Source organism: Podarcis erhardii, assembly GCF_964252035.2.
Source record: "Podarcis erhardii genome assembly, chromosome: 15".
Taxonomy (NCBI): domain Eukaryota; kingdom Metazoa; phylum Chordata; class Lepidosauria; order Squamata; family Lacertidae; genus Podarcis; species Podarcis erhardii.
This window is the reverse complement of record NC_138505.1, coordinates 17,381,666-17,890,476: the sequence shown is the minus strand read 5'-3', so window position 1 is coordinate 17,890,476 and position 508,811 is coordinate 17,381,666. Positions and strand designations below refer to the sequence as shown.

At 46.6% G+C, this 508,811-nt stretch overlaps 6 protein-coding genes and 3 long non-coding RNA genes across 35 annotated transcripts; 4 read left to right on the top strand and 5 right to left on the bottom strand.

Annotated features, from left to right (window-relative positions):
• Window positions 1–31,182: 31,182 nt before the first annotated feature.
• LOC309330485 lies at window positions 31,183–86,128 on the top strand. Of its 3 annotated transcripts, none has more exons than XR_014151420.1 (4): window positions 31,183–31,224; window positions 55,631–55,972; window positions 58,097–58,201; window positions 85,826–86,128. It is a non-coding gene; the product is annotated as an uncharacterized lncRNA (long non-coding RNA). The 3 variants fall into 3 exon arrangements; XR_014151421.1 differs by having other exon boundaries at window positions 31,184–31,224; window positions 58,100–58,201; XR_014151422.1 differs by lacking the exon at window positions 31,183–31,224 and adding an exon at window positions 52,918–52,993.
• Window positions 86,129–93,331: 7,203 nt separating this feature from the next.
• LOC309330517 lies at window positions 93,332–100,436 on the bottom strand. The gene is made up of 3 exons (XR_014151465.1): window positions 100,032–100,436; window positions 94,384–94,444; window positions 93,332–93,392 (listed from the first exon to the last, which is right to left on the bottom strand). It is a non-coding gene; the product is annotated as an uncharacterized lncRNA (long non-coding RNA).
• A 42,729-nt stretch (window positions 100,437–143,165) lies between these two features.
• RHBG (Rh family B glycoprotein) lies at window positions 143,166–159,250 on the bottom strand. Its single transcript, XM_081841974.1, has 10 exons — window positions 158,680–159,250; window positions 155,079–155,265; window positions 153,502–153,652; window positions 152,576–152,723; window positions 151,469–151,635; window positions 149,994–150,131; window positions 148,416–148,549; window positions 147,316–147,437; window positions 144,783–144,856; window positions 143,166–143,981 (listed from the first exon to the last, which is right to left on the bottom strand). Exons 1-10 carry the CDS (start codon window positions 158,867–158,869, stop codon window positions 143,901–143,903), a joined length of 1,392 nt encoding a protein of 463 aa, XP_081698100.1. The 5' UTR covers window positions 158,870–159,250; the 3' UTR covers window positions 143,166–143,900.
• LOC309330434 (uncharacterized protein) lies at window positions 148,556–237,738 on the bottom strand. Of its 3 annotated transcripts, none has more exons than XR_014151415.1 (3): window positions 237,161–237,738; window positions 232,930–233,506; window positions 148,556–149,047 (listed from the first exon to the last, which is right to left on the bottom strand). XR_014151415.1 is itself a non-coding variant. In XM_081842113.1 (2 exons), the coding sequence occupies exons 1-2, from the start codon at window positions 237,518–237,520 to the stop codon at window positions 233,384–233,386; spliced, it is 483 nt and encodes a 160-aa protein (XP_081698239.1). In that variant the 5' UTR covers window positions 237,521–237,738; the 3' UTR covers window positions 232,329–233,383. The 3 variants fall into 3 exon arrangements, 1 of the variants encoding a protein (XP_081698239.1); XR_014151416.1 differs by lacking the exon at window positions 148,556–149,047 and adding an exon at window positions 158,484–158,501; XM_081842113.1 differs by lacking the exon at window positions 148,556–149,047 and having other exon boundaries at window positions 232,329–233,506.
• On the top strand, window positions 162,865–173,095 carry HAPLN2 (hyaluronan and proteoglycan link protein 2). Of its 2 annotated transcripts, none has more exons than XM_081842083.1 (6): window positions 162,865–164,229; window positions 165,283–165,396; window positions 166,574–166,927; window positions 167,696–167,812; window positions 169,010–169,195; window positions 170,496–173,095. In XM_081842083.1, exons 2-6 carry the CDS (start codon window positions 165,309–165,311, stop codon window positions 170,777–170,779), a joined length of 1,029 nt encoding a protein of 342 aa, XP_081698209.1. In that variant the 5' UTR covers window positions 162,865–164,229; window positions 165,283–165,308; the 3' UTR covers window positions 170,780–173,095. The 2 variants fall into 2 exon arrangements, with proteins under 2 accessions (XP_081698209.1, XP_081698208.1); XM_081842082.1 differs by having other exon boundaries at window positions 162,866–164,214.
• On the bottom strand, window positions 174,361–223,562 carry BCAN (brevican). 12 transcript variants are annotated; one of them, XM_081841751.1, is made up of 14 exons: window positions 223,448–223,562; window positions 200,182–200,271; window positions 199,496–199,888; window positions 197,819–197,993; window positions 194,308–194,435; window positions 191,644–191,937; window positions 188,105–188,428; window positions 184,354–185,502; window positions 179,622–179,729; window positions 178,232–178,390; window positions 177,483–177,565; window positions 176,999–177,143; window positions 174,968–175,150; window positions 174,361–174,620 (listed from the first exon to the last, which is right to left on the bottom strand). In XM_081841751.1, the coding sequence occupies exons 2-14, from the start codon at window positions 200,261–200,263 to the stop codon at window positions 174,598–174,600; spliced, it is 3,246 nt and encodes a 1,081-aa protein (XP_081697877.1). In that variant the 5' UTR covers window positions 200,264–200,271; window positions 223,448–223,562; the 3' UTR covers window positions 174,361–174,597. The 12 variants fall into 12 exon arrangements, with proteins under 12 accessions (XP_081697877.1, XP_081697883.1, XP_081697884.1 ...); XM_081841757.1 differs by lacking the exon at window positions 223,448–223,562 and adding an exon at window positions 222,522–222,866; XM_081841758.1 differs by lacking the exon at window positions 223,448–223,562 and adding an exon at window positions 205,056–205,281.
• Window positions 237,739–239,859: 2,121 nt separating the features above from the next.
• PC (pyruvate carboxylase) lies at window positions 239,860–504,637 on the top strand. Of its 11 annotated transcripts, XM_081841735.1 has the most exons (23): window positions 240,099–240,168; window positions 244,751–244,842; window positions 249,193–249,292; window positions 302,341–302,476; window positions 304,573–304,757; window positions 308,214–308,379; window positions 309,253–309,398; window positions 310,766–310,883; window positions 311,927–312,078; window positions 336,438–336,556; window positions 373,113–373,275; window positions 424,513–424,695; window positions 482,375–482,519; window positions 482,977–483,066; window positions 492,910–493,131; window positions 494,290–494,446; window positions 495,092–495,332; window positions 495,583–495,832; window positions 497,412–497,656; window positions 498,247–498,426; window positions 499,694–499,942; window positions 500,676–500,816; window positions 503,050–504,637. In XM_081841735.1, the coding sequence occupies exons 4-23, from the start codon at window positions 302,341–302,343 to the stop codon at window positions 503,296–503,298; spliced, it is 3,537 nt and encodes a 1,178-aa protein (XP_081697861.1). In that variant the 5' UTR covers window positions 240,099–240,168; window positions 244,751–244,842; window positions 249,193–249,292; the 3' UTR covers window positions 503,299–504,637. The 11 variants fall into 11 exon arrangements, with proteins under 11 accessions (XP_081697865.1, XP_081697860.1, XP_081697861.1 ...); XM_081841739.1 differs by lacking the exons at window positions 240,099–240,168; window positions 244,751–244,842 and adding an exon at window positions 239,860–239,880; XM_081841734.1 differs by lacking the exon at window positions 244,751–244,842 and having other exon boundaries at window positions 240,081–240,168.
• Window positions 414,698–416,761, top strand: LOC309330222. Its single transcript, XR_014151390.1, has 3 exons — window positions 414,698–415,076; window positions 415,366–415,472; window positions 416,176–416,761. It is a non-coding gene; the product is annotated as an uncharacterized lncRNA (long non-coding RNA).
• Window positions 457,001–475,498, bottom strand: LRFN4 (leucine rich repeat and fibronectin type III domain containing 4). The gene is made up of 3 exons (XM_081842902.1): window positions 473,614–475,498; window positions 463,884–465,288; window positions 457,001–458,487 (listed from the first exon to the last, which is right to left on the bottom strand). The coding sequence occupies exons 2-3, from the start codon at window positions 465,266–465,268 to the stop codon at window positions 457,797–457,799; spliced, it is 2,076 nt and encodes a 691-aa protein (XP_081699028.1). The 5' UTR covers window positions 465,269–465,288; window positions 473,614–475,498; the 3' UTR covers window positions 457,001–457,796.
• Window positions 504,638–508,811: the final 4,174 nt, after the last annotated feature.

Sequence of the window (508,811 nt, the reverse complement as noted above, 5' to 3'; positions counted from 1 at the left end):
GGGGTATCTCGGGTGGCAGATGGGGCGAGGCTTGGCAGGCTGCCATTTATTTGTCTATGGCTGGTCCTAACATAGAGACGAGAGAGAGAAGAGTGCCTTTGGAAAGTCAGAGTCGTTACAAAGAGCTAGGAGGAAGAGTGTCTGTTTGCAGGCTTTGGGTGGCAGGGGCAATAGGCAGCTCAAGGAACATTAGCTTTAAGGTGGGGGCAGTTTCTAGTTTGGCACAACTTGGCAGAAGGCTGGTGGAGATTGGAGACACCTGCTTGCTTCGAATCTCGCCTGACGATGTCTTGTACGGAGACATGGTTGTGTGTTTCGTTTTGCTTTGTTTTTCGTGGTTGTTTTTTTTAAAAAAAGAAATTAGTTTATCCAGGTAAACGAAGGCTGGAGAAATGCAATAGCTTTAAGAGAGCTGAATCTCTAATCCGGTGTTTCCCAAACTTTTGATAATCTGGGATGCAGGGTTTTTTTTCTGGAGGGAAAACAAGAGGCACACTTTGTCTATAGCGCTCCAAAAAGGGACAGCTCCGAGGAAAAGGGGCATGAACTCTCCTTGTCCAGTCCGTTTGGCCCCCTGGGATACAACCCGCCCACAGGATTGGACCTCTTTGTGGCTACCCAGACGTCAGTAGGGTTCTTCGCTCGTTTGCGTTGATGTCACTGCCCTTGCATTGATGGATGCATCCGACATGATGGCTTAACGCTCCCAGTCATGCTGGGCTCCTTTTCTCTTGTGTGGCGCCCCAGGGTTGGCAACTGGGAATTGTCCCTCTGGCAGGGACAAAGGAACAGGGAAGTGGGTAAACCGGGGCAGCCACTGAGCTGGGGTGTGTGAACACCCACAGATGGGGAACAGTCAAGGAAGGTGGTCCTTCCATTCTAGAAAGCTTTCCCTGAGTTGATGGGGTCACGACTTTGCATTATTGCTTCAGGGTGTGCCCATGGTGTGTGCTGTCTTCTCTGCAAGGCAGCACACCTTGAGAAGTCCTCCTGAGAAGGTCAGGTTAAAAATGAGGCACCTTGCCATCTAGAGGGTGGTGATGCCAGGCATGGGCCACCGCTGTCCTGCATCACAGGGAGCTCTGCTTCAGGAGGGCTTGTTGGGGCCTCTTCACACTTGCCATAACATTTTCACTTGCAACCACAGTTCCCATCAGGGTGCTTGCCTCCCCCTCCCCAATACCTACTTACCCTCAGTGCATGCTTCCCCCTTTTTACTAGGCTGAAATCTTAGGCAATTACTTGAACAGGTTTTGACTGATCCAGCCATCCAGTAAATATGCATAAATTGGAGTAGGAGAGAAAACAATCATTTTAGAGGAAAGGGGGGGGGGAACAACCCCTGGCCTCACTTGGACTGAGTATGCAGCCTCTGACAAGGACATGGGGCAGTTTTTTTCCTTTTGTTTAATATGTATTTATTTAAATAATCGGTGCCCAGGCAATGGAGAGGGCAAGTTTTTTATAAAGTCACTTAAAATGTTTTTGAATGGGTTAACTTAACCAATTACCTGACTAAGGCTGCAATCCTCACCTCACTTACCTGGGAACAAGTCTCACTGAATTCAACGGGGCTCACATCTGAGTAAAGATGGCTGTGAATGGGGTAGCCCTGATTTTTATGGGTTGGTGTTTTTTTTAAGAATCTGCTGGGTGAAAAGGCTCTCAAGAAGATGTCCCTGGCTGTCTTGCTTAGGAAGCACATCAAAGGGCCCCACTTCAGTTAATTCATAAGGGAATAAAACACTTGTAGGCTTCCCCTTTCTCTTTGGTCTGAGTAGCTGCACAGAACAGTCCATGCCCATGGAGCAAATCTTAATGGACTCTCTGGACATCTAGGATTGCATGGTCGTCCTCTTACGAGGAGGAGGGGTAGTCAACCTGCTGCCTTCTAGATGCTTTGGACTACAACTCCCATTGACCCCAGTCCCCACAGCCAATAGTGATGGGAACTGTAGTACGCAACATCTAGAGGGCACCATGTTAACTATACATGTCCCAGAGCATTCCAGCTTTTGCAAACTCACTTTGCTAGTCTCTGTCTTGGCTCCTGGCTCCAGGACAAGACGGGCATCCCTCTTCAAATAGAGCCTTGAGAGTCCAGGGCAGGCGGGTCAGATGATTTGGCACCAGCAAAAAGCCTGTGGGCAGGGGTGATTTGCCTCTTCCCTTTCCCACGGAAAAACCCTGTGTCCCTCCACGGGGAATTGAACTACGAAAGGAGGGCAGTCGTGTTGTTAGCTCAGGAATCTTGTATCGAAGGGCTGTCTGGGAGCTCCTGGAGGGGAATGGTGGGGCGCATTCCTCCACTTGAGAGCTGCCAAGTGGGGCAGGGGGTATCAGGGCTCAGTGTGTCGTTTTTTAAAAAATATTTGGGAGGGTAGGGGGTTAGGCTTTGTTTACGTTCATTCTTGTCCAGAGTTTGTGGGCTTCCAAGCCCCGTACGACCTGCAGGCTTGCTTCCTTGGCTGTCTCAGCACGCAGGGTGTCCTTTGGCATGGAATCGTTCTGGCTCTGCCCCTCCTGCGGGGAGGGCAGCTGTTGCTCCTGCAGTAGCCCCCCGAAAAGCTTTCATAGTGGTTGGGGAGAGAGGCAGAGAGGCATGCAACTCCGGGCAGGCAGAAAGGGGGTGGCTTGGTGCATGGAGAGAGCAAGACTGCTATGCTACTCCCCTGGCATAGCTCAGAGTGTGTGTGCATTCAGTCGTTGCAAATATCCCCCCACCCTGCCCTGCCACCGTTGCAGAGGGACGTTGCAAGCCGCTGCCGCAGGTTTTGTCTTTTGTGCATCCACAAATCCTCTGCGAATCTTCCACGTTGACTTCCCTTGGCCACCCACCCTCTTCCCGCACAGCTTTGCATATTCCCCCAGCTAGCCTGCAAATAAATGTTTTTTTCCTCCTCTTGTCAGGAGACTTACGGCAGGAATCGCGGACATTTCACGAGAAAACCACCCCCATCGGCTAAATAAGCCTACCTGAACACCAAAGTTGACGTAACTTTGGGTGGAGAAACATGGGTGTTTTCATACTTTCTTTTTGAGGGGCTGTTTTGCTCTCTGACGCCCGGTGTGTGGCTTACAACTTGGGAGCCCTGGTTTGGAATGGAGGGGGGTGTTTGAGCAAGAGAGAGAGAGAGAGAGAAAAGCCCCATGGCTTATGGGGCAGCAACTTACAGAGGAAGGAAGGACCAAGAGCCAGCTGGCCAAAAGTCAGCAGTGGGTTCATTGGGGATCTGGGGTAGAAACAACTCAACTTTATTAAGGCGGATCAGGCTTGCAATATGGTAACTCTTACCATTTGTGGGAGGGCACTACAGAGGGAACTGGCATTTGCACTCTTGGTTTTTTGGAAAGAAGGCCTTTGTGGTGTTTCCATCCATCTGGGTTAATTCATTGTTTCACACCCGGGACTGTGTAATTCTACCCGTCCTCCTCCTCCACCTTCTCATTTTTGAAAGACGAGCAGAAGAATGACAATCTGAAATCAACACCCTTGTTTGTATTTCTATAAATATATTTCTCAAGATCTTTTAATTTTATTTCTTGTGTTCATCCGTACTGTTGACAGTTACATTGTGTATATTTTTTTTTTAATTTGGAAAAAAATAATAATTTTTTTTGGCGTTTGTATAGGGTTTTAGTTTTAAAAAGTTATCTATATATAAATATAAATATATATATATATTATATATATTTTCCATTTTTAAAAAGGGGTGTTGCAAAGAAACACAAAATTGCACGATTTAAATATGACTTTAGTTGAAAATGCTGCAGTTTTTAGAGATGTGGGGGGGAAATGGAGCTTATTTATTCTCAAAGGCTACAAAAAAAGTGTACAATGCATGAAGAGAAAACATTTACAAGAAAAAAGACAAAAAAAGACAAAAAAGTGTAACCTGAACAAAGTGTAGCGTTTTGAAAAACACACAAAAAAATTTAAACAACAAAAATGGCTAATATATTGTGTTTGGCTGGTTCGCTTTTGGTTTTTAAATGTTTCCTTTTTTTTCTTTGAGAATGAAATACAATAGTGTATATTTTCATATAAGAAGTATGCACTGATATGTTTAAAAAATGATATATTACTTTCTAAAAGCGTGGTTACTTAACCAAAGTCTGTTTCTGCTCTTTTCCTTTTTTAAAAAAAATTAAGAATCTCTCTATGGTTCCTCAAACATTCAAATGTTGTAGTCCATATAGGTGATGTTGTCCATAGGTTCCTATACACTGCCCTGAAATTATGGTGGGGCCTTACAATTCTTTATAAAAAACAAAACATGTATATTAATAGCCCTAGTAGTGAAAGAAAGCTTGAAAATGTAGTTGCAGCATCCTCTAGAGAGAGGCTGGGGGACCTTTCTTCAGGGTTCAGGGCCATATTCCTTCAAAGGCAACCTTTCAGGGGCCGCATGCCAGGAGTGGGTGGGGCCAGAAGCAAAAGTGGGTGGAGCAACAGATGCGACTCTCACCCTTGTGCATTCCAGCTTCACAAAAGCCGCAGGTTTCTACACCAATGTCTCTCTATTCACCCATCATGCAAGAGGTGCAATCACAGTTCAGGGATGCAGGGCCAGTGTGTGGCCTTGAGAGAATTGGCCCCCCAGGCCTGAGATGCCCTACTCCTGCCCTAGAGGTATAGCTTTAAAAAACACCCCTACATAACACATTTGCTACAGACGTTGGGCTGGTTACCACGTGAAGCTCCTTGATGAGGGATTGTGTGAAATTCAGCCCCCTTCTGTATTCCAGCATCCCTCCGCCCCTCTTCCATTGAGATTTGGGGCTGAGATGCAAGTAGGCAGCCCCTTCCAAAGCCCTTTTCCTTCTCTAGTGTAAGAACACCAGGCTTCAACACCATGCTAGGAGTTGGGATGATGGCAGCTGCAAAAGGCCTCTGGGTTCCTCCAGACATGGTGAAGTGATGTCTCTGATTTCACAGCTCTCGATATTGGTAGCACGTTCGCTTCTGTGTTAAAGGTGCCAAGTTATAGCCAACATACTAGGAGTAAACCTATCAATTGATGGCCCATAAATTTCAACACACTTATTTGGAGTAGAACTGTTGGTGATAACCCACTATTTTGAAACAGATCTAAAAACAATTACCCATACTGAAAACTATTCATGAGGAGTTTAGTATCATTAACTACATTTTATCAGTCTGTGGGTCCCCTTTTTATCCTCGCAACAACAACCTAGCAAGGTAGGCTAGGCTGAAAGTGAGTGTGAGCAACCCAAGGTCTCCCTGTGAGCCAAATGGCTGAGTGCAGATTTGAACCAAGGTCACACCACTAGGCCACATCTAGTCCAGCCCCTTGCAATGCAGGAATCATTCCTCCAATGTGGGGCTCAAATTCACACCCCTGAGATTAAGGGTCTCATGCTCTACCAATTGAGCCATATTAGTTCACAAGGCTTATGCTGTCTGGGGCTGATAGCTGTGCTCCAAAATGACATTCCTGGCTAATGGGAGTTGGAGTTCTAGATGGTTGGAGGGATCCATTCATAGTGCCACGTTCCACATTGAACCATCCCTGGAGACTCTTTCTGCTTCGGAAGGCAATACTGGTGAAGTCTTGCATATGCTCCTTTATGCTACTAAAATAATATCCTTTTTTGCAACTGCCAAAGAACCCTAAAAACACAGGAGAGCCTCACTTTACAGCCCTTTCATGAATTAAGAGGGCTATTGGTTGATGCACTGGGAGAAACCAGCATCCTCTTTAGGTAGCCTTTGTGTGAGCTGTCGTTTGTTTCCAAAGAAGGTCTGGTGGGAAACAGAAATTGGACATCCCTGAATTTTTCTGTCACTTTTTTACTTTTATGTATTGCATTTATCTCCTACCTTTTTCTCCAAGGAGTGCAAAGTGGCACACATGGTTCTTTTCTCCTAATTTAATCCCCACAACAACCCTTTGAGGTTGAACTTACACTGAAAGGCAGTGACTGGCAGCACAAGCTAACCCAGGGAGCTTTATGGCCAAGTGGGGATTTGACCCCTGGTCTCCCAGGTCCTAGTCTGGCACTAGCTCAGAGCTTTCCAGACTTTTCATGTTGGTGACACACATTTTAGACAGGCATCATTTTGCAACACAGTAATTCAGTTTTGCATCATTTCATGGCACAGTATTTCAGTTTTACTATCAAAACAAGCAGTGCATTTTTTCTAAAAAAATGTTTAGGGTACTCTCATTTTCCTACTCATATTGAAATGCTACCCCTCAATGAGGCCGAACTTAGATTCACAAAGTGTTTAGGGGTATGCATACCCCCAGAAAAAAGCACTGAAACCAAGGGTTAATGCGAACTTTCCAGCCCCGGGAGGAGCATGGGGAGCGTTCGCACAACACACCTACACACTGCAGCCGACACACTAACATGTCGCGACACACAGTTTGGAAAGCTCTGCTCTAGCTGCTGCACCACATTTGATCCCTTTGTGTAGAGTGGCATCAGCCTGTAGGAACAGACGAATCAGCCAGTTTCAGTTTCTCTGTTTCTCCTTTTTTTAATCTTAAGTTCAATTCTCTACATTCCCAAATCGGTTTGTGGTTAAAAAATATTTTAAAGTCCTCAAGGAAAGTTCATCAGCATTTTAGTGCCGATTTCTTCACAAATACACACATTTTTGTCTGCAGGTTTGCCAAATCAACAACTGCAGTTGCAAGACAGCTGGAAATAAACAGGGCCATAAAGGTAAATTTAAAGGTACCCCTGACAGTTATGTCCAGTTGTGAATGACTCTGGGGTTGCAGCGCTCATCTCTATAGGCCAAGGGAGCCAGCATTTGTCCGCAGACAGCTTCTGGGTCACATGGCGAGCATGACTAAGCTGCTTCTGGCGAAACCAGAGCAGCGCACGGAAACACGGTTTACCTTCCCGCTGGATTGGCACCTATTTATCTACTTGCACTTTGACGTGCTTTTGAACTGCTAGGTTGGCAGGAGCAGGGACCGAGCAACGGGAGCTCACCCTGTTGCAGGGATTCGAACCGCCGACCTTCCGATCGGCAAGCCCTAGGCTCTGTGGTTTAGACCACAGCACCACCCGCATCCCTAAACAGGGTCATAGAATCATATAATTGCTCCCAGAAGCAACCATGGGGCCTGGAGTCTTGCAGAGGAGATGGGCAGAAGCAGGAGGGAGGTGGCGTTAAACCAAACCCTGTTAGTGAAAATCTGGGGGAAGCAGCTGCCGGTGCTACCTTAGAAGCAGATTTTTAAAAACCTTTCTGCCTTACTACCACTTAAGAGAGGAGGTGGATTTTAAATAAATAAAAACCAGAATGCCATCCTTCCAGCCGGAACATCAGTAGGTCATTGCAAACTAATGATGGAGCAAGTGAGGGCCAAACAGAATTAAGTGAAGGTTCAGATGGGCCCTGAAGGTATCGCATTAGCCAAAGCCATGAAAGAGATGTCTACAAAGGAAATTTATCCACAATAAAATAGCTGCTCCCCTGCGGCATGGCTTGCATCTGCAACACAGGCATATTAGTTGTAAACACCTGAAACTAGAAAGGCTTGGCTCACATGCTACTTGTGAGTGTGGGGCAAAAAAAGGACAATAATTAAGTTTCCTTCTCCATTCGTTTCAGTGGGGACATTGGAATGGCAGTTCTTTCCCCACTGAGACCTGGACATGCTCAGCTTGGTCTGGGCTGCGCCCTTAGTGCTTTTTTGTGGTCAACTGACACTTCTTGTCCATCTGCCTTCCCTAACCTGATGCCCTCCAGCATCATGCATCTCCACTGGCTGGGACAGAGGTGATGGTGATGGAGATGGTGTTCAAAACATGTGGAGAGTGCCAGGCTGGTTCACCCCAATCTCCAAGCTACGAGAGGTTCCTGCGCTTACCCAGGGTTCGGGTTCCTTGTAATGACAGTTGATGGAGACGGGGGAGTCTTTAGGACAGTGGTGGCCAAACCTGGCCCTCCAGCTGTTTTGGGACTACAATTCCCATCATCCCTGACCACTGGTCCTGTTGGCTTAGGATAATGGGAGTTGTAGTCCAAAAACAGCTGAAGGGCCAAGTTTGGCCACCACTGCTTTAGGATATGTGGTTTTATTTGCACGTATATACAACCTGAGCATAGGATGGAGGGGCTCAGAGCATCAATACTCCAACGGATCTTGCTTCCCCCATTAGTTTCCAGGGGATCCTCAAGCAACAGTTCTTGGGTTCACATTTCTGTGTCTCCAGCTTGCAGTATCAGGCAAACTCAAATGCACAATTCTCCTCTTTGTCCTGCTGTACTCCATCCTAAGGTGACATCCAGCCAGGTGAGGTGAGGTGGGAAATGGCCTGCCCGTTAGTCTCTCTGGTAACAGGGCTCACCAAGATGGAAATGATGGGTACTTAGCCGATTACATGAATTTGCCCACTAGGTGGCAGCAGAGGTCGGTAATATTTCCACTCAGATATAGGGACTGGGTTTTCTGTCACTCTCCCCACAGAGCCTCACCTGAACTGTCTCCAGAAGAGCGGTCCTGTGCACCTGCAGCTGAGAGGAGGAGGAGGAGGAAAGTGGAACCTCAGAGCTGTCTGACTCACTTTTAAAACTCACCGCCCTTCTAAATGTATGCACCCTTCAGCTTTGCTCCCCACACTACTTTCAATCAGTCCCTGTCTTCCTGGCCTGGGTTTCATCACCAGCTCTGCTCTTGGATATGAATCTGGAGGCAGAAGAGGGCTTCAGCGGAGGGACTACTCTTTACTGAGGGGAGAAGCACCAACAGCACTGGCTAGACCTGTGGTTCCCAATTAGGGGTTCAGGGACCCCTGGGGGGTACGCGGAATGCACCCAGGGGGTCTGTGGCCCCATCCCTTGCCTCCCTCCCAACTAAATTTTTGCATGGTAATGTCACAAATTTTATGGTGTTTTAGCGCTGTGCGATTTTTCATTATATCGGCCAAAATCGGTTTTGAAATCACAGCGTAATAACGATTTTGACCTGGCAATACGCAGCAGTATATCGCTCCTTGCGTGAGGGAGAGAGCAGGGCAGCCAGTTTCAAGGCACCACCGATATCGCATGATGATCTCAGCTGATAACACTGCTTCTTTGTTAGCTGCTCTGCTGGCTTGATGCACACCCCCCCATCCTCTCCCACTCAAACCATGCAGCAGAGGTGACCCCACTTCTCTCCCCACCCATCTGACCTCTGCAGCTGCTTCTTCCCTCATCCCCACGCAGGAGTGCCAACTTGGCCCTGCGACTGTAGGTGCCTGCGACCGTGGGCACCCACATGACTCAGGCACCGAAATTTGTGGGTGGCTGGCCCCTTCATGGGGAATTTTGTGGGTGCTCTGGTACCCAGGGCTCCAGGAAGTTGGCAACTATGTCCCCACGCCTGATCTGCACACACCCCACCCACGAGATCTCTGTGACTGCTCCTTCCCTGGAGGTGGAAGAAGGTGCCAAAGGCATCTCTGTGCAGAGGGAATTCTACAACTTAGGGGCTGTCACAGAGAAGGCCCTCTCCTGGGCTGCCGCCACCCCTGAGCTTCCCACCTGGATGCAGCAGATGAAGTTTAGGCAATGCATTAAAAATGACATCCAAACAGGATAATAAATTCCTATCCCAGGCAACAATCTGTAGAGAAGGAAATGTATAGAATTTATGCTAACCAATTATAATTAATTATTTTGAAGGGGGCCATCTGCTTTCATTCATAAGAAGCTGGACCAACCTATTGCAAAAGAGTGTTTTGCAAACCTTGTGCCAATTTTATTTTATGAGTCCATTTTCCCACAATTGCTATTTGCCATACTTTATTGTACCATATTCACAAAGTGCATGGTTAAATTATGGAACTCCCTGCCACAGGAGGCAGTGATGGCCACCAACTTGGATGGCTTTAAAGGGAGATTGGACAAGAGGCTATCAATGGCTACAAGTCATGATGGTTCTGCTCTGCTTCCAAGGTCAAAGGCAGCAATGTCTCTAAATACCAGTTGCTGGAAACCACAGGACAGGGGGCCCTTCTAGAACTTCAAGCACCACAAAGTTTTGCTGCCTTCTTTCTGTTTCCCTTAAGCCACCACCCCAACCCCAACCCCCAATCTTAAATTTGCTTGAAACATTTCTTTAGCTAAAGTTGGTCTTGAAACAAAAGCGGGGAGGAAATCTTGTACTCTATAGGAGTACAAGAACAGGTGCCAAAGTGCCCTGTGTTTGCGGTAAGACATATCCAGACATTCAAGCACACATCTGAGTCCCTCCCAGTGAAATCCACAGGACTTCAAAGTACTCAACTCAATCTGGTTTATTCTCAGATTCTGCTCTGTCTCATTCAGTCCGTATGTTGGGACTTCCAGTTTTCTCAAATGTGAGGTTTTGCTTCTAGGACATTTACAACATGTGGTCACAAGGCGGTGCTAGATGGCAATTAAGACATGTTTGAATGGTAAGACTGGCCACAAACCACGAAATCTTGGAGCGCATCTTTCCGGGGCCAGTTTGCAGTCACCCCACCTGGGGCGCTGATCTGCCCTGTTGAAAATGTTTTCTCAAATCAGATGCTTTTAATTTATGGCACAGCAACTTCCTTTAAGAGAAGAGAGCTTGTTTTCTGGTAACAGGACTTGAGGACGTTCCCAACTCTCTTCTTTCTCAAAGGCTGTTACTGACCTGGGCTTTCCAAGATTGCACTTCCTTCTTATGTAAGGAAGATGTTTGTTAGAAGTAAATAGGCGTAGATAAATCTCTCATTTTATTTCAAAACAGACCCCATGTGAAAATTCATTTTACTGCATGTTTTCCCTAATATACACAAATGCAAGTGCAATTTTGTCACACATAACAAAAAATATATGCATTTTCGTATGTTTTGCTCACTAATATATGCACTTCCCCTGAAATATGTATTTTTTTGTTGTTGCATCACAAAATTTTGCATTTTGCTTGGGAACACTAAGAAACGCATTATGGGTGAAAGATTAGTGTAGTTTTGAAATCCAGTGGGGCTTTGAAAGGTTCAGTTCACCGTCTTGATTCAAAATGGCGTCCAGTTGTAACCAAACATAAATGAAAACCTGCTCCATGATCTCAGGAACCATCATGTCAAATCTGGTCATGATGGCTGCATACATGCTATACCTACCTTTAAGGCACATTCAGAACACATCCTTTCCCTCAAAGAATTCTGGGCAGTGTAGTCCATCCCTTGTAAAACTACAATTCCCAGCAACCCTTGACAAACAACAGCGCCCAGAATTCTTTGAGGGAAAGGATGTGCTTCGAATGTGCTTTAAAGTTATAGTGTGCACACAGGTGACCCCTTAATAGGTGTCAGAATGTATTGGGAATGGTGCTTTTTTCAGAGGGTACTCAAGGCTACACAATGCCAGAATCTCTTTGTTGTTGTTGTTGTTAAAAAGTGTAGCACTTACTGTAACAACTTCATGGTGAGTACCCCCTAGGAAAGCACCTGCTTTCCTGGGGGGGGGGGAGAGAAATGATTGGAAACAAGCAGATAATACCACTAAATAAAATCACTCATGGTGTTTTGCTGTGCTTCCTAAAAGAGGCTGAGGAAAATGTGGGGTCTCTTGCTCCGTGGTATTTTGAGCTAATGCTGCGGCTGATTTTGAGTTTCTTTTGCCATCTGTTATTGCTTTAATTGTTGCTCTGTGTGTGATTTCACTGGGATATTTGATAATTTGCAGGGAAAGTTGCTCAGTAGTAATGCCCCATTTCCAGCAAAAAGAGTTTCACAGGCAAGAGGCAAAGGAAGATCTCCTCTCTTCCCAAAACCTGCTGCCAGTCAAAATAAATAGTGTTAAGCCTAGCTCAGGGGTGAGGAACCTTTTTCAGTATAACCTTATAAGCATCCAGTGGTGGGTGGGGCTATGATCCACAGTGGGCGGTGCCTGAGGCACAAAGTGGGCGGGACCAGGGGAAATGGGCACAGCTATGGAGGGGGCTCTTCCCTTTATACATCGGCTGCATTCCAGCCATGCCAAACTTTGAAGCTCCTTCACACCTACAGGCCTCTCCAATCCCTATCCAGGCAAGGAAATGCATTACAGTGGTACCTCGGGTTACAAACACTTCAGGTTACATACGCTTCAGGTTACAGACTCCGCTAACCCAGAAACAGTGCTTCAGGTTAAGAACTTTGCTTCAGGATGAGAACAGAAATCGTGCTCCGGCGGTGCGGCAGCAGCAGGAGGCCCCATTAGCTAAAGTGGTGCTTCAGGTTAAGAACAGTTTCAGGTTAAGTACGGACCTCCAGAACGAATTAAGTACTTAACCCGAGGTACCACTGTATTTGCAATCCAAGGACACATTCCAGCCAGGAAAAAGCAATTGAGAAGGGTGCAGAGTCAGGCCAGTGAGGGATGTGGCAGCGGGGGGCAGGGCACATTTTGCATCCAAGCCTGAGGTCCCACACCCCTTGTCTCAGTTGATACACATCCTGATTTACAACCTGAACCCGGAGGTTCAGGCTGTAAATCAGTATGAATAAGAGGCAGGAAATCAATATTTTAAATTAATAAATTGGGGCATGGTGAGGCCTAGACTGTTCTGAAACAAAGGGTGCATTCAGACATGGGGAATATTGTGTTCGTTTTCGTGATTGTGATGCTAGCACTTCCGTTTTCTAATGTTCCTTTCAAACTGCAAATGCCTGTTGAGTTATGGAAATGTGACTTTTTGACTGATATACCGCCAGGTTGTGCTAAAATTCATTCACACCAGCAAGCATGGACCTACACAACGATGAACAACATTGTTACTCTCCCACCTATTCTGCACAAGTCTTGAAAACAGCAGGAAAGGATGGCATGCCAATATCCTGCCCCAGATTTCATCACTTTACTTCTACCATCATCTGGGCTAACGGGGCTGCAAGCAGATTTTTATTTATAAATTTATTTTATGAAATAACATGGAAACGAGCGCCAAACATGAGCTGTATTCCATCACTTTTCTGGAAACTGCAAAAGCTCAAATATAATGCAGAAATTCACAGTTGGGAAAACATTGGGGATACGGAATAAACAGCTACACAACCCAGTTTGGACTCTGGTAGACATCTGTAAAGCAACTCCTATATAATTAAATTAATCACACCTCAGAACAAGCAAGAAATGTACACCTCAAATCCGGCGTGGCCCCTCGGGGACTAAAAGATCCCGCCTGATCACTTGGGAAATCTGGAGATAGGGCAATAAGCCCCCTCCTCCCCCCCCCATTTATTTTTAATTTTTTACACACCCAGAGAGAGGCACACATTAAGAGGAATGTACCAAGCCATGTGGAAAAGAACCGGCATGTTTCTAATCAAAAGGCGCTGAGCCCCATAAGCAGGTGCTGGTCTGCCAAAGAAGGCCTGCAATTTGCAAGCAACAGCTGAAGAATTTTTGTCGCCCCCTCCCCTCCCCACTTCCCCTTCGGGCACAGAGGAAGGGGCAGAGTGGTGGGAGGGGGGAGAGAAAGGGGGCTAATTAGCAATTAGCCTCCCATCCCAGCTGAAGGAGCCCTCTTAATGCGGAGAATGGGTTTTTGAGCCTGTAATCGTGAGAGACTCGAACAATGGCAGCCAGAAATAATGTTGGCAGATGTCCCGTGGCATTCTCACCCCCCCCCCAACTTCCCTCCCTCCCACCCCTCCAGCCCCTCTGCTCCTCACCTGATTCTCACTGTACACTCAGGGAAGAAACATGCCAACAGCGGTCACCTCTTCCAACAGCTGGGGCCCTTGTTACTTATTATATCATACTTTACTGCTTTGCCAATACATTGCTGCTGAGATAACTGGAAGCTTGTTCTTCACCAGGCCTGCTCTTATACAGAGTTCTCAGGTCCCGAAGACAATTCCTATACATGTGAGAATGCAGGAAGAGGCTGCTGGATCAAACCGGTGGCCTATGGTGTGGTGAGCCAGTGTGGTGTAGTGGTTAACAGTGGTGGACTCGTAATCTGGTGAACCGGGTTCGATTCCCCGCTCCTCCACCTGCAGCTGCTGGGTGACCTTGGGCTAGCCACACTTCTCTGAAGTCTCTCAGCCCCACTCACCTCACAGAGTGTTTGTTGTGGGGGAGGAAGGGAAAGGAGAATGTTAGCCGCTTTGAGACTCTTTAGGGTAGTGATAAAGCGGGATATCAAATCCAAACTCTTCTTCTTCTGCTATCTAGTCGTGCATTTTGTTCTCAGAGGCAAACCAGAAGCACACAAGCAAGACCAGTGCACAAGAGCACTTTCCCCTCCTGCTGGTATTCAGAAGCATTACTCTGCCTCTGACTGTGGAGGGAGAACATAGCCATCGTGGTGAGCAGCCACTGACCGCCTTCTCCTCCTCTACGAATTTGCCCAGTCCTCTTTCAAAGACATCTAAGTTGGTGGCAGTCACCGTCTCCTGTGGGAGGGAGTTCCATAGTTTAACTCTGCGCTGAAGGAAGTACTTTCTTTGATCTACCCTGAATCTTCTCACCCTGACCTAGCCACTGTGATCCACACGACGGTCACCTCCAGATTGGATTACTGTAACTCGCTCTATGTGGGGCTGCCCTTGAGACTGACCCAGAAACTCCAGCGGGTGCAGAAGGCCGTGGCGAGACTCCTTACCGGGTCCTCGCTGTGAGATCACATCCACCCAGTGCTATACCAGCTGCACTGGCTCCCGGTGGAGTATAGGATCAGGTTTAAGGTGCTGGTTTTAACCTTCAAAAGCCCTATATGGCCTAGGACCCTTGTACCTACTGGACTGCCTCTCCTGGTATGTCCCACAGAGGAACTTACGGTCTTCAAACAAAAACATCTTGAAGGTCTCAGACCACAGAGAGGTTAGGCTGGCCTCAACCAAAGCCAGGGCTTTTTTGGCTGTAGCTCCGATCTGGTGGAACGCTCTGTCACAAGAGACTAGGGCCCTGCGGGACTTGACATCTTTCTGCAAGGCCTGCAAGACAGAGCTGTTCCACCAGGCCTTTGGCCAGGGCACAGCCCGACTCCCTCCTTTGGCAATCCTAACAGAACTTCTAGCCCAAATGGTTGACATTAATTTGATTGGAATTAATTTTATAATGAAATGATTTTAGAATTTTTTACCATTTTACTGTTGTTAGCTGCTCTGAGCCCGGCTTCGGCTGGGGAGGGCGGGATATAAATAAAAATTATTATTATTATTATTATTATTATTATTATTATTATTATTATTATTATTATAACATTCAGCTCTGTTGGATTGTCCCTGAGTTCTAGTGTTCTCAGGGATAATTTTACAAAATTCTATCATATCACCTTTTACTTCCTTTTTTTTTCTAAACTAAAAAGTCCCAAAATGCTGCAGCAAAGGGGAACCTCAGGCCAAGGGGACAAATGAGGCCCTCTAGGCCTTTCTGTGTAGCCCTTGGAACCCTTCCCAGTCTTCCCCCCTCCACCTCCACATCATGCTCCTCACTGGCCCTGTCTCACATCACAATTACATGTGGATAGGTTGTGTCCTTCAAGTCTACCTTTTCCAATTTGGCGCCTTTTGGATGTTTTGGACTACAACTCCCATAAGCCCCAGCCAGCACAGCAGTTTTGAATTCAAAACCAGCCCCTGAGGGCGCCAAGTTGGCAAAGGCCGCTACAGATCCTCAGGGCAACCGTGTGCCCAAATTAGAGCTGAAGCAAATATTTGAAGCAGGCCACGCCTTCCAATTCCATCATTTACAGCAGGGCTTGTCAGCGTTTTTAGGCCCATGGGTCATTTGGAGTGAGGAGTCCCATGGGTGTGCCACACCAGCAAGTTGTTTCTCTACCCCAGATCAGATCTCCTCCCGTCCCAAAAAAAGCGGGGGAGGGAGAAAGAGAGAAATCACACACATGTTCACTTTGCTTTTCCAGGGTATTTGAATAAAAATTGCAGCTAGTAGAATTAATCCCAGCCTTCAGAAGCACATAGAGCTGAAACAGGAAGTGAGAAAGACTTCCTCCTTTTCTAACTTCAGCTCTATTTACCTCTCAGCTCTATTTACCTTCAAGCTCTATTTACCTCTCAAGGCAGAAAAAGGTAGCCACCTTCACCAACTCATAACCAAGGGGGCTGTGAGTGAGGGTGGGGGCTCAGAGGCTTTGTGGGCACAGGGGAGGGGTAGACCTCAAGAGTGCCACTGCTCCCCTGGGTGCTGTGTTGGTGACCCCTGATTTATAGTTCAAGACAGCAGATGCAGTGATTTTTTTTTCTTTCATTACAGAATTGCTTTTTAAAAATCTGCATACTGTATATATTTGAGTTTCCACAGCCCAAAGTCTGGATTTTTCTTGGGGCAGGGGTCCCAGTCCAGTCCTCCCAGTCCAATCCAGTTCTCTCCTGCCCCTGTTCATAACCTCTTTTCTGTTACAGAACAAGTCCCTCCGGCCTTTCTTCCTTTGCCCTTAAAGGTAAAGGGACCCCTGACCATTAGGTCCAGTCGTTTTTTACCATTTTACTGTTTTTACTGTTTTACCATTTTACTGCGGCGCTCATCTCGCTTTATTGGCCGAGGGAGCCAGCATACAGCTTCTGGGTCATGTGGCCAGCATGACTAAGCCGCTTCTGGCGAACCAGAGCAGCGCACGGAAACGCCGTTTACCTTCCCACCGGAGTGGTACCTATTTATCTACTTGCACTTTGACGTGCTTTCGAACTGCTACAATGGCAGGAGCAGGGACCGAGCAACGGGAGCTCACCCCGTCGCGGGGATTCGAACCGCTGACCTTCTGATCAGCAAGTCCTGGGCTCTGTGGTTTAGACCACAGCACCACCCGCGTCCCTCCCTTGCCCTGACATACTGACTATTGGACACCTAGCTCAGCCTTCCCTACACTGACGGGCAGCGGCTCTCCAGGGTTTCTGATGGGGGAGATGCTGGAGGCTGAATTGGGGCTCTTCCGAAGGCAAAGCAGGTGCTCCACGGCAACGCTTCCCCAAGAGGCATCTGAGCACAGGAAGTGGCGCTGCACTTCCTGCCCGTGAGTTTACTTAGCTCAATACAGTACTGTCTGCGCTGACGGAAAGCGACTCTCTGGAGCAGCTTTTTGAGCAGGGGAAAAAAAGCTCTTTTGGACCTCATTTCGCTTATCTGTGACAATCCTCCTAACGTGTGTGTGTGTGCGCGCGCGCACCCGTTATAATGTGCATGTGCATATATATCAACTCAATGCGCCACGCTTTTAAAAATATTATTTAGGAGAAAGGAAGGAAGCGTTCTTTTTTAAAAACGAAATGAAATGAAAAGTTGAAAGGCACGGAAGGAAGGGCGAAGGCGACGTGTAGGTGAAGGGAATGATACGGGAAAGTGTGGACAGAGGAAGAAACGACTGGAGAGCAAACGAAAAGGAGCAAATAATTTTGGAGAGAGAAGGTCATCCCTCGCCTCCACCTGCCAGGGCTAATATTTTTTAAAGGCTATTCCCCCCCCCCACCCCCTATGACAAAATGCAGACCAATCCTAAAACAATGTCCCCGGAAAGGGACACCCTTTTTGGCCCCGCAACTGTGGGTGCCCCGGCCGTGGGTGCCATGCAGTGTGCATGGCCCTGGCAACGAATTTGTGGGTACCCGGCCCCTTCATAGGAATTTTGTGGGTGCTCGGGCACCCAGGGAGTTGCCAGCTATGCACCCGCCCATCCTCAGAGTCCCTGAACTCGGTGGGGCGGAGTGTGCGGTACCCGCCAGCGAAAGGGGCTCTCGCCGTTTCCAGCCCTCGCCCTTGGCGCGGACTAGGGCGGCGGGAGCGCCGAGGACGCCTCCTCCGGCCCTGCTGGGCTCTGGCGCGGGGCTTGGAGAAAGGGCCAATCTCAAGGAGTGCCTTGCAAGTTTAGCGTTGCCTTCAGACTCACGGGCGTCCACGGAGGAAATCGTCCCTCCCTGAACCCCAATCCGCAGCTCTCCAGTAAGAAATAAAATAATAATAAAAGAAAGTTTCTAGCATTTGTAGGACCTGAGCTACGAGGCTAAATGGACAGGCAGGATCCATCTCTTTTTTTAGTGAGAAACGAGCAGGCTCCCACATTTTCAGCGTTGGAAAAATCCTGCAGGACTTAAGCCAGTGTCAAGTCCTACTCAGAGTGGGGGGAAATGGGCACGGCTAGCAGAGATCTAGTCCTTTTTGCTTTGAGTAGGCTGGATTCATTTGCTGCTCAATTTGTGCGTCTCAAGTCACACTTTGCTGCTCCTTCTAAATCGTAAGACCTAACAAAAAAAAGCAAAGGGGGTGATTTCTAGAGAACGGGAGACACTTTCTCTTTCTCAGAGACTCCAGTCCCTCAAGAGTTCGAAGGAGCCCTACTTCTGAGTAGTCATGTAGAGCAGGTTGCCCTGAGAAGCTATCCTTGGTCCTTGGCCCCCGCTCCTGTTGTGCATCTAGACATCCTAAGGCAAGTCTGTGTCCTCAGAATATTTCATACTCAGAGGGTCTTTCCCTGAACTCCTTTGTAGGGTCGGGTTTGGACCATTACTTTAGCTGATAAATTAACCTGTCAACTTCGAAGAGCACAAAGACCCCCCAAAAACACAGGCAGATTTCTAATCACTTGGTTTTATTCCATTCATCAATTCCTCGGAACAGAGGCAGGCATCCTTCTGAGCCACACTCGGTCACACGTGGAGAGCAGACACACTTGGACAATGATCTGCGCTCCGGAAGATACTCTGATGTTGCAGGCTCGTTCCAGGGAAAGGTTTCTCACTTCCAATTGCTTGCAATGTTTTTCTGTTCTTGTTCGAAAATGACAACAACATATTTTACAACACCTTCCCCCAATGTTGTATAAGTTGCATTTTTAATAGTGAGCGAATTTTGAAAACGGGTTCATCGCTACCTGTTTTTGTTAAGCTGTAGAAAAATACGTAAAAACAATCCTCGAAAGTGGCGATTTACGCGGTAGCACAATCCTATAGGCTTCATTCAGGAGTCAAATCCCACTGAGTCCAATGAGGCTTATTCCCCCTTAATCTTTCTTAGTAAAGCGTGCCCTGGGTAGGCTTACATGAGAGCAAATCCAATCCAATTCACTAGAACCGATTTACAAGGAAACATTTAGGAACCCTCTTGGATTAAGATTTTATGTTTGTTTTGTTTTTAAAACTATTTGTTTACAAATGTTTGAGATAGGGGGCGTGCAGAGAGAGAAAGGTGTTTGGAACTTTTTCACGTTTTTTCACTTTAAAAAACCCCCTCTTCTTTCCTGTGCCTTTTCCGGCATGTCAATTCCCCGCCCCCAAAACATAAACCCTCCCAAGGTGGCTTCTCAGATGCGTTTCTTCATATTATGTTAGCGTAGGTGGGTTGGCGCACCTTCCTCCCAGGGGCATGATCCAATCACCCTAAGCAAAATTCCCCTGTCCTTTTAATATTCCCTCCTTGTGATTTTGGCTGCGGCAGAAAAGTTTAAGAAAAATGGAAGTCGACAGAGCGCTGGGGTGGGCGGAGAGATTTCTCCATTTGGCTAGTTTAGATCGTCCTGATAGGGGTGGAAGTCATCAGATGACCATTTGATGAGCAAAGAGAGCAAGGCACAACACCCCTCCCGCTCATCTGTGTGTGTGGGCCCCCCACCCACCTAGAGAGCCACCCACCACTTGCATAGGTAGAAAAAGACCCACCCCTGGTATAGAGCTTATTCCCACTTATCCACGATATAATTTAATTTAAAACATTTGTGCTTGCCTTTTCCAGCTCAACAGGTCGCTCACGCGGCTAGCTGACGAAGGAGAATAAAGTAGCCATAATGGAATTCTAAATAATACTTTTTGGGTCTTTGCTTTCGAGGTTTCTGGTTTAGAAAGGCTTAAAAGTTGCTGCTGAGAGGACATGACATTCATTCATGCTGCGTCATCGGTGTGCCTTTGCTTTCTACAGAAGAAGCAAACCGCAGGTCCTGGTCCCAAGGCGCTTACAATCACAGTTTGTCTGCTGTGGGGAGAGGGAGAGAAAGAGGAACCCGAAACAAAGGAAGGCGCAGCGCGGGTGCGGAGTGTACCTGGGTAGGTAAAGGACAGGATGCCGCCAGAACGAAACAGATTATTTTAGAAAACCAGGCAGTGGTCTGTTTCAGTTGGAGAGGTTTACGCACAGGCTTATAGATCTCTCAATGAGATTTTTAAAAGTGATGCTTTGTAGACAGTGCCCCTCCCATCTGTGGAAGCCCTACCATTATCCCTCAGTTTCCCTTATGGCAGTGCAAAAAGCAAATAGCAGATAGCACCCTCCGACGCGCTTCAGCTGCGCTATTTCTCCAAGCGCCTTCCTGAGAAGGAGTTCGTTCCACTGCGCACGAGAGGTGCACCTACCTCACAGGGTTGTGGTGAGAATAGAATGGGGGATAGGAGGACCGCATGCAACGCCTTGAGCTCCTTGGAGGAAAAGGAGGGGTATAAATGTAAGAAATAAAATAAACAAACAAATAAGAATGGATAGGTTTCAGCTGATGAGGACAGGGAGGGAGGCGTCCGGATCACAACCACAGGCGCTTTACGCAGCCACGTCCAGAGCCCTTTTCAGCAGAGAAGCCCCAAGCCTCATGTGCTCCTACTTCCCAGGGAACACAGACAACTAACTACCTTACACCGAGACTATGGGACCATTGAGTTCAGTATTGCCTACACTGGCTTGCAGCTGCCAGTGGTACTTTCTCCGTGGTACTTTCAGAGAAGCGGCGCGGAGGTCTCAGCCACAGAGGGAGATGGAATTTGAACCTGCAGGCAAGGCAGACGTTGAGCCAAGGCCCTTACCTTCCAAGACGAGGTGGGCTGTTTCGCCTGCTCCAGCAGGGCTCTTCTGGAGACGTAAACCCCATTCAATGCTTCAGCGTGAGAATGCGCGCGGGACTGGGGTGTTGGAGCTTGTACTTGGGTAATATTTTTGAAAATGCAAAAATGAAGATTATACAATGAATCTCTTCCCCCACCCACGACCGATTCAATTTCAAAGAGCCCCCAAGGTATAATAATAGGATCGTGCACCTAATATATAATAGAAAATAATTATCATGACGTCTCCCATCTTCCCTCTAACGACCTGGTGGGTGGCGTTATACCCGAGGGTCCCGCTCCCCCAATTTTTCGTCTCTTTTTGTCCACCTCTTCAAGAGTAAAGGAAACTTCTGGACAGCTGAAACCATGGCGACACCGCACGGCGCGGGGGGGGGGATCTTAATTTTAAGGCACAGAGCTGGTGGGATTCCTCCCCCATACACATTGAGATGCGTTCATTGCCGAAGCGGTTCGCTTTGCAGACATCCTCACCCCCTTTGATGGTGTATCAGCGCGTAAAGAAGACGTGCGGGGCTGCGGGCCCTACATTGGGTCAAGGGCCACATTCCTTTTTTTGGCCATCTTGCCGGGGCCATATTCGAAAGAAAAATGCGTGTAAATTTTCCCTTTTGGTAGCTTCTACACTGGCGCCTCGCTCTAGCCTCCCTCCAGGCAAGCAAGAGGCACGTTCCTGCCAGGCAAAAGAGCTCAAGGGAGAGCGCGAAGTAAGGCTGGTGGGTTTGACTGGGGAAGGAATGTCGCGAGGGCCAGACGAAGGGGTTGCGAGGGCCACATCTGGCCCACAGGCCTGAACTTCCCCGATTCTGGCTTAAAGATTAAGCCAAACGTGACCAGCCTTCCTGGAGAGCGTAGTTTTTGACGCGCCCAATAACTAATGAAGTCGCATGAGCAAAGCATATACTGTACAGTGGTACCTCGGGTTAAGTACTTAGTTTGTTCCGTAGGTCCCTTCTTAACCTGAAACTGTTCTTAACCTGAAGCACCATTTTAGCTAATGGGGCCTCCTGCTGCCGCTGCGCCGCCGGAGCACGATTTCTGTTCTCATCCTGAAGCAAAGTTCTTAACCTGAGGTACTATTTCTGGGTTAGCAGAGTCTGTAACCTGAAGCGTATGTAACCTAAAGCGTATGTAACCTGAAGCGTATGTAACCTGAGGTACCACTGTACAAATTAATATAGAGCTTCTTTCTTTCTTTCTTTCTTTCTTTCTTTCTTTCTTTCTTTCTTTCTTCAAAGCTAGTGGGCTTAGGGATGTCCATCATCAGGACATCAGGACAGAAAGGGAGAGAGAGATTTCAACTGCAATGGGGTAGGAATTCACGTGCGCCATGGGGCAGGGGTGCCAACTTGAATAGAATATTTTTGGGGGGGGGTAAGCCCCGCCCTGCATAATCGATCACAAGATGCAGTTCTCACACACCAATTGAATGGCAATACCCATCAACTGGGGTGGGGGCGGGGGGGCTGGTCCTCTCAGATATTTTATTGGGGAGGCTAAGGCCCCTCGGCCCCTAGGAGTTGGCTTTCATGCGATGTGGAATTTTGGGGGGGGGTATTTAAAGACTACAGTATTTGGGGGCGAGGGTCTTTGACGGAAACCTGAGGAATATGACACAGAAGTTGGATTAGGGCTCGGGACCAGATTCTAAGCGCCCCCTGAGAAGAGGTGGGTTTCTCCGAAGAACCCCTTTGTATCCATCCTATGACAGAAGTAAATGAAACTGAGCCTATTAACTTGGCCTGAAGCAAACCTCCTCTCTCTCTCATCCATATTTGGGAACAGTGGCGTAGCGTGGGTTATCAGCACCCGGGGCAAGGCAAGTAATTTGCGCCCCCTAACCCATGGATTTGCGCCCCCTAACCCGTGGATTTGCGCCCCCTAACCCGTGGATTTCCCTAACCCCCAGATGTTGCGCCCGGTGCGGCCGGCCCCCCCTGCACCCCCCACGCTACGCCACTGTTTGGGAAACTCTCGATCTTGTCTCAAGGCCGTGACGACTGAGAGAAGGGAAGGGGGCTTGGACAACGCGATGTGCTCCCCGCACCCCACAAGTTATTTACACCAGAGCGCCTTCTGTGCCTTGGCGCAAAGGCGGTATGCAAAGCGCGTTTGACAAATAGGTGGGTTAAACAACTTTCCCCCGCAGGGAGGGAGAGCGAGAATGCAATCCAGGCCAGATCATCACAGCAATAAAGTTGCGGAAGCCGACTGCGCTGCTGCCCCGGTCGCGGGCTTTACTTTTTGTCTAAGCAGGAAAAAAAAATTCAGGTTGCCTTGCGCTGGTTGATGCAAGGCGGTTTGCGTAACCGGATTTCGCCACAGCATGCTCCGAAGGCAATTTAATGGGACTTGCTCTAAATAAAATGTCCGTTCACATCGTTGTTGGTGCGGACCCAGCTTGGTACAATGTCAAGCGATTGTCACTGATTTCATTCGGCCCAGTATACCTGAAGGAGCGTCTCCACCCCCATCGTTCAGCCTGCGAGAAGTGAGGTTACAGGGAACCAGGCAGAGGGCCTTCTCGGTGGTGGCGCCCACCCTGTGGAAAGCCCTCTCATCATATGTCAAGGAAATAAATCAACTATCTGACCTTTAGAAGACATCTGAAGGCAGCCCTGTTTAGGGAAGTTTTTAATGTTTGATGTTTTGTTGTATTTTATTATTTTGTTGGAAGCCGCCCAGAGTGGCTGGGGAAACCTAGCCAGGTGGGGGGGGTATTTATTATTATTATTATTATTATTATTATTATTATTATTATTAATAATAATAATGAGTGGGATGGAGGAGAGCACAAGGCAGCTCTGCCTTTCCCTGGACCAGGCCTCACCTGGTATGGAGGGTGGAGGGGCTTTCTTTATTTTCGTTTCCACCCTCTAATAATTTTTAATGACTTCAAATATATATATATATATATAGGGCAGACCTAAGAAAATCCAGTTACAGGGACAGATTGCAGAATACCTAGTTTGGAATCGGACCAGATACATTGTCTTAGAAGAGTGGTTCCCAGTTATGTGTGATGATTGAATCAGTGTAGCTCCTCTAAAGCAAGTTGTGGGGGCTGAGAATCTCGAGTCCCCATTAATAAAGGGAAGAAGAAGAAGGCGTGATGTGTGTGTGGGGGGGGGGAGAGAACCACACTCCCCTGAGCGCTCAGACAGAGCAGACATGGTTGAAATCTGCCTCTTTAAGGGAACAATATGACGTCCACTGTTGAGCAACTACCATCGGAGCCGCCACCAGTAAGAGAAGCGAGACTTGTTTTCTGTGTTGCCTCTCTAAGGCTCCTGAACCGAACTTTGCCTCAGGTGGAGAATGTCCGATGTAATCTGGGATGACACGGGGACTCTCCTCCAAGTCCAAGACGGCAAATGTGTGGGGGGTGCGGGACAAGCCGTGAGCCCTTGGGATTTATTTGTGAAAGGGTTTGGCAGGACCAGAAAACTGAGAAACACGCGGTATGTTGTGAACCGCCCTGGGATTTTAGGATGAAAGGCGGTATACAAAGTTAATACATAATAATATCAATAACATCTATAGCTATCTCTTGGAACAACAACAGGACATATAGATATATCACACACGCCACGCCACCCCCTGCTGTCCTTGTTCCAGGAGATGGGGCTACTTTGTGGCTGCTACGACTGTTGTAGAAAAGAATTAGCAGGAAGGGAGAGAAAATTAAGATTAAACCGACAATAACGCAGTGTTTTTCACAATCAACATTTTCCTCTTCCAGATCGTCCCCCCTTTCACTTGACAGTCTTGGGCTAGAATGGAACAAAACGCCATCCTGCCTGCTAATTTTTGGGTTTAACCTAGGCATGTTGACTCGGGAGTAAGCCCAGCTACATTCCGTGCGTGTGACTCCATGGACGTGTGCCCGGCATTATCATTATCAGTAGTGGTAGCAGCATTTATTAATTTTGTGTACCGCCCTTTATCCGTAGATCTCAGGGCGGACCGCGCAGCCTTACAGCGCAGCCCTAGGCATGTCTACTCAGAAGTAAATCCGCGGGAGTTCGACGGGGCTTGCTCCTAGGGAAGTGAGCCGGCAAGCTTTCCCTTGTGGAAAGAAAGTCTCCTTTAACCCTCTCTGCGCAAACCAAGCCGCCAGGTTCAATAAATTTGAAACAAATGAAAAATTTCACTCTGTGGGGTCTAATCCTGAACACGCACACAGTCATCTAATAGTAAAAGTCCCGTTGCCTTGCATAAGATCCGGAAAGGATTCTGGGACACCCATGCCTCCAAAGGGTTAAATACTCGCAACCCCTCCATCATAGAGGCCCACCCCCTGCTGCATACAAAATTGCTCTGTTTTAGTCAGTCTCTACACCTTTGGTTTGTTTTCATCCCTCTCTGACTTTTTGGTTGACGTGTTAATTTCATCCTGCGCCAATTTCTGCTCCAAGATTCTAGTCCCTTGGGTTCTTCCGGACTCTCTCTCTCTCTCTCTCTCTGTGTGTGTGTGTGTGTGTGTGTATGTGTGTGTGTGAGAGAGAGAGAGAGAGAGAGAGAGAGAGAGAGAATCATTCTTCGTACATGCTAAACCTTGACCATTGAAGAATTCCCACTACCCCCACCCTTCCAGCTTTAGGAACACCCCCCCCCCATCCTATCCCCCAATACAGGCTGCCCATCCGCCACTGCAGGCAGAATGACCCAGGGATACCTGCCCAATCTCCCAGCCGCTGCCGTGGCTCGCGGTTGCCACATTTTGCATACATGGTAATAAGAGCCTAATTGAGCGGCCGAGAAGATGTGCAGCTCGTTTTCTCACGGAGCTGTTCAAACCATCTCCAGCCGCCTTTGGCCCAAGATATCTCTGCTCCCCTGTATATGAGCCAGGAGGACCTGACAGCTTTTACACCTACTCGAAAATACAGGTGCAAGACGCTTATTGGGGTGTGTGTGAGGGGACAGAAGATCTAGTGGTGGATCTGTAGCAGATTACCAAGGGCCGGATTCTCAGTTGTCTAATAAGCGCTACTCTCCCCCCCGCAAAATAGGCTGCTGAAATGAAGAAATCTGGTGGGGAGAGGCCAAAGTGAATTTTTCGTGTGACAGGACTCGTGAGCTCCGTTCTGGTCCAGGAAAGAATAAAAATAAATTCCTGACCGAGGTTGAGTATATGCTCAGAGGCGCCCTGGCCTTGAAGTCTATGCTGCGCTGTTTTGCATCTGGCTCCATTGAGAAGCGGGGAACTTGGTTTTTTTTGGGACTCGCATGCACAGAGAATAGATCTCCCAAGCTCGCCCCGGATGCCAGCTTCCTCCAAAGGCTTCTGCGGGGTCGTCCGCTTACACGTATCCTGCCAGAATAAGCGGGGAGCCCCCTCCCCCCACGACATCATCTTCAAATCCGTCTCCGTTTATAAAATAAAAAAATAAAAAAGATTGCTTTCTCGTTAGAGGATCAAAGAGGCAGGGGAGAACCAGGAGGGAGAAATTAATCTGAATTAATTAAAAAAAAAGAAATATATTTTAAAGCTAGAGACCTGTCCCAGTGAAAATGACTCCTAAAAATCTCCACGCCAACCTTTCAGATTCGTACAGGGGTAAGGAAGGGATCCTGGTCTTTTGGTAAGCTGTGGGAAAGGCCACAAGAATATGAGAAAAATATATTTAAAACAACAGCGGGAGAGGCAAAGCTGAATTTTGCTGGGGGTGTGTGTGCAGAATAAAGCCCCTCTTTGGGATTTTAATATTCCGCTTATGCTATTTTAGTCATTCATTTGTTTTAAAGGGAGAAAAACTGGGAGGGTGTTTTTGCCTATTGCGTAAAATGGATGGCGTTTGTTGCCACACACAAACACACACACACACACACACGAAATTATCTTTACCAATCGGGAGAAATGACAATAGATGTATAATCAGAATAATGAGCTCAGAGGCGGAGATGGGATGCTTGCGAATTTATTGGAGGGGGGGGAGAGGAAGAAGGAAGTGTGTGTGTGTGTGTGAGAGAGAGAGAGAGAGAGAGAGAGAGAGGCGCAATCAGGAGGTGTCTAATTATAATTGCCCCCCTCTCTTAGATTCTTTTCTGCTAATGAGCATTTTCCTAGGGTGGGGGGGAAGGAGGAGGAGAGCAGGGCGACCCACGTGGTGGCGGCTGCAAACGCCGCGTTTAAATCAAGCCCTGTGGAGGAATTGAACAAAAGGTAGCGCGCCTTGGTTTGCTGGACACGTCTGAGGCCAGACAAGAAAGCCCAATTTATTGGGGTTGGTGAGAACATCATCGTCATCATAATTCTTTTTTTAAAAAAAAATCATGCTCAAGGAAAGACTGGAGAGAGAAAATAAGGTGGGGGCACCAACATTTGTCTCCCCCAAATGATGGAGAGGTCCAGAATCCGATGTGTGCCTCCGAACTAGTCACTGGCTGATGCTCCATCAATAAAACTTTGGGGTATTTTTTTGGGGGGGGGAGGGAATCCCCCATAACTTTAAACGCGGGCTCATTTTTAATATGGTGGTTTAACCCGCCCCGGGACCTTAGGGTGAATAGCGGGTAATTCATACAAATAACAATAACGTACATTAAAACCAGCGTTTTTATAAATAAATTAAAAAAGTAATCTAAAATACAATTTTGATTTTAGTGATAATTCTTAGAGCAGGAGTGAAACGATGGGCTTTTTATCACGGACTATTCCACCATATATATATATATATAGAGAGAGAGAGAGAGAGAGAGAGAGAGAGAGAGAGAGAGAGAGAGAGAGAATATATATATGGGGGGGGGGGGGGAGAAATGAAGGGAGAACTCAATAGATCTGCCATGGCCCGAGGCAGTCTACACCTGGGTCCCAGCTGCCGGGCATTCACGCCTGCTTACGGGCTCCCCCGGAGACATCCGGTCTCCTGTCGAAATGTGGGGAAGACTTTGCAATTGCGCTGTCCGTGGCCTGATGCGCCAGGCAGGCGGTGCTGCGTCCCTATGGGGAGCGTGTTTGGAGAGGGGGGGCGCAGAGGATTCCAAGATCACGTGCAGAGTTTTCTCGGAAGCCAGCTTCAAGGACCGCAGTGGGATCTACTCTCGAGGAAGCCTGCAGAAGGTGGCAAGCTGGCTTGGAAAGAAGCCCCATGAAACTGAGAGCAGGGCTGACTTAAGAATAAAACGTTGACTAGGACCAAGCAGAACGTTTTGGCCTTGGAATACAAACCCCGCCCCGCCCCTCCACACACTCATACACAGACCCCAAACACACACACTTCCTCCTCGCGAGTAAGTCCCATTGAGCCTAGTGGGAATGGCTTCTGAATACAACAAGCAGAAGACCTGGGCTCTGTGTTTGTGTGTTTCTGTGTGTAATGTAAAAACAAGAGACAAAGATCAGGTTGACATGATTCTATGACATGTTCGCAAAAATACTTAGTTTAATGGGACTTAATAGCAAGCAAAGTTGCAACCCTGCGCACAATTTCTGAAGCCTAGATCCTGTCGTTATCAGGCCATCTCCCACGGAGTCCTACTCAGAGTAGACACTTTGCAACCAATGGCATCGTCTCTTGGTTTCGTGGAGTCTGCTCTGAATAGGACTTAGGTGGATTCTTACTTCAAGTAATTTTAAAAGCAAAACTCCTCGCCGAGGAGCGTGGAGGGGGCTTGGCGCTTGCAGGGCGGTGTGTGTGGTGTGGTCGGAGATTGCTTGTTGTCCCCCAGAGTGTGTGTGATGCAAAAAAGTATTAGGCTTTGGGAACTGGGGGCCGGGGGCTGTCTGATCTGTGGCTGACAATGAACTTGAGACAGCCTGCTCGCCCATTCTCAAGTTCAGCTCTTATTTTCGGTTCCCAGGCATTGTGAGGTTTAGGACGTGCCGGGGGTGGGGGGGGTGGGGAAACGGGGAGGAGGGAATGAATTAATTGCCCATTTTCTACGGGCCGTTAGATTCTGCTGTTTTGTGGAGAAATCTGCCTTGGAAACCAGACTGCCTAAGAAAACGCACCATCTATTCTGTGAAGTTGATATTCTCCCCCCACACCAACACCACAAACACCCCAGAGAAGGAGGGGGCAGTGAAATCTCAGCTCATTGGCTCCTTGGAACAGGGGAGGGGGCAGAGATTTGCAGACCCCCAGGGGCATCTCTCCTCACCCCTCTCTTCCAGTCTAGACGTTCAGTCTTATGTGTTTTCCTAACGCCTCTATTCAGAGCGAGGCGTTGGAGATGATATTATGATGGAAATTTCGGTGTGTGCTACCCTCTCCCCAGCCGCAGTCTGGAAAACTCCACTTGGGAAGGAGAGAGAGGAGGGACAGAGGGACAATTGAGCCGCCACATTTCCACGGTCTTGGATCTGACCCAGACGCATTCCTAGACTTAAAGAGCGGGGGAAGGGAGAGCTTTGCAAATACGTGTTTATTTTTATTTATTTATTTCATTTTAACTGCTCACACATCTCCTTTTCCATTAAAATGTTTCGCCTGTCTATCTAGCTATCTGTCTTCATCGCAAACAAGCTGCCTGACTCTCCTTCCCTGGAGGCGGATGACCACCTGTCAGGGATTCCTGAGCCGTGTGATTCCTGCACTGCAAGGGGTTGGGCTGGATGACCTTTGGGGTGTCCCATCCAACTCTACCTTTCTATGGTTCCATGTCCCAAAACAGCCCGTCAAGGGGAATGCAATGGAAAGATTTATGGTTCCTGGAAGAAGCAGTTTTGATACTGGAAATGGCTCTAGAACAGCTTTTCTCATAAGAACATAACAACAGCGTGCTGGTTGAGGCCAATGGCCCACCTGGTTCAGCCTTCTGTTATCCAAGCAGTTAATCCCAGGCCAGTGGGAAACTCGCAAGAGGTCCCACTTTCCCTTCCTTTGGCTTCCAGCTTCCGGTAATCAGAACCTACACAGCCTCCATCCGTGGAGGCGGCAGAGGATAGAGATCATGGCCAGTAGTCCCTGACGCGCCCTCTCCTCCATGGACCTGTCCAATTCTCTTTTAAAGCCATCCCAGTTGGTTACTATCACTGCCTCCTGCGACAGCGAGTTCCACAGTTTATGCGCTGCGTGAAGGAGGGCTTCCTTTGACCTCTCCCGGCTCTTCTCGGATTTTCGAACCAGAAAATCCAGCGAAGTCCAAGGGTACTCAATTGCTCCGTTCAGGGTGAAGAAAAATTTGAAACTGGAGATGGCACCATTAACTGATGGGTACAGGGGTCCCTTTACCTTACAGGAGTAAACCCAGTACTTTCTGGGAATAAGCCTTCCATGAAGTCAGTAGGGCTTAAACTCTGGGTGAAAAGGGGCGGAGGGGTTAGGGACTCTGCTTACTCTCTGGCGCCTCTGGAGTAAAGGAAGCAGGATCTCTAAAGCAGGATGCAATGGCCTATGTATGTATCTTTGTGTGTGTGTGTGTGTGTGTGTGTGTGTGTGTGTGTGTTGATGGATGGATGGATTGAATTTGTATACCGCCTTTCACCCGAAGATCCCAGGGCGGTTCACAACAGAAAAATACAAAATGAGAATACAAAATACATAAGATCTGAAGTCGGTCAAGATTAATAAACATTTGTGCCACGCAATTAGAGATAAGCACTTCAGACTGCGCGATTTAAATCGGAGAGATTTTGGGGGAAGGGCTTAACCGCTGTGCCATACCTGCAAAAATGCTTCCATTGGCTTACTGGACCGGTTATCTATTTGAAATACGGTACTATAGATCTCCCCTGCCTTTACACCAAATGATCCCCAAGTCGGTGAGATGGGGGTCAGACCTCCTAAGTATGGACATTCCTCAGGCAGAGACTGGTTTCATGAGCTTATGTACTACATTCTAATCAAGAATGTACGTTTTCTTGGAAGCAGATAAGATACACGCACACGAAGACGCCAATTTAACGAGACTTACTCTCAGGTCAATGTCCCTAGGATGGCAAGTTTCCTGCTGGCGATCCTATATGCAGACTAACTTGGGAATGAGGCCCATTAGGCGCACAGAAAGACTTGCACCTTAGGAAACGTGCACAGGATTGGGCTGTTCAGAGAAAAAACGCCACATGAGCTGATGGCATTCTAATAAATAACAACAGCAATAAATCATATCATATGATCATCATCTGCAACGTGTGTGTGCATAAATTCATCTGTAAGAGTCTTTCTCGTACGCGCAAAAAGATCAAGGTATCTCTAGTTTCCTTCCCTCCACCCACCCAGTCTAGGCATGCAGAGAGAGAAAAGGGGGGACAATGAGCTAAAGGAGGCCCTTGTGTTTGTGTGTTGGGGGGGGGGGAGGTCTGAAGCCTCCTGAATAGACGCTCCTCCGCGACGTCATCCCGCCTGCCCCCACCATCCCTCCACAAGAGCGAAGGGAACGGGAAGAAAACGCTCATTCCAAGGTCCGCCTGGCAGGCTGCGAAATCCCCTCCCGGGGAAAGGCAGCCTCTTCTTCTTCTTCTTCTTCTTCCTCCTCTTCCCCTCCCCACCTCCGCCCCACACACCCGGCTCGCTGCAAGCCCAGGAAAGGGTAAGGAGAACTCTCGTCACCTTCGCGACCCGCAGGGCGAGGCTCGGAGGTGGGTGGAAGGCGCTCGGATCCTGAAGCGCCTAGCAAGGCAGAGCCTCGCTCGCTCCTCTTCCCCCTCTTGCTGCAGAGATGGAGCGGCTGCTCACTGCCCTCCGAGGCCGGAGGGGCTTTCTCTCGGGGCTGAGCGACCCCTCGGCTGCGGCAGCTCGCCCTGGAATTATTTAACCCCCGTAAATATCAGGGTAGGATTTGGGTTTATTGATTTATATTTTAAGGAGAGGAGGACTTGAAAGGCAAAATGGAGTGGCTCCTTTTTGCAGCCAGAATCAGATTCCTCCTCCTCTACTTCTTCACCGCCTTCTTTTTGAAAGCAGGTAGAGCTGGGCAGGTATAGAGTTGGTAACACCCACCCACTTCCTTTCTGGATTATTGGTCCTGGCCCCAGAAGCATATCTGAAGTTTTTGAAGAGTGGGTGGGTGGGATCTTTTTGCCTTGTTCAGAAGCAAGCAAGGCCTTTGCAGATTTCAGAAACTAGGTGGGTTTGGGTGCTGTCCAATTAAATTTCTCCTCTGGGTATGTGTTTTAAACCCCTCTTTCCTTTAAAATGTGGGGTTCAGGGCGACTTGGAAGTGCAATTTACAATGTTTGGATAAATCAATCTTTTAAATCTCCCTCATATATTACTTTGCCAGAGGCGAGGGACCTCACCTTTTCCATTTTTGGCAGTGTGCTTGGACTACCCCCTTACCCCCCCAAACAACAACAACATCCCACACCCTTGAGATATTTAAAAACGATTCCCCCCCTACTCAACGTCTTCTTTCTGTTTGGGTATAGTGGGATTTATTTCTGAGTAAATGTGTCTAGGATCAGGTTCCCAGTTTATTTCAAATACACTGAATTTTCAGCCTGGTGGCATTGATACTGAAAGGGCGAAATTGGGAGATAGGGAGGGACCCCCATCCTGCAGCCTCATTGATTTCTGTATGATGTTGTGGGCAGAGTGAGGTGTTGGTCAGGTGAATTGGAGTTCATATTTGTGGTCTACCAGGGCTGCAGTTGGACCACTCAATCTTTTTGGCCAGATACAGGAATGTGGTCAGCATCAAATGGGGAGACCCAAGGATACCCCCACAAGCACCTTGGAAGGATTGTAATTCATTGATAAATACAAGCAACCAAAAGGGTTTTTTTTGGGGGGGTGGGGCAGCAGCAATTAATTCTCTCCAATTCAAACTAATAGGATATAACAGTGCTCAGTTGGGGCTGTGACCCTCACATTTGGGAATAAACCACATTCATTTTTATAGGATTTACTTCTATGCAAATATGTGTAGGATCAGGTTGAAAACCTTTCCCAGGTCTCCAGTTTCTGTTTTATTTTCATTTTGACTTCACCCACCAGCAGCACAATCCTATATGCCTTGTCTACTCATTTGAGATTTTCTCCCAGGTAAGTCTCTCAGATGCAGCCTTCAGCTCATGCACTTGGAAGTAAGCCCCATTTAATTCAATGGGATTTACTTCCAATTGGACCTGCATCTGAGAAATGCTATAAGGCTGCAGCCCTGAGCGCAGCTACAAAGGTCTTTAAGAACTCGCTTGGAAGTATCTCAGAGTAGATGTGCTTAGAAAACTGCATTTGCATATTCCCTGTTTGTTTGGGAATAAGTACTTCCGATCACAGTGGGGTTTACCTGTGAGTAAACATGCACAGGATTGAGCTGGGAAAGGGATTAAATGGGCATTATTCTTGAGGAATGGGCGTGTGGAGAGAGCATTGTTCAGTGGCAGAGAAAGGGCTTTCCATGTGGAGGGTCTTCAGATCAACCCCAGACATCACCAGTTAAAAAGATGTCAGGTAGCAGGTGGTGGGAGAGGGGACTCCGAGAAGACTGGGCTGGCAGGAGAAATATATCTGGTCTGGCATAAAAAGAGCTTCTTGGGCACCTAAATATCTTAAGTAGGATTAGGAAAACCTGCCCATTTCACTTTCATCTCATTCTTCCGATCTGCAGTTAACTTCCACACATTTCCATAACAGTTTAGGATTTTTAAAGAGAAAACTCACATTTTTTTCTAATATGCACCTTTTTTGCAAAGCAATTTTGGCCACCTAATGCATTTTGCATGTTATTTTCTCCAACATATTTGCATCTTAATGCACACTTCCTTCTAGTATATGCAATTCTGTACATATTACTTGGCAGGAGAACTGCATTGCAAAATTCAGAAAAGTGCAAATTTCAAAAGATAGTTATTGTTTCAGAAAGTGTGAACTGGCATAGGTTTGCCTTTAAATATGGTATCTTGCATCCCCCTTAACTGCAAGATACCAAATTGTAAAAGAAGTACTTTACTTATATCTTGGAATAACCCTCACTGAACACTGTGGGGTGTTTGTAAGTAAAGATAAGCAGGGTTGCACAAGTCTAATTCATCAGCTTCTGCAGCCGCAGGGCTCGGACCTTTACACTGGGAGATGAGACACCCTCTTGGATTCATTGGGCTTGAGTAAACATGCATATTTGATCCCAGAATTAAAGATCAGACTGTGAACATTGTGGTTTAATTTTTTTAGATAATTTCAGTTTCCATTCCTAAAAGAAAGGAAAATCCTTAAATAGTTTACAGCATATGATTCGAACATTACAAATGCAACATTCAGAAATATCTGAATACACAAAAATCAGTTACAAAAATGCTGTTTAAATCTCTTGAATTGACCAACTGTATCAATGGGGGCAGTGGAAACAATTGCTAATTACTAGAAAAGAAAGAGAAATAAAAGATTACAGATATTAGAAGGCTACATATGTTTTCTGGAAGGTAAAACCATCCCATTTTTTTCGGCGGCTCCTAAAGTAGTCCCTAATGTGGCGTGATCTGGATTTCCACCCAATGGGTGCTCATTACATAGAGGACTCCTCAAAAATGCATTTATTTCATTTCGTTTCATTCACAGCATTTGTGAGCCACTCCATGATGTAAATAATTATTAAAAAACAATTATTTAGGTGCAGAATAAGACATTGCTCATTTAGCCAATGGATCTAATTTAAAATAAAAAAGATTACACCATGTGTGTGAGGGGGTGAGAGAGAGAATGTTTGGATGCGAATGCAGCAGACAAAATGGCTATGAGGCAGCCCATCTGAAGTCCTGGCCTGAGGTAAAAGCCTTGGCTTTCCCCCCCTCACAAACTGGACATTTCCAGTTGTCCTGAATGCTTCCCTCACGCTGAATGGGGGACTGGATTGCAGCGGGCATCAACTCTGCCCACACAGCCAACCTAACGACGTTTTGGGCGAAATAGTTTCACAGGGCTCAGAAGACATATAAATAGAAAAAATGGTGGCGAGTCTGCCTTAGGGATGATGTTTGTGTGTGTGTGAATCACGGCAGAACAGTCTGTATAGGCAGAAGATGCCTGGCTCATTAGGTACTGATATGTGGTGGGGGGTTTTCCCTGTTTTACTTTTAAATCTTAAAGGTAAACATCAAGTGCATGTTGGTTATTTCGGTGCTTTTGCAAACATTGGATGGTGTATGTGCTGAGAGGAGTGGGAGGGAAAATGCTTAGTGATCAGTTGGCTGGCTTTTCCTTCCATGTTTTTCTGCCGCTGTCCTCAAATAGACTTGTTGGTGTTTCTAGCCCCCCCCCCCATTGAAGTTGAACATTCAGGAAAAGGGACCTGGAATATCCCTATGAAGGCCGGACCCTGTATGGCTTTAGCTGCCAGATTCAGGCTTTCATTTTCCCACTCCCCCAACTCTGATGACAGTGACTCAGGGGCTCTTTTTCTATAACACAAAAAGCAATATACACAATGACTTTCATAAATACTCTCTCTCTCTCTTTAATAATAGACTACAGTAGAAATCAGCTTACTGGTGTCTTATGGCACCTTCAGACTTTTAAATTTATTGTCGCTTCAGCTTTCTCAAACTACAGCCCCACTGGGCTTAAAAGCCAACGCTGTAATAAATCAGTCTGTTTTGTTTTCTGCACAAGAGAGGCAATGCAATCCTGCGCATGATTATTCCAAAAGTAAAAACTGCTGTGGAATTGCTCTGAATGATACTGGGCCTACCTTACCGGATTGTTGCCCAGGTTGCCGGAACAAATGTCTGGGATGGAAAATGGTTTGAACATTCAGTAGGGGGAGGATGGTAAACACACACACACACACACACACACAAACACACACACAATTCTAATGTGGTAATTTCTCTGATATTGTAGAACTATATGTCTGCTATTTACTAGCAAACTCTTGTCTGGTGCCAATTGCAATAACCTACCCTTATCATAGCTACAGCTTAATTTTTGATGAGTGGCTTATAACAGAAATATGCCAGCAAATCTGGTCTGCCCACGTGTTACATAAAAATATTGTATATGCAGAGAAAGAGAATATGCTGGCAATTGTGATGTAAATGTCTATGCTATCTAAAAATATATGTGCATTAATAGTGTGCATTTAATAGTGTATTGTTAAAATAATAAAGTAAGTGTATACTGCATTACATTTACAGCACAGCCCTATACATGATTACTCAGAATTAAGTCTCATTGTTTAGAATGAAATTAACAGCTATGTTTGTATAAAACTGCAGGCTAAGAGGCAAGAGGGTCATGATTTCTAATGGAAATAATTTATCGATTGCTTTAAAATAAAAATAAAAAAGGTAAACAGAATAAAATGAATCATGCTCCCCCTTCAAAACTATTTTATTTTGAAGGTGATTTTTTTTTTTTAAGAATAAAATCTATTGCCACACTATGGCAATTTTTTTAAAAAAATGGCTTCCTGATCAGTTTGTCTTTCACCTGGATTGATTATGGATTCTTTAAGATGGTAAAAGAAAGGCAGGGAAGAGAGGAAATTAAAAACCCAACAGGATGGCCTGTTTAAAATCAACTCACTGCTGCCTTGATCTCTGACTTTGACTCCAGTGATGGGGAAATAATGGACAAGAATTTTACCGTTTGTGAGGAAGTCACATGATCATGGGGTAGGGGCGTAGGACTTTCACAGGTGACTATAATAACTGTGATTGGATGTAGAGGAGTATGTGTTTGCAAATAATTTGAAACTATGACTGCAATCCATTTTTAATGTTGAGTGACGGCTTGCTGAGTGACATGGTGATGGGGGTGGGGGGCCTCCAGTTTGAGAAATGCAAGGCCATAACTTGGTTTTCCTTTGCCCATAATTGGTTAAGTAGTTCTTTTGATTCCGCCTTCTGTAGGCCTACATGGCATTTATACATATTGTGTATCATGTGTGTGTCAGCATACCTACATTTGCTTCATATAGGGAGATATGCAGGTGGCAACGGTGCTTAAGGCGATCCGTTTCTCAGCTCTGACTGGCCTGCCTTCTTGACATACCCATTCAGGTCCTGGTAACCTCCAGGTCTGATTCCTGCAAGGCGCTCTTTGAAAAGCAGCTGGAAACTCTTACTAATGCAAAATGCTGCAGCCGAGATGCTGATGGGCGTGAGGCATTTTGATGAATGCAAAGCAGAGTAAGGCGGCCTGCAATGAAATGCAGATCCATAACATATAAAGGCACTTGAAATAAAATTTTATAAAAACAGTATCGTAGCCAAATGGCCAGTGGACTTTCAAGATACCATATTATCAAACAGGTGTATGTGTGGACATTGGGGGAAGTGAATTCCATAAGGCTGATGTCTTCTGAAGCCCATGTCTGAGCCAGACATATTCTGACCATGGAAGCTTCTTCAGTAGCTGATAGACATCAATCTAAACATGAACCCAGAGGGCAAGGTCATACTTAACTTAATAACGCAATGAAAAATCCTTTACGGACTGGAAAATATAGACCCAAAAGTCTGCACAAATGCAGCACCCAAAGAATTTTTCTTCAAACAATGACTTTCATCACAGAGACAAGTTGCTGCTCTACCTTCTTGAATCCCCCCCCCCATTATAAATGTGTGTGCACAAACACACACCTGCTTGACAATGTCATTGATGAGGATGTGAGCTTGCCTTTATTTCATTTCAAGTTGCTTGATTTGCTATAGATTTGTGTTTTATTTACAGGCTGTTGTGGCTTTGTTTAGCATCTAGTAGGACTCATCAGGGGACACATTCTCTTCTTTGTTTTTGCGGGGGTTTTCAGTCCCTTCACACCAGTCTTGGGTGATCTGTGCTGGTTTCCAGGCATGATGTGAATGGCATAACCTTTGAAATCGTAAATGACCTTGGTACCTTAGGAACCACTTTCTTCCGTAAGTGTTTGCCAGTGAGCTCCAGGGGTCATCTGAGGCCTGCTCCAGATCCTACAATACCTAGAAGGCACACTTTAGCAGTGACCAAGGCTGGTGACCCTTTACTTTAGGCTGGGATGGGCACCCATCCTGCGGCATTCTTTGCCTTCCAAGCTGCATTATATTGTTTTAGAGGGGCATTGAAAAAGGCCTTTGGCTTTGTGGTGATTTTGCTGGCTGCTTTGGAACTGCTGTTGGTTGGGCTATGCAAAATTTTTCCTTTATGATTTGATTTGAAACCGTGGACTGGTTTATATCTGACTCTTGTTATGATTTTAATATGTTAGCTGCTTCCAGTTTCTTTTGAATATTTGGGGTGGGGGTGGGGGTGGGAGAAATTGACTTGTCATTTATTTCAAATGGGAAGTAGGACAGGATAGGACTGCATTGAAGAATATATTGTATATTATTGTTAACCAATCAAAGAATGTTTGGGTTGCAATACATTTTCTGCAAGTCACATTTTGTTCAGTTGGAACCTACTCCCAAGGAAGTGCACATAGAACTGCACAGTTAATTGTTTAACTACCTGCCTTTTAACTGATTCATTAAATTTAAATAAACGTCCATTTTACCAAAACTTCACTTTGAAGCATTAGGAGTGAAAGGACCTGTCAATTTCAGGTTCTCATTCCTCCCCCCCCATCTTAAATTCAGTTCTCCACATTTCTGTAGCAATCTGCATATTCTATTTATCTATCTATCTATCTGAAAAAAAACAGCATTTTACTCAGAATTTCTCCAAGTAAGCAAATTTTTGCAGTTTTGGTGTACGTATTTTTGCAAAACAAAACAAATTCCTTCCAGTAGCACCTTAAAGACCAACTAAGTCAGTTCTTGGTATGAGCTTTCGTGTGCATGCACACTTCTTCAGATGGTGCTACTGGAAGGAATTTGTTTTGTTTTGACTATGGCAGACCAACACGGCTACCTATCTGTAACTGTATTTTTGCAAGTGATTTTCTTAATGTAATGCAGTTTTATAGGTTATTTTAATTAATGTATATTTTTAATGCATACTTTACACAAGCATATGCATTTTTTTGTAAATCATGGCTGGTTGGAGAACTGCACCACAAGATTTGATAAATGTGGAAATTTCAGTGGATGGCTGTATTTTGGTTCTTCACAAAAGTGTGAATTTAGTAGATCCACCTTTAAATGCTGACTGAATCAAATTTCTCCTCCATCCCTATGAAGCGCTGTGGGTGCACACACACACAAACCTGCACCCTCATAAAAAATCATCCTGAATTAATATTTCCCCCTTTTCAGTTTCCTTTGTGGTAACACAGAGTGGAATCCAAGCCAGCTCAGCTCCAACACCTGAAATTTACTTATTGAAACTGGGTCCCCTCAGTCAACAAAAGTTCTAGTTGTTTCATCTGCTGATTTTTAAAGGTTGAAATGTGTTGCATGCATTTAATGAAAATCTTAGACTGGAAAGTCCCTCAGAGTCTCCCAAACCAGTCCTTCTTTTCCCCTCCTTTAAGGCAGGGTATCCAACCCCTGCCTTAGTGAGAAAGGCAGGACTCTTAGTGCTAAATTTATATTATGCATCAAAGGGCAGCATAAACGCACATAAACCATGGAAAGGAAATAATCTAGCTTGTTAACAGAGGATCTGGGTGTATCAGGCCAGGTCTAGCCTGTAGACTTAAGGAAGCTTGGATAGCTCACTTAGTAGAACATGAGACTCCTAATCTCAGGGTTGTGTCTTTGAGCCCCACACAGAGCAAAAGATTCCTACATTGCAAGGGGTTGGACTAGACACCCTTGTGGTCCTTTCCAAATCTATGATTCTAAGATACTTAAAGATGCAAATGGACTGAGAAAGAGAGGAATGCTGTTTTGGAGTTCATTTAGGGCTGCCTGCCTTTTTTGTAGCTGTTCCCTGAATGCCGAGAACTGCAATTTCACCTAAATTTACCAGGGGAAAGATTTCTCCTGTACGGAGATAAAAATGATTCTCGGTGGAGACTTATGATGGAACGGGTGCATGTTTGTCTCAGCGTCCACACAACACAGTCAGCGTCATGTATTCTCTTCCCCAACTGCACACCTTTAATATGGATTTACCCTTTCTGGGGTAGGCACCCTGGCCCCTTCTACCTGTTGTTAGACTACAACTCCCATCAGCCCCAAACAGCATGGCCAGTGGGCAGGGGATGATGGGAGACGTAGTCCAACACCTGCCTAACCCCACCTGATCATACCTGCCGCCCCCCCAAAAAAATCCTTTCGGAGTAAGCTTTCCTTACTGGTTTCCCTTCACAAATTTTAACAGATCTTCTCAGTTACTCAACTGAGTCCTGTAAGCCACCAGCGAGACTTGTATTTATGTATTTATGGGTGGATAGAATACTACTACTATTATTATTATTATTAATATTATTAATATTATGAATAATAATATTATTATTCCATTTATGGCATATGTGAAACAGTTCCATACATAAAAACAGTTAAAAACAATTGCATACGAATATATATATATATAAAATTATAAATATAAAACTCATTTTAAAAAACAACTATAGAAATAAAAACATTTTGGGGGGAAAGACATATGTTAAATCAATTCAGATCCAGGAGAGATAGAAACTGGAATGAAGAGAAAGTACTTTTCTTCAGGAAAAGAGAATAGAACCCAATAGCACATTTAATAAAAAATCAATTCACGTAGAGTTGAATGAGGCTTTACCCCATGTTATGTTATGTTCGGAGTCCCAACAGCATCTATGGATTTTTTTAAAAAAAGCTACAATAAACATATTTGGAGTTGAGGTGTCCATAGGCCGAACTACCGACCTCACAGACTGAATTTTTTTTAGGATTGGTTTTCACAAGGGCTGGGTGGGATCCATTTCATTCAGTGAGTGTGGCCTTTGAGTGAGTCATGACCTCATGAAGACAACAGAGTTTTGGCTGCATGACATTCATGAAAGATAGGTTTTATGATCTTTGTGCTTCTGCAGCTAGTTTTTTCTGTGTTAAAATTAAAAATGAAACAAAGCATTTTGATGGCATGAAAACAGCTTTTGTGGTAAAGAGCAGGGCAGAGAGAGAATGCATGGACTTATTTCATTCCGCGGTTACTGAATATCAGTCAAAGCTACTCTCTCAACCCCTTTTGACCAATGAGATGTCTTCCACCTTTCCACAGACCCTCCAAGTGTCCCTATTTTCCAGCAATGCTGCTGAATTAGAGAAGCCGTCCTGGTTTCTGGTTTGATCCCAGAATGTCCCACCTTTCTTTAGGATGTTCCTATTTTTATTGGAGAAATGTTGTGGGGTATGGAGTTATCCATCCCCCAAGCCGTCTGAAGGCAAGCCTTTATAGGGAAGGTTTTTTTAAAAAAGTTTAATGTTTTTATATATGTTGGAAGCTGCCCAGAGTGGTTGTGGCAACCCAGCAAGATGTGTGGGGTATAAATAGTAAAATTATTATTATGGAATGGAAGAAATGTTGGAGGGTATGCAATCACAATTTCAGGTTATTCACAATTATACTTGAAAGTGACAGGGAAATGTACCTGAAAGTGTGGGATAAACTTCCTTGAGGCAACATCATCTAACCACCCCGCAAACCAGTCAGAATTAAAGCTCAGCAAACAACTGACATTGTCTAACAGCCCAGCAAACTTGCTACAGAGAACTCAGCCTGAATGTTCAATACGCAGGTCATCTGGAATGACCACAGGCAATTTCATTTATTCCAGTTTGACTGGCATGTGGAGAAACCTCCCACCTCTTTGTGATGTTGCCGCACGGTAGCGTTGACCTGTCTTAGGTAGGATTAAAGCAAAGCATCTATGCACCGCAGCAAATTTGTGCAGCACAGATTCTGAAGAACTGGAGCAATGGAAAAGGTTTTAGCAGGTGTTCAATAATAGCGTATAGAATGTATACCAGCTAATATGTAGCTGGTGATCCAGCCGAAGTCCAGCACTTGGGGATTCTGTTTATTTCAATGGAAGAGATTTGCATCACAATCTTTTCTTAGGGTTCAAAGGAGCTCAAGATGAGAACTCCCCATACATGCCTGTTCTTCACTGTGTCCACACAACATTGTTGTCATCACAATGCCAGCCAGCATTCCTGCCCCACATTTAATCCAAATTTACAGTGTCCATTCAGTCTACTGGGCCCACGAATGTGTGACGCCCTCCTGACTGAGATTAGAGAACCTCCTTGCTTGACCAAAACTTTCTTGTTCCAGCAGGCATTCTAAGGTAGTGTTCGATGATTATGTTTGTACTGTCCCATTTTCTATGGGTTGTTTTTTCGTACACAGCTTAGAAATGCAAATAATTATTCAGTGTAAGAATGCCATGTAAATAAAATAAATAAAACAGCTATCCTTTACATGGAAAATACAGTGTTTTTAAAATACCTCTTGCCAAAGAACCATTTGCAATATTAAATCCCTATTGGGGAAGCATCATTGCTCCCTCGTAAATGTGCATAGCATTGTAGCCATTGAAGCTAATGTGGTATGTGTGATATTGCCCAACAATGTAACGCAACATAACATAATTTTATATTTTTATATTTTCAGTGTCAACTGGTGTGTGTATGGATGTGTGTGTGTGTGTGTATACACACACACACACACACACACACTGCTTGATTATAACACCCCACAAAGCAGTTTGCAAAGAATATATGTATATGCACGTATCTTTGTTGATAGTGTTTGGAGCTTATTTGCATCAGCACAAGTTGAGCTGGTTCCTATCGCTGTCTGTCTTCGTGCAAACCCCATCAGCCTTAATGCAAGCTGAGTTGCACTTAAGTTGCACTACACACACACACACACACACACACAGAGAGAGAGAGAGAGAGAGATTATATATATATATATATATATATATATATATATATATATATATAAAAATGCATTTACATATGAACCACAATATACTCTATACTGCCAATTACCTACATGCCAAGGCAACTGAGAGAGGTTCTCTTCAGCCCTGCCCCCATTTGGACATCCTTTGAAACAGCATGCACACAAACACACAACCTCCACCTCATCGTGAATGTGGTGCCTTACTGCTGTAACCCTAAACCCACTTTCTCCATTGCACCCAGTGAGTTGCCTTCGAGTCTGTCCTACGCCTTTAAAAAATCAACGGGCTTCTGTTAGTTGTGGCAAACATCTCGCTCCCACTCATGATCTGCAGCAGGGATGCCTCCTCCAATGAGGCCATAGAGCCAGGCCTACCAGGAGCCATGGACAGCCTTATCTGCAAATTTGTCTGATTCTGTTTTGAAGTTGCTCACTTTGTCTGCCATCGCGAATGCCCTGGTCTACCCATGTGCAGTGTGAACAAGTCCTTCCCTTTGTCTGCCCCGAATCTTCCACCCTGCAGCTTCACACCCATCCACCAGGGCTGAACAAAGGAAGCTGCCTTATACTGAGACAGACCATCGGCCCATCTTGCTCAGAACTGTCGACACTGACTGGCAGAGGCTCTCCAGGGTTTCTGGCCAGGTTATCTCTCAGCCCTAGCTGGAAATGCTACTGGGGTTTTGAAATATACTCGGAGTCCTGTAGTGATTTCATGCTCTTTATTGCAGCTTGTAGAACAGTGATTGAATTGCCCCCCCCCCCCCGCAAACCTCAGGCTTTTATATACATTATTTACACAATGAGTCTCGTCTGGTTGGCTGATTCTGCTTCCCTCCTGGAGCCTGATTGGTCTTTTCCTGCAAGCCAATCGGTTGTTGCATTCTAGGATCCTACTTGCCTATTGTTCTAGGATCCAAGCTTAGTGCATAACAGGATTGAACCTGGGACCTTCTGCATGCAGGGCAGATGCACCACCGCTGAGCCACGGCTCTTCCCCATATGCCATGATGAGCAAGGGAGGAAAGCTTCTCTCTGCCCATTTCTCTGCCCATTTCATGGGAAGGCGAGGTGCACATCTCAGAAGGAAATTCCATGGTGTTCAGTGGGGCTGGAGGTCGGATTTCTTGGAACCGTGAAACCAGAGGGAAATCACAGCATCATAGAATCATAGGGTTGGGAGGGGACCCAAAGGTCATGTAGTCCAAACGCCCCCCCCCCCCCCGTAATTCTTTTTTGGCTTCTCGTCTGGCTGCCCTATGTTGGAAACATAATGCTTCATTGAAAAGCAGGCCAGACCTGATGCATGGGTGGCAACTCCCTGGGGCCCTGGCCTGGGTGCCCAAGCACCCACAAAATTTCCCATGAAGGGGTCAGGCACCCATAAATTTCAGCATCAGGGCCATGTACGGTCAGAGGGCTGTACATGGCACTCCTGGCTGATGGGAGCTGTAGTCTGCAACAACTGGAGGGCACCAGATTGGAGAAGGCAGGGGGCTTCAGGCATTTGATGGTGAGCTGTGGTCCACAAAAGCATCTACCAACATATTTTTTGTTGGTTTTTAAGCCCCCCACCCCAATTATTTATGTTGCAGCAAACCAGCAAGGCTGCTACCCCTCTGAAATTAGGTTCAGCCAGTTTCACTCCTCTCCGTGGAACGGCAGATTTACTGAGAAATGACTCCAGTTGATGATGAGTGGCTGGTTCCCAATTCATGTATTTTTAACAAGTCTATCTAAATGTCTTGAGAATCAGAAAATGCAGAGCTTCAAACTGAAAGAGTTTTTGCTTAATGGGGACGTGGACAACATTTGCATGCTGCCCCATAATATAAAAATTTCTGTCTCCGTTGGTGGTGCTGGTACTGCCTACCCTTGAGTACCACCGGGGGGGAAGCAACACTGATGACATCCATGTAGAAACATCCTGCCATGCTATGCTATAGAAATAAACTGGCTGCTTTACCAATGCAGAATATGTGCACAGTATAAAATACGATGTGATGTAACACAGCCCTGTCATCCTATCCACACTTATGTAGTGGTAAGTCCCATTGAGCTGAACTGGACTTACTTCCGAGTAGGGATCGCAATGTTTTCTAAAGAATCAATGCACACATTTCCAAATAATGAAGAGTGTGTGTTGTGGCACCTTAAGGTCTAACAAATATGTTGTAATGCAAGCTTTCATGGACTAGACGCAAGGGTCAGCAAACTTTTTCAGCAGGGGGCCGGTCTACCGTCCCTCAGACCTTGTGGGGGGCTGGACTATATTTTGAAAAATAATAATGAATGAATTCCTATGTGCCACAAATAACTTGGAGATGCATTTTAAATAAAAACACACATCCTACTCATGTAAAAACAGGCAGGCCCCACAAATAACCCAGAGATGCATTTTGAATAAAAGGACACATTCTACTCATTTAAAAACATGCTGATTCCTGGACCGTCCATGGGCCGGATTTAGAAGGCGATTGGGCCAGATCCGGCCCCCAGGCCTTAGTTTGCCTACCCATGAACTACAGCCCACATCTTCAGTATTCTGCTCATTTGGGGAGCAGGTGGGCTAGGATCCACACACACACAAAACACACACACACACATATACTTGGAGGGTGGATGCAGATGTTGTGGCCAAATGGCCATGACATGCAAGATGTTCATTCTCAGATGCATCTCCTTGAAGCTTCAGGTGTATGCAAGGCTAGCCCTGCATCCATTCACAACAGCACTGAATGGATGGCAATACAATCTTCCTAGCTTAGCTATGCTAATTCAACACCTGTGTTTGTAAGTAATATGAATTATATGTGTGTTGGAGGAGGGAGGGTGTCAATAGGCAGGCAGATATCTATAACAGAGGAAAAGGTGCAGCAATCTGAGGAATCCTGGCAAAGGTGGACCCATTCTGTGTGGTCCCCTCCTCCTCCATCACGTCCTCAGAAGGGGCTGGGCTACAGGAGCCAGCGCAGTTGTTTTCCAGCAAAAGAAACAAGCTCGTTACAAGGAGATCTCTTCAGAGACAAAGTCGTTAACACTGTACATTTTATGGACTTGTTTATATGGAGAAGGCACTAAATAAAATCCTCTAGTCAGCCTCTGCCAGCCTCCAGGAGGTGGGCCAAAGGATAGCAGGAAAAGGCTCCTATTATATTCCCTGCTTTCTCTCGCGCTGTTGAAGATGGATATTTCTGGGGCTTTTGCCAGCTTCATGTTTTCCCCTTTGTTTTTTGTAAAGTGTGTTGGCAAGGATGCCAAGTGGAAATGAGAAAGAAAGGCTGTTTAGAATGGAGAGCTCAAACAGGAACAGAGGAATTATTCTGAGGCTAGAATCCTGTGTTGGGGAGGAAGCCCTATTGAATTCAGGGGGACTTACTTCCAAGTAAAAAATCAGGCGATCAGGCGACACAGTGATGCAATTCAGTGTCGGGTAGATTTTAGCATATAGGCAGACCTCAATGGCTGGACTAGGAGGAGAAATTTTTCAATGCACACTTGGCAATGATGGGCGGGGGCCTGCAGGTAAGCAAGGGTGGGGTGTGATAAGATTCTCACTAGGCAATTCCAAAGCCCCACTCCTTTGTAGATTCAAGATTATCATTTTTTTAAAAAAATCTGTGTCTGAAACAAAAAAGGTCACACTGCGTATTAACATTTCTTTTCAGTGCCAGGTGAAGATATTCCATGTCTCCAGGCATTTTGCAGTTGAGATTATTTTTGAAATTTTGCCCTATTTCGCTTTGCATTTACCTTTAATCTAATTTGTTTACTTGCTGTTTTTAAACTGAATTTGTAGGTTGGATGAATTCACATGAGTCGTACTTCTGGCATATTTTGATGAGGGGCTATTGAAAAACATTTTAAATCAATAAAATGAAATGTATGCTTTGCGAAAGCTCTATCTAGTCATGTTATCAACACATAATTCTCACCCCCCCCTCTCTCTCTCTCTCTCTCTCTCTCTCTCTCTCACACACACACACACACACACACACACACACACTCTTTAAGGAATATGTGCCTTTGACACACTCCTCTTACAGAGGCTCCTTGGAGTCTCCCTAAGGTTGGGTTGATGTAGCAATGCCATGGTAGCACGCCATCATTGGATGTGGAGAGCCGTCAAATGGCAAACCACCTATAGGCAAACAGTCCCCAGGTCCAGGCCTGCTGAAGCTGGGATTTGGCAAGCCCATCAAGATATCATTCTGAGCAGTAACACATGCAAAAGGCATACCTGTGGGTAGAGGGTGGATGAAGGGTGGTATACAAATGTAATTATTATTATTAATAAGATGGTTAGATGCTTGCATGTGGTGGGAGCAGAGTTGTGGAAGTCTCTTTGCAGTCAGGAGTTTCATTCAGCGCTTGATGGCTTTTGCTGGCACCTGAACACTTGAATTGCCTTCATTGGAAAACAGTGTATGAGGTCATACTAAGGTGCTGGTGTGTGTTTGTGTGTCATCTGTGAACACCACCCTCACTGCTGCCATCTGGTGCTGCTGCCACAGCCATTAAATGGTGAGCATGCATTTCAGCTAAAAGGATGCATGCAGCTCGAGTGTCAGGGCTGATTGACACATGCCTTGCACATGGGGACCTTGTATTGTTGGATAATTCAGGCTGAACATGTGAACTGTCTCCTTTAGAAGGTCGTTCTTGAGGGTGTAGGAAATAAGTGGGGGAACCATGCAAAGCACCTTTGAGCTCATTGGAGAAAAAAAAGTGGGAAATGATAATATAAATAATAATATCAACTGCTGGTGTCAGGTTGAGAACTCTACCTCCTGTATGCCTAGCAAACAAAGAATGAGCTAATAGAGGAAGAAAGTTACCAGTCTATAATTTTCCTCCTAGATGTGCTAGTTTTTATTATTATTTTCCTTTCTTTTAACATGGGGAAGCTTTCAAAAGTGGCATCCCCCCCCAACTGTGGTCCATCACCTCAACACCATCATATATGCAGAACCAGTCTATGTTGCAGTAGAGGCTGAACATGCAATTAGGTTTCTCTGGATCAGGGTCATTATAGTCATTTAAGCTGAATTGGTCCTTCCAGCAATCCAAATCATGGTTGGTGTTTGATGGATGGGAAAGGGGAGGAGAGAAACACTTGTAAGTCCCATTGAAATAAATGGGGCTTAAAAGTGTTTCACTTCTGTCTGGAATGTGCTCAAGATGTTTTAACATGTTGCTAAGTTGACTGCCTTAAATTCACCAATCTAGACCTATTTTTTAAAAACCGTTTCCAAATATTAGTACCAATGATCCACTTGCTTTTAATACATTGTATTGGGGTTGTGGAGGGGAAACAACCGCTTTGACTAGTTCAGCAAAAGTGTCCCCCTGCGTTTCAGTAGAAGGCATAAGCACTTGCTAAAATCTCTCCCACTGAAATAAACGGGACTCCCAATATTCCACGTTGGCATGATTGTACCGCCGTGGGTCTTACTGTTATTTAAAAAAAACAAACCACAAAGACTTTATTTGAGAATACATATATAGAGTTATCTTCATTGGCATTTTTTATTTTGCAGATAATAGTAAAGAATAACCATTAATAAGTGTAATCATTAATTTAAAAAAAGCACAAGTAAACTGTGAGTAAGTACCGAGTAAACATAAGGTGTTGTAAGAAATGTAAGCTTCATTTCTCTACATTCCAAATTGTGAGAGATAAATGCTTTTGGAGGAGGGAATCAAAATTCGGGTTGTACAGAATTCATTTTTGGCTCTGAAATAGACGCGGGAGTGCTGCTCAGCTCGAAATACGTCCCGAGTGAATTGAAGGAACGCGCCACAATTCCGGCTCCCGGAATTGTAACTCCTTCGGGCAGAGATATCTGGCATCGTCATATTAAATCCCAGCACGTTATGCTTTCTAGAACCGCGGATCGGGTCCACTGGAGAAAAAAACAAAACAGTTCCAGTTCCATTTGTATCATCGCTTGTGGCGGGAGAAGAGATCACAAACCAGCAGTCCTCCCCCAATTTACTGAAAGCAAGGAGGTCTTTCGTTTTAAGTTCCTAGTGGTTTATTTTTTTCCTTAGACCTCAGATGTGAATAAAGGCGAGGAGGAAACGCAGAGTTCACGGTATTACATTGCAAGGGGCTTCTGTACCCCGCAATGAATCCATCGCGTTGCGTTTCTTGATTCATCGGATGGAAACGCATTTTGAAAATAAATTTCTTAGTTTTTTAAGGTGGGCTCCGAGGCTCCTTGTTGATGCAACAGACAGGATAGCGCGGCTGGGAATCTTGAGATCTGTTTTCATCCGGTCCCACGCAGGATATGTGGCTGTTCCCGTTGCTTGCGGATCAATACTCTGTTCACAAGCGAATTAAACAGAGAGCACTTGGGCTGCAGCCGGTTTAAACCGGTTCAAACCGCAAAGCAGACAGTCCGGATTAAAACAGAATTGGATTGCAGTTTCAGCAGAGTTTCATTTTCATTTTTATTATTAAAATCTCTGGAAGGAAGAGGTCTCTTGGATTAAAATTCCGGCCCGAATGCGGGTCGGAGTTGCAGTCAAATACCCGCTTGCGCGAAAGGCTGGCAACAGTGGGATTTGCTTCCGAGCCATAGGATCGGTCTGCGAGGCTGCAGTTCTGTAGGCCTCCGGATAGGCTGAACCTTTGCATGTTTGCAGGGAAGTGAACCAGGGCTTACTCGCAGGTAAATGTGCATTTTAAAAAATGTCCTGTACTTGGCAAAAAAAGACTGCAATCCAATACATACTTACCTAAGGGTAAGTCCCATTGAACTTAGTGGGACTGACTTTTGCGTAATAGAACCACGCTGTTATATCCCTTTGAACCCAGTGGATCTTTCCTTCTGGGTCACAACTGCAGAGGATTAGTTGTAAATTGGAAATGAATTCGTCCTGGTTTGAATGAAATTTCCCTTCATAATTCATCAGTTCATAATTCATTAGGTTTGGGATGTAAGGGCTAGGGGGGAAAACAAGAAGCAGATCTAAAGTTGTTTGTGTGTTTTAAAACAGGACTTTGAAATATTCCATATACAGACATATACGTGTGTGTGTGTGTGTGTGTGTGTGTGTGAGAGAGAGAGAGAGAGAGAGAGAGAGAGAGAGAGATGTTGTTATAAATATTAGCATAAAATGGCAAATATTCAGGATCCGTTTCACCTTTGTTTTCAGCTTCCTTGCTCCTTTGGCCTGGGAAGGGAAGCGGCGATCCTCGGATGCAAACGCCCCGGCCGCCGATTGCGCGGAACCGGAGGAGACACCCGAGGATGCGGGATAGAATTCCGCAAGGGAGAGCTGGAACTGGGCGCGCCCAGGTGCTGGGCGGATCCTTTCCTTGTGCAGCCCGATCCTAGGCGTCGTTACTCGCCAGCAAAGCCCCTCTCGGTTCAGAGGGAAACGACCCTAAAGTTGTGTAATTTTAAAAAATGGATAGGATTGCGGGCAGGGCCAAATCCTCCAAATCCTCTTCCCTCGTGGGCGTCTTTTGGGAGGGAAGTTCTCCCGGGCTGGGGGCTGCAGGTAGATCTCTAAGCAGGTTATGCACAGCTGTTAGGATCACAGATTTACACGGGGTGGGTGGGCTCAAGAGAGTATAGGTGGAAGCAAATTAAGACGGGTTTGAATGGAGGGATTTCGCAAATCCTGCTCCAGAGACATGATCGGGAGTCAGGGATATTCTTCCCAACGCAAACCGTGAGATTTGTTCTGCGTGGGTATGTAGACCGGGAAGGAAAGGCCACCGTGCGGCGGAACCTCCTCCCAAGTAGCACATCTATCTAATCTATAATTCGAGCCAGTGCGGGCAATACAATAATAACCTTATAAAATACTGAAAGTATGTATGGCTACTATTTGCGATACGTTTATTAGTGTAGTTCCTATAATAAACATCTCTCTCGCTCGCTACCCCAATAGTCGGGTGGCATCTGAACTGTCGGAGGTCGGAAGAAGCCTCTCGGTGAGTGGGGAAAGAGGCCTTGCATCTTAAATCCAGGCCAATCATTTAGGGACCCAATCCACCGGCGAGAGAGGCTCCTGCTGACACCGGTGGATGAGCCGCCACCCCGGCGGATCGAGTCCTTGGAGAGATGTACAAGATCTGTCTCCTCTTTCCTTAGACGCAGCCTCCCCGCACCCGCTTGCTTATCACATAACCTGCAACTTTCAAAGGCGAGGAGGCGCTTTATTAAAGCCAGGCTGGGACGCGCGCGAGGGGCGAGGACTCCGGTGAGGCCCAGAAGGCAGCGCGAGTCCTGGGCAACGCAGCCCCTTTGGGATGGAGGGGTGCGTGTTAGCTATGGGGCCAGGAGGCCATGGCTTTTCAGAAGCGAGTCTCCCCACCCCTCCTCCAGTTTCTGCGCCATTCCTTACACTAATGATGCACGAGGGCTGCTGCCTGTGTCCGCCGGATTCCACAAGGCTCCTCGCTGTTGCCTCGCCGGAGCAGACTCAAGGCCACGGCATTTACTCCAGAGTATTTACTGGAATTAAAAGGGATGGGGGGGGGGGTGGCTTGTGTTCGCGCCTGCGCAGCCGAACCTATGCACGCTTTCCTGGCTGAATTCAGCGAGTTTTCTCCCAGGTAAAGGCGCGTAGAGGTGCAAGCTAAAAGCTCTCCTCCTCCTTTCTCTTTTCTTTCATTTTCGACGGGCAACAACAGGAAGCAGAGGCTGCCCTGAACCAGGGGGAGATGTACCCACCCCCGTTTTCTGTATCCTTGTTAAGGAAGTAGGAAGGGCGGCAGCTCGGTGGCCCAACCTGCGATTTGCCTGCAAAGGTCCTAGGTTCAATCCCCGCATTTATGATGGAGCAGCTCAGTCGGTAGAGTATGAGACTTTTAATCTCCGGGTCGTAGGTTCGAACCCCACGTCGGGCAAAAAGAGTCCTGCATTGCATGGGATTGAACTAGATGACCCTCGTGGTCCCTGCCAACTGTACAATTCTGTGATTTGCTTACGTATATATTTGTTAAATTTATATGCCACCTTTAGGCACAGCAGGGCTTTTATTTATTACTTACATTTATACCCCACCTTTTTGTCCCAAGGAGTGGAGTACATGGTTCCCCCGCTCTCTTTAAGTAATCCCCACAGCATCCCTGTGAGGTGGGCTAGGCTGAGAGACAGGGGGTAGCCAAAGGTCAAACCCAGGGAGCTTCATGGCCGTGTGGGGATTTGAACGCTGGTCTGCTAGGTCCCAGCAACCCGGCATTACACCACGCTGGCTCTCATCACGAGGAATGTCGTCAGGTGGACCAACAGTCTGACGCAAAATAGGGCAGATTCCTATTTAAATTTGCCTTTTGGTCAGAAACATGTGGACTAAAGCGCCTGCTTTGCCCGGAAAAGTTCCCAGGTCCGACCTCCAATTCAAAGTAATTAATTGAATCTGTACCCCGCCTTTTCTCCGCTAGGAGCCCAGGGCGGCAGAAAGCAACAATATATTTCAAACAATTTCCAGTGCTGGTTGAGAAAGCTCTAGATTTAAACGGCTTGTTGAAAGAGGAAGGTTTTCCGGAGGCGCTGGAAATACAACGGGGATGGCGCCTGGCTAATATAGTTTCAAAGGGTTAGGAAGCCACCACCACCAAGGCCCGGTTCCTACATCAGGCAGAGAGCAGACCTCCAGGTGAGATGGATTCTGCAAGAGGCACTCACCGGCGGAGAGGAGTGATCAGGAGAGTATATAAGGGGTGAGGCGATCTCTCGGGCATCCTGGGGTCCCAAACCGTATTTGGCGTTATGCGCCCAAACCAGCACATTGAACCAGTGATGGCAAAGGGTTTTTCTGAAGGCTGCTTGTGGCATAGTGTTTAGGATTAGTGCTAGGACCTGGGAGACTAGGGTTCAAACCCTCGCTCCTTAGGCTAATTACTCCCTCTCAGCCTAACCTACCTCTCAGGGTTGTTGTGGGGATTAAATGAGGAGGTGGGGCGGAACCAGGTGTGCTACCTTGAGCTCGTTGGAGATTACGGCGCGATACAGAAAACGGCGCGATACAGATAAGCAGTTCCTAGCCGAGGTGTCCCTGTGGTCTGACGCGGTATATAAGAACGGACTCCTATTTTCCTAGACGCTCGACAATGCGCTTCCTTTCGGATGCTGCGCTCTACTCTAATATTTACGGCCCTCGCTCGCTCCATTGAGGAACTGGAGGGGCAGCTGCGGAGGAAGAGAGCGCGGGAGATTGCGGAGCGGGGGGGGGGAGGAGGAAGGCGAGAGAATCAGGACGGGTGACGTCAGCCTCAGGGAGCCAATCGGCAGCGGGCGAGTGGGGCGCGAGTGTGAAAGAATGAATGGGTCGTTCGCTCCTCCGCCTCCTGCCTTTTTCTCTCAACGGAGGAGCTGCGGGCAGCAGGGAAAGTGCTCGCCAGAGGCCGGAGCTGCGCGGGTCCCTCTCCCGCTCCTCAGCGCGCGCAGAATCCGCGCTCTCGCTCGGCCGCAGCCTTGCTCTTCGGGGGATCGTGCCTTTCTGGGCGGAGGAGGAGAAAGGAAAAGGAGGGCGGGAGTCTGGGTGGGGGTCGTGGTGCCTGGGACCCCCAGGCGCAGCGGGATCCGACGCCCATCTTCACCGGAGCGAAGGCTGCGCTCGGCTTTCCCTCCGTCCGCGTAAGTTCAAGAAGCGAGTTTCTTGCTGGGACCCGGGCGGCGGGTTTCGTTTCGTTTCATTTCTTTGCGGTGGCGGATCTGCGAATTTTCTAGCTAAGGCTGCCTCCGTTTGGGCCGCGAAAGTGATCCTATAGCCCCGTTGAATTGGATACGATTTACTTCGGAGCAGGCATGGCGAGGATCGCGTTGCCGCGCCAGGAAGAGGGGGCTTCCCTCCTGCCCAGATCTTCACACCCTGCCACGTTTTGACAGAGGCTCTATTAATTGCTTGGAAATCTATTTTTGCACGATTTAAAAAACAAAACAAAATTTCTTTTTGCTATGGTTCATGCCTCCCCTCCGCGCCGCCCTGGGGTTCGCAAGGGATGGAGAGCGGCTTGAGAATATATGGTATAAATATAACTATGAATTAGACTGTACTCTCACAGGCGAAAAGAAGGCCGCCCTTGCGCGCTCGGGAAAAGGCTTCTCTGCCTTCATCCCGCTCCTCCCAAGAGCAGCCTGAATCCTGCGCAAGGTTCATGATTTAACCGATGGGTTCCTCTGGTCCCGGGTCTGGGGGTCCTTGGTTCCAAAGAGCTGGCAGAGTTTTCCCGTACCTGGATAGGCAGCGCTGAGAAAGGAGGCTCAAGGCTGCTCGGTCTGCGATTTTAGCTTCTAGAAACCGCAGGAAGTAGGTAACGACTAGCTGGCTGAAGACATGCACCCTGAGATAGGGACCCCAGGAAACTGGGATAGCCAAGCTTAAGAAAGATAGGAAGCTGCTGCCTCATCCCGTTGGTCCACCCATTTCAGCGCTGTCTTCACTGACTGGCAGCGGCTCTCAGGGGTTTCAGGCGCGCGCGCGCGGGGGGGGGGGTTGTCTTTCCCCAGACCTACCTGGAGATGCGGGGTGGGGGCTGGCCTGAACCTGACACCTTCTGCATACAAGTAGATGCTCTTCCCCTGAGCTACGGCCCTTGGCCCTTTCCTGTGAACACGCAAGTATACAACAATGTTATTTAAGTTTTCCCCATCATCCTTCCTTTTAAAAGTAAACGCAAGTAGTGTGTGCCTCTGAGAAACCGGGGAAGTAGCAGCACGGCTTAGCAGAAGTGTTTTTAAAATTTAAAGAGAGGGGAATTCCGCACTAAAAAAAAAAAAAGCAAGCACCCCGATAAAGACTGAACTTGTTCGGTAGCTGCAGGGTGTAAAATGACCCGGGGGGGGGGAATAAAATGGATTATTGGCAAGGAGACAGATTTCTTCCTCTTGGGCCCGGCCCTTTTCTGTGGGGCTTCATAGATGGAGGTTTTCTATTTGGGAAGGAAGAATTGTGACTGAAGCCCCGGCAACATTTTGAAAAGATGAGATTTGGGTGGTATATACTATCTGGAGGGAGGAGTAGTTCTAGGTTTGTTTGTTTTTTAACCTAACCGTTTTCCTGAGTGGTGTGACCAGACACAGAATTGTTTTGCAAAAGCAGCCAGCAAACTGAACAAAAAACAACCCTCGACCTTGTGTTTTTTTTGCTGGGTTCTCTCTCTCTCCCCCCCCCCCCCCGCGCAGTGGCAGAGTCAAAGATGGGGCATGATCTTTGGGTTTGTAAATGTAGCCGTGGGGATGTGTTGTTGGATCTTGCAAAGTTAAAGTAGTTAGACTAGATAACCTCTGGATTCTGTCGGCATGTTTGATGCTGCACGTTTGCGGCTACGCTGGATAAAATGAGATCCTACGCGTGCTTCACCAGCAGAATCCACACGCCTCCGATTTTCATTTTGGCTAAATAGGCTGCAATCCTATGCACACTGACCTAGGTGCAAATCCCACTGGCCTCCTTGGGACTTCATTTATTTAGAAGATTTCGTACCCTTTGCCATAACGTTCTAGGGCACATTGCAGCATACAGATGTAAAAACAGGCAAAACCATTACAGCTGTAAAGCAAATATACTAATGAGTAGACACATGTAGGATCATGCCTTCAGACTGCAGTCCTATCACCACTTACCTGGGTGTACATTCAATAGGATTTCCCTCTGCATTGACATGGTTAGGTTTGCACTGTTAATTTTATTTCCTTTGGCACTTCCTTCCTATGTGTTCTTATGTGTGATGTACATTTAAATGGGGGAAAGGAGGCCAAACCATGATGTTTATAATACAACCTGCATGAAATAATGTATAGGTTTAAATGAGAAGTTTAAATGAGATCCTCAATTTAAATTTTCCTGGGAGGAGTGTGCGCATTAATGTACTGAAGTTTTTATTTTATTTAAACTGTATTTTTATTTAGCTATATATATATTTGCATTTCATTTCCCCCTATTTCACTTTTTATATGCCCTCTCCCAACCATGTAAATACATGTTTGCATATAACCCAAGAGAAACCTCCTTGCGTCTGACAGTGGACAGTGTTTTGCAAAGGTTTTGCCGTAATAAATGTGTTCATCTTTACGGGGCCACAGCACTTTAGCTAAAAAAGAAAGAAAGAGAAGAAACCCTCAGCCTTGTAGACAAAATTCAGCACACACCCTCACAATAGTTCATATTTTATGGGGCGCTGTCCTTTGGGGTTGAGAAAAATGAAATGGTGGCAAATGGATGGGTTTATGTGTTAATACATTTATCCCCTTCCTTTTTTCCCCCCAACCAAGAGACCCCAGAAAGAAAGACCTGGAGGAGAAAGGGAGGTCTGTTCCTCCTCCTGGCGCTGCTGCCCTTGCTGGCGAAGTAGATAGCCGGGGTTGGTTGTTATCTTTGGTTATCTAGCTGTATGAGTGGGGTCAAGTCTTCATAAAGCTAGATAACCGAAAGTAAAAATAACCCCATTACACGCCTGAGGAGGAGAAGAGAGAAGACTTTTAGAAAAGCAAAAGGAAAGATCTCTAAGAAAACAGAGACCGAAACAAAAGCCCTCTTGATGCTCAGGCAGTGAATAGAAGACGTGGAAACAGAAAGAAAGAGAAAATCTCATTTCTGGATGCTAGAAGCTGGAGGTAAGCATTCTGAATTCCCAAACCCATTTCATTTTCATCCTTGGAGTAGCTGTGCTTAGATGCAGCTGTGGAGTAACGGCCACACGAGGCCTGATGTTTGATGATGTTGTGTAGCTAGATCTTGCTTTGCCGTTGTTATTCAGACTGCTGTGGCCGGCGGGTGGGGTGAGGTGGGGAGGGAGCTCCCTGGCCCTGGCTTCCTCCCCCACTGACAGACCCCTTTTGCTGACTTTTCATGTTCCATGGAAGCTACATTGCAAAGGTGTAATGGGTGGCACATCTGTAGGGAGCACAGCACAGCAATTACTAGGATTCCATGTATCATGGAGAATTCCAAAGTGGTGCATGGAATAAAATCCACAAAATGCCAATAAAACATCATAACGCATTGATTCGAATGTATGATGAGAGAGGCATCATGGAAAGCCTGTGTGAACCAAGTCTTAAGTAAGTGCCAAACACTTTGCAGTGCACATGCCTATCTAATATTATAGACATGTGTGAGATTCTTTAGATGTGATTTCTCCATTGCAGGGGGTTAAACTAGACTCTACAGTTCTATGAGATTGCACTGTAAGTAAATGCTAAAACATAGAACATGATGGGTTTAGTATGTATTTGCTTTTCAGGCTCTTCTCCTTAGCTACCACAACAATGAGCACATTTCTAGTAACAGGCCTGTTAGTGATCATTGCCACAGTGGCACAATTCTCTCCTGTAGATTTTGGAGTTGAGAAATGAGCTGGCTTGATGTGCCTCCATTAGTCAGCTTTGACCAGAGATCCCACTGGGGAAAGTGCTTCTGCCATAGGCAGCTTGGCCCTGTATACCTGAAGGAGCATTTCCACCCCCATTGTTCAGCCCAGACACTGAGGACCAGCTCCGAGGGCCTCCTGATGGTTCCCTCCCTGCGAGAAGTGAAGTTACAGGGAACCAGGCAGAGGGCCTTCTCAGTAGTGGTGCCTGCCCTGTGGAACGCCCTCCCATCAGATGTCAAGGAGATAGATAATTATACAACTTTAGAAGACATCTGAAGGCAACCCTGTATTGGAAAGTTTTTTAAAAATAAATAAATGATTTTTTAAAAATACATAAAATATAATAAGAATCAAATTGTTCAACAGAACAAGAATATTAAAAAAAGCAGAAAAAGTAAGGAGAGAAAAAAGGGGGGGATATCTATACATCCCTTTACCATACAGTTGTACCTTGGATTCCAAATGCCTTGCGAGTCGAATGTTTTGGCTCCTGAATGACGCAAACTGGAAGTGAGTGTTCTGGTTTGCAAACGTTCTTTGGAACCTGATCATCCGGTGAGGCTTCCGTAGCTTCCGATTGGCTGCAGGAGCTTCCTGCAGCCAATCGGAAGCCACTCCTTGGTTTCCAAATGTTTTGGAAGTCGAACGGAGTTCTGGAACGGATTCCATTCAACATCCGAGGTACCACTGTATTTCTATCATATATATCCTGTCATTTATCCACATGCAGAGAGGAAGAGCCTCTCATCTGCCAGCTTTTAGAAGACACCTGAAGGCAGCCCTGCCTAGGGATGTTTTAAATATTTGATGCTTTATTATGCTTTAAGATTTTGCTGGAATCCTCCCAGTGGCTGGGGCAACTCAGTCAGATGGGTGGATGATGATGATGATGCTTTTTAGACAAATGGTCCATTGGTCCATTTAGCTTGGTGTATAATCCCAGCCTAATTCCTGCTTGGAGGTGGCATCTGGAACCATCACCACGGGAAGAAGTTACCCTCAGCCTTCCTTCCTTCCAGCTTTTCACCAGCCTGAAGGAAGGAGCTTCTGCTTCCCAGGGACAGTTGAAGTATGTCAGGAAGAGAAGACAAGGAGATCCTGGAGGAGCCAGTCAGCAAAGGGAAAGCATGCAGTCAGGGCTGGCGTCAGACAAAGGCACTGTGGGGCACCTGCCAGCAGAGTGGAGGAAGGGCCATAGCTCAGTGCTTTGTATGCAAAAGGCAGGTGCTGCTTGTCAGTGTAGACAATACTAAGTTAGATGGTCAGACCTATGTATAAGGCTGTTCCCTATGTCCCTAATTTTTTTATGAGGTTCTTCTAATTCTCTCTTGGTCTCTTCTTTCTCGCTGACCTGGATTATCCCAAGAAGTTGCTCCTATGGGGAACCTTGTATCACCTCTGCATTCTTCTGACTCTCTTCTACAAGGAAATATTGGACTTCCAGCTGTCGTCTGCATTCCCTGGAATTACGGTCAGTATGGTTTCCCCAGTCATTTGGAAAGATTGTTTAGCTTTGGTGGAGCAGAACTGGGAAAGAATAATAATTATTACTGGTGCACCTTTACAGTGAATCTTGCCACCCTTATACAACAGAGGAGTGAGTTTTCTTAATTTTAAAAGAAATTTTAAACTGAGTAGCAAAAACAAAACAAATTCCTTCCAGTAGCACCTTAAAGACCAACTAAGTCAGTTCTTGGTATGAGCTTTCGTGTGCATGCACACTTCTTCAGATACACTGAAACAGAAGTTTCCAGACCCTTCTATATAGTGAGAAGGTGGGGAGGGGTATTACTCAGAAGGGTGGTGGGAATGGGTGATTGGCAGATAGCTGTGATGAGCCTGTTAAACTGAGTAGCAGTTCACACAAAATAGGCAGAAGAGGGAATAATTCTCCATGGTGTGTGTGCACACACAAAAATACGTATGTGGAAATAATTATTTAATCTTGGAATTACTGTTAGTTCTTCCTTATAATAATGAACACATTAAAAACTAAGAAATCCTATAATATTTTGTAGTGCAGGGATTTGAATGCTGTCCCTCCTGCCTCTTGATTTAGACTCCAAATTCCTTAATTCCTTCCCCATTATATGCCCATTCAGCGGCTTCAATCTGCAGAACTGGCAGTGATACATATGACACATAATATCAAATCCACATTTGCAAGAACAGTTTTGTTTAGACAAACCCACCCAGATAATATAGGATGTTTTGATCTGTTTTTAGTTTATCAGTGTTTTTAATTTTTTAGTTACAGATAGGTAGCCGTGTTGGTCTGCCATAGTCAAAACAAAATTAAAAAATTCCTTCTAGTAGCACCTTAAAGACCAACTAAGTTAGTTCTTGGTATGAGCTTTCGTGTGCATGCACACTTCTTCAGATACACATAATTTTAATTTTTTAGACGTTTTAAATAGTTGTCTTTAGCTGTTTTTACTGTTAACTTTATTGTCTTATTCTTTTTGTAAACTGCTTTGAGGTGCCACCAAAATCTGTTTGGATCAGCTTTCCCCCCTCCAGAGATTTTGGACCACAACTCCCATCAACCCCCAGCCAACATGGTTGTGCTGGCTGGAACCATGGGGCAACATGGCTGTGCTGCAAGAGGCTGATGGGAGTTGCAGTCCAAAATATCTGGAGGGCACACGGTGTGGGGAGGAGGCTAAGTTAGTGGATGTAGGCACATGGAAGTGAAATTTTAGATGGTAAACTCCATCCTCAGGACTTGGGGGCGGGGAATCATGCCAGGATCAGAGGCTGCAACAAGTGGTCTTTCCCCTCCCACCTCCTGCAAAAAGGCCTTGTGTCTCTTTCTAAAGCTGTTGTCCTAAGCATGTTTTAGGGAGGGGAAAAACACTACTGAAAACAGTGGGGTGCTTGCAGTGGACATTGGGCTAGGAGTGGAGTGGGTAGTGGTGGTGGGTGTAATAAATCCAACGCAGGAGTCGATCTGGGGTTGCACATCAGAGGCTGTTGCATGATTCGTAACACAGTCCACAGTTTGCTGATGCTCAAGAGTCACAGGTCAAAGTGCCTTTGCTTCAGATGGGAGGAGCTCTTTATGTTAAAGAACCCAACTGAACCCCAACCAAAGAGGCAGTGCAGGCCGGGGTAAAGGTAAAGGTACCCCTGACCGTTAGGTCCAGTCATGGACGACTCTGGGGTTGCGCGCTCATCTTGCTCTATAGGCCGAGGGAGCCGGCATTTGTCCGCAGACAGTTTTTCCAGGTCATGTGGCCAGCATGACTAAGCCGCTTCTGGCGAACCAGAGCATTGCACAGAAATACCGTTTACCTTCCCACGGGAGCGGTACCTTTTTATCTGCTTCACTTTGACGTGCTTTCGAACTGCTAGGTGGGCAGGAGCTGGGACCGAACAACAGGAGCTCACCCCGTCGCGGGGATTCGAACCACCAACCTTCCGATCAGCAAGACCTAGGCTCTGTGGTTTAGACCACAGCACCACCTCTCAACAAAATTCGAGGGGCAAAATTTCCAGGATCATCAGGAAAAGCTCCCAATACAGGGGTGGGGAACAGGGTCTGAATGCAGCCCTATAGGCCTCTCTGTCTGGCCCCTGGAACTCTCCCTAGACCACACTCCTTGCTAGTCCCATTGCACACAATTTTTGGGTGCTTCTGCCTGGCTGGAATGTCTTTCCGAGCTGTGATGATGTTTGCTTGCCTGAATGGACAGTAGAGGAGTGTGTGTAGAAACCTCTGGTTTTTGCATGGCTGGGATGGAGCCTTCTGCACAAAAGACAAGAATCTCATTTCTTGCTCTGCCCATGTTTGCTTCTGACGCCACCCCTAAAAGGTTGCTTGCAAAGGACTAAGGGTTCCCAACCCCTATTCTAAATGAAGCCCGGCTTCCCCCACCCCACACATATGCACACTTGGGACATCAGGGTCTGAGGTACAGGAGCAATGATATGAGTCTCTCTCAGGTTTCCCTGATGGCGCCCCTCTTCCAGATTGCTTCATGCAATGAAAACCAAGGGCTGTCCACATCTTGGCTTAATGTGGATTGTGAGCCCTTGTGCCTCTTTTAAATGCCCCTCCTCCATGAAGGTGTTTTCCTCCAAGTACTGCTGCACCACACTTTCTCCTCCCTAGAGCCAGAGATTCCCCATACTTTGGAGATCTGAACAGGAGAGCAACTTCAACTGCGCAGGGAATAGGAGGGGGAAGCAGTAGGGGGAAAACCTTCAAAGAGGAAACACAAATTCTCCCCTGAAAAGGAGATGTGAATAATTTCTCCCTTGGGCGGCAGAATACTTTGAGCCCTCCCTGTCATTGCTCCTCCTGTTCCAGAGCCCGTGCTGCTCCTGGATTCAGCAAGCAGTGGCAAGATGACCAGGTGCCCAACTTGGGCTGCACTGGGCTGGCATATGCCCCAACTGTCCCTGCTAACCTGAGCCAGTTCCTCTTCTGTGGTCCCTGCCCCTGGTAAATCAGTGCCCCAATCATGTCTCAGTTTGGCCCTTTGGGGAGATTTGGGACTGGAAAGTGCCTGTCATTAGGAGTTGCTGCTCTTGAGGTTCAGCCCATCACCCCTTCTCTCTAAAAGGGGACACACACACACACACACACACACACACACACACACACACACCTATCTAGGTAGTAAATGTTGCTGTGTAGTTTCAACTTGCAGCTGCTCTGGAATGACCGCCTTCAAGATGCATTGCAAGAGCGGTTCCAGAAAAGCAGCCATCTTAATCTCTTGAGACAATGCAAAAGAAAAATGACCAGTCGTACTCGGAAGCTGATGCTGTAGTAAATTTGTCAGCCTCCAAGGTGCCACAAGACCCTCTGTTGCTGTGGCAAGACAAACCAATTCTTCCTTTTAAGAGTGCAATTATAGTTAAGCTTACTAGCACAATGTTCAAGTGGGAAGTGAAATAGGGGGTGGGTAGCATTCCTTGCGCAAGGACAGTGTTTCCAGTTTCATCTCTGAAATGCTGGCGGTGGGGAGTGAGTTTTGCAGTGGAGGAATTCCGAAATAACAGGGGACAAAGGCAAAGAACAAGGAAGTTTGGTGTTAGCTCTCTGTCCTCGGTGCTGAATCTATTTCCTTAAAGCAATATGCCTCTGAATGCTGGTTGGTGGGAACCACAAGTGGGAGAGCATCATAGCTCTCAGGTCCTCCTGGCAGGCTTCCCATTGGGGCAGCTGGTTGGCGACTGTAGAAACAGGATGCTGCACTAGATTGACGCCCTTTGGCCTGATCCAGCAGGGCTTTTAAAGCAGTGGTTGGATAGCCATCTGTCATGTATGCTGTAGTTGAGATTCCTGCCTTGCAGGGGGTTGGACTAGATGACCCACGGGGTACCTTCCAACTCTATCTTCTATGATTCTATTATTCTTGCCAGTAACAGTGAGAGAGGGCCCTTGCTTCCATGCCCTGCCTAGGGGCTTCCTGGAGAAATCTGATTGGGCACTGTAAGAATAGGATGCTGGGCTAGATGGGCTTCTCATCTGATCCAGCAGCCTGGCTCTTATATCCTGATAAGCTATCAGAAGAGTGCATTTGTTTTGTAAACATTGCCAGTGCTTCTCCCCCAAATTCTGAGTCAGGGACCCCAAATCTGGTCAATGAGAGGAATGAAGCAAGGCCAGCAAAATCACAGAGTTTATTCTGCTTCCCAGATCCAGGTTTTCAAACGATTTGGGGGGAAATACAAGCATGGGAATTTGTAAGAGAGGCAGACAACTCCCCCACCCAGCTTCAGCTGCAAAGTAGGTCAGTTTGGTGGTGAAAAGTTGGCTCAGAGGCCCACTTTGCAAGGGGAAAAAATATAGAGACAGTCCCAGACAAAGCATGGGATGGTTTGTCTCCAAGAGAGTTCTGTAGCCTTAGAAGGAGAGGCCCTTTCTCTGCACAAGGTATGGATAATGTAGTTTTCACTTCTTGTCTTATGTCACACGAGTTGATGATCCATATGCCGCCCCTCATAAAAATCTGTGGGAGTCAACATATATTTAGATTTTCCAGGTCTGGGCTTTGACTTGGAGACCATGCTCAGGTCTTTAAGAGGGAAACTTGAGAGTTGCCTCCAAGTTTCAAGAGAGCGAATGTGGCACATGAGTAATAATTGATGTTTTGATCAGGACTGCGTTGGCATTGGGAGCTGGTTTGAGCATTCCAATGTCCAGTGCTCAGCACTACCCACTTTGGAGTCATTCATCATGACTGTAGCAGGCAGCGTTCAAAATGTACAGGCCTTGTGGAGTTAGCTTGGGGTACCCAAACACCAGTCTTTCATCTGTTGCTGGGTAAGCTGCATCTTCAGAAAGCTCAAGTGATCCAATTTTTCTCACTGGGAAAATGCATTGCCCCCCACAATGAAACACAGAAAGCAACTGCATGTTCTGAAGGCACTGACTGGACTTGAGGTTAAGCCCTCCAATTGTTTTTGGACTCTTAAGTACCTTGAAGACATCCTTGGACAAATAAGCTTGTGTGTGTGTGTGTGTTTGCACATGTGCCAGTATGAGGCACAACATAGCTTAAAAGAGGGGAGCGCTTGCAGGCAATGCAGGGATTTCAGGATTGCTGGCACACAATCCCATTTCATTGCCCCGATCAGCAGCTGGGCAGCTGCATTCTGCACTCACTGCAACGTCTGGGCCATTTTCAAGCAGAGACACATTGCAGTAGTCCAGCTGTGAGGGTTGCCAGCCAGGGCATGGTTCACTGAGGCTAGGCAACCCCCACCTTCTGTGTTGCACAGTAAGCTCTGCTTAGTTATATTTGACCTGCCTGTGCAGAGAAGGGGTGGGAGGAGAACAATGTGACCCCAGTTTCAGAGCTGAGGGGAATTAAGGCACTGAATCACCTGGTGCAATGGTGGCTTAGTGGTCTAAGCACTGGCTTTGGGCATTCCTGCATTCCTTAGACCCGTCAACTCAAATTCTTCTGGATCTGCTGCCTCTCTTTAAATTTTAAGCCCATGAGATCAGCCCCAGCAGACAAGGGCAATGGAGCAGCTTTGGATGTTATGTGAAAGACCACCAGTTAGATGTGTGAGCAACTCCCAGCAACTGATATTTCAAGGTGTCCTGTTTCCAACAGGGGAGGGTAGGACATAGTCATTGTGACTTTCCAAGTTGGCCAAAGGTTGCTGTGATGTGCTTCAGGATGACGTGCCACGTGGAGAAGAAGCCCTTGGCCAGCCCACCCTCTATGGATTTAGGGTTAGCTTTTGATGAACATGGAGCTGAGAAATGTAATCAACTATAGTTTTAGTTGATTATTTGAGATTATTGATTATTTGAGTCAATTTTTCAGAAACTAGGTCAGCATTAGTAGCTTGTATTGGAGCAAGCTCCAAGGACAGGACATTCTGGGATGTGCATGGCATTGGATGGAAATGCTTTTCTCAACATTTGAGGGGTGGGGGATGTTTTGTGTGTGCGGTGTGAGTTAAGAGCAGGTATATTTATTTATCTGAAACTAGTTTTTCCCCTCTTCTCCTTTTGGCTCCAGTAATGTGGGAGGGGAAAATAAAAATCTGGGCAGCCGGCTGCCTGAATTCATGTCCCTCTGTAAATCATCAGCAAAGATGATTCATTGTGGATCCTACATCAGTTAAATCACACATGTGCAGTTAAGAAGAGGTGAAGCAGTCTTCCGCAACCTTTTTCCTTCCAGATGTTTTGAACTTCTACTCCCATCAGCTCCTGGGGCTGTGCTCTCAACAACCCCGGCATCTTGGTGGCTTGGGCTGATGAGAATTGTGGTGCAAAATATCTGAGAGGAACCAGATTAGGGAATGCTGTGTAGTGGCATGGCTCCAAGTGGAGTCTACTACAGTTCAGTTGCTTTCACACATTCAAGGCCCCAGACGGACATGTGCGAGATTTATTCCCAGAAGAGGTAGAGAAGGCCACCAATTTAGATGGCTTTGCAAGCGGGTTAGACAAATTCATGGAGGGATGCTATGATGGCTATATGCTCCCTCAACTGCTGACATTCAGTGCCTTACAACCCCCAACTTCAGGGAGGAAGCACAAGGGGGGAGCAGGCTCTTAAGCTCAGGTCCTGCTTGGGGGCTCCCCATTGGGGCAGCTGGCTGGCCACTGTGAGAGCAGGATACTGGGTCCCCTTTGGCCTGATCCAGTAGCCAGGCTCTTCTGATGTTCCTATACTCAAATTCGACCTTGTGACCTGCCTGAGGCATCATCCTGATTCATTATGGCCGTCTCAGCCTGAAGTGGCAAATATTTTGGCTTTGGGCGATCTTAGAGATACAGCTCTGCTGCCAGACCTGTCACCCTGATTATGCCCTGGCTGTTATTAGATGTGATGTTGGCAGAGCACCTGACATTGGCCTGGGGGTGTTTTCTGGGGGCCTTAAGCCTGCCTGGATCCTCCTGGTGATGAAAATTCAAGTTGTAGCGTGTCTAGAAACCATGACTCAGCAGCATTCCCCAGATCACCCACAAAACTGCATTTGTTCAGCTTGTAAAGTAAGCAGTTGCGAACAATATTTGTTTGCAGAGGGGTAGGAAATGAGGTGGCTTGTGTAAGCAACTGTTCCATTGGAATTTGGGGAGGAGGGGAAGGAACATTAAATCAGTTGCTGGCCTCTGAATCCAGAGATTTCTTTGAATCTCAAGCTTAATTTTTCTCTGTCGTACAAAAGCACATTTGAAATTACATGTAGAATAATGCATAATATAGCCTTATCTATAGTCTGAAGTACTTCTGGAGTGATAAAGAATATGATATATTGGATTTTATGTTAAGTTTAGTGAGATCCTGAGGGCAGCAGGATAAGACAGGTCAGATATTTGTATAATTTATTATTATTACTTTTATAGCCCAACCTTCACCAAATGGTTCCAGGGAGGGTTTCAAACAGTCCCCCCAAGCTTATTTCATTGATTTTTCACAAAAAAACATTAAATTGTTGTCCAGTATCATAACTTGTGTTACCTAAACAATACAAGAGTGCCCTTATTTGGGCTTTGGACAAATCACTTACTTAAATAACCGTTCCAAATATTTTTCTGAGTAGTGGGCAATGGGAACTCGCTTTCATAGTCAATTACGTAATAAATTAATGGATGCTACTCCATGTCAAACTTGTCTCTTTTGGAAGTTCCTTGTAGAACTCTTCTGTGGCAGGTGAAACTTTCTGATAAGGCCACATCCCACACAACATTAAACAGGGCTGTTCTTAAACGGAGGTACCACTGTAGTTCTTTATGACCCTTAGCACTACTTGAGCTAAGGTCCAGGGCGGGGAATGCAAGTTCTAGGTTAGGCTGCAAGGATTGCTCAGGGACAATAGAAATAACCGTGAAAACATGGATCCAGAATTTTGGGTCAATAATACATTCCTGTCATAATATCCAGGCTTCCCATGGACACGGAAGGATGGAGGTGCTAGGAGATCCTGCTCATGCCTTTCCTTGCACAACTGTCTTGCCAGAAAGACCAGTTGGGTCCCCAAATATCTGGGGATGCTGCCGCCAGATACCCTATTAACCCTTAAAGCCCCCAGGCTGGGTGAATTCTGGGAGATGGTCTTCTGCCCCCTCCAGAGCCAGTGTGGTGCAGTGGTTAGAGTGTCAGACTAGGACCTGGGAGATGAGGGTTCAAATCCCCAATTGGCCATGAAGCTCTCTGGGTGACCTTGGGCTGGTCACAGCCTCTCAGCCTAGTGTATCCTCATGGGGTCATTGTGAGGATACAATGGAGCTGGGGAGAGAACTTTGTACATCAGGCTTAGGCAAACTCGGCCCTCCAGATGTTTTGAAACTACAATTCCCATCATCCTTGACCACTGGTCCTGCTAGCTAGGGATGAAGGGAGTTGTAGTCCCAAAACATCTGGAGAGCTGAGTTTGCCTATGCCTGTTGTACATCATCTCAGGCTCCTCGGAGGAAAAGTGGAGCATAAGAGTTGTTGTTGTTATCATTGCTTTTATCTCCAGTAATGCCCACACTGAAAGGTCTTCCTGCTTGCGGTGATATCAGCGAGGGGCTGGCAGAAAGGCCCCCTTCTTCCCCTTGTCTTATCCTGCTAGCCACTGGCCTCTCTCGGAAGTGTGTGGGTGTGCTTGGCTCATTGAGCTGAAGCACTTGCATCTGGAAAACCTTGAAAGACGCTTTTGTTGAGACTGCAGGGTTTGGAGAAAGACGTGTGGATTGCGCTTTGCTAAGGAGCGTGGGTCTTGGGTAAACGCAGCAACTCTCCTCCATCTCAGCATTCTGCCTTCGGAAATGTTATTATCTTCCCACTCTCCCTCCCTTGCTTTCCAAGAGGGCGATTTAAGCATTCCTTTTCTTTTTCTTTTCTCCTCTTTCTTGGTGTGACTCTGCAGACCGATTTCTGCAGAAGGTAATTTTAAAACAGCAGCAGCAACAACAACCACCAGGCTAGTGTATTAATTGAGAAGTGGACTCTTCTTTTCCACGTGTCTCGGAAATTTTAAAGCTCCAGGGAAACACCTTTTCTTTATTGTAAAATGCCCTGCGTTTATTGAAAAGTGTGCATAATATGAAGTGCAAACTTTAGAAACAGCAAAAGGGCAAAAGCAGCAGCCATGCAGCAGAACAATGAAAACCGTAACATGCATGGAATAAAAATATTAAAAGTCCTTGCCACCAAAATGACAACAGGCAAGCACCGCTGGAGAGTCACAGACTTGGACTAGTACCTTGAAGGACAACTAGTCCAAACTCCACTTTCTCAAAAGTCACCCCACTCAGCCTCAGCTTAGAGGCCTCCAGCCAGCGAGAGCCTGCCCAGCCACCCCCTCTGGCTGGGGGGCAGCATGGGTGTCGGGGCTCCAATTCTCTTCTCCCTTCCAAAACCACAAGGCACAGCTGCTTATCAAGAGGCAGGGGTGCCAACTTGAATAAAACATTGTGGGAGGGGGCAGGTAAGCCCCCCCTGCATAGTCGACCACATGGTGTGGAGCACGCACACCATTTGAATGACAATGCTCTTCAACTTTTTTGTGGGGTGGGCCCCATCAAATATTTTATGGGAGGGGGGCAAAGATCCCTCAGCCCCTAGGAGTTGGCTTCTATGCCAAGAGGGGAAGGCTGACGGGGTGCCAAACAGGAATATTTTCAGCAGGTCCTGAAAAGCGTACACTGAAGGGCGCCAGCTTGATCTCAAAAGGCAGGGAGTTCCAAATTTAGGTGCTGCCACACTAAATGATTGAGTTCTTATTTATTTATTTATTTATTTACTTACTTACTTACTTACTTACTTACTTACTTACTTATTTTTAAATTCTATACCACCCTATACCCAAAGGTCTCAAGAATGCAGAATGAGTACAGTGGTATCTCTGGTTAAGAACTTAATTCGTTCTGGAGGTCCGTTCTTAACCTGAAGCTGTTCTTAACCTGAGGTACCATTTTAGCTAATAGAGCCTCCCGTTGCTGCCACGCGATTTCTGTTCTCATCCTGAGGTAAAGTTCTTAACCTGAGGTACAATTTCCAGGTTAGCGGAGTCTGTAACCTGAAGTGTCTGTAACCCAAGGTACCACTGTATTGTGTGGCACCTGTAGTGGTACCAGTTTCACAGATCAAAGTAGTCGAGTGGAAACATGTAGGGGAATGTACAGAATGGAGTCTGATTGGCTGGTTTCGTTCCCTTATGCACGAAGGCACACAGTGTCTCACAGTGGAACCCTGTTTGTCGGTATTCAGATGCATGTACCACTGTATTTGATGGGGCTTACTCCCAAGTCCATGTTCATAGCCACTTTCTGTGTGGCATCAGATTGGCTGCGTAGACCTGCACAATCTTATTTGCAGAAGTTGTTGCCAAAAACGGGAGGGGGGAAATAAACATTTCAAAGAAGGATTGCAATTTATTGAGGATACTTTTAGCTTGAGCTCCATCCTAAGATTTCAGGGTGGGGGGTGCAACAGTTTTAAAGCCGACAACTGCAATTAAAAGAGCAGATTGAAAAAGCTGCAAATAGTTAAAATTGCAATAAACAAAAATTAAAATAAAAAGCCATTCGAGCCACCACATCTGCAGGAGTATCTCACAAAACTTCTTGCAAATAGTTAGGTCTTTACTGTTACTTTCTGGCAACGGTTGGCTGTGCAACCCCATTTGGACTACAGTTTTGATATTGTTGAGCTGGGAAAGGTTCAGAAAAGGGCAACCAAAATGATCAAGGGGATGGAGCGATTCCTATGAGGAAAGGTGGCAACACCTGCAGCTTATTCGATTAGGGGGAAGAAAGGTGAATAACATGACAGTGGGGTGAAAAAGTGTTCCCCACCATCTCTCATAGTGAGGGTGTGTGTGAATCTGCCATTTTGGGGTTTTCCTCTGTTTTCTAATCAGAATTTCAACTCTTCACATTTCAGCATCAGTTTGTGAATATTTTTTTAAAAAAGTCATATTGAAAATTCATGAGCATTTTTGTGTGAATTTCTTCTAAGAGACACAAGTTTGTGTGCAGTTTTGCCCTGTGCACACACAGTTTTGTAAAGAAATTTCCCTCAATATAACGCGTGTTATGTTATAATGTGTGTTGTTTACACCAACATATGCATTTATATGCACACCTTGCCCCAGTAAGTGTGTTTTTGTACTGGAGAACCGCACTATAAAATTCAGAGAAGTGCAAATTTCAAAGGGCGGTTGTTTTCTGGTTCTCTTTATCATTTAGGAAAGCATGAATTACGTACGTTCGCCTTTAAATGTGAACCAAATTAACTTTCTCTCTCATCTCTCCTCATATTATCGTAATCCAGCAGGGTCATCCAATGAAGCTGAATATTGGGAGATTTGGGGTAGACAAAACGAAGAACTTTTTTCGCACAGCACATAGTTAAACTATGGAATTTGCTTCCTTTGGATGTAGAGGAAGACACCAATTTGGAATAGTTTAGATGGGGTTCAGATGAATTCATAGAGGATAAGGCTATCAATGACTATTAGCTGCAGTGGTGGTGCTTACTACCCCCAGAATAAGAGGGTGACATGTTTGTTTGTATTTTATAATGATGTTTTTTAATGTAGGAATCCCAACTTGGGAGAAAGGTGGGATATAAATACATTAAATGAACAAGCAAGCAAACAAACATACAAATTAATAAAATGAAACTAGTTGGAAAAAACAGTTTAAAAAATCAAAACACATTTAGAACAAGCAATTAAAATACAGTTTGCCCCTTGGTGTCCAAAGGCCTTCAAGAATGAAAAGGCATTGGTCAGCCAACAGAAGGATAACAAAGAAGGAACCCCACAATATGGGAGCAGCCACAGCACCCCCCCCCCCGTAATACTACCAACTGTTGCCCTTAGGAAGCTGGACTAGATGGGCCTTGGGTCTTAGGATTTTGGAGCAGCTTTTAAGCAATTTGGTTTGCCCACTGACAAAGGCTGGTCCAAGAAAAGATGATAGTTGACCATTTCCACTTGGTGGTGGTTGTCTTTGCCAATTTCCTGCTGAACATCTCTTTGTCATGGCGGGACTCGCATTCGAATCATAAATAGCTAGGTGCAAAATGGACATTGGAAGAACCAGCTGCAATTTCAAGCACTTCAGGTAAACCTGCAGCGAAGGGCTATTGTTAAACTCAAAAGCTTGTCTCACAGGGAGGCAGTGATGGTCATCATCCTGATATATGGCTCTTGCAGATTTCATCTCAGTGCCCCTAAAGGAACTGGAGAAATGATGTAAAGAGCAGAAGTGGGGGGGGGGGAGAGAGAGAGAGAGAGAGAGAGAGAGAGCGCCCATGGGAACCTGCAAGAATGAGGGCACTCATTTGTCAATTTGTTAATACCTAAAGGAGTGTCTCCACCCCCTTCGTTCAGCCCGGACACTGAGGTCCAGCGTTGAGTGCCTTCTGGCTGTTCCCTCACTGCAAGAAGTGAGGTTACAGGGAACCAGGCAGAGGGCCTTATCTGTAGTGGCACCTGCCCTGTGGAATGCCCTCCCTGCAGATGTCAAGGCAATAAACAACGATTTTACTTCTAAAAGACGACTGAAGGCGCACTGTTTAGAGAAGTTTTTAATGTCTGACACTGTGTTGTTTTTGATATTCGGTTGGAAGCCACCCAGTGGCTGGGGAAACCCAGCCAGATGGGTGGGGTGTAAATAATAAATTATTATTATTATTATTATTATTATTATTATTATTATTATTATTAAGGCCTTGGGAAAGACAGACAAATTCATGGAGGTGTGTGCTATCAACAGCTACTCCCCATGATGGTTATGCTCTGCCTCCATGGCTGGAAGTAGCAATGCTAGCTGCTAGAAGCCACAGACGGGGAGAGGGTTCAGGGCCTGCTTGTGGGTTTCCCATTGGAGCATCTGGTTGGCCCCTGTGAGAACAGGATTCTGGACTAGATGGGCCATTGCCCTGATCCAGCAAGCTCTTCTTATGTTCTTATTATCCTGGAGTGGGAACAATATATACTTGCCTTTCCTTATGGGCAGAAACGTTTGTGGCTACGTTTGCCACCCTATCCTCTGTCCAAGGGGATTCTTTATTTGACGTAAAGAACTGTGGCTGGGTTATTAGTTATTTTTGTCCTCCTGGTGAGGAGGATGAGAGACTGTGCCCCCCTACCCCCGCAATTGGAAGAGGCTTGAAATCCCCTCCAGGTGGCAATGCAAAGCAGCCGCCAGTTCCCCAGCAAGAGCACATCACCGATTCAGTTGCACGGTCTTTAAATCCACCCAGTGCACCATTAATCCAGGCAGTGCTGCTCAGGCCGTTTCTGGAATCCTTAATCCAGCAGGTGACTGGCGGGGATAACGGATTAGCGATGGCGTTCCATCCAAGGCTTCATCCTGCCGGGCTCTTGAGCCCTCCATGGGTCCTGGGCAGCTGCCTGTCTCTACCAAATGTGGATGCCAGCCATGAGATGAAGAGCGGTGGCTAAAGCCAAGATGAAATCGCACAAGATGTGCAGGGTATAAACAGGGTGCTTTATATGAACATGAGAGGAGGCCGCTGGATCAAGCCAAGGGCCCATCTAATCCAGCCTTCTGTTCTCACAGTGGCCAACCAGGGGCCCCCAAGGGAAAACCAGTGGTGGGAGCACACTGGGTGTGGAATGAGCTGTCAGGTGAACACACCCTAAACTGTCTAATCTGTTTAAAAAGATTTTGATCAAATGAAAAGGTGGCCGCAGAGAACTGGGCAGCAGATTTTAGAGTTGTTTTTTAATGCAGCTACAGTGGTACCTCGGGTTACATATGCTTCAGGTTACATCCACTTCAGGTTACAGACTCCGCTAACCCAGAAATAGTACCTCAGGTAAAGAACTTTGCTTCAGGATGAGAACAGAAATCGTGCTCCAGTAGCACGGCAGCAGCAGGAGGCCCCATTAGCTAAAATGGTGCTTCAGGTTAAGAACAGTTTTGGGTTAAGAACAGACCTCCGGAACGAATTAAGTACTTAACCCAAGGTACCACTGTATTTGTATTCTCGAATGCCATCTCAAGAATCATTCCTTTTGTGTTTGAGGGGATGGACAATGCCTCTCATCTACAGCAACTACCAGTTCATATCAGGCTGGATCCTGGTGCTGATGTTGAGTTGTAGTCCAAAACACCTGGAAGAGGAAGCAGGTTGGCTAAAGCAAGGACATCTCAAGAGGTGGCTAGGATCCTGGTCCACCTTATCCCTGATGCCTTGGGAATTAGCCTAGAGGTTGTCATGCCAGACCCTTCATCATTCCAAAGAAAAATCATATTGCTTCCGAAAAGATTGTCAGGCTCAGTTCCCGAAGAGGAGGGGAAAAAATGTAGAAGGATGGTAACAAAACAGTGTTGCTCTATGTAGAATTATAGAATTGTAGAGTTGGAAAGGGACCCCATGGATCAACAAGTTGAAACCCCCCCCCACAGTTAAAGAATCACAGCTAAGGAAGCCCTGACAGATGTCCATCCAACCTCTGCTGAAAAACCTCCAGTGAAGGAGACTCCCCCACTTTCTGAGGTCATCCATTCTACTGTCAAACAGCTATTGCCCTCAGAAAGTTCTTCCTAATATATAGTCAGAGCCTCTTTTTTATCACTGGAATCCATCGGTTTCAGGTTCTGAAAACAAGTTTTCTCCATCTTCCATGTGATGGCCGTTTGGCTGCTTTTTTGAGGATCATTGGCATCTTGGGTTTTAAATCAATGGTGGGCAAACAACTGCAGAACCTATGAAAGCAGCAAGGGAGGCACAGAAAGAATTGGGGGCGTCGAGGATGGAAGGAATCTGGTCTGAACACTGGAGAGTTCCAAACAGATCCTGATTTCCATCTGCAGAGATGTTGGAGGCCCTGAGACTCTAGCCTAGTTTAGACAGGACCAATTAGGCCTCCCATCACGATTGTTTGGTTTGTGTGCAGATTTTAACGGTTAAACTGACGCGGTCAATGTTTGACCGCCAAGCCGTCCTGTCTTCTTTTGGTTGTGGCTACCATTTGAATTCGAGGCTTAATTTTGCTTTGTCTCTCTCTCTCTCTTTCTCTCTGCAGACGCATTTTAATTACAGAACTAGCCAATCCCAGGCCATCATTTTGTTTTCCTTGCCACTGCCCGGGTCCGTTATCATGTTCCACCTATGCGCTTGCGCATGAGTCTCCCTTGGCAAAGCAGACTGCGGTGGGGAGGGGGGGTAGAGAAAGAGGCGCTACCGCCTGCCTGGTGCGCCTTCCTAATGACCAGTCTGTTCCAGATTGGGAGTGGCAGGAGGAAGGGAGGGTACCTTGTGAGAGGCAAGCGGTGGTGGGAATGGTTTGCTCAGGATTTGGGGGGGATTAGATAATTCATCACAAGAGCGGCAGCAGCAGAACTCACGCCAAAGGCAGACACAAGCTCCTTTCACCACGATCATGGTGGAGAGCAAAGGCATTAACCCCCCTCTCATTAGGCATTCCAAGCCCATCTCTTCTCCTTTTCTTTTAATAGTTAAACCTGATTTGCATGCATTTGCATAATGAACATCATTTGCATTCCCGGTTTGTTGGCTACCTCTGTGGGAAAAGTCAAAGCGGGCGATCTGGGGAGAGGGATTTCAGCAAAGACAAAAGGGAAGATTTCAGTTACCCCCCTTCACTTGCTCCCCCCCAAACAGTGAAGAATTTAACACACAACCAGTTCCCCCCTGCCTCTTTGTGGAAGACAGAGAGGCCTGTCAGGATCAGTGTGTATCCTAGCATTTGTTACTGTCTCCCCCAACCACTTCCTGCAATCCTTCATCTCCTCCTGAGCTCTTTCCCCCTTCCTTTTGGTTCCTTCTGAGGGTGTGAGGTGAGAGAAAACAAACTGTGTGTGAGAGAAAGAAAGAGAGAAAGAGAGCGAATGAACCACCATTTTAGGTAGCTGGCATCTATAAAATGGCGGATCCCTCACACAGGTCTTGAGCAACATGACTGGTGATGTGTCTCAGATTTTGGTGGATTTGCACAGTTCAGAACTTACCTCATGAATTGTCCAGTGTGGGCCCACATACAAGCAACACTACATGCACCAACTCAATCTGCTTTTTAAAAGAAGATTATTTTGGTGTGGGTTGTTGTGGCTGGACGGTTTCACAAAACGACACAGGCACATCCGATTGTGTGATTGCCAGGCAAAGTGACACAAGCTACTAGCCTGAGCATTCTTGTCTATTTGCTATATATATATTCTTTTTTGAGATATGTATTCTTTTTTGATGTTAGTCTGTACGTTGCACCTCTTCCAAAAGCAGAGTAGTTCTAGGGGAAGTAGTGCTCAGTTGTTGCTCACCAGAGGAGCATTTGAAGCTGCCTCATGCCAGGTCAGACCTTTGGTCCATATCCCTCAGTACAACTTGACACTGACTGGCAGTGGCTCTCTTTGGACCTGCCTGGAGGTGCTAGGGATTGAATCTGGGACCTTCTGTGGGCAAAGTAGATGTTCTATCAATGAGCCCTGGTTTTCCCCCAGGTGTTTCTGAAAACAGTATTTTGTTATGGGGAATAATGGAGTCTCCCTACAGACAAAGAACAATATTTAGTTTCTGAGTAGAAGAGGGCATGTGCTCTCTCCTTCACCCCTAACTCACACAGGGGGAATGGTTGAAAAGCAGTGCCTATGAAATCTCTAGTGATGGGTGTGGTAACAACATTTCTTCTCCCTTGAAAAAGTTTTGGGTCTTATGCAACTAAGTCCCACTCAGAACAGACTGACTAAAATGGATGGACTTAAGGTAGTTATGGTCCTTGATTTCAGTGTGTCTGTTCTGAGTTATTTAAATGCATTATTCTTATTATTATTAGCACAGCTTGTCATCATTGTCATAGTGTTCCAAGAATGAGATGTTGTGCCTCCTAAAATTCATTTCCCTACATAATTCTTTAGGGAATTATGTCTTCATTCTTCTCAGCATGTTGTTCCTAGTTTTGATGACACAGTAGCACCATGTATCCTGTGGTTGATGTGAAAGACTTTTGTGTGATGAGGTTGACTATCTCCAGAGCTCTTCTATTCTTTTTCTCTCTCCCCCCCACCCCCGACCTATATAATCTGACAATGACAAACCAATGGACCACCATAAAGCCAAACAACAGCAAAATTCTGAAAAGTTTAGGACTTCAGGGAAGCTATCACTCCTTGATTTCTTCAAGTGAAGAAACAAGCCAGTCTAGGATGTCCATAAGTTTGCCACTCTGTGGTATAACCTTCAAGTAAAAAATGCCTAAAGCTTCCAAATTCAGCGATTCACCTGAGAACTGTCCTGTTGAATCAGGTCAGTGATGCATCTCTGCAGCCATTCTGGTTCTGGAAGTGGCCAGCCAGATCCATCTGGGAAGCCCACAAACAAGTCATGAACATGACTTCCTCTTCTTTCTTCCCAGCAGCTGTAAACTGGTGGTTCCATTCAACTCTTGTGACTAGTACAGTATGGGCAAGAACCAGCCACTTACAAAGCTACCCTAGAAGAGTTGCCTGACCCTTAACTTCAGTCATTACCTAAATGTCTGTGGTTAACTAAAACTTCTGTCATTAATTGATTTTTCCACACACTAATGCGAGTCTGACTGATGGACCACAGGAGCACTCAGGGTCTCTCTGAGGGAGACAGAATTCACAGCTTGACTCATGAAACAGCAAGCTGCAGAGCGAAAGAGACCATGGAAGAAGCATTGTTGCATCACGTTTTATAGCATTAGACACATTAGTGAAGGTCAGATCTCTCAATTATTTGCATGCTATTTTATTGAATGCGTTTCATATCCCTCCATTTTCTCCAAGATCAAGGTGACGTACATGGTGCTCCCCCTCCTAAATTAACCCCCACAACAACCCTGTGAGGTAGGTTAGGCTAAGAGGGGGTGACTGGCCCGAGGTCACTCAGTGAGTTCCATGGCTGAATGGGGATTTGAACCCTAGTCTCTCAGGCCTGGTCTGAGACACTAACCACTATACCACACTGGCACTCAGTGTGTTTGCTGTTAGAAGGCCTTCCTCCATTACTAGAGGTGAACAGGAAATGTTGCAGATGAGACCTTAATCTAAACATTATCCAGGCTGGAAGCCATTTACTGCTTCAGCTGGGCTGGTGTGATGCCCTTTTCCTCAGAAGACTGTGTTGGCCATGGTGGCATCTTCTGGAGCAGGGCTAGGCAACCCTTTTTCTGTTGAGGGGTTCATTCTCTCCAGGATTATCTAGTTGAGGGCTATGAGCCAGGAGCAGAAGAATTCTGAATTAACTAATCTGGAATAAAGACCACCTGCTTCACTTTTCATTATAGCTTACTCAGACTTGAATTCCCAGTCCTATGCAAATCTATTCAAAATAAGCCCCCACCAGCCAGGATGGAGGCACACACAAACCTGGCCAATACAGCTACAAATCTAGAAAGCAAGTGAATGTAACTCCTTTCTAACTTGAGTGTGGTGTGTGTGTGCTGAATTTTACAGTGCATTTTTTTTTCAGCTAGGTAATGGTTACAAAAATGCAGTTACCAGGGTAAAGTATGCATATAAAAGCATATGTTATTGAAAATAATATAAAATTACTATGAGGAAATTGCTTTGCAAGAATGTTTATATTACAAGAAATTTGCGCTAAAATGCTGATGAATTTTTTCAGGGACCCTTTTCTTTCTCATATATATATATATATATATATATATATATATAATCAGATGTGGAACTGAGGAGAACTGAATTTAAGAATGACAAAATGGGGAACTGAAAGAAACCAACAGTGACAGATTTGCCCATCCCTAACACACACACACACACACACACAGAGAGAGAGAGAGAGAGAGAGAGAGAGAGAGAGAGAGAGAAGGCTATCTTTTTTTAAAAAAAAAAAATCAATTTCTTTTTATCAAATAAAATAACTCTGCCCTTCCAAATGTTCTGAAACTACAGGGTGGGGGAGGCTTAGCTCAGTGGCAGAGCATCTGCCTTGAATGCAGAAGTCCCCAAATTCAATCCCTGGCCTCTTCAGGTGGGGCTGTGAGAGGTTCCTGCCTGAAACCATGGAGAGCTGCTGCCAGTCAGTGCAGGGCATGAGCAGGAAAGAAGGACCTCTGGTGGGACCTTCTGGAGCGGCTTCAGGAGACATCTGGGTCCATTTGTGTCCATAGCATCTTCACACAAGAGAGATATTTATTTTAGTCAGAGCATTTGCAGCTCACTCTTCAGCCAAAAAGGCTCCTACAGCTGTTTACATACAAACAAAACAAGACCATCCCTACAATTAAAAGAACAACAACCCTACATGACACACAAGGGGAAAGGGACAAGGAGGGAAGAGGAAGATCAAAATCACAACTTGGGCATCCATTTCTAAACGGCTGTTCCAGAAATGACCAGCTGAAGATGCCTGATGGAACTGGGCTTTCAGAAAGCTGATGGAAGGACCCCTCTGCTTCCCATCTCTCCCACAGAGGCAACCCTCATGGGGTTGGCCTACCATAGCAGAGTCGATGAAGTGAGTCCTGCTTTCTGTATTCTTCTTCACTCCCTCAGCAAGCCCCCTGTGTGTGCTCACACTCAAACCCCCTTCCCAATAAGAGGTATTTCCCCCCCTCTGTGGTGCTGGTAGGCTTGTCAAAGGCTGACCTGAGCAAAAGGTTAGTTAGCTGAGTGGAGGCCAAAGGGTTGCTGGGTGAAGGGAATTGCAGGGCTGGGGTGGGGGGAGGAATTGTGAAAGGACCGGGCTGCGGTGTAGACGGCACATTGATTAACGAAGCCCCACCATAGCAGTTCCATTGCCAACGACCTGCTTAATTCACAAAACTCTTAATTGTTCCAGAGTTGGTTCAGTATTCCTTCTCCCCCAACTCCTCATACAAAGATGCCATTGTGTGTCGTGGTGATGACAGCGTTGTTTTTTGGGCCAGAGAGAGAGAGAGTGAAGAAAGAAAACTCTTGCGGGGGGGGGGGGACGTCTCCCAACAGGGTGAAGAGGTTTAAATCAGCTTAGCCCAAATGCCAATTAATAAGGAAGAGGATTAGCCTCTGAGATCTATGGAATAGAGCATCATTGTATTCCTGGGAGGCTGTGGAATTTTATTTCCCTTTCCTACAACTTGGCTGCGCTCGTGTTTTCCTCCCCAACAACAGCCAACTGCTTTTCTTGACCTCATGTAGCTTATGGAGTTGGAGCCACAATGTGCCTCTGTGGGTTCTGCCATGGTCCAGTCTAACCATTTATATGGTTCTGCAGTCGTTTTACCTGGGGATGATGGGAGCTGTAGTCCAGCACACCTGGAAGTCGCCAGCAAGTTGAATGCAGATTCATCTTCTTCACACGGGACTTAGTTGAACTATGGAACTCTCAGCCACTTGAGGGAGTGATGGCCAGCAAACTGGATAGCTTTAAAAGAAGGCTATGCTCTGACTTTGCAGTTAGAGGAAGCAGTGCTTCCGAATCCCATTTGCTGGAAACTGCAGGAGGGCAAAGGGCAGCCACAGGCATCTGGGCAGCCACTGTGAGAACAGGATGCTGGACTAGATGGGCCATTGGCCTGATCCAGCAAGCTCTTCTTATGTCCTTAACCCTATTTTTAAAAGAACTTTATGCTAGAGACCTGTGAATATATGCATGCATTTTGTCCTCAAAGAAGGATCCAAATTTTGCATGGCGGAGAGCCAAACTGTGTGCAGAATGCCGTTATGAGAGTGAAGTATATTTTCTGTTGTTTTGCATAGATTTATTTGGCTTCTGGGACACCGTAGAGAGGCTTTGCAAGCTGGACAGTTCCAAGCGTGTCTCTTAATATTTGTTGCTACAGCACAATGACCCTAAGGCTCATATTCCATCCCTCTCTTTACACTGGATGACTGATGAAGCTCCTAAACTCCACTGGCTAGTCTAGCATTGCCTCCCCTCGCTAATAGCAGGCCTGGCTGAACTCTTAAAAAGAGCCACCATTCAACTTGATCCACTGGGGACTGAACCTTGGAAAGCCTTCAGCATGTGCTCTGTGGACTGATCCATGAAGATGACACGTTCTGAATCAGGCAGTTGGCAGCTTTGAGGCAGAGAGAGGGAGGGAGAGAGAGAGAAAACTCTTACCCAGTCACTTTAACTGGAGACAGGGCCGGACCACTCGTGAGGCAGTGGCCTCAGAACAGCAGGCTCCACACAGTTAGGTGAGCAGCAACCTCTTGCGCTTGTTGGCCTAGTCTTCCTTTATGGAGGTGCCCCACCCTAGCATTTTTCGCTTTGCCTCTAGTAGGAAAATTTCCTGGGCTGACCCTGACAGGAGACTTCAGAGATACAGCCTGGGACTTCCCACTGAACTATGGGTTCTGACATACGATGATGCCTTTGACCTGGTCTACACATACTGAGGGACGCAGGTGGCGCTGTGGGTTAAACCACAGAGCCTAGGACTTGCTGATCAGAAGGTCGGCGGTTTGAATCCCCGCGATGGGGTGAGCTCCCGTTGCTCGTTCCCTGCTCCTGCCAACCTAGCAGTTCAAAAGCACATCAAAGTGCAAGTAGATAAATAGGTACCACTCCAGCAGGAAGGTAAATGGCGTTTCCGCGCGCTGCTCTGGTTCGCTAGAAGCGGCTTAGTCATGCTCGCCACATGACCCGGAAGTTGTACTCTGGCTCCCTCGGCCAATAAAGCGAGATGAGCGTCGCAACCCCAGAGTCGGTCACAACTGGACCTAATGGTCAGGGGTCCCTTTACCTTTACACATACTGAACTATGAGTGAGCATAGTTTTCAGTGTTCCCGTAAGAGGGAAACCTGCTCAGCAGGAAGCAGGCTAGGTTCTCTCTTCCTGGTGTGCTAGTACTCTACTTGCAGGGATTTTGTACGGGGGAAATGGCACCTCAGCTTGCACTGGTGCCAGCCTAGTCTACCACTTCAAATATTTACTGCCTTTCCCCACCCCTGCATATGTTCACAGGGCCTTGTACTGAGTCAGGCACTGCGAGCTGAAGAGATGCTAGGAATTGTAAGAGAAGCATACACTGGGTCACTAAGTTATGGCCCCCTTCCCTTCAGAACAAGTCCCGTTGCATGTGGCATAAAAGTAACACAAAAGATTTTGGCTCCATTCTGTTAGAGCAGATCCAGCTTCGTGGTGTTATGGGAAGGTTGTGTGTGCACTGAAACAGCACATCTAAGGGCTCATCCACACTTCATGCCTAGAAAGCATGGGTCCAAGCAGTTTTCCTCTTGCCCCCTTCCTTTCCAAGGGAAAACCTGCTCTTTAGCAATAGATCGGAACAACTGACAATGGAGGGGAAAGACGAATTGCCGTTTGCTCCGACTGTGTGTTAAAGAGCGGTTTTCCCTGGGGGGGAAGCAGCAGGAGAAGAGGAAGTGTGGATAAGCCCCAAGATTTGGAACGTTGCATCCCCATTACATATTTGGGATGATTTCAAAGTGGTGTAAGTGTCATGGCTTCCGCTGCCCACCAAACCGATGTGACATCATTCTGTAAGTCTTTGTGGGGCTGGGAAATAAGAACATAGGAAGACCTGGCTACTAGCCCAAAGGCTCATCTAGTCCAGCATCCAGCTTCCCACACTGGCCAACCAGATGTCCATGGCAAGCCCACAGGCAGGACCTGGTTGCAATAGCAGCGCCCTATCCACTTGTGATTCTCAACAACTTGTCTAAGGAGGTAGCCATGGAGGTAGTGCACAGCCATCATGGCTAGTAGCCATGGATAGCCTTATAGATAAACTCAGAATTGTAGAGTTGCAACCACCTGCAATGCAGGAATCACAGCTAAAGAACTCCTGGCAGAATCACCCTCCACCCATTTGTCTAATCCCCTTGTAAAGCTGTCTTGAGTTGCTTTACAACTACATCCTGTGTCACTGAATCCCACAGATTAACTGTAGAAGCTCTTCCTGTTTTTTTGGTCCTGAACCTTCCCACGTCCAGCTTTATTTGGATGTCCCCGTTGGCTTTTAGCATTACAAGAGAAGGGGAGAGAAAGAGAAGAGGAAAGAGCATTGAGGCTCTCCTCTAAAAAGCGCCCATGCCACTAGTGCATGAATGGCCAGAACATCTTTGCCCAAGATGTTGGAGGAGATGGCTCGGCTGTTGTAGCCGCCGTGTAATTTATGACAGGGGTTTGTGCCATTGTCTGGGTCTCTCCTGTATTTTCATGAGGGCTCTGCCTCTCTTCCCAGACCCCTGCTGCGCCCTGGCTACTGTACGGTTGCTAAGGGACATGTCATGTTGTCTATCACTATGCGGGGAGGTGGGGACGGCCTTCAGTGGGCCCATCTGGAGCCTGAGGCCTACATCCCCACAGGCGGGACTGATCGTGGCCCCAAGAAGTACAGAGGGCCTGGGAATGGGACATTTAGATTCCCCTCAAGTTCATGGCCACCGGAGGCCTTTGGTTCTCAAGGGTGGGTGAGGAGGGGTGAAGAGTGGATTGTTGGCTGTTCTGCTCAGGGTTTTCTGGGTTTTTCCGCCCTCCCCCCCCCTCAATTCCGTCTGTATCCTCGCCTGCATACTGATCCCCCTGGCCTATTCTCCTCCCGACATGTGCCCACATAAATAAATTACCCCCACTGCTTGCATTTTGCGGAACAATTGGCCCCCTAAACTCTATTCATCTCCAGACAGCAACTATTATTCCCCCGATTAAAGCCAACAGAATGGTTTGCAAGGGATACTGTTAACTCTGTCAAACTGTAAATAAGATGCTAATATAAAAATAAATAAGGGAGAGAGAGAGAGAGGGAGTTGGTTAGCACGGAGGGCTTGCGAGGAGGGGAGAAAACGGAGAAGGGACAAAGAAAGGGAGACTTCTGCGCCTGCCGCCTTGGGAAAGCAAATGAATCTGTAATGACCACTGTGTACAAACTGCAGGAGATAATATAATGGCAGCCCTTGCGAGCACTTGGGGCTGTTTTCACCAAGGCCAGTTTATTATGAAAGCCTCATTGAGACCTTGGTTGTATAAATGGCAATGTTGCCAGTGGGGACCTTCTCCCTATCCACTCCTCAGCCTGATTCACCACCTCTCCAGATAACGCCTGGCAAAGGCTGGGGTTTTAAAGGGTTGGGGAATTGTTTCCTTTTTTCATTTTGACTCCATGCACCCGATTCCTAGCATTTAATACCACACGATACACTGGAATGAAGAATTATAGGCATTTGATTGATCAGTTGAACATCATGGCTTTTCTTCCGCAACCAGAAGGGCAAGATTTCAGCTGGGGCTCCTCCTTCCACCCTTTGGGCCTCCCTCTTCTGCTCAGGGGTGGGAGGAGAAACCCAGTTCAGTTTACATTCAAAGGCAGTCCTACAAAAATTGTGCTTTCTGAACGAATGCATAAAAACCAGAAATGCAGCCACCCTCCACACAAATTCGCACTTCTATGAATTTTGCAACAAACCCCTCCATCCCAAGTAATTTGTTGTTTTGTTTATTGACTAAACTTATTTGTTTATTGTCACCCAAGGATCTCCAAGTGATTTACAGTGCATAAGATGTAAAACAATAAAAAGGGAAGTCTCATATTGCATGCAACGTATTCGGAAAACAGAAACAAAATACCAGCCCCTTCCCAAAAAAGTAATAGAAAATATTAGCAACAATAAACACAGCAATGCTCCCACCCACTTACCAGCAGAGAAACATAACATCTAAGGATTAACACCCTGCTCCCTAGTCCCCAGACCATTCACATTAACCCATCTCCCCCTTCTCATCTCCCCAAACAACCCAGAAGTCCAGTGTCAAGGCCAGCTGCTGTAAATCAGTGGTGGGTGGGTCTTTCAGGGATTGTGTGGCATCTCTCCTTTCAGTGGAATTGGAGGTTTTTAAACAGAGGTTGGGTGGCCTTTTATCAGGGATTTGTTAGTTGTGGTTCCTGCATCTGCAGGGGCTTGGACTAGATCAGCCTTTCTCAACCTGTGGGTCCCTAGATGTTGTTGAACAACTCCCATCACCCCTAGCTAGCAAGGCCAGAGCTCAGGGATGGTGGGAGTTGTAGTCCAAAAACATCTGGGGACCCACAGGTTGAGAACCGCTGGACTAGAGGACCCTTGAAGTCCCTTCCAACTCCAGTTCAGGGAGTAGCAGCAGCAAAAGCCAACCAGGACGATGGTCAAGGGTTTACCTGCTCTTCAATTGCTCCTGTTGTAACATACAAAAATGTGTTATATTTGGGGGAATTGCTTTGCACTTGTGTGTGTATATTAGGAGGAATCTCCACTGCTGATGAATTTTGGTGGTGACTTTTTAAGAAAGCAAACACTTGCAGACCAATATGGAAATGTTGGCGAAAGGGATTGCAAAAATGAGAAACTGGAATGGATGGATTTGCCACCCCTACTTCTGTTCTTAAGTCCACATTAATCTAAAGCACCTTGACAGGCACACACGAAAAATGGTCAGAACTATGTTCATCAAGCATTTAGTTAATTAATACACATACACCCCCACCCTTTCCCCAAAGAGCTCAAGGTGGCCTATACAGTTCTTCCCCTTCTCCATTTTATCCTCACAACAATCCTGTGAGGTAGGTTAGGTCGAGAGGGCTAGCAGCCACTGACACGCTTCTCCTTCATGAATTTGTCTAGTCCTCTTTTAAAGCCAGCCAAGTTGATGGCCACCACTGCTTCCTGTGGGAGCAAGTTCCATAGTTTAAATTATACACTGTGTGAAGAAGGATTTCCATTCATATGTCCTGTTCTGATGAAGGTAGGATTTTGCCCAGTGGTCGATGGCTCCCCATTCAGTAGTGAGGGACCAAGACTGCAATCTGGGAGAACTGACAAAACCTGTCCTGGAAACCAGAGGCAGGATTAGAAACTTTGAGGAACCCTGGTGTACTCTTCCTGTATCAGTAGCATCTCCTTAACTCCTGGGAAGGAAAGCGTTGCCACGTAGTGGGGGCAGAATATGACCTCAACCAACAGGAACGTGCCTCTGTGGACACTTCCTTTCCTGCTGTGCCTTTGCAAACCTGCAGAGGTGGAGAATCTATGGTCCTCCAGCTGCTCTTGAACTCCTTACCCCCTTCAACCCCAACCAGCTTTGTCTGTGGGCAGGAACAGAGGCAGTCTTAGCCCAACAGTATCTCGGTGGCCACCCCACTTTGCAGGCACTTCCCTCCCTGTAAAGACAGGCTCATTGCCAGCTGATACAGAAAGAAGACATCACAATTATATGCAGGTTGTCCATGAAAGGGAATTATTAAGCGTTGCTCGTTCCAATGACTGCAGCCAGAAAGAGTCTGAGAAATAAGCCCCTTCATTATAATTATTCGGATTTGCCCTCCATCAAAGGCTGGGTGGGGGGATTGAGCCTTTTAATCTGACCACATGCTTCTGCTTTGGGGATCTCGACTGGTTTGTACCACCTGCTTCCAACTCCGTGTGCCTTTTGGTAAAAACCTTGGCAATTTTATAAGGGAGGCATGGGGCGTGTGTGTGTTCTCCCCTGTTTGTTTGTTTTTTAAATAAGAAAATAATGTCATTTAATTTGAAAAAAGTAATAAATAAGGCTAGGATGTGGCTAGTTAGGTGCAAATGCATTTGCTCCTGAGAAGACACAGTTCTGTCACTGCTGACCATACCCTTTGCCACCTTAGCACCCTCCAGATGTTTTGGACTTCAGCTCCCATAAGACCCTGCATCTTAAAGCTGTGTAGTTCAAAATGGCTGTGCTGGCTTGGGCTGATGAGAGTTGTGGTCCAAAACCACCTGGAGGACACCAGGATGGCAAAGACATAGGTCAGTCTTTGCCATTCTGCTTTCCTTCAGATAGAAATATCAATAGTAGATGTTTACAACTGGGCTGGGATTTTAGTGTGGGATACAGATATGCAATTGTGGAAATTCTAGATGGGATCAAAGTACCATCTGGATCATTTGTGGCCTGCCAGATATACTTATGATTCAAGCCTGGATGCCTTCATACGAGGACTGAGAGGGTTTCACCCATTCATCTAACTTCGTTGTTCCAATATGTATGTTCTCGTCTGCATTCTACCCCCCTGGGATTCCATATTAACTTGTGAGAACTTCTAAAATTGATTCTTGCCATGGATTCTTAAATACCAGTTGTTGGAAAGCCACAGGAGGGGAGAGGGCTCTGGTGCTCAAATCCTGTTTGCAGGTTTCCCACAGGCATCTGGTTGGCCATTGTGAGAACAGGATGCTGGACTAGATGGGCCATTGGCGTGATAGCCAGCAGGCTCTCCCTAAGTTCTCACGGAAATGTTACCTTGGTACGGTAGTTTCTAAACTCACTCACACATCCCTCTCTGTCCTCCCATCCAGACTAGCAAGTTGCATTATCAGAGTTCACAGGCAAAAACTTTGAAGGAAGAGGAATGAACAGGGGAAAACTCTGAGAGTTTGAAGCAAGACTAGTGAACAAAGGGGAAATGGTGTGTGGGCTTGGACGTGTCACAAGTGTCAAACTGAGAGTCCTGGAAGTTCCCAACCCTGTTTGATAAATGGTCCACTGGCTGCATCCAGCATGATACACACACAAGCGGTGTAAGGGCTTAACCTCCCTCAGTGTTGTTACTTGAAACAAAAGTGGTATGGCCTAGAGATGGCTTTGAATTTGGTGGCAGGGGCGCCAAACCTAAATGAACAGTCCGTTATATAAATTTGTTTTTAAATCTCTTTCTCTTGCCTCCCCCCTTCCTCCTTGTCTCCCTCAGGTGGATGCAGTACAGAAGGACAAAAGTGATTCTGCAGCAGATTCTTGCAGTGCAACTGCTGAAAATGATTCCTGTGATGTCCTTGCATGTGCTTCATGATGGCCAAGCCTGTTTCTTTTTGTCCTTTTTAATTGGACCAGGACTATGACGACTTCAAAAATGCAGCGCTATTGAAGCGAAGAGACTTATGAGTGTCATTATTTTTGTAGACTTTGCCTTCGTTGTCGGCGGGGTGTGTGGTTTAAAAGGGGGGGAAATGTACCAAATTATTTTTATATGAATAATAAATGCAACTCAAATGACTGGAAATGTTTGTCGTGGCTTTACTGAAAGAACAAGGCAAAGCTGGCAAGTTGACGGGGTCATCTCACAGGAGGGTTCTTCAGGCAAATATGGAAGGCTCAGGTGTTTCCTGAGAAAATACAAGACCAAAACAATGTGTTTGTGTGAGGGTGTCCTGGTCTCAGCCAAGCACTCCATCCTCTCTCTCCAGATCAAGGCCTGAAAGACCAAGGAAGTGGGGTCAGTGGGGTCACATGGAGCGCAACTTACATGAAATCCCAATATGTGACATTGCACCACATCCATAACTAATCATGGGGCACCTCTGGTACTTTAAGCATCAGCCTTAGCTTCTAATTTTATCAGCTTTGCAGAGATAGCCTTAACTCCAGTCTGAAATCAGCAGCTTTTTCTTTTAATTACTGGATTTCCCTTGGTTTTTGAAAAGGAAATGTACTAAAATTCAACTTTATTTATTGACTCATTTGCATTTATAGTCCACCTATCCTCTAGGAGCTCAAGGCAGCACACATGGTTTTTCAACCTCAATCAGGCAGCAAGTTAGTGCTGTGAAAGGTACAGTACAAGTCTTTAGAAACAACTCTGCATATAAGCACAGTTTAAAATGATTCCAGCACAGATGTGGAATAGACTAAAGATGCTTAAAGGGATTGTTGAAAGAGGAAGAACTGTGGCTCAGTGGCAGAGCATCTGCTTCGGTCCCTAGTTCAATCCCCAAAGGCATCTCCTGGTAGGACTGGGAAATACTCCTGCGGTGAAGACAATACGGAGTAAGAGAGACCAATGGTCTGACTCGGTATGAGACAGCTTCCTGTCTTCCTAACATTGAAAAGGCATACAGAGCCGCTGCCTGTCTAACTGTCTAGTGGGAGGGAGTTCCAAAGGGGAGATGACCAATTCCTATATCACACGGTGCTCCTGCAAAGCACAGTGACCCCTGGGTTACATAAGGGGTGTGACTTTCTTACATAAGGGGTGCAACTCCCAACATTGCCTCCCTCTTGCCTCAGTTTCCTGCAACTCCACACCCCCACACCCTGTCAAAACACTGACAGAGAATTGACTTGCCACATAACGTCTTTGCCCTCTGTTTCTCTTAAAGTCCACTGAGCTAGTCTCAATGAAATTTAGCCTATTTACTGGATATCTGCAAAACCCCATTTATCCAACCATCCCCACCACTCTTAACTTCTGTCTTCTATTTCTGAGACCTCAGCAAAAAGGTCTAGATTTGTATATAAGGAAGACTCCTATGCCAGCATAAATTGCCATAAGGGTTTATCCAAACCATGGGTAGGCAAACTAAGGCCCAGGGGTCAGATCCGGCCCAATCGCTTTCTAAATCCAGCCTGCGAACAGTCCGGGAATCAGCATGTTTTCACATGAGTAGAATGTGTGCTTTTATTTAAAATGCATCTCTGGGTTATTTGTGGGGCATAGGAATTCGTTCATTCCTCCCCCCAATATAGTCCGCCCCCCCAAGGTCTGAGTGAAAAAGTTTGCTGACCCCTGGTCCAAACGACTGAAGAAGAAAGCGAGCAATTCAACAGGTGCATTTTGAAGAAGGAAGCTAGCAACTCAGCAGGTGCAATTTGCTGCCTCTCCAGCCATATACAGATGTTCTAATTTTACCTGCTCCCTGAGGGAACTCTACAACCAATAAATATAAATAAGTAACTATAAGCTGAATGCAATAATAGATGTACCAACCATCCACACATTCAACTCCTTCTAATTATTTTATTAAATCTGGTTGGGAGATTCAGGACAGACAAAAAGGAAATAGCTAAATCACTTGCAGTTAAATTATGGCCACCAATATAGGTGATTTTAAAAGGAGGTTGGACAAATTCATGGGGAATAAGGCTGTCAGTAGTTACCAGTCATGACGGCTGCATCCTGCCGCCAGTGACATAGCATGGGGGGGGAAGGGGAGGTCTCCTCAGGTACAAAATATGAGAGGGGCACAACAAGGTGCAATGCCCACACAATGCCCTTGGGCTGGCTGAGCTGGGAGGTGGTGGGGCGGCCAAGCCAAGAAGGCGTGTGGTCACTGCCACCAGCAGCAGTAGCGCTGGCAGCCATGTGCCTTGTGGGCTTTGCACACACTCCCTGACATGAGCTTCCGACCCACCCTGGGCACTGGCAACCCACGCTACGCCACTCCCTGCCAATGAAAACAGAGGCACCATACCTCTAAATGCCAAACACCATACCTCTAAATGCCAAACACCAGGAACAACAGTGTGGCCACATTTGCACCATACGATTAAAGCATGAGGTGGTATCATAATGCCTTTGATGTATGGTGTGAGATAGGTCTAGGCTATTATTCTCACACTTGGTCTTAGCCAAAAGGCCAAGAAGCGATTCTTATATTGAATTGCTTGTAGGCTTTCCAGAGGCAAGACCAGAAAGAACAACTGCGATGGTGTGGATGAGCCCAAGGGGAAAGGCCTGCAGGGCCCACAGAAGGGCCTTAGCTCTACATGGAGCTGCCCTTGAAGATTACTTGGGAACTTCAACTGGCCCCAGATGCAGTGGGTAGAGTATTGGCTGGGTTTCCCTTTAGAAATCATAGAACCCTTGTACTAAAACAGCCACACTGACTGCCAGTTTGTTTCCAGGCTCCATTCTTCAAGGTGCTCATGTGAGTGTCTGAAGCCCTAAACGACTCAGACCTCAAATATTCGAAAGGCCACCTCCTTCCCTGTAGCCCATCCTGTGTGTTAAGATTGGCAGAGGGGTACCTCCTGCTAATTTCACCTCCCGCGGAAGCACCTTCCAAGTTGATTGAGGGGCTCCGATGTGACATCTTGACATTGCGTGACGTCACAAGGAGCCAGGGAGTGGAGCTGAACATTGGCGGGTGGGGGGTGAAATTGCCTTGGCCCCTAGGAGTTAGTGTGTATGCTCAGAAGTATGGTAGTAGCTGGGGAGAGGGCCTTCTCTGTGGCAGCCCCTGAGTTGTGGAACTCCTTCCCCTCAGAAGTGCACCTGGCACCTTCACTGTACAGCTTCCAACAAATTCTGAAGACACATTTCTTTACACTGGCCTTTGACACTTGAAAAGTGTGTTTTCAGGGCCCACCCTATTCCTGTAAAGGTTTTAACTGCTTTTCATTCTGGGTTTTAAATTGTTGAAACCTGTCCTGGGAACTGCGAGAAATCAATTTAATAATTAATAAAGCAGCAGCCTTCCATGGAGAAAGCTCTTGGTTCAGTTCCTGGCATCGCCCCGTAAGGTTTAGAGAGACTGAAACCTTGGAGAACTACGGCCAGCCGTTGTCAGCAAGACTGAGTTATATTGTTAACAATCTAGAACGAGTGTGGTGTAGTTGGTGAGATTGTCAGCAGAGGCGGAGCTACATGCTCCAGCACTCGGAGTGGGTGTGCACCCAGGGGCGGGGCTAGCAGTCTGCAGGGGCGGGGCTAGCATCCCAGCAATGTCACTCCTCCTCAGGATGGCACCCGGGGCGGACCACCCCCACTGCACCCCCCTTGCTCTGCCTCTGATTGTCAGACTGGGACCTGAGAGACCAGGGTTCAAATCCCTACAAATCCATGAAGCTCGCTGGGTGACCTGGGGCCAGTCGCTGCCCCTCAGCCTAACCTACCTTGCAGGGCTGTTGTGGGAAAGAATAGTGAGAACTACCTTGAGCTCCTTGGAGGAAAAGGGGGGGGGAGATATAGAAGCAATACATAAATACAGTGGTACCTTGGGTTACATACACTTCAGGTTACATACGCTTCAGGTTACAGACTCCACTAACCCAGAAATAGTACCTTGGGTTAAGAACTTTGCTTCAGGATGAGAACAGAAATTGTGCTCTGGTGGCGCGGCAGCAGCAGGAGGCCCCATTAGCTAAAGTGGTGCTTCAGGTTAAGAACAGTTTCAGGTTAAGAACAGACCTCAAGAATGAATTAAGTTCTTAACCCGAGGTACCACTGTAAACAGTCCTCATTGGAAGAAGTGTGGCCTAGAAAGGAACCAAATAAACAAAGAAATACCAGAGAGCTCTCTTTCAAGTAGGCTGTGACAGGGAAGAAATTAAGTCCAGTTCCCCAGCTAACACAAACCTGCCCAATTCCTGCTTCCTGGAACAGCAGCGAATGGACTTACACCCATCCTTCCACTTTAGTATTTTTCTGAATTTTGCAATGCAGCTTTCACCACCAAGAAATGTGTTAAAAATAAAGAGTGTGTATTGTATTAACAATAACAATGCACAATGTACAAAAAAATCACTATGTGAGGACAAATTGCTTGCAAAAATATGTATATTAGACAACACAGCATACAAAAATTGGGAAAATGCATACTAAAAGGCTGACAAATATTTGAGAGGGGGTTTTCCCCCTTTCCTTTTCTCATACTGCAAACTGATGTGGAAATGGGCAAGCTGAGTTTAAGGTTGGAGAATGATCAACCCAAATGGACAGATCTGCCCATCCCTCGGTCAGAATGGGACAGCTTCAGTTGGCACCAGATTGGCGGTGCCCAGCCAGTGGAGATAACTGGGGGGCAAAGGGGTCTTTGTTCTCAAATTTACTGCATTAATCTTTTCCCACGGTGGGCAAGGAAAGGGGGGTTGTCATGGGCTGGAGTTGGGCTCTGTTTGTTTTTTTGTTTTGATGTAAAGGTCTTTCAGACGTCTGGGTTACTGCTATTGCACCATCTGCCATCGTGAAGCCAGCGCCTGGAGAGGCGGACGCAGCTGATGGAGGCGGGCACCATCCCTGCAAGTGCATGGGATTGCGTCAGCCACAGTTGGGAAGAGGCATCTTGATGACCCACATAAAACCCTATGGACCTGCTTTCTCTTTGAACGTGGAGGGCAGTGGTTCCTCTGGCCCAGAACAGGGCCTGAGGCCAAGAGGGGTCTCCCCTCCCCAGTCCCAGGACAGGCTCATGTGTCCATTGCAGTTTCTCATTTTTTCCAGTCCTAGGAATACAGGGAGTGGCCTTATATTGGGTCACATCTGTATTACCCAGTCTGGCTCTCCAAGGTTTCAAGCAGCGGCTGTTCTGACCTGGAGATACCAAGGATTGAACATGAGACCTTCTGCATGCAAAGCAGTTCCCTCTGAAAAACCGCTTTTCTACATCAGTTTGCGATTTTTGTTATGGTCCTCTGGCAAATGGTAGCTTACATTTCTCCTGATCTATGCATTTCTGTACACAGTTTTGCCAATCATACACATTTTTGCAAGAAACCCCCGCTAACATTAAGTTGTTTTAAACTGTTATTAATATTGTGTTTTAATATTTATGTTGTGTTTTCATTGTTGTAGCCCACCTGTTACCCCTGAAGGGCAGATAATAAATTGTAATAATAATAATAATAATAATAATAATAAATGTTAGTAAGCTATTTTCACAAATATATGCATATCTATGCACATTTCCCCTTAATGCACATAGTTTTGCTCACATTTTCTTGGCTGGAGAACTGCATTTGCAAGATTCAGAAACATCACAGCTCTATTCAGACCTGTTTCCTAAAAAGCACCCGTCAGTTCCCAAAGGTCTGTTGGAATAAAACAGTCTTCACCTGCTGGTGGAAGAACAAGAAGGAGGGGGAAGCTTAGAAAAGACATGTGTTTGCAGGGGGAAATGTGTGAAAAATGGGTACGAATTAAGTGCAACAGTTTGATAAATTCTTTTTTAATCCAGAAAAAGAGAGGATGAGATGAGGGAGCGCATGTGAACATGACACAAAGTGGAAACAGGCTGTTCCGTTCACCTGTAGCATACTCTAAGGACTTATCCACATGTAACTTTTGTTGGCGCTTTCCAGGCACAACCCACACTTTAAAGCTCTGTGCCTGAGCGCGCGCGCACACACACACACACACCCCGGAGCTTTCCCTGCAAAAACTCACTCTTTACCACTGAACTGGAGCAAACAGTAATTCATGGAAAACTCGAATTGCCATTTCAACTTTAGAGACCAGGTTTTCGCAGAGAAAGCTCCAGGGTGTGAAAAAAGGAGTTCTCAGACACAGAACTTTAAAGCGCAAATCTGTGCTTGGAAAGTGTAGGGCAGAAGTTAAGTGTGAATAAGTTCAGAGTGAATCAAAAAACTTCTTTCTCTCCCTTCTTCACATCACCAGAAATTGGAGCTGTCCATTGAAATTGAGTGGTGATCTATTCAGGACAGGTGAAAAGATGTGCCTCCTTCACTGAACACATCATTGACTTGTGGGACTCAGTGTCACAAGATATCAAAGAACTGTAGAACTGTAGAGTCGAAAGGAACCTCGAGGTCATCTAGTCCAACCCACTAGAATGCACAAATCACAGCTAAAGAATCCCTGACAGATGGCCATCCAAACGCTGTCAAAAAACCTCAAACAAAGAAGAGTCTATCACATTCCAAGAGAGTCCACTCCACCGTCAAACAGCTCCTACCGACAGAAAGTTGTCCCTAATGCTTGGTTGGAACCTCCTTTCTTGTCATTTGAATCCCATCCAAAACAAGCTTGCTCCATCTCCCATGTGACAGCCCTTCAGGTATGTGAAGATGGCTATGGTGATGTCCCCGAGCTCAGACAAGGCAAAGGTTTATCAGGTGGTGCCAAAGTGCTTAGCTGTATCTAGAATGAACCATGGTTGACGTCACTTTAATAGCTATGATCAAAAATAGAGAAAGTTCCCATGGATCGGTCTTTCCCAACACGGTACCCTCCAGATGTTTGAGACAGCAACTCCCACTGGCCAGCAGGGCTATTTGCGATGATGACTCCCATCACACAACTATGGTGGTTGGGACTCTTGGGAGGTGTAACCCAAAATATCTGGAAGGTAGCAGGCTGGAATAGGCAATCGTTTTGAATTCTGCCAATTTTCAAAAACAGCTTGTAGGGGAAGAGGCCACTGTGTGAAAGACAGTCCGATTCTCAGCAATTTGATAAAGCAGTCCTGTTTTGGATCAGGTGGCCAAAGATCTCAGCCACAGCCAGAAATAATTATTCTTGTCTTAGGAGCATAGGAAGCTACATACATTGAGTCAGACCCCTGGGCCATCTAGCTCAGAATTGCCAACACTGACTGACAGTGACTTTCCAGGGTTTCAGGCAAAAATCTCTCCCAGTCCTACTGGGAGATGCTGAGAATCAAACCCAGGACATTCTGCATCCAAAGCAGAATTCCGCCACTTTGCTACAGTCCTTACTTTGAAGAAGATCACATATACATATACCTAAACTATGCAGAATTCCAAAAGTGCAGCTCTCTTGCTCATTTGCTCTTCTTAAAAGTCTGGCAAAAATTCAATGAAAGAAACAGGCATTAGAACAGAATTTGCATTGCGATAATGCCCATTTAAAAAAATTAATACACTATCTGCCATCCCACACTTGCTGTTCAGTCTTGTTCGTTATTTCAGGAAACTCACCAAAGGTTCCTGGGGTGTGTAGATATTTGGGGAGGGGGTCAAAAGGAGTGGGGGGGCCCTCTCTCTCTCTTTAATTAATCAAGGTACTTGACTCGGGTGCAAGCTTTTCCACATGAACAGGCATGAGAAATCAGGGGAAGGGGGTGGTGAAGCTTTTTTATTTTTTGTCTCATTCCATTACAGCTTCAAATGGTTAATTAAGACAATAGAGCAACTGAGACTGGCTCCATGAATGGACGTCTAGACTCTATAGTCCGGCCTGCACGTTCCCCATCAGAATGTTAAGGTGGCTTGTCGGCCTCCACCAACACCCCCCCCCAATAGCTCACCACCAACCACTCCGCCCCACCATCCACTTCCCTAAGCCCCCTGCCCGCTCCCCTTTGTTTTTGTCCTCAAACAATCATGCCTTTGAGAATCCTGGCCAGATTGGCAGTTCGTCTGGTGTGAGGCCGGGTGTCTACCTCAAAGCAAGCCTTCCCAGAGCCTAATATGATGAGGAGGACCATTAAAGACTGTAAAAAGGGGGGGGGGCTTTGCATTGTCTAGTCCTTTGCTGTTGTTGTTGTTGATGGCTGAGGTGGAAACAATCTTGGCGGGGCCTGATTAGCATGAATCCCCTGCTTAACTCCTGTGAAGGAACCATTGCCTCAGCAAAGGGGCTTAGAAATGGAAAGCTGAGTTTTTGATGTGGAATTTTTAGGATATATGCCCCAGATTTCTGACTGGTGAGTCAGTGGTGGTGCAGTGGTTAGAGTCGGACTAGGACCTGGGAGACCAGGGTTCAAATCCCCACTCAGTCACGAAGCTCACTGGGTGACGTTGGACCAGCCACAGTTTTTCAGCCTCACCTACCTCACAGGGTGGTTGTGAGGATTAAATGGATGAGAAGAGACATGTGAGCCACCTTGAGCTCCTTGGAGAAAAGAGAGAGGATAAAATGTAATAATAATGTGATAACAACAACAAAGGCGTAGGAGTTAGATGCATATATCCACTAGTTAGCATGTTTATCATATAAGCACTTCCTTTGGAAGATGCAGAGGGACTGAATCTTAACCACAGTGTGTTTTCGTGATCTCAGAAGCCTGTTCCATAGTCTCTCAGAGCAGGGCTTTTAGAGTGGCTGCCCTTCTTTTGTGGAATGGCAGTCCTGTGGAGATACAACAGGCATCCCCTATCTGCACTTCCCGCAATCACATTTTTGTTCTGTCAGGCTTTCCCAGCTGGTTAAATGGGTCTTTAACATGAGTGTCCATCTTGGTCTTGCTTTAAATGCTTTTGTTGTTTTTGTGTTTTTAATTATCTTATAATTAAATGGCCTTCAGTCGGTGGTTTAAAAGCTGATGAATACTGTACATCAATAATAATAACTTAGCATTTCTATTAAAGCATCAGTGTAGATGATGCAGTACTGCAAACAGAACATACAATGGCTGGTGGCCATTGATAGCCATAACCTTTATAAATTTGTGCCATCCTCTTTTAAAGCTGTCCTAGTTGATGTTCATCGCTGTCTCTTGATGGAAACTAATCCCGTGGTTTAACTATGATCTGTCCTGAATCTTCCAACATTGTGCTTCATGGTGTGTTCACAATTTCTACAATTCTATGATTCTATGAAGAGGGGGACTTTTCTCTATCCATTTTTTCAACCGCTCCTGGATCCAACCGTGCTTCAAGATGGTTAGGTGGCAGCAGTGGCAAAGAATGTATTCTCCCAGCTTGATCTGATGTGCCAGTCCAGGAGTGCCCCTTCTTGGAGAAGTCTCAGTCAATCACATCCAGATTAGACTACTGTAATGCTCTTCATGTGAAGACAGGCCAGCTCTGGTCAGTTCAAATTAGGATGCCTGAGATCAGGCTTGAGCCAGCTGATCCGATCATATAATGCTGATCTCGTAACAGAGTCATTGGTTGCCAGTAGAGAAGTGCAATTTCCATGTCAGTTTCTAAAATTTTTAAATATAAAAATTAATTTATCATGAGTGTGCACAGATGAGCACTGGTAACATAGAAGAGGGTGTAAGACACATATTAATCAAACACTACATATACACAGATCTCTACAATATTTCAGAAAAGAAGAATGGGCCATGGAGGATTTGTAGAGTACCACAAACAGAATCAGAAACAGGATTCAGAACTCCAAAATCCAGGAGATCATAATTGTAGAAACTTCTAACTCTGCCTGTTGAGATGCTCACTGTTTTCTTTGTTTGGGGGGGGGAGAGAGTTTTTCAGATTCTATTTATTGTCATATTGATACTGCTTTAATGCTTCTTGTACAGTTTTCAATGTAACACATTTCTTTTGTACCTTCTTCTCTTGCCTCCCTCCTTCCTCCCCCCCCCACTGCCTTTCTCATTGTAAATGTCTTGGGGCAGGTACCTGTCCTCACTGGGCATGAATATGCCATGCATGTTGATGGCACTTCAGAGCAGGGGCAAGGAAAGTTTTCCAGCCAAAGGCCACACTCCTCCATGGACAACCTCTCAAGGGCCACATTCCAGTGGAGGATGGACTGGAGGGAGACATGAGCAGGGCAAGGGATGTGACACTTATCTATAGCCAACAATGTTTACCACACTAGAACCAGAAAGTTTTACACATAAACACACACACACACACACACACACACACACACCAGCTTTGCATTCTCCATCCGGACAGAAGGACTCATAGGAGTTGTAGAGCATGGTTGATGGGGGATATGGCTGGGCAGAAGGGGTATCACCCGATAAGGGGGTGTACCCTAGAGCTAGGGCCATATAGAGAGGCCTAGGAGCCGCATTTGGCCTCTGTTATATGCGGTGGTGACAATAGTGAGGGTGATCCGTTGTATGATGGCCTCCAGATGCATCACATTGTAGATTAGATGGATAAGGGATACAGAAAGGGGTCGTTTTGTTGGTGCCTTTGGCTGGAGTGGGATCTGCCAAACTTGGCAGCTGTTGGAGCAGCTTAACCCTTCATCAGGCTAAGGCAAGATCCACCAAATGGGTGGTTACGTAGTGTGAAAAGTCAAGATCCAGACAGTTGTTGAGCTTTTTTATTTTTATTTTTTTCCAAAGCTGTTGAGCAAGATCTCAAAAAAAAGAGAGAGATGTTTGTGAGCTATTTTTTAGGAAATTCTCCATACATATGGGTTGCCATATGTCCAGATTTTCCCACACATTTAAGCGATTTCCTGGGCACTGTTTCCAAGGGCCAAATCCCAGCAATGTCTGGGAAATTCTGGACGTACGGCAATCCTAGGTTAAGCGGCTCCTATTCTATGATCATGGCAGAGTGGGCTATCAATGGCTACTAGCCATAATGACTATACTCTGCCTTCATGGTCAGAGGCAATAATGCCTCTGGAAGCCGCAGGAGGGGAGAATGCTCTTGTGCTTGAATTCTGCTTCTGGATTTCACATAATGGGCATCTAGTTGGCCACTGTGAGAACAGGAAGCTGGACTCAATGTGCCCCTTTTGGCCTGATCCAGCAGGTTCTCCTTACGTTGTTTACCTTTGCCACACGGCCGCCAGGTAAAGCATTCCAGAAATCTCCTGGACACTCATTGACATGGTTCTCCATCCTTTATTGCTCACTGATTTGGATTTCATGAGGAAGCACACCTGCCAATCAGTTGTTGCATTCTAGGATCCTACTTGCCTATTGTTCTAGGATCCAAGCTTAGTACAGTGGTACCTCAGGTTAAGTACTTAATTCATTCCGGAGGTCCATTCTTAACCTGAAACTGTTCTTAACCTGAGGTACCACTTTAGCTAATGGGGCCTCCCGCTGCTGCTGTGTGATTTCTGTTCTCATCCTGAAGCAAAGTTCTTAACTTAAAGTTCTTATTTGGTTCCTTTCTAGGCCACACTTCTTCCAATGAGGACTGTTTACAGTGGTACCTCGGGTTAAGAACTTAATTCATTCTTGAGGTCTGTTCTTAACCTGAAACTGTTCTTAACCTGAAGCACCACTTTAGCTAATGGGGCCTCCTGCTGCTGCCGCGCCGCCGCTCACAATTTCTGTTCTCATCCTGAAGCAAAGTTCTTAACCTGAGGTACTATTTCTGGGTTAGCGGAGTGTGTAACCTGAAGCGTATGTAACCCAAGGTACCACTGTACATAACGCTGTACCAGGACACTGTTGCAAAAGAGGCACCTCCAATTTATCCCCATTCAGCTCCCCAAATCACAGCACCTCCGTCTTATCATAATGAACTTCAAGTTCGTTCGCCTTGCTCTTTCCCAAAACTGCCTCCAGATCCTGTATTCCCTCTGGGATTTAGAGATATACTTGACATCTCCAGAGGCGGCCACCACAGATTACTAGAAATGTGGCTTTGGCCTAAAATTTAGCTCCACTACCATTTACCACTGGTTCTATTCCTCTGTGAGATTTTGGCTATCAAAGCTGTCACGCTGCCATGACCTCCCCCCGCAACTCCAGTTGACTTCCTTCTGCAATGATGTGCCCATCTCACTTTTTGCAAGTTCTTTAGAGCTCTCATGAGCCTCGCCATGGGAGAGAAAGAGCCAAAGGAATGCCGCTCCACATGTTGGAACTTGGGCCTAAATTATTCCAACTGCATACTTGCAAATGAGCTCGCCTATAGATGGTAGAGACAAAAGGTCATTAACTTCCCATGCACAGGCCCCGGCCTAGCTGCTAATTTGTCACCATGCTAATCTGACCCCCACTCCTCCTCCAAATTTCCACCCTGCCTCCTGGCATTTTTCTATTTCAATAATAGGGAGGATACACCCCCCCCAACCTTAGTACTTTTTAAAGAGGTATTTAATAGATCAAAATGTGGCGAAGAAATAAAGATTCTGCAGTATGTTTAAAGTCAGGAAGAATTATATGAGAGGAAAGAAGTGAAATAATGTGATATCTAGAAAGAAACTAGGCTGCTTTGTTTGCATGCGTCCCCCACCCAAATTAGTTTGCTAGGCTTTTTATATATAACAACAAATATATAACATCACACACACATTACAGCATCACAGACAATTGTTCCCAGGGAAGAATACACTTCAAGTCATCTTGTTCAGGATAGCAAAGATGCTTTGGAGGGTTTATCTTTTAAGACCAGATTTGTTTGTATGTTGAATAAAGGACTACCTTATTGCATACAATTTTTCCGGTCTTTTCGTTTCCTTTATTGCTTTTAAGTTATGAGTTATTTTCTCATATGTAGCGAATCACCAGGCATTTTAAGTCCAGGGATAGTCCTTGTAAGGCCTCCCAGGTTTGAGCTCTGGATAGCTGAGTGATCACTAAAAGAATAGTCAGTAAGTCCTTATTCTTTATAACAGCATTTGGTCTTTGAAGAGAGACAATAAACAGAACAGGGGCGAGTGATCCATGGGCTTTCGAATGATCAACTACCTTATAGCATTTGGGATTTTTATTTTAGAGAGAAGGAGAGCTCTGTTCATAAAAGTCAAATAAACATATTTTTTTTAAAAAAAGAAAAAGGAAAGGAACATAAGATAGAAGCTTATAAAAATATGCATGGCATGGAGGAAGTGGATAGCTAAAGGTTTTTCTCCCTCTCCCATAACACCAGAACTTGTGGGCAATCCAATGAAGGCGAATGCTGGAAGATTCAGGACAGATAAAAGAAATTACTTCTTCATGCTGCACATAGTTAAACTATGGAACTCCCTCCCACAAGAGACAGTGATGACCACCAAACTGGATGGCTTTAAAAGAGGACTGGAGAAATGAATGGCTATCAACGGCTATTAGGCATGACAGTTTGCTCTGCCCCCTGAGTCAGAGAAGACAGTGCTTCTGAATCCCAGTTGCTGGAAGACACAGGAGGGGAGAGATGCTCTTGTGCTCAGATCCAGTTTGCAGGTTTCCCACAGGCATCTGGTTGGCCACTATGAGAACAGGATGCTGGACTTGATGGGCCATTGGCCTGATCCAGCAGGCTCTTCTTAAATTCTTATGTCCGGTTAAAGTAAAGGTAAAGGGACCCCTGACCATTAGGTCCAGTCGTGGCCGACTCTGGGGTTGCGGCGCTCATCTCGCTTTATTGGCCAAGGGAGCCGGTGTACAGCTTCCGGGTCATGTGGGCAGCATGACCAAGCCGCCTCTGGCGAACCAGAGCAGCGCACGGAAACACCGTTTACCTTCCTGCTGGAGTGGTACCTATTTATCTACTTGCACTTTGATGTGCTTTCGAACTGCTTGGTTGGCAGGAGCAGGGACCGAGCAACAGGAGCTCACCCTGTCGCGGGGATTTGAACCGCCGACCTTCTGATTGGCAAGTCCTAGGCTCAGTTGTTTAACCCACAGCGCCACCCGCGTCCCACTATGTCCAGTTATGTACCACCAATTACCAGTCACTGGGGACCATCCATGAGAGAAGGTGATTGCCCTCAGCTCCTGCCTGTGGGCTTCCCAGGGGAATATGGCGGACCTTGTGGGGAAAAGGATACTGGATGAAACAGGCCCTTGGTCTGATCCAGCAGCAGGATCTTCTAGTGTTCTTACCTCACAAAGGAACCAGCCATTTCTGAGCAGATCACAAGAAATTTAGCATCCCCTCCTGATGTGATACCTTTTCCTTGATTATCCCTTTAATTATAGGGAAATTAAAAGCGGTTCCTCTCTTCTAATTGCTTTCCGTTACCGAGACACACACCCCTCTTGCCAGCCCAGCCCAGCTCCCTTTCATATGTCCTTTTTTGATATCTCTCCTGCCTTCTGTCACCTTCTGTCATGTTTGTTGCTATGGCAACCCCAGTCAGTGTGGCTCAGATAAAGGGTTGGTATCAGAGTCGGTCTCTGTGCCAAGTCTGTGGAGGCTGGGCAGAAATCGGTGTTCCCCATCCCCCAGTCCTGGTTAAAGGGTCTGTGTGGGCATGGAGGCCGAAAGCAAATGAAATGGGGTTTTCTGGCATCCTGAGAGTGGAGCGAAGGCAGAGCATTTAGCATTTCCAGTAAATCTTACAGTATTTTCAGCATCTTGCAAATCTTACCTATTGCATTTTGCGCTGTTTTATCCTGTAAGCTTTAGCATCTGCTTCAGACCAAAAATGTTTTCAGTCAAATAAATGGCTTGTTTCACCTCAGAAAAAGGATCATTTCTCAAAATAATTCTGGCAACTTCAATTGGTTGGCAGAAAGATGGTATGAATGTATCTTCTCCTTAATTCATTTCCCCCCAAGCTTCTGAATGATCGATTTTGCTCAATTATTACATCCAAGTTACTTAATGAGACAAGATTTTGCATCGCTTTGCATACTTGTTTCAAATCATTCTTCAGAGAGTGAAATTTGAGGTGTTTCAAAAAGCTGAGTTCAGAGAGCTTTATAGTGTGTGTGTGTGTGTGTGTGTGTGTGTGTGTGTGAAGCAGAACCTGATATTCAATTCTAAATTATACCAATGTCTAAAGAGTTTGGATCCGAGTTGAATTCACAATTCAACAAATATTTCACAAAGTTGTTCAAATCAGTTTAATTATTTATTTTAATCTTTTTTTAAAAAAATCCCACCTTTCCTCAAATGTGCGAACTTGCACAGAAATATTAAGACAACAAAATCAATATATTAGATCAATCATATTGAGCTGTATCCAGCTGAATTGTACTCTGGGTAGGCTCAATGAAATGAATGAACCTGAGTTGGTTGCGTCCTTTTTTTTCAACAGGTTTACTCTGAATAACATTGGAAAGAACCCATTGTTTGCCTTCTCAAGTATGTTCAGTACATTAAATAATATGAATTAATGTCAAACCAGGAGGGAAATCATTGGGACAGTTGGCAGATCTCTGCCTGTCAGGACTGAAGTGAGGCACAGAGTTAGGCCTGGGGCCTGTTGGGTTTCCAAACCCTGTCAGCCATCTTGCCTGATCTTCTCTTTAGGGCTGGCTTGTCTTAATTTGGCTTGACATATATGAATTCTGAAATACAGACATGCGTGACTGAGGGGGTGGGGGTGAAAATATTCGCTTGCTTTCAAGCTTTTAAATAAATAAATAAATAAATAAATAAAATCTGAAACCTAACTTCAGAGAGGACGGAAGAGGAAGAATGAACAATGAGCTGGGAAGGGGTGGGGAAAAGCTTTTGACACAGAAGAGGCATGAAACTGGATTAGACGGATTTGGCTGTGTCCCGGATGGAGAGCTGGGGACGTGGGGTTGGAGGCGAGTGGGTCGCCATCGCCAGAGGACAAGTGTTTCTCTTCTTCCCAGTTCTTGAGATCCCAATGAAGGGGGGGGGAGGCAGAATCTCCTTAGCTTTGGCTCACAACAATGAGAGGTGAAACGTATTACCCCAGGTGTTAAATAAATTAGCCCCATAATGGGTGGGATGGGGGGGGAGGTAGGAAGGTGGGTGGGCAGCCTTGCCCCTCCCAGATTGAAAGTTTATTCACTGGCTAATCAAAATGACATGATGGAGGCTCACAGACTATAGCCAATTACTCTCCAAGATGGAAGAGGTCAGGAGGTTCTCGACGTTCACAAGGCCTGAAACTTTTTGTGATGTAGATTGGCTGAGAGCAAGCGCACTACTGCAAAAGCCCAGACTGCTAGGAAACCCGAGGAGGCCCTCTGCTTGCTTCTGAGATATACCACCAGCTGCTAGCCTTAAGGTCTAGAAACTTGTTTACCCAAAGAGGGATGGAATAAGTCAGGATGCAGAGTTTCTGCACTCAATACCAGGCACTGAACTTTCAGGAAACCAAATTATGGAACATCCGCTCACCCTGGCTAAAGAACAAAAGCAAAATCCTGCACATGGAATATGGCAGCAATGAAGGGAAGATGGGCACAGTTAGAGGTTCACGGCTTTGATATCAAACTTTATTAGCAGTTTGGGGAACAGAAAGTTGGCCCTGGAGCTTCGGAGCCATTTCCAAATCCTGAATTCATGATTTCACTTTCAAACTCAGCAGGAGGGCTGACATTTGAGGGTATTTTCCCTCCCCATTTATTATTATTTTTGTAGAAAGCTGGGATTAGGTGGCTTGCAGTGAGGAAGTTTGCTCCAGGAATGGAATGGTTGGTGCATCTTAAAAAGCCTTTGTCCCGGGAATTCGAAATATGGGGTGGGGGAGAGGTAGGGGGTGAGTGAAGGAGGCTGTCGAAAGAGACCAGAAACATGAACGGCACCTTTCTCCCGTTCTCACATTCCCTCATTCCTTCCTTTCGTAAAGAGGTCTTAGACTCCTGGTCACATTGGCCTCACATGATGCTATCGCAAGGGGGAGATTATCCCAGGATGGAGGAATCTACTGAATGGTTGTTAAATCAAGAGGTCGTTTGGGAGTCAGTAAACTGCTCTTTTGTTTCCTCTAGACCCAGCTGCTGAGAAAATGGGGCACCCCCTCAGCCACCCCCCACCACACATACACCAAGTCCTCTGTCTAAAGGAAACTCAGGTTTTTCCTCCCTGCCTCAAGTGGAATTAACTGAAGAAGGGTCCCCACCACCCTCCCTTTCCCACCTTTTGACTGACAGAAGAATCCACTTCTCAGAGTCCATGGAATCATAGATTGGGAAAGGGCTTTGCAGACCGTCACTCAGTCCAGCCTCCATCTTTGTTCTTCTTTGGCCTTTGCCTTTGACATAGAAGTTGTAAGGTAAAGGTAAAGGGACCACTGACCATTAGGTCCAGTCGTGGCCGACTCTGGGGTTGCAGTGCTCATCTCGCTTTACTGGCCAAGGGAGCCGGCGTACAGCTTCCGGGTCATGTGGCCAGCATGACTAAGCCACTTCTGGCGAACCAGAGCAACGCACGGAAACGCCATTTACCTTCCTGCCGGAGTGGTACCTATTTATCTACTTGCACTTTGACGTGCTTTCGAACTAGGTTGGCAGGAGCAGGGACAGAGCAATGGGAGCTCACCCCATCACGGGGATTTGAACCGCTGACCTTCTGATCGGAAAGTCCTAGGCTCTGTGGTTTAACCCACAGCACCACCCTCGTCCCACATAAAAGTTGTACCTGTGACTTAAGTTTCTATATCCCTCATAAGAAGAGCAGTTTGTTACCAAAATTTGAAAAACACCCCCCACCCCCCATACACACACACACAGAGAGAGAGAGAGAGAGAGAGAGAGAGAGAGCGTTTAGGTGTTGACACATCTCAGGTTACCAGCTAAGAGGAAGGTGTTCTTGCCCACCTGGAGATTTATGTGTTCCCACCTGAAAGAGGCCAGGCAACCTTGGGGACAACCTTATATGACGATAGTGGACATATGTATATTAGCTACTCCGTGGTGTGAGAGCCCACAAGAATGATGAGCATAATGTCCCTCTGGGTGAGACCCAGGTGGGAGAGTTTGCAGCATCCCAGGTAAGAGATGGGGAGGAGCCCCTGAATGTTTGAAGACTGGGTCTTGGATCCCACTTACTGAATACAGGTACATCATTTGGATCATAGTGATAGGGGAATCCTTGACAGCAATTACTTTGTGATGTTGCTGAAGGTAAGACAAGAGTTTTAGGTGGTGCACAGATGGTATGAAGTGAAGGAGGAAGAGCTGGAGGAGGGTTTCCTTGGCTAGCAGGTCAAATGATAATATTCTGGGACTCAAACTTGGCATGAGGTTTCTAAGTGCTTTGAGAACAGTGCTGGAAGTACTGGGGTGCCTCTTCAAATATTGATTTCATAAAATCTATGCACTGCTTGATTGTTTAAAAAAACCTCAAAGTGAAGTGGTTTACAAAGAGAATAAATGAACAGAAATATCAGTAAAAACAAAACCAACAATAAACTAAAGAAAATATTAAAACATACATCATCATTCTATATGTCTATAGAAAATGTCTAAACAAAAATGTAATAGCAGGCACCAAAAAGAGTACAGTGGTACCTCAGGTTACAGAGGCTTCAGGTTACAGATTCCACTAACCCAGAAATAGTACCTCGGGTTAAGAACTTTGCTTCAGGATGAGAACAGAAATCACACAGCAGCAGCGGGAGGCCCCATTAGCTAAAGTGGTACCTCAGGTTAAGAACAGTTTCAGGTTAAGAACGGACCTCCGGAACGAATTAAGTTCTTAACCCGAGGTACCACTGCACAGTGAAGCTGCATGCCTGATGTCAATAGGTAGGGAGTTCCAGAGTGTAGCCCCCATTTTTGAAGGTGGACTCTTAGATCTTCATCTGAGGTCCTCCAGGTTCCCCCTCTGAGGGAGGTTTAGGGGGTAATGACAAGGAAGAGGGCCTTTTCAGTTGTGGCTCCCTGTTTGTGGATCACTATCTTCACTGAGATCCACTTGGCACCATCCACAAAAGATGAGGTTCTAGAATATTGTGGAGCTAGAAAAGGTTCAGAAAGCGGACAGAGAAATGCCCCCCCCCAAATAACATTAAAACTCAGGGACATTCAAGCATGTATATATTAGGAGAAATTCACACTAATATGCTGGTGGGTTTTCATGAAGACTTCTTTAAAAAAAAAAATCACAAATGTGTGCAAATGTGGAGAACTGACCTTAAGTTTGGAAAAATTAGAAACTGACATTGACAGACTTGTCCCTATAATATAATGTATTCCCTTTAATTTATTATTTTGTATGTATTTACTTATTGTCAATAAGCTGTATCCAGTTAAAAATATAACATGAGCCTGCTGGATGAGGCCAATGGCCCATCTAGTCCCACATCCTGTTCTCACAGTGGCCAACAAGATGCCCCAATGGGAAGCCTGCAAGCAGGACCGGAGCACAAGAGGCCTCTCCCCTCCAGCAACTGGGATTCAGAAGCATTGCTGCTTCTGACTGTGGCTTGTAGCCTTCTCCCCCCATTAATTTGTCCAATCTTCTTTTGAAGCCATTCAGGTTAATGGCCATCACTGCCTCTTCCGGGAGGGAGTTCCATCGTTTAACCACATGCTGCACAAAAGCTTAAGAGCAAACTTTAAAACTCCCCTAAGAGCATTAGATAAAACATATCCAGGTAAAATGTAAAATAAATGTGAGGTGATGATCACCCCTTGTTTTTAAGGGTATCTTTATCTTTTTAGGTTTTGTTTTTAAATAATTTTTTTCTACTTTACAATGGCTGGGGCTCTTGATCCCCTACCCTGAGGAAATTCTGATCTGCAGAATGCAAAAGGCAGGAGGACGTCTCCTTCTTTCATGGAGCACCCTAGTCAAACCCCCTTAATTAACTTGGTTTGGGGGTCCTTTTGCCCCCAGCCTGTTGTCTGCTTGATTAGTGGGTTTGTCCCATTGTCTGTCTGGCACAGATGCCCCCGATGCAAATGCCAACACGAGGTGGGCATGGAGAAGCCATCTCCCAGGATTGGCTGTTCCCTCTGCTACCATAGAAACCCTGTTTAGCGGGAGAGAGAGAGAAAAAACATCAAGGGTGTCTGCTGCTGGCAAGATGAATCTATTGCATTGTATTCCCCTCCTTTGGACGGACACACACACACACACACACACACACACACACACACTTCAAATAAGTCCCCTGCTCTCTCACTCCCTGCAACTGCTTTATGATTTGGCTTCTCTTTCTATTTGTCTCCCCTACCCCACAAAACTGCCCACCCCCTTTGAGACATACATTTCTATGTATTTTTTCATCAGATCTACTGACACCCCTTCACCATTCTCCTGTCCCGTCCCCGCACCAACCTCTCTGCTTTGTCTTAATATTGAAAAACCAGCCATGGTCTAAGGACAATTAAAATATCTTTCTTTGGTGGTGTTGGTGGGGCTAATATTCAGAGCCTGGGGGTTGCTCTGTCCCTGACGAATCTAGTACAGTGGTGCCTCGGGTTACAGATGCTTCAGGTTACAGACGCTTCAGGTTACAGACTCCGCTAACCCAGAAATAGTACCTCAGGTTAAAAAGTTTGCTTCAGGATGAGAACAGAAATCGTGCTCCGGCGGGAGGCCCCATTCGCTAAAGCGGTGCTTCAGGTTAAGAACAGTTTCAGGTTAAGAACGGACCTCCAGAACGAACCCGAGGTACCACTGTATTTCAAATGGGGAAAGCCCTCTCTCACCCCGACCACCTTGTCAGGCCTCAGTGTGAAGATGCACACAGACGCAGCTCATTTCATGTGATGAGGCTCAGAGTTGGCATGGCTGACGTGTCTCATGCCTGGGAGACTCTAGTTCCAACCCTCGCTCTGCCACCATGAACCTCAAAGCAGTGGCAAAGTGTGGGGGGCCAGGGGGGCCATGACCCCAGGCACAAACCTATGAGGGGGTGCCACCAGGTCCCTCCACGCAGGTGCTGGCTTCTGCGGAGATCCCTGTCCCAGCAGAGGTGGCAGAGCTTCCTTATCATAGCTGTCAACTTTCAGATTTGAAAATAAGGGATCAGCAGCCTCACCTGTCCCAGGGACAGTCTATGGGATATCTAACAATCCAGGATAGCAGTGGGAAGCAGCGGGAAATGGCACTGAAATAAGGGAATTTCCCACAAATAAAGGGAAGGTTGACAGCTATGTTCCTTATGCCCCCAAGGGCACATTCCTAAAGTCAGACTGCCCTTTGGTCTCCAGGCTGGGCTGGACCAGGGCTGGCCCCCTCTCACTCCTCGCTCGGCACTCTGTGCTCCCTGGACAGCAGTGGGAGCAGCACAGTCACACAGTGAGCGGGTGCAGACAGAGGGAGGTGGGCAAGGGGCAACCCCACCCTGACCCCACTCGGCGTTCCTCTCTGTGGGAATCAGGGGGATTCATGCACCAAGGGCCATGTTGGTTGGCCAGGCTCCCCGCTTCATGGGTGGGCAGGTGGTGTAGCACAGTCTCGCTTGGCTCCAGTGGGGGGTTGCTCCGGTGGTGGCTTGCCTGCCCCAGGCACCGGCAACTCACGCTACGCCACTGTCTCAAAAGACCATCAGAAGAGCCAGATGCCTATCTAGTCCAGTGACCTCATTCTCACGGGGGTCAGCCAGTTGCCTACTTGAAGCCATTCAGGACTGGTCCAAAGAGCCGCAGCCAGACGGTTGATCGTGGCTGGTTATAGGGAGCCTATGACTCCCTTGTTACAACAGCACCCCTGGCTACCAGTGTGTTTATGGGCACAATTCAAAGTGCTGGTTATAGCCCATAAAGCACTATGTGGCTTAGGCCCAGGGTATCTGAAGGATCGTATTCCCTCATACAAACACCCTCAGGCACTGACATCTTCAGGGGATAAGAAAGAGGGCTTTCTTGGTGGCTGCTCCATGCCTCTGATGGCTGCTGCTGTGGAATGCTCAGTTCACAACCTGGTAGGCAGCAAGACACTTTAAGACTGTGGAAAGGAAAAATAGGTGGAAGAGGAGAACAGCCAGCAAAATCCGTCAGCTTTGAGAGCCTCTGCTGGTAAATGCCTGAGAACTGCAGTCTGGATTCCCTTCAACTGATCAGGCAGAGGCTAGGACGGTGGTTTGGGAAAGGCCTGACTCCATCCTCTGATGCCATGGATGGCTAAATAGGATGTCCATGTATAGGTGCCCAGTTGGGAGCTTCTGGAAACTTCAAGAGAAGCTCAGTAGATGTCAGCTTGCAACACTTGCAAGTCTGAGGGACACCGTGTGATCTTACATGGGACCACACCTACTCAGTTTCTCCACTGTGTAAGTGGGAAGGCTGCCAGGCCATGCAGATATCAAGACCCATCTTTTTGCTTCCCATGCAACTGATTAAGCTAATCATCAGTGGTTCAGAAGCAACCAGGTATGTGGCACTTCCAACTAAGATTGGTATTCAGCTTGTGCTCAGCCCTTTTGGCCCATCCTGGCCAACTTTTTATTTGTCAATACCTCATGTTATATATGATGTCAGGTGACTGGCGGTTGGGTGTGTCTAGCCAAAATAGCTTGGTGGGCCAAATGTAGAATTAATGCGGCCTGCAGGTTAAGGTTCCTCATCCCGCTCGGTATGAACAGGAATGTACAGATCTCCACCAGGAGGGAATTTCCCAATTAGGGAGCCATTACCAACAAGGCCCTGGTTGGCACAATCCGTGGTTGACGATGGAACTCCCTGTTGAATTTGTTTTACTCACCCTGAGGTGCTGGATAAAGGGTGGGACGTGTGTGTGTGTGTGTGTGTGTGTGTGTGTGTGTGTGTAAATAAATGTGGATCCCTCTCACCAGCATTGTGGTTTCCCGCGCAACCCAGCTACGCTGGAAGAAAACTTTTCAAAAAATGTTTTACAGATGGGAGCAAACAAGGAGGAAATCTGGATCTCAGTAGAGATGACCCAAGGCTGCATGGATTTATTTTTCTGTGCAATTTTGGGCGAAGCTTGGACACCATTCTCTTGTTAGCCACAACAGCCTAGCAAAAAACCAGGTGGCAATAACTCTCTGGATTCCAGATGTTGGGGACACAGGGAGACTAAAATGATGGAGTGACTCCTTTATGAGAAAAGTTTGTAGCATTTGGGACTTTTTTGTTTAGAGAAAAGGTGAGTAAGAGGCGACATGATAGAAGCTTATAAAATTATGCACCGTGTGGAGAAAGTGGATAGAGGAAAGTTTTTCTCCATCTCTCATAACACTAGAACTCAAGGACATCCAATAAAGCTAAATATTGGAAGATACAGAAAGTATTGATCCACGCAGTGTGAGATGTGGAAATCGCTCCCACAAGAGGCATCTTTAAAAGAGGATTGGACAGATTGATGGATGATAAGGCTATCGGCATGATGGCTGCACTCTTTCTGAATACCATTTACTGGAAACCACAGGAGAAGAGAAGGCTTTTGTGCTTGGTTGGCCACTGTAAGAATACAATGCTGCACTACATAGGCCACTGGCCTGATCCAGCAGGCTCTTCTTCTATTCTTATGACTGTGCACTACCTTTAGGCTCTGCTTGTGAACACCCAGAGATATCTGGCAGGCCACATCTGGTTTAACGTAAGAATATAAGAAGAACCAAAGGGGCCCATCTAGTCCAACCAGACGCACCAATGGGATGCCCACAAGCAGGACTTGAGCACAACTATCTTCAATGGGGCTAAATGTATAGGTAGTGTAGAATTACAGTCCTAAATAATCAACACTCAATTCCTAACAAATTATTTGGATAGAACAAACAGCCACACGAGGATGACAGCATTAATCAGACAAGCAAGAATCACCAGCAGACGTCACGTGCAATAAAGCTACAAGCAATTTAAGGTGCCAGATCTAATAGGTGCTGTGAGGATGTTTTAAAATGCACAGTTAAAAAGGTAAAAGATGCAGAGCTGTATTCTCTTGTGTGGGAGTCACATGGCAGCCACCAGTAGGTGGAGCAACCAATGGGAATTTTACCTTTGAACTTAGCAGGCTAGTTTCTACAGTCCACACACACACCCTCTACCCTCTACCCAGAAAGGCAAGAGGCATGATCAGATTTCAAAGTCTCACTTCCTGGGGGGGGGGCACACTCAATAAGGGTATGAACCAAGTCTGGAGAGGGGAATGGCCTGGAGAGAGTCCCAAGGGCCAAGCAGAGAGACCTGGTGGGCCACATCTGATCTGTGGGCCTGAGGTTATATCCCATTTTATATCCCTTCAGGAAGGCTTTCCGAACAAGGCTTTAAAAGAGGATTGGACTAATTTGTGGAGGAGAAGGCTACCAATGTCTACTAGCCATGATGGCTCTGCTCTGCCTCTGCAGTTGGAGCCAGGAATGCTTCTGAACACCAGTTGCTGGAAACCACAGGGGGACAGAGGACTCTGATGCTCCTGACCTGCTTGCTGGTTCCCCACAGGCATCAGGTTGGCCACTGTGAGAGCAGGAGGCTGGAGTAGATGGGCCACTGGCCCGGTCCAGCAGGCTCTTCCAATGTTCTTATGTACTTAGCCCTTTGCAAGTCAATAATTTGTTCCTTCAAAACAACAACCTCCTCCTAACAACTTTGCAACGGGAATGATGAGGCCGGTGATTTATGCTGAGCGTAAAATAATCTAGAACAAAAGGAGCAGAGTGCAAGATAGACTGCTTCCGATCTGTCACAAAGAAGCCATCGGTCAATTCATCGGCACTGGAGGCTCTGTGTTATTGCAAGGAACCCCATCAGCTTAGAAAGGGGACAAGGGAGTCATGTAGATATGCTGCAGTGCTCAGCATATTTTACCCATCTCCACTAAACCTGCCTGTTTTATGGGCAGTATATGCCTATTGCCTTTGCCCCACCTACCAGGGGTTGTGAGGGTGAGGAAATGGGACAGGGTGGGGTTGGGTGGGAGCCCCAGACGAAAATCTGCTGTGATTGAGCTGAGCTATTATGCCTTTCTGACAATAGATTGGGAACTGATACCCACCACAGCGAACTGGGACACGTCCTGCCTGCACAATTCAGCGGGCTGTTTAACTGTCACGGCTAAAGCGGAGGAACTGTTAGGGGGTGCAGGCGAAATTCTTCCCCGTCTGAATTTCTCCATAGGTCCTGGAGTTTCAAACGACCAAGCGCTGCTGTTGTCTCAGCCTTTACTTCCAGGACTTGGACAGAGCTCATGTGAAGTTTCTCACAGTCTGCTGTCCCATCTCTCTCTATGCCTGCTGCTCCAGGAGGCTTTGGTAAAACACTCCCCATTGTGGGATTTCTTTTTAGGAATGATGTATGTTTGTTCTGGAAAAGTGGACCTCCAGGCAGAACAAACTCAGAAATGGAACAATCGCAGAAGACTGGGTGGTACCAGAAGGGGGCAAGCGCCCCTGAAAAAACCAAATGCTCTCTCCCCACTTGCCCCCCATTGCTGGACTCCTGCCATTAGCATCCACTGTTATTATTTTTTCAGAGATCTTTACATGTGGAATACCACTCACTCACCTAGAAATATACTTTGCCCTTTCTGTGCATTTGTTAAAAAAAATTGGTGCCACCACTGCACAGAATGGGATGTAGAGAGGTCTCTTCGAAGGAGATAAATTCAAACTTCCTGGCAAAATTACTCTTCCTAGAATCCCTCAGTATGCAAGTTTGTCAATACAGTGGTGTTTATCAGTTTATTTTGATTTATAAACCAGAAGGGTTGGGCAAAGTAACCTAGTAAAGGTTCGTATGTGCCTCTGAAGTTTAGCCACCTTTTGCCAACTTACTAGGAATGATGGAGGCGGAGGGAGGAGGGATTTTGCCACCGTAGAGACCTGAAATAAAGGGGGGGGGGGTTTCTCAAGAAAATTATATTAATTGCAAAAAATGTAATCTCCTAATCTGATGCCTCTCTCGCCATTATCATCTATGGATATTGTTGGATTTGGGGACCTTTTCCTTTCTTTTTGTTAAATATTTAGTTTGGTAAGTTGATCCTTAGGGTTTTATCCAATGCTAGTCCTACGCAGAAAAGACCCACTAAAGTTATTGGGGAAATACTAACTTAAATTCATTAATTTCGATGGGACTGCTCTGAATAGGACTAGTATTGGATACAACTCTTGATACTTAAATTTGTCGTTAAATTCATTGATAAAATTAAATTTAAAAAGAAGAAGCACCCAGGAAGCATAAATTTCAAGAGAAGCACTTGAAAATGCATTAAATTCAGGATTATTATTATTATCATTGCTGCTGCACTATTCTGGAATAAAAATTGATCAAAATCGCCTTTTCATTTCTTTTTCTTTTACTGTGGGTGTGGAATTATAATGGTTGGGAAATTGCTGTGGGTTTCTTCCGTCTTTTATCTTTAAAAAGCGATATCTTGTTAAAATCAGTTTTTTAAATATATATATATATATATATATATTGAGCACATCGTCATACCATTCTGGACGTTTTCGTTCGCTTCTTTTTAAGATGCGTGTTTTTAAGAAAATTTGGAGGCTTTTTGTTTTTGCTTTCGTCCGTCTACTTATTGGATACACTTCTCTCGAGTCTTTTTGGGGCACGCTGGCCACCGAATTCCCGCGGTACTCTCTTCCCCTTCCCCTTCCGATGTATCTAATTGCTATTTATTTATTTAAGACATTTATATACCGCTTAATTATCCTCATTTCTAAAAGGATGTACGGTAAAAGCTGTCAGCAGAAAACGGGGTCGCGGAGCAACCAAAATCAAACTCTAGAGTCCTCTTTCCCTTTCCCTTTCCCTTTCCCTTTCCCTTTCCAAAAAAATGGAATAGAAAGCGTACGCTCAACCCGCCATTGCTTTGGCTAGATTTGACTTCCAAGTACTTGCACTGCAGTCCTATACGCTCCTACTCAGAAGTAAGTCCTATGGAATTCAGTGGGACTTACTCCCATGTAAGGGCGCACAGGCTGCCAGGTTAACTGTCATTCCTTCTAATAGTTGACCTTCCCAGCTGTCCTTGTGGAGTTCGGGTACTTAGGGCCACGATCCGATCTACGGTAAGTATACTGGAACCGTTTCGCGGGTTTTAAGAGAGAACGCTTCCATTTCATTTTGCGAGGAAAATCCTAGACCCGCCTAACAAGGGACTTTTTAAACTCCGTTAAGCAAAGTGAGATGTTTCAAATTTCTGATTCCAGTTATGTTTTCAGATCGGGTTAATAGGGGGAGAGGGGGGAGAGAGGCATCTTATGTTGAATGATTTCCTGAGGGCACGAGTGCCAACTTTCAGTAGCTAGCTGCTAGATCTTATCAAATAAATGCAGATATTTTCATCTAGCTCTCATCCATACAAACGTACGCCTTACGGGAAAATTAAGAAACTATTCGGCCAAGCTGTGAAACTGGCGAAAGTCCACTTTCTCCTCGCCTGTTATGCCCTTTTGAAAGGCAGGCAAACCCTTTTCTTTCGCATTTATTGTGAATTACTTCGCATTTAATTGGGAAATGCGAGAGAATTATGCCCTCCCCCCGTTCACACACGCAAAAGTAGGACAGCCTCACCGAACCCTTTTAAAATCAGCTTATAAAACCCGCTCTCCTCTCCCCCATCTTTGTAATTAAAAAATCAAACGATGGGCAATTAAATTAGGAATAACCTCAGAACAGGAAGCCAAACACCGAGGCAGGAAGCCCAGCCGTTCGCAGAAGGCAGCCACGCCGTTTAATGGAGATACTTGCAGATATATAGATATACAAATGTACGGGGAGATATATAAATAGACACGTCTAGCCTCGACTACAGGGAAAGCAAAATGCCCACGCATTTAATTTGACCAGGGAGGTAAAAACCACAGAGGGAGAGAGAGGCAATATTATGTGTGCTGCTTATTTTTCCGTAAGCCTCATTAAATCAGTGGGGCCTTACTTCCGCGTAAAGACGCAGGAAATTCCCCTTTCGGATCTGACCTCTGCGAGAGATTAGGGAGAAAGGAAGAAACCTTCACGGCCTCAGTTTTCACACCCGTAGTATGGGTAGTGCTCCCCCCCCAAAAAAAAATGTTTAGGGGTACTCTCGTTTTCCTACACATATTGAAATACCGTACTGCCCCACAATGAGGCCAAACTTCGATTCCCAAAATGTTTAGGGATATGCGTACCCCTGCGTACCCCCAGAAAAAAGCATTATAACAACTTGTAAACGTGGCTAAGCGAATGGGAAGCGCTTCATCTAATACTGATAACAGAAAATATCCAACGTCAGGCAGAGTCGTTTCTTTGTACGCCGCCTTTCCGTAATCCAAACAGTGCTCATGGCGGGTTACAACAGGAAAAGGTTTACGTGAATGTAACAAAAGTAGTCACCGGCAACGAGTGAAACATTTCAGGACGTTCGCAACAAAATTAAACCTAAGTAATGATAATAATCAGGATAAACTCATCAATGGGCTTAAATTCATTTATTTCAATGGGGTGCAATAATAATTAAACAAATTGTTAATGACAACAGCAATAATATTTTATTTATTTGTATATATATGTTATATATATGTATACACACACACACACACACACACACACACACATATATATATATATATATATATTAAATGTATTTTTGATCCCTGTCCCTGAGCAAGGCTTTTGGCATTTTAAACCCTCACAACGGGAGATCAATAAATAAACTTTTTGGGGGCGGTGGTGGGGAACCTGCGAACTTCCCCTCTTGTTAGGCGTGTATTTTATTTTATTATTTATATATTTGCTTGCTGCTAAGGTTTTTATTCCGCTTCTCGTCAAGTCACAGAACAGGCCCCTGGGATTCAATGGACTCGCCCATCGATTTCAACAGAGCTGTTCTGAGTTGGACTAACAGTCGGCTGGTCACCGGCCACGCAGAATATATTTGACAGGTATATTAAACTGTTGCTGGAATCCAACGGGTGAAGCTTCTCCAACCTCCACCCCCCCCCAAAAAAAAACTTGAGTGCCACCTGCTCGACTTCTGCCGGTGCCTCTGGCGGCTCTTAAAGGCAGAAGAGCAACGGGCAGGATAAAAAGTTGGCAACCATTGGGAAGATTCAGCCCCCCCCCCCATCCCAAACGCTCAGCTGAGTTTTTCAGTCACTGCAGAAGGAGAGCAGGAATAAAACGGTTAAAATGAATTTCTTACACGCTGCCAAATGAAAGGGGCTTTGTGCGCCTTTTCGTGCTCCGAATTGACGTTAAACTCGAATAAGTGACATTTCCCCCCCCCGCCCGCCCTCTCTCTTTCCCGCCTCACGCAGCTTGAATGAAAATTCGGCCGGACGGGCTGCCCTAACTCTTGCTTGGAAACAATCTCAAAGCTTTTCGCAGTTGCAATTATAGTTTTTCTCTCAAATTCGGGAAAAAAGAAAGGGCGGGGCGGGAAGAAGAGAAATAAACGCCTTACACGTTTAGCAAAAAAAGTGTGTACACACACACACACACACACACACATTCTGCCATTCTTTATATCTTTAAATATATATATTATTATCATTACTATTTATTAATACTGGTTAGTATTAGTATTAATAGTAGTTGTAGTGTTTCTTATCCGTCCATCGTAAGATCCCAGTGTATTAATAATAATAATAATAATAATAATAATAATACGCTTTTAAAGGCGTTTTATATTCCACAACTATTTCTTTTTTTAAAAAAAAATCAAAAATCTTACTAGTTTTCTTTGTCAATAATCGGTCATTAAGCAAATCATCCTGCTGTTATTTAAGCCTCCTTCTTAACACATGCGAGGGAGTCAGATCCTATTGAATTTAATGGGATTTATTTCTCAGGAAATCTGTGTTAGCGGAGTCGGCGCTGCACTTAATCGGTCATCATCGTTTTTTTCTGGTTGCTTAATTTTGAGGCGTGGAGTCTTATCTCCCTCCACCCCCCAGGCTCCCTCCCTCTATGCATAACGTATAAACGGGCATTTCTCCGCAAAAAAATATTATTATTGATTCAGAAACTCGTATAAAGCGAAAAGCGACATCCCCATAACAGGAACCGCTATGTTTTTAGCTGTTTCAGTTTTATCTGTAAGCCGCCTCTGGTCCCTGTCGGGAAGAAAGGCGGGATATAAATAACAACGGATAAGGATCTAAACGAAATAAGGGTCAGCGAGGGTTATTTTCAAGAAAACCTAGTTTAGGATCGAGCCACAAATAAGTGCACGTTTCAGAATTCGATTTCCTTTGAAGCTAATTATTTGCATTGTGATTTTTTTATTATTTTTTTTTTTGTATGTTTTTACTATTATTCTCCTGGAGGACCTTGGCGGCAGTAGCGCGAGTCTGTACAGGGCAGAGGTGATAAGAACGTGCCTGTATATAGATCGGCACAAAACGCCTCCGCTAACGCCGCCAAAAATAAGGTGTTTGGTTTGGGTTTTTTGCTTTTAAAGTAAGATGTAAACAAATTCTCTCCGGTCGGTGTTTCCAAACCCGCCTCTGGGTGTGGTGAGGTGTCTTAACCAGTACTGAAAAGGAAAACAGCTTTAGGGATTTATTTCGGGAGACTTTCCAAAGCGCTTCTGAAACCCGCGTCTCTCGAACGCGGAATTAAACCCGTGTTTTCATGAGCATTTATTCCCGTTGGGGTGCTTCAATTTAGAAGAGGGTGGTGTTGGGCTCTATAAGCCTTAGGAAATCCTGATTATCTCTCTGCAGAAGGAAGACCTATTTCATTCATCCATTCAGACATTTACTTTGTGTCCCCACTTTTCCCCCAACATGGTCTCCGCCCCCATTTAATCCCCACAACAACCCTGTGAGGTAGGTTGGGCTGAGAGTGAATGACTGACCCATAGTCACCCAGCGAGCTTCAGGATGGCCAAGCAGGGATTCGAACCCTGGTTTCCCAGGCCTGGCACTCTAACCACTATACCACTCTGCCTTCAACAGGGCTCCCAGGTAAGAATGTCGAGGTGCTGCCCCCTTCTTCAAAATCAGTCCTTCCCCCCTTTGTTCTGGAGAGCTACTGCCAGTCAGTGTAGACAATACTAGGCTAGGTGAATGAAAGGTTTGATTAAGGATTCATTCATTCATCCATTCATTCATTCATTCACATCCCACCTTGCTTCCAAAATGTTTCTCTTCCCCTCTTCATTCTATCCGCACAACAACCCTGCAAAGTAGGTTAGGTTGAGAAGCAGCAACTGACCCAAGGTTACTCAGTGGGGATTTGAATTCTGCTAATCTAATCCAGTGCTCTAACCACTACACAATACTGGCAGCTTCCTAGGATCCTATGGGCAGTGGAGAGATGTGCCGCAACAAGGCCTCTTCCTTCTTGTGGGCTTTCTGGGGGCACCTGATTGGCATCTGCAGGAAAAGAGGAGGATGGACTAGATTGGACCTTTGCTCTGTATAATAAACTCAACCAATATATATATATTTAATAGATTGGACCTTTGCTCTGGTTGGTGGAGTCTTCTTCAGGACAAATGGAAACCACACAGGTATGCTCTTAAAATATTGATCCACTACACAATTGTCTATCTCCTCTGTTCATGCCAGGTTTCCAAGTGCTTACTCCAAAGTACAGTGGTACCTCAGGTTAAGAACTTAATTCGTTCTGGAGGTCTGTTCTTAACCTGAAACTGTTTTTAACCTGAGGTACCACTTTAGCTAATGGGGCCTCCCGCTGCTGCCGTGCCGCCGGACCTCAATTTCTATTCTCATCCTGAAGCAAATTTCTTAACCCGAGTTACTATTTCTGGGTTACCGGAGTCTGTACCTGAAGCATCTGTAACCCGAGGTACCACTGTAATGCCCATTTACAATGGGGCTTATTCTCCAAATGGACTGCAGTTTTGGGAGTTGCAGGCCAGGACATCCAGGGTTGGAGGAGGCTGGCTCAGGGCCTCAGAAGCAAAACCCTCTGGAAGCCAACAAGCTTTAACTTCTGAGTAAACTTGCAAAGGAAGAGAAAAGAGGAGGAGGTAACTGCTTGTAGAGTACTTGCAGAGTCAAAGAACCCTTCATTTCATGGGTGGCAGCAATGTCCCTTCCAAAAACAAGTGTTAATCTTTACTGGTTTTCAATACCACTTATGGAAACCATTTTTTTAAAGCCCTTGCAAATATCAATGAGCATCAAAGCGATTGCCACCCTTTATTTCCCTCCCTTGCACCCGTGTTTCCTTATCTTCATGTCCTCTTTGTTCACCTGATGTCCTTTCTTCTTCTCTGAATGAAGGGGTGGATCGTTTAATTATGATTTCGTCTGTATGTATTTATTTTAAAGGAATGAGCAGAGATCCTTTGATGTCCATTTGGAACAGATCAGAAAGGTGTGGTCATGGATGATGGATTGGGAGATTCACAGTATACATATAAAACACTATGATGTCACTTCAAACCACCATGACTTCCCCCAAATATCCTGGGAGCTGGGGTTTGTTGAGGGTGCTGAGAGTTGTGAGGAGACCCCCTCCATTCCCCTCGGAGAGACAATTCCCAGAGTGGTTTAACAATCAACCCCTCTTACCAGTGAACTCTGAAAACTGTGGCTCAGGAAATCTAAAAGTCCCTTAAGCAAAGCACATTCAGACTAATATGTCTGTTACAATGCAAAGTTTAGCAGCACCTTAAAGGTAAAGGTAAAGGGACCCCTGACCGTTAGGTCCAGTTGCAGACGACTCTGGGGTTGCAGCACTCATCTTGCTTTACTGGCCGAGGGAGCTGGCGTTTGTCCGCAGACAGTTTTTCTGGGTCATGTGGCCAGCATGACTAAGCCACTTCTGGTGAACCAGAGCAGTGCACGGAAACACTGTTTACCTTCCGGCCGGAGCAGTACCTTTTCATCTACTTGCATTTTGACGTGCTTTCGAACTGCTAGGTTGGCAGGAGCTGGGACCGAGCAACGGGCGCTCACTCCGTCGTGGGGATTCAAACTGCCGACCTTCTGATCATCAAGCCCTAGGCTCTGTGGTTTAATTTCATTCTAGCATAAACCAGGGTCAGCTGAAATACTGCCCTCCAGAACTACAATTCCCTTCACTCCTGACTCTCATTAGCCATGCTGGCAGGAAATGATGGGAGTTGTAGTCCACAACATCTGGGGAGGACCTTGTTGACTATCCCTGGCATAAGCTTTCATGGGCTAGAAATCAATCAAATGCAAGAAATATTATATTGGGTTGCTTAGATACTCTAGTGTGTGCATGTGTGTATTGGGGTGGGGATCTTAAGTAATGAGTGTGTGCTATTACTAGTAATTATTATTAGTAATGGTGTAAATTGCAAGGGATTGGCTGGAGGGGAGAGGGGCTGGGATCCCAGGATTTTATAATTAGATATACCTACTCCCTCCCCCTTCCTTTCAGGACCTGTAGAGGACCTAAAAAGGGTGGTGATGGCAGCAACTACTGAGCAGTAAGACCCAACTGGCAGCACTGCAGGGCTGTTGTGCAGCAGTTGGGTACTGAAGGGGCATGAGAGGTTCCCCCTTTTCCACAATGTAGGAAACAAAATGCAGAAAGTGAAGAATGACAATTGTGTTACTAATACCGTAGTGACCAGTCACAGCACAGCACAGGCATAGGCGCCGACTCCATGGGGCCTTCGTTTGGGGGGGCTCTGCCCCCCCAATAATTTAAGAAAATTATTAGTTATATTATGCTTTGTAAAATCACAAAATTATGTTGGTATTTTTTATTTTCCTTGTTTGACAATAGTTACCTTTTAAAATACATTCAGTAATGAGTTAAAACAAAGCCACTCCCGATCTAGAGAAGGGGTGGGGTTGCGGGCTCTCGACCCATCAACAATCTCGTGGGGCTGGCGTCAGCCCCGCGAGAAGCGGGGATTCCCCCTAGCTCATTAATATTCACCGCCCACGGCGGCAGCCAATCGGCTGCCGCAAAGGGCGGGCCCTCACAGGTTCACTTAAAGTCGGGGCAGCCCGGGGCTCGTCCCTTTCGTTCCCCCAGCAGCAGCGGTTTGGAGGTCTTGGCCCCCCCCAATATTTTTTATAAGTCGGTATGGGCCCCCGCCCCCCCCAATATTTTTTATAAGTCGGCGCCCCTGAGCACAGGTGATGGTAACACAAACACCCTGGCATTGGTCAGCTAATTAACACATACACTGTGATTTTTTTAAAATGAATAAAACTCCACTTTATCCAAAACCAAACCTTTTGATGAACTGTACTTCAGTGGTTTCACATTTATGTCACCCTTTAAAATTCATTTGCTCCAGGATGACTACTTGAAGGTCCCGGGAGACTGAAATGTCCCTTCTGTGGCTTTTGAATGTTGCCCATTCTGATGCCACATTTGTGTCCTTAGCCCACTTTTCCACTTTGAAACTGACACTATTACAGGTGCCACATAATACTCATTCCTCATCTGTGGGAAATTGATATTTTTAGTGCGGCAGATATGTAGAATCTTGATGTGTGTTTTAATCTGTTTTAAGTTTATCACTGATTTAAATTTTGGGGGGAATGGTTTAAATAGTTGTTTTATGGATAATTTCATTGTTTCATTTTTTTTGGTAAGCTGCTTTGAGGTGTGTGTGTGTTACAATTGAGCAGAGTATATATGTGTATATATATATATATATATATATATATATATATATATATATAGTGTGTGTGTGTGTGTGTGTGAGAGAGAGAGAGAGAGAGAGAGAGAGAGAGAGAGAACTATTTGTCCAGTGTAGAATGGAGAAAGGCATTGTTGGGACTGGAAGATGGTGACATATATCACCTTGGAAGGCGAGAGCAGGTGTGAATGAACCCTGGACATTGTGGGTCACATTATTAGGTCCTGTAACCTTGGAGCTACCAGAGGAGATGGTTGGACAGAGTTGGCACCTGCGCCTGTGGCAGGAGCTGTTCCCTCTCTGTGTGTCTCTGTTACATGGATGGCTGTTGCTGGTGAGCAGCTGTTTTAAGTTGAGGGTGTTGTCATCAGCAAGGACCTGTCTTGTACCCAGGGCCTGTGAGCAGGAAGCAGCATTGTTCACAATTAATTTTAATGGTTTTACCTAGGCCACCCAGTAAACTATCTAAAGTTCAAGTGTTTTCAATGGAAGGAAAGCTGCACTTAAATCTCTCTCAAATTCTGTGGGAGTTCAAAAGTGTATAAATACAACTCTTGGGTGCCAACCAGTTAAAAGATTTTTAGCTGATGGATCATTCCAGCTTTTTTCAGGTGATTGGAATTGTTTTCAAACTAAGCCATTTCATACCAAACCACATTAACGGGTTTTTGTTGTTGTTTTGAAAGAAGGGGAGTAGGGTTGGCTGACAGGAACATTTCTGTCGTTTCTCATAGTTTTGTACAGTATGATGTGAGCCATACAGAAATCAGCAGGTTAGTTTCTCCGTGGTGAGGAGATAAGCAGTTTGCCTGCTTCCCAGCTAATTTGCAGTTAATAGCACAGGAGCAAATCTTAATATATGAACAGCCTAATCCTATACATGTTTACTCAGAAGTAAATCTTATTCATCTCAGTAGGACTCACTTCCAAGTATGTGCATTTAGGATCAAAACTTAAAATGCCTTAAAGTCTGCAGCTTCTCAAATAGTAAAGAGAGCTATTGAATCATCTCTCTTTTCTTTTTCTTTTTCTTTTTCTCTTGCAAATACTGTAAATTAAAGGTGAGATTTGCTTGCTTGTTTCCAAACCTGTTCAGCAAAATTATTTTCCACAGAAGTGACAGGTTTTGGGGGGTTTTTTGGTCCCCTACCCTGTGGATGAACCTCTGGCCATATCCTCTGCCTGCTGCCCCAAACCAGATAAAGAGCTAGGCAGAGCACTGAGTTTTTATTACCTGGGGAAGAGAAGAAATGCAGTGTTTAGGAACATCTCCGGATGACTCTACGCATCCCTCCCTTGCTCGGCCCCATAAAAATTCATTTAAAAATACACTCGTTAGATTGGGCTGTGCCATTAACAGCACTGGAAAGAGAGGGCGCAGATTTAGCTGTGCCACTACAGGCAATGGAAAGTGAGGGCACTTTAATGAGTTACATCTGAAAGGAGTGCTTGAAATACTGTTAAAAATATGAGGTATTTTTCAGTATCAGTTTTTGTAAAAAAACAAAATGGGAGGGGAGTAGATTTTTGCCTTGTTGCATCACCCACTTCCTTTCATCCATCCACACCCAAATAGTTTTCTGGTGGCTGCTTTCCTTAGGGAAACGAAGACCCCCGAAGAAATGTAGAATCTGTTTGCTGAGCAAGTCACTCATATTTTGTATGCTTTTGACCATTGTAGCGTGGACTCTTAGTGTGCCCTGCCCTTGGCTCCCTCATCTCTTTGGGGGCTCAGTCTTTTTTGGCCACTCTTCACGAAATGCCACAAATTGGCATCCATCAGCCACTTGGAGATCCTCAGATGAAGTTGGTGCTTCAACAGGATAGTACATTTGGTCAAGACAAGCCTAGAAAGGGAGGGAGGGAGAGACTTCCTGTGTTCTGTTGCTCTATAAAAACAATGTCAGTTGGCACTGAGATTTAGGAGCATGTGCCCAGTTATAACTTTAAAGAAACTTAAGTGTGTGCCCATTGATGGCATCCCTGCCCCCCTTTCTTCTTACAAGCGAATGGAGGTGATTGGCTGAAACAACCTTTTGTTTGTTTGTTTCCTGCCTTCAAAATGGCTGCCCTTGAGAATGAGAAATTGGCAAAACCTCTTTTAGTTTCCCTTCCTCTGTTGTCTCCTCCCACGCCCCCAATGTCAAATTTCAGAATTCATCTCCTTCAGGGCAAGGACTGGTCTTATTCTTGCCAATCATATCCTTACCAGTGCTATTTTTCTAGAAAAAGAGGTGCCAGAACTCACCATGAACGCTTTCCTTGTTCCCTTATAATGGCAATGGAGCCCACCTGAGAGATGCCGTCACTGAGTTCCAGTGAGCTCCGGCAGAAAAAAAAAGCCCTGCTTATACCTCTTATACCTGGCAAAATCATCCTAAGTATTAAGGGCACTTGTGCAGCCAGACCCACATTTCCACATGGGGCTGGCTACCTTGCCTGTTGACTAGCCGTGCGTCTGAGGAACCCAACGTGATCAGGAGTGAGTGAATTTTCAGAGCGAGGGAGGCTTCTAACAGAAACCCAAGGCCCAGATTCACTGCAGAAGCCCTAGCCGGCCGGGCCTTGGAGCCTGAAGTTCAAATTTGCCTGACAAAATGGTGGCACTTAATGAATGAGGGAACTGTGGGGCCTATTGGGGGGGGTGAGGGTAGGATATGCTTTTGTCTCTGCTGGGTGAGAAGGTCTCTTCCACCGAATTAGCGAGGCAACATGGCTTGAAAGGGGGTGGGAGGGCAGGATGAATGAACAAGCCCCTTCTGTTCCAAGGGGGCACAGCAGTTGGCACGTATGGACACCCCCCCAACACCCCCCGCCTCTCCTCTTTTCTCCCGCTCGGCTTTATGCTGTGCCAGCTGTGCCCTCCCAATCCTGCCCCACTTCCCCCCTCCTGCCAACGTTGGCACCAAATGAAGGGGGTCCACCCTGGCAGCGTCTCTGAAGAGATTAAGGCCTCGGTGTGCTTTTTGCCTTTTTTCTTCCCCCCATCCCTTTTACCCCTCAGTGGCTGGGAACAGGAAACGTGATGCTAATTGACTTGCAAATTAATCATTTGTCCCTGCGCCTGATAATTAGTGCTAACGATTTTATATACCCAAACCCCATTTCCCCCTCCCTTTTCTTCTTCTTCTTTTTTGAAGGGGTGCAGTATATGTTTTAATTTTTATTTTCCCCTCCCCACCTCCTTGAAATTTCCAATGCCTCCCCAGCTGCCCCTATATAGGAAAATCATTTGGGGTAGGGAGGGGGGAGAGAAGGGTGTGGGCAGAATGGCCGGTGGTAAGTAGCAACCAGGCCGGACAGTAAGGCCAGTCACCAATGTTGATTTCCTTCCCACCGGTCGGTGCCAGATCCCTTGATCCTGGGTGTCCAATAAATGAAGATTCTTTTTTGTGTGTTTGGGTGAGTGGGTGGCAGTGGGGAGATGACATGGTTTGGAGGAGGTTAATCAGGTTGGGGCGCGGAGAGGGAGGGAGAAAGGCTAGTCCCAAACGCTTCTTTTGATTTTATCCCTACGAAGAGTCGGGATGATGAGCCAATGGCAACATTCCTGAGACAATATCCTGCTTGTTTCAGGACTGGCCATTCATAGCAGGGAAGGTTGGGAAGAAACAAGAGTGCTCAGATTGGAAAGGGAGCATTGAGGCGGGGGGGCGGGGGAGGCGGTCCTTTAATGAAATCCCTACTCCTGTAACTCTCACTTTTAGTCAACACTCCCCCCCCCAGCTTTCTAAAAAACAATAGCTAGTAAATGGGGAGGGCCCCCCCGACCCCAGCATCTTGTTATTTGTGCACAAAAAGCAACAACAATGTACCCACTTTATCAGTTCCACCTAGTCTGCCAGGTCTGACCCAAGGCTGTGAGGAGGCAGAGGACAAGATGGCAGCGATAGCAGTGCCAATGGGATCTCAGGCCCATCTGCCTTATAAGTTTATAAAGCAGATATCATACCATGGCTTCCCACAAAGAATCCTGGGAAGTGCCGTTCAAGTTGCTGAGATCTGTTAGGAGACCCCTGTTCCTCTCACAGAGCTACAATTCTCGGAGTTCGATGGAAAGAAGGGCTGGTTGTTAAACCATTCTGTGAATTGTCGCTCTGTGAGGGGATTAGAGGTAGAGCATCTGCTTCGCATACACAAGGTCCCTGGTTTAATCCCATGCATCTCCAGACTGTCCTTTGCCTGAAACCCTGGAGAGTCACTGCCAGTCAGTGTAGGCAACACTGAGCTGGATGGAAGCAATATAAGACATAAGACAGCTTCCTGTATTCCTAAGGCCCATTGAAATCAGAGGACTTCTAATTAGACATGGGCAACATTGTGCTGTGAATCTGTGCCTCTCTCTTTCTCTCTTTCTTACACACACACAGGATAAGGCCACATTATAGGGTTGCCATATTTTGAAGAGCAAAAAAGAAGACGCTATGATGACTCTCATTTTAAATACCCCTGCTTTTATGTAGGCTATAGAAGCTGTGATATATTGCTGAAAGCTGCAAGAGAAGAGAAGAGGAAAGCAAATCTTCAAACACCTGTTATGTCTATGTCTCATCCAGAAAGTATAACCAGATACATTTTGGCAAATTATTATTTTTTTTAATAATATTTTTATTAAGTTTATGAAATACAGAAAAAAAGAATAAAAGACAGATATAGAAAATAAAGTAGAGAAATTACAAATTTCCATGATCCTTTTTTTCAGCACATCTAATGGACTTCCCCGCATCTTCCTAACTCTGCGTTCTCTGTGATACAAAACATCAGCAATTTGTTAACTTATTTCAAAACTTATTGTATCTTTCATTTTATCATGTTACCTAGTTTCCAAAGTGTTGTAACCCACATCTTATACGTTTTGGCAAATTAAAAAACCCAACCCGGACAGAAATTTTACCTTGGAAAAAGAAGACATGTCATGGAAAAAGAGGACACATTCACACCATACATTTGAAACACTGTTAAAGCACTTTAAACCATCATGGCTTCCCCCAAAGAATTCTGGGAGCTGTAGTTTGTTGAGGGTACAGAGAGTTGTTAGGAGAACCTCTATTCCCCTCACAGAACTTCAATTCTCAGGACTCCCTGTGAAGTGAGATTATTAAAATAGTCTGTGAATTGTAGTTCTCTGAGGGAAACAGGGATTTCCTAACAACTCTCAGCACCTTTAACAAGCTACAGTTCCTGGGACTTTGAGGGGTTGGGGAGCCATGACAGTTTAAAGTGGTATGAAACTGCTTTAAATGTATGGTACAAATGAGGCTCTACAGCTACCCTGGCAACAGGGCAGTATCCTAAGGACCAGATTCTGCTGGACCAGATTCTGGCTGCTGGACAGTCCGTCTGAGTTCAACATTCTTTTTCCCACAGTGACCACCCAGAGACCTATGGGAGACCCACAAGCAGAGACATGGCTACAACTGCCCTCTTCACTGTCATCCCCCAGTAGTTGGTGCCTCTGATCCTGGAGATGGTAAATAGTCATCATGACCCATAGCCATTGGTAGCCTTCTCCTCCATGAATAGCCATATCCTCCACCACACCAGAGTTTTTAATGTTTAAAGTTTTATTCTGTTTTTAGTCCTCTGTTGGGAGCTGCCCAGAGTGGCTGGGGAAACCCAGCCAGATGGACAGGGTATAAATAATAAAAAATATTATTACTACTACTATTTGAGGAGACCAAGCTAGCTTAGGGGGCCAGGGCAGGCCACAGAGTCAGCACAGCTTCCTCCTCAAAAACCTCACTTCCACCCCACAGCACCTACTGCTTGAGGTGGCTGCTGCCCTTTGCCTAATGCAGGGGGAGTCAAACTTTTTATACCTACCGCCCACTAATCCACCTTTCTTGATGGTAAAAATTCCTTACCGCCCACCAGTGCTTGATGGAAGGAGGATTCAGCTTGTGCTGTAGAACCCCCTGCTGCCCACCTAGAATCCTGAAACGCCCACTAGTGGGCAGTAGGGACCAGGTTGACAATCCCTGGCCTAATGGTAGGGCCTCTTGCTGCATCCCGAGGAAGGCAACTCTATATCCAAACCGGCAGCTCTCCAGCTGGTCTCTGGTTGAGGCCAGAGTAGTTGCCTCCCTGTCATTTCAGTGGTTCTCCACCAGGCATAGACTCAATGGATTTGAACTCAACACACAAAACATGATCGGTATGGATCATCCAGTCTTGTCTCTGAAGTGGAAAGGGTGCATTAGTCCTTCACGGACCTGATGTCCTCCAGATGTTTTGGATCACAACTCACATCAGCCCAGTTGTTGTCTTTATCCTGAGGGTACTCAGGGATAAGCAGTACCAGAACATTTTTTCTAGGAAAAAAAGCACTGCATTAGTCCCGCTCAGAGCGGAATCATGGGTGTCTGGGGGGGAGGGAGGGTTGCCCCTCTGGAATCATAAATGTATTTATTTATTTTAATGGACACAGACACCCATATCCAGCTATGGAAGAAGATGTTTTGAGGGACATCCTGTTGAGAATGGCTGCCAGGACCATTCTCGGAGGAGAGCCTGCCTGGGCTGCTTCTGGAAATGTTACAAAATGTGGAAATCCTATGTGTACAATGATAGTATAAACAAAGGAGATGTGGTGCCTTTTTGTGATCAGGTGAGCAGCTTAGGGGTGCTGCTGATCCCGGCTCTGCTTTAGGGGGTGGGGCAAGGAATACAAACCTAAAGTGCTGACTAGGTACTCAGGAAATCTGTAGTGAATATTCCCTTTCCGGGGAAACAGAAACTTAGTGCCACGGTTTTGATAGGTTGGAAGTTGAAATAAAGGCCCAAAGTTTTTCTATATAGGGCTGCTGGAGAGAAAGCAAAGAAGTAGCTATGGATATCTGCAACTACCGTATTTTTCACTCTATAAGATGCACCAGACCACAAGACGCACCTAGTTTTTGGAGGAGGAAAACAAGAAAAAAAATATTCTGAATCTCAGAAGCCAGAACAGCAAGAGGGATCGCTGTGCAGTGAAAGCAGCAATCCCTCTTGCTGTTCTGGCTTCTGGGATAGCTGTGCAGCCTGCATTCGCTCCATAAGACACACACACATTTCCCCTTACTTTTTAGGAGGGAAAAAGTGAGTCTTATAGAGCAAAAAATACGGTACTTCAAATGGGAGAAGAAGCTGGTAAAATGTGGACTAGACAATGTTACTTTTAGGTGGATTTGTCTTTGGTTGACTACCTGAGCCCAAGGAGTGCTCACCAATGGAAATGACGCAGAGTTCTATCCTGGGCCCATTGTTCAATGTCTTTATAAATGACTTGGATGAAGGAATTGAGGGGACATTCATCAAATTTGCAGATGGCACCAAACTAGGAGGGGTAGCTAATGCTGCAGAAGACAGAATCGGAATTCAAGATGACCTTAATGGAGTAAAGCAGTAGAGAACAACTCATTCAAAACAATTATTATTATGAACTCCAAAAGTCGGGAGGCAATTCAGTGGTGGAGAAGTTTGGAAGCATCCCTGAAACCATTCCATCGGCAGAGCTGAACACACCTCTCTGACCTGCCAGCTTTCTATGTTCAACTTTTGACATCTGCCCTGTTTGCCGTTCCTAACCTTTCCTGCTGTTCTGTAGCAGAATTAATAAATAAAATCAAAAAACATTTCTTTAACCAGGCTTTTGGTTTGGGCTGATTCACATTCTATGTCATTTTAGATGCATTTGTGGGAGTTCTTGGCTTGTTCTTGTTTTTACCATGTATTTTGTGTTTTCATTTTGTATTTTTATGTTGTGATCTTTGGATGAAAGGCAGTATAGAAATTGAATATGTAAGCAAGGAAGTAAATACCATATTTTCTGTGTGGCAGGACTTGTCTCCTTCTCCCTCCTGGTGTCCCAGGTATCTTAATTTGTTAGCCACACCGTTACTTTCATCCCATTTCTCCCTTTGCTCTGGGAGTTGCAGCCCCCACTTGTAAAAATCCCCATCCCTTCCTTTTTCTTTCTCCTCCTCTCAAGGGAGTGAAGCACTGGTCCACCTGGCACTCCATGACCTTCCCAGCACCACCAGCCCAACCAAAGGATCTCAGGAGCGAAGTCTATAAAACTCCCACTAGCTCCAAAGGCCGGAGCCTTGTTTGGTTTCTGCAGAGTTAATTGCCCGGGGACCCCCCGCCGGTCCACACAGAGCATCTTTTTGTCTGCCAAAGAATCACTTGACCTTTAAGGTCTCCGTGGCTGCAACCCCCCCTGTCCCCAGAGGGTCAGGCCGTCCTCCATGAATGTCAATTTAATTCATGAAGCATGGCGGAGCCGCCAAGCGGTGTTGCGGTAGCCACGGGAAGAAAAGCCACAATGGGGCGCAGGCTGTAGGAACTGTTGTCGGAGCAAATCAGCTATTAGCGGCTTATTATGGAGTTCCACCCAAGGCAGGATGGCAGGGGCAAGAGAGAAAAGCAAAAAGGGACCTTAGGAGAGGATTAACCCTTATCATAACCTGTCAAAGATGGTTTGGGAATTAAGTCGTAGCTCACTGTACTGCATGCTGTGCTCACGTAAAGACTGGATTGTTGCAATGCGCTCTACGTGGGGCTGCCCTTGAAGACGATTCGGAAACTTCAGCTGGTCCAAAATGCAGCAGCAGTCAGGGTATTGGCCGGCGTTCCACTTAGATCTTGGATAAACTGTTTTAAAACAGCGGAAGTTAGTTTCTGAGCCCAATTCAGGGATTGGGAAGCAAGGAAGGGGCCAAGGAAGGGACACAAAAGTGTGTGCCCACACCCTGCCCTACCTGAGTGCAATGCCTGTGTGTCCTCAAAGGGCTCTAATGCATGGGTAGGCAAAATAAGGCCCGGGGGCCGGATCCGGCCCAATCACCTTCTAAATCCGGCCAGCGGATGGTCCGGGAATCAGCGTATTTTTACATGAATAGAATGTGTGCTTTTATTTAAAATGCATCTCTGGGTTATTTGTGGGGCATAGGAATTCGTTCACCCCCCCAAAAAAATATAGTCCAGCCCCCCACAAGGTCTGAGGGACAGTGGATCGGCCCCCTACTGAAAAAGTTTGCTGGCCCCTGCTCTAATGGGTAGGTGAAGAGGCACACGCATGGCTGCTGGCCAGGGGCAGGAGGGTCTGCAGCGATCGAGGCAGTGACCTGAAATATCGTGACCTGGCGATATGCAGAAACAGCAGCCCTGGTGAGAAGTTGGTTTCCTGGCACCCATGCCACAGTGCCATGGGAGGCAAGCGGGCACAGTGGCTCTGTGCCACCATGCCACCTGCCCCAATCCCGGCTCACCAAGAGGTGCCAGTTGGGCAGTAAGTCCTGCAGGAAACTGCAAGTACCTGAGGTGGGGGGAGCAAGGGTGCGCTTGAAGTGTGAGCAGGGCTACTTGCCCAAGGAGCCCAACTCTTGCCGGAGCCCTAAGCAAAATTGTAGAGCCAACAATTTTGGACCCCTAAGAATTTTGCGCCTGCAGCAACTGCCCCTGTAGCTCCCACCCACCCTGCCCTATGCTACTGCAAGCAAGCAGATAATGTATACTAGGATTGCAGCCTCAAGGAACTATCAGGCCGCAAATACATTTAAGACAGCCTTCTTCCCTACAGACCTTCCTGGGTGCTGAGATCAGCAGAGGAGGCTCTCAAAGGCTCTGGGATGGGGGTGACTGGGGACAGGGCCTTCTCTGTGGCAGCCCCTCCCTACGTGGCATAACTCCCTCCCCACAGAGGTGCGTCTGACACTTTCACTATACAGCTTCTGGAGGAAGCTGAAGACGCACCTCTGTTGACACCCGAGGGGTATATTTTTAGGATCCACCTTTATTTTTTATGGATTGTTAAGTTAGTTTCTATTGTCCTTAATATTGTGTTTTAATGCTGTAACTTGCCTTAAGACCTTAAAACTAAGACCTTAAAGGAGCTGAGCAGGCAATCAATCAGTCAATCAATCAATCAATCAATCAATCAATCAGGCTTCTTCCTTCCACCACAACCGAAAGATTCTGTTCCAGTCACTATGGATGTGGAAGCACACAACCCGCCATAGCGATGAGCTAATTGCCAAGAAGCCTAGAAAGGCCGGCATGTGAGAAGGGGTGGGGGGTGGGGAATCCCACCTCCAACAACTTGACCCGGGCTAATGACTGTTGAGGCTGAATGATATTTGTTTATCCTTAAGTGCTGGGAGCTCTCCACCACCACCATCCCCCGCCCTGCTGCCGCTCCCATGAGCAACCTTAAACACTGCCACACCTGTCTGGGCTCTTTCGCATTGTGGTTCTCATGAATGGGGGTCTGTTGAAAAGAAAACAAGCTTTGATTCTTGGCGGACTGGGCAAAATTAAGTAGGGCGGAGGGGTGGGGGCAGGGGGAGAAAGGCAGAGGAATGAAAGAAATTCCCAATAATCCCTATTTGTTGCCCTTGACCAACCTGCATTTCTCCCCACCATCATCCTGCTTCTCAAGACCTTAATTTGCTGGGCTAACATTTAAAGTGGCATGCACGCGCTTCTCTTCACAACCTCTTGACGTTTTTCCTAGGGCTGGTGCAATTGGGAGGGGGGCAGCATAATTGCAAAGCACTCCAATGTACAGAAGGCCATCTGAGGAGGATTAAGGGATGATAATTAAAACTCATTTTATGGAGCCAATGTGGTCTGGAGCAAGGCTCACAGACTCCCTGCTCCACCCCATGTTATTGGTTGATGGGAAACAAACTTAGCATGGCTTGAAATAACACCGCAATGATATTGTTAACATCAATCTATGTGCTGAGGTGCCTCGCTTACCTCAGCTTGGCACCCAGTTCGTGTACACCACTTGCGCAGCCCTAAATCCATCCCTACAACAACCCCATGAGGCATAGCTGTCAACTTTTCCCTTTTCTTGCGAGGAATCCTATTCGGAATAAGGGAATTTCCCTTTTTTTAAAAAAAGGGAAATGTTGACAGCTATGCTGTCAGGTGGGTTAGGCAGAGAGGCAGTGACTAGCCTAAGGTCACCCAGTGAGCTTCATGGCTGAGGATTAAGCTTGGTCTTCCACTCTAACCACTACACCATACAGGCAAGTACTTTCCTCTAATATATCACATTTTAATGCTGGAGGAGACTCTTGAGAGTCCCATGGACTGCAAGAAGATCAAACCTATCTATTCTTAAGGAAATCATCCCTGAGTGCTCACTGGAAGGACAGATCGTGAAGCTGAGGCTCCAATACTTTGGCCACCTCATGAGAAGAGAAGACTCCCTGGAAAAGACCCTGATGTTGGGAAAGATGGAGGGCACAAGGAGAAGGGGATGGCAGAGGACAAGATGGTTGGATAGTGTTCTCAAAGCTACCAGCATGAGTTTGACCAAACTGCGGGAGGCAGTAGAAGACAGGAGTGCCTGGCGTGCCCTGGTCCATGGGGTCACGAAGGGTCAGACACGACTAAACGACTAAACAACAACAACAACACATTTTAAAACACCCTCAAGTATATGCATCTATACACACACTTTAAGAAATGCATTTTGTTACACATTACTCGGCTGGAGGACCGCAATACAAAATTCATGGAATTTTGAATGTGTCCAGCAATTGCAAATCAGGTAGGTTCACCTTTAAATGTGAACAGAATTGAATTTCTCCCCCTGTGACTACAGTGCTGAATATCCGTCCCTGGAGCGCAAGGGGGCTCTTGACTTTGTGCCCCTGCTGCTTGTGGGCTTCCCAGAGGGATCTGATTGGCCGCTGTGGAAACGGAAGGCTGGGCTTAGGTGCCCCCCCCCGGCTTGACCCACTTTGCCACTTTTTACGTTCTTATGCTAATGTTCACATTTATAAAGCAGAAACAAAACTGTCCAGTCAAGGGGAAGGTTAGAGGCCGGCGCCTTTCCCTGCTCTTCTAGTTCTGTGCTTTCAAGGAGCGTTTAGCCCTAGGAGATAATTCAAAGCTGCAGTTCCCCCTCCCTAGCCGTATGCCATCTTGGGACCTTCTGCATTTAAAATGGTTGTTTGGCTAGCCCTGGGCTCCAACACCCCAAATTAGTTCCTGTCTGACCTTTGTGACACGAAGAGGTCTGTTTTATTGGCTTGCTGGTCTCTCTCCGCCTCTCCCTCCACCCCGACCCCCTCCTTGACCCATGGGCCTCTGCGGACCCTTGCAAGCCATTAGTTAGCATTAAGTGTGTTGCATGGAGACGAGGCAGGTTCATGAATGCCCTCGGCCAGCCAGGCCCTCGGCTAGTAGACCGAACCCTGGTGTTTACATAACCTGACCTCTTCCTATTGTGGCCGCCTTGTACTGTGGTGTTTGGTAACAAATTGGTGTGACCATCAGAGCAGGGCAGGGGCAGCACAGCTGATCTGTAATATCCCTAATGGTATGGAGGAAGCACTGGATTAGGGATGAGAGGAGGTCTTCCACTTCTGTTACCATTTAGTGCAGTGGTTTCCAATTAGCTAATTACTGAGGACCCCCTATTTTTCAAAAGCCAACCCAGTGACCTCCTACTTTTGAAAATTTTGACAACTCTATGGTAGTTACCTTGCAAAGCAATTTTTTGAACAAAATGTGGGGTAGCCCCTAATAAGCAGAGGATTTTAGGTATACTAAAAAAATTGTGATATTAACCACGCAAAAATGACAAAAAAATTAGTTGGAGGGGTGGAGGCAAGGGATGGGACCACAGACCCCCTGGGTGTGTTTTGCAGAACCCCAGGGGTCCCTGGACCCTTAATTGGGAACCACCGGTTTAGTGGATTTGCGCTAACCTGCATCCTGCTTCATCATCATCATCATCATTATTATTATTATTATTATTATTATTATTATTATTTTATACACACACTAATTTTATTCAACTAAACCAAACAAATCAATACAACAAAAATAAAAGAAGTACAAAAATGAAGAGCCGTATGTCCAAGAGAGACTTAACATTAGGCTGGTAAAGTAGGCAGAGGCAGATTTAGGGCAGCATGACTGGTTCTGCCACACTAGGTGCCGAGCCCAGGGGTTGCTGCAGGGTATCGCAGCTGTGACATAGTGAACAGAAAGCAAGAGGCAGGGGGTGCCGAATTTTGGGCTCGCACAGGGTGCCGCTGAAATTTGAATGACCAAAGTCCCCCTGCATTAGGAAAGTCAAATTTCACATTGTCTGTGTGTCTGTATTTGTTGTCTTTAAGATAAAATTGCACCAAGAAGCACAGAATTTTTCAGCGTCCTCCAAGCCTTTGGCAATATGTAACTTACGAGTTGTTTTCTTCCAGCTAAGTTCCACATATTTTTATACAAAAGTGAAGGTCGCAAATCCTGCAAGGTTTTCCATTTTGGGGACAAAGGAGGTTCCATCAGCCGCCGCCACCCATGTCAAGAATTCCTGGGAGTTGAAACCTGCTCCTTTAACAAGGAGATTTTTGAAAACAAATTCCTGGGTGGGGTGTGTTTTGCTGCAAACAACCAAGAAGGAAGTTTCAGTTGGTGAGTGGGGTGGGGACTGTGCCTAAGAACCTAAGAAGAGCCTTGCAGGATCAGGCCCATGGCCCATCTAGTCCAGCATCCTGTTCTCTCAGTGGTCAACCAGATGCATGTGGGAAACCAGCAAAGAAACCCGAGCGCAAGAACCCTCTCCCTTCCTGTGGTTTCCAGCAACTGGTATTCAGGAGCATTGCTGCCTCTGACAGTTGAGGCAGAGCACAGTAGCCGTTGACAGCCTTATTCTCCACGAATTTGTCTAATCCTCTTTAAAAGCCATCCACGTTGGTGGCCACCACTGTGGGAGCAAACTCCATCATTTTAACTGTGTGCTGCATGAAGGAGGATTTCCATTTATCTGCCCTGAGTCGTCCAACATTCAACTTAACGGCTGTCCCTGAGTCCTAGTGTTATGAGAGAGAAGAAAACATTTTTTTCTATTCCCTTTCTCCATGCCAGGTGCAATTCTATAAACTTTTATAATGTCACCTCTTGCTCACCTTTTCTCTAAACTAAAAACTCTCAAATGCGGCAACCTTTTCTCACCTGGGAGCTGCTCCACCTCCTTGATCATTTCGATTATCCTTTTCAGAACCTCTTCCAACTTGACTGTATCCTTCCTGAGGGGAATATTTCAAATGCAGTGGCACCCTAGATCTGTATAATGGTGTTATGAGATCGGCAGTTTTATTTTCAATTCCTTTCCTAATTTTACATCATTTCATTTCACTTTTAATTTGTATACCACCTTTCTACATTTCTACTCACAGTGCGGTTTACAAGCTGAAGGAACAACAAACAGACAATGAAGAACACACACCTAATAGCAATCTGATCCAATACAAAAAAGTCATAATAAAAACAAAACTTTAAAACAAACAACTTAGATCAAATAAAGCAATATTCAATGATCTACTAGAATATAATAGTAAGCAGTACAATTAAATATCAGCAAATAATAATTAAATAGTTTACACTTAACAGTTACAATAAAAATTATTAAACTATAATCAATACAAATAGCAGCAAGTCACAATGCATAAAATACCACAAAACATACAAAACCATGATCCCAGCATGGAATTTGCCTGTTTGTTTGTTTTTTTACAGCTGGGATTCAGAAAATAGTGCTCAGGCTAACAAGTCAACTTCAAATTGGGATTATAATATATATATTTTTAAAAAGTAATCTGTTTTGATCTTGTTATATAGGAAGCTGCCTTATAGCCAGTCAGACCCTTGGTCCATCTATCTAGCTCAGTACTGTCAACACTGGCTGGCAGCAGCTCTCTGGGGTTCCTGGTAGGGTATTTTCCCAGCTCTACCTGAAACCTTCTGCCTGAAAAGCATATCATCTACCACTCAACTGCAATCCTTCCCCCAAAGGTGTATGAACCGTCACACAGACTGAGAGTCCATTTTCAAATCTAGCAAAGTAACTTCAGCAATCCAACACACCAGTATGTTTCATTTATTCATTCAATAAAAGTCATATACTGCTTTGTGGTAAAACAAACAAGAACGCACCTCTGAGTGATTGGCAAAAAAACAAAACAAACATAACACATTAAAATTATTGATTAAAAAACTGTTGAAAACAGGTTTTTTAAAAAATCAAACGATGAATAAAACACATGTCAACATTCTACATATGTATTTAGCAGGCACTGACAAAAGTACAGCAAAGACACCTGCCTGGTGTCACTAGGCTGGTAGTTCCAGAGTGTAGCTGCTGCCACATTATAAGTGTAGAAGGAAGTACTAGAAGTGTAGAAGGAAGCACAGCTGCAACCGTGCTGGTTCAACAGATTGAAGTGGTCAGGTGGGCAAGTAAATTGGTCCCAAGCCTTTCAGGGCTTTATATGCTAATAGCACCACCTTGAACTTGGCCCTCTAGAAAATGGGCAGCCAGTGCAGATCTCTCTACAGAGGTGTTATATGCCTGTCAGCAACCGTGCTGCAGCATTCTGAACGGACTGCTTCTGGATTATTGCACACACGCACACGACACGCACACACCTCTTTCAAGGAGCTCAGGTGATGAGCACAGTCCCCCCTCCCACACACTCCAACCTTTAATGGTCATTGATGCACCTCATACAGGTACCATTTATATTGTAAGCTCTTTGGGGGCAGGAATCTGCTTTTTCTCCCTATGTTTATTTCTTAGAAATGAACTATATTATGACACTATATTATGATGTAGTTGTTCCTATTCCCCTTATTCTTATGATTATTCCAAAGTACTCTGTTTCATCTTTCAATCGGGCACTAATGCAGTGTTCTACATCATTCCAAAAGCCAACAGACTATTCCTTCTCCCCCTCCCTACCCCAATTAATGATAAATCACCAGATTTCAACATTCCACATTTGATGTTAGAAAACCCTGCTGGAAAAAAAAGCCAAGCCTGTCTGCCTTCAATATTGTATCCGTCTCATGTGTACACAAAACAAAAGCCTGGAATCCATGCCCTAAGAGATGGAAATCAGAAATGGAAATTTTGAAAGGGCACTTTTTTTCATGCAAAACCTGAAGATTTCCATCCAGTCCTGTTCATTCAGTCGTGTTGGTTTCCTCACCACTGCCTCAAATTTCTCCTGCTTTCCAACACGATCTAAAGGACAAGTTTTTGTTGTGCAATTCCTAAGCATCCCTCACTGCCCCTAATACACTGTCTTTAGCGCCACCTTCTGTCCGAATTACCACCTTGCGGAGATGTGATGGAAGCTGGACGTCCTTGTGGACTTCAGGCGAATGCCGCTCCCTAGCCCAGCCACACAGACAGCAACCCATTGGCATATTACTTTCCTTTTTTTAAAAAGGCCTCTCAGAGACAGAAGCTGAGCGGGTTTTGTTTTATGACATTCCATCAGACTCCGCGTCAGACAAGACAAAACGACAGGGTTCTTCGGCGGTTGGGTGATGGATTTCTTTTTAGCTCATTATGTCTCCCCTCCCTCCCTCATCCGTATGCAAAATGGGATCCCGACAGCCTTGGGTGTACCATGGAAACCAAAGTACTTTGGTGAGAACGGGGGTGGGGGGGGATGGTGTTGGGGGGCGGTGGCGGCAAGGAAGGGAGGGAGGGAAGAGCCAGAGGGGACTGGGAGAGTGGGAAATCTCTCATGCAACATCGTCCCCCCAATCTGCATAATGCAATGTCCCTTCCTCCAGACACTGAAATATATTGTTTATAGAAGACAGAAGAGAAAAGAGGAAGAATGTGGAGGACACCGAGGGGGTGGGAGTGAAAGAGACAAGTGGGTGGGAAAAAGGATGAGGAGAAAAAGGGGAAGTGGATGAAAAGGTTGGGCATTGATGGTGGGCCGTGACACAGCGGAGGGGGAGGCCTGCTTCCCAACTAGGCTAAGCCCAGTGGGGGCCACTACTTGGAGAGCAGGCAGTTGACTTCCCCCTTTTCCGGAATCTCCAAAGGACAGCGGGATCCATGCTGTCATCTCTCCTCCACACCAATTATCTCAGCCCTTGCTCATTCGCCGTTATTCTGATCTGTATGGTGCCATCACCAAGAGAGTAACACAAACCTTGCCCAGCAAGGTGCTTCCAACTGAAAGCATGTCAAGGCCGAGGTCAAATCTGAGTGGGAAGTTTGGCACAGGAACACTGGAAGCTGTCAGGATTCTTCACACTGACTGGCAGCGATGGCTCTCCAGGGTTTCAGGCGGCAGTCTCTCCTAGTCCTACCTGGAGATTGATCCTGGGATCTTCTGCCTGCAAGGCGGACGCTCTGCCGTTGAACCAGGGCCCTTGCCAAACCTTGACATTGGAAGGCCAAGAACATTAGAAATATCAGCTACAGACAGGCAAAGGTTGGGCAACAGGGCTGGCTCTAACATTAGGGAAAGCGAGGCAACTGCCTCAGACGGCTGATGCTGGGGAGCTGTTCCTCCTAAATCCCTCTCTGTTGCACCTGTGTACACAGCCTGACTTGCTGCCTCAGGTGCAGAGACCCCCGTTGTTGAAGTAGGGATTTGATGGCCAGTCTACATGGAATGGGCAGGGGCACCATCTTGTTCTTCACTTCAGGCAAAGTGCTGTCTTTGGCAGGGCCTATAAAGCACCAAGGAGCCTGCCCCTCAAAACCAGAACTCCCAGAACTCAGGCTTTGGGCTGTCACCAAGTTCTCAACGACACCATCTGGGCCTGGGGTGGAACCATCCACCCCACAACAGTACAGATACATTTCTGTGTTTTCAACTGCATCCTCCCCCCAATTTGCTGTCTTTGGTATCTGTCTTCCATTCTTTCTCTGAGCTTTTTATTTCTTACTTCCCTTTCTCCACTACTTTTCTGCCAAAATGGCCTTCTCCTCACAGCCCCTCACAGTCAAGACACGGAGGACTCTCTTCTGAAATGTCGAGGGAGGGGAGCCCCATCTTTCAACAGGAAAGGGAGTTAGGAGGGTCCCTTGCCCCGGCCATCATGGCCATTGGCCAGGGATGAGAGAGGGCCGTAGAGTCAGGATGGTTAGAGGCCTGCTGAAGCTGCTTTGGCTTCAGGAGGCTTTCGCTGAGGTGCAAGCCAGTCATTTATGAAATAATAGCTGTATACATCTAGTGGTGGCTTTGCTGCTCTGATACAAAATGGCAAAGCCATATGGCAGGGATTTGTTTGTTTTACAAATTTCTAAACTGCTGCACAGCCTGAGGTCATCAAACTTGTTAAGTTGTGGGTTGACATAGCAGACGACACAGCGATTTCTCCAAGTAGCTCTTTATTTCGTAAGCTGGAATAGAACTGACTGCAAACAGCTCAGCCGGCCTGCTTTTATAGGCAGCCGGCTGTCAACATTGTAGCAACAACAGCCCAGAGTTCCCGCCTAAAATAACTGACGTGGACCTGAGTGAAAACTATCGACAGACCTGAGTGAAAACTATATACAGTATCCCCCTGCTGGCTCAGGGTGAAACTTCACTACATAACACCCCTCCCCACCGAGATAAGGCGTTAGTTACAATCGTAATGGTTTCCTTATATACAGCACTACGCGTAATGGTTCAATTAGGCACAAAAGCATATCGGTTACATTTCCCATACTTAGACCAACAGTGATACCTGTCCAACAACATAGTCCTTTAAATAAGTTGGGCGCTTGGGAACTCTGCCAGACCGCCGGGGACTGGTAGCCAAGTCCGGAGGGCCACACAGTTCTTGCTGAGGCTGTGGTGCGACCCTAGGTGGCGTTGGAACCAACTCCCCTGGATCCGCTGCTGTGGGTGGAGCCTCCGCAAGTGGAGTGGTCTGAGTCTGTGGTAAGTCTGGCAGACCCTCTGAAGCGGCTCGGTTCGGCTCCACGCTGGCAGTTTGTGAGGGAGGTGTAGGTGGGGCCTCGCCATCTGTACGTGTCTCTTCTGGAGCCGCAAGCGCAGTTGGGGGCACCTCGGTAGTGTCCAAGTCCCCAACCCTGTGCCTAAGCTGGTCTATGTGCCGTCGCCACAAGCGTCCGTCTTCGAGTGCCACCTGGTACGAGCGAGGTCCAGTGACTCCCACTACTGTGGCTGGCACCCAAGGAATGTCCCCCACATAGTTCCGGGCAAAGACCTGGTTTCCTGGGACAAATGACCGTGGCGCGTTGGCACAGCCTGGGGGTTCAGCCACGGCAAAGTCCAGGTGTAGCCGGTAGAGCAGTGACCTGAGGCGGCGGCCCATAAGCAGTTCAGCAGGACTCCGCCCTGTGGCCGCATGAGGGGTGATGTGCTGCACGAACAAGTATTCGGCGACCCGCTCATGCCAGTCTCCCCGGTCCAGGCGCGCCAGTGCCTCTTTTGCCGAGCGCACCATTCTTTCCGCTTGCCCGTTGCTGGATGGATGAAAGGGTGCCGTTAGGGCATGGCGGATGCCCAGTCCCAAAAGATACCGCTCAAACGTGCCTGACGTGAACTGCGGTCCGTTGTCAGAGACAAGGACATCAGGACACCCATGCGTTGCAAACAGGCCTCGCAGCACCCGGATGACAGCTTCGGTAGTGGTGGAGGGCATCAGGGCGACCTCCAGCCATTTGGAATAGGCGTCCACCACTACCATAAAGGTCCGGCCGTGAAAGGGGCCAGCCAGATCGATGTGCACCCTCGACCAGGGTGTCTTTGGCGTCTCCCAGGTGTGTCCCTTAGCTGCCGGTGGTGCAGGCCTCGACTCTTGACACGCTTGACAGGCGTGACGATGGGGGTTTCCCACTTGGCGTGGTCAACCGGCTCCAAAACTCCTTGGGCGATCAGTTTGTCCAGTTGTTCGTCCACCTTAGCCTTGAGAGCAAAGGGAACCCGGCGTGGCTTTAGCTTGATGGGGGCGACTTGTGGATCAAGGCTAAAGGAGATGGGCGTACCTGTATATTGCCCCAAGGTGCTGTCAAAAACCTCGGCAAAGTCTTTGACCAGACCCTCAGTCTCTGCGTTAGAGATGCAGTTGATGCCGGTGACTTCCAGGCCGAGGGCATCAAACCAGTCTAGCCCTAGGAGGCTTGGCCGCTGACCTTCGACCACCACCAACCGGAGCAGGCCCGAAAAATCCTTGAAGGCGATCCGGAACCGGCCAACGCCTACCACGGGAATGTCGTTTCCCTGGTAGTCTCTCAGGTGTACGCGGTGAGAGTCGAGTTGCCTTTTGGACACTCTGGGTACCAGTCTTTTGATGGTGCTCCATGACACGATGGACAGGGCAGACCCGGTGTCGATCTCCATGTCACATGGAGCTCCTTCAATGAGCACCGTGACGTTCAGCTTACGTCGCGTAGGCGAGTCGGTTTGGCCAATCGTGGTTCCAGACGGGCAGCGGCAGTTGGTGAGAGCGAAACAACTTTCCTTGGCAGACTGGAGTGAAGACTTGGACTTGCGAGTCGATGAAGGGGGGGTGTCAGACGGAGCCGATCGGCAGACCTTAGCGATGTGGCCCCTTCTGGAACACTTCCTACAGATGGCGTCTCTGAATCGACACTTGGCACGGGAATGGTTGCCTCCGCAGCCGGCACATTCCGGTTGGCCCTTGGACTTCTGTTGGAACTTCCTGCACTCCTGCTTTGTCTGGTGCACGTCATCGTCTTCACTGGAGGATGCCTCATCACTGCTGGCCTCTTCATGATGCACCGGAACTGGCTCCTTAGCAAGACGCGGGCTGCTGGACTTGCGGATCTCCTGGGCGGAGCGTTCAGCAGCTTCTGAGGCCATAGCCTCCTCAATGGCTTTCTGCAGCGTGAGGTCTGGCTTGGCAAGGAGACGCCGTTGCAGATGGATGTCCCGGACCCCGCAGACGATTCGATCCATCAGGGCATCGTCTAAGTCTCGGAACTCACAGTGCATTGCAGCCTGTCACAGGGCGGTGGTGTAGTTGTTGATTGACTCCCCCTCTGCCTGATTCCGGTGGTAGAACGCATGGCGGGCAGCAATCTTGGACGGCTTTGGTGCGTAGTGGTTGCGGAGCTTCTCTTGAATCGTGTCCCATGGTGTTGCCTGGACTGCTTCAGGCACAACCAATGCTCGGGCCGTCTCAAACACCTCAGGCCCACAGAGGCTGAGGAATAGGCCCCGCTTCCGATCCTTTGATACTGCTGTCAGCTCGTTGGCTTGGAGGTAGCAGTCGAACCGAGCGAGGTAGGAGTCCCATGATTCAGAGGCTGGCGCAAACGGCGGTAGAGGCACAAGTGAAGCCATGATTCCGATGCCGGCGTGAAGGGCGATGGATGGAACACAGTGCTCTTAGCCAGAACAGTCAGCTCTGAATTGGTTCTGTCCAGTGATTTCGCTCAGTGATTTCGCTCTGTGATTCAGGCTCAGTTCAGAGGCTGGCCGCATCTGGCTGTGCTCTGATGTCCATCGATCCCATCCTCGTCGCCAGTGTTAAGTTGTGGGTTGACATAGCAGACGACACAGCGATTTCTCCAAGTAGCTCTTTATTTCGTAAGCTGGAATAGAACTGACTGCAAACAGCTCAGCCGGCCTGCTTTTATAGGCAGCCAGCTGTCAACATTGTAGCAACAACAGCCCAGAGTTCCTGCCTAAAATAACTGACGTGGACCTGAGTGAAAACTATCTACAGACCTGAGTGAAAACTATATACAGTATCCCCCTGCTGGCCCAGGGTGAAACTTCACTACATAACAAAACTAGTGTACAAAAATAAAATAAGATACAAAAAAAATCTAGTAAGAATTGTACCCCATTTCCAGAACAAAAACAGGGGGTGGCAAATGAAGTTATTAGAGGAAGAAGTCAAAGGGTTTAATTTATGTCAGTAGTTTAATATACTGTGAGAACTGCAGGGGGGGATACTGAATGGGATAGTAGGAAATATTTGGAGAAACATCCCAAATATTTCCCAGTTTCAAGTATTTCCTTTGGAGAAAAGATTACAACATGACATAAAATGTTGAGAATACTGTCGTAACTTTTTCATAACTTCAATTCCTGTTATGTAGCATATATCCCAGCCTTTTGAAGGGAAAGTGGGAAAGGGCAGTTACCCAGTGATTAAGAAGGTCCCATGTTCAGGCATTTCCAGTAAACTTATGTAAGTTTCCCTGCCTGAAACCTTGGAGAGCTGCTGCCAGTCAGTGTAGGCAGTACTGAGCTAGATGGACCAGTGGTCTGACTCAGTACAGTATAAGGCAGCTTCCTCTAAACTTACCTCTTTACCCAGGTCTTTAGCCATTAAATAATCTATGGCCTGTTAAAACTGTGAGTGGGAGCACTGTTGGAATCATGGAATTGTAGAGTTGGAAGGGACCCTGAGGATCATCTAGTCCAACCCCCTACAATGCAGGAATATACAGCTGTCCCACATAGGGAACAAACCTGAAACCTTGGCGTTATCAACACCACGCTCTAACCAACTGAGCTATCCAGTATTGGTGTTATTATGATGATTTTATTATTATGTTGTCTGTTATTATGCTTTTGATTATTGATGCTCTGTAAAATGTGTTCTTGATATTGTGCACAGCCCTGGGATCTTTGATAAAGGGCAGTATATAAATTGAATACATAATAATAATATTCCAGCCTGGAGAGACTTCTGTATTGGTCTGTGTTTTTCTGGAGAGCATGATGCTTCTCCGCAGCCTCCTAAAAATTCTCCTGGGGCTTTTCTAAAGGTAGAACTCAGTTCTGGGTTCAGCTCAGCATCAGGCTTCTGTGCTGGCCATAGATTTACTTCTTGAAAATCCCTGCCACGGTGACTCTCGCCAGAGGGGTTAGTTTGCATTTCATCTGTTGCAGCAAATGCAACAGAAAGTCTTGTGGCATCCTCAGTACTAACAGATTTATTGTGGCAAAGACGTCTGCCACAATAAATCTGCTCATTATTACTCATTCAGAAGGTTCCGAGGGTCACCACAGACATCCTAAACTTTTCATTTGTTTTTAACAGATGGAGCAAACAACTGTTATTTAAAAGATATTTGAAAGAAGCACAAGAGGGTCTCTGAGGACTTCAGTTATATGGATTTAGGGCATAATAAAAAAATATGTAAGTCATCACACAAATGTTTCCACTATTTAAATACAAATATTGGTAATCAAATCATTACAAATATTCCAACTACCGCCCCCTGTTTGATTTTGCATTTCTGTCCTGATGTTTGCTTTCCGAGGTTTCAACCATGCTAGCCAAGGATTTTATGTTGAAAGGCCAAGCTGTATTTTTGGATCACAGGATGATGAACAAATACCACAAAAATGGCAGTAGTTAGCCACCAGCCTTTCAGGAAATGAGCACTGCCTTGGCAGTCTTGTGGAAGAAATCCCTAAGTGAAGGCATGTATATTCAGGTCGAAGATTTGACCATTTCATCTTCATCTTGGCTTCAGGGTTCCTCTTGTCCAAAGGGTCAAGGGCCTCATTTGAGAAGGGTGGATCATCAGTGTGTAATGCTGGAACCTGTTTCAGGGTGCCATGGCTCACCTTTGGAATATGCAAAGTAATAACACATAAGGCAGTGTGTCTGAGCATACGCAGAATGCACTCCTTTCCAAAACAGAGTCACCACAGGCAAATCATCTGGCAAGTCCTCTGGCTCTGCCTTCTAAGGGGACTGGAGCCCTGGAACCACCTTTGTGGTATTTTGACTTCAGAGCAGATCTCCTAATGGCTGGGATCTCCTGAACATGGCAGATCCCTTGCTGTCATCTTTTTGCCTGCTGCGGTGTAGAAGATAGCAGCATTCTGTCAGGTGCTTGAGTCTCTGTCTGTCTCCTGGGCTCTCACAACCACAACACCCTGGAAGCCATTGTGATGATCCTCAGGAACCTAAGTAGAAGGAGCGATCAGGTGAGAAAAGGACACCAACATCCCAACACCCTTCACCTCATGGGTGCTGGGATGTGAATAGATGCTAGGAGAGGATATATTTATTAGATATTATCCTTCCTTCCTCACGTTTGTGAATTCAGCAGAGTGCCACCCCTTTGCAGCTGAAAATGGAAGCTTAGATAGGTTAGTTTTGGCCTTTTAGTTTAAATAATCCAGGATGCTTTAAGGCAGACTAGATTTTCCTGGTATTCCCCCCTTTTCTCCCCCTTAAAATAACAATATCACAAAGGGTCTTGTAAAAGGTAAAAATAACATTTACAGAATACTTGTTGAAGAGTAGCAGAAACAGCAGATTTGTTTAGGCAGGCTTAAAATGGCAATTCAGTTACAAAGACATACTTAAGTCTTGCTTGAAATGGCGTTAGAGCTTGTTCTCACATTGCTGGCAGGATGAAGAGAGATGGAAAGAAAGGGTGTGCCAGGCAGGTAGGATAATATACAGCTATGTCCCCCCCCCCCTTTCAGGGCACAGTGGGAGTGTCTCTCACAGAGTTCTCTCTAGCAAGTTTACAGGAAAACTCTGGGAGCTTCAGCTCCTATCATGTGCCTATCTAGCAAAACACAAATACTTGGTTTGACCGCCCTTTAAATATCCCACACAGGGAGATGGGAAGCAGAGCTCCTCAAGGGTCACCTGGAAGCAGTCATTTCATCAGTGGGATGGGGCACAGGGCAAAATAATATACTGATGCCACTGTATTGATGATCAAATAATAAACAGCAAAAGTCTGCAGATACCTCCCAGTAGATATTATCTTCAAAGCAGAGAGAGTCATTCGGAGATCCAAGTATCCGCAACTTCATGATGACCCCTGGGAAATGCAAGAGGGAGGAATGGGGGGGGGGGTGTCATGGCACAGAAGTAGAACTCTAAGCTGCCTTCATATGCAGGACATGAACCACATTCATACCAGCATACATCTAACAGCTTCTCCCAAAGAATTCTGGGAACTAATGGTGCTGAGAGTTCTTAAGAGACCCCCCCCATTCCCCTCCCAGAACTACAATTTCCATACTTCCTTGGAAAGCGGGATTGATTTCTTAAACCATTCTGGAATTGGTGGGTCTGTGATGGGAATGGGAGTGTCTCAGCACCCTTAAGAAACTACAGCTCCCAGGATTCTTTGGGGAACCATTTGAAGTGGTATCACAGTGCTTTAAATGTAGGGTGTAAAGGTGGCCAAAATCTTTCTGAGTTCTTCCAACATTAAACAAAATAGCCCTTCTATTTTTATAATCCAGCCCAAGCCCATCCTCAAATTGCTGGTTCGAGGAGGCCATGGCTGGGAATGAGTATCTCCCTTTATCCATATTTTAGCTTGTACTGACCTCCAGTGGCAAGAAAAAGGTTGTGCCTTGAAAAAGAAATGAATGGAGAAAATGGATTGGCTCAATACGGTTTCAGTGACCACAATTTGGTCTTCTCTATTTTCTCATGCAATACCGTCATCAGCAACCAACATTGCTAAACTCTGTTTTAAATGGTTTTATGTAGCGATAAAAGTGGTGCCTTCAAAAATTTGAAATCTACCCTCCCGTGATTTCAATAGTGATAACTATTTAGGGTGTGAATCTGAATGATATCCGTGGGTCCCTTCCAAACTTGTGACAGCGAAGTTAGAATCGACGGGAGGAAACCTGGTGAACCAGTCACACTGGTTTGGCTTGCCTTTTAAGTATTTTATTTCTTTTACTGCATTTGTATCTCGCCTTTTTCCTCCAAGGAGCTCAAGGCGGTGTGCATGGTTCTCCCCCTCATTTATCTCCCACAACAATCTTGTGAAATAGGTTAGGCTGAGAGGCAGTGGCTGGGCCAAAGTCAGCCAGCGAGCTTCCTGGCCGAGCGGGGATTCAAACCCTGGTCTCCCAGGTCCTAGTCTGACACTCTAACCACCATACTCCGCTGGCTGGCTCACACAGAGAGTACCATTTATGTGCCCTAAGAGTTTGCCATAGAGATAAATGGGTGGACCTTTTCCCACCTCGGTTGGCTGGATGGCACATCTTCCTATGGGGAACAAGAGGCCAAAGGGGGCTGAGTTCCGGTTGATGGCAGAGGCACAGAGACATGTGTGCCTCTGTGCTGGACCCCAAGCTATGACTTGGAGATCTCCTTGGAAGCAAGATCTATTGGGGAATTCATGCTGTGAGTTCCTCCATCTTGTCCTCAAGTTGTATATATGTGTAAATAAAACCAAACATCCTAAAGACACCATGGTCTCCACATTGTTATGTATGTAATTGTTGAATGTTTAATAAACATTTATAAATTTTTAAAAAGACACCACGGTCTCCATCAACCTTCATTCCAAGGACACCAAACCCTGGGTAAGCACAGAAACCTGTGGAGTCTCTCACCACTCAGAGAGAGGAGCTGTACAACACAGATTTTTTGGCTCTGCTCCTCTATGGAGGCAAGTAAGTTGTACAAGCCAAACTAAGGGCAATGTGATGTGCAAATGCACACAAAGTGTTGAAACAAATTCTCCCATGAGAGGATGCTGGACTGGATGGGCCTTTAGCATGATCTTAAATGCTTAGGGAGTAGCAAACAGTCACCTACCAGAAGTAATTCTTGGCACTCAAGGGTACCCCTCTGCCTTCAGAAGTGAAGGGGGGAGACGCCAGCAATTGTGGTACCATCTATGGTGGGCTGAGCCTGGTGAAATTTAGGGGAGCCACTCTGTCACCAGGACAGATAATGATGAGAACTTTTACTGCCACCGAAGATAGATAGATAGATAGATAGATAGATAGATAGATAGATAGATAGATAGATGTTATTGCATCTAGGGCTGTGTGGAAAATGGCCCCATGACACTCCCTATTCAGCTCTACAGTGCCAGGTTCAAATGATCATTCCAGGGCATTGTGGTGGTGATGGTTATGGAAACTGCAACATATAAAAATAATGCAATTCTAGGCTGGATCTATGGAAGCCTAATGTCCAGATCAACGGGAGTCATAGTACTGCTATATTCTGCCTTGGTCAGACCATGCCTGGATTACTGTGTCCATTCTGGGCATCACAATTTAAGAAGGATGTTGACAAGCTGGAAGCTTTGCAGAGAGTGACCAAGATGATTAAGGGTCCGGAAACCAACCCTTATGAAGAATGGTTGAGGGAGGTGGGGGTGCTTTTGAAATTATTGTGGGGAAAGTGCAATCGAAATATTTTGAATAATCGGAAAGCTCCCCCTCCTCATTCCTTGCAAAGGGTTGGCAATGGCATTACCTCCACCTTCAAATCTTTGGCCATGGAAAAACTCACCTGCAAGACTCCCACCAATCATAGCCAACCCCAGAGTGACACCCAAACCACTCAGCTGGAAGAGGCTTTGGTATGCAGTGGTCCGTTTCCCAGAGGCGACAAGAGGAAAGATGTCCGCCAGGCTGCAAACGCAACAGACAAGATCCAGTGAGTAGGTCTCAACAAGCTTGGCCTGGAAAACAGGCTGGAGTCTGATGTCTGGATTAATATTAACATTGTTATCCATATTTACATTCCACTCTCCCTCCAACAGGTTCTACCCCATTTTATCTTTACAATAACCCTATGAGGCTGTCTGGGCTGAGAGAGAAAAAAGGCCACTCAATGTGTGGGGATTTGAACCCTTAGCCCCAACACACCAATTACATTTATTTGTTTCATAAAATTTATATACCGCTTGATAGTAAGAAAAAAGCCTCAGAGAGATTCACAAGAAAAATAAAACGAACAATTATCAATAACATCAGTTACAGATATTTATTTACTTTTGTTTTGTTTGTAATTTTGTGGTGTTTCATGTTGTAAGCTGCCTTGAGCATGGTTCTATGGAAAGGCAGCATTGTTGTTTAGTCGTTTAGTCATGTCCAACTCTTCGTGACCCCATAGACCAGAGCACGCATACAAATAAATTTATGTATGTATGCATGCGTGCATATATGTAAAACATTCAAAAAACAATTAAAATAAAAAATGAGATAAAAACACATGTTGACATTCTACATAACTGGGTAAGTTTGCCTAAACCTCTTTGCTCTGGCCTTTGACATCTGAGATTTGTATGTTTCAGGTCACACCTTATTCTTGTGAATGTAGTATTTTAACTGTCTTCAATTCTCTATTTTAAAATTGTTGTAACCCTCTCTGGGACCTGTTGGTGAAGGGCAGGTAATAAATGTAATCATCATTATTAAAAAAATGTTTTTAACAAACACCAAAAGGAGTACAACATGGGTGCCTGCCTAGCGTCAATATACCACTCTAAAAGATTGATTTCTTACAAATGTGGAATGTGCATTATGTGACACCTATAACAGGGCCAGTTCCATAGATCAAAGTTTATGGAAGAACCATTAAGCCACTTGGCTCTCACCAGGACTCACCCATCTCCGTAAACATCTTCTGTTGCCAGCCCTGCCACCAGCACGCCAAGGAGGCCGCCAAGGATTCCTGGCATCCCATGCAGGTTGTGGACTCCACAGGTGTCATGTATTTTCAGCCTGGAGGCCAGAAAGGGCTGGGGAGGAAGAGGCATTCAGCACAAAAAGAATTTTGGCACAGAATGGATGGGATTCCATGCCACAAGATAGACTGCTTTCTCTTGAGGATGCGCTAGTCCTGGATTTCCTGCATCAAGCATCTAGGTGGCCTCCTGGGGAAGCTCTGGCTCTAGGATTGTGTGTGGTGGTACTCGCCCATCTAGCTGGGCACTTTCTGTTCACAAAGACGCACATAATGTTTCCCCCAAATCTTGGGAACCTGAATCTTATTATTATTATTTTTTTAAATGGCACTAAATCTCTAGTCTCCATGGCGGATCGTTTCAATTACAGTGGTACCTCTGGTTAAGAACTTAATTCATTCCGGAGATCCGTTCTTAACCTGAAACTGTTCTTAACCTGAGGTACCACTTTAGCTAATGGGGCCTCCCGCTGCCGCCGTGCGATTTCTGTTCTCCTCCTGAGGTAAAGTTCTTAACCCAAGGTAGTACTTCTGGGTTAGCGGAGTCTGTAGCCTGAAGCGTTTGTAACCTGAAGCGTTTGTAACCCGAGGTACCACTGTACAGTGTTAGAAACCAGTAGGGACTTGTAGGAGACTCCCAGTATTTATGATGGCAGGAGGTGCCTTTGTTATTCAGTATAACTTGAGCTAGTGGGGTTTAGGGTGAGGTTGCCTGGTCATGCAGGCATTGGGGGGACTGGTTTTTAAGGTTTCAAAGCAGAGGCTGGATGGCTATCTGCCACTGATGCTTTAGCTGACATACCTGCATTGCAGGGGGTTGGACTAGATGACCCTGAGGGTCCCTTCTAACTCTATAATTCTATGATTCTATGGTGTCCTGAGAAGTATCCAAACTCATTTGGGAGGCAATAGATTTCTCACCCCGTTTGTGTTTATTGCCCCTTTTTGAAGGCCTACATGCTGGCATAAAGAATGATTTACTGGCGCTTCTGTCAGTGGCTGCTCAGAAATCTAGAGCTCAAACCTGGAAGGTGTATAACAACAACAACAACAACAACAACAATTAATACCCCTCCCATCTGGCTGAGTTTCCCCAGCCACTCTGGGCAGCTCCCAATCGAGTGTTAAAAACAATACAGCATTAAATATTAAAAACTTCCCTGTCTTCAGATGTCTTTGAAAAAGCTGCTTATTTCCTTGACATCTGATGGGAGGGTGTTCCACAGGGCCGGTGCCACTACTGAGAAGGCCCTCTCTCTGGTTCCCTGTAACCTCATTTCTCGCAATGAGAAGGCCCTTGGCGCGGATCTGTGTCCGCGCTGAATGATGGAAGATGCTCCTTCAGGGTGATCCCTGGACTAGGGTGTAAAAATGCCCCACCACTGAGCTATGGCCCTTCTTTAGAAGTCCAAGGAAAATTGGTAATGTCACTTCCTTGTGGCACAGAATTCTTTGCATTTCCCCAAAAGTTGTTGTTGTTGTTTAGGAGGGAAACATACCGTAAGGAATTTGAAGCCAAGAACTGACACAGAGCCCGCCAAGACCCCTGCAATCATGGCTCCAAATGGGGTCAGCATCATTTCTCCTGAGGTCCCAACAATCACTCCACCAGCCAAGGCTGCATTTTGAACATGAACCTGGTAAGAGAAAATCAATAGTTAATCAAATGGCTTTGGTGTGGGGCAGAGTAGGAGGAGGGTGTGCAGCAGCCGAGGGGGGAACTCAGCCCCCTAACCTGCATTGAAGGAAGCTCTCTAGGCTAGGGGGTAAGCAAATCTGTCAGTTTCAGCTTCTTTCAGCTTCTCGTTGTTTCAGTCTAAAATTTGTGATTTATTTTTTTTAATAAAAAAACAACTCTTTCCCCCCATCAGTATTTCAGTGCAAATTTCACCTAATATGCACATTTTGGCATGCATTTTTCCCTGACATGCACATTTTTGCAGCGGAATTACCCCAATTAAGCACCCTTAATCCTTCTGAGGAAGAAGCCATGGCTGTTTCAAATGGCATGATACTGTTTTACATCAATGGCCTAAAGTGTGGGATGAAAGCATCCAAAATGTTAAGTAAAGGATTAATCTTCACAAGGGCTATAGAACTCTGTGATGTCATACACCAGAGGCAGTTATTTCAGTTGGTACAGTTATGGCAGTTATGGACAGCCTTAACAGTTAGAGCATCAGGTATGTTCTGTTATGCTGCTGTCTGCCTCAGAGCTAGGCTGTAACAGTGTTCATCTCAGATGCAAATCTATGTAAGATGTATTAGCAACTTAAGTACAGTAACTCCTACCTGCATTGTATATTTTAATCTGCAAGTGCAAGTACACTGAGTAAAAGTTATTTGCTATTTAAACTTTAAAAAGAGTGTGTCTTGTGTAGTTTTTAATAGGAGGTGAAAGGGAACTAATCAAAGGGTCAGATGACCCGGGCTCTCTTCCGCATCGCTCTGTAAATGGGAACTAGAATTTAATTCCCACATAAGTGTTTTCAGACGATCTATTCCTTGATTTGTTGACAGAGAGATTAGATGATGTTGGTTATTTCATAAGCACTGATTTGCTTGCTGGGAGGTTAGATGATGTCACATGAAAGCAAGTCATTTCCCCTTCACTTTCCTTGTTGCCAAAAAATCCAGTCTTTTGAGGGAAGAGGGGTTGTTGACCTGCCAAGATGTGATTTAATCCCATCAGAAAAGAACGACAGTCTGGAAGCCCCAGAATCTAATGCAGGCTTCCTCAACCTCGGCCCTCCAGATTTTTTTGGCCTACAACTCCCATGATCCCTAGCTAGCAGGACCAGTGGTCGGGGATGATGGGAATTGTAGTTTCAAAACACCTAGAGGGCCGGGGTTGAGGAAGCCTGATCTAATGTATGACAGGGGTGAGCAGGGATGCTCTTTTCACCCAAAATAATAATAAATTATTGTTATTATTATTAAAGCCCTACAAAAGAGGCCACCAAACTGGCCTCACCATGTCCAGCTTGCCCCCTCCATTCACCAGGGCCGAGAGGGCGAAGGTGGTGAGGGTGCTCGCAGCCAGGGAGAAGTAGGTGTTCATGACCGTCCGGAGCTGGTCATCTCCATGGGCCGCCACTGCTGAGTTGAAGCTGGGCCAGAAAAGCCAGAGGAAGAGAGTTCCTGCATGGAGGGAAGAAAGGTAAGCAGCTTTAAAAGAGGATTGGACAGAGTCACGGAGGACAATAAGGCTATTATGGGCAACTAGCCATGAGGAGCATGTTCTGCCTCCACTGGACTTTCCAGCAGCATCCAGCTGGTAAGTAACAACCAAGACATAGGGGTGTAAAGTCGTATGTAGAGAAATGACTTTCTTTCTTTCTTCATAGAATTGTAGAGTTCAAAGGGATCTCAGGGGTCATCTATTCCAACCCCGTTCAATGCAGAAATCCTGCCCACAGCAGGATTTGAACGCGAACCCCAAATCTTCTGGTTAACAGCCAGACGCACTGACGCCATTTGCAAACAATAACACCAGAACTCATGGACATCCAATGAAGCTGGAAGAGTCAGGACAGAGAAAAGAAAGCATTTCTTCATGCAACACAGAGTTAAACAATGGAACTCCAGCCCACAGGAGGCAGCGAAGGCCACCAGTTTGGAGGGCTTTAAAAGAGGACTGGACAAATTCATGGAGGAAGATAAGGCAACCAGTGGCTACCAGCTGCGACGGCTATGAGCTGGTCAGAGGCAGTAATGCTTCTGAATACCAGCTGCTGGTAGTCACAGGAAGAGAGAGTTTCTTTTGTGCTCAGGCCATTCTTGTGGGTTTTCCACAAGCATCTGGTTGGCCACTGTGAGAATAAGGTGCTGGACTAGATGGGCCATTGGCCTGATCCATCAGGCTCTGCTTACGTTCTTCTGTTAGGTTCTTAAGGTGTTATTTCCTGACTGGCCACTGTGAGGGAGAAGGTTCTGGACAAGAAGGTGGGCCTTCTCTCCTAACTTCATTTTTCTGGGACAGAAAACAGTCCGTTCCCTCTTGCTCTAAAAACTCCCCTCTTTCTATAAGATTGAGCCATTAACAGCAGCAACAACCCTCCACCTATGTGGTGGCTCTTACCAATCATAGCAAAGAGATCTGAGTGATAGGTGGAGCCTTCTCGTTCTCTGCTCTTCTTCAGCTGAGGCCGGTAAAGAATCCTGGACACCATCAATCCAAAATAGGCCCCAAAGGTATGGATGGTCATGGAGCCCCCAGCATCCTTTGCCTGAGCCAGAAGGTCAGAAAGGAGCACACAATTGCAAAAGTGGCACACACAGATATTATTATTATTATTAGCGGTTATGCCCTACACTTCAGCCAAAAAGGCTCCTATACAGTCAATTAAAACAAGACTGCTCCTGCCCGCACAGGCTTACCGTCTAAAAGGGATGTGCAAATTAACTGAAGCAGAAAGCTAAAGCAAAGTATGGGTGCTCCAGTCCCAGGATTAATTTCAGAAATATCCTTTGAGGGTTCCTCCAGATAACATCTTTATTCTGGATTCATCCAAATTTGCTTCCACAAAGGTCACAGAGTGATAGGGACAGAAGCATCTGTCAATTCTGGTTCTCTCAGTTTCTTATTTATTGCTATCTTAAATTATTATTTTTATTATGACTTGCATTTGTATCCCACCTTTCCCCCAAAGAACTCAAGGTCAGCTAGTGAGATTCATGATGGCTGAGGGAATTTGAACCCTGATCTCACCCAGGTCCTTGTATGACAGTCTATCCACTATACCACACTGGCTCTCATCTCTTCACATTTCTGCAGCAATTTGTGATTAAAAATAAACAAATCCTCATGAAAATTATTCAGTGCTTTAGTGTGAATTTCTCCTAATAAGCATTTTTTGGTATGTCGCTTTGACTAATGTACAGATTTTCTCCTAATATTTTATGTTTGTTGCATATACACATTGCTGCCTCAAGTAACCTGACAGAAATACAAGACACAAATGCAATACATTCATTAAATAGCATCATTTTAATGCAAAGACTCACCCCAAAGCAACTAAGCAAGATATATTCATTAATGCCAAAGAGGGTGACTTCCAATACAGTCATCAGTAGCAGCTGGACAGGACTCGTCTTGCCAAGAACGGCTCCAAAAGAGATCAGGACTGCCCCAGCACAGAAGTCGGCATTGATCATGCTGGCAGAAAACATTGGAAGCAACAGTCTGAATGTGACAGTCTAGGCTGTCGCCCTTTCCTGCCCCCTGTCACAGAATTATAGAATTGTAGAGTTGGACGAGGTCCCAAGAGTCATCTAGTCCAGCCCCCTGCAATGCTGTAAGTTAACTCTAATTAACTCAGGGCCAATGAAGGAACATCCACAGAGGATTGACATACACGACACAACCATCAAAGTCATCCAATGGGGAGTTCTGAAAGGCTACGGAAAGCTTGCAACTGCTCATGTCTGGTGAAAGGAGCACTGGGAGACAAGCCCTGTAATATAATAGTGGGTTTTGGGGTCAGTCTGGATGATGCCCTGAGTTCCTGGAACCCCTAGATTCTATCACCAGCTCGAGATTGGGGTGGTGGCATGTAACAGTATACTGTTGCACACACCCCAATCTTCAAGTGGTGAGAGATTCCAGGGGTGCCTTGAAATGAGGGTCAGTGGAGACTGTGGTGTCTATAGGATATATGGTTTTATTTACATATATATACAACCTGAGTGGGATGGAGGGGCTCACAGCATTAGCAGATCTTGCTTCCCCATTAGGTTTCCAGAGAAGCCCCAAGCCACAGCTTTGGGTCCAGCACAGAACAAGACAAGCCTCTCTGTATCCAGCTTCCAGAACCAGTCAAAATGCTCTTCCACACAGCCTCTCTTGGTTTACTATTGCCCATCCCAGGATGATGTGGCATCCAGCCAGGTGAGGTGGTATAAGGAATACCCATTTGTCTCTATGACAACAGAACAACTTATTTTGATATGTTAAATAGCTGTACTTCACAGGCCAGAAAAGGCCATTACCTTGACAAGGGGTCTGGTTTGGCTGAATCAGCAGCCTCAGCTACTAAATTCTAAACAGGTGCAGAAGGGACCCAGAGTATCATCCAGACTGACCCCCCACCAGTGGCGTAGTGTGGGGGGTGCAGGGGGGCTGGCCGCACCGGGCGCAACATATGGGGGTTAGGGTTAGGGTGCGCAAATCCATGGGTTAGGGGCGCAAATCCACGGGTTAGAGGGGCCAAATTACTTGCCTTGCCCCGGGTGCTGACAACCCACGCTATGCCACTGCCCCCCACCCTCACCTATAACCATACAATTGTCTCTATTGACCAGGGACAGCACCTACTTTCAGATACCTGTTTCCAGTAAATCATTGCCCCTACTTTTGACTTTCACAGGTATCTTGTGAAACATTTGTTAACATGAACTGTTTATGTTGTCCTTTCCTCCCACCCTCCTTCTTACCACCAACCCACTGCCCCCTGGGTCCCCAGACCTCCAAGATGGCACCAAGGTTTCCTGAATTGGTCTCTTGCTCTCTCCCTGGCTGAAACTGAGTCTCTAAGGCCCTTTCCCAAGGCCAAGCAGCTTGGAGAAGGAGCCACTTTGCTCACCTTTCTATTCCAATGTGGATTTTGCCATTATGGAAGGAATGGAAAAAGCCCTGGATGAGGATAGACCACTGGATGGCAAAGGCAGCTATCAGGAAGTTGAAGGCCACACCCCCAAAGCTGTACCGTTTCAGGAAGGTCATCAAGAAGCCAAAGCCAACAAAGATCATAGTGTGGACATCTTGGAAACCTGGATCAGGGTGAGAAATGGACTGGTTTAAAATGTGAGCACAAATGCCTGTTGCTGTGTCTTGTGGGAGGGAGTTCCACAGATTTACCACGTCCTGCATGAAGAAATACTTTCTTTCACCTGTTCTGAATCTTCTGACATTCAATTTCATTGGGTGTCCATGAGTTCTAGTGTTTTGACAGAGGGTGGAAAGCTTTTCTTTGCCCACTTTCTCCATGCCATGCGTAATTTTATAAACGTCCATCATGTCACCTCTCACTTCCCTTTCCTCTAAACTAAAAAATAACAAACGCTGCAACCTTTCTTCATAAGGGGATTTGCTCCATCCCCTCAATCATTTCAGTTGCCCTTTTCTGAACCTTTTTCAACTCAGTAATATCCTTTTTGAGGCGAGGCAACCAGAACTGTGCAGAGCATTCCCAGTGCAGTCACAGTACAGTGGTACCTTGGTACTCAAACGCCAAAAACCCAGAAGGAAATGTTCCAGTTTTTGAATGTTTTTCGGAAACCAAACAAACAGGCTGTTGGCTATTGTTTCCTGGGCACCTGCACCAATCAGAAGCTGCGTGTTGGTTTTCGAACATTTCAGAAGTCAAAGGGACTTCCAAAATGAATTAAGTTTGGCTCTTTTGCTATTTATTTTGCATTTTTGTTTTTGAGGCTTTTGGGGTTAATTTGTTTTTGTGACTGTGTTGAAACCAGTTCAACTACTGATTGATTGATTGATTGATTGATTGTGTGACTACAAAAATGGATAAAAGCCCCCCATCCAAACAATGACTATCATCAGTGCTGGTAAGAAAAAAATAATAATTTTTATCATCTACAATACTGTCTTATTTATTTTATAGGACAGTGCATTGATTACTGCTTTCATTTTATGGATCAATGCTCTTGTTAGTAAAATTCATGTCAAACTGCTGTTTTAGGGGTTGTTTTTAAAAGTCTGGAATTGATTATTCTGTTCTGCATTACTTTCTAGGGGAAAGTGCGCCTTGGTTTTGGAATGCCTTGGTTTTGGAATGACTTCTGGAACAGATTAAGTTTGAGAACCAATTTACCACTGTATTCCAAATGCGGTTACCCAGGAAGGCCGCCTACAAAAGACCTTTGCCTGTTCAACTAGATTCCAAGGCTGAAATGTACACTTGCCATGTATGCACAGCCAGCTTCAAAGAGTTTCTCTGATAGCGAATGGGAATACGTGTGCTGATAAGATCCAATATACACACAGGCGCCATTGCAGTCTGCAAACAGAACAATTGTCGGCTTCCTTTAGCAGTAACCTCGCAACCTTTTAAAGGCCAATAACCATGTGGATACCTTCAGTTATGTGGCAGCTGATCTACAATGGGGATGGGTCTCCAGGAGCAACTTTTCACTTCAATTGTAACCAGTAAAAGCTGCAGAAAGTTAGAAATGCAGGGATTCACAAGCAATCAGGGATGGGATTTTCTAATCCACTGCATGCTCCTTAATTGTGGTGGGAAGTGAGTTTTTCTGCACAGTTCTGATAAAAATATGAACAACTCTTGCATATTATACATATTATTAGACGTTATCTTATACACTTAGACACTCCAGGCTCTTCCACTGAGCCACAGCTCGTCCCCATTATATTATTGTATACTATCCAGGAATCTGCTTGGATGAAAAGTGGTATAGAAATATTTTAAATACACAAGTAAATATATGTCCCTGTGTGAACAGGCCTTAGGGGCTCAGGGTTAAATTCAGGAAAGGGGGATAGGGGCAGGATTTCAGTAAACTGGATATAATTTGACTCTGTTATGCTTAAAGATGAATGACTGTCAATTTCAGTTTCTCATTTCTGCAGCCTTCAGCTTGTAATATTTCCACATCAGCCAACAATTTGTTTTAAAATAAAATAAAAATCCTTCACAAAAATCTGTCAGGATTTTAATATACTCATAATATACTCTTTTTTGGGGGGGCAATCAAGTTTCCTGAATACAATGCATTTTTAAATGCTATTTTTCAATCATATATGGAGCAGCCTACCCTTTTCGATGACTGCTTAAAATATTTCTGTCTAGACAAACCTGTCCAGATCTATAGAATGTTGGCAAGTGTTTTAATTTGTTTTTAGCTTATTAATAATCCTAATTGTTATTTTAATGTTTTAAATAGTTGCTCTTAACTGTTTTTACTGACCGTTTTTTAGTTTTATTCTTTTTGTAAATCACATCGAGGGGTGTTCTGAGTTTTTATAATGCAATCAAACAGTAGAGAGATTTTACAAATAAATGAATGGATAAAAAAATGGAGAGACTTTGGCTTAAGTCTAGGATATCTGAAAGACTGTATCTTCCCATACAAACCTGCACGAGCTCTGAGAACTTCACAGGAGACCTGGCTCTAAGTCCTGCCACTCTCATTTATAATTGGTGGGGATGCAGGAGAGGGCCTTCTCAGTGGCTGCTCCCAGATTTTGGAACTCCCTCCCTAAAGAAGCCTGACTGTCACCCTCCTTGTTGTCCTTCCACTGGCAGGTGAAGACTTTCCTGTTCTTTTAGGAACTGACTGCTTTTAAAGAAAGGGCTGGTGCTGTGCTGTTTTTATTTTGGTTATTTGTATGTTTTAAACAGAAATTATATGTCTATAGTTTTAAATCTTTCAATGTTTAATTGTTTTGTAATGATTGTTTTTTCCTACAATTTCACTGGTTCTTGTTTTTACAGTCGTACCTTGGATCTCAAATGACTTGCAAGATGAACGTTTTGGGTCCCAAACACCACAAACCCAGAAGTGGTTGTTCTGGTTTGTGAACGTTCCTTGGAACCTGAATGTCCATTACGAATTCTGCAATTTCCAATTGGCTGCAGGAGCTTCCTGCAGCCAATTGGAAGCTGCGTCTTGGTTTCTGAACTGTTTTGGAAATCAAACCGACTTCTGGAACGGATTCCATTCAACTTCCAAGGTACCACTGTATCTGTAAGCTGCCTTGAGTCCCATCGGGAAAAAGGAGGAGTATACATCTATACTAATAATAATAGCAATAATAATTACTTTTCAACTACAGTGGTGCCTCGGGTTAAGTACTTAATTCGTTCCAGAGGTCCGTTCTTAACCTGAAACTGTTCTTAACCTGAAGCACCACTTTAGCTAATGGGGCCTCCCACTGTCACTGCGCCGCTGGAGCACGATTTCTGTTCTCATCCTGAAGCATAGTTCTTAACCCGAGGTACTATTTCTGGGTTAGCGGAGTCTGTTACCTGAAGCGTATGTAACCTGAAGCCTATGTAACCAGAGGTACCACTGTATTTGTGCTTTCTGTGTTTTTAGCTTTCTGTGTTTCCTCCCCTGCTTGTTTTAATTTTTGTGAGCAGCTTTGATTCCGGGAGGAAAGCGGGATAGAGACAAAAAAAAAAACAACAACCAGTGAATACTCACTTGGGTAGCGCAAATAGAACTCGTTCTGCAGGTGGCTCTTGTTGCGGAGAGCCAGTTCCTCGTGCCAGAGCTTGGCGCTTGTTTCGGCATCATACTGGACGAAGAGGGCAAAGAGGAGAATAGTCAGGAACTGAAGGAAAACACAGGCGATGGGGAGCTTGAGCCTTAGGTTGGTGGTGTGCCCTGACATTGCGGGGAAAGGGAGAAGCAAAGGGGAAAGCAGGAGAGGAGAGAGAGAGAGAAAGAGGAAAGTGAAAGCAGTCACAGGTGCCAAGCCAAGCCCCACCTTCCAGTCAATGAGTTCTCAGGGGAGCCCCACCCATCTCACTCCCAGGAAATGTTCAGTGGTTGCTCAGCCCTGGCAAAAAGCCACTTGCTTCAAGGGAGGTGGCAGGCAGCATGGAGAGGACACCCTGGAAGGGAGGAGCGAGTCCAAAAGGCCTCCAGGCAGCCGTTCCCCAGCTTGATGCCGCTACAGCCAAACAGAGGCCAAAGACGTGCACCCACCCCACCTCAAAACCCCAGAAACACTTACCTTGAGAGAGGAGGGGGTCTTTTGCATGAAGAAATAATCAAGAGGCGTACCCCACATTTATTCACTAAAACATATAATCAAACAAGGCATCTTAAAAAGAGGTTGTTTATTGCAAGAAAGAAAGCATAACACAGACCACATTCACACCGTACATGTAAAGTTCAACGATGCCACTTTATGGCTTCACTCCCAACAATGCCAACAATGGCTTCCCTCCCAAAAAATTCTGGGAACTGTAGTTTGCTAAGGGTGCTGAGAGCTGTTAGGAGACCCTACAATTCCCAGAGTGGATTAACAATCCCTTTTCATAGGAAACACTGGGAATTGTAGCTCCAGGAGGGGGACAGCACCTCCTAACAACTCTCAGCACTCTTAGCAAACTACAGCTCCCAGAATCCTTTGGGCAAAGCCATGAATGTTTGAAGTGTTTGAAGTGGCATCATACCACTTTAAATGTATTGTGTGAAAGTGGCATATGTGACTGTTTAAAAAGGTTTGTGTGGTTATATGTTTTAGGGGGAAAGTGCAGGTTAGGCCCATGTTAAATCAGCCCCTGATTATATCTAAAGTTTGTTCAGGCTGCTGAGAGTTATACCTGTTCCCAGTGTTTTTTTTTCTAGGGCTACGCAGGGGTACAGCCCCCCTAAATATTCTATGAATCTTTGTACTTTGGTCCATTTACTGTCTTTATTTTTCCTGATTTGAACTATAAAATTGTGATTTTCTTGAGTCAAAATGAAAGTACCCCTAAACATTTTTTTAGAAAAAAGCACAGCCTGTTCCCCTCACTGAGCTACAATTCTCAGAGTGGTTTAACAATCAATCCCTCTTCCCAGGGAACTCTGGGGGCAACAACAACTTACAGCTCCCAGAATCCTTTGGGGGAAGCTATGACTCTTCAAAGTGGTATCACAGTGTTTTAAATGTATGGTCTGAATGTGGCCCTTGTCCCTCTCTCTGCCCTCCCACAACTTCCTCCAGGAACCTTTATTGCCCATTCATCCAGGAGAATGGGATGAACAACATCCCTTGTTGTCTTCTCCAGCATGTGATAATAACACCAAGGCCTAGGACTCTTTGTTCTTTCTTCACAATGAGCAAACTGTTGCTTGTCTTGTAGTCCATCCCTGAAATGGACCTGATGCACAGGGAGGGGAGGGAACTACTGGGGGCAAGAAACAAGAGCTGAAGAAACCCTCCCTGTGGGACCATAACAACCTCTGTGAAAGACTGCCGTGCTCAGTGTCACATTGTTTTATTCAGGAGACAGAATAATAATAATAATAATAATAATAATAATAATAATAATAATACCCCACCCATCTGACTGCATTGCCCCAGCCACACTAGGCAGCTTCCAACATATATAAAAACATAATAAAACGTTGCACGTTAAAAAGCTTCCCTATGCAGGGCTTCCTTCAGATGTCTTCTAAAAGCCAGGTGGTTGTTTATTTCCTTGCCATCTGATGGGAGGGTGTTCCACAGGGCAGGCGCTGCTACCGAGAAGGCCCTCTGTCTGGTTCCCTGTCACTTCACTCCTCACAGTAAGGGAACCATCAGAAAGCCCTAGGAACTGGATCTCAGTGCCCTGGTTATCTCCTACATAGACTACTGCAATGCACTCTGCGTAGGGCTACCTTTGAAGGTGACTCAGAAACTACAACTAATCCAGAATGCGGCAGCTAGATTGGTGCCTTGTACCATATAACAAGAATGAGGGCACAAGGAGGAGGGGACGACAGAGGACGAGATGGTTGGGCAGTGTTCTTGAAGCTACGAACATGAGTTTGACCAAACTAGGGGAGGCAGTGGAAGACAGGAGTGCCTGGCGTGCTCTGGTCCTTGGGGTCACGAAGAGTCGGACACGACTAAACAACTAAACAACAACAACAACAACAACCATATAACACCGGTCCTAAAAGATCTACATTGGTTCTGTAGCAGGAACCCCCCCCCACCCCAATCATTCTGTTTGTATAAACTTCACACACACACACACACGCCACATTTCTGTTATAAATTCATAGAAAATCAACCATACATCGGATTTGCACTGTTCCATTTTTTATTTTACTCCATATGACAAGAACTAACAAAGGGGGGTGACTTAGTCCTGGTCAGCCATAATCCCTTCACTGTCTCAGCACATACACAGGAGCCCTGCCCATGCCAACCCTGATGATCCCAGACAGAAGACAATCAAGATCACAAAGAACTTGCATATGGGAGTGGATTCAACATGGACTGAAACAAAGGACAATGATCAGATCTTCCCTCAGGGGGCAGGAAACTGCAAACTCCCCTTTGTCTCCTGAAGTGACTCAGGGGGAGGGGGGAAGGGAGGAACCAGTCAGGTGACAAGACACTCAGGTTACCACCAACTCCTCCCTCAGCCCCTCCTTTCTGTAATGTATGCCTCCCTCAACCCCTCCTTTCTGTAATGTATGCCTCCCTCAACCCCTCCTTTCTGTAATATATGCATGATGTTTCTGGGGGTGGGCTAGACCTAGAGGAGGGGAATTTCAAAAGTTTTTATAAGACCTTGCACACTATTCTTCTGGGTCTTTCCTCTCTCCTGCACGTGAGGGGAATACCCTGTTGCAACAGTTCAATAAAGGCCAAGCCTACAGGCTGCTGTTTTGCTCCAAGTTATCCTGGTTGGTGTCTTTGTTTTGTCCAAGGGAGCCCTCGGATTTTTCCTGTAACAGTTCCCAGTACATTTCTGAGCACAATTCAAAGTGTTGGTGCTGACCTTTAAAGCCCTTAATGGCTTTGGCCCTGTATACCTGAAGGAGCATTTCCACCCCCATTGGTGTAGGAAGGGGTGTATGGTGGGTGCGGACCGCCCCGGGTGTCATCACTGATGGGGGTGACCGTGGGGCCTGGCCTGCAGTGCGCCCGAGCCACATGTCTGTCCTGGGAAGTGACACGGTGGCTCGGGCACCTGCAGGCTCCGGGCTGCCCGAAACGGCAACATGGGGCTTGCAGACTCCATGGAGTTTCCATGCAGTGTGCTCGGCCCCGGCTTGCCCTGCCCCCGGGTGCAGGGCATTTGCACCACTCCGGGAGCCCAAGCAGCTAGCTACGCCGCTGCCCATTGTTGAGCCCAGACACTGAGATTCAGCTCCAAGGGCCTTCTGGTAGTTCCCTCAGTGGAGAAGTGAGATTACAGGGAAGCAGACAGAGAGCCTTCTTGGTAGTCAGTCCTGCCCTGTGGAATGTCCTCCCATCAGATGTCAAGGAAATAAACAACTATCTGGCTTTTAGAAAACATCTGAAAGCAGCCTTAAGGAAGTTTTTAATGTTTGGTGTTTTACTGTGTTTGATGTTTTAAATTTTTGAAAGTCACCCAGAGTGGCTGGGGCAACCCAGTCAGAAGGGCAGCATATAAATTGTTGTTGTTGTTGTTGTTGTTGTTGTCATCTATTTACTTAGAGCATTTTAACCCCTCTTTTCAGTTTTAAAAAGGCTCCCAATGCAGCTTTCATGAGAAAAATAACCAGACAGTCCCTGCTGACAGAATTAGGTCTCTCTTTCTCTCCATCCCACCCACAGTTTTTTGTGACGGGAATCAGTCACAGAAATTGCGTCAAAATTATGCAGATATGTCAGGTTTACACCATCTAATCCATCACAGAACGTTGGCAGCAAAAGCTTATTTATTTGTTTAGTAAAATTTACACACCACTTGATTGTTAAAAACAACAACCTCAAAGCAGTTTACAAAGAGAATAAAACAATAAAATGATCACTAAAAAAGCCCTCTTTAAAACGGCAAAAAGATAAAATCAGGAATAACCAAATGCTTTGACAACAATAATGTTTTGATCAGGAGATCAAAACATATATCAATCTTGAGCTGTTTCCTTCAAGGAATGAAGTCAGGGCTCCTTACCTAGCAACTGGGTCCCACATACAGAGAAAGAGCAAGTCACATTTTCCACCTCCACCCCACAAAATTAGCCCTATCGGCTGCCTCTGGATGGGCTGTGGCTGAATGTTGCCATTTGTAGGCGGCCTGTATGGCTGGCATTCAAAAATGAAGAACCGCTGACTAATATTCAAAAACCTCAAAGCAATTGGGAATCATAAGCTCCCAAGGCTTAGAGCATCTATTCCAGGATGACCACTTGGATTGCCACCAGAATGACTAACATAGCTAGTCTGAAGCATTCTGTGAGAATTGGCCTTTTCAGTGGCTAGAATAATAATTTGGAATTTGGACACAGCTTTAGGATGTGGTGCATTGTGGGAAACTCTCTGGAGCTTCAGCCTTCCCCCCCCCAAAAAAAGGCACATTGGCTTGTTTACTAAGATCTTCTGCGTGAGGAGTGGGACCATGGAAGGTGCCAGAAGCCGGCATGAGGGCTGTGTTGACATTTTGTCTGAATTCCCCCGGAATAAAGGCAAGCTTGTTTGAGGAGGGTTGTTCTGTTTGCCAAGCAGAACAATGTGAATCTGTTTCTGCTTTCTTTCTTTCGTTTTAATGTATTCTTGGGGCGGGGTAAACAAAACAGAAAAATGTGCAAACTGTTGACGGGACCTCACATCCAGAGGAGAGAAAGAGAGGCAGCAGGAAAGGATTCAGAAGAAGGATGAGGGAAAATCAGACATCGTCATCCTAAGTGGGGCATCACTATCATCTTCCTTGGCCAACCTCTGCACCGCCACCATAAGGATGTCTTCGTGAGGTCCAACTGGCATTGACATGGTCACCTGTGTTCCTACTGGGAGATGGAATGCTTCTCATCCGGAGAACTTGTCTTAGTGACATTGGCAGAGATGGACTTCCATTCTTCTCTATGATCTGTGCGGTGGGGATGGGGGATGTTGACCATGAGGCTGGATTAAGAGGAACAACAGTTCAGCGCTCCATGGAGATGTGTCCCTGGATTGGTTTTGTACTCTCATGAGAAGCTACAGGTTTGGTGTCTCCTGACAGCTTCTGTTGCAATCTCGTCAAAGTGGCTGGATGATTTACCTGTCTTTCTAGAGAGGTATGGTAACGGATGGTGGGACCTTCTCTGATTCTCTCTGTTCTCTACTTGTGCTGTATGAATGGTTGTGATGATGGTGGTCATTGATCTGGACAGCTTTAAAAAAAGCGATGAGATGAATTCATGGAGGATAAGGCTATCAATGGCTATGTTTTGCCTCCACTATCGGAGACAATATGCCTCTGAATACCAGCTGGTGGAAACCACCAGTGGGGAGAGTATTGTTGCTCTCAGGTCCTGTTTGTGAGCTTTCTGTTGGGGCATCTGGTTGGCTGCTGCAAAAACAGCTGTGCTGGCTGGGGCTGATGGGAGCTGTAGTCTAAAGCAACTGGAAGAGGAAGTTGAGGAAGGTTGGTCTAGAATTTTCAAGCTCATGAATTTCCTTGGGGTTCTCTGGCTGCCCTTGTTAGAAACTGGGTGCTAGAAAAGGAACACCCAGGAACAACTCCCCTATGTGGAAAGTGTCTGGGACTTCTTAGTTTAGAAAAAAAGGTGAGTCAGAGGCAACATGATAGAAGTTTATAAAATTATGCTTGGCATGGGGAAAGTGGAGAGAGGCAAGTCCCCCTCCCCATAATGCTAGAACCCAATGGAGACTATCCAATGCAGCCGAATGTTGGAAGATTCAGGAGAGATAAAAGAAAGTACTTGCTCTTGCAGTGCATAGTTAAACTGTGGAACTCCCTCCCACATGAGGGAGCGATTTCCGCAAACTTGAATGGCTTTAAAAGAGTATTAGACAAATTCATGAAGGGGAAGGCTGTCCATGGCTGCTAGCCATGTTGGCTAAGCTCTGCCTATTCAATCAAAGGCAGTAATGCTTCTGAATACCAGTTGCTAGAAGCCATAGTGGGGTGGGGTGGGGTGGGGAGTGCTCTTGTGCTTGGCTCCTGCTTGCTGGTTTCCTGCAAGTATTTGGTTGGCCACTGTGAGAACAGGATGCTGAGCTAGATGGTCCACGGGCCAGATCCAGCAGGCAGTTAGGTTGCTCATAGTGGAAGTGTATTTGTCAGTATGTGCATGTGAGAGGGCTGGGGGGATCCTTCTCAATTGTCACTCATTTTTCAGGCAAGACCCTCCTCTGCCTTTGAAGTATGCACCGGATCCTGATCTTGGCTTCCTTATGTCTCTCCTCTCTTCCGGAAATCCCCGCTATTTACCAAAAGCCAACTGGAAATCCAGGTGTGTAAGACACATACAAACACACAGAGATGACTCTGCCTGATTTTGCACATAACCACTGGATCTCTGAGCACAGTGGTTCCCAAAGTTGGTGGGTAATGCCTCCTGGGGGGATTAACTAGGGGGTGCTGAGAAGGAAGGGGGTGGCAGAGGGGCACTGGAGGCATAAATGGCTATCAGACTTTGAGAAGCTGGTATCACGGGTCACGTTCATCGACTTTTTGGAATTTGTTAATCATGCTAAATCATTTTAAGTGGATTTTGAATAAATGCCCATCTCACAATGAGGTCAGGTTGCCTGTTTTTATCCGTGTGGATGATCAACTGATTGTTGGGGCCTCCAACAGCCCTCACAGCCCTTCATTTGCCCCACACCCAAAGCCATATATCACGGCCCAGCACACATTCAGTTTTAACCCTTGCAATGGTCACCATCCTATGACACACCTCACTTTTACCAACAGTTTACTTAGCACTAAAACACTGTCCTGGCAATATTTTTAATAAATAAATAAATAAATAAATAAATCAGGGCCAAATAATTCAGGGAGCTGAGGTTTGTGAAGGGTGCTGAGTGGCCACTATTCCTATCACAGAAATACAGCTCCCTCTTCTGAAGGAGAAAATTCCTTTTGTGGGTTCAATACAGAGGCTCACCCCAAATTCCCAGTTTATCAGACTTTATTCAGTAATGCATTTCCATTATGGCACACTGTGTTTAGGAAAAATACATCATCTAAGCTGTTTCATCCTCTAGCTGACCACCTTCTGCTAGTCCTCCACCTCCAACCTGAGTCTCTTAAAACACAACCCAAGGGTTGGTTTGTTTGTTTGCTGTGTGCACCTTTTCTGGAGTTATTTTCCACTGTACCATTCAGCCCTTAGGTTCCTGCTCACAGCTGCTTCTTTCTTGCTTTGTGGTCAGGAGCCCTGGCTTTCCTGAAAACGGGGTTTGCAGAATTTCTACCTCGCTTCACAGGGAACTCTGGGAATTGTAGCTCTGTGGAGGTAATAGGGGGTCCCCTAACAGCACTCAGGACCTTTAAGAAACAACAGCTCCCAGGATTCTTTGAGGGAAGCCATGCCTGTTTAAGTGGCGCCATAGTGCTTTAAAGGTATGGTGCGGATGTGGCCGTACTGAAGTGGCCTTCCTTCCTTCCTTCCCTCTCACCCACAGCAACACCAGCACCCCTCCAATACCTGCTGCAGCCAATGACCAAACTAGTGCACACTCAGAGAGGGGCCACCGTCACCCTGCCCTGCATCCTGAGGACCCTACCCCAAAACTACAAGGTCAGGTGGAGCAAAGTGGAGCCGGCCGAATATATGGAGGTTGTCATCCTGATCACCAACGGGGTGCACCACAAAACCTACGGCCCGCTGGGCAGCCGGGCCCGCCTGAGGCACAGCCACCGCTACGATGCCTCGCTGACCATCTCTGACGTGGCGCTGGATGATGAGGGGCGCTACCGCTGCCAGCTGATCAACGGCCTGGAGGATGAGAGCATATCTCTGGTCCTGCAGTTAGATGGTAAGGGGACTGGTGCGGCCATTTTCCTGAGGGCATGAGAAGTCTTCTTCTTCTTCTTCTTCTTCTTCTTCTTCTTCTTCTTCTTCTTGAGAGCCAGTGTGGCGTAGTGGTTAAGAGCAGTAGACTCGTAATCTGGGGAACCAGGTTCATGTCTCCGCTCCTCCACCTGCAGCTGCTGGGTGACCTTGGGCCAGTCACACTTCTCTGAAGTCTCTCAGCCCCACTCACCTCACAGAGTGTTTGTTGTGGGGGAGGAAGGGAAAGGAGAATGTTAGCTGCTCTGAGACTCCTTCGAGCAGTGATAAAGCGGGATATCAAATCCGAACTCTTCTTCTTCAATTAAATTAAATTTATATACTTCTCTTCCAAAGATCACAGGGCAATTTGCAAAATATAGATCTATGGAGGCCTTGCAAGACAGGTTGGAACCAGTGTGCAAGTATAAGCCAGTGTTGTGTAGTGGTTAGAGTGTCAGACTAGGACTTGGGAGAGATCAGCATTCAAATCCTCACTAGCTGGCAATGAAGCTCACTGCCTCTCAATGCTTTAAATGTACAATGTAAGTGGGGCCAATGTTAAGATTACCACTATGTATAGTTACTGAGCAATCCTAAGCCTGTTATGTTAACACTCACCCTCTGCCTTTTATTTTCATTTTGTACTTTCAAATAAATTTAATAATGAAATACTTATTTTAAAAAAGGTAACTCAAAGCTCATCACCCCCTACTCACCTCCTCCCCAAAATTCTCTTACTCCTTCTCTCCAGGAATTGTCTTCCCCTACCAGACCAGCCAAGGGCGCTACAAATTCAACTATTTTGAGGCCAAAAAAGCTTGTCAAGAGCAGGACTCTCGCCTGGCAAGCTACGGGCAGCTTTATAAAGGTAACCCAATTTTTGCTGGTGTTTTCTTACTCATCTGCTAGGGATGGTTTTTACTGCTTTGCTTTGTTTTGGTTGGGTTGTGGGGTTTATTTGCTGCTGTGTCATTGCTGTTCTTCAGTGAGGCTTTTTCATGTTTTGTTATTTTGGATATTAGATTTTTAAAAATGAGGGGTGGTATATAAATGTTTTAATAAACAAACAGCTATGATGCTGTGGTTGCCGAAGAGGCCCCAGTCTTGTGGAACAATCTGCCAAATGAAATTCAGCAGGCGCCTTCTGTCTTAGCTTTTAAACGCACGAATGAAAACTTTTCTATTCCATCCAGTTTATGCAGGCAATTAATAATAAAATTTTCCACAGTTGTTAAGTTCATTTCTGATTTTATTTTTTATGTGCTTTTTATTGTGTGGTTTTATGTACAATTGTTGTAAACCACTTTAATATTTTTTAAAAAATATGAATAGCAATATATAACTATTTTTACAAATAAACAAATAGCTCCCCTGAAAGTTCCAAGGGCCCTCCAAATTGGCAGGGGGTTTTGTGGGTGTATTTTTGTGACATGTCATTGATACTATAGGCGCATTCATGGTTGATTTATACTGGGCCATCCACACATCATTTTGGTTTATTAGTTCTTCCCCAATGTTTCCCCAGTTTTACATTATTTCCATCATGCAGGATAGTGCAACAAAAGCAGGGCAGGAATAAAAACCAAACACCAAAAATGTTTGTGGCATAAAAAATACAGGATTCCAGGAGGAAGCTACAAGACTGGCACTGAGGGGAAACGAGGCAGCAGTACTGAAAGTGGGATTGTGTGTGACTGCCCTGAAACCATCTAAAAATAGACAAAGCCTTTGTTTGTTTTTCAGCCAAACTGTCCCCCCCCCCCTTTTTTTTTTTTTTTGGAATGAATAAGAAACACTCATGACTCTTTCTCCTTCCGAAAGGAAAAGGGAAACCCTGAAATGCCCTCCTTTATTTCTTGACTGATTGCTTATTTTTGTTATCCTCCACCTTGCGCTTCTAGAAACAACCTGATGAAGCTTGTTCTGGCATACATAGAGATGGTGAGAACAAGCATCCCCCGACTGGTTGATGGATGTTGCTTCAAGGTGCAGGCAATGGACCAGAGGAAGCAATTGGTGCTCAGTTAACTTGTTGTATTGCATTTGTTGCTTCCTCTTCATTTAGCTTGGACAGAAGGGCTGGACTGGTGCAACGCAGGATGGGTCATGGAAGGAACAGTCCATTACCCCATCATTAACTCCCGCGAGCCCTGTGGGGGACGTCTTCTTCTCCCAGGGGTTCGAAGTTATGGCGCCAGGGACAAGCTGAAAGATCGGTTTGATGCCTTCTGTTTCAGTTCGGCTGTGAAAGGTATGTGGGTGCAGACGAAGCCAGAGGCTTGGCATGATTCATATACGAAGCAAATTTCTAGTCCCTGCTGTTAGAAATAAACTTGTTTATGTAGCTCAGATTAATGGTTATCAGCAGTTGTTTCCTGGACTCTGTGTGCATCTCTGGACAAGCAGTTTGTTCTCTCCTCAGTCCTTTCACCTTTCCCAAGCCAAGCGCCCAAGCATAATTTGTTTGGGCTTGACACAGACTTGTAACATACCCTTAAGCTCTCCCTCACCCCCATTCCTATCCCATATAAACAATCTCATAAGTTATAAACGAAAAAATTCAATTTTATGTCATGAAAAGGCCATATATTTTTATGCTTTATTTTTCTAGTCTTTTTAATTTTGAAATAATGAGTGACTTGTCTAAAGTAGCACTATGCCAAAACAATTTTGATGAAATATTTCCTCCCCCTACCAAAGCGGCTTCTATTCCACCACGTTCATTCTTTAGAAATTATCTGTTGATTCTTGTGGGTCCCTTCCAAACCTGTGATCCTGTGTATGTGGAGTCAGAATCTATGAGAGGAACCTGCTGAACCAATTTTTGTTAAAGTAGTGACCTTGGCTGGCTAGTTAAGTACCATCATTTACATGCCCAAGGAGGTTGCCATATAGACAAATGGGTGGTCCTTCCACACACACACACACCCTGGGTGGAGGCTACATCATCCTAGGAGGCTTGTCTTGCTCTTGTGCTGGATTCCAAAGCTGTGGCTGCGAGATATACCTGGAAAACTAATGGGGAAGCAAGATCTGTTGGAGCGTTATTGCTCTGCCGGCAGAAGGTGATACAAAGAGGGAACCAGTCTAGCCTCTCTTGGGAGGGAATCCCACAACCTGGGAGCAGCCACAGAAAAGGCTCTCTCTCAGGTCATCACAAATCATGTTTATGGGACAGATAGAAGGTGCTCACCCAAGGATCTTGGCACCAAGGCAGATTTGAATAGGAAGATATTAACTTTAAGGTGGCTTGGGTTTCAAGCCATTTAGGGCTTTATAAGTCATAACCAGCACTTTGTGCCCAGAAATGGACTGGTAGCCAGTGAAATTGTTTTAGCAAGGGGGTAACCTATTCCCTGTGGCTCCAGTCAGCAGTTTGGCTGCAGCATTTTGAACTAGCTGAAGCTTTTGAACACTTTTCAAGGGCAGCCCCATATTGAGCATATTACAGTAGTCCAGCCAGGTTGTAGCTAAATCTTTTGTGCATTGGCTCTAACGCCCTCAACATCATTTCCTGCTTCTGCTTCTTCCCCCTCTGCTCCTCTACCCAGGCCGGGTCTATTTCATCCGGGGCCACATGAATTTCAAGGAAGCCACTCAAGCCTGCCGCAACGACAGGGCTGCCATCGCCAAAGTCGGGCAGCTGTACGCTGCGTGGAAATTCTCCCAGCTGGACCGCTGTGACGGAGGCTGGCTTGATGACGGCAGTGTGCGCTTTCCGATCAACATTCCCCGTGCCCACTGCGGGGGACTCACAAATCCCAGCGTCCACAGCTTTGGATTTCCCAGCAAGTTACGGAAGAAATATGGAGTCTACTGCTTCTCAGTGAAGTAGAGAGGATGAGAGAGACAGAGTTTAGATGCCAGCTAGGCCCAAAGAGGACCACACAAAATGACACATATACAACCCTTTTGCAAAAGATCTCTTGGAAGGTGTTGGTATGACATCGCACAGGGGCTTTTCCTCACCATGACTTTTCCATGATCCCTATCTTAATCTAAGGATGGAGTTCATAGGTCACAGGCTTTGGAATCACACAAACTGTCTTTGTGTAGGTATTTTTGGAACCTTGTTCTGACTTTTTCTTCTTGAATTTGTACAACCTCTACATTTTCCCTAGGTTTGGAGAGAGATGTCCCACCCACTACTGACACTTGGGGTTTATGTCTCTCTCTCTGTGCCTGTTTACATGCACACTCAGAACTAGTTTGTTCTCAGTGTGCGGGGTCCCATTATCTTGCCCCAATTAATGCAATACTTGACTGCTTTTAGTAATAAAGTGAATACCTCCTAAACAGGCACTAACTTTACAACAAATGTCCTGTTAATATGGACATTTGCTTGCAAACCCAACCATTGCTTCACTACCTTATTAAGTATTCTTTTAAAAAATATCTAAACCTGGAATCTTGATTTTTATTCTTCCTGACTTCATACAACCTCCAGTTTTGAAGAAAGGTATCCTGCCCACCTCAGTTACCTACTGACACTTGGGCCCATCTAGAATTATTTGGAGGAAGTCATGACTGGTTAAAGTGATATTGTAGTTCTTTAAATTATCAGAGATCAAGGACACTTCCTAGAGGAGTCTGGGGCTGATTGGAATTGGGAGTCTAAGCAGCTGGGGCTGATGGAAATTGTTTGTGAACACAGGATTTTATTTGAGATCTGGGAACAGAAACAAGATGTGGATTGAGTGTGGAATCTGGAAAACGGTGGGGCAGCCAGGAGTTATGGGGAAGGAATCAGGAGCCAGGTGATCCATTCCAAAAAGCAGGAGGCAAATTTTGACTTCTGTAAAGAGAAGAGGTCTGCTGCATAAAATTCCATCAGGAGCACAGGAAACAATGAACCATTCTAGACATGGATGCAGGGAAAGCTAGAAGGAGCAGAGGGCAGTTTGTCTGGCAACAAGTCTTGGACTTCTGTCTGTGTGGCTGTTTTCCCGCCTTCACCACACTTACCTTTTGCCTTGCTCTTTCCAGGCAAAGGTCCATGCTTTAAAGCTCTGTGTCTGAGGGCTCTTTTTCCCTCTCTAGAGCTTTCCATGCAAAAACTTCTCTTTAGTGCTCAATTGGAGCAAAGAGTAATTTAGGGTGTCTGTGGATTGCCATTTGCTCTGATTCAGGATTTTGCAGGGAAAGCTCCGGAGAAAAAATGGTGCTCAGACACAGTGCTTTTAAGAGTGGACCGTGCCTGGAAAGAGTGGAGGAAATATGTGTGGATAAGAAGTGTGAGTCTTTGGCAAATGCTGGATGCCCACCTTTTCCAATCAACATGAAACCTCAGCCACATCTCCCCATCCAGAGACCATTTTTTTAGTGTTCAACACCAAAGATGAAAAAGTTTGACAAACATCCATTCATTATTATTTTTTTAAAGTCTTGCTTAGGCAAATTGTATAGGGTGAAACCTAAAGGAGGAAGGAATCCCCTCTCGCAACAGCCAAGTGGAGACTGAGCATGCTCAATAGGCATGGCATGTTGACTGCCTGTTGTGTGTATATAGGAGGAATGGAAAATCGGGTTGGGATGCTGGGAAATGGAATGGAGTACCCTAAAAAAAAGCTGGCTGGTTGGAACCTGGAACAGGAACACACCATGCAAGCTTCTGTTGCAGGTCCTGCTTGTTAGCTACAGTAGCCAATTGGCCTTCCATATTCAGAGGCATTATACACTTCTGAATAGCAGGTGCTAAGGCAGAAGCAACAGAGGGATGTTGTTTTTGCATTCTGCTTTTATGCTTCTCAAAGGTATCTGGCTGTTGGAGGAAGAGTATGATCTAGGTCAATCTCAAAATAACACAATGTAAGGAGGCTCTTAACTGTCATATTAGTTCTAGAAGATGGCTTAGAATAACATTTGCCAATCTGGTACCCTCCAAACTGGATTACAATGTGCTGACTGGATGGAAGTTGTAGTCCAACAACATCTGGAGGACACTAGGTTGATGAAGACTGGTCCAGAGTGTTCCATTCTGTGACTAATCACACTTAGTGGTATGTGCTTTCTTGCACATGGATGCAAAGGGACATTTTAATAAGTAAATGTAAATACATAAAATATTCAGTTTCATTGTGCATGTGCAGAGTGCTTTGTACCCTCAAACCTGGGATTTACTTCTAAATAAACATGCTGAGGAAGGAATGAAGAGCGTTGTGGCTGTGATTAACAGAATCTTTCTTCAGGGAAAGAGAGCCATTGAATCCCATTGCACATCAGAAAAGTTTATAGAAAGTTAGCTATTCCCCACCCCACCCCCCTGCCTGCCAGTGTGGTGGAAAGAACCAGCTTGCTGAATGCAATTGTAGTCTGCACCACCAGGAGATTTTCAGTTCCTTCTTCCATCTCTCATTCTCCATGACAGATGCCCAACCTTCTTCAGAAGGTTCAGAAAAGGGCAACTTCTATGAAGAAAGGTTGCAACATCTGGGACTTTTTAGTTTAGAGAAAAGGCAAGTACTGTAAAAGGTGACATGATAGAAATTTATAAAATTATGCACAGCATGAAAAAAGGGAACACAGAAAAGTTTTTCTCTCTCATAACACTAGAACATGTGGCTATCCAGTGAAACTGAAAGTTGGAAGATTCAGAACAGATAAAAGAAATTATTTATTCACACAGCACATTATTAATCTATGGAACTTGCTCTCACAGGAAGTAGTGACAGCCTTAAAAGACAAATTTATGGAGGAGAGGGGTATCCATGGCTGCTAGCCATGATAGATATGCTCTGCCTCCATGGTCAGAGGCAGTAATACTTTCAAATACCAGTTGCTGGCAACCACAAGAGGGGAGAGGGCTCTTGTACTTAGGTCCTGCTTATGGGTTTCCCATTGGGGCAACTGGTTGGACAGTTGAGAACAGGCTGCTGGACTAGATGGGCCAATGGCCTGATCCAGCAGGCTCTTCTTATGTTATTTCATCCTTCTTTCCACCCACCCCACCCTACACTGGTTCTTAGCAAGAACAACCCACGTGCTGATACTTTTGTTTGGATACAGTCATTCAGCTAGTTTGGGCCAGTCTTTGCTTTGTGATGGATGACTAGTTTCACCTTTTAATATATAGTTAGGAGGAAACAGGATTTCCCAAGGACAGGGAAACTCTGGATTTAGCAGGGAGAAACCTGGAGAAAACAGCTGCTTCTGGTGAAGATTGTACAAATGAGGGGGAACACATGGAAGGGGCACATATTCCACATTAAGTTGAGGTGTGGATGGGGCCTTGGTCTCCAGGGTTTCAGGCAAGAGTCCTTCCTAGCCCTACCTGGAGAAGCCAGGAATTGCATGACAAAATAAAAATGAAGGACATGCTCCCCAAAGCTTGGTATATAGAACCCCGTTATGAGAGAGACAGTCATGCTAGTTCAGTTTTGGCAGAGAGAGAGGGAAGAGGAAAAAATGCTCATTGCACAAAGTAAAAAGTTATATTTTATATTGTCGCTGAGAAAGAGGGTGTCTTTAAAAGGAAATATTTAGTTATTAGAATTTCTTTATATATACACTCATATAATAACAACAATAATAAAAAAGAATAAGGGAAACGGAAGGCACCATTGTTGTTCCTTGTTGGTTTTTCATGCTGATTTATGCAAAATCAGTTCTGACTTGCTCGTGAATCTGGGATGATAGACAGTCACAGGTAAATCTTCATTCCTGGGGTTGATCAATCCCTGAAAAAAAGTGGGGTGTGGAAGCACAAATCACACAGTGCTTATGAATGGTTGCAAAGGGGCTGATTGGTTCTCCCAGACTGCTGGATTCTGCTAGGCTGAAGGCTACAGTATCTCTGCTGGCCACCTGCAGTGGAGGCGCTATAGAGCAGCAGATGCCAGGCTGGCTGTTCCCTCTTCCTATAAAGCTGCCCCAGTTTCACAGAGAATAAGGTAACTGGCCCAGCTGCCAGAGACCCCTGCAAGAGAGTTCCTAGCTCAATCCCTTCCACCATCCTAAACCCCTCCCACAACACAAAACAGACCAAAGCAGATAGAGATCTAGCCATCTCCATGTAAAGACTCACTTGGGATGCAGGTGAATGACGGCTGTTCCCACTGGCCGTTCTCCTGACACCTGATGACAGGGGAGTGGCGCTGGGTGAACCCTTCTTGGCACCAGTACCGGATGACAGAGTTGATTTCATAACGCTGCTTTGGTTTGCCAAATATTTGGGCATCTGCCACCTCTGGGGGTTGGCCGCAAAACACTGGAGAGAAGGTGGACAGGGTCAACATCTACTAGTATATTCTCAATCATGTGCTGCCCCAGCAAATTAGCAAAGGTCAGAACAAATGATACAATCAAAATGAGAGAGTTTGGGGTATGAACTTCTCCAATTAGGACCTTTCAGACTAATTGCAAGCTCTGCTGGTTAGAAAGTCAGATTGATTCAAATTAGATGGCAAGATGAGACAGCCTTCAAGGAGGATTGGATAATGTTTGTAGATTACTTAAAAAACTATTGTAAACATGCTAAAACACTAGCAGGTTTGGAGTAAGTAAAGCAATAAAAGCTGAGAATAAGGTGGAGGGAAGAAGGTATAGATTAATTATAATATGCAGCAGCAATAGATAATCAGAGGGGATCGTGGAAGGGTGGAGGGGAAGTCAAATACTGTGTGACTGTAAATTGGAAAATGTCAGATTAATTGTAAATTTGGAAATTCTATAAATAAAATAAAAGAAACTCATATTCAGCTTGCCTTTCATGCCAATGCCACCAATTTTTCTGGTGCCTGGGACACAATAGCATGTGCTATCCCAATAGGTTGGCAAATATCAGATTCAATCAAAATGAGGGAGTTTCGAAGACAAACTTCCCCAGTTCATAACTTCCAGGCTAATAAAAAACTGAGCCTGGACTTGTTTAAAGTTTGGATTCAGCTTGCAATTAATGTCACAGCAACACACCCTTTTTCATTAGTGTCTGGCAGGGCTGACCTGTTCATGAGGCAAGGTGTTGGCTCTTTTCTTTTATCACTTTCAAAAGATGCTTAGGTTTCCACACTGGTGGTAATCATCCCCTACCTGTTTGTACCCAGGTATGCAGCCTCTGAACAGGGGGGTTAAATTTAAGCATTATGACTAATAGACACTGATGGCCGTAACCTCCATCAGCAAGTCCAAAATGCTTTTGTCAAAGTTATCGTCAAATATTATCACATCCAAAAGTGAGTTACTTATGCACATATATTTAGAATATGTCACGAGGAATATTTCAGCCTGGTTTTAAAAGAACTAATACTACCTATTTCTAAAGAACTAATACTACCACATATTTAGGCTAAAAAGGTAAAGGGACCCCTGACCATTAGGTCCAGTCATGGCCAACTCTGGGGTTGCGGCGCTCATCTCACTTTATTGGCTGAGGGAGCCGGCGTACAGTTTCTGGGTCATGTGGCCAGCATGACTAAGCCACTTCTGGAGAACCAGAGCAGCACACAGAAACGCCGTTTACCTTCCCGCCAGAGTGGTACCTATTTATCTACTTGCACTTTGACGTGCTTTCGAACTGCTAGGTTGGCAGGAGCAGGGCTCGCCCCGTCACAGGGACTCGAACTGCCAACCTTCTGATCAGCAAGTCCTAGGCTCTGTGGTTTAACCCACAGTGTCACCCACGTCCTTATTTAGGACACCTACCCACAAAAGCAGAAGTGCCTTTTTTTTTTCAACACAGCTCTGAGCACTGCATGCATGGGGTTTTGTTTTGTTTTGTTTTGTTTTGTTTTGTTTTTGCAAACTTACTTAATTGCAATCATGATACCTGATCAAAAATGGCAGCCGTCTCTGCAAGCTGTATAATACAGATCTTTGGTTGTGCAACACAGGTGGCACTTATTTCTGCTCCCTGCCCAGGGGTCAGATGATAACATTTTGAAAACTGCTGCCTGTTGGGGATCATTATCTGCAACAATGTATATATTGTTTCCCCCTTTTGAAGTTCAAAAACATGAACAACAAACGTCACAAGTCTCGGTGGGCCTTTGGTCTTGGACTAGAGCGACAATTCTGAGTCAAAGGCCACAGCTGGGAAGGCCCAGAGCTCAAGGCTTACCCAGCCCCATTTTGCAGGTATAGGACAGGTGGTAGTTACAAGGCACATCACTCCACTTCCCTTCGTCATGCCAAACAATCACGACACAGTTCTCTCCAGACAGGAAATAGCTGTCGGGTTGCCCAGGATGCCAGTTCTCATAAAGCTACCCAAGAGAGAAAGAAAAAAGAGAGGGAGTCACTACATAACAGCAAGCGTGAACAGTGTCCCTGTTCCAGGCCAGTGGCATCTTCCAAAAAGGTGCCAAGTTTAATCTCCGATAGCATGTCCAGGTAGGATTGGGGTCCTGGGAAGGTACTGCCAGTCAGTGCAGGCAATACTGAGCTTGATAGTCTGGTCTAAGGCAATATCCTATGCTGATCCTACAACCCACCTTTCTCAGAATAATTAGGCACTGAACTGCATGTAACAGAAGCCTTTGTTTTTATTTATTTATTTTAAAGCATGCATAATACAGTAATTTTTTTTTGCAAACATCACTTACCAGAGGACTCCCCTCTGACCACTGGAAGTCGCCTTCAATTGTCCGGTCATTCAGGCCGATCCACTGATACTCCTTGTACCTATCTAGAAGCCAACAAGATTTGAGGATGGATGAAGAAGAATGAGGCACAGAGACACGGCAATTAGGAAACTACAGTACTTAAAGTCGTTAACAACAGCCCTGCTGTGCCATCAGATGACTCTAGGTGGCAGCCTAGGATAATGTTCCAGGGTGGGCTGCAGTGTCCTTGAGGCTTCATGGGGAAGAGATACTGTACTTTCCTGAGTTTGGATTTGAAATTATAGAAACTCTCTCTTTGAAAGAAGTTGTTAGAGATGGTATGGGGAGGGCAAAAATGTCAATTCTGGATTCTCTCCATTTCTTAGGTTTGTTTGTTTTTTGTTTAATAAAATTTTGTTTAATAAAATTCAGTTTCCCCACCAATCTGCAATTTTTAAGAATTCATTCTGTATTGCACTGTGCTACACCACTGTAATCTTTTTCATTTTCTTTATATCGTTTAATTTTGTTTAAGTCTTCATGAATAATTGTTGTGCATTTTAGTGCACATTTTCCCTAATATATACTTCGCTGTACACAGTTTTGCCTAATAAAATGCATTTTTGAGGGTTATTTTCACTAGCTGATGAATTTGAATGCACACTTTCCCCTAATATACACATTTTTGTACTGCTGGATTACTGCCACATTAACTAAGCCCATGTTACTGAAACCCCTGGCGGGCATACTGTTGATGAAGTTCTGCTCTTCCGGTGTCATGATATTAGCCAGGTGCCCTCCGAGCTTCCTGCACTGGGTCTCAGCATCCTCCCAGCTTCTCCGGGTGGAGAAGTGCTTGTAACAGAACCCTTGGAAGCTGTCCCAGCCAGGCCGGCATTTTTCCAGGTCTTGGCAGAAAGAAAGGAGAGAGACAAAAATGCTTGTTAGACAGGCAATATCAACTAGCCTACTTTGCAATAAAAAGGTCGCCTGATTAAAGGCAGCTTAGCTACACTATGTGTGAAATGTTCCATTAGATCTGCACATTCTCACATTAAATATAAATATACAGGAATTTGCAGGAAATAAGCAATGGAATAAAGGTGTTATGACACTCACTTCTAAGAAAAACGCTCCCTCCTTCATAACGTAACAATGGCCCAAAATAAAACCTAAAGTCCAGATTTTTTAACGTTGGGCAGCTCAAAGTTCCAGGGGGTCCCCCTCTCTTGTTCCTCAATGATCTCAAATATCAGCTTCCCTGGAATGGGTGAGAGAGATGCTGTAGTCTTGCCAGTGAAGGCTATTGACAGGAAGAGCATGACTCTCAAATAAAAGGCACAGACCTCTTGATTCCTGGCTCAGGTACTGTTTCCTTGAAGACAGATATACTATTCTCCTTCCCTTTCTCACTTTGCTTTTAGTGCGGGTGCTGTGGCAAATTGTCGAGCTCACATTCTAGGCCAGAAAGTGGTACCATCTTCTGGAGGGTGGTGGTACTGTGTAGGGGTCATGCTAAGAGGCAAAGGGGTGGCAGGGGGATGCTGGGGGTATAAATCACTTTGAAAAGCTGGCATCTCTGGATCAAGTCCTTCTGTTTTGTTGAATTAATTAAACAAAAAAGCTTTAAATGGATTTTGAATTAATGTGCAATTAATGGCTACTGTTCTGACTTTTATTGAGTTACTATCTTCCTTAGGAGAACATGCAGACTGCTATTCTGTATAATAGAGGGGTTGAGGGTACCAGAGATGGGTTTATGGAACTGGGGGGTGGGGAGCTTTGGAACCACTGCTCTAGGCTTTTGGGATAAGTTAGGACTGTTTAAATCTTTAAGATAGAGAACTATGCTGTATGATAAATGCTGTATGATTTACTGTCTGCTTATTTTGTAACCCTGCTGGTTGAAACAGCACTCGTATACTCTGTCACTTTTATTTCATGTAATGAACAGGTCTTCCTTTATTCCTCCAGTGTGTGAACTTATTGTGAGCATAAGGCAGGAACACGTATTCATAGCGGACACATAACTCCAGTCAAAGATCTTAAACCTCTTGGGAGTGTCCATAGACAAGTGGTTGGTGGTCACCGTGTGGGTTCAAACATATACCTTGCAGCAGACTCAGTTGTTCTACTCACCAATCTCACAAGCATCTCCTCCGTAGCCTGGTAGGCAAAGGCACCCTGTGTGGTCCCCTTCTTCAGTGCAGGTCCCTCCATTCCTACAGGGGTTTGGGATGCAGTCACCTGGAAGCAAATGGCCAGGAAGAGGATGCTCCAGTCAATGAAGGCAGGAACCTCACCTGCTGGGCAGAGCCATGCCCACTTAGAGGAGGGGCCTTTGCAAACTGCTGCAGGCACAACATTGCAACCATGTGCAAACCACACACATTCACCACAGACCCATACCATACATTTAAAGCCCATCAAGCTTCCCCACATGACACTATATTCATGGGAGGAATGTTGGAAGGTAGGGAATAGGATGCCCCTATTTTCATCAGAGAAATGTTGAAGAGTATGCTATCCCAGCAATAAGGCTTGAAAATAGTATTTTCGTTTCCCCCTGCCCCCATGTTTAATGGTGGAATGATTTTCTGGAGAGGCCTAGCTGGGGAGGCACGAGTTAACCTTTCCCCCTACACTGCTGCTATTTCCAGGAAAAAACTGCACACACCCCTGCAACAATTTGGCTTTTAAACATCCAATAAAAACTTTTTTTGAAGCTTAATTGCAACAAGTGATGAACAATTGGGGGGGTTTACAGGTAGGGAGGGGAGGCTTAACCTTTACATATTCAGTTGTGACCCCCCAAATCCTCCATCCCTCACTGAATTAGGCTTGAAAATGGCTTTCTATTTGCTGCAATAGAAATGTCATTTCAAGCCATTCTGGTTGCTAATCTCCTACAGGGCCAAGTTGCTAATCTCCTACAGGGCCAAGTTCAAGTGCTAAAATACTGTAGGATAACCAGCCACATATAACCAAAATGCTTAAGTGTAATTAATACACAAAGGGGTTAATGCCAGAGAGTATTATGCCAGAGTCCTGCCATGTGTAGCTAGGTCACTCCCCTCACCATGGGAGGAAGGAAGCCAGGTATATTGTTTCCCTCAGTCTAACATGTGGACTCCAGTGTATAAAGAGGTCTGAGCTGGTTGTTCCAAGCTCAGACCACATGACTTAAGCACACACACACAGCCACCCTTGTGTTCTTATGCAAATAATTTAGGAACTTCCACCACTTTGGAACTAACATAAGTTTTACTGCCTGTGTTTTTTGACTGCTGTATGGAAAAGCACATGAATCTGGTTTTTGAAGAGTTTGTAAGTAAACCATTTTTACCTTATCAGGCATGTGGTCTTTTTCTGTGCTGGGGGAAGTGGGAAACTTTGGACGGAACTTAGAATGGTATATTTTAAAGGTCCAGCAGCCTATATTTCCATGTTTTAATTGGCTGCATTATTTTGTGGTTTTAATTCTCTACTGGAGTTCTCTCAACCAACACATGAAAGGCTCTATAGTTTACTTGACAGGATGCATTATCCTTTATTTAAATCACCTTTATATGAATAAAGTAAAGGTAAAGGTACCCCTGCCCGTACGGGCCAGTCTTGACAGACTCTAGGGTTGTGTGCTCATCTCACTCTAGAGGCCGGGAGCCAGCGCTGTCCACAGACATTTCCGGGTCACGTGGCCAGCGTGACAATGCTGCTCCGGCAAACCGGCACCAGAGCAGCACATGGAAACGCCGTTTACCTTCCCGCTATAAAGCGGTACCTATTTACCTATTTCAGCACAGAGTAGGTGGGGCAGATGACCATAAGGAGAGTTTGCTGGATCAGGCCATCTACCCATCTAGTTGAACTACATGAGCATCACAGCTCTGTGAATAAGTCATTTCTTTTGTTTGTCCTGTATCTTCCAATATTCAGCTTCACTGGATATCCTTAAATTCTAGTGTTATGGGAGAGGGAGACAAGTATGTCTCCATCCACTTTCTCCATGCCGTTTATAATTTGATAAGCTTCTATCACAACACTGTCAACATTTAGATACATTGAAGTCCCTTGGTTCCAGGAGGAAAGATTCTTCAATGTCTTCAACAGGAACCTGCATGTCCAGAGGTGGTCTATCTCAGAATGCCACTTTGCTGGGGGCAAACAACAGGGGCAGAGTGTGGCTCTACTGTTCTGATGTGGATTTCCTGGAGGTATGTGCTTGGTCACTGCAGAAAGTAGAATGCTAGGCTGGATGGTCCCACAGCCAGACTCTTCTTACACTGAAACAATTAATATTGGTAGTGTAGAACTTATTTATTATCAATCAATCAATCAATCAATCAATTAATTAATTCAATTTGTATACTGCCTTTCATCTGTAGATCTCAGGGTGGTTCACAACTTAATGCCCAGCAACTCCAAACCAGATGGTTTGCCCCTTTGTGGCCCATCACCCTTTGCCTCCTCCTTGCTGTAGCCATATGATACATTTAAAGCATCATTAAACAGTCATGGCTTTCCCCAAAGAATGCTGGGCAGTGTAGTTTCTTATGGCACCTGCCACTCTGCATGTTTCCGCAAGCAAAATTCACCAAGAAATGACCCCAGACGTGCTGCAATTTTCCTCTTCGGAGTTTGTGACTTGGTATAACTTTTAGAATGTTGGTGTCCATTTTATTTTACTCTATGCTACTCTTCTATTTATTTTATCCCACTATACACATCTGGATAATGTGTTCCATCTGCCTCTTATTCTTCTGCTTTAATACTTCTCATTAACCCTTGCAATAAAGATTTGATTAATAAAAATTGACAATTTTACTTTTTAGCATGTGTGTGTGTGTGTGTGTAGCAAGAAGCTAAGACAGGAATAAATGTGTGTGACTGTGTATGCATTCAGTTCATTCCTGCAATTTATATATATATGTTACAGTTTTAGAAACATTTTTATTAAGTTTAATACAAAAAAATAAGTAAATTATATAAATAGATAAGGTGGGAAGAAGACTGGGGGACCGTGCAAAAGATCTGGTGCTAGGGCCTCCTGATGACAATTCTGATGATGATTAAACTCTCTGCACCAGCTGTTTCAAGGAGGACTTTCTAAGTTTTCACCATGTTCAGAGAGCTGAGCATACAAGCCCTCTATAAAGCAGAGCACATGACCACATATTTTCTCTTCATCTCCTGAGCTGGAGGCTAGAGAAACACAGACTTGGGCTCTCCCAGACCATTGCTATTTTGTAAGTGGGATTCAGTCACATACCAGCAAATTCAGGTGGCACAATTAAAGTGCATTTGTTACTCTAATATATAAATATTTATACTGGACTTTTTGCAGTAAGGAAAGTGACAAAGAAGTGCAATGAAATGTGTGAGATAACAATTGCTTGGCGTGGCATCATATAACCTTCCCGCCAACAAATCAGAATGAATGTGCAGTAAATGGGTCATCTGAAAGTAACCTTGGAGATTTATTGGCTATTATCATAGAAAAGAAAGCAAAATTCTTTGTTCCACCATTCCCATTATTCAGACACAGAATTTCCCCACAATATCCTTCTGTGAGGGCTCATAGTTTGCTGTCCCTTCCCTTAGAAAGCCCAGATTATGCCCAGCACTATCTTTAAAAAATCCTTCTATGCCAACTATAGACGCACAAGCACACACCCACACACCCACAGCGCCAGTATTGGACTTAGATAGGCCAACATGCTTCCAAATTTTTGCTTAGTCACAAAGCATGCTAAGGTGGCCTTGGGCAAGTTGCCATTACTTTAACCTAAACAACCTCCTAAGGCTGTTGTGAGGATAAAATAAAGCCACAGGCATGTCACATGCACCAAGTAGGCAGGGTGCAAGACCAGTCCTTCCATGAGGGAGAGTGAGGCAAGTGCCTCAGGCAGCAAATTCTGAGGGGTGGACAGTGGCTAAAAATGTGTGCCATGTGGTCCGCCCTGCAGCCCCTAAACTAGTTTGCTGCCTTAAGGATGTGGTAGAGAACTCTGCTCCATCACCAGTGCTGAAGTAAGATTCAACTATTAGTTTAGTCAGATTTTGTGCAAAGGATGGGGAATGCACCATCTTGTCCTTTGCTTCAAGCAGCAAAATGGCTTGGGCCACTCCTGACAGGGTTATCTCTAGCTTGCTTACATAGACCACAGCGCCCAGATTCTTTGAGAGAAAGGATGTGCTTTGAAGGTATAGTGTGTATGCAGACAATACTGAGGTAGATTGACCAATGACCATAATCAATATGAGACAGCTTCCTATATTCACCATATTCACCACACACACACACACACACACACACATCTAATATTTGTAATCATCGCTCATGAGAATATGGCTCTAAGATCAGTGCTGAGCAAGGGTTTAAGTAACATTAGGGAGATTAATTCATTAGTGTGGAGGGAAACAAATAAGCAGAGGAGCAATGTGAGGGGAAAAAACACAAGACACACACAATAGGGTACATACATCCAGCCAGATGGCCTTCTTCTAGAAAGTTTTTAATTTTTCTCTCTCTTTTTTTATTAGTCTCCTTGTTATGACCAGTGCTGTCCTCATTCCCGGCTTGTTTTTCATGGAAATAGTCATTAAAACACTTCATAGAAGTAGGAGAGATTTAAAGAGCATGCACTCTCTAAGACTATTTTGTTTGTTTGTTTGACAAAACATGTGCTTCTCTGGGTCTTTATACCTTTCCCAATCCAGGTGATGTGGGGGGGAGGAGAAATGGGGGGTGGGAGAGACATATACAAAGAGAAAAGCGTGGCTTTGGGGGGAACATCATTAGGGTTTTAGTGGGAAAGGTCAGCCAAAATAGTGGCCAAGAGCACCAAGGCAGTGCAGGCAAAAGGGTTACCTGAAATGTTCCCACCTGATCCAAGGCTGGCACTTTCTGTGGGCAGGACAGGTAGAGGGTGGGCAGTGGTCAAGGAGGGCTCTGTGAACAGAGGGCTCATGAATGGTGAGCCTGATATGTCTCCAGAGATGACCTCGGCAAGTGAGGGGGCATCTTCTTTCTCCCCATCGTGCTCTTCGCCATCTCCAGTTGGCACTGGGCCAGCCATAGTGGTTTCCCTTTCTTCATCTGATTCTTCTGCTGACAGGTCTGGTGTGGTGCTCTCAGTGGCCTCCTCAGTCTCATGCTCCTCCCCAGGAAGCTGGGTGCTAACTGCATGTCCTGAGTCAACCACAGCCTCTTTGGGACTGGAAGTTGCAAACCCCGTGGTAACGGCAGGTGAAATCCAGGCAGACCCAGAATGCTCCTCGCTCTCTTCAGACAGGCTGGCAGCTGTGGTGCTTGAGGATTCTGGGACCACCCTCTTCCACACTGCTGTCCTCTCCACAGTCGCAGCTGTTCCTGGAGGCACAGCCCCTGAAAACTCTGCATCGACTGAGTCGCTAGGATGACCAGGGACGTGGGTGCTTGTGAACCCAGGAACAAGCCTGCTTTGCGGGGCTACATGCATGTGGGTCTGCTCAGCAGCTGCAGAGGAGTTTTCAGGCAGCCCCGAGTGCTCAAGCTGATGAGGAACAATGCCAGCTTTTTCAGGATCACTGTAGCTGATATTTTGAGCCACCTGCTCTAGAGGGACAACCTTCCTTTCAGCTGCAATCTCTGAGGTGGAGGGTGATGATGATGGGTCTTTATGCAGCTCTTCAGAGTCACTTGCTGCTTGGCTTCCTCCGCCAGTGGGGAGGCTGTCAGAAGAATCAGCTTCAGTGGTGCCTTCTCCTGCATGCTCTTGAGAGGGTGCTAGGGCAGAACCTGCAGGGCCATGAAAGCCATGGGGTTCATCCTCATCCTCTGATGTGCTGAGGTCTGAGGTTTGGGACCATGCCTGAGTGGTGCTTTCCACCTCATCTTCTGCTGTGGACTCAAACTCCTCTGGAGCTGCTTCTGAAGGCCCGGGCAGGTTTTGTTCTTCATCAGATTCCTCTTCTACCGGATGGCCTAGATCAAACATCTCATCTTCCTCGGTGCTCTGGGCTTCTTCTGTCTCTTCCTCTGCAAAATTGAAAGGAAGGAAATTAGATCTTCCCAAAGGTGGGAATTGTCCTTAGACACTGCACTTAGAAAGACAATTGGTTTGTAGATTTGGATCAAGATCTGAAAAACAAGAAACTGACCTTGCATCTTTTGACAGTGGCCTGGAACACAACTGCCAAGTTTTGGAAGACTTTTGATCTTAATTATCCAGACTATTGATATTCCAAGACTTGGCAAATTGCTCTTCTTGAAAAAGCTAAGTGTTCAAGTGCTCGAGATTCCTTCCTTGCCATTTGGTCTAATTTTATTTCATACACAAGCACAGTGTCAGGTCCAAACGTCTTTGCAAAGGTTGGGATTTAGTACAGTTAAAGGTCTCTTTTAAATCTTTTTTGAAATGAGACATTTTAATTGTTTTGCTTTAGACCATGGAACCGATGGTAATCGTGGACCACACAACCTTTCTCTTTTGGTATGTTTCATTATAGACTCAGTAATTCACATGCTTAGCTATATCCTTTATTTTCTTATTGGAAATTGCTGACAGCTTAACATGTTTAAGATAATTTTTCTTTCTGTCTGTTGTTATTAAAATTCAATAAAGAGAGAAAGAAAAGAAAGACAAGTAAACCCAGGAGGCACTTGCAGATCTATTCTAGGGTTAGGCAACCCTTGACTCCCCAGTTGTGGTTGGATTCTAACTTCCAGCAGCAAGCAGAGCCAGCAGATTACAAATTATGGGGGTTGTAGTCAACAATATCTGGATGATTAGTTAGTCACCCCAGGCCTAATCAACGGTGAGATTCAGCAAGTGTCTCCCATTTCATGGTTAATGATGTGTCCACATTTGCATGTGTGGGAGAGTTTACCTCCTCTGTTTGTGTGGGCTTTTTAAAAAATAAATAAATGGAGCACTCAAATAAGATTGGGGGGGCAGACAGGAGAGACACCATTACCAATTGCAAAATTTGGATTCTGAATGGAATGGATGAGCACAACATAAATGTCTTGGATTTGCCAGAAACTGCCAAATGCAAAATACTGCACCGCATTAGCTACCCAGTGCTGTCAGGTAGTTAACTGCCAATTCATGCCAAATATTGGCAAAAAAGTACCAAATACTGGGTGTCAGGTACTGGTGTACAATACACATCTACTCACTGACTATGGAGTGAACCGTAAAATTCATTTTCCTGGAATCTACATTTAAAAGGAACTTTGATAGGAAGGTGCAAAAGAGGGGTCTCTGTATCTGATACAGTACTTATTTTTATTTATTAATTATTTGTTTTAATAATTTGTATGCTGCTTAATTACAGTCGTCTCAATAGAGTAAGACTAAAAATGAGTTCAAACTATAAAGTCAGAGTTCCGCTGAAAAGCTTGATAGAATAATGAAGTCTTCAGTCAGGGCCAGAAGTTCAACAGGGCCTGTCTGACTGCAACAAGAAGGGAGTTCCACAAAACTGGGCTCACAATACTGAATGTGCATCTGAGCTGTGCATCCAAGCCATGGGGCACCACTAAGAGCAACTCTCTTGAAGGCCTCTGCCCTGATTGGCAGCAGACCATAAGGGTTTCAAGCATTTCCAGCCCGACCTGGAAATGCCATGGATTGAAAATGGGACCTTGTGCATACAGGTGCTCTAGCAGTGAGCAGCAGCTCTTCAAGGACTGAGTTTTAGGGGGTGTAAATCTCTCTCTCTCTTTTTCTCCCCCTAACTTGTGTTAGTACCCAAGTTTTTGTTTCTGTCCAGATGATGTAGGATGGATTATGCAGCTCAGAATCATTTTTTGTTTATTTTTGCATAATTTATGCAGTCTGAAGAATTCAGGGGTTTTATGAGCAAAATTGTCCCATTTATTTATAGAACTTTAATTTCATTTGCTTTGTTTCTCACCACAGACAATCCTCAGCTCTCTGGATCAATATCACACTCTTCTCAGTGGTAGCCCCAGTTGTCCAGATGTGAGCATTGTGTTTGTACAGGGTCTACATGCATGAAACCCAATGGGCATAGCCCACAATCTTACAGCCCATTCCTAGTAGGGGATTAAAAGGACTGACCTTTCAATTTAGAATGTAAGAAGAGCCTCCTAGATCAGGCCAATGGCCCATTTAGTCCAGCATCCTGTTCTCACAGTGGCCAATCAGATGCCTGTGGGAAACCCACAAGTGGGATCAGAGCACAAGAGCACTTCCTCTCCCCTCTTGTGGCTTCCAGTAACTGGTATCCAGAAGCATTACTGCCTCCAAACTGTGGAGGCAGAGCATAGCGAGCATGGCTAGTAGCCACTATCCCCAATGAATTTGTCTAATCTGATGGCCATCCAAGTTGGTGGCCATCACTGCGTCCGGCGGGAGCAAACTCCATTTGCACAATTTTATAAACTTCTATTAGTATATCACCTATAACTCACCTTTTCTCTAACTAACAAATCAAAACACTGCAACCTCTCCTCATAGGGGAGTCACTCCATTTTAGTTGCCCTTTTCTGAACCTTTCCCCAGAGAAGTTTCCTTCTTACCCAAAGGGTTATCTAGTCGAACCCTCTGCAATGCAGGAATCACAGCTGCTCAACCCTTTATGATCCTCAGACCTTTCTTCTCTTCACCTACCATGCCTGTGTCTCCCTGGGCAACCTCCATCTCTTTCTTTTCCCCCTTCCTCATCTCTCTGTCCTGGACTGAAAGCACAGCTACCTGGGCCTGCCTCAGGCCCTTGTGGGGCTGTCTCTTCAGGGGCACTGCTGGGCTTTTGCTGCTGAGCCTCAAGGTTGTCCTGCAAAAGGGGCACGGAATAAATGGCCCCTCTGGATTCCTTCGCCACCTCACGCTCCGCTTTGGGCAGCCGCAGCTCTTCCATCTTTTCTGTCACAGTCACAATCTCCTTGCTGCCCTCTGCCTCGGGGACTGGAGACTCAGAAAAAGGGCTTGTCTCTTCTGTGGGCAGAAAAAAAGGGGATGTTACTGCCTCTGGGGGTACTTCAGAAACATCGTTTCAAAGCAGCCTGGGCTGGAATGCTGAGCTCACTCACATAGGGGTAGGCAAGACAGGGCAGGGTTTCGCTGTTTGAGGCAAAGGACCAAGATGGCACTTCCCCCTGGTTCTGTGTACAGAAGACAACCAGACTGGTAGTTGAAGAATAACATTTCCCCTCACACGTGAGTGAGGGCAGCAGGCTAGTTTGCGGGAGCGTGGCTCCAGGGCAGGTCATGTGGCACACACAGGGGAATGGCCAGGGGGAGCCCACTGCTGCCCTTGCAGCAACTGCCACCTGAGGCAGTTGCCTCACCCAGCTGGCGCTAAAGTCATGTTTGTTTATTGACACATCTGGCCATGTTGAAAAGGGGGTCTGGGTTATGTCATACCATAGCATGGGTACATAGCAGGAAGTTAGCAGAACCCTTCCCTCTCCATGCGCCAATGACTGGCATAGAGAGGGAAGGTTGAGAGGTTCAGCCCCCACTTCCCTGCATGCTCCTTCTAATAGCAAAAATGAACTTAGGTGGCTTTAAAAGTGGGTGAGAGAAATTCATGGTGGGCAGGTTTATCAATGGCAATAGCTTTGGCAACTATTTCCTACCAGCAGGATCAGAGGCACCAGGCCTCACTAGTTACTGGGGGTCAAGGTAGGAGGACTAGTTCTGCATCCTCCCCAAAAAAGGATGTGTCGCATCAAAAGAAAAGAGGGCATGGATTTGCATAAAATGTGCACATGGTGATTTATTTGTATAGAGTCAAATTTAGAAATAATTGCTGTAATTTAAACAGAAATGCGACACATCTCAGCACAGTGGGGAAGACAAAAGGTGGCTTTTGGGCTGGCTCAGACCTTTGACTCTGGATGAGCTCCCATAACCATCTCTTTTTGGTGGCTTCTTATTTTTAACTCAGACTTGGGATGGACAGTCCTCTATTTGAAAATAGGACACATGAGCCACCCTGACAGCAAGAGAGGGCTACTGTGCTTATGAACTTCCCAGAGGCATCTGAATGGCAGGGTAGGTCAAGTGAAAAGGTGTACAGAGCACCTTTAACACTTGTAGAGAAGCAGGGATTTCAGCATGTGCGCTGTGGAAAATTGAATTCTGGATCAGCTAGGGCTACTGGTTGGCTACAGAAGGGCTCTTCTTGAGGAATTCAGGTGTTCTTAACATTGAACCCGTTTTAGACATGAATGGGGCAGATCACTCAGCCACAAAGCTCACTGAGTGACCTGGGATCAGTAACTACATCTCAGGGTTTTTGTGGGCATTCAATTTTAGACTCTGGAGGAATTTAACTACTACAGTAGTGATGGGGGGGGCACTTTAGATAGTGATCTGTATTACCCTCCTGCCCAGATCACTCCACCCCTGCAAATGGTAGGGGTGTGGGTTGAAAGAAAGTCAAATTTGCCGGACTGCAATTCATTTCATCCTTTTGACTGTGTTATGGGGATTGGTGATGGAAATGGGGATGTATTTGATTTGGAAGATGGAGATTGGCAGAGAAGGGAAGGGAAGTGAGTAATGACAGTGTCCAAAGGGAATTATTCTAGTTTTACTCAGCTATAAATTCCATGGGGTCCATGGGATTTACTCTGTAAGAAGTGGGTTTAGGATGACGGCATCAGTTACTCATTATGCTGTTGCAGTCTGTTTATGAGCATGGGTTTGCGGCAGGAACATTGACATTTTCAAAGAAAATTCAGGGACGTATATGTGCAAATGGTCGTGCCAGTGATGGTGCCTCCAACATCATCTCCCCATTCTCCCCTCTCTTTCCTGCACTCAAATATGACTGGGGTGGGGGGCATGCTGCTGCTTGCAGGTGGAAAACCCCCAGGGTGTATGCTCCCATATATGTCTCCATGTCTGAGGGTTTTCCACCTGCCTTCCGTTTTTTGCATTTTGAAACCAAGCCACAAGGGCATCACACACCACATTTTGAACACAGCTGCTTGCACATTTTGAACATGGAACTGCATGTGCTTTGCCCCATTGGCAAAAGACATAGGCAAGCCAGACTGCATTCTGAGGTCTCTTCCAAAGGTTGCAAGCAGGTTACGGCATCCACTGTTTGTTTATTGAGCATTCATTCTGATTTGTTTGTGCGAAGGTTAGTGGATGGCATTTCAATTTGGTATCATGTCAAGTAATTGTTCTGATTTGCCGAAATGCATCTGTTGAAAATGCATTTGTTTGAAATTGGTTCAAGTTTGAAATTGGTTTAAATTTCAGATTGGTTGAAATGCTTGTAAACTCCCATGTCAAGCATTCGTTCTGATTTGTTTGTGGGGAGGCTAGACAACATTGCCTCAAGCAATTGTTATTCCTCATGCACACACTTTCCAGTGCATTTTCCTGTCACTTTCCTTCCACCTCAAGAAATTAGGACTTTAGGGGGGCAGCGCAGGGAGGACCAGGTTTGTTGTGCAAGAGTGCCAAATCCACAATAAGGAATGTGCTGATAATGCAATATTGTCAGTATTTGACTGAATCCCACCTGCAACATGGGAGCAGTCTAAAGGGACAGTGCCTTCTGTGAGGGCCCAGACTTCTGCCTAGTGGTACTACTATAACAAAACCTTTCCAAGGACCCTGCAGGAATTAAATCACATAAAACATTAGCAAACTAGGGGCTCATCCACACGTACCTCTGCTATGTGCTTTCTAGGCACAGGTCTGGGCTTTCCAGGTCTGTGTCCAAGCAGTTTTTCTTTGTCCCAACACTTTCCCTAGGAAAACTCATGTTTTACTGCAGAATTGGAACAAACAGCAATCTGCAGCAAACCCAATTGGTGTTTGCGATGATTCAGCAGTAAAACGTGGGTTTTCTCGGGGAAAGCACCAAGACAAAAGGAAAAACCGCCCAGAAACAGACCTGGAAAGGGTGGACCCGTGCCTAGAATACATGGAGCAAAGGTGAGTGTGGATGAGCCCTAGAAGTAATTGCTCAAGTGAATAGTGAATAGAGTTGCCACCTTTCCCCTACTGGCTCTGCTCTTGTGCTTTTGACAGGAGCCTCTAACACAGAGAAAATTAGCAGGTGTATCTCTTCCTGGCAAATGATTGGAAAAGTTTCACGGACTGAATTTATCACGTGTTTTGACCTCCAGGTGAGCAAGGTGGCAATCCTACTCAGAGTTTAGCCATGCCAGAAGGATTGTTACCTCTAAAGCAATACACGTCATATTTGCTTTGGGGATCTGGAAATCCAGTCTGGTTGCGAAAGAGGAAGATGGTTTTGACTCCTGAGACGTTTCCTCCACACTTCTCCCGTGGGGTGACGATGGGGTACCGCACACTTCCGTCTGCCAGCCAGCCAGGGTTGCAGTGGTCCAGACCTTCATTCCATGCTGCATACAGCTGGCCTGTCGTGGCAATCTCCACTCCCAGAGACTTACACTCAGCTTTGGCCTCCTCCCAAGTGAATTTCTCTGGAGAGCTCACAACAAACAGCTCTCCTGCAACCAGAGACAAGTTGAGCATCAGTGTTTAAAGAGATAAGAACAAAACATGCTTTGGCTGAAATTAAAAGAAGTATATTTACTTATCTGTTAAAACAGGAGTGGCTAATCTGTGGCTCTCCAGATGTTCTATTTATTTAATCACATTTATAAACTGTGTTTAATATTTGATTAATATTTCAAAAAAATTGATTAATATTTCAAAAAGCTCCAAGCAGCCTAAGTTGTTACAAAGTATGTGTTATTCGACTTCTATCTCCCATCAGCCCCTGCAGCCAGTGTGGCCAATAGTCAGGGATATTGGGGGGCCACAGGTTCCTCACCACCATTTTAAAATGCTTAAGACAAAGAAACATCCCAGCCAGGCAAAAGTACTTGAGGAGGGTGCAGAGCAGGACCAGTGAGAGGTGTGGCCTGGGAAGGGTCCAAGGAAGAGTCCCAAGAACTGGACACAGATGCCTGGAAGGTTGTATTTGGCCTCTTGCCCTGAGGTTCCCCACTCCTATACTAGATGGTAAATTAATGTTACATAAGGGCTTTCTGAAGCTTGTTATCTGGGGAGAAGCACTTAGGTACTGCTCCTTGGTGTGAGAAGAGGGGGCTTCTTCCTTCAGTTCAGGTGGCAGGCAAGGCAGTGACATGGGGCATGGCATTCTTGGGTTGGCACCCTCTTTATGGGACTCCCTCCTCAGTGAGATTGTGCATGTTTTGGTGACAGATGCAGATGACTGGTATTGCACCTTTTAATAACGTACTTAGGTTTATTTTACAAGACATTATATAGTATGCTCTGATGTTGTTTTAAATCTTTATCATTAAATTCTTACAACATTGTAAAACTTAAAATAAAACATCCCGCCCTGGCCCATAAGATAAAATTTAGGCAATGCATCAGAAATGACATCCGAATAGAATAGTAAGTGCCTATCTCATTCAACCATTTGCAGAGAAGGCAGTGTACACTTTATGCTAACCAGAAAGTTTCATATTGTGAACTGAGTCCTCTGTTTTCATTTCCAGCCACGTACATAATAAAGCTGGACCAATCTATTGTGAAAGCATCCTTATTTTTCAAACCTTGTGCCAGTTTTATTTTATTTGCCAATTCTTCCACAGGAGCTATTTGCCATTGTACCAGTTTCCCAAAGAAGCACCCTCCAGTTTCTTCCAGTACCTCATTATTACAAGCTTGGCTGCTAGTAAAATATATCTTATTTGGATTAGGTTAATGTTACCTCTTGTAAAACAATTGAGCTGAGCCAGCTTTGGACATTTAAAAGTGTTTTGTCCAGTAATTACTTTTATTTCAACAAATGCTTCTTCTGAGAACTGAGCCATTTTCCTATATGCCCACCACACATTCCACAGCCTCTCCAGCAATTCAGTGAATATGAGGAGATAATATGGAATCTTCAACCGGTCCAGACTTGAGACTCACCTCTGATTCCCAAGCTGCAACATTAGTCCCACTTCCATTTTCTCATTTTTTATATATACTTAATAGTGCCAGCAGCAACAACAACAACAACAATAGTGCTCAACAATTGTTACATATACCCCGCCCATCTGACTGCGTTGTCCCCGCCACTCTGGGTGGCTTCCAACAGAATATAAAAAACATAACGAAGCATCAGACATTAACAACTTAATTTTATTTCACCCTAAAATGGCAATTCAGAGAGCAACATACCTACTGTTCCTCAGCATTACAATGAAATGAAAACTAGTCCTGCAATGGGGCAGGAGAAAGGCATGAGCATGTAGCTGGCCAGAAATACATATCTTATTTTTAAAATGTCTTGTGCCTTTCTCTTGCCCCATTGCAGCACTCGTGGAAACTGATAAAACAAGCATCTCATCAGAAGAACACCTCCTTGTCAAGAAACACATGTAGTGCTCCTTTGGTCTGCTCAGTCTAAACTGGAATCATGGAAGCAACAGCTTTGCAACAAGCTACCTCGTGTGGCAATGCAACTCGCCTGTGGGACTCATCACACTGGTTGAAGATCTATGGGCTAAATGTATAGGCATGAGATATCATTTTGCAATATTTTAAGTGGTATCTCATTTGTTGAGATTGAGAGAGACTAAAAAAGGAAATTCCGCTCAAGGAAGTCCAGAGCTCTTCACTGATAGTAACCTGCAATGTTGTGGTATTATGCTGTGCTGTAAGCTCTGATCAGGAGGAAGGGGTGGGGTATAAAACACTGACATGAATGCGTGTCTGGTTGATAGGCTGTATTTGATGGAATGGATCACAAGTTCAGCAGGCAATGCAATAGTTAGCTACTCTATACATCCCACAGCAAAAGGCAACATGAAGGCTCTGATTTCAAAGGGCAAGGATATTTTGTCAATCTAACTCACCATACAATTCTTCAGCATAGCAATAGACGTCATACATGTCTTCTGGGTCCACTACCCCATAGTTACGGACACCCGGAAACCCATCCATGTCTCCATAACAGGCTTCACGAGGGGTCTGTATGGGGTACCTGAAGATAAGAAGAGTGTTCAGTGTCATAGCCCCAGACTAGGATGAATCAGAGCCCTCCACCAATGGCGGATTGGGGAAAGAGACTACTCACTGCATGTTCCACATACAGCTGCTGTCACTGGAGCTAGCAAGAACTTCCCTGAACCTCAAGGGGACCCCTCTATCACCAGACTCTGGGGACTGGTTCAGAGGCTCTTCAAGAGTCAGAAGGGTCAGTAGAGATATCCCCACAGCTTGTAATTCCAGGGCTTAGAAGGAGCCAATGGCTAAAGAGGAAGGTACCACTCAGGGAGGATGGCTATGGCCCAAACCTGAGGCCTAGGGAATGTCACAGGGAACAGCCCTGGTGATGCCATTAAGCATGACACATTTAACCATTAACTGCAGTTGCTGAGAGCATACCATTCAACTTTGCATTAACAATGGCATATGCTAACTTATATTTATATACACCTCTGGGAAATTAAGGTGGTGGATGGGTGGGGTCTCCTTAGTGCTGAGCTTTACGGTATGCCTTGCTGCCCTATAAGCAAGGTAAAGCACTTTTTTTAAAAAAAAAAAGGTTTAGCTTTTTAAAAAGGCGGGGAGGATATGAGCCCCTGGGACACTTCCTAAGATTATCCCTGGTCAAAGCTTCCATTAGAACGGACATGCACAATTTCATGAAGGGAACCAGGAACCATAGGAAATCTAGCTTCTCATGGTTCTTTATTTTCCAAGAAATGCCATTAGCATCCAGGGGCACCACGATCTTAAATTTCCCATGGTTCCTCAAAGCAGCATCAAAGGTGTGCCTGACGCTCTCCCATGAGCCACCCCCACCCCATTACTACCAGGTAACAATTGGAAAAGAAAAGTGATGGGGTGGCAGGTTCTCTAGTTGGACTGCATGCCCCCTTGTGGCCCCAATGACCCCACTGGGAATGTGAGGTTTTGAACAGGTTCTTCCTAAAAAAATATTTATTTTCGAAATGAATAGTTTCCACTGACCCCATTTCAAACAGAACTGCAAGGAGTTTGAATTTCACTTATGCAATGCCTACAGAAAAAGCGGGAGGGATATTCCACAATGTCAGTGCTGGTTTCATAATGTGTGTAGCCCTTAGTCAATACTGAAAGAGTCTGGCTGCTGGATCAGGCCAAAGGCCCAAGTAGTCCAACCTCCTATTCACAAGCAGTACATCATAAGCACAATGTCCACCTTCTGGCTCTATTCCCCAGCAACTGCAGAGAGACACGCTGCGCCTCTGATCCTGGAGGCAGCATAAATCTTGGGCTTTTATAGCTCCATAAAAATGTCACCATTCCTAAAATTCAAAGCTAATAAAAACAACCAGTTCTTAAAAGATGGCTTGAGAGTCACATTTTCTCATTAGCACTGCATCAAACACCCAGTTCCAAAAGAGGCCAAGCCCTCCCTATCCTGGAAAGGTTCCCACCACCTAAAAGCTACCCCACCTGCCTAACCTCTGATGCAACCTTTGTGAGCCTGGTATCCTCCAGATGTTTCTGACTACAGCTCCAACCACTCCCAGGTAGCATGGCCATTCAGCCTGGGGCTGATGGGATTTGCATTCCAAAATAGCTAATGGGAGTTGTAGTCTGAAACTTCTGGAGGGAAACCAGGTTGGGAAAGACTGCAGATGAAGTTCCTCTGAAGACAGGCATTTCTCAGTACTCTTTCCCCATTGCACAAATAAATGGTACAGTATGTGTGTGCATTTTTGTGCATCACAAATTACAGTGCATGAGTGTGGAATCTGCCATCTGGAGTTGGGAATCCAGCATGCTGGCCTTCCTTTGATAATAAAAATAAGTGATAATGGAGGGAGGGGCTCACTAAATTAAGGATTAGGCAAATATGTGGAGGACTGGTGTCTCAATAGTGATGAGCCATGAGAGCTGCATGTAGGGCCTGATTGTTCCAGGGCAGTCTACCCCTGATTACCAGATACATCTGGAGAGCACCAGGTTGGGGGAGGCTGCTCTACAGGTTGCAGAGCAGAATATAATCTCAAATAACAGAAACATTCTATTTCCAGATTTCCAATCCATATATGTATATGTATATGTATATGCATATGCATATGTATATGCATGCATACATACAAGGTCTCTGGCATCTTTCTATCATTTGTTGCTCGAGATAACCTTTTAACAGGAGGACTACACTACATTTGAACATGTTTCATATAGACAATTTTGTATGGATACCTACTTGGACATGTGGAGTTCTTATATTAATTTATATTTTTAATTTGAAATAGATGTACTGGTGGTTACTGTATCCTTAATGTGAGTTGATGGTTTTATTATTATATTTCTTTATCATATCTTACTTTTTAATTATCATGTCTAACTTTTTAAATAATAATTTTAAATAATTTTTTTAAATTTGTGGATAAAAAGTTGATTAAGAAAAATACTAGAAGAAGACCTTGAAATGATAATTCATTTGTTCACAGCAGCTAGAGTGGTAATCTTCCAATAGCTACTTCTATTGATGTTTAGCTTTCTGAAATTTGGAAGATAGCTACCATGATTAAATTAACAAATTTGATCAGAGGAAGAGAAGGTAGGCAGAAAAATAACAAGTTTGCAGGAGAATGAACTCCATTTATTCTCTCTTGGAATTATAATGTGAAGGTCTTAATCTCAGGGTTGTGGGTTCGAGCACCACATTTGGCAAAAAAGAGATTCCTGCTTTTCAGGTGGTTGGACTAGATGACCCTCATGGTCCCTTCCAACTCTAAAATTCTATCATTTGGTTCAGTCAATGCATATCCATTATTGGGAGCATATAAGATAATTTGTAAACTATAATTTATCATTCTAAACTTAATTGTATAATGATTATTACCACAGGTGCCTTCATTCTATACCAATTCTACAAGAAAAGAAAAACTAGATATATAAAAGCCTGGCTCTTTGAACTGTAATTATTCTATATATGTACTTGAAAAATAATTTTAAATGTAAAGAGGAATGTTAAAAGAAAGAAAGAAAGAGGCCAGTTTGACTGATATTCTATCCATTCATTATGTCACTAATTCACACTTTAAAATTTAATAAAGAGAGCCATTGTGGTGGTTAAGTGTCAGACTAGGACCTGGGAGACCAGGGTTTGGATCCCCATTTGGTCATGAAGCTCACTGGGTGACCTTGGGCCAATCACTGCCTCTCAACCTAACCTAACCTGCAGGGTTCTTATAGGGATTAAATGAGGAAGAGGAGCAGGAGCACTATGTACACCACTTTGAGCTCCTTGGAGGAAAAGGTAGGGTCTAAATGCAATAAATAAATAATAAATAAATTTCTACGGGTCGCAGAACATTTTCCACCCCCTGCCACTGACTGACTGAGCTTCGAAGTCCCAGCTACCTGACGGTTTGGTCGGCGATCCAGCCTGCATCACACTGCTCGTAACCACTGAGATAGGCAGCATACAGCTGCTCCGGTGTGGCGATCTCAGCTTCTATTCTGGTACAGGCCTCCTGGGCCTTGGCAAAGGTGTACGCATAGCGGGCAGAGCCTTCCCGGTAAAGGAACACAACTCCTAGAAGATGGGAGAAGACATCATACATTTAGAGCAAAGTGAAAGTGCATTGCTTTCCTCCAATAATCCTGGGAACTGTAGTTTGCTAAGGGTGCTGGGAATTGGAGCTCTGTGGAGGGTAAGCTACAGTCCTAGGATTCGTTGGATGAAGCCAAGGCTGTCAAAGTGTTATAAATGTGCTTATATGCATGGTGTTGAATCAGCTTGTGTGCATCCAAAGGGGGCCTTTAATCAATCCAATTCTGCTGGGTGTTTTGCCAGTAATGAAGATCTAGCTTTATAAATGATTAGATAAGTTCATGAAGAGTGGTCCGCCAGTGGCTGTTAGTGATCATAAAGGTTTAGTGGAATCTCCATATTCAGGGCAGTATGCATTTGAATACATAAGAAGATCAGGCATAGGGTCCATCTGGTCTAGCATTCTGTTCTCACAGTGGCCAACCAGATGCCTGTGGGAGGCAGAGCATAACCATTGTTGCTAGCAGCCATCGATAGCCTGCTCCTCCATGAATTTGTCTAAACTTTTTAAGTCATCCGAATCAGTGGCCATCACTGCATCCTGTAGGAATGATTTCTGTAGTTTAACCATGTGCTGCATGAAGAAGTACTTTCTTTTCTATGTCCTGAATCTTTCAACATTCAGTTTCATTGGGTGTCGACGAGTTTTAGTGTTGTGGCAGAGGGAGAAAAACCTTTCTCTATCCACTTTCCCCATACTATGCATAATTTTATAAACTTCTATCATGTCGCTTCTTACTTACTACTTCTCTAAACTAAATATGGCTACCAATGGCTACTAGCCATGATGGCTATTCTCATGGGTGTAGCCAGGATTTTTGTTGGGGGGGCAGGACTTTTGTTGGGGGGGGGGACAGAGCCAACGAGATTGGTCAGATAGTTAAGTATTTCTATTGTTTTACTTGATGTGGGGGAGGCAGCTGCCCCCGTCCCCCTTTGGTTACACCCATGGGTATTCTCAGCCTCATGGTCGGAGGCAGTTGCTAGGAATCCCAAGTGGGGGAGAGTGCTGGGTGTGCAAGGGGACTGATGTTTTTCAGTTCTGAATGCAACATGGCTTTATTTTTTGTGTTAGTTCTGAAACTGAATAAAACTTAGGGTTCATCTAGACTTCTGCTTCTCCTGCCACTTTCCTCTGGAAAAATGTGGTTTTACTGCTGAAATAAGTAAACGCCAATTGGGTTTTCTGCAGACTGACATTTTCTTCAATTCAGTGCTAAAGTGCAGGTTTTTCCAATGAAAGCAACAGAACCAGTAGAAAAACAACCAGACTCATGCCTAGAAAACACAAAACAAGCCACACAAACCTGTGCTTTCTGGCACAGAACAAGCAAAAGTGTGGCTGAGTCCTTATATTCCCCCCCCCCAACCTCTGCAATTAGAATGGGTGTTTCCTGAGATCAGGCCTAATGCTATGGGACTTGAATCAGCAATAAACACAGCAAGCCCTTTCAGCAAGACACTCTGCCAGAGCGCAACGTTACCTTTGACCTTCACCTGCAGCAGGTCATGCCCATCCTCGATCCCATGCTGGACATCGCAACGGTACACCCCGGAGTCGTTGGACCGCAGTTCGCTCAGGACCAAGGTGGCATCTGTTGGTGAGTCTGGATAAAAGGGCAGGGAGACTCTGTCGCGGTAGGCTTCGCTCACCTTCACCTTCAGGCCCCGAGCGACCAGGATCTCTGCTTCTCTGCCCTCTGTGATGAAGGTCCATTTCACACGGGGTGCCCCTTGGACAGCCCGGCGGCCTGCAGTCCCGGAAGTGGGCAGTGGATGCAAGTAGGTAACGTGGCAGGGGATGGTGAGGCTGCCGGAAAGAACAGCTCGGACTGGTGGGTATTTGGCAATGGAGACCCGCAGAGCTTTGAGGTCATCTGGAAGGGAGAAGTAACATGAGAAGTTCAGATTTGGCACAGGGCAGATTTAGGAATAACAGCCCATGGCCTCAGTCCTGGGCTGCATCATTTTATACACCCCTCTAACAAACTACAGTTCCCATGATTCTTTGGGAGAATCCAGGAGTGTTTAAAGTGGTGTGATACTGCTTTAAATGTTCAGTCAGAGGGGGCCTTAGAAAGTCTTGTTGATCTACTGGAAATCTCCCAGAGATTTACCAGTAGATCCAGTTCTACCTGCTGCTGTAGACTAGCCCCAAGTTCCCAGTTACCTGTGCTTTCCCTGGAGAAGCTGAATGCATTCGTGAAAACAGCCTGGGCAAAGGTAGAGAATACCAGCAGGATATACGCCATTACGGTTTCTGTCAGGGAGAGGGGGAAATATAAAAAGTATTAGAAAAGTAGGCAGAAGAAAATCCAAGACAAATGCCAGCTCCAGCATTCTTCCGAGTACCTGAAAGAAACAAAAATTAAGAAATGTCTTTGTTGGGCTGTTTTTCCATAGAAGATTTTTCAAAAAAAAGAAAGATTTAATCCTAAAGAAGTGAACTGGAGGATAAACTTTGTTAGTTTAACACAAAGAGGCCATTTGTCCTAACGGAATACAGTATTTATTATTTTATTTATTCATTGTATTTATATCCTACTTTTTTGTCAAAGTAGCTCAAGCATACATTATCGCCCCCTCCCCTCATTTAATGCCCTGTGAGACAGATTAGGCTTTGAGGTACTCAAGGATCACCCAGTGAGCTTCATGGACAAGTCAGGATTTGAACTCTGGTCTCCCAGGTCCTAGCCCAACACTCTGTTATACCTGATCACAGTCCTGGAGTTCCCTAGGTGGAGGGATTGACTCTTAGACCTCTTTATTGTGAGGGGAATAGTGGGGCTCCTAACAAACTGCAGCTCCTGTAATAGCACATAGGAAGCTGCCTTACACTGATAAAAGGCCCATCGTTCCATCTTGCTCAGTATTGTCATGTTCTCCAGGGTTTCAGGCAGGAACCCTGTTCCAGCTCCACCTGGAGTTGCCAGGGATTGAACCTGGGACTTTCTGCATCCACGATAGGTACTCTACCAATAAGCTACAGCCATAACCAGAATTATTTGTGGGGAGCCATGACTCTTTAAAGTGGCGAGATAGAGCTTTAAATGTATGGTGCAAATGTGGCCTTAAAATACCCATTCCCCAGCGATATGAGTCTAAATAGGAAGAACTTCCTGACAGTAAGAGCTGTTCGACAGTGGAATTTGCTGCCAAGGAGTGTGGTAGAGTCTCCTTCTTTGGAGGTCTTTAAGCAGAGGCTTGACAACCATATGTCAGGAGTGCTCTGATGGTGTTTCCTGCTTGGCAGGGGGTTGGACTCGATGGCCCTTGTGGTCTCTTCCAACTCTATGATTCTATGATTCTAAATGTAGTCCAAAACTTTGGGAGGGCACCAGGTTGGCAAAAGCTGCTCTTTGGCATGACATGGTGCCCAATAAGTGAAACCAACATCCTTGGAGCTGTAGCCAAGCTTTCCCTTGGCACAGAGCAGTGGCTGCCAATAGGTAATTGAAGTTGCACTTGCAGATCAACTGCTATCAGGGAAAATGTCAGCCAGCAAAAGACATTTCGCTGGCACATTCTCCACCCCATTGTCTAGGCCATATTCTTCTGAAGGGCAGACTCTTCTTTACAAGTACTATGACCTTTCGTCAGTACTGTCTGAAGTGTTTCTGCATGACGGGCCTTGTTTCACTCGCTTCATTGAACAGTATCTCCTGTAATTTATTTCTAAGCGGCCTTGGCACAGCTCGTAGCATCACCCGCTTTGGCATTTTTGCAAAGACTGTTTCATCCCAAAGTCACAGAAGACAGACGGTCTGAGGCAGGCCAATTTGGGGTGAGGCTTCCCATTTAGGTTCTGGGTGTTTTTAGCTCAGCCCAGGGCCCAATTTCACTTAAATCAGCCAACTTGGTGTCCTCCAGATGTTGCTGGACCGCAACTCCTCAGCCAGCTTAGCCAATGGTCAGGAATGATGGGAATTCGAGTCCAACAAAATATGGCCTAGACAACTAGTCTATGTATTATTTATTTTTAATACAAGTACTTGTATAAATTGCAGCTGGAAAGTAGCATCGTAGAGGAGGCCTCCATTTCTTTGTGTGAAAGGGAACAGGAAAGGCCCCTTCTCACAAAGGCAAATTGCTGCAACAAACTCATAGATCATTAAGAACAAAGTATGTTTTTTTCCTTGATAACATTTATTTTTCATAGACAAATTGATTCCAGATCTAAATCAATTGATTAAGTGGTCAAAAGTTCATATGATTAATTCACTGAGGCTGCAACCCAACCTCATTTTCCCAAGCACATGATCCACCGAATTCAATTGAACTTACTTTGAGTAAACATAGGGCACATTCACACCATACATTTAAATCACCATGAAGCAGTCGTGGTTTCATCCAAAGGATTCTGGGAGCTGTAGCTTTTTAAGGGAGCTGAGATTTGTTAGGAGATCCCAATTTTCCTCCCAGAGCTACAATTCCCCATGTGCATTAACAATCAATCACCCTTCACAGGAAACTCTGGAAATTGTAGTTCTGTGAGAGGAATAGGGTCTCTCAGCACCCTTAACAGACTGCAGCTCCCAGAATCCTTTGAATGAAGTCATGACTGCTTTGTGGTGATTTAAATGTATGGTGTGAATTTGGCCTAAGAGTCAACTGCTACCCCAATTAGCTTCTGCACATGCAATGGCCACCATATTGTTGTACACAGCAAAATGGCCCCACATTGGGGGCTCTGAGGAGAAAGTTAAAACGCTACAACCCTGAGAACTAGACATCCTCTGCAGAGCTCAGCAAAGCGAATTTCAGCTGGAAATTCTGAGGAAGCCCCTAAATTAAGAGAGTGGCCAACTTTTATGCTCTGTGGTTCCTGAGAGCTTTTTAATCATACGTCTCTTTAGCAAAGCTTCACTGGCTCCATTTGGGCTGCCACCACTGCCATCCAGGCCCACAGTGTGAGAGAAAAACGAGGTCTCCTTCCCTCCGATTAGTCACAGGGACGAGGCCTTTTAAGATTCCATTCAGAACCCATGTCCTTCCCTCATTCCCTGTTTGAATGTCGGAGACTGGCCAAAGATTCTTTTCTTCCCTTCTGCCTTGTTAAAGAGTTATTATTTGGAAGGAGAAAAAGAAAAAAGGCTATGGCAAGGGTGGTCTTTTTGTGCCAGGGGCATTCAGAAAAGAATGCCCTCACCAGTCTCTTTTTTCCTCCAGAGAATAAATCTTAGCAGGTTCTCAGGCAGTTAATGTTGTACTCCCCGCCATGTTTGACTTTGTGGCGCTGTGTTTTCCTGTGCTATTTCTCTTTCTCTCTCTGAATCCCATGGTGGAACTGAAGTACAAATAGGGAAGGTTATCTGACAACAGCACAGGCAGAATCATCCCACAGGAACCAGAGTGTTTGAGGGAAGAGCTGTATCTAGGGCTGGCCCGAAACATTTTGCCACCTGAGGTGAATGACAATATGGCACCTTTCCTCCCATTCCATGTACGACAGCCTGCCAGACTGGCAGTTGAATCTTAATTGGGTGCTAGCTCTTGGGCAGCATCCTCCATGGCACCTGAGGGGAGCAGGCATTGGGTAGGCCATGGGGCACACACACAGCTTCCTCCACTTCCTCAGCATTTGCCGCCTGAGGCAGCAGCCTCATTCTGCCTCACTATAGCCATGTATCTTAACTTGTGCTTTCTGTGAGTGATTCCATTTAGGCAGGAGCTTATTATGGAGTCAGTGCTGCTCATGTACATAAGTTTTTTGCAACACCTGTACAACACTGGCATTATCAAAATGCAGGGTTGTTTTCTGTTCTTTCTTTCCTTGTACATTTGCTGCAAAAAAACACACAAAACCAATAGAGAAAATTAACCTGGGATTGGAGGGTTGTCATATGTGTGGCAATTTGGAAGTCTCTACTGATACACCCCTACTTCTGTTCGCTCCCCACCTGAGCTGAGCATAACATACGTCATTTTGGTTTTTTCCAGTGGCCCAAATGATAGAAGTGGCCTATTTCAGTTGCTGTTTGTGGAAGGAACCTCCCAGTTTCAACAAACTATTTTCTAAAGAGTACAAGTGAGGGATTACCTCAGAGATTGTAATCACACTGGGCTTTTACCATGAAAATAATAATAATAATAATACAAAGGATTTGTGCAAGACCTCTTTTTATCTCTTGTGCAAGCCTTCGACAGATACATGTTATGTACTCTGGTGCAAGACCTAAATTTTTATTAAAAACTAAATGGAAATATATGACTAGGCCTCAAATATCTAACAGACCACCTCCTTCTAGTGTCATGAAGAGAGGGAGAAATACTTTTCAAAATCTGCTTTCTAAATGTCATGCATTATTGTGTAAGCTTCTATCATGTCATCTCTAACTCACGTTTTCTCGAAAATAAGAAGTTTCTCTCATATATATATATATAGAGAGAGAGAGAGAGAGAATTTCTAGTGCTTTGAGGAGAAGAAGAAAAAGAGACCAGGTAATTTCAGACTCTCCAGGAGAAAACTCCAGAAATTGAAGAGAAAATCAGATGAGGACATTTTGGGAAGCAGACCTTTTAAAAACTTGGATGAAATTTGGCCTGACTGGAGCTTTCTCTCCCACATTAGATGTAATTAAGTTGCCCACAGGCTGAGTTTGCAAGATTAAAGCCAGCCCACTCAATTGCAAGCTACAGTACTTAATTTTCATTTTGATCCATTCTCTGGATTCTCAGCAGATCTAGGAACAAATTTCTCAGGTGTGGAGAGATTTAAAGCAGTTTCAGTGAAAGAGGTAAATTCTCATTTTGTGGGGTGGGATGGGATCTTCAAATAGTGGCCTAGATGAGCAGAAAGTAGCTCCATGTGAGCCTGAGGAACTTCAGCTTCCCTGCTCTGGTTTTAAAAAGCTTCATTTAAGTAGCTTTTATTCAGAACCACAAGAAAGCACTGTTACCACTCATATTAGTACCGTGTAGCTCTATGGTTATCCTAAGCCAGAAGTTGAGAATCTTTTTCAGCCTGAGAGCCACATTCCCTTCTAGACAGCCTTCTGGGGGCCACATGCCAGTAATGGGTGGAGCCAGAGGCAAACATGTTACCTATCTACAGGAGGCTAATTTCTTCACATGCTCACACTTGTTCTTCATCTAGGGAAGCAAGAGGCATTTTCAGGGTTGAAGGACACATCCCAACCAGGCCAAAACACTCAAGGAGGGTGTGAAGCAGGGGCCGTGAAGTTTGTGGGCTGGAGAGTGTTCTGAGGGCCGGAAAGAGAGGCTCAGGGGGCCACATTCTTTCCCTAGGCCTGAGGTTCCCCTTTCCTAAGATCCCATGTCCAAGATTCAAGTTTATTTATCATCTGCACTAATTTAATGGCATGTGTGTACCAAGCTCCTCCAAGGCCTTCTGGCTGGCATACAAAAGGGCAGTCCTGTTTTATGCCTACAGCATCCTTGTGAGGTAGGAGAGACTTGTGAGACAGGGACTGGTCTGAAGATATCTGCATACCAGTTCTCTCGCCAAAGTCATCATTGCCACCTCTGCTGCTGCCTGCCTTGTGCTGGAATTTTGTGCCACCATTTTACGATCCACACTCTCCCCCCCCCCCTTCGAAATGATCCCATGGAGGTGTCCCCAGCTTCCCCTTCCCCACATACCTTAAGGACCACATTTTTGCCTCCTTGGGAAAGTGTGCATGTGCGCACAGCCATGCATGTGTATGAAACAGATGTCCTATTTCCTCCCCATTCAGAATCAGCGCCCCTTGCCACATTCACACCATCCTTTTAAGGCACTATGATACCACTTTAAACAGTCAAGGCTACCCCAAATAATAACCCTTAAGTTGGTTAAGGGTCCTGAGAGCTCATAAGGAGACCCCCTATACCTTTCACAGAGCTAAAATTCCCAGAATCCTCTAGGAAGAGGGACTGACTGTTAAACCATTCTATACCTATAGTTTTAGTGGCACAGCACAGTCCAGCCAGCTCTATCAGCTGATCAGTTCTGAATTCATAGTCATGAAACAGTTATTGGTCTATGGCTTGAGCTTCCTTTTAGCTGACCAGTAGAAGACAGAATCTCTTAGCACAAAATTCTCATTTTTACCCAAGATACGTTTAAATCAAGTATCCCCATTTTCATCCTTTATCCACACACCCTTTATCTACACAACAGCCCTATAAGGAAGGCCAAGCAGAGAGAAATAGTCCCCATGTGCATTATACATTTCAAGAAGTACCATACCACTTTAAATAGCCCCCAAAGAATCCTGGGAGCTGTAGTTTGTTAAGGGTTCTGTTAGGACACCTCTCTTCCCTTCACAGAGCTACAGTTTCCAGAGTTCCCTGGGAAGAGGGATTGATTGTTAAACCGCTCCGGAAACTATCCGTGTGAGGGGGAATAGGAGCCTCCTAACAACTCTCAGCACCCTAAACAAACCACAGCTCCCAGAATACTTTGAAGCGAGCCGTGACTGTTTAAAGCAGCATCCTGGTGCTTTAAATGTATGATGCAAATGCAGGCTTAGCTTAGCTCACAAAGGTGCCCTGTGGCCATACAGAGAAAGAGAGGAAGCCGTCCGTCCGTGTTAAGGCTCACAGAAGTAGCGTTCTGCAGCTGCAGAATGAGTCAGCAGCATTGTGTCCAAGCCCTGGCAAATGTCCAAGAAGAAACATCATCCACACAAGCTATGATGATGGAAAGCCCTCACCTTCCTGAGGGAGCATTCCCTGCCCTGCCACTCATGCAGCAGGGGCCGAATCACAGGTGCACTCAGGCATCTTTCCGACTATTTCAGAGGTGACTGCAGGAGCATGCTTCGAATATTTTCACCTGCACATTTAAAGACCGCTATCTGAGCTCCCACCCCCTGTGTTCGTATATTTTATCTGCAGAAAGAGAACTCGCTAGTTGTTGATGTTGTCATGTGTACGATTCCACAAAGTACACAAAGATTCTGCAGCGTTTTATATGCTGATATGGAAATCAGAGAAATGGGACGAGGCAAAAATGACCTGAAGGAGCATAGGGCCATATGTTTAAAGCACTACAACACCACTTTAAGCTTCTCCCAAAGATGTCTGGGAGTTGTAGTTTATTGCGGGCACTGAGAGTTGTTAGGAGAGTTCCTATTCCACTCAGAGCACTACAATCCCCAGAGTTCCCTGTGAAGAAGGATTGTTAAACTACTTTGGAAATTGTAGCTCTGGGAGTGGAATAAGGGCCTCCTAACAACTCCCGGCACCTTAGCAAACTACACTTCCCAGAATTCTGTGGGGGAAAACATGACTGTTCAAAGTAGCATCATAGTTATTTAAACATGTGGTGTGGATGTGGCCAAAAATGAACACCATTCATCCTCAAAGCTTTGCACAACATCCTCAGATCTTAGCCTCCCCCCACCCCCTGCAAAAAAGCTAATAGAATTCTAGGCTGCATCAAGAGAAGTCTAGTGTTCAGATGAAGGGAAATAATAGTACCACTCTTTTCTGCCTTGGTCAGACCCTATGTGGACTCCTATTTCCAGTTCTGGGCACCACAGTTTAAGAAGAATATTGTCAAGCTGCAAGGTGTGCAGAGGAGGACAAGCAAGATGATCAAGGAAGGGTCTGGAAACCAAGCCTTATGAGGAACAGTTGAGGGACTTGGGGATATTTAAATTGGAGAAGAGAAGACTGAGGTGATAATGATAGCCATCTTCAAATATCTGAACAGCTGTCTCATGGAAGAAAGAAAAGGCTTGTTTCTGGCTGTTCCAAGGGAAGAACCCAAAGCAATGCATTCAAATAACAAGAAAGAAGATTCCAACTGAAAAATAGGAAGAACTCCCTCTGTTTGACAGTGGAACAGACTACCCTGGAAGGTTGTGGACTCTCTCCTTTGTTGGAGATTTTTAAACAGAGGTTGGATGGATTCTTTATTTGTGACTCCTGCTTTGCAGTAGGTTGGACTAGATGACTTTTGGGGTCCCAACTCTACAATTCTATGATGGATACGTATCCTCATACAGCAGTATGTATCAGCAGGTTTCTACACCACTGCTGATTCCACTTTGGAAAGCAGACCAAGTAATAAAAAACTCCAGGAAGAAGTTCAGATGGCAAGGCTTTGGTTGGCATTCTTGGCTGCACCCTGGGCTTTTCTTTACAACTGACCTGCTTAAACATTTCTATCAAGTGGTCTAACTAATCGGAATGAAAAGACTTCCCATCATCACAGCTGCAGTTCTCTCACACACACACATGACTCCAGAAGTTGGCAGGTTGGAAAATATCAACAGGGGAGGAGGGAGCTGCCTTGTGGAATCAACAGCGGATGGAGGGTGTTGCCTTGTGAACACACAAACACACCAAGGTGCCCACTTAGTTTTCAGCGCTCAAGCTTGACAACAAAGCAGCTGAACCTATAAATCTTTGACTTTGGCAAGGGGCAGAGTGAATGTTCCTGGGCAGGCTCTAAGGAACCGCGGGGTGGTTGGTATTGAGAGAGAGAGATAAGCCTCCAAATGCCCAGGAAATGTTATGGCAGCAGGAAAGAGAAATTGGCAGCAGCCTAAAAGGGCGGATGTGGGCTATCTCTTTGTGTCTGCAGGCAGAAGACGGGCATGTGGTTTTTTGGACTGCATCCTGGCAAAAGAGGAAGGTTCCAGATGCTGGACAGAAGATGCTTCTAGCTGCTCTGAAGCCACTTTTCTGTCTCTTGTCTGTCTGTCTGTCTCCCCCGCCGCCGCCCCGGCCACCTTGCTCCTGTTGTGAATCACTGTCCTGTCACACACAAACCTCCTGCCCTTCTTCCTGCTTATGAAAGCCAAACCCTGCCCCCAACCTGGTTGCCTCTAGATCAGGAGTTCTCAGAGTGGGGTCTGTGGGCCACCACTGGTGTGCAAGCTTCATTCAGGCAGCTCTCAGTCTTCCATCGATTTCTGAGAAAGTCCTTTTAAAAACAAAAAACAAACAAACATATTTTACCATTTTAATATTTTGTTGGAAGCCGCCCAGAGTGGCTGGGGAAACCCAGCCAGATGGATGGGAAATAAATTATTATAATTATATTTTTTTTCTTACGGAAAACTTATCTTTAGAACAAGGAATTAACTTCAGAGAAAGTCCTTCTTCACACATTAAACTATGTAACTCACTCCCACATGAGGTAGTGTGGCTTTAAAAGAGGATAGGACAAATTTATGACGGGAAAGGCTATGGATGGCTACTAGCCACTGTCTGTGCTCTGCCTTCACGGTTGAAGACAGTAATGCTTCTGAATGTCAGTGGCTGGAAGCCATAGGAGGGTTCTTGTGCTTGGATCCTGCTTGCATGTTTCCCATGGGGGTATCTGACAGGCCACAGTGAGAACAGGATGCTGGCCTAGATGTGCCATTGGCCTGATCCAGCAAGCTCTTCTTATGCGACTGAAGAGGGAAGGTAGACCTTCCATCAAAATTAACTATTCATAATGATTTTAATTATATTTGTATCACTTCTTTTATTTCTTGTTTTTTATTGTCTTACAATCTGAATTCTATGCAATGCAAATTGTAGCACCATCTGTAAGAAATAAATTAAACAATAGAAACACAATTAAAAATCATAAAGTATCTAGCACAGCACATTGACAATTGCTACAGCACATGGAAGAATCTGAGCTGTCTGCCAAGAAACCCTCAGCCTTTTTCAAGTGGTCCATGGGAGGAAAGGTTGGGGAGCCTCTGGTCTAGAGGTCGTCTGGACTCCATCTGCCCCTTCAGTTTGGCCAGTAGTCAGAGCTGATGGGAGATAGAGTCAAAAACATCTGGAGGGCACCAGGCTGGCGAAGGCAGTATTAAGCAAATAATACATTCCCGGGGCTGGAGAGAGCTCATTTACACAACCTTCCTGCAATAGATATAGACTGGTCTAGACTGATGACCAAGTAAATCTGGGCAATTGCCCAGGGTCTTTTGAAGCCTCAGGGGAGGCCAACCAGGACCAGAGGCCTCAACAACCTGCTGGCACAGCCACACACTTCCCTGAGAACAGCTAATTTGGCCCAGTCTACCCACATGGCAGAATAAATGGCAATGGGTTGTGAGCTTGGGTGCTACCTCTTGAATGAGCCACGCAGTGGAAAAACAGAAGAGAAGGCCTGACACTCGTTTTCTGCGTGCAAAGAGGTATTTGAGCGTGTAGCAAGACATTCAAAAGAAAAGACTTGTGTGCACAGTGCAACTTATGGAACTCATGGCCACTGGATGGCCAATCATGGCCACTATCTTGGATGCCTTTAGATAGAGATTAGACAAACAGAGGAGAAGTCTATCAGTGACTATTTTGCATGATAAGCAAACAAAACCTCTGTGTCTGAAGGCATTCAACTTCTGAATAACAGGTGCTGAGAACAGATAAAAGGTGTTTTCACTCCTTGATTGTGGTTTACTTTTGCTGGAAAAATACATTGGCCTTCCCCAACCTGGTGACCTCCAGATGTTTTGAATGACAGGGGGAAAGGGCTATTGAAACCCAAAGCTGTGTGAATGTACTTCTGCTCCATTATAAACGGAACCTCCATACAGATGCCAGGGACTGAGCCTGGGACATTCTGCATGCAAAGCAGGTATTCTACTACTCGGCTTACTCAAAATAAATCAAGGTTCTAGTACACATGTTTCTGGGTAAATTGCTGATTCAAACTGGAAGCGGCTTTCTACTGAGTCATACCGTTGTTCCACCTAGACCAGAACTGACTACTAATCAAACATTACAGCCTTGGCAAACGTTAATAGGAGACTATATATTTGAGAAGACAACTGTAGTCAGACTACAAGACCATCTAGCCCAGTATTGTCAGCACTGACTGGCAGCGGCTGTTCAGGATTTCAGGCAGGATACATTCCAAACACAACCTAGAGATACAAAGGAATGAAAGCGGCAAAGCGTATTATCTGCCACTGAGCTCTAAGGCCATCTCTAGGCCATTTATAAATGCCTTGCTCTTGTCCTGCCTTTGTGTCTCTCCCCAGGGACGCATCCTGCCTCCTCCTGCAGCTGTTTCTGCCTTTGCAGTATCACCAAATGCAAGTCCCAAAGGACTTATATGACGTGCGGACAGTTCAGAGGGGGCTTAGGACTCCTCTCCTCCAGAACCTCCTGCTGCAGCAGCTTAACCTGAAAAACAAGGCATTTCAATCCACAAGGTGCCCAGCTTTTGAGATTGCACCAAACAGTGCTCAAATTTGATTCCCTCCCTCCCTCCCTCTCTTTTTTTTCTTTTCTTTTCCTTCTCCTCCTGTGACGAGGCTACATTTTAATATTTTAATGTTCCATTATTTTAATGTTGTATTTTATTTTTGTTTTTAAGTTGTAATCATTCTTCTTGTTTTTATTATTGTTTGTAAGCCGCTCTGAGCCCGGCCTTGGCTGGGGAGGGCGGGGTATAAATAAAAAAATTATTATTATTATTATTATTATTATTATTATTATTATTATTAAATACTTTCAAAGCTTTAAGGACTGGAAACTTTGACTATTTCTTTTTCATTTGGAATTGAGCTCCAATATTTCAACTGCCTAGGGGCCTCCACACAGGGTTTAATGCGGCACTGTTCCCAACCCCCACCCAGAGGATTTGTTTGGCTTGTTCCAAAGCTTCTGAGGCTTGAAATGTCCCAGCGATGGAAGAGGAAGAGAGTCTGGCCAAAAGCTGGCTCCCTGAAGGCTGGTTGGTGTGAAAAGCAAACTCTTTGTTAAATTGCACTCCATCTCCTGAATGCCAATTTCCATGCCACCAGCTGGCATCTCAAAATGGGCCCTCTCTCCCCTGCCCCTCCTTTGCCGCTAGGAGTAACTTCCTCAAAAACTTACTGGGGCTTTTCTAGTTTAGAGAGTAGGAAAGTAGGACGTAACGTTATACTCATATAAAATCATGCATGGTGCAGAGAAAGTGGATGGAGAAACATTATTCTCCCTCTCTCATAACACTAGAACTCGCGGGCATCCAATGAAGCTGAATGCTGGAAGATTCAGGACACAGAAAAGAAAGTCCTTCATGCAGCACATAGTTAAACTATGGAACTCCCTCCCACAGGAGGCAGGGATGGCCACCATGTTGGATGACTTTAAAGGATAGAATAAATTCACAGAGAAGACTATCCATGGCTTTGAGTCATGGTGGCTCTGCTCTGCCTCCATGGTTGGAGGCAGTAAATGCTTCTGAATACCAGTTGCTGGAAACTACAGGAGGGGAGAGGGCTCTTGTGCTCAGATCCTGCTTGGAGGGTTCCCACAGGCATCTGGTTGGCCAATATGAGAACAGGATGCTGGACTAGTTGGACCCTTGGCTTGATCCAGCAGGGCTCTTCTTTGTTGTTGTTTAGTTTTTTAGTCGTGTCCGACTCTTCGTGACCCCGTGGACCAGAGCACGCCAGGCACTTCTGTCTTCCACTGCCTCCCGCAGTTTAGTCAAACTCATGCTGGTAGCTTCGAGAACACTGTCCAACCATCTCATCCTCTGTCGTCCCCTTCTCCTTGTGCCCTCCATCTTTCCCAACATCAGGGTCTTTTCCAGGGAGTCTTCTCTTCTCATGAGGTGGCCAAAGTATTGGAGTCTCAGCTTCAGGATCTGTCCTTCCAGTGAGCATTCAGGGCTGATTTCCTTTGGAATGGAGAGGTTTGATCTTCTTAGAATCATAGAATCATAGAGTTGGAAGAGACCACAAGGGCCATCGAGTCCAACCCCCTGCCAAGCAGGAAACACCATCAGAGCACTCCTGACATATGGTTGTCAAGCCTCTGCTTAAAGACCTCCAAAGAAGGAGACTCCACCACACTCCTTGGCAGCAAATTCCACTGTCGAACAGCTCTTACTGTCAGGAAGTTCTTCCTAATGTTTAGGTGGAATCTTCTTTCTTGTAGTTTGGAACCATTGCTTCTCTGGAGCAGCAGAAAACAACCTTTCTCCCTCCTCTATGTGACATCCTTTTATATATTTGAACATGGCTATCATATCACCCCTTAACCTCCTCTTCTCCAGGCTAAACATGCCCAGCTCCCTTAGCCGTTCCTCATAAGGCATCGTTTCCAGGCCTTTGACCATTTTGGTTGCCCTCCTCTGGACACGTTCCAGTTTGTCAGTGTCCTTCTTGAACTGTGGTGCCCAGAACTGGACACAGTACTCCAGGTGAGGTCTGACCAGAGCAGAATACAGTGGCACTATTACTTCCCTTGATCTAGATGCTATACTCCTATTGATGAAGCCCAGAATTGCATTGGCTTCTTTAGTTGCCGTGTCACACTGTTGGCTCATGTCAAGTTTGTGGTCAACTAAGACTCCTAGATCCTTTTCACATGTACTGCTCTCAAGCCAGGTGTCACCCATCTTGTATTTGTGCCTCTCATTTTTTTGGCCCAAGTGCAATACTTTACATTTCTCCCTGTTAAAATTCTTGTTTGTTTTGGCTCAGTTCTCTAATCTGTCAAGGTCGTTTTGAAGTGTGATCCTGTCCTCTGGGGTGTTAGCCACCCCTCCCAGTTTGGTGTCATCTGCAAATTTGATCAGGATGCCCTTGAGTCCATCATCCAAGTCGTTGAAAAAGATGTTGAATAAGACCGGGCCCAAGACAGAACCCTGTGGCACCCCACTAGTCACTCTTCTCCAGGATGAAGAGGAACCATTGATGAGCACCCTTTGGGTTTGGTCAGTCAGCCAGTTACAAATCCACTGAGTGGTAGCATAGTCAAGACCGCATTTTACCAGCTTCTTTACAAGAATATCATGGGGCACCTTGTCAAATGCCTTGCTGAAATCAAGGTAGGCTACATCCACTGCATTCCCTTCATCTACCAGGCTTGTAATTCTGTCAAAAAACGAGATCAGGTTAGTCTGACATGACTTATTTTTCAGAAATCCATGCTGACTATTGGTGATCACAGCATTCCTTTCTAGGTGCTCACAGACTGTTTGCTTAATGATCTGCTCCAGAATCTTCCCTGGTATTGATGTCAGACTGCCTGGACGGTAATTATTTGGGTCCTCTCTTTTCCCCTTTTTGAAAATAGGGACAACATTTGCCCTCCTCCAGTCTGCCGGGACTTCGCCTGTTCTCCAGGAATTCTCAAAGATGACTGCCAGTGGTTCTGAGATCACATCTGCCAGTTCTTTTAATACTCTTGGATGCAGTTCATCTGGCCCTGGAGACTTGAATACATCTAAACTAGCCAAGTATTCTTGTACTATCTCCTTAGTTATTCTGGGCTGTGTTTCCTCTGCTGAATCATTTGCTCCAAATTCTTCAGGTCGGGCATTGTTTTCTTTATCGGAAAAGACTGAGGCAAAGAAGGCATTGAGGAGTTCAGGCCTTTCTGTGTCCCCTGTTTGCATTTCACCATCTTCTCCTCTGAGTGACCCCACTGTTTCTTTGTTCTTCCTTTTGCTACGAACATACCCATAAAAGCCTTTTTTGTTGCTTTTAACCTCTCTAGCAAGCCTGAGTTCATTCTGTGCTTTAGCTTTTCTGACTTTGTGTCTACACGTGCTGGCTATTTGTTTGAATTCCTCTTTGGTGGTTTCCCCCCTTTTCCATTTTTTGTACACATCCTTTTTTAATCTTAACTCAGTTAAAAGTTCTTTAGATAGCCACCCTGGCTTCTTTAGGCACCTTCCATGTTTCCGTCTCATTGGTATTGCCTGAAGTTGTGCTTTTACTATCTCCCTCTTAACAAACTCCCAGCCATCATGAACTCCCTTTCCTTTTAGTATTACTATCCATGGGATCTCACCCAGCACTTCCCTAAGTTTTATGAAGTCGGCTTTCTTAAAGTCAAGAAATTGAGTCCTAGTATGCTTGGCTGCTCCTTTCAACTGTATAGTAAACTTCAGAAGAGCATGATCACTCGCGCCTAATGATCCTTCCACTTCTACCCCACTAACCAGGTCATCAACATTGGTTAGGACCAGATCTAAAATGGCTGTTCCTCTTGTTGCTTCTCCCACTTTCTGGACAACGAAGTTGTCTGCAAGGCCAGTGAGGAATCTGTTTGACCTTATGCTCTTGGCTGAGTTCGACATCCAGCAAATATCCGGGTAATTGAAGTCCCCCATTACTACTATCTCCCTTCCTTTTGCATGCTTGGCCATCTGTTCTCTGCCCCCATTCTTGCAGTCCATGGGAATCTCAAGAGTCTCCTCCAGCACCATAATTCAAAAGCATCAATTCTTCAGCGATCAGCCTTCTTTATGGTCCAGCTCCCATTTCCATACATCACCACTGGGAAAACCATAGCTTTAACTATACGGACCTTTGTTGGCAAGGTGGTGTCTCTGCTTTTTAAGATGGTCTAGGTTTGTCATTGCTTTTCTCCTGAGAAGCAGGCGTCTTTTAATTTCGTGGTTGCTGTCACCATCTGCAGTGATCATGGAACCCAAGAAAGTAAAATCTCTCACTGGCTCTTCTTAGAGGAAGGGAAATGCCTTATACTGTGTCTGTCCAGTGGCCCATCTAGCTCAGTATTGCCAACACTGACTGGCAGCAGCTCTGCAGTATTTCAGGCAGGAGTCCTTCCCAGTCCTATCCAGAGATATCATCAGGGACTGAACCTGCGATCTTCAGCCACTGAGTTATGGCTCTTCCCCAGAGAGCCACCCAGCCCCAGAGAGAGAGAGAGAGAGAGAGAGAGAGAGAGAGAGAAAGGGAGAGACCCATCCAGTGCCAATGAGGAGGGCTGCCAACTGATCAGGAAATAATGGATCAGATTTTCCCTTTGTCTTTACATTTGATGTGTAGGGATTGGCACAGTCACCTCCTTTTAGTGTCTGCACATGATGCTGATGTGAAAAGCACAGCAAAACCTGGCAACATGGATACACCCAACACATCAGAGAGGTAGAGGTCAGCAGCTAGCGGACCCTGGAAAACTGATGCCCCACCCTGCAGGTGACAATTCAACAGCAACAGAAGGATGTAGAAGGGGCTGATACGCTGAACCTACAGAGTGCATTTCCTTCTCAGGGTCTTCAGGATAAATCTGAGGTCAAGAGGCCAGAAATGAGGCAGGGGGCAGCCCCAGCCATCTCTGCCCCCATTCCAGCCCTTTCTTCTCCCATTGGCCCGCTCACTTTCTATGTGGGGAGGGCCAGTGAGAGAGAGGTGGGCACCAGGACAGAATTAGACATACGGAGCCAGTGTGGTGTAGTGGTTAGAGTGTGGACTAGAACCCAGGAGACCAGAGTTCCAGTCTCCACTTGGCCATGAAGCTCACTGGGTGACCTTGGGCCAGTCACCCTGACCTATCTTGCAGGGTTGTTCTGAGAATAAAATGGAGCGGGGAGAACTATGTATGCCACATTGAGCTTCTTGGAGGAAAGGTGGGGTATAAATATCATAATAAATGAATAAAACAATAAATACATTTAAAATACCGTTTGCATTTCAAGATGGAACTATCATATTCACACTTTCTGAAAAAAGATGAGAATTATTGATTGATTGATTGATTGATTGATTGATGTACCGTCCTATACCCGGATGTCTCAGGGCAGTTCACAGAATACAATCTAAATATAAAACTACAAAATACATAAATCAAAATAAAAACCACCACAACCACCCAATAACCCCCTGTGAACTGACACTCAGGCATCCTTCGAAGTTTGCACTTATCTGAATTTCATGAGAGAGTTTCCCAACCAAGCAGTGTTTACAAAAATCGAGTGCATTAATTTTAAACCACACATTCCCCTAATACTTATGTGAAAGTCACACACAAAAACACATTCAGTTCAGAGAAGTTGCCAGCAACGATGCATGCATTAGTCAAAACTCATACAAAAATATTTCTATTAGGAAAGATTCAAATGCTGAGGAATTTTCATGAGGATTTTTTTTAAAAAAAGCAACAATTGCAAGTTGCTGTGGAAATGTAAAGAACTGAATTGAAGATTGGAAAAATGAGACGCGGAGAAGCGGACAGCTCTTTCCATCCAGAGGGTACAAGAATAAATCTGTTCTAAAAACACATTGGGAAATGGAACAGAATTCCTACATTGGAGATGCACAGGAAAGAGTTAAGGGAGGCGGGATAAATGGCGATGCAAGACTCCGCCCTCTAGTCCATCAAGCCCCATCTTTGTTCTCCTAGGCTCCACCCCTCTTGCAAAGGGTGGGGAGGGGGAGACATGGACCACTGTGGCACTCCTTTTCACCCCAGCCTTCCCCCACCTGGTGCCCTCCAGATGTTTTGGACTATAACTCCCATCAGCTGCAGCCCCTGTGGAGCAGCATCTCAGCAAGGTTCTTCCTGGCACCCCAGAATCAGTATGAAGGTGACACCCTTTTCCTCCTCTGTTCTGTTCTGCTCACCACATAAATGGAGCTAGTATTCAAAGGTAGACTGCCTGGCTGCCTCTGCACATGACAGAGGTGCTAAATAAAGTTTTCAAAGGGGCGGGGAACATAATGTGGACAGCTGTTTTGTGTTCTGCTTTGTGGCCATGTTAACCGCCATCTTTGTTAGTGGTGCCTTATTTCATAGAATCATAAAACTGTAGGATTGGAACGGATCCCAAAGGTTGGTCCCTGACTGGTTTCAATACTTCCAAACAAAGGAGATGTTCAAAAAAAGATGTAAACTATCTAAAAGATGTAAACTATTGCTAGAATGGGAGACCAAAGATGAACTGATAAAGGAGGCAATGATAAAATGGGCTATTGATATTGGGCATAATGTTGAAATTTCTGAGTGGGGAAAATTATGGAATTTAACAATGAACTTCTCTGCATGTTATCAAATAAGAGAAAATATGCAAAAAAATGCAATATAGATGGTATTTGACACTGGTCAACCTGGCTAAAATGTATAAAAGAGGCTCAAAACTATGCTGGAAATGTCTGGAAGTAGAGGGTACATTTATTCATTTATGATGGAAATGTAAACGGGCAAAGGAATTTGGGGAGATAGTGTACAATGAGCTAAAAAAAAATCTTTTAATTCACATTCCCCAATAAACCGGAAGCATTCCTTCTAGGCATACTTGGGAATGAGTTACTAGAGAAAGGCCACAATCTATTTCTATATGCAACAACAGCTGCGAGGATAGTAAATGTAAGATATTGGGAACAAAGAGAGACCCCCAGGGAAAGAACAATGGCTAAATAAACTAATTGAATATGCAGAGCTCGCCAGCATGACATCTGAAATAAGAAATCAAGATGACAAACAGACGAGGAGTGAGTAGGAGTATCTAGGGGAATATTTACAAAAAATTGACCTCAAATATAAATTCCAAGTAGGGGATACTTTGTGACCAACAGCTGACAACATAAAAAATACGAGAGTGTGGAAAGTAAGGTGAAGGAATTAATGGATATGCAGCTAAACAAGATGTAAAAAGAATTGTCATGGAATGCTGGGTGGGAAGTCAAAAAGAACTACTGTATAAGAATGGGAAATGGTGTAACTGTAAAACTGAAAACTTTTCTAAAAAAGGAAGAGATCTCAAGGGTCATGTAGCGCAACCCCCTACAATACAGGAATCACAGCTAAAGAACCCCTGACAGATGGGAAGGACTGATCCTTAAAATCACCCTGGCAATTGTAGATCTGGGAGAGGAATAGGGGGTCCCCTAACAGCTCTCAGAATCCTCAACAAACTACTACTCTCAAAATTCTTTGGGGGAAGCCATGAATGTTTAAAGTAGTGTCATAGCGCTTTAAATGGGACACGGGAGGGGGAGCGGCACTGTGGTCTAAACCACTGAGCCTCTTGGGTATGGGTAGGCAAACTAAGGCCCAGGGTCCAGATCCAGCCCAATTGCCTTCTAAATCCGGCCCACGGATGGTCCAGGAATCAGCATGTTTTTACATGAGTAGAATGTGTGCTTTTATTTAAAATGCATCTCTGGGTTATTTGTGGGGCATAGAAATTTGTTCCTTCCCCCCTCCAAAATATAGTCTGGCCCCCCACAAGGTCTGAGGGACAGTGGATCGGCTCCTTGCTGAAAAAGTTTGCTGACCTGTGCTCTTGGGCTTGCTGATCAGAAGGTCGGCGGTTTGAATCCTGATCTCGTTTTTTGACAGAATTACAACCCTGGTAGATGAAGGGAACGCAGTGGATGTAGCCTACCTTGATTTCAGCAAGGCATTTGACAAGGTGCCCCATGATATTCTTGTAAAGAAGCTGGTAAAATGCGGTCTTGACTATGCTACCACTCAGTGGATTTGTAACTGGCTGACTGACCAAACCCAAAGGGTGCTCATCAATGGTTCCTCTTCATCCTGGAGAAGAGTGACTAGTGGGGTGCCACAGGGTTCTGTCTTGGGCCCGGTCTTATTCAACATCTTTTTCAACGACTTGGATGATGGACTCAAGGGCATCCTGATCAAATTTGCAGATGACACCAAACTGGGAGGGGTGGCTAACACCCCAGAGGACAGGATCACACTTCAAAACGACCTTGACAGATTAGAGAACTGAGCCAAAACAAACAAGAATTTTAACAGGGAGAAATGTAAAGTATTGCACTTGGGCCAAAAAAATGAGAGGCACAAATACAAGATGGGTGACACCTGGCTTGAGAGCAGTACATGTGAAAAGGATCTAGGAGTCTTAGTTGACCACAAACTTGACATGAGCCAACAGTGTGACACGGCAACTAAAGAAGCCAATGCAATTCTGGGCTTCATCAATAGGAGTATAGCATCTAGATCAAGGGAAGTAATAGTGCCACTGTATTCTGCTCTGGTCAGACCTCACCTGGAGTACTGTGTCCAGTTCTGGGCACCACAGTTCAAGAAGGACACTGACAAACTGGAACGTGTCCAGAGGAGGGCAACCAAAATGGTCAAAGGCCTGGAAACGATGCCTTATGAGGAACGGCTAAGGGAGCTGGGCATGTTTAGCCTGGAGAAGAGGAGGTTAAGGGGTGATATGATAGCCATGTTCAAATATATAAAAGGATGTCACATAGAGGAGGGAGAAAGGTTGTTTTCTGCTGCTCCAGAGAAGCGGACACGGAGCAATGGATCCAAACTACAAGAAAGAAGATTCCACCTAAACATTAGGAAGAACTTCCTGACAGTAAGAGCTGTTCGACAGTGGAATTTGCTGCCAAGGAGTGTGGTGGAGTCTCCTTCTTTGGAGGTCTTTAAGCAGAGGCTTGACAACCATATGTCAGGAGTGCTCTGATGGTGTTTCCTGCTTGGCAGGGGGTTGGACTCGATGGCCCTTGTGGTCTCTTCCAACTCTATGATTCTATGATTCTATGAATCCGCACGATGGGGGTGAGCTTCCTTTGCTCCGTCCCAGCTTCTGCCAACCTAGCAGTTCAAAAGCATACCGGTGCAAATAGATGAATAGGTACCACTGCAGCAGGAAGGTAAACGACGTTTCCTTGAGCTCTGGCTTCTGTCACGGTGTTTCCGTTGCACCAGAAGCAGTTTAGTCATGCTGGCCACATGACCCGGAAAGCTGACTGTGGACAAAAGCTGGCTCCCTTGGTGAGATGAGCACCGCATCCCATAGTTGCCTTTGACTGGACTTAACCATCCGAAGTCCTTTACCTTTACCTTATTTAGTGCTTTAAATGTACGGTGTGAACGTGGCATCTGTCGTTCCACAGGTGACGTGCCAATTAAACTGTGCTTAGTCATCACTAGGTGACCTGCAAGAGTTGACTTATGAGTAAACTCTAGAGCTTAAATCTAATTTTGAGAGGGAGGGGTTAGAGAAAAGTAACTCATGAAGAGACATCACCTTGCCAACAAAGGTCCGTATAGTTCAAGCTATGGTTTTCCCAGTAGTGATGTATGGAAGTGAGAGCTGGACCATAAAGAAGGCTGATCGCCAAAGAATTGATGCTTTTGAATTCTGGTGCTGGAGGAGACTCTCGAGAGTCCCATGGACTGCAAGAAGATCAAACCTCTCCATTCTCAAGGAAATCAGCCCTGAGTGCTCACTGGAAGGACAGATCCTGAAGCTGAAGCTCCAATACTTTGGCCACCTCATGAGAAGAGAAGACTCCCTGGAAAAGACCCTGATGTTGGGAAAGATGGAGGGCACAAGGAGAAGGGGAGGACAGAGGACGAGATGGTTGGACAGTGTTCTCGAAGCTACGAACATAAGTTTGACCAATCTGTGGGAGGCAGTGGAAAACAGGAGTGCCTGGCGTGCTCTGGTCCATGGGGTCATGAAGAGTCGGACACGACTAAACGACTAAACAACAACAACAACTCATGAAGTGTGCCATATACAGAAGACAGACCCAAGCAGCTGTTGCAAACACACCAGGGACTAAACCCCATTGAACACAGTGGGCTTTGCTTCCAAGAATACAGCTGATCTTGGTTCAAACCTCTACCCTGCCAGGAATCTCACAGGGTGACCCTGGGCAGTTATCCATCTCACAGTGTAGCCTGCCTCACAGGATTGTTATGAAGATAAAATGAGTGCTCAGCAGATGGACACTAAGCACTGAGCTCCTTGTACAAAATGTGGGATAAAATTAAAAATAATAATAATAAGACTCACTAGCAACATCCTAACTTAATTTTTCCAGCTTAGACTATTCTGGATTGGGGAGTCCAGGGTTTGGGAGGTGGAATTTGTATTAAAATCTATTTAGTTTGGCTAGTTTTTGAAATATTAATTTCACATGGTGGCCTTAAAATTCAGCCATAGAAGCTTAATACACAAAGGGCCAAAATTCGGCTACACTTGGCAACAGAAACTTTAAAAGCCTACCAGTTTTAGTGAGAGAAAATGAAGCACAGGATAGCAATGTAGAACCTCCATGTTAAGAGCAGTATAACTTTGAGTACCCACCAGATGCATCAGACAAGGACAGGGAAGGGCCAACACTTTCCTGCCCTGATTGGGACAGTTTCCAGAAGAAGCTTCTTGCTTGGCACTGCTGGAAACAAGATACTGGGTTGATGGGCCCTTTGCCTGATCCAGCCAGCCAATTAATACCTAGGGGAACACTCAAATCCTTCCTGTGTTTCAGGCAGGGATTCGGATTTGGAAATGGGGGAGAAAAGAGGACCAATGGAGCCCTGAGCCCTGAAAGATAAACTGACTGACTGTAAAGACTTCCACACTGCTGTTTTAAGGCAGTGCAATAATCCACCCAAATCAAGGTTATGCCCTTCTGGAAAATGAATGATCTGCAAACAAGCCAGAACTGCAGTCACAGAAGTTTGAGGGATTTTTTTTTCATTCACTGCATCAGTTTGTCTCAACGTTGGCAAACCCGGCACCCCACCAACTTCCCCCAACCTTCACTATAGAATTAAGACACACAGCTGATTTTTACCTAAATCCTCCAGTCCTATATTTTGGTTGTGACAAATGTACAATATACAACCTTTAAAATAAAGATTGTAGAGGGGTTGATTAAAGGGGGGAATTGTTTCTGAGATAAGGAACCCCTCTGTCATTTGAAAGAGCTTTTCACTGGTGGGGAAGCCCCCTGCCCCACATGCTGACACCAGCTTTGGGGAAGACCCCCTCCCAAAACCTGCTAATGTTGCATTGAGGGGGGAATCAAATAAAAATCATTTAATATTATTTTTTAAAAAAATATTACTTTCATTACTCACCAGTTTTATTGGAGAAAGAAAGAAAGAAGAAGGAATCTGTAGTTTGAACTAGAATAAAACAAACGTTGCAAAATGAAATAAATGCCCGGCTTCTTGCCTGCGCTATAGAGGCTCCCCTGGATGGAGGAGAGAGAACTTTTCCTTCCCAGCTCTCGGAGCGAGTGTTGCAGTGGGGCAGCAATGCAGGGCTGGGAACTGCAGCAGCTTATTCCAAAAGAAGAGGAAGGGTGGAAAGGAGCCCGGCGGCGGCCAGGACGAAAGAGCAGGACACACACTCTGTCGCCCTGATGCAGAAGGAAGAGAGGGGAATCCTCCGCTCGCGCTCTCTTCCCCTCCCACTTAAAGGAAAAGGAAGCACGAGGTTGAGGCAGATGCCAGCCCAATTCACCACCCGCTGTGCCCGCGAGGAGCTCCAAAGACAAGGCTGGGCGTGTGTGTGAGCCCACAACCCAATGCACCCTTAAACAGCGAGGCTTATAGCCGTTTTATTATTATTATTATTATTATTATTATTATTATTATTATTTATACCCCGCCCATCTGGGACCAATACCCTGTAAAAAGCCAATTTTAAAAATTTCGTTCCTCTGAAGGTGGGTGGCTGTCAAGATCCAAACCTGCACCTCTGATGCCCTGCTAGCTAATGGGGAGGGCGGGTAGAAAGAAGAAGGAAGAGCCTAATCTACCGTCCCCAAAAGCTGTACCACAGGTCTTTCTGGCACACGGGTCTCTTGTGGCGCAATGCTAACCCGAAGGTTGGTGGTTCGAGCCCACCTAGAGACGGCTGTGGGCAGGATTCCTGCATTGCAGGGGGTTAGACTAGATAGCCCCCGGGACCCCTTTCAGCTCTGCGATTCTATGATTTCTTTTTTATGAGCAAACACCGCCGAGACGAAAGCGGCAATCTCTTCTACACGCACGCTTACCTGGAAGTAAGCCAGGCTTGCTTCTGAGGAAGCATGCACAGGGATCGGGCTGCACGTTCAACCTTAAGCGTGGGTCTATACACTTTGGGAAGATGTCCGGTTTACAGCTGCGTGGGGATCATCTGCGGAAGCCCCCTCCCGCCCACCTCGGACCCCAGTGGGGGCGTGGCTTGGTCGGAGCTCCCCCCCCCCCGCGACATTTCTCGCATCCCGCCCGCCAAATAGTTAAGGTTGTTCTTTTATGCACTTGAGGTTTGTCTAGCGCAGGTCTGGGAAAAATTTTTTTGGGGGGAATCTGGCCCTTCAGACCTGTCTGGCCCCCAGAACGCTCCCCCACCAACGACAACACTCCTCATTGTCTCTGCTCCCTGCCCTTCTTGAGCTCTTTCCCCCAGGTTGAAATGTGTTCTTGCACTGAGATAATGCTTCTATAGCTTGCCCAGATGGAGATGTGTGCAGATGATGATGATGATGAAGATGATGGTGGTGGTGGTGATTGCAGGGTAGCCTAGAGTACAAAGGTAAGAGTCACATTTGTTGCTCCACCCACTCTGGCCCCTGCTCCACCCACCATTGTCACACGACCCCTGGAAAGATGTGGATGAGAGAGCATGGCCCTTGAGTTGAAAAAGGTTCCCTACTCCTGGTCTGTCAGCGGTACTGGGTTGCTTTGGTAGGAAGGGTGGGAAATTCATCCATCATGATGATGATAATGATAACAACATCTTTTCAATTATTGTCTCTTGATCACCACAAGCTGTCACCAAGGTTTGTACTTGGCTTACCACTCATGGTTTGTTTGGAGGAAACAAACCACAGACCTTGGTTCAGACCTAACACTAAGCTAAACCATGGTTTGCCTTTCAACCATAGTTAAGCTTAACTATGGTTTGAAATCAACGTAGGAATTATGAATACAAAGATTCATTTTGAGGCTCTGGTGTCTGTACAGACTGAGATTCATTTTTAGCATTCAGAAGCCCTAAGGAAAGATTAATGGTGGTAACTACTGTGGGTGGGTGGGTGTGGGTGGGTGTGGGTTTGTGTTGGAGGTGGGGTCCTCTCCCTATTGCCAAGAAGCTAACAGTAGTCTAAGATGCTGCTGCTTTGTCATGTAAATCATCACCTCTCTCTCTCTCTCATTCTGTGCAGATAGATTTGCTACATTTCACTGCAGTGATTGCAGTAAAGGACCAGTTTTTAAAAACCCTGCCCTAGTCCTCTTTCGCTAGTTCTTGTCCTCACCAAACTAAAATGGCTTTCTGGAGCAGTTTTAAACATATTTAAGAGGCCAGTGCAGTTCTGAGAATGCCACTGGATGAATACTTAGTACTAAAAGGAAGTAGAGGGAGCAGGGGGTGGGGTGTGAGAAAAAGGGACCTGAATTCATTTGGCTCTTGCCAAACACAGCCTATTGCAGCAGCAGCCTCCCGTGAGGGACTGGTGCTGCCTAGAATGCTAAGTGGGCTTTTCTCCCCAGCCAGCTGCCCCTCTTCCCAGAACAGCTTCTTCTCATGGTTCAAAGGCTGCAGACCAGAATCCACAAGGCCCCCCTCCCCAATCTTGCTGCCTTTTCTTACCTATCTGTAAAATGGGTGGTATCAGCACAAATCGCAGGTGTTCTGCTGCACGATTCTATGGACTGTAAGGGTTCGTGGGGCAGGGGGCAGCACCCCATTTTGCAACAGGGTCCTGCCCTCATCAGGAGGGAGAAAGTCATTTGCCAGAGATTAGTATTGTAAGCTTGAGGCTGACAAGAAGTCAGGTTCGGAAGACGGGAGATGAATTGCTCAGATGAAGTGCAATTGGCGTTGTGTGGCCCTGGGCACAAGATGATTAGGGGCACAAAGTTTAAAAAGAAAAAGAAAGTATCAACAACAAATAAAAAGCACACCCTCCCCGTCTCACACAAAATCTCCCACTGTTCACATGGGTGGACTGAAGAGCAGATTTGGGCCATGGCCACTTGCTAGGGCACCCTCTGTAGGGGATTTAGGAAGATACCCACTCCTGTCCAATCTCCTGTCCTGTTCTCTGTCATGCTGGATGCTCATGGAGCATCACGGCTGCCACTTGGGTAGGTTGCCAAGCTGTTGCCCTTCCGTTCCAGCCCATTGACAGGTGGTGCTGAGGATACTTGCCTTGCCCTGGGGGGCCTGGCAACCCACGCTATGCCACTGGATGTAGGATTAGACCAGGGCGGCTCAGCAAACTTTTTCAGCAGGGGGCTGGTCCTCTGTCCCTCAGACCTTGCGGGGGGCTGGACTATATTTTGAGAGAAAAAGTGAACAAATTCCTATGCTCCACAAATAACCCAGAGATACATTTTAAATAAAAGCACACATTCTACTCATGTAAAAACACGCTGATTCGGACAGTCCACGGGCCGGATTTAGAAGGTGATTGGATCCAGCCCCCAGCCTCAGTTTGCCTACCCATGGATTAGACTCCAAGACTGCGGCTTTATAAGGACATACGAAACAGAATCATAGAGGTGGAAGGGACCCTTAGCATCATCAAGTCCAACTCTCTGCAATGCAGGAATATGCAATTGTCCCATATGTGGATCAAACCAGCAACCTTGTTGTTATCAGCACCACACTCCAACCAACCAAGCTATCAAGGAAAAGCCCTTCTGGATCAGGCCAGTGGCTCATCTGGTCCAGCATCCTGTTCTCACCGTGCTCACTCAGATGCCTGTGGGAAGATCCCAAGCAGGACCTGAACACCAGAGCCTTCTCTCCTCCCATGACTTCCAGCAACTGGGATTCAGAAGCATTTTCTACACCATCTGATTCTCCTGCATGTGAAAGACCCACAGAGGCCCACCCTCTTCCAGCCTGCTGGTTCCCATGGAGAGCCATGTTCTCCTCTCCCAGGACTGAACTGAAAGACATGACCCCACCCTCTGACCCACAACAAAAGGTAGCCTTTAACCCAAGTTTTATTTCCTGGGGGGAGTTTTACTTTTGTATTAAAAATGTTTAAAATAATTGCACAGCCATAATTGGGGTGTGGGGTTCAGGGGAGCAGGAAACAGTATTGGAAAAAAATGCCCATTAAGAAGTTTTTTTTACCCTCCCCAAGGTTAATTTTTTTTGGGGGGGGGCTGCTCTCCCCAATCAAAATGAGCAGACTGGGAGTGCATTCCTATTCTTCAAAATGTGGCTTTACAGGGAGGTGCTGTGTAATGCCAGGTACAGATCTCCAGATGATTCATTTTACTGTAAATCTTCCCTGATCCTGTCCAAGCTTTTTCTTTTCTTTTTTGGGACAGCAGAAATGACTTAATTCTTTTTGCAACCCTCAAAAGAAAAGGGAGGAGGAGGAGGAGGAACCCGCCATGGCTCAGACGTGTTCACAAATCTTTCCAATTCCACAAAGTCCCTTTTGGCAGCTTCCTCCCTGATGCCCAGCACCAGGCTCTCTTCCCAACACGGAAAAAAATTCAAAAGCCGGCCTTCATTACTCATCCGGAGAAATCAACTGCCTCTCGGGCTGCCTCTGCAGTTCATTACAACTCTTAATGCTTCCGTTCTTAATGTTGTGTTTCCACTTTGCAGGACGGTGCTAAATGGCAGCCAGCTCTGGGGTGGAACTTCGCCTGCCTGCCACAGCCATCGGTGGCAAACTCAAGATTAGAGAAGTGCAGATTTGCTCTTGATAAAATACTGTATTGATGGGTCTTCTTCTGCCCTCCCATGACGTTCCTCAGATGTTTCAATACAGAAGGCCCTTCCAAATTCAACAGCGTTTTGAAATTTTAGCAAAATGAAGTGTCAGCGCTAGGCTGTAGTGAAGCTGGGCATTCAGTAGAGCGGATGCTGTTTTACTCCAGCAAAATCCCAGCTTGACCCAGAAGCATTTTTTAGTCCTTCCAGGATGTGTCCTGGGGAACGAGTGACGCCTCAGAGCTGAGGAACTCTTCCCATCCTAGGGAACACCTTAACCCAGTGGTGTCCAAACTTTTTTCAAAGAGGGCCAGATTTGGCGAAGTGAAGGGCCATGGGGGCGACCAGAGGGCCAACCAGAGTTGTTGACCTTTTTTTAGGGTTGAGTTGTTGAGTTTTTTTTAGAATTGGAGTTGTTGAGGTGTTTTTTAGGATTTTACCCAGGAAATAAACTGCCACAGGGGCTGGATATTAAACCGGCCAACGGGCTGCATAAGGCCCCCAAAACGGACTTTGGACATGCCTGCCTTAACTCTGGTGGAATTAGAATTAGGCTGAACTTTCCTCAACTCCACAATATCCTTTTTGAGGTGAGATGAAAGTACCTGGCCTTCTACAAAGCAATTGAAGTGCACAGGCAGATTTCTGCCTCCCAAGAGATTAAATTCTGACGGAACGGCAGCCAATCAAGTGGAAAGGAGGGGTCGTGCAATGGGGTTCATTTGGGAGGAAGAGTGGAATATTAATTTAATAAATGTATATTAAAAGTTGATGCTGACAACATTGGATGGACTCTATAGAAAACCTTGCTAACTGAAGGACCACGGTAAACACCCATCCGAAAATGCTCTAAGAGAATTTATTTCTGAACCAAAGGGTAACATGGCCTCTATCTATCTATCTATCTATCTATCTATCTATCTATCTATCTACATGTTCACACTCCTGTCTCAGCGATGTCTACATTCGCTTGGGTCATGTCTACAGAATGGAAGAGGGCAGGCTCCCCAAGGACGTGCTCTACGGGGAGCTGGCTTCAGGCACCAGGCCAGTTGGCAGGCCAACTCTGCGTTATAAAGATGTCTGCGAACATGACATGAAGGCTGGCAATATCAACCATGATGTGTGGGAACCTCTTGCAGACAAATGCAGTGCCTGGAGGCAGACAGGTTGTGCATCCATAGCCGTGACCAGAGGAGAAACAACTGCCAGGAGGAGTGCAGAGAGAAGCTGTGCATCTGCAGCAGTGAAACCAGATGCTTTCATCTTCCCCAGCTGCAACAAAACCTGTCTCTCCCAAATAGGTCTCTACAGCCACAGCAGGCGCTATAACTCTGCAACAGTTTGACTGTACCCCTGAAGGCTCACTCCTCCATTGTCTCCCGAGACGGACAGATGTCAACCAGATTATTGCATTTTCTTCAGGGAGCTGAAGGTGGCTTACATGGTTCTTCCCACCCCCACCCCACCCCCACCTTTAATCCCCACTACAACCCTGTGAGGTAGCTGAGGCTGAGAGGCAGTGACTGGCCCCAGGTCACCCCGTGAGCTTCATGTCCGTGTGGGGATTCGAACCCAGGTCTCTCCCAGGTCCTTGTCTGACACTCTAACTATACCATACTGTCTCTGTGACCATGAAGGCTTTGGAATCCAGATGCATGCAAAACACAAGAGCAGAACCGAACAAGAGCAGGGACATGGCCACATAGACGTGGCATCTTCCTCTTCCTCTTCCTCCTCCCAAATCAGTCTCTGATTCTCTCCACAGCAACCTGGAGATCTCCCAAGCCAACCCCAGCCTGACCTCACCAGGGCCTGCGTTTAGCACATGAGCTCACTTGCAGGGGGGGCTGTCCTTGCGGTGAGACGCCTGAAGCCGGAGAGGCAGAGCAGAACTGCGAACTCAGCAAGGAAGGCTCAAAACCACAATTAGTACCAAATGCTTCTTGCCTGGCCAGTTGGCATCTGGTCCCTGTTCAGAGCAGAGCAGTTGCACCAGCAGTGTAAGGCTGCTACCCAGGGACCCCAATTCTCATGCTGGTAGACCACGCGAGAGGCCCTGCAAGGGAAGCCACCAGGCTGGACACCTCCTCTGCTCTGGGTTTGGTTACCAGATCCCTGGAAGGCAGAGCCTGGGAACTAAGGGCTGGTAACTCCTAGACTGTGCTGGTGGAGACTGGTGGGATTTGTAGTCCAAGAATATATCTGGAGGGCACCAAGTTGGTGATGGCTGGTCATGGATAGGGGTGAAATGCAGGTTCAATGTGCATTTGAAGCTGAAGCAACTGAATTTGCACTTTCTTGAAACAATACGAGAACCAAAGCATGGCTACCCTTTGAAATTTGCATTCTCTGAATTTTTGCAATGCAGTTTTCCAGTAGTATGTGCATGGATGCTTTCCTTGACTTGCAGCACCCACTGTCTGAGGCAATTTCCTCACTTGGCCTAAGGGTAGGACTGGCCCTGCTCCCTCCCCCTCCCAATATTGTAATAATTATTAATGTGAAGACAGGGATGGTACAAACATGTTTCCATCCCCTGCAGGGCCAGCCCTTATATTAGGCAGAGTAAGGTAGCTGCCTCAGGCAGCAGATGCTGAGGGGTGGCAGTGAGGTGCCCGTATGTCACATACTTCACCCTACAGTGAAGGATGTTTCCTTGAGTGTTGACCTAATATTCAACAGCCAGTCCAGTCAACTCCTGAGCCTGCAGCGGAGAGGGGAACCCCACATTGTCCTTTGCCTCAGGCGGCAAAATGTCTTAGGGTGGCCCTCACCCCTGTGAAATAATAGAACGGGCCCAACTGAGGCGCTACAGCAAGAAAGACTCTGCCTCTCTCTGCTCATAAATCCACCCTCAGAGCTCATGCCCGAATCGAGAGTCGTGACTTGCAGCACATCTGGGACCTCAGTCCGAACAATGCTGCAAGTCTCCCTTCAGTGGGCAAAATTGAGGCTTCCTTACACGATGCTCTGGCTTCTCTGCGATCATGGGGTCGCCAGCGTGTGACTTGGGGGCTTTGAGAAGCCTCTTGTATTATTAAAGCAGCCTTTGCGTTCCAAAACCCTGGCCCCCAACCCCACCCCGCTCCCTGGCATCTCTCACTCCAAGGCAGCCGGCTCAGCGCAGTTGTCCCCTCTGCCCAAGTCGCAGATGGTTTAGGGCCCATCCTACTGCCTGGAGCTGAATGGGGCTTTCAAAGCCAGCTGAAAGGAGCGCCTGAGATGGCGAGATGATTGGCTTGGACAAAGGCCTGGATGGAGAGGCGGGTGGCAGGGGGCTCTCATCTTTTTACTGAGATCCTGCTAAGCGCCACGTAGCCACCACATTCTTCTCATGCTCAAGACAGAGGGCCAACTTCCACAGGGTGGCCTTTTGGCATGTCAGCTACTTGCTACTCCCTTTTGGAAAAGATGACACCACAACTCCAGTGAAAGGCAGGTCTATAAGGGACACTTAGGTGACTGGCATCTTCCTTTTTCCTCCAAGCAACGGAGCATCCTGTATCCGGCGGTTCCCCACCCCCACGCGACATGACATGCCCTGAAGGATAGGGGAATGAGTTGGGTTTGCATCTTGTTGCAAACCGACCACACATCAATGTGAACCCTTTGCAGTTCCAAAATCAATACGAGAGCTAAAATGCAGCTGCCCTCTGAATTTTGCGTTGCAGTTCTCCACCCACCAGTGAGAGCCAGTGTGGTGTAGTGGTTAAGAGCGGTAGCCTCGTAATCTGGGGAACCAGGTTCGTGTCTCCGCTCCTCCACATGCAGCTGCTGGGTGACCTTAGGCCAGTCGCACTTCGCGGAAGTCTCTCAGCCTCACTCACCTCACAGAGTGTTTGTTGTGGGGGAGGAAGGGAAAGGAGAATGTTAGCTGCTTTGAGACTCCTTCGGGTAGTGATAAAGTGGGATATCAAATCCAAACTCTTCTCTTCTTCTTCTTCACCACTGCCCAAAGTGCATTTTAGGGGGCTATGCACTGAAAAATGAATGGGGGAAGACTGACAATAACGTGCAGCCTGTTAGTCAAAATGGCTTGGGAAAATGCACACGAGGCCAAATTATGTAAATAAATGCCTAACTTAGATGAACGACACAGGAAAATTCATGCCAGTTTGGAGATGGGGCAAACTGAACGCAAGAACTTAATCTTCTAGTGTGGTAGCACTCACCCTTTGGAACTCCTTGCCTGTTGAGATCAGGCAGGGGCCTCCGCTGTACTTTGTTCTATGCCTGCTAAACACATTTTTGTTTAGACAAGCTTTACCCAGATGCCTAGAATGCTTACGTGTGTTAATATGTTTTTAGCTTATCACTGATTTAAATCATTTTTTGAATATTTTAAACAGCTGCTTTTAACATTTTTTTGATAATTTCTTTCTTTCTTTCCGTAAACCACTTTGAGGGTTTGTTTGTTTTTACAGTCAAGTGGTATATAAACTTTATGAAATAAATAAGATTAAAAACAAAAACTGGGATGTCAAAATTGACAAATTTGCCTGTTCCTAACAGCTGAATCATAGGCCTTTTCCACACTCACCTTTACTCCATGCTTTCTAGCCACAGATCTGGACTTTTCTGGTCTATTTCCTAGTGCTTTTTTTTGTCCCAGCATTTTCCCCAGGAAAACCCACATTTTACCACTGAATTAGAGCAAACAGCAGTTCATGGAAACCTGATTGCTGTTTGCTCCAATACAGTGGTAAAATGCAGGTTTTGTTGGGCAAAGCACTGGGACAAAACCAAAACCAAACCCACTCAGATACATAGCAGGAAAGCCCAGACCTGTGTTTGCACACCTGAGGCTGGTGCACCAACCCTGCCTGTTCCTGGGGTGTCAGATGTGGCCATGGTGATACAGACCTTACTTAGGGACCAACATGCTCTATGTGGGGCTACCTCTGAGGAGGTCTTGCAAACTGTTGGTTGGTTCAGAGTGCTGCAACCAGATGGTTGGCTGGCGCCAGTTATAGGGAAGTTGCAACTCCCCACCTTATGCCAGAGTCACTGGCTGCTGCTCCATTTCTGGGCAGAATGGCTGCTGAATTCCAAAGAAGCAGAAGTCTTCATGGGCAGCCCCTCATACAATACATTGCAGTAGTCAAATCAGGATGCGATCAAGCTTATTATCGATTACATTTATACACCCCACCTTTCCACAAGAACATACCCAAGGCCTAAAAAGGAGGAACGTTTTACAAGAGACCAAGCAGAGGTGGGGTCTGGGTTTATTGGCTTTCAGCAACACTTTGGGTCACCACAGGGTGTGTTCATATCCTGTTGTATGTCTCCTTCCGCAAACCCTTCACTCCCCAGGAGGCAAAGGTATTTGCTATCTATCTGAATTAGCTAACGTGATGCAAGACATGGCAGGTGCAGAATCCAAGCCAGAAGAGGAGGCAACTAGTTTGAGATGTCTGGTGGACAGCTGCCAGGCATGTTCCCGTGCCAAGGAGTGTCAGGGTGGAAAGTGGCCAGAAAACTAGAGAGGAGGACAATTGTGGGACTCTCTGGAGGGTGGGGAGAAGGGGGGTCCCGAGGAATTTTTCAGGGAGTGGAAAGGTATGTATATACATCAGAGAACAGGTTTTCACTACAGTGGTACCTCGGGTTAAGAGCTTAATTCGTTCTGGATGTCCGTTTTTAACCTGAAACTGTTCTTAACCTGAAGCCCCACTTTAGCTAATGGGGCTTCCCACTGCTGCTGCGCCACTGCTGCACGATTTCTGTTCTCATCCTGAAGCAAAGTTCTTAACCCGAGGTACTATTTCTGGGTTAGCGGAGTCTGTAACCTGAAGCGTCTGTAACCTGAAGCGTCTGTAACCCGAGGTACCACTGTATTTCTGATTTATCTGGAGAGTGGGTGGCACTGAGGCCTGGGCACCATATCTACTGAGTTGGGTAGATCTGGCCTCTGAAAATAATCAGATACCATGTCTACCCTTCTGTTGTTTCTTAATGGGTAGACCTGCTGTCCAGCAGCAGAGACGTCCTGTCTGGATAACTCCACTAGCAGCTAAAGCCCTCAAAGTTAATCTAGTCCAACCCCCCTGCAGGAATCACAGCTAAATGAATGCTGAATAAGGAGTCCAGTAGAGAAGCCCAGGAATAATGCCCAGGTCCTTCCAAGGCACCTGCCACATTGCCAGCAACCCACGGAGGTTGCAGCCGAAAGGGTCCAAGAGGGAGAAGCCCTGGTGCCGCCTGAGTCAGTTCAGCATCCTTCCCTGAGTCCATGCTTAGTCCAGGGGAGTCTTTTCCTTCACGGTGTCCCCACCGCCTGGGCTTCATCCGCAGTGGGCCTGCTGGTCGGGCGGCTCAACGTTAAGCTGTACACGTTGGTCAGGAAGGTCTCCCAGCTTTCCCGAAGAGCACGATTTACCTGCTGCGGAGGGGCAGGGAGCAAAGAAGGAGAGTTATAGGGTAGAGGTCTTCAAATCTGGACACGTTATCTAGCCCTGCATCGGGCAGCCAGATAGGAGGCGGCTTGTGGGGAGGCCCAGCTGCTTCCTTACAAAGTCTGGCCAAGAAGAAAAAGCTATGCCAGGAAATTAAAGGCCCTGTTTTACAGTCACCTTGTGGTCTATTCATTTCATAACATTTCTATACCTCTCTATTGCAAGGGGGACGACGACACAAAGTAATTTAAAGAATAAAATAATGCAATCGTCAATAAAAAACAATCTGTATAAAACCTTCAGAAAATAGTTAAAATCAAAGGAAAGCTAAAACCACATGTCAGCATTCTATGTATCTGGGCAGGCTAGACTACACAAAAACAAAACAACAACAATTTATTATTTATCCCCAGCCACGCTGCTAAAATGTTTCTATCAGGTGCCAAACAGGATACAGAGAAGGCCCCTGCCTGATGTCAATAGTCAGTGAGTTCCAATGACTGGGTGCTGCTACACTAAAGGATAAATTCCTTTTTTAAAAAATAAGATAAAATAAAATAATATTTATTACCTTTTCCAACAATTTAAACACTACAAAAAATAAATACAATACAATACAATACAATACAATACAATACAATACAATACAATACAATACAATACAATACAATACAATACAACCCCCCCCGAAAAACACACACTACATTACACTAACAAAACACTAACATTAAACTAACAAAACAAAACAAACACAGTTTCAAATAATTTCAATATCTTATCTTTCATTCACTTATTTCCGCGACCTCCTCACACCTCCCTTTTTGTATTCCACTTCTATTAATTTTAAGGATAAATTCCTTAAAAATGCTGGACGAGTATTATGCAACGCCTGCAACAGTGCCGGTTCCGCCTGTTGAAGCAGCCGAGTGGGTGCATTTGGGGCATCACAATCTGAGAGAAACTGGTCCCAAGTTCTTAAGGGCTTTATATACAAATAGCTGCACCTGGTAGCACATCGGCAACCAGTGCAGGTCTCTGATCCCACGTATTACATGCTGGCAGGGTCTCACTCTGGTCAGCAATTGTGCTGTAGCATTCTGCACCAACTGCAGCTTCTGGATCAAATGCAAGGGAAGCCCCACACAGCGCCCCACATTGCTCCAGCGCGTGTGGGTGTGTTACGTGTCTGAAAAGACAACCTCTTGCCTGCAGGAAGTAGTGTTGTTAACCACCGTGGGGTGTTTTTTCTGCATTCTGCTGGCCCTAAAAGAGCTACTGATGATAGATATGTGGACTTCATGTGTCAATCTTGTGTCTGATTGAGATTTCCCTCCCTCCCTCCCATAGAGCTGGGCAATGTTATTGTCCAAAACAGGTTTGAAGTCCAAATCATATCGGTTTCATGATCTTTTCGCGGTGCTTAGCTGGTTATATATTCTGATATTGCCCAGCCCTACACTCCCAATTCCTGGGAAGCACTTTTCAGAGCCAAGTTCTTCAGCTCAGTTAAGAGGCCTTTCTCTGGAAGAGGAGGGGCTGCAGCTCAGCATCGCCCTGGGATGCAGAAGGTCCTGAGTTCAATTCCTAATGGTGTCTCCAGGTAGTGCTAGGGATGTCCCCTGCCTGAAACCATGGAGAGCTGCTGTTGCCAGCCAGAGTGGGCAATAGCAAGCTAGATGGATGAATAGACAGGCCCCGTTCCTATATCTTGCTCTGCTGGAATTAGCTTGTTCAGGGTGGACAGTGGCTCCCGGAGGAAGACAGCAACATCTTTCTGGAAAATGGTTCTTAAATAAATAAATAAATATTCATAACCACATTCACCCTGTTCCCAGAGTGGTTTGGCAAAATCACTGCCCAGGTGAGGCTCTTGGCTTGTGCCTTGATGCACCAGAACCCTCAGAAATAAGAGATGTTAAAAGCCTGAAGCTTTCAAACACCAGACTGTGTTAGGATTCGCCCAGACTTCCATTTGTCATGCCACATTTCAGCTGGAAAACCCACTGTTTACCACTGAAACAGAACAAATGTCAATTGGTTTTTCTGTGGACTGCAATTTGCTCTGTTTCAGTGGTACGGAGTGGGTTTTCTCAGGGACAAAGAGGAGGCACAGGAGGAGAGTAACACTTCTTGAATCTGTGCTTTTCAGGCTGTTTACACACTATGCCTTTAAACCACGTTCAAAACACATTCTTTCACTCAAAGAATTATGGGCGCTGTAGTTCCTTAAGCGTTGCTGGAAACTGTAATTCTGTGACGGGCCCAGAATTCTTTGAGATAAGTTAGGGTTTTCAAAGTTCTTTAAAACTATAGTATGCATACAACCTTGACTCTCCTAGGCAGGCAGCTCAAGAAGAGTTCCCAGGTTTCTTTTTGCGCAGTGCCCTCTAGTGCGCCAGTCCGGAAGATGGAAAAAGTTCCATTAGCTACTGGGCCCTTGCATGCAAAAGCGGCACAGAGTCTGGTGGAATGTGTGACACAGTTTTCACCCCATGCCACGGAAAGCTTCCCCTGATGGATTTCTGCACATCAAGCTGCTGGCATAGGCACAAGGGCTGCTATGCTTGTTTTACTGTTAGCTGGCAGTGCTAAATGCATTGAGGCCACATTCACACCATCCATTAAAAGCACTTTAATCAGTCATTGATTCCAACCACTCCCCGCCCAAAAATATATATCCTGGGAGATGTAGTTGGCTGATGGTGCAGCGAGTTGTTAGGGGACACCCTCTTCCCCTCAAAGAGCTACAATTCCCAGAGGTCCCTGTGAATTGAGGGGAATAGGGGTCTCCTAATGACTCAGCCAACTTGAATATTAGGGGGATGGGTAATAATAATAATATTTTTTTTATCTATACCCCGCCTCCCCGATTCAAAAACCAGGCTCAGAGCAGCTAGCAACAAATTTAGAACACTTAATTATAAAACAGCATAAAATACAGTATAAAAACATGAACAACAATAAAATTCAAAATTCAAAAATCAATTTAGGGGAAATAAGCATTAAATAATCCCCAGGGCTAGCTGGTTGAATTGGTCCTACTTGGGCCAGCAGGAGGCCAGAGGAGAATTAGCTGTGGGGTCTCAGAGCAGGTGATCTTCATAAAAGGGGTAAGCCACGCCCCGCATAATTGGTCACATGACACTATTTGAATGGCAATGGCCATCAACTGGGGAGGGAGCGACCCCCCCCTCAAATATTTTATGCCCCCATGAAGATCCCTTGGCCCCTAGGAGTTAGCTCCTATGCTCTTAGCACCCTTAACAAACCATAGCTCCCATCAAAGAAAAAAGATATGTATTTTTATGTATTGTTTTGCTTTTTTTTTGTTTAATTGGGTGTTTTTCTGCTGTTATTTTTTTATTACTCATGTAACCTTTAAATTTTTAATAAAAATCTATTAAACAAACAAACAAACAAACAAACCATAGCTCCCAGGGTTTAAAGCAGCACCATGGTGCTTTAAATGTAGGGTGTGAATGTGGCCTTTGAATCCTTGCCCTCTGCCCTAACCAATGGAGCAGACTCCTCCTCAGTGCAGGCTCAAAGTTTCTGAGGGCCATGCGCAAGACACCTTCCATGGGGCTTCCACCTGACCATGCTGCCTCTTGGTGCCAGGCCGACTCCTCACATTTTCTCACCTGTTTACATTTCTTCATCCTGCCGCCTGCTTTGCCATGGGCCTCCCCGATGAGCATCTGCCCGTCGCCAGGGCCAAGGGAGTGGGCTGCTTCTCCCATCGTCGCGGCCTCCTCTCCCCTGGCCTTCCGCACCCTCAGACTCGTGGCTCTCCTCCCCCAGCTCCAGGCAGGTTTCGGCTGGGCCTCTTCCTTGTTCTTGGGGACCAGGCCGTGCCCCCCGAGGGCAGCGCCTCCAGACCGCCTGGTGGGACCTGCCTCCTCCAGGTGGTCCCATAAGCTCCCAGAGGCAGGATCCAGGAGGCTGGGGGACTTGGACCCCCGCAAGGAGCAGGCCCTCCGGAACGTCTTACTGTTGGTCATGCCTGGGTGTGACTTCTGGAGCCGGCGCTGCCAATCTGGTACAGCTGATGTTCTGTTGCAAGCTGGTCTGCTGAGCGCGTGCTTTTTCCTTCCTCTTTTGCGGGGTGATTCACCCTCGGGTGAGGGAGAGGAGGAGCTCCCTGCTGCTAACCCGAACCCATCGCTTTGGACTTTCTGTGCAAGCTGTCTTATCTGGTTCCAGACCCACCCACCCCCAGCAGCAAGAAAATGAGAACAAAACTCCCCACTCCTCAGTGATATCTCTGTGGGTGCAAAGGTCAGCATGGACCTGTGATGATACACACCACAGGGCAAAGAGCAAAGAGGTGACATGCTGGCTCATGAAATTAGGTCTGGTATGGAGAAAGTGGATCAGCAAAATTTTATCTTTCTCCCTCCCTCCTATCACTAGAACCTGTGGACATCAAGCGGAGAAGAATGTTGGAAGATTCAGGGCAGAGAAAAGAAAGGGTAGCACATAGTTAAACTATGGAACTCACTGCCACAGGAGGCAAGGATGGCCACCATGGATGGCTTTAAAAGAGATAAAGGCCATCGATGACTACTAGCCACATGGGCTATGTTCTCACTCCACGCCCAAAGGCAGGAATGCCTCTGGAAACCAGAGCAGAGTCGAGTTTTCTTGCGCTTGCTGTCTGCTTGCTGGTTTTCCACAGGTCTCTTGTTACCGCTGTGAGAACAAGATGTCAGACTAGATGGGGCCTTGGCCTAATCCAGCAGAGCTCTTGTGTTCCTAAGTTGTCCTTGTTGTTTGTACTTTTTATTTTACATTTAATATTTTTTTAAAAATAATAATAATGCAGCTCTCTGACCGAGTGCTCCTGGTAAAATATCAAATTCTTTAGTGTATATCTTAATAAAATGGCCCTCTGTTACCTACAGGATCAAAAGACACCCTGTGGAGAAGAATGGCCTCTGAAGCAAAGAAGTTAGGGCTTTGTACCCTTCAAATGGCTTCTCCTTAACCAGTAAGACCAGGAAGAATGGCTGAGGCCTGGCCCAAGGTGGGCGCAGCAGCCAGTTCTGCTTCTTTTCCTGTCCACAACGGATCAGCTGGATGGGGTACCAACACTTTGAGCCAGGAGGGAGGGACAGAGGAAGGAAAAGTTTCCGCTTGACTTGAGTCAAAGTCACAAGGAGCTAATGAGAGAGGCGATGCAGGAAGTGTGTGTGGTCCTTGTGACCAGCTCAATCCTAGAATTCTGGTGGCAAAAGAGAGGGGAAAAAATGTTAATCACAAAGCTTTCTAGCCTTCTGCCACTGCGACAGTGCCTGACTGTGCTCTACATCAGTTTCCTATTTTCCAGCTCCCTTCAAGTAACGTGTCAGATCTTCTCCTCTCTTCCAGGTATACAAACCTATTACACCCACATATTAAAATAAATGAAGGAGGCTTTTGCCCTACTTGGCCCTAGCAAGAGTTGCAGGGGTGGGGATGGGAATAATTCCAGTGTGGTGTAGTGGTTAAGAGCGGTAGTCTCGTAATCTGGGGAACCGGGTTCGCCTCTCCTCTCCTCCACATGCAGCTGCTGGGTGACCTTGGGCGAGTCACACTTCTGTGAAGTCTCTCAGCCCCACTCACCCCACAGAGTGTTTGTTGTGGTGGAGGAAGGGAAAGGAGAATGTTAGCCACTTTGAGACTCCTGAAGGGGAGTGAAAGGCGGGATATCAAATCCAAAACAAAACAAATGGTGCTTCCAGAACTAAAAAAAAACCCAGACCCCCCCCCCGCCCCAGTTTCAGCTTTTTGCTTAGCTTCCTCTAATTCTTAATTTTTTAAAAAATGTAATAGCAACATTGCAAATGAATAACAATGATTAGGGTTATTAACAGCTATTATAGAATGTTGAGATGTCAGTTTATTGCTAATTTTAATTTTTTTAGGTTTTAAATCAGTATTTTAAATGTTTTTGCTGAAAATTTACTTTTTTTTTAACAAGCCGCAGTACGTATATCACATTTTATGAAATAAATAAAACCTCGAGCATTCCACGTGCAGCACCTGCCACGTCTAGTGTCACGTGCATCCACTCTTCGCTATAAACCCCTTAGAGGACTATGCTCCGCCTCCCTCAGCTCTGGCAGCCAATCAGCGACCACAGCTCAAGCTCATCCTCTTTCGTTAATCTGCGCTTGCATTCCAGCAATAGGAGGAGAAGGAGCCTCCAGGTGGCGGCGAGAGGGCGGAGACGCAACCAATGGAAAGTCTGGGATCAACGGGGCCGGCAGTACGCTCGGAGGGACGCTTTGCGGAGGAGACTGGCGTGGCGTAGAGCCAGTAGGAGCAACGCGAGGAGGCGGACGGGACGACAGCCAATGAGGAGGCGCGCAGAGGCCGGGTAGGCGTGGCACGCGGCGCGAAGGCGCCAGGCTTGAAACTGCGCGTGAGTGACAGGAGGGAGGCGGGGGTGAAACAGTGGGCGGGGCCGTCGCGGGGAGGGTTACAGAGGCGTCTCCGGCGGCAGCCAATGGGAGGCCAGAGAGCGACCTAGGCGGCCAATCGCAAGCGAGATGGGCGGGGTTGCGGCTGGCCCGGTGAGGAAGCGGAGCCAGGCGGCGCCTGGCAAGGAGGCGAGAAGCAGCGAGCGGGGAAGGCAGCGCGGCGGCGGCGAACAGAGCGGGTGGCGGTGAGTACCGACGGTAGGCGGCGATGAAGGCAACGGCGGAGGCTGGCTGGGAGTCACGTGACAGCCGCGTATCCCTGACGTCACGGCCGACTCCCGTGATGTCACTGACGCTCTCCCTTCCACCGCATTGGGCCCTCCCCTCCCCCACCGCAGCATTCCTTCATAGGGTCTTTCTCCTTGTTTTGCTCAGTTTGCTTCCTCCTCCTCCCTTTCGTTTCTTCCCTCGGAAGGTCCTTTTTGACCCAAGTTGGGCGTTTAATTCCCCCGCTCGGGAACCTGCCTCACAGCCCCCAGGCTTAATGCCCCTCTTCCTTCCCACCCGACGTGAACCCTCCCCCACCAGCCTTCTTCCCTTCCTGTTCTTCCTTCCCAATTGAGTGATTGATTTCTCCCACAAAACCAAAACATAACTTGCTTCTGTTTCCCACTGACCTGTTATAAGGACATCAGGAGAGCTTGGCTGCGGCAGGATGAGACCAGAGGTCTATCTAGAACTGCGGCCAGCCCCATGATCTCCACCCCACGCCCCTGTGAAAAGCCCCTCTGAGCAGTGCACATGGACAACAACCTCTCCTCCATTTCTGTTCTCCAGCCACTGGTATTCAAAGGCAAAGGAAATCCTGGCTCCGACCATTGGTCCATCTGGCTCAGAAAGTGGGAAACCTTTATTCTGTCCCAGGGTTGTATTCTGTGAGGCGCAGCCTTCTGGCACCCTCATGCCAGTGGTGACTGGGGCCAGGGGAAGGTGTGGATCTCTCCTCAGGTTTTACAGACACTTACCTCTCCATCTTCACTTCAAGCAAGCAAGAGACACCATCACAGTTCAAGTGCACTTTTCAGGCAGACAAAAACACTAAAAAAGGGGGGGTAGCCTGAGAGCAGGGCGGTGGAGTAGGGTGTAGCCCTCCACTAATAAAGTTTTATGTAATTTATTTTAGATTCCTAAATGGAGACATAGGAAGGACTTTTTCAAAATTGTAGAAAACACAAACATCAACATAACCTAACATTTGTCCCAGCAAATATATGTTACAATAAAACTCTATCATCTTACCATTGATCTCAGTAGACCAGCCTTTCTCAACCTTTGGTCCCCAGAAGTTGTTGGACTACAACTCCCATCATCCCTAGCTATCAGGACTAGTGGTGAGGGTTGATGAGAGTTGTAGTCCAACATCTGGGAACCTAAGGTTGAGAAAGGCTGGTCTACTCCACACTGACTTGCAGAGGCTCTACTGTTTTTTCAGATAGAAGCTTTTCTCTAACCTAAATGCTGATTTTCTTTCTCTCAATCTTTTCTGCTCTTGATCTTTTCTTGAGGGCCCTTCGCTCAGTGGGAGAGCAAATGCTTTGCACACAGAAACTCCCAGGTTCCCTTATTGTTGAGTTGGTTTTGTTTCCAGATCAATTGAGTAACCAGCAACCAAATTTTTAAAACAGTTCTTTAGACAAATTCATGGAGGTTAGGGCAGCCACTTGCTACTAGCTACGATGGCTATGTTTTGCTTCCAGTGTTGGAGACAGTGTGCATCTGAATTCCATTTGCAGGGATTCCCAAGTGGGGTGAGGACTGTCATATGTTGGCGGACAAGGAGGGGCTTGGTCCCATTGGGCCTGCAAAGGCAGTGAGGATGTTAAGTGATTGGCCAGTCCATGAAATGTAGATAGAAGGAGCATGTGTGCACCTGTGGTTTGCAGTTTGTGCAGGCAGGCCTGTTGAAGACGAGCCTGTGTGTATGCCTGCGGGCTGAACATTTTTGTGTTTTAAATTTGTGCACTTAAAACAACAATCCTTGAAGCTATTTTTTCCATTATTATTGTTCTTTTTGGCATTTTTATCCTACTCAACAGCCAAATAAGGTTCCCAGAGTGTCTTAGAATGAGAGGACAGTCTCTGCCCTGAAGCTATCTAAGGGGGCTTCCATTGTCACTATTTTTAGGTGGGTTTCAGTTACACACTGGCACACTCAGGTTCTGCAGTTGTAGTGGATTGAGCGTTGTTTCCACAAAAGATCAGACGTCTTGCAATAAGTGATGAAGCCGGGGGGTGGAAATCATTGCAAAGTGGGTGAGTAACGCTTGCTTTGATGCAGCACTATCTAACCTCCCCACAAATTAATCAGAATGATACTCAGCGTAATCTAATCTCCCTGCAGATTGATCGGTATGAATGCTCAGTAAACAGAATGTCTGGAAGTGCCCTGCTAGTCATGACACAAAAGGAAAAGGGTTTGGGAGGGAGGAGGAAAAACCTAACACAGGTTTTTCCTGCAAACAGCAGGAAAGGAAGAGCTTGGAGAGACAGAGGCCAAAGTTTCTGGTCTTTTAATTTTTATAATTTTGTTGTGCACTACCTTGAGGGGCAAATGGACAAGGGAGATGAAACACTAATAAAAAGCAATGCCACTATCAAGTTCAACATGGCTGCCACATGCTTCTGTTCAGATTTCGGTGCTCCCTACTTTCCCTGTTTCGTAAGAACTGGGTGGTCTCAGGGTGAGGTTATTCTTACTGATTTGCCTGCATCTTTGGCCGAAATTTTGTCCAGACACCCTCCTCCCCTTTGGCCCTGGGTGGAAGGGTCCTAGCGGGGGACATCCTCCCAGCCCCCTTTCCAGCAGGAACACATTGTCCAAGTGTAGCGGAACTCACATTTCCCAGCCAACTGCTGGCACAGCCAGGCTTTTCTCAAGTCTGTGCACGAAAAGCAGCCTGACGGCAATACTTCTTTTGGAGAGATGTTCCTTCCCATCCTGGCTTGCAAGCCAAAGCTTGTGAGAAAACGGTGCCTCCAGGAAAACAAAGACATAGGAACGTGTAATCTATGATGTGGGTTCTGAATGAGAACCTCTGTTTTTTCCTTTTTTCCTTTTTTTAAAAAAAAAATCCTCTGGAGAATGCTGTGGCTCAGTGGAAGGTTAATCTGCTTTGCATGCACAAGGTCCCAGGTCCAATCCCTGGTGTCTGCAGGTAGGGCTGGGGGAGTTATGTCCTTGAAATCCTAGAGAGCCGCTGCCAGTCAGTGTAGGCAGTGTTGGTCTAACTCAGTATAAGGCCAGGGAGACCTGGAAGCACACAGGAAGTGTCTGATGAAGGAGGTGAAACCAGCGGAGGTAATGAGACAGGGTTTGGTCTGAAGCCACAGGAGGCCACCACCATGCTGGGTCTTGGAGGGGTGGCTGCTTGTCAGCATAGCATGTACTTAAACCACGCAACTCGCTTCCGCAGGAGGCAGAGATATCTGCCAAGTTGGATGCCTTTAAAGGAGGAATGGGCAAATTCATGAAGGAGAAGGCTATCAATGGCTACTAGCCACGATGGCACAGCTCTGCCTCAACAGGCAGAGGCAGCAGTGCTCCCGAATACCAGTAGCTGGAAGTCACAGGAAGGGAGAGTTGCTCTTGTGCTTGGGTCCTGCTTTTGCATTTCCCATTGGGGTATCTGGTTGGCCACAGTGAGAACATCCAGCAAGCTGTTTGTATAATATTCTGATGCAGATGTGATTATTAATAATCATTCTAGCGTAGTCATTCCTAAGCCTTTGCATGACCAGGGTCTTGTGAGAACAGGATGCTGGACTAGATGGGACATTGGCTTGCTCTGGTAGGACTCTTCTTCCCTTCTTCAGTAAGTCCCAGAAATGCAATAATCCAAGCTGGGACAGCTCAGTCGGTAGAGCATGAGACTCTTAATCTCAGGGTTGTGAGTTTGAGTCTCACATGGGGCAAAAGTTTCCTGCCTTGCAGGGGATTGGACTATATGACCCTCGCAGTCCCTTCCAACTCTTCAATTCTGTGGGATGCTGGCGCTGTGCTTCTTTAAGGCGATTCACCCCCCAGGAACCCCACGAGTTTTTCCACATTCTTCTTCCCTTCTTTGATGGCAACACTCCAACCGCCAAATGTTTTTCTCCAGGTGTAACAAAAGTGTCCCAATAACTTGCAGCAATCAACGAAGAGATCATATTTTACCTGCCAGTGCTTTCATAGTGTCTGACTGAAAGGCAACAGAAAAAGTTCTTGCCTGCTGGCCGTGACATAACTCAGTCAGTGACTTAATCTCAGCTCTTTTCCCTCTGTCCCTGCCCACAGTGGTTCATTTTCTGTGTTTTCTTGGCTGCTAATCTTGTTGTTTGCATGAGTGAACGTGGGGAGAAGTGAAGGGCCTTTGCCCAAGAGCCAACCGAGGAGAGACGTCACCCGGCTGCATCTGGCACGAGAGATGTTTTGCTCTGGAAACCTGGAAGCAGGTGGAGAGTATCCCTTGGACTAGGTTAAACTAGGATGCAGATTACTTGTTTTGGCAGGGGGCATATGCTGTAGCCTTGTGGGATGGTTGCATTTATCCAAAGTCCCTCAGTGCCCACTTGGGGCTAGTGGGCAGCCGCTGGATTTGTGCTGCAGTCGTGAGTTGCCTGGGGCAACTGGCTGGTGTTTGTTTTGAGAGAGAAAGCTCAGCTACATGAACCTTTGGTCTCATACAGCAGGGTCGTTCTTAAGTAAGGATTCTAGGCCTAGTGCTGTCTGCCAGGACACTCACGTGATGACACTTTCTCTCTTTCCTCCTCCCTCTTAAAAACCAGATTTTCTGCAAACTTTGGCTTTTCGCCTGCATTCTTGAGTTGCCTGGCTGTGCGCCTATGGGACCACTTCCCTCCCTTCCTCCTCTACGATTGTAAGTTATTGTATAGCAGTGGACCTTCTCAGTGGTGGCGCCCACCCTGTGAAATTCCCTCCCATCAGATGTCAAATAGATAAACAACTATTTGACTTTTAGAAGACCTCTGAAGACAGCCCTGTTCAGGGAAGCTTTTAATGGTTGATGTTTCATTGTGTTTTCAATATTTTGTTGGGAGCTGCCCAGAGTGGCTGGGGCAACCCAGTCAGATGGGTGGCATACAAATAATAAAATGATGATGATGTCACCACCCCTCTCTGTCTTCTGCTTGTGCCTTGGATGCCAGTGGTTCTTTAGAAATAAATATTAGTAGGGGTTTTCACATTCTACCCCCAAGACACTCAGCGACCAGTCTTAGATTGAAAAACTTTAGTTAGTGGCCCTGCTGGGCTTGTATGTGTTCTTCTGCCTCCGCACAAGCAAGAGAGCTTGGATTCCACCCCGCTCTCCCCCAGCTTAGCTCCATGCTTGATTATTACAGGAGAATGATTGTGCAAACACACACACACTCCTCCTTTGAAAAACTCGCTTTCAATTGACATTTGTGTAATTTTTCCAAAGAGGGGGAAGGAGCTGTCTCCTGGGTCCTGCTGTCTGAATCTTTGCCAGAGACCGGAGCCCTTCCTATTGGGGCCAGGCTGCTCTGAAAGGGAGCACGTGATGCTTGCTAAACTGGATTTTCTTTTCATGCGGCAAAACCATGCTTTGGGGGAAGTGTTGCGGAGGGGGCGGGCAGCTCTGCGGGGAACCAGCATTGGCAGAAGCACCATCATTGCAGGCAGAGTTCAGGGCTGCAGTTGAACCAGCCGAAAATTTGTTGGGAAAGTGTGGAGATTATTCAGTCCGAACTCTGCATTAATGTGAAGAATAAAAAAGTAAGGGTGTAGGGCTCTGATTCAGGCGGCCTGGTGGCTTCGGTTATAAGGAAGGCTGTGTTGGGGCCTTTCCAGAAGCCCACCGTTGTTCAGCACCCTGTCCCAGCAGCTGGCCAGATGCTCTAGGGAGCTTCCAAACAGAGCAGGAAGCCCTTCTCATCCTGGTTTCCCTTTTCTGCATCTTTTTCCAGGTCTAGAATATCCTCTTCGAGGGGAAGCAAGTTCACATAGTTTGAGGAGCGCTTAGTTAAATTATGGAACTTTCTCCTGCAGGAGGCAATGTTGGCCATCAACTTGGATGCGTCTAAAAGAGGATTAGACCAATTCATGGAAGAGAGGTCTATCAATGGCTACTAGCCAGGATGGCTATGCTCTTCCCTCCTTCATTCTGCCCTTCTGAATCTCAGTTGCTGGAAACCCCAGGAGGGGAGAGTGTTGCTCTGATGATCGAGTCCTGCTTTTGGGCTTCCCATTGGGGTTGGGCCACTGGGAGAACAGGATGCTGGACTCAATGGGCCACTGGCCTGATCCAGCAGGCTTTTTTTTGTGTGCTCATCATTGACTTTGCTCTGCAGTGGTAATCTGAATGTTCCAAGAGCTGAAAAAACAAAGAGAAGTGTGGAAAGGTTTAATGAGATTAAAGTGGAAAGGGACCTTTGCCTTTCTTCCTACGATAAGAGAACAGTGTGAGTTGTGTAAGATTGGAGGCAGGGGCCTCAACAAAAGGGAAAAGGGAGAGGATTCCACCTTGCTGGAAAAAAACAGTCTACTAGCATTAGGAGAGCAACTTAGTGCCCTGCAGATGTTTTAGGCTGAAACCTCAGTCAGCCCTAGCTAGTACGGCTGTATGATGCTGTGGCTGATGGGAGTTGTAGTCCTAAGCAGGACTATAACTGATGGCGAAAGTCATGGACACAAATGGTCATGCTGTCTAAGACTAATGGGAGCTCTAGTCCAAAACTACAAGGCTACTAGGAAGGCTGACCTAGAGCAGTGTGGTGCCATTGATTGATTGATTGATTACATTTATATCCCGCCTTTTTCTCCATGGAGCTCAAGGTGGCATACATGGTTCTCCCTCCAGATTTTACCTTCTCAACAACCCTGTGCGGGAGGATAAGAAGCAGTGACTGTCCCAAGGTCTCCCAATAAGCTTCATAGCCGAGTGGGAAATTGAACCCTGGTCTCTCCCGGCTCCAACACTTGATAACCACCCTGGCTCTACACTGGACTACACTACCACTGTGACATCCCTGGAGACAGATCTGGGAAGCTGATGTTCCAAAGAACTTGTACTGTGTTCTGAATGGCTCAGAAAACAACCTTTACTACAAAGTGAGGTGGCTGAGCTGGTCTTGTGAGTGAGCTTTGGCCACGGCTCAGCCAGCCTTCCTTGGATAAGCCCTGCTTACACGTCGCTGTTCCAGATGCGTCTGTAGTTAGGTGCTGCCCAACTTGTCAAAATCACAGCAGCCAGGCTTTGGGTAGGACTGTGTGTCCTGAATGCTAATTTGTCTCCACGTCTGGAAAACCTGTACTCTGTGACCTGCATGAAATATGCAAAATGTATCTGCATAATTCCTTTTTGGTTTGTATACTCTGCCATTAGGGATTTTGCATAATGTGTTCTGTGACAAGAACAAGAAGTTGGGTAAGGATGGAAATTGAAACGTACTGCCGCTGAAATGTTCCAAAGAGATGAGTGAACAAACTTTTAATACCACAGTGGATTAAAAAAAATGTTTAAATGACATAGAATAAAGGAATGAATATGAATGCTTTAATATAATAATAAATACCTTAATCTGGCCACGTGAGTGCCTAATCCACAAACTAGTGTTCTTGTGACTACTGTTTGCCTAAAACCAAACACATTTCAGCCCAGTGGGTCTTCTTCTGGTCCAATATGCTAACCGCTCATAATGAAATTCACAAGTTATAGTCCTGCTTATGTGTTAAGAAAAAATAGTATCGAAAGTGGTATTCTTACAATGGTTGTGCCCAATTGCATGTCCTTTTGTGGCATCTTCCAAAGTTCTCTTTTGCAGATATCAGCTAGTCATGGGAAGATACAATATGCTAAGGATTATCAATGTATTTGGATGCCTTTGTATGATTTTACTGTTTTAACATGTCAATAAAGGTTCGTAGTAGTAGTAGTAGTCGAAGTAGTAGTAAAGCGAAGCACTGCACCAGTCCTCAGCCATTGAAAACTCTGTTCAGCCAACCAGCTTCCTGACTTTTTAAACTTTTCCGGGGCTAGAAACCTGGTTTCTATTTTTTTTTATTGTTCTTGTTAATGAACATGTGTACCTCAGGAGATAAAATGCGGCCACCCTTTGCCACATTCTGTGCCCTATGCAAATGGTGGAAGTGTGGTGGTGTACCAAGAGCTCTGCTTAGGTATTTCCACCCTGAGTAAAGGGGATCTCTGGTGGTTCCCACAAGAGACTTGACCTGATGTGGAGAGATTAATCCCGCTTGTCATCTTGTCACAGTTGCTTTAGACTCAGGGGTCTTCTTGTCACAGGCGGTGACAGGCTTTCTCGGGTGTGTGCCAACCTAATCTGGCTCGATATATTGAGCAAAGTCAGATCTTCTATGTCCACTGTCTTCTTTGGTGCACAGAGACCATTTCAGTCTCTGAATCACTACAAGGGCAGCCCCTGTTCTTGAACGGGATCTTGGTAGATCTGCCCTGTAGGCAGGAAAATGTTTCTTAACTTCACCCCTTCCCTGCGCTATTCATTTCAAGTGCCATCACACTGTTTTAAACAGTCATGGCTCTGCAAAAAGGATGACGGGAACTGTAGCTTCTTAAGGGTGCTAAGAGTTGATAGGAGACTCCCCTATTCTTGTCTCAGAGTTCCCTGTGGGAAGGGATTGGCTGCTGCACCACTCTGGAAATTGTAGCTCTGTGAGGGGAATAAATAGGTTTTTCCTCAGAACGCTCAGCACCTGTAACAAATAGTTCCCAGGATCCTTTGTGGAGTGGAAGCCATGATGGTTTAAATTGGAGTGACGCTGCTTTAAACGCATAGCGCAGATAAGGCCTTTGCGGCAGGCTGCATTTCGGTCATGTTTTCCACACACTCCTCCCCTCCCCTGATCTCTCTCCATCCTCCAAGCAAGGCAAGCAAGAAATACAATCCCACTCAGATGACACATTCTAGTCAGGCAAAAGCACTCAAGGTGGGGGCATGGAGAGGCCTGAGGGGAGGCCTGGCTGTTTTGTGTTGCCACAGTTTGGGTGACATCCCACACTGGCTGAGGCTGACGTACCTCAAAACACCTGGGGTGGCACGTGTATCTCACTATACGTGTAATCTGACTGTATAGAAGTTGTACAAGTGACAAGAAAGTATAAAGTAAAGTAATGTAGGCAGATCTTGTGGTAAATGATTCAGAAGCATGGCGTGAGGATGTGCTTTGGCTGACCCGTAACTTATTTCATTCCTCCTCATCCCCACAGGCCACAGTTCTGCTCTTTTGATCCCAGGACATCAAGCTGGGTGTGTGAAGGGTGGCCAGGATTGGACCAAATGCTCTAGTGGAGGACAGTGGCCTTGAAGGTATGTTTCCTGTTCATCTAAATCTCTCTGATGAACTGATAATTATTATTATTATTATTTATACCCCACCCTCCCCAGCCAAGGCTGGGCTCAGGGCGGCTAACAAGCAATAATAAAAACAAGTTGAATGAACACAACTTAAAAACAAAATTAAAATACAACATTAAAATATTGAAACATTAAAACATTAAAATGTAGCCTCATCGCAGGAGGAGAAAGGAAAAGAAAAAAGAAAGAGGGGTAGGGAATCAAATTGGCTCCAAGCCAAAGGCCAGGCGGAACAACTCTGTCTTACAGGCCCTGCGGAAAGAAATCAGATCCTGCCGGGCCCTGGTCTCATGAGACAGAGCGTTCCACCAGGCCGGAGCCAGAGTTGAAAAGGCCCTGGCTCTGGCTGAAGCCAATCTAACTTCCTTAGGGCCCGGGACATGTGGGCCGACTAGCCTCAGGCTTACTCCAAATGGTCATGAATTGGGTCAGAACGGGCACCATTAAACTGTGGAACTCGCTTCTGCAGGAGGCAACAATGGCCTCTAGCTTTAGAAGAGGATTCAATGAATTCATGGAGGATGGGGTTATCGATGGCTACTAGTCGAAACAACTATGCTCTGCCTCTACAGTCTTGAGGCAGAAAAGCTTCTGAATGCCAGTTGCTGGAAAGCACAGGAGGGGAGAGGGCTCTTGTGCTCAGATCCTGCTTCGAGGGTTCCCACAGGCATCTGGTTGGCTACTATGAGAAGAGGATGCTGGGCTGGATGGGCCATTGGCCTGACTCAGCAGGCTGTTCTGATGTTCTTATGTAAATGCCAGTATTCAGTTATTCTCTATCTTTGGAGTGGGTGGAGGTGAAGAAGTAGCCCCCCCCCCCCCCGTTAAAAGTTGGGAGTGAGGAATGCGTGTGTCCTGGCTGCTGCTCAGTTATTATCAAACTCAGTTATTATCAAAATTCAGTACGTAGGCTAAATGTAGACCAGGTTACAGGTGCACGCTTAGCGGATTAATATAGAGCTCTAAGGTACATTGATAGACTTCAGCATGCTCCCTGAGCTCCCCTTTTGAAGAGCGGGGAACATACCAACATTGGTGCCAGGCCCATCCCAGGCAAGCAAGCATGCACTTTCATCTGCTGCAGTTGGCCTTGCCCCCTTGGAGGGTCCCAGGCTCAGTCCCCAGTGACATCTCCAGGTAAGACTAAAAAGGCTCCTGGAGAGCCATTGCTGCCACGCAGGGGAGGCAGAACCAGAAAGTGGCTTCCTCTGTTAAATAATTATAAACTGAGCCACGTCTACTTAGTGCTTCAAGACGTTTTTAATCTTTCAGGGTTTTAATCCAAGCTGAGAGTAGCGTGACTCAGCTACTGGAATAAATGATCCGCTAGATTGCATATCTTCTATTTTATGTAACACGTTTCATTTATTTTTTTATTTAATCAGTTAAGTCGCTTGATCTTGCCCAGGGCAACCCAAGACGACTTAACAACCGTTCCACTTTGTCTGATCACAAGAGGGACAAGGGCACCTCAGCCCTACCTCCAGCTAGTGTAAATCTTATTTGGACCTCCCCTCTGTTGGCTTTTGAGATCTTAGCGGCATTTGACTCCACACATCCTCCCAGGCTTCTAAGCCAGCCTGCTTCCTATTGTGGTATCTTGCTGCATATAGTGATATTTTTTTACCTAGGGAAGCACTAAAAAATGTTCTGTAATCCAACCCCTGTTCTGTAATCCAAAAATGGTATATCACAAGGCACTTTAATCTCAGGGTCATGGGTTTGAACCCCATGTTGGGGTTGGACTAGATCAGTGTTTCCCAACCGGTGTTCCGCGGCACACTAGTGTGCCGCGGGACGTCGGCTGGTGTGCCGTGGGAGGGAGGCGAGTCGGACGCCCCGTGTTCCACGCAGGGAGCGCAAGGCTTGCGGGCAGCAGCCTGCAGCGCGGAGCACGGGGCGCCCTCCGGAGGACGCCCCGTGCTCCGCGCTGGTGTCCGCAAGCCTTGCGCACCCGGGGGATCTCCCCCCGGGAGCGCAAGGCTTGAGGGCGGCAGCCTGCAGCGCGGAGCACGGGGCGCCCTCCGGAGGACGCCCCGTGCTCCGCGCAGGTGTCCGCAAGCCTTGCGCACCCGGGGGATCTCCCCCCGGGAGCGCAAGGCTTGCGGGCGGCAGCCTGCAGCGCGGAGCACGGGGCGCCCTCCGGAGGACGCCCCGTGCTCCGCGCAGGTGTCCGCAAGCCTTGCGCACCCGGGGGATCTCCCCCCGGGAGCGCAAGGCTTGCGGGCGGCAGCCTGCAGCGCGGAGCACGGGGCGCCCTCCGGAGGACGCCCCGTGCTCCGCGCAGGTGTCCGCAAGCCTTGCGCACCCGGGGGATCTCCCCCCGGGAGCGCAAGGCTTGCGGGCGGCAGCCTGCAGCGCGGAGCACGGGGCGCCCTCCGGAGGACGCCCCGTGCTCCGCGCAGGTGTCCGCAAGCCTTGCGCACCCGGGGGATCTCCCCCCGGGAGCGCAAGGCTTGCGGGCGGCAGCCTGCAGCGCGGAGCACGGGGCGCCCTCCGGAGGACGCCCCGTGCTCCGCGCAGGTGTCCGCAAGCCTTGCGCACCCGGGGGATCTCCCCCCGGGAGCGCAAGGCTTGCGGGCGGCAGCCTGCAGCGCGGAGCACGGGGCGCCCTCCGGAGGACGCCCCGTGCTCCGCGCAGGTGTCCGCAAGCCTTGCGCACCCGGGGGATCTCCCCCCGGGAGCGCAAGGCTTGCGGGCGGCAGCCTGCAGCGCGGAGCACGGGGCGCCCTCCGGAGGACGCCCCGTGCTCCGCGCAGGTGTCCGCAAGCCTTGCGCACCCGGGGGATCTCCCCCCGGGAGCGCAAGGCTTGCGGGCGGCAGCCTGCAGCGCGGAGCACGGGGCGCCCTCCGGAGGACGCCCCGTGCTCCACGCAGGTGTCCGCAAGCCTTGCGCACCCGGGGGATCTCCTCCCGGGAGCGCAAGGCTTGCGGGCGGCAGCCTGCAGCGCGGAGCACGGGGCGCCCTCCAGAGGACGCCCCGTGCTCCGCGCTGGTGTCGGCCAGCCTTGCGCACCCGGGGGATCTCCCCCCAGGAGCGCAAGGCTTGCGGGCGGCAGCTGGCAGCGCGGAGCACGGGGCGCCCTTCGGAGGAGCCCCGTGCTCCGCGCTCGTGTTGGCAAGCCTTGCGCACCCGGGGGGCGCATGGGGCGCCCTGAAACAGAGGGTTCCCCATGCTGCGGACTGTAGCCTGCCGCCGGACGCGCGGGGCGCCCTGAAGCAGAGCGCCCCTCGCGCCAGGCAGACATGGGCCAGCCCCACAAGCTCGGGGGACAGCGGGGAGGCGCAGCACCGCCATCCCACTGTTCCCCGACCTGGTTTTTTGGGGGGGAAATAAAGGAAAAAAATTTTTCCTTTATTTCCCCCCTCAAAAAAGTAGGTGCGTCCTATGGGACGGAGTGTCCTATGGGACGAAAAATACGGTACTTACTATTTCATAATAAAGTAATTATAAAATACTTTCTTTGTGTTTATTTGATTCCTATTAAAGAGAGTTACTTTATATATAGTCAATATAGGCACAGAGTTAATTTTTTAAACATTTTCTAATGGTGGTGTGCCTCGAGATTTTTTTCATGAAACAAGTGTGCCTTTGCCCAAAAAAGGTTGGGAAACACTGGACTAGATGACCCTTGTGGTCCCTTTCAACTCCACAATTCTGTGATATGATACTCCTACCTCTTCTTGGTAGTGCATTTATCGGCCAGGTCAGAGTGCTAGACACAGATCTGAGCCGACCCAAAAGTGCTTCTTTCTGCCCCTTCCTCTCTGCTGGGTGCTGTTTCAGCCACTATGTGCTTTTGCTAAGAAAGGCTGTTTTCAGCTGCTTCCAAAGCCAATTAGTCTTTCAGGCACCTGAGCATTGTATTCTCTCCGCCCCTCCCTCGTGCCCCGCTGCGTGTCTTGCTCCTCTGGCTCCGCCATCATCGTTCCCCTGTGAACTACAAAGCTGAACCTCAGATATCAGATGGAGGCTGCCCATGTCCAGGTTTGAATAAGATAAGAGGCCTCTTTTGATAAGCCAGCAGGGGAGCTCTTGTAATGCTTGGAAAATCTCCACCCACCCCCGGAAAAGCTGTTCTGTAGCCCTCAGAACAAAAGTCTCTCATCTTGCAAGACCTAGGAACAAAATGTGAGTGTGGCAGGAGACATGTGGGCCATTTGCCTGCCCTAGTTGCCTCTCAGCAACTGTGAGTGCAGCTGAAAACCACGGTTACTCTGCATGTTCGTGAAAACCACAAAGGGGTTGATATCGGACATTGCTCTAGTTTGTGCTTACCATGGTTTAGGAACAATACTAGTCTGAGTCTCCAAACAATCAAGTAAGTCACACCTCAAGAATAGCCTTTGTCCACCTGAGGCCTTCCAGATGTTTTGGACTCTTAACGCCCATCAGCCCCAGCCATCGCAGCTGTGGTCCCATAATCCCCAGCATCATAAGACCGCACTGACTGGGACTGAAGGGAGTTTTAGTGCAAAGTGGAGGGTACCTGGTGGGGAAATATAGAATATTGCAGACTGAATATAGAATATTGCAGGCCCTTTGAATAAGTTGCGGACTGTAAGACCCCCAATACCTGCACATATTTATTCCAACACTCTTGAAGAATTTTACATAGCCATATTATTCTTTAACAATAAAATACTTAAGCACTGTATCTAAACTGTTAAAAATTTGATTATGCTCTGCATCAAATAGGTCGAATGTTCTTTAGTCTCTTGTTCTGTTTACTAAGCCAGAAAACAATTAATTCTTGGATGAGATTGATGAACATTGAGAAAAGGTACATTTTTTCCCTGTAGGGTGCAGATACCCCCAGACATTAACCAGGAATAGAAGCTGCGTTGCTTGTTTTCCCTCTTCATGGTAAAAGTCACTGACTTGGTTGGGGTTTGCTTCCTGTTTGATCTATCAGGTTCCCCATTGTATTATTATTAGATATATTGCCCACCCTTCACCAAAATGTCCCAGGCTGGTTTACAGCAATATAAAATAAAGCATTGAAAAACAGTTTAAAACAAATCATAATCACAACTGGGGTGGGTTCTAAAAATATAGATAATGTGTCAAACATATTTATAACACCATTATAAGTCCCCCAGCTGGAATAGTTTCTCCCTTAGCACTTTTCTTTAAGCTTTAAGACCTGGTTCATATGGGTGTAATAGATATATTTTATAGAAATGAAACGGTATTTGAGTGATGTTAGGAACATAAATATTTGCAGCAGCTAACCTCGTCTTCCTGTTGATCTCACCAGCATGATTTCTCTCCCCTGCTGGTCTTTTGCCTATTGTTTCAGTGCCAAACTTCCATTTCTAATATAAGTATGTATTCCTTTTGTCTTAGATTGATCTGAGGCAAAAATATCCAGAACCCAAATTTTTATAAGGCAGCAGATTCATTCGTTCATTCATTGCATTTATATCCTACCTTTCCCTCCTTGAAGCTCAAAATGGCTTACATGGTTCTCTTCCTCCTCATTTAATCCCCACAGCAACAACCCTTTGAGGTAGGTTAGGCTGAGAGGCAGTGACTGGCCCAAGGTCACCCAGTGAGCTTCATGGCTGGGCGGTGATTTTCCCAGGTCCTAGCCCAACATTCTAAATATTCATGGATTTTATGCAGGCGTAGGCAAACTCGGCCCTCCAGTTGTTTTGAGACTACAATTCCCATAATCCCTGACCACTGGTCCTGTTAGCCTAGGGGTGATGGGAATTGTAGTCCCAAAATATCTGGAGGGCCGAGTTTGCCTATGCCTCTTTTATCCATGTGTGTTTCATTTCCCATCAAAGTATTGCTATTCTCTGAGCCCAGTTTCCCATGAAACGCTGCTTCATCTTAATGGCATTCTCAAGAACACTAGGCCATGTTCATACCACACACTGAAAACAATATCATGCCACCATCATTCCCTTCACAGAGCTACAGTTCCCATAGTTCCCTGGGAAGAGGGATAGATTGCTAAACCACTTTGGGAATTGGAGCTCTGGGGGGAGGAGTATGAGTCTCGTAGCAACTCTCAGCACCCTGAGCAAACTACAGCTCCCAGAATTTTTGTGGGGAAGCTGTGACTGTTTATAAAGTGGTGGTATAGTGCTTTAAAGGTATGGTGTGAATGTGGCCTCGGGCCACAGTTGTTGGCCAACTAGTACAGGGACAAAACTGACTAAGGTGGCTTCCCCCACCCCCTGCAACAGAAAGAAAGAAAGAAAGAGGATGGCACAGATCTGCATTACATTTACACATGCTAATTTATGTGTGCAGCCACCAATTAAGAAACAGAAATGTAAGCAGAAATACAATACACCTCATTAAAGTGGGAAGGATTGTGACCAGATGAACTGTGGGCCTGCTCATTGCAGGTGCTGCTAACAGGAGATGGGCAATTTTAACACCCACTCTTCCTTTTTTGGGAATGCGGGTAGCGCTGTGGTTAAACCACTGAGCCTAGGGCTTGCCAATCAGAAGGTTGGTGGTTCAAATCCCTGTGACAGGGTGAGCTCCCACTGCTCGGTCCCTGCTCCTGCCAACCTAGCAGTTCGAAAGCATGTCAAAGTGCAAGTAGATAAATAGGTACCTCTCCGGTGGGAAGGTAAACGGCGTTTCCGTGCACTGCTCTGGTTTCGCCAGAAGCGGCTTAGTCATGCTGGCCACATGACCCAGAAGCTGTACGCTGGCTCCCACGGCCAATAAAGCGAGATGAGCACCGTAACCCCAGAGGCGTTTGCAACTGGACTTAACTGTCAGGGGTCCTTTATCTTTACCTTTTACCTTCCTTTTTACATAAGAAGAACCTTCTAGATCATGCCAACTTGTCCAGCATTTTCTCACAGTGGCCAGCCAGATGCCTCTTTCGAAAAGCCAACAAGCGGGGCCTGAGTGCAAGAGCCCTCTCACCTCCTGTGATTTCCAACATCTGGTATGCAGAAGCATTACTGCCTTTGACCACGGAGGCAAAACACAGCCATCATGGCTGGTAGCTATTGATAGCCTTTTCCTCCATGAATTCGTCCAATCTTCTTTTAGAGCCATCCAAGTTGTTTTGGCCATCCCTGCCTCCTGTGGCAGCGAGTTCATGAATATTTAGCTTTGTTGGTTCCCCTTGAGCTTTAAGTGTTACGAGAGAGAGAGAGAGAGAGATTTCATCCCTACTTCCCAGAAGTCCTCCCACAACCTGCCTGCCATACCAGCACCTGTCAGAACAGTACCAGCATTGCAAGTGAGAGGTCTTGTGGGCTGTGTCTGTCTGTGAGGGGACGGAAAGCCTTCAACTCCATTCTGGAATGTTTACGGGGAAGCCTTTTTAATTGGGGATTTATTAACTAGCGTGGCTTCAAGCGTTTCTGAGAGAATTGGCGGCTGCTCTGGGGGACAGGTGGCAATTACGTCTTGCGCTGAAGGGAACTCTTTAATAATCGCCACGCTGCAGGAAGCTCTCGATCTGCTGAGGACGCTGGAAATAGGATCAGATAGTTGGTGTCTGCTTCCCCCAGGACCAAAGTTTTGGAATTCTTCTTGCCTATTAAGTGGCACGAATCCCAGATTTTGGGGTGGGGGAAGGAGGCTGGCCACCCTTTCTAGACAGACTAATAATCAGCTTCTGACACTGACTCTCTCTCTCTGTCTGCAGTGAAAAAGCTTAATACATAACCCAGGGTTCATACCTAGAACTGGGCTGCTGTACGTTATTTCTGCAGGGTCTCTGTACAAGATCAGAGCCTGGTATGTGCCTCATTTGTTTGGCTGTTTCTTGACTTTAACTTTAGGAGGTGCTGGTGGTGGGGGCAAACGACTCTAGTCCTCATGGTTTTGTGGAGCAAGATTTATTGGAAATGCTTTAGGCAGAGATTGGAGGGAGGTGGCCTGGGTTGGATGGAGCTGTGACTTGCTTGCTTAATTAATTTATGCAGAGTAAAGAGTGCAAGTGGGCATACATTTCTCTCTCTGTTGGGTTGGCACAATATCATGCCACCCTCTCTTCCCCTGCCTGCCAAAAATTTGACCATAAGCATCCTTTGTTTACTTGCTTATGTTACTCCCAAAAATGAGATGTCTCTATACAAAATGTGACAACCTGTTTGACAGTTGACCTATGGAACTCACTTCCACAGGAGGCAGTGTTGGTCACCAACTCGAGAGGCTTTAAAACTGGATTGGATAAATTCATGGAGGAGAGGGCTATCAATGGCTACCACCCACGATGGTTATGCTCTGTCTCTGTATTTGGAGGACGAAATGCTTCTGAATACCATTTGCTGAAACCACAGTAAGCTCTTTGGCTTGCTGGTTTTCAAAGTCATCTGGTTGGCCACTGTGAGAACAGGGTCCTGAACTGGATGGCCATGGGCCTAATCCAGCAGGCTCTTTTTATGTTCTTATTCAGGGGTCGGCAAGGTTTATCTTGCCTGGGCCAGATCGGTCCCGCAGAGATCCCTCCATGGGCTGGATCGCGTGTGTGCGTGTGAACCCGCGATTTTTGGTGTCTGTGTCTGCGCAGGCGTGATTTCCTGTGCAGTGGAAACGACTCCCTGAGCCTCACTGCGCCAGTTTAGTGCAGCATGTGAGCGGGTGGCTCGGTTCAGGGGCAGCTCGTGGGCCGGTCAAACGACCTCCGCAGGCCGCTTCCAGCCCATGGACCTTAGGTTGCTGACCCCTGTTCTTATTGCATCGGCCAAAGGTTCTTGCAACTCCCGCTGGGGACAACAGCTTTCATGCAAAACAAAGGATGTACACAAAAACACATCTGTAATGTATGTTGCCACATGTAAGCCACTTTCTTTACGCAACGTGTCATGAGACCAGAATAAAATATTTGGTTATCACCAGTGTTATTTCTACTCAGAGTAGATTCACTCAAATTATTGTATATTACCAGCTTAGAGCCGTTAATTTAAGTGGCTCTATTCTGAGTAGAAGTTAGTTGGATTCAACCTACAGTAACACCAACAATAAACATAAATAAGTTGAGCAGCAAAAGAACAACCTGAAATGTAAATCACACACAGAGAGCGAGGCAAAAAAACAACAACAACTTCAAATCAGGAGGAACAAATCAACAGAGGTTATTTTATTTTTTGTTCTTTATTAAATTTATATCTTGCTCATCCTCCCAAAGGAGCCCAGGGCAGCAAGCAACAAGTAATAAAACATCTAAATATACCTTTAAAACACTTCTGTTGAAGACGCAGACTGGATTGGTAGAGGCTCTTTGGAACAAAATGGTGTTCAACACCTTTTGGAAAGGATAAGAGGGAAGGGAGCAGGAGGTGGGGAGCTTGTAGAGGACTCTCCAGAGTTGCTGGGCTACAACTCCCATCATCCCTCACTATTGGCCATGCTGTTTGGGGCAGATGGGCGTTGGGAGTCCAAGAACATCTAGAGGGCCCCACAGGCTCTCAACCCCTAGGCTAGATGCATGTCCCAAATGGAAGGTGCTCCAGGGTCTGGATCTCCAACCTATGTGGCCAACCACAGGCACATTCTTCTTCTTCTTCTTCTTCTTCTTCTTCTTTTTTTTTGCTGCTCCTGCTGTGACCTGGATGTTCTTATTGGGCAGGCTGACTCTCTTGAGAGCAGGTATCCTTTCAAGTACCCCTGTCCCAAATGTATTCCATGAATAATTGCCTACTATCTCTAACATATATAATTTACTCTAGCCAGCAAAGAGACAACTCACAACTTTTGCTTATTTAACTTGCATGATTTCAAATTTACACGGTTGACGGCTGGCCGATTGAGATCGCACAAATTAAACACACGGCAGGCGGAGAGCTTAAAATCTCTTTTTTTGTGCAGGATTTTTCTGGCGTAGAAAGAGGCCGTGTAAGGTCTCATGAGAGCCCCAGTTAGCAAGGTGGAAAACTTAAAAGTTCTTTGCCTTGCTTACACTAAGATCTGTATGGTGTGCCAGCTCCAGTAGATAAGATTGCTTATGCAGGGGCTGCTCCAAGGGGGTGGCGTGCCTATATGTGGTTTTGCATATATGCCCCCAGAATGTAACCCCTGTGCAAGATGCAATTTGACTGTATAAGGAATTGTAGTTATTTCTCAAATCTTACAGAACCATTCTGGCAATTAATGGAGAAGCTTTCTTGTAGGAACTTCATTTTACACAACTCTGCCTCAGTGGTATTTGAAACACCATACAAATTAAAATGGTTTTATAATCTGTCTCAGGATAATTGTTGGAGTTGTGGGAAGCTGTATGAGGACTATTTACTTTTATTTAGGAGATGTGATGCGATCCAAGGCTTTTGGAGGCAAGAGAAATGGGTATGATATCCCAAATGAACCAATTAGAATATTATTGAATAATCTATAAATAGCATCGATATTGAGCTAGTTCCTAATTTATTAACAACACCAAAAGTATCAATTGCCACTTACGAGACTTAAACCCCGCAAAGTTTTCTTTGGCTCAGAATTTAATCTGCTGTATAAAGAATTCCCTTCTTCCCAAAGTTGTTGTGATAGCAGCCTTCAGCTGTGGGTGTACAAGGGGTAAGGAGCAAGTGTGCATGCAGCACACATCTGGCTTATTTTGGGGTTCCTCCATTTTAAGCAAGGGGCTTCTGCTCAGTGGTAGAGCATCTGCTTTGCATGCAGAAGGCCCCAGGTTCAACCCCTGAAGGCATCTCCATGTCCAGCTGGGCATGTCCCCTGCCTGAAACCCGGGAGAGTTGCCGCCAGTCAATGTAGAGTAGACACTACTGAGGTAAATGGACTAAGGTGGCCTGACTTGGTGTGAGGCAGTTTCTTATGCTCCTATTAACTGGGCCCTGGTGTCACGGTCCGGTTCACGGACGATCGAAGTCCCGGCAGGGGACGTCAGGACCGGGGGCAAGATGGCGGGGTAGGAGCAGGAACGGGGGTCCAGAAGCCAGGGGTCAGAGAGCCGGGAGTCAAGAAGCCAAGGGTCCGCGGGTCAGGAAGCAAGGAGTCAAGAAGTCAAGGTTCAAGGATCAGGAAGCAAGACGCCCAAGGCAGGAAGCGTGTTGCTGTGGCAAAGAGCCGAAGGGAAATCCCTTCCCAGCTCTTGCCACCAGGTGCTGTGAGTTACCAATCGGACTTAGGAAGGCCCCAGTCCTGCAAAGTCCTATTGGTCACAGGGCCTGGCTGCTGTACGCACAGCTGACACCTGGGGCATTTTTGGGGCAAAGCCTAAGAACGTAAGAAGAGCCTGCTGGATTAGGCCAATGGCCCACTGTGGCCAATCAAATGCCTCTTCTGGGAAACCCACAAGCAGGACTCGAACTCGAGAGCCCTCTCCCCTCCTGTGATTTCCAGCATTGCTGCCTTCGAGTGTGGAGGCAGAGCACAGCCATCATGGCTAGTAGCCATCAATAGAGCTCTCCTCCATGAATTTGTTCCTTGCTGCTCTAGAGTCTTTTGAATCTTCTACCTTCTTTTGACGTTTTGTTTATTTTGCTTTCCAGTCATCTCCCTGCCTCCGCTCTTAATTTCTGCAGCTGTTTTCTTTTCAGCTTTCACCTCCCCTGGCAGTGTCCTGTTTGTTTAAGCTGTTTGCCTGAGCCAGACTCATCTTGCATCGGCAGTCCCTTGCCTCAGGGTCCTCCATTGTTCAGGGCTTTGGAATGGGCGCAGGGGAAGGAGCTGTGGCCCTCACATGGCTGCTCCAACCGCCCTTCTCTCATATCCTTGACAGTATTCATTTGTTTGTTGTTGTTTTAATAACCATATTGCGTATCATGAATTGGGTTTTGAGTCGTGGCTTGCCCTTGGCCACACAAAATATTATTTATATAGGGGGTTTTTTTATAGAAAAAGTATAATGCATTGATAAGCAAAGGAAGGCATAGTCAAATGCATAATCTAGATTTGTGGTTCCTAGGGTGGGTGATACTGTCCCCGGGGGGCTGTGGGATTACTTAGGGGGTGCTGCAAGCAAGGGGGTGGTAGAGGAGTGCTGGAGGTGAGCCACGTTGAGTGTATTGATCGCTTATTTACGATTGACCAGGCTGCAGCCTGGAGCGAAACGCCTTCCTCACTTTCAAAGCTATTTGCTTCGGTCACATTCGTTTGTATTTATCATTCTGAGGTGTCACAAGTCATGGGATTGCCAATTATTGGTAATGGCTATTGATCTACTTGCAAATTAAGTACCGTACATTTGTGGTAGGTGAAGGTTTTGGGCATGTTTGGTAAGTAGTTACAGTACAAATTTCCTTCACCCTTAAGTTTTCATGAGTAAGAATGTGTAAAAGTATTTTTCATGCGCTGTTTGGTGTCACTGGATCGAGGTTATGAATTTTGTCAGATTGAACTAAATAGTTTTAATTGGAGTTTGAATAAATGTGCAATTAATTGCCACTGCTTTGAATTTTATTGTGTTATTGTCTTCCTTAGTGGGTTGTGCGAACCACTATTGTGAATAATGAGTTTTGTAGGATAGGGTTCAGGAGCACTGGGAATGAGTTTATGGAAACAAGAGGGCAGGAGCCCCAAAAAAGTTTGGGAAGCTGTGATCTAGATTAAAAAAGTACCTTTCTAATCTTCCATTTCTATATTTCTCATGTTGATAATCCACAAAGCAATTCCATCTCTCCACATGCATTCATCGCTGCCAACACTTTTCATGAGCCATTCCGAAACAGATGGCAGATTCCGGTCCTTCCATTTTCTTGCCCACACAATTTTTTGCACCCATCAAAAAGATAAAAGCATGGACTGAATGTTTTGAATGATCCCTTTTCTTTTTTTTTATGTTACTGGTAGAAGGAAAATCAAAAGTTTTCTTTTTGTATCTTGATCTTCAGTGTTTCTTTTTCCTGTCCGTCTCTCCTTCTTTTTATTGTCCCTTTCTGTCTTTTTTTCTGATTCTCTTCTTTGTTTCTCTTCTTTTCTTATTTCTTTGGAGTCCTATGTCTGCGACCTTTATCCAGGTCCAGAGATTGTATACCCGTGGGAGTGGTAGATGGTTAATGGAGGGCCCTGGGTGAGAGACAGGGAAATGTCAGTCTCCCAGGTGAGAGCTGGGAGGAGCTACTGTCCTCTGTGGGTGGTAAGGGCTAAGAATTACTTTTAAGAGAGGACTCAAAATTCTACTTCTTCGATTTGTATTTTTTGCAGTTATAATTTTACTGCATTATGGATTTTTTTAAAAAAAATTCTTTTCAAAAAGATAAGAACCAAAGACCTGTTATAAGAAAAACTGCACCCTTCCCTTTATGGGGTACCCAACAGCCCAAATCGAGTCCTTATGTAGGTTCACTATCGGTAGGAGAAAATAACAGAGGCCAACCAGAGAATATTGAGAAGCAAAGCAGCTAGTAAGCTTTATCTTTATTAAACTGTTGCAACAGGGTGCTCACCCCGCCCCCACGCAGGAGGGAGGAGGAACCCAGAACATTGGTGTGCAAGCTCTTATATAGATTTTTGAAATTGCTACCCTGTAGCTCAGGGCCACCCCCCAATACATCATATATACATCACTGAAGGGGTGGTCTACAGCAGAAAACCTGTCTGCCAGGATACCTTATAATGGTCACTGATTGCTTTTACCTGGGCATCCTGGCCGTTCTTTTGTGATGGTAAATACTCAGTTCCTGAATCCAGGCCACAGGCTCACCCTAGTCATACACAGATAGGCCCCTGAGACAGGATTTGTGAGCAAAGAGACTATGGGAAGGTTTTCCCATTTCCTTCCTCCTTGCAGAGAAACATTTGAGGTCAGTTTGGGAGAGTCAAAATGGTTTCAGGACTGTTTTCCTGTACTGTTTCAGACGTAGTTTATATATTTATGTATATGTTTGCCTGGTACATTTATGAGAATTTATTTTATATCTTAGTCCTTATATTTCTCATAACAGACCTTAACATTATTCTCCGCCACATTTCCAGTGACATTAAACAGGACCAGCAAAACAAAACTCCCCCTGGGGTGTTTGCAGGTTTTCAGTCTGGGGGTGCTTCTGGGTCCAACTCAGTGGCTAGAAGCACCTTTTACCAGCTGCGACTGGTGCAGCAGGTGCACCCATTCCTGGATCGGGAAAGTTTGGCCACAGTAGTTCATGCATTGGTTACTTCAAGATTGGATTGCTGCAACACACTCTGTGTGGGGCTTCCCTTGTGCTTGATCTGGAAACTCTATTTAGTGCAGAATGCTGCAGCATGTTTGCTGACGGGAGCAAGACCCTGTCAGCTTTTAACACTCTGCTCAGAGATCAGCTGTGGTTGCCCATTTGCTATTGGGCCAAGTTTAAGGTGTTACCTTTAGTATATAAAGCCCTGGAGAACTTGAGACCAGTTTACTTGCAAAATCACCTTACCTCATATATGCCCACTCGGCAGCTTAGATATGCGGAACTGGCACTGTTAAAGGTACTGTACAGATTTTGTAAGAAATCTGTCTTTCCATGTGGCAGCATCCACACTTTGGAACTCCCTGCCTTTTGACATCAGTACACTTTTTGCTGTACTCTTTTCAGCTCTTGATAAAAGCATTTTTGTTTAGACAAGCCTGTTCAGATATGTAGACTCTTGACTTGCGTATCTATCCTTTTTTTATTTATTTCTGATTTTAAATTCTTTTAAACTGATTTTATTGTTTTATTCTTTTGAAAACTTATTTGTGGTATTTCACAATCAACCAGCTTACAAATTGTCTGGAATAATAATATTAATGAAACATTTATTGAACCACTTGTGAGGCACAATGAAATTCCTCTGGTTGTTCTTTTGCCTCCCCTGCTCCTCCCCTGCGGAGAGAGATCAGCTGGACTTACTGAAAGCACAACCATCATCCCCCCCCCCAAATTCCCACGCCAGCCCCAAAATGACCCCCTGCGGTGTAAGAATTCATGAGAGCAAAGCAGCTTTGTGCAGATTAATGACCTTAAATAAATAAATAAATAAATGTGAGTCTTTAGCCACTCTAATAATTGATTTGAAATGATCATAGCCTGCCTTTTCTATTTAAAATATTTCAGGATGGCTGGCAATCAGTCGATTAATAGCAGTACTTGAAGTAACAAATCAGTAAGACAGTCTAAGCAGTAAAATTCCTAAAAATAAGACGGCAGCATCACTCAAATATGTAACCCTTTAAAAGCTGCTACTTATTTGCAGCTGCCCAGTTATGTCTGGGGTGTGGGGAACTTGGGATCGGGGTGGGGGGCAGGGGGCAAACACCCCTCTCTCTGGCTCTCAGGACCCTTCCTGGGTGGCACTCCTTTCAAGCTCTTCTCTGCCCATCTCCTCAAGTGTGTTTGCTTTGCCAAAAAGTGAACTTGAAGCCGTGTGCCAGGATGGAGAAGCGTATCTGTTTTGTGCAGAAGCCTCTTGGTTTTGTGTGGCTGGAACATTGCCTACTGTACAAGAGAAAATTTGCACCTGTTGCTCCTCCCATTTCCCATTTGGCCACACCCACTTTTGCACCTGGCCCTGCCCACACCTGACATGCAGCCCCCTAGGAGATTCCCTGCAAGGGGGAATGCAATCTTTGGGCTGAAAAAGGGTTCTCTGCCCATGAGCATTGAAAGCAATTCACGTTATCCCAACAGTCCTTTTGACTGCCCTGTGTGGTAGGCCAGTGTTGCTTGTGAAAGGGCTACCCACCTCCCACCAGCCCTTGGCATGGTGGCTGGCTGGGAGCTGGTGGGAGTGTCAGTGCAAAACATCTGGAGGACCTAAGGTTGGCAAAGGCTGCCTTAATGGAGTGCAGCGTTGTGCCCCAGATTTGGATGTATCTCGTTTCAGCCTCCCCTGGGCCGATCCTGCTTTAGCTGCTTTTTAACAGCCCAGGAATCTTGGCAGCTAGCAGTTCTCTGATCAGGTTTTGTCTTGTTGGCATTTTAAAACCGAATCGCAAAAAGGTCATGCGTTCACCACCCCTGTCACGGGGGGGGGGGGGGCAGAAAGAAGCTTGAAGGGCCGTCAGACAGCAGAATAAATGAATGAATGAATGAATGAATCACACATCTATTGTGCTCTCATTTTCTTTAAGTCACATTCTTAAAACTCTTCTAGGTTTTAGTTGATTTTAGTTCAGGGGTACATTGTGAAAAATGTGAGCGTGTGGAGTAGGGGAGCTGATTGGGTTGTGCCTGCTGGTTACACTTCAAGGAGTCGGAGTGTACCATTTGGAGATGCAAGCATGCATGTGGACTTCCATATGCATGTGATCCAGTATGTCTCCATCCTGCCCATTTCCTTAAAAAAGTGAGCCAGTGGTGGTGTAATGGTTAGAGTGTCCACCCAAGAACCTGGGAGATCAGGGTTCAATTCCCCACTGGGCCATCATGAATCTTGCTTGGATGTCTTTGGGCCACTCATTGCCTCTCAGCCTAACCTACTTCACAGGGTAGTGGTGGGGATTAAATGAAGAAAGGGGCGAAGAAAAAGGTGTGGGCATAAATACAATCAATCAGTCAATCAATCAATCAATCAATCAATCAATCAATCAATCAATACATGCCTGGTACCCTTGAGTGTGGGCCAGGGCAGATCCACCCTGTTTAATTCGTCCCATGCATTTGTTCCTTCCCCAACAGACAACTGATGGACAGGGATTTGTTATCAGCTGTTGGGATTAGTCCTCTTGCTGGGGTAAAAGAATATGTGGATTCTTTTGCAGAGAAAGTAATTCACAAATCATGCATTTCTAAGGGTGAGGAAGACCAGAACATTTCTAATGATGTCTAGTGAGATTCTTTTCTTTCGTGTTAAATTCAGATATGCAAAACTCTCTTGCCCCATCAAATTAAAAAAATGTGGCTCTCATGATGCATCTTGCTGCATTTCTCTTTCTATATTATTTGCTCTTTATTTATTTGAAAAGTACAACCTTAGTACTGCTTCTGTTTTATGCTTAGTAGCTTTGATAATTTTTTTTGGTCTTGTTTGTAATTTTGATTTTATATTAAACAATTTTTTTAAAAAGAAACAAAACACCTTTGGGACAAAACCTTTTTTTTAAAAAAAACCCCTCTTCTCTTTCCTCCTCTACCCCCAGCCAGCCCTTCTTCATAAAATACTGATAAAAGCAGCTCACCTGGCCAGGATGTTGTAAGAATTGCTGAGAGGTGTTTGTGGAACACCTTGAACACTTGGTTGCCAGTTTCAGAATGCCCACAAAGGGTCTGTTTTCTGAGGCTGATGCTGGAATTCATTGGTGGGAGAGGGAGAAGGTCAGCTCCCTGTTGCATCTCTGCATGAGTCACTGCTCCAGGTGAGGGTAGACAAATCTGCCAGTTTTGGTTTCTCTCGGTTTCTCATTCTTCCAAGTTTAACTGGAGTTTGCCACATTTGCGCACCAGAAATATGAAATCCCACAAGCATTTCGTGACACATCTCCTAAAATAAATTATTTATGTTCAGTTTTCCCTAAAGCACATCTTTGTATATCTTCATAGTTATATGCAGCTTTATGCACCCTTTCTATAATTTTTACGCACAGCTTTTTTTCCGTTGTAGAATGCAGTGTGTGGACTGCAAATCTTGAAGGATAGCTGCGTTTCTGATTCTTGCATTGCTTCAGGAAGTGCAAATCAGGCATGTTCATATTAAATGTGATGGGACCAAATACCTCCCCCATCCTAAGATCTAGGTATGGACTCCAACAAGGAGGCAGACCTTGTTGTCCAGACCAACCTTTCTCCTATAAACAAAACTAGTAAGGGGCATGTGGAACTGGGCTCCTCTGAGAGTGTGTGGCTCTTATTGCTGCACATTTTGAAAGTACATCTTCTCTTGGGGAGGTAGCTGGTCTCCCATTATTGTGTGTTTCTTTGTTTTGCAGCGTGAGAGAAGTTTGGGAAGCCATGACTGCAATTAGTATAGAAAGCATCAGGAAAAATTAATAAATCTGAATTTAGCTCTGAAGCAACAGAAAACTTTCAGGTCTCTAGAGGGCAGCAGAGAGCCATTCTGAACCCTTTCTTTCAGGAAAGCCAATGGAGCTGGACTGGAATCCAATATGATGGTTTGCACACTGCAATATGAATGTTGTCTCTTTTCTCTCACTTTTGTCAGGGGAAGATGATAGAGAGAGAGGGTGGCAGACAGAGAGGTCTAGTGGAGCTGAGTGGTAGGTCACAGATGAGGAGCCTTGAAATGTAAGTGGAAATCAAATGAGATGTTAGAAAGCCGCAGTAGATATATTTACTGAGTCCTCATACTTCTCAAGGGGTGGGGTAGGAAAGTCCCTCTCCACTGGGTAGTCTCCAAGTCCTCACTGGGCTTTTCTGGCCAGTAGTTATTAGCCATTAGAACATCTACATCTGAATAGCAGGGGCTGTTTCCTCCATGCCTTGTTTGTGAGCACCCAGGAAGCACCTGCCTTGCCCAGCCTTCTCCAGCTGGTGCCCTCTAGAAGTTTGGGCCCAACTCCCATCAGCTTCCAGCCTGGAATTTGTAATCTGGAGGGCACCAGGTTGGGGAAGGCTGCCCTAGCCTTTATAGAACTGTGGATCCAAAGGAAAGCATGAGGGAGTCATCTTGCCCGGTGGCTTTGTGTGATGTGAGGCAGCCCCTCCAAGCGCTCAGGCTTCCCTTACAGCGCGTCTGGGGCTGACTGGAGATGTAGTTGGACAACATCTGGAGGACATCAGGGATAGACCAAGCTGGGGGCCTGGATTCTGGGTGTCCGCAGCGAAAACATAACAATCCATTCTGTTCCAGAATCCCTATGAGGATGGGACAGAAGACAGGGACAGCTGGGCAGTGGATGGTTTCCAATTTCACCCTTTGACCTGGAGAACTCAAAGCGCCTGGCCCTGAATGAAGTTCAGTCTGGTTACACCCAAGACAGATCTGTTTCTTCTTAACCAGAGAGATCCTTGCCTCTCTCTTTAGCCCCTGCTTCCTCCTGCTGGGCCCCTGGTGGCTAGCCTGGTTAATCTCCCAACGGCATGTGCCTTGGAAATGTGAGCGAACCAGTTGCACCCCTCTGTCTCCCTTGTGAGCAGTTTATTGGAAGGTGGGGAGGGCAGTTGTCCAGAGTTCAGTGGGGGGGGCACAGGTCCCCAGGGATTCATATCCTGAGTCGCCTGCTGGGTCTCTTTGCACGCGCATGCGCACACACACACAGGGTGAGCACAGCTCCTGGGTTGGCCTGTTAAAAAAAAAAATCATCCGAGGTAAGGTGCAACCCCAAAAATATTTTTCCCGTGGGCAAAATTGGAGGATAAAACACATGTACAGTACTGAAAAGTCTTTGGCTGGAGAGGAGCTCTTGGCTCCTTGTGCTGCTCTCTGGTTTTTTAATAGCACAAGCTTAATAACACTGGTGCACGGGAGAGCGGCTTTCTGGAACGAGAAACTGCAGAAGTCTCCCAAAGGCTGGAAGAGCGGCAAGCAGGGAGGGCCGGCAGGCAGAGAGAGAGAGAGAGAGAGAGAGAGAGAGAGAGAGCGCGCACTAGCCGTGGGAGGGCTTCAGTCTTCTTGCAGATTGAGCCAGCCTGCAAAATACTTGTGTGGGTGTTATTCTGTGGAGGAAGTGGAAGGGATATTTTCTCTCCCCTTTCCCCAGTCCCTCTCCTGTAAATGCTGGAATTCGAGGTCACCCAGTGCTACGTGTTTGCAGTAAGCTCTGGACTGATGAAAGGAAGGTTTCCCCACAAAGGGTGATTGAGTTACTAGCCACGATGGCTCTGCTCTGCTTCCACAGTCGGAGGCAGCTTCTGGGTGCCAGTTCCTGGAAGGGAGAGGGTTCTTGACTTGGGTCCTGCTTATAGGATTCCAAGAAGAGGCATCTGGTTGGCTACTGTGAGAACAAGATGCTGGACTTAATGGGGGGCTCCCTTTGGCCTGATCCAGTACACTCTTTGTACATTCTTATAAGTTGAGAAACTCTTTCCACAAACTATGCTGATCGCCACTGGCTTAGATGGCTTTCAAAGGGGAGAGTAGTAGCGGCAAGAGATTTATTAGAGGCTATTATTAGAATTGTTGGCTAAATGGAGACTCCATGTCCAGGAGTGCTCTATCTCTGAATGCCAGCTGTTGTAGTAATTTGCCTTCATGTCATGCTTGCTTGCTGGTCATTGTGGAAAGCTGGAAACTGGATTGGGAAGACATTTGGCCTGATCCAGGAGAACACTCCTCATGTGCTTATTTCCTTTCTATCCTCTCTTTCCTCCTGGGAGCTCAAGATGGCATGCGCTGCCCTTCTCCACCTCACCATTTTGTCTTCTCAACTGTCCTTCAAGGTATGCTTGACTGACAGCTGGTGATGGTCCCAAAATGAGCTTCATGGCTGAGTGGGGATTTGAACCCAGGTCTCCTAGCCTGACACCCTAATCATAAGATCGCAGGCAAGAGGAAGCTGGACTTCTGGGCTTTGGACCCAATGCAGCAAGGCAATTCTTAAAAATTGAGGACGGCTTCTTTTCCTCAGAATAGAGGCCTCCTACCCTGCCTTGAAACCCGCCTTCCTTCTCTGATCCACTCGCCTACTGGCCTCTATTATTAATAATTATTACTTGTGAATTGTGGGAAGCGGACCCGGGGGCTCTGGGTCAGGGTGGCTGCGTTTCAGGGGCACAGATCTGGCTTGTAAATATTTAGTTTCCGAAGTGCCACTGTTGCCAGCCTTGACCCCTCACAGCGGCAAGAGGCGCTCTGCTTAATTTGTAACTGGGCCCCCACTGCGCAAACAGCTCAGTGGATAATTAACCGAAGCCTCATCAGAAGCGCAGCTCCAAGGGAAAGGTAAAAAAAAAGCTTAGTTGCTGCATTTTTATTTTAAATCTTCAGACACTTTGCAAGTTCCTTTTTTCAGGACCGGTAGGGAGCAGCAGAGCAAAGAGGACACTGCATCTGCCCCAGTCTCAGTCCCCACCATCTACAGCTGGGCAGCTCTTGGGTGACAGGGTTGCTGTGAGGTCTTGAGGAGCGGGCAGAGGAAGATGGAACTAGGCTCCAGTGGGCCAGTGGTCAGCAAGCCTGTGGTTCAGTGGCAGAGCTTGACCATAAGCAGCACCTAGTGTTGAGCATAAGAAGAGTCTGCAGGATCAGGTCAATGGCTCATCTAGTCTAGCAACCTGTCCTGACAGTGACCAACCCAGTGCCCCAATGGGAGGCCCTCCAGGAGGTCCTGAGCATAACAGCATCTCTGCCCCCTTGTGATTCCCAACAACTGGTATTCAAAAGCATTGCTGCTTCTTGACCATGGAGGCAGAGCATAGCTATTGGGGCTAGTAGCCATCGATAGCCCTCTCCTCCATGAATTGGTCCAATCATCTTTTGAAGCCATCCAAGTTGGTGGCCATCACTGCCTCCTACGGGAGTGGGTTCCATAGTTTAACTCTGCACTGCACGAAGTGCAGAAGAAAACACGAGAACCACCTTCTGGATCAGGACAAAGGAGGCCCATCTAGTCCATTCCTGGGCTCACAGTGGCCAACCATGGGAAACTTGCAAGCAGGACCTGAACACAAGACCCCTCTCCTCGCTGTGGTTTCCACCAACTGCTTCCACCAGAAGCACTGCTGCCTCTGACCGTCATGGCTAGCTATTGGTGCAGGTGCTGAGACAGGGAACTGTTAGCCCCATGGTGGTGTAGGAGAGGCAAGAGATACTGAAATCTTCATTTTGGAGCAGGGCCATTGCTCTGTGGGAGATAATCTGCTTTGCATGCAGAAAGTCCCAGGTCCACTTCCCAGGGGGCATCTCCACGTAGGGCTGGAAGAGGGTCTGTGCCTGAAACCCAGAAGGCAACATCCTCTGTTCCTTTTATACAAGGAGCTGCATCTACTTAGTGCTTCAACACATTTTCAGTCTTTCGCTCAGGTCCTTAATCCAAGCAGAGAGAAGCATGACTCAGCTACCAGAATAAATGATCTGCATAGTGCTAATTTGCATATTTCCTTTTTTTCTCCTTACACATTCTTCTTTATTTGATCATAAGAGGGGCAAGGGCTCCTCAACCCCACTCTCAGCCAGTATAAACCTTATTTGGACCTCCCTTCTCTGGCTTCTCAGCAGGCATTGACTGCCCACATCCTCCCAGGCTTTGCTCTGTGGCCATGAGGTTTAGAAACTTGAGTCCCATTTAAAAATGCACGGTTTGTAGGCATCGGCTTTTGAGCACCCACAACCACTTCCAGGGCCTTGTCCCCCCAGCAGCTCCTGCAGAATTGACATATCCCTACAAGGCAGGGTGGAGTGGGAACCTTAAAGTATCTTCTCACATCCAGGGTTATCACTCCCACCTCCTCATTCCCTCCTGCATAGCTTCAGCCTTCCATCTTGACTCTTTCCGATGCAGACTCCTCTGCCTTTTGAGTATCTATTCTCCAGCCTGCCTCCTTAAACTCCATCTTTGCTGTCCTCTTAATCTCCCTGTTTTATCTCTTTCTTTCTGCAATGCATCCCTGATATCTCCGCTGAGCCTGCCTTCCCAGCGGCAGCCCCTCTTATCTGTCCAGGTGATAGAAAGTAAGAGGTACTAGAAGGTACAGCATTCTCATGGCGGGAATCTCTGCAGCTGTGCAGAGAGCTCTTGACAAATTGAAGGCGAGTGTTTAGGCGCAGCTTGAGGCTTTTTCTTTTTGTCTTGGGAGGATCAACTCAGCCCTTAACTTGCTTTGGCTCTAATGCCAAGGATGCGAAGATTAAAGCTGCCAGCAGATCGATTATTTGTAATTGATTTAACCTTTCCTCTGTCTGGCATTGACTGATCTTTAGATTTAAATGAAGATCTGGACTGTGAAACTTCTGTAAAGTTAAGGTGCCTATAAAGGCAACGATGGAACAGGATGGTTCCTCTTAAGCGGTTGGTGTGTGTGACCTTTTAGCGCAAAGGCCGTTATAACCATAGGCAGCCTTCCATGGACCACATGCTGGAAGTGGGTGGGACTGATGTTTTGGACTGCAGCTCCCATCTGCCCAGTCAGCAAGACTGCATGATGCTTGGGCTGATGGAGACACTGGGGCTGATGGGAGATGTAGTCCAAAACATCTGGAGGAGGAAGGTTGGGGTAGGCTGATATTTAAGAAGCAAACAAACTGCAGAGCAAATATAACATCATGCCTTCCTCCTCAGACTACAATTTCCATAATCCTTGGCCTTTGTCCAGTTTTGCTGCCAGGACTTCTGGGATCAGTGGTGCCAGGGAGGGGATCCTAAGACTCATGTGCCTTGGCTGTCACTGGAGGGTGAAGAACTCGAGCTTGTGCTGTGTTTTCTGCTGAAATCTTTTAATGCTCAAATTGGTATGGTACACAAGCAAAAGAGGGTTCAAAGGGACAACAGGTGCCGTGCAGTGCTAAGCAAGCTAAAACATTGAAGCAGCGAACTACCCTACATTATATGGGAAGGGGGTGGGCACAACTTTAGGGCAGCAAGCAGGATGTTCTTTTGGAATGGTCAAACGAGCAGGAGCTCTTTCTGGTGGTCTACACCTGAGCTGTCTGTTTACGCCTGTGCTGGTTTCTCCAAGTCCTCGATGATGGAGGGGGCATTAGCACCAGCTCTGAATGAGACTGGGTGGTGGACTTCTCCTGAGAGGATGGGATGGGGGCAGGCCCGAGTTGTGCCAGAGGTGAGGCTGGCACAGGAGCCGGGGCTGAAGTGGGTACAGTGCACCTGGGGGACGTCAGAGGGGATGGGGCAGAGTGCTGGGGCAATATGCCACTGGGTCCCTCCTCAGGACCCGACTCCTTGACCATAACGTCTCTTGGGGTGACTCCTCTGTTGCCACGCTGCCTGTTCCATCCCGCGGGGCCCTTCCCAACTCCACCCACTGCTCATCCTGACTTGGCCAGTGTCTCCTCGGGACTCATGATGGAAGACATCTTAATCTTAATTTGCATGGTGTAATCAAATCTGGGACATCAGAACATGGTTAGAGTAGGGACCAAAGCCAAGCAAGACAGCTCTAATCTCCACCCCCACACCCCGGACAACCTTAATGCCTTGTGTGTGATTCATCTCCCATTTTTCTCCTGCCTCCAACACGGCGGAGATATCCTATCTTCCTTTTCAGAGGAGTGTGGCTGCCTTGATGGAGACGTCTTAATATCTGTGACTAGCAATCGTTGCCTCCCTGCTTAATCAATGCTCCTTACGCACCGACCTCTCTGGATCTCTGTGTTTGCCTGCAAGAACTGTTGTTGTCAGCCAGTTCCAGGGACTCATTGCAAGCCCCTCTCTCCGTCTGCCTTCCCCCTCCCGTTCAGCCCCTGGAGAGTTTCTGATGAGCTCGTTGCGTGTTTCATTCTCCATCAATTCCCACCATCGCGGCAAGGCAGCGACAATTGCTTATAATAAAACATGTCTGTGGCCTAGGAGTGAGTGATGATGCGTCTTGCGTGTGCTGCGGCACTCTGGTGTCGAGGGCTTCTGCAAACAGAGTTGGATCGTGGCGCTGATCTGGTTGTGTCGTTCTCACATGGCACAGATAAGAACATAAAACGAGCCGGCCGGGTCAGGCCAATGGCCCATTTAGTCCAGCATCCTGCTCTCACAGTGGCCAACCAGAGGCCTGTGGGAAACCAGCAAGGAGGACTAACGCACAAGAGCTCTCTCCCCTCCTGTGACTTCCAGCAACTGGTGTTCAGAAGCATTGCTGCCTCCATAGCCATTGTGGCTAGTAGCTATTGGTAGCCTTAACTACCTCTTTTAAAGCCATCCAAATTGGTGGCCATCACGGCCTACTGTAGAAGTGAGTTCCATAGTTTAACTATCTGCTGCATGCAAAAGTACTTCCTTTCATCTGTCTGCATCTTCCAACAGATAAGCAGCCTTTTTTGATTTGTCAGCAGCTCAGGGTGTGTTGTGGTTTGTGCGCTTGGTTCCTCTTTAGCGGGGGGGGGGGTGTATTTTAAGCTGGGACGTTCAGCTGGCAGTGCTGGCATTCAGCACAGTTTTACTCAGGAGAAAGAAAAGGCGTTAATCTAAAATCCAGTTTCTTTCTGCCAGCAGCCTAGAGGAATCTTAGGTGATTGATTGTACAAGTTTGGAGTGGTTAATTGACTAGATCTGCAAATATTTGTCTATGAAGAAGACAATATTTTTTAAAGATGAAAAGAGTGCTTTCTTCTGTTTTACATGGAGCCTGGATATGATGTGTCAGACATCATTATAGAAGCATTCCCTCTTCCTGTGTAGGTGAAGAAGAAAGGGATGCCTCTTCCCAAATGACAGTTGCTATCTATGGTTTTTAGGCATAACAATAATTAAATTATCAACATTTTTTAAGGGGGGAACCTGTTGTGCTCCTCTTCTTTCTTTCTTTCTTTCTTTCTTCTTCTTCTTCTTCTTCTTCTTCTTCTTCTTCTTCTTCTGTGGGTGCCAATCCAAAGGATCAATCCAAAGGATCTCAGGCTGTAATCTAGTCTTTAGAGCTGGGCTGTGGTGCAGCCACTATTGTGTTCACAGTCCAGCTGCTCCTCCCATCTGGGGCAGAAGGCTGGGTGAGCAGGGTAGGGGTGGAGGATAGGCAAATCAACCAAGTGGTGGCAGTATGCCCAGCCCAGGATCCGGCAGATCCTGGGCTGACTCAGTCCATCTGTTCTACCATAATGGCTCATTTGGACTGGGGCTGATGGGAGTCCAAAATGGCCATGCTGGCTGGAGCTGATGGGAACTGTGGTCCAAAACATTTGAAGGGGTCCTAGTTGGCAAAAGACGATGTAGAATCTTAAAAGGAAGGATGAAGCCGCAGCAGAGGAGAAGAGGGAGCAATGCTGTGGAGAAAGCCAGCTGGTTGATGATGGACTGGAGATTTGTGACAGACAGGCAGCAGTTCGTCCTTGAGACAGGATCAGGAGAGGGCCCAAGACAGTCCTTGGAGGGTCTGCCTGAAGCTGGAGGCTGGAGGAGGGTGTTAGGGAGAGGTAGCAAGAGATAAGCTTGTATAAGAGAGGAAGAGGTAGGCATGAAGGTCCAAAGCAGTGACTGGTCCAAAGCCACCCAGTGCGCTTCATGGCTGAGTGGACGTTTGAACCCTGGTCCTCCCAAGTCCAGTCCAGTGCTTGAAGCCACTGCTGTACACTGGCTCTCAATGAAGGCTGAGAGTGGGGTGTGGGTGTGCGTGCAAGATGCAGAACAGCAGCCTTCACTGACATGGTGCCCCCCAGATGCTGCAGGACCCCAACTCCCATCAGCCCTCGTTGCTTGAAGTCCTGCAACATCTTACAGGGCAATGGGAATAACTCTGCAAAACAGCAACATGGAGAGGCAGAGGGAACGGAGCCTTAACCGCATCTCGCATTGCTCAAGTGCCTTATCCTCCGTCGCTGCTAATTGTTGCCAACTCTATTACAAAGCCTGGCTGCTCAGGGGGGTGATCAGTTCGCTCCTGGCCCCTAAGCAGCTCAGTCGAAGAGGATGTGTGCTGCTCTCTTTGATGGGGTGTTGTCATCATTGGGGGCCGGTTGGACGTTTTCTGGCCCTGCCATGAGCCCACCCCTGCCTGCTGCTGCTGCAGCAGCCCAGAGGAGCAGTTGCTGAATCTTCACGGTTTAATTAGATTTCTCCGGCAATGGCATTACAGAGAAAACGGCAGTTCTTTCCTACCCGGAGGGCCAACAATCTGGCAACTAATGAAGAGGCAGAGGGCCAAGCGGGGAATTGGCTGGGAGTGCTTGCAGGAGAGGAGGGAGTCTTTCTTACGCAGGGATGCCTTTCTTTGGAGGCCTCCAGGCCCCAGCACATTTCTCCCCCTTCTCCAGGGGGCTTCATAACCAACCCTCTTGGAATAGGCACCTCTCTTGTTGCATGGATCTGACGAAACTCCTTTTCTTTCTGACTCAGCCTTCCGATTTGAGCATGCAACGGAGCCTATATGAATCTAGGCATATCCTCATAGTCCTAAGGACTAGAATCTTGATTTAAAACAGGTGGAGGGCACCAGGCTGGAGAAGCCTGGCTTAGATTGTCTGCTGCCTTCTATCATTTTGGCCATTACCGCAAACCAGTGGGCCTTCTCTCCTTCCAATCCCAGTGCCCAGTTTTCCTCCCTGAGTGCTGTCCTCGGCTGCGAGGCCTGAGGTTCACCTGTCTCTGCCTTGCCTTGCATTAATCCAGAGAGACAAAAGCGCTTAGGGAGGTGCTGGCCCGGATGGGCAGGTCTTCTCTGGGGCTTCTTTTTATTCTGCAGCTGTTCAATCCCAGACCACGGAGAGGATGGATTTATATATGAATTATGGAGCGAGCAAATTATTTAAAAATAAAGAATGAAGAGAAGCTTTTTATTGCCTTGGCTGCTGCCCGCTATGCCATTATTGGCAGCATCATAAAAAGAGTGGGGTGCGGGGAGAACAACCCGTCTTCGAATGGATTGCAAATTTCGGTGGTAATTGTAGCATCTGTGTGTGCTCGGAGAGTCAAAGCGTGGCCAGGTGGGGTGGCTTTGAGCACAGCAGTACGGGCATTATACGTGGCTGGCCGGCTGGCTTAGTTAATAGTTTTGGCTCTGAAGAGCTGGGCGTTCTGGCCTCCCCACCCCAACCTCCTACTAGCTCTGTAGTCAGACCAGATGGAGAGGGAAAGCGCCTTGTTCCTCCTGGAGTGGGCCGCATCCCACCTGATTGTAGAATTATGCGGTTGGAAGGGACCACGAGGGCCATCTAGTCCAACCCCCTGCAGTGCAGGAATCTTTTTTGCCCAGTGTGGGGCTCAAACCCGCAACCCTGAGATTCAGAAGCTTATGTTCTACTGACTGACCTGTTCCTGAACCAAGGGCCCTCCACAGTCGTGTTGGCTGGGACTGCGGACAGAGGCGAAGCAACCTGCTCCGGTACCCAGAGCGGCGCTTGTCCCAGGGGACGTGGCATGCATCCTGGGGGGTGCCGCCAATCAGGGGTCAGCATTTTGTCACCCCCCTTTGGAATGGTACCCGGAGAGGACCACCCCCCCTTGAACCTCCCTTGGCTGCAGAGAGTTTGCCATCCGAAACAGCTGGAAGGCACCAAGTTGGGGAAATCCTCAGCTGCCCTGCCCTTTCTCTCTCGTGGCTGCAGAGGTGGCAGAACTGCCACTGTGAACATAATTCCCATCCCACATTTGTAAAAACTTGATTCTTCAGTGTGGCAGTGCTTGCAGTTTGGAACTCCTTGCCCATTGGCATCGGGCAGGCCCCTTTGCTGTACAGTGGTACCTCGGGTTACATACGCATCAGGTTACAGACGCTTCAGGTTACAGACTCCGCTAACCCAGAAATAGTACCTTGGGTTAAGAACTTTGCTTCAGGATGAGAACAGAAATCATGCTCTGGCATCGCGGCAGCAGAAGGAGGCCCCATTAGCTAAGGTGGTGCTTCAGGTTAAGAACAGTTTCAGGTTAAGAACGGACCTCCGGAATGAATTAAGTACTTAACCTGAGGTACCACTATACTCTTTTTGGCGCCTGCCAAAAATATTCTTTTTTAGAACTAAAAGGTAAGGGTATAAAAGGTAAAGAACCCCTAGACACTTAAGTCCAGTCAAAGGCGACTATGGGGTGTGGCGCTCATCTCACTTCAGGCCAAGGAAGCCGGTGTTTGTCCACAGACAGCTTTCCAGGTCATGTGGCCAGCAGGACTAAACTGCTTCTGTTTAGAACTGGAAGCTTAGAAATTTGATGCAAGTTTTAATCTGGTTTTAGTCTATTGTTATTTTAACTGCTCAGACGTTTAAAATTACTGTTAATTTTTTGGGTGATAATCTTATTGTTTTATCTTTGTTGTAAACCATCTGTAACGGGTTGGCCTTGTGAGTTGCCAGCCTGCTTGCTGCACCTGCCCTGCCCATCCGCCGTGGCAGGCGTCTTGCCAGTTAGCAGATGTAATCAGAAGCGCACAAAAACAATGTCTGGTTTATTTCTTCGCTAATGAAACTAATTCTATACTGCCTTTCACTCTCCAGACAATATCAAAGTGGTATCTTGTTTTAAATTATATGCTCCCAACACACATACCTGAACACCACCACCCCAACGTGGAGGCAGTAATGCTTCTGAATAGCTGTGGCTAGAAGCCATAGGGGTAAAGAGAATGCTCTTGCGCTTGGATCCTGCTTGCTGGTTTCCCTTTGGGACATCTGACTGCCGACTGTGAGAAGAGGATGCTGAACGAGATGGGCCTTTGCCCTGATCCAGCAAGGCACTTCTTATGTTGACAAAAGCAGTCTTACATTCTGTTTTAAATCTCGCCCTCGAACCCCTGCATACCAGAGGAATGGCACTTGGGCACCTAAGCTTTTATTCACTGCCTAACCTTGAAATGCATGCGCCTAATAAGTAAATTAATTGAGGTGCGCGGTGACATGTATCCAGGTCTGTGGGTGCACCGTGATTCCCCCAGTCCTGGTAGTTTTTGGGTGTTGGTATATGAGATTAGAGTACTAAGCAGTTCTCAGCTGCAGATTTTAATTTGCTCTCTCGGCCCCGTTTCCTGCATGTCTCTAGTTAGTCATGAACGTGAGCTGGATTCTTCTGTCCTCGATTAGATGATCAAAGGGAGGCAGAAGGGAAGGGCTGGCATCCCTCTGATTGGATCTCCCCAAAGGGAACAGAGCATGCAAGGAGTGCGTGCCCTCCCCAGCCTGGCTTAATTACTTCCCCATCTAATCATAAGTGGCGCAGTAATTAAAGCGCCACCGCCAAGAGGGAATGGCCTAGGGACAGTCTAGACGGCAATTTGCAGCAGTTTAAATGTGGATGCTGCTGTCCCAGGCAAGGCACATTTTCACCCCAACACCCCCCCCCCATGAGACCGCTTGATATCTGCGTACCTGTAGGGTGAGACTAATACCTTCCTCTTCCTCTCTCTTATTCTAAAGAATTCTCTCATTTTGCTCACCTTGCTCTCAAACATCAGATGGAGCCGAGGTGATAACAGGGGCTTCTCCGAGCCAGGAAAAGTGTATGGTTGGGTTTATAATGGCCCAAGGCTACGTGCAAAGCGTTTGATGTTGGCCACGAAAGCCAACATCAACTTTTATTAAAAAATGATAATCATAAATAAAAAAGGAAGTTTCTAGCTCTCATTATTGTGAAAGTTGGCTCGAAGGTTCATGTGGGCAATCGATGCCAGAGAGGAGTCGCTGAATAAGTTTCTCTCCACAGTTCCTCTCACTGCCTAGCCAGGGAGGTGGGGGGACGATGGGGAGACAAACAATAATAAATAATTCCAACTGCCTTGAGCTTCCTGTGTGGCAAGGTGGAATAAAAAGGCATACAATAAAATATCATGTATTACATAAAAACATATCGGAACCAATTATGCCAAACATGATTTATTTATTTGCGGATTTATATGTGAAGTGCTCTTTGAAGCTTGCATAATAAAAAAGAATTAACACTTTTCAAACATTATTTAAATCAATAATGACATGAAAAACAATATACAAAAGGCAGCAAATAAAAACTGAGTGAAGTATGAGAAATTGCAATAGCAAAAGTACTATTCATATTGTCTGTCTATGTGTTCAAATTTTTTAAAAAATATTACTAGAGTTGATTTATTAATTGCTTTCTAAACCATTATCTCAAAGCGATTTACATATAAAATACTGTAATTAAAAACAGTTTAAAAGTGGACACTTGTGGCAGAGACCCATTTATCCAGCTGGGAAAGCCCATTGGAACAGAAACATCTTCAGTTTTTTCTGGAAAATGCAGACAGTGAGGACCTGATATATCTGGACAGGAATGCTATTCCACAGGGCAGGAGCAGCCTTACTAAAAGCCCTGGTCTGAGATACTGTAGTATCTCAAGTACCGTATTTTTCGCCCCATAGGACGCACCGGCCCATAGGACGCACCAAGTTTTTTGGGGGGAAATAAAGGGGGAAAAATTATTTCCCCCCCCCCAGGCGCTTGTGGGGCCGGCAGCGGGGAGAAGCGCTCTTCTCCCCGCCGCCCGCCTGCAGACCAGGTCCGGGGACAGCAGGAAGACACGCTGTGCCTCCCAGCTGTCCCCGGAGCTTGCGGGGCAGGCAGCGGGGAGAAGCGCTCTTCTCCCCACCGCCCGCCTGCAGACCAGGTCCGGGGACAGCGGGAAGACGTGCTGCGCCTCCCAGCTGTCCCCGGAGATTGCGGGGCAGGCAGCGGGGAGAAGCACTCTTCTCCCTGCCGCCCGCCTGCAGACCAGGTCCAGGGACAGCGGGAAGACGCGGTGCGCCTCGCAACTGTCCCCGGAGCTTGCGGGGCTGGCAGCGGGGAGAAGCACGCGTCTCCCCGCCGTCAGCCTCCAAACCACATCGGGAGACAGCGGGATGGTGGCATTCCGCCTCCCCGCTGTCCCCCGACCTTGTGGGGCTGGCTCTGCGGCTCTCCTGAAGCCTGGAGAGCATGAGGGGTCGGTGCGCATCGACCCCTCTCGCTCTCCAGGCTTCAGCGAAAGCCTGCATTTGCCCCATAGGACGCACACACATTTCCCCTTCATTTTTGGAGGGGGAAAAGTGCGTCCTATAGGGCGAAAAATACGGTAACCTGGTCCTGAGCTATATAGAACCTTTTATGTTAGTACCAACACCTTGAACTTGACCTGGTAGCAAATTGGTAGCCAGTGCACATCCCACAAGCGATGTTCTATGTTGGGGGTAGTTTGCCCCCACAAGCAGCCTAGTTGCCTTCTGACATATAATCCTATAGGTAGTACCAATATTATTTTCCACACACGGCAGACAAGCCAAGAAAGAGAGGCTAGTGAGTTCTTGGCAGAGGCTGGACTTGAACTGGGGTGTTTCTGATTTCAGAGCTCACTCTCTTAGGCAGTGATCATTTTAATCTTTGGATTTAATGGTCTTACAGCATTTACAGCTTTTTAGATGAGGCTGGGGAACTTTTTTGATAGTCTGGGGGCCACATTCCCCTGGAAACAACCTTTCAGGGGCCACATGGTAGTAGTAGGTGGGGCCAGGAGCAAAAATGTACAGATCCATGGATTACCTTTGTGCAGCAGGGCACTTTGCAGCCGTGCAAAGGCCAGTACATCTCGCCACTGAGGCAAGCAAGAGACTTAGTCATGGTTCAAGGACATGTCCCAGTTGGGTACCAGCACTTGAGGAGGATGCAGAGGGTGGGGGGGATGTTGTCTGGAGGGAGTCCAAGGGCCGGATAGACAGGACTAGAGGCCTGAGGTTCCCCACCTCTTCTTTCAAAACATGTCTGCGTTTGGGGGCCCCTTCTGCTCCCCCCCCCAATTCTGCCCTGATGACACCACTGCTCTCAGCTACTTGGCTGCACCAACTGTCAATTACACGGTTCTGCTACATGTGCACAATTTTTGTGCAGGTTTCAGAATGCAGATGCTGCTGGCAAGGCATGTCGATGGACTGAATTGGGTAAAAAAAAATTCCCAGCACAGAGTTCGCGACCCTGAGTCGAGAGCCTCAGCTGCAGAAGGTTTGATCGACTGCCAGGGCAGGGTGGCGTAGCAAAGCCCCCGCATCGAGGGGGATGGTTGAGCGTGCTGAATTGTACTTGGACAAAATGCCGCCTAATTTGTATGGTCCACTCCTCCAACACCACACACACACTCACACACAGAGCCCTGAGCTTTCACAGCTTCTGTATAAGCAAACGCTCTCAGTGGTGTCGTGTCCCGAGCTCCAAGGAGGCATCATGGAGGGGCTGCTCAGACCAGAACAAGGGGTGAGGTGAGTTAGAGGAGCTGCCATTGATGACCCATTGGTGACTCCTCCTCTGCATCACACCACCGTCCCCAGGAAGTCTCCCCAGGATTCAAGACACCTTGGGACTCTCCTCAGATCGCACCTCCTATCCAGGCCACACCCCTCACTGACTATGCTCCACCCCTTCCTTAAGTGTTTTTGCTTGGATGGAATGTGTCCTTGATGAACTATGGTAATGCCTCTTGCTCTCCTGCATGGAGAAACCTCTGGCTTTTCCGTGACTGTAGCATAATGGGCAATACCAAGAGCCATATCCATTGTCCTGTCTGATTTTGCTTCTGGCCCCCACCAGTGGCATGTGGCCCCTGGAAAGTTGCTTTGGGAGGTGATGTGGGCCCTCGACCTGCAGAGCAGACACATTCTATCGGCTATATTGTTTTCCATTCTTTACTTGATTACAGTCTTGTAAGGCCTGGGTTTGCTGCCCGCAACCCTCCATTGCATCCCCACCTGCCCAGCCTCAATACTGCCAAAGTGTTGGGGCTGAAAGACAGGAGTGGGGATTATTTAAGAACATGGAAGAAGAGCTTGCTGGATCAGACCCATGGCCCATCTAGTCTAGCATCCTGTTCTTACAGGGGCCAAACCAGATGCCTGTGGGGAACCCGCAAGCAAGACTTGAGAACAAGAGCATCGCTCCCCCTCTGTGGCTTCCAGCAACTGGGGTTCAGAAGCATTACTGCATTACTGCCTCTGACTGTGGAGACAGAGCATGGCTCCAGTGTGGCTGGTAGCCATTGATCACTTTACCCACCATGAATTCTTCCGATCTTCTTATAAAGCAATCCACTTTAGAAGTCAGTGTGCTTACAACGGGCTCCCCACTTAAACCTCCAGCCCCTAATGCTTGCATGGCTCAGTAGGTCATGATAGTGGGGCCAGGGCCAGGGGGTACAGCCCTGATCCAGCCTGGCCCATCTCATCTGGGCTGTAACTCATGAAGAGGCTTTCTGTGTCTGCCCTTTCCTCTCCTGCCGAGTTGCATATGCTGGTTGAACCAGCAAGTGTATTCCAGGACGGACTGGATTCTGCCAGCACTAGTGGGGGCTTAAACCAGCCTAATGAGGCAACTGAGCTTTTTTTTTTTTCCTTGTTAGTCAATCTAATCAGTTATTGCAGTTGCTCTTTCTGGGAAGTTTGGTGCACAGGAAGGAACTTGTACTCTCGATAGATCTCGCTGTGCAGTGGGAGGGAATTTAATGTGTTTGCACACACACGCGCAACCCTTTCCCAGCCTGCACATTACATCTCCAATATGTCCTCTGCGCAGCCATACGCTAATGTGGCTCCTTGGGATTTGATCCATAATTCACTCATTAGAGCACGCTGCCACAGCCGTTTGAAGGAATGACACCTTTTAGCACAGAAAGCCTTGATTTTTTATTTCCGGCTTGGCAGTTTTAATAAATTGCTTGCCGTGGAGATTTGAATATTTATTCTCTATCCCCTCCCTCCCACCGCTTATCACCCTCCCCAGCCTCGACAAGCGTTTTGTTGTTTTGTTATGTTTTTCTCATCTCGCTGTTTAATTTTGCAGGGGTGGAAAGCGGAGGGGGTGGGAGAGAAGAGGGAGAAAGCATTTTCTGGTTTATTTTTTTCTTTCTCCTCTCGGATGCTGACAGCTACGCTGGAGCGATGGGAGATGGAGGGGAGCCAACGGGGTTATTAGAGCTATTTATTTGTATTTCTGTGGCACCTGGAGGAAAGCCGAAACTCCCATTGCTCACGGAGATGTGCCAGCATGTGAGCGAGGCTCTGCCGCTTCCGTGGTCTGGGTGGGTGCCACAGAGAGTGCATCCTCTGCACAACTGTCTCTGCCCCTTCCTGGCTGGCTGCTATCAGGCGTATGGTTCTCTCCCATTGTCAAAGGCCCAAAGATGAGAGCCTTGGAAATGGCCTTGTATCACCAGTTCAGACTGCTAGACAAATTTACAGAGGAGGAACCCATCAATGGCTACTAGCCAGGATGGCTTGACTCCTCCTCCACGGTCAGAGGCAGTAATGCTTCTGAATACCAGTTGCTGGAAGCCACAGGAGGTGAGAGGCCTCTTGTGCTTGGGTCTTGCTTGCAGATTTCCCATTCAGGCATCTGGTTGGCCACTGTGAGAAGAGTCAGCAGGATTAGGAGGGCCATTGGCCTGATCCTGCTGACTCTTCTTACATTCTTTCCTGGGCCAGCACTGTTCATTCTTCTGCTTTCAGAGTGTTCTTGTAGCAGGAACACTCAACCCCTGAGCTACGATCTCTCTTGAAATGTGCAGAATGAAGGACAGAAGAAGAGTCTTGCTGGATTAGGCCATCTAGTCCAGCATGCAGTTCTCCCTGCAGCCATCCAGGTTCCTATGGGAAATTCACTAACAGGATATGAAGGTAATAGGCTTTTGTTCTTTGCATTTAAACCTCCAGAGGAGATGGAGGGCGAAAGAATTCACACCAAGCCTCCATTGTACATAACAGTCCTGGGTCAACTGACAAGTTTTCATTAGTTCCTAATTAAAATCATATCAAAATCTGTCTTCCCAAGTCCCAAACCTCAGAATCAACCTTCTCAAGACTAAATTATTATTCTTTAATATGACCATCAATGCAAACATTTCCATTTGTGCTTTGGTTGTTTGCTTACAAAGCCATTTAAAGACAGCTACCTGCAGTAAAATCAAACAATGAGAATACTGCAAAACTCAGTCTGCAAATGTATCTTGAGCTGGCTTCATTCCATACTCCCTACCCCCTGCCCCCCGTTCTGCCCACTCTAAGAAGAAGAAATACTTACAAAGTGGTCTGGGACCTGTCTCTCTATCCCTTTAACTTTTAAAATGTTTTGAGCTGCTTAGAGCAGCTCTGTGGCCAGGCTGCCACACAGTTTAAATATGTATAAAGGAATGAGGAGGCAGCCCCCTGGGTCCCTTTGTAAGTTCCTTATGGACCTAGGCCCTTACCTACTCTGTTGAGTATGTGTCTTAATCCTCAGGTCGGCATTCATATCTGTGTATGGACCTGAGGAGAGTGGAATAAGAAAGCCTGCCCCAAATGTGGCTCAAACTAGAAGCCTCCCTGACCCTAGCCCACAGCAATGGTAAAAACCCTTTGTAGTAGCCAGGTACGAAGTTAAAACAGTCCAAATTCCTGGTGAAATGAGAACGTCTTGAACATTGGCCTTTGGGAAGGGCATGGATGTTTGCCAACCAACTGGTGAAACGAATATGGAAGGAACAGGATTACCAGGTCAGGAGCATCCCAGACCTTGAGATATCAGGGTGCAAACCTGAGACCTGAGAGCTCAAATAACACTGCAATAATAGGCTCAGCAATGCAGATCTGGGCCAACATCCTGGCTGCTGTGTTTTGCCCTAGCTGGCTTCTGAACATCATTTGCCGTTGTTGACAGCATCAATCTGCTTTTTGGGGCTCAGCAGACCCCTTTGAAGCCCTAGCTGGAAATAAAGTTAATGACTGATTTCAAAATGGCTCCGGTTTAATGTAAAAAAAGATGGATGTTATTGGTAGGCTGTTCCAAAAACATAGCACAACACAAAGACTGTTAGAGTACTTTGAGCCTCTCAATGTTAACTTAAATCCCTCGTTTTGTGCTGTCAGGAAGAGTAAACAGAAGAGAAGCAGAGGTGAAATACAGGATTCATAACAGGAGAGAACAAAAATCAAGAACAAAAAACGCTTTGGTGAAATACTGTGTTCATAGTAAATATTAAAAGGGGTCTAGTGAACACCAAATAGCCTAGCCGCCCCAAAAAAGAACAACACAAATTAGAAATCAGTGTTCCAAGTTTGCATTATGAGTGTCAACTCATAAGAACTTACAAGAAGAGTCTGTCTGTTACAGCAGGCCAATGGCCCATCTAATTCAGCATCTTTTTCTCACAGTGGCCAACCAGATGGTTCAGTGAGAAGCCTACAAACAGGACCTGAGTGGCAACAGCACTGGCCCCTCCTGCAGTTTCCAGCAACTGGTATTCAGAGGCATACTGCCTCCCAACAGCAGAGGTGGAACAATAGCCATTGTAGCTAGCAGCTATTGATAGCCTTCTCCTCCGTGAATTTGTCCAGTTCTGTTCTAAAATCTTCCAATTCTGGTGACAACATAAAGCTGATTTAGAGCAGAATTAGACCCCTAGGGTAAAATTCCCCTTCACTTTGTTTCTTTTGATGTGCACATGTGTCCCTTGGTAGTACAAAAAAAATGAAATTCATGATAGAAGCAGAATGTGAAGTTAATTTTCCTTTTTCTATTTCAAGAAGTTGCTAGGCTTGAAACAGACCCTATTTTGCTCGGAGGTTTGGTAGTTCCACTTTCCCCTTGGTTTCAGTAGGTGGTAGATTGGGGAATTTGATAGTTTGCAGATGCAGGACCACGTGAGCAGCCCTTGGGCCCTGTTCTCGAACCATTTTTCTACAGCATCTCCAGTGGTGCTTTGCCCACCCCTGTTCATGTCTATTGAGACTGTATGACTTAGTAGAGCTCAATGGGGATTGGGTCAGGAGGAGACTTTGGGTCACTTCGCTCAGGATCTGAGGTTGAATCTACTCCATTGGCAGTGCTGGTACCAAGGGCTTGATAGTCTTCTTCTTGGTCACAGCTAAAATTGAGAAACCCAGAAGGTGGGAGGTGTACCAAGAATTATCCATGCAAAATTGATATTCTTGCATTACCGGGTTGGCGGAAAAATGCAACACATAATGGCAGAGTGTTGGAGGGTTTAGTGGACCATGGAAGGTGTGAAGCTGGGAGGTGTCCCTTGACCTTTTTTACTAACACTGAGGTGTCTGGTGTTACACCCCTGGACTGCACATGATTTGCTCTGGCAGGGTGGTAGGTATAAGGAATGAAATGCTACCATCGATTTCCAATAATGTTTCATATCCAGTCCAGTATGTGTTATCAGCCTGAGTTGTATGTAGTCAAGACCAGCCTGATGCCCTCCAGATGTTTTTGGACTACAGCTCCCATCCGCCTCAGCTATCACAATCTGTGTCTGGGTTGTTGTTTTTGCTTGGCAGTTGTTCTGTTTGCATTTGAGAATGTCAGTAAAGGGCCATAGCTCAGTAGCAGAGCAATCTGCTTTGCATGCTGGGTTCAATCCCTGGATAGGGCTGGGAGAGAGAGGCTCCTGCCTGAATCCCTGGAGAACCTGCTGCCAGTCACTGTAGACAATACTGATCTGTATGGACCAATGGTCTGATTCAGTATAAGGTGGCTTCTTATATTCCTATTAAAATAAGACCTTTATTCAGAACCACAAGGGCTAAGCTTTTTCTTTTTCTTTTAGGGAACGGCTGTAGCTTAGTGGTAGAGCATCCCAGGTTCAATCCCCAATGGCATCTCCTGGTAGGGCTGGGAGAGCTCCCTCCCTGAAATCCTGGAAAGCTGCTGCAAGTCAGTGTGGACAACACTGAGCTAGATGGACAAGCTTCCTATATTCCTACTAAATAAAGTTATAAAAAACTGGAATGGTCTCCCTCAGAAGGTTGTGATCTCTCCTTTCAGGAGGTTTTTAAGCAGAGGTTGGGTGGCCATCCGTCATGGATGCTTTAGATTAGATTCCTGCATTGCAGGGGGTTGGACTAGATGATCCTTGGAGGTCCCTTCTAACTCTACAATTCTATGATTTTATTATTATTTTTTTACAGTCAGTCTGATGCTTTGGTAGGTTAGATGGTGGTGGTGGAGCAGACCAGGGGGTGGGCAAAAGGTGTAATGTACCATAACCTCCATAGGATTTCAGAGAAATATTGTTGACCTATTGAGCAAAGCCAAGGGAGAAATGAACAATTTTGGTTTCTCCTTAGAACATGTAACTCCTCTGAATTGCACCCCAGTGGGAAAAACGGGCTGGCCCCCAAAACTACTTTTGTGCAGCTGGCATGCTGAAGGGTTGTGCCCGACCTGGAAATGCTGGAAGTTTTGAAGCCTAGGATTGGAAGATTGGGGAGTAGGCTGATGCCACTTTGAGAGCAGCATAGCCTGCCTGTGTGCTTCCTTTTGTGTCGATAAGCAGATTAAAGTTATCCTGCACTTCGCAGTGCTTTCTCCTCTGAACAAAAAATGAGTCTTCTGAAGGTTATCTTGAACTTTGCAAACTTAAGTGTTTGGTGGAAAGAGAGATAAATGATCTGAGCTGATAACCCTTTTCAAAGGGGTTAAGACCCTCCTGACCACCACCGATTGCGTTCCTCCCTAGGTAGCTGATCCCAGCTCACCTCCTGCAGTATCAGTCTTTGTTTATCTATTGGCCAACTTCTGCCAAAGTTCGGGAGTCTCATCAGGTCCTTCCGTGTCTGGGATTCTGCCTGCAGTCTGCAGAGAGACACACAAACAGAGGGCTGAAGTATCTTTCGGATTTTCCGTTGAGAGACCCACGTGGGCTGCTTCTTGTTCTTCAAGGCATCGTAGGGTGCGCAGAATTTGCAGTTTCTCGCTTTGAAGGAAGGGGTCTTGAGAACGTGAGTAGGCCAAACCACAGTGGGTCTCTTGGGTCCAAGGCGGCGCATTGGGAAAACGGAGAGGCAGGACACAAAGCCAACAGGCCTCCTGCGCTGTTTGTCCTCAACAGTTTGTATTCTGAGGTACACTGCCTTTGAACATGGAGGTTCTATGGGACCGATAACTGCTGCTGGACCTCTGAGGACCCCAGCTTGGTGGGAGAGCGCTTGCCTTGTGTTCAGTAGACCCCAGGTTTAACCTCCCTGTCTTTGGGACTGCCTGAAACCCTAGAGAGTGACTGCCAGTCAGTGTAGGCACCCTATGCCTCTGGGGTTAAATTCACACTGGTGTGCTCACTTCCATCTTCTTCAAAGCTACTGCGAGCCAACATCATAGGATGACTGCAAGTTTTAGGAAGCTGCCTTATACTGAGTGAGGCCATTGGCCTGTCTTACTCAGTATTGTCTACACTGACTAGCAATGGCTCTCCAGGGTTTCAGGCAGGAGTCTCTCCCAGCCCTAGCTGGAGATGCCATTGGGGATTGAACCTGGAATCTTCTGCATGCCACTGAGCTATGGTCCTTGATAGCAGAAAAAGCAATTTCTGTATCCCTTTTCACTTTCCTCACCCTCACCTGCTTTGTTGCCTAACAGTTCCTTAACGACATCTAGGTTAGTGAATATTCCAGCATCTAGTGGCAATGAATTCCATAAGCTGATTATGCATTACGTGAATAAATACTTAGGCTTTTATCTGTCCTGAATACCCTGCCAATCATGGTTCCCTTTGGCTGGGTTACCCTGAATCTTCGAGAGAATAAACGAATCATTACTCTTCCTTTGGTCTCTGCGTCACTCATAATCTTTTATGAAGCTCTGCGTTGGTTTGATAAGATGCAAAGCTGTGCTGTGAAGGGTTCCCTGTGTTCAGCCAACTTATGCTGAATGGGAGTTGGACCAAAAAAAACCCCTGAAGAGATGCAATTTGGCCACCAGCTTAGTGGACGCGCTCCCCCCCCCCCCTGCAAGAGGTCATACCTTTTTCATGAAAGTTGGCTGTGATTTAGTTACTTTTAGAAGAAATAATTTTGCCAGAGGCCCTTGAGGTGCTTTGCAATTATAATCAGATGAGAGAAGCAGTTACCCAGGGCCACCCAAATCTCAGTCCAAGCTTCTCATGTTCTTAAGAACTGCCATGCTGGACGGGTCCAGAATTCTAACTAGTCAGATGCCTCTGGGAAACCCCATAAACAGCATATGGGGGTAACAGCCCCCCACCAGTTCTGCATCCCTAACACTGAGTATTCTGAGATTTACTGCAGAATTTGCATTTACCCGTCACCCTTTCCTGTGTTTCTGAAGTCCACAGCTGCAACTGTGATTCCTGTATTTCAAGGGGTTGGGCTAGATGACTCTTTAGGTCTCTTCTAATTCTACAAATTCTATGATTCTGTGAGTGTGGGTGCTTATATGGCCAAAACAAGGCACACACACACACACAAGTAAGTATTGGGAAGCTTGGGGGAACCCCAGCATTTTCAGAAGTACAAGAGATATGTGGGCGGGGTAGGGGGAAAATTCCTAAGCAGGGAGGGAAGCCAACAGCAATCCAGTGATAACTGAGCATGCTCAGTGACCCACAGAATGCTGATTGGCTGTTGGGTAAGTGTGTGTGGAATGGAATGCTTGGACGAGAGCGCACTTGGCTGGGAGGAATCCTGCACAGGGGCACCCCACGCAGCAACCTTTTGTCGCAGCTCCCTCTAATTATTCTTGATTTAGACAGTTTTAGAGCAATTTCCCATGCATTCGCTCAGACCTTTGTATGAGTCCAGGATTTCCAACAAGGGCAAGTAGATATTTTTGAGAAGCTCATGAGCCACAGCAAGGATGCAATGACCATTCCTTCTTGTTTCTCCCCAGGTCCCTGAGGCATAGTGCCCCTGGCCACGTAGGTTCTGTTTAGCAAACATAATGGGTCAGACAGCTATCTTCTTTGCTTGATATTATAGTGCTTGGAGATTCCATATTGTGATGCCCTCCAGATGTTGTTGAACTCCAACTTCCATTATCTTTGACCATTGGCTATTCTGGCTGGGGGCTGATGGGAGATGGAGGCCTCATCTGCACTACACATTTAAAGCAGTATCATACAACTTTAAACAGCCATGGCATTGTAGGTTTGTGGTTTGCTGAGAGTTGCTAAAAGATCCCTATTCACCTCTCAGAGCTACAGTTCCCAGAGTTCCCTGTGAAGAGGGATAGATAGTTAAACTGTAGCTCTGTAACGGGAATTGGGGCCTCCTAACAACTTTCAGCACACTTAACAAACTACAGTACCCAGAATTCTTTGGGAGAAGCTGTGACTGTTGAAAGTGGCACGATACTGCTTTAAATATATAGTGCAGATGGGGGCTACATCAAGGAAGGCTGGGTACACTGCCATGAGAAAAATGAGCCATCGCTATCAGTGGTGTTATCCTCCCAAGTCCCTCTTCTGATCCATAAAAGGACCAGTGCTTCAGTTTTTTCAGCTTAGAACGTGCCGAAGTGGGACAGGAGAAAGCTTGGAGCAATATTGTCTTCTTGAAGAGAGATTTGTGGGGGTGGGGAGTTGCTGCTGCTGCAGCTGCTGGGTGACTTTACACATAACCTGGATAATTGTTTTGTTTGAAGTTTTAAGTCGTGCTCTCTCTCTTTCTGTTTCTGACTCAATCAGAAAGGTGTTAGAAGCATCTGGGAGGATCTGTGTGGGTAGGAGGGCACGCGTCTCTAAAAAATACCCTCTGCATCAAAGGAGGAAGGGATCCCACTTATCTTGTGTAAGGGATGTGCTGTTTTTGTCGCTGCTGTTTTTGCATCCTGCCTGGAACATAAGAAGTTAAGAAGAGCCTGCTGGATCAGGCCAATGGCCCATCTCATCCAGCATCTGGTCTCGCAGGGGACAACCAGATGTCCCAATGGGAAACTCACAAGCAAGACCTGAGCGCAAGAGCAAATCTCCCCTTCTGTGGTTTCCATCAGATGGTATTCAGATGCATTGCTGCCTTCGACTGTGGGAGGCTTTAAATAAGATTGGACAAATGCATGGAGCAGAAGGCTATCCAGGGCTGCAAGCCACAGTGGCTGCGTTCTGCCTCTACTGTTGGGAGTCAGTGTGCCTCTGAATACCAGTTGCTGGGAATCACAGGTGGGGAGAATACTCTTGGACTCCAGTCCTGCATGCAGGCTTCCCAGTTGAGGCATCTGCTTGGCCACTTTAGGAACAGGATGTTGGGCTAGGATGGGCCTTTGGCCTGATCCAGCAACGATCTTCTTACACTTTTCAGCTGCTTTTTCTTAGTAATTGTTATGATGACCCTGCAAAAGAGGTCAGCAACTTTATTCCCATATTGTAGATGGAGGAGTTGAGGCTGAGAAAGGAGGAGGCCTTGTCTAGGACTACCTATTGAGATTCCAGCTGGGGGGACTTTTGACAGTGTTACGCCAACTGACCCTGCACTATCCCTTGGCTCCGTTTCCACCTAGCTTTTTGCAAAAAAACAAAACAACAGAAAACCTTGGAAGTGTTGTGTTTTGAATCTTCTCTGTTTGCTCTAAAAAATTGCCCCTCATCTTTCATGCTTAAATTATTTTGCTTGTAGCTGTACTGTATCATTTTTCTTGTTAAATCATTCCTGTGCGTCCATACTCCTCTCCAGTTATGACAATATGGGCAGCCCTGTTGCCTGGGGCTGATGGGAGCTGGAGTCCAAAATGGCCATGCTGGCCCAGGGCTGATGGGAATTGTAGTCCAAAACAACTGGAGAGCACCAGGCTGGCAACGGTGTATTGCATGAGGTCATGTGGGGCAAAGCACAGTACCTTGATATATCTCCCAAACTCCTGTTTTGGCAGCTGACATAGTTTGTCATCTCCCAAGTGATGCCGTTGGTTCTTAAGCCAATATTGTGATCCTCATGTTATTGGCTGCCCACAAGCTGAGGCTGTAAGATCAAAGTGCGCCACTTTGTACAGTACATAAACCTGAAACGTGTGTGCTATTCACTTGTTGACTGTCCCTGTGCCTGCATGTTTTGCAGGACAAGGCAGTAGAGAGGGCTACCCTGCTTCAGACTGCGGGGGGACAAAATTGCATTTGTTATTTAGATTTGTAGTCCATGTATTCAGAACAGGTTCAGAAAAAGGCAACCGAAATTATCAAGCAGGTGGAGCGACTCTCCTATGTGGAAAAGTTGTAGCATTTGGGACTTCTCAGTTTAGAGAAAAGGAGAGTAAGAGGTGATGTGGTGGAAGTTTGCAAAATAATGCCTGGCACAGAGGAAGCGGATAGAGAGAAGTTCTCCCTCTGACATCACGCTGAAACTTAGGGATGTGCAATGAAACTGCATGTTGGAAGATTCAAGGCAGGTAAAAGAAAGTCCTCCACTCACTCCCACAGGAGGCAGTGATGGCCACCAACTTGGGTGGTTTTAAAATAGGATTAGACAAATTCATGTTAGAGAAGGCCATCAATGGCTACTAGGCACAGTGGCTCTGCTCTGTTTCCATGGTTAGAGGCAGTAATCCTTTTGAATCTGAAACCCTCAGTTGGGGAGAGAGCTCTTGTGCTTGGGTCCTGCTGGGCCTTATGTTAGTTCCTCAAACCTTGGCCATGTTGGCAGGTAGCCATTTCCAATTGCCTTTGTATTGAGGTGTCATCCCACTTGCCTGATTCCCAGCTGGATGATAATTATTATGCTAGAATAATAATTGCAAGGCAAAACATGTCTCAGAACATCTATTTCTATCACGTTGAATCCTCTGTGGAGTTTCTTCTTCTTCTTTTGTATTTTTACTGACGTTGTTAAACATATTTTGGTTGTGTGGCAGGTGGGCGGGCAGGAAGGATAAGGGCTATTTGTGATGGCAAAGCTTGCTTCCAGAAGATAACATCTTGGTAGCTCATTGAAGAAAACGTCACTTCTCTTTGTCAGCTTTTTGTTCTGTGAGACAAGTCATCTGTGCAGGGATGGCCCAAGAAATTATGCCGCCTGAGGCCAAGGATAAGATGGCGACTTTCCCCATTACAGGGATGGAAGATGACCAGGCTGGCAGGTGGATGTTACTTCAGCTTCCTCCAATACACCAGAGGGCAGGAGACAGTGACCACATTCACACCACATATTTGAAGAGCTGTCATACCACTTTAAAGAGTCCTGGCTTCCCCCAAAGGATTCTGGAGCTGAATCCTGTTAAGGGTGCTGAGAGTTGCTAGGAGACCCCTATTTCCCTCCTGCTGCCACAGTTCCTGGAGTCCCCTGTGAAGAGGAATGAAAATCACTTTGGGAAAACGGAGGTGATCTGGCGGAATGAATGTTGCCTGATAAACACAGGACCTCTACAGAGCGGCTTTTTTGTGCTGTTGAAAACAGGCAGTCTTTGAACAGCTTCTTCATGCTTCTCACAGAATAAGTTCAAGGAGACGCTACAGATGAAGGCCTCCTTTTCACAGCCATCCCTGACATTCTTGCCACATAATTGTGCTCATGGGAAGCTGCTGCTGCTGATAATGCCACAGGTGAAAGGAGTAATACAAAAGGGTGATGACACATGAAGAATTCTTGCATTTTAATAGCTGTTTGCAGTGACATGCTAAAAGTCTGTGGACACAGAGTTGGTCATGCAACATCATGGATGTTTTAGTAGAGTTTTCTGCATTGCAGGGTGTTGGACTAGGTTATCCTTGGAGCACCTTCCAACTCTACAATTCTATGATTTTATAATTGTAGCCGTGTGTGTGTGTGTGTGTGTGTAAATAGAGGTCTTTGTACAACGCTCAGCACCCTTAACAAACAGTTCCCAGAATTCTTGGGGGTAGCCGTGACTGCTCAAATTGCTGTCATGGTGCTTTAAATGTATGGTGTACATGTGGCCTAGCTTAGGGAGGTTCGGAACAGGCATACACAGCTCTATCCACACCCCGACTCTCAGTATCTGCCACCTGAGGCCACAGCTTCACCTTGTCTCAGGGCAGGGCTGGCCCTGTGGAGAAGCTGACCCAACTCCCGAGTTTGCTCCAAGGCGTCTTTGGCATTAAGCAACCCTTTTGTCCTCCTTCTTTGAACCCAGTTATATGGGACAAACCAAACAGGGTTGTGCTTCTCCAGGAGGTGGGGAGAGCCCTCTTTCTGTAGCTTATCACTTACGGTAGTCCTTTCTTGTAAATGAGAAAGGTTCAGAAGGGTTTAAGTGATGCCGTTTTTCTGGTTTGGGGCCAAATGGAGGAAAGGGTAAGTTTTGAAATCTGTTGCAGAATTTGGAAGGTTGTGTACTTGGCTTGTGCAAGATTTATTTGCTCTTTCAGAGACCTTCAGGAACAAAGCCTGTTAAAATTTTCCCTTTGTGGAAGGGAGAAGATCCCTCCTTTCTTCTTCCTCCTCCTGTGCATGACCCCAAGCTGGATCAGCTGACATTATTGATCCCCACCCCAAGAACATAAGATGAGCCTGATGAATCAGGTCAAAGGGGACTCATATAGTCCAGTGTCTTATTCTCACGGGGGCCAACCAGATGCCTGTGGGAAACTCACAAGCAGGATTGGAGCACAAGAGCCCTCTCCCCTCCTGTAGTTTCCAGGAGCTGGTATCCAGCATCATTGCTGCCTCCAACTGAAGTGCAACAGCATAGCCAAAATGGCTACTAGCCATCGACAACCCTCTTCATGAATTTGCCCCATCCTCTTTTAAAACAGTCCAACTTGGTGGCCATCACTGCCTCCTGTTGGAATTGAGTCCCATAGTTTAACTGTGCACTGCATGAAGAAGCACTTCCTCTCCATTTCATTTTTAGGCCCAGTGTTCCACTATAACTAAAAAATAAATAAATTACAGGTGGACAGTATGGAGGCTTATAACCTAATAATAATTATAGACATGCAAGAAAAATAGAGGGAGGGGAAAGGGGGCATTTTCAGAATTGATGGTTGCTTATGCATCAAATGGACAACGATTTGGGAAGCAAAAGCAGTGGCTTTGGGGGGGGCGGATCTGTAGTATTTTGTCCCACAAACACACGCATAAACGCTGCAAATGGTGATTATTATTTTTTGGGACCCCTGTCTCCTGCTGTTTTACTATCACCAATTATTTTTAAAAGCAGGGTTGTTTTACACCCTGGGAATAGTTACAGCTATTACTAAACCATGCGGTGAACAGGATGTTGTTGCGATGACAATGATGTACATCAGTGTCCCCCATCCTGGGACTCTCCAGATGTTGCTGGACTCTGATTACCAGTCCTAGCCAGTAAGATCTGTGGATAGGGACAGTGGGAGTTGTGATGCAGCAACATTGGGAGGGCACCAAGTTGGGGAACACCCTATCACAACTTAAGAATGTAAGAGGAGTCTGGCTGATTGAACAGGCCAGGGGCCCATCTATCCCAGCATCCTTTTCTCTCAGTGTCCAGCCAAAACAAAACAATCATCTATCTTCTGAAGGTTGGATCAGATAGTGTTGCTATTCAGAATATGGCTCAAGGAAACTGGGAGCATTGATGGCAGCATGCCTGGCCCCAAGACCTCTTGGCCGCTGAGTGGGCGCAGCTCAAGAGAAACTTCTCCCCAGCCATGATCCATGAGGATAGTCATCCCAAAATAAATGAGGGCCTGCCTTTGGCAAGTTCCCGTTTCAGTGGTGCTCACCCAGGAGATCTGTTCTCCCAAGAGGAGCCTGCTGGGTTAGGTCAGTGGTCCTTCTAGTCTAGCATCCTGTTCTCACAGTGGCCAACAAGATGTCCATGTGCCAGGCCTTAGTGCCACAGCAAGTCTCCCTCTCCTGCGGTTTCTTGTAACTGATTCTCAACAATATAACACCTCCGACTGTGGCGGTAGAGCACAACCACCAGGGTTTTTGCTATCATAGCCAAGTTGGTAGACCATGAGACACTCACTCTCAGGGTCTTGGGCAAAAGATTACTGCATGGCAAGGGGTTGGACTAGATGACCCTTCCAACTCTACAATTCTATGATTCTATGAAGTTCGCTGCCAACCAGGATGTTCGTGGGATGATGTCACAGTAAAGCGCAGCCTGTCTGATGACTGCATGCTGATGTCACTGAGGGCAAGTGAAGCAGTGCTGCTTTCTCTCTCTGCTCTTAAGTGACTGCTTTTCCGTCCTTTGACATGGCACCCAGAATATTGCCTGAGGGAGGCATTTGGGAGAAGGTGCCTCAGCCCTAACATACACATTTTTAACATTCATAGTGTAGAATTATTTTTCAAATCAAACTTCCATTGTGCTAGCCAATGGCCGTGACATCATCCATAACTAAATATACAACAAAACCACAACCGAATCTAACAGAAACCTTTCTTACAAGGACAGATAAAATAGAGGGGAGTCGCATATGGATTGTGTGAATTAGATCTTCAAGTCCTCTTTACAATTAACGGCTAACTTATCTAAATTCTTTGTCCTTATCTTCCTAGCTGCCAAGAGCATAGAGAGTGACTTTATAAGTTGTAAAATCGTTGGCATCACTCGGCAGCCACTTTCTGCTGCAGTTAAGTTGGTTTCCTGCACAAACAAAGGTCTGGATTCTTTTTCTTTGTGAAATAATCCTGCCTCCAATCCTTTCTTTATTTGCCTGCAGAATAGCATTACCCTGGGCTGCTAACTAGCTGTACCTTTCTCTTTCTCCCCATCCTGCAAACCAGAGTGTATGCTACATTTTTTGCTTCCCCTCTCCCGCCCCATCCCTCCTTGTGAGCAGGAGAGCCTTGCTTGGAGCAGATTTAGCAGAATGGCCAGTTTGCTAATGCTGGTCATTTGGAAGCGTCTGTCCGGGAACTGCAGCCCAACCTATGTAAACTGGAGCACCTGCTCAGCTTTGCCGCAGACCCTTAAAGCAACACGCTCAGGCAGGTAGCCTTTATACAGCCTTGCGGTGGTGTGGCTTTCCTCATTGTGGCAGCTGGGACCTGCAAGCGCCCTAGTTCTAATTTGCCAGAGAGTGACTGGCAGAGATCAGAACAGACCTGGATGGTTAATTTGGAGGGTGGTGGGCTGTACTGCAAACAGTCATCCAGCCAGCAGTGGGGTTATATACGGCAGGGCTGGCTCAGGGGCCTGCTTCCCTTGCCCTCTACTCCCCTGTTGTGCTTCTAATCAGCTCATTGGCATGTACAGACAAGTCCCCTCCACAGCCACCACTGTCACCAAGGGGCAGGACAACAGCCAGGAAAGAGGGTTTCTAAATGGAAGCTGTGTTCTGCTCAATTGCGCGTGCATAAGAGGAGAGGGTTTAGGGGATGGCAGATGGATGTGTTAAGAGCCGAGCAGGACGTGCCGCCATCGCTTTGACTGCGAAGAGACGGGTCCCTCGGTCTCCAAATGGCACATTAGACACACGGCTTGCGGTGTGGTGTTGGGAAGGAGGGGGCAGAGAGGCTTGAATTTGCTTTTGTTTAAACGCCTTGGCTTCCAGGTAGTTTGGAAATCCCGAAAACTGCGGTTCCAATGAATCACCGCAAACAAGCGTGCCCATGGAGCTCAGTTAGATTTGCAGGCTGGCTGCCTTCCCTCCCTGAGTTCGTCCTGTTCCGCCCACTCCGTGTGTAGTTGGGGGCTATGTGTCTGCGGGGGCTGTAAAAATTATGTGCCGGCGGAACCTTAATGTTTTAGTATGCATAAATTATGCAAATTGAGCCTCTCTGCACAACTCTGCTCCTGCTAGTCATGGGGAGTGGAGCTCAAGTCCAGCCTTCTGACTAAGTGGGATCTTAAACAGCCACCCCTCTGGCATCTGAGGTTTGCCTGGCGTTGGAAAAGCCTGGCTGCTGGATCAGACCACTAGCTCAGTGGCAGAGCATCTGCTTGCATGCTAAAGGCCACAGATTCAATCCCAGGTGTCTCCAGGCTGGGCAGGAGAGAAACCCCTTACCTGAAACCCTGGAGAGCTGTTGGCAGTCACTGTTGACAGTATTGAACTAGTTGGTTGGTTGGTTGGTTGGTTGGTTGATTGATTACATTTATATCCCACCTAGAGGATCTCCAGGTTATTGCCTGGTTTTCACATGGTTCTCCTCCTCTTTGCTATCCTTACAACAACCCTGTGAGGTAGGTGAGACTGAGAGGTTGTGACTGGCCCACTGGCTAAGTGGGGATTTGAATCACTGGCATAGTGGGGGGGGGCTGAGGGAGCTGTAGCTCTGGGCAGATTTGGGGGAGATTTGGTTGCTCCCCCACAACAGGCTCTTTTCCAACCTCAACGCTCCCTTCGGTCATATGAAATGTGCTGAAACCCCTTAAAGTGCCATGGCTCAGTGGTAGAACACGTGCTTTGCATGCAGAATGTCACAAGTTTGATCCTGGGCATCTCCAGGTAGGGCAGTGCAGAATTAAACTGCAGAATTAAACTGTGGCACTCGCTCTCACAGAAGACAGAATGTCCACCAACTAGGATGGCTTTAAAAATTGATTAGACAAATTCATCAAGATTGTCACAGCAGCGTGCCAGTCAGTCATTCACAGCTGAAAGTTGGAGTTAACTCTTGGTTGAGTGTCAGGCCTAATGAGCAGAGCAGCTCATTCTCTGTGGTCTTACTCCATAAAAACTAGTCCCCTCCTCCCCAAGGCTTTCCCCCAGCCATCAGAGACTGTGCCTGCGTGCAGCCAACCTCTCCTCCACCATTTTAATGCCCCTTCTGGTTCTGGGACACAGGGGAAGGGGGAGACACCTGTGACTCTTCACCAGCCTGACTCATCTCTGCCTCCCTCTTCTCCTTCTCTTTCTTCAGATTCTGCCTCTGATTCTCTCTGCCATTGACTCTCCCAGCTCACTAAGCCCTGTTAGTTTTTCAGCTTTGACACCTCCTCTTCCCAGTCTTTTCCCTCTTCTGCCTCTTCCCACTCATTGTTGTCCCACCACCATTCCCCGTGCTCTGAGCCTTCTTCCTTTGGTGGTTTCCTTCCACCATTCCTCTGTGCCCAACCAGTCCATGGCAGAGGAGAAACCTATTGATGGCTACTAGTCTTGGTGGGTGTGCCCTATCTCCACTGTCAAGAGGCAGCAAATGTTTCTAAATACGTACCGGTTTCTGGAAACCACGAGGAGGGAGAGTGTTTTTGCCCTCTGGTCCTGCTTGCAGGCTTCTTATAGATACATGTTTGACCACTGAGAGAACAGGATGCTGGACTAGATGAGTGTGTGGCCTAATCCAGCAGCCAGGTTCTTCTTCTGTTCCTAAATGTGACCCTGCCCCACACCCATCCCCAACCTTACACGTCATTTTCAGTGTTAGAAACTGAGATATGAAAGCTAGGAGCTTAAGCCTAGGTTATGGGTGCAACAACGGAATGTCTAGGCGTGCTTTTTTAAATAACAAGAATACAAAGCTGAAAATGAATGAACTGCAGCTAAAATATTATGTTCATTTTTCACATGCTCTAGTCCTTCCCCTGCCCACCCATATTCTTAAGAGAGTCTCTTTTCCAGTCTTCAGAGAGTAGCTGGAAATGGGGAGGCAGAAAAAGCTCCTCCTTTCGTTCCACTCTGCAGTTTTAATCTGAAATCTCAGGCGCAATACTGCACCCAGAGCTCAGAAACTGCTCACACTAATGAAATTCCCTGTCGCAAAATGCACCTAGAACAATGGGAGTTTCAGACACTGGTCATTTTCCCAGCCCTTGCCTACTTCCCATTGTTTTAGGATTATCTCTGGCAAGTTTCCGGAGGATCTGTATCTTGAGGAAATGAACAACATGCACCGGAGTTATGGATTGCTATGACATGCCATGACCCTTTGGGATAAAGTGGATCGACTGTAAGTCAAATAAATATAGACTCAATAAAACCATTGCTCTCCTATAGGCAAAAAACCCCCACGCCCCCCCCCCCAGTTCTTTTTCTCCACCTAGCCTGAGTGGCTGTTTTCCTTCCAAGGACTTTGGGGACAGGAGGGACGGCCGCCATCACCTGCATGCTAATTTTGGGTCTTGAGTGCTGGAGCTGCTATTGATTTTCGGAGGTATAAAAATAAATCTACTGTTAAACTGCTGATGTCTTTACTATATCCCCGTTTAGCTGCTATAGCACACTGCGTGGCAACAGACAAAAAGTCCCCCAGGCTGTCTTGGGGAGTGAGGGAGCCGTTAAAAAAGTTATTAGCCTTCTTAGAAAAAAGAGAAAAGGGAGGGAGGAGGATCATCATCCTAAAACTGAGTCACAAGGGAGCCCGCCTGCTGAGCTTGTGTTTTTTTTTTGGGGGGGGGGGGGTTGCAGCGAGAGCTGACTCCAGGTATCGAAAGAAGCCTTCCCCAAGGTCTTGCGCTTTGAATACTTTGGACCACCACTCCCATCAAGCCTGGGGCTGATGGGAGCGGTGGTCTGAAACAGTGGTACCTAAAGTGGGCTGTGGGATAAGAGGCAAGAGGGTGGCAGGGGGGCCCTGGAAGTGGGGGCCCCTCTGAGCGTGTTAGTCGCTTATTTATGATTGACCAGGTGAGAGCTAGAGCAAAACACCTTCCTTCCTTTGTATTTGAAATTCTACTTCTCCCATTGCTTTCAAAGCTATTCCCTTTGGTCATGTTTGTTTGTATTTACAATTCTGAGCTGTCACAATTATTGGTAATAGCTATTGATTTTCTGATCAATTAGCTGCATTACATTTGTGATAGATGGACGTTTGTGCATGTTTGTTGAGCACTTATATAGAAATACTTAATCCTATAAATTTCCTTCACCCTTACACTTTCATTAGTAAGGATGCTTTAAAGTATTTTTCAAGCAGTATCTGGTGTCACTGGCTCAAGCTCAGTTTTATTGAATTAATTAAACTGAATAGTTTTAATTGGCATTTTGAAACAATGCACAATTTTTACTGTTTTGAATCAGAATTGCAGAGTTGGAAGGGATCACAAGGGTCATCTAGTCCAACCCCCTGCAATGCAGAAATATTTTGCTCAACATACGGCTCGAACCCACAACCCTGAAATTAAGAATATCATGCTCTAAAAACTGAGCTATAAATTTTATTGCGTTATAATCTTTCTTAGTGCTTCGCTAAAGAACCCATGAATCTATGAGAGGTGACCATGGAACTGCTGCCTAAAAACCTCTAATGAAGGAGAGCCCACCACCTTCTGAGGGGGTCCATTCCAGTGTCCAAAAGCTCTTACTCTCAGAAAGTTCTTTCTAATGTTCAGTCGGCATCTCCTCTCTTGTCATTTGAATCCATTGGTTCGGGTCCTTCCCTCTGGAGCCACAGAAAACACATCCATCTCCCATGTGACAGCCCTTCAGAGGTAGTACATTGACATCATGACACAACTAGCTTTGCCCTCCATGAATATGTCTAGCCCCCTTTTAAAGGCATCCAAATAACTGTGAGAAAGCTATCTATGGCAGAAGTGGCTTTGTATGTTCAAGATGGTAAAAAAGTGTCAACTATCCATTTCCCTCGTTGAGGTTAAGGAAAAGATCACTGGATGCTTGCGCCACTTAAAGCCCATCTTGACTCCACGTTGCCGTGAAGGCCCCTCCGAGTGCCATTTTAACTCTGTATCCCATCAACCTGAGATCTCTGCATGTTTGGAAGTGATTTAGAGTGCAGTGAACAGCGCTCAAGTGTACTGGAGTGCATTACCCAGCTTCTTTCTGCCTTTAACTGCCACCTGGAGAACTATTGCATTGTTTAAGTTTCCTGGAAGGAATAAGGCAGTTTTGACTACTGCTAGTGAGGGAGGGGGAGCCTTGATGGGTGAAGGCTGGGCAGTTGCTTGTGGGGTGGGGGTGGGGGGCTGCTCAGCCAGGTCCCTCTTTGAGTCTGGGGGCTGCTGCCATTGATGCCACAAGCTCTGATGTGTGTGGGTCTGTGTCAAATTTGTGCTTCGTGGTCCTACTTGAAGGGTCAGTGTCCTGTCCTGTGCGCATCAGTGGTTGTGAGAATGCCTTAAAGCTAAGCCTGCTGATCTGTCCCCTTTTGTTCGCAGATGTTGCAGCTGCGTTTTGCCAAGGGAGGGGTGGCCTTCTTGGCCCTCAAGCGGCTCTCGCTAAGCCCTGCTGCTTTCCACAGCACCCAGCGCGTGGAATACAAGCCCATTAAGAAGGTGATGGTGGCCAACAGAGGTGAGTTGGGGCTAGGGCTTGGGCTTTGGTGGGTGGGAGCTGTTGGGGACCATGACTCCTGTGCTACGCCATTCTCATTCCCCATCAGGATCTGTGCCACCCTCCCCTTTTTGATGTCCAGAAGACACCTCTCCCCAAAAGGAGCCATAACATTCGCCAAAAAGTCTCTGTCTCGTTCCTTGGCCCCTTTGCCATTCCAGATCAGAGACATCAGCAACACAGAGGCCAGACTCCAGTAGCACCATGACCACCTCTGTGCACAGCCAAGGCTGGAGACTCCATAAGAGTGGAGCTCCAGTGCTGTTTCAGTAGCAATCATCTTCAGACTGAGCTACAGCACTAGCTCGGTTGCTAGCTGCTCCTTCTGTGGGAGGAGCCTCTTCCATTTAAAGTGGGGCGCAACCTGCTTCAGCACTCATTGACCCTGAAGAGGCTGTGGTTCTATTAGGGCAGCACAGCATCCTCAGGTTACAGAGGCAGCAGCACAATGGTTCCTCTTGTAGGTATACTTCTGGTTGGCTTGATAGGTCTGAGGCTGACCCTCCCTCCCTCCCTCCAAATCCCCAGCCACATCTCTAGGGCCATGACAGGAATGCTGGTTCTTGCATGTTCCCGGGGTTATGCACCAAACCCTGCAAACCGATGCCAGCCTTGAACACTGATTAAACCCTGACATCAGGGCAGTATATGAATTATAAAGATAATAAATAATACATAAAAGAAACCTGGAAGAGGCATTTTATTGTGTGTGAGGAAAAAAAGGGTGCATCTCCTTCAGGACATTTGAAAATTAAGGTGAAGGCATTGCTAATTACTAGGTTGTCATCAGGGCAAACTATATTTTAATTACTGGCTCTAAAAGTGTTTTGGCTTATCTTAATTATTGTTTTTAAGTTTGTTTTTATTATTTTGTGTTTTATGATGTTGTTTTAAATGTTGTAAGCTGCCTCGAATCCCTACTTCAGAGAAAGGTGGGATGTAAATGCTTTAAATAATAGCAACAACAGCAATAATAGAATTGTAGAGTTACAAGGGACACAAGGGGTCATCTAGTCCAACCCCCTGGTACTTGAAACTAGAGAATCCCTGACAGATGGTCATCTAACTCCTTTATATATATATATATTTAAATAATTTTTATTAAATGATTTTATGTTACAAAAAAACATTACAACCATACTACCACAAAATATAATTGAGAAATAAAAATTACATACATCAATATTTTGTATGTTATTTGTTATTTATCGTCTTATTTCCTCCCAAACATTCCATACAACACACACACACACAAATAATAATGATAATAATGAAAATAAATATTCCCCCCCCTTTTATCTTACAGAATCTTTTCTTCAATTTTGACTTCCTGTCAAGTCCCTTCACATATGTTTTATCTTACAATTGAATGTACACAAAACAATAAACCTTTCTATATAATTTTTTCAATACATTCAGAAAATATAATAAATCCTTAATTGTTATCCACCTCCTTTTACTTCCTTTGTCACTCAAATGCTAGCATGGAGTCAAAACTATTATTGTATTTTTGAACATATCCTCTATAACCATCCCATTTTCCCGCATCTAACCCCTTTATAAAACCCTCCTATGAATGAAAGTCCACCATTTTCTGAGAGAGTCCATTCCACTGTCAAAACAGCTCTTACCATCAGAAATTTCTTTCAAAGGTCTAGTCTGAATCTCTCTTCCCTCTGGGGTTACAGAAAAAAAGCTTAAACTGTGCTGCCCAGAAGTGGACACAGGACTCCAGGTGGGGTCTGACCAAGGCAGAGTAAAGCAGCACTGTTAATTCTCTAGATCCTGGAAACTAGACTTCCGTTGATAGAATAGAATTAGCCTTTTTTGCTGCTGCATAAATAATAATAATAATAATAATAATAATAATAATAATAATATAGGCTGATGCTTGATACCTGCAGTTCTCCTGGCTGCTAAAATTAACTTAATAATAAAATCACCTGATTGATTGATCAATTGAGGTATGTGCTGAGTTGATCAAATGGTGTAGCTGCTTCCACATTGCAGCTCCCCTCTCCCCATTTTCGTGGGCACTCAACGTTTGTGTTTTCCAGGGGAGATTGCGATCCGGGTGTTCCGAGCATGCACTGAGCTAGGCATCCGGACGGTGGCCGTGTATTCGGAGCAGGACACAGGGCAGATGCACCGACAGAAAGCGGATGAAGCTTACCTCATTGGCCGGGGGCTCCCCCCTGTCCAGGCCTACCTGCACATTCCGGACATCATTCAAGTTGCCAAGGTAAGAAGGACACTGGCTCTCACTGCCGTGAGTGGAATGAGCTGTGGGGAGGCCAGGAGGGCTGAACCTATAAAGGAAGCTGGTGGTCTCTATGTGTTCTCAGCTGCTTAAACAAGCATTTATTCCCCCCCCCCCCCAAGTTCTCAGCTGCTTCCTCTTCCCCAGCCCTTCATCTCTTTGGCACATGGACCTATACTCTGCTCTAGCTAACAAGAAAACATGACCCAGAAGTTCCCCCTCCCCAGTCCCCATGATTGACAGTGCCAAGGAAAGGGGGGGAGGTTGCGTAAATTCTTAGGAAGAGCCACCTTCCTTGGCTCGCATTCACAAGTGCTTTATTAACTCACTTTGAGGTTTCCCCAGTTGGAAGAGAAGTTCTGCTTTTAGCTGCCAAAGCGACAACCTGCCTTTGTCCTCTCGCTTTTCATGTGCACAGTTAAAGCTGGCAAAGGAAATGCTCCATTAACAAGGAGTGAATGTTGGAGGAGGCCTGGAATCCACAGGGTTTGCCATTAGCAGTGCAGCTGCAGTGCAGCCTCCTTGACGCTGAAACAGTTGCAGGACCTGTAGGCACTTTGTTTGATAGGCAGCAGGAGTTTGGGGTGGTTGTGAGTGGTGGGCCCCTCCATCTTGGTGTAGGTTAAGTCTTCCATTGTGCCCATGTGGGAGAAGCTGAGTGCTGAAAGGTTCAGGACAGATAAGCAGTTGGCTCCTTACCTCTCTCGCCCTGACCTAGCCACTGTGATCCACGTGACGGTCACCTCCAGTCTTGATTATTGTAACTCACTCTACGCGGGGCTGCCCTTGAGACTGACCCAGAAACTCCAGCAGGTGCAGAATGCTGCGGCGAGACACTCTATGGGGTCCTCACCACGGGATCACATTCACCCAGTGCTAAACCAGCTGCACTGGCTCCCAGTGGAGTACAGGATCAGGTTTAAGGTGCTGGTTTTAACCTTTAAAGCCCTATACGGCCTAGGACCCTCGTACCTACAGGACCGCCTCTTGTGGTATGTCCCACGGAAGACCTTATGGTCTTCAAATAAAAACATCTTGGAGATCCTGGGCCACAGGGAGGTTAGGCTGGCCTCGACCAGAGCCAGGGCTTTTTCGGCCATGGCCCCGATCTGGTGGAACGCTCTGTCACAAGAGACTAGGGTCCTGCAGGACTTGACATCTTTCCTTAGGGCCTGCAAGACGGAGCCGTTCCACCAGGCCTTTGGCCAAGGCACAGTCTAAACCCCCCCCTCTCTTTCTGTATTCCTCATAGAACTCTAGCTCAAAGGTTGCCATTAGTTTGATTCTGAATTGATTTTAGAATGTATTTTAATTAATTGATGTGTAATTTTATGTACACTGTGCTATTTTTACTTGTTGTTAGCCACTCTGAGCCCCGCTTTGGCCAGGAAGGGCAGGATAGAAATAAAAAATTATTATTATTATTATTATTATTATTATTGAAAGTCCTTCTTCAAACAGCGCATAGTTAAACTGTGGAACTCACGTCTGCAGTAGGCAGTGATGGTTACCAACTTGGATGACTTAAAAATAGGAATGGACAGATTCATGGAGGAGAAGGCTATGAATTGCTACTAGCCATTTGAATACTGTGTGCAGTTGTGGTCACCTTACCTCAAAAGGAATATTGTTGAGTTGGAAACAATTCAGAAAAGAGCAGCCAGAATGATCAAGGCTCGAAATGGCCTCAGCCCAGTATACCTGAAGGAGCGCCTTCACCCCCATCGTTCAGCCCGGATGCTGAGGTCCAGCTCTGAGGGCCATCTGGAGGTTCCCTCACTGAGAGAAGTGAGGTTACAGGGAACCAGCCAGAGGGCCTTCTCAGTAGTGGTGCCCACCCTGTGGAACACCTTCCTATCTGATGACAAGGAAATAAACAACTCTCTGACTTTTAGAAGACATCGGAAGGCAACCCTGTTTAGGGAAGTTTTTAATGTTTGATGTTTTATTGTGTTTTTAATATGCTGTTTTGGAGCCACCCAGAGTGGCTGGGGAAACCCAGTCAGATGGGCAGGGTATAAATAATAAATTATTATTATCAAGGGGATAGAGTTACACTGAGGAAAAGTTACAGTGCTTGGGACTTTTTAGTTTAGAGAAAAAGCGAGAAAGAGGTGACCTGATAGAAGCTTATACAATTATGCATGGCAAGGGGAAAATTGATAGAGAAAAGTTTTTCTTCTTATCTCATAATGCTAAAACTTGTGGACATCCAGTGAAGTTGAATGTCAGAAGATTCAGGAGATATAAAAGAAAGAACTACAGTGAGGGAACTCCCTCTCACAAGGGGCAGTGATGGCCACCAAACTGCCTGGCTTTAAAAGAGGATTAGACAAATTCATAGAGAACAGGTCTGTGGGTGACTACAAGCCACAATGGTTATGCTTTGCCCTTCACAGCTGCAAGCATTAATGCTTCTGAATACCAGTTGCTAGAAGCTACAAGAGGGGAGAGTCCCCTTGTGCTCAGGTCCTGCTTGCTGACTTCCCAGTGGGCATGTGGTTGACCTGCCTTTGAGGACAAGATGCTGAAATGGATGCGTTGCCTGAACCAGCAGGCTCTTTTTGTGTCCTTAATGCGAGCACTGAGAGAGAGAGAGAGAAAGAGAGACAGAGAGGTTTTCTGCTGGCAAGCATTATGAAATTGAAACGTAACTGAAAACCAGCATTGCAGTGCCCGCGAATTAATGGTCGTCAGAGTCAAATTTGCTGAGCTAAGTTGTGAAAATGAAGCACAATCAAGAGATCAAATAATTTGTAATAATAATGGCAGCTATATATAAAGCGTTCAAACACTCATCTTAATGCACTTTCTTTCTACGATCAGCTGTCACAAGGCAACTTGACATTAGAAGTTTTCAGCAGTGTTCCATAAAAATCACAATGTGAAACAGCCACCACCACAGCACCAGCTTTTGTCTGTCTATGAAGCCACCAGCAAGATAGGTCCATAGCATTCTTCCTAATTTGCAGAGGGAGGAATTGAGAGGGCGAGAGAGAGCCCTAGGCTAGTGCATTCCAGATGCTGATGGACTCCAACTTCCATCAGCACCAACCAGCACAGTTAATGGTCAGGGATGATGGGAGTCACAGTCACAGATTCCCCATCCCTGAATCAGAGAAGGGCAAGTTGAAGTTGAATGTCAGAAGACTCCAGAGAGGTAAATGAAAGTCCTTTTGCATGCAGTGCATATATAAACTATGGATTTCCCTCCCACAGGGGGCAATGATGGCCACCACCATGGATGGCTCTGAAAGAGGATTAGACAAATACATGGAGGAGAGGTCTGTCAATGGCTACTAGCTAGGATGATTTTATTTGCTGCATTTATATCCCACCTTCCTTCTCTAAGGAGCTCAAGGCGATATGTATAGTCCCCCCCCCCTTATATAATTCCCACAACAGCCCTGCTTAATTTCAAACTCTGTGTTGCTGCAGGAGAATGAAGTGGATGCTGTCCACCCTGGCTACGGCTTCCTCTCTGAGCGATCTGACTTCGCCCAGGCCTGCATTGAGGCTGGCGTGCGTTTCATTGGGCCCTCTCCCGAAGTGGTGCAGAAGATGGGCGACAAGGTAGAGGCCCGCGCCATCGCCATCTCCGCAGGTAAGGGTTACATTGACTGACAAGCGAGGGCATGCCTGACTCCCAACTTGCACAGAGTTCCTTAGCCAATAAGAAGGCAGGATTAAAGCGGACGAGAGTTATCTAACACTGGCAGTCTGTGAGCTAGGTCTGCTCCCTCCGCTCCAGTTCTTTGTGTCCTCTGCCCCTCTTCCCTGCCTCCTAATGCAGCAGGTCTTTCGTGAAACTGGAGGCTTCTGAAAAAGCGAGCGGGTATGGAGAGCCATTGCAAATTTGGGGAGTGTTACAGAGATGCCACCACGAAGCACAGAAGCTTTTAATTCTATTTTTATCCCGCCTTTCATCAAAATTTCACAAGGCAAGCAATGTGGTCCCTGCCTCTTTTTTAGAGATAGGATATTCCCCATGCTTCCCAGGCTACTGGCCCTGGTGTACAACCATTGCACTTGCACATCCCTGGCTTTTAGGCCCTGCTTTAAACCTGGAATTGCCCAAAAGATGTGACCTGCGGGGGGGGGGGGCAGAGGGGGGTGGAACAGGGGTAGTGGGTACAGTAGGGAGAGAAAAATAGAATTGTAGAGTTGGAAGGGAGCACCATGGGTCATCAAGTCTAACCCCCTTCAATGCAGGAATCTTATCTAAATAATCCCTAACAGAATGCCATCTAGCCTCTGCTTAAAAGCTTCCAGTGAAGGAGAGTCCACAACCTTCCGAGGTTGTTTGTTCCACTGCCAAACAGCTCTTACCACCAGAAAGTTCTGACCTTTCGCCAGAATCTCCCTCCTTTCAACTGGAATCCATTGGTTTGGGCCTCATTCTCTGGAGCAGCAGAAGACAAGCTTGCACCATCTTCTGTTGCCTTTCAGTCTCCTCTTCTTCCCTTCTGCTCTCCAGGGGTGCCTGTGGTTCCCGGAACAGACGCCCCCATTTCCTCGCTCAGCGAGGCTCAGGAGTTCTCCAAGACTTACGGGTTCCCCATCATTTTCAAAGCTGCCTACGGCGGAGGAGGGCGGGGCATGAGAGTTGTGCGCAGCTATGAGGTAAGGGCTGCTGCTTTGCTTCTCCTTGGCTTGCGGGGGCAGAGGTCTTGCACCCTTCCCACTGGGGTGGGGGGTGAGGCTGGGTTGGTAGGTGTCCGGCTCCGTTAAAGTTTCAGGTCAGACATATTGCTTTGCTTCCTGTTTGGTGTGTCTCCAGGAGCTTTCTCTTGAAATCCTGCAACTTTCTATACCACAAGCATTCCGGTTTACATAGCGTCCTGAGTTGGCTGTGCCATAGTGCAAAAGTGCCCCTCCGGAGGGCAGTAATTCACTGACTACTGAGACAACATCCTGGAGGGGATGGTCTGATTGGGACACGACAGGTGGGGAGAATTTGAGGAGGTGCCCAATGATGAGACTGGGGAGGGACTCAGCAGGTACGGGAGAGCCACATCAGGATCCCAGGGTCATCTGAGCTGTCAGAGGAGGCAATCGACAGGCAAGGAATCTGATTCCAGGGAGGGACCCAGTGGGTTGTTACCTTTCCAGCCATTGCCTGTCTCGCCCTCCCTGGCACCGTCTCTGAAGCCAGTCACTGCTGATGAGACTCTGCCCTTCCGGGAAGCGTCCAACACCCAGTCTGGCTCTGATCCATCGCTGTCACCTCCTCTCTTGCCTGGGACACAGAGACGCCAGCACAAACAGTCCCCAGTGTGGAGTTCCCATTTGCAGGCACAAACCCAAGCTGCATCCTGCTTCGAATCATAGAATTGTAGAGTTGGAAGGCTTCCAAATCGTCGTCTAGTCCAACCCCCTGCTGTGCCTATCCCTCTCCTTTAGAGCAGGAGCCAAGGGGGGCGTGTCAACTGTTGGATCGACATTTTAGCTCACCTAGTCGTGCCCTGCGCTGGCTGGTGCTCCTTGCTTTGCTTTCTTCTACAGTAGAAAACAAGATCCAAATTCAAGTCCTTCATGCAGCAGGAGCCAAGACAATAGTGTTGGGGAGACATTGGATGGCCCAGCGCAAATCCACCACAAGTGCGATATTAATGTGTCCATGGCATATTGCAGGATGGTCCCACAAAAAACCAAAACACCAGCCTGCAAAGGACCCTGAACATATTGCTTGCTTGCAAGAATAAAAAGTGTGTGTGTGGAGGTGAGGCTGGGGTAGGGTGTGTGCAAGAAATGGACGGGTCTTACAGAATCTCTCATCAGAGGAGAGATGCTGAGGAAGGAGGATTGCTGGAGTTTTTAGGGGCAGGGGAAGTCTGAGAAGGGGCATCAGTGACAGTCCCCACCTTTCCTTCCATCCTCCATCCCTCTGTCTTTCGTTCTGGGGTCCTAGACAGCCAATTGGAGCAAAAGCACCCCACATTCCACTCACTTTAACTGCAGATAACACCATTACCATCTTCTCCCTGCAGGAGCTGGAGGAAAACTACACCCGGGCCTTTTCGGAGGCTCTGTCTGCATTTGGGAATGGGGCTCTGTTTGTAGAGAAGTTTGTGGAGAAGCCAAGACACATTGAAGTCCAGATTTTGGGTATGTTTGTGTTCCTTATGTGAACTGCTGGCAATGAGGGCTGATTAAGGACCATTTCACGTGCCCCTTCCTTTCTTTGTTTCAACCCGGGCAGAAGTGTACTGTTGCCACAGGCAGGGAGGGAGACAATTTGTCTGGAGGGTTTGGGGCAAGTCAGTACACTGCTGCTCAGCTTGCTGAGTTTATTTCCAACTGTTCCCATTCTCAGGGTTCAAGGAGGACAAAAGCATCTTGAAGGCAATAAATAAGTGTGTGTGTGTGTGTGTGTGTGAGAGAGAGAGAGAGAGAGAGAGAGAGAGAGAGAGAGAGGGGCCTAGTTCACACATCACTTTAAACCACAGATAACTAAACTATGGTTTAAAGGTGAACACACAGAGTTCTGGTGTGTTCTGCTATGGGGCTAAAATTGTGGGCTCAGCTATGGTCAAAGTGATGTGTGAACGAGGCCAGAGAGGAAGATATGCAAAAACCAGGCCTGCCACCCAATTTAAAGAAGTCATTTAATCACATGAACTTTAATCAAGTGATTAATTGACTGGTGTTAATGAAACAATAGGTCCAAAGGGAGCTGAATGTTTTGTTATAAGATGGTGCCAGCTGGTGCCAAACTTGGAAGGGGCACTACTTCCTTTGAGAGAGAGAAAAAGAGAGAAAAGAAAGGAAAGGAAGGCTTGTATTAATGTGAAATAAAGGCTTGTATTAATGTGAAATTAATGTGAAATAAATATTGGTAATATTAAACAGTGCGCTTCTTGATTACTCAAGGGTGCCTTGTTAGTCTGTCTACAGGCTTGCTTCTTCTTCTTTTTTACTTGATTAATCCAACCAATTAATTTGCTTGCAAGCTATATTCATAAGAACATCAGAAGAGCCCTGCTGGCTCAGGCCAATGGCCCACCTAGTCGAGCAGCCTGTTCTCACAGTGGCCAACCAGATGCCCCAGTGGGAAACCAGCAAACAGGACCTGAGCACAAGAGTAACACACCCCCACACACCCACCATGATTTCCAGTAAAACCTCCCCTCTGCTCCTCCCTTGGGCAGGTGACAAATATGGGAACGTGGTGCACCTGTACGAGAGAGACTGCTCCATCCAGAGGCGGCACCAGAAGGTTGTGGAGATTGCACCTGCCGCCCACCTCGACTCCCAGCTGCGCTCCAAACTCACCAACGATGCCGTCAAGCTGGCAAAGCAGGTGAGAGCTCCAGAGGACAGCCATGTTCCTTTGTTTATTGCATTTATATTCCAACTTTTTCTCCAAGGAGCCGAAGGTGGCGTACATAGTTCTCTCTCCCCCCCCCCCCCCCATTTAATCCACACAACAACCCTGTGAAGTTGGCAAGGATGAGAGACTAGACCAATATAACCCAGCAAGCTAAATGGCTGATTGGAGATTTGAATCCTCATCTCCCAGATCCTAGTCTGACACTCTAACCACTACACCACCACTGGCTTTCTGTTGGGAACTCTGCGTCCAGGCAAGAGTGCCCTCCATTTTGACCATCTCTGGCTACAGCTCCCATCAGCCACAAGCAGCTTGGCCATTTGGGGCTACAACTCCCATCAGCCCCAGCTAGGATGGCTACGTTCTCATCAGCCTCAGCATCCTATGGATGTACTGCCTGGGACTGCTGGGAGTTGTAGTCTGAGATGGCCAGGCTGCCCGAGGCTGATAGGAGTTGCAGTCCAAAATAGCTGTGCTGCCCAAGGCAAGTGGAAGTCATAGTCCAAAACATCTGGAGGGCACCCAGTTGTCAAAAGTCTGATCCAGACAGTATATGGTGAGGAGAGAAGAGCCCCAATTTTGACCCTGTTCTAAAAAATAGGGAGAGGGCTTACTGGAAGGGACATGCTTGCCATACAGAAAGGTCTCCCAGACACCATCTCTGGCATCACTTGTCAAAAAGGGTCTCAGGGTTGAGGAAGGCCTTTGTCTGAGACCCCAGAGAGCTGCCGCCGGTCAGAGCAGGGCCGCTGAGGTAGATCCATACACTTTCGTGCGTTTGGGTGCCTGCCACTGTGTACAAGCACCAGCATCCTGGGGGAGAGGGATCCTGCTATCACTCGCTCTCGACTGGCAGCCTGGCTTTTGCGAGACAAACTAAAGTGGCTTCTTGGCCAGGTGCCACCTCTGGGCCATGCATTTGCGCTGCTGGCCAGCTCATCTGCGGAGGGATGATGGGGACTCTGCTGCCATCCGGCACCATCTGGATTAATTGCTAAGCCTGCAGCTGAGAATCTGGCAGCCGCCCCCGGAGGGATGTGGGCAGGGGAAGGGGGGGAGGAGAGAGGAGGAGGAGGGCTCTCTGGCCTCCCTGGGTTGTGGGAGGTAAAGCCACGCCGTTGCCTTGCCTTGCTGTGAAAGCATTGCAGCCATGAACTTGGAAGTGTCATTCCAGTGTTGATGCATGGATAGGTTTTGAAAGATGCATTTTACCAAACAGTTGGGAGAGGAGGAGATGTGACGTATTGGTCATGCTGCCAGCCCCTGCTGTGCTGTGCTGGGATTTGAGCCTGAGCGCCCAAAGGCTCCCAGGATCTGGGTGCACAGATGCTTGCCTGCATCTCTAGAGCCGCAGGAACCCTGTTTCTACAAGGGGCATGTGTGGTCTCTTTTGCAACCACTGAACCTCATTGATAAGAAGACTAGGAAGAGAATTCAGGAATTTTAGCCTCTGTCCTTCGCTCCCAATCACTGATGGCAGATCTGCTGGCTTTCAGCTGCACCCTATAATCCATAACAGAGAAGGTCTGCCTCTTCTCCTAGTTCACAATTGCCTGTCTGGTCCTCCAACTCTATGCTAATTCACAGAGGAGAAAGAGGGGATGGTGGAAAAAGACAACTGAAGAGAACAGACTCCCTCAAAAGGTGGTGGACTCTTTCACTGGGGGCTTTTAAGAAGGGGTGGCAAGGCCTTTTGTCACAGCTTCAGTTGCGATTCCTTCAATTTAGCGGGTTGGACTAGATGACCCCTGGGTTCATATCCAACTCTGCAATTCTGTGAGATTGGTTCCATCCTCCCAGCTTTTTCTGCTTGGATCAGTCCCTGAATATGGAACTAATCGGCTGTCTGAACATCACTGGTGCCTGCGAGAGAAGCTTTTTACATGCCCCCTCCCAGGTGGAGCAGAAGAGCAAAGTAACACACACACACAAAGTTACAAAGTAACACACACACACACCTACCTCTGTTTGGAGCTCCAATAAGCTGCCTGGGAGTCTCTCTATTCAGCAGCTCTTAAAGGGGATATAAGTGCAGCCGTAGACTCCTCTCCCCAATCTGTGCCACAGGTTTCCTTACAACTTGCCCTCCACGCCAGGGATGTGAGCACGTCTCCCTGTTTCTGTTCTGTGTCAGTGCTGTGTGTGCTCAGCCCTCGGACTGTTCTCTCCCAGCAGGACTGCTCTGGTGTCCTTAAGGAAAATCTTTCCCAGCCAAATGATATTTTGGCTTCAATGAAAAGAAGGAATGCTACCATCCAAAACCCGGAGAGTCACTGCCACCCCATGTCGGCAGTACTGAACTAAATAGACCAATGGTCTGATGTAGTATAAGGCAGCCTCTTGCGTTCATATCAAGGGAAAGTTAGAAGTGGACCGGCCAGGTACTTGTGGCAGCTTTCAGGGAGGGAGAGTGATGTTCTCTGCTGGAACAAGAGATGCTTAAAAGGACCTTGGCCATGCCGACCTCACTTTACAGCAGGGAGATGGATGTGTGTGGGTCTTCACTGTTGTGAAGCTATTGGGAGGAAAGGCTGAAGAAAGGCAAGGTTTGTTTGTGTGTTTGGCCTTGACATGTTTCTGACTGGCACAGAGGTGCAATTATTATTATTATTATTTCCCAGCATCCTTTGCAAGTGTGTCTTCTCATGCCTGTCTGTGTACAGGCATGGACCCAGTTATGCTTTGTTTTATTTACCTCTTCTGACCTACCGTGTGCAAACAGTGTGTGCCATCTTTGCCAGAGACCCGGGAAGATGGAGGAATTCTCTCCCCAGCCAGAGCTCTGCTCCTCGCACAGTGGCAAGCGACAGGAAGGCACAGAGCAATTAAGGGAATGAGCACACCGGCGTAACGAATTGTACAGGAAGCAGGACTTTTTTAAGGAGATGAGCTGGAGCTCAGTGGCAGAATATCTGCTTGGCAATGCAGAGGGCCTCAGATTCATTCCCCAGTGGCATCTCCCAAGTAGGGCTGCGAGTGACTCTTGCCTAAACAGTAGACAGTACTGAGGAAGATGAGCCAATGGTGTTACTCAGTATAAGGCTGCTTTCTATTTGCTTCTGCCCCCCTCCCCAATTTTTTTGTATGGTACCAGCATATTTTTGGGATGGGGGGAGGAGACAGCTCTGCAGAGAACCAGGTTGGCAGAAGCACCATTGTTGCAGCCAGAGTTCAGGGCTTGAGTCAACTCAGCTGAGGAACTTTTGGGAAATGGGACTTGATGATCATTTATTCCAGCCCCTAAATTAATGCCGAGTGTCAAAATGAGGCTGTGGGCTCTGAATCTCTGCATGATTGGCAGGCTCTTCCAGAAGTCTTTCAGCACCCTGTCTCAGCAGCTGGCCAGATGCTCTAGGAATCGTCCCATCAGAGCAGAAAGGCAAGGGGTCCTCCTCAGCCTTTTACCCCCAGCATTTGGTGTTCTAAGGTAGACACTCTCTGTACATATAGATTCCATTTTGCTATGTTGGCTAATAGCCACTGAAGACTTCCTCCTCCATCGTGCATTTGTCTCATCATTTTGAAAGGCTTTTAGCTCCCAAAGGAAGGAAATTCCATCCTTTTGCATTGTGCGAAGAAGGACCCATCAGCGATCTGAATTCTAGCATGCTGAGAGCAGGGAGAGGAATCTCCCTCTTTCTCTCTTCTCCCTAAAGACCAAGCACAAAGGGAATTGGGATGGGGGAGGAGGAGAAGAACATTCCTGTCCACCGATTCTCAGCGGAGTGTTTCAAGGTCAGTTCACCATTAGCAAGACCAAATGGTTGGTGCAAGATGTTGTCAGGAAGGTGAGGCATACATGGAGGGTGTTTAGTCAAGGGATCTCAGTGGCAGCTCCGTGTCCCAAGGCAGTAGCTCAACAGGGGATTGCAGGAGGGGTGTGTGTGTGTGTGTGTGTGTGTGTTGCCTTCATGTTGCACTTGCAGTTCTCTTGGGATCATCTGGCTGGCCACTAACAGAGACAGAACACTGGGGCTTGGGTCCCGTCCAGCAGGGCTTCTAAGGAAAATCTTTCCCAGCCGAACGATATTTTGGTTTCAATGTAAAGAAGGAAGTAGAACCACCACCCCCATTTAAAAAATGGCAGGTGCTGCATTCAGGAACCACTTTTGCTGGGCCTTGCTAAGGTTTGCTCCTGTCCTGGCTCTTGCTTGAAGATGCAGCTCCTGGACTCTCTTGGCTGTATTATGGTTGAAGGCTTTATTACAGAATTCACCGCAATGCCCAAATGTTGATCGGCTTACAAGGTGCACAAGTCAGCAGTTATATTGAAGCTCTAAAAGGTTCCTGGCTAGGTGTAAGCTAAGATGTTGTCCCAATACTTGGCACTCCAGCTGAGCTCCCCTTTTGAAGAGTGGGGCAGACAGAGACATTCACACAGTTGCTGTCCTGAGCCTCAGAACTGGGAAAAGCAAACTGGCATTCCTGCGAGTAGCTTGGGTCTATAGCATCAAAGAATTGGAAGGGACATTGAGGGTCATCTAGTCCAACCCCCAGCAATGCAGGATCCACAACTAAAGAATCTCTGACAGATAACCCTCCAACCTTTGTTTCAAAATCTTCAATGAAGGAGAGTCCACCACCTTCCGAGAGAGTCCGTTCCACTGTCAAACAGCTCTTAGCACCAGAAAGTTCTTCCTAATGTTTAGTCTGAATCTCCTTTTCCTGGTGTTTGAATTTGTTGATTTGGGTCCAACCCTTTGGAGCAGCAGAAAAGAAGCTTGCTCCATTTCCCATCATCTCACACTCTTCTCCACGCTAAACTCCCTCAACCTTTCTCCTTAAGGATTGGTTTCCAGACCCTTTATCATATCAGTCACCCTCCTCTGCACACCTTCCAGCTTGTCAATATCCTTCTTGTTTGCTGCCAAGGAGTGTGGTGGAGTCTCCTTCTTTGGAGGTCTTTAAGCAGAGGCTTGACAACCATATGTCAGGAGTGCTCTGGTGGTGTTTCCTGCTTGGCAGGGGGTTGGACTCGATGGCCCTTGTGGTCTCTTCCAACTCTATGATTCTATGATTCTATGATTCTATGATTCTTAAATTGTGTTGCCCAGAAGTGGACACAGGACTGCACGTGGGGTCTGACAAAGGCAGAACAGAGTGGTACTGTTACGCCCCTTGATCTGGACACTTGCCCTGCCACCCCATCCTTTAAGGCAGAGTTGCTGCAGCCAACCCAAGCCATGCCCACCACTGAGTCTTTCTGTGCCTTTGTCAGGTGCTTTTGCCTGGCTGAAATGTACCTTTGAACTGGGGCAGTGCCTGGGACTTGGCATCAATGGAGGGGTGCATGTGTGCAGAAACCTGACGTTGGCATGGCCAAAGGTTCACCCACTGCACAATGGCAAGAGTCACATCCATTGCCCCACCCACTTTTGCTCCTTGTTGAATAAGGGAACCTTCATATCTTGTCGCTTTACAAAGTGGGAATAGATTAAAAGGTAGAACAATCCCCCGGCCCAGGAAAGAATGAGGGGAGTCAAGATCAGAATTCCACAAAGGGTTGAGGAGGAGTTGGACTGATCCCTAAACCTGCTTCCAGTTGGACATCTTGTTTATTTACCTGTGGATACCCATCCCTCTGACCTGGCCCCAAAACTGTGCCTCTGTGGCGTGCTGGTCACCAGAGGGCAGTGTGGTTGCTCCTCAGACAGACAAAGCTCCTCCCTTGCCTCTCCGCCCCCCTCACAATGCTCCTATACCCTTAAATGCATTGCTAAACAGCTCCAGCAGGAAGATCCATCCACTCCCCCCCCCAAGACACATCCTTCCTCCTATTTTTGTTTAAATGGCAGCATGGGGGGGGGGAATGGACCGAGCTGCAGCCTTGGCTTGAGGGGCAAACCTGAAACCTGGAGCAACAAACCCTCTCAACCTTGGCTGTATTAATAAAAACTTCAGGGTGTTATATATGATTGCCAGGATCAGCCGACTTGGAGCTGCTTGCCCCAGTGACTTAGAGGCTGTTGGCGCTGTGGGTGATAGCACTTCGTAATCTCTCCCTCCCTCCTTCCCTCTCTCCCTCCCTCCTAATAGTTCTTTGGGGGATTGTGGGGATGGGGGGAGAGGAGAGAGAGAGATTTGAAGAGTAGAACAGCTGGATGGGAAAGACAAGAGAGCATTATTTCTTTAATTTGCTGCATTTAAATCCTCCCGATTCTGCAGCAGAGCTCAAGGCAGCATCCGTGGTTTGTGTGTGTCTGATCCCAGACTGTCTGTTCCCTGGCCAGCCTCACTTACATGTTTGTTTAAAAGCATTTCTAAACCATATAACATTTAAAAATCATCTCTGTGCATCACACAACAGAAAAGAAAGCAATAAGCAGTATCTTTAAAAACAAAACTCTACAAGAACATGAGTAGAATCTGCTTGATCAGGCCAATGGCCCATCTAGTCTGGCATTCCTGTTCTCTCAATTCCCAACCCAGATGCCTGTGGGAAACGAGCAAGCAGGATTCGAGCACGAGGGCATTCTCCCCTCTGGTATTCAGAATTTGTCATTTATCTTTATGTATTTACTTACTTCATATACTGCCCTTCACCTGGGGATTGCTTCCCCTCTCCCCCTTTTGAAGACAACATTTGCCCATCTCCAGTTGTGCAGCATCTCATCTGTTTCCCAAGGATTCTTAAAGATTTCAGGCAGCAGCTCTGAAATAACACCTGCTGGTTCTTCCAGCACTCTGGGATGTAATTCCTCTGACCTTGGAGACTTGAACTTATTTAAAGCAGTCTCTAGTTAAAAATTTCTCTGAGAGCAAAGCTGGGAAAGATCCTGACACCTCTTAACTAGAGACAATTAGGATCAGATATCGGGTTTTTCTGACCCAGCAAGCTTCAAGTTAGAGTGGGATTTTGAACCCAAGGTGAGCCAGGTCCAACCCTGGCATTCTGAACAACGGCACTCCATGCAACATTTTTATTTATTTTTAATTTGTTTCATACAATTTGTATGCTGTTTGATTGTGTTAAAAAAACCAAAAACCACATCAACCCTCAAAGTGATTTACAAAGAGAATAACATTACAAGTAAAAGGAGTAAAAAACCAACTCTTTTAAAACTTTCAAAAGATAAAACCAGCAATAAAGTAAAAGCAGATTAAAACACATGCCAGCATTCTACATATCTGTACATACTTATATATCTAGGTGGACTTGTCTAAACAGAAATGTCTTTAGCAGGCACGGAAAATAGTACAGTAAAGGCTCCTGGCTGATGTCAATAGGCAGGGAGTTCCAGACTGTAGGTGCTGCCACACTAAGAGATTGATTTCTTATAAATACAGTGTTTCCTAAGAGAACGGGCCAAGGAGGCTGCAATCTGAATGTCTCTGATGGTGGAGGCAAAGGGGTTGTGTGGAGTGGGCAGGAAATGGAGAAGCTTGTCTGGCGAGGAATGAATACAGGCAAATGCCACTTGGGCTCTCCTGTCCTCTAGAGTGTGTGTTTGGGGGGGGGGTGAGGATCAAGTAGATTTGGCATTAAAGCGAGAGCCATCATCTGTGTTCTCCACATTGTTAACATTTTAGGCTTGCTTTTGAAAAACAGCTTGAGTTGGGTTGTCAGGCATCCCCCCCACCTGCTGGCTTGCCAAGTCACATCTGGAAGGCGCGTGACCTGGAAGCTCCTTTGCAATGGCAAAGCCCTTTTCTTTCCTAATTGGGCTTTTGCCTTTGATTCCCCCCTTTCCCCCTGTAATCTGCAGCTTGTATTTGGGCCTGCTTTACCCTGCCTGTCTTCAGCTTCCCAGTTTTCTGTCACTCTCCAGGCCCTTCTCAATCCCTTGGGTACTCGCAAGCTGGCAAAATCTCTCTTTCACTCTCAGGGCTGCCAACAAACTATCCCATGGCTCCACATGGCTAAGCCCACATATCCAGGACTGACATTTGGTTTGCCACTTTTTTGGGGGGGGGGGGCGCTTCTGTGTCTTGAAGCAGAAGGTCTCCAGCTTCCATTGACTCCAGCCAAAACAACCATGCTGGCTGGGCCTAATGGGAGTTGTCGTCCAGAACGTCTGGAGAGCGTCTGACTTAGATGGCGAAGCAACTGGGCAGGGAACAAGCCTTGTATGCAGAAGGTCTGAGGTTCCGTTCTCAGCATCTCTGGTGAAAATGAAAGAGCCTGGTGAGACCAACGTTGTCATGGCTCCTGTGGTGACAAATGAAAAGGAGCGGTCCTGGCAGGATCCACCAGAGAGAGAGGAGGTGTCAAAGGAGATTGAGGAGACTGTTGGCGGGGAGGGTGGTCCAAGTAGCCCACCAGGAGACATCCCTGCCCAGTTGCTGCTATTGTAGAGAAACGCTATTGTAGAGAAAGGGGGTAAACGCTATTGTAGAGAAAGGGGATAAATGCAGTATTCACTATAGCACACAATTCAAAACTGCACTCAAAAAAACATGGTAAAGGCTTTGCTTGTTTGATTCCTTGTTTATTTGCAGATGCAGGGTGCGTTACTTCACGACTTCCCCCTTGCTCCGCTACAAGTTCCCCAGGCTTTAAAACATGTAACTCATAATGAGACAAGATAGAAATTAATGTATGTATATATTCAATTGTTAGAGACAACTCCATTCATGAAGAAGGTTTGAAACAAGTTATAAGCCTGGGGAACTTGGCTTATAAGTCTGGGGAACTCAGTGTGGTTCAGAGCTGCTGATGCTGCTGCCTCCTCTGTCGCCTCGGACTTGGAGACACCAGCATAGCCCACCAGAGAAAGTTCCCGTTGGCTTGCCCTGCCTAAAGAAACATCCCAGTTGTCACACTGAAGTTGTGCATGCCCTGCTCCTTTATCGTGGGAGACGAGGGAATGTGTCTCTTGCTGGATCAACTTCTCAGCTTGCTTCACCATGAAGAACACCCTGTTGTGCCATTGGACCCTATTTTGCTCCCTACCGTGCTGGAACATAGAAATCTGCCTTATCTGTCAGACCATTGGTCCATCTAGCTCAACATTGTCTACATGGACTGGCAGTGTCTCAGGATTTTGGATTCTTCTCGCCCTACCATGGCTTGAACCGGGGACCTTCTACATACACAGTGGATGCTCTGCCCCTGAATTGAGGTCCTTCCTCATACCATTTTGAGCATTTTGGCAGTTCTTCATCCTCCAGTGAGAGCCAGGATGCTTAAAAGCCTTGCTTCTGCACTGTTGACTGTGTGGCCTGTATCTTGAGTTGCATACATGCTGATTTTTGGAATGAAGCCTCCGGGAATTCTTGAGCCGAGAGTCCGAGGACTATGCCTGAGAGCTGGAGCCAAATGGAATCCCCATCCAAATAGCTCTTGAGTACAAGCTGGCAGCAGCCCAAAGACCCGACAGGCCTCCTGCCATGCTTATGGGCTTCCCTGCAGCACCTGGCTGGCTGCTGTTGAAGACTGCTGGGCTTCAGTCCAATTCACCAGGGCTCATTGGAGTGCAGAAAACTTCAGATTCCACCTTCAGTATCTTCTTTTAGAACTCAGGTGGGGAAGCTGAAGCCTGAGGGCTCCATCTGGCCCTCAGGCTAATTTTGTGCAGGTGAGGGGAGGTCGGAAACAGAGAGAATTGAAAAGAATGGAGCGGGGGCGTCCCCTGCAAGAAAGCAAGAGATTTGGACCTCTGTCAAGGGTGATCTTCACCCCACAAAGCAACATTCAGGGGAGATTAAAGAAAGCCCTTCTTCATTCAGTGTGAATAGTTAGACTGTGAAACTCACTCCCACTGGACGCAGTGATGACCCCACCTTGGATGGCTTTGAAAGAGGAATAGATAAATTCATGGATGAGGAGGTTATTGGTGGCCATTGGCCTTGATGGCTGTGCTTTGCCTTCGCGGTCAAAGGCAGTAACGCTTCTGAAGACCAGTTGCTGAAAACCACAGCAGCTCAAATCCTGTATGCAGGATTCCCAGCAGAGGCATCTGGTTGGCCATTGTGAGAACAGGATGCTGGACTAGATGAGCCATTGGCCAGATCCAGAAGGCTCTTCTGTTGTTCGTACCTGCCGGGTGTGGTAGAACATGAGGATGGAGAGAGGGAGAAGGGGGTGTTTCCCACAAACCTTTGACTCCTTACTCTGCCCACCATTGCATTGGCCTCACCCACCTCTACCACATTTTCCCCTGAGGGGATGCAGCCCTTAAGACAACAAAAACAACAGCTCCTTGCCCTTAAATGATCTTGGGAGTTGCGGCTGGCCACCTATGTTGATAGGAAGTTGAGCAGACAGCTTTGAGCTCCACCAGGATGCTTCATGTTTTTTAACCACCACGGTCTCTTCCTGTCTGTCTGAATGTCTTAGAAAATAATGTCTTAGAAGATGGGACAGCTAGAAGGGCAGAGTCTCAAGGCTTATTTTGGAGCTTTTCCATGAAAGGAAAACGAGGACAGCCAAGCAGACTGGAAAAGCTGTGATAATGGCGTCAAAGCCGCCGGAGCAGTGATGAAGACGCACAGAGGCAAGGACTCAGCCCGCTGAATGCCGCTGCTGCCTGCTTCTGTTGAAGTCCCTGTCTAAAGGCAGAACAGGAAGCCACACTTAAGGTACGCTGGAGCACAGCGTCTCAGAAGTGGGCGAGAAAATGTCAGACGTACCTAAAGCTGCCAGTCAGGATTCCAGGGGCAAGAGGAGTTTTGGAGGGCTATTTTGGAGTGTTTAAAAAAAAAACACACACACACACAACTGGTTTGCAAATTATCTAAAGCTCGAGGTGCGCAGTGAGCCAGCCAAGTTTGCTGATGATACTGAATTGTTCATGGTGGTTAAAACAAAAGAGGGATTGTGAAGAGCTCCTAAAGGATCTCCCCAAAGTAGATAAATGGGCGGTAAAATGCAGTTCAGTGTAAGCAAGCATAAAGTCATGCACACTGGGGCAAAAAAAGGTCTTAATTTCATATATATGTCTGTGGGGTCTGTACTGGCAGTGACTCGCCAGGCACCAGAGGAGGTATTGTGCCAGCCCTCTGCTCCCTACATGACACCTGATGATGAATGGTTCTGTGTTAGTTTCTGAAGATGCTACTCTTCTCACTTCATATTATGGAGACCTGAGGGAACCTCAGTGCCTAGAAGGGCCTTTTACCAACTATAGCATCTGCAACATCTGCAATTGTTGCTGGACCGGGAAAGCTTGGCCACAGTGGTTCATCCATTGGTTCCTTCAGAATTGGATTACTGCTGTGTGCTCTGTGTGGGGCTTCCCTTGTCCCTGATCCAGAAGCTGCAGTTAGTGCAGGTTGCTGCAGCATGATTGCTGACAGGTGACACCCAGTCAGCGAATAACATCTCTGCTCAGAGATCTGCACTGGTTGCTGATTTGCTATTGGGACAAGTTCAAGGTGCTGCTATTATTCTATAAAGCCCTTAACTTGGGACCAGTTTACCTGCACGATCGCCTTACCCCATATATGCCCACTCAGCCACTTTGATCTGCAGAACTGGCACTGTTATAGGTGCCTTGTTATACTGTACTTGTTCCACATTTTAAAGACATCAGTCTTTTAGTGGGGCAGCACCTACATTCTGGAACTCCCTGCCTCTGGACATCAGGCAGGCCGCTTCATAGAGCTCTTTTTTCAGTGCCTAAACATTTGTGTTTAGACAGATCTCCTGAGGCATGTAGAATATTGATGTGTGTTTTAATCTGTTTTTAGATTATCATTAATGTTCATTATTTTTGAAATTGTTTTAATTCATGGTTTTAAAACTGATTTTACAGGTATTTTTGTTGTTTTCGTCTTTTTGTAAAGCACTTTGGTGTTGGTGTTGTTTTTACAATCAAGCAGGTGATGTTGATGATAGTAATATCTTTTAGGGAGCCTGTTGGCAGCTGGAATCCACAGCTGATACCGAGGAGTTCCAGAGACCTTGGAAATTGCCCTTAATGGATAAATTAACACAACAAATCCATTCTTCAAACAGTGGTCCACAAAGAGACAGTTTTGTCGAATGTTGGTTTCTGTTTATTTCACTGGCCACTCAGGGCTTGTCTCTTAAACACATTTCAGTTGTCTGCAAATTGTTTTTGTCAGATGTCCTGACTTCAACAGTCTCTGGTATGACGGAAGCAAGATAGTTTCTGATCATATTTGTTAGCTTCTGATCTGGTCTTCCTAAGGTTGTCATAAGTGCCCATTGTACATTCCTTCCCCTACCCACCCTTCCTGTTTATTGCCTGGCTCACATTCTGTTTTCTGAAATAATAATAATAGTAATAATAATATCATGGGTGGCAGGGTTGTGAAATACATTTGCCTGGGATAGTGGAGGCCTGCTGCTTATCAGAACAGAAAGTAATGATATTGGATTAGACCAGATGGGTGATATTTGGCTGCCTCCATAGCTCATGCTTTCAGAAAGTCCCAGGTTCAGTCTCCTAAGCAAAGGGGTCACAGCTCTGATGGCTACCCATCAGAACAGATTGTGCTGAGTTGGGCACAACAGGCAGCAATGGTGAGGAGAGGGGTGGCGCTAGGTTGGAGTTCCTGGAAGGTACAGTGATGTACTAATGCTGTAACCTTGGTGGTGACCTGATCCTTGGTGATGTCTACCACCAAGGGAAAGTGATGTCCCAAGGATGATGGAGATCCATAGGCTGGAGCAGATGGGAGGATAAGATCAGTTCAGGACCTTGGACAGCGATCAAGGCGCTGCTTTGGGACCATGGACAGCAGCCCTGCAGTTGTGGCAAGAAGAGCATGCTGTCTCATCTGGGGCCCTATCCTGGGCCTAGAAAGCATGAGTCGGAATGGTTTACTGCTTGTCCCTTGCTTTCTAGACATTGGTCAAGTGGGTTTGCCACTTCCCTGCTGATTTCCCCTGGAAAACCCACTCTTCAGTGCTAAATCAGAGCAAACATCAACCTGGAGAAAACCCAATTGATGTTTGCTCTGATTCAGCACTAAAGATTGGGTTTTCCTGGGAAATGTGGATAAACCCTGGGTCTTGGATTGAGTCTGGGCTTTATAGTCTGGGTTTGGTATTCAAGACAATAGCCCTGCCCCCTAACTACATCTGTCCAGCTAGGAGGCTGGTGCCTTTTCTTGCAGTTGGTACCATTGTCCTCTCAGTGGGATTTCAACAACACCAACTCTGGGGAAAGAAAAGAGTCCCCAAGTTTGACTTCTTGGCAGCCTTGAAAAAGTATCAAAGGTGTCCTTCTTGTCTGAGTTTCTGGACCACTGGACCATGTCGGATTCTCAGGTGACTGGTTGCTTGATACACGAACTCCCTCCCATGGAGCTGCATCAGCAGCTCCAAGAAGAGGCAGAAGGAACATCTATAGTCAGATGTGACTGAACTCACCCAAGGAACAGATTAAGGTGCTATTTTTACACTGTTGCTGCGCCATGCATTTAAATCCCCGGGGTGGAAATTGAGTTTTGCGACTCAGCAGAGTGGGAATAGACGTGGTTTGGTGCCCTCTGGGGGCGGTAGGTTGCGACCCCCCAAGCAATTTCTTCCTCTTGGCAAACACCTGGTTTTGGCAGGGAGGAAGAATAACTCTGCTATTGCAGGTTTGCTCAAGGGAGGTTGTAGAAGGATATCTTGGAAGGGTTGCCATCAGTAGGCTGCTTCTGAAGTTGGCATCATACATTCAGTATTCCTCATTTCGATTTTCACATGGCAACTGGTACCTCCCGAGTTCTTGTACATTTTCCTCCTGTCCTTACTGCTGACTGAACAAAAACCTGTCCTTTGTGCAAAACCCAAGCGGCTGGTCCTCATTGTTGCGTGGAATTTTGCAGAATGTTTTCCAATGATCAGAAACATGTGAGGTCCTAGTCTGCGATCTGGCCACTGAACTCTGCACCAGCTTCAGTTTCTGAACCTTCTTGAAAGGCAGCCCCACATCTAATGCATAGCAGTAATCTAACCTCAAGCTTAGCAGAGTGCATAGACAAGGTCTATGCAAAGACAGATTATCCACATTCAGATAGAGAAGCAATGATGGCCACCAACCCAGATGCTTTAAAAGAGGATTGGACAAATTTATGGAAGAGAAGGCTATCAGTGGCTACTAGCCATGATGGCTGTACTCTGCCTCCAGAGTTGGAAGCAGTAATACTTCTGAATACTAGTTGCTGGAAAAACAAAGGGGAAGGAGAGTACTATGGTGCTTGGGTCCTGCTTGAAGGTTTCCTACAGGCATCTGGCTGGCCACTGTGAGGACAGGGTGCTAAACTAGCTGGGTCATTGGCCTGATCCAGCAGGCTCTGCTTATGTTCAGCAGGGCTACCAAAGAAAGCTGGCAGCAGACATTCCTTGCCAATGTAAGGAATCCAGGAGTATCACCAAACTGTAAACCTGCTCCTTTCAGGGGAGTGTGACCTCAACCAGGATTGGCTTAACACCAGTCAGGGGATCTATCCAACAGTACAAAATACACTAGTAAATACAGAGTGTTTGTATTTGCTTCCAGTTGAGCCACCTCTCATCATCTCTACCCGTGGGGCTAAGGCAGGCACCTTTGGCAGCTTTAGATGCAGTTTTAAAGGGGTGGGTGGGAAGGAAAAATCCAGTTTCAGCTCTGCCAACCTAACCCCAGACAGCCTCTTAGCGGGAAGCTGCCAATCACCTTCCCTAAGGAGGGATCATGCCAGCAGATTGGATGCATTATGCACATCTGGCAGGACTGTGTGTCTCAGCCTCTGTTTTGTATTATGCACAGGGATCTTATTTATTTTATTATTTATTCATAAAAAATATTTATATACGAACTGTATCAAAAATATAGCAGTATAAAACAGTATAAAACATAATGCCAGACAATAACATCATAAAAAGTGGTGTGTTTTTTTAAAAAAAGTTAAAATCAAAAAGAGATTAAAAACAAACATCAGTAGAGCATAGTTCAGTCAGTAGAGCATGAGACTCTTAATCTCAGGATCATGCGTTTGAGCCCCATGTTGGGTAAAAGATTCCTGCATTGCAGGAGATAGTCCCTTCCAATTTACAGTTCTATGGTTGTGAGGGATGTACTCTTAATTGCCTGCAAAGGCCTTGTGGAATAGAAAAGTTTTCAGCAGGCATTTTAAAATTGGGACAGAAGGCACCTGCCCGAATCTCTAGTGGCAAAGTGTTCCACAGGAATGGGCTGATGACACTAAAGGCTCAATTTCTCATTGTTTGTCAAGCGAGCCTCACCAACTCAGGGAACGACCCAATATGCTCCTGGAGAGGATCTCAGTGAATATAATGGTTCAGGCAGTCCCTGAGGTATCCTGGACCCAAATTGTTCAGGGCTTTGTAAATCAATACAAGAACCTTGAACCTTCTCACTCAAGGGGGCAGAGGGTTCTGGAGGCAGGAGGCAGGTGCTGGAGTACCTGTTTTCTCTCCAGAGAAACATGTTCTTTCCTCTGCCCAGCCTCTGAGCTTTCACCACCTGTTGCCCAGAAATTTCTAGCCCTATCTATGTAGCCATGAAGTCTGGAAACCTGCTTTAAAAAAATTAAAAGAAGGATAGCGGTATTTGTGCTGTACCAATTTCCGCTGTGCAAGTAGCCTCTCCTCTATTTGCGCCCAGGGCTAATTCCTTCTTGTGCCTGCGGGTTCTTTGGGAGGCATAGCTTTCACTGCCCCCACACCATCCTGCTCCCTCCCCTCACAGGTGCTGCCTGCAGCTGTTAAAATTCAGGACCCGCCAGTTGCTCCTTAGCTAAAACATCAGTAATGACTTCCACGCTTCATTATTCTCTTTATGGTTGTCTGGCTAGGCGGCCTGGCTCCCTGACTGAGATTTAAATACACAGTTAATCCATATTCTCCCTCTCTTCTGCTTTTAATTCTGATCCAGAAATCGAACTCTCTTGGAAGAGGATTACAGAAACCTTCTAGCCATCCCCATCCTTCGCCTCCTCCTCCTCCTGCTCCTGGTCTCCCCCCAGACTCCTCTAAACTCGCAGGCTCAGGACCTTTCTATCTATCTTAATTAGTAAGCTCAGGGTCAGAACTGCAGCGAAATTCGTGTGTGTTCTGGGCTTTAAGCGCTTTTCATCCAAATCCTCTCGCACCTTCTCTGCTGTCATCTCCAAAGCTGTCTCTTCAAGGTCATCCCTGCACTTATGTCTCCAGTCAAGATGGCCTGGAGTTTCTCAGCTGGCAAAAGATCTTTGCTGGCCTGAATGTAAGAGAGCCTTGCAGGATCAGACCAAAGATCCATCGGAGTCCAGCTTCACGCAGTGGCCAACCAGATACTTCTTGGAAGCCTGTCACACCCTCCTGTGCCCAAGCGCACCAGTTTAGGAGCAAGAGTGTCCTTTAATTCAGATCACCAATCCCCTTTTGCTTGGAACTCACTGGAACTGAGTTCCGACACCTCTCAGATGAGTGCCATTGCCATTATAAGAGAACAAGGGGGCATTCATGGTGAGTTCCAGCACCTCTTGGATCAGGTCCATGGCCCATCTAGTCAGAGATCCTCTTCTCACAGCGGCCAACCAGATTCCTCTTCTGGGAAACTTGCTAGCAGGATTGAAGCACAAGAGTTCTCTCCCCTGCTGTGGTTTCTAGCAACTGGCATTCAGAAACATTGCTGCCGCCAGCTGTCTAACTGCTTATATTCTGCTGCCACCCTATAGATGCTGCTTTATCTGACCAACTTTGTCACAGCCTTGATAGCTTGGCCAAAGATGAGACGTGCTTTGAACAAATCTGTATCATTATATTAACGGCTGAATACAGTATGTGTTTGCTTTCAATAACAGGGTTTGGGTACTTTTTATTTCATAGCATGTGCTTATGAGTCTAGTCCTAATGCAGACCCTAATCCTGTCCTATCCCCTATTCCTCAGCACCCACACCAGCCAGCTACTCTTCTCCTTCGCTCTCCAATATCTAACTGCCACTTTCCCTCAAACACACCTGTTCTAACTGCCACGTTCCCAGTCAATCAGCACAGGACACACATCAGCGGTGGACTCATAATCTGGTGAACCGGGTTCGCTTCCCTGCTCCTCCACATGCAGCTGCTGGGTGACCTTGGGCTACTCACACTTCTCTGAAGTCTCTCAGCCCCACTCACCTCACAGAGTGTTTGTTGTGGGGGAGGAAGGGAAAGGAGATTGTTAGATTCCTTTGAGACTCCTTAAGGGGAGTGAAAGGTGGGATATCAAGTCCAAACTCCTCCTCCTCCTCCTCCTCCTCCTCCTCCTCCTCCTTCCTAGCTAGATGACCCAAAAGTCCCAACAAGTCTGTCCCAACAAGTTTCCAAGTGGACGCTGAAGATAGGCCTGTTCTCTGCCACACGAATGGAGTAGACTTCTGATGGGGCACTCCTGCTTTGTTCTGCTTACACTGACTTCTATTGTTGTGCTAGGTTGACTGTTTTATTGCATTTTCTAAGTTTCAGGTGCTGGTATGCCTCAAAAGTGTTTAGTACTGTCAGGGCTGCCTCTAGGTCCCAGCTCACAGAGGACCAACGCCAGGCTGATATTATGTACAAAAGTCTTTATTGAAGTATAATTTCCATTTTAAAGCCAGAGCGTGCAACCCTACGTCTAGACTCTAGATAGGCGAAGTCCCCTCTGAGTCACTGCCCCTTCCGCACCAGTTTAAGATCCTAGCCCGGCTCCACCTCCTGCGCTGTTCCTTCCTCCTCTGGGTCCTTCTGCCCCCTGGGGTTTCCTCCCTCCTGGACTCTTCTGACGCTGACCCCCCTGAGTCTTGCCCTTCCTTCCGGCAGGCTTTGGGACCTGGCTCCCTATCCGGGCTACCTGCTGTGTCGCTCGCCTGTACATTTGAACTTGGCGCGCGCGCCTAGCCGGTGACTTTCCTCTTGACCGTTTCCCCGCTCTCCGATGGAGGCGTGGCCAATCCTGACTCATCTCCTCCGTCTGGTGGTGGGAAGACTGGTCCCGATGCCTGGGACTCCTCCCCCCCACTACGCTCCGGTGGGGACGCTGGTCCTGATTTCCAACTGCTGCTCAGGGAGTCCCCGCTGGCCCCTTCCTTCTGGGGTTTCCCCCTTGGCACCTCCCTTCTGGCCATCGGCGCTCCTCTCTGTGAATCTTCCGATTCGCTGGAGAGACTCGTGGACTCTCTCTGACCACTGTCACTGCCTACACCCCCCTCGTATTCCTCCTCCTCACTCTCCATTTGCTCCTTCTCCTGTGTCTCTGCTCCTGAACCCCTGACAAGTACTGTTATTGTATGCTATGTTTGCTGCCTTGCAACACTGCCCTCCTATAAAGTAGCATAAAAGTCCACTAAATAAATTGGCTTGCCCTTGCAGGGCTGCTGTAAGGATGGTGGAACTGATGTGCCAGCAAAACTATATGGGAAAGGGTTGCACAGATTCCTAATTTGGGCTTTTTCAGTTCTCCTCTCTGTTCGGGCCAGGCTGTTGCCACAGCCTCCCTGCCTTTTCGATGCCCTTCGCCTCTTGCTCATCCTTGTGTGTGGATTCTGCGTGCATTCCCTGAGCCTCTCTGCTAAATATTTGATCTGACAGCAGATCGCTCTGGTCTGTGGGTTTAATGGTGCGTAGCCTGGCGCCTCGGTATTTACTGAAGGGACCGAGGCGAGGGAGAGGGGCGCCATCCTCAGCTTGCTGCATCTTGCCAGGCATAAAGGATGAACGTGGGGCTAGTACTTGGGAATTATCCTTCCCGTCTCCCCCGCCCTCTGTTTGCGAAAACTGCTTCAGCTTCCGCTACCCCGCCATCGCCGTCCGTGCGTTCAGCTGCGCTCGCTCCAGAGGAGAGCAATCTATCCCTGGGAAGAAAACCTTGAATCTTTAATTACTTGACTACTCAGACAGGAGAAATAAATCACTAGCACTTGGCCTTGGTTCCCTGAGTTTCTGTGGCCTCCAACGTGCGGGGAGCAAAAGTTGATGAAAGTGGGACTCCCTGCCCTGGCAGCATCTGGGCTTCTTGCTTCTGGGAGAACTGGGCCCTCTTCTGCTCTTGCCGCAGCTCTCAGTGGAGGATGAAGAACTCAAGTTTGGAGGACTCGGTTTCTGCCAAACTCTTTATTGCTGACATCAGTACGGTACAGAAAGAGATTCAGAAGCAATGCAGGTGGTGTGGCTGTATAAGCCATGGGTAGGCAAACTAAGGCCTGGGGGCCAGATCCGGCCCAATCACCTTCTAAGTCCGGCCCGCAGACGGTCTGGGAATCAGCATGTTTTTACATTAGTAGAATGTGTCCTTTTATTTAAAATGCATCTCTGGGTTATTTGTGGGGCATAGGAATTTGTCCCCCCCCCCCCCGCCAAAAAAATATAGTCCAGCCCCCACAAGGTCTGAGGGACAGTGGACCGGCCCCCTGCTGAAAAAGTTTGCTGACCCCAGCTCTAAGCTATTGATCCAAGAAGTGACATGTCCCTGTGGGTCCCCTTATGTGGGAATGGGGTGTGCACAATTTCAACATGGCAAGCAGGGTGTCCTTTAGGCTGGGCAGTCAAATGGGAACTGCTTCTGGAGGACTGGGCCTGAGCTGTCTTTCAGCTCCTGCTCTGGTGTCTCTAGAACTGGGATGACGGAGGAGGCAACAGTGGTGGCTACGAACCATACTGAGCAGCAGACTGCTTCTGAGAAGGTGGGCTCGGGGCATGTTCCGTTGATGCCAGAGGGCTGCCAGGATCAGCGGTGAAGCTGGCATGGGAGCTGGAAGTGAAGGAGGCGCAGTGTACCTGAATGACACAAGAAGGGGCAGAATGGAGTGCTTGGAGGCTACACTGCTGGGACCCTCCCTTGGATGTGACTCCTGGCATGAGGCCCTGTCCCTACTCTCTGTGCCAGAGGTCATCAACAAGTACCTACTGCCGCCCACATCCTGATCTGATCAACTCTACCACAGTGCCTCTTCAGGACTCATGACTTCTCCTCTGCCAGAGGACCCTGGCTTGCAGCAGCTGCGTGTAGGAAAACCAAACAAATTTCTTGCTGGGAGTCATTAGGAATTGAATCAGCAGACCAAACCTGCCAATATCGTCATGCAGTTTTACAAATATATGGTGCAAATATTGGAAAACTAATAAACATTTATTTTTAAAAAATACAAATCTATTGTGCAGCCACACATGGAGTACTGTGTACAGTTCTGGTTGCTCAGAAAAGTAACTAGAGTTCAGAAATGAGGAAAGGGCTAGGGCAAGCCCCCTATGAGGAAAGTTTACAGCATTTGTGACTTCTTAGTTTGGGGAGGGAAGTCCAATAAGAGGGGATGTGTGCTGTACATGTACCTGTGGAGAAAGTGGGTAGGGAGCTGTTCTTCTCTCGTAATACCAAAACCCAATGAAGATCTCCAACAAAGCTGAATGAGAAAGATTCAGAACAGAGAGGACAGATTCCTTCTCACAGTGCTTAGTTAAAGTACAGAATTTGCAACCACAACCAGTAGGAGTGGCAATCAACTGGGATTGCTTTAGAAGAGGACTAGGTGGCAATATCTCCAGAGCTATCCACATCAATGCAGTTTGAGCCCTTCACCAAATCAGGCAAATTAGGCAAAGTCACACCCAATCCATGTTTCAGTCCACCATCTTGATTCAAAATGGTATTCGACACCCAAACGTAGACAAAGACCATCTCCTCTGCCTTGGGAACCTTGTGCATCCAAACCAATAGAGAATGGATGGGCAGACAGACCGTTTTCCACAATCTATAGTAGATTAGACAAATGCATGGAGGACACCAGTGTCTCCTAGTTGCATTGGCTATGTAGTGCCTCTGAATCCCAAGTTGCTGGGAATCCCAAGCGGGGAGAGTGCTGCTCTTGTGCTCAGGACATCTGCTTAGCCCTTATACATATGGGCTTCCCAGAAGGGGTATCTCATTGCAAGGGGTTGGACTATATGATCCCCAGGATACCCTTCCAGTTCTACAGTTCTATGATCTGGTTAACATCTGTGTGAATAGGATGCTGGGTGAGATGGACCTTTGGCCTGATCCAGCAGGGCTATTACAATGGTACCTTGGTTCTCAAACTTAATCCGTTCCAGAAGTCCGTTCGAAAACCAAAGCATTCCAAAACCCAGGGCGCACTTCTCCATAGAAAGTAATCCAAAAGGGATTAATCCGGTCCAGACTTTTAAAAACAACCCCTAAAACAGCAATTTAGCATGAATTTTACTATCTAACAAGACCATTGATCCATAAAATGAAAGCAATAAACAATGTACTGCAGCCACACAATCAATCAATCAATCAATCAATCAGTAGCTGAACTGGGTTCCACACAGTCACAAAAACAAAACAAAAAAGCTGCAAAAACGCAATATAAATAGCAAAAACAGACAGACCTCAGTGTAACACTCAAAACGGAAGTGTGGCACTCAGATCGGAAGCATAACACTCAAAATGGAGTACATTCCGCTTCCGAAAAAGGTTTGCAAACTGGAACACTTATTTTCGGTTTGCAGCGTTTGGGTTCCAAGTTGTTCGAGTACCAAGGCGTTTAAGAACCAAGGTACCACTGTACCTCCCTATGCTTCAGGCAGGCTGTTGGCCTGGCCTGTGAGTTTTCACAGTCCTCTTTGACCAAGAGCCGCACTGTGTAAGATTGCAAAGAGGTTCATTTCCCAAGATTACCTGCAGAGAAGGGAGTGAATTTCAGCAATGTAGCACCCCACAGATCCTTTGGGCTCCCTCCTATCAGCCCCAGCCTGCATAGTCAGGTTGGTCCTGAGCATGAAGAGATTGAGGATGGCTGGCCTAGGGCACACCTGGCACTCTTAGCGCCACCAGGATGAACCACAAGACAAGCCAGCTGTCCTTATGGGCAGTTGGTCTGTCATGTTGGATCTTCTCATCAGGGAACCCTGGAATGTCTTCTGAAGAGCCACAGGGATCACCATAAGCCAGTTTGAAAAGCCACTGTAATCCAAAGAGCCCTAAGACCTCCTAGGGCACCCTTTCCCCAACTTGGTGACCCACAGATGTTTGGGACCATAACTCCCATCAGCCCCAGTAAGCATGGCCATTTAGGTTATGACAGGCACTTCCCCTGGCCAACACGGCTGCGCTGGCTGAGGCTGGTGGGAATTGGAGTCCCAAACATAAGCCCAGCCCTGTGGAATGCTCTTCCAACAGAGGATCAGCAGACACCTTCCATATTAACCTTCAAACCTTTGCTGAAAACTTTATTATGCCACCAGGCATATGCAGACAATCAAGGTAAGCACTTTCTGTAATAGTTAGCTGGTGATCTGTTTAAAACAACAATGTCATTTTTATTGTCTTAGTATAATTGTTGTAAACAGCTTTTATTTTTATTTTAATGAAATTGCAATATACAGGTATTCTAATAAATCAGTGAACAAGTGAAGGGCACCAGCTTGGGGAAAGCTGTTTCCAGGGTTTTGCCTTGTGCTTTGGATGGCTGTCAGATGAATAAATCTTTTGAACATTCACACATGTGCCAAGTTAGGTGGTTGAAGATTTGCATAGCTATCTGATGAGTAGTTCTCATCAGAAACTGGGGAGGAAATATTTGGAATGTCTGCTCTCCGACATTGTTTTCTGATCGCTCAGCAGAAAAAAGAAAATGTGTTTTTGCCAGCAGAAAGAGAGAGAGAGAAATATAACTGGGGGAAAGTCGCACTGTTTGCCTTTGCAGTGGCGTTTGCTTGCCAAAAGTATTTCTCAGCAGTTCGTGCCGTGAATTGTTTTGACGACGTGTGGCTGTGCATTTTATGATACTTACGTCTGTTTCTGTAAGCCAGACTTCGGCTGTGATCTGTAGCTGGAACGAAAGCGAGGCAGCCACTTGACTTCAGCCGTCTCATCTTCCTTCCATTTCTGTGCCAAGAACATACAAATTGTGGCATGGGGTGGGGGAGAGAAAATGCTGATTAATAAAAGACCGCTCTGTTTGCATGCTTCATTGTGACCCATGTGACTAATACAACACTTAACACTGCTCTTCTTTCGATCCTGCAGCAGAAACCACATTAACTCCAGATGATAGGGCTCTGCTTTTGAAAGTGCCAAAAAGGTCTCCAAGTGTCTTGAAAGCTACCCCCCATATAAACCACATTCATCTTCTAGTGCCCTGTGCACTCAAAATCTATGCATTTATAATTGTATTGTAATACAAGAAGATATTTAGGACACAGGATATATCCTAGTAACCGGGGGGGTGGTATTATTATTATTATTATTATTATTATTATTATTATTATTATTACTTATTGTGTTTATATCCTACCTTTTCCCTAAGGAGCTCAAAGTAGGATACAGGGTTCTCCCCCTCATCCTTTAATTCCCCACAACAACCCTGCGAGGCAGGTTAGGCTGAGAGGCAGTAACTGCTCCAAGGTCACCCAGAGAGCTTCATGATGATTGAGTGGGGATTTGAACCCTGGCCAGCCAGGTCCTAATCCGATGCTCTAACCACTACACCACACCACTGGTGGCTCTGACGAACCAGTGCATGAAGCTGCCTTTTACTGAATCAGATCGTTGACCCACTTAGCCCAGTATTTAAATCATTTCTGAAAGTTGTTAGTTCACATTGCATTTTGACACCTCTTAAGAACTTGCAACCAAATGTGTCATGACAGTTCCTGGCATCAAGGAGCAGCCTTTCATCTGTGCTTGGATACACTTGGGTACCATGTTGGATTAAGATGGCAGACAAGATCTTTCAAAGCTGATTTCAAAACTGCACTGATCGTTTGGTTCCTTAGAACAATGCCAAGTGTGAGTCTGTAGAGTTGTCCAGTAATGCAGTCTTCAGTGAATTAGGCAGGAAATTTTGTCCATCCCAGATCCTGGAGAAACAGTGATTGAACCTGAGACCTTCTGCATACAAGACTTAGTTTCTACCCAGAATTGAGGTCCCTATTGTTACCTGTGTCAGGGTTAGTGCTGTGAGTATATCACTGTAGCCTTGTTACGTCCCACCCGCTTCTCCAGCTTTGGGAAGAACTGTTTTGGCTTTGGCTCATGGGAGTGGAAGTCCAAACCATCTGAGGGGCACCATGTTAGCAAGTACTGGTCTATTCTGTCTTAAGTGATCACTGAATTTCAGAGCCTTTGTTGGCTTGTGTGAGGCCTCTGGACTTCTGTATGCATAGCCATTCCACATTTGTAGGAAACTGATCTTTGAGTGTGGCAGCCCCTACCCTTTAGAACCCCTTGCCTTTTGATAGCAGGCAAACACCTCCACTGTATTATTTTTTGGCACCTGCAAAAAACATTTTTGTTTAGACAAACCTATCCAGGTAATGTAGAATGTTGATGCGTGTTTTAATTTGTTTCTTGTTTTTCCTTTTTTTGCAAACTGCCATGAGTGGGTTTTTTCGTTTTGTTTTTGCTTTTACAATCAAGTGGTGTATACATTTCATGAACCAAATAAAATACGTTCATCCTGGAGTCAACCTGCTGCTTTCCTCTTGCAGGTGGGATATGAGAATGCTGGCACGGTGGAGTTTCTGGTGGACAAGCAAGGCAAGCATTACTTCATTGAGGTCAACTCCCGGCTTCAAGTGGAGCACACAGTGACTGAAGAGATCACAGAGTAAGTGACGCCCCCTGATGGGCTGATGCAAACAGGCGCCCAACATTCCGTCACACTCTGGGGTGACCAAGAGACCCAGAAGGCCAGGACGAGGCTGTGCCAGTAAGGAACGCGCTGGAAGAATCAGGAAGAACTGGAATTAGGAGATGAGGTGCGGGGCTGAAAGCAGGGGGGAGAAAAAGAAGGGTCTGTGTTATCTGGAGAACCACCAAATCTCATTGGCCAGCCTAGCCATTTGAGACTACAAATCCCACCAGCCCCAGCCAGCACGGTTATTTGATTCTGGGGCTGATGGGAATTGGACTGCAAAATATCTGGAGGACACCAGGCTGGGGAATGGTGGCCCTGAGTCTCCTTCACAAAGTAGTATGAGCTGACTATGCATTATCCTCCATCCCTCCATATTGGTTTCCCCCTCTTTAGAAATTGCTGCAGGTTTGCTGCTTTGCCTGGGGGAGAGGGCCAGAGGGAGAGGGTGTTTGTTGCCGCTGCAGTTTTTCCCCAGTGTCGACTGCCAAAACAGTTACAGCCCAACCTGGATGGCCCTGCAAATATTAGCATGTTTTTACAGTCTTGTCATGCCGTGCTTGGTAATAAATGTTAGGTCTTTATTGCTGTCATTATCAATTAGGCACGTATTGGGAAATCAAGGGGGCCTGAGTAGCGGTTTGTTTCCAGCGGAGTTAATGGTGCAGCGGATTCTTGACAACGCCGGACACGTACAACAAATGTGAAATATGGCTCTGGTTATTAGTGGGATGAAGCGCCTGGGTTGATTCAGGTGGATTTGGATAGCTATGATCGTGAGCGCTGCAAAACGGTCCAAGGATTCTCGTGTTTCCAGAGACAGGGAGAGCATCCTGCTGGCGGCAGGATGCACAGATGAAGAAGATTGGAGGTCAAAGGCTCAGGCAATTTGGCTCATCCAAATGAGCCAGATATCTAAAGAGGCCCCCATACAGGGCCGGCTCTATAATGAGACAAGGTGAGGTAGGTGCTTCAGCGGCAGAATGGGAGGGGTGGCAGATTTGGCTCAGGACCCTAGTTTGCTTATCTTGCTGGAGAGGCAGTCTGGCACTCCAAAAGCAGTCGCTAAACAACCCCACGCCTGATTTCCCTGGCTCCTTTTGCCTAGTGGTAGATCTAGCTCTGCTTCCTACAACCTCTTGCTCCCGGTGCAGGGGTGTGTGGAGCTGCTGGTGTGTTCTCCTGAACTTCAAATAAACCGAGCATGTGCTGTAGGACACTCTTGGCTTTTCTTCCTTCTCCCTGCCATGTGCTTGTGCAAATGGCATTCTTGTGCAATGTTTCTGGGTGGCACAAAATAGTGCCTCGCTCTGGCTGGCTGCTGCCAGGGCTAGGGGAAGCCAGATGGGCAACGTGGAATTACAGCAGAGGCTGCTGGATATGCACATCTTGGTGGCTGAGTGCAGGCTCCACCATTGCCCTCACGCCCCACCCAGTCCTATGGCTCAAGCAGCGTCGGTGAGGGTTCATGGGACATAAAATCCTGTTATTTTGTTTGTTTTGTAGGAGGGATACATGGTGGTGGGAGGAGCCATTTTTTGGTTCGCCTCAGGCAGCAAAATGTCTTGGACAGAGGTTTCCTTGCGGGTGGGAAGGGGTTCCTTGCCGCTCCCCATGACAACTAAAAGTCAGATAAATCGTACCCCAGTGAGGTAGAGAAAGATTGAAAAGCTAGGCAAACTGAGAACTCAAGCAGGTTTCTAAAATCCATTGAGATTGCAGAATTACACTTTCCTTGGCGCAGAATTGAGACAACCTCTCACTGAATTTTAGGGGTGTAACTTGGATACCACATGGGCCCCAGTATAGGATGCAATCTGGGGTACTTGCCAGAACAAAAGCCAGCAGACGCTCTCCAGCATTAAGGCTTTTTGGATTTTCAAGGAGTCACTCCCAAAATCTGAGTGGTGGGGAGGATCCCAGGAAGTAGGACCCTTGCAGAGCATTTGCCAATATTCCAACTGAGTGGAATTCCTGAGTGGGATAATCATAATATTATTATTATAATTTATTATTTATATGCCACCCATCTGACTGGGTAGCCCCAGCCACTCTGGGAGGCTCCCAACAAAAATACTAAAAACACAATACAACATCACAGCTGGTTTAATGCATCTCCCCCCAACCCCCCTGAATCAGTGCACTCTAGTTTTACTTGGTGTCTTTGAAGTCTGCTCTTGGGACTATCGTGCCTAAAAGATATAAGACTTGATTCATCTATGCTAGTTGTTGCTGGCAGCAGGGAACCTCGGGCGGAGCCAGGAGCAGTCCTTTGACCGTGCATGCCAGTTAGATGTGTGTTATGCATACCTATTGTTCTGTATATCCAAGTACCTTGGTGTTGGGGCAAATGCATTTTATAAAATAAATAATTGCATTTTTACATCATCATCATCATCATCATCATTATTATTATTATTATTATTATTATTATTATTATTATTATTATTATAGCAGGAATAGGGATAGGGCAGCATCTTCTCTTTGCTGGAGTTCTTATCCTACGGATAGCTCAGTTGGTTAGAGTGTGGTGCTGATAATGGCAAGGTTGCAGGTTCAATCCCCGTATGGGACAGCTTCGTATTCAGGTTGGACCAGATGATCCTCAGGGTCTCCTTCCAACTCTATGATCTCTCATTCTGCATCTCAGCAATCCAGATTCTACACTGAGAAAAGGCAGCTTCTGTGGCCAGTATAAATGGTGCAAATTGAACACTTTGCATTATTCCTGGTTTTGGAAGTCAAATAGGACAGAGCTGAGGAAAGGAAGGGAGCATCACCCCCAGTCACTGGGAAACCTTATTCCCATCCAGCCCCAGAAATATCACCAGGCGTAACCTACCCACTTTCAAGGGTATCTTTTTGGCAATGAGGACTAGAAGCTTAAAAACAAAAGCTTGAGTTTCTCAAGGAGCTAAATCCTGTGCTTGATTGCACATTCTATAGCTTTAGGTGTGCACAGCTGCACAAGACCCTTCTGGAAAGCAGCCAGCCTTCAAATCCCACCTGTGAGGTTTTCCCATTGAGCAGGGACATCCAGTTGCCTTTATTGTGGGGCTAGGTGTGAATTGGGTGTGCTTGCAAGCAGAAGGGGCAGAATCTCTGACAATGGTCACTTAGGCCTTTTCTTGCTCGTTCTGTGGAGCAGGTGCTGCTTCGCATTCTGGTCCTGTGCAGAGCTTGGCATGAGAGTCTCAGGTGGGGGTGGGCAAGAAGATTTAATTATGAAATGATAAATTGCTTTCCCTTTGTGGACCGACTGTGATGTTCAAAACATATGCTGGGTTCCTTATATGCCGCCTGCCCTCATTTGCTGAGGGGATTCATTGGGAACGAGTGTCTGCAGATCTCTCCTCTGTATACCTTGGCGTGGATCAGGGAGGGATTGAGATACCATGACCCAGGGACCTTGTAGTGTGTGCGTCTGAGGGCCAGGATGATGTCCAGGCTACTTTCTCATGGGCGGGCAAGGACTCTATTCTGGGACCTCCATGGGCAAAGGAATACAGGCCCACACTGGACAAAGTACTTTGACTCGGATTTTGGTTTCTAGTAAAACCATTAATGCTCAAATCAGTATGCTACATAAGCAAGGCATGGGCCACTGGACCGGCAGGTGCATGGCTAGCAAACTAAGATCTTAATCCAGTGGTTGAAGCACACCCTGGACTCCCAAGATTGCGGGAAGGGTGTTTCCAGCTACCCCAACCCTGCCTTTGGGTACCCTGTAAGAATCTGCTGCAGGAGAGGGACTGTAAGCAACATGGGAGGGGTGTTTCTAGGACCAAGGTAAAATGGATCCAGCAGTGTTCGTCTTTTTAAAAAAATTGTTTTTATTAAAGATTTTCTTGAATTACAAAAGTACATACAGTGTCTGTTTATCGTTCATAGAATCTTTTCTACAGATCTGTTATATCCGATGTGAGACACTAATATTATAGACAGTATAAGGTTGGGGAAGAAGCAAGGGAGTGAGAAGAGGGTTAGTAAATTTGCATTCTTTTACATAGTGTATGTGCAAGGGTTTTGTGTCAGTACCATGTGAGTAGGTTCTCTTTCTGTTCATTTGTTAGTTTTCACTGGTGGTGAGAGAGGTTGGGGGGGCCCAGGGCTAACTTCAGTTGGCTGCAGTGAACTTTGTGTGTGTGGGGGGGGGTGTTGTTAGGTCAAGTTAGCCATATCAATTTGTATGCTGTATGTTTTTTTTTGTCTTGTCTTGTCTTGTTTTTTTATTTTTGTCTCATTGGGCTGTGTATGTAAAGGAGGGGAGCCACACTGGGATCAAGGTGTCCTCTTTTGTTTGTCCCTATGCTAGTTTCAGTTAGTTGGTTAGCTGTTCTAGTAGGGCTGTTTCCCATATGGTTTGCTATCAATGGTCCATGTTCACTCCTGACAGATCCCTCCAGTGTCTAGTTATGATGTTCCTGGCTGCTGAGAGTAGGCAGCTTATGAGTGTTCTTTTCCCCCCATAGACAGGCAAACAAACAATAATTGTCCCCCCCCCAACAAAAATACATACATCCCCAAAATTAATGACCAAGAAAAAAAGAAAGAATAATATTAGTACCCCATGTGGCTTCCCTCATCCAATACTCATCATCCCTTAAACTTTAAATTCTTATTTACATTGCATCTTATACATCTCACCTTTAATGTTCTGAATGTATTAGTTTTTCCTAGGTCAGCTTTACAAACTTAATCTAAACATAGCAACATGTTTTCCTTAGAGCAGCGTTTACTCATATACTTTTCAAAGCTTATGAGGGTTCTTATGTTGATGCCATAGCAGGATCCCTTGGAGCTGTCCAAGGTCCTGTATCCTCCTCTTTGCTTGTGACTCAGCACAGCCAGCTTCTCCTGTGAACATCCAGCAACCACAGAACTGTATTGGAGAGTGGCTTGTTTTAATGATATGCCCAATGCCTTTGTTCATAGGCTGAAGACCCACCTCTTTACCCAGGACTTTGACATGAGAGAAAAGGGAGAGGGAGGGAGAGGACCCACCCTATTCTAATTTGTTTCAAACTGTTTTTAATATTGTATTTTTAAATTGCTGTGGCCTGCCCTGGGACCTTACGTTGAAGGGCAAGTCATAAATCAGTGGGTTGTGGTGGTGCTGGTGGCGCTGTTTTGGGGGCACCTAAGAAACATGGACTGTGTTATTTTAAATTGGATGGTGGTGCTGCGGGAAGTGGAAACAAAACACAAACAAAAAGCCCCCATTCACACTGGCATGATTAGCGGCAAAATATATGTTGATTAATTCTTAATTATTTGCTGTGAGGTTTTGTTTGTGTTCTGTCAGTTTCCTCCTTGTTTTACCTCCTTCGGCCCAGGTGGTGGTATTGTTGTGGAATTTCTTCCCCATCTGTGAACAAAGGTTCACAGAGGAAAATAAACATATGTGTGCACAATGACAAAATGAAAATGCAACTACAGAATTAAAACAGGACACACAAGATGTAACAACAAAGGTAAAATGAAACATTTTTATTTTGCTCAGTAACAAAATTAAAATGCAACGACAGCGTGAAAACAGAATGCTCAAGCTAAGAAGAGCAGAGGAAATTTAAAAACCATGAAAAATCAAGTGGAATAAAAAATAAAAATGGGCCTAGCAGTTGTTGGATGGTGGTAGAACTTTAAAACTACAAGGATTGCAGCAAGCATTTTTGAGGGGGCTATTAACCCCTTCCTCCCATGCTGTAGTCCTGACCAAAATAGCTCCCCTGAAGCTACTGTTTGCACTGAAGAGAGTTGTGTGTGTTCCCACCTTCCCCTCTTAAGAGGAAGGATTTTCATTAGGACTACAGCAGGGCAGCCAAGTCTTAACTGCTTCCTTTCCACCTACTGCAATCCCAATAGTTAAATTTGCTCACCCAGCAGGCGCTACTTAATTTTTAAAACAACAAGAACAACAGTTGTGCATGCTAAATGCAAAATATGCATTAAATGTCACGGTTGGCTTTGTCACGAGCTGTGCAGAGCTGTTGAGTTTGCTCTTGGCTTGACAGGCTCTGATGCAGGAGGAGGAAGAGGAGGAAGCACAAAGGAGGGGGCTGAATTGGTGAGAACTGGGACTGGAGGATGAGGGGAGCTCCTCTTTCTGCACTGACTTCATTTGCTTCATTTTGCTTAGAAAGGGGGAGCAGGGACCTTACTGTGGAGCAGGAGCCTCGCTGGAGTCTGCGGAGAGCTTGGAGTAGCCAAGGGGTGTGTGTGTGTGTGGCAGGGGTAGAACTGGACATGGCAGTGACTGAACAGGAGCCTGAACAGGAGGGTGCAGTCTTGTTGCCTTGCACCAGATGCCACATTTGCAGATGGGAGCAGAGACACCCGTCCTGACAGAGCACGTGCTTGCGATTCTCCATTTATTTCACAAAATTTGCCAACTGCTGGGAGCCAGAAGCTGGGAGAGGGCTGCTGTTGCGCCCAGGACCTACTTTGGGGCTTCCCATTGGGGCTTCTGGTTGGCCACGGGGAGAACAGGGTGCTGAATTAGATGGGCCTTTGACTTGGCCAAGGCTCTCCTGGTGTTCTTACAATAGAGGATGCAGCCACTGGGACTTTTAAGTTTAGAGAAAGGCAAATAACAGGTGATATGATAAAGGTTTATAAAATTATGCATGGCATGGAGAAAATAGATAGAGAAAGGTCTTTCTCTCCCTCTCATCACACTAGAACTCCTGGACATCCACTGAGGCTGCATGTTGGAAGATTCAGGGCAGATAAAAGAAAGGACTTCACACAGCACATAGTTAAGTGGCCCTCGCAATAAGCTGACAGAGCTATTTATATGCAGCGCCACTCCTGCGTGGGGACAGCTGGCTCCGAACTTCAAAGGCCTTTACCTTTGGAACTCACTCCAGCAAGAGGCAGTGATGGCCACCAACCTAGATAACTTGGAAAAGAGGATCGGGTATATTCATGGAGGAAAAGGCTACCAATGGCTACTAGCTACTATAACTATGCTCTGTCTCCACATTCAGAGGCATTTATGCTTCTGAATACCAGTTGCTAGAAGCCATACAAGGGTGCGGGTGGCACTGTGGTCTAAACCACTGAGCCTCTTGGGCTTGCTGATCAGAAGGTTGGCAGTTTGAATCCCCGTGACGGGGTGAGCTCCCGTTGCTCAGTCCCAGCTAGCAGTTCAAAAGCACACCAAAAAGTGCAAGTAGATAAATAGTTACCACTCCGGCGGGAAGGTAAACAGCGTTTCCGTGCGCTGCTCTGGTTTCGCCAGAAGTGGCTTAGTCATGCTGGCCACATGACCCGGAAAAACTGTCTGCAGACAAACGCCGGCTCCCTCGGCCTGTAAAGCAAAATGAGCACCACAATCCCAGAGTTATCTGTGACTGGACTTAACTGTCAGTGGTCCTTTAGAAGCCCCAGGAGGGGAGAGGGCTCTTGTACTCTAAAAACAGGATGCTGGACTAGATGGGCCATTGGCCAGATCCAGGGGGCTTGTCTGATGTTCTTATAATATGGGCAGGCAGTTGGCACATCCAGACTTCACGGGGCACACGGAGTGATTAAGGCATTGGAGCTATTTTGAATGGAGTGTACGGCATGTGGGGTCCTGGTGCCCCTTGTCACAGCAGACTTTTTTAAAGGAGCTTCTCTGTTTCCTTCCTGCCACTCCCATTCCCACTCTGTACTCTCTCCCACCCCGGGAAATGGCATGCAAATGGCCTTTTGAGGGTTGAGACTCCGCGTTAGCAATTTTGGGAGTAATGAGTAATGTAATGAGAAATCGTGTCTCTTAATTTCCCGCACAGTAAGAGTCAAGAGGGAGGGTCACGGCCCCCGGTGCAAGAGAGTGCGCTGCCTCGCTGGCTGAGGCGGCTGCCGTCCTCCGCGCGAGGTTTATGAGCGGTTAACAGGAGTTCGGCAGGCGTGTTGCTAATGGCCTTTGAAGTTCGGAGCCGGCTGTCCCTGCGCAGGAGCGGCGCTGCATATAAATAGCTCTGCCAGCTCATTGCGAGGGCCACTTTAATATTTCACTGCTCGAATACGATTTGCGAGCAGAGAGAAAGAGAGCGTTGGGAGGGATCACGGAATGAGATGAGGAATGCAGAACCCAGGTGGAGAGACAAGGCTTTGTGGCGATGAGAGGCTGGGCTCTTGCATGGAAGAGAGAAATGTGGCCCACCTGGCACATCATCCTCTGGCAGGCACCTTGCGTGGCACAGCTGCGTGTGGAACCGTTCTACACACTGAGGAGCGTGTGCAATTTCTCTTGCAGGTGGGGCTGTCTGGGTGGCGTCTCCTGGGTCTGCTACTGTGCCCTGAAAGCCAGCACTGCTGGGGAGGGGGGGACCTGTGTCCCTGCAGAAGGACATAAGAACCTGCTGGATCAGGCCAGTCGACCTCCTAGTGCAGCATCCTGTTCTTGCAGCAGCCAACAAGATGTCCCAGGGGGGAGCCTGAAAACAGGATTTGAGCGCAAGAGCCCTCTCCTCTCCTGTGACTTCTTGCAACTGGTATTCAGAAGCACTGCTGCCTCCAAATGTGGAGGCAGAGCTAGCAGCCCTTGCTAGCCTTCTCCACAAGTTAATCCTCTTTTCAAACAATCTAGGTTGGTGGCCATCACTGTCTCCTGCAGGAGGGAGTTCCATAGTGTAATCGCACTGCATTAAGCACTTTCTTTTATCTGACCTGAATCAGCTTCGTTGGATGTCCACAAGTTCTAGTGTTAACATGTGGGGGAGAAAAACCTTTTCTCTGTCAGCTCTCTCCATGCCGTGGCCCAAGTTGATCATGGGAGCTGTAGTCCAAAAACATCCACAGGGCTGTCCTTGCAGTGTCATGTACTGGTTAAAGCAGAGATCAACCTGATGCTCATGGGGTGAATTGGGCCAGTCATTCCTTCTCTTTCTGCCTCAGCCATCCTACCTCAGAGGGTTGTTGTAAGGATCACAGGTGGGAGGGGACAGACTGCAGGAGCATAGGGGGGTAGCAGAGAATGAACGCATGGCCTGCTCTGCTCTACTGGAGGAAAAGATGGGTGAAAATGTCGTAAACAAATGAATAGATCCAAAATCTGCATTAAGGCCCTTCTTGGAAAGTCTGTGCAGAATGAATTATGGAAATGGAGCACATTTGCATGCATTGTGTATATATATATATTTTTTTATATAAATATTTATTAAAATTTTTAAATATCAATGCACAAATAATAAACAGTCTTACTTCTGTCACTAACATAATTTCATCACTTCTTTGGACTCCCTCACGTCTCCCGCTCCCATTTACATCGTTAAAAGTTTTTTCCAGACAAATTATCAACTTGTTTACAATCTCATGTCCACTCATTCAAATATAATCTAGCACTTCTTCCAAAAATTTTTATATTTTCTTTAGTCTCACTTATCATCAAATTTAAATCTAATTTAGTGGTGGCCAATTTTTTATAATCTAGCATCCTTCTTAACATTCAACCAAATTACAATGTTTTTGTAGATACATCTTGAATTTCTTCCAGTCTTCCTCCATCTTCTCTTCTCCCAGATCACGGATTCTGCCAGTCATCTCGGCCAGTTGCATATAGTCCATCAGCTGCATCTGCCACTCTTCCAGTGTGGGTAGATCTTGAGTTTTCCAGTTTTTTGCGATGAGTATCCTTGCTGCCGTTGTTGCATACATAAAGAATGTTCGGTCCTTCTTTAACACCTTCTGGTCGACAATACCCAGAAGGAAGGCCTCTGGTTTCTTAGTGAAGGTATATTTAAATACCTTTTTCAGCTCATTATATATCATTTCCCAGAAGACCTTCACCCTAGGGCATGTCCACCAGAGGTGAAAGAATGTTCCTTCATTTTCTTTACATTTCCAACATTTATTATCAGACGAATGGTATATTTTGGCGAGTTTAACTGGGGTCATGTACCATCTATATATCATTTTCATTACATTTTCCTTCAGAGCATTACATGCGGTGAAGTTCAGCCCAGTGGTCCACAACCTTTCCCAGTCCTCAAACATAATGTTATGCCCAATGTCCTGTGCCCACTTTATCATAGCTGATTTAACCATTTCGTCTTGTGTATTCCATTCTAACAGCAAGTTATACATTCTAGATAGTACCTTAGTCTTTGGTTCTAACAATTCTGTTTCTAACTTCGATTTCTCCACCTGGAACCCTAACTTTTTGTCATTTTTAAAAACTTCTTTAATCTGAGCATAATGTAACCAGTCTCGCACCTTATCCTTCATTTTCTCCAAACTCTGCAATTTCCAATTGTCTCCATCTTTTTCTAATATTTCCCAATATTTTGGCCATTTGGCCTCCATATTGGGTCTTTTTCGGGCCTTAGCTTCCAGAGGTGAAAGCCACCTTGGAGTTTTATTTTCCAATAAGTCTTTGTATTTTGTCCAGACGTTAAACACTGCTTTCCTGACAATATGGTTCTTAAAGGCCTTATTGATCTTAACTTTGTCATACCATAAGTATGCATGCCAACCAAAAGCATTGTTAAAACCTTCCAGGTCCAGTACGTCAGTGTCTTCGAGAAGTAGCCAGTCTTTTAGCCAGCAGAAAGCTGCGGCTTCATAGTACAACTTTAAGTCTGGCAGGGCAAAGCCCCCTCTTTCTTTCGCATCTGTTAATATCTTAAACTTAATTCTGGGCTTTTTGCCCTGCCAGACAAATTTAGATATATCTTTCTGCCACTTCCGGAAGCACTCCGTTTTGTCCACAATCTGTAGTGTTTGAAACAAAAATAACATTTTTGGAAATACATTCATCTTAATAGCAGCAATTCGGCCTAACAAAGAAAGCTTCAATTTTGTCCAGCTATCCAAGTCTCTCTTAATTTCAGACCAACATTTTTCTTTCTTTTTTTTTAAAAAATATCTTTATTAGACAGTTTTTCTTTATAAAAAAAATACACATATCAAAAAAAAAAAAATACACACACCAAAAAGCAAAAAGGAAAAAAGAAAAGAAACTTAAACAGACTTATACAAACTTGTACAAACAAACAGTACAAACAGTAGACCTCCATCCACTCGATTTAGGGTTATGTAATCTTGTATAGTTTCTGCAGTTATTCTAACAATAGCTCTAAACGTCGCAGGTATTAATTATCGTCTGCTGTTAAATTATTAATTCCCAAATTAGTCTCAATATAACTTAAAAATTTAGTCCATTCACCTTTTATTTTTGCCAAATTATGATGCCTAATTCTTTGTGTTAATCTCGCTAATTCTATGTATTGAAACAACCTCACCTGCCAGTCTCCAATCGTAGGTATATTAGGCGATTTCCATTTTTGCGCTATTAAAACCCTCGCCGCTGCTGTGGCATATTGGAAAAAAGTTTGGTCTGTACTTTTTATCTCTTCTCCGATCATACCTAAAAGGAACGCCTCAGGTATTTTGGGGAAATTGTACTTCAAGATTTTCTTCAGCTCCTCATAAATTTGTCCCCAGAATTTCTTCACCACTTCACAAGTCCACCAAATGTGGAAGAAGGTCCCTACCTTATCTTTGCATCTCCAGCAGGTATTGTCTACAGATCTGTACATCTTCCCCAGTTTTACCGGGGTCAAGTACCATCGGTACATCATTTTCTCTAAATTTTCCCGCAGGGCTGCACATGCTGTAAACCTCATACCTTTTTTCCAAAGTATTTGCCATTTATTATACTCTACATTATGCCCAAGATCTCTATCCCATTTAACCATCACACTCTTCACCTCTTCCTCTTTGGTGTCCCATTCCAGTAACTGTTTGTACATTTTAGAGAGGAGTTTATTATTGCCTTCTAAGATTTCCACCTGGAATCTCGATTTTTTTCACTCATCCCCAGTTTCTTATGTTCACCCCACAGTGCATTAATTTGGTGAAAGTGTAGCCACTCCTTAATCTTACCTTTCATCTCGCCATATGACCTCATCTTCCACCCTTCTTCTGTTTTAACTAAAAGATCCTCATACGTCCACCTTTCACCTGTCATATTTAATTTTTTTATTTTAATAATATCAACTGGAGAAAGCCACCAGGGGGTACCTTTTTCAATCAGCTTTTTATTCCTGTTCCAGACTTCAAGTAACGGGCCTCTAATTATGTGGTTGGAAAAGCCTCTGTGAACTCTACCTTTATCCTGCCACAAGTAGGCATGCCAACCAAACCTAATATTAAAGCCTTCTAGGTCTAATAAATCCGTGTTTCTTAGAATGGCCCAGTCCTTTATCCAGCATAGGCAAGCTGCCTCATAATAAAGCCTTATATTCGGAACTGCGAAACCACCTCTCTCTCTTGAGTCTGTAAGATATTTAAACTTAACTCTAGCTCTCTTCCCCTGCCAAATAAACTTGGCCAAAATTTTTTGCCAGTTCTTAAAACATGTAGTACCTTTGATTACTGGAATATTCTGAAATAGAAATAGCAGTCTTGGGAGAATACACATCTTAATCGTTGCCATCCTCCCTGTCCATGATAGTTTCAGCCTATGCCATGTATCCAGGTCTTTCTTAATTTCTTGCCATACCTTATTGTAATTATCCTCCATTAAATTTATGTTTTTCGGGGATAGCCAAATTCCCAGATATTTAACTTTATTCACAGCTTTAATGCCAATCTTTTGCTCCAATCGTTTTTTATCTTGGTCCTCCAAATTCTTTGTTAAAATTTTTGTTTTCTTCCTATTTAATTTAAATCCTGACAGTTTACCAAAATCTTCTAAAAGTTCTACTACTCTACTGGCACTATCCACAGGGTTTTCTAGGGACAAGACCAAGTCATCGGCGTAAGCCTTTAGTTTGTATTCCTTCTCCCCGATATTTATCCCTCTTACATTAGGTGTCTCCCTTATTTTGTTTGCAATTACTTCCAAGACCATGATAAATAACAGGGGTGACAGAGGGCAGCCCTGTCTTGTACCCTTCATGATCTTGAAGGACTTGGATAAATTATTATTAATAATCAATCTAGCCTGTTGTCCTGAGTATATTGCCTTGATGCCTTCCATATATGGACCTTCTATTCCTGCTCTTTCCAAACATTGTAATAAAAATTCCCAGGAGACGTTATCGAAGGCCTTCTCTGCGTCAATGAAAATCAAAGCTGCCGGGATGTCTGTCCTCATATCCAAATATTCAATAATATTTAATATATGACGGACGTTATCTTTCTGTTGCCTATTAGGGAGGAATCCCGCTTGGTCTTTATGAATATATTTCTTTAGATACTTCTTAAGTCTATTTGCCATGATATCTGTGAAGATTTTATAATCGCTATTAAGCAGTGAAATTGGCCTATAATTTTTTATATCTGTTTTTTCAGTTTCTGTTTTTGGTATTAAAGTTATATAAGCCTCTTTCCAAGAATCGGGGATCCTCCCTCCTTGGATAATATTATTAATAACGTCCGTAAGCACCGGCGCTAAGTATTCCCCTAACACTTTATAATATTTTGAGGACAGACCATCCGGCCCAGGGGCCTTTCCGGTCTTCATCCTACTAATAGCCTCCTTGATCTCGTCTACCGTGATCTTCTTGTTCAATTGTACACTATCCTCTTCTGTTAGGTATTTCCCTCCACATCGCTCTAAGTAATTTCTTATTTCTATACTATCTTCTTCTCCTTTTTCATACAGCTTTTCAAAAAATTGAATAAACCTTTTTTCTATTTCATCTGGGTCTTCTATGATGTTATCCTCCATTATTAATTTATTTATCACATTTTGTTTTTTCCTTTTTCTTAGCTGCCACGCAAGCAGCTTCCCCATTTTATTTGCCGACTCAAAATATTTCTGCTTCATAAATTTAATTCTCCATTCTATCTCTTGATTTAATAAGGCTGAATATTGTGACTGCAACACTTTAGAGGTTCGGTTAATCTCTTCGTCTGCCGGGTTTATAGTCAATTTCCTCTCACATTTTCTCAACTGGGTAAGGATCTCCTCTTTCTTTTGTTCCCTTAGTTTCCTTCTATGACTATTCTGTTGTATTAAAAAGCCCCTTAGAACCGCCTTACTGGCGTCCCATACTATATTTATAGGGGTCTCTTTATTCAGGTTCAAATCAAAATAATTTTTCAGAGTACTTTTAGCCTTTTCCGTCACTTCTTCAATTTCAAATAAATATTCGTTCATCCTCCACCTATACTGTCCCTTTACTTCATGTTTTATTTCCATAACCAAGGGGCAGTGATCAGAGTGTGTCCTGGGTTGAATTTCACATCTCATTACTCTTAGCGATAATGCTCTTGTCATCCAGATCTGATCAATTCTGCTCCAACTCTGGTGGGGCTCAGAATAGTGGGTGAACTGTTTAGCAGTCGGATTTTTTTGCCTCCAAATATCAATTAAATCTAAGTTCTCCTCAAGATCATTAAAAGATTTCGGTAATTTCCCCCGGTTTAGTTTCCCCTTCTTTTCACTTCTATCCAAATCCGGTACTGGAACACCATTCATATCTCCAAGCAGGATTAATTTATGAACTTCCAGTTCTAACAAAATGCGTTCTAATTTCTCAAAAAACTCCGCTCTATTTGTATTCGGGGCATCCACCGTCACAACATTAATTTTTTCCCCCCGGAAGTTTAATTGAATTCCCAATATTCTACCTTCTTCATCTTTACAGATTAATACCGGATCCCACCTTTCTTTAACGTAAATCACTACACCTCTTTTCTTGTTTGTCTCCGAATTAATAAACTCTACTCCCAGTTTTTTATTCACCAGAATATGCTTGTGTTTCTTGGCTATGTGGGTTTCCTGAAAGCAGATCACATCATAATTCTTATTTTTCAAGATTTTCTCAATTTTATTCCTTTTAACTTTCTCGTTCAACCCGTTCACATTCCAGGACAAAAATCTTAAAGTGTGCGCTATTGTTTCCCTTTAACTATTACGGTGTTTAAGTCTCAGCCTATAATCTAACGCCTTTGTTTCCTGAGAGCTCCTCCTCTTCTGCCGTCCCTTCTCCCACTACGGCCTCATCTTCTTCATCTCCTGATTCCTCCCCCCTTTCTTCTTTCTCCTGCTCTCTGTCCTGTCCACTCCTTCTCTCCCCCTCCCCCTCCCCCTCCTCTCTAACTCTTAGTCTATTTTCTACCTTTCCAAGTTCTCTTTCGTACCTTCTCAAAAACTTCTCCACCTCCTGAATATCAAGCAGTCTAAATTTTTTGTCTTTATAGAAAAAGGTAATCCCTTCCGGGAACTCCCATCTAAATTGTATACCATTTCTCTTCAGAACGGCTACCACTTGTCTATATCCTTCTCTTTTACGTAGCAGTCTAACTGGTATTTCTTTATAAATAATAATAGGTCTGCCGTCAATTCTTAACTTATTATGGTAGCTCGTTCTTAAGACTAAATTTTTCATTTCCACTGAATTAAAGATCACCAAACAGTCCCCCAAAAATTTATTAATTTTTAAATGCTGGGGTCTTGTCATTCTAAACACATTCTCTATGGCAAGAGCCATCTCTTCTTCTTTCAAACCCAACCATTTAGAGAGTTCCTTGGTCATTTTCCCTCTTATGTCCTCATTTCTTTCCTCTGCTACCCCCCTAAATTTTAGGTGAAGTTGTTTTTGCCGCATATCTGTCATGGCTAGATTGTCCCAGATTCTATCTTGTGATTTGTTCAGCTCTCTTAACTCTTCTTTCAACTTCATTGTCTCTTTTTTCTGTTCTCTCATCTCCTTCTGCAGTTTTTTATTAGATTCCTCTATTATTTTGGATTTTGCAGATAGATCTTGAATCTTAATTGAGAGTTCTCCAACTGCTCCTTCTATCTTTCTATCAATCATCTCCTGTACCTCTCCCAGTTTACTTTCCATATATAATTCATTTTGCTTAAATTCCTCCTTTATCTTTGCCCATAAATTATCTAAGTCTTTGATCTCCTCCTGGCGGGACAACTTCCTTTCCCCTGGGGTCCCACCCACTTTCCTCCCCTCTTTCCCGTCCTTCCCCATCATTACCAGATCTCTCCCCCAAACTGACTTACACAATCTTACACTCTCCTTTCTTCTTTCCCCCCTGAGATTTCCGGTTGTAAACAAAAATAAAGCAATTTTCCACTCAAATTTAAACACTCCCTTCAGACCAACATTTTTCATAGTTATCCTTGAATAGACTCAGATTTTTTGCTGTTATGTTTACCCCTAGGTACTTTACCTTCTTAACCATAGTTAGTTCTGTTTCTCTCTGAAACCGTTCTGACTCTGTATCTGTCAAATTTTTTCCCAGCACCTTGGTTTTCTGTTTGTTTAATTTAAATCCCGCCACCCGACCAAAATCCTGAATCAATTGTAATACTCTTTTCGTACTAGATTCTGGCTCCTGCAGGGTCAAAACTAGGTCATCTGCAAAAGCTTTAAGTTTGTATTGTTTCGCTCCGACCTGAATCCCTTCCACCAACCAGTCCCCTCTGATCATGTTCAAGAGCACCTCCAGAACCGAGATAAATAACAGGGGGGAGATCGGGCAGCCTTGTCGTGTTCCTTTTTCAATTTTGAACTCTTCTGTAACCACATTGTTAACTATCAATTTGGCCTTTTGTTCTGAATATATTGCATCAATCCCATTCTCAAACCCCCGTCCCACTCCCATTTCTTTTAAGTTTCCCTTCATAAATTTCCAAGAAATATTATCAAAGGCCTTCTCCGCATCTATAAAAATTAGCACTGCTTTTGTATTTATATCTGTTTGCAAAAGTTCCAAAATGTCAATAATGTTCCTTGTATTAGCAAACATGTGTCTACCTGGGAGAAAGCCTGCTTGGTCTTTATGAATTACCTCGTTTAAAACTCTTTTAAATCTACTTGCCAAAACATCTGCAAATATTTTATAATCCACATTTAAAAGGGAGATGGGACGGTAGTTCTTAAGTTGTGTCTTTTCAGTTTCCAGTTTAGGTATCAATGTGATAAAGGCTTCCTTCCACGATTCCGGCGCCCTCTTCCCCTCCATAATTTCGTTACAGACCTCCATCATTGGTTGGATCAAATAGTCTTTTAATATCTTATAATACTTGGAAGTCAAGCCGTCTGGCCCTGGAGATTTGCCCAATTGCATGTTCTGAATGGCTTGTTCAATTTCTTGTTGTGTTATTTTGTTGTTCAGGATTAATCTGTTTTTTTGTGACAACTTTGTTAGTCCATTTCTTTCCAAAAATTGTTTAATCTCAACCTCGTCTTGCAGCCCTTGAGTATATAATTTTTTGAAGTATCTCTGGAAGCACTTTCTAATTTCCATGGGGTTCTGAATATTTCTTCCTTCAATTTCTAGATTTGTAACTGCATTTAATTTTTGTCTCTTCAACTGCCATGCAAGCAGTTTCCCACATTTATTCGCCGATTCAAAAGTTTTTTGTTTCATTAATTTAATCTTCCACTCTATTTCCTGGTTTATCAATTTAGAATATTGTGCTTGGTATAGTTTAATTTCTCTCAGAATCGGCTGTGACTTCGGATTTGATCTTAATTTCTTCTCCAATCTTTAATTTTCTGCAAAATCTTATCTTTCCTTTCATTTTGTGTCCTTTTCTTTACGGCGTTCTGTTGTATCAAGAACCCCCTCATCACAGCTTTGCTTGCGTCCCAGATAGTTCTTTTTTCCACCGTAGTGTTCATATTTATCTCGAAGTAATCCTTCAGAGTTTTTTGGGCCTTCTTAATAATCTCCTGGTCTCTAAACAAGTTGTCATTCATCTTCCATCTAAAGGAACCGGTTGGCAATAGTGTCATGTCCATCTTCAGCGCATTATGGTCGGAGCAGGTCTTTGGGCAGATTTCCACTTTTCTAACCTTGGGTGCCAGACCTCTAGTTATCCATATTTGGTCGATTCTTGTCCAAGTCAGCTGGGCTTCAGAGAAGAATGTTCCCTCTCTTCCCAGGGGGTTCTTAGTTCTCCAAATGTCAATCCAGTCCATATTGTCTGTCATTTCAAAAAAAGTCTTTGGTAGTCTGCCGTCTTTTGTAACATTTTGGTTTTGTGACTTATCCATGTTAGTCGATACGGCCCCATTCATATCTCCCATCATGATGATGTTGTTGTAGTCCAGATAGTCCAGCATAATCTCATGCAACTTCTTATAAAATTCCGATTTCCCGTCATTTGGTGCATAAATTCCTAGTATCAGAATCTTTTCTCCTTGATGTTGTATCTCAATTGCTAATATTCTTCCATGTTCATCTTTGAATAAAAATTTAGGTGACAGGCTCTCTTTTGCATATATCACCACCCCTCGCTTCTTTACTCTGCCCGAAGATATAAATTCTTGGCCAAGTCTTTTGTTTATTAACACCTTTCTATGGAGCCTAGTCACATGTGTTTCTTGTAAGCAAATAATGTCCAATTGTTCTTTTTTTAATATATGAAAAATTTTCCTCCTTTTTTCCGGGATGTTACAACCATTAATGTTCCAACTCAAAAGTTGCAGAGACATCCTGAATAAATCTGGTTATTTTTCGGGGGGTGGTACCTTATTCAAAGGATCTTCGGGATCCAAGGGTGCAGGTACCTCTGGTGTTTCAGGCCCTGGAAGTTGATCAATTCCTTTGTGAAGGTCCTCTCCGTATGCGTTCAGAAATTTATCTCTATCTTCCAATGTTCTGATTTTGATCTTCTTCCCTCTAAAGGTGAAAGAGAATCCTTGGGGGAATTCCCACCTAAAGATAATTGAGTTGTTCCTTAGCAATCTTGTCAGCTCCAAATAGTTAGATCTAAGATCCAACAGTTGTTTAGGAATATCCTTGTAAATTTCAATTCTTTTGTCCGAAATGTCCAGTGACTTTCCGTAGTGTAGGCCCAAAATCTTGTCCCTTTCCTCCTTTGACCTCAATATTATCAAACAGTCTCTGGGCTTCTCTTTCTTTATAAGTCTTCCAAGCCTGAAAGCTGAAACAATTTTAAAATCCTTTTCCTCTATGCTCCAAAATTTGGAGAATTCTTCGGTTAAAAACTCAGCTAGGTTGCCTTCTTCCACTTCTGGTATCGCCCTTATCCTTAAATTACTCTCCCGGTTCCGCAGTTCGATCATAGATAGATAGGTCTGGTGTTCACCTACTTGTTTACAGAGTGGTCTTACCTCTTGTTCTAAATTTTCAAGTTTTTGGCTGGTATCTTCAGCCAATTTCCGATTTTCCCCTGCAGCCTCCTTCAATTCTCCAATTGCTTGTGTATTCTGTGCTACTTGTCCAGTTAATTTATTTAAACATTCTGTGTTTGGGTCAATTTTATATGTTTGCTCATCGGCCTTCTTGTCCAAAGATTCTACTTTCTTGTCCAAAGATTCCAATTTTTCAAAGATTTTCTCTAAAATAGCAGTGCTTGCCCCTGAGGCCATATCTTCCAATTGTAATTCCTCAGTTTCTCCCTCCCCTGCCCGTGGCAGAGAGGCAGCTTCTTCCTCAGAAGGCAAAGTAGGCACAGATGATCTACGTGCCTGTGAGGCTGCGGTTAAAGTTGTCAAAGTTGTTTGTCTAGCTCTTCCTCTCCTTCTTGCACCACTCATTCCAAAGTTATCTAAAAGTCAAGGTCAAGCTGAGTTGTTCCCATGAGAAAGCAGCGGCCCAGATGGTAACAGTCAAACAGAGGGCCGGGAAAAGGAAAGTAAAATAAAAGTCACTGCTGTAAGTCCCAAATCCTCTAGGGGGAGTTTAAAATATTTCTAAGGAAGAGATCAATTCCAATTGAAATAAAGTCAGATTTCAAAGTCCAAGAACCTTCAATAAAAAATTTTTCAGCAGAGTTAGGATTTAATACAGCAACAGTGTTTCTAATGGTGCATACTGGTAATCCAAATGCTTCAGAGTAACAAGTTCAAACTCTCTCAGATTGTTTCAAAGTTCAGATTCAAAGTATCCAAGCTGCAAACTGCAAACTGACAGCTCAATTTCTCAGGCAGCTCCAGCACCTGGGTTTTTTAGTTAAAATGTAGCTCCAAGAGAAGAAAGGTATCCCCATGCAGCTAAAACTCATAAAGTCCAGCACATAAAATTATTATTCCACTTAAGGTAAAGTTCAATGGGTGATCAGATCAGTTAGTTTAAAAGATCTCTCTTTGCCTCCACTCCTCCAGCTCTTTGCGTTCAAATTCAACGACAGCGGAAGACGGACTTCCTGTTTTTCGTCACTCCGCTTTCAGCCAAATTCAATACTTTAAAGTTCCAAATTGTACAGAGTCTATTATTTACTCACGGGTTGTTGTTTTCAGAGCAAAAATTTCAGGAAGAAAGGTCAGCGCTCACTGGCAACAGCTACGCGGCTTCGCTCCGTTGATTGCGGAACGACCCTCAGCGCTGCTACCCCCTCCGCGATCCGGAGCCCCTTATGGGGTTCCTTCAACGTTTTGAGGGCAGCTCCTGGCGCCCGCCGGGTCCCAGGACCGCAGGCTTCTCCCGCCTGCGGTTTTCCGATGTGGGTCTCCGCTTCGCCGTAGCGGACGACCCTTTTCAGCGGAGCTACCCTCTCCTGGTTAGAAGAGGGCAGCCATTGCCTTTTCGCGCCGCCTCCGGAAGTGCATGCATTGTGTATAGCACAAGCACTCTGTTAGCTTTCAAGGTTCAAGTTTTCAAAAATCATGGAAATGCTTTTTTAAAAAAAAGCCCCCCCCCAAGCTTGAGAGCTGGGTGGGGGGGCAAAATATAGAAAAAGGCACCAGGGAAGCAACCAAGTAACATCTAAGTACCATAGGCAGACTACACTAAAGGGATGGATGTGATAAGAACAATGGCTTAAAATATTTATCCAGCCAAGTCAGTGTGGTGTAGCAGTTAGAGTGCTAGGAGCTGGGAGACCAGAGTTTGAATCCCCACTCAACTCCCTGGGTGACCTTGGGCCAGTCTCTCTGATACTCAGTCTACCTTGCCTCACAGGGTTGTTGTGGGGATTAAATGGGAGTGGAAATGTTTGCCACCTACAGCAACTTGGAGGAAAGTTGGGATATATATGTAATAATAATTTAAAAATGGATTCTCCACCAAAGAATATGGAATCCCAAAACAGGTTTAAATTATGCAAAATGAATAGATTTGCATGATGTGCTCTCATTTTACACACTTCTATTGTTGCATAATTCTGGGAAATAGGCATAGGGAGGGCCAAGGAGCCACACAAGGCACTGATGCACCTTTGCACTCTGACTCCCCTCTGGCTGCTGAGATGTCAGCAGGCTTAAAGCATGTTTTTGCTAGCAATGAAGGGCTGGAAACTTGATATTTAAAACAGCAGTGGAAGCTTGCCTACAGTCACATGTTGTTGTCCTCTGCACTCCTGCAGAATCGCAGCAGAAATGCAGCGCTGAAGGTAGGGATGGGCTGAGCAATGAATTCCATCCCATTTCATAGTCTTGCTAGTCTTCAGCCATAAATCCGTTCTGCTCTGTTCTGTGCAGCTTTTCTGAAAGAGCACACAGAAAATCTGCATTTAAACTGTACATATTCTTTTTTTTTTTTTACATTACATAACCCTTTCTAAATGTGAAACAGCTAGCTTTTTCGTTCTTCTTGTCCAAAAACTGCACATTTTTATGCATCTTGTACAAAATGCATATTTTTGGCGTTCGCTTTCTCGCATTGCGAAATCCAGAGGAAGCACGTCATGTGACTGGGAGCTGCCTTTTGATCCTGTTGCAAGCTCAGGAGTGACTGATGGAGTTGGTCCTCTGAAAAGCGGACCAAACTGATTCCTCCCCCACCCCTTTGGTGCGCATGGGTGTGAATGCCACTTTTCTGAGGTTGCTCGTCTTTCTGCCAGGGCAAGCATCCTTTGCTGCCCCTCGCCAGGTGGGCTCAGGCTTCGTTGCCCTGGTGTTGCTGGGGTCCAGGTGTAGAGGCGAGATGTTCGTGTGAACCCGCTGCCCCCTCCTGCCTTCTGCTGGCGAGAAGAGAGACCTTGCTCATCACCTCACCCCTAGTTGCCCTCCTGCGCTTCCGCCTTCTTGCAAGTATGAACACGTCTTGTCGGATTTTCATTACCCCTCCGTTTCCCTTCTTCCTCCAGCTGTGCACTTGGAATGACTCCATCTGCTCTTTCTAATTCTCCAACAGCGGCTGGAAGGGAGAAAAGGAAGGAAAGATAGGATGAGAATAATGGAAAGGAGGGAGCTTCTAGCTAATCTCTCTCCTAAACAATGAAGGTTTGCACAATCTTCTGCACTTCCTGCCAAGGTGATGGGAAGTGCAAGATAGTGGGATACAGTGGTTGCAATAAGACTGGGAGAGACCCAGGTTCAGATTATCTTCTGTTAAGGCTTGGGGAAGGGCAAGCATGTCAGAGAATGCCAGCGTACAAATCTATACTACAACCACGTTTTGAATCTGTGTACAGTTCTGGTCGTATCCCCTCCAAAAGGATATTGCGGAGTTGGGAAAGGGCAACCAAAACAATTGAGGGATGGAGTGGCTCCCCTATGAGGAAAGGTCACAGCATTTGGGACTTTATTTAGTTTAGAGAAAAGGCGAGTAAGAGGCAACATGATAGAAGTTTTATTTAATTATGCATGGCATAGAGTGAGTGTATAGAGAGCTGTGTTCCCCTTCTCTCATAACACCAGAACTTGCGGACATCCAATGAAGTTGAACGTCAGAAGATTCGTGACAGAGAAAGGAGAGAACTTCTTTATGCAGCAAATAGACTATGGAACTCCCTGCCACAAGAGGCAGGAATGGCCACCAACTTGGATGGCTCTGAAAGAGGATTAGACAGATTCATGGAGAAGAGGGCTATCAATGGGTACTAGCCACCAGGGCTGTGTTCTGCCTCCATGGTCAGGCAGAAATGCTTCTGACTACCAGTTGCTGGAGGTGAGAGTGGTCAAGGCTTGCAGGTTTCCCAAAGAGGCATCTGGTTAGCTGCCATGAGAAGAAGATGCTGGACTTGATGAGCCATAGGCCTGATCGAGCAGAGCTCTTACGGTTTCTTCCAGGGCAGACCAGGCCAGCTGACTTTGGGAAATTGTTGTCTCAGCAAAGGCATAGTCTTCTGAAGCCTTAAAATGCCAGCAGGACTTGACCTTCCAGTAGCCATTCCTTCAGGCTTGGGCAACGTAGAAGGTGCTGATGACTTCCCCTCTTGAGTGGGGTGGCTGGCACATAATCGGAATCAGAGTCCTCCTCAGACTGGCATGGATCCTGAAGCAGGGGCCTGACACCAATCCCCCCTCGTAGGTGGGCTTGGCCAGTCCCTGTCTCTCAGTCTAACCCCTCTCTCGGGGTTCTGGTGAGTATAAACTGGGGAGCAGGGAATCACATATGGCACACTGAGATCCTTGGAGGACAGGTTGTGTATTAAAATGAGTTGGCGAGGCTCATTTGACAACGAGAAGCTGAGTCTTTAGTATCAATGGCCCAATCCAGTGGAACTCCCTGCCACTAGAGATTCTGCAGGCACCTTCTGTATCAACTTTTAAATGCCGTTGAAGAAATTGGAGTTCTTGTTGAAAGTACACTGAAAAGGATATACCAAGAGCTCTGGCCAAAAGTATCATTCAATTCTTTTGTGTTTCTTTTTCCAACATGCGTCTTAGATAAATGAATCCAAATTTTCTTGCGTTTCTCTGTGCGTTTTCTCATGTTGGAAACGCATGTTGGAAAAAGAAACACAAAAGAATTGAATGATACAGACTTCCAACAGATTTATATTCCTTAAAAAACCGAGCTGAAGAAGGCATTTACTCCGAAACAGGGCCCTGTCCTGGTCACCACTACTGAGTCGTACATCTAATTCATACTCCGGATACTTCTTTTTGGCCCTATTTGATTCTTTATTCTGACTTTATATAATATGGACTCTTTTTGACTGCCATTGAGACTTGTATAAAACAATTGTTGTGTACTGGTATTTTATGTACCTTTATACTATATCACTGCATATTTGAAACTACATTATTTCTGCACTTAAACGTTGTGTTTAAATTTACTATTAGTTTAAAACTGTTATTCTTAGCAGAATATACACGTTTTTCTTTTCAACTCTCGAGTAGGAATTATCCCTTGTATTGAAACTTTTGGCCAGAGCTCTTGGTATATCCTTTTCAGTGAACTTTTAAATGCCGGCTAAAAACTTTTCTATTTCGCCAGGCCTGTGCAAGGCAGTTCAGAATACTTCCACGGTGGTAATTAATGCTTGTTTTAACCTTTTTAATATGGTATTATGGTTTTATGGCTTTTAACGGCTATGATATATATTTTTTGTGACACAGTGGCATAAAATATTTTTATACATAAAAAGATAGTAGCAAAAATAATGATAATAATTATTAACTGGCCCGGTCAGGCAGAGACGGCAGTTCTGTTCCGCGAGGTTGGGAAATGTCTTGTTTGCCTTCTTAGCAGGAGGCTTTTCAGACCTGCTTGGATTTGACATGAGGGCTCCCAGGAAGTGATTGTTCAGGTTGGGGTTCAGCTATAGGCTCCAAGGGAAATGAAATGAAAAGAGGGAGACACACAGCTTGGGGGGGGGGAGGTTTTGATCTGGAGTTTGATGTCAGCACAACCCACAACAGCCCTAAATGCCAACAGAACAGCTGGAGATTGGGCTATTTCCGCCCTTCATCGTATTGATCCCTGTTCATGACACAGCTGGCCTTTATGCTTCCCTGTTCCTCTGTGATTAGTTTGCTTCTTACTTTGGAATTTATAGCCGATTTGTTGTGTCTTATTCTACGCCGTTGCATTGTGATTAGCTGCCTTTGAGCACAACTGGATGGAGGGTCAGGTTTTTGTAAAAAAAAAGAAATGTGACTTTCCATTAGTGACCATTTTTTTAAAGTCAGGGATGGCCAATTAGCACTTGTTTTAAAGAAAATTGGGGAGTCCCCAACTGTGTGTATATGTGGGGGGCTCATTTTGAAATCTAAGCAACCACCATGGGCACTGCAAAACACCCATTTCACAGAAGAAAGCTGGTGATGCTCAGAACCCCACCCCAGTTAAGAAGGAAACACTCACACTTCCTTCCCACAAAACAAAACACAGACAAAAAAAGCAAGCAGACCCTCTCCCCCAAAGCAGGAACACCCACCATCACCAAACAGCCCAATACTCAATGTGGTATAGTAGCTAGAGCATTGAACTAGGCCCTGGGAGACCAGGGTTCAAATCTTGACTCGGGCATGAAGTTCAATGGGTGACCTTGGGCCAGTCGCTGCCTCTCAGCCTAACCTACCTCACATGGTTGTTCAATGAGGAGGTGGTATGACCTTGAGCTCTTTGGAGAAAAAGAAACAAGCAGGTCCCACCAGACAATGCAGTCTGGTTTATCAGACCCGGGCAGTTGATATTATCCTGGAAGCATCCTCTGAGATGGACCAGATTGGAAGGAGCTCTTTGTTTTAATGGAGGTTGGAGGTCAGCTGCCCTTAAAACTCTGTGGAAAGGTTGTACTTTATTACCCGTTCAACGTGTGTTAGTTCAGGGAGAATACAGTAATGCTATAATTTTTGGAGAGGGCTCAGCTGTCATAGGCCATATCAGGCCAGAATCAGTTATTCAGAACTCAAAGTATGAGTCAGACAATTGATGCCAATCCAGATTCATATTCCCACAAAACTGGAGGCTGTGTGTTGAATATTGAGCACATTGAGATTAATGCAATGTCCTTTCGGATACATATTTGACCCTTCTTCCTGCTAATGGAACAATCTGTTTGTTTTTTTTAAAATAGACACCTGTCTCTAAGCTTTCAAGCATTCTGCCTTCCTTATTCCTTAGACTAGGGAGAACTGCACCAAGCATATTTTAGTATCTGGATTAGTTTATATAGTTCATATACAGTTTGAATAGCACATATGCAGAGTAAGGGCAGTAGCTCAGTGCTAAGGCATCTGACTTGCACACAAAACCTTCCAAGTCCAATCTCAGCCAAGTAGGACTGGCAAAGACCCCTGTCTGAAGTCATTGAGAAGCTGCTGCCAATCAGTGTAGGCGATACTGAAGTAGATGCACCACTGGTCAGGCAGTTTCCTGTGTTCCTTTGTGCTGTTAAGTGTGCGTTGAAAGTTGAATATGCTTCCTGCAGCCTTGTCCTGTTGCAGGGAGTTAGTGTCCAACCACAGTGGGCAGGGCCACTGCAATACCTGGGTGTTACGCACAAGGACTCACACTGGGGACTGTCACGCAACCAGGGACCTTGCAGTGTGTAACTGAGGATGTGGTCCAGCCAGGGTTTGAAATTAGCAGGGTGCCAGGGACATTTTCCACCTAAAAATTCTCCATTTGCGAGCACCTCAAAAAAGTCTGGGTGCCATTTTTTACACCTGGCTGGCACTCAAGGATTACTGAAACGTATGTGCTTTGAAGCCTCGAAGTATATGTTAAGGATAGACAATACATTAATGAGTTTAACAATAAAGAGCAGAGTGTTTTGATATCTGAAGTACGGTACCAATATTTTTATTGTAAACACTAAATTAAACATGTATTAACAATTTCTGCTAAAAATGTGATATTAACAATTTGTCACTTATATGAATTTCGTATTAGTTCATGCTTATCAAAATAATAAATAAAAAGTGTTACTGACACCCCCACCCCACCCCAGTAGTAACTAGACATTCTGTTTTGGCGCCCACAACCCAGGTCCTAGAAGCCATTTGGCTCCTAGCTTTTCTGTCCTAGTTTCTAACAGCCTCTCCTCTAGTAGGGAGTCTCTGGTAACTTATTCAGTTTGAGGACCAGGCACCTGGTTGGCCACTGTGAGAACAGGATGCTGGACTAGATGGGCCACTGGTCTGATCCAGCTAGCTCTTCTTGTGTTCTTATATTCTTAGGCCACCATTCTCTGGCTCAGAGGATGTCCCCCCTGCAGTATCCCAGCTTCCACAGGCTAACAGAAGCCAAAGGCTACAAAATAAGGTGAGGACCTATTCAGTACCCAACCCGTTCCTCCATATGCAGAGCCTCCCATACTTCAGGAAATTTTAGGAGCAGTGGAGGCCCTTGCACTGAGAATATTCATTGCTCAGTTTGATGCTCCTGCACTGACTCTTGATGCAAGGCAAGGATTTTGGGTACACCCAGAGCAAGTGCAGCAGGAAATCTGTTCTCCTTGGCAGCTGTTCTTGCACATATGCATAGCTATTCTCTCACCTTTTGCGATTTTCATGCTTCAGAGTATGGTCTGGGGGTGCTGCTGCTGTTCTTTGTTTGACCAGTGTCGCCTCCAATCTCTTTGATTGCACATGATGTATCCCTGTGAGAGGTGCTCTCCATGTGGCAAGCATCTCTGGTGGCCTCCTTAGCTCACGAAAGTGGGGATTTCTGACTCTAGACTGTCTGATTCAAGATGTTGTTAGATTCCCGTTTGCTGGCATCACAATCTTTCAGAAGTTGTCCCCCAATGCCAAACTCTGACAAGCAAGCCCAGCTTTTCATTAGATGGCAGAAAAACAACTTCACCCTTTTAAGTCAAGGATGGGGAATCTCAGACCTTGGAGCCAACTGTGGCACCCACGCCTCTCTGTCTGGCCCTTGGGAGTCTTCCCAGGCTGTGCCCCGTCCCCAGGCCCCCTCCTTAAGAATATAAAGAGGGCCTGATGGATCAGGACAGTGGCCAACCAGATGCCTGTGGGTAACTCACAAGCAGAATTTGAGCACAACTGCAACTCTCCCCTCCTGTGGTTTCCAGCAACTGGCACTCAGAAGCATTACTGGCCATTGTAACTAATAGCTGTTGATAGCCTTCTCTGCCATCAATTTGTCCAGCCCTCTTTTAAAACCATCCCAGTTGGTGGCCATCACTGCCTCCTGCTGGAGCAAGTTCCGTAGTTTAACTATGTGCCGCATGAATAATCCTTCCTTGTATCTGTTCTGAACCTTCCTGAACCTGAACCTTTGTTGGATGTGCAAGAGTTCTAGCATTATGAGAGAGGGAGATAAACATTTCTGTATACACCTTGGGCAAGAAATGTCTATAAAATTATGCACATCATGGAGGAGGTAGAGTTTACCTCCCTTTCCCATTTTTCTATCTCCTTGTTACTGCAGACTCAGGGGACTCCGTGGTGACCTTTGACACTCACCCTGAGTGTGTATGTGTGTGTACTTGGTTCCTTCCACCCATTTCAGCCTTGCAATAACCCTGTTGAATAGATTAGGCTGAGAAAGTGTGACTGGATCAAAATGGGCTCATCTTTAGGGCTGAGCAAGGTTCGAACCCACATCTCTATCTACTAGACTGGGATTTCTCTCTAGTGCCTCTCCTACTGCTTCTCATCCTGCCTCATCCTCCCTGCTCCTCTCCCTCCTTTCCCAAGTTGAGTCATCTTGAACTTCTCAGGTTTCAGTGCATTAGGAAGAATGGTTTAGTTGCCCTTCTCGGTACTCCTTAGTTTTGGGAGCTAATAAAAACTGCAAACAGCTTTGGGTGCGTGGGCACACCAGGGATTTATGGAGTGGTATTAAGTTATTTTTTCTCCCTGTATAATCCTCTGTATCCCCTAGCTGAGAGCTCCTGGCTTCCACGGCAGGCATGGCACATTGCACCCCTGGGCTGCTGCTGCTTCTGCTTCACAGCTCCACTGCAGGGGTTTGGTTTTTTTGTCTGGGGTGCAAAGAGTCACAGTGTGGCTGCAAATAGCTTCTTTCTCAGATTGTCCACAACAGTAGTGATGGAATGTGGGAAGGGATCCAGGAGTATTTCCGTTCCTGACTTTCGGCTACTGCTGTGGTGCTAGGAAGACCTTTCCGACAGTAAGCACTGTTGCATGGTGGAATGGACTCCCTCGGAAGCTGGTGGGCTCTCCTTCGCTGGAAGTTTTTGAAAGAGAAGTTGCATAGCCGTCTGTCAGGGATGCTGGAGCTGTGATTCCTGCATTGCAGAGGGTTGGATTGGATGGCCATTGGAGATCCCTTTCAAATCGACACGGTGTTATTTAATCTCATCTTCTGGGGAGAGATGGGGTGGTTCTTGTTTTCCTGCTATTTGATGATTTGTAAAGTGTGTGTTTGGGGGGAGGGGGGACGACTGAAACAGCCTTTGCCAACTTGGTGCCTTTCAGAGGTGTTTTGGACTACAACCCCCATCAGCCATCATCCTGTTCTCACAGTGGCTAGCCTGATGCCTCTGTGTAGGACAGAAGCCCACCAGCACTTTCCCAACTCGTGCATCCCAGCAAACAGATTTCTGAGGCATCCTGCTTCCGACCCGATATAGCCTTATCCTCCATATATTTGTGTTACCCCCTGTTTTTGAAGCTGTCCAAGTTTATGGCCATCACTGCCTCATGCAGGCGCAAGTCGCACAATTTGTGCTAGATGAAGAAGCCCTTTCTTTTGTCTGTCCTGAACCTTCCAAAGTTCAGATGGGACTAGCATTACGTCAGAGGCAGGAAAACCTATCTCTCTCTCTCTGCATACCATGCATAATTTTATACAGTTATCTTTCTCACACTCATACCCTATGTTTCACATCTTTATTCTAGACTAAAATAGCCCCACATGTTGCAACCTTTCCTGCTCCATCTCCTCGGACCATTTTGGTCAGCCTTTTTCAGAATCTCCACAATATCCATTTTGAGGTGTGGTGACCAGAACTGTGCCCAGGATTCAAAGTGCGTTCACACTTTAGAGTTGTGTACAGTGGTACCTTGGGTTAAGAACTTAATTCGTTCAGGAGGTCCGTTCTTAACCTGAAACTGTTCTTAACCTGAGGAGCCACTTTAGCTAATGGGGCCTCCTGCTGCCGCTGCGCCGCCGGAGCACGATTTCTGTTCTCATCCTGAAGCAAAGTTCTTAACCCGAGGTACTATTTCTGGGTTAGCAGAGTCTGTAACCTGAAGCATCTGTAACCTGAAGTGTCTGTAACCCGAGGTACCACTGTAATGGCATTATTATCTTGGCAGTTTTTAATTCTGATCTGCTTCCTAATGATCCCTTCATTCACTGTGTTTATAGGTATTGCACGCTGGGTCGGCATCTTCTTCCAACTAGCTTTCAAACCTGATAGCTTTCAGGCCACCAGCCAGGTGAAAACGCTTGAGGAGGGGCTTGTCCACACTAAGGGCTTGTCCACACTTCCAGGGCTTGTCCACACTTCCACTTGTCCTGTGCCTTGAAAGCACGGGTCTGAGCGGTTTTCCACTTGACCCACACTTTCTAGGCATGGGTCTGAGCAGTTTCTCCCTTGCCCTGCTCCTTTCCCAGGGAAAACCTGCTCTTTAGTGCTAAATCGGAACAAACATCAATCCAGAGAAAACCCAAATTGCCATTTGCTCCGATTGAGCACTGAAGAGCGGTTTTCCCCAGAGGGAACCAGAAGAAGTGTGGATAAGCCCTCAGTCATGGTTTACTGAACCTTGGCATGGCGTAATGTGTGAATTTTAATGGCTGATGTTTCATTGTGTTTTTAATCTTTTGTTGGGAGCCGCCCAGAGGGGCTGGGGCAACCCAGTCAGATGGGCAGCATATGTAGTTGTTATCAGGGCAATGAGAGAGGGAGAGAGGGAGCTCATAGCAGAGCAGGGCTTGGAGCCTGGGTCTCCACAGCCAGAATCCAGTGTATCCCCGAGGCACTTGATGGTGGCAGTAAATAAGAATATTTAAAACTTCCTCAAGCCCCGAACAGCCACACTGCCTGCCTGTTTCATATAATTAACAGACACTCTCTCTCTCTGCTTGAGATTAATCTGAAAAGGTCAGGGACATGTCAGCGCTCACAATAGATGTTCCGATTGGCTGCTTTGATGAGAGGAGCCCATCCTTGAGGGAGGCACCCCAGCGAGCAAATGTGCCCACCCACACTGCAGGACTGCTCTCTCCCTTTCAGTCTCCTCCATCTAGCTCTGCCAAAGAGCCTTGAACCAAGGGCAGAAGCAAGTGGCAGCGTGATGCGAGAGGGTGTGAGAGAGACTGAAAAGCTTCTGCTACATCACGCCTGTCTTGGTAGCAGTTTGCCTGTGCCTCCTGCTTTTCACAAACAGCTCCTTTTTATAGCCGCACTCTTTTCTCTCAATAGGCGCCAAAAGATCATGGTGCCTGCCAGACACATGATGCTTTTACATGTGGAGGTAGCCAACGTGGTGCCCTGCAGATGCTGATGGCGTTAGAGAACTTCACAAAGTATGGCTTCTGGAGTAAGGATCGTGACCTTTGCTCTGGTCACCGGTTAAAGTGTGTCTGTAGCAAAGGATGGGGGTTGAAGCTGGCATCTCTTTGCTCCGTGTTCTGTTCTAGATGCAAGAGCAAAGTTCTGCAAAAAATGTCCTAACATGCATAACCTCGGGCTGCCAGTAAAAGCACAATAACTGCCAGCTAGACAAACAGATTTTAAAAGGGCAAGCCTGTTTTATGAAATCCTTGCAACTTCTGTGATTTTCCATTATAGTTGACAAATGGACTCAAACGTTTGTTGTGCGTCAACTTCTGTGTAAATATTTTTCACTTTGTACAATGCTCAGAGCACCTATGGCACAGGTGAGTAAGGTGACTCTGCTCATCTGCATATCAGAAAAATAAAGCGATGCTGCTGGTGTACCAGCAATGGCAGGAATATGCCTTGTTTCTCCAAAGCTTGGTCCCCCCCCCCCCCGTGTTCTCGTCTCATGCCTTTGTAGCTTAGCAAGCAGCTAGCGTGGGCTGGCCAAACAAAGCATGGTTAAGGAAGGCTGCTCATATCATCAAGCCATAATTAAAACAAACCAAGGCCTGTAAGCCAATAACGAAACCTTGGCTTCAGATTGTGGCTTCAGATTGGAGCAAGCAAACCCCCTATTTAAGCCATTGGGCACAATTTGGAGCATCAGACGAACCATTGCTTTCATATACCACGCTTTAGTGTTATGTCCGTGTCAGGCTATCGAGAGGGATTCTCATCCTGAACAGGGAAGTTCTGCTGTTGCCACTACCCAGCCCTTTTGTGGTAAGGGAAGTGATGGGGGAAATGTATCAGAAATTGTGGGATAATAACTGTTCAGTGTCACATTGTATAACCTCCCTGCAAACGGAATCAGAATGCAAATGTTGTCTGGATTCCTCACTGTGAATGCTCAATAAAGAGGCCGTCTGGGAGCAATCAAAGGCATGCTTGGAGTAATGGCTGGGAATTTGCGTCCCTTCTCGTTTAAGAGCAGCCCTGCTGGGTCAGAGCAATGTGGGTGCATCCAGTCCAGTATCTCATTTTCCACCACAGTGAGCACCCAGAAACCTCCAGGAGACCCAGAAGCAGTATGTAATGAAGACGGCAGCCCATCCCTCTTCTGCTCCCCCATCTGGCACTCAGAACTCGGCTGCCTCACCAAGGCCATGTTTAGTAGCTGCAGCTGAAATGAGAGCTTCCTCAGTGGAGCCCAACAAATCTGTGCCATGAACTCTTAAGGGGAGCTTCATGTGTAATTTTTTTGCTAAAAAAAGGGGACTCCTGTACCAAATTAGCCATAGGCTGCATTGTGTAAATTAAGCCAATAGAGCCGATTTGCATATGTTTGCTTCTGTTAGTTATGGAGTCCAAATGGCTGTGCTGGCTGCGGCTGATGGGAGTAGCAGTCCACAAATCCGGAGCTCATTAGGTTCGCCAAGGTTGATTTCTTGGATTCTTCAAAGCTGGAGCCTTGCTGGGCCTCATCCTGCTGCGGCTCTGGAGCTGGTATTCCGCACACCCTGGGGTGGTGGTGGGGGAGCATCGCACAACAGCATCATTTCTTTCTGTGTGGAATGTGATGTGCAGCCATTATGGCTTCTTAATGGACATTGTTGTCGGGAGGCCAGCAACAATTATCGATCCTCAGTGACTGAGAAGATGCATAATTAAAGCCAGGTTTAATTGGGAAGTCTTTCTGATGTTGCTTGAGGGATGGACTTATAGTTGGATTGAACCAGCAGTGGTCTTACATTACTTGAGTATCTTTGCTCTGCAGAAACCTGATCTTAAGTACACCCTCAGACAAATGGTAAAAACTTCTCTGCCTGGGAACAAACCATCTCAGGAAGCTCTTTCTTCCATACAAACAAGCCCAGCAGCTTGGCTCCACTTCTGGGGCTCACCTCTGGGCTCCCCACCCACCTCCACTGTCATAAATGTAGATTATTGAGGCAAGGACTTTTCAGCTGTGATCCCCAATATCCGGAACAACTTCACCTTTACGGCTGCATATATTCTCTTTCAATCAGAATTGTTGCTGCTTTCTTTCATTGTTCACTGATTTCTGTTTTGGACTGTAAGCTACCTTGAGTAGAACGGTGGGTTACAAATTTTGAAGAGCAGCAGCAGCAGCAACAACAACAAACCCTGGTTAAGACAGGAGAGTTTGGAGACTTTGTGAGAAAGGTGCACTGTGGATATTTGTGTTCGATTTTTATTTTGTTTAATAGTGAGATTTATTACCTGCCCTTCACCCAGGGGGAGTTACGCAATATAAAAATACAAGTAAACCTACAATGGAATTGAAATTAAACATAAGCAGCAGCAAAGCAATATGATACAGCCAAGAGAGCGAATCGATTAAAACCCTCACCTTACCTCACCCTTTCATAAGCCTGAGCAAAAATGTGCATCTTGACCAGCCTAAGAAATTTTTGCAGCATTGGTGCAACCTTGGACGGGAGCACATTCCGCAGCTTAGGGCCTCCGTGTTGGGTTCCGATCCAGTGCTGAAACCCCCAGGGAAGGCAGCAGAACTGGTTGTAAGGCTGGCCATTAGACCTTAAGAAGAGCCTGGAGTCAGTCTTTCAGGTATTCGGGGTCTTTAAACACCAACATGAGCACCTTGAATTGGGCCTGGAAACAAACTGGCAACCAGTGCAGCTCTTTTAAAACAAGGATTATATGAGATCTAAACGGAACCCCAGCTAGCAATTTAGCTGTTACATTTTTGATCAGTTGAAGTTTCCAAGTTGTCTTCAAGGGCAGCCCCACAAGGAGTGGATTGCAGTAATATTTTTACCAGCTTGGGCTAATTCTTCAACTGCAGCCCTAAGCTAGATCTCACTTCAGGGAAACATGCGTCCGTTAACAGCCATGCTGGACTGCTGTGATGCACTGTATATGGGGCTGCCCTAAAAGGCTGCCCTGAAGCTTCAGCTGCTACAAAGTGGAGCTGCAGGAATTTGCTTAGGAGCTCCTCTGCCCCCCACTGGCTCAGAAGGGTCGACTGCTAGCAATCCCAGCTGTTTGGCCCATTTTCTGACGATGCAGCCACTGCTTTAATAGCAGCAATGAAATGGCAAGCAGATTTTTATAAAAGATCATCAGATAAATGCTTTGGTGGTGGGACCGAAGGAGGGAAGGAATTGTGAGCCTGTCCTTAAAATCAGGCCCACAATTCCTTCTCTCCTTCGGTGTGCATATAAAGGTATGCACATAAAATCCCAGAACCCTGTATCCCAACTCCTCTTTGCAAACTCCAGGGCACCATTTGGAGGTTGCCCATGAATGCACACTGGCTGGCTGCCCTCCCTCTTGGCTGCCGGCGACAGGCAGTTCCATTTGCCAAAGACAGATTGAGGCCACTTGGTGAGCGGGGGAATGCACTCTTTCAGGACGCAAGGAAGATGGTTACGGGTTCAGAAGAGGGCCCAGGGAGTTGGGACATCTGGATGATATTTCTGGATGCCTGCCCCCTGTCAGGAAAGGAGACTGGGGATGGGAAAAACAGTCGATTTTGCAGTGCACACAAAACTTGAATCTTTCTCTGTCCCTGTATGCCCTTAAGAACATAAGAATATGGCAAGAGTCTGCTGGATCAGGCCAATGGCCCAAGACCTGCCTACAAGAGCCCTCTCCCCTCCTGTTGTTTCTAGCAACTGGCATTCAGAAGCATTACTGGCTTGGACCATGGATGTGGAGCATAGCCCTCAGGGCTATTATGTCACGTGACAAAGACACATGAGGGCAGAAGCAGCAAAGCAGGCTGGGAAGTGCTGGGCCTGCACAATCATTTGGGCCTACTAAAGTTATTCAGGCCTAACTGCTAACTGTTGAGTCACTCTGACATGTGACTTAGCAGCCATTTTCTCTGTGTGTTCTCCGTAAGATTTCAGTCAGAGTCAGTCTGTCTCAGTTGTGAGCAGAGTCAGTATGTAATCTCAGTCAAACTGTTTGGAACCATGTTTATGAAGAAGTTTATTTTAACTCAGTAAAGCTCTTATTCTTTAAAACTCTGCATTATTAATTTACACTGCGCGTCATATTAGTCATCAATAGCCATCTCCTTCACAGAGTATTGGAGGTGGGAGACCCCCAACAAGGGGCAGAACTAACATCCACTCAGCACAACATATTTGGTTAGAATGGGTACCAAGGGATTTTTGTTTTGTTTTGTTTTGTTTTGTTTTGTTTTAAAGGTGAACTCATTCATAAAGGACTTTTTAAAAAATCCCCAGACTAAAGAAACTAAAACTTAACTAAATTTATATATATTTTTATTAAGAACTAAACTTTGAAAATGTAAACTTAAGAAATGAGACACAGAATAGCAAATGTTTGCTCAGGTGATATAACCAGACATATACAAAGCTACAGTCAATTTTCACGATCTTTTATCTTTCAACGGATAATGGGTTAACTCAAATTGACCAAAACAGATTAAGGTTTCTTCATCTTTGAGTGTGCTGGAGAATTAGTCGGCGCTCAGCGGGTGTTATGGACTTAAATTCCTCAATAGCATCATTGTGATTAACCAATGAAGCCAATTCTTGTTCAATGTACAGAATCACAAACGCAGGGGAAAGGGGGAGGGGATGACGAGACAAGCAAATAAGGAAAAGAGGAGAGGTAAAAGAGGCCAAAAGCTAACAAAACAACCACAACAAGACTGATCAAGAAGCCAAAACAGAATATTTTCCCTGCAGAGAAAAGGACTAGTGCCAAGCTGACCAGAGACAGGGCAGATCTGGAGGTTGAGGGTGGAATGGCTCCTCCTTCCTCCTTGATTGTGCACCACAAAAGCAGCCTCTCAGCCCCACAGATATCTCTTCACAAAAGGTGATGAAAGGAGCTCTGGCAAAGACAGAGCCATGAGACAGAGGCAGATGCAAAAAGGACTGTCCTGAAAGAGAGTGTGGTGTAGTGGTTAGACCTGGGAGACCAGGATTCTAGTCTCACTTGGCCATGGGGCTCGCTGAGGGACCTCTGACCAGTCACTTCCTCTCAGCCTAGCCGACTTCACAGGGGTTGTTGCAAGGATAAAATGGAGGGTACTATGTATACCGCCTTGAGCTCTTTGGAGGATATAAGTGACATACATGTGGAGGGAAAATTTAAACATGTTACAGAGTTCCCAAAAATAGACCAGAGGCAATCGTACTTCATCCAGCAGAGCTTTTATTTGTGCTGAAGGCAAATGAGCATAATGGTCACCAAATCCATTACAATCAGAATTGGCACAGTCCATAAGAAATCCAGTTGCAGCAGACTTATTTGCCTTCAGCACAAGTAAAAGCTCTGCTGGATGAAATATTGCCTCTGGAACTCTGCTGAACTCTGCAATGTGTTTAAGTTTTTCCTCCACACTTATGACAATAAGGTGGGGTATAAATGCAGTAAGTAAATAAATATCTGCACAAGACACAAAATGCCTAAGGAATTACGCCAAGCTTCACACACATTCTCTGACTCTCTCCTTCCCTTCCTTTTCAGTGTGGACCTCGTCCATGCCCAAATCCACATCTCTGAGGGGAAGAGCCTTCCTGACCTGGGCCTCAAACAGGACAACGTGCGGATCAATGGATGCGCCATCCAGTGCCGAGTGACGACCGAGGACCCTTCCCGTGGGTTCCAGCCTGACACTGGCCGAATTGAGGTAGGATGAGCTCCTGCTGCTGGCTTCCATACCCCCCCCCATCCTTCTGCTTCCAATATTTTTGGCCCCTGGCCCAACCACTTCCTATGATCTATGGGATGGTTCTCTCCTACCACCCACTGGGTTGTAACTGGGTGGGTTCCTGGTTTGTGTAGGCTTGTATGCTGTCTGGGGAGGCTGGGATATCAGTAAGTCTGTTTGAAGAAGTAGCTCTGTGACGTCCTGTTTACGCTGGAAATCTTAAATGGAAATGCAAGCAGGAATCTGCTTGAGTGTAAATCATCAAAACAAGGAGGGTTAGAAAATCAAGACAAACATCCGTAAAGATCCACATTGACAGCAAAGAAGAAACAGAACAGAACTGTGTTCTGTTGAGATGGCAATCTCCACCTCAGTAAGCGTGGACGGAAGACGAATTACTTGGTCTACGAGAGGCTGCATGGTCTATTCCAAATCAGTAGGAATCTACGTGAAATGTCTTGCCTGCTACCAGCTTCAATCTGGTGGACACATTTTTTCCATGGTCATTGTCAGCACTGATCTGTAGCTGTAGAACAGCCTTCACCAACCTTTGCCGTAGCCATGCTTGTTGGGCTGATGGCAGTTTTAGTCTGAAACACCTGCAGGGTGCGAGGTCCGTGAATCCTGGTCTAGATATTATATGTTCATATTGTGTATATGTGTGTTATACCTAACAAGAGACGCGGGTGGCACTGTGATCTAAACCACTGAGCCTCTTGGGCTTGCTGATCAGAAGGTCGGTGGTTCAAATTTGCGCGATGGGGTGAGCTCCTGTTGCTCTTTCCCAGCTTCTGCCAACCTTGCAGTTTGAAAGCATACCAGCACAAGTAGATAAATAAGTACTGCTGCGACAGGAAGGTAAACAGCATTTTCTGTGTGCTATGGTTTCCATCACGATGTTCCATTGTGCCAGAAGCAATTTAGTCATGCTGGCCACATGACCCGGAAAGCTGACTGTGGACAAACTCCAGCTCCCCAGAGACTTCTCCCAGATCAGCAAGCTATTCTGCCATTTTCCTTTCCACTTTCTTGCTTTCACTTGTTTGCCTGCCATTGAAATGCATCATTCCACGATTGCTGTGTATCTGTGTGCGTCATGAACAGCAGTATTGGAGGGAAATAACATTCAGTACCTCAATAGATTATAGCATCCAATCTCCTCTCTTTCCTGCATATGTGGAGTTGGACTGAAACAGGATTTTCCAGAGACTGAATGTGGGCATCCCACTTTTTCTCTTATGGTCTCCCTGTAAGACCAAGTAAATGATGATGTCAAAACATTGCAGATTTCCCCACCTCCCACTACATTTCATTGGCTACCATTTGCGTGTGTGCGTTGAACTCATGACACAATGAATCACTGGCTCCATCTGTTTTTGTTTTGTTTTGTTTTGTTTTGTTTTGTTTTGTTTTGTTTTGTTTTGTTTTGTGTTTGTCTACTTGACCATAGTGGGACGCGGGTGGCGCTGTGGTCTAAACCACAGAGCCTAGGGCTTGCCAATCAGAAGGTCGGCGGTTCGAATCCCCGCGATGGGGTGAGCTCCCGTTGCTCGGTCCCTACATCTGCCAACCTAGGAGTTCGAAAGCACGTCAAAGTGCAAGTAGATAAATAGGTACCGCTCCAGCGGGAAGGTAAACAGCGTTTCCGTGCGCTGCTCTGGTTCGCCAGAAGCGGCTTAGTCATGCTGGCCACATGACCCGGAAGCTGTACGCCGGCTCCCTCAGCCAGTAAAGTGAGATGAGCACCGCTACCCCAGAGTCGGCCACGACTAGACCTAATGGTCAGGGGTCCCTTTACGTTTTACTTGACCATAAGTGGGTAAAGAGATAAACTGGTATCTATTGATAGATCTCCAGGTGATTTGCAGAAGGGTTTTTGTTTTCCTGCTTCCTGGTTATTTAAAAATGTGACACCAAAATGACTTTTCATCCAACCTAAACTTGATAGCTAATCCAGAGTGGACGTTTGTGTGAGAGGATGGTGAACTCAGTTTCAGTTTTGCTGCTGAAGAACAATTTCCCGGTCTCGGAATGGGCTCTTCTTTAATTCTATCCGCACTTTTTTCACTCCTGGCTCTGGTTGGTATATATTGGGGTTCCAGTTAAAAGCAAAGTACTGATAAGCCTGCCCAGCCCTGCACTAGATGCTATCATGGAAAAAAAATCCAGAGAAGTAGCCATTTTAGTTTGTTGGTGGTAAAAACAACAAAGAGCCTACAGCACCTTAGACTAACAGACGTTATACTGTATTTATGCCATTATACAATCAACTCAGGATTGCATTTCATGCATCTGATGAAGCGGATTCAATCATTGGAGAAGGGGTGAAGTGTTGTGAGATTGGAGACTGGCAAATGTCCCAGTGGGTAACGAGAATCAGATGCACATATGAGAGACTCCTGGCTTAACAGCTGGTACATGTGAAATAGCTATAGTGGTTTTAATAGACCACTGTCTAAGCCGGAGTCAGCAGTGTCATGCAGAAAGGCTAGTTTTATTCTAGGGTTGCGTCAACACAAATTTAGTGTCCAGATTGCAGGAAGTAACAGTATCACCCTATTCCACCTCACCTGAAACACTGTGTCCACTTAATAAAGGATATTGGCAAACCAAGGAAAATGGTTTTTGGTAGCTGTGAAAAAGGCAAATTCCATGCTAGGGATCCCCTCTTCCTCTACCTTTAAGGTGTGGATGATAGTAGCTGCTAGTTATGATGGCTTTATTGGCATTCAAGGCCTGGGTAAATCTCATTGGCTGCTGTGAGAAGCAGGATGCTGGACTAAACTTTATTCTGATCCAGCTGAGCTGTTCATACGTTCCCTCTAGCCACACCCATTTCCAGCTTCCACACCTGGAAATAGTCTTGTGAGCAAAACTACTTGTCATTTCTCGTTGTAACAAGGGAGGTTGTCTGGAAGCATTCTAAGAAAGTGGAAGCACATATTTGCATTAATGGGCTTTGATATGCCTCTCCCTGGGAACATTGTAAAAAGCTATTACAAAAATGAGAACCAAGTGTCCAAATTTAGCAGTCAAAACCCCAAGGCCTTGGGGATGCCAAATGACAGAAATTGTCCCAGCTGTTCTTTCTGCTGAAATCTTGCCCAACTTATTAGCAAAGGCAGCCGCAGAAGAGTGGAATTAGATCCAAACTTCATTAAATTCATTGCTTACCAAAAAGAAAAAAGATCCCAGACTGTACCAAGGTGTGTGTTTTTTTGCTTTCAGAATTAATATCCTGTGTCCTTGATATTGAAAATAAATGACACCCCCTCCAGAACTTTCCAGAATTGGCTGAGAGCACTTTTAATATATCATAAATGCACTTTATACAACACTCGCATGACACTTCAGATGCACAGAGTGAAGCCATTCAAACATTTTAAAATGGAGACATGGTAGAGAAAGAAGGCAAGGCACCTTGGAATGAAGCAGCGATTCTGAGAAAGCTGCCTATGGAGCAAAATCATAATGATTTGGTCTTTAAAGGGTGGAGGGGAAGGAGCAGAGCATGGGTTCCGGAGGCTGCTGTATATAGAACAGGCTTCACTAATGTGTTGGCCCCCAGATGTTTTGTACTACAATAAAAACTATTGAAAGGTTAAAAATAGGCGTCAGTTAACCATTGCGGAAGGATGTATTCTTAATTGCCTACATAGGCCTGGTGGAATGGAAGAGCTTTCAGCAGACGTTTAAAAGTTGCAACTGAACGCACCTGCTGAATCTCTATTGGCGGAGAGTTCCACAGGACCAGACAAATGATAATGAAGGCTCTTGTTTCTTGTTACTGTCCAATGAGCCTCGTCAACTCGAGGAATGACTCACTATGAAGAAAGGTTACAGCCTTTGGGACTTTTTAGTTCAGAGAAAAGACAAGTAAGATGTGACATGATAAAAGTTCACAAAATTATGCCCGGCATGGACAGAGAAAAGTTTTTCCTGCCTCTTTTATCATAATGCTAGAACTTGTGGACATGATGCGAGACAGATAAAAGAAAGGACTTGTTCACGCAGAGCATAGCCAAACTATAGAACCCCCACAAGAGGCAGAGATGGCCACCAACTTGGATGGCTTTAAAAGAGGATTGGACAAAATTCTGGAGAAGAGGGCTCTCGATGGCTACCATCCATGATGGTTCTGTTCTACCTCCACAGCTTGAAACTGCACGCTCGAATCCTGCTTGTGAGTTTCCTACTGAGACATCTGGGTGGCCACTTTAAGAGCAGGATTGTGGCGTAAATGGGCCATTGGCCTGATCCAGCAGCCTCTTCTTGCATTCCTATGTAAAGTAGCTCTACCCCTGACCTATGGCATCTCTCAACATAGTTCTCTATGTGCAGGGATATTTTTTTCTTTTTTACAGATTTCTTTTTTCCCTTTTTCATGATTTCTCCTTTCCCAGCCCCCACAAACACTCAGACTTTCCTTGTTGTTTGGAGGAATGCAGCCCAGACACCGTGCATAACAGTGAATATAATTTATTTATTATCTCATCTGCTGTCTGCAGGATTTCAGCCTTATTTGCGGTGGTTTGAGGAGTTAATTGATCCTCAGTGGGATGTTCTAATGTGAAGTGTGCATGTGTGTGTGTGCACATTTGCAGATCATCTGCCTCCATTTCCATCCCAACTGTTTAACTTTCTTGGTTTCAAAGCCTCGGGGACTCCTGCGGTTCATAGGAGTGGGTTTCCCCCCTAATCCCTGTTCTACTTGGCTGTCAGTCTTTTAATTTCAGTTGTCTGGAATGGCTGCTGGTCCTCAGAATTTCATGTCTCCTTTCCTTAATGGTGCAAACTGTTCTTGCCAATCAAATTAAACTAGCAAAGCTCCATGGCAAAGGTGTTACCCAGGCGACCACTCTCAGGGCATCCCCTTAACTCCTCGGCTCCGTTGGCAGAGCACAGGCTCATGCAGCAGGCGGACGAAGCAAACTTTGGTATGCACTAGCCGTCCTCATTAATAGGAAACAAAGTGGCCCTTATTGTCTTGAAGGAGCAAGAGCTCTGGATGTTTTCTGATGCCTTATTTTGCACCTAATCGATTTGCCAATTGCCAGCACAGGTATCCTCCATTTAGCTAGCAATTAGCCCCGGCAAGAAAAGCACTTTCCCCTCTGAGCTGTGACCGCATTTGGAATAGTGTGTACAGTTCTGGTCGCCTCATCTCAAGAAGGATGTTGTAGAGTTGGAAGAGATTCAGGAAAAGAGGCAGCCAAAACGACCAAGGGGATGAAGCGAATCCCCGAGGAGAAATGGTTGCAGCACTGGTGACTTTTTAGTTTAGAGAGAAGGCGAGTGTTCATGTGACAAGAATTCTGCATGGCGTGGAGAAAATTGACAGAGAAAAGTTTGTCTCCCTCTCTTGTAACTCTGGGACTAACATCTTATGGAGCTGCATGTTGGAAGATCCTGGACAGATAACAGAAAGTCGTATTTCATGCAGTGCATCGTTAAACTATGGAACTCCCTCCCACCAACTTGGATAGCTTTGAAAGAGGATTAGATAATTCACCGAGAATACGACGATCAATGGCAACTAGCCAAAATGACTCTGCTCTGCCTCCACAGTCAGAGGCAGAAATTCTTTGGAATATCAGTTACTGGAAGCTGCAGGAGGGGAGCTTGGGTCCTGCTTGCGAGTTTCCCACAATGAGCAACTGGTTGGCCACTGTGGGAACAGGATGCCAGATTGGATGGGCCGTTGGCCTGATCCAGCACACTATTCTTAAGTTCTTATGCTCTTAGTGAGCACCATCTGTACCTAAACTAGTCAATATTTGCTTTGCACTAGGCACCCAAGAGCTGGGCATAGGAATAAAGAAAGCTGCCTTATACCGAGTCAGACCGCCAGTCTATTTAGCTCAGTGACTAGCCACAGCTCACGAGCAACATGGCAACTCATCCACATTGGACCAAATTGGGGAAAGAACTAAAGTTTAGCGTTCTTCAAGATGCATGGAAATGGGCCTGACATAAGATACCCTTGGAATCCATAGGCATGCCAAATGAAGGAAAAATGTACCAAGTTACATTTCGCTAATATTTCATAGAATCATAGAGTTGGAAGAGATCACAAGGGCCATCGAGTCCAACCCCCTGCCAAGCAGGAAACACCATCAGAGCACTCCTGACATATGGTTGTCAAGCCTCTGCTTAAAGACCTCCAAAGAAGGAGACTCCACCACACTCCTTGGCAGCAAATTCCACTGTCGAACAGCTCTTAGTGTCAGGAAGTTCTTCCTAATGTTTAGGTGGAATCTTTTTTTCTTGTAGTTTGGAACCATTGCTCCGTGTCCGCTTCTCTGGAGCAGCAGAAAACAACCTTTCTCCCTCCTCTATGTGACATCCTTTTATATATTTGAACATGGCTATCATATCACCCCTTAACCTCCTCTTCTCCAGGCTAAACATGCCCAGCTCCCTTAGCTGTTCCTCATAAGGCATCGTTTCCAGGCCTTTGACCATTTTGGTTGCCCTCCTCTGGACACGTTCCAGTTTGTCAGTGTCCTTCTTGAACTGTGGTGCCCAGAACTGGACACAGTACTCTAGGTGAGGTCTGACCAGAGCAGAATACAGTGGCACTATTACTTCCCTTGATCTAGATGCTATACTCCTATTGATGCAGCCCAGAATTGCATTGGCTTTTTTAGCTGCCGCGTCACACTGTTGGCTCATGTCAAGTTTGCGGTCAACCAAGACTCCTAGATCCTTTTCACATGTACTGCTCTCAAGCCAGGTGTCACCCATCTTGTATTTGTGCCTCTCATTTTTTTTTTTTTTGCCCAAGTGCAATACTTTACATTTCTCCCTGTTAAAATTCATCTTGTTTGTTTTGGCCCAGTTCTCTAATCTGTCAAGGTCGTTTTGAAGTGTGATCCTGTCCTCTGGGGTGTTAGCCACCCCTCCCAGTTTGGTGTCATCTGCAAATTTGATCAGGATGCCCTTGAGTCCATCATCCAAGTCGTTGAAAAAGATGTTGAATAAGACCGGGCCCAAGACAGAACCCTGTGGCACCCCACTAGTCACTCTTCTCCAGGATGAAGAGGAACCATTGATGAGCACCCTTTGGGTTCGGTCAGACAGCCAGTTACAAATCCACTGAGTGGTATCATAGTCAAGCTTTCTTTATTTAACACAATATAAATTAGTGGGGAACCTATAAATCAGCTGATGCAAAATGTTGGGGATGTGATAGAGCCCCGGCAGATTGTACACACAGCTCCTGCACAGTAAGAAGATTCAGAGTTATGGGTGGCGGGGAGTCAAAGAATGAATGACGGAGTTGGCAAGGTGGGATTTGCCAAGAGAACCAGTTAGTTCGCCTGGGAGAAGAAACGGTGGAAGAAGATTGGAAGAAATTCAAGATTTATCTACAAAAATATTGTAAATTGTATGAATGTTAAGAAGGATGCTAGAGTATAAATAACTTGGCACCATTAAGTTAGAGGAAGTGAAATATGAAGATAAGCTAAATTTAAGAAAAGATAAACTTTTGGAAATTCTAGGTTATATTTAAATTTTTAAGATTTGAATAAAGGATATCTAAAATTAGAGATATAACATTGGAAAATTAGAGAATAAGAATAGAAATAAGGGGATAAATTTGCTGGATAGAATTTTATAGTCAGGAATGCAGGAGTGGGAGATGTGAAGGAGTCCAAAGAAGTTAAGAAAACTATGTTAAGAGATGTGTTATATTGTATTGTTTATTGGTATTGTAATTAAAAATAAAAACTGTTAATAATTTTTTTTTAAAAAAAGAGAACCAGTTAGTTCGACTTCTGAATGACCTGAAGGGTAGAAGAGAAAACAGTAGTGTAGAATGTGAGACAGATTGGTGATCTGTTGCTAAAACTTGCAACAAGTGGATGAAGAGGGAAGCATGGCTGTGTGCCACAGAATGCAGGGATGGCCTATCTTGTGATAGAGCCTCGTTCTTAATGAGATGGCAGGTTCGTATCTGTCTGCACCACTTCAGAGTGGAGGTGGAGGCTGATGGGACTCTTCTGTGCAAACACACACAAAAGTCCCTGCTCTGTCCACAAATCCTGCTTGCTGGTTTCCCAAAGGCATCTGGTCAGTCACTGTGAGAACAGGATGCTGGACTAGATGAGCCATGGGCCTGATCCTGCAGGGCTCTTCTTAGATTCATATGTCCATCTAGCTCAGTATTGTCAACACTGACTGCCAGAGGCTCTCCGGGCTTCAGACAGAGGTTGTCTCCAAGCCCTTCATGGAAATGCCACCAGGGATTGAACCTGAAACCTTCTGCCCACTTAGCAGATGCTCTGGCCACTGGGCTCTGCCCCTGACACCATCATCATATATCTTTAGGTGCCTTGTAAAATCCTTCCTCTATAAACCAGGCCTTTAACTATCTGTGGCCTTCTAGAAATGGGTGGGATGTTTTAAATATACCCTGCCTCCCACTTGGTTTTAATGTATCTATGTGGGGTTTTTGTTTGTTTATTTTGCCTTTAATTTGCCTTGGGCAAGATAAAGTGACTAACAAATTTAATTAATAATAATAATGTCTCCCAGACATTGCAACTACACCAGATTTTCAGCTACTATCATGACCTCCCTGCCTGCTGTTCATTATGATCTCTCCAGCATTTGATTTCTAAGAGTCTCCGTAACTTGGCTTCCAAACAGTGGCTCCCAACGCCGCTGGCTTCCTTCTCCGAGGCTCGGCAGCCACCGAGCGTATGTCTCGCCATGTGCCTGGTGCTGCCGTGAGGAGCTTTCCAGACAAAAGGCAGGCGTTTTTCAATTACCTCTCTCTGCTTGGGAAGGCGCTGGAGCAGCAGCCCTGATTATTCCCTCCCTGATCTGTTTTCGACGCTCAAAATGCAAAGAGGGCAAAGGAAGCCGTCCCCAACTTGGCATCTGTTTGGAGAAAAGCTTTCTGCTTTGCAGAAAAGGGTGGGTTGGGTGGTTATTAGAAAGCCAAAAATATGCCGTCTGCATGGGCTCACTGGTCCTGGTGGGGTTGTGCTGGATCAGGCGAAAACCCACCCAGGCCTCCTGGGCTTTTTGCACAAATGAGATAAGGCTCCCTCCTCCCCGCCAAGCCCTGTGGCTTATGAAGAAGCCAAGAGGGAGCAGGCCAGATTGGGTGGGAGGTGAGGGGACAGTTGGTGGGTTACACAGGAATGTAAGAACTGTCTTATCCGCCGGCACCAGGTATAAGGGGTGCTAGGGGCTCAATATTTTGAATTGGGGGCCAAGCCCCCCCCCCAGTATTGAGGGGGCAGACATACCCTATCACCCTCAGGTGGCTTCTGGGCACCCCACCTGCTGAGCGAGGGTTAAGATTGCCCTCCATTCATCCTGCCCCCCGGCGCATGCTGTGAGAAGGAGGTCTCCTTCTCCCCACCACACATCCCACTGGGGCGAATGAATCACGTGACGTGACGTGTCATGTCATGTGATGGCCCTGCCCTCTAGTGTGGGAGGCAAGTTGGCACCTTTGGCCTTATTCCAAGTTAGGTTCATCTAGCTCTGTACTTTTACCGGGGTGAGGGCTGCATGCCTTTGTAGGCAACCTTCCAGAGGCCACATGCCACCCGTGGGCAGAGACAGAGGAAAATGTGGACAGAGAGCTGTAGTTTGTTACAGGTGCTGAGAGTTCTTTCTCCACCTTCCCTTCACGGAGCTACAATTCCCGGAGCGGTTTAACAAGCCCTCTTCACAGGGGACTCTGGGAATAGCAACCCTGTGAGGGGAATATCGAGTCTCCTAACAACTCTCAGCACCTCTAACAACCTACAGCTCCCAGAATCCCTTGGGGGAAGCTGTTTAAAGCGGTATCACAGGCTCTAAACTTATGGTCTGAATGTGGCCCAAAGGACTGGCGATCCCATGGGCTCTGGGTGGGCGGCAACTCCTCTGAAAGCTGGCGCCACCCTGGTCTCTCTTTAGATAGAAATTTAGTAAGGAAATAATAGGTAAATAAATAAATACTTTTGAAAAAGAGGCAGCAAATGTAAGGTGATTGGCTTTGGGCTGTTGTTTGTTTATTTGTTTGTTATTTTGCATGATGAGGTGCTGCAGCTGCCTCTCCCGCCTGCCTGTCTTGGTTAGGCTGTGGCGCCTGCGCATCCTGAAACGGCAGCACTTGACCAAATTATATAAAGAAAGGTTCCCCCTTTGCCTCTTCCATGTTCCCCTCAGACAAGCTGAGGAAAGGCGGCCGTGACAGGTCTGTCAACAGTGACAAAAATGGTTCTGAAGAGTTTCCCCTTCCCTTTCAAATGGGGGTGATAAGGGATGTATTTCACAATGTGTCAAAGATGGAAGGGTCAGAGAGGCATGTTGGAAGAGAGAAGGAGAAGAAGAAGAAGAAGAAGAGGAGGAGGAGGAGGAGGAGGGGGAGGAGTTTGGATTTGATATCCCGCCTTATCACTACCCGAAGGAGTCTCAAAGCGGCTAACATTCTCCTTTCCTTTCCTCCCCCACAACAAACACTCTGTGAGGTGAGTGGGGCTGAGAGACTTCAGAGAAGTGTGACTAGCCCAAGGTCACCCAGCAGCTGCATGTGGAGGAGCAGAGACACGAACCCGGTTCCCCAGATTACGAGTCTATCACTCTTAACCACTACACCACACTGGCTCTCAGAAAAGCTGAATCCTTAAACCTTGTATAAAGTATGCAAACTGTTCCCAAGTTCATTTAATTTTCATAGCCCAGAGCCAGTGTGGTGTAGTGTTTTAACAGTGTCGGACCAGGACCTGGGAGAGACCAAGGTTCAAATCCAGGGCCAGGGCCAGGGCCATGGTGCTCACTGGGCCAGTCACTGGCTCTCAGCCTAACCTACCTCACAGGGTTGTTGTGGGGTTAATTAAGGAGGGGGAGAGCCATTTACGTCACTTTGAGCTCCTTGGAGGAAAAGGTGGGATAGCTTGTGCACTTGTTAGGGATATATTGGACATCTCGCCTAGGATTAGAGTAAAAGGTGTGTTAGAAAGCTTCCAGTATTCATGATGTGTTTTTTATTTTCTTCTAGGTCGCTAACAAAAGCTGTTGTACTTCCTCACACAGAGCATAGTTAGACTAGGGGACTCACTTCCATAGGAAGCAGTGATGGCTGCTAACCTGGATGACTTTAAAAGAGAGTTAGACGAATTCATGGATTAGAGAGCTGTTGATGGCTACTAGCCACGATGCCTCTGTTCTGCAGGCAGGACTGCTTTTGAATACCAGTTGCTGGAAATCACAGGAGAGAGAGAGAGAGAGAGAGAGAGAGAGAGAGAGCGCTCTTGTGCTCAGACATTATGGTTGGCCACTGTGAGAACAGGATGCTGGACTGATCCAACCAGGCTCTTCTTATCGGAAACCAGGAGTGGGTTTTTGTGTGACAAAACTTCAAGCTCAGTTCTAGTCTTGAAAACAAACCCCTTTGCTAAGCCTACATTCAGAGGCTTCCTTAATTCAACGAGGATCCTCACTTTCCCTTCACCAAACCATGTGGCTCCAGGTGGTGAATCTTGGGGTTCCAGTAAAAAACAAAAACGTTTCAAATTGGATCCCACAAGCCTGCGGTCTGCCCGCACCAGACACCCTGTTGTGGACCACCACTTTCATCAGTCCCACTCAACATATGACACTGGGGCTGATGGGAGATGTAGTCCCAAAGATTTGGCAGGTAGCAGGCTGGTGATGGCCGAGCTAGAAGGATGCTTGAAAATGTCACCAATTCATTTCCATTTGCACACCATGTAAACATTCCACAGACAGCTCTGTGTAAGTCACCTTGGAAGGGACAGGAGGTGGGTTTGATTCACAAAATATGCTGGATGATAACTCTTTCCTGAAGTGGCTGATTAGGAATTTGAAGAGTGTATGTTTTGTGTCTCTCTGTTTCTAGGCCTTGTGCTTACACTGGTCTGAAACAACCTTTATTTTCCTCAAAAGTGGTGGCAGAACTTTTTTTAAATGAGCTGTTGGTGGGGGGATGGCTTCATCTTAGCTCACTGTGCTTTAGATCAGCCACTGAACTGTTCACCCTAGGCCTTGCCTTAATTAATACGAACATTCACAGTTCTCCCTTCCTTCCTCTTCTCTCTCTCTCTCTTAAAAAACTTTTCTCCTCCCTGTCAATTTCTTTGCTCAGCTAAGCATAAATCTCCCCCTCTGATCTCTCCTTCTAATTGATAGCAGTTTTGCAATTAAGGATGGGAATTTAAGGCTGTTTCTCTGCTCTTGTCTTTTTGAAATCCAATTGTCTTGAGGGGGCCTGTAGTCAATTCCATTTTGTTCTAGTCGATTTCACTTCTCATCTTTCAAGCCCCCAAGAACTATGGGAGGATCAAGGGTCCGAGAAAGGAACCGTGGGGGAAGATACTTGCCGACTTTACTGTTGTTTTGTTGTTGTTTACTTTCTTTAGAAGAGCAAGTATTTGTCTGTAGGAAATGTGTGTGTGTACTCGTTTTAAGTCGTCTTTATAGTTGATGGCCTATGATAATAGAATTGTAGAATTCAAAGGTACCCTGAGTCCAACCTAGTCCAACTTCCTGCAATGCAGGAATCACAGCAAAAGAATCTCTAACAGTTGGCCACCCAACCTCTATGTGAAAACCTCCAAGGAAACAGAGCCCACCACCTTCCAAGGGCGTTTGTTCCACTTTAGAACAGCTCTTAACATCAGAAACTTCTTCCTAATGTTTTGCCAGAATCTCCTTTCTTGTCATTTGAATCTGTGGCCAACCAGACACTCCTGAGAAAACAGGAAAGCAGTGGCCCTCACTCATTGTCTGGATTTGCTACCACAAGGTGTAGTGATGGACACTAACTTGGGTGGCTTTAAAAGAGAGTCAGACAAAATCAACAAAGGAGCTTAAGGCTCTCAATGGATACTGGCTGTGAGGTTCTGCTCTGCCTCCACGTAATGTTTCTGAATGCTGGTTGCTGGACACCGGAGGGGAAAGTGTTTTTGTGCTCAGATCCTGCTTGCAGGTTTCCCATTGAGGCATCTGGTTGACCACCGTGAGAACAGGAAGATGGGCTGCGTGGGCCATAAGCCTGAGCCACCAAGCTCTTCTTATGTTCTTGACATCCGTCTCCTTCCACCAACTCTCCCCATTTCCTTGCTGCATTTTTCTCCTGTTTGAACCGCTAGCCAGTGTGCTGTGCATTTGGCACCTTTGGGTGGTGAGAATAAATGAGTCTGAAATGTTACCCACCTCCCTTTGCCTCTGGCTGTGTGACTTCACCCTTCCTAGCTACATAAAAGGTCATGTTTTGCTGAGGAGGGGGCTTTGCAGCTCAGGGGTTTCTGGAGAGAGGGGAGGGAGTGGGCAAAGAGGCTGATCTGTCCTTCAAAGTCAGCTGCTGGGATCCTAATACCAGGGACCCGAGCTTGCCTGTGGGCAGACAGATAGCAGCTCATAAGTTAGCAGTGGCTTTGTTCGGCGAGAGCAGCCGCTGACGATGTTTGACAAGAAAGCAAGTGTGCTGCGTCTACAGCAATGAATAATCACCATCCTCTGTTAATTTTTCAGACTGGGGGTGCATATTCATGATGGCTTAATGCAGGTTAGTTCCTCGTTAACGTTTTTTTAGTCACCTGCATGGCACAGCAAGTTCACTCTTCCTGACTGTGCTAAGTGCATGGATTTTTCACCCGCACCTCTTTCATAGAATTGTAGAGTTGGAAGGGACCCTGAGGATCATCTAGTCCAACCCACTGCTGGGCAGGAATCACAGCTTTCCAGTTGATGAAATGAGCATGCTAACCTATGTTCACGGCCACGACTGTGCAACCGGGCAATAGGGTGGGTGTTTCCTGGTTATGTATAAAAGGGAATCCTTGTTGGTGTTTATTACATTTATATCCCACCTTTTCTCTCCAAGGAGCTCAAGGTGGCCTGCATGGTTCTCCCCTACCTCACTTAATCCCCACAGCAACCCTGTGAGGTGGGTTAGGCTGAGAGGCAGTGACTGGCCTCCAAGGCCACCCAGTGGGCTTCATGACCGAGTGAGGATCAGAACCCTGGTCTCCCTGGTCCTAATCTGACACTAACCACTACACCACCACTAGCTGTGAGTTGTGGAAACCAAAGACTGGTGATGCTCATCTGTTCACCTGCCAGGCTCTTGAGCGGGGGTGGGGGGGCAGGTAGGATGGGAATCTCCAGGCAGTGGGCCAGTCATGGCCGGCAAGGCAATTTCACCCCAGAACAAACCCGCCTGCCCATCAGCCAAGTTTGATCCCGTGTTAACTGCACACCCTGTTCCCAGCAGCAAGCAGCCATGACAACAGGATTTAATACTTGCTCATCAACTGACGCTCGGGGATTAAACCCCTTAGCAAATGAGCAGTTCGAAGCAGCATGCTTTGAAATCCCAACAATGGGACTTCAAAGCACCATAACCCCTGGTGTCATTTGTGATGTCAGCTGATTGACAAGAGGTGGCCCTCCCCACTTGTCAAATTTGGCCTTCTAGGAGGCCCATGGAGCCAAAAAGTTTCCCCGCCCCTGCTCTTGAATATTTATACCAGGCCTAGCCAATTCGTAGGGCTCATTCTGCCTGCCAGTTGCAGCAGCCCAATACTGCATCCTCCTGTCCCCTCTGATGCCCAAAGTGGGCTCTTATGTTCTGAGCTGACGTGAATGTAGATTTACACCAATGACCCTTCTGACCTGGTTGAACTCCAGCTGCCGTCAGCCCCAGTCATCATGGCCAGTCATCAGGGCAGATAGGACTTGTAGTCCAGGTGGGCTGGAGGGCCACAGGCTAGGCACAGCTGTCTTTCAAAAAAAAAAGTAACAATAAATTTAGGCAGACTTGTGTCAGACTATAAACATCTTAGTTCAAAGCCAAGTCTGCCTTTTCCAACTTGGTGCCCACCATATATTTTTGACTGCAGCTCCCATCATCCCCAGATAGCAGGCTGGCTTGGATGCTTTGCACTATTAACTTCACTCCCACACAAGACTCCCAATCCACTGCAAATCTTCACAATCTTGTTTTTCTACTTAAAAAAAATGTTATTGCAGAGTTGGAAAAGGTTCCGATAAGGGCAACCAAAATAATCAAGGGGATGGAGTGACTTCCCTATGAAGGTTGCAACTTTTGGGACTTTTTAGTTTAGAGAAAAGGTGAGTAAGAGCTGACAGGAGAGAAGTTTATAAAATTACACATGGCATGGAGAAGATGGATGGAGAAAAGTTTTTCTACCTGTCTCATATGCAGTGAAGATGAATGTTGGAAGAGTCAGGACAGAGAAAAGAAAGAATGTCTTCACATGGTTCAACTGTGCAACTCTCTGCTGCAAGAGGAAGTGATGACCAACAACTTGGATGGATCTACAAGATGATTGGACAAATTCGTGGAGGAGAAGTCTATGGATGGCTACTAGCCGTGATAAAAGCTTTGCTCTACCGCCATAGTTAGAGGCACTAATGCTTTTGCATGCCAGTTGCTGGAAACCACAGGAGGGGAGAGGGCTCTTGTACCTGGGTCCTGCTTGCTGCTGGTTTCTCACAGGCACCTGGTTGGCCACTATAAGAACAGGATGCTGCACTTGATGGGCCATTGGCCTGATCCAGAAGGGCTCTTCTGATGTTCTTATGAGGCCAGTGGAGGTGGTTGGAGAGTTGACACCATAGCTGTGGTTTGGGTGTCCCTATCGGCCGCTGTGTTCTGACTTGCAATAGTATCTGTTCCACACAGGCATCATTCTGCCCAGACTGGCATCTCTGCCAGTTCAGGACCATAGCATTTCAATGCCCTGGGGAGTGGTGGGAAAAAAGGAAGAGTGCAGAAATCAGTTAAGCACTTAATTTCCCAGTTATTTCCTCCCTCCTTCCCTGCCACCGCTTTCTCCGCCTCCAGTTCACAGGCAGGCATCAGCTTCCACTGCAGAGTGTGAAAATAATTTAGCACAAGTAGGCAGGCAGTATCTTTCTCTCTAAATTAAACAGCTCCCTTTTGGGTCCTCTCTCAAGGAGGGAGACTTCTCGGGGATGGCAGGGAGGAAGAATGTGGGCTTTGGTTGCTGCCATTTTGTTGAGGGAAGGAGGGGCAGGCTGCAAATAGCTCCATTTCAGGCTTTAAAAGGAAAACCTCAAAATGATGCAGCAAGGTAACCCAGGGCGTCCAAAGCCCCAGCACAACCTCTAAGCTGCATCCACTCTCCTCCTGTGTCAAGAGAAATCTGAAATCTGAAACCTTAAAATAAAGAAATCATACAAGAAAAGAAGCATTACACTAAGAAACAAAAGGATGCATTGGAACAGCAGGCTTAAAATAAAATAAATAGGAAGTGAATAGGAAGATGTGTTTGGGACTGATTTGACGACAGAAACTGAGCCTCAGAGCTGAAGATGATTGAAGACAGGAGAAAGAGCCGGGGTCTGGCAAGGATGAGACCTCTTCTGACAAATTGCTGGATTGGGAGGGGTGTCTTTTTGTTTTGCCGCCCTTCTCCACTCATTTTGCAAAACGGATTTGTGCAAACATTTTTGATTTATGCTTTTCTTTTTCTATCTCCCCCCCCCCCCGAAGGTTGACAGGAAGAGCATCTCTGGGGGTGAGGGGAAGGGAAAATGAAAGGCGGAGCCTTGAAAGTCCGCACCTTAGCTCCGCTAACAAGGGCTTCCCTTGTACAGTTGTTTGCTTGCTTGTCATCTGCAAGATGAGCTGCTTGCTTAGGTGGGCTGTGAATGGGCTTTAGTTGCATTTGTGGATGAGAAACATGGTATGTGGTGCCTCCATGCCAATGAACAGTCTACCCATGGCTATGGGGGCCCTGGGGGCAGCATTCGGGAAATGCTATCCATGACCCTTCTTCTGAGCTTCTGGGAAGCATCTTGGATGGGCCAGTAGGGGGAAACGTTAATGGGCCTGTTGATGGATCCAGTCTTGGCCTGATCCAAGACTGAGAGCCAGGGTGGTGTAGACCAGGTTTCAACTCCTCACTCAGCTATCATGAGGCTCTCTGGGTGACCATGGGCCAGTCACTCTCAGCCTAACCTACCTCACATGGTTGTCGTGGGTATTAAAGAGGATGGGGAGATCTACGTGCACTATCTTGGGCACACTGGAGAAAGAAAGTTGATACAAACGCAGTAAATCAATGAATCCACTGGGGACTCTTCTTCTGACCTTAACTTCCCCCGCCCCTTCCAAAATCATCTTCTTGAATTTCAGCGGGTGCATTATCAAGCGAGGTTTTTTCCCGCCTGCTATCTTAGCTTCATGCTAATAGCTCTTGAAACAGCAACAGCAAATCAAAGCCCTGCTCAGTTACATCCAGAGGAGGTGGGGAAGAATAAAACAAATCCGTTCCCTGCCCCTCCAAGAAAAACACACACACATGCACTTGTTTATTCATGGCTCTCTCTCTCCACCCCCCCTCCTCCCGGAAGCCTCCCCTCTCTGACAGCACACCTTTAAGTGCTTTGACAAGGTGGATTTGTTCCCTTTTCTTCCTGCAGGTGGGGAAAACACAGCTAATTAGGGAGGTGTTGCAGAAGCCCTGCATTGATGGGGAAGGGGGAAGGAAAGGTGCTTCTGGGGGGGCATGAACTGCCGGTGAGATTGTTGATGGAGGATCTGACAACCTTGCTTAACAAGTTTCTCCTCTCCCCTCCCCCCCCCCCGGAGATTTGTAGGTGGTGGTGGGGGGATCTCACAGAGATTGTTGGCAAAAGGGGAAAATAGGTTTTGTGCACATTGTTTGCTTGCAAAACAGAGAGGAACAAAGACTGGGGTTCAAAGCCTCCTCTGTGTGTGTGCGCGTCCCCCACTCACCCCCACCCTTTTAAAGGGGCCTGGGATTGTAAGCAGCTGGGAAGAGGCAGCGCAGTTCCTGAGGCTGCTGCTGCTGTGGCTCGTCTGTCCTTCAGTATATTTTTCAAAGCCGTATTGACGGCTCACTCTTGAGCTGCCCTTCCTTTTCAGGGCAGGACTTGAGGATGAGGGGCAACCTGTCGCTTCTCTCCCTCCTTATCCCTCCTTATCCCTCCCCCATCTCATTCCTTTCTCTATCTCTGCAAAAATGGGGTTGCCATGGAGATATGACCACCTACCAGTGGCGGACAGGAGCCTCCACTTCCTTCCCTCACCCACCACTGTTCCTTCGGCACTGTTCACGAGCCTTAAGAGAAGAGTTCTGGGAGGAGATCTGGCTCCTGCACGAGCCACATGGCACAAGGGGGCTCAATTCTGCCAGGGGTGCTGAGCTGCTCTTTGCAAGGAAATAATCTTTTGCTGCTCGGTGCAGTCCTTTCTCCATATCCTTTGCTCCCAGGTCACACATCCTGTGACATTGGCCTCTCTCCTTCCCCATAGACCAGCTGTGGGGGACCTTTGGCCCTCCACATGTCGCTGAACTACTACTCCCACCATCCCTGGCTATTGGTCACACTTGCCAAGGCTAATGGGAGTTGTAGTCCAGCAGCATCTGGAGGTCCAAATGTTCCTCACACGTGCTCAAAACCAAGGAACACGAATGTCCCCCCAGATGTTGCTGGAATACAACTCCCATCATCCATAGTCATTGTTCACACTTGCTGTGGCCCATGGGAATTGTAGTTCAGAGCTAAAGGTTCCCTGCACCTGCTGTAGCTCCGCCACTGTGATCAGGGGAAAGACACACTTGTGGGTCTGCTATCTTACTGCAGAATTAAAGGTGCCAAAGGCACTTGCCTTGGGAGGCATCCTCTCTCCATAAACACACACAACCATGTAAATTAACATTTGAATTGTCTTTCTGGTTTAGAATAATCACTGTTTCCATAGTGACAGATGAAAGGCCAGATGGCAGCTTGCAGAGAGGCTTAGTGTGGGCAACTGCCCAGGCAGAATTGCAGAGCTGCAGCATTTGTCTGCAGTGTGTTTCAGCCACTGATTACTATTGATGGGGGGGGGGGGAGAAGAAGGAACCTGAGATGTGATAGGGCATCAACACTCTTGTTTTTGCACCACCGCTTCTGAAATGATTTCCTGCAGAGCTGCCAGCAGTAAGAGCAGTCCATCTGAGCAGTGGAATGCTTGGAAGTGCAGGGCTGTGCTTAGACCATCTCCCATTTTGGCAGTCACGAAGCTGCCCCCCCCCCCAATGTGGCTGGCTTTTCAAAGTGCCAGTGCGTCATTGCAGAGAAGCAACCCTTGATTTGTTCTGCCCGCTGGAGTAGAGAGTCCAGGACTCAGTCGCCTCCTCTCCTTGGAGGCCCATTCCGACGTCTTGTGCAACACGAATCTCTGGAACCCTGTTCCTTTTGAAGCTGCTGGCTTTTGATTATACAGCACCCCCCCTCCCCCACCGCCATAATTCATTGTCCCACAGCAGCTGTAGGAGCAGGATGCTTGCCCGGAGTTGCAAGACGGTGCCTTGGAGACCTGAGGCTTTGTTAATCATCATCAGATTAGGAGGTAGCCGTGGGTTGGCTGGCGTGCCTCCTTGTTATCTGTGCCCTGCAAGCTCCCCTCTCTTGCACATCCTGTCCCTGGGAGATGGTTCCAGGAGCCGTTACCAGAGCTGCCTTTTTCTTTTTAAAAGGTTGGTGCATTGTTCAGCCAAGGTGCTCACGGTGTTTTAGCGATAACTCAGTGCGGCAGCAGCAGCAGCTGGGGGACGGAAGGGGAAGGACCCCATGCCAGGCCATTGTTTGAGCCAAAAGACACACCTTGATTTAGATTTGCAATGATCTGTAGGGCAGGCCTTGATTTTGCTGGTTTACATGAAGCTTCCAGGAGGAGATGGCAGTGGCTCTGAGCATAAGCAGAGTTAACCATGCCTCACCTCTGAGTCACTGCTGCCTAGTGGGATGCTGTGGCTTGTTCCTCAATCATTACGGAGCACCAAATTCTCACAGCTCGTGCTTCAAGGAGATCACACGCAGTTAACACTCGGCTGTCGCATCTGCCTTGTGTCTGCCTTGGTGCAAGCGTGCTGGTGTGGGTGGCCGAGCTGAATTGTGACTGTGGCATGGGGGGGAGAGCAGAAGTTTTAAAATAAATAAACATTTTACTGCTAATTTCCCCTCACAGAGCTCCTGACACCTCTCAGCACCCTTAACAAACTACAACTAGGCTGCATTCACACATACATTTAATTAAAACATAATTAAAAGGCCATAGAACGTTCAGTCAGCCAGTGGCGTAGTATGGAGGAGCTGGGGGGGCGTGGCCCCAGGTGCAATTTTCTGAGGGAGCAAAGGTGCCCCATGACAGGCTCTCTCATTGAGGCTTTGAGTGCCTAGCTTCAGCACGTGAGGGGGCTGTAGAGGCGGCTTCTTCACACGGCAGCTCAGTGCCACCAGCCAGACACAGCTCCACTCCCAGGTCAGGCCTGACGCAGCGGCAGAAGTGGCTTAAAGGAGAAGAGGCTGCGGCAGCATTGCTGCCCCTCTCCTCCACTGAGCTCTCTGGTATGTGAGTGCACTTCCTGTGCCGCTTTGCGAGGCTGTGATCTGAGAGTCTGGCCGCAGCCTCACAAAGCCATGCAGGACTGCCAGGGTGGCATGAGTGTGCCCTTGAAACAGCGACAAGGGCAGCTGCAATGGGCTCCCAGAGTGAGCAGTGCACCCATCCCAGATGGTGATAGCATGTGCTCTGCTGCTGCAATCAGTCAAATTCTGTGTTGCCAAAGGTTTGGAGGACCCTGAAAAGCTTCAGTGCTGTTGGGTGGGATGTTATCTTATAGACAACACATGCAGACAGACACACAGGACTCCCTCTCCACAGCGCAAAGTGAAATTTATCTTTCCAGATGGTACTTTACCAGCCTAACAGTGTCTCTCTCAGGTAGATAGTACTGCTGTTTTCTCCTTCTATCATTTTTATTGTATTGATTTCTTTGATTTAATTCCATAAAATCTGTGCTAATGATCAATTCAGCCACTGCTTTCCCACATGTTTGCTGCCTGCTCCTTGGTCTGCTCTCGCCCTTTCCGTGGGAGGAAGAGAAACGCCCTTGTCTCTTCAGGCCAGTGCAGTCCCCGATCTTTCTCCCAGCCAGTGCCAGAGCCAGCACCAATTACTGCCAGTCAGCAAAGCAATGAAATTTCATTCTGCTGGCAGGGGGTGCTGTGCTGGGGACAAGAGACACAGAGAAATGCGAAAATTGCAAGTTTGTTGAAGTTGTGAAACAAGGTATCAATAACAGAGGTTGCAGGCAGTCACTGAGCGGCTTGGCTTGATGCTTCCCGGTTTAACATGGGGCGGGTTTTAATGAGAACTGAATGAGCGGGGTCTTGCTTTCCACAAAGATATAAAAAGAGCTTGCCGTATCAAGCCAGTGGCCCATCTTTCTTTTCCAAAGTCTGCAGCGTTGGGGACTTTTCGGTTTAGAGAAAAGGCAAGTAAAAGGTGACATGAGAGAAGCTTATAAAATCATGCCTGGCATGGATAAAGTGAATAGAGACAAGTTTTTCTTCGTCTCCCGTAACTCTAGAACTTATGGGCATCCAATGCAGATTCAGGATAGATAAAAGAAAGGACTTCGTCACACGGCAGGTAGTTAAACTGTGCAACTCCCTCCCACTCAAGGCAGTGATGATGGCCACCAACTTGGATGGCTTTTAAACAGGATTGGGCAAATTCATGGAGGATGAGGCTATCCACAGATCTTCACCTCAGTGGCCTCCACGTTCAGAGGCAGTATGCTTTTCAGTACCAGTTGCTGGAAACCACAGGAGTGGAGAGGGCTCTTGTGCTTGGATCCTGCTTATGGGCTCCCGCTTGGGACATCTGAGTGACCAGTATGAGAATAGGATGTTGAATTAGGTGGGTCATTGGCCCGATGAACAGGTTCTTCTGATGTTCTTCTGTTTTGTGCTCATGATGGTACCAGGGCGGTTATACGCAATCCAACTTTGCGAATCCTGTTTGCGTCCTCAAAGGTTTTAGAGGAGAGACATACTGCTTTGTTTCCCATCAGTGCATACCCTGTGACGTCCTGCTTGAAACCTGTGGCTTTTTATACCATAGGTGTTCCTGGAATGGCAGTGCTGTCCCTTTTTCGTTGCACTATAATGCCAGAGTGCCTCTCCAGACGACAATCATGCTGTAGCATTGGGGAAGCATCTCAGAACAACTAATAATGGCAGTGATGTGTGGATGGTCCCATATGAATCCAGCACTAAATCACTATTGTTGCATCAACTGCATGTTACAAAATATACCCACAAAAATAAGCCACCAGCCTGGTGGGGCCCAAATAACATTTGCAGGTTTTGGAAACAGCACCGGAACTTGCTAAACCTGTTTGCCTGATGAGTGTGCTCTTTCTTTTCTTTTTTAGAATATTTTTATTTTGTTTTCAGAATGCAAAAACGAACAAGAAGAAGCCCAGTAAAATGATTTCCATCATGTAATTACTAAAAGGAGGTGACATGTTTTATATATTTTTCTTCTTTACATGTAACGAGGGGAAAGTTGTCAGCATGTGAGTTCCATCAGCAATTTGGAGAAATCCTCCTTCATAATGTTACAGTTGGCTGTTAATCTTTTGTCCATAATCCGAGGAAAGTCTCTGATAAATGTCACTGCATATGCCCTTGATTTGTAAATGAGATAAAATCATAGCACGCTATAGAGGAATCAAACATTTTACCTTTGATTTAAGTTGGTACGTCAGTTTTTACCGCAGCTCACTGTACCAAGAGTTCAGTGTCAAAAGTTCAGCAGTTTGTAGTTATTACCCTGCAAGCCTCCATCACTTAGATGTAACTTTTTCATTCTTGTCCCTCCCATGCTGTTAAAAGAGCTGATCCTGATGTTTGTGTGTTTGTATAGTTTGATGCGTAATGTTTGCTGGAGCCTGCCAGGCATGTTTACCAGAGGTTAGAAGTAGGATGAGTTGCCTGCACTGTAAGAACCATCCTCTCTTTCAAGCAGCCTTTGGTGTTTTGAAAATACTATTTATTTATTACTGTTATATTCCACCATTTTCTCCAAGGAGCTCAAGTGTACATGGTTCTCCCCCTCCCCACAACAACCTTGTGAGATAGGTTAGCCTGGGAGGCAGTGACTGGCCCAAAGTCACCCAGTAAGTTTCATAGGCAAGTAAGGATTTGAACCCTGGTCTCTCAAGGTCCTGGTAGTTTTGCTTTCTAACCACTACAGCACAATGGCTCACATTATGGAGATATACTATTGTGTGTCTCTGCCTGTGGTGCCCTGGATTTGCCTGTCCCATTATGTACGAATTGACTCACTTGCTTGAGTTTTTAAGGGGGTTTAAGAACATAAGAGGAGCCTTGTGGAATCTGGCTATAGATCCCTGTAGCCATAAGAACACAAGCAGAACCATACTGGGTAAGACCAAAGGCCCACCTAGTCCAGCGTCCTCCTTCTCACAGAAGCCAACCAGTTGCCTCTTCTGGGAAGCCCACAAGCAGACGTCTCCTGCTGATGCCCAGTAGCTGGTATTCAGAGGCATAAGTTGGTACCTCTTATCCTGGAGGGAGAAAACAGCCATAATTGATAACCTTATCCTCCATGAAAACCCCCCCTTTTTGAAACGCCATCCCTACATCCCACGGCAGTGAATTCTGTAGTTTCATTCTGTACTGTTTAAAGAAAAGCTTGCTTCTGTCTGCCCTGAATCTCCCATCCTTCACTGGATGACCCTTGGTTCCAGTAGAGTGTACGTGTGAGAGACAAAGACACGCTCAGAGAGAATCCATCTGTACTGTACATTTAAAGCACTATCATGCCATTCCAAACAGTCATGGCTTCCCTCAAGAATCCTGGGAGCTAGAGTTCGTTAAGCATGCTGAGAGTTGTTAGGAGACACACACACACATATTCCCCTCCCAGAACTAAAGTTTAGGGTTATATCCAAGTATGTTCTACTTGAGCAGATCCACTTAAATTAATGAAGCTAAGCTAGTAACTCAAAATCAAGTCACTTACCATTTGTTAAAAATTTTTGCAGGGCAGGTAAGTAATATTAAGAACAAATTCCAATCATTCAGTTCTAAATACCTTATATCGAGCATCAGGAAAAATCCTAACCAGCTAGGGCTCATTCTGTTATTTTTCCTTTAATAAGACCAGCATGACTTATAGTTATCCAGATCTTTTAGCTAATTTATGCTGACTCGATTAATCTTCTGGTTTACAAAATCTAATGAATGCATACATATTGGATAATTATATTTGCCCAAATAATGTCTAATTTGTTTTTTTTTCAATCATGCTTTAAAATTAAACTAGATTTTTTTTCATTTTCTGATCAGTCTGAGTTCATTAGAAGTTCATTCCAAATTCCATAATCAGTAGAAAATGGGTAGAAGTCTGAAGATTTCTGTCCAAATTAAATAGCAGTGGCTGACTAGATCCAAATGGAATATTACTGTTGCAATCAAGAAAACAAGCATTCAAAAAGTTAATGAAAGTCTCCCAATAATCCCAGATGAGTATGCTTTTTCATCTTGAAGGATGCCAGTTTCAAATAATTTATGGTTAGATGTTAAAGGTGCAAGGCATCGATCCCGATAAAAAAGGAAGTAAAACATTAAAGGTCAAAGGCAGGGGGAGATGAGCTGCCATCATCCCCACCCCACCCCAATAAAAAAATCAAGGGAACAGCAATTCTTTCATGCCACTGAATTTTCCCAGCATCCTACTGGCATCCAGCTGACAACACTAAGGGTACCCTTTGTGGGTTCCCTTTGTTGTTTTCTCCGTTGTCTGCCTGCAGTGTGCGCAGTCTCCAGCTTCCCCCACTTAGATGTACTGGCAAGGTGAATGCTGCCCTGGTCCACCCATGTCATCGCCAAACTAAAGAGGCCTGGATCCATCAAATGCAGGATTTATTCCAGGTGATAAAGACTTGCTCCAGAGGAGGTCTGTTTAAGCAACCTCCTTTCCACAACACCTCAGAAATTTGAATGCACAGCAACCTGGTGTCCTCTGGATGTTTCTGAACTACATCTCCCATCATCTCCTGGGACTGTTTTGTACTGCAGCTCTCATCGGCCCCATTTTGGCTGTGGCTGATGGAAGTTGTAGTCCAAAATATCTGGAGAGCACCAATTTTCAAAAAGGCTACTTATAATGGCTCCCTCTGGGAAATCGCCCTGCCTCCTCTCTAAAATCATTTACATTTTTAAGCGCTCTCCTCTCTCCATCCTGCTCACCGCTCTATTTTCAAGTCCCAAAGCTGACTGGTGCTCACTGATAGCTGGAGCAGGGCTTGTTTTTCATTTTAAAAAATATAAATGTGAAATGGGGGGGAGGGGAGAGGCAAATGCTCTTCAAAAACCGTTAGCCCATTAAATTGAGGATGCATAATTAATCAAATAGCTAATTAGGAGCTTGAAAAGTAGATTAGCTACACTTGTTGGTAATAATAGTAATACCAGAAGCAACCTTAATTTAATTGAGTCAGCACACCCTACAGAGCTGCAGGAGGAGAGGCATCTCGGAAGGGTCGGAGAGGTATGGAATTTTTATCTGGCCTGTTGAGTCTTAAGCGGAGTTTTGCCAGGAAGAAGGCAGAACCATACTTTTTTTTTATGTCTGTGGGGTCGCTGCACAAAGGAATTGTGGGGTGGCACTGTCCTGAGCTGGAGCTTTAGACCTGGGGATGGGGTCTTAAGAACATAGGAAGAGTGCCACAGCTAGTTCCACAGCTGAGCCAATGGAGCAAGACAGGGCAGGGGTTTCAGCACCATGGAGAGCTCAGGATGCGAACAGCCCTATTGAGCCTCTGCTTTCAGCCCACTTCTCCCTGCGCTTTGAATTTTTATTTTAGATTATAAACCTGCAGGCAAATTCCTGATGTCTTCCTCCTACCTACAGGGCTTCCTGATGCCTTCCCCATACCTACCTACCTGCGTGGTTATTCAGGGCACATTAAGCAATCTGGAAGTGTTAACAATAAGTACCACCATATATAGACAAGGAAGTGAGAAAATCTTTGGAGATTTTGCAATGCCCTTTTGGATTCCTGAGCACGGTAGATTATTCCTTTGTACGTCACTCTTAGCATCTCCCCACCCCACCCCCCTCACTGACATTTTCGTTGTACATCATGTAAGAGAAGGTGCAGAAATACAGATTGGGGCTTGGGAGGGCAGGTGGGGCAGACAGGTGAGACTGGCGCTTGGTGACATTTCAGGGGTGCCCAGTGCATCACGCAGAACAAAAGGCACATCTGTCTTGAAGCTGGGATGTCCTTATGTGCTTTCTGTTGAGCCCAGCACTAGGGGGAATGGGGCAGGGAAGGGCACAGCCCTCATTGCTTAATGCAAGTTGAATGTTCTTGGCTGCAGAGACTGTTGCTCCCACACCGAGAAAATCTCATGAAAGCAAACTGTTGCAAGAAGCAAAATGCTCTCTCCCTCCCTCTCTCTCTCTCTCTCTCTCTCTCTCTCTCCCCCCCCCTCTCTCTCAATGTCTAGTTTTAAAAATGTGTCTTTGTGCTTAAAGTGGTGAAGCGAGTTAGGATATGGAGGAGCAGAGAATGCCTGGATGCACCTTAGACGTAAGACACATCAGAGATGTCATAAGAACAGCCTGCTTTATCAGGCCAAAGGCCCACCTAGTACAACAGTAGCCAAACCCTGTGGGAAACCCATAAACAGGACCTGAGCACAAGAGCCCTCTCCCCTCCTGTGGTTTCTAGCAACTGGTATTTGAAAGCATTGCTGTCTCCAACTGCAGAGGCGGAGGGTAGCCATCATGGCTCGTAGTCATCAGTCATCCTCTCTCCATGGATTTGTCTAATCCTCTTTTAAAGCCATCCAAATTGGTGGCCATCATTGCCTTGAGTGGGAGGGGGTTCCATGGTTTTCCTATGCACTTCATGAAGAAGTGCATTGAGGATTAACAATAAGTACCACCATGCCAGTCCCAGATCTGAGCATTAGATCCCCCAGTACCCTGTTCTCCTTACACACACAAACACAAACACACCTCCTGACCTTCCTTGCAGTTTTACATTCATATCCCACTTCCTGGCCAACCCCTCCACCCCAAGAGAACTCCCCGGATGGCTTCCAGTCATAAAACATAATTCTGCATTCAGTGTATTGCAGTTGTGGTCTTAGCACAGTCAGGTTATAGGAGCATATGAAACTGCCCCATAGTGAGAACATTGGTCCCTTTTTGGGCAGTCTTTTCTGCAAGTGACTGACAGCAGCTCTCCAGGGTTTCCAGCCAAATTCTCTCCCAGACTTACCTGGAGATGCTGCCAGGGATTGAACCTGTGACCTTCTGCATACAAGGCAGATGCTCTGCCTCTGAGCTGCTTCTTCCAACAGCAACATTGGAACGGAACCCTCAGCAATTAGTTAAAACAGTAAAGCAACAAGCTGAGCCTGAAACCATATCAGAGATAGACTGCTTCTGAACATGGAGGATCCATTATTCCTCAGTAATTGTTGCAATACTTAATTCAGTAGCAAGGAAAGTGAATAGAGAAAAGTTTTTCTTTCTCTCTCTCTCTCAGAACAGTAGAATTTTTGGAATCTGAATGTTGGGAACTTCAGCACAGATAAAAGAAAGTATTACTTTTGTTAAGCTGTGGAACTTGCTCCCACAGGAGGCCGTCACGGCCACCAGTTTGAATGGCTTTAAAAGGGGATTGGACAAATTCATGGAGGAGAAGGCTGTGAATGGCTACTGGCCCCAATAGCTATGCTTTGCCTTCCCTTTCGGAGGCAGTAAATGCTTCTGAATACCAGTTGCTGGAAGCCACAGGAGGGGAGAGGGCTCTTGCGCTTTGATCCTGCTTGTGGGTTTTCCACAGGCGACTGAGAACAGGATGCTAGACTAGATGGGTCATTGGCCTGATCCAGCAGGCTCGACTTCTGTTCCTATGTAGTATTTGACAGGATAGCAGTACAAAATGCACATAGTCAGAAGAGAGGAAGAAAATGTGGAGGGGCTCTTCTTGGGTTCTTTTGAAAAATCCTGAGAATTTCAGGCACCTGACTTTTCCATCTGATCCTTTTTGGTGGACTTCAGTCCAAACCTCACGGAGAATTGTAGTGTACAGCTGGGCCTTTGGACATGGTTCCTATTTCTCTCTCTCTCTCTCTCTCTCACACACACACACACACACACACACACACACCAAATTATAGGGGTAGGGTGGGTGAGAAGCTTTATGGAGAGAGGGAAGGAGGGAGGGAACTCACTTTGGATGAGAATAGCAAAGCAGGAAGCGGAAAAAAGCCTCCAGCTCTTGGCTGACCCAGCGACGTCGATCAGCCAGCATTTCTGCTAATTGCATTATTTACCAGCTGGAGGGAATTTCTGTCAGTAAATTCCGAGCCGGAGCAATATCCCCTGGCGGGATGCGCTGCCTCAGCACAATGGAGGTTAATTAGGGCCGATCTGCAAACTCTCCAGCCAGATCCTGGCCTTAACTTGTTCATGGCAGGTAGGAGGAGGGAGCCAAGGGTAAGGCTGGGTCTGTATGCATTGGACATCCAATGAAGTTGAGTGTTGGAAGATCGAGAACAGACCAAAAAAAAGAGCAAGCCCTCCTTCAAGCAACATGTAGTTAAACTGTGGAACTCCCTCCGACAGGAGGCAGTGATTGCCACCAGCTTGAATGTCTCTAAGAGGACTGCACAAATTCATGGCGAAAGCTATCAATGGTTCGTCCAGCATCCTGTGGGAAAGCCACAAACAGGACCCAAGCAGAAGAGCATCCTCCCTTCTGTGGCTTCCACAGCAGCTGATATTCAGAAGCATTCTTGGCTGCAACCATGGAGGCAAAGTACTGTATAGACATCATGGCTAGTGGCCATTGATAGCTGCTGCCTCTGTGCATTTCTCCTGCCCTCTCTTCAAGTCATCTTCCAACACTCAGCTTGATTGGATGTCCTCGACTTCTAGTGTTCTGAGAGAGGGAGAAGTTTTTCTCTCCATGCCAGGCATAATTTCATGAATTTCTTTCATGTCACTTCTTACTCAGCTTTTCCCTAAACTAAAAAGTCCCAAATGCTGCAAGCTTTCCTCATAGGAGAATCCCTTTTCTTTTTTTAACATTTTCTAGCTCTACCACAGAGAGGCAAACAGAACCTGTTGACCTGTTTATGTGTGCACAAGAAAGGAGCACTGAGGAGACACAGCTGGAGCCAAATTTAGCCTGCAAATGCAAGATTGTTTTGTTTTTTGCCTGTTTGATATGTGCCTCTTTGTGTGCCCAGTGCAGCGCTGTGTTAAGTATAATTCGGCCTGAATCTTCCTGCCTGTGTTCTTCTTTCTGAAAAGCCAGCACAAACTCTACTTTTGCAAGTGAAAAGATCAGATGAAACTCTAAACTAGTATAGAGGAAGGCAAGCAGAACCCTTGTTTGTTTGTTTTTGCTTTGTTTTGCTTGCTTGTTTGTTTATGTATTTAGAGCATTCAGTACCCCACTCTTTAGCCAGAAAGGCTCCCAGAGTGGTTTCCATACAGTCAATTAAAACCAGACAGTTCCTGCCCACAGGCTTCCAGTCAAAATGCCATGACATACAAGGGAAAAGGGACAGGGAGGAAAAGAAGGGGGATCAAACAGGCACCGATTCTTAAAAAGCTGATTTTATAATGACCAGCTGACCCAGTTAAAAAGCTGATTTTATAATGACCAGCTGACCCAGTTCAGGGCAGGAGGTGCCTGATAGAGTAAGCTTTCAGCTCCCACTGATGCAGCCTTATCACAGCAGGGCTGATGGACTGAGCCCTGCTTCCTGTCTCTCCCACTGAGGCAACCTGATGTCAAATCCCACAAAGCTTCTCGATTTGGCCCTCGGCATTCTCCACTAGCCACGCCCCTCTGTCAAGGCCACACCCACCCTAGCCTCTCACTCTGTGGGCCTGCTGCATTTTTTAAAGTGCTGCAGCTCTTCTCTTTTCTATGTTCAAAGCCTTGTGGCACTTCCAGGATCCTCAGGAGCACTTTGAACTGCTCGCGGCGTTTCTGGGAGCCCTCGGTAGTTCTGGGCTGCTTGATTTCCTTTCTCCTTCCCACTCCGCTCTGCAACGCCTTCCATTATTTCTAGCCTGTTTGTGTCTTTTAGCAACTGGGGAGTTTTCAGCCAGGGGAGCGGGGGTAGGGCGCCTCATTACGAGACTCATCTGCCTTTAATTAATTCTGGGCTCACGGCTTGCCATGCAAGCTCCCCTGAGACATGCTTACTTTAAAAAGAAATATTCGTGTTCTTCATCCCCGCCCCCTCCCTTCACGCCAGTGCTGCGGAGCTTTTCCTGTGCCCCCAGAATGGTGATTCCGGCTGGCACGCTGTAGCTGTGGGTGTTCAGAGAGGGAACTCTAGGTGATATTGTTATCTTAATTATAATAACCATAAAATGGATTATTCCAACTAAATATTAGGAAGAACTTTCTGGTGGTAAGAGCTGTTCGTCTGTGGAAAACACAACCTTGGAAAGTGGTGGACTCTGCTTTGTTGGAGGTTTTTCAACAGAAGTTGGATGGTCACCTGTCAGGGATTCTTTAGCTATGATTCCAGCATTGCAGAGGGTTGGACTAGATGACCCTCAATGGTCCCTTCCAACTCAATGGGAGCCTGTGGCCCTCCAAATGTAGCTGAACTACGCTCCCCACCATCCCTCATCACCAGCCATGCCTGCTGGGGCTGATGGGAGTTGTACTTATCTGGAGGGCTGCAAGCTCCTCACCACTGGCTTATATTGAGCTTCCTCTTAAAGATCCTTTACGGCGCTGTTGGATCCCGGGGGAAGGGATTTTTGAAAACACTTGCTACCAGCCAAGGAAGTGTTTTTTTAAATAAAACCCTTGATCTGCATCTGTTCTCCTTAAGCAAACAGCTCTGGGCATTGTCTCTTTGGGGTAAAGCGCAGCGCATGAAATTGTCTGCGCAATGGAAGGGATAAAACTGCTTACGTCTTTAAATGTACCAAACCCTCAAGAGAGAGAAAGAATAAAATGCGGATTGAGCGAGGATAGAGAAGCAGCCGGGAGATGACTAGAAATGGAAGAGGTTTGTGCAAATGTCAGTCCATTGAGGGTTCACCTGGCAACCTGCTTTCCTCAGTGGCCAGCACCTTTTAGACCAGGCCCGGCTATTTAAGGAAGACAAATCATTTTGCCTTAGAGAGTGGTTAGCCCTGCCACATGATTTGGAAAGGAATCAGGATCCTCTGGAGAACTGTCTGAGCAAATGTCCCTTTTCAACTGGCCCGGGGGGGGGGGGCGTTATAAATAACATGTCTTGGAGTTAGTGCTGTAATTACCCAGCAGGCTCTGCTTCTCCCCTCTTGCCAATGATTTCTTCCACACATCTAACTTAATTAGCTGCTTCCCTTTTCTTGGCTGATGGCTCATAAATAATGAGCCTCTGTCATCTCCCCCTCTCCATTTGGGGCTGTGGAGGGGGGGACATGGCAGGAGCTGCAAAGAAGATTCCTTGGCTCAAAAAGAGATCCAACTTTCCCCATGTTCCTGGCCTAGGTGACCTTTGGCTCTTGAAGGAAACAGGAACCTCTGCATTCTAAGCTAGACTTTTGCCAACCTGGTGCCCGCCAGAGGTTTTTGACTCCAACTCCCATCAATTTCCCAGCTGACACAGCCATCTTGGACTGATAGCTGGGGCTGATAGGAGTTGTGGCCCCAAATGGCTGTACTACCTGGGGCTGGTGGGAGTTTGAATCCAAAACAATGTGGTTGCCTGGGGCTGATGGGATTTGGAGCCCAAGACAGCCATATTGCTTAAGGTTGGTGACACTTGCCGTCCAAAATGGCCATGCTGACAGGGGCTGATGGGAGTTCTGGTCCAAAACATCTAGAGGGCATCAAATTGGCAAAGGATGCCCTTATTGATCATTGGAACTTCTTTTTTGCTTTTCTGATTCCTCATTTTTGTTCCCTTTCTGGGGTTGGTTAGCCAAACTGTGCTCTTCAAGCTAGAAAAAGGGGGCAACCTTTTCTTTATCACGTTGTCATCATTGTCACTGCCAGAAGCATTGCTCTGTCTGTTCAGATCAGTCTCACGGTCATGCTGACGACATGGCTTCCATGCTGAGCTTTGCTCACCTTTCCTCCTGGCGCTTGTGCCCCTGTTCAGCCGCCTCCTGCAACAGAGAAAGTATCCTCCCTGTGGTGATCAAGGTGGAGTTTCCACAAGCTCATGGGGAGAAGGCTGGCGGTTTTCTTTGCCTACTTGCACCCCAGCCAAGCACAAATGGAGCCTGCTTTTGGAGTCTTGCGGCCGTTCGCCTTGGTTGAGAAGGACGCTGAGCCAGTGAGCCAGGCAGAGGGCGAGGAAGGACAACGCCAGAGCGTTGATGAATGGGTTCGTGAGCAGGGAGGGAGGGAGACCATCCAGCCTCACCAAGGTCATCTTCACTCCAGGGTTGGGCAAAGCATCTGAAAAGCCGCAGTGCTCAATTCTCTTAAACTATCAGGTGACTAATTCTCTTCAATCTCTGAAGTCAACAGCCTTGCGGCCAGCTGGTGGTTGCACCCCCAGGCCTAGAAGCTGCAATTCCAGAAATGTTGAGACCAGCTTGGGGGGGTTCAGTTGGTGGTGTCTTAAGTTCATGTTCCCATGTCTTGCAACACAAACATATCGTATGCATGATGCAAAACAAGCACCGTTTTTTCTTCCTGTTCTCCGGCTAGCAGTAAGTCATGGGAGATGTTGTTACTAAGGCACCCGATTAATGCATTAGAGACTCGGGTGCACTAGGAAACTGCATTTTGAAGTTCCTTTGGCACCCGTTACACTGCTGTTGCTGTGTTCATGGCACAAGAAGAGAGGGAGACTTCCAGCAAAATGGTACATGAAAAGAGGGCAACTGGACAAGATTCAGGAGATCACAGGAGTTTGGGGGAGGCATTCCAACTTCGTTGTACTCCCAGTCATGTCACAGAGAGCATAAAGGGATCCAAATCCCCAAATTTAACTGGGGAACAGGGTGTTGTTTTCTGGTATTTTACAGAGTCTCTTGGTTTTCCATACTGGATTCCAAATTGATATGGGGTGGTTTGACTATTGCCATTTGTGAGGGATTCTGAACATGCTCAGAGGGTTTCTGTTGGACTTGATTCCTTCACTCTTTATAGAGTCACTTACTAGTTTGCAAAGCTCTTTTCAAATTCTACCTGTCCTGGTAGTTTTCTCGGATATTCAGGCATCATAAGAAGAGCCTGGCTGCTGCATCAGGCCAAGGGCTCATCCAGTCCTGTGCTCTTCTCACAGTGGGCAGCCAAGTGTCCTAAGGGAAGCCCACAAGCAGAATCTGAGCTCAAAAGCAGCAACTCTCCGCACCATCCGATATTCAGAGCAATACTGTATCTGATAGTGAAAGCAGAGTATCATTCCTTCTTTTAGAGTTTGAGACTCACACATTTGAGGTCGAGTGCTGTTATTTGAAGCAGGATCTGGGGCTGGCACTCCCTGGGGAAGCGAGGCTCAGATTAGTCGCCAGATGGAATAAACGGCAAGGAGTCCTCCTCTGACGCTAAGCGTGTGGAATGAGATGTCTGGGACTGTGTTTAAAAAAAAGATTATAAATTTTTTTGCTCTAGATCATGAAAATTAGTCGTGTGTGTGTGTGTGATTTGCTTCCACAATTTCGAGGTTTTTTTTCTGGCATGGAAGAGGGATGGGAGTGGGCAGGATTGAAGAGAGGGAAGCAAAACAATTTTCGTTTTGTGCCTCTGGGACTCATCTCTCCTAGTCTGAAATGGGTACTGTGACTGATCTCCCAGGTGCCAGCAGCTGTGGATAAAGGACCGTAGAGACTAGTGTGCGAATCCTGATGTTGCCATGGCAAGGTCCCAGAGCAAGCCACGGTATATACTTGTCCTGCACTATTAAGTATTTTAACAGTCATTCTTTCTCCTGAGAACTGTAGTGGCTGTGTAGATAGACAGTGTGGGGTAGTGGTTAAAGCTACCTCCCCCAACCTGATCCCCTCCAGATCTTTTGAACAACGGCTGTCATCAGTCCGAGTCAGTGCTGAGCAGGGCTGATGGTGTTTGTAGTCCAAAGCATTTGGAGGGCACCAGGTTGGCAAAGGCTGTGATGGAGCGACGTAGGATCTAGCCATGATTCTCACGTGGTGATGTTGGGTCAGTCATCATCTTTCAGCCTAATCCGCTCCACAGGGTTGTTGTTGCTGGTCATGGGAGCCATACATAGTGCTCTGAGGTCATATAATCATAGAACTGTAGAGCTGGAAGGGACGCCAAGGGTTATCTAGTCCAACCCCCTGCAATGCAGGAATCTCAACTAGATTATACAGTACATGACAGATGGCCACCCAATGTCTGCTTCAAAACCTCCAAGGAAGGAGAGTCTGTCACCTCCCAAGGGAAACCATTCCACTATTGAACAGCTCATACTGTCACAAAGTTCTTCTTGTAACTTGAATCCATTGGTTGGGGTCCTAGCCTCCAGAGCATGAGAAAACACGTTTGCTCTATCCCAGGGGTCAGCAAACTTTTTCAGCAGGGTGCTAGTCCACTCCTCCTCAGACCTTGTGGGGGGCCAGACTATATTTTGGAAAAATAATAATGAACCAATTCCTATGCCCCACAAAGTAACCCAGAGATGCATTTTAAATAAAAGCACACATTCTACTCATGTAAAAACACGCTGATTCCCAGATTGTCCGTGGGCTGGATTAAGAAGGCAATTGGGCTGAATCTGGCCTCTGGGCCTTAGTTTGCCTACCCATGCTCTATCCTCCATGCGGCAGCCCTTTAGATGTTTGAAGATGGCTATCATATCTCCTATCAGTCTCCTCTTTACCTCTGAGAAGATGTGAGATGCAAATTAAACATTTCCCTCCTGTGATGATGTCGCCTCTGAGCATCCACGCCAAAGTAAATTCTCAGAATTATTTGAGCAGAGAAAGCTATGCTCGTTAAACTGGTGCCAAAACTGGTGCAGATGTGCCCCATTGGCCAGCATGTTGAGGGATTTTGACTAGCATGGTGTTTAAGAAAAAGCACCAACAAGGTGGTACTGATGACATCTTCGGTCCTGCAAAGAACCAAAATAGAATGGAAGATTTCTGCAAGCTGCAGTCCACTGCACCTAGTGATAAATCAGATCCTATTACATGATCTGTATTTGTGGCTGAATTCTGGTGCTGTTTTGTTTTGTTTTGATTGACACATTGTATTTTTAGTGTTATTTGTATTGATGTATGTTGTCGTTCACTGCTTTGGGAGCCTTGGGTTAAAAAGCAGTACATAAATAAACCATACCCAAACCATAGCCATTGCCTCTGGGCTCAATAGAATGGGAAAGTGGGTGGCCTACCTCGCAGGGTTGCGAAGGAGCGCCCTGTACTGACTACCTTCTTCTGAACACGCCTATTTCGCAGCTAATGCAGATGGACAAATCTTTGTCTTGCCTCATCCTGTTCTTGCCAGGGGTCTTTCTGAGCACTTAACTGGGCTTCCATGTAGGCTGTGACATCCCTGAGAAGCTGGGGGGAGGGCAATGCAAGCTCCCTTCCTAGCTGCAAAACCTTTTACCGTTGTGTTGGTGATGCAAGCCTGCTAATGTCATTTATTTATTTAAAATTGTCAGCAAAGGAACCACTTAGCTGCATATGCCCTTGGCAGAACTTCAGAAAGTATCCGCCAGCGAACCAGAGCAGAATGGCACACACTGTTGCGAGCGATTAGGTATTTATAATTCACAGGGAAGGAGGCACAAAGCATCTAGCCGGCTATGGAACTAAGAGAGCCACAAGAAATCCAAAAAGCCCTTTTTATTTGCACTTTGAGCTCATCCTATTCCTTAAACTGGGGGCAAGTGGCACACAGTAAAAAAATGCCAGCTTAAAAACAAATCATGCATCCGAGTTTTTGAGAATGGAAAAAGTCTTTGCTAACGTTGTTGGATCTGTTGGCATCTCTCTAGCAATTATTGATAAGTCCAACAGGCTGCAGTTCTCAGAGCTGAAATGTTGAGCCACCCGTTGCTCCACATTTTCTGGTCAAAATTGCTGATTTGTGGTTTCTAAAACGTGTGAGTTAGGTCAGTTGTAGTTTAACCAGCATGCTGGATATGACATCCCAGTTTGTTGCACTCAGTGTTTTTAGGTTATATCACAGAATCATGGAGTTGGAACCCTTCAAGGGTCATCTAGTCCAAGCCCCTGCAATGCAAGAATCTCAACTGAAACATCCATGAGAGATGGCCACCCAACATCTGCTTAAAAACCTCCAAGGAAGGAGAGTCCACCACCTCCCAAGGGAGACCATTCCACTGCCAAATAGCTCTCACTGTCAGAAAGTTCTACCTGACGTCTAGCTGGAATCTCCTTTCTTGTAACCTGAAGCCATTGTTTCGTGTCCTCCCCTTTGCAGCAGCAGAAAACAAGCCTGCTCCATCTTCCATATGACAGCCTTTCAGATATTTGAAGATAAATGTCATATCTCCTTTCAGCCTCCTCTTTTCTAAGCTAAACATACTGTACCCATCTCCTTCAAGCGTTCTTCATAAGGCTTGGTTTCCAGGCCCTTGATCATCTTGGTTGCCTTCCTCTACACATTGCTGAAATGTTTTGCCACATTAATGAAAAATTACTTTGTTTTGTTAATCACAGTAACATAAGAAATTTCACAGGTTAACAAAGGGTTTCAGGGTCAGCATGCACAAAGTGCTGTTTATATACTGGAACCCTCAGCCCAGGGATTTGACTGCTGGTCAGCATGGACTGGTGGAAGATGCAGTCCAAAACATCTGGGGGGAACCTAGATGGCGAAGGCTGCTGTACATCAATTTCCAAACAGGGGCTTGAGGCAGCCAAAGGACACTCTTTTACAGGAAGGAGTGATCCACTCTGGCTTTTCTGTGGTCCCTTTTAGAAATCATGCCATTGATGTTGCGGCATCAGAATTCAGACTCAGGACACAAGACCTATCCAGGGAGTGAGAAAGAGAAATGGCCCCTGAAGACTCAGTTACACTGAGCTTAAAAGGTGTGCATGCTTTCAAGTCTCGTTTGACCTTTTTAGACAAATTGCATTTTAAGATGAGTATTTGCGCTGGCTAGACTCCAGCAGTTACGGACTGCTGCTTCAGAGGGGAGGTGAAAGAAACTTCCTTATGGCCCACCTGCATGCATTTGTGAGTGTGGAGAAGCTCAGGATGTGAACCAGTGTGAATCTCCCCAACTTTCTGGCCTCCAGGTGTTGTGTGCTACAATTCTCACTAAGCCCCAGCTAGCATGGCCATGGCAACTGAGGCTAATGGTGAGGTTGTGGTCCAAAACATTTGGAAGGCACCAGGATGGGAAGTTTGCTCCTCTGCTGCTGCCTCCCTCTTCTTCTTCTCCATCTCCTTATTTCACAGCATCTCACATCCATCTTTGGATATATGCCTCTTCACGTCCTCTCCCTCGTTCTTTGTTGTTTGCTACTTTCATCTACATAAGCCCTGCTGTTGGTTTTAGATCATCCACCCATTGCATAGGTGGCCATCCCCTTGGTCTTTTGAAATCGTAGGGTCTCTGTACTAACGCTGCTTTACTCCATCGCCCTCGGTTGCCTCTTGCCACATGTCTTGCACGTGTCCATTTTAACTTTGCAGCCTTTCCCGCCGCATCTGCAATTTTCATTCTTTGTTGTATCCAATTATTAGCTTCGCTATGTTTCAGTGATCTTCCTAGCATTGCACGTTCTGTGGCATACTGTGCTGTTCTTAAGCTGTTTGTGTTTCTCTGTGTCATGGACCAGTTCTCCACTCCATAAGACATCACAGGTAATCTGCACATATTGAACACTTTAAAAGGTTGCTCTTAGCCTTTTAAAGATCCATCTGCGTTAGGAGCCAGGAGCAAGTTTTGTCAGCCCTGCCACACAAGGGATTCCTGCACCTGTGTATGTGTCAGATGTGATTCGTGGAGCAGCAGGAAGGAACACAGAGACACCCGTCAATCGCTATCAGTTATGATGGCTAAATGGACCCTGCATGTCCGGGGGCAGTTTGCCGCTGATCGCCAATGGGAGGGTCGTGTTATGAGTCCCAAGATCTCGTGCAGGGTTGGTCAGTCCAGGATGCAAGGCATTGGAGGAATAGAATAGAATAGAATTTTATTACTACGGTCACAGACCAGTTCCTTCTCACTTACAATATCAGGAAAATCATAAAACACAACAGGAATACACTGAATTACAATTGGATATAACAGAGACAATGCAGATATAGCGGCAGATATAGCGGCAGTTAAAAAAATACATTAAATCTTGATCACTAAAATATAACCTAAAATTATCATTTAAAACCTTAATCATTTTGGTAGTACAGCTTGTTCCCTAAGTTTTATGGCAGTCACACAGAATTTGGCCACCCTTAGCGTGATCTCTAGATCCTTTTGCTCTACCAGGAGTTTTAGACATTGAAGTTCGGACCCATCGGGAGATTTTTGTATAACAGGAGTGGGGCATTGGAGGAGTTGGCTGTTGATGACCCAGAGGGACAGGCCTAGTCAGGATCTCAAGAGATCAGGGAGACTCCAGGGAAGGAAGTTGCGGGTGAGGAGTCAGATCCCGGGGAGGGTCAGAGTGGGGTTCTGCTTCAGCCTCCCATCCCATCTCCTGACACATTGCCCCAGCATCTCCTTCACTCCCCAGCCTCGCCTTCTGTCACAGCTTCGGCTTCTGAGGCTGTTTGCAGCCCATCCTCTCAGGAGAACCTTACTGTGCAGCCTGGGGCAGAGCTGTTGCTGATGGCCTCCTCCATCACCTGGGTCAGAGAAGCCAGCACAGGTGCAAACAGACAGCACAAGCTCAGCCCACCAGAAGGAGTTCTTGTTTGCTTGCCCAATACAAAGGACGGTCCCGCTTGCAACTCTGAAGCTTTGCCCGCCCCATATGACTCAAGGGGGCATATCGCTTGATGGATCAACATCCTAGCATGCTTAGCCATGCAGGGCACCTGTTGTGTCTTTTGTTTTTTAATTGCATTAGCATAAAATCAAAAACACAAAAGCATCGTCAAACTTACAGTGCATAGGAGCAGTACAGAGCTTGTAGAAAAATAAAATGTAGAAAAACACACCAGTAAGGCTAGATTTTGTGATCTGGTGGGGGAAGAGAGTTTTGTATATCTGTATTTGACACATATGAAATGAAATCCCACCAAACGGCATTAGAAATGTTCCAGGTTTCCTTTACCCTTAGACACACGTAATTTGTGAGTTATTTTTCTCTGCAGTAATCAGAGTCTGCATATTGTTGTACCACAACAAGAAGCTTAGCCATGCATAGACCTTGATGTGACTTTGGACCCTAATCTGCCTGTGTACCATACTGATTTGAGCATTAAAGGTTTTAGCAGAAACTGGGATCTGAGTTCAAATTCTTCCACCTCCCCTGAGAGGCAGGGCTGGTGGAGGCAACAGTGGGGAGGCACCTGGTGGCTCCTAGTTGGGAAACAGAATCTGGGACAACCGAGCCTTTGGCCTTCATCCTGCAGGGACCTGCTTGCATTCTTTTCAGCAATCTCTAGACCTGTCAGGAACTCGGCTGCCTGGCCTTAAGGAACAGGTTGCTGGAAGCTGCCTCTCTCATTGAGCCAGCAAGCCATCAAGTCGGCCGGGGCTCTCCGCACGTCCTTGGTGTATAGCACAGAGATATATGATGGGCTCTGACATTTATCCCCGCCTGGCAGGCAAGCATCATTTGTTCACCGCTCTGGAGTTATTGGCTGCCGTGTAACTGCTCCCAGGCGACTCACCCTCTCGGTAGACAGTCAAAGGAGTTCCCCTCCTCACCTAGTCTGGGCAGAGTTCAGTGGCAGGCCTGGATCCAGGTGTCCAGCTTAACCTGGGGCAGAAGCAGGCTTTGATGTGTTTCTTTACGAAACATAAAGATCCAGGGTTCTTTAATAACTTTAGAAGAGCCCTGCTGGATCAGGTCAAAGGCCTACCTAGTCCAACATCCTCTTTTCACAGTGGCCAAACAGAAGCCTGTGGGAAACCCACAAACAGGCCCCAAGCACAAGCCCTTTCCCCTCCTGTGGCTTCCAGCAGTTGGTATTCAGAAGCATAACATTACTGTCTCTGACTGTGGAGGCAGAGCGTAGCCATCATAGCTAGTAGACTTCAGTTGCCTTCTCCATCTATTTGCCCAATCCTCTTTTATTTTTTATTTTATTTTATTTTTTATTTTTATTTTTTATTCAAGTTCGGGATTTTTACATACATATATTATCTCCTTCCAATTTTTAAATTTCCCATACAATTTTTTCCTTTCCCTCCCTCCCCCCCCCCCCAGCACCCATTGGAAGGGTTCAAACAATTATCCTCAGCCATGGGCATAGCGTCTTTAGTTTCCACCAAATGTCTTTTGTTCCAGTAGTTTCTATCCAGCCTTCCAAGTCAGTGGCCATCACTGCCTCCTGTGGGTGAGAGTTCCATCGTTTATGTGCTTCATGAAAAAGGACTTTATTTTATCTGCCCTGAATCATTTTAGCAAATAATTTGACTGTTGCTGTTGCTGTTTTTACAAGGTGCTTTTAAATGGCACCAAGAACCCAGCAATGTGATATGCACTCCCAAACATGCTAAAGGGGGGGGGGACTAATATGAAAAACACTCCCCAAGTGATACTGTCAGAGCTGCCCGAGGTCCCAGCTCACAAAGGACCAACGCCAGTTCTTGTTATATACAAAAGTCTTTATTGAAGTTCAGTTTTGATTTCAAAGCCGCGGCGCGCAGCTCTACGTCTTAGACTCTAGACCGCTGAAGCTCCGTCTGAATCTCCTCCCCCCAGACACCAGTTTAAGACTCTAGCCTTGCTCCACCTCTTCCTTTGCTCTTTCCTCCTCTGGATCCGCCTGTCCGCTGGGGTCTTGCCCTTTCTAGACTCTTCTGACGCTGAGTCCCCTGAGTCTTCCCCCTGCCTCCGGCGGGCTTTAGGACCTGGTTCCCAATCCGGGTTTTCTGCTGTTCCGCGCGCCTGTACATTTGAACTTGGCGCGCGCGCCCAGCCGGCAACCTTTCTCCTGACCGTTACACTGCTCCTGTCACTGCTTCCCCCTTCGGGGGGGCTAGCTGGACCTGATCTCCCCTCCGTTCCCTCACTCTGCGATAGAGGCGTGGCCAGCCCTGACTCATCTTCTCTCCCTCCTGGAGGAGACGCTGGCCCTGATACATGGGACTCTTCCCCCCCACTCCGCTCTGGTGGGGGAACTGGTTCTGATCTCCCGCTGCTGCTTTGGGAGTCCCCGCTGGCCCCTTGCTTCTGGTGTGTCCCCCCTGGGACCCCCCTTGCCCTGGCCATCGGCGCCCCCCTCTGGGAATCTTCTGAATTGCTGGAGAAGCTCATGGAATCTCTCGGGCCACTGTCATACTCCCCTACGCTGCCCTCAGATTCTTCCCCTTCGCTCTCCGTTTCCTCTCTCCCCTGTGTCTCTGCTCCTGAGCCCCTGACAGATACGCTCCAGATTTTTATTGGACTCCAACTCCCATCTGCCTTAGCCAGCAAGGGTGATGGTCAGGCATGAGGGGAACTGGAGTCCAAGGAGTTCTAGCGGGCACCATGTCGGCAGACCTTGATGTAAATTAGAGAGAAATATTTTCCTTTATTGCGCTATGATTAAAATTGTAAGAAAGTTGAAACCATTCTGTACCTCTTTTCAGATAGGTTCAGGTCTTCTATGCCCTTCATCTGCAGCACAAAGGTACATGCTTTTCCTCACTTAGATTCCATCATTTCCCCATCATTTCCCCCCTCTATTGTTCAGAGGAGCCTCCCAATTCAGAAACGGTCTATTCTTTGAGCGCCAGTTGCTGGGGAGTGAGCAGATGGCCTTGGGATCCTGCTTGTTGTCTTCTGTGCCTCCATTTCCTTGGTCATGGTTGGAAAGAAGGTGGACCTTAGACCACCAGGGGTCTTCTTTTGTCCGTAGGGTGTGCCCTGGGGTTCTGGCACTTAGCCCTTTCCTCCAGGCAACAGGGCCTTCCTCCCTTGAGCCTGAGTGGCCCTTTAAGACCTGGGAAAGGAGCCACCTTCTAATGGAGGCAGTCCCTAAAAGCTTCTCTGGCTGCCTCAGTGCAGATGCGCTTGAGTGCTGGAGAGTCCTTGCATCTCCGGGGTGATGATTAATTTAAACAGACAAGGAGGGTTCCTTGCGCTTTTGCCTGCTTCTCCTGTTCCAGAGTGCACCGTGTAGCCTTCTGCCTGAGTGGCTTTTCTTAGCTGAGATTATGTCAGGCAGAGAAAGAGGAAGATTCAGCCAGCAGAAGGAGACAAATCTCAGAGACATGTAAGGAGAGGGCACTGCCTTAGAAGATTTCTTCTGTTGCATGTGACACAATTCTGGCACTGGGGAGAAAGCGGGATGCAAAGACGAGGCAGGATTCAAAGAGACACAACAGCAGACAACCCTTGGAAGGGGGCTGGGGAAAATGGAGCTTAGTTGGGATAAACAGGAAGAGGCCCAAAGCAGCCCTCACCAAACTGGTTCTTTCCACATGCTTTGGAGTGTAACTCCCATTAGTCCCAGCATCATGTGGCTGATGGGAGTTGTAGTTCACAGCATCTGAAGGGTACCAGGTTGGGGAATGCTGCTGTAGCAACATGACATGTTCGCACTAGAACTGGGATGAGCCAAAGAGATAATTTAGCCCAGTGTTCTCCAACCTGCAGCCCTCTGACTGTTTTGGGACTACAACTCCCATAAGCCCCAGCCAGCACAGCCATAACTGGCATGGGCTGATGGGAACTGGAGACCTCATCTGGAAAACACCCAATATGTGATCACACAGTTTAGTTCCACCAGGGACTGTTGTGGAATTTCAGAAATTGAGAAATTGCCCAGAGGATGATGTTTTCCTCCCTCCTTCATAAAACTCAGGGTGTGGGGGGGCAGATGGAAGCATGTGTTGGGTGTCATCTAGTAAGACTAATGTGGGAGCAGATTCAATATACTTAACACATTATTATGGAATTTGCTTTCTGCCCACCAGGAAAAAAAAGATTTTGCTAGGGGTTGAGAGGCATATTCATGGAAGAGAAGGCATCTATCAACACCTTTTTGGCAATGGCAGCTGAAGGAGAACCTCCAAGCACAGCAGTATATAAAAGAGCTTTATGTTCTCCCCAGAATAACATGGGCAAAAATAAACCTCAGAAACAGCCTTATCCTGTGTCACACCATTCATTCCAGTCGCCTCACCTCAAAAAGGGTATTGTAGAGTTGGAAAAGATTCAGAAAAGGACAACCAAAATGAACAAGGGGGCGGAGAGACTCTTCTATGAAGAAAGGTGGCAGCATTTGGGACTCGTTGGTTTATAGAGAAAAAGCGAGTAAGAGGAAACATGAAAAGAGTTTATAAAATTGTGCAAAAAATGGAGAAAGTGGATAGAGAAAAGTTTTTTCTCCCTCTCCCATGACACTGGAACTTGTGGACATAACATCTATTGCAGCTGAATGTTGGAAGATTCAGAACAGGTAAAAGGAAGGACTTCTTCGGGTTGCACATAGTTAAACTATGGAACTCTCTCCCACAGGAGGCAATGATGGCCACCAATTTGGATGGTTTGGAAAAAGGATTGAACAAATTCATGGAGGAGAATATCAATGGCTACTAGTCACGTTGGCTGTGATCTGCCTCCTTAGTCTGAGGCAGTAATGCCTCAGAAAACCTGTTGTTGGAAACAGCAGGCAGGAAGAGGGCTGTTGCGCTTAGATCCTGCTTGTGGGTTTCCCACCGGCACCTGGTTGGCCACTGTGGGAATGGGTTGCTGGACTAGATGGGCCATTGGCCTGATCCAGGAGGCTCTTCTGATGTCCTTACATCCATCTAGCTTGTCATTCACTTGAGAGCCTTCAACTGGAGATTCTATCAGTCTCACAAAACATGCTGAACAAGCTCTAATACTTAAAGTCAGTTAATAACCTCTGCTTTCCTTCTCTCACCCTCCCCACTTCATTCTTTTGTCCATCTGGGTAAAGAACCATATATTGCCCCTGCTTTGCCCATGTACTATGTGAATGTGATTGTTCTGGCTGCAGGCCAGAATCTCTTGACTCTGCATATGCCTATCAAGTATTCAGGTAGCTCCTGCACTGTGATGAGAACGTGCCAAAGGGTCTGTCGCCAGGACCTTTCTACGGTCACAACAGCCCTCCAGTGAGCCTTTCCCATGTCTGGCCAGCTGTCTCTCCCACGCCACGGCCTCCTCTGCCAGCTTGCCATTCCCCCAAAATGCACACATGGACAACAGTGCCTCTAGTCTTTTCTAATTTGATAGCCCAAGTTTTTTTTATGTCAACCAGAAAGTGCTAAGGAAAATTGACTTGGCTCTTTATTTCTACCCCGAAGATGAGGAAGAAGAAAAAACCCAGTGCTGGGTCTTGAGTGGCAGCCAAGCACCATTCATTGACCCAGCCATGCCACTGCCTGCGGATCACAGGAAACCAAATAAAATCAGTGGGCAGGAGATATTTGCGCTTTTAATTATCGGAAGAGGTGACATCTGCCCCCATGGAAAGCAGTTTGGAAGCTCCTCCACCCCCAAACCAAAAGCTTCAATGCACAGCTGCTTCTTAAGGAGGATTCTCTGACACCCGGGATTGATGTGTTCTGCCATCTCCATTTGGCCCATCTCCATTTCAAAATGCAAATGAAATCCCACGTATAATAAAATGTGCATATGCTTAGACTTTGCGACATTGCCCCCCTCCTTTTTTTTAGGCAGAAGGCGCTCCAAGGTGAAGGTGGAGAAAATGAAGAAATGCTATTGGGTAAGAAGAAGAAGAAGAAGAAGAAGAAGAAGAAGAAGAAGAAGAAGAAGAAGAAGAAGAAGAGGAGGAGGAGGAGGAGGAGGAGGAGTTTGGATTTGATATCCCGCCTTTCACTCCCCTTCAGGAGTCTCAAAGCGGCTAACATTCTCCTTTCCCTTCCTCCCCCACAACAAACACTCTGTGAGGTGAGTGGGGCTGAGAGACTTCACAGAAGTGTGACTGGCCCAAGGTCACCCAGCAGCTGCATGTGGAGGAGCGGAGACTCGAACCCGGTTCCCCAGATTACAAGACTACCGCTCTTAACCACTACACCACACTGGCTCAGAGAGAAGGCGGAACTTTTCAACACCTGCTTTGCCCCTGTCTTCACCCGAAAGGAAAGCGGTGCCTAACTTGGTGATAATAGTATGAACGATGCAAGGAGGGAGCTGCAGCCCAAAATAGAAAAAGAGGTTGTCATGGACCACCTAGCTACTTTAAATGAATTCGGCCTGATGGGCTGCACCCAAGGATATTAAAGAAGCATGTGGATGTAATCTCAGAGTCTCTGTCTGTACTATTTGATAATTCTTGGAGAACAAGTGAGCTTTCTGCGGACTGGAGGCGGACAACTGTTGTCCCCATCTTCAAAAAGGGGTGAAAAGAAGATTCAGGTAACTACTGACCAGTCAGCTTGCCATTGATACCAGGAAAGGTCCTAAAACATTTAATTAAACAATCAGTCTGTGAACACTTAGAAAAGGATGTTGTGATTACTAAAACCCAATATGGGTTTCTCAAAAACAAATCACGCCAGAGAAATCTCATTTCTTTGATGGAGTTACGAGTTTGGTAGATTGGGGGAATGCTGTGGACGTAGTGTATCTTGATTTCAGTAAGGCTTTTGACAAAGTCCTCCATGATGTTCTTGTGGAGAAGTTGATAAAATGTGGGCTGGATGAGGTAACGGTTAAGTGGATTTGTAGCTGGTTGACTGAATGAACCCAAAGAGTGCTCATTAATGGTTCTTCATTATCCTGGGAAAAAGTGGTTTAGTGTGGTGCTGCAGGGTTCTGTCCTGGGCCCACTGGTGTTCAACATCTTTATAAACGAATTGGATGAAGGAATTAAGGTGATATTTATGAAATTCGCAGATGACATCAAACTGGGAGGGGCAGCTAATGCTGCAGAAGATATAATCAAGATTCAGAATGCCCTTAAGAGATTGGAGACCTGAGCCCAAACTAAAAAAATGAATTTCAATAGGGACAAATGTAAGGTTCTGCATTTAGGCAGGGGGTTGGACTAGATGACCCTTGGGTTCCCTTCCAACTCTACAATCAATGATTCTATTATTCTAGATGGGGCAAAGTGGCCTTGGGCAAACCCTTCCACAATGAGAAGCTCTCTGTCTTCACGAGACAGAAGACCCTCTTAATCCTAATCTGCCATGGAGCCCCATTAGAGAGAATTTGTAAGCAAAACTCGGGTCCTGCTCCAGTTTGCACGACTGATTTATTGGCTTCATTAGTCGGAGGGGAAGGATCGAGGTTGCCGGGGTGTGATTTATTCTGGCTGCCAGCGAGGCCATTTACCAGTCTCCTGATTTCCTCTGATAACAAATTCCCCCTTCTGTTTAAATAAGAAAAGGGGGGAGAGACAGAGAGATCCAGAAAGATGTTTTGGTTCCTGCACAGCCTCTGGAGAGACATAACTCTCACATTTTTCATGACACGCCTCTTGGGTTGAATCTCAATCAGAGCAGCGCGGGGCTCAGAGCTCAGCTTCCTGAACCTGTCAAGGACCTGGTGAGAATGAAGCAGCAGAGTTCAGAGATTGTCTTGATTGCTTTTTTCTTCATAAGGCCAATTAAGTATCACAGAATATAGCATTCACCCTTTTTGCTGTTGCATCTTTTGATTGGTGTTAATGGTATGTCAGGCGCTGTACGGGTGACCCAGTGCAGAGTAGAACAGAGATTTTCAAACTATTCTAATTCAACCTTTCGCTAGCCGGTGTCCTCTAGATGTTTGGTCTCCTATCAACCCCCAGCCAGCATGGCTGTTTTGGACTCCAACTCCCATCAGCCCCAGCCAGCACAGCCATTGTTTACTCCAACTCAGCTGGGGTTGATGGGAATTGGAGTCCCACCACCATTGGAGGTTGCTGGGTTGTAGCAGTACTGTACTCAGAGATGGGAACAATTGACATAGGCCCTAACCACTGCCAAACATATCTGCGTAGAAAGTATTCCTTGAAGGCAGATAGCTTTAAAAACCCTGCTGATGTCCTTGATGGATAGGAGAGCCCTGGGTTCCAATCTCTGCTTGGCAATATAGGAAGCTGAGTGACCAGCTAGCCACTGTCTCTCAGCCTAACACACCTCACAGGATTGCTGCAACAATAAAATTGGAAAATGCCTACATGTACCTGTAGCTCCTTGATGGGTTACAAAAACTATCAACAAGTCTATAAGCTTAGGGTCCATTTTGCTTTGTCTTACAACACACACACGTGACTCACTTTCTGCCATGAGGGATTTGTGGGCAACATAGTCCTACTGAGAACCAAGTAAGAATGTCAGAGAATTCCAGTGAAAAAGAGAGCGATTAAAATTGCCAATGTTTGCTTATTAGTCCTGTCTCCAGAACGGACATTAATTCAGCAAATAGAAATGATAATAACTATATTATTCACGCTGCAAAGAGTATATGATGATGCATAATTGATTGTTTGTTTGTTTTAATTTGCATCATGGTTCCTTTGCATTGAAGTGAATGCTGTGGAATAATGTAATTAATTGCATAATTTATTTACTTAATGTTTTGCCATGACGAACAGTGAAACGTATAAAATAGTTTTTGTTGGAACCTTTTCATTCTCTTCAAATGATAGCAAAATGGAAACATTGCTCCATTAGGCGAATACGGGGCACCAAAGCCATCCAGGGGGAGACAGTGTTCAGAGATGGACTTGTCACTGGCTTCCCCACTGAAGTAGAACTTGCTTTCTCTAGGAATTCTCCAGAGTTCAGGCCTGAGCATTTCCTGGAACACCTGGTTTAGGTTCAGCTTCTCGTAAATCATGTTGCCTACCACCCTGAGGACTAGAAGCTTACTTGATTTCTTTTTTAAAAAATAAAGAAAGTGTGGACTTTCAGAACTGTATTCATGTATTTTGAGTAAAGACAGCTTCTGTTCTGTATGATTGCAGGCATGCAGAGTAAGCCAGTGTCCAGTCTTGTGCCCGAGTAGCCGTCTCCGTAAGAAGCAGTTCCCAGGGCCTGAATTTGAAAGTCCAGTGATGTTACACAAGCTGGCACGTTGTACGTTGCACTGCATGCCTCCGAAGGGCCTTGTCACATCAGCTTAAGCTTCTTGCTGACCAAAGTGCAGGAGGAGTGCTGCGAACAATGGAGATTGCATCCTCCTGAAGCACGTCTCTCTCTCCCTCCCTCCACCCCCCTCTGTGTGTGTGTGTGTGTGTGTGTGTGTGTGTGTGTGTGTGAACAGCTATAAAACACTGGACTTGTCTTCTCTGCCTCTCTCTCCCCTCTTCTGCTCCTGCTACTGCTGCCATCTTTCCATGCCAGGACCTTTTCCAGAAGGAAACTGGCAGCTTATTCTTCTGGGAATGGGAGGGTATTAGAAGAAGCAAAAACAAAAGCAATAAGTAGTATTAATGTAAGATTAATACTTTTGAAATGCTGTCCCCAGGGAGGCTCGCCTGACACCATCATTATATATCTTTAGGCACCAGGCAAAAACTCCTCTGTAACCAGATCTTTGGCCTCTAACTATCTGTGGCCTTTCAGAAGGGAGTGGGATATTTTTAATGTATTCCTGCCCCCTGGTTTTAATATATATATATATATATTGTGAGAGGGGGGCAGAGAGGGGGATGTATAAGCTAAACAAGCTATAGTTTAGGGCCCCACTCTCTTGGGGGCCCCCAAAAAAATTAAATGGAAAAAAACTGGATGTACATTTCCAAAATATAAGATAAAAAACAAATGAAATAAAACCTACATACAGCAACAGTGTTTTGTGTTGTGTAGGCTCCTATGATGTAAGTAATGGGCCCTGCCTTCTCCCTAAAATTGTGTTTCGGTCCAACAATTACTTTGATAAAATACATATTTTGTAAAGTGAAAATGGCTTTAGATACTTACTAGGTCCATAAATTATCATATAGCATATATTCAACACAAAAAAGCGACCATTTGTTGTTGACAAAGGACAGCTGAACGTATAAAGGGCCCCATTACCCTCAGTAGCTTAGGGCCTCATCAAACCTAAATCCAGCCCGGGGGGGGGGGGGTTGTCTTGTGCAAGTTAAAGCAACTAACAAATTAAATTAAGGAGAAGAAGATGGCTTTAAAAGAGGATTAGACAAATTCATGGAGAGAGGACTCATAATGGCTACTAGTCATGATGGCTCGGCTCTGCCTCAACAGCTGGAAGCAGCAATACTTCTGAAATCTACTTGCTGGAAGCCACAGGAGTCGCTCTTGTGCTTGAATCCTGCTTGTGGGTTTCCCATTGGGGCATCTGGTTGGTCATTGTGAGAACAGGATGCTGGGCTAGGCCTCATCCAGCAAGGCTATTCTTACATTCTTCAGTTTTCTGTTTTCTTTGTACTTTTGATTCCAGAGTAGTACTTTTTACATTAATAATAAGGCCTGTAGCTCAGGGGCAGAGCACCCACTTTGCAGAAGAACATAAGGAGGGCCTGCAGGGTGAGGCCCAAAGGGCATCTAGTCCAGCCTTCAGTTCTCATAGTAGCTGGCCAGATACCTATGGGAAACCCCGCAAGCAGGATCTGAGCTCAAGAGGCCTGTTCCCTCCTGGCAACTGATATTCAGGAGCATTGCTGCTTCCAGCTGTCAAGGCAGAGCGCAGCCAGCATGACTAGTAGGCATTGATAGTTCTCTCATCCATGAATTTGTCTAGTCCTCTTCTACAGGCACCTGTGTCGGTGGCCATCGCTGCCTCCCCCAGGGGCCAGTTCCTTAGGGAAGGGAAGTGGGTGGGTATTAGTAGAATAAAAAATAAAACTGATTCGCAGTTGACTAGATGAGGCTACTGCCAAGCTGGGGATCTGATCCAGCTCCTCAAGCAATCTTTCCATCCCCAGTTTTGGAGATGGTAGCCAAAAAGCAGGTGGCAGGGGGTTAAAGTGGACCCTTTGGCTGGGGGTGCAGATTGTCCTCTCCCTGTTTATGAGATTGGTCACTTATTGAGTGGGGAGAATATGATCACCCCACTTTCCTCAGTAGATTTGCCTGGAGAAAGCCTGGGTGGATTGGAGAGCGAGTGTGTTTAAAGGTGTTAAGTTGCTTAAAAGGAGGAGATGTAGCTCAGTGGTTAGAGCACCTGCTTTGCACACAGAAACTTCCAGGCTCAATTCTTGGCAGCATCTTCAGGTAGGGAAGAAAGAGATTCCCTCTCTGGAGTCCTAGAGAGTTGCTGCCAGTCAGTGTAGGAAATACTGAGCTGGATGGACCAGTGGTCTGACTCTATGAAATGCAGCTTACTAACCCTAACACTTTGTGAGGCTGAAGGGGAATGTGTTGCTTTCCTCCTTGTTATTGTGTTAAAACACCTGAATGCTCCAGACCAGCAAACTGCTAAAACTTCTGCTTTTATAGAGGTCGGCACACTTGCTGATGATCAGTTAAGCAAGGACATTTGATTAGCATCCCCTGTCTGCTACTTAACCTCTTAATTCCTATGGAAGCAGTAAGGGTGTACTTAGTTTTTCCACACATGATTTCTCCATCTTGGCTTTGTTTCTATTAATTAAATCATGAGACAGATGTCATGTGTTGTTCTTCATCTGAGGTTGCATTTCCCTAATTTCAAGGCCTGCTAAGGATCAAATGATTGCTATTATGTCCTGATATGTAAAACCACATAATCCAAAGGGGGTGCACTTTCTTTTTCCCAAGACTGTATGTTGTAGGTACTTCTCGTCTCTGTGTTATTCCATTTGTATATTTACAAAATCACACCATGCAGTATAAAAAGTATCTTCCCCGCCCCCTCTCTCATTGCTACCTTCCAGTTTTTGCAACGGCTTTTCCATTATGGGCTGTTTGCCAGTGTATGTTTTACCAGTGATCAATATTCATTAATTGCAAGGTTTTCCAAGTTCTAGCGATTACTATTCTAGCTGCTGTTAATAAATGTGTTATTAATGCCTTACTTCTCAATTGGTTCATATTTGAAGTATATTTCCCAATAACCCCAGCATTTTAGCTTTATTTATAAAGCTAAAATGCTGGGATTATTGGGATTGTCTGAGCTGTAATCTTAAGATATCTCTTTTGAAACTTTAAAGGGAAGAACTTTGGGGGCCTGTAACGCTCACCTCATATTTCAGAGGAGCATTTCTAGCTGCTACAATTCATATCTTTGAGCCAGGAAATTCAGCATCAAAATCATGACTAAATCCAAGAATAACCGCAGATGTGGAAGCCTGCAGTAAACTAGTATGCATTCAATCAATCATCAATCAAACGCTATGTGTTACTTCCCAGGGAGACTCTTGACCTTGTGGACCTCTCCTCTTCTAGGTTTTCCGGAGTGGCGAGGGCATGGGGATCCGACTGGACAGTGCCTCCGCCTTTCAGGGGGCCATCATCTCACCACACTACGACTCCCTCCTGGTGAAAGTCATTGCTCATGGCAAAGACCACACCACGGCAGCTTCCAAGATGAGCCGCGCCCTGGCTGAGTTCCGGATCCGCGGGGTCAAGGTAGGAAAGGGCCTCCAGGCTCATGCGCTTTCGGATTTTGTTGTTTGCCAAGGCTGAGACTTGTGCTAGGGGCAGCTGACCTGTTGGTGTTTCTCCTTATAACATGTGCTTTTGTTTATCCATTTGGGGCAGGGGATGTGTGTAAAGATTAATTTTGGCAGCCACTGTATAAATACTTCCTCTTCCATGCAGTTTGAGTGTCTGCACACTACAGATATAGATCAGTTTAAGGCTGCATTACCATGCGCTGATGGCTGAGAATAAGTCTCACTGAAGTCTCTGTGGCTAACTTCTGAATAGACATGCATCAATCGGATTCCTATGCCATTTAGTTTCCCTCGGAAAATACTGGGGGCTAGTTTTATGAAAGACACTAAATATTCTCTGCATACTATAACTCCCAAGATTCTATGTGGTAAGGTACTACAATTTCACTAGTCTAAAAGCAATGGTAAGTGTGCATTGCATTGGGCTCTTCGGCTTGTTTTTTACATTCTTCTTTTTATAAATATTTTTAATGCTGTTATAAACACACATTTTCTGATCTTTAACCAAATCATCAGTTCTTTGGGAGAGATTCCCTCCCTGAAATCCTAGATTGCTGCTGCAAGTCAGTGTGGACATTACTAAGCTGGGCGAACCAATGGACTGACTTGATGGATGGAGGGATTATTTTGATTTCTATAACAATATATTTAAAAATATCTCTAAATGGTGTACAAAAAACTGAAGCAACAACAGGCAACTTAAACAAAATATTATAAAAACGTGTTACATTAATACAAAGTTATTAATATATATATAAATCAATATTGAAGACAGAAGTGCCTGGCGTGCTCTGGTCCATGGGGTCACGAAGAGTCGGACACGACTAAACGACTAAACAACAACAACAAAATCAATATCAATTCGTTTTCCTTCTGACACACTTCTCAGCTTCCGGGTTCTTACCCAGGGCCTAACACGCTCTCAGCTCACCCACAAAATTTCACGACGATAAGAGTTCCTGGAAACAGCCGACATCAACCTAATCTCTCACTCTGGACATGGTTTTTATGGCAGGTCCAAGGTGGGTGGTACTTCCTCAGGCTGCCCACAGCTGTGCCCCATTCAGCTGCACTCTTCACACCCAGTTCCAGGTACAGCAGGTTTCTTGAGTTTCCCTGGGGGTCCAGAGGTTGGGAAATGCCCCCCCCCCCTCACTCACAGCTCTCTGCCCTCTCCTCCCCCTCCAGCTGCTAGTTGTCTATTCCGTTACGTTTACACCACCTTGGCTGTTCAAAACATTTTAAAATTCTAGCAAGGATTAAGTTAATGGTCCCCAGAGCCCTAAGACTCTATTCCTAAAATTGCATGTTAGCACTATATCTATCAGTGCTCACTGAAGTAGAAGCTGCCAGATAGTGTTCAATCCCACTTTCCTAGGCGTGTGAGAGTGGCAAAGTGACATCCTTGCTCTTCCACTTCAGCTTGAAAACCTTGCTCCTTTATCCGTGGCATCAATTGCCATGCTGGCCTTGACATTACATTGTGTATTGTTGGCCTCTGGAGTCCATTGAAAGTACAAGCAGCAGCTGCTCTGTAGGCACCCATGTTTTCAAAGAGCATCCAGTCCCCATCCTGCTGATCTGGCAGCTTCCCGTGTTCCTTATGTATTAATGTAACATTTTTATATGTAACTCTGTATATTTGTAAAAGTAGTTGTTAACTTGCCTGTTGTTGCTTTAGTTTCACGTACACCACTTCAAGATATTTTTCATATATTAAGTGGCACAGAAGTGGCCTAAATGAAGAAATAAATTGACGACTCAAGGCGCAGGAAGAGAGACAAGAAAGAGTAGCGCAGTTGAGGCAGGATTTTGAATTTTGGCATCTCAGATCGAAGGCTTGTTTTGCTGAGCCTTGGTTGTTACAGAGGATGCTGCATCCACCTGCTGCCCTTCTGATGATTTAGACGACGACTCCTGCAGCCATGCTGGCTGAGGCTGGACATCCAGAGGATGCCAGGTTGGCAAAGGCGTCATCAGCTTGTTCAGAGTCTGCCAACCCGCAGTATCGCTGCCCTTGTTAAGACCTCCCCTTCCCCTGACCTCCTTCACTCCACAGGGGGACAAAGCAACCAGACAATCCCCTCCTCTGGGCTAGTATCGGATGACATCAGCAGGGCTGGTTCCCTTGCAGTGATGCCATACGGTGCCTCAGTACCAGGGGAGGACCAGCCGCCTGCCATATGCTTGTCTGCGCTGGGAGGTGTTGTTGCTGACTGGCAGGGCGCCATGGCATGAGGACATCTGCTTGTCTGGGCCTTCTGTCCCAGGAAACCTGCCATGAGGCTTTTCATGCACTTTACAGTGGAGGGGGAAGCCATAGGGTCCACATCCTACTTTGTTGCATGCTTGTGCGGTGGCACGCCTGGATTTTCAACCCTGGGCAAGCCACAAACACACCTGTTTTATGGGTGAGCTATCATGTATTATCTTACTTGTCGACTGCGCTGGCTGCAGAATTTGAGAGGGCTTCAGGCAGGTCACTCGTATCCCTTAAGAGGCAGGGTGTGGGAAATGGAGAACCCTCACAGTGTTTTGTGCAATGTGGGGAAGAGCAGTATTGTCAAGGAAATGGGCCTTCTTCCAGCGTGGCCCTCCCAGCAAATGTCCAGCTGCATGTGGCCTCCTGCCTCGGGGGTCAGTGTCTTTATTTACTTACATTTATATCCCACCTTTCCTCTAAGGAGCTCATGTGCGTCTCTTCATTTTATCCTCATAACAACCCTAGGAGGTATGTTGCTTACACTAAGAGGGAGTGACTGGCCCAAGGTCACAGCCAGTGAGCTTCATGGCTGAGTCAGGATTCAAACCCTGGTCTCCGAGTTCATAGTCCAATGCTCTAACCACTACACTACCACTGGCTAAGCTTGCTTGCTTGCTTGCTCCACCCTCTCTCCTGTTAGCATCGTGAACAGAATCCAGGGAGGCAGTGGTGGTGGAGGCCTCAGGCCTGGGGCCTACCTTGGCTTTGTAACAGTCATCAGCAGGGTCTGAGAAACTGACGCAGGCAGCTGCTCATCAACTAGAGTCAGGAAACCTATGCCACATTTGCACCATACATTTAAAGTGCCGTGATACCACTTGTAACAGTCATGGCTTCCCCCAAAGAATTCTGGGAGCTGCAGTTTGCTAAGGGTGCTCAGAGCTGTTGGGAGACTCCCCTGTTCCTGTCCCAGAGCCATAATTCCCAGACTGGTTTAATCCCATTTTCACTCTGGGAAAATGACCAGTCTGTGGGTCCTTCGCTTTGCTTGTGGGTTCTCATCTCACACATCAACAAGGGCCTCTGTCTCACCCCCCTGGTGCACATAGGGATGTCACTTCTCAGTTTGCTGAGGCCCTTGCAGCTACTTGGCTGCTTGTAGGGAAAGGAGACGATGGAGGCTCCCTGGCACAATAGAGCCAGGCTCCTCAGCTGCTGCCAGGCGGCATTAAGGGGAGGAGGTAGTTAGCGCTGCTGAGCCAGAGCTCTCCTTGCATCAGCCAAGGTACCTCAAGGCAGGAAAAGGCATTTGAGGTTCAGCTCATTGGAGGGAGGAGGGAGCTGCCATCCACGCTTGGCATAGAATCATAGAATTGTAGAGTTGGAAGGGACCTCAAGGGTCATCTAGTCCAACCCCCTGCAAGGCAGGAATCACAGCTAAATAAACCCTGCTGGGTGGCCATCCAGCCTATGTTTGTACTACAGGTCCCATCAGCCCCAGCCAGCATTGTCGTATGATGGCTGTGGCTGATGGGACTTGTAGTCCAAAACATCTGGTGAAGGTTGTGTCGTTGCTTCCATTGTTTAGGTGTTTTTATTTCCTTCCTGCTGATACTAAATTTCCACATGGCAGTTGGATCAGAGACATTGGTGGCAGGCGGGGCGCCTGTCAGCATCTATTGGCCATGGCACCTAAATGGAGCCTCCCTATTCAGAGGTAGTGTATCTCTAAATAACAGGGGAACACATCTTGCCTGGCAGCAGCAGGGACTTGTTGCCTTCCCGCCCTGTGTTTTGGTTTTCTAGCTGGAAAGCATCTTAGCTGGCCACTGTGGGCAACTAACTGCTGGGATTGATGGACCCTTGGGCTAATCCAGTAGGGCTCGTCTTCATAAGCGGTGTTTCTGCTATAGTGATTTATTTTATTTTATTTTATTTTATTTTTTAATTATTTTTATTGAATTATGCAAATACAAACAAAACAAAGCATACAAACATATCAGCTAAAGACATAAAAGAAAGAAGAAAAGTAGAGGGAAAAGGGGGAAAGAAACAAAAACAGAGCAAAAACAGAGCAAACGCAAAAAGTAAGAACATAAATATAGTACAAAAAAACTGCAATAGACATCCCAGAATGTCATTTCTCTGCTGAGGTACTGACCCTTCTGGGGTGAAACTCTTTTAATTATTCTTTGTTTTTTTACTTCCGTCAACCTCACAGCAGTTCATTTGCTATAGCTAGAACAGTTTCTCTGTATTTCAATATAATCCTCATCTTGGTGTAAGGAAACATTTTCCCACTTACAGATTTATTCTAAGCACAACCAAATCTTGATTGTTGAACCTTGACTCTTTAGATAGGTGTCTGCTATAGTGATTTAGACCAGGGGTCGGCAAGGTTTACCTCTCCAGGGCCTGTTCACTCCCGTGGAGATCTCTCAGTGGGCCGGATCGCGTCTACGCAGATGTGATTTCTGGTGCTGCGGAAGCGAGTCTCCATGCTGCGCTGGTTTAGCGCAACGCGCAGAGACTCACCGAGCAGGTGACTCGGTTCGGGGGCAGCTCGGGGGGCCGTTTAAACAACCCCTGTGGGTCACTTGTGGCCCATGGGCCACAGGTTGCCGACCCCTGATTCAGACAATGCCATAGGCAAGGGAGCTGAAAGATGCTGTGCCATGCAGTTTAAAAAATCCCTGCACATGAGAATCCTAGCATGTCAGAGAGAGGGAGAAACCCCAGCCTAGCCATCTTCTTGACGTGCTTGTTTTCTGTGTGCAAGGAGTTGCATTGCTCACACCCCTTACAGCTTTGTCCAGTTTTGCTGGGCTCTCCAGAACTCATTCTGATGCTGATTGTAGGAGACACTGTTTCACGGCCACCCCCTTACAGTTCACCTGCTGCGGGAGGTGGAGGCAGGAGGGGTGACGTGTCCAGCTGGCGGCCCCCAAGCGATGCTTCTTGATGCTTCATGGCATTTCTGTTGCGTTGAACCGTGCTGATCTGACACAGCTTGCTAATTCCTCCCCGAGCGTCGGGTCACATCGGCTTCCCGAATTCAGCCGCCTTGTGGGCGGGCTGCTGAATATTCAGCGTGTGCATCTCAATGGCCTCCCTTTCCCCTTCCGTGAAAATGATTGCTTCGGAAAAGGGAATTGCCGTCCCTGCCACCTCTCCATGCCCTTCATCAATGCCTCCCAGTTAAATAAACACTCTTGGCACGGATGGCGTGTTGAATAAATAGCAAAGGCTGTTTGCCGATCCTGCCGGCTGGTGCTGATTTGCGGCACCTGGAACAAACGTCGGACCTGCGTGGCCCACATCATAAATGGCCGGCCGGCCGACATTGTTGCGGTTGGAATCAGTGCCGATGAGGCATTTTAAAGTGGAAGGCGGCCTGTCTTCTGCCTGCAGGAAGTATGTCAGCCCACAAATCTGGCATCCAGAAATAAAATACCTGTGTTTGGGGGGGAGGGAGTCTGTAAAGATTCCACCTCCCTCTCTAGGCTTCCTCCCCATTTGGGCACCAATCCTGGGTACCTGCATCTTGTGTTGGGGACTCAGGACAGATTAGAGCAGCTGTCCCCAATATCTTGCCCTCCAAATGTTTGGGACTGCAAACTCCCATCAGCCCCAAACAACATGGCGTAGTCTAAGAACAGGACAGCCTGCAGGATCAGGCCAAAGGGGTGGGCGGGCATCTAGTTCAGCATCCTGTTCTCATAGTGGCCAACCAGATGCCTGTTAGAAAGCCAGCCAGCCAGCATGGCCACTTTGGAATCCCATTGATTCCCATTGACTCCAGCCACCACCACTGTTTTGGACCACAACTCCCATCAGCCACAGCCAACAGTGCGGTTCAGAACATCTGGAGGGCACCAGGTTGGGGAAAGCTAGATTAGAGGATGCTTTACTACCTCTCCTCACCTGCCGCTTGAGCTAATGGAGTTGGTCTTGGACCTGGTGTTGAACACTTCCCAGGCTGTTTGTTGGCTTATTCCTTCCACTCCCCTCTGTTCCTGACCCTTGGCCTTTTCGGAGAAGGGGGCCTTCTCACTGTTGGTGCCCAGGTTGTGGAATTCCCCAGAGAGGCTTGCCTGACACCCACCCTGTGAGCTTTTAGTCCTTTTAGATCCTTTGTTCTGATGTTGTTCTCTGCAGGTTGATTTTTCCTATCTCTGTACTTTTTTCTTTTAGATTTCACATTTTTATCTTTTTTTCCCTTACCATGCAAACCACCCAGAGATCGTGCATTAATACTGTGGGTCTGGGGCCACCAACCCTTTTGGATCCATGAGCACATATACACACAAACACACACATATACACTGCAACCTAATTCTGTTGTCTGCAACAGAATTCTTATTTCAAACCTGATTTTAGCAGCAGCAGGGAGACCTATGGGGGCCAGAGACATCCTCTATGGGCACCACACTGGCAACTCATGATGTTAGTAAACTGCATCTTGTGGGAAATCGTGCTCAAGATGACCCAGGATGGATCTGTTGCTTGGCAGCGGAGCCTTTGAGCCGGTCTGCTTTCCTTACAGTCAGAGCAAAGGGTGCTTGTGGGTGAAGTAGGAACTCTAAATCCAGCTCCAGCTTTGCTTTTATTCTGGTCTTTTTTGGCATGATACAAAGCAATCTAACAATGTACATTTCTCAAAATGTACTTTTCTCAAAATGTACTTTTCTTTAAGTGTACATTGCACTGAATTTCCTAGAACTTGCAAAGGTGAAATCAAACAAACAATGCATACCTTTATATATTTACTCATTTACTGCATTTGTATCCTACCTTTTTTCCTCCCAAGGAGCTCATGGTGGCATACATGGTTCTCCCACTCCATATTTAGTCCTCACAACAACCCTATGAGATAGGTTAGTCTGAGAGGCTCAGTGAGCTTCATGGCCAAGTGACGATTTGAACCCAGGTTTCCCAGGTCCTAGTTCAACACTCTAACCACTACCCCTTCACACCATACTGACTCTCAGAAGCCTTAATTTTGTGGCCTTTGAGCTGCTGTTTGCTTCACATCTGAGGTGAAACAAATGGATGTTGCAAGACCTTAGATTTCAGCCTCTCTTAAGGCCCAGTTCCCTGGGCAAATTACCCTGGCCCCCATTGAAACAAATGCAAGTTGCAGGTGGAAAACAGAGGAGGAAATGCCTCTGTTAGAATTTGCCATTTCATCTCTACTTTTCCACTTTTAAGCTTTGCAAATTAATGCTGCAATTTTTGGGTGAACATCAGTCAGACGGTTCTATTGGAAAATATTTTGATCGGGGAAGAAACTGCCTCCCAATTCATCAGGCAGCCAATTGATTTTTTTTTCTTTTGGTAAAAATAAAATAACATGTTTAAAAAAGCAGATGGCAAACAACATCTTAGAAGAGGATTTCCTCTTCTCTGTGCATGTGTGTGTCTTCAAAGATGGTGCCAACTGCAACACCCACATACAGTAAAGCAAACAAAAATAAAGTGGTTTTCCCCTGGAACTGTTTTCTTCAGCTGCAAATTTAAGAGCATATCAATTAAACTTGTAGGATTAAGTGGCCAAGATTTATTTAATTGGGTGACAGTCCTAATCAAAATATAAGGGGGTGGATGCATCTCAAATCCCTTTGCTCTTTATATGCTTTAGGATATATGTGTGCTTATATTAAAAGAAATCATCCTATCCTACCTTAAAGGGGGGAAGGGAAGAGGCAGCTTTAAGATAAGAACATAACGTAAGCCTGCTGCATCAGGCCAGTAGCCCACCTAGTCCAGCATTCTGTTCTCACAGTGGCCAACCAGATGCCCCAATAGGAAGCCCAAAAGCAGGACCCAAGCACATGGCCTCCAGCAACTGGTATTCAGAAGCATTGCTGCCTCTGACCATGGAAGCAGAGCACAGCCATTTTGACTAGTAGCCCTTGATAGCCTTCTCCATGAATTTATCTAATCCTCTTTTAAAGCCATCTAAGCTGGAAGCCATCACTGCCTCCTGTGCGGCCTGGTTCCATACATTAACTGTGCACTGTTATGTATCTTCCAACATTCAGCTTCATTGGATATCCACACACCTAGTCTTCAAATATTGCAGCCTTTCTTCATAGGGAAGACACTTTGATAGAGTTTGTCTGACTGGTCGGCTGGAAGCACTCCTTGATCACCCAAGGAGACCAGACACGTTGTTCTGTGCTTGTTCAATTTCATTTAACTCAGCTTCCTTGCCTTGCCTTTGCATTATGGGTAAAGCTGTAGGGACTTTTTAGGTAAGGGCTTTAAGAGCACGCCCTAATTCTCTTTTGGGTTGTCTGGAATTGGTGAGAGCGAGCTGGCAAGAGCACCCTGGAGCACCCGTGCCTCACACGCACTTTGCCAGGCTAATGATTCATGATACATTGACCAGTCAATGGCTTTGCTCTGTAACTGGGCAAAAAATGAACTCCAGGCTAATATTAAAGAGCAACCGGGAGAAGGGGAGGAGATCAATTTTTATCAAGAGATGATACATTAGGGCTTTAGTTCCTTCCATCCGCCTACAGATTCAATTCTGACACCACCTGCAAGCAGTTGCAGAGCACCATCAATAACACATGGCTGGGGCAACAATGACGGAGCTCTCCAAACAGATGGGAAGATAATGAATCTTTGTGATAGAGAGATGATAGATAGATAGATAGATAGATAGATAGATAGATAGATAGATAGATAGAGTCTCTTGTGAGGGGCAGCTATTGATAGCCCCCCTGCAAGCCTTGATCCCAGTTGGGAAGCTAAGCTGAAGGGATAGGCTCTCCAAATGAGGAGCCTGGGGCTTTTGCACACAGCTATTTACCATCATCATCAATCAGAACTTAAGAAGAGCCTGCTGGCTATCAAGCCAATGGCCCTTCTAGTCCTGCATGCTGTTCTCACAGTAGCCAACCAGATGACTGTAGGAAACCCAAAAGTAGGACCCAACCACAAGACCCCTCTCCTTTCCTGTGGCTTCCAGAAAGTGGTATTCAGAAGTATTGCTTCCTCCAACTGTGTAGGCCAGGGGTCAACAAACATTTTCAGCAGGGGGCCGGTCCACTGTCCCTCAGACCTTGGGGGGGCAGACTATATTTGGGGGGGGGTGAGCAAATTCCTATGCCCCACAAATAACCCAGAGAACCATTTTAAATAAAAGGACACATTCTACTCATGTAAAAATACACTGATTCCCAGACCGTCCGCTGCCCGGATTTAGAAGGTGATTGGGCCAGATCCGGCCCCCGGGCCTTAGTTTGCCTACCCATGGTGTAGGCATAGCATAGCCATCATGATAGCCTCCTCCTCCATGCATTGGTCCAATCCTCTCTTAAAGCCATCCAGACTGCCTCCTGCAGGAATGAGTTCCATTGTTTCTCTTTGCGCTGCATGAAGAAGGACTTCCTGCTCCTCTGGTGCTGAGTTTGTTAGTTGCTTGCACAGAGCAATCTTCCACTTAGGCGTGCTGTTCTCCCCTGTTTCCTCCCACAACTACCATGCAGCCACTGGCTGGCCATTGGGGAATGACTTGATCCTCTTCCCTCTCACACGTAAAGAGCTTCCCTCTCCTTCATCTGAGCCACTGTAGTGCCAAAGATTTCCCTGGTTCTGGCAGGCACCCAAGCCGGCATCCGCAGACGCTAATCCTGGCTGCGCTCCGGTGCCTTCCAGGCAGAAAGGGAAACTGTCTTTTGAAATTTATACGCTCTCACTGCTGCCTTACCCAGTTGCTATAAAAAGTGTTAAAGCAGCAGAATTTTTTTTGGGGGGGAGGGATGGTTTGCAGATAGAGAGAAGAACAGAGCTGGAAGGGTCACAAAGAAGACACTGGTAGCATGCCCTGGCATGGATGTGTGTTTATTTACCTGCCAAAGTGTGTTGCATTCAATTCCAGCCAAGAGAAATAGGAGGCCCATCTCCATAAGAATGCAAGAAGAGCCTGCTGGATCAGACCAGAAGGGGCCCATCTAGTCCAGCATCTTGTTCTTACAGTGGCCATCATCACTGCCTCCTGTGGGAAGGAGTTCCATAGATTAACTGTGTGCTGAGTGAAGAGGGCCTTTGTTTTGTCTGCCCACTCAACTTTGTTGGATGCCCATGAGTTCTAGTGCTATATGAGAGAGAGAAAAACTTTGCCCTTGTCTCCACTTTCTCTAGCCCTACAATATCCTTTTTTAGGTCAAGGGACCAGAACTGTGCACATTATTCCAAATGCAGTCACACACCCCTTTCCTGTTAGGGATACGGAATCACAGCAAGACATTTCCCCATTGTTGGGGGGGGGGGACTGCCAAGAGAAACAGCTCTATCAGGTGTCATCTGCAGGCAGCCATTACTTCAGACTGCCTCAGTGGAAGAGGAAATAGGAAATAGAGCTCATTTCATCAGCTTTGCCCAAGGCCCAGTTCCATTGGGCACCTCCTGCCTTTGAACTGTGCCAACTGGTCAGTATAGGAACAACGGTCTAGAAATTGGTCCCTAAGTTTTGTTTTTTGTTTTCCCCTTCTCTCCTTGTCTCCATCTTTCCAGTCTTAAATCCATTTCACAATATGTCCTCATCGGTTTGCAATTTATTTATTCATTTTAAAGTTGTCACAAAGATCTTGTCAGTATCTTAGTGTGCATACATTTTTGTATGCGGTTCTGCCCAATATACATACCTTTGTAAGCCAACTCCCCTGATTTAAGGCATTTTTTGTATGCTGTAATAGATGCAATTTTTGTGCACGCTGCCTCCCAATATATGCATGCATTTTTGTATGCGTATTTCTGGCATGTGAACCACACCACATAATTCAGAAGAATTTCCAACATTGGGAGGACGGATGTGTTTCAGTTCACATACTCCCTTGGGAAGTGTGAATGAGGTAGAGTAGCATTAAGAATGTAAGCCGAACAGCGTTTCTCCCCCATCGGGACGCCTTTTCCAGCACCGGATCTCAGAGATGGAATCTGTGGTGCAGAAATGAAACTGCCTTTCCTTTGCCATCAGTAACTACAATATCCGTGTGTGTGTGTGCCCTCACACACAGCTGTGATTCATTACAGTGCAGCCAGAGAGATGGGAGCACAACAGAGGAGCTTCGGAAGCTGCTTTATACAGAGTCAGAACATTGGTCCATCTAGCTCAGTATTGTCTTGTACTGACTGGCAACAACAGCTCTCCAGGGTTTCAGGCAGGGGACACCACAAGCCCTATCTGGAGGTGCCATTGGGGATTGAACCTGGGGCCATCTGCGTGCAATGCAGGTGTTCTGCAAATGACCAAGAGCCCTCCACCTAGAACAGCATCACACATTATTTGCCCCGGGTGCTGGATCGCTGCCTCCTTCACTGGCCACAGCTTCGCAAGAGTCATATGAGACAATTCTTACCCTCCCCAACACACACAATGCTCCTGCGCCCCCCAATACAAGTACATTGCAGCGGCCTGGTTTCAAGGCAATTATGGGGCCAATGGCTTGTCATTAGGGAGGGAGGGCAGTGGCATTACCAGAAAACAGTTTCAAAAGCAGGAGTAAAATGGGGCAAAGTATATTTGTGGGTGGGCCAGTTGTGTCCCACATGCAAAGGTCCCTGAAAGAAAAGAGAGCCGATTTGGTGTAGCAGTTAGACTGTCAGGCTAGGACCGGGGAGAAACTAGGGTTCAATCCCCACTCGGCCATGAAGCTCACTGGGTGACCTTGATGGCTACTCACTGCTTCTCAGTCTAACCTATGTCACAGGGTTGTTGTGAGAATAAAATGAGGAGGGGGAGAACCATGTGCACCACCTTGAGCTCCTTGGATGTAAAGGTGGTATATAAATGAAAATAGGTGTTAAGGACAGGAGTCCAGCAATGGGGGGGCAAGTGGGAGTGAGCTCTTTGTTTGGGGGGGTCTGCCCCCTGCCTCCTCCTTTCTGGTGCTGCTCATGAAGGAGGATGGGGAAAGGTGTGCGATAGGAAGGATGGAAGAGAGGAAAGAATTATTTTGGCCCCCCTCCTTCTTATCTTTGCTCTTCTTACCTGTTACAAATAAAATCAGCAAATGTAAGGAAGTTAGGGGCAAGACCTTTCTTCCAGCCCTTTGGGTTAGACTCCTTTTGAACTAGCTCAGACACAATCTGTCTGGGCTTTTGTCTTATTTTCCCAGCCAAGGCAGACTCTGCTCTCTCCACTCTTCCGCCCCCCGCCCCCCCCCCCCACAAAAAAACCCATCAGGTGTCTTTGCCAATGGCTGGCAGATCTGGCTCCCCCAATCAGAGCAACTGCCTGAAGGCTGTTGCTGGAGCTTTTTAGCTTCTGACGCGATTAGGGGGACGTTTATCGCATGGATGTCTGGGCTCCCACCCCCCTTTGCCGTCTTTCTTTTTTAAAAGCAGAGAGCCTTTAAAGAGAGATTGTCTAGTCTAAGGAGAAGAGGAGAAGCAACCCCCTCTTCCAGGCTTCCCCCTGCCCTCCATGAATCCCGCAGACACTCCCTGACCTGTCCCAGGATTTATACCGCCTTCAAAAATTGATCCGTATTTTTTCACTTGAGGGTTGCCCCCCCACCCCCACAGGTGGAGGCATTTTGCATCAGAGAATGCTACAGTGACCTGATGGGGCTGTGTGTGTTTGGGAAAGGACTGGGGTGAATTTCTCTGGGGTTCCTTGACACTTGAGGCAGGACTGTAGCCCAGCGACAAAGCTGCAGTTTTGCACACAGACAGTGCCAAGTTCAGTCTTCAGTGGCATATCAAGGTGTGTCTGAGAGAGTCACACGCACACTCGGCTGAAACCCTGGCGAGCCATTGCTGCAAATCAGTTTAGACAGACAGTACTGAGCTAGATGGACCAAAGGTCTAATGCATAAGGGAGCTTGCTATTATTCCTAGTACAGTCGTCTCTTGGTTGACGAACGCTTTGTGAGTCGAACGTTTTGGCTCCCAAACGCCACAAATCTGGAAGTGAGTGTTCCGGTTTGCAAACACTCTTTGGAACCCAAACGTCTGGCGTGGCTTCCACGTTTTCCAATTGGTTGCAGGAACCTCCTGCAGCCAATCAGAAGTTGCTCTTTGGTTTCCAAACACTTTGGAAGTCGAACAGACCTCTGGAACAGATTCCGTTCGGCTTCCAAGGCACAACTGTATTATTTCTAGTATTCTTGTACTGGACAAGTAAGGGTTAATAGCCAAATTATACCTTATCATACTTAAAAGGGTGGCAGGGCCACATTCACACCATACATTTAAAGCACTAAGGTCCCACTTTAAACAGTCGTGGTCCCCCCCCCCCAAAACACACACACACACACACACACACACACACACACACACACATGACAAATGTAGTTTGTTAAAGTGTGTTGAGAGTTGTTAGGCAGACCCCTCTTCCCCTCCTAGAGGTCCCAGAATCGGCCGATGACATCTTCAGATTTATTTCATTTCATTTCTGTAGTGGAAACCAATAAAAAATATATACGCGTGCAGTGTGCAAAATCTCATTTAAAAGCAAAAACAACATAACAAACAGAAACCAAGCAAAATACTTTATGCAAAAAAAACCCCATATCTCCCGTTTGAAAAGTGCTCCTTAGGTGGCTGGGAAGAGGCCTTCTGAGGCCGCTGCCTGTCAGAGCGCAGGAGCCTCAGACTAGATGGATCAGAGGCCTGATTGTCTGTGGCTTTTTTACTTTAGTGAAAAAGGCAGCGAAAGGGGGTGGCATGGCAGAGGTTTATTAAATTATGCATGCATGAGAGAAAGCGGTCAGAGAGGAGTTTTTCCGCCTCTCTCAAAACTCTGGCTCAGCCAGCAAAATTGATTGGCAGGTGATTCAGGGCAGATGAAAGGAAGTCCTTCCTCACATAATGACAGATTCACTGCCACAGGATTACAGGCGCTGGCTTAGAAGGCTTTAAAAAACCAATGAGACAAATTAATAATGGGATGGTGGATGGAAATCTACCTTACAGCCACGATGGCTCAATGAAACCTCCATTTTCGGGGGGGACACATGCCAGAAAGCAACAGCTGCTGTTGCCTCCAAGCCTGGTGGTCCCCGCTGTGGATGCTGGACAAGGTGAGACCTTTGACACGTCCTTATGACGTGGCCTAAGGCCGCTTCAGCTGTCTGCACATCATCCGTCCTTTGAGTTTTTATGTCCACATCGTTTACTGGCAATCAGTATTTCCGCCGCAGTCCACAGGCTCCATAACGCTCATTTGCTTCATGCAAACGTCTAAGCGAAGAAAGCAAAGCCTAATGATTAGACTGAACATCACTAATCCGGCAAATGAAACGGATGGGGTTTTATTTATTATTGGAAACAGTGCTGTGGACATACTTGGCTAGATCAGAACTCCTTTCTTGCATTCCTTTTTGTATTTGCTGAAAACAAAGTAAATTAATAAGTCAGTGTTCCTTAGTGTTTTATAGCCTGCCTCCTTCGCAGCTCAAGGTGACTTGTGAAGCTGAGGGGTGCAATATTTAAAGGATATGTACAGAAATAAAACCATTAATAGGCACCCACCTCCCTCCTTCTACAACTGAGGAAGAATAGACGGGGGGGGGGCAAATATTTTGAATTCTGTGTACAGATCTGGTCACCTCACCTCAAAAAGGATGGTGCAAAGTTGGAAAAAGTTCAGAAAGGGGCAAAATGGATCAGTGTTTGAAACTCCCATTGTTCGAGGCACATTTTGTGACAGGGAATTTCATTAGCATTAGCAGTTTCTGAGCCCTGGATGCAGGACTGCGCCTAAGATTTCAGATTAAAACTGCAGAATGGAAGGAAAGGAGGACCTTTTTCTGCCTCCCTACTTTCAGCTACTCTCTGAAAACTGGAGAAGAGACCCTCTCAAGAATATTAGGGGGGTGGGCAGGGGAAGGACTAGACCGTGTGAAAAATAAACATAATATTTTAGCTGCAATTCATTCATTTTCAGCTTTGTATTATTGTTATAAAAAAGTGCGCCTAGACATTCCATTGTTGCGCCCATAACCTAGCTTTAATGTGCCATTTAGCACCTAGCTTTCATATCTCAGTTTCTAGCTGGCTTTGTTGTTGTTGTTGTTTAGTCATTTAGTCGTGTCCGACTCTTCGTGACCCCATGGACCAGAGCACGCCAGGCACTTCTGTCTTCCACTGCTGGACAAATTCATGGAGGAGAAGGCTATCGACAGCTACTATCCATGATACCTATGTTCCACATCCATGGCTGAAGCCAGTAATGCTTCTGAATGTCAGTTGCTGGAAACCACAGGAGGGAAAAATGCCTCAGTCCAGCAGCAATATGAGGTTGACTAGAAGATTGGCCTACCTTACAGGATCAGTGAAAGGGGACCTTTCCCAACCTGGTGCCCTTCAGATGTTTGGGACTCCAACTCCCATCGGCACCACCCAGCATAGCCATGCTGGCTGTGGCTGATGGGAGTTGTGGTCCAAAGCAAATTCCCCAAGTTTGGGGAATGCTACCATAAAGATGACAAAAATACCTTTGCCGCTCTTGGAGTCCTCTGCTTCTAGATCTGTATTGAAAGGCCTTTTCAAACTAGGCTAAATTAGTCTCTTATATACAGTGGATGCTCGGGTGGCAAATGTGATCCGTGTGGGATGCATGTTCGCAACCCGCAGCTTTCACAACCCACAGCGGCGCATCTGCGCACGTGCAGGTTGCGATTTGGCACTTGTGCGCAAAGCGCGGTTTAGCGATTCGGCGAATGCGCGACCGCCGAAACCTGGAAGTAACCCGGTCCGTGACCCAAAAAAAACACAACCTGAAGCGTCTGTAACCTGAGGTATGACTATTTCTGTTTCAAGCTTTCCTATGTGAATGAGCCCAGGACTTGGAAGTAAGATTGAGTTCAGGAGACATTTGGGTGTTCTTCGGGCCGGGGAGGAGCAGACAGTGACGCTCAAGAGAGATCTGTTCTCCCTGCCTTAATTCAGTGTTGCTGTGCGTTTCTCCTGGCCGTCTTGAGGTGCGTGGGAGGAGAGACTGTAGTCTCCCCAGAAGACGGGAGAGCAGCACACCGCTGTCACAATGGGACAATGATGACGGATGATTGGGAACATGGAATGGGATTGCCCAGATATGAAAACATATTGGCACAGCAGGAAGCCATAATTTAGTGCTAATTGGCCAGACGGTCCTAGCCAACTGCGCCTCAATGATGATCGATGGCGCCTCGTTAGCATAAAGGGGGGCATGCAAATGGCGCAACCACAGGATGCACCTGACAGAGATCAGGGAGTAAACAACGGGTTGCCACCTTTTGCCCCTGGCCTTGCTCCTGCGTCTTTAACAACAGCCGGAGCCCAAATAAATTTTGCAGTTGAAACTTTCTCCTACTTCTTATCTCTGTGCCACATTTTCTGAGTGTCCAGCTGCTCATAAAAGCACAGGAGTAGGGGTGGGAGCAGGAGAGCAACACATGGCAACTTTCCGGCATTCTCAAATGTTTCTCTGCAGGGGACATTCCCAACTCTGCCATATAAGTTGTGAGCGTGTTGCGGAGGATGTGGGGGCTTCATGCGAGCTTGCTCGATCAGATCATTTGACTTGGTTTGGCCAAGCCACTCAGGCATCTCTGTTGCCCTGGGCAACAACAAACATCTCCAGTAACTCACCTCTGGTGTTTTACTGAAGAAGACGAAGGACAGTGAGCAGGGAAAGCTGCTAACTCAGGTGGCCTTAAAAGAAAACAGTTGGGTGATTCTGCAGAGAGGAAGCTCTGTCAATAAATAGAACCTCCATGTTCAGAAGCAGCCTACCTCTGAACACTGGGGCCCTGGAGAGAGACAGGCACCAGCTTTTTTTTCACACCTGGCTAGTAAGCCTTCTAGAGGCACCTGGCTGGCTACTGAGAAGACAAACTGAAGCTCTGATCCAGTAATAAAGGGCTTGCGTACTTATGACTATATTCTAAGCCTCACTTTTCCCTCCTGTTTTGGGGCCCTGTGCTTCCTCTGCCTGCCTGCCTGCCCTGCACAGTGCTAACTATTTTGCACATAAGTGATGTTCCTGTCACTGTTCTTCTGGTGACATATGGGGAAATCTGACATCGCTGGTGTATATATTTATTTATGAAAATATTTATAGGCCTCTATTCACATACAAAGATCAGAGCAGTTTACGTCAAGTGTACATAAAAACATACAGTAAAAACCATAGAAAAAAGTTAAAATCAGAAACCAGCCAACCATTGTGGAAAGATGCATTCTTGATTGTTTGCATAAGCCTAACAGAATAGAAAAGTTTTCAGCGGGAGTTCATTCATTTGCTTCATAAAATTATACACCACTTGATTGTAAAAAAAAACACCCCAAACTCTAAGCTGTTTACAAAAAGATTTTTAAAAAGTTGGCCACCATTATTAATGTGTTTGTCTCAGCCAAGAAATATCCCAGGTATTCCAGTGCCCTTCCAGGATGCTTCCTCACAAGAGGTCAAAGTAGCTTATTACGTTCCTCTCTACAAAGATTACATTAAAAAAGGATGTCCAAAGTTTTGACTCCTTCATCTCTGCAGGGACACAGATGATCCTCATATGTGGCACCTTGATAATGTCCTTCCAGTATTGTGGAAGGGAGACTGTTAAATCTGGCCCTAGAAAAGAGATAGCAGAACTTGAGTATATTATCTAGAATATCTAGGAAACTAAAAAGTTAAATCAAAATATATCAGAGAGCAAGTTCTGCAACCTTTTGATAAAGAATATTGGCAATCAATAGCCTTGATCCATTGTTCTGAAACAAATTATGCAAAAGAATTCTTTTGTGTGCAGAGGAAAGTCCATAGAGAAGCCTAATGCACACGGTATAATAGAATCATAAAACTGTAGAGTTGGATAATCTCATCCAACTCCCTGAAATGCAGGAATCATGCCTAAAGAATTTCTGATAGATAGCCATCCAACCTCTGCTTAAAAACCTCCAGTGGAGGAGAGTCCACCACTTTCCAACAGCTCTCACTGCCAGACGTTCCTCCTAACATTTAGTCAGAACATTATTTCCCATCACTTGAATCCATTTGGGTCCTACTCTCCAGAGCAGCAGGAAGCGAGCTTGCTCCATTTGACGCCCTTCGGGTGTTCAAGAATGGCTATCATATCACCTCTCACTTTCCTCTTCTTCAGGCTAAACATCCCCAACTCCCTAAGCCGTTCCTCATAAGGGTTTGTCTCCAGATGCGTTATAATAAGACCTTTAAACCTGGGGCTGATTAAAACATCTTTTTGTAAGAAATAAAGATAATCTGGGAATGGCAAAGGTTGATCTAGGTGAGGGAAAGAGCGCTGTCGCCTTCCCCTCCGCCCCCAAAAGAAATGGCGCCACTGTAATAGTTCATATATTTTATTAGCTGCAGTCTTTCTCTCTTTCCCTTTCTCTCTCTATAGGCTGTCCTCCGTAATTACCTGTCCTGCCTCTGAAGGAGCCACTCCACACAGCCTCCTCTTTATATAATACAATAATTCCAAGCCATTCTTGTCCTCACTCTCTGAGCTTAATTTCCAATCATCTTTGCCCCTTGTCTCTGCGCAGTGCTTGCCTTGAGAAGGGATGGGAGGAATTGATGGATGATGGCGGGGTGGGAGGGAGAGGAAGAAGGCGCTTAAAGGCTGCTTAGCGCTAACAAAGCATCTTCCACCCGCAGCCAGTCATTTCAGTGATGTTTTTGTGCTGGTTTTGTCAAAGGGCCTCAGCTCAGAGGTAGAGCATCTGCTGGGCAGGCAGAAGTTCTCCGGTGGCATCTCAGGTATGGCTGAGAGGGACCACACCTGTCTGAAACCCTGAAGAGCTCCTGCCAGCCAGTGTAGACATTACTGTGCTGGATGCACCAAAGGTCTGACTCGATGTGAGGCAGCTCCCTATTTCAAGCCTCTATCCAGAACCATGAGGACTAGAATCCTCCTTTGTTTTCAGGGAAATAAATGTGGAAGGTCCCAGGTTCGATCTCCAACTTCTCCAGGTATGAAATCCTGGAAAGCCACAGCTAGTCACCCTGTTTCCTATACAGTCATACCTTGATTGTCGAATGGAATCCATTCCAGAAGTCTGTTTGACTTCCGAAAACGTTTGACAACCAAGGTGGGGCTTCCGATTGGCTGCAGGAGCTTCCTGCACTCAATCGGAAGCCATGTTGGGTGTTCGGCTTCCAAAGAATGTTCACAAACCAGAACACTCACTTCTGGGTTTGCGGCATTCGGGAGCCAAAACGTTCGACTCACAAGGCGTTTGGGAGTCAAAGTACAACTGTATTCCTATTTAAGTAAGTCCTGACGCTCAGTGATAGAGCACTGCTTTACATGCTGTGGGGCCCAGGTTCATGTTTCCAGGTAGGGAGAGTCCACTTCTGTAACCTTGGATGGCTGTTGGCTGTCAGCAGAGACAATGCTGAGCTAGACGGAGCAAGGCTCTGACCCAGTGTAATGCAAGTTACTCTGCTCCTGCTGCTTTTAATGTTTCCTAATGTTTTTATATTTCTGCAGACCTCCCTAATAGTTTATATAAATGGTTTTATGAATAAAAAGACAGACAGCCTATGGCCCTTGAATGCCAACCCTAAGCAGCCCTCTCCATCACCCCCCCTCCCCCCAAAAACAAGCCAAGGCACCGATTCTTAAACAGTCGATCAGCTTGTGTAGTTCAGGGCTGCCTAGAATTCAGTCAATCGCAGCACACAAAACAATACAAATCGTTAGGTTTGTCACCACTTTTATCTGTTCTTCTTCCTAGGCCTTTAACAGATATTCAGCATGGGAGAAGAGTCAGTGTAGTGTAGAGGTTAGAGTGTCGGACTAGGACCAGGGAGAATCCAGGGTTTGAATCCCCACTTGGCCATCCTGAAGCTCACAGGGTGACCTTGACGCAGTCACCATCCCTCTCAGCCTAGCCTACCTAAGAAGATGCTTGTTGTGGAGATTAATTGAGGAGCAGGGAGAACCATGTAGCTCCTTGAGCTCCTTGGAGAGAGAAAAACATTGAGATATAAATGCAATAAATAAAAAAACAAGGATTTCCTGTAAGTAAGATGGAGGGGATTCTCAAATCATTTCAGGAAGGGGATGGTGTGGGTTGCTGTGCTCTGGATCTGTGGCTGAACAGCGACTTGGACTCTCCCCTGCCACTTTTCTGGTCCATCACCAGAGCACATTGTCCACCCTTCTAGTTGCAGTCCAGATCAGTCGCACCTCCCTGCCAAAAATGTGATTTAAAAGCTCCTTATTCAGTCATTAATTAGGCCAGACAAACAGAGGGGGAGATGCATATTAATGTTTCATCTGGCCAAATTTCCCCCACTTTTGAAATCCCAAATGAAGAGTAGAGCAGCTGCCTTGGCTGACATCCATCTTCAGTAGGAAGTTAATGCCCTTGTGTGATAATTGTGTGAGGTGAGGGGGGAGAGTCCACTCTCTCCACCTGAGGTTGGTTCTCTCTTTAAACTTTTGACCAGCTTCTGTATCTAGCAGAATTGAGCAGTAAAAGATTTCCCGGGGCTGCCTCCCTTTCAGTTGGCAGGAATTTTGATTCTTGCCTAAGTTACTAGGTGCGTGGGTCTACCTCTGCTGTGGGATGCTGGGACAAGAGTCTTTTTGTAAGGACCCCTTTTTACAAGGATCCTCCACCCCCACCCCCTGAACAAAAGGCTAAGAGGCTGGAGCTCCTTGCAAACCTTAGGTTGTCCATCTGTCTGGGGCAGTTCTTGTATATTCCAAATCATAAGCAATATCAGGAAATCCAATATCGGGGGGGGGGGGGAATACAACCACAGCATTATTTATTTCATTGTCTCTGTTTTTCTCTTCTCTTCTCCTCCCCCCACCAAACCCCCTCCTCCAAATTACAGAGCAAATGCTGAACTCGTATATTAAGAATGTCAGAAGAGCCTGCTGGATCAGGCCAGTGGCTCACCTAGTTCAGCACCCTGTTCTCACAGGAGCCAGCCAACCAGGGGCTCCAATGGGAAACCCGCAAGCAGGAGCCAAACGCAGGAGCCCTTCCTCCGCCCCTGTATTTTCCAGCAACTGGTATTTAGACACAGCATAGCCATTGGGGCTAGTAGCCAGTGATAGCCATTGGTCTTGTTTTTGCTAAGTCTATATACATAATAAATGAAAACACTTTTCTAGAAATTCATCCACAAAGTATAAGTTATATAAGCCTTTAATTTGGGTTGCAGTCTTGTCTATTCATAGAAGTCCCCATGTTTTATCAAACCTACCCCAAACTGGAGAAAGGTGCTTGGCTTTACGTCTAGCCACTCCTTGCAATATAGCTGCTCCTAACAATAATATTGGATCCCTTCTCATTCTTGTTGTGGCTTCCATATCTGAACATCCTGGTAAGGCCCCAGCAGGTTCAAAATGGAAATATATAGCCCAAGATCTATATGATATGTTCAGACCATAGACAGGTCGGCTGAAATCTCCTGGTAGATTTCCATGTGGTTTGCAATCGACTGGCAGAGATTTGGACTCTCAGAAAGAACAACCACAAAATTGCTTCCTGCACCTAAAATAGGGTGTCGAAATGGGATTTAACAAGAGTGGGCTTTTGTGTGAAAGAACTGTGGGCTGAGCTCTGTTCAGTAGTAGTTCTCACAGCAAATCCCTAATGCTCCAAATGTGCTCAGTCTTTTAATTCTAACTGCATGGTTTTTTTGCACCTGGCAAAAATCAGACAACATCTGATTCGCAGATCTTGGGGTTCTCTTAAAATACAAAATTAGATCTGTCGAGCGTGAAGTCCGCCCACACTTGCATTAGATTATCTGTGCCCAGCCTTTTCTGATTGGGGGGCATCGCCACCAAGAATAGTCTCTAGGGAAGGGGAAGGAATTCAGTTCGCATTGAAAGATGAACTTAACCTAATTCACCTTCCGAAATACTTTGTGAAACAAAACACAGCCATCCTTCAAAATGCATACTTCTCTGGATTTTGCAGTGTGCTTCTCCAGCCAAGCATTTTGCACAAAAATGCACATACCAGTGCAAAGTGTGCATAAAAGTGCATATATTGGTGAAAATAATGTACAGTAACACGTTACATTAGGGACATTTTCTTTCCAGGAATGTGTATATTGGGCAAAATTACATCTAAAAATGTGGACATTTGGAGAAATTCACACTATAATGCTGATGAATTTTCAGGAGGCCTCTGGTCAGCAGTTTGTGTGTTTTTAGTGGTGTTGCTTTTTTGAAATGCAAACTGATGTGGTGAACTTCAAACTGGAAAAATGGCAGACTGAGAGAAATTGAAATTGACAGCTTTCCCCCTTCCTAGCTGGTCTCACAAGCTCCAGATTTCCTCCAGCGATGCTCTGAACATCCTTTATTTATATTGCATCTCATGGGCTGAGGCTTCTGCTGGGGCCAAGAAGAGCCCAAGGAAGAAGATCAGAGACAGTCAGAAGCAGCATGTCAAATGATGCAAGAGTTGATTTAGAGCAATCTCCTTCACTTACTTCCCCACTTCAGACAATCTCTCTGTTTTGGTCAATTGACTCCTCCCAACAAAGCGGGGGCAATGTCTATTTCTGTGGGTGAGGGGTACATGCGGGAGTAGCTGTCTTTCAGTTAATTAGCTCATGCCAAAGGCACTTTATCACCCCACAGTGGAGTTTGTCTTGTGTATTTTCCCATTACATTTATGGAGCTCAGTTTGGTATGATTTTTTGATGCATGGAGGGAAGAGGTTGACAACAATGCAGCAGTCCCTATGTATCCATGTTGATGTGGCCCTCTCCATGACTGAATCCCAGGGCAATTCCCACGCGCACACAGAGAGAGAGAGAGAGAGTACTCAAAGCCTTTTGTTTCTTAAGAAAATAAGAAGTGCCTGCTGGGTTAGGCTAATGGCCACCTAGTCCAGCCTCCTGTTCTTACAGCGGCCAACCAGATCCCATTAGGGGAGATCTTCAACCAGGACCAGAGCCCAAGAGCCCTCTCCCCTCCTATGGTTCCCAGCAACTGGTATTCAGAAGCATTACTGCCTCCTCCAACTGTGGAGGCAAAGCACAGCCACTGATAGTTTCCTCCATGAATTTGTCTAATCCTCTTTTTAAAGTCATCTAGGTTGGCGGCCATTGCTGCCTCTTGTGGGAGTGAGTTCCGTAGGTTAACTCTGCACTGCTGGAATGAGTGCTTTCTTTGATCTGTCCTAACATTCAGCTTCGTTGTGTTGTGAGAGAGGGAGAATAACTTTTCTCTATCCACTTTTTCCATGCAATGGATAGTTTTATAAACTTCTACCATGTCTCCTCTTACTCACCTTTTCTCCGTACTTAAAAGTCCCAAATGCTGCAACCTTTCCTCATAGGAGTAGTCGCTCCAGCCTCTTGACCGTTTTGGTTTCCCTTTTCTGAACCTTTTTCAACTCTACAGTATCCTCTTTGCAGGGAGGCAACCAGAACTGTCTGCAGTATCCCAATTGCAGTTGAACCATGAATTTGTATGACAGCATTTGTACGACCTGTTTTTCCCGTCACAGCCCGTTCTCCAAACCTTCAACCCTAAGATTTGATATCTTCTTCCCAAGTTAATCCGAGCTCCATGGCAGACACTGCTGTCAATGCCACTGTGTTTAATTGCTCCCTGTGGCTATGAAGTGTGACTTCATAAGAGATCTTGCAGCTTGGGAAATGCCTGGCTCTGTCTTGCTTTGATCTCCTCTTGGAGGTTTCATGTGTCCCCCTTCACTGTCACCTCCTCCAACCCTGCGTTTTCCCTTCCGCTGTTACAACCCAGTTTGGAGATGAAACTGGATAGAGTGAACTTTGAATAACAGCCTCTCTCTCTGTGTGTGTGTGTGTGTGTGTGTGTGTGTGTGTGAGAGAGAGAGAGAGAGAGAGAGAGAGAGAGAGAGAGAGAGAGAGAGAGTTGATCAAACCTGAGACACACAGCATGGAGTGCTTCCTTTGCAAAAGGGAATGCAAGGATACTGGGATTACCAACCAGAGCACAACCCGGGGTCTTCTTTTGCAAGGGAATATGTAGACAAATAACTAGACTAAAAATGAAAGCACAGAGCTTTACTGTATTACCTAATCAAGTATAATACAGCCCTGGAAAGGGGGAAATAGACTTGCCACTCTTTGAAACAGTGTCACAGGCAAGAGCATCTCCCTTCTTTCTCAGGCCACATTTGCACCTGTCTCCGGTTCTACCAATTTGCTGTTGGCATTTTTAGCCAAGTGAACAGGTCACTGGGGTGGGCCCTCTTGCACTGAAGAATGGGGGTCTAACCTGAACTGGAATGAAAAAGCCTTTAGTGCAGTGGTTCCCAAAGTGGATAGTACTTCGAAGGTATAAACGACTATCAGGCTTTGAAAAGTTGAATTAATTCAACAAAACAGTTTTAAACAGATTTTGAAAAGGTGTGCAATTAATTGTTACTGTTTTGAATTTCATTGTGTTAACATCTTGCTTAGTGGATTGTGCCGACCGCTATTCTGAACAATTCTTTTTACAGGGCCAGCGGGAGGGGGGCACTGAGGATGAGTTTATGCAACCAAGGGAGCAGTAATCCCAGAATGTATGGGAACCACTGATTTAGTGCAAGGGTGGGGTGTGCGGAAGTCCCAGAGGGAGGTCAGTTTTGCAACAGGTAAAATGTACACCATCCTCTTGTGTGAACTTCATTCATCTTGCCATGGGGGTGGGGGCTGTGTGTGCTTCCTTCCTGCCCCATCCCAGAAAGGGTGTCTTTTATCTCACAGCTGTCGATGGAGGCAAATCTTCCCTTCCCTTGCAATCTGATGAAAGTTCAGGTCTCCAACGAACACAACCCCCTTTGAAGGTGTGGGGAGGGGAGCAGACCCGAGGAACAGTGCCTTTAAAATATATATATCTCTTTCTGCAGATAAAAGGCCTTTCTCGTTGAGCACCAAAGCCACAGAGATTACCATGAGCTCCTCAGGGGTCTCAGGAGCTATCTTAGCTGGAAGCTGATGGACCCATAATAATGACCCAGAGCACAGCAGGCTGCCGATCTCTCTGGTACATGCATTGTGCCCATATCCCCCCACAACTAGCCATGAATTTATTTATTTTTAATCAAAACATTATTTTTGCAATGATTTCAAGGCAGTTTACAAAAGGTGTTTTCTTTTAAAAAAACAACAACAAACCAATCCAAGGCCAAGTTCATAGAATCGTAGTGTTGGAAGGGATCCCATGGGTCATCTAGTCCAACCCCCTTAATAGTTTAACCCATATTAATCTGATGTGTCCCATCCCAGTTATTTCCATTTGATGCTCATAAAAGTTCCTTTGAAAGTGTGGAGGTCCTTAACCCACCAACTACCCCTCTACATTTTCTTCCTCTCTTTGGACAACAGGCATTTTGTGTTGATATCCTGTCTAATGCTACATAAGAACATCAATCCAACATCCTGTTCTCACAGTGGCCAAATACCCCTAAGAACCTAGGAACCTGCATAGATTTTGCCTCTGGATCTGAAGATTCCATAGGAACACAGGAAGAACCTGCTGGATCAAGCCAAAGGCCCATCTAGCAACCTTCTCTCACAGGGGCCAAGTAGATCCCTGTGGGAAACCTGCAAGCAGGATCTGAGCACAAGAGCATCTCTCTCCTCCTTTGGCTTCCAGCAACCGGCATTCAGAAGCATTGCTGCCTCTGGCCATGGAAGCAGAGCAGAGCCACCCAGGGCTAGTAGCCATCATTAGGATTACAGTTAATTTATTAATCGCCTTCCAAACCACTGCCTCAGTAGCACCTAGCAGCCAACAGATCGCATAGTCATTGGGTATGTTTCCTGTCGTGTCGGGATATGCTTCTTCCCCCACCCCCAATCCGCCACTTTCCAAATTTGTACCAGGGTGAGCGGGGAGGGGTGACTACATGTCAAAGTCTGGCCAAGCACATCTGCCTCCCCTCGGGTTCCTCTCCGCCAGCCGGGCTGCCTCCCTGCAGCCTGTTGAGGCAAAGCGGATACGACAGCGATCGGTAACCATCGGGTCGGTGTGGCTGACAGCATCCGTGGTAGCAGTTGACTGTCGGGAAGAGTTAGGGTCAAAGTGGGGGGGTGGAATGGGGGGAAGGGAAAGCGGAAAGGGCTTGTTCGGCTCCAGATGCATCAGAGCATTGCATCAAATTGCAGAGGAGGAGGGAGGAGAGGGCTGTTTCCCCCCCCCCCAGCCCTAGCTTTCCTCCTCCTCCCCACTTCACGGTGGTGGGGCTGCAGTGGAAGCAAAGGTCCTGCAGTCACCATGGGACAAAGTGGAAGGACACCACCACCTCCCAGACCACATGTCTGAGAGCTGTCAGGAGACATGTCCGTCAGAGAGTACACAGCTGGGAGGGCAGAGAGAGATACCTTCCCCTTAAATTAGCGGGAGGGCTGCATGTTTTCTTTGGGAAGCATCTGCTTCAAGCAGTTGGCCCAATTTTAGGCAGCTGCATCCAGGGGGTGAGAGAAGGAAGCTGGGTGGGGCGCTGAGAAGAGCTGTTTTGTCGTTGCCACAACCTGACCCCTGCATGGCAGGGAAGGGCACTGCAGGTCTCCATGTGTGGTCAGTGTTCGTCTCTAGGGGCAGCAGAAGCCCTTGGGGACAAGCTTCTGCTCAGCAGTCGAGCATCTGCTTTGCGTGCAGAAGGTCACGGAGTTCAGCCCCATGTATGTTTCCTACCTGAAACCCTAGAGATCTGCTGCCAGTCTGTGCAGACAACCCTGGGCTAGAGGCAAGGCAGCTTCCTCTAACTGGGGATATGGAACTGAATTCTTCCCTCCTCTGTAAGGCAGGGGTTGCCAACATGCCAGGAGCTGTTTGTTTATTATTATTTATTGCATTTATATCCCACCTTCCTCTGCCCCAAGGAATTCAAGGTGGCATACAAGGTTCTCCCCAGCTCTCCATTTAAGCCCCACAATGACCATGTAGGTTAGGCTGAGAGGCCGTGACTGGCCTGAAGCACCAAGTGAGCTTTGTGGCCGAGTGAAGACTTGGTCAGGTCTCCTTGATCTTCATCTGACATGCGAACCACCATGCCACTGTTGGGCTTCCAGCTCCCACTAGCCCTAGCCAGGAATGATGATGATCATGATGAATGGGCGTCCAGCAATATCTAAAGGGTGCCGTGTTGGCTACCCTGGTCTAGGCTGGATGATGAGGAGTGGTGGGAGGCTCCGGCCAGAGAACCCCCTTGGGAAGCCTCAGAAGAGGAAGGCTCAGAGCCAGGGGAGGGGTGGTAGGACACAGAATACAGGTCAGAGGATGGAGGGGAGGCAGAATGGTTCAAGCAACAGGCTTGAGTGAAAGAGAAGAAGAAGAAGAGGCAGAAAGCGCTGCAGTTACAGGACAGGCAGCTGAGGATGAGGTGGGAGCTGAGACTGCAACAGATTCACAGGAGCCTGCCGATCCTACTGTATTCAGCTACCCTCCCTCCTTGTCTCCAAGGGCTCGGAGAGTTTTGCATGTAGCAGAGCAACAAGCTCAGAGATCACAGGGGACCCTTCCCCAACAGAATTTAGGACTGCAGGGAAAACAGCTGGATGAGGAAGAGATGTAGGGGGAGTTGGGAGGCCCAGATTGTCAATTCTGGCAGCTGCTTTACTGGGTCCGGTCTTGCCATTGGCTTCTCTGTGTGTATTCTGCTTCCTTGGATAAAGAATGAACTTCACTTCTCATCTCTGAGTCTCCGTGCTGACCTGCAGCTGAAGCAGCCCTGACAACCTGCCTGGTTGGGGCTACTTTGCACACCCATGTGGTGACAAACCTCACTCAACAGCAGAGTTGTTAAGTGTGCTGGAGAGGGGTTGAACCCCTGGTCTGTTGCAATGGGAGCCATATAACCCTGCCCTGATTTTTTAAAAAAATGATTTTATTTCATTTTGGCTTGGCTTGGGAGGCTCTTAATATATGCATATAAATTTGCATGTGCAAACAGGGCCTCGGCCCCCCAGACTTACCAATTAATAGCCTTACCAACCATCTCCACATTTGGAGGGAGAAATGCTTCAGAATGCCAGTTGCTAGAAACTGCAGGAGGAGAGAGAGCTCTGGTGCTCGGGTCCTGCTTGCAGGTTTCCCACAAGCGCATGGTAGGCCAGGATGGTGTAGTTGTTTGAGAGATGGACTAGGACCTGAGAGACCAGGGTTTGAATCTCCACTCAGCCATGAAGCTCACTTAGTGACCTCAGGCCAGTCACTGTTTCTCAGCCTAACCTGCCTCACAGGGTTGTTGTGGGGCGAACTGTGTCACCTTGAGTGGAATATAAATGCGATGATGTGCTTCTGTGTATTTTACAAATTAGGGCTGGGCCTTTCTGCCCATCCCTTGCTCCTCAGGGCGAAGGGAGCAGGAGGGAAACTGGTCCTAATCGCCTCCCGTTATGATTGTATCACCTGCCTCCCTGCCTGCCTGCCTGCCTGGTAGGCAGAGAGCTCGTTGTGTTTTAGAGGCGGGGTGAGGCTAATTGGGATTTTATTGGGCACGAGGACAAGATCTATTGCTTGTATTAATTATTCAAGGGCAGCCTTGCCTTTTACCCGCACATGATGCTTAAAATAGATTGCCAAGCTGTGGAGGAGCAAGCCAGAGGGATGCAAGTTCGGGGGAGGGGGGTGGATCCTGGGAATTGCAGGCCAGCCAATAGGATCCAGCCTTTTGCCATTGCACACCCCACGCCCCTCTTCCCAGCCAAGGCAGCAGCCTAAGTGGGGGGTGCTGTTTGTACATGTACGAGAATTTACAGTTCGGAGCACCATGTGGCAGGAGGATCCTGACAGTGAGGGCTGAGGTGGTACACGTTTGCCCAGTTTGTGCCACTTCCGCGCATAGGTCTGCTCAACATTAATCTATCATCATCATCATCATCATCATCCCACCTTTTTCCTTCCAAGCTGCTGATTCTGTGGAGGTGTACATGGCTCTCCATCTCATTTAATCCCCACAACAACCCTGTGGGGTTGGTTAGGCTGAGAGAGGTGAGCTTCATAGCCGAGTGAGGGGATTTGAACCCTGGTCACCCAGGTCCTCTTCCAACTCTCTTAACCACTACACCACGATCTGGTTGGATCAATTTTAAAAGCTTTGGCATTTTCATACCTAAGAGACATGGCGTTCCCCAGATACGCTCATGCTCTCCATTTGGGCCAATGGCTGTGGGAGAGATGCACGATCCTGCCTTTGGGCCCGGGAGTAGGGTATCCACCACCACCACCCCCAGCTCTGTTTTCCTTGGTGCTCAGCACCTCTCTGAATTTGCATGTTCAGCTCTGTGAGAGAGCCTGGAAGGCTAGTAACTAGCTGAACGGAGAAATGAGGGTTGTGCCTTGTCATGTGGGATTAGAATCAATCTTCTACACACATTAAGGACTTCTCAGGCTGCTCTGCCTGCAGCAGCCTTCTGGGGCAGCCCCACTCTCTTTCCCCAGGTGCCTGCGGGGATCCCCAGACCGTGCGTTTGATGGAGAGCTGGGTGAAGCCAGCTTTGTGCAGCCGGGAGCTGGTGCTTTGCAGTGGGAATAGGCAGGCCAGGAACGCTTGCGCTGGACTCTTGGCCAACAGCAGTCAAAAAGACTTTCTCCTGTGTCTTTAGCATCCATACCTTCAGGCAGAAATTCCAAAGGTGCAGCCTGCTCCAACTTTGTATCTCCAGCTGGGCTGGGCAGGGGCAGTTGTACCTGTAGGGAAGCAAGAAGGACATAGAAATAACCTCTTCCCCTCCCTCCCCTTACATTGTTGAGGCCTAGCCCCTTCACCCTTTACCTCCCGCTCTAATGAAGCTTAACTAGCCTTTGACCAACCAGATGTTCTAGACTACAACATCCATCAGCACCTGCCAGCACAGCCATACTTGTTGGAGCTGCACTCCAGAACCACTGCACTGCCTGGACCTGATGGGAGTTGTAGTCCAGAACATCTAGAGGGCGCTAGGTTGATGGAGATTAGTGTAAAGCAAAAGCATTCATGACCCTTCCTTGCCATCCTTCAGGTTGCCCTTCAAATGGGAGCAAAGACCAGCCCCATCCTCCTTTCTTCCTTTTTCTTTTGAAACATTTCAGCACAATATACCCTGGTGGCACAGTATGAATACTACATCATAACAACATTAAAGAATAGAATTCACATTGCATTGTGACAAAGTAAATTCTGTGGATCATTGAACAGTAAGCTTGAAGTGTTTACATATAAATGGGGCCAGTTGCTGCCTTTTCTCCTGCCTTGTCTTTAGCCAGGGTTGTCAGCTGTGGGATACGCCTTCAGATTCATGGAGGAGAGGGCTATTGATGGCTACTAGCCCTGAGGCTCTTCTTCCTCCATAGATGCAGGCAGCAATGCTTCTGGTTACCAGTGGCTGCAAACCACAGGAGGGGAGAGAGCTCTTGTGCTCCAGTCCTGCTTGCCCGTTTCCCATCGGCATCTGGTTGGCAACTGATGCTGGACTGGATGGGTCATTGCCCTAACCCAACAGGCTCATCATATGTACTTACGTATTAACATATCATTGGGGCTGGTTCCTACCTTTTCTGCAGCCCATCTCCACCTGTGCTGTCAGAGGTGGGATAGGCCTTCCCTCCAGTGAACTAGCTTGCAGCCACAGGGTGCAGCCTGTTGACACTTTTCACACACACCCTCCTCACTTTCCCCAGTCCAGTGATTACTGAACCTAAAAACTATCTCAAAACCAATCTCCTTTCTGGCTGTTTTTCCAGATGATGCTATCGGGAAATTACATCTTTCCTCCCTCTCCTCTCTTCCCATCACCCCAAATGAGAAACTAGCAGTGCCAGCTCTGTGTGCCTAAGCCAGTTTTGCTCTGAAACCCCCTTGCAGGGCCATATCACAGCCACACTGAGCGCAACCACCCCCAGCTCTTGAGTTTTCCCTCCTCCTTCAAAGACTGAACTGGCCCTGCAGGGAAACAGAGCCAGTGAGTCGGCATGTCAAGGGAGCCAGAAGCTGCTGCTGCGGTCTTTCAGCAATGCTAGGAAACCGCTGGAGCAGGGAAAAGGGTAGCCGAGGTCTCAGCCGCCAGGAGTCATGTGGCTGCTGCAAAATTCCGGTCTCTCTTTCAGAGTTGTTGTTGGGGTTGTCTTTTGGCAACCTGACATGGTCAAACAAGCAAGCAAGTACAGGCATGGACAGCAAAGCTCCCAGGGGTGGGAAATTGGGCTTTTGCCTAAGTTACTCTGTACCGCACCGTGCACATCAGAGCCACAAAATGGCCTGGGCCAGGCTGCCTGCTCAGGATTCCCACCCCACCCCCCATCCACACACACTCAGGGTGTCACCCCTCCACCACCCAAATTTTGGCGGGTGGGTCTGTGTGACACCTATTCTGTGGGATGCTGGGGTCCATGTGGGGGAGGAGTATTTTTGTCAGAACCAATTTTTATGAGGATCCCCTCCCCCCAAAAAAGATTTCTGGTTGTTGAGAATCCAGCATTACAAGGGGGTTGGACTAGATGACCCTCAGGGTCCCCTCCAACTCTACGATGCTATGTTAGGCTGGGCCTCCTTACAAAGCTTAGGCTGTCCATCTGCCAGGGTGGGCAGGGCCCTTGCAGCAGGCAGTTCTTGCAGCTGGCTTTCTCCCACATTCTGCAACCATCTGAGCATCTCTGGGTAGGGCTGAGAATGCCCACCCTCCTCCTGCCTGACACCCTGGAGAGCTGCTGCCAGATAGTGTCGACAGCACTACGCTAGATGGACCCAGTGGTTTGGCCCTCCATTGCTTCAGGAGCAGTGCGAAGGATATGGGGTACAAGGAGAAGCCCAAGGGCCCCATTCCTTTCCTCATTGCCTGATATGTTAGAACTCCCTAACACTCCATAAACAGGTGCACTTAAATCAATAACTCTGCATCTTAAGGAAAATGTGAATTGTGTAGGGTTATGTAACTTTTAGGACTCTCCCGTCAGTACTTTACGGAGCTCGCCATTTCAAACATCGATTCTAATTCCATACTTTTTTTGCACACAAATTATTGTTTGCCACACTTGCTTTCTTTTTTAAAGTGTGTTTCAAAGCCCCTTGAGGAAATCTGGAACCATCCTTCCCCCACGAAATCATGCAACCATCAGAAACTGGGCAAAATAGCAGTAATAATAATAATAAGCAGATCTATGCAAATGTTTCCCATTTATACACATTGCAGAATTCCAGCTTTCCTTGGTACAGAGTTTTGGTTTAACTTGGTGTGGCATTTTGATTTCCCCTTCTAAACCTGCACCCACCCTGGGGGTTTTTTTAGAACAGATTGTACACAGATCTGTCCATAATATTCACTTTCCTATTTAATCTCCTGCCTTCCATACACTGACTAATTTGGGGTTTGTTTTAACAGAATTCTTTCCTCTTTCTGCCTTCCTTTTTCTTCTCTCTCTTCTTCTTCTTTTCCTTTCTTTTGGCAACTTACTATTTTTTAAAAAGGACACCACCCCCATCCAGAGCAATTGATTTACGTGTCCCCGACCTCACGAAATGGACACGCCACCATTTTCAGCTCCGATTAATTAATCTCCTGCCAATCTGGACAAAACAACATTCCCTCCCTTTGAGGTCAGGTCCCTCAATTCGGAGCAGCAGCTCTCCTTTGATCAACCACGCCCTCCCCCACCCCACCGCCCAGGAGAAAGTCCAGCAGGGAGTCAGGCTGTTGTTGTTGCTGGAACTCCTGAGCCGGGCTCAAGCCTTTAGCCTCTATTGTTTTGGTCCCCAAGCCAGGCCAAGGCCTCTTACACAGCCAGAAACACCCCCACCTTAGTCGCAGCACGAGGGGCTCTCCTTTAAGCACACACCCCCCGCCATCAGCAGCTGTGATCCAGGTGTCGACTGCTGCCCGATGCCCACTGCCAGACGCACAAGGGTGGGGTTGTGGCGCACGCAGGATCTCTCCTCCAGCCCAGGGGGCATGCGCGCTATACCACGCTTTCCTCCAGCTCGTCCGCATTGAGGAAGGGTCCGAGGCGCTTGGCGTCGCCCTCGGAGGTCGCACACTGAGCCAGCATCCCGTGCACCGACTGGCTGCGCTTGGTCCACATGAAGCTGAGGCGCTTGGCGTAGCTGTAGCAGGAGCTGGAGGAGACGTCTCCCATGTCCAGGGAGTTGCTGCGCTTGGTCTTGGCGGGGGTGCTGGGGGGCCCCCACGCTGCTCCCCCCACCCTGTCTCCCGTCCTGCGCTCAGGCTGAGCAGCCTTGGCCCGCACCCGCCGGTGCTTGGGGCCCCGCTCCTTGGGGGGCGTTCGCAGGGGGAGCAGGCCGTTGGGGTGCCCACCGTTGGTCTGCGAGTAGACATTGGTGACCTTGGGCAGGCTGCCATGGGCACTGCCGCACACCTTGTACTTCACCATCATGACCACGGTGAAGACCAGCAAGGTGACAACAATGATGCCCCCTACGATCACCGTCAGGGTCCCGCCCAGGAAGTGAGCGTGCAGCGAGTGGCAGTCCGGGTAGGCCTCCTGTGTGGCAAACTGGGCACATCCCAAAAGGTGCGTGGCTGCCAGGGAGGTGGCTGCGTCATCAAAGATGGCCAAGACGCACAGGTCATAATCCACGCTGGGCACCAGGTGCTTGAGGTGGAAATGCCGGCTGGTGGCAGGGATGATCCTGCGGAGAGGGGGAGAGGAGGCATCAGTAGGCATCTCAGAAGGGCATGAGAAGTACCTTTGCTGGATCAGAAAGGTACAGCATCCTGTTCTCCCATTGGCCAACCAGATGCCCCAATGAGAAGCCCGCAAGCAGGACCTGAGCACAGAAGCAAATCTCCCATCCTGTGGTCTCCAGCAGCTGGTATTCAAAAGCATTGCTGGCTCCAATTGTGGAGGCAGAGCATAGCCATTGTGGCTAGGAGCCCTCAATAGCCTTTTCCTCCATGAATTAGCCCAACACTCTGTTAAAGCTACCCAATCTCTTGAGCTACCAGGCCTTTATTGCCACCTTGTCATTCCCTTCTGCAGTTTTTTTGCAAGTGAAACTCAATATTCTTCCCTCCAGTCTGTATGGAATATGCCAAACTGCCTCACCAAAGCCACCTGGCTAAATTTAGCTCTTGCAGGTCTGCAGCTAACTAAGGAACAGGAAAAAGAGATTGGGAATAAATGGACAGCTCGCACCCGAGGAATGTAGAAAAACAGGGTCCTCCCCCACCAAGGGTCTCAATATTGGGACTTCGGCTTTTTCACTTGTACCTGAAAGCATTAGCAGTAAGAAGTGAGCCAAGTTTGCTGATGACACCAAAGTGCTCAGAGGAGTTAAGACACAGAAGGATTGGGAGAGCTCCAAAGAACATCTCTCCACACTGGGAATATGGGCATTAAGACGATAGATGCAATTCATCGTAAGTACAAAAGCAAGGAAAACCTTAATGTTTGCATTTATCTGCCCGCAAGGGCACAGGAGCAGGTGGATTGGCAGGCTGTAGGAGGTTCCTAGGTCTTCCCAGACCCTGGGATGCAGCCTGGCAGTTCCTGCAGACAGGAACTCCAGTCTGGTGTAGCCAGGGCCCCCTCTCACAAGACATTTTGTTGTTGCCTGAGGCTGAGGGACAAGAAGGCTTCTCCTTTCCCCATTCCACTTACAGGAGCCAGCAGGATGTAATTTCAACACTAGTGACCCGATAGACTCCTCCCCTGTCCTGGTGGCAACAGGCTAGCTAAGGGTGGCCAGTAGAGGGGGTGTCAGGCGCACATATCTCTCCTCCCGCAGATGGAAATGGTTGGAACTTGGGGACAGCAAGAAGATGGCCCCACAGGAACTGCTGCCCAAGGCAACCACCTCACTGCCTTGTCCTTAGAGCCAGATGAACGGAAGCAGCATTGAAGGCTCAGTTGATCCTCTGGCCTGGCCTCAACAGGCAAGTCAAAAGGCAGCCTTCCCAAACCGGCAACCTCCATATCTTTTGCACAGCTGTATCACACTGGCGCTGGTGTGAGTTGTTGCCCTAAACATCCAAAGGGCACCAGGTTGGGCAAAGTTGTCCTACTTCCCCAGTTTTCCCTGGCATGAATTCCATCCTGAATGGAAAGTCAGGGTGCCCTTTCCACTTCAGAGGCAAGGCGAGTGACTGCAGGGCTATTGATGGCCACCAGCCATGGTGGTGGCCTCCGCAATAATGCTTCTGAGGACCAGTTGCAGGAAACTGCAGGGAGGGAGAGGGCTCGAGCTCATGTCCTTCCCATGGGCACCTGGCTGGTCACAGTGAGATGGTGGACTAGATAGGCCACTGGCATGATCCAGCAGCCGCTCTCTTCTTCTTACGCTCTTATGTCATGTTCATTTTTAAGTTGAATGGAACCTGGGAAAAATGTCCTCGTCTGTCTCCTCCTTGCACACAAATGTACATCAGTGTGCTGTGGCAGATCTAGGCTTGAGCCCTGGGGGGGAGGATCCAGCTGTCAGGGTTCAGAGTGCCACAAGGGTGCACCCAGGCCCCAGCTGCTGCCAAAACCAGATCCGGGAGCAGTGGGGGGGGGATGTGCAGGAGAGGGTGCTCAGGGGACTTTGGGAGGGGAGGAGGAGAGCCAAGCTGTTGCTCCACAGGGAGCACAACCTGAGAAGAAAGCACTGAATGTTGGTGCCTGTTGCAAATCTGTGTGTGGTCATTTTGCTTCTCAGGAATGCATATTTGTGCATGTCGTAGAATTGTAGGCTAGGATAGGATCCCCAGGGTTCATCTAGTCCAACCCCCTATGGGTAAAAAACCTGGGGCGATTAAGGCTACCCTGCCTCAGACTTCAAAACCAGCATTTCTCAAAACCATTTTGCCCTCCACCTCTAAACTCAATTCACCTTCCCACTTCCCACCTCCAGCCCCCCCGGCTTCCATCACCAACCTCCCCCACCCCCACCCTGCTTACAGGCAGAGACCCTGGGATGCATCAGGAGGCAGTTATTTTCTCAAGGTGGCCTACATGGTTTAATCCCCACAACAACCCTGTGAAGTAGGTTAGGCTGAGAGACAGTGATTGAGCTCATGGACCCACCCAGGTACTCTAACCACTATGCCACACTGGCTCTTACATTGCAGCAGTGGCACTCTCTTACATCGTGAGGGCAGAGAGCATTCTGGGAGGTGATTCATGGGGGTGCTGCGCCCCAGGAAGTCGCATAGACTGTAGACTGGGCCACTGCTATCCATGCCTTAGCAACCTCAAGATCAGACTACTGTAATGCAGTCAATATAGGGCAGCCGTTGGAAACAGGGCGATGGGACTGCTGCTGTCTTTCCTTGCTTGTAGGATTCCTTTCCTAAGGCTGACCTGTGTGGCAAGCGGAGTACAATACTGGGTTGTATTGAGCCACCTCCGTCTGATGCAGTAGCCAGGCTCTGTTCGTTTTCCCCATCATTCAGTGTTTGCCTGCATACAGGCTCCTAATCTTGTCAGTGTTGTAATTGATTTGTTTCAGTGACAAGAGTCTTGAGGCTGTGGCCTTTGTCACTGGTCATGCTTCACAGACACACACACACACTTGCTAAAGTACAAATTCAAATCCAGATTAGATCACCAAATCAACCATTGTGAGGAACCAGGGAGGATGCAAGCCCTGAAACAAACATCCCAATAAAATGCACATTCCAGGCTGCAGTTAGAGGGGATGTTGCAGGTTTGGTCTTCTGAAGTTGTGGGGGTGACCTCCTTGCATGTAAAAAACAAACATGTCAGGAAGCACAGTTCTCTCCCTTGCCATCTTGTTGCAGAGCAAACTAGTTTCAATAATAACTTATGATTTCAGGTTACCTGGAAGACCCTTTAGGGTCTCTTAGAAATCTAGGGAAATTCTCCTTCTGACACTGCACCCTACAGAATATCATAGGGTGGTGACCCAAAAAGGGGCATTTTCCATCATTGCCCCTATACTATGAATGGCCTTCCCTCTGCCACATGTGAAGCAACAGCCACCAGCTGCTTCAGAGGTCTTGTAAACAACCCTTTTTGTCCATGCTTTCCCTCACGCATCAGATTAGACCCTGATTTATGTATTTGAATCCCCTGCATTCCTGTTCTATTTCTTGTTCTTTGCTTTCATGCTGCTGTTTTATTGGTTTTAGGTTGCATTTTTGTTTTAACGATGCTGTTTGTTCTTGTACACCACTTAGAGGGTTTTTTAAAAAAATAATTAAGTGGTTTATAAATGCTTTTAAATAAATAAAATAGCTAGCATTACCTAGAAAATTGCTGGTTTAAATCAGTTCATTTCAATCAAGTCTCCCAGTATGGAATTCATATATTTCCCGACAAGTGTGTGTACTAATTGGTTTCTGCAATAATTAAATGCATTGTTTTGCAACTAAATAAGACCTTGGAACACAATGCAGAAGTTTTGTCCAAACAGCCTTCTGTGCTGCAGACTTAGGCCAGCTAAGCAGACAAGTTTGTGTTGGGCTGTCTGCGTACCCAAGCAATGAACACCATTTATTTAAAAGTTAAGAGTGCAGCCCTGCTTGGAAGTAGCCCCTATGAATAAAGTGGGGCCTATTTCTGAGTAAACATGCGTAAAAGTTGGACTGTGAGCTCCCAGGAACAAAAGACAGTGGACTTCAAATGGCCTCATGCTTTTGGATGAAAATGGGGTGCAGCCTCCAATCGGGGGGGGGGAGGAATCCCTGTCTCCCACCTCCTGTTCAACTGAGCCAGGTGGCATAGAGAGCTGCCTTATATACAGAGTCAGACCACTGGTCCACATATCTTCAGTATTCTATGCACTGACTGGCAGTGGCTGTCCAGGATTTCCAGGCATGGGGTCTTTTCCAGCCCTTCCAGGAGATGCCCTTGAGAATTGAACCTGGAGCATGTACAGCAGATGCTCTTTGTCATGCGTCTTGGGCATTGAGCTGTTCACAACCCATGTATATTTCATGCTGCCTGTAACTGCCCAGGCTGACAACATCTCCCCAGGGTCCCGTTACCATTGCTTCCTGCCCTAACACTCTCCTGACTTCCCTGACCACATGAAGTGACTTTAAAAAGAGGGATTGTCAGAGGAAGGCCAGGGGGAGGAGGTATGGTGGTGTTGCTGGAACTGGTTGAAAATGAAGATCGCAGAGCAGAACAACAACAGTTTTGCTTCCCGTTTTTAAAGCAGGACTTAATTCCAGCAGGTTCACTCCCGAGAAACCTGTTATCAGCCTCTGGAAATGTGAAATGGCCTCTTGCAGCCTTCCGTGACCCTGGCCTATTGAAATGTGTGTGCCAAGGTGTTGCTATTAGTAAATAAAACCCTTAAGAACTTGGGACCTATTTGCCTTAACCTGGTATGCACCTACTCGACTACTTCAGTCAGCAGAACTGGCAGTGTTATAGGTGCCACATAATACTGTTTCACATTTGTAAGAGCTCAATCTTTTAGTGTGGCAGAATCTACACTTTGGAACTCCCTGTGTATTGATTGTGTAGACAATCCTGAGCTCCATGGAGCAACAGTCTGGCTCTGTATGAGGCAGCTTCCTGTGCTGTGGGCAACAACCTTGGTTAGCTACTAATCTTAAAGAGGCCTAGGGATGTCGGCTCCGGCTATGGAAAATCACTCCAGAGTGGCTCAGGTGACAGCATGAGAGCTGCTCCCTGGAATGAGCAGCATCCAGAGGCTTGGATGAAGTTCTGTCCCTGCTACTCTGAGCCAGTCTCTGCTGCTCTCCACCTGGGAAAGGAGCAAAAGAGGAAGGACCACAGAAGAGAACCTGGCTGCTGGATCAGACCAGAGGCCAGCATCCTGTTCCCACAGTGACCATTCTGATGCCTCTCCTGGGAAGCTCACACAAGGAGGATCTGAGCCCAGCAGTGAGCAGCTGGAGTTCACAATAATCCAGGAGGCTGGCTTCATGAGGGTCTTGGGAGAACAAAATTATAATTTGAAGTGCCAGAAACCTCTTGCTCGCAGATGGAAACAGTAAAATCTTGGTCCCTGGGCCCACCTGGCAGCCAGTGAAGGAGAAAGCAGCTGAGAGGCATAACAAGAGTTCCTTGGGATCACAGTCCCAGGTGGCACGGTCGCAGACACCTTACCTGTAAATGAGAGTGTCATCCACGGTGCAGTTGTACTGGATCTGGTACATCCAGGCGGCGTAGGCCGACTTGTCAGCCACCCACCGCACCAGCGCTGAGCTGGCCGTCACATCGGACACCTCCACCCTTTTCTCGAAGCCCCCCTCACTGGCATTGGCCGACGTCTTGGCCGAAGTGGCAATGTCGGAGGAGCCCGGGTCCTGCTGTAGCACGGTGATGCTGCCGTTCCCCCGGTGAGGCAAGGGGATGATTTTGAGGTCCACGGTAGCCGTGGACTCCCCTGCAGCGTTGATGGCAATGCAGGTGTAGGCCCCATCGTCCCGGATGGTGGTCACCAAGATGTCCAACGTGCCATTGCGGAAGGACATGGTCCGGGAGGAGTTGGACATGATTTTGTCATCAGGGGAGACCCAGTGGATGACTGGCTCGGGGTCCCCAATGGCCCGGCACCTCAGGGTGGCCCGTTGGCCCTCTAAGATCCAGAGCTTGTGGGTGTGGCGGGTGATGAGGGGCGGCTCACAGGTGAACTCCTCCTCGGGGACTGACCAAAAGTAGCGGCCCGCCACCTGCGCAGGGGAGGCACAGGTCTCCATGTCGTCCTCCCGCACCAGGCGGCGCAGCCACAGCAACTCGCAGTTGCAGTGCAAGGGGTTCCCACCAAAGCTGAGCACAATGGTGGAGGTGTATGGGGTTGGGCTGATGACCCCGACCTGAGAGCGGGCAAAGAGTGGATCGGGGGGCAGTGTGTAAAGGCGGTTGGAGGTCATATCCAAGCGGGAGAGCTTGTAGAGCTCGGCAAAGGCCCCTTCCATGATGAAGTCGATCAGGTTGTGATCCAGGTTGAGGGTGTGGAGGCAGAGCATCCCCTGGATCCCTTCCCAGGGGACCCGGTGCAGGTTGTTGTAGGACAAATCCAGATCCTCCAGGGTCATCAGGAAGTCGTCAAAGGCGGCCACCGAGATGTCCACCAGTTGGTTGTTGTTCAGGATGAGGTGCTGGAGGTTGAGCATCCCACGCAGGGCCTCCTCCTGGATCTGGGTCAGCCGGTTGCCGTCCAGGTGGAGCGAGCGGAGGCTCTCCAGGTCACCGAAGGCAAAGGGGCGGATGGTGTCGATGGTGTTGCGCGACAGGGTCAGGTCCACCAGGCCCGTCATGTTCAAGAAGTCGGGCGGCTCCACCACCTGGATGAAGTTGTCGGCCAGCCGCAGCTCCACCGTCCGGCGGTCAATGTTGGGCGGGATGAAGAGCAGGCCCTTGTTGGCACAGAGGGTGCTGAGCGACTCAGAGAGATTCTGGCACACGCAGTGGAAGGGACAGCCCTCGACCTGGGCCAACGCACGTCCCACCATCAGCAGCTGGACCAGCAGCAGCAGCAGGCTTTCCATGGTAGATGGCTTGGCAAGCCCTGGAGAAGGAGGAAATGAAATAAAAGCAGTTACCGGACAAAACATCTCAAAGGGTTCTTCCACACTTCCACTCATCCCATGCTTAGAAAGCCTGGATCCAAGCGGTTTTCCACTTTGTCTTCACTTTCTGGGCATAGGTCTGGGTGGTTTACCCCTTGCCGTGCTTTTTTCCCGGGGAAAACCAACTCTTTAGCGCTAAATTGGAGCAAACATCAATCTGGAGAAATCCCGAATTGCCATTTGCTCCGATTGAGCGCTAAAGAGTGGCTTTCCCCAGAGAAAAGCGGTAGGACAAGAGGAAGTGCGGATAAGCCCTATATATCCGAAGCTGGGTCTCCTCAGTCTTTTCGCAGAAAGCAAGGTTAACTTGCAGTCTATAGTGTTAATAGGTCCTTTCAGACTCATCAGAATGAGATACTGGAAGAACTTAGAAGGGGCTTCTCTGACAAACCGGTACAAAACAGCACTTGTGGAAGAATCCCAGGATAAAACAAGCTCAAAGCCTGAAGCACAAAGACTCATCGCTGTTGAATGGCACAGCTTTATTATGTACATGGCTAAAACTGAAAATAGAGGACTCGCCTCATAACTTGAACTGTTTATCACCTGCCATACAAATAGTAGTTTGGGATCAGAACTTTGTTTGACTATTCCTCATGTATTGCCTAAACATTAGCTTCTGGGTTAGCGCAGGATATTTCGTTATTCATATTTATGTTATATGTTGGAAGGATTTAATAAAAAATACATTTTAAACATAAGAATAAAGAAAGAAGGTTGGCTTGATGATGGCATGAGGTGGGAATTTGGGGACTCAGAGAGGACTTCATGTCAGGTGGTAAATTGCTCCCTTTCTTCATTCCTTCATTCTAGTCTATTAATCTAATTCTATCTCTTCTTCTTTTTTATACATGTTTGTACATGATTGTTTACATTTGTTATTAATTGCAGAGCGTACTTGCCAGTGCATCAGATTAATTTGGGGCAGGGCCGTAGCTCATTTGCAGAGCAGGTTCAGTCCCCGGCATCTCAGTGTAGGATTGGGAGGAAACCCTGGCTGAAATCTCAGAGCTACTGCCAGTTAGTGTAGGTGATATTGTGCTAGATGGACCAGCAGTCTGACTCGGTATCTGAAGAAGTGTGCATGCACACGAAAGCTCATACCAAGAACTGACTTAGTTGGTCTTTAAGGTGCTACTGGAAGGAATTTGTTTTGTTTTGACTCGGTAGAAGACAGCCTTCCATTTAAACCAGCCTTTATTTAGAACCATGTGGACCAGAAGCTTTTTAAGATGACAGAGATGATGTGGTGGGTAGAGCATCTGCTATCAACACAGAATATCCTTGTTCAGTGCCTGGCATCTCCAGTTTGGGTTGGGATAGCCCTGTGTCTGAAACCCTGGAGAGCCACTGCTAGCCAGTACAGACAATACCATGCTAGCTGGTCCAGCAGGTGGAGGAGGAGAGGGCAGAGGGTGACGAAAGAGCGGAGAGTGCAGGGAGCCTTTTCCCCATCTTCTGGACCTGCTGGGAAATTCAACAAACCTGCTGTACCTAGAACTGGGTGTGTGGAGAGTGCAGCTGAATGGGACACAGCTGAGGAAGTACCATCCACTTTTGGCCTGCCCATAAAAATCAAGTGCAGACTTAGAAATTAGGGTGATGTCTCCAGTTTCCTGGAACTCTTCTCATTGTGTGACTTTCGTGGGTGAGCTGAGAGTTTGTTTGGATCCTGGGGGAGAACCCAGAGGCTGAGAGGGAGGGTGTGTTAGAAGGAAAAGGAATTGATAATAGATTTTTATATCTTAGTAACTTTGTTTTAAAGTAGCATTTTTATATGTGTTTGTTTTTGCAACTTTTTTTTTTAAGTTGCTGTTGTTACTTTAGTTGTTTGCACACCGGTTAGATATTTTTTTAATGCAGGTGATACCTGAACACAGGAAACCCCCCTTTGCATGTCTTTGGGTCACGCATGACCACACACATGTGCACCGTTTTTGGCAGTGAAATGGGGCAGGGTGGGGGCTGAATGAAGCGAGGGCAGGGTGGGGGAATCCTCACTCTTGTACATCCCAGTGACACATGCTGCAACCTGGAAAATAACCCTTGAGTAAGCAGCAAATCCCCTGTAGATTAAGCAGTATAGAAATTAAATAATCAAAATAATCAGTGGTTATATCAGTATAAATCAGTATAATCATTATAAAGCAGCTTCCTACAATTCAGTATATTCCTAATTTTAAACATTTTAAAAACATTATTTTCATTCCCATTTAATACCCCCAACATTCATTTGACACAGCCCTTGTTATTTCAAATCCTCCCAGTCATTAATATATATTTGATATAGAGAGAAGTGAATCTTTTGCACATCCAACCACCATCCATATTTCCATATGCCCAGTGAAGAGATAATCAAATAAGAAGGAAAGCCTGAGTGAGGAGAAAAGGAGAGATAGATGGAAAGCAGGGTTTGGGGGTGGGGAGAGTACTAGAGGATCTTCATCAAAGCACAAATTATATTGCACAAAAATGTCTGTCACAGATTGATGGATATGCAGCGGTCAGATTACTCACTTCAGCTCTCAAGTTATATTACCCCCGTTTAAAAACAGTTTCAGGCCTAATTCAAGCTGCTCGCATTAGTGTTGAAAGCCCTGAACAACTCAAGTCCAAAATTCCTGAAAGATAGCCTCCTTCCCTATAGACACCCTCCGTGCTGAGATTAGCAGAGTGGGCCACTCTTCGTTGTTCCACCGCTCTCAGGGATTTGGGGTGCTGGCGTTCCAGGAAAGGGCCTTCTCTGTGGCAGCCCCTAAGTTGTAGAACTGCCTCTCCACAGAGATGCCCCTGGGCCCCTTCACTACGCAGCTGTGGACTTCTGTGACGCACACTTTCAGGAACAGCCATCCGCCAGTTCCTGTGAGTGTAGTACATTTTAACTCTTCGCACATCTGGATTTTAAATTATTATAACCTGCTCTGGGATCTGCTGGGAAAAGGCATTTCATAAATTTAATAATAATAAAAAGCCACCTCATTTGCACAGCTGCATCCTACGCCCTGTTTCTTGGTCGTACTAGGGAAAGATTGGATATGGGAACAGCAGACAGAATGTGGGGTGCCATCAGGGCAGGATCCAGGGTCACTGTTGCAAAGCCCCACTCAACAGAAGGGGCACAAGGCCTCGTGGAAAGGGGAGGCTTGGCACATTTTGAAGTTAATAGTCAATGCATCTGGCAGTTAACCAGAAGGCTGGTGGTTTGAGCCCACCCAAGGATTCCTGCATTGCAGGGGGTTGAGCTAGATGACCCGTGGTGTCCCTTCCAACTCGTATGATTCTGTAAAGTAATATATTTTACCATCTAAAGCAGGGGTAGCCTGTGTGGTTTCATAGAGGAGAAGGCTATCTATCAATGGCTGCTAGCCATGATGGCTCTGCTTCCATGGTCAGAGGCAGCAATGCTTCTCGATACCAGTTGCTGGAGTCGACAGAAGGGGAGAGTGCTCTCATGCTCAGATCCCACTTGCACTGTCAGAACAAGATGCTAGCCAAGATGGGCCACTGACCTGATCCCAGCAAGGCTGGATTTTATGTTTTAATGTTCTTAGGCCAAACATCCGGAAACCCCCCAGGTTAGGGAAAGCTGTTCTAGATGTTAAATCTTAAAAGCTGGGGGAGTTACTTTCTCTGTTTCATGTCAATGCATGCACATCATTTTAGTTTTATCCTATTTATTTATTTATTTATTTATTTATTTATTGCAGTTAAACCCCACCTTTTACTCTAGGGAGCTGGAAGTGGTGGTTCCTCATTTTGTCCTCACAACAACCCTGTGAGGTAGGTTAGCCTGAGAGGCGGGCAATGGCCCAAGGTCTCCCAATGAGCTTTGTGGCCGAGAAGGGGATTTGAACCCTGGTCTCCTGGGTCCTAGTCTGACACTCTGACCACTACACCACACCAAGGCAGCATACAATCCACAACTACAGCTGCTGAAGTTTATCTTGAACTGCAGAGATATTTTTGTGGGGGAAGGGAGAGAAACATTCATTCCCTCTAATATACCTTTGTTGTTTGGATTAAGCGCCTTCCTGGCTTTCAGCTGGTGGAAGATGAGCTACACGAGAGTCAATGAGCAGAGCACACAGTGGTTGGTGGGATTAAGACGTCATTGGTCTGAAATGTGGGGGAGGGAGGGGACTCTTATTTCCATGGTTGAAATGGGAGGGGGGATCTGCTGTGTTCCCACATATGTGCTTGAAAGCCAGCTGCACTAGCTGCTTTCCCAGATCGCAGGTGGCCGAGGGGTCAGGCACGCCAGAGGTGACAACTCCAGAGACCTTTTGCAAATTGCCGGCCAGGTGGAGGGATTAAAGGTTCTGTATTGTCTCAGCGCTCAAAAGATGGCAGGGCAGATAAAGCTAAAAGAGACTGAGCAAAAGTATGTGCTCTCTGAGACTTGAACCCTCAACCCTGCTGGGACTCCCCTCCCCCCCTCATCTCTTTGCTAACATCTGCAAGGCAGGCAAAAGAGGGAAAGCTAGAGTGTTCATCAGGGTCAAGGCAGAGCAATAGAGGGAACCTCTGAGCATAGACAGAGTGATGCTCTGTCCTCTGCTTCAGGTCATCACCCTCCTTAGAAAGCAAGATGGCAGTCGAGTGTGATCAGGTGTGGAGAAACAGGACTAGGTGCCAGGTCATTCATGAGCCAGGCCTCGTAGGTACTGTACTGGGCTTGCGGTTTTCCCACACGCATCATCTATCTGGCTGGCCACTGTGAGAAGAGAAGGCTGGACTAGATGGGCCATTGGCCTGATTCAACAGGTTCTTATGAGGAACACCAGTCTGGGCAGGTCATCTCTGTTCCCGAACCCATCTTGGCCAGTGTAGGACACTTGTGCCAGTGTGGCACACACCTCCCAGGTGACACAGAGCTCTTCTTCACATCGCTGGAAGACAGCCCTTCATCATTCAAAAGTTTTCACACTTCCTACGCTTCGAGAAGCCAGACTTATAAGAGATGCTGCACCTATTTTTATTCCTGCCTGCTAGGCACCCCACACAGCAACAGGCTCTCGTCTCTGCCTGCAGCAATGCTCTGTGAGATGCCCGGCAGATGTGCAGATTTGGCATCTCCTCCCACCCCTTTTGTGTGTTTCCTCAGTCCTAAGGATAGTTGGAGCCAAGGAGATGCCAGAGGGGTTTGCTGTGGACCTATAAATGTCTATACTTGTGCGCATTTTTGCATAAGAGAAGGGCAGCTTAGATGACGAAGTGTCTCATGCATGCAGCAGCTCATTGATATGTTCCATCTAGCGGTATGCGTGCCTCAACCATCCCAACAAATTACTACCTGTGGAACTCACTGCTCCAAGATGCAGTGTCTTTTAAAGGGGAAGAGATTAAATCCCAAGGAGCTGAAGAGGGCTATCAACAGCTATTTTGTTGCAGAAGTTAGATAGAACCTCCATGTCCAGAGACTGTCTACCTCAGAAGAAGAGTTGCTTTGGGAAAGAGCGAACAGCAGGGGAGGGGCTGTTGACTTCATGCCTAGCATATGTGTGCTTGTTTCCTAAACCATATGATGGGCTGTTTGTGGTCAGGATGCTAGACTAGAACAGGGGTCAGCAAACTTTTCCAGCAGGGGGCCAGTCCACTGTCCCTCAGACCTGTGGGGGGCCAGACTATATATTTGGGGGAGGGTGAACAAATTCCTATGCCCCATAAAGAACCCAGAGATGCATTTTAAATAAAAGGACGCATTCTACTCGTGTAAAAACATCCTGATTCCTGGACCGTCTGCAGGCCGGATTTAGAAAGTGATTGGGCTGGATCAGAGGTAGAGCATCTGCCTTACATGCAGAAAACCTCCTGTGGTTCAATCCCCAGGTAGGGCTGGCAGAGATCCCTGCCTGAAACCCTGAAGAGCTGCTGCCAGTCAGTGCAGACAGTACTGAGCTAGATGAACCAATGGCCTGATTCAGTATAAAGCATCTTCCCCTGTTGCTATTTAAATTGGTCCTTTATTCAGAACCATGAGGACTAGAATTTTTCTTTTGTAGCTCAGTGGTAGAGCATCCGCCTTGATGCGGTAGGTCCCATGTTCAGTCCACAGTGGCATCTCCAGGTAGAGCTGGCAGAGACTCCCTGGAGAGCCACTGCTGCCAGTCATTGCAGGCAATACTAGTTTAGATGGACCAGTGGTCTGATTCAGTATAAGGCAGCTTCCTATGTTCCCCTTGCTCTCTTGCAGAGGTGGGAGGGGGGACTTTTATTCAGCTAACATATGATGGGAAGGAGTCCTGTCCCTGCCTGAAGCCTGGGAACCAAACCAGAGCAGACAGTTCAACACCAGGCTCAGCAAGAGCCCCCCTCCAAATGCATCTGTGTTCTGCCTCCAGTTCTGTAAGGGAACAGGGGCGGACTTGGGTAATATGGCGCCCTGAGCAAGGACAAAATTTGGCACCCCTCACCCTTCAATATTTCTTAGTTTCATAATAACTCATTTTGGTACAGATTCCTTTTTAATGGATCTTCTCAGTAGGAACCCGTATAAACATAGGTATTATTATTATTGTTGTTATTGTTATTGTTATGTGCCCCCTTGGCTTGGCGCCCTGTGCAGGGAGCTGCCCAAGCTGCCCTAAATCCTGCGCTGCTGGGAAAGGAGGGAAGGGCAGGGTCAAGGTGAAAAAGGAAGACTGGAGTGCCACCTAATTTATAACTCCGTTAGAAGAAGAAGAAAATCCCTCTGATTTCCCCAGGCTAGTGAGAATTAAAGGGCATTGTGGAAATGGAGACTGCTGGAAGGTGTTCATGTCTCTGGGCGGGGAGGGGTGGTTGGTTGGGGGGAGAAGTCAGCCGCCAAGGTCTTTCTAGCCTCCAGCTCAGAGCAAGGAGCTGGTGTGGTCGCTGTCACTGGCCCCCAGGACTCCTGGGTTCTGCTCCTAGCTCCGGGTTAAGAAACGAAAGCAAAAGGTTAGAGAGAGCCGGGATGGTTGCCTCTGGGGACTGGGCTGTTTGGCAAGAGACTTTTAGGAGATGGTCAGCTGAAGCAATGGAGGCTGAGCAACCTGCACCCCTGCTTCCTCAGCTCAGGGAAGGCAACGTGGTCTAGTGGTTGGAGGGAGTCAGGATGGTGGGGATGGTGTTTGGGGATCATTGGTAGCTGACAAGTGATGCAAGTTTAGGGAAAGGACCATACCTGAGTTCAATACCTGCTGGTGTCTCCAGGGAGAGAAACTCCCTCTCTGAAACCTTAAGAGCTGCTGCCAGCCAGTGTAGACAATGCTGACCTGACCCTCAGCAGAAGGCAGCTCCCTATGTTCCCATGCTCAGTTTGGCAACCAGAACACCTGAGCTCTTTGTTGCCAGCGCTGGGGTGCCCCCACCCCACCTTGAAATCCAAATCCCAGACATAAATATAGACCTTAGTCTGCGTTTGGAGCTGCGCTTGGTTCTGCCTGTCTGTTGATGCAGCAAATGACAAATCTACCTCCATCTCTCCCTCCCTCTCCCCCCCCTTTCTCTCTCTCTCCTCTCCGCCCCCCCTTCCCCCAGGGCACTCCCTTCTCTGCTCCAGGCTGGAGAGCCTGGCCCTGCCGGGCACAACAGGGCCTCCTAGTGGCAGAGTCAGGAGCAGCCGCTGCCTCTGCGCTGGTGCAGGTGAAAGGTTGCAGATGGCTAGAGAAGGGGGGGTTGTTACTAGTGCCACAGGAAGAGGGGGGCAAGTGGCCAGGGCAGGATGCAATTGAGGTGGAATAATTTGAAGCTGGCTGATCCCTTTCACCACCTCCTTCCTGCCACTGAGCATCTGCTTTCCACCACTGGAAGGGTACCCCGCTCTGATTTTAATCAAGATGGAAATACAAAGGTCAGAGAAGAATAAAAGAGGAGTGGGGAGAGGGACCCCCACCATTTCCATCACAATGCAACTTTATGGGTAAGGAAAAGGGTGAGGGGTGAAAGGAGATTCAGTGGGAGAAAAAAAGCTTTCGGAGATCAGATTCCTTTTTCTTTTCTGGAAGCCGTTCCAGGGTTTGTAACAGGCAGAGACAGCTAAAAGGGGGCTCTCCTCCCCCCCACCCTCCGAAGACCAGCGCACCCCATTTGTGGTTTTCTCCCCCTCCCCAAAATGAAATAAACACTCTGCAGTCCCTCTCTGCAGGACATTAGTCACTCCACAACCCCCCCTCCAGGAGCCATCACTGCCTAACCCAACTTCCCACAAAGCTCAGCTAAACACACACACCCCAACACACAGACACACATCACATTTCTGTCCGTCCCCCCCCCCAATCCATTCGCCCCAGATGCCTTTTTACCTTCTGCTCAGTGTCTCAGGGGCCCAGAGAGCAGCCGCGGCCATCCTGCTCCATCTCCCCGCCTCTCTGAGCCCCCTGCCTCTCGCTCAGGCTCTCCTGGCCGGATCGCGGCCCCCAGGTGCCCCTTGAACCCTCTGCTCCTCTGGGTGCCATGGAGGGGGGCCCAACCGCAGCGGAGCCCCCTCGCCTGCACGGCGGCTGGTGCTGCTGCTGCTGCTGCGTGGCAAGCAAAAGTTCAGCGTGGCTGGAGGTGGCATCGGAGACGCAAGCAGCAGAACATCCTTCCCCCCCACCGTCGGTTCCCCCCCCCCCAGCCAAAGGAATCAGACTCAGGAAATGCTGCAGCACTCAGGCAGACATGGGAGAGGGCATCCGTGCCACCCTCATCAAGATACCGCTGTGAGTGGAGCTCTCTGTGACTCGGGGTGCTCTCTGCTCCCAGGGTCTCTGCTCTTTGACCCTTTTTGCTCACCAGGACTCAGGCTGGGCCACCTTGCCTCTGACCCTTCCTGGGCTCGGAGGCTCCAGGTCCTCCCAAGGCGGCAGATGCCCAAACCAAATGCCTGGGCTCAGTCTGCTTTGCCCTCCAGCTCCTGTGTCCCAGTCACTGTTCCTGGACCCTGAATGCACCCCACTCTCCTTCAAGGCCCCCTTCACCCCTCAGGACTCCTGGGTTCCATGCCTCTCAGCTCTCTGTTTCCAGATAAGTCTAGATCCCTTCGATTTCTTCATTCCAAGGTTCTAGATCTCCCAGGACAGGCCCGTTCCAGGTTCTACATGGTCCATTTCTGATCTTGATATCTCCCTTGCTTTTCTGGATCTTAGTTCTAGATCCACAGTTCTTGAAGAATCCAGAGGGTGGGTGGGTGGGTGGGTGGGTTGGTTGGTTGGTTGGTTGGTTGGTTGTTTAAAAAACACCTTACCCCGGAAATTCCAGAATTGAGCTCGTTGGTCCAGCCAAGAGGCTGGGATTCCACCACCCACCCTTTAGCTTCTTGCCCTTCTAGCTGCCCAGTCTTTGACAGTTCCAGATTATATCCCAGTTCTGTGCCCTCTGGAGTTCCGGGTTCTAATCTTCCACCCTACTGGATTCCTGGTGGGCAGGCCATTCGGTGCTAGATCTTTTGCCTTGGCTTTCAGACCCCGAGAACCTTTGGGGTTGGGACATCTCCAGGGCATTAGATCCTGGATTTCCGTTTGTCCTTCCCTCCTTCTTGAAGCCCGCCGTTTTCTGCCTTTGCAGAACGTGGGATCTAATTCCTGGCGCCTTCAGAGACTCCCAGGGCCCTTCCAGGAACAACGACCTTTTGCACACCCCTTCAGGGCGTCCCCAGATCCTGTTTCTTCTGCAGATCCACCGCCCTTCTTTTCCTCCGGTCCTCCTGGGTCCTCCTCCAAGAGGCTCTTTGTCTCTCTGCCTGCCTTCCTGGCGGTCCCGCAAGGGGCTGGGAGGGGACCAGCCAGCAGTTTGCAAGCAGGGTTCTTTCAGTTTGGCCTCTCCATCAAATCTCTTCCCCCAGACGCCACCCCACCCCTCCGGACTGAAGCAGGCTTAGCTCTCCGGAGCGGACGGCTCCGCTGGGCTTGGCCCCTCCCCTTCCAGCGCCTGAAGCTCCTCCTACCCAAGCTCTGGTTGGGGGGAGGGAGTTGCCTGTGCCTGGTCTTTGAAGCAGCTGGGATGGAGTCTCCCCGCTTCCTTCTCAGGATGCAGAGGCAGAAAGAGTGATGGAGCACCTTACCCAAGAGCCAGATTTTGGGAAAACCTTTGCCTCTCAGTAACCAGGGCAGGGAGGCAGGCAGCCCCACTGTGTCAGGAAAGGAAATCCGTACTGTTTTCACGTCCGATTCTACCCTTTGTGCTTTAAAAAGAGTGCTCACCCCCCGACACACACACATTTTTAAGTCTGGATTTCAGATTACCAGGCAACTCCCCCCCCCCCCGCTGCAACCTACCAGAAGCAGGAGAAGTGGGGGAGGGATCAAAGAGCAGCTGGTACCAAGTTGGTCCTCATCCCGGTTGTCCTGGGAGACCCGTTGCTAGGAAGCAGGATTGCCGGGGGGGGGGCCTTGGTGGGGTATAGCGATGGGGTCCATGTGGAGCAGGGTGGAAAGGGGTCCTCATTTTTAGATCTAGGCCAAGGAAGGGGGCTTTTGACTGCGGAAAGGGGAGGCCCACACATTTTAATCTTTGCACCTATTGTTTTCTTTCTTCCTTTAAAGCACACACACAAACAGAGAGAGGCAAACATTACCTTGCTGCTCCAAAACGTGGCTAAAAACAAAACAAAATAGCAATCTTGCAAAGTTTCTTTCTAAAGTAAGCCCCCCACCCCTGGAAAATTTCATCCTGTGCATGGTGACTCAGAAGTAAATCCTTCTGTGGAGGAGTTACTCTCAATAAAGAATGGACAGAACTTGGAGCGCATGTCCACTTGGATAGCCACTGAGGCTATATCAGACACACTTTACTTGGAGTAATTTCCTCTGAACTTAATGGAATTTACTTCCAAGCAAGCATGTGCAGGATTGTGCTCTTAGCCATACATGCCATTGGCGAGGTCCTTTTGAACCCCTCTGACAATACGGGTAACTCTTTTTTGTGTGTTTTCAGCCAGTAAGAAGAAATAACATTTTGGTGCTATTAAATCTGTGGGTGCCTCCAGATCATTCTCACCGACAATCTCTTTTGGATAACATAAGGCCATATTTGCACCCCAAGGAATTGTGCATCTGCTTTGTATCACTGCTGATATTAGGAAAGTCTTTCCAGCTCTTCTGTATACAACAGCTTTCCTGGTCGCCACAATGTGACTGGAAACTCCATGCAGATGAATAAGTTGGTTGGCAAGAGATTGTTCCATCCCTCCTGCCAGTCCCCCTGGCTGAAGGCCAGAGGATGAGGTTGTCAGTGGCTACCAGCCACAATGGCTATTTTCTGCCTCCACTCAACACTTACTGGGATCCACAAGTGAGGAGAGTGCTGTTGAGCTCAGGTCCTCCTTGAGGGCTTCCCAGAAGAGGCTAGTAGCAATTGATAGTCTCCAGCTCCTCCGTGAATTTGCCCAATCCTCTTTCAAAACCATCCAAGTTGGTGGCCATTGCTGCCTCTGGTGGGAGGGAGTTCCATAGTTTAACTATGCGCTGCATATAGTTATGCTATTATAGAACTCACTCCTGCAGGCCACCAACTTGGATGGCTTTAAAAGGAAGATTGGACAAATTCCTGGAGGAGAAGACTATCAGTGGCTACTAGCCATAATGGTTGTGCTCTGCTTCATCAGTTGGAGGCAGAAATGCTTCTGAATATCAGTTGCTAGAGGAGGGGAGAGTGTTCTTGTGCTCAAATCCTGCTGTTGGGCTTCCCCATTGGGGCATCTCTTTGGCCACTCTGAGAATAGGAAGCTGAACGAGATGGGCCATTGGCCTAATCCAGCAGGCTCTTCATATGTTCTTATGATACTTCCGTGCACTTTCCCCTCCTCTTGAGTAGTCAAGCTTCACCTTTCTGCCTGACTCACCATTCCCTCTGCTCTGGGGTAGGAGTTTTTTTGTGGGGAGGGGATCTGAGAGCCAGCCAGGAGCCCATGATGCTGGAGTTGGTCCTCAAGCAGAGAGATCTGGATCATCTGTTGGCCCCTTGGGGATCACTGACCCTGTGGGGATCTGCTGGAGGGTCCTGCTCCTCCCTCTGAGGAGAGACCTCAGGTTGAGCCCTGACAACTCCTGGATTCTTAGGGGAAAGGAGGGCGGAATCTGAGGGAGTGTTGACTAGTGGCTAAGGTAGATAAATCCAAAAATTCCAGGGTTTTTAAAATCTTTGCTTCAGCCTTTCCCAATTGGGTGCCTTGGTCCTCAATTCCCAGCACCCCCTGCCAGCACAACCCTCATTTTAATTGAGCTGTGAGTTAAGGGCATTTGTCTGTATTTCAGTCTCTCTTTATCCTGCACTGCTGTGCCCAGGAAGAAAAACATTGACATTGGGCTTTAATCACCATTACTCACTTGTCCTCTCCTTCAATATTTATTTTACTGCAATTACATCCCATCTTTTCCTCCAAGGAACTCCATGGTATACATGGTTCTCCCCTTTGTCATTTAATGCCCACAACAATCCAGTGAGGTAGGTCAGGCTGAGAGGCAGCAACTGAGCTCAAGGTCACCCAGTGAGCTTCATGGCTGAGTGGTGGATTTGAACCCTGGTCTCCAATGACCTTGTTGACGTTCTCACCATTGCATCACCATTGGCAGGGCATGTTCAGTTGCAACTCCATCCAATGAGCATCAAATAATTTTGACAGGCTAATTTTTATTTTTATTTCCCCCAAAATTTTCTTTCAGCCATGTTACAGCTCATAAATCCTCATTTGTTTGTGCAGATCTGCTTCCTCTTTTATGAATCTATCGATCTGGTCTTCTTTTTCTTCTGTTCCGTTGTTTGTATTGCTGAAAAAACGTTTCGTGCGAATCAATAGCGTTCAGGTTTTGAAGAAAGAAGGCTGTCTAATTGCAAGTGGCAGCTTCTCCCTCCCTTTTTGAATTATAAACACCCTCACACTTCTTTTCAAGACCTCAAAAGGCATCTGTACTTGGATTGTGGGAGAGGAGGGGAGGGAAATTTAAATAAAATGGATTATTAACTGAGTAACTGGCCAAAACCCAGATTCATCAGCTAAAAATCATTTTGTTGATTGACCACCTTGGAGAAAAGTCTGCTGATGAGGGAGAGAACAGAGTCCTTTGTTAATCCCCAGAGAGAGATGTAGGATGCAAAGAATTGAGCAGAGATGCTTGAGAACTGAAGCTCTCCAGGAATCTCTAGCAATGCGGACAGTTTCTGATCAGATAATAAGGAATAAGTGCTGCCCCCCTCTGGAAAAGGCTGTCCATGCTGCAAAAAGTGTGTGTGTGTGTGTGTGTGTGTGTGTGTCTGTCTGTCTGTCTGTCTGTGTAACCCGTCCTTTCATTTCTACAGACTTTCCTGCTTTTTCTCCCAATGATCTCAGATGTCAGTGGGAATTCCACCACATTTCTAGGATATCCCTGTTTTTAGAAACTGCAGGCATCCATCAGATGCAATCAGATAAGCATCAGATCCAACGTACCCGCATCTGAACTCAAGCATGCAAGATTCCTCTGGTGTGCGTGCATGTGTGCTTAAATCTATGGTTTGCCCTTTGAATTAAAATCAATTGTTATGTAGTCAGAAGCATCCAATTCCCACTCACACACTTGGTGCCAATTAACCAAGGAGCAGAAATATAGCTGCACTAGTTGCCATTCCAATATTTTATTCCTCCTCATCTGCAAAGCATAAAGCTTTTAAGTTATTTTGCTTATTCCATTTATAATTTGAATTGTAAGGCTCGCAGTTCACAGAGCTGTTTCAGAGATAACTTTTCTCTGTGATGCATTTGGAATGACACCCCACCACCAGAACACATCTCCTCATAGCACTGATGTCTTCCTGGCCACATTTGTAGGAATTTAATTCTGATTAGTCCAAAAACGAATAAGTAACGCTCTCAAGGGATTATGCAGTGCTAAACCTTTTATAGGCTTTTCCCATCAATTCATCATGTCCAAAGTGAAATGCAATGGAAGCCATTTTTCAAAACCATCTAAAACGCAACAATGAAATATTTTAATGAATGCCGTATGCTTTATTACAGTAAATGCAGTATGACTTCATTTATTTATATGTATGCTGTCATCTGCCTCCTTGGGACACAGACCAGAAGACAAGTCTCCCCTGCCTGTTGTTTGTCTTCCAAATCTAGTTTATTGTGCTGATATAGGGAGGCTCCATTTAACTTCAGTGTCTAATAGTCATTCATAGAGCTACCTTCAGTGCAACTAGAGCCGCAGAAGAGGGCAGTGGGGCCATTTGCATTTAAGAATCTGTGGGTCAGGAGGTTGGTTGTAGGGAGTTGTAGCTCCTGGATGTGAGATATTCAAGAAATTTGGGGGAGGTCCACACACACACTTGAAACAGGTAGGAATGAATTCTTAGCTTGAAGAATTTTAGCATAAATTTTTTTCACTCCGTTCCATCTGCTACCCTCCGCCAAGGCACAATTGTTTGAGGCTTTGCTTGATCTTTTCCAGACACACTTTTCTCGTCTGTACTGTAAATGGCATCATTTTATAAGATTTCTCCTTGCCTATTCAGTGTATGGACAGTTATGAAGTGCCAACTCCAGCTTCTAAGAGATTTATAAGCTAGGAATGGTTAAGTTCTGTCTCTTCTAAGCTAGTGACAAGGAATAATGCGCATCTCCATAGCTCCTTTCGGCACAGTCTGTGTGAGTTAGCGTCTGAGAAGGAGGTAGTAGGCAGTTTGATCTTGGGGTGCTTCTGAAGCAGCTATTGCCAACTTGGTGCCCTCCAGCACAACTTGGTGCCCTCCACAACCCCAGCTCACGTTCGATACCAGTAGGACCAATTGCTGTTTAGGGCCTGTCTCCAAGGGCTGCCGCATATAGCAAGGCAGATCTGGGGGAGGGGGGAGCAGCCTCAACTCCTCTACAGTTGTTCTTTTGGAGGACAGAGCTATCTCCCCCTCCTAAGCCAGCCTGCTGCCCTCCTGAGAATTGGAGGGACAAACAGTCCCACCATCGCCTATGTTAAAATAAGATTTAACTGTTTCCGTACATCAAAATTTGAGGGGGGGGGGGAGCAGGAGGCAGTCCATGCCACACCCCAGCAGAAAATAGGATGTCCCTACATAACCTTTGTGTCTCTTCTGCAGTGTTGACTTGTTTCACTGTTTTATTTTATTTATAAATTTTCTAATCTGCTTTTCAACTTTTAAAAAACATACCAGTGATCTCAGCCAGGCATAAAAGCACCCTTGGCTTTTGCCTGAGGTTGCCCTGTCACCCTTTGCCTGCGTTGACATTGAGTCATATTAGGATTTCCTGGGCTTTCACTATCGGTTTTGGGTTTTTTTGTCCCAGGTTAAAAGGAATTTTGTTTAATGTTCCAGGTTAATAGGAACATTCTTAGGGATCAGGTTTGGAGGTGCCAGTAGATGCAGCGCTTACTTTAGATGCCCAAGTGGCATCTGAGCACAAAGGTTTTCTCCCTTTTTCTTAACACCAGAACTCTTAGAAGCTGATTGTTGGAAGATGCAGGACAGATCAAAGAAAGGACGTCTTCATGAAGCACATAGCTGAGCTATGGAACTCCTTCCCACAGGAAGCAGTAATGGCCACCAATCTATATAGCTGTAAAAAGGGATTGAACAAATTAATAGAGGAGAAAGCTGTCAGGGGCTACTAGAAACAATGGCTGTGTTCTACATCTGTGCTCAGAGACTCTAAATGCTTCTGAATCCGTGCAACGGGGTGAGCTCCCATTGCTCTGTCCTAGCTCCTGCCAACCTAGCAGTTCGAAAGCACACCAGTGCAAGTAGATAAATAGGCACCACTGCAGCGGGAAGGTAAATGGCATTTCCGTGCGCTCTGGCACTTGTCACAGTATCCCGTTGCGCCAGAAGCAGTTCAGTCATGTTGGTCACATGACCTGGAAAGCTATCTGTGGACAAACGCTGGCTCCCTCGGCCTGAAAAGCGAGATAAGCACCACAACCCCATAGTTGCCTTTTTTTTTACCACATGGAAGGCTTCTGAGAAGCTTCAACTGTGGGCAAAAGACCACTGCAAGGTTGCCCAAGCCCCAGAGGACACTCCTCACCAGTTGAAACAGCTGTACTGACACACCATTGGTTAGCAAGCTGATTTTAAACTGATGGCTTTCAGGCCATTGTTTGCATGGGACCCGAATCCCTGAAGGACTGGTGAGCTTTCTGGGGCATTGCAGGCTGCATCAGGTGCCTTCAAAGGGGAGGCAGAAGAGATGGAGGGTTCAGTGTTGTTGTGCCTTCTGCAGAGACACCTTCGCTGCTAAACTTGAAGTGCCAGGGTATTCAACTTCCTTTTTTAAAAAAATCTGCCAAAGATTCTTTTATCTGCCAATAACTTTTGCCTGCATTGTTTTATTGTTCCATCTGGTGTTACATTTCTGACATCACTGGCGTTGCTGCTGTTATTTCTGACCTGCTGTTACACAAATGAAACGTGCCATGAGTCTGACTTGCAGTGAATCTGACCAGACAGAGATGCCTCCTACTTCTCTGCTGCCGTGGCATCGCCAAATTGCCATCCAGCAGAGCTTTCCTGGGTCATAATTGGGGTATTACAACAAGTTCCTAGAACGGTTACATTAAACCCCTCCTTGGGAGACCCACGTAATAAATTTGCAAGGCTATTTAGTTAGTTAGTTACACTTATTTGTTGGTTTCATATTGTAATTTTGTGTTGTGTAAATCACTTTATTCACACCTTTGCACACTTGAAGGTCAGCTAAGAAATATTTTAAATAATAATGGGAGAAGGAGGCCAAAGCTGGTCTCTCAGCTGATCCAATGGTGTGACCCTGCTTCCCTTCCTCCCTCTGCTACAGCCCAATGGAATGACCAGCGGTTGTCAGGTGACAGCTGAAGGGGGAGGAGCCTGATGGAAGTGTTTTGGTTTTTTTCCAGCTGAGCCGATGGACTGGCCCTGCTTCCTTTCTCTTCCTCCCTCAGCTGTAGCCTGACACGATGGCTGCTGCCAGGTGACAGCTGGTGGAGGAACGGCAGTTGTTGCACAGATCTGGAAAGCTTAATGCTGATTGATAGTAGTCTCTAACCTGCCCGCCCCCCCAAAAAAACCCTGATGCGTGCCTCTTAGACCTCCCTCTCATCTCCCTTTTCCTTTCAGACCAACATCCCTTTCCTACAGAATGTTCTTGGCAATGACCAGTTTCTCCGTGGCACCGTGGACACCCAGTTCATCGATGAGAACCCCGACCTTTTCAATTTGCGACCTGGTCAGAATCGAGCCCAGAAACTGCTCCACTACCTGGGTATGTGGGGGGTGGAAGGAGGCAAGTGGAGGACCTCATCATGTGGGAGCTCAATTCCAATTTTAGCCAGGAGGAGAGCGAAATCAGGTTGGAATAGTCTGAATCACCTCATGGTTAATTCTTGGAAAGGGAGATGGACATTCGCACTAACAGGAAACCATAACCTCTGACCTGGAAGCACTTCTGTGGCATATGGGAGGAGGCTGTGATGAGGGGAGGACTCTCTGGGGATGCTTAGAGGCACACTGTCCTCCCTTGCTTTACATATTCCAAGGGTTTCAGGATAGTTTCTGGAGCTGAACCAGCCTTTACTTGTCCTGTGGCTTAAAGACCGAGCATATAGAAGAACAAGCTACACTGACGCAGAGCCAGCATGGCTTCTGCAGGATGCTGCTGTGGGCATTTTCTGCCAGTCCCTGTCTTTATCTCAAAGTCTAACACAGCTTTTTCTTCCCAGGCCATGTCATGGTGAACGGACCCATCACACCCATCCCAGTGAACGCCAGGCCTTCGCCTATTGACCCAGTTATCCCTTCTGTTCCTCTGGGTGAGTTTGGGGATCTGACGGGAAGAGGCAGGCAGGCAGTGTGCCACCGCTAAAATAAGAGGCTAGACCTTTGGAACACTTTCTTCTCATCAATTTCCAGATGTACAAGGAAATTTTTTCACCCTCTGACCTCTTCCCCTATTGGGGAGCATGCAGCATCTGAGAATCATGTTACCATAGTTTTTCCCTGTGTGTATTTCAGATGCCAGACCCAGTCTTGCTTTCCATACAGGTGAAATAGCCCCATAGGCAACAATCTTCACCGGCTTCATTCTTCCCATGTGGAAAATCAAATTGCACAGTAATTTCTGTATCATAGTCCTGGGACCCTCTTTCTCCTCTGTCCCACCCCACTCCCACCCCCACAATTTTCCAGCTATACGCCCTTCCTATTTAAAAGAGGGCATCTCAGAGAACCCTGCAGGCAGAGACAAATTGAAATTTGACGTTTGGTTGGTACCAATCTAGGTGAGCACAGTGTAGGAGGAACGAGAGGCAGCTAGCCTAGATTGGAAAGCTTGCAATTTAATCCTCACACATAGCTCTACAAACCTTCGGATGTGTCCAAATGCAGCCGCTTTGTCTGAAAGCATAAAAAGAGACTGTGGGATCAGGGCATCCTGTTCTCACAGTGACCAACCAAGATCCCAAAAGCAGATCTCGAGAATAAGAGCCCTCTCCCCTCCTGTGGTTTCCAGCAATGGATATATTTCCTCTAAAGGAAAAACAAGCCAATCAGAATGGGAAGCCCCTGGTGGCTGCTTTAAAGTTAACCCATCTAAACATCCAATGGGGGAACTCCTGCCCACGCATTGTCACTTCCAGTCCATAATTGAGTTAGGCCAGGCCTGGTTCCAAAAAGGTACACTGGGAAGGAAGGGCCCAAGACCTCCCTCCCTTGGGAATTGGCCAGCCAGCCATTATTCAGATCCCTTATGAGGCACAGAGGTGGAAGAAAAGAGAAATGTGGTAGTTCATTCAGTTAGTAAAGCCAGAGATGAACTAGACAGAAGTCAGAGGCCATAAGAACATGAGAAGAGCCTGTTGGATCAGGCCAATGCCTCATCCAGTCCAGCATCCTGTTCTCACATGGGCGCATTATGGGAAGCCTGCAAGCAGGGCCTCAGCACTCTCACCTCTGGTGGCTTCCAGCAGATGGTAGGCATTGATAGCCCCCTCCTCCATGAATTAGTCCAACCCTCTTTTAAAGCCATCCAACTTGGTGGCCATCACTGCCTCCTGTGGGAGAGAGTTCCATAGTTAACAATGTGCTGCTTGAAGAAGTCATTTTTTAAAAAATCTGCCCCGAATCTTCCAGCACTGTCCATGAGTTTGAGAGAGAGAGAGAAATTTCTGTATCCCCTTTCTTCATGCCATGCCTAATTAGTAAAACTCCTATCTCATTATCTCTTACTTGCCTTTAAGATAAAAAGTCCCAAACACTACAGTGGTACCTCGGGTTACAGACGCTTCAGGTTAATGGCGTTTCATGTTACAGACTCCACTAACCCAGAAATAGTACCTTGGGTTAAGAACTTTGCTTCAGGATGAGAACAGAAATTGTGCGGTGGCAGCAGCGGGAGGCCCCATTAGCTAAAGTGGTACCTCAGGTTAAGAACAGTTTCAGGTTAAGAACGAACCTCCAGAACGAATTAAGTTCTTAACCCCAGGTATCACCGTACAACCTTTCCTCACAGACAAGTTGCTCCATCCCCCTGATCATTTTGGTTGCCCTTTTTTGAAGCTTTTCTAACATTTTCTGTCTTCAAATATCTCATGATTTTTTAAAAAAAAAGAAGTTTAAAAGCCACTGCTGTGGGGCAGGATACTGGCTTTGGGCCAGGGTGCTGTGGGAAAGCCTGTTTCACCCCTCTGACATTACCTCCCCAGGGCTGCTCTTAGTGATCCTGGAGAGATGGGGAGACAAAAATACTTGCATTGTCTCTCTTTCATTCTTTGAGGCTGTTAGCCACTTGGAGAGTATTGAGGGTGATCTGGATCAGGAAATGGCCCAATTTGGCCATGATGGGGTGGAATGGTTCTAACCCAGAATAAAAAGGCATGATGGCTATGCTCTGCCTCCATAGTTGGAGGGTGTAAATGACTCTGAATACCAGTTGCTGGAAACTGCAGAAGAGTTGGGTGTTCAAGTCCTTCTTGCCAGTTTCCCACAGGCTTCTGGTTGGCCATTGTGAGAACAGGATGCTGGACTAGGTGGGCCTTTGCCTGATCCAGGGAATCCTCCACAGTGGAATTCGTTCCTTCCTGGAGCAAAAAGTGCTGGGTTCCCAGGACCAAATGCCCCAGCCTGCATCTCACAGCAAGAACTGGGGTTGCTGCGAGTGGGGGACGGCGGAATTCTCTGTCCACTTTGTTCACTTCACTCTGCTCTCTTTGGCAGAGCTGGGAGACAAATTGCTGCTCTGACTGATGGCATCCCTGATGGTAGGATTCCTGGGAGGGAGTTGGCACCCATGACTGGGCTTTTTTGAGGTGGGTGGAAGTGGGGGATGCACCATCCTCCTGACAAATCTGGGCCAGATGCCTCTGGATCTCAGCCCTTTCCACCGCATAGCCAAGGGCTTTAGCGCAACTTTTGCCAAGGCATCAGAACAGATCCAAAGGGTAAGGCGTTGGGTGGCTGTTGGGGGCCATCTGGAAAATGTGTCATGAACGGAGGCAGGGGGAGAAGCAGAGGCGGCATGTGCCACATGACATGATGCATAATTGAAGGCTCTTCTGTCTCTTGGAGTTGCACCAGCGCCCATGAGCTGGATGCATTTCAGAGAAGGCTGCACACAGGCTTTCCCTTTCCAAGGCCTTGCGATTTGGAGTCTTGGTGGCCTGCAATACAGGCAACTCCCCATTTATGCGCGTTCAAGGCACACACGAGCACAACTGCGTGCATCACCATGAACTCGGAAGTGGTACGAAATGGAGCAAAAATGGCCCTAGAAAAGCACAAAAATGGCATCGTAAACAGTGCCTAGCAATCCCGCGGGCCTTTGCAAGTGCAATCCTAGGAGCCCTTGCACCAACCTGGCATAGGAAAATAAGAAATGCCTTTTACTGAATCAGACCATTGGTCCATCTAGCTTAGTATTGTGTACACAACTTTAAATACCAGGATTGGGAACATGCTGAAGCCGTAATAAGTGGTCACAGTTCCTTCATGGAGGTTTCGTAATCCATGGTTTGAACTTGTCCCTCACCACAGAGGGACAAATCTGTCAATTTTGGTTCCTCCCACTTTCAAATTTTCCTGTTCAGTTTTCCACACCTTTGCATGCAGCATCCATGTAGCGTAGTGGTTAGATCGGGGGTCAGCAAACTTACTGCGCCTCGGGCCGGTACGATGGGGAGCACGTGCCCATACACGTGCACACACACTATTTCCGGTGCACTTCCGGGTTGGAGGAGCACCGGAAATAGCTTGTGTTTATGTGCACAGGCCTCCTTCTGGTGCTCTTCCGACCCGGAAGTGGGCAGCCTTGCAGCGCAGTGCTGGTAAGAGCGGGCGGTGGCAGCGGAGGTCGCCACGTGCTGGATAAACGAGTCTCGCGGGCCTTAGTTTGGGGACCCCTGGGTTAGATTGTCAGACAAGAACCTGGAAGAGACCAGGGTTCAAATTCCCCCTTGGCTGTGAAGCTCACTGGATAAGCTTGGGCCAGTCACCTGCCTGCCTGACAGGGTTGTTGTGAGGATTAAATAAGGACAGGGAAAATCACCACCTTGAGCTCCTAGGAGAAAAAAGTAGGCTACAAATTATTATCATTATCGTTATTATTAACGTAAGAGCCTGTCCATGACTCCTAGAAAAAGTTTTCTCTATCCACTTTCTCCATGCCAGGCATCATTTTATAAGCTTCAATCATGTTGCCTCTTACTCGCCTGTTCTTTCAACTAAAAATTATCATCATCACCACATGAAAATGTGTCAGCATTTTTCTGTGCATTCCCCCTAACACCCATATCTTTCAAGCAATTTCCCCTAATATAATGCATTTTTATGATACTTTCACTAATACTTGCATTTTATGTGCACGCTTTCCCTTGCTATGAATCCAGCATTGGGAACATTAAAAGAGGAACGAAAGGAGGACTCCTCTTACCTCTCCTTTAAAGCCCCATGCAGGGACGGAACACCAGAACGCAGCAACAAGAGCTCTCTTTGGAATTCCTTCTGGCCAAATCAGGTTGGGATGATGGGCTGAGGGGTCCAAGGAGGGACTGTGCCAGTGAGCGACCAAGCCGCCGACCGCTGGATCCCACCCCTCGTTGGAACTCCATGCCCTTCCACCCCTCAAGCTCCACGTGGTCCAGTTAGTGTTTGAGACAAAAAAAGCCCCATGCGCAGTGGTCCACAAGTGGTGACAATCAGCTGGTTGTTGGGTCTTGGGAAGCCCTTCTCAAGACCCAGCAAGCAGCAGGCCATTGGTGCTTTGCAGGCTGTCCTTCTCCCCACCTGGATCACGTGAATGGCAAGTGGACAGCCCTGCCCACTTGTCAAACTTGGCCTGTGGTGAGGGAGATAACAGTCGGGCCCACTGCCCAGATCCAGTTCACCACCCCTCAACTAAGTCATACTCAGAGCAGACGCACTGAAATCAAGTCCATTGATTTCAACAGGTCCCCGCAGAGTATGACTGACATTGGATATCGCTCAGTGTCCTTTTTCTACTTTACAACAAAATGGTGCTTATCATTCCCAGACAAAGGTGTTTTAAGTGTTGGGACAGCAAAAGCAAATCCCGATCCATTCCTGTAATCGCCACGGTGCTATGATTTGAGTGAGTTTTGGAATGCAAAACTGCACATGCTCAGAGTTGACAAACTTTGGGTGTCAATGTGTGTGTGTTCGTTTGTGTGTTTTGCCCAATTATTAGAGATGTAACAGCACTTGTAAGCATGGTGGTGGTAGAAGAGAGAAGGCAAATATTAATTGTGTGCTTCACAGCTGAAGTAATAGATGTGGCTGTCTTTAAAAAAAAGTGGTTTTGGGAGGGATATGTAAGATTATGGAGCTGAGGGTCTAAAATTACCAAGCAGCTTCTGTGAACTGGAATAGTACCTGGTGATGTGCTGTTCCATCCCACGCCCAGAGAAAAGCCTGCATTCTAAATGAATTATGCAGATGAAGCTAATTTGCATCGATGTGCATAATTCTGTTTAACCATGGAGTGAGGAGCGCCTGGCACCCTCTGCTTGAGTGGTTGGACTCTGTTTATTATCCGCATGTAGAAAATGCTAATACTTCACATTATATAGCAATTTCAGAGTATTCAGGGCATTTTGCATACCTTAACACAGTCGTCCTGAAAGCTACTAGGTCAGTGTATTGTAGATGAGGGTTCTAAGCCAGGGAGGGCCTAATGACATCTAGGGTGCTTCTGTTTAGGTGTTTATTGTGGCATGGGTGAGACCAAGGACCCTTTTTGCACCTTGGCCATTGTTGACATCCAAAGGCCAGACTGTTTTTACATTCCAAGGAAAATCTGATATTTATTTATTTTTATTTAAAAAACACATACACACACACTATTGCCTATGACCCATTTACAATCCTAGAATCATAGAACTGCAAAGTTGGAAGGGACCCTGAGGATCATCTAGCCCAACCCCCTGCAATACTACTGGATTGCAGCATTAAGCCCCCAGACTGGAAACACCCCCGGCGAGTTCATGGCAGAGGTGAGACAACCTGACCAGGGCAGAGCAGCACGAAATAAGGAAACTGGGGGATTTCTCCTTCACCCACTTTGCAATGCCAAAGTTGTATTCCCAAATACAGTTGTACCTTGGAAGTCGAACGGAATGCGTTCCAGAAGTCCATTCAACTTCCAAAACATTTGGAAACCAAGGTGCGGCTTCCAGGAAGGTTCTGCAGCCAGTTGGAAGCTGCGTTGGACATTCGGGTTCCAAAGAACATTCGCAAACCGGAACAATCACTTCCAGGTTTGCGGCATTCGGGAGCCAAAACGTTCGACTCGCAAGGCATTCGGGAGCTAAGGTATGACTGTAGTCACACCCGTAACTATTCCACTTGTGTTTTAAGGGGTGTGTTATCTTGTCTCCAAGTGGTAAGAGACTCCAGGGGTGCCAGCACTGGCCCACAGTTCAGTTTCTTTGGAATGAGGCTTTCACCTGGCCTACTGTATAGAATCACCTCTGCGGCCCCAGCTGCTTTTGCCTCTGGCTCTACCCACCACCTGCATGTGGCACCCAGAAGGCTGTGCAAAAGATCAAGCCGCCCTCAGGCTGAAAGAGGTTTCCCTCCTGTAGACTGTGGCTTCACTCAGTTCATTACATTTAACTGAGCGGCTCTCAAGCGCTGGCATTGACCGAGTGGTTATTTCATTCATGGTCAGCAGAGGGAGCTATCGCCATCAATGCAGGGACCTTGCAGGGCAAAGATGGGGAGTGGGGGTGGTTTGGGCTATTTCCCAGGTGTTGTGTGTCTTTGCCTGCTCATTCCTCTAATTTATTCCATGCTGGAGATCAATAGGAGACGAAAATAACAATGAAAACAAAAATCAGAAATTAAAGTGCCAGTCATAGAATCATAGCATTGTAGAGCTGGAAGGGACCTGAAGTTCACCTCCATATCACAACATCATTTTACAGATCTGTGGCCCACCTGTGTTTAGAATATTGTACTCTGTCCAATTCTGGTCACCTCACCTCAAAAAAGTTATTGTAGAGTTGGGAAAGGATCAGAAAAGAGCAAGCAGAATGATCAAGGGAGTGGAACAACTCCCCATCACAGAATCCTAGAGTTGGAAGGGACCACAAGGATTATCTATTATGGAAGGCTGCAGCATTTGGTACTTCTTATTCTAGGAAGGAGGCAAGGAAGAGCTGACATGATCAAGGCATACAAAGTTATACACAGCCTGGAGAAAGTGGACAGGAAAATGTTTGTTTTTTTTTCTCATAGCAGTGGAACTTGTGGGCATCCATGTTAGGAGAATCAGGACAGATAAAGGAAAGGGCTTCTTCAGTCTGCACAGAGTTTCACTATGGAACTCCCTGCCACAGAAGGCAGCGATGGCCACCAACCTGGATGGCTTTAAAAAGAGGATTGCACAAATTCACGGAGGAGGAGAAGGCCATCAAAGGCACAGACACAGTGCTATGCTCTGCCTCCACAGCTGGAGGACGCAATGCGTCCAAATTCCATTTGCTGGAAACCACAGGAGAAAGCTCTTGTCCTGTTCGTGCGTCAGCCACTGTGAGAACAGGATGCTGGACTAGATGGGTCATGGGCCTCATCCAGCGGAGCTTTTCTAATGTTCTTAGATCTATGCCCAGGGCTAGAGGAGAGGCGGCTTTTTCTCCTTCACCTGACTTAATCCACGCAATGCAGGCTGGGTTCCCCTTTTGCTGAAATGCAACGCAAACAACCCCCTGCGAAAATCTGCGGGTGGGAGAGGAAGAGAGAATCTGCTTGTTTCTCGTTAACGCCTGCTAAATATTTGATGGGTCTAACGAGCCGGCGTGGAAATCTTCATAAGTGCGCAGGGTGGCGGGGAGGGAGCGGGGGCAGGCAGATATAATAGCCGCCTGATTTACAAGCCTCCCTGCTTTTTTATGATTGATACGTGAGGTTCAGTTTAATTATATTGGATTCCAGCCTTGTATCATTATTACAGCAGTTTATTTTCTTTGTCAGCGGCTAATCCCCAACCTAAGCCAAGCATTAAGAGAATGAAATAAGGCTGTTTAAATCTTATTAAATTTCCCCCGAGCCAATAGTTAAATCCGTAGCGTGTGTATGTGTGTGTCTTAGAGGAGATGCTGCAGACCCCGGAAGAGGTAGCCCTCGCCCCTTCTGTAAGCGGGACGCGCATAAAGCCCACAGGCCCGTTAGCTAATGGGGCATTGCATAGGCAAGCCTTCCCCAATCAGGTGCCCTTCAGATGTTTCAGATCAAATGTCCCATCAGTCCCAGCCAGCATTGGTAGGTCCAACACCAGCGAGAGGCAGTGTGGTGTAGTGGTTAGTGTGTCAGACTAGAACCTGGGAGGCCAGGGTTCAAGCCCCACACAAACATGAAGCTCCATGGGTGATCTTTGGCCGGTCATTGCCTCTCAGCCTAACCTACCTTGCCAGGTTTTTGCAAGGCTGAAACAGGAGGAGAACCATGTACACCACCTTGAGCTCCACGGAGCAGGAGCAGGTGGTATATCAGTGTAATAAATAAGTAACTCTGAAAGGCACCCAGTTGGGGAAGGCTAGGTTAGACCTATTAGCGCACAGCTCACCTACATTTTTGGACCCGTGCACCACTTGAAAAACCACAGGCTTTTTTCAGGCAGTACGTAGTTAAACTGTGGAACTCTTTCCCACAGGAGGCAGTGGGGGCCACCAGCCTGGATGGCTTTAAAAGAGGATGGGACAAATTCACAGAGGAGGGTAAGGTGGGTCAGTAATGCCCACAATGACAGTCAGAGACAGAAATGCTTCTGAATACCAGTTGCTGGAAGCCGTGGGTGGGGAGGGAGTTGCTCTTGCACTCGGGTCCTGGTTGTCGGCTTCCAGTTTGGGCATCTGGTTGGCCCCTGGACTAGATATGCCATTGGTCTAATCCAGCAGTCTCATCTTACGTTCTTTCGTGGAAAGCGTTAGAGGCCCTCACAGCCACACTGCAACCACATTTGCCCCCTTGAGTTTCTGTGAGGGAAAAGTGGTAAGTAAGTAAGTAAGTGGGGCGGGAGTGTTTTAGCTTCTTCTGCCCCCCCCCCCAATTAGTGAGGCAGTTTCCTGGAACTGGGGAGGTTTTGCAATCTCCAGGAAAATCTCTGCCTGTCTATCTGTCTGTCTCTCAGTCACACACACACACACAGAGAGAGAGAGAGAGAGAGAGAGAGAGAGAGGGAGGGAGTCTACACCAGACATAGGCAACCTTCGGCCCTCAAGATGTTTTGGACTACAATTCCCATCATCCCTGACCACTGGTCCTGTTAGCTAGGGATCATGGGAGTTATAGGCCAAAAAATCTGGAGGGCCGAAGGTTGCGTATGCCTGGTGTAGAAGAAGAAGAAGAAGAGTTTGGATTTGATATCCCGCCTTTCACTCCCCTTCAGGAGTCTCAAAGCGGCTAACAATCTCCTTTCCCTTCCTCCCCCTCAACAACCACTCTGTGGGGTGAGTGGGGCTGAGAGACTTCAGAGAAGTGTGACTGGCCCAAGGTCGCCCAGCAGCTGCATGTGGAGGAGCGGAGACGCGAACCCGGTTCCCCAGATTACGAGACTACCGCTCTTAACCACTACACCACACTGGCTCTCAGTGTGTAGTGGTGTAGACAATGAAAAGGCCTTTCCCCTCAGGAAGGGGAAGAGCAGTTTCAGGGATCACAACTGGAGAAGGAAGAGTTAATTTCCTCCCCTCCCCCTCGCCATTTGACTTCAAATTGGGTGTGGCTGTTTTCAATTAATGCCTTTCCAATTGCGACCTCCACAAAAACCATGCCCACCCCCACCCCCATGCAGCAATTAGCCTTGAAAGACAACTTCTTTTGGCTACAATATATGGCTCCCCCCCCCCAATAATACCTAACTGCAGTGAGTGGTGGGACTTCCAAAGGAAGGCGAGAGGCGCCAAATTTTAGCATTGCGCAAGGAGCTGCTGAAATTTGAAAGCCCAGAGTCCACCACTGGGCTGATGGGAGTCCAAGATGGCCATGCTGCTGGGACTGATGGGAATTTGAATCCAAACTAAGTGAAGGGCACCGGGTTGGGGAAAGCTCTTCCCAACAGTGGCCAGTTGAGCTATTTCCACAAAGTCCTCTGATTCAGTTTTTCCCCAGTGTTCACCCCTCCACTCCCTGTCTTTCCATAACAGGTCAGCCACCCACCGGTTTCCGAGACGTCCTTCTCCGCGAGGGCCCTTCCGGGTTTGCGAAGGCCATTCGCCAGCACCGGGGCTTGCTCCTGATGGACACCACCTTCAGGGATGCTCACCAGTCACTTCTGGCCACCCGAGTCCGCACCCACGACCTGAAGAAGATCTCACCCTTTGTGGCGCACAACTTCAACAACCTCTTTAGCATGGAGAACTGGGGAGGTGAGAGGTGTCCTGGGCCAGCTAGAGGGGGCTGCCAATGGCTGCTGCGGCTGTGCTTCCCCCCAGAGTCAGACGCAGGATGGCTCTGAATGCTAGTTGCTGGGAATCGCAGATAGGGAGAACCATGCTCTCGCACTCGGGTCCTGCTTGCGGGCTTCCCATTGGGGCATCTGGTTGGCCGCTGTGGGATCAGGATGCCAGACAAGATGGGCCTTTGGCCTGATCCAGCAGCCAGGCTTTTCCTATATTCTGTAGGCGAATGCCACTCTCAGCAGCAGGCAATTCCAGATCTTCGGTTATTTAGTATTAAGGGAGCCACACTCGGCACATGCTCTCCCATCTCTTCTCTTTAAAAAAAATTCTTTTTATTGATTTAAACATGAACTTGCACTGCAATAACACACAAGACCAAAAAAACAACAACCACAAAGCGAAAGAAGAGAACTGAATGAGAACTAAAGTGAAACATAAACACTCAAATTTGGCTTGTTTCATTCACATTACCTGGGAAAAAATGTTATTATGCCTAGTGTTGGAGGTAGTAACATTTGGAAAACAATTTATTTTACTTATAAATATCAGGACATCGTCCTCAAGGTCGCATGATATTCTTACATAAAGCTAAGAAATCCAAATTATGGCATATTTCACAGGAGGCCTTTGAACACTTCATCATTAGTACATGAATTTTTACTGCACAGCTGAAAATAAATCTTGATTTGTGTGTCCTCTGATATGCCTTAATTTTTGAGTTCAGTACATTCTCGGGTCCGTTCTCTTCCTAATTATTACCATTTTGTAGAAGCTGAGCCCTTGAGGCTTTCAAAATGAGCCTGGGGAGGAAGAGGGTTCACATCTTGAGCCCCCAATTAAAAGCTCCTCCAGACATGACTACCAGCCACAATGGTTGTGTTCCACCTCCACAGCCAGAGGCATCAATGCTTTCAAATACAATTTACTGGAAACTCCAGGAAGGGAGAATTGCTCATGTGCTGGGATTCTGTTTTCTGGCTTCCCAGAAGAGGCAACTGGTTGGCCACTGTGAGAATAGGATGTTGGACTACATGGGCCATTGGCCTGATCCAGCTGGCCCTTCTTACGTTCTTGCAACATTGCACTGATGCTCTACTCCCTCCTCCTCTCATCTACCATCCTCAGGTGCCACCTTTGATGTGGCCATGCGCTTCCTGTACGAATGCCCCTGGCGCCGCCTCCAGGAGTTGCGTGAGCTCATCCCCAACATCCCCTTCCAGATGCTGCTGAGAGGGGCCAACGCTGTGGGCTACACCAACTATCCAGACAACTCTGTCTTCAAGTAAGTTCCTTGGGTGATGATCTGCAGTCCGGCTTCCCAATTATGCATGATAAGCACATTTTCTAAAATTATGTGAGCAGTTTGGGGGGGAAATAGGACTGACTCAGACCATTGGTTCATCTAGTTCAGTATTGCTTACACCGACTGGCAGCATCTCTTGGGGATCACGGGCACGGAGTCTCTCCCAGCCCTTCTCGCAGGTGACATCTGGGGTTGAACCCGGGACCTTCTGCATGTGAGGCAAACGCTCTACCACTTGAGCTACGGCCCAATTTGTATTTGTATGCCACTTACATTTCAGCAAATCTCTACTCAGTTTACAATGCGTGTTAAACTAAGTAGCTTAAATACTGATTCTGCCTGGATAGCTCAGTTGGTAGGGCATGAAGCTCTTAATCCCAGGGTCATGAGTTTGAGCCCCACTTTGGGCAAAAGATTCCTGCATTCCAGGGAGTTGGACTAGATGATCCTCTTTGTCCCTCTGCAATTTTGCGAATCTATAAGGGAAATGCAAAACATTGCATTCTATAAAATAGGATGTGGGGGTCTGTAGGGTGAGGGTTGGAATTCCCTCATGCCCCCTTCGTGCCCCCCTTGTGCCCCAAGCCCTCTTCCCTCAGCGATCCTGCATGTTCCCTTCCTCAGGTTCTGCCAAGTGGCCAAGGAGAACGGGATGGACATTTTCCGGGTCTTTGACTCCCTCAATTACCTGCCCAACATGCTGCTGGGGATGGAGGCGGCTGGGCAGGCAGGAGGCGTGGTGGAGGCCGCCATCTCCTACACGGGGGATGTGGCTGACCCTAGCCGGACCAAGTACAACCTGGACTACTACGTCAACCTGGCCGAGGAGCTGGTCAAAGCTGGCACCCACATCTTGGCCATCAAGGTAAAAGGAGGTCCGCCACTGGTCTGAACCCCACACAGCAGAGGGGCTCATTCCCTTCCCTGTTTTGGTTCCCACTGCATCCGCCTTTTTCCTTGTGGCTCCTCCCATATTGTGCTTCGGCTCCTCCCCTCTCACTGACTCCTCCCTTAATGAAGCCCCGCCCTGGCCTTACCCTCCCCCACCTTGCCCTCACACCAATCCCTCTGCAATTCCCACCTCGGCCTCCCTGAAGCCTCTCTCTCTTTTTCAGGACATGGCCGGTGTCCTGAAGCCACAGGCCTCCTCCATGCTGGTGTCGGCGCTGCGCGAACACTTCCCCAACATCCCACTGCACATCCACACACATGACACTTCGGGCGCCGGAGTGGCCTCCATGCTGGCTTGCGCCGCCGCAGGGGCCGACATCGTGGACGTTGCCGTGGACGCCATGTCTGGGATGACCTCCCAGCCGAGCATGGGCGCCATGGTGGCCTGCACCCGCGGGACTGAGCATGACACAGGTGCGGAAATCGGGCACTGGGAGGAGGGAGTGGCTTCCTGGGATTAGAGAGGTGGGACTTTCTCTTGAAAGAAGGGAAGCAGGAGGCCTTGAGGTTTGTCCCCGGCGCCAGTGCTGTCCCTGGCCACAGAGGCACCATACATGATGGTGCAAGCCACCATGGCTTCTTCCCCCAAAGCATTCTGGGAGCTGTTAAAGGGTGTTGAGGGTTGTTAGGAAGCCCCTTATAAACCTCACAGAGCTACAGTTTATAGAGTGGATTAACAGTCTAGAGGGAACTCTGGGAGTTGTAGCTCTTTGAGGGGAATAGGGGCCTCGTAACAACTCTCAGCACCCTTAACAAACTACAGCTCACGGGATTCTATCATAGCATTCTGTTTGGCTTTTAAATGCATTTATTTCACTAAAAACAAAAACAAAGAGAAAGAGCATAGTAAAATATTGTTACAGCAGGTTGAAAGCAGCATAAGGTTGGGTGTTATCACTGAACTTGTTCTGAAACATTCCTGAAAAATATATTTTTTTCCACAAACCTGTTAGGTTAGTTTAGATGTATTCTTTTACAATAAATTAGCTTAATCATAGTTGCTATAAGCCAAATTTTCTCAGTCCATTCAGATGTATTAGAAAATATGCTTCCCCCTATTTTTAGCTATTATAACTTTAGCAGCAGTTATAAGGTTGAACACCGTTTCTTGATCATTTTCTATAATAACCTATTTTAGATGACCAAGCAGAAATATTATTGCTTCCAAAGGGAATATAATATCCTAACCTATCAGAGATATTAGCCTGAATGGTTTTCCAGAATATTTCTATTTGAGAACAATCCCAAAAGATATGTATGTAATCTGCTTTATTTAATTTGCATAGCCTTTTAAATGTGTGGTGTGAATGTGACCCGTGCTTTGGAAGCTAGCTAAAGGCATGTATTTTTACCATAGCTTTTGAAAATTCTGATGGTTTACCTTCTTGTTGAGTAACTCTATGCTGCTTCTAGTGTTAGTGAGATGGTTTTGATGTTATTTAAATTATTAAGAATTTTGACACATCTTCCTAAAACTCCTGATTGTTTTGTAACCAGCTGTGGGACCTTTTGTTGAAGGGTTGGTAATAAGACATATTTAACAAATTGCTACTGCAAGATGTGGCAAAGGTTTCAAAAAGAGCTAGCCCAAAACATTTGATTGCCTGAGGCAAAAAACAAAATGGCGCCCTCTCTCCCTTACACATAAGAGCCAACCAGTTGGCAGTTGTATCTTTCTTCAAGACTGGTGATGGCGCCACACCCTCCACTGCCCCTGAGAGCAGCTTAGGGGGTGCAATGCAGGCACAATTCTTCCCCCCAGCACCTCGGCATTGATTCCCAAACCCTAGCATCTGCCCCCTGAGGTATTTACCTCATCCTGTCTAATGGAAGGGCTGGCCTCCATGGCTTGTAAAAGAGGATTGGACAAATGCATGGAGGAGAAGGCTTTCAGCATCTGCTAACCCCAATAGCTACTGTTCCCCACCTGGACTAAAGCAACGAGGTTTCCCATTCCTACCCCACTACATAGAGCTCTCTTTCCCCCACTCAGGCATCCAGATAGAGAAAGTGTTTGACTACAGTGAATACTGGGAGATGGCGCGGGGCCTCTACGCCTCCTTTGACTGCACGGCCACCATGAAGTCCGGCAACGCGGATGTGTACGAGAACGAGATCCCCGGAGGCCAGTACACCAACCTCCACTTCCAGGCCCACAGCATGGGGCTGGGGAACAAGTTCAAGCAGGTGAAAAAGGCCTACGTCGAGGCCAACAAGCTCCTGGGGGACCTCATCAAGGTAAGTGACGCTTCATCCAGGGCCCAACGCCCAGCGGCTTCCCTCCCATCCACAGCAAGGAGAGGAGGAAGGGCGGGCCTTTGGGGCAGCCAGGGCACCAAAGAATCTCAGGGTTGTGAGTTCGAGCCCCACCTTGGGCCAAAGATTCCTGCATTGCGGGGGGTTGGACTAGATGACCCTCGTGGTCCCTTCCAACTCTGCAGTTCTATGATAAAGATGCCATGGGGGCTTTGTGCTTTGGGGTTGGAGCAACTCCTCCATGAAGGGAGATTGCAGCATTTGGGACTTTTTAATTTGGAGGAAAGGTGAGCGGAGACAAAAGTTTGCAAAATTCTGCATGGCGTGGATAAAGTGGATGGAGAAAGGCTTTTTCCTTCTCCCGTGACACTAGAATTTGGCATGGATGGGTGGATTTTATTTATTTATTTATTTATTTATTTATTTATTTATTTATTTATTTATTTGCTTTGTAAAATTTCTACATCTCTTGACCATAGGGAGAACCAGTGGCTCATCAGCCCTCTCCCAAGAGGGAGCCGTCTTCTCACCTTTTCCCTCTTCTTCCCCCCACCCCTTCCTGCTCCCTGCAGGTGACGCCCTCCTCCAAGATTGTGGGCGACCTGGCGCAGTTCATGGTCCAGAACAACCTGACGCGGGAGGAAGTGGAGGCTCAGGCAGACGAGCTCTCCTTCCCGCTCTCGGTGGTGGAGTTCCTGCAGGGCTACATTGGTATCCCCTATGGGGGGTTCCCAGAGCCCTTCCGCTCCAAGGTAAGCACCTTTGGTGTCAGGCGTGGAGAGTTCTCCCCTCCCTTCTGCAACTTCCCAGATAAGAATTAATGAGCAGTTGGTAGATTCATAGTTCTTTTATTACAGCGTCATGTTGTGAACACAAATACACAGCTCTCCTTAAGGAAGCAGTTGCCTAGTCTAATCATTCTTCCGGCTACTGCAGTATTTTGGGCACCAACAGGAAGTTCCTCCCTCCCTCTGACTCCTTTCTTCTCTTATACGCTCGGATCTCCAAGTCCGAGGGGAGGTCCCCCACACTCTCAAGAGACGTCTCCACTAGCTGCCCCCTCCCTTCTGGTTCTGTTGTCATTATCTCGTAACTGGGTAACTCCCCCCTAAGCTGTTCAGCTCCTGCCTCTCTCTCTGCTTCTGCACACACTGTGAACAAGGGAGGCAACTCTTCCCCCTCCAGCTCTCCATCGGAGAGAAGCTGGTCAGCCACAGAATGCATCTCCCAGTCCTCGTCTTCAGACCATTCCCTGACATTAGGGTTCCATGGATGATAATCATATCAGACATGGGGCTGCCACCCCTACTCATGTTGTTCGCCAACACAGCCTCTTCTTACTCCCACCACCCCTCTGGTCAGTGACCAAAATAAATCAATTCATAACTCCCACCACTCCCTTTACCCTTCACACAAACCCCCAGCCCCTCATACCCCTACCATTCTCACAGCTTCTTTAACCGACATTTTCTTCTCGGTTCCCTGCAACGCTGCTTTACTCAAACTTCTGTTGTTGCTTTAGACCACCAATTCCCCCTCTTCCCTTTCCCCCATCCAGATTTCATGCAAATCCAGGTTTATGACGCAGCATTGCAAATCCTACACTGTGGTGGAGGTGCATTTTTATGTATTTAGGGAGATAGCCAGGTCAGTCATACTCTGAGGAGACGCTTTGAAATCAGCAAAGTCCACCAAATTCAGAAGGTCTACTCTTGAGTGGGATTAACTGGGTCACACCTCAGGAAAATCCTTCTTAAGCAAGAAGACATTAGAAGATCTTTCTTCATTTCGGCTGGTAACAGCTTCCAGAGGGCTGGAGGCACAACACTAAAAGGCCCATTTCTTACATAAGCAAAGCGCACCTCTGGAACATGCGGTTCTCTCAGCAGTGCCCTGTCTGAGTTTCCAGGTAGGGATCTCTGGGGAGAGGTGATCTCTTGTCCTCAGTTGTTTCCCAGCCCCTGGTCAAGAGTCACCCCATCAGGGACACGAGCTGTTGTCTCCTTTGCACTCCTCCAGGTATTAAAAGACCTGCCCCGCGTTGAAGGCCGCCCGGGGGCCTCCCTTCCGCCCATGGACTTTGTGAAGTTGGAGAAGGAGCTGTGCGAACAGCACGAAGAAGAGATCACCCCAGAGGACGTTCTCTCAGCTGCTATGTACCCCAAGGTCTTCAACGAGTTCAAGGATTTCACAGCCAACTTTGGCCCCGTCGAATGCCTCAACACCCGCCTCTTCCTGGAGGGGCCGAAGATCGCAGAAGAGTTTGAGGTGACCCGAAGGGTGGGGGGCAGAGATTCACACAAGCCCCTTTGCCAAGAGGCAGAGGGAGTGGGGCACCTCCAAACTGGGTGTAGCTGCTCTTCCCCAGCGATCTGGGGGTGGGCCATTATCAGAAGCTGGCAATGTCTCAATGAGGGACAGTTATTTGGCCCTCCCCACACTAAGGTACCTTTGGGGCAGCAGTACCTAACCCAGCCTGGAAATGTCATTGCAGAGCAAATGTTTGGTCACTGAGCTAAAGTCGTGTCCTCAAAAACAAAACAAGGTTCTAGTCTGCATGTTTCTGCATAAAGGGCTGGTCTTAAATAGGAATCACCTGGATAGTTCAAGTGGTAAGAGCATGGTGCTGATAACGCCAAGGTTGCCAGTTTGATCCCCATATAGGACAGCTTCATATTCCTTCATTGCAGGGAGTTGGGCTATATGATTCTATGAATCTGTCTCATCAGTCAGACTGTAAGTTCATTTAGCTCAGTATTCTCTTCACAGAAAGGCACAGGAAACAGCTGCCTAGTGAATCTATCTGGCTCAGTGCTGTCTACACTGACTGGCAGCAGCTCTCGGTGGGTTCACGTAGGTGTCCCCCAGCCTTACCTGAAGATACCAGGGATTGAACTTGGGACCTTTCTGCATGCAAAGGAGATGCTCTTCCCCTGAGCTTTAGCCTACCAGGCCCTCCAGGACAAGGGAACTCAGAGCTTACTGTCTTCCCAACACGTAGGTGGAGCTGGAACGTGGCAAGACCCTCCACATCAAAGCCTTGGCGCTGGGAGACTTAAACCGGGCCGGCCAGAGGGAGGTCTTCTTTGAAATGAATGGGCAACTGCGCTCCATCCTGGTCAAGGACACAAAAGCCATGAAGGTAAGATTACCCTGCGGATTTTGTGTGCTGCAGCAGAAGCTAACTTTAGTTAAATGTATATTATTATTATTATTATTATTATTATTATTATTATTATTATTATTATTATTACCCCGTCCATCTGACTGGGTTGCCCCAGCCATTCTGGGTGGCTTCCAACAAATTATAAAACCATAGTCAAACATCAAATGTTATAAACTTCCCTACACAGGGCTACCTTCAGATGTCTTCTAAAAGTCAGGTAGTTGTTTATTTCCTTGACAACTGATGGGAGGGCGTTCCACAGGCGGGTGCCACTACCAAGAAGGCCCTTGAACCCTTGATTGGAGCACACATTTAGTTGAAAGCTATAAAATAAAACAAGAAAGCTTATGGTTATCGAGAGCCAGTGGTAGTCTAGTAGTTAGAGTTTCAGACTAGAACATGGGAGTGACTGGGGTTCAAATGCCCCCACTCGGCCACGAGACTCACTGGATGACCTTGAAGGCCAGTCACTGATGCATCTCATCACAATCCACCTCACAGGGTTGTTGTGGGGATTAAAAAAATGAGGGAGAACCAGGCACACTACCTTGAGCTCCTTGGGGAAAAGGTGGAGTATGAAGGCATCAAATTAATAGGAAAGAGTTTGACAGTGGAACAGACTCCCACAAGAGGTGGTACACTCTCCTTGATAGGAAAGAGTTCTATAGTCCTAGCTAACTGTCTAGTTGGAGAACCAAAGAAGCCATGCTTGCCCCCTCGTTCTCAGAAGATAAATCCAAAATGGCCTCACATCTCAAGGTCAAATGAGACTGGCAGGAGGAAGTTGTTAATAGGATGCAACCTAAAAAGTATCAGTCCAACTTCAAAGGGTAGAATGAGGTCAGCACAGAGTTCAAAGGTATGGGGATAATCTGGAGGTCTCTATCTGTTTAAACGCCATGCTAACCCCTTTTCTGAGTGGCACCCAGACTTCCAACAGGTAATAAATAAGCAGGCTAGCCATGAGCAAATAAGGACCAGGGATAGATAAGTGGGTGGACAAGCTGGAGCCAAGAACCAGATCACAGCTTGCAAGATTAGACTTGCAGTTCGGGAAGATGAATCGAGTGCCCTTTCGGGTGCGTTTGTTTTGCTCGGTTTGGATGCTTCTCTAATCATTAAAATTCATCCGTGCCCTCCTGAAAAAAATAATAATCTTGCAACCAGCAATGGAAATATTAAAAATAACAAGATTCATCAGCACTGAAATGCCAGTAACAATCAGCCTCAGAGGTGGGTAAGTAGGGGGTTGAAAATACAATTCTTACTCACCAGCGGTGATTTAACAAATGACAATACAATGCTGGTATTGCATCCCTTTGGGGCCTGGTCCCTTCTCATCTGATCCAGCACCTTACCCTGCATCCTGTTCCCAACAGAGGGCTCAGCCAGACCCATCCAGGAGATCCCTAAGAGGGGGCATGAAGGAAACAGCTTCCAGCATGACAGGAGAGGTGCACATGGAGGTTCTCTTGGCTAACCGCTGAAAGCCGACAATAGACTCCCACTCCTCCTCCTCCTCCGTGAATCTCTATCTCCAGTTACATTTTTAAACAATCTATGAGCCAGTCTACATGTTCAGAGGACTGATAGGATGTCAGCTGTCTAGGGAGTGTACTGTTTCAAATTAGGGGGGCGGCATAGTCCAATGGGCTCCTGTGTTAAAAAACAACAGTTGAAATACCAAATTCTACACACAAAGAAATCAAGAGAGAAGTCTAGGCTATACCTTTAGTCTAAATCTTTGGCCTTAGTAAGAGCTGAGCTGTTCAGCAGTGGAACAGACTCCCACAAAGAAGTGGTGGACTCTCCCTTCCTTGGAAGTTTTTAAGCAGAGGTTGCTTGACCATCAGTCATGTATGCACTGAGGATTCGTGAATATTATTCAACACTATCTTAATTGCTAGTTGCAGATTTTGCTGAGTGATTTCATTGTACTGAACCTTACTAGAATCTTGTCTATATGCCAATAAAGATTTGAGAAGTGAACACACAAAAGTATGATCTAGTTGAGATGCCTGCATTGCAGGGGGTTGGACTAGATGACCCTCAGGCTCCCTTCCAACTCCGATTTATACTCTGGGACTACAGCTCCCATCAGCCAGCCCCTACTTGGTGCCCCAGCATCTGGGGCTGATGGGCATTGTAGTCTAGACTGGGAAAAGCAATCCTGGCATATCATTCCTCTCCTCTCTCACTTCTACTCCAGGAAATGCATTTCCACCCCAAAGCCCTGAAGGATGTCAAAGGCCAGATTGGGGCCCCCATGCCTGGAAAGGTGATTGACATCAAAGTGCGGGAAGGGGACCCCATCGAGAAGGGGAAGCCCCTCTGCGTCCTGAGTGCCATGAAGATGGAGACGGTGGTCAATTCGCCCTTGACGGGGACCATCAAGAAGATCTACGTCAAGCCGGAGATGAGCTTGGAAGGGGACGACCTGATCTTGGAGATCGAGTAGCCAGCCCTCCCCTGCTCCAAAAGCAGAACAACTTGTCCCACTCGCACACACACGACCACCCACTGAAAACTGCTGTTTCCCCTCCCTCCCTCCCTCCGTTGTAACCCAGGCCCTTGCATCGAAGCCCCTCCTTCTGTAGAAACTCTTCACCTTCTCCCCACCATCCTTCTCCCCATCTCCCACCATATTCTGAATGCTTCAGATGGGGGGGGGAGCGCACAGAAATAAAAGCATGGCAGCAGGGAGAGAGGGATCACGTGGGTCAGGGAGACACAGCAAGCGCCCGCTGGTTCCAAGTTAGGAGGCAGACAAGGAAAAGCCCCCCTTTTTTGAGGAGGGGGGATTTCAGCCACTGCCTCCTTTCAAGAAATTGATGGCAGTTTCAGCCCCCTCCACCAAAAGTGGAGCCTTGGAGAAAACAGACCTGAGTGGGGAAGGAGACCCCATCCCCATAGATGCACATGTGCCCTCTGCCCAGACCCCATGGACCAATTTAGCGGGGGGTGGCAGGGAGTTGTGCTAGGGATCGTTTCCTTACCACCTCCCTCTGCTGCTGCTGCCCACTGCTGACTTCACTACATGCTTCTCCCCAACCTCGGGGGAAAAAATCTTCTGTAGGACAGATTTCCTTCCTCAGAGCTCCACCCCCACCCCACCCACCGCACCTCTTAGAATGAACATTTCAGGTCCAGCATTGCCTTATGGTTGGGGAGGAGGGGAGCAGGGTTAGGACCCTCCCTTCCTCTTCTATCACTCCCTTCCTTAATCACTCATTACAATTGCCAAAACAGAGACTTCTTCTCAAGCCAAATTGCAGAGCAATGGGGGTGGGAGAAACCTTTTTTGGGGGGATGGAGAGGTTCAACTCCCTCCCCCTACATGTGATGTACAAAGCAATCCCAATCACCAGAATGACCTAGGCCAGCTGCCACCAACATGGTAGCCCTCTGGCTGTTTTGGACTACAAATCCCATCAGCCTCAGCCAGCACGTGCTGATGGGAGTTGTAGTCCAAAATGGCCGTGTTGGCCTCAGACGGTGTGTTGTTTACAGGGTTGTTCACCGAGGGCTGGGAGAGGAACAAGGGTGAGGTCCCCTCTTCTTCCTCCTCCTCCTGCCCGTGGGTGAGGGAACAAAACGGAATAATGGAGCGCAAATTTTGACTCCACACTGAGGAACTGAACTGAGCCGGCCGGCATGTCGGCATCTGAAGAATCATGGGATTATTTGATGAGACCAGCAGGGGAAACGTGGGATCCACAGAAATTTCACTTGAAAGAAACAAAATCTATATATAAATATCTATATAAATATCTCTATATAAAAGCTCATCAAGACAATCCTGTGTGTGGCGTGTGGATCAAGGGAGGGTCTGTGTGGGCGTGATGGCATCTCTCTTCCTCAGACCGAAGAAACTGAACAACGCTGGAAGAAGATTCAGGACAGATAGAGGACCTCTTCACGCCGTGCAGAGCTAAACTGTGGAACTCCCCTCCACAGGAGACAGTGACAGCTACTAGGCATAATGGCCCTGCTCTGCCTCCGCAGTCAGAGGCAATAATGCTTCTGAATACCAATTGCTGGAAACCACAGGAAGGGAGAGGGATCTTGGGATCAGGTCCTGCTTCCAGGTTTCCCACATGCATCTTGTTGGCCCCTATGAGAGCAGCAGGCCGTACCAGATGCCTGTTGCCTGACTCTGAACTCTGGTTGCTGCTTAAATGCCCAAATGCTTCTCAACACTTTGCACGCAACCTTTTGCCAGGTCACAGGGGGTGATCCAGGGGTGGCTAATGGCTTTGGGGAGCTCTAGGGGCCGCGTTCACACTTTTCAAAAATTTTTGGGGCTGCACAGCAGCAGCTGGTCTGTGCGACCTCCCCCCCACATTCTTCCTATGAATGTTGGGCACACAACTCCCCTCCCTCCAGCTGGTCACCCCATCCTCAAATGATCAGTCTGATGATAGTTGAGGAGGGGGGCAATCTGCACCCTCTTGGTGTACTGGGCTGGGGGAGAGACCAAGGGCTCTGCCTATTTTAATCACCAAAATGGAGGGAGGGGTCCTCGGGAGGCCAGAAAAGTTTTGATTCGCTGGGGAAGGGCTGATGCAGTCCACCATATCTCATCCCACGTCCCTCTTCCCTTTTAAAGAATATCTTTGCTTGGTACACTGCAAGACAGAGTGCCTGTGTGTCTCTGCCCACCCACCACCTTAATTTGCCCAGAAGCACAAGCTGGAGCTGGGTGTGGGTGAGAAAGAATGAGACAGGGTTGGACAAGATGAGTCCGTTTTTTAAATAGCTGCACAATTTACAGTTCTCAACAACAGGTTTCCCAAGATTTGGGGGGGGGGGCAATGCACACACTACATCCTGATCCCAGGAAATCCTGTTGGTGCCCCAGAGCTCACAAGAAGCCCTGGCAGCAAGAGTGATAGAAGGGACCCTTAGGATCATCTAGTCCAACCCCCTGCAATGCAGGAATAGGCAACTGTCCCAAGTGGGGATTGAACCTGCAGCCTTGACCTTATCAGCACCACATTCTAACCAACTGAGCTATCCAATCCTCTGAAAGTCAGCCCGCACTTGCATAAGTCAATGTGCACATTTGCATCATAGGATCCTGTGCTCCATAAGTCTGCTTCTACTACCACCCTGACTTGAAGCAAACAAAAAGCGCCCCCTTCCTCAGGGGCAGAGGAAGTGGGGGTGGTCCACCCTGGGTGTCATCACTGAGGGGGTGACATTCAGCATGCTGCCCGCCCATGACTCCCAAGCCTACCCCGAGCCGTCGGGGGAAAGAGCGGAGCTGCGCGGCCTTGCCGGCGGCCTTCCCCCTCCACCCTTCGTTTTGACAGCTATGGGGAGGCTTGGGAGTCCCGGGCAGGGGGGGCACCATTGCCCCCTTGCTCCTGGGCTGCTTCCTGGGGGGGGGGAGCCTCCCCCGAGCTGCCAAAGGAAGAGGGAGGAAGGCTGCAGGCAAGTCAGCATGGCTCCCTCCCCCCTGCCGCCGCCCAGGAAGCAGCCCACCATGGGTGGCTTACCCCCTGGGACGCTCCCCATGGCCCCACCCCTGGGTGCACAGCATGTGTGCCGCTCCAGGTGCGCCTCTGCCCTTCCTGCCTTTCAGGTGATCATCCAAGCTGGGTCTGACGTCCAGTTTCTCCCCCAGGCCACAACTTCCCTGTCCCATTGGCTTGCGGGCTGGAAGAGGAGGGCTTAGAAGAACCCAGTGCAGGGAGGAATAGGCAATGGATTTGCCAACTTTTTAATCTGACATTGCTCCTGTGTTATTCACTACCACCTCCTGTTACGGAAATTGAACAGGGAGCTTCTTCAAACATCGGAAGGCAAAGCAATGGGGAAGTCTCCTGCTAAATTTCAGCACAGCCAGCAGCTGCTGAAAGGCACAGAAGCCCTCCCTGCACATGGAAGTTGGCAACCTTTCTAGGGAGACTCTCCCACAGACGCACTAAACTCCTCTGCCCAGGTTGTTCTCCTGCCTCTGCTTAGAACTACTTCCCCCCACGCAGCCTCTGCTTCACCAAAATGAGGAAATGCCAACTTCAAAGCATCTTCTTATTAACACGTCAATTATTCTTAAGCTATTATTGTCTTTTCAAACTGAGAAGTGAATTTTCGGAGAATTAAGTGAGCACTCAGCGGGGGCTGCTGAGACACAGCTCAGCTGGCTCTTCACAGCTGTAATTAGCTACCTACCTACACACACACACACACACACACGTGTGTGTGTGTGTGTGTGTGTGTGTGTGTGTGTGGCAGGGAAGAGTGAGGTGGCGTGCAGGTCATAAGAAAGAAAAAGCAGCATTGTGCTCTGCTTTCAAAGGTGAATGTTTGAGGACATTCCGTAGTAGTAAAGTGGGTGTTTCGTGTAAGGAAATTAGAGGTGCACAAAGAAAGGAGGAACCATATAGGGGGAAAATGGGTTTTAAAAAATATAAATATTTTTGCACAGTCAATGGTCAAGAAGGTGGTTTATGCATGTGCTATGGAGGCTTGTGAGGGGCAGATGGGACTCATCAACCTGGGAAGGTAGCCATCCTAGGAGAAGGAAAACTCTGACCCTAAATCTCCGCAGCCTTGCGGGATATCTTTGGGAGAAGAAAAAGCTAAGGAGTAAACCCTGCACAGCTCCGGTGTGCAGTCCCAAGCGCCGCCTCCTGGCAACTCCTGCTGGTGCCAAATGTTTTGTTCTGCTTTCCTTGGGACCACATCAGTGAAGCTGAGAGGGGGGTCTTGTCTGGGCAGCTCAGGACCTTTCAGGCATGCTACTTGGGTGCTGCTAATGCAGCGGTTTGACCTCCCCACTGGAGGAGGGGAGTGGCATCCCTGTTCCCAAAGGGCAAAAAATGGAAACATCTGGACTGGTGCAAACTATTCCAGCTCTATAGAGAAAAGAGAAACTTGTTGCATCTTTCTCTTTCCACCTCCGCCACCTTGTTAGCAGTAACTAAATATTAAAAAGTCACGCTGAAACAATAATCTCCCGAGTCTGGCTTGCATTTGTAATTGCAAATGCCTGCCCATGGCCCATTTTGCCAAAAAATTGCAAATTTAATTACAAGCTTCAAGTCTCTAAGCTTGAGTTTAGCTTCTTTGAATTTGTAGAAAGTCTCTGAAACTCACTGCTCCCTGCACTCCAGTCTCCAAGCAGCGGCAGACTCCAGGGATGCCTATGCTTACCCGGGATTCAGTTTCCTTGGAATGACAGTCAGTGGAGACTGCGACATCCTTAAGATATATGGCTTGGTTTACACATATATTTACAACCTGAGCATAGAGTGGAGGGGCTCACAGTATTAGCACTATAACAGAACTTGCTTAGGTTAGGTTTCCAGGAAAGCCACAGCTTGGGGTCCAGTACAGAGCAAGACACACCTCTGTGTCCCCAGCTTCCAGCATCAGGCAAACATAAACATACAACTATCCCATATACAACCCCGCCTTGGCCTATTCTCCATCCTACAATAACTTGGCATCCAGGCAGGTGAGGTAGCAAAATGCCGCCCATTTGTTCCTATGACAACAGAGCAACCGCTTTGGATATGGTAAATAGCAGTACTTAACTGACCAGCCAAGGTCATTATGTTAACAAAGGAACTTTCTGGATGCTTCTGCAGCCTCTTCTGTAAGGCAGCCTGGAAGGGACCTAGTGTATCATCTAGACTGACCCTGCGGGGGGGGATAACCCCCCCCCAATATCTGTTTTTATCTATGCAATGCCCTTCCTCCAATGTTTTGTGCTACAACTCCAGGTTGATGGAAGTCATAATCCAGAATATCTGGTGGGCACCAGGTTGGGGGAGCCTACAGCATTCAAAGTGCTTTACACCCACTTTAATCATTACAACAGCCTGCAAATTCATGCAGAGTTGAGTTTCGAACCAGTCACATCCCGGGTTGCAGCAAACCCTTCCTTTCAGCTGCTGCTGCTGCTGGCCTTGACAACAACCTCTGGGCGCAAATGAGCCTTTCAATTTGCATTGTGCTGCT

Bases quoted from the DNA above. Each gene is read 5' to 3' on its own strand.
- RHBG (XM_081841974.1), bottom strand. From the start codon at position 158,869: ATGTCAGGGCACACCACCAACCTAAGGCTCAAGCTCCCCATCGCCTGT. The intron at 152,724-153,501 runs GTGAGTCTTTGC...CTTCTGGCTCAG, and splicing joins TCTTGCTTAGTTGCTTTGGG to GCAAAGGATGCTGGGGGCTC. The intron at 144,857-147,315 runs GTGAGTTTTTCC...TGCATTTCCCAG, and splicing joins GATTGGTGGGAGTCTTGCAG to GGGTCATCATGAAGTTGCGG.
- HAPLN2 (XM_081842083.1), top strand. From the start codon at position 165,309: ATGCACCGGATCCTGATCTTGGCTTCCTTATGTCTCTCCTCTCTTCCG. The intron at 165,397-166,573 runs GTGTGTAAGACA...TCTCACCCACAG, and splicing joins AAAGCCAACTGGAAATCCAG to CAACACCAGCACCCCTCCAA. The intron at 166,928-167,695 runs GTAAGGGGACTG...CCTTCTCTCCAG, and splicing joins TCTGGTCCTGCAGTTAGATG to GAATTGTCTTCCCCTACCAG.
- BCAN (XM_081841749.1), bottom strand. From the start codon at position 205,019: ATGTGGCCCCCAGAAGGCTGTCTAGAAGGGAATGTGGCTCTCAGGCTG. The intron at 177,144-177,482 runs GTAAGTGATGTT...TCTCTTGGGTAG, and splicing joins GGTCAGAGGGGAGTCCTCTG to CTTTATGAGAACTGGCATCC. The intron at 174,621-174,967 runs GTGAGTCTTTAC...ACTTTTTTTCAG, and splicing joins GTCATTCACCTGCATCCCAA to GGATTGATCAACCCCAGGAA.
- LOC309330434 (XM_081842113.1), bottom strand. From the start codon at position 237,520: ATGACCAACAGTAAGACGTTCCGGAGGGCCTGCTCCTTGCGGGGGTCC. The intron at 233,507-237,160 runs GTGAGAAAATGT...GCCCCTCCGCAG, and splicing joins GGATGAAGAAATGTAAACAG to CAGGTAAATCGTGCTCTTCG.
- PC (XM_081841731.1), top strand. From the start codon at position 296,532: ATGGCACCCAGAATATTGCCTGAGGGAGGCATTTGGGAGAAG. The intron at 304,758-308,213 runs GTAAGAAGGACA...GTGTTGCTGCAG, and splicing joins ACATCATTCAAGTTGCCAAG to GAGAATGAAGTGGATGCTGT. The intron at 424,696-482,374 runs GTAGGAAAGGGC...TTTTCCTTTCAG, and splicing joins TCCGGATCCGCGGGGTCAAG to ACCAACATCCCTTTCCTACA.
- LRFN4 (XM_081842902.1), bottom strand. From the start codon at position 465,268: ATGGAAAGCCTGCTGCTGCTGCTGGTCCAGCTGCTGATGGTGGGACGT. The intron at 458,488-463,883 runs GTAAGGTGTCTG...CCCTCTCCGCAG, and splicing joins GATGACACTCTCATTTACAG to GATCATCCCTGCCACCAGCC.